This window comes from Choloepus didactylus, chromosome 12 (assembly GCF_015220235.1).
Source record: "Choloepus didactylus isolate mChoDid1 chromosome 12, mChoDid1.pri, whole genome shotgun sequence".
Lineage (NCBI taxonomy): Eukaryota > Metazoa > Chordata > Mammalia > Pilosa > Megalonychidae > Choloepus > Choloepus didactylus.
Window position 1 is genome coordinate 25,148,471 of NC_051318.1, and position 576,716 is coordinate 25,725,186.

The 576,716-nt window shown below is 39.6% G+C and overlaps 3 protein-coding genes, 1 long non-coding RNA gene and 1 pseudogene across 5 annotated transcripts; 2 read left to right on the forward strand and 3 right to left on the reverse strand.

The window, feature by feature from the left end:
* Nucleotides 1-2,419: 2,419 nt before the first annotated feature.
* Nucleotides 2,420-3,895, reverse strand: LOC119506793 (annotated as a pseudogene).
* A 35,873-nt stretch (nt 3,896-39,768) lies between these two features.
* On the forward strand, nt 39,769-80,059 carry RAB20 (RAB20, member RAS oncogene family). Of its 2 annotated transcripts, none has more exons than XM_037799946.1 (2): nt 39,769-40,288; nt 78,949-80,059. In XM_037799946.1, exons 1-2 carry the CDS (start codon nt 40,117-40,119, stop codon nt 79,479-79,481), a joined length of 705 nt encoding a protein of 234 aa, XP_037655874.1. In that variant the 5' UTR covers nt 39,769-40,116; the 3' UTR covers nt 79,482-80,059. The 2 variants fall into 2 exon arrangements, with proteins under 2 accessions (XP_037655874.1, XP_037655873.1); XM_037799945.1 differs by lacking the exon at nt 39,769-40,288 and adding an exon at nt 73,622-74,980.
* An 11,052-nt stretch (nt 80,060-91,111) lies between these two features.
* COL4A2 (collagen type IV alpha 2 chain) lies at nt 91,112-304,918 on the reverse strand. Its single transcript, XM_037799948.1, has 48 exons — nt 304,445-304,918; nt 304,019-304,102; nt 303,834-303,888; nt 252,964-253,044; nt 177,982-178,116; nt 177,851-177,895; nt 174,641-174,757; nt 173,054-173,125; nt 171,139-171,174; nt 170,967-171,029; nt 169,133-169,168; nt 166,600-166,641; nt 164,930-165,028; nt 163,179-163,214; nt 162,531-162,581; nt 161,577-161,621; nt 156,107-156,160; nt 155,657-155,723; nt 152,349-152,459; nt 151,689-151,838; nt 145,729-145,821; nt 144,415-144,578; nt 141,660-141,732; nt 141,461-141,567; nt 140,054-140,255; nt 139,610-139,669; nt 135,072-135,128; nt 129,388-129,495; nt 125,928-126,149; nt 121,634-121,795; nt 119,252-119,422; nt 118,298-118,441; nt 115,431-115,553; nt 114,889-115,070; nt 112,078-112,141; nt 111,848-111,922; nt 109,202-109,309; nt 108,249-108,356; nt 107,161-107,232; nt 105,476-105,601; nt 101,441-101,557; nt 100,729-100,890; nt 100,520-100,618; nt 99,949-100,095; nt 99,645-99,761; nt 98,014-98,205; nt 96,428-96,714; nt 91,112-92,283 (listed from the first exon to the last, which is right to left on the reverse strand). The coding sequence occupies exons 2-48, from the start codon at nt 304,060-304,062 to the stop codon at nt 92,026-92,028; spliced, it is 5,139 nt and encodes a 1,712-aa protein (XP_037655876.1). The 5' UTR covers nt 304,063-304,102; nt 304,445-304,918; the 3' UTR covers nt 91,112-92,025.
* On the forward strand, nt 304,609-473,705 carry COL4A1 (collagen type IV alpha 1 chain). The gene is made up of 52 exons (XM_037799949.1): nt 304,609-305,139; nt 385,285-385,344; nt 409,850-409,939; nt 410,056-410,100; nt 411,258-411,302; nt 411,410-411,472; nt 411,965-412,018; nt 412,178-412,204; nt 413,642-413,725; nt 413,812-413,874; nt 415,113-415,148; nt 415,649-415,690; nt 417,056-417,142; nt 417,643-417,669; nt 417,836-417,886; nt 418,842-418,886; nt 418,975-419,028; nt 420,843-420,884; nt 422,343-422,427; nt 422,945-422,980; nt 425,127-425,291; nt 428,226-428,321; nt 430,520-430,603; nt 431,170-431,240; nt 435,912-436,103; nt 436,683-436,851; nt 439,357-439,449; nt 439,536-439,640; nt 441,632-441,729; nt 443,626-443,776; nt 444,010-444,123; nt 444,864-445,031; nt 445,164-445,253; nt 446,095-446,247; nt 446,454-446,552; nt 446,660-446,749; nt 447,391-447,530; nt 448,006-448,132; nt 448,227-448,307; nt 448,420-448,518; nt 450,925-450,975; nt 453,040-453,225; nt 453,864-453,997; nt 456,041-456,113; nt 456,836-456,907; nt 458,752-458,880; nt 459,900-459,998; nt 460,967-461,179; nt 462,158-462,335; nt 466,329-466,443; nt 470,095-470,267; nt 472,194-473,705. The coding sequence occupies exons 1-52, from the start codon at nt 305,056-305,058 to the stop codon at nt 472,273-472,275; spliced, it is 5,010 nt and encodes a 1,669-aa protein (XP_037655877.1). The 5' UTR covers nt 304,609-305,055; the 3' UTR covers nt 472,276-473,705.
* On the reverse strand, nt 456,516-483,086 carry LOC119506947. Its single transcript, XR_005211068.1, has 5 exons — nt 482,943-483,086; nt 467,948-468,096; nt 459,863-460,080; nt 459,022-459,066; nt 456,516-456,685 (listed from the first exon to the last, which is right to left on the reverse strand). It is a non-coding gene; the product is annotated as an uncharacterized LOC119506947 (long non-coding RNA).
* Nucleotides 483,087-576,716: the final 93,630 nt, after the last annotated feature.

Here is a 576,716-nt window from a genome sequence, read left to right on the forward strand (position 1 = left end):
AGTTGGAATGGGTATCTTGTGATCATGTGAATCCAAGAGAAAATTTTCGTTATATCCAGAGAGCTGTGGCAGCATATAAAATACACATCTCATGAAGTCAACAAGAACCAGGACTAAAGGATAGGTGACAGAGTTTTCATGAGCAGATTACAGAGAAAGAGCTAACTCTAGACTTGAGATGTTTTATTATAGTGAGAATCAGGAAGAAAGATTTGACCCTTAAAGCTTGGGACCCAGCGGTGGGTCTCTCCAGCTGTGATGCTGGACTTTTGTGGCACTTTCAGAAATCAAGTTTGCCCTGGCTGCCAGAAGAGGAAAAAGATTAAAAATGTAGCCATAATAATTGGCATTTCTGTAAAATATTTCAAAATCTCTTCACATATATTTCCCTTTTTTTCTTAATGTATTTTTTATCATTAAATATTTTAAGGATACAGAATAGTAGTAAATGTTGAAATAGATGGTGTTGCTACTGTATATATCATTCTGGAACTTTCTTTCTCATTCAATATTGTTTTTGAGATTTGCCCATATCTATACATTCAGATTTAGTTCTTTCATTTTAAGTTTTGTATCATGTTCTATCACATGAATATCCCATAATTTAGTTACCCACCCTCCTGAAGATGGACATTTACTTCTTTCTACAACTCCCTCCCCATTACATCACATCCCCTTTTCTTTTGATTTTTTTTCTTTTTTTTTCCTTTTGCCACCACAGGTTGTGCATTTATTCTATTTGGCCTCCCAATCCCATGCATAGACTTTTCATGCCAGCTTGTCCCTCACTAGTTTCACTCGAGTAAACTAGTAGCTCACAATTATGTAAAATGTAGAAAATACTTCCAAACATTATCATGATAGGTAAAACTGTAGACAATTTAAATGTTTTTTATGCCTTTTAAAATGCTTTTTTATACGTCAGTGATGCAAGCAAATTCCCTTTACACTTTAGAGATGTATGTAATACATGTAATGCGCAACACCTAGAACAAAATGTAATGGCCAGTGTACTTATTTTCTACATGCAATACGTATTTCCTTATTCATCCAGGAAAGTCCTCCTAAAAAGTCTTACTTGTTGTGCCAGTTTGAGTGTATTATGTCCCCCAAAATGCCATGTTCTTTAATGCAGTCTTGTGGGGGCAGACATATTAGTGTTGATTAGGTTGGAATCCTTTGATTGTTTCCATGGAGATGTGACTCAATCAACTGTTGGTGAAACGTTTGATTAAATTATTTCCATGGAGATGTGGGCCCCACCCATTGGGGATGGGTCTTGATTTAATCACTGGAGTCCTATAAAAGAGATCACAAATAAAAGGACCTCAGAGCAGCTGGGAGTGACACTTTGGAAAACAGCTGAGAGTGACAGTTTGGAGAGCAGCTGAGAGACACATTTTGGAGAATGCTATTTTGAAACACAACCTGGGAGCAAAGCAAGAAGATGCCAGCCATGTGACTTCCCAGCTAACAGACGTTTTATGGATGCCATTGGCCATCCTTCGGTGAAAGTATACTTGTGTTGATGTCTTAATTTGGACGCTTTCATGGCTTTTGGACTGTAATTTGTAACCAAATAAACTCCCTTTATAAAAGCCAATCTATTTCTGATATTTTGCATAATGGCAGCATTAGCAAACCAGAACACTTGTATACCAATATTCATAGCATTATTCAGAATATCCATAAGGTAGAAACAACATAAGTGTCTACCAGCAGATGAATGCATAAACAAAATGTGGTACATACATACAATGGAATATTATTCAGCCATAAAAAGAAATGATGTTCTGGTACATACTACAACACAGATGGAATCTTGAATACTTCACATTGAGTGAAATGAGCCAGACATAATGGACAAATATTATGATTCCACTTATATGAAATATCTAGAACAGACAAATTCATAGACAGAAAGTTAATTAGAGGTTACCAGGGGCCAGTGGCAGGAGTGGAAGTTGGGGTGGGGAAGGAGGTGCAATGGGAATTTACAATAAAAATAATTTTATATATATATATATATATATATATATATATATATATATATATATATGTACATCCCATTTCTGATCCTATAACCCTGAACAGTTAACCTGAACAGTTAACAGTGATCTATAACCCTGTCAGTTAATCAAGGTGCTGCCTTGCTAGCAATCAGACTCCTTTGTCACCAGATTTACTGCCAGTTATTTCTCTGGTTAGCTCTGCAAATCAAAAGGGCTTTAACGAAAGCACAGAAACATCTTAAGCCAAATGACCCTAAGCACCAATGCTCCCAGGGGCCAACATGAGCCTCAGAGTCTGAACAATGGGCATGAAGTCCAGTCAGGCCATGTGCCTTTGTAAAAAGTTTTATTAAAGGTCTTTATAAGGCAACATCCAGGTTCCAGATCCAGCTGCCAAGGAAAGCCTTTTATGCAGTAGGTACTGGCTGGGGCATGGCAGGCAGCTCTGGCTTCCCCTCCTTCTGCTCTGAGATGGGAGTGGTGGGCAGGATCTCATCCCTGGGTTCCACAATGCTCACATGGTCAGCACACCCTGTCTGAGCAGCACGTGGCACATGCAGTATCAGCATAGTAGTTAACAGGGTCCCCACTGTGGATTGTTCAGCCTCTGTCCTGGGAGTTCCCCAGACACCACGATCTCGCAGCCCTTGGCCCCACTCTCCATGATGAAACGCAGCACACCACAGAGGCTCTCTGCAGCAAGCCCTCCTGGGAGTTTGTAACGTAGTCACTCTGCCTTGGCAATGGCACAGAGACCTCTCGTGGTCACCTTTTAAGCATAAAGCTCTACTCTGCCCACAGGGGAAGCCAAACTTTTTCTGAACTACAGCAGTCAATTCTCACTGAGAACATTCTGTGTCCTGGAGGCCAAATAATGCTCTCTGTCCTGGCTGGTGTAACTTGAACTTCAACTTCAGAGTAGCCGTCTTCAGCTCACTCCCAAGTGAGAAGCTCATTCAGTTCAGCTTTGAAGGTGCCATCAGCGACAAACTTCCTTCTTGGAAATTTGCACCAACATCTTCCTGCCACGTGCCGTTGAAAGGAAAGCTTCCTTTGATTTTTAAATTTACTTGTAGGAGAGTTTCCAGAAGTGGAATTGGGATTACTGGGTTGTCAGGTATGCACTTCTTCAACTCTATTAAACATAGAAAAAATGTTTTCCAAACTGTGAGTAGTTCTTTACAGTGACATCAGATCGTAAACAAGTTTCGGTTCCTCTACATCAAGACATTCGGTTTGGTCAGACTTTCAAATTTTCTTTACACTGCTTTGTGAAATTGTAAATCTCTGGTTACCAGAGGTTGAGAATCTTTTCATGTTTACTGGTCATGTAGTTCTCCTCCACTGTGAGCTGCCAAGTTTTCTTTTTAAAAAAATGTTTTATTACCAATTTATAGGAATTCTTTCTGTATTCTGGGCACCAATTATGGGCTATCATATGCTGCTTGAATTTTTTCTACCAGTTTATGACTTATGCTTTAACTTCTTTTTGATTGTTAGAAAGTATTTTGTTGTTGTTTAGAAGTTTATAAATTCAAATGTAGTCAACTTTATCAGTTTTTTCCTTTATAGAAAAAAAACCTTTTTGTATTTGTCCTTACCCTGAGTTTGAATAGTCCCTTATTTTTAAATTTTTAATTCTCCTAGAATCTATTTCTGTGTATGTGGGAGTTTGGGATCAGTTTGGTTTTTTTTCTGTATGAAAAAATCCATTGTCCTAGGACCATTTACCATATTGACCACCTTTCCCTAATGATTTGCAACACCCCCTCTGTCACACACCAAGTTTCCATTTGTGTGGGAATCTATTCAGGGCTGTCTCTTCTATTTACATTGTATACTTACCGATCTGTGCAACAGTGACACACTGTCTTAATTGCCATAGTGTATTAGTCAGGGCTGTAACTGAACAGAACCAACAGGAGGTACCTGTAAATAGTATGAGATTTTATAAAAGCATCTCACACACCTGTGGGGATGCACGAGTCCAAATTCTGTTGGGCAGGCTGCAAGCTGGCCCTCTGATGAAGGTCTTTGATGAATTCCCTAGGAGAACTAGCTGGCTGAAGTAGATGAAAGTTCTCTCTTCTGTCTGCTGAAGCTATCAACCCCCACACCTTAAAAAACTTCAACTAAAAAAAAAAAAAACAACCATCACCTGGCCAAGTTGACATATGAACTTGACCATCACACAAACCTTTATAATAACTCTTAATACTGAGTAGCACACATCCACTCATATTGTTTTTCTCTGATTAGAATATTTTCATCACTCCAAGAAGCAGCCTCTATCCATTAGCAGTCATTCCCTATTCTGAGACCCCACCCCACACCCAAGCACCACTAGCCTACTTTCCATCTTTTTGAAATAAACTCAGGTTAATTATTTTTAATGTTTCTTCTTTTTTAATAAAGGCATTTAGGACACAAATTTTCCTCTAAGTATGGCCTTTGTTGCATCACAAATTTTAATATACCGTACTGCTTACTGATATTCAGTTATAAATATTTTGAAATTTCTACTATATTTTCTTCCTTAATCTGTAAGTAATTTATTCCAAGCTAACAAACATTTAGATTTTATAACACTTTTTATTATTTATTTTCAGTTTAATTGCATTTTATTCAGAGCATGTGGTATGAATGATTTCTGTTTGTGCTGGTTTGTATATATTATGCCCCTCAAAAGCCAAATTCTTTAATGCAATCTTGTGGGGGCAGGTTTATTAATCTTTCTGATTAGGGTATGACCTTTAGATTGAGTGTTTCCATGGAGATGTGACTAAATCAACTGTGGGCTAGAACTTAGATTAAATTATCTCCATGGAGATATGGGCCCTGCCCATTCAGGGTGGGTCTTAATTAAATCACTGGAGTCCTATAAGAGAGAAACATTTTGGAGAAGGCCATTGAAAGGTGATGCTTGGAGATGTGGACAGAAGGATGTTTGGAGATGCTAAGCTAAGAGATGCTAGCCCAGAGTTTTTCTGGAGAAGCTAAGAGAGGACCCCAACACTTAGATGCACAGGAGCTGAAGAGGCTAAGAGAAACAAGCCCAGAGACGTTTTGGAGAATGCCATTTTGAAACGCAACCCAGGAAGAGCAGACGCCAGCCATATGCCTTCCTAGCTGACAGAGGTGTTCTGGATGCTATCAGCACTTCTTCAGTGAAGGTATCTTTTTGTTGATGCCTTAGTTTGGACACTTTTATGGCCTTAGGACTGTAACTTTATAAACAAATAAACCCCTTTATAAAAGCCAACCCATTTCTACAAATTTGCATAACAGCAGTATTAGCAAACTGGACACTGTTCTTTAACAATTGTTTGATATTTCCATCATGACCTGCCACAGGATCAATTTTTGTAAATGTTCCGTCTTCACATACATTCTATCTAATTTCCATAAAAACCCTGTTAGATTGGTAGAGCAGATGTCAACTTCATTTTCAGGTGAGGATATTAAGCATTAAATACCGTAAGAGTCTTTCCTATGGTCTCATATACATTAAAAGAGAGAGTCAAGAATCAAACTCAAACTTTTTTCATTAAAATTCCTCTCACATGTTTTGGCAATTCTTGGGCTAGGCAAGGAACAGGAGAGAATCAAGGAAACTACATTTTTACTCTATATACTTGTGTAATATGTGATATTGTTTTTTACAATAAGCAGGTATCAATTTTACAATTTTGTATAAGTCAATTAAAGAGTGGGGGAAGGAAATCCCACTTCTGGGATTTTCCATAAGGACTTAATCCCACAGGTTAAAAAAAGAACTATGCATGTGGATGTCCATCCCAACAATGTTTATAAGTGAATAGCTATTTGTAAGGACCTAGTTTAAGTAGACTATGACACATTCATAGGCCAACTATGCTGCCTTAAAAAATATCATGCAGATAATAAAATGTATGTGTGCAGAGGGATATCTGGAAAGATATTTCCAGTGTTTACTAACATTGATTATTTTTGGATAATGCTATTTAATGTACTATTTTAAAATTCAGTTTTATTGAGATATATTTACATACCATACAATCATCCACCATGTACAATCAACTGATCACCATACCATCATATAGTTGTGCTTTCATTACCACAATCAATTTTTGAACATTTTCCATACTCCAAAAAGAATAAAAATGAAAGTAAAAAAGAACAGCCAAAGCATTCCATCCCCCCATCCCACCCTATTTTTCATTTAGCTTTTGTCCCCATTTTCCTACTCATCCATCCATACACTGGATAAAGGGAGTGTGAGCCACAAGGTTTTCACAATCACACAGTTGTACCATGTAAGCTACATAGTTACACAAAATATCTTCAAGAATCAAGGCTACTGGGTTGCATTTCCACAGTTTCAGGTATTTCCTTCTAGCTATTCCAATACACTGAAAACAAAAAGGGATATCTATATAGTGCATAAGAATTCCCGCCAGAATGACCTCTTGACTCCATTTGAAATCTCTCAGCCACTGAAACTTTATTGTTTCATTTTGCTTCCCCCTTTTGGTCAAGAAGATATTCTCAATCCCACAATGCCGGTCCAGGCCCTCCCCAGGAGTCATTTCCCATGTTGTCAGGGAAATTTACACCCATGGGAGTCATGTCCCATGTAGCAGGAGGGCAGTGAGTTCACCTGCCAAGTGGGCTTAGAGAAAGAGAGGCCACATCTGAGCAACAAAGAGGTTCCCTGGGGGAGACACTTTGGCACAATTATAAGCAGGCTTAGCCTCTACTTTGCAGTAACAAGCTTCATAAGGGCAAGCCCCAAGATTGAGGGCTTGGCCTACTAAATTGTTAGTCCTCAACATTTGTGAGAATATCAGTAATAACCCAGGTGGGGAAGTCCAACATTTCTGCATTTTTCCCCAGTTCCCCAGGGGGGCCCTGCAAATATATTTTTATTCTCTACCGAAATTACTTTGGGATGTATTGGGATTTTGCACTAACCTGTACAAACCTACCAGATCTGACTTCCTATTCAAAGTTCCATGTAATTATGGTGTTTGAATAAACTGAATAAATATTTAGTGTGCTGCAGAAAATATAGATCCTTCACAAATAGACATCTTTTCCCTTAGTCTCAAACAGAAGTTGTAGTTTTAAAACATGGTCAATAACATCCTTTACCTTTTGACCTGATTTGCCTTAGTCCTAACCAGATCTGCTTCGTTCATATCTCTAACTGAAGTCTGCACTCTTCTTCAGCTTTTTTAACAGTTTCTGTAGGAGATAATACTGACATCCATAGCTGCCGAGTTCTAGCTCTGAGTTATTTAATGTACTTTTTGTTTTTGCTTTGTAGTTTGTTAATGATATTTTATACTATAACCATATACCACTTTTAAAAACAGTAAAACTATTATTAATAGAAAATAAGTCAATGGGTCACACCTAAAAGGAGCCCTACTTTTTCCCAATCACAGTGGCCACACCACGTCTCCTGGGCTTGATTCAGGTGTCTAAGAGGATGCCTGAGCCGCAGACCAGAGAAGACAGGCATCCTCAGGGATGAGTGCACTGTTTCCATGTCCTTGGGCAGCTGAACTAGATGTCCGCCTTACCTGGCTTCAGGTGAGGCAGGAGGTAAGAAGCTGAAACCCATAGCTTGTTTTGCTTCTACTCACCCACTTGCCTTTTTTTCACCATGCTCCAAACTCCTAGAGCTTATTTCCATGGCAGGTCCACGACAGAAGGCTATGGTCATTGTGAATTCAAGCGCCCCAGAGGTGGCTGTAGCTAAATGTAACTAAGACCTAAGTGACCTCAAGTATATACCATATTAATACTGATCTTGAGGAAAGAGGATGTGGGGGGGGGCTCCTTACCCCAGAGATGCCTAAAAGAATCTTGGCAGAATCATCTTAGTGAACTTCAGGATCTCCACTGGCTCCCAAGGAATAGCAAACCTGTTAAGGAAGTTCACCATATTACGGGAGGACTTTTATGAGGAAGAGGAAGAGATGGTCATTTCTTCTGCACAATTAAATCCCTGATAGGCTCATGCTTTGGGAGCCTCCAGAGAATCCTCAGGATTCTGGGATGAGGAGCTACCATTGCCACAAATTTGGATACCAGGAAGGTAGCCACCCCCTGCACCCCATCCCTGCCAGTAGGAAGCACAAATGACATGACAGCTATGGAATTTGTGTGGCATTTTGGGTAAAGTTTTGATGACTCTCAACCATTGCTGCACATTAGAATCATCTTTTTAAGAAACACTACCACCCATTAAAAGGTTTGAATAGATAGCTCATGAAAGGAGATACATGGGGACTAAAGCACACAAAAAGATACTTTGCATCTTATCATGAGTCATTTGGGAAATACAAATTAAAACCACCATGAGATACCACTATACACCTACTAGAAGGACTGAAATTTAAAAGACCATCATACCATGGTGCTTTGAACGATTGGTTGTACACCATGGATAATTGTATGGTATGTGAATATATCTCAATAAAACTGAATTTAATTTAAAAAAATCACAGATAATGCAAAAAAAATTTTAAAAAAAGACCATCATACCAAACGTATGATGCAAGGATATAGATAAATTATAGAACTCTAACACAGCGCTGGTGGGAATGTGAAATTGAACAAGCACTTTGATGTATCTTAAAAAGTTAAACATATACCTATCATGTGATCCAGTCATTCAATATCTAGATATTTACCCACAGGAAAAGAAAGTATACATCCACATACAGTCTTGTATATGACAGCTCATATAAGTTTTATTTGTAATAGCCAAAAAAAAAAAAAAAAAAGAACCCACAAAAAACTCCAACCTGGAAATAACCCAAATGTCCAAGAGATGACAGAAAGGTGACTAAAAATTTACTTATTGTATCATTCCATTCATAAAAAATTTAGAAAATGCAGACTAAACTATAGTGACAGAAAACAGATCAGTGGTTGCTGGGGGACGGAGAGGACAGGAAGGGGCAGAAGGGAGGGATTACAAAGGGACAAAGCACAAAGAAGCTTTTTGGGTGATAGGCATGATCATTATTTTGATTGTGATGATGCTTCTGTTACTGAATGTATCTATCACAACTTATCCAATTGTGCACTCGAAAAATGTGCAGTGTATTATCTGTCAATTTTACTTCAGTAAAGTTGCTAAACAAACAAACAACAACAACAAAAAATTCTACTGCCTGAGCCCCAGCCCCAGAGCCTCTGACTTTATTGTTCTGGGATGGGACAACAAAATTTGTATTTTTAAGAAACTCACCCTAAAGTTAGACCAGGTACGATGAGGACCACTGGCCCTCACAATTTCTGGAAGGATGTTGAAACAGTAAGCTAAGGCTAAGCTTTGATTTTGATTTTTTGGAGCTGAGAGATAATAATATATGTAAACCAACCCTCTGGATATTGTCCAGGAAATATAACTTGTACCCACCTGGTTGTACACTGAACCACATGAAATTGCTGTTTTGTATGCACAAAAGCCCAAAACACCGGCAATTTCTTATGGTTCAACATAATACTTTTACTATTTTCACCTTTGTGCTGGTTTGAATCTATTGCGTACCCCACAAAAGCCATGTTCTTTTGGTCCAGGCTTGTGAGTGCAGACTTATTGTGGGTGGAATATTTTGAATAGGTTGTTTCCATGGAGAAGTGACCCACCCAATTGTAGGTGGGACTTTTGATTGGATTATTTCCATGGAGAAGTGATCCCACCCATTCAAGATGGGTCTTAATTTGTTTGCTGGCATCCTCTATGAGAGGATAAAAGACAGAGACATTTTGAAGAGAGCTCAGAGATGCTTAGACAGAAACACTGTGGAGAAGCCAGAAGCCCAGAGACATTCTGGAGAAAGGCATTTTGGAGCCAGAATCCAGGAGAAGAAGGGCCATGTGCCTTCCCATGTGACAGAGGAACCCTGGATGCCATCAGCCTTTCCTCCGAGAAGGTGTCTTACTCCTGATGCCTTAATTGGACATTTTCATGGCCTTAGAACTATATATTTGTGAACTAATAAACCCCATTGTAAAAGCCCATCCATTTCTGGTATTTTGCATTTTGGCAGCTTTAGCAAACCGGAACAACCTGCATCCAGTAATACTTGGTAAAGACTGTTGCATAAGTGCTGGTCCAGGTCCCAGTAACTGCAACACTTCAGAATATTAGAACTGCAATACGGCAATCTAAACACACTGCACTAACCACACACTTCCCCTCCCCATCCCCCACTCCCAAAGTCAGTAATACTCTGAACATTAAAAGGAAATGCAATTTCAGTGAAAAGTAAACACAGGAAATCTTAAGCTTTTCATTTGTTCCTTCCTATACATGGCTATGTCATGAGTTTCATCCTATTTTACCAGGTTCAAAATTTTTTTTATTGTGAGCTTTAACATATATACATGACAGTGATAACTTTCAAAGTATGATTTCACAAGTAGTTAGGGAGCAAATTTCAAAGAATGTCAAGGGTCACAGTTCCACAACTTCAGCCATTTCCATTATTGTAAAATATAACATACATACAGAAAGGTGTCATCTCTCGATGTACAGCCCAACAAGCAGTCATATAGGTAATTTCAAAAATTGTTATGAGTTAACAGTTCCACAGGTTCAGTTCTTTCCTTATTATGCAATACAAGGTATATATAGAAAGGTGAAGACCTTCAAGGCACAATTCAGTGAGCAGCTATAGATCGAATTCCAAAGGATGCTACAGGCTACAGTTCCACCATGTCATTTACCTCCTTCTAGCCATTCCAACACCCCTGCATCCAAAAATATATATATAATTATATAAAGTTTCAGTATTCATAGACCTTTGTTCAATCTTATCTTGTTAGTTGCTACCCTTTCCTCTCAATCTCTTTCTCCAACTTTAGGGGTGTCTATGCAGTAAGCACCCTAACTTGTTCATATTGGAAGGGGGTGTTGACAGCATGGGAAGGGGGCCATATCTGATAGTTGATCTTATAGAGATTGTTGCCTCTGGGTTTTAGGACTTACCTGGTATAGGAACACTCTGGTGGATTTAAGGTTTTAAATGATAAAACTTAATGAGTACATCCTTTATAGAATCTCAGGCAGAGACCTGGATATTTGGGGTCTACCTTTGGTAAGGGCTTGGCATACCGTGGCCACTTCAGATGTCTAGCTGGAGCTTACATAAGAGAAACCTCCAGGATAACCTCTCAATTATTTGGGATCTCTCAGCCACTGTGACCCCAGCTTGCTACCTTTTCTACCCACCCACCCCCACCTCCCCCACTTTTGGTCAAGTAGGCATTTTCAATCTCTCACTGCTAGGGCCAGGCTCATTACTACCAGGTTGAAATTTAAATTTAATTTTAGGTCTACTGTTTCTCTTTTCAAAAGTAATTTGTATTCATTGTAGCAAATGTAAAAAATACAGAAAAACACAAATAAGAATATAAAAATTAATCATAATCCCACTTCTTTGATTGGCCATTTCTTGAAACTTAGGAGTCAGCCCAGTGGCTAGCAATGTTTTTAAAACTTTGGGTTACAAACAGTTCTTCAGGATTTCTCTAAATTAATTGAGACTCATGTTAATATTTATTCAAGCAGCTTGAAGTGTGAATTAGTTCCCTGATCATTAAAACTTGGATCTCTTACAGAAGGATTTGCCCAGTGTTGCAACAAAAATAACTGATTCATCTCTAAAGAATAAAAAAGTGAGTGCAGATCCAAGTATCTCTACCCTCTGCCTCTCAAAACTGGTTCTAAAATGATGAGTGCCTTAAAGGAGGTTTTCTGAATCTATTCTCTAATATTTGGAGCCAAGGAAATAGAGAAAGGAATCAAATTTTAAAAAAAGTAGAAGAATGGATGAATAAGGCAGCCTGGGGTAGACTGAAAATCTGATAAGCTCATTTCTGAACATAAATGAGAAAATGTGATAATGGGGTTTTAGCTGCATGGTACCTTACTTTAAAGATGAGCAAATCCTGAGTTTTAGACAACAGGGCGATACCTTGTAGTCTCTTCCTGGCCGTGGTGGGTTACCTGAGGGAGGATAACTGTCTTCAAATTCCCATCTGTTCACATTGCAGCCAAAACCATAGTCAGCATTTTGGAAATAAAAACACATTTATTGCCCTTGAAGAGTATTTTAAAAAAAGGTATGTATCTTTAAGCCTCCAATGAAACTAAATTACACAATGAAATGCAGGAATTCTGGTCTGTTTCAAAATGGGGAAATGCTGAGACTGTGGCCTTGCTAGGGGGGCACAGAAATCTCTTTCAGGACAACTCAGCAAATCCTTGAGTACCCTCCGGAGGAGCTCAGCACTCTAGACAATTAGCTAGCCAGGAATGAGTGATATTAATGAAAGGAACCTAGCTCAGCACTGGACTCTGGGCAGGGGATCAAAAAAGTTGTTTACTTTTTAAAAATAATATATGCCTATTGCAATAAATTCAAACAATCGGAAGTGTTGGAAAGTGAAAAGTGAAAATCCCCTTCCCCCTCCAATTCATTCCCTTGGAGAAAACCATTGTTGATAGCAGGCTGCTCATGTGCCATACTTTTTCTATGAATATCCAAATATATGCTGTATAGAGGAATTAATAAAATATTGAACTGAATAAGCACTGTATAACTTTAGAGAAAATAAAAATTTCAGAAGTTTTCTTTACTGTCTTCCTCCTTTCCCCAACATATCCACTCACTCTCTCTCTCTCTCTCTCTCTCGCTTATCTGTCAACTCTCTCTATATATATGTACAATATACATATATAATGTATTTTTGTTTAGATTATAAAAGCAATACATTTGCAACATAGAAAATAAAAACAGAAAACATAGATAAGCCAGATCCCACTGAGCACGGATAAACACTTAAAATCTCCATGTTTTTTTTTCTGTTCTTTTTTCTTTGCATACTTTTTGTTTTGTTTTGTTTTGTATTTCGAAGTACATCTTTGAAGTGCTTGGTATTTTAAGTGCATCTCTTGGGAAGTACTCATTCTCACTAATATTTTGAAATGTAGAATATATTTCTACATTGATATTGAGCTTTTGCATCAGTTTTAAGGAGAAATTAATATTCTGTTTCAGTATATGTTTTTTTGATGTCTTTCCTTATATAACTCCAGGCCTGTAAGGGCCCCATTGGCAAAAGTTTGAATTCTGCAGCTCTTACGTGGTCTCAAATTACCTATCACCCCCAGAAATTCCTTGTCTTTCCACTACTGCCATCCTCTATCTTATTTTTCAATCCTTAAGGACAGGCAAGATGCTGCCTAAGCCTGCCAGTGGGAGAACACTGAGAAGCCAATGGGAGAATACTGAGTATATTTCAATGGCGGCTTTCAAGAAACCCATTCCCAGACTTCTGATCTAACTTCAAGGAAGGTCTCTATTGGTCCAAATTTCAAGACAGGCATTCTAGAGGTGGTAACATATTATATACCTGGAAGATGGCTGTCAGCTGCTCAATCTCGGCCCACCTGGGACGTTCTCATCGTTTCTTCCCTGATTCATGGTCTTTCTTAAAGGCTCTGAGGTCCCCAGGCCTCACAGTGATGCAATTTGAAAAACTTGGATTAAAAGGTGGCTTAAGAGCTCCAGTAACAGCAGAGGCCTAACATCCTAAGATGCACTTCATGGTCTTTTTATAACAGCACTGCATTCATTATTTCTTATTTATTTTTCAGATCTTCATAAAACCTAGAGCTTTCAAGCAGCTCTGTTTTTACAAGTCTACCCTTGGGAAGCTTTAAGTTTGCTGGGGGAGAGGAGGTGTTATGTTCCAAGGATATCCAGATAACATTATATGTAACAGAAGTTTCTGGAGCCTTAGCAAATGTATGGTGAATTTATTTTAAAAGCTAGCCATGTGATCAAGGTAGCTCCCTGGAGAGGTGAGTGTGGTCCAAAAGGTAGGGAACATCAAGGAGGGTAGAATTTCAAAAAGAAGGAAGCAGAAACTGGGTCATAGGTGAAAATGACTGTTAGATTGGGCAACTCTGAGATATCCGGTGACCTTGGCGAGGGCAGTTTCAGCATGCGTGGTGGTTCATTGGAACAGATTGAGAAGTGAATGGGCAGTGAGGAAGTGGGCGAGCTAATGCAAATGACTCTGGAGAATTTTAGAGAGAATGAAGGAAAGAGAAATGACAGTTGCCCAAGTGGAGGCAAACCATTTCTATTTGTAAACATGCAAATTATTCTCTGTCGTTTTCTCCCTACTGTCTCCTACCTAGTAAATTTTCTTTGACAGTTTGATGAAATTGGTGAAGTGAGTTTGGTCTCTTTATATGAAAAGTTTATGGGTTTATATCTGATATAGTCTGTTTCTATACCAGAATCGTAGTATAGAATCCAGTGTCCTCTTTGACAGTTTTTTATTCATTTGACTCATATATTCAGTGCATGTGAGGGGAATGACCTAATGTAGTCACTTCCTCTAGAAGTTCCCAATCCAGTTAAGAGAAACAGATATGTAAATAAATATAAAGCATAAAAGGAGCCCAGAGGACAGAGTTATTATACCAATGGGACTATTGGGGAGCCCTCACAGAGGCTTTGAAGAATCAATAAAAGTTTGCAGGGCAAAAAGGGTTAGAGGTCAGGGTTGAGAATGGTAGGTGGAGTAGGGTTTGAGATTGAAAATCAAAAGTAAAATCAGCCTGTATTTGGGAATCATGGAGAAATCCCTTATGTACCCGAAAGAGGCAGGAGATGACTGAAAGAGCAGATTGGAGTCGATTTGAGAAGCTAAGGAAGCTAATCCAGCTGAGGAATCTGTCATTTATTCTGCAGGTTTTTAAGCTCTGATTTAAATTTAGTAGCAGCAAAAGCAATCACTATAAATTCTGGTTTTGAGTAATGTTGAAGCCACATTCTTGCTTGAAAGAACATAAAATGTTTATGAGTCAGCATAATGGTTTTAATGAGCAAATTGCAACCAACTGCATACACTCTGATGTGTGAAACATAACCAAATTTCATGTCATAATTTGGAGTGATTTTGTGCAGCAATTCCTTGTGATTCAACTGAAAAAGCAAATAGGAATGCAGCACTGACTCTTCCTTCTCCAGACTGCTTGGATTTTTGGTTTTGGATGGGCTTTTGTGGGCAGCTCAGGCACGTGAGATGAATAGCTGGACTCTGCTGTTTCCAATTGGGTGTTCTTGGGCAAGGGGCTTCACCTATGAACCTCAGTTTCCTTTCTGTAAAACTGGATGGCAAAGCTTACTTTTCAAGGCTCTCATGAGGATTAGGTGAGATAATATATTTTCTTAAGAAATGTGAATTCTTCATTTCCCTTTAACTTTTTGGAGGAAGTCTCTCAAATTGCATTTATTATCCCTGATAGCTTCTAAAGGAGTGCATCTTGAAGAATATCAAAAACTTACTAGTTTGGCCAGTTTCTCAAAATGCTAAACACGGAGTAACCACAAGACTCTACAATTCCACTCCTAGCTATATACCCAAAAGAAATGGAAACAGACTTTCACACAAAGACTTGAGTATGTGAAGGTTGACAGTGACATTATTCGTAATGGCTAAAAACTGGAAAAATCAAATGTCCATCAACATGGGTAAACAAAATGTGATACATCTATGTAAGGGACTCTTCCACAGCAATGAAAAGAAATAAGGAACAAACTATTGATACACGCAGCCATATGGATGGACCTTAAAAACATGCTAAAAGAAGCTAGACACAAAAGGCTACCTACTGTATATAATTTGTATGAAAGGCAAAACCATAGAGAAAAAACAGATCAGCTGTTGCCTGAGGTTGGGATAGGAGAGGGGGCTGATGGCCAAGGGCAAGGAGGAACTTTTGGGGCAATGGAAGTGTTAACACTGATCGTTTTAGAATCATCACAACGGATGGCGATGACTGCCCAGCCGTATAAACTTACTAAATGAACACTTAAAATGAGTGAATTTTATGGGTTGAGAATTTTATCTCAAGAAGGCTATTTAAAAATGGCTAAAAACTTTCTGGTACTTATTATTAAAACTACCACAGAACTAACTAAAACTGCTAGTATTAAAGTGGAAAGTGCATGCCATTTACTGCTGTTATTAAATTATAAATTCCTGTTATAACTGTTGATGAAAAAATTCTATATCCTTTGGTTGTGATACATATATTTTCCAATTATATTATCGAGTCATTTTTGCTAATGTGTCAATAATCACTTCAGATCTTAGTTAAGGAGTGACTGACTAGCTAAGGACTTGGTTAAGTCTGCAGGTTTGGGTGCAGGGTGGGGGTAACTCAGTTAATTGTGTGTTTGTGATGTGTGTGGCTCTTTCCAAAAGAGGTATTTCCCATCTGCTAAAATCTATTGAAATATCATGGTGAGTGGCTGTTTAGTATCCCTGAAATTTGTAAAATTCTATAGCAAATCTAACTCTTGATGTTTTGTTCTTAAAATTTAAAATATCTTCTTTCCCATTATCTACGTATAGTGTGTGAAGGATTTGGATTTTCCTGAAGACTCTAGACATAAATCATTTTCATGTAATTTTGGTGATTCTGAGCATACATCATCATATTTTGATAGATACTTCAGGTCATTAAGGGCAACTTTGCTTCTGAACTATTACCTGTTTAGTCTTGTCTCCATTTTATGAAAATCAATTTGCAATTATAGTGATACTGTAATATTATTTTGGTGTTTATCTTTAAACTTAAATTTAGTTCTTTAGCTTTTTCCTTTTTTGTGTGTTAACAAAATGTTATGTTTTTATTTTGTATCTTTATATTGCTTTCCAAATAGGCAATATATCTATTTTCCTCTGTCCCTTGTGATACATTCTAAATAAATGACTTATAGTACATTACATGGAAAGGGTGGTTAAAAGGCCTAATTGTTAAGGAAATTTCTGTTACTCCAGTTCTGTATTTTAAAATAAATTGCTAGATCTCTAATATAGTAATCTTCTTTTATATTTTGAGCAAAGCTTGCAGTACATCCAACCATAATCTGAGTGGGCTCCTATTTCAGCCAATATAATTGAACCTGCTCAAATTGATGAAGCTAAAATATAATCCAGTTTGTAAACTGAATAGCTAGATGGATAAAGAGATAATCCCTGTAGATGGGTTTATGCTTTTTCAGTTTATGTGGGGATTATGGTATCTGAAAGCAAACACATGCTAAACAGGGCATCTCTGTTTTTGATCTTCAAAGTTTTTTTCAAAGTCTTTAGGTATAAGTGCCTTTTGTTGGCTATTGGGTCATAAATAGGGCCTGTTTCAATGATTTATTAATTCAGTAGCCTTAAACAGAAAAGAGAGAATCCATTCGGGTCTGTTTTAAGGCCCTGGACAGCTAAGAGGAAGTTGTTATTTTTGACATTTTGGCAACAATATGTTAACTCCCTGAGTTAACCTACAACATCATCCTTTTCTTTTGATGGCTAAGTTAGTTTTGTCCTGATTCTTGCACAGCCAAAACAGTTAGTTATCTTAGACTATTTCAAATTCTTCAGCTACTCTTGTAATATAACCATGAGTTTGCCTTTAAATAAAGTGCAACTTTCACTCAGAGGCTACCCCTCACCCCCACATTTCAGAGAACTTTCCTTCCTTAATTTTTGCTATCTACACTGCATCAGAACTCTTCATGTTTCAGAGTTTCTGAAGAAGCATGTGACTACCTATTATATGGTGTTTTGGTTTGCTAAAGCGGCTTAAAGTGCAATATACCAGAAATGGGTTGGCTTTTTCAGTGGGGATTTATTGGGTTACAAGTTACAATTCTAAGGCCATGAAAATGTCCAAATTAAGGCATCAACAAGAGGATACTTTCTCTGAAGAAAGGCTGCTGGCACCCGGGGTTTCTTTGTCACATGGGGAGGCATGTGGTGAGATCTGCTAGTCCTTCTCTCCTGGGTTCTAGTTTCAATGTCTTTCTCTCTCAGCTCCTGTGGGTCCTTGCTTGTTTCCCCTAGATTTCCGGGCTTTTACTGTCTTTTATCCTCTTTACAACGGACTCCAGTAAAGGATTAAGGCTCACCTTGAATGGGCTGGGTCACATCTCAACTGAAATAGCCTAACAAAAGGTCTTCCTTAGAAGAAGAAACAGATCTACCCACAATACGTCTTTCCTCACAAGAATGGATTAAAAGACCATGGTCTTTTCTGGGGTATGTAACACATCCAAACCAGCACACTCCACCCTTGGGACCCCTAAAGGATATGTTCTTTCTATATGCAAAATACATTCATTCCATCACAATATCACAAAAGCCTTTTAAATCACTTTATTAACAATATTAAGTACTAAGTTTCATCAAAATCAGTTAAAGGCATGGTTTCTTAAGGCAAAATTCCCCTCTGGCCACGGACCTGTGAAATTTAGAACAAATTACCTTCTTCCAATGTACAAAGAGGGACAGTCATAGTGTAAATGTTCCTATTTCCATAGGGAGAAATTGGAAAGAAAACAAGGGTCAAAGGTCCCAAACAGTTCTGAAAACCTACAGGGCAAACTTCATTAGATTTCAAAATCTGAGAGTCATCTACTGAAAGACATTTTATCTTCGGGGCTTGAGAGAGTAGCAGTCCCACATTTTCCAAGAGCTTGAGCAGCAGCCTTGTTTTCTGCAAACACTAGGGTGAGGACTCCAAAATCTCCAAGCTTTGGGGAGACCACCATGTTCTTGGCTCTACCCTTTTCAAGCTTCAGGGTAGCACCCAGACTCTCTGCCCTCTCCAGGGCCACTATCAACCCTCTTAGAACAGTGGGGTGGTGCCCAGGCTCTCCCCAATCCCTTTACCCTCTCTGAGGCCTGGGGTAGCAGCATTCTTCCTGAACAGGGGGCCAGCCAAGCTCCCTTCAATTCCCCAGGCATCTGAGAGCTCTGGGGTGGTAACACTCTTCCTGAACAATGTGGGAGGAAGGCCCATCCTCTGCAAACTCTGGGGCAGATTCACCCTTTCCACATGCATGGGTGGGTCCGCTCTCCTGGCCTGAGGTTCCTTGATTCCAGACCTCAGCTTCCATTATTCTGCTTTTAAGTCATTTTTCCTTCAATCTGTCCCTTTTAGTACAGGGTGACAGTGGTTCCGTTTATACAGATCCTGCAACAAACTTGTCAGTTTAGCATGCAGCACACATGGGTCCCAATCATCAGACAACAGGACTTTTCACGAATCCGTTCTGGATAACTCCATCTCCAATCCTGATTTGCACTGAGATGGCTGACTGGTTAAATCTTCATATGGGACTCTATTTTCTGGGGACTCACTTTCCAGAAATTCAGAATTTTCCAAACCATCAGTTTCTGGTTTCTTTGTACCCAAGAATTCAGTTTTCAGCTTATCCCTTTCCTCTTGCATTTTACTATAAGCTGCAAGAAAAGGCTAGGCTGCACTTTCCACATTTAATTTGGAAATCTCTTTGCCTAAATATTCCAGCTTGTCTCTTTCAAATTCTGCCTTCCATCTGAAATCAGGACTCAGTTTTGCTGAATTCTCTGCCACTTTAAAACAAGGATCACCTTTCCTTCAGTTTGCAATGACACAATCATCATTTCTGTCTAAGGCCTCATTGGAAGTACCTTTAACATCCATATTTCTACCAGCAGTCTCTTCAAAGCAATCTAGGCCTTTTCTATCAAGCATTTCACAATTCTTCCAGAATCTTCCCCTTATCCATTTTTTTATTTATTAATTTGATTTATCAAAAAATATAAAAACATTTTGAAACAAAAAAAAGCAAAGGAATAAGAAAAATAAATATCCTAAAATAACTTCATTACTTCCAGTATAAAAAATTAATGAGAGGAGAACCTAAGATGGTAGCTAAGTGAGACAGGGCAAAAAACACCTCCGTGAAAAATACTAGATAAAAACCAGAAAGTGACCCAGAATACCACTTCCAGCGATGCACCCGCTGGACAAGGTCTGCCAAATCCACAGGGGCCATGCACTTGGTGAAACCGGAAGTCTGCATTCTGAAATGAGTGAGTAAGCCAGCTGAAAGTCCTGCGGCCGAGCTGCAGTGTGGGGAAACTGCTGGTTGGCATTTGAAGATGGACTAGTTCTTTAAAAAAAAAAAAAAAAAAAAAAAACCCAGGAGCAGCTGCAGATATGGCAGTGAGAACCATGCAGTGAAGCACTGCAGGAGCGGGCTGTAGCCAATGCCTCGGTGTCTGGCATGGTGGATAGCCCTCCCCACACCTGCTGCTGATTGTTCTGGGGCCAGAGGGACAGAAGGGAGAGCCAAAAGGAGAAAGAAACTGCATGCCTTGCAGCCAGCTTCCCAGCGTGCTGGCAACACTCCTGCCCAGGGCCATACCCACATCCCAGAGCCACGCCAGGGAATTCAGTATGATGGGGAGTGTATCCCACAGCACCCCGCACATGCCACAGTATCGGCCATGGACAGTGGCATTGAGTGCAACCACAGCTAGTTGTCCCAGAGCTGGGAAGGTGGAGCTGTGCAAAAAGGGGGGCGGGGGTTGAGATGCCCCATTCAGCCATTTTTGCATCAGGCTGGGAGCGCCCCTGCACGGCCTGGCAGCCTGGGGCTTCCCTTGAGGGAAGGCGTGTACTTGTGTCGTAGCACAGCCTTCCCTCAGCAGAGGTCCTGGAAGATCACAGCTATCAAGCAAAGCAAATGCCAAGAGGACAAAAACAACAGAAAATCTTAAAGCATTTGCTAAAACCAGACGATATGGAGGACACAATCCTAAACACCCAAATCAAACGATCGGAGGAGACATAGTACTTGGTGCAATTAATCAAAGGACTACAGTCAAAGAATGAGAGCATGGCACAGGATATATACGACATGAAGAAGAACAGGGCACAGGATATAAAGGACATAAAGAAGACCCTAGAAGAGCATAAAGAAGAAATTGCAAGAGTAAATAAAAAAATAGAAGATCTTATGGAAATAAAAGAAACTGTTGGGCAAATTAAAAAGACATTGAATACTCATAATACAAGATTGGAGGAAGTTGAACAACGACTCGGTGTCCTTGAGGACCGCAGAACAGAAAATGAAAGAACAGAAGAAAGAATGGGGAAAAAAATTGAAAAAATCGAAATGGATCTCAGGGATACGATAGATAAAATAAAGCGTCCAAATATAAGACTCATTGGTGTCCCAGAAGGGGAAGAGAAGGGTAAAGGTCTAGAAAGAGTATTCAAAGAAATTATTGGGGAAAACTTCCCAAACCTTCTACGCAATATAAATACACAAAGCATAAATGCCCAGCGAACTCCAAATAGAATAAATCAAAATAAACCCACTCCGAGACATATTCTGATCAGACTTTCAAATACTGAATAGAAGGAGCAAGTTCTTAAAGCAGCAAGAGAAAAGCAATTCACCACATACAAAGGAAACAACATAAGACTAAGTAGTGACTACTCAGCGGCCACCATGGAGGCAAGAAGGCAGTGGCATGACATATTTAAAATTCTGAGACAGAAAAATTTCCAACCAAGAATTCTTTATCCAGCAAAGCTCTCCTTCAAATTTGAGGGAGAGCTTAAATTTTTCACAGACAAACAAATGCTAAGAGATTTTGCTAATAAAAGACCTGCCCTACTTCAGATACTAAAGGGGGCCCTATCAACAGAGAAACAAAAGAGAGAGAGAGATAGAGAAATTCAACAGACATATATAGAACATTACATCCCAAATCACCAGGACACACATTCTTCTCTAGTGTTCATGGATCTTTCTCCAGAATAGACCATATGCTGGGACATAAAACAAACCTCAATAAATTAAAAACAAAACAAAACAACTGAATATATTCAAAGCACATTCTCTGACCACAATGGAATACAAATAGAAGTCAATAATTTTTGATTTGTAATCCATTATTTACTTCCTACAGGATATAAAATACATAAACTCTAATGACAAATCAGTGGTTTTGGACTCAGTGTAAAATATGTAATATTTGACAAGAACTATATAATGGTGGGGGAATGGAGGAGTATAGGAACATAGTTTATGGTCCTATTGAAGTTAAGTTGGTATCAAAGAAGTGTATGGGTTATGAGAAGTGGGGGAAGGGGCAATGGGGAGTTAAGAAATGAGTATAGGGTTGCTGTTTGAGATGAAGGGAAATTTCCAGTAATGGATGGTGGGAAGGTGATAGCATTACAACATTCTAAATGTGATTAATCCCACTAATGGAATGCTAGGGAGGGGGTGGAATGGGAAGATTTAGGCTGTATATATGTTTCCATAAATGAAAAAAAAAAAAAGTCCAAATAGATGACAATTGAATGACAAGGATGATCCTGGATGGGATCTGAGGATGGAGGACAGGAGGCTCAAAGGGACACAGTTGGGACATAAGGGAAAAAAAAAAAGGAAATATAGAATGTAAGCTTTGTATCATTGTTGAATCTCTTGTACTTCTTAGCTGCGCTTAATGGGATTGCATAAAAGAATGTTCTTGTTCATGGGAATTGTATACGTGAATTATATTGTTTGTTCAAGGATGTGTGCAGCTTGCTCTCTTATGTTCAGAAGACAGAGCAATAGATGATGGATGATAGATAGGGAGGGAGGGAAAGGAGGAGGGAAGGAAAGAAAGAAATGGTGGTGTGACAGCATGTTAAAGTTGATGGATCGGGGTATTGGGGGAGGGGGTCAGGGTATGCTGTGTATGGGGTTTGTATTGTTTTTGCAACTCTTCCTGTAACTTTGAATTTATTTCAAAATAAAATTTAAAAAATTAATGAACCATAGTCATTCCTGAGCATTACTATATCATTAAGATTACCCTCAATATCTTATCTGATCTTATTAGATTATCGTTCTCCCTTCACCAGCTGCTGTCTATCTCTAGGTCCTCTATATTCTACAATATAAGACATTTGTTTCATCCTTATAAATCCTTATCCATTTATAAAGCTGTTCCAGCATTTCTGGTATTTGCATCTCATGGCACCCCACTTCTCTAGTACCAAAATCTATTTTGGTTTGCTAAAGCTGCCAGAATGCAATAAACCAGAAATGGGTTGGCTTTTTCAATGGGGATTTATTAGGTTACAAGTTATAATTCTAAGAGTGAAAATGTCCAAATTAAAGCATCGACAAGAGGAAACCTTTTCTGAAGAAAGGCTGCTGGCATCCAGGGTTCCTCTGTCACACGGGAAGGCACATGGCAAAGTCTTCTGGTCCTTCTCTCCTGGGTTCTGCGTTCAATGGCTTTCTCTCTCAGCTCCTGTGGGTCTTTGCTTATGTCTCCTAGGATGTTTCTCTCTTAGCTCTCTGGACTTCTACTGTCTTTTGTCCTCCTCACAAAGGACTCCAGAAAACGATTAAGAATCACCTTGAATGTGATGGGTCACATCTCAATTGAAATAGCGTAACAAAGAGGTCCCACCCACAATAGGTCTTCCCCCACAAGAATGGATTAAAAGAACATGGTCTTTTCTGGGGTACATATCAGACTCAAACCAGCACATATGGTTCCACTTAATCCCTTCAATGGAAGGGAAATATGGAATATTTTCATCCAGTTCTGTTCTTTACCCAGCACCTTTGCCTACTGCAAATGAGCTTAAGTACCAAGAATGTAGATATAAGGACAAGGGACTAGTAGGCTTCATTCTAGTAAGGTTCCACTGTAGTGCTGCTTTTTGGGTAAAAGATCCCTCTCACCATCTGCCTTATCTTTTGCTTGTAACATTTTACTGGGGTAGAAGGTCTAGATGCAGAGGCATGGACATCTTTCTTTCTTCTTTTGAATAACAACTTTGGTGACATTTCTTGAATTACAAGGATTAGATTAATCTATGCCTTCCTTCTTTTACTGTTTTGACTGATCTTCAAGTTTGGAGACCTTGCTATGGAGTCTTTTGGGAGAAAATGTCCTCTCTGAGGGGCTTTGATGGGGTTTCAAGGGACAAAAACAGAGGGGCTATAGAGGTAAGCACTGCTCCTAGCCCTGGTCTTTGTCAGAATCAAATTTTACCCTCTGGTTCCAGTTTGGGTAAGGGTTGTCCTTAGCTAGGCTGCCCTTTAGCCTAGCACCTCCATGGCCTTCTCATTGGCTTTTGGTCTCTGGGCCCAGTTGGAAAAGCCACTTTAGTTCCTAAACTCATAGGGTGCCTCTTTTTCTTTCCTTTAAGACACAATGTCCTTAGTTTTTGGCCTATTTCCTTCAGCCCTATTCAGGTAGTTATAACCTGGTAATGAAGATGGTTTTCCTCTGGTTTAGACCAGCTTCTGCCCCTCAATCTAGGCAAGTAGTTCTCAAAGCACCAGGGAATGTGTTAGAAATGCAATTTCTCTGACCCAACCCCAGAACTATCGAATGAGAAACTCTGGAGCTGGGGCCCAGCAATCTGTGTTTTAACAAGTCCTTCACTCCAGATGATTCTGATGAGAGCTCAAGATTGGGATCCACTGCTCCTGGCTAATAATAGCATCTTCAACGGTCCTATTTACAAATGGGTTCACACCCAGAGGAATGCGGGTTAAGACTTGAACATGTCTTTTGTGGGTTTTATGAATCCATCCCAACAGTCTGCCTTCTAAACCTCCAAAGACATTTCCCTACACACAAAATACATTCACCCCACACCAACATCTCAAAAGCTTTAAGCTATTTCAGTAGCAACTCTATGTCCAAAGACTAATCAAACTCTGTTATGGGTGTGGCCCATCCTGGACAAAATTCCTTTCCATCCATGGACTTGTGAAGCTTGGAAAACAGGTTATCTGCTTCCAAAATACAAAGATGGAGAGAAAAAATTGATAAATTGGCCTTCATCAAAATTAAAATCTTTAGTGAACCAAAGGACATTATCAAGAAAGTGAAAGTACAGCTTATAGAATGGGAGAAAATATTTGGAAACCATATATCTGATAAGGGTTTAATACCAGAATATATAAAGAACCCTTAAAATCCCACAAGAAAAAGACAACACAAACAAAAAATGGGCAAAGGGCCTGAGTAGGCATTTCTTCAAAGAAGATATACAAATGACCAATAAGCACATGTAAAGATGCTCAGCATCACTAGCTGTTCTGGCTTGATAATTCTGCCAGGATGCAAAATATCAGAAGTAACTTAAGGCTATAAAGTGTCCAAGGTAAGGCATCAACAATAGGGTACCTTCACTGGAGAAAGGCCATTGGCATCAGAAAATCTCTGTTAGCTGGGAAGGCATGTGGCTGGCATCTGCTTGCTCCCAGTTTGAGTTTCAGAATGGCATTCTCCAAAGCGTCAGTGTCAGCGTCCAATGGCCGTCTTCAAAATGTGTCTCTCAGCTGCAGCTGCTCCACAATGTCACTGTTAGTTGCTCTGAGATCCTTCTGTCTATGAACTCCTTTATACAACTCCAGTGATCTAATTAATGCCCACCTCGAATGGGCGGGGTAACACCTCCATGGAAATTATCCAATTAAAGTTTTACTCACAGTTGATTGAGTCATATCTCCATAGAAACATTCAATCAGAGAATTCCAATCTAATCAACACCAATACATCTGCCCCCACAAGACTGCATCAAAGAACATGGCGTTTTGGGGGATATAATACATACAAACCGGCACACTAGTCATTAGGGAAATGCAAATCAAAACCACAGTGAGCTACCATTTCACACTTACTAGAATGGTTATTATTTAAAAAGATGGAAAATAACAAGTGTTGGTGAGGATGTGGAGAAATAGGAACCCTCATGCATTAGTGGGAATGCAAAATGGTGCAGCCGCTAAAGGGAAGTTTTACAGTTTCTCAGAAAGTTAAGTACAGAATTACCATCTGACCTGGCAATTTCACTTCTAGGAATATACGCAAAAGAACTGAAAACAGGGACTTGAACAGAAATTTTTACATTGATGTTCTGTGTTGGTCACAATAGCCAAAAAGTAGAGGCAACTCAAGTATACATCAATGGAAGATAAACAAAATGTGGTATATACATACAATGGCATATTATTTAGCCATAAAAAGGAATGAAGTACTGATACATGCTACAAAATGGGTGAACCTTGAAGACATCTTCTTCAGTGAATAAAGGCAGACACAAAAGGAAATTATTGCATGATCTCACTTACATGGTGAAGAGAGAATATGCAAATTCATAAAGTGAGAAATTAGAATAGTAGTCAACAGGAGCAGGGTAGGGGAGGGGAAATGAGGAGTCAACACTAAATTGGTACAGAGTTTCCATTTAGTGTGATGGAAATGTTTGGTAATAGGTGACGTTGATGGTAGCACATCATTGTTACTGTAACACCACTGAACTGTATACTTGACAGTGACTAAAATGGGAAATTTTGTGTTCATATGTTACCACAATAAAAATATTTTGAAAACTAAAAAACACAAAAAAAAACAAAAACAAAAAAATTGTTAGACCTCTGATATGATAATCCTTTTCTATATTTAGAACAAAGTTGGTAGTACATCCAATGATAATCTGAGTGGGTGTGTACTTCAGCAGACATAATTTTTTTCTCCATTCCCTGGCAGGTGGGCAGCTCCAGACGGAAAGGGCAGTGGAAGTCCACTCTCCCAAGAACAGGGTGGGATATGATCAAGTACTGTGCCAGCTTTTGGCCAATGAGTCTGGACTGGTGGGACCACTGGCAGTTTAAACTTGACCCACTCTGCAAGATTACATCATTGTCTGGAATCAGCAGGGAGCTAGGAAGAGCCTGCGTTCTGAGGGCTGAGGGGACTAGGTAGCGAAGAGTGCCATTTGCTGGCAGGTGAGGAAAGTGCATCTCCAGGAAGACATCTAAAAGGCTTTTGGGCAAAGAGGGACATATGCTCAGCAGGCTAGGAAAGTGCACCCTTGGAGAGCAGAATTAAAGGCTTTTAGGCATCTTTACCTGACCTTCTCCCTGGGGCCCTGTGCAGCTGGTGTGTGCCCCTTTTGTGGGTCCCTGGTCCTGGCCTGGTTGGATAATACTGACAAACCAAGTGTCAAAGTAGAGCATTAACACAAATCCATACAACAACAAAAGCTTTGACAAGAAAGAGAATCTGACCTTCAGAGTAAACTCACCAAGATAATCTGATGCTCAGAAACTGACAAAAAATAATAATCCATATTAAGAAACAGGAAGATGGAGCCCAGTCAAAGGAGTAAATAAGAAAGTCAGAGGAGATACAGAATCTGGAATAACTAATCAAGATGCTCAAACAAATCTCCTAAACAAATTCAATGAGATGGCCAAAGAGACAAAAGATAAAATGAAGTGAGCATAAAAAACAATTTGAAAGCATGCAAAGAAAAATAACAGGTCTTATGGGAATGAAAGGCACAATAGATGAAATTAAAAATACACTAGAATCAACAAAACAGCAGATCTGAACAGGCAGAAGAAAGGATCACCAAGCTAGAAGATAGAGCATCCAAATTAGAACAGAAAAAAGAACACATAGAGAAAAGAATGGGAAAAAATTGAGCAGTGTCCCTGGGAACTGACTGACAAAAGGAAGCACATGAACATTCACATCAGGGTATCCCAGAAGGAAAAGAGAAGGGAAAAAGGGCAGAAAGAATATTTGAAGAAGTAATGGCCAAGAACTTCCCAATTCTAGGCATTAATATCTAGGTCCAAGAAATGCAGTGTACCCTAACCAAATAAATCCAAATATACCAACTCCAAGACACGTGCTAATGAGAATGCCAAATGCCAAAGGCAAAGAGATCATTCTGAAAGCAGCAAGATAAAAGCAATTCATAATATACAAGGGATGCCCAATAAGACTAAGCCCAAATTTCTCATTAGAAACCATGGAGGTCAGAAGGCAGTGGTGTGATATATTCAAGATACTGAAAGAGACAAATTGCCAGCCAAGAATTCTCTTTCCAGAAAAAATGTTTTTCAAAGAAAAGAGAGCGTTTAAATATTCAGATAAGCAGAAGCTGAGAGAGTTCATTAACAAGAAATCTGTCCTGTAAGAAATACTCAAGAGGGTTCTGCATGCTGACAGGAAAGGACAGGAGAGAGAGGCTTGGGGAAGAGTGTAGAAATGAAGATTATCAGTAAGGATAACTTAAAGGATAAAAAGAGAGGTAAAAAGAAGATATGACATATAAAGGCCAAAGGATAAAATGGATGAAGTACATACTGCCTTTACAGTAGCAACCTTGACTGTTAATCAATTAAGCCTCCTAATCAAAAGACACAGACTGGCATAATGGATAAAAAAGCATTTGCAAGCTATATGCTGTCTATAAGAGACTCATCCTAGACCCAAGGATTCAAATAGGTTGAAAGTGAAAGGTTGGAAAAAGATATTCCATGCAAGTAGTATATATAAAGCTGTGGTAGCTATACTAATATTGGACAAAATAGACTTTAAATGCAAAGTTGAAATAACAAGAAGAAATAACAATCATAAATATATATGCACCTAACCAGTGTGCCCTAATATACACGAGGCAATACTAGCAAAACTGAAGGGAGAAATAGAGGTATCTACAATAATAGTTGGAGACTTCAATACACCACTCACATCAGCAGATAGAACATCTAGACAGAGGACCAATAAGGAAATAGAGAATTTGAATAATTTGATGAATGACCTATACCTAATAGACATATACAGAACAATGCACCCCAAGACAGCAGGATATCCATTTTACTCAAGTGCTCGTGGATCTTCCTGCAGGATAGACCACATGTTGGATCACAAAACAGGTATTAATAAATTTAAAAAGATTGAAATTATACAAAGTACTTTCTCTGATCAAAATGGAATAAAGCTGGAAATCAACAACAGGTAGAGGATTGGAAAATGCACAAATTTATGGAGGGTAAATAACACACTCTTAAAGAATCAGTGGGTCAAAGAAGAAGTTGCAAGAGAAATCAGTTAATATCTTAAGATGAATGAAAATAAGAACACAACATATCAAAACTTAAAGGATGCAGTGAAGGCATGTTGCGAGGGAAATTATAGCCCTAAATGTCTACATTAGAAAGGAAGAACTAAAATCAAAGACTTAACTACACACCTTGAGGAACAAGAAAAGGAACAGCAAACTAATCCCCAAACAAACAGAAAAACATAACATAGAGTAGAGCAGAAATAAATGAAATTGATAAAAGAACATAATAGAATCCACAAAACTAAAAACTGGTTTTTTGAGAAGATCAACAAAATTGACAAGCCCTTACTAGACTGACAACGAAAAAAAGAGAGAAGAAGAAAAGAAATAAAAGCATAAATGAGAGGGGGAATATTACTACCGACCCCACAGAAATAAAAAAGATCATAAAAGGATACAACTGTATGCCAACAACATAGACAACTTAGATGGACAATTTGCTAGAAACACATGAACAACCCACACTGACTAGAGAAGAAATAGAAGATCTCAGCACACTGATCACAAGTACAGATGGAATCAGTCATCAAAAACTTCCCAACAAAGAATTCTACCAATCATTCCAAGAAGAATTAATAACAATCCTGTTCAAACTCTCGCAGAAAATTGGAGGATAGAATGCTACCTAATTCAGACTATGAAACCAACATCAACCTAATACCAAATAACAGACCCATCTCTCAATGATGGTTAGGTATATGTGCCAACTTGGCCAGGTGATGGTGTCCAGGTGTCTGGTCAAGCAAGAACTGTCTTAACTGTTACTCCAAGGACATTTGTAGCTGGCTAATAAACCAGAAGGCTGGTTTATTAAATCATCAGTCAATTGACTGAAGCTGTGACTGATTATGTCCACAAAGGATGTGTCTTCTTCAATGAGAGAATGCAATCAGCTGAATTTAATCCCATCAGTTGAAGACTTTTAAGGAAGAGGAATAGAGGACCTTTACTTCCTCTTCAGCTAGCCAGTGAAGCATGTCCTGAGGAGTTCATTGAACACCTTCATTGGAGTTGCCAGTTTGCTGCCTGCCTTATGGAATTTGGACTCATGCATCCCCACAGTTGTGTGAGACACTTTTATAATATCTTATATTTACAGATTTGATTCTGTTTCCCTAGAGAACCTAACACAGCTTGGTACTGGGACTGGATCTTGAGAAACAGAATCTTAAAATGGGCTTTTACAACTGGTTTTCTACTCTGATTAGATTCAAAGGCACTAATGACCCCATTTCTAATAACCAAGATGGCACTGACAGTCCATGGCATGAGTTGGCAGTGGAGATACACAAAATATCATCATTTGATTCTCCTAATCATACTCTTGTATGAAGCAATGTTCTGGGTGACAGTGTTGTTGACACCTTAACAGAGTTTTGCAGAGTTAAGAGGTATAATGATGTTGGCTGGTTGCTCTTAGATACGCTGGATAAAGTTATAAGAGAAAGGGATGAGCTAAAGTCTTCAAATTTGAAATGTATGACAGATTCAAAGGTTCCTATGTGTGCCCTAAAAGAAAATCTTACTTTCTGTGACTGCAGACTTGAGATTTCTGAAAACCAGACCCAGAGTCTCATTGTGCAAGAAGCAGCTTTACAATGTAAACTAAAATCTCCACCTTGCAGGGTGTCTGCTGTTAAAGTAAAGGCATTGACTGGAAAAGAATGGGACACTGAAACTTGGGATGGGGACATATGGATTGATAATAATGGCAATGAAGACATTGGAACCCTGGATTCTGCTGCGTCTTTGTTAGATATACCTGTAGTGGTCTGCCACGAGGAAACACCCCCTCCCCCAGTCTCTCCTGAGGAGACAGCTACCTAACCTCCAGCCTGATTTGAGGAAACAGCTTCCCAACCTCCAATCTGCCCTGAGGAGCCTGCCATCCAACCTCACCTAAAGAGATTAACCCTTCAGTGTCTGCTAAACTTATAATTACCTCCCCTGAGGAAGCAGCCTTCATTCCTCTGTCTGGATGGATTAATCCTGTTACTCAAGATGAAACTGCAATGGAATGTCCTGAGGTAAATGGCTTGAGGGATACTTCTAATTCTTTTCATGACTCACCCCCACCACCAGTCTTTGCTTCAAGACCTATAACTAGACTAAAGTCCCAACAGGTCCTGAAGGGTGAGGTACAATGTGTGACCCATGAGGAAGTATGCTATACTCCAAAAGAACTGCATGAGTTTTCCAATTTATATAGACAGAAATCAGGGGAATATGTGTGGGAATGGATATTAAGGGTGTAGGATAATGGTGGAAGGAATATAAAGTTGGATCAGGCTGAATTTATTGATATGGGCCCACTAAGCAGAGATTTTGCATTCAGTGTTGTAGCTTGAGGGGTTAGAAAGGGTGTTAACAGTTTGTTTGGGTGGTTGGCTGAAACATGGATCAAAAGGCAACTGACATTACCTGAGGTTGAATTGCCAGAACTGCCCTGGTATAATGTTGAGGAGGGGATGTAAAAACTTAGAGAGCTGGAATGTTAGAATGGATTTATCATGGAAAACCTGCTCACACACCCCTGGGATGTTCAGAGGACACACCTTTTACCAGGACTGTGAGGAATAAATTTGTGAGATTAGCTCCATCATCTCTGAAGAGCTCTGTAGTCACCCTTTTCTGTAGGTCAGATATTACTGTGGGAACTGCTGTCACTGAGCTGGAATCCTTAAACACAATGGGGATAATTGGATCCCAAGTTGGCAGAAGCCATGTGGCAGCAATTAATTGCCAAAGAGGAGGTGAGTGTGGCTACCATAATGGAAAACAGCCTCAAAGCAGCAGTCAAAATAATCTGACTCACAGTGACTTATGGTGTTGACTAGTAGATCAAGGAGTACCTAGAAGTAAAATAGATGGGCAGTCTACTAAATTCTTATTTGAACTTTAGAAGCAGAAAAATTCTAGGTCAAGTAAACAAAAGTCTACTTTGTATTACAAAAACAGAGTCATGACCCCTTCTTCAATTCCCAGACTTGAGACAGTTTACAGACCCAAAGCCCCGTGAATGAGGGGAAGGCTGGGTACCCTTGTACTAGAAGTTCTAGCTAGAGAAATTAGGCAAGGAAAAGAAATAATAGGCACCCAGATCAGACAGGAAGAAGGAAAACTTCCACTAATTGCAGATAATATGATCCTATACCTGAAAGTCCTGAGAAATCTACAACAAGCTACTAGACCTAATAAATGAGTTCAGCAAAGTGGTGGGATACAAGATTAACATGTGATGATCACAAGTGTCTAATAATATAGCCAATTATTTCCTTTGCCCCAATGCACACTTACCCTAGTAAAAGGCCATAGGTCCACCTGGAGAAGGCTGGGAGGAAGATTAACAGAATAAGTATTTGGCAGTGTAGCAGGGTCCTTCCCCAAGGGTACCCGGACTTCCCCTCATTCAAGGGGCTCTGGATCTGTAAACTGTCTCAAGTTTGGGAATTGAAGAAGGGGCCGTGACTCTCTGTTTTTGTAATTCAAGGTTAGCCTTTTGTTCACTTGACCTAGAATTCTTCTGCTTATACAGATCAAATAAGAATTTACCAGACTGCCCATCTGTTTTACTTATAGGTACTCCATAATCTACTAGCCAACACCATGAGTCTCTGTGAGTCAGATTATTTTGACTGCTGCTTTGAGGCTGTTTTCCATTATGGTAGCCATGTCCACCTTGTCTTTGGCAATTAACTGCTGCCACATGGCTTCTGCTAACTCGGGATCCAATTATCCCCATTGTGTTTAAGGATTCCAGCTAGTGACAGCAATTTCCACAGTAATATCTGACCTGCAGAGAAGGGAGACTACAGAGCTCTTCAGGGATGATGGAGCTAATCCCACAAATTTATTCCTCACAGTCCTGGTAAAAGATGTGTCCTCTGGAGATTCCTGGGATATATGAGCAGATCTTGCATGATAAATCCACTCTAACATTCCAGTCTCTCTAAGCCTTTGGATCCCCTCCTCTACATTATACCAGGGCAGTTCTGGCAATTCAACTTCAGGTAATGTCAGACACCTTTTGATCCATGTTTCAGCCTACCACCCAAACTGTTAACACCCTTTCTAACCCCCCAGCTACAATACTGAATGCAGATTCTCTGCTTAGTGGGCCCATATCAATAAATTCAGCCTGATCCAACTTCATATTCCTTCCACCATTATCCTACACCCTTAATATCCATTCCCACACATATTCCCCTGATTTCTGTCTATATAAATTGGAAAACTCATGCAGTTCTTTTGGAGTATAGCATACTTCCTCATGAGTCACACTTTGCACCTCACCCTTCAGGACCTGTTGGGACTTTAGCCTAGTTATAGGTCTTGAAGCAAAGACTGGTGGTGGGGGTGAGTCATGAAAAGAATTAGAAGTATCCCTCAAGCCATTTACCTCAGGACATTCCATTGCAGTTTCATCTTGTGAAACAGGATTAATCCGTCCAGACAGAGGAGTGAGGGCTGCTTCCTCAGGGGAGGTAATTATAAGTTTAGCAGACACTGAAGGGTTAATCTCTTTAGGTGAGGTTGGATGGCAGGCTCCTCAGGGCAGATTGGAGGTTGGGAAGCTGTTTCCTCAAAGCAGACTGGAGGTTGGGTAGCTGTCTCCTCAGGAGAGACTGGGGGAGGGGGTGTTTCCTCATGGCAGACCACTATAGGTAAATCTGACAAAGACTCAGCAGAATCCAGAGTTCCAGTGTCCTCACTGCCATTATTATCAACCCATATGTCCCCATCCTGATTTTTCAGGATCCCATTCTCTTCCAATCAATGCCTTTACTTTAACAGCAGACACCCTGCAAGGTGGAGGTTTTAGTTTACCTTGTAAATCTGCTACTTGCAGAATGAGACTCAGGGTTTGGTTTTCAGAAATCTCAAGTCTGCTGCCCCAGGAAATAAGATTTTCTTTTAGGGCACACATAGGAACCTTACATTTCTATCTGTCATACATTTCAAATTTGAAGCCTTTAGCTTGTCCCTTTCTCTTATAACTTTATCCAGTGTATCTAAGAGCAACCAGCTAACACCATTATACCTCTTAACTCTGCAAAACTCTGTTAAGGTGTCAAAAACACTATCACCCAGACCCTTGCTTCACAAGAGTATGATTAGGAGAATCAAATGGTGATATTTTGCATATTTCCATTGCCAACTCATGCCATCGATTCTCAGGGGCATCTTTTTTTTTTAATTCATTTTTATTGAGATATATTCATATACCATGCAGTCATATAAAGTGTACATTCAGTTGTTCACAGTACCACCATATAGTTGTGCAATTCCCGAACATTTTCATTAACACACACACACACAAATAAGAATAAAAATTAAAGTGAAAAAGAACAATTAAAGTAAAAAACACTGGGTGCCTTTAAAAAAATTTTTTTTGCCCCCATTTTTCTACTCATCCATCCATACACTGGACAAAGGGGAGTGTGGTTCATATGGCTTTCCCAATCACATTGTCACCCCTCATAAGCTACATTTTTATACAATCGTCTTCAAGATTCATGGGTTCTGGGTTGTAGTTTGATAGTTTCAGGTATTTACTGCTAGCTATTCCAATTTGTTAGAACCTAAAAAGGGTTGTCTATATTATACGTAAGAGTGCCCACCCGAGTAAACTCTCAGCTCCTTTTGGAATCTCTCAGCCACTGAAACTTATTTCATTACATTTCACATCCCTCTTTTGGTCAAGAAGTTGTTCTCCATCCCATGATGCTGGGTCTAGATCCCTCCCTGGGAGTCATATTCCACGTTGCCAGGGAGATTTACTCCCCTGGGTGTCAGATCCCATGTAGGGGGGAGAACAGTGATTTCACCTGCCAAGTTGGCTTAGCTAGAGAGAGAGGGCCACATCTGAGCAACAAAGAGGCACTCGGGAGGAGGCTCTTAGGCACAGTTATAGGCAGGCCTAGCCTCTCCTTTGCAGCAACAGTCTTCCCAAGGGCAAGTCCCATGGTAGAGGGCTCAGTCCATCAAACCACCAGTCCCCTATGTCTGTGAGCACATCAGCAACCATGGAGGTGGGGAAGCCCAGCACCCCTGAATTCTCCACCATCTCCTCAAGGTGGCTCTGCATATTTTTTTCATTTTTTTTTGTTTAATTAACTCTTTTCTTTTAAATTAACTATATAAAAAATTAAAAAAAAAATACAGTAAAAAAACATTTTGAACAAACATAACATAACAAGGGAGCAAGAAAAAGACAACTAACCTAAAATAACTACTTTATTTCCAACATATTCCTACTCTACCCCAAGAAAATAATGTAATATAGCAACATTTCTTTGAACTTGTTCCTACCATACCCATCAGAAATGAACAAGCCATAGTCATTTCTGGGCATTCCCAGAACGTTAAATTTACCCACGATAGCTTATCTGTTCTTATTGGGTTATCATTCCCCCTCCATTAATTGCTCTCTATCACTAGTTCCCCTACATTCTATATTATAAACCATTTATTTTACATTTTCAATGTTCACCTTAGTGGTACATATAATATTTCTCTTTTTGTGCCTGGCTTCTTTCACTCAGCATTATGTCTTCAAGGTTCAACCATGTTGACACGTTTCACATTGCTCCTTCTTACTGCCACGTAGTATTCCATCGTGTGTATATACCACATTTTATTTATCCACTCATCTGTTGAAGGACATTTGGGTTGTTTCCATCTCTTGGCAACTGTGAATAATGCTGCTATGAACATTGGTGTGCAGATATCTGTTTGTGTCACTGCTTTCAGATTTTCCGGGTATATACCGAGAAGTGTAATCGCTGGATCAAAGGGTAACTCTATACCTAGTTTTCTAAGGAACTGCCAGACTGACTTCCAGAGTTACTGAGTACAGTCCCACCAACAATGAATAAGAGTTCCAATTTCTCCACATCCTCCCCAGCATTTGTAGTTTCCTGTTTGTTTAATGGCAGCCAATCTAATTGGTGTGAGATGGTATCTCATTGTGGTCTTAATTTGCATCTCTCTAATAGCTAGTGAAGCTGAACCTTTTTTCATGTGTTTCCTGGCCATTTGTATTTCCTCTTCAGAGGACTGTCTTTTCATATCTTTTGCCCATTTAATAATTGGGCTGTCTGTAATATTGTCATTGAGTTGTAGGATTTCTTTATATATGCAAGATATCAGTCTTTTGTCAGATACATGGTTTCCAAATTTTTTTCCCATTGAGTTGGCTGCCTCTTCACCTTTTTGACAAATTCCTTTGAGGTACAGAAACTTCTAAGCTTGAGGAGTTCCCATTTATCTATTTTTTCTTTTGTTGCTTGTGCTTTGGGTGTTAAGGTCTAGGAAGTGGACGCCTAATACAAGGTCTTGAAGATGTTTACCTACATTATCTTCTAGGAGTTTTATGGTACTGTCTTTTATATTGAGATCTTTGATCCACTTTGAGTTAATTTTTGCGTAGGGTGTGAGGTAGGGGTCCTCTTTCATTCTTTTGGATATGGCTATCCAACTCCCCCAGCCCCATTTGTTGAAAAGACTGTTATGTCCCAGTTTGGTGGCTTTGGGGGCCTTATCAAAGATCAGTTGGCCATAGATCTGGGGGTCTTTCTCTGAATTCTCAATTCGATTCCATTGATCAATATGTCTATCTTTGTGCCAGTACCATGATGTTTTGACTACTGTGGCTTTATAATAAGCTTCAAAGTCAGGAAGTGTAAGTCCTCCCACTTTGTATTTCTTTTTTAGAGTGCTTTTAGCAATTCGAGGCCTTTTCCCTTTCTAAATAAATTTGATAACTAGCTTTTCCAAGTCTGCAAAGTAGGTTGTTGGAATTTTGATTGGGAACTCAGGGGCATCTTGATTATTGAAAATGGAGTCATTAGTATCTTTGAATCTAATCAATATAGAAAACCAGTTGTAAAAGCCCATTTTAAGATTCTGTTTCTCTAGAACCACTCCTTGTACCAATTATTAGTTAGGGTTCTCTAGGGAACCAGAACCAACAAGAGATATCTGTGAATATAAGATATTATAAATGTTGTCTCATGCAAATATGGGGATGCACGAGGCTAACTTCTGTAGGGCAGGCAGTGAACTAGCAATTCCAATGAAGGTGTTTGATGAACTCTTCAGGAAGCACTTTGCTGGCTAGCCAAAGAAGAAGTGAAGGTCCTCTTTCTCCCTTAAAAGTCTTCAACTGATTGGATTAAATCCAGCTGATTGCATTCTCTCATTGCAAAAAATATGCCCTGCGTTGATCTAATCAGTCACAGCTGCAGTCAACTGACCGATGATGTAATAAACCAGGCCTCTGGTTTATTAACTAGCCACAAATGTCCTTGCAGTAACAGTTAGGACAGTGCTTGCTTGACCAGACACCTGGGCACCATCACATAGCCAAGTTGACATATATACCTAACTGTGCCAGTTTGAATGTATTATGTCCCCCAAATGCCATTATCTTTGATGTAATCTTGTGTCGGCAGACCTATCAATGTTAATTAGATTGTAATTCTTTGAGTGTTTCCATGGAGATGCACCCCACCCAACTGTGGGTGATGACTCTGATTGGATAATTTCCATGAAGGTGTTGGTCCGCCCATTCAGGGTGGGTCTGAATTAAATTACAGGAGCACTATATAAGATCACACAGAAGGAGCAAGCTGCCACAGCCAAGAGGGACACTTCGAAGAAAGCACAGGAGCTGCAGATGAGAAACAGTTTGAAGACAGCTGTTGAAAGCACACTCTTGCTCTGGAGAAGCTAAGAGAGGACAAATACCCCAAGTGCAAATAAGAGTGACATTTTTGAGGAACTGCAGCCTAGAGAGGAACAACCCGGGAGAAAGCCATTTTGAAACCAGAACTTTAGAGCAGACGCCAGTCATGTGCCTTCCCAGCTAACAGAGGTTTTCCGGACACCATTGGCCATCCTCCAGTGAAGGTACCTGATTGCTGATGTGTTACCTTGGACACTTTATGACCTTAAGACTGTAACTGTGTAACCAAATAAACCCCCTTTTATAAAAGCCAATCCATCTCTGGTGTTTTGCATTCTGGCCGCATTAGCGAACTAGAACACTAACCATCACACAGTGTAATTACATCTATTTCAGTTGTTGAAAATGAAGAGTATTTAAATTGGCCCCAACCATAAATCCAGGAGAAAAGTTCCTTCTGGAGGACATATTACTAAGAATGTGTGTGGGAAACACAGCTCAGAGATGAAGGGAGCTAGGACATCATGGATCACTGTCACCTGTGCTGTCATCCACAGGGACATAGGCATGCTGGGGGTCATGCTGGCAGGGCCGCCAGCAACCACGTCACATGCAGGAAGAGGGGTCACGCTGGTAAGGTGGGGATGACAGTGACCAGTGTGGTGCAGTTGGGGATTGGAAGTGTTTCTTCTGTGGGCAACTGTGTGACAACAGCAAGTAGAAGGGCAAGTGTGGGTGTGGGTGCCACAGGCAGGAGGGTCTCCTCCGCTAGTGAGTGTGTGTCCTTGGGGGAACGTGGAGAATTGGGCAAGTAACTGCATCATGCTGGACAATTGCTAGGCCACATCTTGGAGTAGAAGGACAAGAATGGAGTGTGGCTGTGAGAGCCTGTGTGGTTCCCAGGGTGACATCGGAGTTGTTTGGGGACACCTAGGGATATCTAGATGCCACTGCTGGATAGAAGGGAGATGTGGTGGAGTAACCCAGGGAGATCCAGGACCACTCACTGGTTTCCCATTGGTGATGTGGCACCTCTTGCCTACATCAGGGAGATTGGAGAGTAGCTGGGGACACTGGAGATTCTCAAGGCTGTGTGGGAAGAGAAGGGACACATGGGGAAGGAACCTGGTGAGGTCTGTGAGTTGCTGTGTTTCCTGTGTGTGGTGGGGTGACTCTCAGAGAAATCGTGGCGTGGTTGCAGGGTATCTGAGTGACGATGGAGAGTCTAAGGGCTGCAGGTGCATCACCTGGAGATGGAAATAAGAAGATATAATATATGAGTGTGGTGACTTGGATCTTCAGGCAATGGATTCCACTTTTCAGATATGAAATAGCACAAATGGTACCTGGCCAAAACAAACAAAAAACCAAAACACATACAGACACAGAAGCCCCGCCCCCCCCAAACACACACACACACACACACACACACACACACACACACACACACACACAACTACTGCTCCTCCAGCAGCCTTCCACTTTCTTCTAGCTTTTCTAGTAATTAGATGTAAGAGTCTTAACCATGGACTTTTCCTAAGACTCTCATTAAGGTAAACATTTTCTAAAACGACCTTGATTTGTGGCTACAATTGTGCACATGCGGATAAGTAAATCAATACAAACTAGAAAAATGCTGGCTACATAGTAATAGGAAGGTGAGTTTTAACTTTGTGGAGGAGCGAACTAGAGATCATGGGTGGATCTCCAAAACTTGCTCTGGGACCTTTGGATCACTATTACCTCCCCCCACCCCCTTCGCGTCTCCCCTTCCTGGCATCCCCTTCGCGTCTCCCCTTCCTGGCATCCCTTGGGTGGAAAAAGCATTCTCTTCGTACGGAGTAGTCTCCAAATCCGACCGGTGGTTTGGCAGGAGAATAGGAGAGCTAAATGAGTTTCCCAGGAACTTTCAGTTTTCATTCCTAAAGTAGGCGTAAGTGTTAAGCTCGGCCGTTTCCCGGTTTCTTTTCTTTTCGACACTTCCCCGGCCCTCTCCCCATACCCCCCACCCCCACTCCCGGGCAGAAAGGTGGGATCGCGTCACCGGCTATCCTCACGGTCTGCTCCGGATGAAATGAAGTTACAATTCTTGCGAAAGAGCAAACTCCAGCGGGAGGGCGCGGAAGGGGGGGGGGGTGGGGGCAGGCGCGCGCCCGGGTGGGCTGGAGCGGGGGCGCACGGCCCCGGGCGACGTGGAGCCTGAGGGTGGCGGCGGCGGCGGCGGGCGGGGGACGGGCCGCCTCGGGGCAGGGAAACCCCACGTGGGCGCCGGGGCTGGGTCTCCCCGCTCCTGCCCTCTGCGCTCGAGAACGCGCTTCCTCTTCCGTCCTCCCGGGCGCGGGGAGGTGAAGTCCCGGCGCGGCGCGCGCAGTCCACTGCTGCCCGACGGCTGCTCGGCTGCGAGGCGCCGGGTACCCCCCCAGAGCCCGAGTTGCCAGGCTGATTTCGGAGCGGGGAGGCTCGCCTCCGAGGGCTCCGGGGACGAGCCGAGGCCCGGTGCCGTCAGTTGCGCGTCCCGGGGGCGCACGGGCCAGGCGCCGGGACCAGGGAGCGGACGAGGAGGAGCTAGGAGACTGGGAAAGCTCTCCTGCGGGAAAATGAGGAAGCCGGACGTGAAGATCGTGCTCCTGGGGGATATGAACGTGGGGAAGACGTCGCTGCTGCACAGGTACATGGAGCGGCGCTTCCAGGACACGGTCAGCACGGTGGGGGGCGCCTTCTATCTGAAGCAGTGGCGCTCCTACAACATCTCCATCTGGGACACCGCAGGTGAGGGCCGGCGGCATTTCCTCTCGTGCCCAGACTTTTCTGGGGGCTAAAGGATTCCAAGGGCCAGAGATCTGCCTGGGACAGGGGCTTCCAACCGCGAAAGGAGCGTCCCGAAGGGCAGAGAGTCCCCAGCCGCAAACAGGGTCCCGTCCCAGGGCATCGGGCCACCAGTCAGTAAGCTCGAGGCCGCCCATGGCCAGTCTGTTCTCCCACTCGTCCTCCTTTGCTGATTGGGAAAACGCTCTGCCTGTTTAGTCCGTCGGGGCATCTTAGCGACAATCTAGGTGTGACTTGAAAAGCACCCCTTGCTCCAAAGAGAATCTGCTGGTCACTGGTGTTCTTTAAAGCGATAGTCTGGCTACCGAGCACCGCAGCCCTGGCGCTGAACCTGCTGTTCGTAACCAGGAATAATAGCTCCGGGTTTGTTTGTTTGTTTTGGTTGTTTTTGTTTATTTGTTTTTGTTTTTCCTAGTACTTTCAATTTTTTTAGTGTTTTCATGAACAGGATCTTATTTGATATCCACAATAGCTTTGAGAAGGGGGCAAAGCTAGTCTTTTTAGCCCTTCTTTACAAAAGTGGAAACAGAGGCACAAAGCTGTTTCCCCCTGCTGGGTTTAGTCAAGAGAACAGGAAATAGAACTCCCATCTCCTAGCTCCTAGTCTAGTCTGTATTTGCATTTTCCAGTTTATCATCTGCTTAATCTTCATTTATATGTGTTATATGGGTGTGAAGTAATCTCCTGTAGAAGAATTTTTAAGATAGGTAATGAATTATTTTTGGAGCCTGTAGTATTTGTGATTTATCAAAAGTACAACTTGTTAGAGCGTCTTAATTCAAGCTTTCAACTTAACTCTATAAAATAAAATAACACTTGCAATTATAGGGTTACAATGGAATATATTTTCCTCCCCCTGAAAAAGAATAGGCTACTGTAAGTAAATGAGGAACTGAAAAAAGGATGGCACATTTTCAATAAGCATGAAACTTTAAAGCCTGAAACTGTAAGGCTGGTTTCTTTTATGTCAGCACTTTAGAAAGTGATATACCCAGAGGTCCTGTCCAGAATTTTTAAATTGCTAACTTGGGTGCACCAGTCTGCTGAATAAACAAGATTATAAAGAATTCTCTATTTAAAACTGAATTAATGAAGTTCACTGATGTACATCCTCCCCTTCTCTCAACCCCTGCTTTTTTCTTTGCTGTCTTTTTTTTTATTGTTGCTATTATGGTGGTTTAACATCTTTTTTTTTTTTTTGCAATTATCCTTTGAAAACAGCTTCACCCAGGTAGAAATGTGCCTTTGCTTGCACTTTATTCCACCTACAACGTCCTTTCCAGGCTGCAGGATGAGATTTCTATAAGATCTTTGACATATGCTAACTCTCTAACACTTAAGCATTTGGTAATGATAAATTGCGAGCTCCAGAAGTCAAATCAAATCAAATTAGTACATATTTGTTGGCTTTCTATTTTGTACAAGGCTTTCTCCTTTTACTTCTTTTGTTAAATGTCTGTACTTTACTACTGCATTTGATTTACAAGAGGGTCATGCAGTATGGGCATTGGGTTACCCATACTGAGAACACTATTAAATGCAGACTTTTACCACGTCATGATGTTTCTGGAACAGTAGTTGAGCAGCTGTGGTAGATCAGGCTTCTCCTGCGTTAAAGGGTATGAAGTCGCAGTTAAATTTTGACTGGTCGCTTTCTTCTTTGGCGCCAAGGACATGATGCAGCCGGAATCTTGATCACCAGAGAATTTTGTAATATTGCTGACGTGACATCCTAGATATCTTGTCAGATTTCTGAGGGCAGCAACTCATTTCCTGGCTGCCTGGGCTGCTGCTTTCTTTTTCCTGGAAGGCTGAGTGTGAACTCAGGGAGGCTCTGATGAGCAGTGGGGGCAGCCATGCCCTCTTTTTCCACATTTTTGTCCTCCTCATGTACACTACTTGCTCAGGTGAAAGCAGTGACAAGGGTCACCTACATGGTTTGTGGGGTTATGGGATATTTGGAGAGAAAGGAGATATATGAAGAGACGGATTCTTTTTTTGATAATGCTTATTGGAAATTCAAAATTTTAACTTTTAGGGGACCCTACTTTCTTTCCCCTTTTATGGTGCTCTTAAACTTCCCATTCTGCAAACTTTTTAAAGTTGCTTTAATTTTAGTTTTCATTACCAAGGCAGAAGGATGAAGGCAAAATAGAGGATGAATTGTTTGCTTTCACTTACTGCTCTTAGTAAGATGAGGTGGAGTGGGGTGGGGGTGCAGGTGGGTTGAGGGTGTTAGGATGTTTATAGTAAAAACAGTAGTTCTGGGTCAAAGTTTGTTTTAATCTTGGCATGTTTCTTTCAATAAACAAAGTAGTTGACTGCTTGTAGTGGGTGGAGCTGGAGACTGGAGAAGAGATTTGCCGGTGTATTTTCCATAGGGTAATGGAGACTCATAGAAATTAAGTGGGATTCAGATCTTGGTCTTTCCAGTCCAGACTATCGTCCTTTTACTGGGCCCTTCTCTTTCGCAGTCCTTGCTTTTAACTTACTTGGTATGCGATTGGGCAGACAAATAGGGTGGAGTGCTTGCCCTGTGGTGTGATCAATTCAGGAAGCAAAAGGTTGTCCAGAGACAAGACAAAGCCTTAAACACAGTATACCACTCCCTGCTCCTTGTGATTGGTTGGTTGGTTTGAACAGTCTACAAATATGTTGCCAGATATAAACTGAGCACTTACTACGTGCCAGGCATTGTTTGGGGGCCTGGTTCTAGAGTTGTGAACAAGACAGACTAGATAGCTGCTCCATACTCCAGAGGAGGAGGAGAGGCAAACAAAGGTGTACATAATACAATTTCACATCTGATAGTTGCCATGAGGAAAATGCAATAGGGTGATGAGAGAGTGACGAGTATGCCAATATAGACCCCTCGCCAGAGCCCTGGGAGGCTTGATGTCCTCTCCTCATTTATTTGTCCTTTATTTTTCAAGGCTGTGGCCTTTAAGGATGGGGACAGTATTTGGTCATCTTTGTGTCCTCAGTGCCTGTCCCTTGAAGGCAGAGGCCATGGGAGGTAGCCTAGAGCAGTGGTGAAGATCCTGAACTCTACATCCATGTTGTCTGTGCCTCCATCCCGGCTCGGCCACTTGTACTCGTTTCCTATTGCTGTTGTAATGGGTTGAGACTTTGGGGGACGTTGGGTTGGGTGAATGTATTTTGCTTGTGAGACAGACATAAGTCTTTGGGGGCCAGAGGGTAGAGTGTGTGGTAGGTAGAATAATGGTTCCACAAAGATGTCCACATCCTAATCTCTTCACAGAGTCCTCCTGTGATTGAAAACTGACCTTTTGATCCTTCCAAGGCACTAGCAAAAAATGATCCAGCCATGCCCTTGGCTTTCTCTCCAGGGCATGTTTTCTGTTGGTGAATTTCTTAATTTTGGCATCTTTTGCAATCTGGGTAGGCTGAGAATTTCCCAACTCATCAGGCCTGGGTTCCTTTTTAACAGTTCTTCTCTCAATCTGTCTCTTTGCCCTCACATTTTATTATAAACAGCAAGAAGAGACGAGGCCACATATTCAGCATTTTGGTTGTAGATCTCCACAGCTGAATATTCAAGTTTATCATTTACAAGTTTAGCTCTCCATATAATTCAGGGCATGATTCAGCTAATCGGTCTGCCTCTATGTAACAAGGATCACCTCCTCTGTGTTCCTGAGTACTCATTGGCAGCACCTTTAATATCTGTATTTCTATTTACAGCCTGTTCATCTGACTTGGCATTCTCTAAGACAACATATGCTTTCTCTGCCATGCCCCTCATTTCCTTTTGCATCCTCACTAGCAGAGTCATTAACAGTCCTATTTCTACTAACTGTTCAAGGCAATCCAGGCCTTTTCTATTGTGCCCCTTGAAATTCTTCCAGGCTCTTCTCATTGCCAAATTCCAAAGCTACTTCCACATTTTTGGGAATTCATTGCAGCAACATCCCACTCCTGGTACCACAATGTATATTCACTTCCTTTTGCTGCTGTGACAAATTATCATAAACAGTTGCACAAAATAAAACAAACATATTACCTTATATTTCTGTAGGTGAGACATCCAACACACATCTCACTGGCCTAAATTCACCGTGTTGTCAGCAGGGCTCTAGGGGAGAGTCTGTTTTCGAGACACTGCCCACATTCCTTGGCTCGTGGCCTTCCACCATGTTCAAAATCAGCACGGCTGGTAGAGGCTTTCTCACCCAGCGTCACCGTCACAACAACTCTCCTGCCTCCTTCTACGTTTAATGGACCCTTGTGATGATGTTGCCCCCCCGCCATATAATCGAAGAAATCTTATCCTAAGAGCAGCTAAGTAACCTTAATTCCATCTGCCACCTTAATTTCCCCTTGCCATGAAACATAACATATTCACAGGTTCTCGGGAACGGGACAGGGACATCTCGTGGGGGGCCTTATTCTACCATGGCCACTGACTAGATGTGTGACCCTGTGACTGTGCTACCTCTCCACACCTCATTTTCCTCACATATAAAATGAGGATAATTGTAGCAACTACCCAAAGCATTGTTTTTAGCAATCACCAAATTAATATTTGCAAAGTCTCCAGAACCATACCTGGAACACGGAAGCACTAGGAAGTATTTGCTAAATAAACAAAGTCTGGTAGCCCCGGGTGTTTGTGATCCCGATTGCTGTCACACAGGGAAAGGAGAGGCCGGTGGGCCCCAGTAAATAATTCTCCTTTCAGTGGGGAGGTCAAAGAGAGGGGGAGGTAGAGGCAGGAAATGCTTGCAGTGAATGCTTCAGGGGATACCTATAAGGCCTGGACTTAGTTAATTCCTTCCTCTGCATTAAACTTCAGGGCTGTTTGGAATCCAGCCTGGGCCCTGGTGGTGACGGGCTTGACACATGGAAGGTAGAGATGATTTCTTTTCTACTCCCATGTGGTGTTCTGCTGGAGTTGTGAGAGAAAGGGTATTCTGTGTCTTGTGATCTCAGCCGAGAAGTCTAAATTTTGGTGGGAGCCTCAGGGACACCCATGAGTGCACTTGGTGGCAGAATCGCAAGGACCATGGCAGACCTCTGGCCGCGTGGTCAGGGGGACACTGATGAATGGCCATATCCCGTGGGGAGGAGATGGGGAGGGGATGGCTCTGGAATCTAGGTGACATAGGGTGGGACTGAAAAAACCGAGGCCTCTCTGGTGGTGAAGTAGAGAAGACTTGGGGCCCCTGTAACTGTTTTCAAAATTTTGAAAGGTTATCAAGTGGAAGAGGAATTTAAGCCTTGTTCTATATTTTACTCCAGATAGTAGAACTAGGTTTGATGAATGGATAGAATTTTATTATAGGAGAGCAGATTAGATATGTGCACAGGTGGAGCTGGAGCCCACTGCCTTCCAAATTAGCGTGCCCCTGCCTTTTGTAGCACGTGCTGCTGTTTGAGTGCCCCCATGCGCAAATGGCTTTGCAACCATGCTCTCATTTCACTCTCACAGCCCCTCCCCCTGCTTGCAGATGCTAGCATCACCATCCTACAGAGCAGGAAATGGGGTCTCACAGAGTGGAAGCAACTTGTCCAAAGTCACACAACTTGTAAGTGATGATAATGGAGCTAGAACTGTGTCAATTTAGCTCCAAAACCTTGACCTTCGTGTCATCGTGAAATCAGTCTGGATACTGTTGATTCAGGACCTATAGTGGGAATTTCTTCAGTGGTTGAGGGTCTTCCCTCCCCAAAATTAAATTCAGTGATTTATGAAGAAAAGATCTTGTTGGGTTTAGGATCTGAGGCTCTCCCGCTGTCTCTCTGACTTAAGAGATGTCCGAGCCATCCATCAACTCAAGCTGAGCTCTGTGAGGAAGGGTTTGCTCAGAGCAAGTTAAACCAACTGCTGTGGATCTGTAAGATCCACAGCAGTTGGTTTAAGATCTTTCTCTTCATTTAAACCACTTGAGTGCACCCCAGGAGAGGGTCCTGGAGTTCCAGGCTATGAAATCTTGGTGCCCCGAAAGAGTGGAAATTTAATTGCTTGTGTCCCTGAAATCAGCTAAAAGTCTCGGTGGCCTGGGGTAGATCAGAGCATCTCAGTTACATGAACTGCTGTGCTGTCCAGAGGGGAGCATCAAGTGGTTTTTATGAAGGATGGGGATGGTGAAGATGCTAAACACAAAAACCACTGACTCACCCCCTTGTTGGCAGCTGCTCCTAGATCCAGATAATGCAGTGGATGCCTGTCTTACTTCACGTGAACTCAGGTTGCAAGCGTTGTCATGTTTGGAACGAGCACAGGGAGTAGATGCCTCTCTGATGGGGACCCCAAAAGTTGCTGATGGCTGATGCTTTTGACTATACTTTTGATAAAAAGCTTTGAGAAGCGGGTAGACAGCTGGCCAAAATGTGGAGCCCACTGGGTGGAGGTAGCACTCTTATGTCAGGTGAGGCTTCTGAGAGGTTTTCTGAGTGCTTAATTTGGCAACCCTCAGCTTGACAGTCAATACTTGTGGGACAGGAGAGCAAGTGGCAAACGACACCTCCTTTTTGCAGATCTGGGGATTGACATGGGCCGGCTGCTTGTTTTTGTAAATGAAGTTTTACTGGGACCCAGTACATCTGTATTGACTGTGGCTGGCTTCTGTGCTGCAGCAGCAGAGCTGAATTGTTTTCACAGAGACCATATGGTCTGCAAAGCCGAACATATTTACTCTCTGGCTTTTTATGGAAAAAGTTTGCGGTCCCTAGTTTAGGTTGTGTAAAGGGAAACCACTTCTCTAAATTCCTTTTCCATGGTTGAAACTTCCAAAAGAGTTTAAAATTTCGAGATTGAGGGAACTCACGATTCGATTAAACCCAGAAAGCAACCCTCGAGTTTCTGCTGTGTGTGCACAGGCTCGGAGCTGGATTGGAATAGGGGTTGGGGGCGTGGATTTAAGTTTTGAGATTAAGACCCCCACTGACCAAATCCCGCTTTAAATTTGGGATCCGGAAGCTAAACCTGCTAAGCTTCTTTTGTGGGTGGGCCCACATCCTTTATCTCTACTAGAGGCTTTGAATGGATACCCTCTGGGTGCAAGGCTTCATTGGCAGAATTCCTGTGTTGTTAAATATCTGCTTTCTGGACAAAAAAACAGTGGCCTGATTGTGCATGTGAGTCAGTCACTGATGTGGGTATTAAGATAGGTGAAGAAAATCTACTGTTCTGAATTCAGCAGGAGCAGACAAAGCAACATTATACTTCGAGATTTCAAAGGACAATAGATGCCTGTGCGCAGCTCTGTTTGCTGGAAGGTTCAGCCCAGATCCCTCCTGGAAGGGGCACTTTAGGAATTCTGTGGGTGGAAAAGAGTTACTTAAGAGTCATTAGTGTGGGATTGATGCAGGAATAACTTAACTAATTAGGGTCAGCTATATTCCTCATTAACTAATACCTGACTCACATTTAGTGTCTTTGGAAGATAATTTAATGCTTTGTTATCTTTAAGTTCACAGGAGAAATAGAAACATCATGATGTTTTTTAATGTTACAAATTGAACTTGCCCACCTTGTTTTGTTAAGTGGCACTTTAGTTCAATATGTATCCCTGCCTGTGAAAAAGAAACTTACACACACACACACACACACACACACACACACACACACACACAGCCATCCACCCACACATTCTAATTGCAGTTTATATTTAGGATAACAATTGCATTGCTGGGATGACTTACTGTCGTGACCCAACCATCCTGGGCTCTCTGGCCTAGACAGATTCAAGTTTTTATTTCACCCAGTTGGCCCCAGAACCCTGGCTTCTCAAGTCCCATCTGTTCTGTATATCGCTGAGATGGGCCTTTTTGTTGAACCTCCTGAATCTGATCAGCTTCCCTGCTCAAAGCCCTTCCACACCATCCACAGCTTGTCTTGATTCTATTCCTCCTATTAGCCAATACACGTGCCTCCTGCCTCCACCCAAATGCCCTGTTTTTAATTCTTCGTATCTGTAGCTGCTCTGTCCTTCCTTTGCTTATGGCATCTCTTTTTCCTGGAACATCTTCTCTTCTGGCAATTGCCTAGCTTGAATTCTTCCCCATCTTTCACTGTCACCTTTTTTGTGAAGCATTCCTTGGTCACTGTAGCAGGAGGAGAAAGTCCTCCTTCCAACAACTGTGCTACAAAGTGACCTTGTAACCCCTTATTACATACTGCATTTATCTTTCCTATTCTTGTTACCTGTTTGTCCTTCCTCTGATTTACAAACTCTCTGAGGGCCAAATTGGGTTTATTCAATGTTACATTCACCATAGAATCTAGCACATTACTCTAAGATATTTTGTTAACTGTTTTTGTTGAAAGAAACTGTTGCAAGCAGTGGGAAAAATTTGGAGATGATAAAATGAGTTTTACTTTCTTGATGATTTCTTGGCTCTGCATGCTAAAATTAATGTGAAAAATATCACTGTCATGAGCCCTATAATGCAGCTAATAATATGCCACTGTGTTGTATGGTAAGTAAATATTGGTCTATGGAATTAATTATATGTTCCCTTAAAGCAATCCCTTTAGCAATTCTTGATTTCTTTTGGCTTCAATATCATTAAAAATCTATTTAATGATGAAGAATAACACTCCAAGTCTTTTGCTTCTGGAAGGATGGAATAGATGTTCTTTTCCCTATTCTTCCTACTAAGTATGACTAAAAACCCTGGCTATTAAATATAAAACAAATATAAGAAGACTCTGAAAGATAGGGAGAAGGAGGCAGAATGGCTAGGGACATTGGGACCCAAAGAATGACATGGTGTTGAATTGTGTGGGTTTTCTTTATACCTCGTATATCTCAGACTTGGAGTTGAAGAAGCCCAAGACTTGGAAATGCCAAAGAGTACAGACAAAAAAGCCAAATACCAAATTAAAAAAAAAGAGCCTTCTTATGTGCCAAAGGATCAGGAAAGGGGCAGCCTAGTGAGACAAAACTTTGAGACAATAACTGCTCTATTTAGCTCAACACCACAGAAAACAAAGCTGTTTCCCACTTTCACAGCCAGAGAAAGGGAGAGTGGGGGGGGCACGACTCCTACCCTTGCTAAGCTGTAGCGAGGTGACTCAGTTCCCTGCCAGGACAGTGTCAGAGGAGGCCAAGTTGGGAGCTGGGACTTTTATTCCTCCAGGATGGCTCCAAGCCACCCTGTTCCTTGGTGTCACTAGAGACCACGTGGGGAGCCAGAGCAACTACCCCTGCCCAGCAGTGATCAGGAACCTTCCCTCCACTGGGTTATCAGTGGAGGCTGAGTGGGATGTTTAGACTTCTGGCTCTACCTGGCAATAATAAGGCAATAACGCTCTGCTGGAGTGGTGTCAAGAAAGCCAACTAAAGCAGAAGGGTTAAATAAGATCCAGAGTCTCGTAACACAATATGAAAGTGTCCTGGTTTCAATTGCAAAATCACTCATCATACCAAGAAATAGGAGGATTTCAGACTGAATAAAGACAGTCAATAGATACCATCACCGAGGTGATAGAGATATTAGAATTACCTAATAAAGATTTTAAGGCAGGCTTGATAAATATGCATCCACAAATAATTATGAACACACTTGAAACAAATAGAAAAATAGAGAGACACATCAAAGAAATAGAAAGTCTCAGCAAAGGAATAGAAGATAAAAAGAAGAGCCAAATGCAAATTTTTTAAACAGAAAAACACAAAAACCAAAATGAAGAGTTCATGGATGGCCTAATAGCAGAATGGAGGGGAGATAGGAAAAGAATCAGTGAACTGGAAGACAGAATAATAAAAATTACCCAGTCTGACAGTAGAGAAAAAATAGACTGGGGGGGGGGGCGAAGAATAGCGCTTTAGAGACCTATGAGACTATCACAAGAAATCTAACATTCATTTCATCAGAGTCCTGGATGGAGAAGTGAAAAAGAGAAAGACTGAAAAAAGACTAGAAGAAAAATGGCCAGAAAATTCCCAAATTTGGCAAAAGACATAAAACCTACAAATTTAAGAAGCTCAGAGGACCCCATACAGGGCAAACACAAAGAAATCCATGCCAAGGCACATCATCATTAAACTTCTGAAAACTAAAGGCAAAGAAAAAGAATCCTGAAAGTAGCCAGAGGAAAAGGACACAAAACAATTTGAAAGAGAGTAAATTTCTCGTCAGAAACCATGGAGGCCAGAAGGAAGTAGCACACTCTTACCAGAACTGAAAGAAAAGATGAAAAAAACTCTATATTATATATATATATATGTATATAATTTTTGTTCTGATATCTTCAGTCCCCAAAAGTGACTCTGGAAAGGGATGGTTGTCTTACACACACTACAACACAGATTTAACGTTTTCACACATTCTATTCTTTAAATTTCAAATAGTAGAATTTTTCGTATGCTACCTGGTAAATCTGGGAAGTTTTTCCACATGAATTTTAAAAACTTTTTGGCTTTATAATTTAAAAATTGGAAACAAGTTTTATATGGATAATAGTTTTTTTTGGTAAAATATTTTTTGTTTTGTTTTATTTTTAAATAAGGTTTATTGATTAAGGTTTATATACATACAGTAAAATTCACCCTTTTAAGTGTCCAGTTATGAGTTTTGTCAAACACATATTATGTAACCACCACCACAATCAAGATACAGACCATTTCCATTGCCTTAAAAAAATCCCTTTTGCTCCTTTATAGTCAATCCTTCTACCCATCCCCAGCCCCTGGTAACACTGATTTGTTTTCTTTCCCTATAGTTCTGCCTTTTCCACGTAATACAGTATGAAGCAATTTGAGTCTGGCTTCTGTCACTTGACTTCATGCATTTGAGAGTCATCTGTGTTGTTGCATGTGCTCATTCTTATTGCTGACTAGTATTACATTATATGCAATGTGCCTCAGTTTGTTTATCCATTCACAAGTTGAAGTTTTGTTTGGGTTGTTTTCAGATTAGGGGGATTATGAATAAAACCACTATAAACTTTCACATTGAGATTTTTTTGTGTGTAAATGTAAATGTTCATCTGTCAAGTAAATTACCTAGAAGTAGAATTTCTGGGTTGCATGGTACTTGTATACAACTTTGTAGAAAACTGCCAAATTGTTTTCCAAAGTGACTGGACCATTTTTAATTCCCATCAGAACTGTAAAGAGTTCTACTTGCTCTGCATCCTTGCCAGCAATTTTACATTTGTTTTTTTCTTTTAATTTTAGCAATTCTAATAGGTGAGTTTTAATTGCATTTCCATAATGACTAATGATGTTGAACATCTTTTCACATGCTTTTCTTTATATCTTCTTTGTTCGAATGTCTGTTTTACCTAAAAATAGTTGTTTGCTTTGTTATTATTGAGTTGGAGAATTCTTTATGTAGTCTGAATGCAAGTTCTTTATTATGTGTATGATTTGCAGATAGTTTCTCCCAGTCTTTGGTTTGTTTTTTCATTCTCTTAGTGGTGTCTTTTGAAGAGCAAAAGTTTTTAATTTGTTGAAGTCCAATATATCAATTTATTCTTTTATGGATCATGTTTTAGGTACCATATATCTAAGAACTCTTTAACACAAGTGGGTAAAGATTTTCTCCTATATTTTCTTTTAGAAGTTTTATAGTTTTAGGATTTACGTTTGGGCCTATAATCCATTTTGAGTTCATTTTTGCACATGTTGTGAGTTATGGTAAAGTTTCTTTTTTTTTTTTTGCATATGGACGCCCAATTGCTCTAACACCGTTTGTTGGAATGTCAGTTTTTGTTTTGTTTTAACTTTTGTTTGTTACATAGTGTTTGATATACTTATGTTTTAAGTGTACAGACTTGGGGAATATACTATTTAGTAGTTCATACCTTCATGATGAAAGTGGTTGCTTTCTTGTTTTTCTTAGCTGACTATATGCAACTATCTGTAGATAATCCCTTAAAACAAATTTCAGTTATTTTTCTACCGGTGTAATAGAAGTAGGATTGGAGTGGCAGGGCATTCGGAGAGTAGCACAAGAAATAAAACACCTAAGAATTGTAAAGTTTTAGTCTTGATTATTTGCTTGGCCATCGAATAACCACATTTAATGGTTCACCCTTTTTCAGGACTGATATCTTTAGAAAGAACTTTACTTGCTCAGTTTGGTAACATATAACTTGACCATTTATCCCCTTGTTTCCACTGATTGATCATTTCTAACCAGCATTCAAAATCCAATCCTCTTCCTGCTCAACAACCCAAACCAATTGAAATCAATGCGTTTTACTCTAGTAACTTATATTCCAACATAAGGCCAAGCTAAGCCTGTATCTCCTCACAAAGCATTTCATAAGTATCTGTTGATATGTTTTGTTGACCCACGAGCCACTGATGTGGACTGATGGCTTCCCTCACTTGGGCCTGGCCTCCCCCTGTTTGCGGGCCTCCGGCCTCTGAAATAGCTGAACTCCCTACTACTAGGTTTCCTGGTGTCTGGGTGTGTGTGTTTATTTTGGATCAGAATGACCTTGGCTCTGTGGACAAAGTAGAGCTTAGCTTTAACCTCTCAGGGTTTGTTTGTAGCAAAGAAGAGACCAGCTGTACCATTATAGAATCTGTGAATTCAGCCTTGGAGCTATAGAAGATTCCTAAGTTCCAAACACAGGAGATTGTCATTAAATTTGGTATATCCATTGCATGTGTCCATGTAACAGGGCCACAGATTGAAAGATTCAGGAGTCTGGAGTTGAAAAACCAGAGGACTTAGAGGTCAATTTTCTTAGCCTCTCCTTCCTGATGAAGAAACAAACTCAAGAAGTTTAATGTCGGGTGGTCACTTGAGAGCAGAACAGAGGCTGGAGCCCCTGGATCCTCTATAGCTTCTAAGTCTACAGGCTTTGTACTGTTTGCACTTTATTCCATGCTGCCTTTCTCTATTTCATCTAGACTTTGAAATCCTTCCTAGTGTGCTAAGTAATTGGTAGTGTTCATTTGGAAAACAGGTATGGGAAGCAGCTTGAATCATCACTCACATACAACTTCCTGAGGTGGCGTTGCTAAGACATAGCTCCTACCCTCCTGGAGGCCCCTGATTGGTGAGGGTAGTGGGCATTTAGCATGCCTTCCTGGGTGCTAAACATCATGCCCAGGGCTTTGGGGGCCTTCTTTCTTTTATTTTTTACCACCTCTTTGTGTGGTGCAGGATTTGTTATCACCTTCCTTTTGGCCTTAAGGAGACTAAGGCCTGGAGAGGTTAAGGCACTTGCCCCAGGCTGCTTTCTAAGTTGAGGAGCCTGGGTTTGTGGTATTGTTTTCTTCAAAAACTTTTCAACACTTAAGCTGGGGTGGCCTGGTACTTTCCTTTAGTGTTCTCCAGTGTGCAGAGCACTTTCTTGTACATTCCATCATTTAAAAGCCATTGACAGGATGAAGAAGGAGACTAGCTCTCGGATGCTTGGGCAGCACACCCAGACAACACCCCCACATCAGACAGAAACAGCATATCCAACAATAAACCAGCACCCACCAGCAAACAGAGCCCGTCCCCTCTTGCTCCGCCAGCACTTCTTCTGGAGACTGGACTTGGGGGGATGACTGAACTGCGGGCATTTTTCGAATGACAACTTATTTTTTAAAATACAGTTTTATTGAGATATATTCACATACTCTGCAGTTGTCCACAGTGTACAATCAACTACTCACAGTACCATCATATAGTTGTGCATTCATCACCAGAATCAACTTTTGAACATTTTCCTTACTCCAAAAAAAAAAAAAAATAAATAAATAAAAATAAAAGTAAAAAAAGAACACCTGAAACATTGAATGACAGCTTTTGATATAAATGGCCTACATTAGAAGAATATCCAGTTCACCAGTCTGTCATTTATCATCTGCTTTTTGAAACAGGGTGAGCTGGGATCTCATTTTTTCTTCAGTGTTTTTGAGATTCATTTAACTCCCCATTGTTGAGAGTCCACTTTAGTTTCCACAAAAGCCCAAATCCAGGAATCAAAAAGTTTCTTATCTTAGAGAATGGGCCGAGATAAGCAGCAGCAAGCCTGGGGAATTTGGAATCAGTTGCCAGCCTGTTAAGTACCACAGGGTACCCGTGAATGACCACAGAGCATCTTTGAGAGTTTGAGGACCAGGTTGATGGGATGAGTGAAAAATGCTTTTCCCAGTGCTGGGGCCTGGATTGTGTATTTGGGAAGAAAATGTATTTTTGTTGTTGTTGTAAAGTAATAGAAGACCTTTTCTTTCTTACATGCTCTCATCTTTATTTGTGAAACTGCTGCTTCAGGTGGGAGTGGCCATCAGGAAGAGGGGTGGGCAGTAGAGGGGGGCTTGGTGTTTGGGGCTGTCAGCAAGGGGCAGGGAGGAGCCGGGCAGGCTTCCTCTTGGCTCAGATCTCATCCATATATGTATCAACCTGCAGCCCGCCGCCATCAGACCTTCTCTTTTTTCCCTCTCCCCATGACTTCAAGGTAACAGTTGGTCCTTTGTTATGAAGTGATTTCCTGGCATTTCTCTTAAAAGAAGATGTTTGCATAGCACCTTTGGAATTTAAGCCATAGTAGCTGCTTTTCACCAACGCTGTGAGAACTCAGAAGAGGTGTTGGAACTTTTTGCATATTGCAAGACTGTTTTGAAGAACAGTATCACTTCCTTAGGTACCCTAAACATCTCTAGCTTCGGAGTCTTGTAGCACCCGGGCTTGGTGTTTTCTGACTCACTGATTCTCAGAGAGTTTCTTTCTCAGTCATTGTTACGGCCTCTCTCTCGCCTCAAATACATTTATATTTTTATTTATTTATTTCTGCGTTATTGGGAATATATGGAAAAATTACTATATGACTGCTATTTTTCTTTTATTTCTGAAAATTAGAGGTATACTTATTACACATTTTAGGCAAATCCTGAATGACAATGTTAAATTGTTAGAATTTTATTAAAAATCCTGAGGTGTGAAAAATTTCCAAATAGGAAATTTTCCTGACAGAATCATGGCCTAAGTGCCGTTAAATAACTAAAAATTAAATATAGCTCTCAAACAAGGTTATTTTATTTAATGTCAGTGCTTGTACATCAAATAAGTCTCAAAGATTAGAATTACGGTATTATTTAATCTATTACTCTGCCATGAATTATTTAAAAATTTAAAAACATTTATGGATAAAAAAGAATGTAATGTTCTAAATAAAACTGTCTAGCTAATGTACTATCTTTATATTTGTTTTCTCTTGATCTATTTCCCTTTTTTTTTGGATAAGTTCCTAATTTTATTATCAACAGCTTTCACAGTCATCAAGAGTTGCTCTTGCAGTTGATATACATTTACATCTCATATAAGAGGATTTTTCCACTGCAGAATATATCTAAAATGCTTACCTGTCTTTGAAATAAATGATCAGATATAAAGAATAAATTGAGCAACATTTTTGTAATACTGTTTATCTTCCTTCTCAGCTTGCTTGCAGACATTTGTTGATCCCACACAAAATCAGGCACCATCTTATACAGCTTCTGCAAAACTGAACCTCAATCACTAGTTTCAGTCAAATAATAGCTAATGCTTACATAGCACTTACTATATGCCAGAGGCGATTCTAAACTCTTAATGTATTTTACCTCATTTAATCCTGACAACAACCCTAGGAGGTAGGCAAGGTCATTATCCTGTGTAAATTTTTGCAAAACCGGGAAGTAGCTGAGTTTGGATTTCAAGCCATTCTGTGTTCTTTAACAGAAGTGACATCTATTCTAAAATGAGAGTGAAAAGGTGAAAGAATTCTCAGTGTATTATACACACTATGTATGTGTGTGTGTCTATGTGTGTATCTTGTACAAATATGTATATATACACATAATATATTACAATATTATATGTATATTATAGTACATTCTGTGTAGAGTATAGTGTGCCTGTGATCTGAAAAAGTACTGCCATACCCAAAAGTGGTAAATTAAAAATAGTTTCAGCCTTTGGGCTGTCTGTATCTTAGTCAACACGATTAATGTATTAAAATGCCTGTTCTTCGTCTCATTACCCGTATAGATATGTACTTTATAAATGTATGAAGTTTGTTTTACTTTATGTCTGAGATATGCATTCTCATTTATACATAGCAAGCTAATGCAGTGTTACATGACTTGTCTTGGAGAGAGGTCCCAAATCCATGCATTTCCCTGAGCTCGACTGGGATGCCTTCTGGATAAACTTGCCAGTCAAAAGGTGCATTGTGAAATACTCTGACTTGGCACAGCAGCAAGTTCTTAAGCCTCATTTGGTGCTGGTCCAGGTTTCTGTTGTATCTGAGTCCCGGAGAAGGAGGAACACTTTCTATTGTCTGTGGTTTGAAGGTTCAGCTTGTACTGTTCTTAAAATCTGGTTAAGGCTGGTTAGGGATCTGTGTATGGGGGCACATCCGGTACCATGTCACAGTGCCTGCTTAAATGCCCTGTCACAGAGGCCGAGCGCGGCCTGTCTAGTAGCTGTGTGCCTAAGTGAAAATAGGGTATAAAGACCAACGTTATTACTGTGCATCTTTGCAGATTGCCACTGCCTTTTGGAAAGCTATTGTCTGATGGCTTTTTCTGAAAAGTCTTGTCCTGCCTAAGTAGACAAATTTATAGGTTGTCTGCCTTTCATTGACAATTGCATTTGGGAATCAGTGGATTTTTTTTTTTTTCTTCACTTTTGGATGAATCAATTGGAGCACCTTTAGAAAATAAGATGAGGGCATTATCCTTTACATCTTTGAGTTTCAGCAATCTCATCTTAAAATCGTAGTAATAAACTTTATTTGCAGAGTTAATTATGAAGACAATAGATGTGAAAGGGCTCAGCATGGTTCACTAGACTCTCAGTAAAAAATGTTATCTTCTCTTTCCTGGCACATAATAGATGCTCTTAGCCTTTGTAAAGGGTGATAAGGATTAATAGCTAAGGCTTTTCTTTCCTTGTGCCTGCCTTAGAGATTTTGCCTGATTTGCTAAGGAATAATTTTTAGAATTATTGATAGGTATGACTTTGATTGGACATTTAATTTTTGTTTGAAGATGATGACTGATGATCCAGTGTGTTTCTGTGGAGTCAGATTATCTAATAGGAAAATACAACTCAGAAGGAGACAAGGTGTTGTAATCATTGTTTAAAAGCATGAAGAATGATAGCCTATAAAAAGGTCCTTTACTTAATATTAAAGGGCAAATTTTTAGAGTATTACTGTGCCTTTTTTATATATGGCTTTGTGTTTCATGATTTTTTTTTTTTTTGGTGGGGATTTTACTATCCTTTTCACTTTATACTTCATTTGTTTTTTGTACTCGTCCAAGCTCTAAGGAGCCTTGTCTGTCTAACATAGCTACCACTGCAGCAAAATTAGGGGCTAAATGATTTTGAGGGTTCCTCCTAGTTTTAATATCCTAATCTGTATAGAATGAACATTCAATAAGTGTGAATTTGTTTGTTCATTTATTTATTCAACACTTTTTTATTTTTTGAGTGCCTCTCATGAATCAGGAACTGTGCTAAGCTCTGAAATACCAGTGAACAACTCAGAAAACCTTCCCTGCTCTCATGGTATTTAAAGTCAAGTTGGGAAGATTGACATTAAACAAAGAACATTTACAGCATGAATTGTGTAAGTGCCTAAAACAGAAGTATAGGGTATTGGACAGGGATTAGTTGGGAGACCTAATTGAGATTTGAGGATGGGTAGTAGTTCATGTCAGGGTATCTCTGAGGAAGAAATATTGAGGACCTGAAAGTTAAGTAAGAATTAGCCAGGTGGAGAGTGAGGGAAAAGCATTCTAGGGAGAAGGAATAGCACATGCGGGGGCCCTGAGGTGGGACAGAGCTTTGCTATTACGAGGAATTATACTCAAGTCCAATGAACTATAGAGAGCAGGGGGGTGGAGGTGGGGGAGGTCTGGCTGAAGATGGGGAGGACCAGATCAGGTCCCGATTTTATGAAGGAGTCCACATTTTATTTTCAAGTGAATAGGCAAAAACAATAGTTTTAAAGCAAGGGAAAACGTTATTTGTTTTATATTTTATGCAGCTCCCTCCGGCTGGGTTGGAGGGAGGTAAGAGTAGAAGTTTTGAGACAAATTTTAGAATCAACAACTTAGTGATGGACATAATGGTGGGGAAAGGGAAGTGTTGAATTTTAGGGAGTAAGAGAGAGGAGAGTGTCAAATGCAACTCCCAGGTTTCTGGCTTCAGTAATTGGGTGGCATGGTACTTCCCAACAGGACGAGGAACACAGCAGGAGAAGGTCCTGGAAGATGTCAGATGCGGGTGTCTTCGTTTTGAGACACTTAAATATGGAAGTGTCCAGTGGGCAGTTGAAATTTAATAGCAAGGTCCAGCTGGAGGTTGGATGGATGGATGAAAAACTACTGTGTGCTGGACGAAAGTTTTTTCTGAACCCACGGCATGCTGTGCCTTTTAAAGTTAAACTTTAAACACTGAAAGTGACTAATGAGTTAACCATGAAAACTTGGCCTTTTACATTTAACCCTTATTCATAAATCCTCTGTTGCTGTTTGAGTTTCCTCAGGAACCAGTTAGGTGATAGAACTCCAAAACCCATAGCAAGGACCACGGAAACCAGACCTTTTTGGACCATAGTTCTTTGGAGCCTTGTTGATGACCAAAGTCATATGTAGGGGAAATGTGTGGTTCAGCAGAAAACTAGGCATTGTCTTAGCACACCTTTCCTAAAGTTACCTGCTTTGATTCTATGGGAGGTATACCACAACTGTATAAATTGTAGATAACTGATAGCAATGCAAAGTAGTTCCTGTTTATGCACATGTGTTGTCTGTCCTATCCTGTAGAGGTTTGGTTGACTTTCCTCTTCCTATGTGGAAAGAACGATTTTGACTCCATTTACACATGCACTTCAATATTCCTTTCCTCCGTGTAGATTTGTCCATTTTTTATTTATTTGAATGGTTAGAACATCTGCCTGTTTCCCTCATTAAATGAGTTAAATAAAATCTTTAACCTATATTTTTTTTTTATGGGTGTATGAGAGTCATGATTTTACCTTTTCTTGAAAATTATCTTTTAACACGTGTTAGGGTGGCAATGCTAAAAAAAATCCCGTTCTTGTCCTGGTAGAATTTAGAGACCCCTTTTGCCATTGAAGACCCTCCTCTGTAGCAGTTCTTTACCCAGATTGAATTCATAGCACTTCAGTTGTCGTTAGCCATTTTCTCTCTCCGATAGTCCGTGGGCAAACTGAGGGCTCATTGGGCCTCTGTTGCACGATCTGTAAAATGTGGATACTAACAGTGGGGAGTATGAAATGAAATTGTGTGTGTGTGCATGTGGAGCTTGACTATTTGCCTGTCACTTGTAGTAAATTCTCAATCACTGTTAGCTGTTATGACAGTTCCTAGAGAGAACCCTGGCTGAGTGGTTAAAGGAATCAAATTCAACTGATTCGAGGAAACTAGAAAGTGAGGCCAGGATTTTGGCCCAGGGAATATCACATGCCAGTAAACTGTTCTTGCTTTCTAATGTGGCCGCTTGTCCTAAAAAAGAAAATTCGGGCAGAATGGAGAAAGTTTGAAATACTTCCCACGTTTATGTTGTAACTGGGAACTCTTGGAGTGAAGAGCTTATATTAATGATTAGATAAGAATGGTGTGTAATTTGCATCTCAGAGGGTCCTGTGAAGTAGCTTTGTTGCAGTTGCACTTGTATTGTGTCTGGGCTAATAACAATTCTGGATTGTTTGAGGACACTTTGTTCTCATTTTCCGAAGCTGTTGACCGGTTGTTGACTTCACCAGGCACCTTTTCTACAGCATTTGCAAAAGTGCATTCCAAACCTAATTAATTTCAAATCTGATTAACTCAGGTTAGTTATTTAGCTGCAGCCTCGTGGATAATGAAGTTTCTAATGCTGGACTAGTCTTGTCCCTTTCCCCTTTAGTTGGTTGAGGAATCTGCAGCCCCCTCTGAAAGTAGGTGGTGTCAAAGAAAAAAATTGTCCCAGCAAGGATGGCTTTATTCAAAGCTGTATGCAATAGAGAAGAGAGGGTCCAGAGCCTAATGTGATATATAGAGAGAGGTCTGTCACAATGGGGGGTGGGGTGGGAGCTTCAACTCCCTGAAACAAAGGGCAAGAGATTTTTAAATGACTGGAATGGGCTAGTGGAAGAGCATTGGAGGGGGAGAGCAGGTGATAGGGTGTGTCCACGATGTGATGCTGTCTCCTGAGTTGACTGTCAGGCCAGGGGAACATGTTTCTTCTGTATTCTGTAAGGGCCAAGGTGAGGGAGGTAGGCCAGGGGCCTGGAGACAAGGCCTGTCTAAGGTTTAGTCAAGACAAGGAGATGTGAGGGCTGTAACACAGCGGGTAAGGGATTTCTCAACTCATGCAGTTTTCCAGAGTCACAGGGTTCAACATTGTCAGTGGAGAGTATCTGAAAGAAGGTTCTTGAATGTAAAGTGCACCATTGTCGTGTCTGAGTTAGGGTTAGTTGTGTTACTGCTGCACCTCCTCTCCGGTGATGGCAGCTGCCCCTCGACTGCGTGAGGCTCTACAGCCTTGTTTTCCGTAGTGGGGTCCAAGGACCAGCAGCCTCCAAGTCGAGGTGCCACCCCAGATCCACTGACTCAGAATCCACATTTTAATCCTGATGATTCACGTGCACCTTAAAGTTTGACAAGAAACCCTGCTTTAGGCTTGCTGCAGCCACAGCGGAAATAAACTATGAGGGTAGAGAGGGGCAGGTACCCCATTAAGTCTTTCTGGTGTTCTCATTAGGCAGTATTTTTACATGCAATCTGATATATACTCTTAAAAAATTTTACGCATGACATACTATTATTATATTTAAATATGATAAGCTAAGTTTCTAATAGAATATTTAACTATGAGTGATTTAAAAGGGCTTTTGTGCTAAGTGGAATAAAATGATATCTAGGTGCTCCCAGGTCGCCCCCAATTATCCCCAGATACATCTCTGATTTTACAGAATCTGTCAATGGATAATACAGTTTTCAGAGAGTTTTATTACACATCCAATCTGGTAAAAGGTAACTAGACCTGGTAAACATATATAAAATCCTTTGTTTCCTTGGGATTGTGCAGAAAGGGCTTACTATGCTTCCCCTGGGGCAGAATTAACAGGAAAACATTTATTTTCTACTATATATTTCTCAGAAAACTTTATGTAATGGACGAAGAAACAACATTTATTCTTTGTGACAAAACTATTAGAATAATTGGGATATTTACTGAAAGTTGTACGCCAGGTAAGAAGTTATTCTAAATAACTTAAGTTTTTGAGAAAACCCTTTTGAGAGTTAGTTTTCTTAATATAGTATTTGCTAGTTAGTTTTGACTTGGAAACAAGTTCAGACTTGCTTTAAGCAAAGCTGAAATGATTTTATTTAGTTTCCTGCTTTAGTAAGTAGAGAATTTAGCAAATAACTGAGTTTTTATTTGATAATCGTATTCTAAAAATTAATTATCCTAGGTCAACAGAGTATCTTTAGAAGGTAAAGGAGATTGGATTGAATATGCCAAGTATGTGAAAGTTTTTTTATTTTTAAGCTAAATCTATTATGTAAGAGTATTTTCTTTTGAGTTGCCTCCTTTTCCTGGTATGAGTGTTAAAGAACGTCTCAATTATTTGAGTTATTTGGGTTTTATTACTGAACTATTTTTAACAAATCCATGTATGAAAAGAGTGAAGTAATTAAAAAATTAAGTTCTGGTTATTATTATCTAACCCTTAGTAATTATTACAGAAAGCCCAATCAGCAAGTCCCAGGTATGGTTTAAGTTATGTGCAGTTAATTTTATTTGAGTGGTTTATATAGCTTGTGACACATTTTTTGCTTTTAGTTCAGCCTCCAAATTTTCAAAAAGGAACAACAAAAAATAACATATGCAGATTTGGGTAAAAACTTGGTATGTTTATTTAAATGTGGACGTAAATTCATTTTTCTGAAGTCTCCACTCTCATATATTGCTATTCAGTTAGTTGAAAGTCATTTGGAGTTTGGATTCCTTTAGAAAAAATATTCTCATTTTATAGCCTGGGTTTGAATGACCGTGGTTAATTATTTGCTGACAAACTGCAGAAGCGGAGTGCTGTATCTAGAGCATTGTTATCTGTCCCCCTGTAATGCTGATTTCTATCTTATTACAGATGTCAACCCTTGGACTTCCTAGATAGAAAGAAGTCATCCTTCTTTATTTCATAAAGCATGACTGTGTTTTTAAATCCCTTTAGTGGTCACAGATTATTAAGAACAAATCAAAGGAACTATAAAAGTGAACAACTAAGTTTGGCTCATTGGATTTGAATTATTAGCTTATTCTAAAAGTGTTATCTGATTGCCACCTTTGTAGATGTAATTGATTAATTTGTGTTGAAGTTTTAGTTCTTCCTTTTGGCAGGAAAAAAACATTAAAAACATTCATATCACTGGGTAGGATGTTTTCCTTTTAACTTTTACCCTTTAATATCCGGTGGGTGGCTGTTACTAAGTCTTCCGCAGTAAGAACTGGGGACAGGGATGTCATGAAATTTTTCCTGTAGCTGTGACATGTGAATATCATGTGGCTCTTACCTAACAAGGGGGTGGTGGAGAGGGCCTGATCTCCGTATCTTCACCCTGGGGTTGCTGAGGCCAAAACGACACGATGCAGATGAAACAGTTTGTTGTAAACTATGAACTGTATATGCACACAGGCATTCTCAGTGTCAGAGAACAATGGACGGTTCACTCAGAAAGTCTTGACTTGTCCACACTGTGTCCTTGCTGGGAAGGAAAGTACGTTCCTGTGAGAGGTGGTTTCACGGGAAGGATTAATGCCTTTCTTTCTTTATACTTATCTTGGCCCTTTGTGTTTTCCCAATTTCTGATAACAGAGCTATAGCAGAAATCATCCCATCCTTACTGCTTCTAGATTTTGAAACACACTAACTTTTTTTTCCCTAACTCATTTTCTCCCCCAGGCTATCTAAGAGTAGGATTTGCAGTTGATAACAGCATTGTGGATGAATGCAGGGACTGAATTCAGGTCCTAACTCGGCCATTTACTGCCTGTGCGACTGTGGCCAGTTTACTTACTGTCTGCCAGCTTTCTCGTCAGTCCCGGTGATCAAAATGGTACCCCATCCTTCGGGATGGTGGGGATTAAATTATTGAACATGTAAAGGTCTTAGGACAGCACCTGGACATAGTGCATACTGGGAAAGTGTTGGCTATTTTAAAAAAGTTATTAATATTAGCTTTAATCATTGTAAGAGCTCTAGAATATATATACAAAATAAGCGTGTGCTACTGTTGTGTCTGCTTGATGAGGATGTAACGCCTTACATCTGGGAAGCTGTGTGATTGGTTAGACATAAAGTTTTGTCCATTACAGGACATCCATGCTTTTCACCACAAGTCCTGTCCCAGCTTCACCTCTCAAGATGCAGCCAAACTTTTATTTCTTTGGCTGGATAGTTCGTTAGATTTTCCTAGAGATCTTTTCAATGGTTACCACATCTTTCTTCTTGTATTTCTAAAGAAAGATAATGGCAAGAACTGGACTTTGATGATTCATTTCTTATCTTGTAAATTGTATTAGAGGGAGAAGATCATTTCTTACAGAAGATCTTTTCTTTCTTGCACCAGGTCAAGTTAAAAACAGCACAGCAATCTGAGATATTCCTGTCCAAGTGAACTTAACTATGTGATTTATGACTTGTTTTCAGGATGTAAGCAGTTTTGTTGAATGGGCTTGAGACATAACTCGTGACTCCTCTCATCTTGAATTTCAGCTTCTATGTTTAAGATTTGTTATTTGAGGTCAGTGTTATCGTAGTCATCTTTATCAACTTCTCCTTTGAAGTTCATTCTCGTTCACTGGTTCATGGGTCATTGGAGTTCATCATCGTCCTTTTTCTCCTTCTTTAGGAGGGGAGAGGAGACGAAAAGGGAAGGAAGCAGAAACTGCTCTTGGGAGTCTGACCCTCTTCACATGGATGTTAGCGAAAGGAGGAACCTTTATTCTTGTTTGATTCATGACAAGTGATACTTGTGGAAGTGGAGGCCATCGGCCTATAGCCCAGTTCTTACCTTGGTGGGCCTTCAGTAAACTTATTTCATTTCTTGACATGAAGTGGCATTTCCCTGCCCACTGGCTAACCTTCAGAGAGAAATATAAGCTGCATCTCAGTTTAAGGACTCAGAGAAACCAAAACTTCCCATGTACCAATTTTCCCTCTTCTGGAGTTGAGAGGAAAGCTGTGGCCAGAAAGGCGCCACATCCTTATTGAGCACCACTGCTTGGAAGGCCTTGTGCTAAGGGTTGGAGTGGGCCGTGGTGCTTTATGGCTATCCATAAAAAGGTAATTAACTGTGCAAATCATTTGATGGAAGGGCCCAAAGTTGCAAGGAATTCAGAGGCAGGCGTGAACAAACAGATTCCAGAGAACTGGGTTCCAGCTTACCACTTACTGGCCACGTGTTCTAAGTATCACTTGGCACCTCTTAGCCTTAGCTTTGAGGGGTTAGGTATAAAACTTATTTTATCGTTTAGGAAACTAATAAGTGATGAAGCCAGGATATCCATGTTTGTTCAGCCTCAAAGCTTGTACTGCTTCCTGTTTGTGAATGAATGATTGAATGAATGTATGCAGGTTTGAATGAATAACTACAGGTTCTTTCTGATTTAAGTTGTCTGAGAGGTGAGGTTAGCAGATTTTGGAGGTTGAGGAGAACCAGGAGAGGGGCAAAGCATTTTGGTGAGTGAATGACTACACAAAGATATGGCTGAGGGAGGGTTTGTTTTGGGGAGCAGTGGAAGGTTAAGCTTGAAAAGGGTCTGATGGTGGGGGCTTCAGCAAGCCAGGACAGTGATGATGCCATTGTCCTTGGGGTGGTGGAGAGCTGGGGAATGCTTTTGGGCATGAAAATGACAGGATCACAGAGGTGTTTGATAATGAATTTATTACTGTTTCCCAGAATGGATTGAAGGTGGGGAGGCAAGTTCCACTGTGCAAGTCGTCTAAGTCTAGGGTAGTAAGGGCTTAGGGTTGAATGTTGAGAGTGAGACTGGAAAGGCATGGAAAGGGTCTCTAGGCTGAATCAGTGTGGGAAGAGAGAGGAAGATGAAAGAAGCCTTTGGGATTTCAAGCCTGGCTGACCAAGAGGACTGAGCAGGGAAATAGGCGCCCGAGGAGGGGGAGCTCCTTTTGAGGATTTTGTTTTTAGTCATGCTGTGAGAGTACAGAGGGGGTCGGATGTCCAACAGGAGCTGCTCAGTCACTGCCATGCCCAGCTGAGATGTGGTGAGGGGTCAGGCTGCAGGCTGGGTTGCGAGTCACCCCAGACTGTATTTCTTTCTTGAGGCTCCTGTAACAAATTACTGGGAACTTGGTGGCTTAAAAAAAATAAATTTATTCTCTCCTTCTGCTTCTGGAGGCTAGAAGTCCTAAATCTGGCAGGGCCCTGCCTCCCGCTGGAGGCTTTAGGAGGGACATCTGTTCCTTGCCTCTCCCAGCCTCTCATTGGTCTGGGCATTCCTTGACTTGTGACTCTGTCACTCCAGTATCTGCCTCTGTGGTCACATCGCCTCCTCCTCTTCTTTCTGGCTTTTCTGTGTGGCCCTTACCAGGACACTTGTTATTTAGGGTCCACCTGGGTAGTCCAGGATGAATGCTTCATTTTAAGATCCTAAACTTTACTGCATCTGCAAAGACTTCTTTCCAAATAAGGTTACATTAACAGCTTCTGGGTTGTGGACATATATTTTTGGGGCTGCTGTGCAGTCCACTACGGAAGGGCAAGAGACTTGGAAAATTCCCTCTCTTATGGGGCAAAAATCAAGAATAAAAGACATAGGAGATGCCTTCAAAACCAGGAAAACATCCTAATTTAATTGCCTTATTCCATTATTCATCTCCCTCTTCTGTCCCCTCCTGCTAATAAAAAAACATTCCTAGAAATATGTCCTGCTGTTTATTTTAGAAATTGTATTTTTCTGTGTTTACTGTTCAGTCATTGAAAACCTGGCAGGAAGGGACTTGTGAATTTATGGTAAAGTTCAGTTTTGTGGAATCTGAACCTTATTTTGAAGGCTACTAGGAAGCCACAGAAATTACTCAGCAGGTGATTTTCACTATCGGATCTGTATTTAGACTAAGAACTAGTAAGGTCAGTAAAGAAGGCAGAAAAGGGATCCCTAATGAAGAAGCAAGTAGTGTGGGTTAAATTGATACTTCTAGTTTTGTGAAAAACCCTTTTCACACCACTTGCTCTCTGCTGAGTGTCCCCAGTTTGGCTGAGGGGTATGGCCATTTCCTGAATGTGGTGGAGATTGCTGGAAACAGGGTCAGAAAGCGTGACCCAGCTGTGAGGCACCGAGAACACCGGGGTGAGAGTGCTTGGTGGCCATGTTGCCATCCCAGGTGCACTGTGGGAAAGGACTGACAGGGCTTGGCCGCCCAGCCCCACTGAGGCACACCAGGGTCCTTGGCACCGGCTGCACCTCCCTGCCCTCTCTATTCATGGAGGGAACTGGGGCTTCCGTGGAGCAGTGTGTGTGTGTGTCCTGTGTGTGTGTGCGTGTATGTGTGACAGGAGAGTGGGAGGGGGACACTGCCAAGACAACCAAATGCCTCTTTGGAGAGCAGCCATGTTGCTGAGGAGGCATTTTCTCAGAGAAACAGATGAGTAGCTCCAAGGGATCTTCAGCAGCGGCTATCTTTCCCCATTAATTTTCTAAACATTCTGTTTGAAAAGTAGATTCTTGGATGCAGTGCTGTTGGGGACACAGATGTGGCCTTCCACTGCTGTGTCTCCACTTTGCACATGGAGGTGGAGGGTGGCTGTGCCGGCTGGGGACAGCACTGGCACCCAACTGCCCCGCTCATTTTATTAACCCAGGAAGACGTGTGGCCCTTTTTCTTATTGCACCAAAAGAGATTTAAAAGTCAATTTTTTGCAGATAGTCTTAGGGGGAGAGTTGCTTCCATGTACCATTCTCCAACCAGGTTCTTAGACAATAGAAAAACGCACACAGATGGAAATGTTTTACATCTTTCCTGTGGAGTGCTCACAACCCCATGTACATTTGTCAAAACTCATCAAACTGTGCAAAATAGAACTAAAAGACTCTTTCTGGTAGTATTTATAATGCTGTGGATGGAACCAGAAAGCATCGGGAAAAGGATTTTATTTTATTAAAAAAATAAAAATCTCTCTGCAGGGAGGTATGTTACAGCTTGCTCCAGACTGAGCTTCACAAGGCCTCTTTTTGCTAGTGGTCATATTTCTACATGTGCTTTGAAGTTTTTGTTTGTTTCCATTGCTGGGTCTGTTAATCTGTGTTTTATGTTTCTTTATGTCACATTGATATTTTTGTGAGTTCCATTCTAATGGGCTGTCAGGACCTTGCAAGGCAGATAACTCATTTTAAAAGTACTTCTTCCTTTCAGTGTTTGCATCCACATTTCCTGGTAGATCTTGCCTATTCAACTAAATTGAAATAAGAAACATTCTGATTCTCATATTTTAATAACTGACATTTTATTTCACATTTCACAGGTAAGTTCAGTGATTTTCAACTCCGGCTGATCGTTACATTCATCTGGGAAGCTTTTAAAATACTACTGATCCCCAGGCCCGGCCTCCAGACCTGGATACAGATGGCCAGGGATGGGGGGCTTGAGCATCAGTGTTTTTTTAAAGCTCCCTCCGCCCATGCCTTGTTTAAAATGTGTAGCCAGGGTTGAAACATGATCTCTGGTGGCTGTATCACTTATTTAGTTATTTTAGATTATTTAAGCAAAAAGTATACAAAGCTTGGTGAAAAATCTTGGTTGTCATTTGGCTTTAGAAAGGCTGGAGAATGAAATAAAAAACAGTTGGGCAATTTCAATTATCCAACAGCTGGTTTGGAGTGTTATGGACTGTTGACTTCTGTTTTCCTTCTGTCTGCCCCAGGGCCGTTTTTCAACTCTTCTGATTCAGTGTGTAGTAGCGACACAATAGAGCACCCCCAGAATTTAGGGGCAAGATCAACCTCTGAAAGTAAGCCTCATAAATATAACAGAAATACCGGAGATCGGTCAACTGCAGAAGCAACCAGTAGGCCTTCAGAGACCTAGGAAATGGGCAGGGCCTGGGATGGTGACCAGAATTTATCCTTAGGTTTGGCTGGACTCCTAATTTGCTAATAACATAACACTTATTCTTCTGGTTTGCTAATGCTGCCAGAATGCAGCATTATAAATGGATTGGCATTTATAAAAGGGGGTTTATTGGGTTACACATTTACAGTCTTAAGGCTGTAAAATGTCCAAGATAAGGCTTCAACAATCAGGTACCTTCACTGAAGGATGGCCGATGGCATCAGGAAAACCTCTGTTAGCCGAGAAGGCACATGGCTGGTGTCTGCTTGCTCCCAGGTTGCGTTTCAAAATGGCATTCTCCAAAGTGTTGCTTTTAGGGCATTTTGTCCTCTCTTAGCTGCAGCTGCTCTTCAAAATGTCAATCTCAGTTGCTCTGAGGTCCTTCTGTCTGTGAACTCCTTCATACAACTCCAGCGATCCAATTAACACCCACCCTGAATGGGTGGAGACACATTTCCATGGAAACATGCAATCAAGCGGTCACACCCTAATCAAAGGTGTCACTCACAGTTGGATGGGTCACATCTCCATGGAAACACTCAATCAGAAGGTTCCAACCTAATCAACACTAATATGTCTGCCCCCACAAGATTGCATTAAAGAATATGGCTTTTTCTGGGGGACATAAACTGGTACACTTACATAGGCTCAATTCATGGCAGGCACAGTTGTAAGCAGTTTACATATGTGGTTTAATTCAATTTTCACAGCAGCTCTTTCATAGGTACTATTACTGTTCATAATTTAGTGATGGGGAAACTGAGCCCAAGGTCCCACAGGTGGGGACTTGAACGCAGCTCATCCTTCCCTAGAATCACAGTCTCATAGACTCACCACGGGCCTTCCGGGCCAGAGCAATGATTCAGCACCTCAAGGGTGGTAGTTGGCTTATGTTTTGGACCGTCCAAGGAGACAGACACTTTTTACTGGCATCTGTGTTCTGGTTCCTAGCAGTGCAGCCTAGAGACAGCTTTTTTTCTCTTGCTAGAAGACCACGAGACACTGTAGGTCTCTTTCCTCTCTTTCTGAAGGTGTTTAAGCCACAAACTCCCTGGAGTCCTTGGAGCCCTTGGAGCCAGTGCCCTTGGCTTTGGGCTCCATCACTTAAAGTGTGTGTCTGTGGTCAGCTCCTTCACCCTTCTGTGACTCTCTTCCATGCTAAAATGTGGGAGGGGGTTGCTGGGAAGACTGTATGAGTTTAATTAATCCTAAGGACTTGGGGACTTGGGAACTTGCTCGTGCTTACCAAGCTTTCTTCTGATCTTCATCAGGAAAACTCAATTTTCCCTGTCCACCATGGGGAAGGAATTATGAAGATTAGTATCTCATTCCCTGTTATAAATTACAAAGTTGGTGTTCAGGGTTCCAGTTCCTTCTCTTACATGGGGAGAGCTTAAACCACAGCCAGTGAATGGAATTAGCTCTCTGGGTAAACTGATAAAATTGAGTCTCTAGATCTGTGACTCTGAAAATCAGACCTTGAACTCTTACAAACCTGTATAGAACCTGGCTTCCTGTCTGCACTGGTCAGCGGTCTCCCTCTTGAAACTGCTCTTAACTCACCAGTGAGCTCCATCGACCTCCTCCAAAGTCCTCTGCCAGAGTTTGGCAGCTGGCTGACCTTGTGCTGCACTGATTGAACCTGAACCCGTTTGTAATTTTCTCTTTTGCACAGCAAAAGGGAGCAAGTACCCTCTCCTAAGGCCTGGTTCTGGTAGAGCCTAGTCCTCTGACAGCCACAGAATTTGACCATGAGACTGTTTAGTTCTCCAGTGAAACCCAAATAAAGAAAACTACCAGAATTCCTAGAATTTCTGCTTCTGTATTAGTATTTAGGGATTCAGGTTGGGAACAGAAGGCTAGCGCAGGGACTTTTGAAATATTTAGTTCAAGCCCATCCTTTTTAGGCAAGGATATCAGTGCGCTGAAAAGCAGAGTAGCTACTATTTAGAGGGATTTAATGGTAGGTTGCCTGACTGTTTAGGTCAGGGCACATTCACAAACTACTGGAAATCTTATTAAGAAGTCTTGGATTCAAACGTGCTATGAATCTGGCAAAGCAAACTGAAAAAGGTCAAGTCCTATTGGCTTACCACTTTATTGTCATTATCTTTTTGATGCTTGAAATACCAGAGCTCCTACTTAAATGCAATTAGGCTTCAAGTCAGAACTTAGGTTCCCTAACCCATCTTATTGTGGACACTATAGTCATTTTAATGCAGCTGGAGTATTCCATTAGCAATTCTAAAAGCTATAGATTATATTTAAAACAATATTTAAGAATTTCAAGTATGAAAAAATTGCTTAATCACAAATTCTTTAGCTGGGGTAACTGCATTTAATTTGTCTGCATTGGTTAGTGGGTAGATACAGATTATGCGATTTGAACAGCAATTCTTATTTACTGTCCCTTTTGGCTAGCATTTGGGATTTTTCAGTTCCTACTTCCTTTATTTAGGATCTCTCTTTATCCATTATTATTATTATTATTATTATTATTATTATTATTACTATTACCATTATTTGCTTTCTTAGTTTTTAAAGGCAAATCAGATATTTTTTTCTGGGAAGAAAACTATTTTAGGCGTAGGCATTGACACAGTGTCCCTTTTGTCCTGAGTGAACTGTGTACAAAGATGTGAAAAAAATTCTTCCGGGCTGGCTGGAATGCTGCTTGCTTTCTGTTCCCTTAGTTGTTCTCTTGTGAAATCTAGTGTGTAGGAGCTGATAACATTTTTAGCTGCTGAAAACCTCATGATGTTTGGTTTGCTATTTATGGTATTAGCATGTCTGTAAGACAAATCTCGGCTCAGGGGTAATGATTGAGAATTTTCTCTTCTCTTCTCTTTTCTTCTCTTCTCTTCTCTTCTCTTCTCTTCTCTTCTCTTCTCTTCTCTTCTTTTTGTCTATCTTTCTGTTTCTCTCCACTCCACTATTAGCATGTCTGTAAGAAAAATTTCAGCTCAGGGGTAATGATGGAGAATTTTCTCTCTTTTCTTTTCCCTCTCCTCTCCTCTCCCCTCCCCTCTCCTCCCTTCCCTTCTCTTTTCTTTTCTTTTCTTTCTCTGTCTTTTTGTCTGTCTTTCTGTTTTTCTCCACCCCACTACCGCATTCCCTCTCCCCCACTTTCTCTCTCTCTCAAGCCTGCTATTGCTAGTTAGTTTTTAAGAACTTCCTGATCATCATCTTCCATGTGGTTGTATGAAAAGACAGGACAATATTGTTAAGTTATTTGCCTGTTGGCATACAGTATAATTTGACTTGAAACTTACAATTAGAGTAACAGTCTCATAACTGATCTTATAACTGTGTTAAAGGGGAGAAATGTTGTCCTTCAGCTGCTGAATTCCAGAGCACATTCCACTTGTCAACAGAGTGACTCTGTGGCCTAAAAAAAAAAAATGAAAAGAAAAAATACAGGCTGACTATTCCCATAAGGGGGAAATGACCCTGACAATTGTTAACTTGCTTTCTGCCTCTTGACCTTCAGCACTGGTGCAGAGGGCACACCTGTATGTCTGCTGCCAAACCTAATCAGGCTCGCCTTGAACCCTTCTGCCACTTCGGATCACTTGCGGGAAATGTAGAGATTTTGTTGGAGGAGAAGCTGGGAGACCAGGCTTTAGGATCTTGACTCTGGGCATGGGAGAAGGCATTGGCAGTTGTAAGTCCTTGTCTGGCCATTTCTTCCAGGATGTCAGTGCCTTGTTCAGAGGCTTCTCTCTCTAGGAACTGGCTGCAGGGGGTGATGATGGTGATGTAGGACATGGAGCTGGTGGAGGACATGGAGGTGGTGGAGGACATGGAGGTGGTAGAGGAAATGGAGGTGGTGGAAGACATAGAGGTGTTGGCGTTGTGGTGTTAGTGGTGTGGTGGTGGAGGACATGGTATAATTGGTGTTGGTGTTGGTGATGATGTTGGTGGTAGAGGACATGGAAGTGGTGGATGACATGGAGGTGTTGGTGTTGGTGGTGTAGTGGTGGAGGACATGGAGGTGGTGGTGTGGTGGTGGAGGACATGGTGTTAGTGTTGGTGGCGGTGATGTTGTTGGTGGAGGACATGGAAGTGGTGGATGACATGGAGGTGTTGGTGGTGTGGTGGTGGAGGACATGGAGGTGGTGGTGTGGTGGTGGAAGACAAGGTGGTAGAGGACATGGAGGTGTTGGTATTGGTGGTGTGGTGGTGGAGGACATGGAGGTGGTGGTGTGGTAGTGGTGGACATGGAGGTGTTGGTGTTGGTGTTATTGTTGGTGGAGGACATGGAGGTGGTGATGTGGTGATGGTGGTGGAGCACACGGAGGCAGTGGTGGGGTGGTGGTGGAGGACATGGAGGTGTTGGTGTTCGTGTTATTGTTGGTGGAGGACATGGAGGTGGTGATGTGGTGACGGTGGTGGAGCACATGGAGGCAGTGGTGTGGTGGTGGTGGTGTGGTGGTGGACATGGAGGTGTTGGTGTTGGTGTTATTGTTGGTGGAGGACATGGAGGTGGTGATGTGGTGACGGTGGTGGAGCACACGGAGGCAGTGGTGTGGTGGTGGTGGTGTGGTGGTGGACATGGAGGTGTTGGTGTTGGTGTTATTGTTGGTGGAGGACATGGAGGTGGTGATGTGGTGGTGACGGTGGTGGAGCACACGGAGGCAGTGGTGTGGTGGTGGTGGTGTGGTGGTGGTGGACATGGAGGTGTTGGTGTTGGTGTTATTGTTGGTGGAGGACATGGAGGTGGTGATGTGATGGTGGTGGAGCACACGGAGGCAGTGGTGTGGTGGTGGTGGTGTGGTGGTGGAGGACATGGAGGTGTTGGTATGGTGGTAGTGGTGTTGATGTGGGTGTTGGTGGTGTTGGTGGTGGAGAACATGGAGGCAGTGGTGTGGTGGTGTTGGTGTTGGTGGTGTGGTGGTGGTGGACATGGAGGTGTTGGTATGGTGGTAGTGGTGTTGATGTGGGTGTTGGTGGTGTTGGTGGTGGAGAACATGGAGGCAGTGGTGTAGTGGTGTTGGTGTTGGTGGTGTGGTGGTGGAGGACATGGAGGTGTTGGTATGGTGGTAGTGGTGTTGATGTGGGTGTTGGTGGTGTTGGTGGCGGAGAACATGGAGGCAGTGGTGTGGTGGTGTTGGTGTTGGTGGTGTGGTGGTGGTGGACATGGAGGTATTGGTGTTGATGTGGTGGTGGAGAACATGGAGGTGGTGGTGGTGGTGGTGGTGGTGTCTAGTCTGCCTCAAAGCCGAGGCAGCACCTGCCCTGCCAGGCATAAGCACATTATATCAGAATGTGGCCATTTCAGAATGATTTGGCTTAGGAGTGGAAATTGTTTGTTTCTTGGTCATTTGGCTGAACACAGTGGCTCACTGGTAAAGGACACTTTGTTTTGTATAAATATGTGTGTGTTAAGTATCATGCTCTCAAAACTGTGCCCCAAAGAATCATAGATGGAGGCTTCTTGACTTCTTTTGTGCCAAGGACCCCTTTGCCACCAGACTAGTGTAAGCCCATGGACCCCTTCTCAAAATAATGTGTTTAAACACATGCAATAAAATGCATTGGATTATAAAAGAAATCGGATACATATATTGAAACACAGTATTCAGAATGTTAAAAAAGACAAATTTGTAATAGAGTTGTGCTTCATTATTCATACATTAAATAATGAGATCCAAGGTGTTTCTTAGGTTTGGAAGTGGTGATGAGTATAAATGTTTCAAGAGGTCCGTGACAACTATGATATGAATTGAAAGCATCTGTTATTTCTGTTGGTGACAGAGCCACAGGTACTGCTTTTTATCACCACCTTTGTGGTTTATTGCCAATATTCATAATTGAAGACAATGTTACATTTCAGTGAGAGGACAGTGAAGATAAAGGTAATATTTTAAACTATTCGAGGGCATGGATCCCCTACATTTGGTTCATGACTCCAATGTTTAAGAAACCTTGCGATGGGCTAAACGCTGTCTAGACACCCACAGAAAGCCTTCAAAGAGACTTTAGCAATCATTGAGAATTCAGAAACTGCCAACAAATGCCCCACAGTCGTATTTTGTTTGGCTGAAATGTGAACTGTAAAAAATTTTGTATCAGCCTTGAATATTTAAAAATGGGGAGATTTCTCATCAAAGTCCAAATTTTAACTTCTTTGGAAAAAAAAAAGCAGCTCTAGGCTTGCTTTCCCAGGTGGCAGGGATGGGAACCTGGGCATGTGCCTTTCCTTTGCCTGTAACCACCCCCACTCAGCCTGCCTCCTTCCTTATCGTTTCCACGGGGCTCTCCCGGGCATTTGAACTTGTGGTTCCAAGAGCAAAGAACTGAGTCAGTGTCATCGTTATTTGTGCCCCAGCCTTTCTCCTCTTAGTCTAAGAACGTGCGGCGATGAGGCCAGGTGCCCGAGAGAGCTCCCCACAAAGCCATGGGGCAGAGGGAAGGACTGGCCTCAATAAAGCACGTTCGCCCTGGAGACCTCCCCTTGCAGGAGGGCACCAAGAGAACCCTCTGGGGCGAGCCTTCAGTGGAGGCTTCCTGTGGGCTGACGACCCCCTTCCTGAAAGTCAGAGGGAAGCTTGTCATTAATCTTCCGAAGCCTACAGGTGTGTAGTGTGCGGTGCAGGTGTCTGGTGGTGTGTGTTTGGCTCACTTGGTGTTTGATCATGGGTGAGAAACAAATCTGTCACCAATGGAGTTTATAAAGCCTTCCTTACCCCCAAAAGAACAGCCCGTGTGTGTTATTGCTTCCTGTTGGTGCCTTCTGGCCCTTGTAGCTGTTTGGCATGTTCTTGACTTTGGGACACGTTTGCTCAGTTATGGGAACTTGCTCTTATGAAGCAGCCACGTGGGAAAGCAGCACTCCCCAACCGGCAGTGCTGTGTGCTGCGATTTTCACCCTCCCCGTGTGGACTGCACCTGTTTCAGGGACTCCTGCTTTGACCCTGATATCTTTCCCTTCCTCCAAGTCCTCTGGGTTTCCAGACAGATTATGCTACAGGCTGTGTTTCCAGACAGATTATGCTACAGATTATGCTACAGAATGGGATCAGATAGTTCTGAAATAAATCTTGTGATAGACTGACAGTGAGCTGGCTGCTGAGGTGATGGATTGGGTCCCTTGGGGGTTTGTGTGCTGTCGTCACAATTAATGTGTAGCCCTTTGTGAATGGGTGTACGCGTATAGTATATTACAGATGTGTCGGCATTAGGTTTGGAAATTCCGTTGTTAGCCCGGGTTGATGTTATGACTAGGTAATTGTGGTGTGAAAAGAAACTTTTAACATTAATTTCTCAAGGTGTATTTAGGGGTCTTTGCATTTGCTAGGACAATTACAGATGATTCTAATACCCTGCTCCATTCCTCCCTTAAGCTTTGCTATGCCTAACCACACCACCCCCATTGTCCCCATCCTTCATAGAAAGGAAATGTTTGCCAATGTCAAAATTGTCAGGCTGCCAGAAAGTGCTAGGAGATCAGTAGAAGAGAAAAATAAATTCAAGATGCCATGTTATTTGCCTAGACCACGGTGTTCCTTGACACTCCCAGGAATTGGGAGGGGTTCAGTGTCTTTGTGTTGCTGGAATGTTTTGATGTTGAGCTGTGTACTGAGAAATTAATGACCGATCTGGAAACATGTTTTGGAAACAGACTTCCCCAAGCTTGTCAACAGACAGGCTATAGATCTGTTTGCTTTTGATGACTGGATAACTGTCTGGATGGGGTCACTGCAGGGTTTGGGGCTGTGATACCTGAAAACAAGTGCAAAGCCACCAGCCCTGGTTTGTCAGCCATGTAGATTTTACTTAGGGAAAGGAGATGCAAAGTGTATTCTAAAAATCTAACCAACACTGCAAGGTACTATGTGATTATAAGCAAATAAACTTAGGTGTACTTTGTAATTTTTATTGGTCGTTTGGAAAGCCTTTAATGAACTATTGCTGGGCACAATACATTATACTAAATACTGGAGACATCAAAAAGTAGATAAGAAAACACAGTAGCTGGGGAGGCAGATAAACTCGGATAGCTTAAATCTAAGGTAGTTTTTGACAGTTGCCATCAGAGAGGTATAAAATATGAATGCAACCGTAAGAAGGGCCTAATTAATTCCAGGGGAACCAGGGATGGGCTCGAGGAGGAGGCTGCATTTGAACTTATGGATTGCCTTTATGAGCTGTCTCCTCACTGTCCACTTCTCCCGCAGAGTAAAAGAAGAGAAAGAGGTTCAAACTAGTCAGTGTGGTTTTGAATTTGGCCTCTGCAGACTGACCCCCCAATCCGGGGAGGCCCACTCAGCCTTCCTGTTGAGCTGTAATATGTGCCTTTTAGATACAGGTTTCTAATGATTTAGCATGGGGGGTGGGGTGGGGTGCGACACTCGAAAAAGGACATTCAGGTGGGAACAGTCACTTCTTTAGGAATTTAAAGCATAAAGGTTTTCCCTCCCTTTTCTCCCTTCTTACTCCATCTTTTCCTTTCCTTTTTCTTTCCCTCCTTCCTCCCTCCCTTCTGTTCTCTTTTCCTTCAGTTACTCTTCAGTTAAAGGTACACGGCTGGGATGCGAGGGTTCAGGGTGTGGAGTTGGGATCTGAGGGTTCAGAGTGTAAATAAAGCTTCTGACGTGAATGAGATTCCCGCCCCCTTGCACATCAGACCAGATTGTTACAAAACAAACTGAAAAATCTTACTGAAGAGAAAAACTGTTTTTAACCAACTGGAGGAGATAATTGGTTGTTTCATTTGTTCAGCACGTTCATTGAGCACCGACTCTATGTCAGTGTATTCAGTGGTCCCTGCCTTCTTGGCATGGGAAGGGGGAGAAGGGGGGAAGGGGGGGCCGGAGAGCACATTAAATCCATAAACCAAAATATTGCATTACAAATTGTATTAAGGGTGGGAAGTAAGCAAACACTCAAAACCAGAGCTAAGAGCCGGGGAGAGGATGAGAGCTCGGAGTCTAGAAGCAGGGCTGCGGGAGGGGGGCCAGGAGGGCCTCCCAGAAGAGGTGATAATTGAGCAGAAGCCCTGAAAGGATGCCTGGGCCTTGCCACTACCCCTTTCCCCGAAGACTAGCTGGGAATGAGTTGAGCTAGAAGGGAGATTTACACATACCGTGCCTTGTCAGAAACTTGAGAGCAGAGATTTCCCCTTAAAAAAGGCAAGAAAGCCTGAGCTTGCCTGCACCCAGGGATTCCGTGTCCTGCCCTGGGCACGGAACGGCGGTAACAGCTGTGAGGTCCCTGGGCTGAAGTTTATATGGAGGACTGCTAGGTGTCTGGCGGCTTCGCTTTTATTAATCGATCAATCAATTAATTAATTAATTGTATTATTTCAAATCTTTTTAAAAAGTGGTAATTCTTTTTCCTGACTTCCTTTTGGACCTTCTACTTGTGCCTTTGCTCTCCCTCCCCGAGGGCTGCTGTTTTGTTCCTTTGGGGTCCTCAGTGCACAGGGCCAGAGCGAGGGGAAAGGAAGGACGGTGGGGAGGGGGGATGCCGAGGGCTGGGGTGGGGGTGGCCCGTGGGCCTTGTTTCCCAGCAGGGCTCCGGGGTGATGTGGAGTTGACCTCAGGCCCCTCGCAGCTCGCACCGTGTGTCTGGGGCGCTCAGGGCTCCTCCACACAATCCCCCCCAAGCTTGGAGGAGGAGCTGTGCAGAGATGGGAGATGGGAGATGGAAGATGCCGTCTGGGCTCAGCCGGGCAGCTGGCGACAGGGCGGCAGGGCTGCTACCAGGTGCTCGGATTTCAGAATCTGCCTTGCAGGATCGGGTCTCAGTGTCTTACATGGTTTGAAAGTGGAGTTGTATGTTTCTCCATGGTTTGCTCTAAAAGAGATTAAATGATAGGTTTCTTATTATGTGCGTTTGTGTTCTCTGTTTACTCTTCATTCTTTTTGAGCTTCTCCTAGCAGTTTGGCCCCTCCTGGGGCTCTTAGCAGGAAGCTGTTCTAGGAGGCATCTGCCAGGTGGATTGTCAATGGGTCTGCAGGCCGGGCAGCTGGACGTGTCTCCTGGGCCTCAGTCACAGCCTCCAAGGTAGAACACGACCTCCAGCACTGGAGGAGCTGAGAGGGCCCCTGTATGAACATGCAGATTTGCTCGGTGCTGGTTCTGAGTGACCTACACTGCTTACATGTAGGATCTACAGTGGGAGGTGTTGTATCTTTAAATCTTTTAAGATACCCAAAACACAAACTTCTGGTTTGGTAGGAAAACAGGACATGGGTATTTTCCTTGGTCTTGCATATAAGTGATTGTTTGCTTGATGAGGTTTTGTAAGAATTGCTTCCAGTTGCAAGGGACCATAGCCTCATATAGTAGCAATTGTACTGCCCTTTGGTGCCAGACGCCTGGGTTCCTGGATCGACTTCTAACAAGTTGTGAAGCCTTTAGCTCCTCACGTCTTTTTGCTGAATATCATTATCTCCACCTCATCATGCTCCAGGCACACTTGGGTTTTCTGATTCCATCTGCCTTTCTCTCTTGTGGGGTTCCCATGTGGCGGTGGTCGGTGGATGGGCACGTTCCGAGATTTGACTGAGCATCTTTCTTTTCCTTTTCTCCCCACCAGGGAGGGAGCAGTTCCATGGCCTCGGCTCCATGTACTGCCGAGGAGCGGCCGCTGTCATCCTCACCTATGATGTCAGCCACCTACAGAGCCTGGTGGAGCTGGAGGACAGGTTCCTGGGCCTGACGGACACTGCCAGCAACGACTGCCTGTTTGCCATCGTGGGAAACAAGGTGGACCTCACCGAGGAGGGGGCTGCGGAGGATGAAGAGAAGAAAGATGGCGGCCCCGGGAAGGCTGGCAGCGGCGGCGTCTCTGCCAGGGTGCCCAAGCAGGTTCAGCTGGAGGATGCGGTGGCACTTTATAAGAAGATTCTAAAGTACAAAATGCTGGATGAGAAGGACATGCCAGCTGCTGAGCAGATGTGCTTTGAGACGAGTGCCAAAACTGGCTACAACGTGGACCTCCTGTTTGAAACTTTGTTTGATATGGTTGTGCCGGTGATTTTACGGCAGAGGGCTGGGGGCCCATCGCAGACGGTCGATATAAGCAATTATAAGCCACCCAAAGGGACAAAATCTGGGTGCTGTGCCTGACTTGCAAAGGGCCTTCTTGATTCTCAGTTTGCACATATGGTAAGGGGGTCTGACCAAGTGAGCTGAGCTATGGTCAGAAAGAAGCATAGAACACCAAGGAATTGTTATATAGAACAATACATGGAGAAGGAGAAAATCTGCGTGGAAGCGACAGCTACTTAGAAGATCGACAGGAGTTGTCTCCTCCACCTGCATCTACAAAATCCACTCTGCAGAATGAAGACACTTGGCTTTCTCTCTTAACCCGCTGCCCTGTGACAGAGCCTATGATCCTTTCATGTCCTAGACTCTGCCCCTCCTCTTTTCTGCACAGATAGAAACTTGTGGACCCAATGTATATATCTGACCTGACACGGCACACTCAGTTGTTACCACGTTGTACAACTTTGTTTGTTGTTGTGTTCAAAACAGTTCTCTTCACTGTGATTTATTTTTGGTCCTATCATTTGGTACTTGCATTTTTATTCACTATAATAATGATTCTTGACATGTTAATTTATACACAATCAGGAAAAACTTTTTATATTGGTTGCAGCAATGTGAGCTGCACATACTATTAAAAAGAATTTTATGAAAAATCTTAGTGTTGAGACTTTATTGATTTAGACTTTTATTTGGGCCTCCATTGGATTCCTTGTTGGGTAGTGTTATGGTTTGCTAATGCTGCTGGGATGCAAAATGCTAGAAATGGATTGGCTTTTATAAAGCGGGTTTATTTGGTTGCACAGTTACAGTCTTATGGCCATAAAATGTACAAGGTAACGCATCAACAATTGGGTACCTTCACTGGAGGATGGCCAATGGCATCTGGAAAACCTCTGTTAGCTGGGAAGGCACATGGCTGGCGGCTGTGCCAAGTTCTGGTTTCAAAGTGGCTTTCTCACAGGTTGTTCCTCTCTAGTCTGCAGCTCCTCTTCAAAATGTCACTCTTAGTTGCTCTTGGGGCATTTGTCCTCTCTTAGCTTCTCCAGAGCAAGAGTCTGCTTTCAATGGCTGTCTTCAAACTGTCTCTCATCTGCAGCTACTCTCTCAGCTCCTGTATGTTCTTCAAAGTGTCCCTTTTGGCTGTAGCAAGCTTGCTCCTTCTGTCTGAGCTCATATAGTGCTTCAGTTAATCAAGGCCCATGCTGAATGGACGGGGCCACACCTCCCTGGAAATTATCCAATCAGAGTTATCACCTGCAGTTGGGTGGGTCACATCTCCCTGGAAAAAATCAAAGAATTACAATCTAATCAACACTAATGCGTCTGCCCCCACAAGATTGCATCAAAGAACATGGCTTTTACTGGGGGACATGATATATACAAACTGGTACAGGTAGCACTTGGGAGATGGCAGTGAGCTTAAGATATCTCTGTTTTTCTTTAAAAGCTGCATCAAATTCTTACAGATTTCAAATATTTAGATTGGTCCATCTGCCTATCTTTTTTACTTGAATTCCAATAGCAAAATTGAAGTATCTGTTTCTGTTAAAGTCTTCCTGGGGTTGCCCTGTGTAGTTACTGAATCTGAAACCCTCTTCTGGGTTCTTGGCTGGAGGTGGATGGGCTGCTGTGTTATCAGAAGATGCCCAAGCAAACAAGTTGTCAAGTTGTGAAACAACAGCTTTTGTTTTCTTAGAAATTTGAGAACAAAATTTTGAGCATTGGGGCCCTTTGTTAAAATAAAAGGATATCAAAGTTAGGTAGAAGACTAGTATGGAGAACATGTTTTATGGGCTGTTTTGTTTTTTGGAGGGGGTGGATTGTGTTCAATAATATTGTTGAATGCCCATGATTTCTGGTTTCTGGGCCACACCAAGCCTTCCTCCTTCTGCTTCTGCTTCAGGTAAGTGAATGACCATCCAATCTGTAAGATGGCATTCTGGTGTAGCTTGCTGTTTGCAATTGGAGCTCCTAAATTCCGGCATCCTATTACTGAAGCAGAATCTTGAGGTCTAAAAGCTTAATTTGCAAACATGACCTATTGAAAAGTGAAAATAGAGCTGTTTGGTTGCTTTTGCAATCTGACTTTATTTGTTATCATATGGGTAGACGTTACATTTATTTTCCATAAAGTGCATCTTTGCTAATAACATGTCTAGGAAACACATCTAGGAAACATCTAGAGACCCTGGGATCTTTCTTTGAAAGGCTGTGGAGGGAGAAAAAGAACAAAGTATCATATGAAGTGATTTTGATTCTATTTCCCATCTGCTCTGAGCACTGGGCAGCTCATTTCCTAGACTGGCCACATGTCCTGGGTGATTGGTACCCATGGGTGGTACATTCTCCGTCAACTCCATTTAAACATTTCCTGCTTCATTTGTAGCCCTAAAAAATAAACTTCACTGTGGTTCCTTTTAAACCAGTTCCTCTGAGTCTCACTAGCTCTCAGCTGGGGTCTTTCCTGTGCTAGCAACTTCTGACTGCTTTTACTTCTCGGGGGGTGAGGGACTGATTAATTCAGCAAATACCCGTTAGCAGTGACTCTCCCTGGCACCCCCGGTGCTGTGCCTTCAGGGAAGTTAAAATGATGGCTTTCTAGCACCTGCATGTTCTAGGCAGTGTCTCCACAAGATACTAGCCTTGCTCTTACTAATTTGGCAGGCTCTTGGGTCAGAGCCTACTCATGTATTTCCTCTCTTGATCTCACCTCAGGACTCTCTGAGGTGGTTCCTGACTCTCTTCAAATTTTTGAGAACCTTCAGATATTTTGGTTGGGTGAACCAGCTACTGGAGATGGTGCAGATCTTTCCACTGGATGTGGGTTTTGAGCAAGTGATCTCAAACATCCCTTCTTTCTCTTTATACAAATTCAACCACTCTAGGGATGGCAAGACCAAGATACAGTTGTAGGTTAAAACTGCCAAATGGTCTTGGATCTCATTACTCCAAAATTTTCAATTGGTGCTCCAAAGTGTTCTTACACAGGTTAAAAACCTTTTCCTCACTAACATCACATGGTCTGCCCTTGAGGAGTCAGCCTGCCATTGGAGTCATGTTTGGTGTTGGCGTCAGGGAAGTTTTGGGGTTGCGCATGTTGCAATTTGGGTTCTGTAAGTCATGTTTCCCCCTTCTCACATGCTCCATGTCCGGTTTTATAAAAAGTACAACTTTGTCACTTCTGACCTGACTTCCTGGTTTAAACAGAGCTGCCTGCTCTGCCAGTAAAATCATCTTACACAGACCTTCTGTCAACACTTCACCTTGCGAGAACACAGAAGTTTCCCTATGATAGAGGAGCCGCCTGGTACCAAAAATCTGTGAACCTGTTCAGATTAGAAAGAAGGTTTTCTGTCTTCCAGAGAGAAGGAGGCATGTCACTGAGCATGCACCAATACTTTCTTGCTCCGAGTGAACCTAAATATACAGAGCACCTATTAAGGGATAGTAACAGGTTATTTAGAAAAGGTAAGCCATTGACATTCAGGGACCCTGCATCGAGTGCCAGTTGTGGTTTCTTGAGGCATTTGGAGTACTTTGAAGGGAACACTCATTTCAGCTGTGGTTGGTGGCATCTGGGATGGTATTTTCTTCTCTATGACTAGGTAGGATTTGGTGCTATGTCTCCACATTCCTCTCGCTTGGTCTTATTATGTTACATAAATTTTATTTTTTTAAAGCAGTTTCCCTTTGCAGCAGGAAGTTCTCTTCAATCCTCAATTTCCATAGTTAGATCTTTTTAACTTGCATTGTCAGTGGGCAAGTCGCAGCTGGACATGCTTTGCTCACTTTTATAGGTTTTCTGTACAATTCTTGCGTCAGTCCTGAACCGAGCATGGGAAAATGCAGAAGTGCTACTGGGAAGAACAAACCCAAACAATGGATATTTTTTTTTGCTTTCAAGGGGAAAGGAGGCCAGCAGGGACTGCTGTCAGGCACTGCGCTCCTCTGACCCACCCTGGCCAGCAGGAAGCTGCTACTCCCATTTTGAGGGAAGGAAGCTCAGGGCGCCTCATTACCGTGGGGAATGCCCCGCAGCCAGGGGCAGCGTGAGAATTTGACTTTCTAACTTAAAATGTCATGTTTCATTGGTTGTAGTGTTTGTTCTCTCTCACTGAAGTCGGTTTGGGCTTCTAACTGGCAGACACCAGCTATCCCAAGGGAAGTTGGACAACAGCCTCAGTCTGTCCTCCAGTTCCACTGAAAGAATAATGAGGCTGAGCAGGCAGTGCTTTTGTACTGATAACTTCAGAGACAAGGACCACTGGCCTCCGGGCAAGCGAGCAGTGTGGGCCCTGCCTGCTCCTGCTGGCAGGCCTGTGAAATCACCTATTTATCTGCAGGACATACAGGTGTGTCCCCAGTGGGGACTTCCAACCCTCCTCATTTTGTCTCACCCTCTGGGGGTCCCTGCTTGTTTATCAGCCTTCATGTGGCAGGGACGGTGGGCACCCTGTAGCAGAGAGGAAATGCCTCATGGTGGGAGACCCCAATGCAGTCTTCATCGTCTGAACACAAGGATTCCTTTTCCAGGAACCCTGCAGATAAAACTGATTTTTTCCAAGTGTAGAACTGGGGATAAGTCAGCTCAAAGCACAAGAATTGTTTCCACCCATGGAGAAGCTAGATCCGGTCCTATTTATGACCAATGGCCTCTGCAGAAATGACAGCAATTTTATGGCCAGTTTATGCCACAGCGGGATCTGTGTCTTCCAAGCCTGCCTCCATTTTTGTTCTTGAACTTTGGCCAATGGACAGGAAACAGAACTTCCGTGAGTCACCCTTGCATTTCACAAGGTGCTTCCAAGAAACAGCGGTGGGGACGGGGTGTCGGGGTTAGTGGAGAGTATTTTAAGTTTGAGAGGATAGTCTTTTCCATGCTCCATCCTATGTGGCTTTACAGCTTCAGCCTCTTATCTCTAACTCATGTGCATTCCAGTCCTCTAAGTAAAGCCTAGTTAATTAAAAAAATCAGCAAGCTCAATTTAAAATGTCCCTCAGATTCCAGGACTCTTGTACATGTAGTGAGTGCCGGGTTTTGAGGTTTCAGAGATAATGTCTCTGAAGTGCCTTGGGGTGCCTGGCATGTAATTGGTGCTCAGTAAATGGTATCAATTTTAAGATGTCTGCCTGGTTTTTGGAGAGTCTATAGGTTTGGACTTTAATCCTTGCTAATCGAGCTACTTGTGTGATTTTTAGCAAGTTAGCCTCTTTATGTGAAGTCTTATTTACAAAATGGGGCACATAATTCCTACCTCACAGAGTAGTGGGGGGGCAAATAAATATCCCATGAAAATGCCTAGTAGAATATCTGGAACCCAGAGAGTGCTCCAGAGGTGGTGGTTCCCTTCTACCTACAATTCTACCAGCTGAAGGATTTTGCTATGGTAGCTCATTGTTTTGGTTTGGTAAAGCTGAGGAAATGTGATATACCAGAAATGGGCTGGCTTTTAAAAACAGTGGGGATTTATTAGCTTATGAGTGTACAATTCTAAGGCTGTGAAAATGTTCAAATTAAGGCATCAATAGGACAATACCTTCTCTGAAGACTGGTGAGCTTGGGCTCCTCTGTCAGATAGCAAGGCACCTGGTGACATCTGCTGGTCCTTCTCTCTTGGGTTTCGTTGCTTCCAGCTTCTGGCCTCAGTGGCTTCCTCTCTGAGCTTAGCTTCTGTCTCTTATAGCTTCTCTGGGGAATATTTCTGTGAGCTTCTCTCAATTTCATCTCTTAGCTTCTATATGTATTTTATCCTCTTATAAAGCACTCTAGTAAGGGGACAAAGACCCACCTTGAATGAGGTGGGTGACATCTCAATTGAAATAACCTAATGAAAAGGTCCCACTGACAATAAGTCTACATCCACAGGAATGGGTTAAAAGAACATGGCCTTTTCTGGGGTACACAACAGCTTCAAACCACCACACTCATCTTGGTGGGAAACCAGCCAGAAAGCAATTCTTGCCTCATTTTTTCAGTAACATCAAAGAAAAATATCAGAATAACAGTAAAGCGGATTTCCTTTGTAAAGCTTTTTAATTTTTTTTATTTTTTGAGGTATTGTAGAGATGTTTGAGAGGAATAGAGATAGTCAAGTAGTTGTCTGTGCATGTGCACATGCTTGCCTGCTTTACTTATACAAGAGCCTTTAATAAATTTTAGGAGATGACCACGACCACCGCAAAAGCTGAGGCCACCAGGCTGTACAGGAGAAATTTTGCCCAAGAGCCATTCTCCATCCAAGAGGGCAGTTTCAGCCCTGAAAGCAACATCGCTGCTTCAGGAGAAGTCACTGGAAAGACAGACATCACGGTCCGTTCTAAATTGGCCTCCAGAGAGGGGTTGACCTAGAGAGGGTCGTTCCAGACCAGCAGTCTTGCTTCAGGTGCCCAAGGGAATCGTGGGTATCGCTCTGCCGGGGCTCAAGTCCACCTTCTGTGTGTAGAGGGGTTATTTACACTGCTGCACACTCCAGTGGGTTTTGTGAGCTGGGCGGAATGAGGTGAGTGGTTTGCTTATGTAGCCGGACAGGTGGACTCCGAGGAGAGCAGCTGGGAGAAAAATGCTGACCTCAGAAAAAATTGCTTTGGGGACAATGATGAAAACTTAAGTGAATGTTTGAAGTAAATACGTGTTTTAGGTTGAAAGTAAGAAAAGAAAATCCCAGAATGTCCTTTATTCTGTTTTCCTGGAGGTTTAGGATACTTTCCCAATGTTGCAGTTCATTTTGATTGTTTTTTCTGACTTTCAACTAAACGTGTACGTTTAGCTTGATAATAAAACAGCTTCCACTAGTTCCTGAAACTTCTGCTGATTTTCTCTTTTTTTCACATTAATATTTACTTAGACCCCAGAGTTTATTCATATTTCTTTAATTTTTACCCAGTGTCCTTTTTCTGTTCCAGAATCCCATTAGGGACACCACATTCCATTTAGTAGACATATGTCTTCAGGCTCCTCTCGGCTGTGATAGTTTCTCAGACTTTACTTAATTTTGATGACCTTGACAGCTTTGGGTCATCCTTGTCAGATATACTATAGGATGTCCCTCTATCGGGATTTGTCCGATATTTTTCTCATATTTAGATTGGGAGGAAGATCACAGAAGCACCATTTTCATCACATCCTATCAAGAGTGTATATTATCAACATGATTTATGACATGATGTTGACCTTGAGCACCTGACTGAATTAGCGTTTGTCAGGGTTTTCCACTGTGTTATTCTTTATCTTCCCCTTTCATTCTGTTCTTTATGGAAGGAAGGCACTAGGCGCAACCCCTACTTAGGGAGTAGGGTGTTAGGCCCCCCTCTTTTGGGGTGGAGTATCTACATAATTTATTTGGTATTCTGCACAGGAGATTTGTTTTCCACATTTATTAATTTATTCAAACATTTATATCAACATGGACTCATGGATACTTTTTTTTTTTATTAAATTCAGTTTTATTGAAATACATTTGCACACCATACAATCATCCATGGTATACAATCTACTGTCCACAGTATGATAACATAGTTACGCGTTCATCACCACAATCTATCTCTGAACATTTTCCTTACATCAGAAAGACCCAGAACAAGAATAAAAAATAAAAGTGAAAAAAGAACACCCAAATCATCCCCCCATCCCACCCTATTTGTCCTTTAGTTTTTATCCCCATTTTTCTACTCATCCATACACTAGATAGAGGGGCTTTGATCCACAAGGTCTTCACAATCACACTGTCACCCCTTGTAATCTACATTATTATATAATTGTCTTCAGGAGTCCAGACTGCTGGGTTGGAGTTTGGTAGTTTCAGGTATTTACTTCTAGCTATTCCAATACATTAAAACCTAAGAGGTGTTATCTATATAGTGTATCAGAATGTCCACCAGAGTGACCTCTCGACTCCATTTGAAATCTCTCAGCCACTGAAACTATTTTGTCTCATTTTGCATCCCCCTTTTGGTCAAGAAGATACTCTCAGTCCCACGATGCCAGGTCCAGATTCATCCCTGGGAGTCATATTCTGCATTGCCAAGGAGATTTACAACCCTGGGAGCCGGGTCCCATGTAGGGGGGAGGGCAGTGAGTTCACCTGTCAAGATGGCTCAGTTAGAGAGAGAGAGGCCCACATCTGAGCAACAAAGAGGTACTCAGGGGGAGACTTAGGCACAACTACATGCAAATTTAGACTCTCCTTTGCGGTAACGAGCTTCATAAGGGCAAGTCCCATGATTGAGGGCTCAGCACATCAAACCGCCAGTCCCAATGTTTGTGACAACATCAACACCAGTCCAGGTGAGGATGTCCAACACATCTGCACCTTCCCCCAGATCCTCAGGGCTGGGGAGGGGGAGGCTGTAAATATATTTTTTACTATCTGCCCAAATTACTCTGGGATGTGTCACTATTTCACTCCAGCCTATACTAACCCACCGTATCTCACTTCCTATTCAAAGTTCATGGATACTTATTTTATACTTTGGGTTATAATCCAAAATAATAATATTATTTTGTTGTTCAAATTGTTCCAGCTTTGGCCATTGGGTTCTCCTTCAGTTGCCTTCTGTGCCCGTGGATATACTCATCAGTGTGTGTGTGTGCTAGCACTTCTTTACTTGCTGGAACTACAAAATGCTCCAAGTTCATTTTGTATATTTCCTGCCTCAGTCCTAGAACCAGGCCTTTCACCAAGGAGACCTAGTTTCTTTTATTAGAAAATGGTATTAAAAACCAAGATATAGGTGCTAGGTGTGCTCATTATTACTGGGGTGTCATTTTTTTTAAGGCCCTCTCAGCTGGTAGAGCAGAGGAATATGTGTACTAACCCATGTGTATATGTATATTTATAAATATCTCTATATGTAACCATCTGTGTGTATATTAAATTAAACATTAATTCTTACTGATGTCTCTAGAGCTAATCCATTCCCACATGTATCATTCTAGCTTCCTTCTCTTGCTATATCTGTAAATTCCCACTCCAACAGTGAGAAACCTGGCTCTACCATTTACTTAACTGTGCAGTTTCAGTATACATGTATATGAGTGTCAGAATTGTTAACCCGTACCTGTGTGGGAAACAACTATCAACTAGAATACAGTGCTTACGGCCAGTGCCTTTTGCCTTTAATCATACAGATTCCAGGCATTTCCAAAGTTATTTAGGACAGCCCCATTTCCCCCAGCCCTCTTCAGTGAGTTCCTAAAACCTTTGCTGTTTTCATTTTTTTAAAATAAGTGTGCATGGTCTCTTTTTGTAATGGCAGCCTGGAGGTAAGACTGCCTCCCAGGTGTAACCTAAAATCTTGTATGTCCCTTAGCAGAATTAGGCAGCATTATGTTTTAGCCTCTGAGTTTAATTTACTCTTGACAATTGCTTATAGTATTTTTAATTTGATAACTTTCCCGAGTCTGTGAAGTGAGCCTCCTGCTGTGTACCTCTCAGGAGGAAATGATTGCTATTTCCCCATATTTTCTGCAAACCATTTGCTTGGGTTTGGCCTGTTGCTTCAAAATCCTTCTTGCAGCTCAACTTTACCCTTTTCTTCCATGCCTAGTATGTCATGGGATTTATTTTCAAAATAGCTCTACCTCACTGCCTTTCTGGTCTATTTTAAATAGTTCTTCTGTATTTGAACCAATTTTAAAATTCCTAAATGGCAGAGATTCTCTAACTCCTTGCTCTTGAGAGGCGCAGGACACAACATAAAACTAATATGACTAATAATAGTATACATGCCTGACACTGCTTTAGCAATTTCACATGCTGTAGCTAATTTAATTCTCATAAAGCCACTATGATGTGCAGATACTTGGTTTCATTTTACCCTGAAGCCCAGAGAACTGAAGTCACCTGTCCAAGCCATCCTCGTGACTTGCTCTTCTTGAGTAGTTTAGAGGTTGACTGCAGCTTTCCGGGATTTGCTAAGCATTTTACTGTGTGCCCCTTTAACCAGCCAGGATGGCTATTGTATTTCTTCTGGTTTAATTGGAATTCTAGCATCATCATCTCTGAAGGGGTGCTGAAAGTCACTTTATGAAGTAGTTAAGAGGCAGAAGTGATTCTAATTTCAGGGCATCCACTCTCTGGAAAATGTGGGACACTATTAGTGGGACATTAAACTTCATTTAAATTTTGGGGTGGTTATTCCTGGCACTGAGAAACTAGACTAGAAAACTCTCATGCAGTATATAAGGGCCTGTGAAGGGCAGGATTGGACTTTTCAAAATTCAGAAGTGTCTTAATGGTTTGATTCAACAAGATCTATGTCAATTATGTTTGAATGAGCTCATGGGCGCCTTTACATAAACAGATTTTGGGGGTTATGAAGTATTAGCTTATAGTTGGTTTATATTTTATAGTCTACATTTTTAAATCCAATTATGTATTGGGATCTTGATCTTATTCTTCTTGTCTTATTTATTTTAGTCTACAGCCAAGCAGCTTTTTACATTTAATATGGGGCAGCTGGCACTGAAATGTGAAATGCACACAGACATCAAATGTAAACCGAGTCCAGCAGGGATGTTCAGGACTCTGACAAACTTTTGGATTACCTTTTTAGAGTGGGGGTTGGAGTCTGAAATAAAGAGCTATCTCAACAACTTTCTCAAGGGCTTGCTGTGCTGCACAGCTTTTCACATCCTCTTGGCCCACCTGTTGGTTCCAACTGGTGCTGTGGCATCCAGCTGTGTGCAGGTGTAGCCTGACAGTAGCTGGCATTCACTGCACCTGGCTTCTCTGCTCCCACTGCCTGGGATACAGCAGGAGCCTGCTCAGACCAGGAAGTGTGCGGAATTAACACCCTTGGGACGGCCCCTGACCACTGTGGACAGCAGCTGGTGGATAAATATTTCTGTTCACCATGACTCACCCGGACAATCTGAGGCACCGTCCAAGCCCTTCCTCAGTGGGTCCCCAACAGGATTGAGCCCCGAGTTGCCTACAGTGGTAGCCACTGCAACAATGCACCCTCCAGTTGTCTTTTCCTCCTTCCTGGTTTAACTTTGCCCGGTCTCCTCTCCGGTTTTCCAGAATTACTCCCCCAAATGAACCTCCTGTGCAGAAGTCCTTGTGTCAGTCTACCTTTGCGGAAATCCAAGTCAAGACAGTTGCTATTTCAAATATAAGTGAAACACAGAATATTTATTTCTCTATGTGGAAATTCTTCTTAGCAAAAATTTAATACGAGATTGATCTTAAGGATAAAAATAAACTCTGTAAGTTGGACTTCCAAGTTTGATTTCAAGGGAAGTCAAAGCCAGAAACATATCTTAGGGACTACTTCTTTGAAACACAGATTTGCATTTGAGAAGCTGTGTTGGAACTAACTCAATTACTTTGGAAGTACATTGGTGAAGGACCTATCCAATGGATTCAAACTGGTGATGGATGTGATGTTTTCTGCAAGCATTAATGAATTTTAGACACAAACATAGTTCCCTGAGAAACGAATGACAACAGATTTGAAACAAACAAAAAAAGCCTCAAAATCTGTACAGAGTACTTGGGCTCAGGGCTGGGGTTTAAGCTAGAGGCAGATGTAAACTCAGTGTTAGCGGAAGTGTGTTTTGGCCTCAGAGAAAAGGATCACCAGAGTGAAGCTCACAGTTGAGCTTTCACATCGCTCATGAGCCAGACACAGTGCCTTGTATTCATTCGAGCAAATTTTGTGCTCTACAAACATGAGAAAATTAAAGCAGTCAACAATCTGGGTTTTAAAAATGTTCAAAACCAAATTTTATTTTGTGGTAGTTACACAGGGATAGAGTAGTCATAAAAGTACAACTCACTAAAAAGAATGGAGGGTAAAATCTTCACGATTACTTGGGGCAGTAAAAAATCACTCTAATTCTACAAAGTTTACTTCAAGTAGCATTGCTGGTGATAGACTGGCTATCAAGAGCTCTGCTTCTAGGTGAATTTCACAAACCCAATGGTGGGACGAATGACAGCTGGTGTGTGACTATCAGTTAATTTTATAAAATAAAAAGCCCTGTTTGGCCACCTTGAAGTGACTAGGATAATTCACATCAACTGCAAGTGGACTGAGAACAGTATCTAGAAGAAAATAGTGTTGTCATATGTTGGCTAGAAAACGGGGCAAGGCCATCCACAGAAGAGCCTCACGTGGGAAGAGGTGGTGGTAAGTTTTGATTTGCTGCACGTTTTAATTTGCTGCTCTCTTGTTTTGTACCATTCCATTCAGTGAGTTACATAAATTTGAGCCGTCTGCACCATTTGAAAGTACAATGACTATACAGGTACATATTAAAAAGTTAGTTACACCTAGTGGTATAAAAATCTAGTATGGTTTGATTGGGAGTGCTCAACCTGTTAATTGTTCTCTATTTGGAAGGGTCAGAGTGTCATAAAAAGGCAGGGCTGCATTCTGCAGTGGACACAAGTTAGAGTAGCCAGAGCCTATTAGATGAGAAAAGTGGCTATTTGGTATAAGCGCTGATGCTGAATTCCTTTGGTAGACTTTGTTTCTTTAAGAAAAAAAATGAACTTTCTTGTCAGCATCTGAGGTAACAAGTTAAGAAAAAGCACCAAAATGGATTTCCCCGATGTGCGTGTCAATTTAGCAGGAAAGCACTCTTCGGGGCTCCCCGCCGCTCCTGGACCACTCACAGGTTCTTCATGCAAACCTGGCAGCGGCTGATGTGCGTCCGGATGAGCCCGGCTTTGAGCGTGTCGGCAGAGGGGGAGCCCTGGAAGCTCTGCTCGGGGATGGTGGTGAGCCAAAAACTGTACTTGTTGGCGTAGTAGTGGCAGGTGCCGCGGCCCCCGTTGCATTCGATGAAAGGCGTGGCCCGGAAGTCCTCCAGACAGCTGCCCGGCGACACCAGACTCTGCCCGCCGCCTTCGTCCCCCGCGGCCGTGTGCTGTGCAGAGGGGAGGAGACAGGGCAGGGATGAGTGCAGGTGACCGGAAACCACCCGAGGGTCGGGCTCAGGTGATCATCTGCACTTGCATTGTTTTTACTGTTCAAGGAATCATGAACATCTATCCACGTCATTACAGACCCACTTGCAACATGTGCTCTAACGCACCTGCATTACTTTCTTAGCCTGCTGCAACCGATCACCACATGCTGGTGGCTTAAAACAATAGGATTTTATTCTAGAAGTCCAAAATGAAGGTGTCGGTAGGACCGTGCTCCCTCTGCAGGCCCTAGGGGAGAAGCTCTCCTAGCTTCTGGCAGTCCTTGGTGTTCCTAGAACTGGACTCCAATCTCTGCCTGGGTCTTCGCACCACCTTCTTCCCTGTGTGTGTCTATGTGTCCTTTCATCTGCGTGTAAGGACACCGTTCGTTGGATTTTGGGCCCACCTGAAGCCAGCGTGACATCATCTTAACTTGATTGCATCTCAAGGACCCTATTTCCAAATCAGGTCCCATTGCAGGCACCAGGGGTTTCAACCTATCTTTTTGGGGGATGCAATTCAACCCTCAACTGTCAGTGTTCAGCAGTAGGGGTTTGGCTCAGGAAATCATGGTTCCCATGCAGAAGCCAGCTGGGAGCACTGGGTGTGCTGCAGGTGGGGTTTAGTGGCATATGGAGATGTTCATGATTTGTTACAAAGGAACAGCAACAGTGTTGTCATATGTCAGCAACAAAGCAGAATACAATCTATAGATATAATCGACTAAATTTTAATTTAAAAAATTATCCACCCAATTGTCCATTGACAGAAAAGTGTCTGGAAGAGTAGATACTAAAATGTTAAGCATCTTTTTTTAAAGAAAAAATAAAATTGCGAGTTGGGTCAGTATCTGAGGTGAAAAATTAAAAAATAAGCACCAAAATGGACCTCGGAGCTCTTCCTCCGTAAATGTTGATGAATAGGTGGTAGAGCACGAATGGATTTAATTTAAAAAAAAATCTGTATTTGCTGGTCTTTGTACAACAAACGTGTTCCTTATGTAACTGAAATTATTTTTCAATCAAAGGGTTGTTAAGCAATTGGCTATTATTGAGATGACGGGAACTCTGACACAGCAGTCGGCTAGGAGCTTGGGCAAGGCATCTGAGGGGAGGTAGAAACCCAGAATCGGCAGCTGCCCTTTCCTTTGCTGTTTTGAGTTCTACTTTCTTTTGGTTCCATAAACATTGTTAGCTTTTATTAAGCTAGCCATGGTAGGACCCCTGGATTTCAAAACTTACATATATAGATAAAAGGGCCATGTGACTTGGCCAAGCAAGGTTTGAGTGTAAGTAGATTGTCAGAACACATTAATTCAGAACAGGAATATCTCAGCTGCAGTTTTCAAGGGGAAAAAGACTATACTGTCGTATATTTGGGCAGTGGCCCCAGTTTAACCTTTTCTTAAAAAAAAAAAAAAAAAAAAACAGCTAAAAAAACCACACATGCACCCAAAAACAAACAAAAACCGCACCAAAAAAATTAAAAAACCGCACACCACCTTCTACAAGTTTTCTGCTCCAGAGCACAGCAGCCCTTCCAACCCAGAGCTGCAGTGTGCTTTTTATTGTAAACATTCAGTGAAAAGCAGACTGTGTCTTCACAAGGCATCTGGGGCCTCACTTTGATCTGAAGTTGCCGAGCGTGTGCTCTGAGCTGCCAGAGTAAGCCGTGGGAAAGACACCCTGGACTCTCAGGGCTGCAGCCGGGAGAGAGCCCAGTGCTGGAGGGGAAGTGAGGAAGTGAGGCAGGGCCTCGGGGGCTCCGGCCGGCCGGCCTGGAGAGCATCCTGCCCACCTGGTGAGGGCTCTGGGCTCAGCCCCAACACACACTCACACGCACACCGACATTCATACTGACACACTCACACCCATAGACACTTGCACCCACACACTCACACCTCACACTTCTCACTAGCACCATTCCCACCTCACACACACTGCTGCTCACACACTCATGCACACTCAGTCATACTGACACAACCACTCACATTCATGCACACTCAGTTATACTGACACATACACACACACACACACACCTCCTTTTTCAGTGTGTTTCCTCAGCCGACAAGCCTCTGGCTTAGGGACTCACAGCAGCTAAATTATCTTAAACATCACCTTGGCAAGTGGCTGAACCCTGAGAAGTGATCTTGAACACTTTCACATCCTGTGTGAACCCATAGTAGCTTGAATCAAAAAAAAGAAAACCTAAAATAATGGCTGGCTACGTGGTTATTGTTGCCACAAGACCAGTTTTGAGAGAGATCCCTGAGGAAGTGAGAACAAAGAGCTTTTGCCAATGAGACAGCTCTTGCTGCCTGTCCGAAGGCCCCCTGTCTGTCCGGGGGCTCTACCCCTGTCCTCGGTCTCAGCCTGGCTCCCAAGGGGAATGCAGAGCATGCATCCCTTAGGACCATTTGCTCTAGTGGACAAAGAAGGGGTGAGCAAGGCGATACGTGGGCCTCGACACTGACCCCCGGCTACTGAATTCCAGCTTTGGAACAGGGGGCAGGAGTTTCTGAAGCTTTGAGCTGTGTCTTCTCCTTTCCAAAGTCAACTCTTGCCTACGCTATGATGCCAGCAGTCCCTAGCCTCTAAAATTGCACCCTAATCCTATAGAATGGATCAAAGGGCATTTGATGCACAGACAAGACACCCAGCAGTCCTGGGGTTTAGGTCTCTGTTTCCTAGACAGGGAGAAAGAGGCACAGTTAGAGGTTAAAAACAGATCAGCTTACTCGGACCTCTAGGGAATTTATCTGTAGTTCTTAGACGTCAACATGTATCAAACCCATCTGCCCTGAACCCCTTGTTGTATTATTTAGGCTCTGGGACTCATCATCTTATCACCCATGCCTTTTGTGGAATGCCAAATTCCAGGCTTGCTGGGTTATAAGGCATTTAAGTAGCGGATAATATGAGCAAATCCTATTAGTCTGCTCTAATGACATTAATTTGAAATGTAATTGCCAACGAAAGAAGGGACTTCTCTGACCTTTTTAGGGATACTGTGTAATCAGATTTCCTAAATGAGAAGGCTCATTTATTTTTGAATTTAACAATGGGAGTTAAAAAAAATAAAATAAAAGGAACCAAAGCTTACTTCCTCCAATACTTTGGGACATTATGAGGGTTGTGAAACCAAAAGGTTGCTCTTCAGGATCCCTCAAAAGTCACCTTACATGATCAGCTTCTTGGAAAGTAGAAATTGCGCCTATTTTGGCACAATTAATATCCTGTTGCTTCAATTATTGTAGCAATAAGATCTTTAAAAAATATGAAAAAGTCAATATTCATTTATTTTTTCCTTTACTATAGTTCCATCCATTCCCAGAATCTAGATTTTTTCCTATTGTTTGGATAAGATTATCATTCATTATGTAATTTATATATTATTTGTGCAATTTATGAAATATTTAACACATTGGGTATCTAATCAATATGATTTGAGTTATGATGGTTATAATAAATATAAATAGAATGGAAGGCCCATTGTCCCTCCACTGGCTTGTCCTCTTTCCCCACAATGGTATATTAAGAGAAAAAATTGCAAGGGATGATGCAGTGGTCCCGTCCCCTAGACTACCTGAAACTGATATTGCAGGGCTTTCCTCAGTAGTGTATATCAGTTTTAAATTAACCAATTAATAGATGTTTCTTGAGGGCATTCTAGGTTCCAAATAAATTCTTTATAAAATTTTTGTCTAGATAATATTCTAGATAAAATTCTTCCTATATTTAGTCTTCTGGTAAACCAAGTATAGCTTTGGTTGGGCGTGCTGGTGGTAAAATGGACAACAGACCAACTTTATCTCAGTTATAGCCCCTACAAAGGCTTGCCAGCTAATTAATGGGCCTCCTTTGGATGGGGGCAGCCCTGTGACTACGCACATAGATCAGTTACATATTCCAGCTCTCGCTCCTCCCTCGTCCAGGTGCCCTTGTGCAGTGCACAACCTGAATAACCATCTATGGCTGCCCTGATTGATTACTCTTACCAAGGCAGCTGTTCCTGCTATTTACCAAGGCAGGGTGTGGTTGGGGAGAGGAACTAGATTTCAGTCTGGTTCCATATTCTGAGAGACAGCAGGAAAGCACCACATACCATGAGGAAGGAATATCCGATCCACAAACTCCGCCACCCAGCTGGGCAGTGGGGGATGGAGACATCTTGGCTATGGACTGCGATGGCGACGGCTGGGGCCTCGCATACAGAGCAGCGGCTGATGTAGGGCTTGATGTCCTCTTCGGCCACGGGCATCATGGGCAGTGGGGCGGTGGTGGAGAGCCAGTAGGATTTGTCGTTCCGGCTGGCATAGTAGCAGACGTCACCGGGGTTGCAGTACAGGAAGGGCATCGTGCTGAACCGTGCCAGGCAGGAGCCTGCCAGTCCTGCCGGGAGAAAGGTGTGTCTTGAAGGCACAACTGAATGTGGTTGGGAAGGTGCGCCTCCGAGTCCCTTTCAAGCCTGATTGGATCCACATCCCGGACCTGTCCCACCTGCCACCCATGCCAGGGTTCAGCCATGCCCTGGGAGATGAAGCCAAAACTGTCCTTATTACTATTATTTTTTTCTGCACAGACTGCAGTGGCATTTTAGCCTCTGCTCTTCTAGAAGTTTCTCACAACTACCTTTGGACCAAGTCAAGTCAGCAGGGAGCTGTGTCTTCATGGACTAGCACACGGGGTGAGGCATACGTTAGGGGGCCCTTTTCAGATGCTCATTGCATCCAGAAGAAATTCTGGCCACTCCCTGCCCCCAAAGAGTTCTTTCTGGTAAACAAGGCCAGAGTGAATATGTAGCTAAGCAGGCTTCCCTTTTCACACTGGTGCTTAAAAGCTTAGAGTCAAATGGGGCGTCCACCATTGGCAAATGTGTGAAGTCCCATGGCATGTCTTCTTAGCCTCATTCCCAGCTCTGTTTTATGTCCTTATCCTTGTTTGCTTTTGCCCCACTTTAAAAAACAACGAATTATGGAAGCCTGAAACTGCTGAACCATAATCCAGTAGCCTTGATTCTTGAAGATGATTGTATAACTATATAGCTTATACGGTGTGACTGTGTAATTGTGAAAACCTTATGACTGACATACCCTTTATCCAGTGTATGGACAGATGAGTAAGAAAATAAAGACAAAAAATAAATAAATAATGGGGGGGTGAGGGGTAGGGGGTATGGGATGTTTTGAGTGTTCTTTTTAATTTTAATTTTTTTTTTTTGAGTAATGAAAATGTTCAAAAATCGTGGTGATGAATGCACAACTATATGATGATACTGTGCACCACTGATTGTACACTGTGGATGATTATATGGTATATAAATATAGCTCAATAAAATTGCATTAAAAAATAAAAAGCAAGAGGAAAGTGGAGCAATTGGTAGCCCCCAGCAGGGAAGGAGTGGCAAGTGCCTAGAGCCACATCTGAGCCTGCAGAAGCGAGACCAAATTAAAAAGCAAGTCCCTGCATGACTGTTCTGTGATTTAAGAGATTGTTAAGGCTTCTGCTTCAAAGGCCATTTTAATCTTCTCTGAAATCCCTAAGAATGTGGATTTACCCAGTGCCATCAATCAGCAACAACTCATCAGTCTAAAAGGAGTTAATGAATCTCGCCGCGGCCTTTGATCTTGACCACTTCCAGCGTCAAAGAGCTGAGCAGGTCCCGTGGGGGGCTCAGCGGGCAGTACCTACCCAGGTCCTGGTTGTGGGCCTTCTCCTGGCCTTCGAAGTACAGCAGGCTGTATCCACTCCACAGCGTGTTCATGCCCACGGGACACATGGGCTCCTGGTCTGTCTGGCTGTGCTTCACCAGGAGATAGCCGATGCTGACGCTACGGCCAGGCATGCCAGGCAGGCCCGGGCTCCCTGGACGGCCTGGCTCACCTAGGGTCCAAGAGAAAGCAGCCCCCCTTTTTAGCTGCCCTGTGAAAACCTCAGAACCACCGCGGGGCCGGCAGAATGGTTTGTGACATTGCACAGGTTCACTTAGAATGTTCTGCTCTTCTTTTTCTCCAAAGTATGGGCTTCAGTGGCCCTGCCCTTTTTAGCCAAAGAACCTCAAGGGAAGGATTTGCCTAAATTTAGTAATCAGTCAACACGAAATAAAGATAATGATGGTACTAAATAAGATGGATCTGTTCCAATAAAGGACTCAGTCTGCCATACAAATCTTCCCTCCAGGATGGGCCCAATGCTGAGAGAGAACTAGAACATCTTGGAGTTGAAAGGGTCTTCAGAAGTATCACAGCCCAGCCTCCCATCCAATGACTAAGTCTCCTCTACCCTCCCTTTGCTGGACCCTTTCAGAGTAGGTGGCTCATTACGCTTCAAGATCATTCCACACTTGGACCATTTCAGGGGTTAGAATGTACTTTCCCATGCTGAGCTGAGATCTGCCTTCCTGTAACTTCCACCCAGTGGTCTCAATTCTGTACGTGGAGTGCAACAGAATGTCGAATCTGAATCCAATGTGGCAGCCCTTCAAATACTTGAAATCAGTTATCCACATGGATCCTCTCTTCCTACTGGCCCTTCCCCTTTCCAATGGACATGTCTTTCAATATTTCAACACTTTCTCATTTGACATTAGCTCCCTACCCTTCACCACCTTGGTCTCTTACCTTTGGATGGACTCCGATTTGTCAGTGCTTGTCTTAAGATATGAATCTCCCACATTAGCTATAATTTTCTGGCATGTTCCAGTCCACGTGGAGGAAGGTAGATTGCTATTTCCTTTGGTCTGGACACTAATAATGCAGCCCACATTGAACTTTTGTCACAGCTGCTCATACAACTGGTTCAAACTGAGCTTAGGGCAGTTAAAATAAATTTCAACCTTTTTTTTCTTTGCATGAATTGTTATTTCCGGCCTGTCTCATCCTGCACACGTACAAATAATTTTAAGAACTAAATAATGCAGGACTTTACGATGATTCCCACTAATTTAATTTGTTTCTTTCAGCTCATTGTCTCAGACCTTCAAGGTCATTACAATTTTGACTCTTCAAGTTTATTAATTACTGCTTCCAACTCTGAAGCTCTTGCAAATTTCTCAGAGAGAGGAGGGCAACTAGCATGCCTGGGGAACCTCTTGGTGCCAGGTGTTCTGATAGACACAGAATATTCTGGAACCTGACCAGGAATGTTGGCTTCATGACCTTAGTAGCCAGACTGGAATTGAAGAGCAGCAGAGGGTGCAACTTCTCTCTCTCTCTTCTCAGTACTAATTTGTTCACTACCTAAATATGATGATCTATTGTCAGGCCAACAGAGGAACCTGGAAGAAACTCTGTGCCCTTCTCCTCATTTCTTTCATCACTTACCTTCTTGGCCAATGGGCCCCTGATGACCCACGGGCCCTTGGTCCCCCCGGAATCCTGGAACAGCAGACACACCTCCTCTTCCCTGGGGCCCCGTCCTTCCTTGTTCCCCACGAAAACCTGCACAGCCACCAAAACAAGCATGAGTGCAACTGGAAACGAGTGACAGTGCTCTGCAAAACAGTTGCTTAAGAAATGCGTTTTAGGAAAAAAACAGGAAAGAACACAAAACAAACGGGAAAAGCAACCTTTTTCTGGAGACCCTCTAGGAGGGGCTTTCACTGATGGTCCCGCTCAGTGCTCCTACCTGGCTCTCCGGGAGGGCCCTGGGGTCCCATCTCTCCGGGTGCACCGGTAAAACCTCTCCGTCCTTGGGGACCCAGTGTTCCTGGTTCCGGAACAATCCTCTGGGGGATTCCTGCAATCCCTGGGGAGCCTAAAGAACCTGGGGGACCTGGAAAGGAGAACAAAAAAAAAAACAAAAAACAAAAAACAAAAAACAAAACACAGGTGAACTGCTGTGATTTCTTGCCTTGAACTCAGTTCTGTTTTTCACCCATTGAAATGCGTCTTGCAGCTTCCCAGAAAAATCTTACTTTCTAGAGAAATGAGATATTAACTCATCTGAAAGGTATCTCAGTGCTGCCGATTTAAAAAATTAGTTTTCCATTCACGAAATCCCTGTGAGTGCAACAGCAGGCTCAGTCTTGGTTTTTTATTTGCTACTTTAGATTTTGTGGCCCCATGGTAAAGAGGATTATGACTCTCTGAACTTGAGAGATGTCCCTAAGCCAGAAGAGCCAGGAATAGATTCTGGGGCGTCTACTCATGGCAACAGCTGTCCTGAGACGATGCCCTCTGCAAGTGTGTGGACTTACCAGGGAGCCCTCTGTCTCCTTTGGGTCCCTTGGGGCCTCTGTCTCCCATACTTCCTGTGGCACCGGTGTTTCCCATGAGTCCTTGTTCTCCTCTGGTTCCTTCAATACAAATAGGTCATTAAGAGCATGCATCGCCAGACACAGAGTTACTCCACTTCTCCCTGACCCATGCTCCCTGCCTCCCTGTCCTTCAGCTGGGGCACAGTTACCTTTTTCTCCAGGGATCCCAAACACTCCAGGTCTGCCTTGAGGTCCAGGATCTCCTACCCATCCTTTGGTCCCTGGGTTTCCAGAAGCTCCTGGATTTCCCCCATCTCCTTGGCTTCCAGGAAGAGCAGCAGGTCCAGGTGGTCCTTGTGGGCCTTGGTAGCCTGTTGATGTTAGTCACAAGGAACAGGAGATCAAACAGGACCCCGAGGAAGGTGCCAGCTCCACTGGTGAGGGAGCTGGCCACTGGGTGCTCTCTGCAGTAGGTGCCTAGCTAACCAGATCCATTCAGCAGATTGTCTGTGGCAAGTTTTCAACACTGGCTGGCTTTATCTTTACACCACAGCTTTTCAATACTCAGCTCACATGCAATTAGCAAATGCAAATTAAATTTCATATTAGTCAAAGCACAATATAAAAGGAACAAGAAACGGCTGCATATGGTAAATTTCCAAGTCCACTACAGGTTTAACTGTCTGCTCCCACAAATCATCAAAATGGCCTGTAACTTGATTTCCTAGAGACTGTGACAGTAGAAATGAGTGAGTGTTGTGCTCGTGATGGGAACAAGTGTGGTCTGGATGAATGATAATGGTTGATGTTCTTTTGGGAGGAGACTGGACACAATGTGGAAATGAAAGCATGTTATTTCCCTAAAGTAAATGGGTTACCACCAGCTCCTGCTCCCAGAGATTTCAATGCACAAATATTTACCTTTCAGGCCAAATAGCCCTGGTGCTCCTTTTTCACCAGGTAACCCAGAGATATTCGAAGGGGGAGTGACGCCTGGGAACCCCTGCAGTCCTGGACTCCCCATGGGACCTCGTTCCCCTTTGGATGAAAACAAAAGAAGTTATTTTTAATATCAATGTCAGACTTTTTTAATCTATTGTTTTCTTTTTATGCCATCACGTGTCAAGTTGCAGAGCCACTAAGGGCGAGACAGAGATGTTCTGGAGCCAAGGAGCAACTGAGGGTTGCAGGCTCTCAGGGAGGATGAGGAGGTAGGGACCATCTAACCCATCATCAGGAGGGCTGAGCCTCCACTCCCACTCCCCATTCCACCTGCCAGGAGGATACTGGCCACAGCCTGGTCCAAGGACCCATCTCAATCTGGGATCTTAGCCTCATGTGCCCTCTCCTTGGCTCAGGTGATGGCTTGCCCTTGCCTCAGCAAGAGACTCAGCAACAGGCTTGGCAAAGAAAGTGAAATTCAAACTCGCTGATATCGCTGCTTTTTGATATCTCTGTTAACACAAGTGATGGAATGGAAGGCTGCAGTATTGGCAAAATGAGGTTTATGGATTACATTAATATTTTTTAATCTTCTCCGTGGCCTTCCTTCAGCATCTTGGATCTCAGCTAGAAAGATGGTCAACTCAAAGGCTGGAGAACTTTGGTATTACAAGAGGATAAACCCCTGAAGGAAATCATCCAAATAAGGAACTCTGTGAATATTTTGCTTCTCCTTCTGCCATCAGTCAACAAGATATTGACTGCGTGACTACCATGTGCCAGGCGGTGTTAGTGCTGCAGATGCAATGATGAGCAGTACGAGTCACGGGCCTTCCCCTAATGGAACGGAACATCCAGAGGGGAAGACCTTGAGTTGCCCTCCTGATGACTATAATATCATTTGTTTTTTGTTAAGGTCTAGGAAATAAGGGATTAATACTAAAATGTTGCAAAAAAAAAAAGAAAAGAAAAAAAAAAGGCAAAGTATCCACAGATAGCATCATCTCAGTGCTAGAGGAAAGAGTGAGCTGGGGCAATACCTTGCAAATATTTGAAAGTGAGAAAGGCTGAAACAGTGGCTTCTTGTATTTCCCTCCCTGTGGTTTCATGTCTAATCTACACCCATCAACAACATCATACTCTATTAAAAAATGGATGGAAGATTTTGATATCCATTGCAAGTGAAATGATTCTGTTTGTGCATGTTCTTGAGTGGAACAAAGAAAACAGATTCCAAGAGAAACATTCCAAAACGTGTCTGTTTAGTTGTGCTAATTACAGCCAATAAGTAAGCAGATTTATCAGCCCTGAGGGGATTAACAAGCAGTCATTTCTAGATTGATATAAAATGACACCAATCGAGCTTCTCCTAACTACTGTCACAAAGTAACCTGAGCAGATGGTGAGCATCAGTGAATAAAGGCAAAAATTTCTGAGTTAGATGATCCAGTTAAATCCCTCGATTGGCCAAACTCCTGCAAAAACGTAATTAATTTAACGACAGCGATTGGGACTCTGTTAATGAGAACATTTAGCAAACGTGAGTCATTCTGTTGGATTCAGGATCAAAACAATTCTGTTTTCCCAACAGCCCCCATGGATCTCCATAACTGTTGAAATAAAAAGATCCTGAGTAATGGAGAAAAGCCATTTTGCATAACTATTGCCAAGCATGATCTGCTACCTGAACGTCAGCTGCAGAAATAGTTGAGGTTGCAATTTCTAGCTTAAATGCCTGTGATGAAGTTCATCCAAGGGAAGACAGTAGACTGGAATTATTTCCATATTCTCAGAGAAGAGTCCTGACTGACCATCTGTGAATGTCATTATGGTACATATCATTCCCTTGTCACCATCCTGGGACTGCGGTCACATAAGCCAAGGTCAGGTAAGCAGAATGCAGTGTCTCCTCTGCCCTGTCCTAAAGCCACCAGCTCCAGCTCTGGCACTGGGCGACTGTGACTTTCATGGAGGAATGAAGGGTGAGGGGACAATTGCCTAAAAAAAGAGGCACTATGCCTTAGAATTATTTGGAAGTAGGAAATATGTTCCAGTTCTCTTGGATGGAATGCAGGAAACTATACAATATGTTCAAGGAAAGTTTTGATAAACTGATTTTGCACAGATTGAATGTGTAATAGTTTCCACTAAAGGTAAGTTAGGGTTGATCTGGAGTACATGTACCTTTTTTCAGGTTGATGTAAAAAAAAAGTTATCCTACATTTCACAGTAATTATCATAAATAAATATTTATTGAGCACTTAGTATATGCCAGGCATTCTGGGAAGGTATAAATGGAGAAATAAAATCTCTGCCCTTGTGAAAAGTGTAATCGGTACCTTGTCAATTTCAGAGCCTGAACAGCATGTGGTGTGAATCAAAGGTTAAAAAATCATCATAATACAAACAATAATAGCTCATATTTTGAGAGCATTTTCATGGGCCAAGGGCTGAGCCTGTACCATGTCATTGACATCTCATTTGATTCTGTCCTCCCTGGGGTTGGGTCTAGACTCCACGTCTCTAGATTCAGTCTTTCCCACTGCTGAGCAGCCAGAGCCCTTTCAAACAGCAGATCAGTGAACTCACAATCAGGAACCTCATTGAAAAAAATGCTATGTTTTGAGTTTTTTTTTTTTTTTTTTTTAAAGCTATGTGCAAGAATATCTCATCTAATCCTCCCAATGTCTAGCAAGTGTGTTTTTATCCTTACCTTGCAGACAAAGTATAGAGAGGTTTAATAAGTTGACCAAGGTCACAGAGCCAGGAGGAGGCAGAACAAGAACTCAAACACAGGCAATTTGCCTTCAAAGTCATGGGCATGGCCAACTCTGCTGCTATATCCTTCAGAGGAATGAGGTAGTAGTCTGCTCCTAGAATCTCACTCCCTGACTAAGGCTACCTGAGACCATGCATTCTCCCAGGACACAACAAAGCTCCAATGGGCAGTTCCTCTCCTTCTTCCTACCTTTGAATCAATACCAGGGGGCTCAGTTATTAGTGGATTATGGAATTTCACAGCTATTTGAAAGTGGAGGGGCAGGTGGCAGAACCTGGAGAGTCCAGATGTGGTCTGTTAACCTGGAGACAGTGCCCCAACCCCAAAAGGAGATCACAGCCACTGGCCTTGGGTACTGACTTCTCCTATGGGTTCTCTAGTCTAGCATTGGAGGGAACACTGATCCAAAAGCCTGAGAGCGTCCGTCACCGGCCTGAAGCCCAGTGTGTGACGGCACCAACTGCTGCCTGGCACCAATACCTGGGTCACAGAAATGCCCCCTTGCTCAAGGTTGCCACCAGTGGGCCAAATGCTGGGATGAGCTGGGGTGTGGAGTAGGGGGAGCTGCAGAGATTGTCAGAAAAACACTGGGGTTAGTAAGCTCCTACTCAATGCAACTCAGTACTTTAAATAAACTCTGGCTCCTAGATATTGGTTTCTATTTTTATCTAGGAAACTAATATCTTGATTTAGGTTCAAACTCAACTTTGGTTGGTAAATGGGGCAGGTTGGGAGGTGGCAGGATAACTTCCTTTTCCAGCAGCCATGACCAGCTTTCCCTAATGAGTTCCTACCCGAGTACCAGGATCAGTCAAGCTTGGCTTAGCACAGAGGTTGTAATGCATTTTTTTTTTTTTTTTGTTTACTCAATATTTAGAGTGTTTATTATGGGTAAGACACTATGCTCTGTATCTTGGGGATACACAGAGAAGACAAGACATGATCCCTCCTGCTAGGGAGCTTATCAGTATCAGCTTATTTAGTACAAGAGATGGGTGGTCAACAACTAACTTATATCAATGGAATAAAATACATTTTCTAATAGAGTATAATTGATGGAATTGTGGCCACGAGGTTCTGCAAGAAGAAATTCTCTACTGAGAAAGCAGCACTTTCCTATACTTCCTTCCAGCTTCTTGTCTCTCAGACTCACACAGACACTCTGGCAATATAACCTTTCACTGGGTTCTGGTTATACAAATAGTAATATTTGTTTTGAGAATGTCTGGCCTCACCTGGAATTCCTCGCTCCCCTTTCTGTCCTGGGACCCCTGTAGGTCCTGGAAAGGTGTTGGGCTCTCCTGGGTCACCCCTGTCCCCAGTAGTACCTGGGAAACCTGGGTCCCCACTGATGTCTGCACCTGTGGTAGAGTTAAAACAGCAGTAATGTCAATGGTTTTCAACCGTGCACTAATTTTCCTAGGACAAAAAACAGTAACGCTCTTCAGTGTGATCCAACGGTATGAAAACAGAAGGTAATAATGGTGATTTCGGCTTGCTATATGGCCTCAATGTCACAGAATCTAAGGTTCTGAAGGCACCACAGAGATCACAGTTGAATCCCCTTGTTTTATGGGTAAGAAAATTGAGGTCTTTCAGAAGGTTGTAATTCACAGAAGCAGGGGATGGTGGAGCTGACACTGGGTCCCAGACCTCTTGGCTCCTGTTTGATGCTCTTGTCACTGCACCATAGTTAGGTTTTAAAGGATCGACACTACTTAAAATCTTCCCAGTTCACATATCTGGTGCTCAAAGCAACCAGTGGCAGCAGCAGTAGAGCTTGACAATTTCCCTTCAGCTGCCCATTTCAACTGGAATTGTAATGTTCATTGGAACATGTGTGGGTGTGAATTTATTTGTGATATACACACATACAAATGTACCTGTGAATATATGAGTATTCGATTACATAAAATATCTACAAAAAGAACATTCTAATAGCAGCTATAGGATTAAGGATGATTTTTCTTTTGTTCACATGTTTTCTCTAAATCTTCTCCTTGGAACATGAATTAAAAAAAAACATACACCAAAGTTGTCTTTCTTTAAAAAGATATATTCAGTAATAAAATGATCCACTCTCATGATCACTGCTGTATGCCCTACAAATTGTATTTCATTAGTACAATTAATAAATTAAAAAATTTAATGAATAGGCAGGACATTAAAATTTAAGATTAAAGAGACTAAATTTTAAAATAAACAAGTTTCAAAGAAATACAGAGCCTTTCCATATTGTGCCATGGCAGCTTCTTGGGGAGGGCAGGGGTAAAGGGAAATATTCTGCAGAAATCTATGATGTTCCTTTTTTAAGAATAAATCAAAACTGGAAGGTATTGTGATATTCCCCAAGAGGCTAATGACGCAAATCTTATTCTATCATTAGCTTTGGGAAACAATTGGGCTTTTTACCTCCCTCAAAAAAAACAAAAAACAAAAAACAAAAAAACCACTACAGTAGCTTTTAAAAGCAGCAAAAAATGCTATTGGAGGCATCAGGTTTTTTTCTCCTATGGAACAAAACCCCGTTTCAAATTCTAGAGCCCTGGGAGGCAGCTATCTACCTAATGACAATTGTAAATACAGCTTTGGCTGAGAGCTGAGGGACACAAATGCATCCCAAACACCCCCAAGATGCTGCTGAAAGAGCAAAAGATTTATTTTTCCTTCTGTAAGCCTGATAGACCCATTCAAGATGATTTTTGGCTCAAGGGGAAGGATGCTTAATTGTGCAGAATGCCGGGAGACTGTGCGTCCACGTGGCCACTTTTATCCAGCACTCAGGGGTGATAAAACTGTACTTCATGGAACCCATCCTTTTTTCTGAGATGCTTCCCCCACTACAGTCTAAGACGGCAAACCCAGTGCAGAGGAGCCCCACGGCTGGGTGTAACGCAGGGCTGGGATGGCTGGATCATACCTGGGGAGCCTGGAAAGCCTTTGGTGCCCGGCAAGCCATGCAATCCATTGATTCCTCGGATGCCTGGGAAACCTGTGAAAATTTCATTCATCATTATTTCATGCATAGGAGAGCGAAGAGCGCTTCTGGCTGGTAGAAACCCTTAAAAAATAATTCAGAATTATTTTCATCTGCTATGATACTGGGCATCCATCCATACAATTTATTCAAAACCCCTGCAAGTATGTCGCAGTTAAGCCATAAACTCTGGCATGTAAATTAATCATATTTATGCTACTCAAGAAAACCATTTGACATGAATGTTTCTTCATAGAATATCTTTTATAGACTCCTGAGAGCCCTGAGGGAACTGGAAGAGATCTCTTCTGTTCCTCCCTCCTGACGTTTGAGTGGCTGATATATATTTGGCTTGTAAATACTGTGCTTGGAACAATGGAAATAACCTGGAATTATTTCCATCCCCTCTGAGTTTCCGAGGATAAATATTTCTAAAGCAGGACGCCGGAAATAGGTGATGACTTTTTCTATGATGTGGGTAGTGAGTGTGGCTTAGGGCTGGGGAGCGTGGAGGCGAAGTGGCTCCTCTTTAATTCTGTGCCAAGAGAGCCGCTGCGGGCCTGCCTCATGTAACCCGGGTCTGTGCCGACGCCAGGCAATGCAAAACCTCTAGGTCCCGCCAAGTGGCTGGGCCTAACTTCACTCTGTGAAGCCAGAGAAATCCGAGGCAGAACAATGGGACATTCACATTGGCCCCTCTGATCTCGCCTCTGCAAGGTGACTGGCAGTGGGCCCTCGTGCCTCTTTAAGAGGTTTTCATTCATCTTTTCTGGAAGTAAAAACCTTCGCAGATTAGTGTGTCTGTCTTTCTTTTGATTGACTCAGACAACCAAAGTCCCTGTTCTTGGGGTGGTTTTGGGGTCGACAGTAACCATAGGCAAAGTGTGCCTTTTATCTCCTCCAAGTCTTAGAGAAAACCACTTTACGAGAGGCTGACCTGGCTCTGGGTGTCTCTCCTGACGACCCCACTAACACTAGCTTTGCATAATCATTGATGTTTTGTGCCTCTGCTCAGGAAAGAGTCGTTTTACCTGGTGGACCTGCAGCCCCTGGCCAACCATAATCTCCTTTTTCGCCGGGCACTCCAATCCGTCCTGGTTCTCCCTGTGGTCCCTGCAGCCCTGTCAACCCTGGAAAGCCTGGGGGATAAACACATCATTAAAGCTGAGAACACAGGGAAAATCCTCTTAAGACCTTGGAAGAGAACTTGCCCGGTGTCTCGAGCTTGCCGTCGTGGCTGGAGGGGAAGGTGGTTTGTGGTAAGGACTGAAGGACGTCTGAGGACTGCAGCTCCGAGTGTGACTAGTAATTAAGCATCTTTCCCTCAAGGCTGGAAATCCACTGGCTTTAAACTCCCACGTTCAAGTTCAATAGGATTAGCTTGGCCTTGCCAAGGAGAAAATAGCTTGTATTTTTTATTCTCATCTTATCATCCAAATAAAAGTCTAGAGAGAACCCAGGAGACAATTCCCTGAGAGATTTGGTTCAGCCTTTCAAAGTTCACAGTTGCTGGGCAAAAACATAACAAAAGCAATGGCAACAACAACCAAAAAAGCATGAAACTAGTTCACCATTTGCTTTCCTTCTTTAATTTAAGATTCGCAAAGGAATTTCTGCATATTCTAATACCTGAAAAGGGACCCTCTAAAAATAACGCAGTTTGTTTTTATATGAGAGACAGAGGCTTGCCCACGGAAATGCTTTCTAGTATTTCCATATGCTTCTCCCTGTTGCTATAAGTTTTTACCCCACAGCCCACAGTGGGCATTTAGGGTACACTCCTTTGACTTTTTCTCCCCACATTCCTGGTACTAAGGCAGAGCTAGATATATGACCAACATCCCAAACTAAATGTCCTGTAACTGAGTGTGATTGTAGCAGGTAAGAAAACAGGCAAAATTTCCATGCTTGCTCTGGGGGTCTTGGAGATTTGGAGTCAGGGTACTAGGGGGTCCCAGCTGCATGTGGCTTGCACTTGGCTTACCTGTTTGTCCTTTCAGTCCCGGAGGACCTTGGGCTCCTGTTATGCCTGTTATCCCGGGGAAGCCACGGTTACCCTCTGTTCCTTTCTCTCCAAAGAATCCCTTGAGACCTGTAAACATAGATTTGCTGCTTGGAACAAAGCAAACACTGTGTCAAACTGGGGCTTAGAGCTTATAGGTTACTGGGAAGCCAGTTAAGGGATACTGTAATAGCAGATTGAGGCTCTTCTGCTTGAGGATGGGAAAAAAACTCCCTATCTAAACAGATTCCTTCCTCTTAAGATTTTCTCTAATGTCTCCCTCTGAGCCTGTGGGAGCCAGCTCCACGACGGCACCCACTGAGCCCCACCTCCTGGTGTTCACGCCCTTGTGTGGACCCTTCCCACATGGAGTAGGTTGAACTTTGTAACAAATGGGAGGGTCCAAAAATGATGATGTATGACTTCAAGGTTGGGTCTATAAGATTCACTCTTACTTTCGCTTTGCCTTTTTCTTGGATCACTCACACTGGAAGAAACCAGCTGCCATGTTATAAGGCTGCTGCCTATGGCGAGGTCCAAATGACAAGGAATTCAGGGCTCCTGTTACCAGCCAAGGAGGGGAACCATCTTGGAAAGACATCCTTCACCTTTAGCCCCAGTAAAATCATCAGCCCCGGCTGATGTGACCACCATCTCATGAGAGACCTCAACTCAGAATTACCCTGCTCCCTAACTCTTGACCTACAGAAACTGTATGAGATAATGCATGCTTATTGATGTTTTAAACCAATGCATTTTGGGGTACTCTGTTAAGCAGCAATAGTTAACTAAGGCAGAGCTCTTATCACAGTGGTTTTCAAGGTGTCACGGTGCAGGGAGAATCTCCTGGGGGATTTGTTAAACATGCAGATGCTCGAGCCTTTCCTCTAGAGGTGATTTCGGTCATTCTCTGATGGTCACTCAGTGGACTTTGAGAAACCCTGCCTTCACATTTGTAACAATGTTGGTATCAAGTGTTTTGGTGTTTTCTGTTACACCATGCAAGATTTTGGCAGCTTCAGACCTGACTTGAATCCCACATCATCACTATTGTTCAGTGTCTTAAATCTCTGAGGATGTCCCTGCACTTAGAAAAATACTATTAATGTTTTTGTGGTCTTGAAGAAAAATCACTTAAGAAATCTGTTTGTTTTTTATTGATCATTTTAGTGTTTTAAAATCTGCTCCAAACCACTGTTTACTCAATGCATCTTCTTCCATAAACTGCTCCCATCATCTCCACCCAAACTGTGTGAGTCCAGCGTAGCTCACTGAGATGGAGCCTGAGCCCCCAGCCACTCAATACCACCTCATGTCTGGGAATTGATCTGATCTAGGAAAGTTCTCCTTGGTCCACTACCTCTGCTACGCAGGGCAAGGTTCTGTGGGTGACCCCAGTTATGCACACCCCACTCGTCTTAGGGAAAATGAAACACCCTCAAGCACAGTTGACGTGACAGTCACCACCATTCTGCTCCATGGGACCACAATTCTGAGACACAGACTCCCGGTGGTGGAAGTGATGGGAGGCAACACTCTAAGGTCTTTCTAGGCCAAAGGTTTTAACTAAAACATACATTTTCAAGATGTATGAACAAAAATAATTCTTGGGTGGGGTAGCCTCTCCTCTCTGACCCACTTTCGGTTGTACAACAGAAGTCATCCTTGGTGACACAGGTGGCAAACATGATCTCACATTTTTGTTTTTGTAGACCAAACTGCCAAAGTAATTATGTAGGATGGGAGATTCAACCAGCCAAGAGACAGCTGGTTCAGCAGTGCAGGAAATAAATTAGTCAGGAGACCAAATCATAGATAAAAATCCTAGATTTACCCTGAAAGGCTATTAAATGAGATGGCCTATTCCTAAGTGACATTTCTATGATCTTACGCTAGACTGAATACCCCTTTCCATTCTGGAGCTATTTATAGATAAAGGCCTAGATCCACAGCCTCCCTATTGGCCAACCCTGGGACAAACTTTCCTTCCACCAGGGCCATCCTTCGAAGGATGTGGGGTTCGGTGGGGCCTTCCCAAGATAAAATCCCCAGAAAGGAGGCATCTATCACAGGCGCTGTGGGCTGTCACTAAAGGGAAAAAGATTGAATTTGAACTTCAGTGATATGTGGAAAAAAGAAGTAATATGATGTGTCACACAAAGCTCCTTCAACAAGCTCAGGGTACAGGTATTGCCCCTGTTGCCTTACCCAAGAGATGAGCTCGATTCCCCCTCCTTTTTGTCTAGACCCTTTACTGTTTACGAGAGGCTTCATCATTGCACCACTTGTGTCATGTCTTATTATGTGTCCCAGCAGAGCCAAAGCTCTAGTTTATTTTTTTATAAGTTACATTTTATGGGCTGTAGCTACTCCCATCCATTAAGTGTTGATTCTGGCTATTTTCTCTTTGAGAAAGATAGAGAGAGATTTCCTGACTTTAGATTTAATTAATTATTCCAGAAACTTTCTTGCTCCTTGGACTTAAAGACATCAAACCAGTCACTTTACAATCATTTGTAGCATTTATCAAATATTGATAGATTTGGCAAGCCAGGATTATGGGAGATGAAAGAGACAAGGGAACAGGGCTATTGTTGAAGATGAAGAAATGAAAAATAAGTTATGCACCTGGTGTTCCAGTGATGCCCCTTTCCCCTTTCAGGCCTGGGTTTCCTGGTAAGTCTATAGTGTCTCCAGTATCACCTACAACATGCAAAAAAGATGGTTGAGAACAGGTCTTTGGCTTAATAAGAACATTTGCTTCAAAACAACTATCAGCATCTGCAGTGTGTGCTGTCATGTGCCCAGAGAGCTCTGAATTGTGGATGTCCTATTTTCACAGTAGGAACAACACTCACCAAAATCACCTGTCGGTCCAGTCGCACCATAAAGGCCTGCTCTCCCTGGAGCACCCTTTTCACCCTAGAATAATGTCAAACATGAAGACATCTTAGAAAACAGTTAATAAAATGAGTTTGTCATTTTGAACAGGCAGTGTATCTACCTATTCATTATGCTAAAAACAAGACTCAAGGTTTGTGATCTTGTCATTTTGCTTATCTGTTGTTCTTCTTTAACTGTAAAGTGATAAAAATGATAAAAGTGAGAAGATATTCTCTCTGAGGAGTTGATATTAATATTATCAATGATGAAGGTCAGAATAATGATGGGGATAATCCATAGCAGAGGATGTTGATTACATCCTTAGGCTTTAGGCTTTATACAGGTGAACCTGTTTGATCCCACTTTTAGAGCTTTACATGTGGAACTTATTTGCCTTATGACAACCCTATGGGGCAAGTACTCTTATTTCACATTTGACAGGTGAGGAAAGTGAGGCTCAGAGAGGTTAAGTAATTTGCTCAAGTTCACCCAACTGTTAAATTCCAGAATTGCATAGCCATGTAACTTTTATAATACAGAGAGCAAGTTCTGGAATCAGGCAGCCCTGATGGCTGTGCAGGTCTATCATTGGAAAGAGTGATATTCCTCAAAAGGATTTTGGTTACTAATAATGAGATTGGAATAATGCCTGGATCACTCTGCAACTTCATGGAAACCATGGGTTTCTTCTCTAAAATGGCTTCCCGTGTGGAGAAAGCAAGGAAGTTCTGGTCTACCTTGACCCCACTGGTTGCCACTTAATCTCTGCTAGAGCTTAAGTCTCCAAGTTATTAATGTAGCTTCATTTTATGAGAGGACTGGGGGTGTGTCAGAGGCTGCATCCTTACTTAGATAATGATCTATTTTTCTTTTTAAAAATTTACTTTATTGAAATCTAATGTATGTGCAGTAAAGTGCACTCATCTTAAATGTACACTGCAATGAATTTCTATTTATGTACCACCCAGAAAAATGTATTTCCAGCACTCCAGAAAGTTCCTTCATGTGCTCTCCTAGTCAACAACCTGCTCCCATGTAGCCACTCTTCTGACTCATCTCTATTATTGGTTTTGTCAGTTCTAGATCTTCACAAAAATGGAATCTTAGCATATGCACTCTTTTGTTTTTGGTTTATTTCATTCATCATGAAGTCTGTGAGATTCATTTGTGTTGTTTTATCAAAAATTTTATTTTTATTACTATTTACTAGTCCATTATGTGAATATAACATGTTTATCATTTCTACTATTGATGGACATTTGGGCTGTTTCCCAGTTTTGGCCTACTATGAATAAAGCTGCTAGGTACATGCATGGTCATACATGACTTTTTTTTTAGAAATATGCACCTTTCTTTTTTTAACTTTTTAAATTTTATTGACCTGAGCAGCTGCAATCAAGACTGCTTATAGGATCTTGTGATGGTTTGAAGCTGGATGTAGCCCAGAAAGTATCATGTTCTTAAAGCTAATTCATTCCTGCAGGTGTAGACCTATTGTGGGTAGGACCTCTTGATTAGGTTATTTCAGTTGAGGCCTGCCCCAGGTGGGTCCTAATCCTGTTACTGGAGTCCTTTAAAAGAGCAAGAAATAGAGAGAAGCTGAGAGAGAAGGAAACAAACAGAAGCTGAGAAAGAAAGCCACAGATACTGCAGCCAGAAGGTGAAAGCAACGAAACCTGGGAGAGAAGGACCAGCAGATGTTGCCATGTGCCTTGCTGACAGAGGAGCCCCGGGTTGCCAGTAGCTGGTCTTTGGGGAGAAAGCATCATCTGTTGATGCCTTGATTTGGACATTTTCACAGCTTTAGAACTGTAAGCTTGTAAGTTAATAAATCTCCAATCCATTTCTGATGTATTGCATTTCGGCAAATTTAGCAAACTAAAACAGATCCCCTCAGGTTTAGGAAGTGATGGGAGGAAGAGAACCGCCTGAGGAATTCTGAAGATGCCACGTATACGTCAGGCTAGTCGGACAGGCACACCAGGGCTAGCTGCTGAAGGTGTACAACAAGGAGGCGACAGCTTCTGATCTGCCTAAAATGTTCTGGATCCCACCGGGAATGTCAGTAATGAGTCAGTCGTGTGCTGAAGATTGTGAGGGTATAATCCCTTTAGGTGAAAGGATACACCTGTTCCATAAAAGCACAATTTATAGACAGCCACTCTGTGCCATATAAATTATCTATATTGTTCTCAATAAAACTTCAAAGTAGATACTACCTTCATTTTACAGATGAGGAAATGGGTGTGCAGAGGTGAGAGGTCTGCCCAACGTCAGTATTTGCCGTTATAAGCATTACAACTTACTGCCTGGCACGTAGAAGTGCTCAAAAAACATCTGTTAAATGAAGAATAAATGGCAGTGCTGGGGTCTGAATCAAGGTTGCCTGACTTCAAGTCCAGGCCATGATTCAGGGATGGGCTCTCGGACCTGAGGTCCATGTGTGCTCAAGTTTAGAACTTGGATCTCTAGAAATGGAAGTTTCATTCTCCCAAGACCTCTATGAAAAAAACGCAGCAGCTTTCTTCTTAGATTGTGAGAGACACTGTGCTTCATCCTGCAAAAGCCCACGAAACGGCCAACAGTGCCTCGGGTGGACTTTCAATTCACCATCAAGCGTTGGTGCATGAGCCGCATTTCATTAAACTTATCCATGAACCCAGTAAAGCCTGAACCTGCTGACGACTCTTATGCCAGTAAACACTGGGCCAAAGCACTTTCATCCACAAGCAAATGGTAGGGGAGTTCACAAGGACAACTGAGAAAAGGAAAATTCACCAACTTACCCTAGTTCCTATGAACCCTGGAAATCCTGAAATTCCGGGGGGACCAGTCACACCAGGGAATCCTGGTAAACCAGGCAAGCCAGGGAAGCCGATGTCTCCTTTCAGTCCCTTAATGTGACCAGGCTTCCCGGGTGACCCAGGAATTCCAGCCAGCCCCGGAACGCCTTGCATTCCTTGAAGACCTACAAGAAAACCCCGAGTATGTAAAGCCCTGGTGGGGATGCAGCACCCTGCCCTCCAGAAGCTTTCTATTTTGCAGTCCAGGTCAATTTTGCCATTCCAAATGCTGCAAATCTTAAAGCAGCCAAGTGGCTCAAATAATAACTCCCTAGCCCATTTCTAGAGATATTGGGATGTCAGAAGAGTTAAAACACAACTAAAATCTGGCACAAATACAAGGTTGCTTCTGTGAGGAGAAGCTGCTGCTTCTTCAGAGACAGAGAGGTAGAGGCAGCTATGGGGGGCTCAGAGTGGAGGAGGATGGGGAGCCCTCCAGGCCTGACAGCTCAGAAGTCAGCCTGAGCCTGATGATGAGGCCTCACCTTTTAAGCCCAGGTAGCCTTTCAATCCCATAGGTCCTTGATCTCCTTTTTCCCCTTTAATGTCTTTCATTCCTGGCAGGATGACAGGAGGTGGTCCTGGGGGGCCGGGATCCCCTCGGTTGCCTTGAAGGGAACAGAACACAGTCATTTTCCTGGACCACCAGACAATGCAGAAGAACACAGATGGAGAAGGTCTCACAGCCTCTGCTCACCTTCTAAGCCAGAGTCCTGAGCCACTGAGCCACGGGGTGACATATCACCCCCTAACCGGGACGCCTATGAACAGGAGATGAAGCTCTCTAAGGGAGACAAAGTAAGTTGGGGAAATGCTTATTTCCTCTTCCTTTCTTTTTCCTTCCCTCTCTCTTCTCTAACAAGTGGAGGAGATTGGAGATGTGGTTTTATGGTTGTGTTGGGTAATATCAGTAAGTACAGACTACATGGTGGATGAAAGGACCTGCTCCTTTCCTACAGTGCCTGCCAGGAGAATGCAGAGTAATGAGTGGGATAAGATAATATGGATGGGAACTATCAAAGACCAGCTTAGTTTCCACATGGTATTGCATGAAAGAGTATTATTTTTAATTTTTACTCTGATGAGACAGAAATCAAATTTGATCACAAGCAGGAAAGCTCCAAAGAAGGAAGGCTGCTAGTTCAATTCTCTTCCTATGAGCCTCTTGTTTCTTCATGCCCAGCTAAGCCTCAGAATTAATGAAGAGTCAATCACAGTTGGGAAGGTAACAGCAATAAGCTGGTGGAATGCAGCAAGGCAGCTCCTTGCTGTGCTTCCAGGGACTTAATAAATTGGAGGAAGGGTGATGGGGATTCAGGAACCTGAGGGCTAGACTCCTGGGAATTGTGTGTTCTAGGAATCTATCTTCACTGGATGTGAGAGCAGTTGGTAGGTGAAATATGGCTGAATGAAAATAATTTAGTTTCATTAGTCAAACATTTATGGAGCATTTAGTGCCTGGCTAGATATCGAGGGGATCAATTGTCCCTGCCCTCAGAGAGCCCACATTTTAGTGGAGGGACAGTCACCCAAATGCTTAACTTCATTCCAAGGAATCTTAAGTAAAAGTTGTAATGGAACAGAAAGGAACATGGTCTAGGAGCCAACAGTGATTTCATTTTTAATTTAATTGTAAAATAACATTTTTATTGTTGTTCAAAGGCCTGAAACTCTAAGTAGTAATAAGATGTTTTGAAAATGCAAGGGTGAGTCAAAAGCTTGGAAAAACCCTGCAATTTCTATTTTGCTAAGAATTTGTAAATATTATAACCTTTTGGGGGAGTAATTAATTTTTAAAAAAAGCTTTATTGAGATATAATTCATGTACCATAAAATTTACCCATTTAAAGAGCACAATTCAATGATTTTTCAGTGTATTTACAGTAGTGAGTCTAACTTTAGAGCATTTTTATCACCCTCAAAAGAAACCCCTGCCCATTGGCAGTCCTTCCCCGGTTCTGCCTTGGCCTCAGTCCTTGGCAACCACAAACTGACTGTGTCGCCACAGCTTTGCATACCCCATTTTATTGTGCTTCACTTTACTGTGCTTCCCAGATATTGTTTTTTTTTACAAATTGAAGGTTTGGCCAACTCTGTGTCAAGCAAATCTATTGGTGCCATTTCTCCAATAGCATGTGCTCACTTTGTGTCTCTGAGTCACATTTTAATTGAGGTATGTCCATTGTTTTTTCTAGATCTAATGCTATTGTACACTTAATAGACTCCATTATAGTATAAACATAACTTTTATATGCACTAGGAAACCAAAAATATTTTGTGACTTGCTTTATTGTGATATTTGCTTTATTGCAGTGGTCTGGAACCCAACTCGCAATATCTCTGACGTACACCTGTAAATGGACTCATACAATAGGAGGCATAATGTTTTCAAGGTCTATCCATGTTGTAGCATGTATCGGTACTTCATTTGTTTTTATTGCTGAGTGATATTCCATTGTATGGGTACACTGCATTTATTTATCCTTGCATCAGTTGGTAGACATTTGGGTTATTTCCATTCTTTGTCTATTGTGGATAATGTGGCTATGAACATTCATGTACATGTTTTTGCATGGACACATGTTTTTATTTCTCTTTGGTTTATACCTAGGCGTGGAACTCTGGGTCATATGGTAACTCTATGTTTAACCTTTTCAGGAACCACTGAGATGTTTTCCACAGAGGCTATACCATTTTACATTCCCACTGGCAATGTATGAGGGTTCCAATTTCTCCACATCCTTGCAACACTTGCTATTAGTAATTACGTTTTTGGAGACTTCTGTGACACTTTCAGAACACAGATTCTGAACAAAAATCATGGAAAATGTTGCTTGTTAGTAATAAGCTTCTGTGATCAGGGAGCTTCACATTTGGGGTCCTGAGTTGCCTGCCCTGTCTGGGCTTGAACCAGCCTCATTCATGTGTACTGTAATTTCTTTTGCATGATGTTATGTCTTTCCACCTGGAATACTTTGTCTTTTTGCAGACTGAGATTTCCTCTTTAGAAGTTACCTTCCCACTGTTTTCCACCTGGCTTCAATTCTTTATGCTTATCATGGTTTAATCATGACTGAATGTGTTTTTCATGACATAATTGGTTATTAATGCAGCTGTCATCTGCTCTTTTTCTTTTGGTTTGGATTAGTCCCTTATCACACTATCACTGTATTGAGGCAGAGATGAAGCCTTCTATTTTTTGTTTGTTTGGTAAGTTTTTTTTTTTAAAAGCAGCTTTAGCTTTAGGGTTTCTGGATTTGGTGGATTCTCAAAGATTCATCCTGAGCAGCACTAAACTACCATGAAAGTGAGTCTTAACGATGAAAAAAGGATAGTAAAGAGGTGGGCACACCTTTAACACCTGGTTCACCAGCCAGACCCTTCAGACCAGGAAATCCAAAAACTCCAGCCTCTCCTTTGTTTCCTGGAAACCCAGGTCTTCCTTTAAGTCCAACCATGCCTTGGAAACCATCCATACCAGGTGAACCTCTGTCCCCTTTGGAGAGAGAGAAAAATGCTGAGTTAGGTATGAATGAAATGGGCAGGTTATTTCAAACTCAATAATCTATAACATTGCAACAGTGTAGCTCTTATGTGAGAAGATGCTAAGATTCTTAACCTAAGATAAGGATTTCCGGTACACCATTTTCTAAGTGAATTGGTCTGCTGACCGAAGTATAGACAGAGGGTTACAGTCAGCCCGCCTTCAGACCGGCCAGTGGAGACAAGATAGAGGCAAATCCTCAGAGGTCAGGAGAAAGACCGAGGAAGATTTGAAGGTCACATAGTTCCATGGGCCCATCAGGAAGAAGTCACAAAGGGCTCCAGAAAGTAATGTTACATTAACACCCTGCAAGGAAACCAAAGGACCACTGGAGAGATTTATCAGTGTGTCTCCAGCAGTATATCCAAGGGACAGAGTGCTCTGCTTCTGGATAAATTGGTCTCAGTTTCTTTGTGTGCAAATAAACCCATTATGGTGACCAACAATTTTTCTTTCTTTTGGGTTTCATATTCACCAAACAGTCTCTTTGATCTGAATCTAGTCTCCTGAGTGGACCTCTCAGCCAAGAGCAGTTCCTCTTAGTAAACTGTCAGTTTGAGGCACATGAGTCACATCTGAGTCCAAGTAGCATCAGCCAGTTTTCCCAGGGTCTGACAGCCACCTGGGGGAGATACAGGCCAAAGCCTCATGACGGGTGATGGAGCTGTCACTAGAGAACTGTCCCAAGTCATAGCCTAATACTTCTTTCCAGATCGTTCTCATTGGTACAATGATTGACACGTTCGCAAGGGTTCTTATTACCTTTTGGTCCAGGGATACCAGGCATTCCGGCCATTCCTTTAAATCCAATGTTTCCTGGATGACCTTTCTCACCCAATGAACCAGGGTCCCCTCTGTCACCAGAGACACCTTTCATCCCCACAGGACCAGGGACACCTATGTCGCCTGGAGCTCCTCTGTCTCCCGGCAGACCTGTCCAAAAACAGGAAGAAGGGGAAGAAAGAAGGATGAACAAATACACACACAGAGTAAACTTCTCTGACGATACTCTTAAGTCATCGAAGACAGAACTACAAAATATAGAGGTGAGCTTTAAAAGTATGACCAGAACACGCAGAAAACCCGCAGGCCTGGCTTTTCTACAGAGGTCTTGATTCAAGCTGGAGGCTAACCTGTGGGATGCAAGTCAAACATGACCTGTGAGATGAACGTGACTTTCCCCACTCAAGCCCTCTTGCCTCTAAAACCCAGGAGCCAAGGCATAGTGATGAAATGATGCAGCAGGAGCAAGTGGGGCACAGCCAATGCTACACCTGGACTTGGCCGCTGCGGTTATTTCTGGGGGACTGCCTGCTTCTCCTGGACATCCACTTGCTCTGATACTAGAGATTAAGTTCTAGGGGGAAGGTCCCCAGTGCATCTGCTAATTAAGCTCCTCCTCCCCATTCCCATCTCCCTGCTCCCATCTTATTATTTTCACTTTAACTAACTTCCCAGCTCACACCTGTCCCCAGGCCTCTCCCCACTCCAAGCCTTTCCATACAAAGCTGCCAGGTGGGTTCCTAAAATGCTTTCTTAACACACTCTTCTGTTAAAAACGGTCAAGGGTACTCCTTTGCCTAGGGGGAATCAAACTCCTTAGTGACATTCAATGCCATCTCAACTTTAGCCTCAATCTCCCTCTCCAGGGTACCGCTGATCTCAAATGAAACGTTCTAGCCCAGCCAGGTCGGGGTGATCCCTTGCAAAGCTTCCCTTAGGCACTGCTGCCTCTGCTTGTGCAGTTCCCCTTTCCCAGAAGGCCCTGATCCTGCCCATTTTCCACATGGCACCAGTCTCATTCCTTCCAAAGCTATTCCAGCTTACTCGGCTTCTCTGCTTCCTCTGAAACACTTGGACACTCTTGGTCTCGGTCATTCTTTTGGCTTGCCCCGGTCAAATACGTGCCTTTTTTATGTGTGTTATTTTCTCCCCAGCTAAAACGTAAGCACCTCTAAGACAGGGTTTACATGTGGCTCTTATTATGCACCACATGGTGCTTTGTGCTCAGTTATATTTGGTAATTGAGAATAGAGAGGGACCTCAGAATATTGAAACAGAAGGAGTCAAATCTCCTGCCCAGGATTTTTGTCACCCTGTGAAACTAGTGGTTAGCATGGGCCCCTGAGGGGTCCAGCACCCACCCTACTCAAGCCCTGGGTTTCTGGAGGCGGCTTAGGCTACTCCTGGGTGAGTCCGGAGGCTGATGTGATTGGCAGCATATCCTGGTTTATATACAGTTTATGTGTGGTACAGCAATTCCCTAGCACAGACTGACAGAGGTCCTTGGACAAAGTTGTCAGTGGACAGCAGCAAAATGAGAAAATTAAAGGGAAGGTTGGGAGCTTTTCCAAAACTAAATTTATTCAATTTAAAACACTGTCTTTTATTGAGCAGTTATGTCTTTCCTACTTTTTAATATTATACTAGCCTTTTGTGAAATGATGGTGATAGTAGATAACACTTGAAAAATTATAACTTGACAAAATAAAAAGTTACAAAACCTTTATTGATTATGCCAAACCATGTTGAAACGCCACTGATCCACGATTTTCAGAAGTCTGGGGACCACTGCTCTTTTGAGCATGCTGGGGGAGCTTTCCTTGCCCCTAAGCTGTCCCCCTGACATCCTCAGCTCCTCCTTTGCCTTCCACTCTTACTTAGCCTTTGTGGGATCTGCCAGGCCTCTCAGTGGGGAGACCCCCAGATGCCAGAGGGTCCCCAGTTTCATCTCCTTGCATTCCCTGCTCCCACTGCCTCATCTCCATATTTCTCCTGAAACAAGGTGTCTTCTTTTCGGTCCCCAAACTCATGTGACTTACAAGAAACAAATATTAACTTCTCGCCAACCTTTTAGGGACTCCTTGGTTCTGCTGCAGAACAGTGATTCTGAATGTTTTCCCTATTGAAATCTTACCTAGAATACCAATATATAAAACATACACATCTGTTTAAATCTTCTCAGGCTATTTCTCAGGATGTTTAAATCTTCCTTGTTTGCTGAAATAGGTGTCCTCTATTTGGAATCCCCACAGCACTCAGGAGGGGAGGGGGGTTCCTTGGAGCACAGTTTAAGGGTGGTGCTGGGTCAGTCATCAGCAGTGAGTGAGGACCTGATCCCTTTATGGGGAGCTGGATTCTCACCTTCAAAGCCTGGGACTCCTGGTGTCCCCAAGGGCCCCTCTGGGCCAGCAGCTCCTGGGAACCCATGTTGTCCTGGAGGCCCGGGCTGGCCTGGCTGGCCGGAAGGTCCTGGGAAGCCAGGCTGACCCTTCAGCCCCGGCATCCCAGGCATTCCCTGGCTTCCTGCAGGGATCAGAGAGACAAGAGCTGTGAGGCCAACTCCATACAGTGGATTACAAACAACGTCTACCTCCTTAGGCCTATTTTATAAAAATAATATTTTTTTTTTCTGGATTGTAGAAAATCTGCACAATACAAATAAGTGTAAAGGAGAAAATCAAAGTAACTCATGCTATTACCCAGAGATAATAACTAGCATCTTGTTCTGTTTCCTTCCTGTCTTTTTTCTAGCCATAGAAATATGCTTCGAAATATGTCTTTGCAGAATTATCACACTCTAAGTACAATTTTAAATCTAGCTTTTTTTCACTTGATGTTATATTTTGAGCATTTCCCCCCAATTTAAAAATATTCTTGGCAAACATTATTTTAAATGTTTAGTTTAGTTTTTTGGATGCATTGGTGTTTTTTTCCCTCCCATTTTCTTATTTGTAAAAATAGTGTTGTGAGGAATAGATTTTTTTTTTTGTATGTACATCCATGCCCATGTTATAGATAATTTCTTTAGGGAAATGCCCTAGAAATTGAATTAGTTGTTCAAACCAAACACTAATTTAATGCTTTTTAATACACACTATGACACTGCATTCAGTCTGCACCAATTTTCTCATGTATCAGTGTCTTCCCTGGCATTGAGTGCTAGCATTAAACAAACAAAAACCTGGCACGTCTGACTGGTGAAAATTGGTATACCAGCTGTATTAGTTTGCATGTTTTTGATTACTAGTTATATTCTTTTCTTGTAGTTTTTGATTTTTGATGAAATTTTTGTTCTTGGTTTATGTTTTGCTTTGGGGATTTTGATAATTTTCTTAAAGATTTTAGTGTTCCTTATATATATTAGCTAATTTTTCTTCATAGCTATTGTAAAATTAGATATGAAGCCCAACTCTGCTGCTCAAATTTTAATTTTCTTTTTGACATGTAGAAGATTAACATTTGTATGCAAATTTTTTTATATTTTGTTCATGCTTGTGCATTTGTGTATGGATGTGTCTGTGTGTGTGAGAGAGATTTCTTCCCTTGATGCTATGTGTGGAATACCCTTCACTACTCAGAGGTCAGCTAACTATGAACCTATATTTTCTAGTTTTTTCAAAATTTAAGTTTTTTCTTTATGCAATAACTGCCTAGACCATGTTATATTTGGGCATTTCTCCTTTTCTTCTAGGAACTTAAAGTCTATGATAGTTATCATATAGCCAATAACTATAGAATTACCAACCCCTGGCATTTACACCATGTTTCTCCATTGATTTTCAGGTATCTTGTCCAATTTGATCCCTCTAACAATCTTACAAGGTGTGCAGGGCTGTCCTGAAGGAAGGGGGCACACAGATGGGGAAAACAGAGAATAGAGGGGAAAGGGCATTCATGAAAGGCACTAAGTCAGTCTTTGACCAACCCAGAACTAGAAGTCAGGCTTCCTGATCCTCAACCTTGTGACCTAGTTACCTGATTAGGTAAACCGGCACTGGAGAAAGGAGCGGATTCTAAGCAGAAGTCTGAAAAGGAGATTCTTTGAGACACATGGATGCATATATTCTCACATACTCCAGTTTTACTGTCTGAAATGAGGACACATATTTTGGCTTTCTATCTTTAGAGTTAACAGCTCCAGGGAAAATCTGATTGCTAGTGGGTGCTAATGGTCTAGCAAGAGTGAGGAGGGAGTGCTGTCGGCTGTACAATTTTAATGGGTAAACTTGAGATTCTTGCTGCAGATAACTTCTGTTCATCGACAAGGGCAGCCATGCACAGGTTGATGGATAGACACGAGTTCAAACACTCCTAACCAACTTAAGATCCTGGGTGAACTGAGGGAACTGAGCAAGTAAGATAAGCAGAGTTGAGGCCCCTGGATTGAGGATGCCAAATGTCTGTTTCTGGAGTATTTCCCCTAAAAGAACAGTCAGTAGATAGGATTGGCTATGAGTAAATGGGTGTGAAAATTACTGCTACTTCTAGGGTTGCCTAAAAAAATCAGATATTGGGGTGCTTTACTCTTTTAATTGCCTATTGTGATTATTCCTTGGGAGCTGAATATTTTAGGTCAATTTCCATTTATAGATCTATTGAAAAAGGAACCACCACACACAAAAAAACACAAAAACAAAACAGCTTCCCTTCAGCTAAATAAAATCTATTCTGTGAGCTTGGGTGTCTACTTTATTCAGAAAGTGTTGCTCAGAGATACATGTATCATTTCTATGTTTCTTTTTACCTGGCTCCTCACAACCAATCAAGCCAGAAGCAGGACTGGGCACACTGAACCCCTGACATCAGTAAGCATTTTGGTACAATGTGTCATTTGGAAGGTGAGACAGTTACTTAGGAGTTTTGATGTTTTGGAAGCTAGGACTTTTAAAAAGCAGAATATTCTGCCTAAACCAGGCTTAGGAAACTTGGCATAAATTTGATATAGAAAGTAGTGGAGACCTTAATAAAGTATTTAAAATAAACCAGCTATAATTTTTGTTTTTATGCTTAAGCATTTTGAAGCCTGAAGGAAATATGTAAGCTTTTAAAAAAATCTACCAGAAGTATAAAAATAGCTAGGGGCACAGTTTTTACAGTTGGATTGCGAAACAGATTGATCACAGAATCGCTGACACAAGTAAGTACACACCCTGCTTGGCCTTTCATTAGTGCTGCAAGTGTCACTCATTTGAATAATCACGAGGCAAGGCTAAAGCAGAGAACACTTCTTTTCAGTGCTATGGATTCCTCAATCTCTAGATAATGGTAGATTTATACTTTATATTTTATAATTGACACAGAGTCAGTAAAGTTGGCAAAGGTAGATCCCAGACAGCTCGGCATGGAGCCTCCATTGCCTTGATGATTTAATCTAATGGTTTTCACTATCTGACTTGGTCTTGGGCTCGGTGGTTCAGGGGTGTGAGTGTGAGCATGCACGTGTGTGTGTGTGCATGTGTGTGTGCATTTGCGTGTCTGCTCTACCCTTCTTGGGCTCTTTTCCATTCTTTCTTTGGGCCTCCTCCCAGCTTCTCAGACCCTAAAGAATCTCTCCATGGGCAGTGGCACTGTGCTGGATGGTTCTACTAGGCAGTATCAGCAGCTGAAGTGCTGATCAGTGTCATCACCCTCAAAGTCCACCTGCCCTGGGTCCCACTCCCCTTAAAGCCTTGCCAGGAACCTGACAAGCTAATTCAAAAACTAACTCATGCTCATGAGCTTAAAGGGTCCACCTGCCTGTTAAGAATTATATTTAATCAGATGCTGAGTATCTTCAGCCAAAGGGTGTCTGACCCAGGAGCCTCACAGCAGAGTCAGTGAGAAGAGATATTAACTTCCTGCCATCACATACAAAGCCCACATTCTGCCTGGGGTTGGGATGCCAGGACTGATGATAGTTCCTACAGTCAGTAGATCAAGTCATGGTTTGGATCCTTTATTTTCATTTTTGATTTGAAACATAAATTGGATGACACTTCCTACATTTCAATAATCTAGCCATCTCCAGTGTGTGGTTTGCTGAATATAAATCCTTACTACTCAGTAACACATGCTGCATTAAAGTGAGTGCGTTTGGGGTTCTTAATGCCAATTTTGCATAAAGTGGATTAGACGTAAAGCAGTCTGATGCCATGTTCACTCACCAAACAATTAGTGGTACTTCTACATTCCTAAACACAAATTGAAAACATTGTAAACAAATTGTTTAAATTTTTTAAACCAATCAATTAAGTTGCCTTCTGGATTATTATCTTCCTCCTTAACCTGTAACTAAGCATGACCACACCCATCTTTTCTTCATTCCTACCATAAAATTCTATTGAAAAAAGTTACAAGCCTTCCATAGTGATTCACATGCAACCAGAAGACAGAGTACATTTGTTTAATCATATTTGTAAAAGGCATCAAATGGCTGCCCTTTCCTGGCTATAGAAGGTAAACACTGGATCATTAATATTACAATAAATAACATTCTAAAGGAATGCTGGAACTAAATGGAGGGAAGAAAAAGCAAGACTAGTATCATATAGTATTGCCAATTCTTACCAAACTCCCCAGAAGGAATTTCACAATAACCCCTGGGAGTCACAGCTCTGGCAGTAGAGCTGAGAGCTGGGACCGAGCCCGATTGCTTCCTCCTGAGATGATGGCTCACCTCTGAATCCAGCAGTGCCTCTCTCTCCTGGGAGACCTTTCAGCCCGGGGTGTCCGGGCAGTCCAGCATCTCCCCGGGGGCCGGCCTGGGCTCCCAGGACTTCTCCAGGGAGTCCTCTGTCACCTGGTGGCCCCACTGGCCCTGGCAGGCCTGTGGGACCCGGGTGTCCATCGGGCCCAGGGAGGCCCACCGCACCTTTAGATCCTCGGGGTCCCACGAAACCTAAAAGGAAACATGGGTCATTACCACAGCCATGGGTCAGCACTAGGATACCTAAGAGAAGTGTCAGCAGGAGGCTGAAAACTGCAAGGATTTGCAAACAGGGACCTCAGAATGTTCTATTTTGGCTGCAGGCCCTGCCCCTGTTCCCTATCTTGGAATCCACATCTCTCATGGTGTCGTCCTCTGTGCATTACATTTCTTCTGGCTGCCCCTTAAATTTTGGCTAAGGTGAGTAGGGCCTTTAGAACTAACTGCTCCTTGAGCATACAGCTACATAATTTATGGCTCCTGTGAGCTGAAAATAATCACAAAAGAATAACTTCTGTGGGGCCTTCTAGGTTCTGTTTGCAAGTGAGGACAAAGTTCTGTAATGGAAGATCAGAGGGAAGTGAGCATGGCCAGAGCAACCAGAGCCAACATTCTGCTTCCCTTTATCTCCCCAGTAACAGATGCCTCTTCCGTCAGTCATCGCGGCCACACTTTGAAGGGGAATTGATACCCTTCTGTCGTCTGCGCTGTGAAAATCAACCATCACATATTTGGATGGAGAGAGGGTGACTCTCATGTGCTTGACTAGTTGTGGCTTTTGTTGGTGCCAGTGGATCAAATTATCTCATCGTGTTACTTCCCCTTTCAATGCTCTGGACACTGATGTGAACTGAGCTTGAACCTCAGCTGCTGACAGTCACACGTTTGTTCAGAAGGAAAGGTTCTGAGGTCATTACTGACCGTGCTGTGGTATGCAGGAGGAAAGAACTCTGCAAATGTGGGAGTAATGCTCCAAAGATGACTATATGTGAAAGGCTTAAAGACACAAAGGCTCTACGCCGTGTGTTTGGGATCTGAGAAAGAAGGAATTTTCTACCCATGCTGTGTTGTGCATCTAACAAAACAGTATTCAATGAACAGGACTTCGAGAATTTTCTAGGATTGTAAAGCACTAGCCAGGCCTGTGAACTGGAAGATAGAGTAATAGGTACACCAGTGCATGGAACACAGAACAAAAGATCTGGATTTAAACTGAGTATTAACTAGTTGGGATCCCATTTCAAAGATTTAATGACATGATTAACTTGCATAGTGAAGATATATGGTTTTCATGGAAATGTTAAAAACGTTTAATTTGTAATAACTGTAAATGGGGAACTGTGGACTTAAATTCACATATGTGGATGACATATCTGGAATAGGCTTTTTTTTTTTTTTCTGGAAATTTTGAAGTTGGTCATTTAGTTTTCTTCTGTGTGTAGTGTTGGAAGTACAGGATATTTAAGTACCGTAAAAAGAGTGTGTATTTAAAAAATCGAATAGATCAGTTCCTCATTTACCCCTTCCTTCTGTTCTACCCCTGTCTCCCTGTTCACTTAAGGAATTCCACAATATGGAGCAGCCTTTCTACCCACAGGGCCAACTGCCCAAAGCACCTGTTAATGGGTACACACCATTCATTCTCCACTACAGTAGAATTCTGTATCAAGTTCATGATCAATTGGCTTTGCACTCCAATTATGATTACTAGGTACTCTCTATATTCAAAACAAGGAGATATTAACAAATTATTGTCTTTTCAAAATAATTAACAATTAAACTTAGCATATGTGATAACATCCAAGTGACGAAGCTAAAACTTCTAAATATTTAAATGGCTCCAGGAGCTTAACAAAATGATAGTGGACTAATCATCTGGTGTGGAGTCATGAAAACTTTTCTTTGCTTCTCTCCAGTGCAGGTCTTATCAGCCCTGATAAGATACAGAAAGCATGCCTATCACTTCTGCAAAACACGGAGAGATGAGTAATCAGAAAGGCAGCAGGATCAAGATCAGGATGATCTCCATGGGTTGGAACACCCAGTTGAGCAAGATAAAAACTATCAGGGAAGGAGGCAAAGTTCTACACTTTGGTTAACGTCATCATCCAAGGATGATCCGAGGAAGGGGATGAGGTAACAGTCAACTGATATTTGCTGAAAATACTTGCTAAGTGTCTAACGCTTAGGACACAACAGCCCCACTGTTCTCTGTGGCATTCCAGACACGTGAAGTGTTTTATTCAGTTTCTGGATCCCAGTTTGAAAGGAAAGCTGACAAGCCAGAGGGCAATAAGAGAGAAACTGGAATTCTGAGGGCCTGGAAATTATGTCATAAAAAGAAAGTATACATTCCTGGGATAAGTTCTGCCTGGACATGGGATGGCTGTGGAGAAATATGACCACTGTCTTCCACTGTGTGTGAGGGGTGGTTATGAGGAGGAAGTAGACCTACCCAGCTCAAGGAATAACCAAGTAAGAACTTACTGGGAGGCAGACTTCGCCCCAAGAAAGGAAGACCCTCCCAGCAATAACAGGGGCTCAGTGTTTCACAGGTCACAGGTTATAAGCAATTCCACTGGGGGCTCAAGAACTCCCAGCCGGGATCCTCTGGAAGGATGGTTGACATTGGGTGGAAAGCTGGTCTTAGTGACTTCTAAGGTTTCGTTTAGGCAACACAATTCTAAAACATGTGAGCCTCTGCAAACAAAATGATATGATGCTGCAGCACTCACACAGTTTTAGTTATAACCACAAATGGACAATTGTGTTTGGGGACGATGAACTACACTGGAGAATATGCTAACATTCAAGCATATACTTTCAATTTTTCACCACAACTCGTTACTGGAAACATATTCACTTTTCTCCATATATAGTTAAAAGGCTTTAAGCTTTTTTAGCCACTAAACGGCTTCCATATTTGCTGTGCAAAATGTAGATGGAATTGTTAGAACTGTTTACCCAGACAAGCTGGAAATTGAAGAGTGAGCAGGCAAAGCATAGAAAGGCAAAACATGGATGTTCTTTGGATAATAGTTGGTGAGTGACCAGCAAATTGTGAATTAATGAAGGGCAGGCCATCACTGCAGATAATAACCTTAGAAGAGACTAACATCATCCCGTCCTTAAAATGTTTAATATCAGCCAGAGGAAAAAAATCTTTCTGTATTATCTGGAGCACCTATAATACCTCTTTTTTTACTGCAAGGTCTGTAGGTAACTTCTGAAAAATTCCAGTATGTGCTAAAACAATAATAGTGATGAAAAAGTAAAATATTTTACATCTCTCATGAATAAGTACAAAAGTTGTAACCAAATATTTGTTGAAATAGTTTCTAAGTGTTAAAAGATAATAGAGCTGGGTATCTCTGATCACAGGTTATTTTCCAAACCTAAGGGGCTGAATGGAGGTTCAACCCTGGCCTACCTGGGGGTCCTGGATATCCTTCCCGACCTGGATCTCCTGGAAAACCCTTGAGCCCTGGAGGTCCATCAGCTCCTGAGAATCCTGGTGTTCCTTGGAGGCCTTTGGTACCTAAACAACCCAAACAAACCATAAAACAAGTCAGTTTCCCATAAGGAAGCCCCACCAGTAGATTAATGGAATATAATCAGATTCTACACTTGACCTAAGTCCTCTAATGAAAATGGGAAATGATGAGACTGGGAGATGTCAGAGCAGCACCTATGGGATTATAGAATGATTTTCAGTCTTTAAAAATCATGTTTAATAATATTAAATGTTAAGTTTCTAGAGTATACGAAGGGCTCAGGATCTGAGGTCAGAAAGCCTGGGTATGAATCCTAGCTCTACCTCTACTATCTTTGTGACCTTGAACAAGTTACTTAAGTGCTCTGTGCCTCAGTTTACCCATCTGTAAAATGGAGAAAATAATAATACCTACTTCATGAGGTACTGTGAGGAGTAAATGAGAAAACTCTCATCAAGCATTTGAACAGTGTTTGACACACAGTGCGAGCTCAATAAATGTCCTTATAATTAAAAGATTGGTGTTCTCACTAATGTCACAAAACTGAACTTCCACACTTTTTCATTTCTGCTCCCAGCTTTTCTTCAGGAAGGGGATGCTGTGTGACACAAACCCACCCTTCCCTTCTTGGAAGAGGTGGTGCGGACGGCAGCAGGAAGAGGGAAGCGTCAGGTATGAAGCATGCAAGGGGTTTAAAGTTATTTGGGGAGTCCTGTCTACGAAGTAAAAAATAATTAGCCTTGGCAGGGTGATGGCGTGGTTGTCACAGAAACCCAGAACCTGACTTTGGAGCCTAGTGCCAGTGATTGAGCCTCAGATTATGTTTCCAATCCAGTTGTAAGCCTCAGGTGTGGTCTTCTCTGATCATCAGGGACTCAATTCCTAGAAAGTTCTTTCATAAGCCAAGGTCTGCAAACACACTGAGCACAGGTTCCTTAAAAACAGGGAATTGTTAGGAAACTTGTCTCCTCTTTGGCACTATCTCCACCAGATACATTGTCAGTGTCAAGAGACATGAGATCAGAAGCATCACTGGCTGGAGCTCAGTGGACCCTTTGTCATGAATCCCTGGCTAGGCCTAGGAGGATCTCCTCATCGTGGACGATTTGTACAGGAAGAGGGGGGTCAAGAACGGGGCTCCTGAGACCAAACGACGACTTTCTACTTCACTGAAGGACAGTCTGCAAGCAACAAACCAGGCAGAAGGAACCTAGCAAGCTGAATGACTGGGAGAGGATGCTGCCCAGTGAGCAGATCCACTGACGGTGACAAGCACAGGCCTGCTCTCATATTCCTAAGGTTTGGTCAGTCAGTGGAGTTCTCAGCCTTTTGCCTGTGGCAGCCCCTAACTCTGGCTCTGTACTCAGGCTTCACTTTAGAAATCTTCTGAGGAGTTTCTGAAAAAATACTGATGCCTGGGTCCTCCAGGGTCCCAGCCCAATCGTGTTCAGTCAGATTAAGTGTATCCAGTGTCGTGTTAACCACTCTTTTCTATTTCCTCACACACAGCTGAGGAAACCTGAGAACATCTGCTGTGAGGAGCAAGCGTGTAGACATGGTCAGAGTTTAGCCTTCTGGTGCTGCTGAGCCAGCCCTGTCTTTCTCCTGACACTGGGGAGCTCTGGGCTCAGAGAGGGAGCCCTGACATTCTTGTTATTGGCTTCAGCCCAGAAGATTCACCAGGAGCTTCCTGGCTTCTGCTTCTTTACTTCCTCTATGCCTCCTCATCCTTCTTTAATAAAAGGACAAAAAAAAAAAAAAAAAAAAAAAAAAAAGATAATGTATGTTTTCCCAAGTCTTTGTTCAAAATTTGGAATGTAAGTACAACCAGGTTTAAAAATTCCTTTTTTTTTTTTACCCCCTACTAGAAATTTCTATTCCTAAAGTAGTTAGTTTTGCCTGGATTTACATGGGTGTAGAGTCTCTATCTTTGTTGACATACCTATGCCCCAACTCTATTAGCTGGTGCTAATATTTACCAGGCTAGCTGTTATATTCTGACCTCGTGACCTCAATAAAAATGTCTTTTCCAAATGAGACAGCTCATTCATATACTAGAATTGGTGGTTTGCTCTGCCTGGCTGAATTCTGCACAACACCCTAAATTGACTGAGAATATGTTCCATCCAGGTTATAAAATGATGCTGGTTTCTCAATGAGGAATCCAGCTTATGAAAAATAAATCAAGGCAGAAAGGGAAGTGTGAGGATGAGGGAGTGTGAGAAGGGGAATCAGAGAATAAGATTGAGGTGCTGTATTCCACAGCGAACGTGGCTACTGACTCAGTGGGAGGAAAAAACAAAAAGCACCCGGAGATTCTCAGATTTCTAGGAATAATTACATGGACATTGAAGCTCCTAAATCATGGGCTCAGTGTGCATTTTGGGATAAATGACATTTACATTCCATAACAAAATCAATAAGAATGGAAAGGTTTCCCAGTTACTGACGTCATGGGGAAGTAAACTCATCAACCTTCTTGCTTAATGCTAGAATATCCCAGGAAAACATTTAGAATATTTGTAGGGAATGAGTATGGAACAACAAATGTGTGTGATCAAAAAGTCATGGGATAACTGTCCACCACATTTCCTGATGTGAGCACAAGAATGGAGCACAGGAATGACTCTTTTTGAAAAAAATCACACTGTATATGCATGTAAAACTTTTCCACCTTACTCATGCCCTCCAAAATGCATTGACTATCCAAAACTTCCCATTAATAAAATTATCCACTTAGATCTCCCTGGTGTAACACAATACTTTCAAACAAACCCTTAAACTTGACTGAAGGGCAGGGGAGAGCCAGTGTTAAGAGTCACTTCCAAATATTGTTCAATCTTACAGAAGATTAAGCTTTCCTAAAATTCTGACTGATGAGGAAATAGGAGTTCAATTAAACTTGGTTTTATAGGAATATATATTTCATAACTTCAATATACTTTGTCAATCTATAAAAATAAATGTGATTGATAAACCTAGTAAAAGGCTTTACATCTATGAAGACTTACACGAATATAAAGTCAGATAAACTAAAGTAAAAGACACATTTTTCAAGTTGCTCTGAAGAGATGTATTAGATGAGCTCAACTCATAAGTCAGTTCCTAAAAGGAATCCCTGTCAGGCCTAAAAGGAATTTTAATTAAAAGGGAAAACAGGACACAAACACCAATATACTGCCTTTGAAATCCATTGACACTTCAAGAAAATAAGATATCTCACTCCTGTGAGATCAATATGTGCAGGAAGCATTAAATATAATTTTTTTAAGCTGATGAATCATTATTTTAAAACTTGATTCAAATTTTAAAACATCCCTATGGTACACAAATGAATTTGGCTTTAGGATCCCAGACCCTGTGAAAGGGTTCTGCTTTAGTAAGAATGAGGAAGATGAGAGATAGACAGATGAGGGACCTAGTTAGATATTAGATTCTAACAGCAAAATAGGGGTAGGGAATGCCATGTTTCTATAAATGGTAAAGACTTTCAAAATTCTAAAAAATCTTTCAAACATTCCCAGGGATCAAGGGCTTACAACTGTAGTTCAACAGAAACCATCAAACTCTAAAATCTCAAGGAAGCTGTTTACTAAACTATCATAGTTATGAAAGCAAACTGACATAACACTTTAGACTGTGGGCTGTGTATGTTTACTATCCACGTCAGTGTTTAGCAAGAAGCAAATTATCTTTCTATTCAGGGACCGGTGCAGAGTTTAACTTAAAAACAAAAGAAAGAGAAGGCAGTTTATACATTGCTGATGTCCAGAGAATATTGTTTTTTCACATTTAATTTTAGGCTTGTTGCACATTTGAATGATCATCATGTGGACTAAGTATTAGTCTATCAGAAATATTGACTCTTTTAACCTATGACCTCATTAAGCTTCATTTCTTCAAAATAAGTTCACTAAAATCCTCTTCCCCTAACCCCAACTTATGTATTCCTTCCACCCAGTTACTGCTGAAATCTAGCCCACTGCAGAATCTGAGAACCCTCGCACCCCAAAACCCTCTCCCACAGGAACTGTCACCCAGTTTGAGGACTGCTGCATCAGGAAACATCTTGGACTCCATTGATGGACAGACTTCTTCTGAGTTACAGCAGGGAAAAAAGGTCAAAGTCTACCACAGTGGGTGAAGGAATGAGGAAGATACATGGGCAGTTCTTAGAAAACAACACCAGGGACATTTAACTCTGTTTCATGGTGCAAATGATAATTCTGCATTTTGTCCCACCATCTGCAGATCCCGCACTGTGCAACTTGAAGATGCCTTTAAAGTTCAGGACACACACAGGAAGTTAGTATGCATTTCCTGTTTTGAGGGTTGTTTATGCTACTCTCTATCTTGCACTGGCTTAGCCCTTTATAGTCTATATAGTACCTCAACCACAGTTGAAGAGCATCATTTGTGAAGTAGGAAGAGTCTAGAACACCTGTCTTCATCTGTTTTATAGGTGAGGAGACTAAGTTCCAGAAAGAAAAAGTGATCTGTCCAAGGCCACACTGCTAATTAGCAGTAAAACTAGGGCACTGACACAGATTTTTCTGACTGCACGTCTCCCACTCTCCACACGGGATTATCTGAGTGACTCCGTTAGTGAGGTGATCAGGGTGCCTTGCTTTGCCCTGTCCCAGTCAGCCGAGGAGAGAGATTAAACAGACCATCTCCTTGAGCTGACCTTCCACTGTGCTGGTTGAAGAACCGATTGTTTTTTTGTTTTACTGACATAGACAACATGAATTCCTACAGTGGTGCTTTCTCATGGCTTAAATTCCATCTTCTGCTTAAGGTGATCAGAAGGCATGGTTGGAATGTCCTCTGCTTTGTGTGTCCTGCTACTTATTCACCACCATGGAAACACTAAAATCCACTGGTGAACGAAATCCAAATCAAAGGCAGGCATCCCAGAGCAGCTGTGGTCTCTCAGTCCCATCTCTGAGGCTCTGGAAATGCCACGCCACGGAGTGGGCAGCCAAGCGTGACTCTAGAACCCGGGCTCTGTTAAAGAGACCCCTTCCACACATTCCCATGGGCTCTGTCACTGGGGTGATCAGTCTGCCCAGCAGATAAAAGTCTTGTTCTAGAGACAAAATTCAAAAGAAAGAATCTTCTCCCATAAGCTCTTCCCCTATACCCTGGGACATAAAAGGGAGAAAACAAAAATACACAAAGAGGAAAGCTTCCTTTCCAGTCTTAAAGAGGAGGCTTCTCTGTTAAGAAATAAGCCCTGATTCTAAATCTCTGTCACCATATATGTGTACACTAATGTTTATGTCATTTCTGACAAACAGCTGCTGGGGGTGAGTGTTTTTTTTTTGACAGGAACTTTCTTCTTTAAGCCTAGGATTCAACTAGGTGTCAATTACCACCTGCATTTTTTTTTTTTTTTAAATAGCCATGAGTAATAGTGTGCTTCCAGTAGAAAGTTTCTATAGTTTCCTATAGAAACTGTAATAGTTCATGGTAGACTGTCAAGGTGGCAGAACACTGCAATATCCTGGGGTAGAAAGAAGTGGAGTGGGGCAGAGGAAAGATGGAGAAGAGGGAAGAGAAAAATGAAGACGCGAAGAGGAAGACTGGACATGCTCTCAAATTCACCGAAGGACATCACCTGGGGGGCCTGGTGGTCCCAGCACGCCTGGCAGTCCCTTGGGCCCTCCAACACAACCTGGGAAGAGAGAGGAAAAGAGATGAGCTGAAGCCATCTTTGATATTGAGTCTCATGGCTTTGGATAGTGCTAAAGTCAAAAAACAACGGCCATACAAAAAGGCTGCTGTTTTATGATTAATTATGTAATTAATCTTGGTTTTGATGTAAATAAGTTTAAATCCATTGTGGGATGAAATCAGAATATTAATATAAAATGCAAATCAAGTAAGTACAGTGAAATAAAAGCTAGTACTGTGCTGGCAAATGATTCATTCTCTCATTTAGAGCAAGAGCCTCAGCACAGACTGAATTAATTTGGGTCTTCTCTGATTAGTCAATGTGAACGTCTTTCCTTTGTGTGGAAATCTCTATTACTGGATGAAGACAGCTTATGATTTCAAAAGAAATTCTCCAGCTTTCCCTTTGTGACTTTGTATACTTTTAGAATTAACCACAGCAATTAACTGCTTTGAGCAGAGCAAGATTAAACTAGAGCTGCAGCCATTCTGGTTGCATGGCTAGTGAGCACTGACATTGGAACAGGGGTATTTTGTTGGCTGGCTTTCGTCCAAGAAAGCCCCCTTGCTAGCACAGTATTTCTGGGAGATATCTTTTGTCTGTTTGCCTGAGAATCTGGGCCAGACTCCCATATCTTGGCCTGACTTAACGGCCAAAGTTTGCAGAGAGCTTTAGCCTCCTTTACTTTTAACTCAGTGCTGGCACGCAAAGCTTTTGTAAGCCCAATTTGGAATGCGCCGACGCTTTTCTGGTTGGACGCCTTTCTTTCTCTATCGGGTTGTTATTCATGTAATGTACTGTTGTTCAGTGTTTATCAAACAACTGCAAATCTGAGTACTCTGTTGGTGCTATGGAAATCAAACACGATCCACTCATTCCAGGCTGGGGGTTTATATTCCAAACTGTTCAGAAAAGGCACAGCCAGGGCCAATGTCTCCAGTAGGCAGAGTGCATGGAACCCACACTGCTTTTAGGGGCTCATGAAATGTTTTAATTTATTTTAAATTAGAAGAAATAATTGAACTTTGACACCTAAAAATGTTTTAATATATAATATGATTGTATCTGTGTTTATATCAATATAGTCATAATTTTAATAGTTTTTATAAAGGAAGGAGCCCATGGAGGCACAAGTCTCTAAGAGCTAGAAGGTCAACGGCACAGCCCTGGGGACCCACACGTACACCAAGGTCTACATCCACACAGGCAATATATTGGTCACTTTCTGGCTTTGATTTTTTTATTTGGGAAATAACTCCAGCTTTACATTTAACTGATAAATAAATAAAAAAACAACTAAGCAATTATAATATTTTTCAAACTAATTCTTCAATATTATCAGCTTCTTTAGTGGTTAAATCCTGAATCAGTATACAAAATAAGGGAAACATTTAGGTGCCTCTTTTAAAAGACCATGTTAGCCTATTTTAACTGAAAGTTGAAGAAAATAAAAACAGCGATAAACTTTTGGTCACTTAAATTACTAAAACAATATAGGCACATCTAACCATATAATACATATTATTTGCAGCTTCATTTCAACCCAAAGGAAAGTTTGGTTTAGTGACCACACTCATGTCTGGTTTTCTATATGAAGATCTTTTAACATGCATTCTAAACTAAGACTTCAAAGGAGCATAGTGACCCAGAGTGAATGATTTAATAGTTAAAGGCTGGAAACTGTAAGATCTTTTAACCGATTTCCATTGAATCACTGGTGAGTAAATATTAAAGTTTTTAGAATACTCTACTCTCCTTTTCTGCTTGTTTTCCCTGTCTTCCCTCTCTTCTGATCATTTTTCTTCTACTATTCTTTAGTAACTTTTTTCCACCCACTTTTCTATTTGGCTGCTTCTCATCTTCAATTTTCTGGTGTGAAAAACTATACGACATCCCCTCTTTATCAGTGATTTGGGCCCCTGGTTCACTGTCTTCCTCTTGGCTCTGACCTTGAGCCCTTCATGAGAGTCATCAACATCTTTGTAGATGAACCTTCAGTACTGGCTCATGAGTTCCCAATCTTGTCACCTTCATCCCACATGTTTTTGGTTTTCCATGGTTTGGAGACATCTTTGGATCTTGTCATGGCTCAGAATTGCTTTACATCCAAGACACTGGGCTTTGGGAATAACCCCATGATAAAAATTGGTTTACAAGCCATGTTTCCCACACCCTTATTTCTACTGAATGTGGTCATAAGCCATGCAATGGCCTTTAATCTCTTGGCCCATCTTTAGTCTTCCAGTCCATTATCACCAGTTTGGAATCCACGCTCTACTTGACTTGGATGCTTCCATTAGATATTTCTACTATAAGCAATGATAGGACGGTAAGCACCCTTAAAATGTTCTTTCTCTTCTGATCTTCTAAAACTCTTTCCACATATGCTACGTGATGCTAAATGTCGCTGAAGAAAGTCTGAAACAAAGGGCTGGGTCTACCACTAATACACCCACCTGGCTCTCAGCAAATACTTTTGTTCATCTTCTATTGGTTCCCAATGACATTCCCCACCCTATGACTCCAGCCCCACCTCTGCAGGCCCTTGCTGTCAGCAGGTGACCTCAGTCCTGATTCACTGAGGTCAGGGCTGCTCCAGTCTGACTCAGGAGCTCCTCCTCTGGGCTCCCATGGCCCCGTCCATGGTGGTTCCACAGTGTGATTGTTGGCTTGTTTGTCTGACTCCCCTTATCCTTCTTGAACTTTCTGGAGCACCTCATCCTTAGTTATTCACAACTTGATGAGACCCTCTCTTCCCTTCTCTGATACTAAAATGCCCTGGTTCCCATTCTACTTCACTAAAAGCCACTCTATGTGGTCTTGCTGGCGCCTCATTCTCCTTCCAACCACAGAATGTAGGCATTTACAAGATTTTTCTCTGGCTTTTTTTTTTGTGTGTGTTACCTTTGTGCAAACTGCCTAGCCCAGTATCCTAAAAAGAATCTGACTGTCTTTAGTTGGGACATAGCCTCTAGCTAGCACAGTCTCTCCAGTCCCCAGAGTCTTACACCTATGGGCTTTCACACATTTACATTACTGGCCTATTCTCTGACAGCATTTGAGTTTGTCATCCCTGCTCTATACCCTGCTCTATACCTGCTCCCACATCCCCAGCTGTGACCTCCATGCAGGTGACTACATCTTTAAGCCTGTCTTTTGAGTTTTAGACCTTAACTTTCAACCACCAGTTGTGAACTGCTACTGAACAAATATTTTGCCAGCACCTTAAGCTATATGCAAAACACATCCTCTTGGCTTCTGTCTTCCAAATACTTCTCTGGACTTAATATTCCATTAGCATCTTTGACTCATCTTTCTCCCTAGCCTCCCACTTCCAAAATCTAAGTCTATCCTGGAGACTGCCGTTCCCATGCCAGCCAAGTCAACATCCAGACAGTGTCTCTCCTCTCCTCTTGCCCACCACTAAACCTCGGTTCAGGATCTTCTATATAGCTTATTCTTATTTGTCAAACCTTGTTCCTTATAGCATTCATTTACAGCTAGATCAAATCCTTCTATTCTGATCTCTGTCTGGACTTGCTCTTTACCCTATACAGCAAGCAAATATTTCACAGTTGCTCTTTATATGTATATGGACAGAGATAGAGCTATTGACAGAGAGATGACTATATGTATAATTTTAATTATGAAAAATTTAAGTATGAAAATATTCTTAAATATGAAAATGTTCTTGGGTTCTTGCCATTATTATAAATTGATGTAGGTGAGCATTATATTTGTGGGTATGACTTAACAGCACTGTGTTTTCTTAGCTTGCCTTTGATTCTAAACTGAGGCAGATGGGTGTGCCAGTTTGAATGTATTGTGTCCCCCAAACACCATTATCTTTGATGTAGTCTTGTGGGGCAGACATTTTGGTCCTGATTAGGTTTGTTTGGAATGTGCCCCACCCAGCTGTGGGTGATGACTCTGATGAGATATGCTCATGGAGGCATGGCCCTACCCACTCAGGGTGGGCCTTGATCAGTGGAGCCATATAAATGAGCTGACTCAAAGAGAAGGAACTCAGTGCAGCTGTGAGTGATGTTTTGAAGAGGAGCAAGCTTGCTAGAGAGGAACGTCCTGGGAGAAAGCCATTTTGAAACCAGAACTTTGGAGCAGATGCCAGCCACGTGCCTTCCCAGCTAACAGAGGTTTTCCAGATGCCATTGGCCATCCTCCAGTGAAGGTACCCAATTGCTGATGTGTTACCTTGGACACTTTACGGCCTTACGACTGTAACTGTGTAGCCAAATAAACCCCCTTTTTATAAAAGCCAATCCATCTCTGGTGTTTTGCATTCCGCAGCATTAGCAAACTAGAACAATGGGGTACCAGTCCAAGTTGCACAAAAATTTATATTTTTTACTGCAGCCCTAAGCACACTGCAGGAACTCAATAAGCAGTTGTCAATGAGTCATATACTTTATAAACCAAAAGTTTTAAAGAGTTCTAAAGCTACCTGATCTTTCTTACAGTACCTGGCTGGACAGCTCCTTGTCCATCACCTACAATGGGTCTTTTCACACCTGTATCACAATCTAGAAGAAAAGGCATAAGGAAAAAGTGAGGCAATTTTGGAACAAGTGAAAGTTATGAACTGATCCAAGGGTATGAGCGTGTGTTGATGGTGGGAAGGTGGGAGCACAGGCAGGGGATCTGCAAGTCCATTTCTGAACTTCATTGCATAACCGCTGTACTTCACTACTACATGCAGAGGCTCCATACTCCAGCTGGTGAGAGGAGGCTGTGGATGGGTAGAGGAAACCCTAGAGTTGGGGAATCATTTGCACATGCTGAGAGCTGATAAAGTAAGCACATTGTTCTCATATGAACCCATGGAGAAATTTTTCCACTGCTGAAGAAGAACAGAGGACTAAACAGTGTCTGGGGACAACGAAAGAAAAGAAAGGACTCCTCCATACCTATTTGTCCTGGAGTTCCTGGGGGGCCAGAAGGACCAGGAAAGCCTGGTGGGCCAGGCAATCCAGCATCTCCAGGGTAACCAGGTTCACCTTTTGGGCCAGGTAAACCTAATCCTGGGGGACCCACTTCTCCTGTGGCGCCCTTGGCTCCAGGTGCTCCTGGGTAACCTGCGTCCCCTGGGGAGCCTTTGATGCCATCACCCTGTGTAAAAATTAGGTTTATCTCTTAAAATATATACAAACACCAATGATCGCCATAATTACCAGTCCCCAGCTCCATGAATTCTGTGCTATGGATACAGAACAGACAGAAGTAGAGAAAGAAAACATAGATCAATAGTAACTTACAGTCATGGTCTAACCAAGTCACAAACATCGGCGATGGATTTTACAACAATTATGAGCAATATAACAGAAGATAGTTCAGGAAGGCATACATTTATATTTGAGTATTTGTTTAGTTTTCTCTTTCCCCACTAGCTTTCCTGCAAAAATTTGGACCTTCAGTTACAGAAGGAATTCTGTAAGAGAACAGTTAAGGTACAGATAGAGATAAATGGAAGTAGGAACACATTACTTTTTATTATCATTATAATTTAGCATGTGTGATGTATTGACTATCCACAAAGGATAATAAGTTAATAAAGGAAAGGAAACCTTTAATTTATATATTAGAGAAAGAAAGAGCTGTGGGGCCATTACAAACAAGGAGAGATTATAGCATCAGGAAAAGAAGAGAAGCTGGGAAGTACTTCACAATGACATGTCCTATTAATGAAAACACTAACCAGATGAGGAAATCTGTGGTGGGAAATAGTAGACTGAAAAAAGGGGAGGGAGGCACTGAAAATTGGAGAGATTAGAAGGAATGACGCTGGCACAGTCACAAACTACGGACCTCAGGCTCAGTGCTGAGCATATCTGAACAAGGAGAAAAGGCAAAGGAAAGAACAAGCTGACATTGTCATCTCTCTCCACCTCTGACTCCAGCTTTCCCCCAAGAAAGGAGATTGGGGGTCTTTACACTCTAATGGACTTCCCTACCTTTAGAACTGGTGTCTATTTATTGTAGAAACGAAACTGTACATTTCACAACCTATTCTGGAAAAATAGGTTCCACCTCCCATTTAAAAATATTCAGTTTTTTTTTTGGGGGGGGTGTTCTTATTCTGTGTTACACCAGGAGGAATCTTTATTTACTCTTTAAATGTTCACTCTTGGTTTGGCTTTCAACCTAGTACACTGATTCCTAAAAAAAAAAAAAATATGATTTCTGCTCATCAAAACACAGAATGGTCCTGTCCTACGCACTGAGTTACTTTCATGGCAACGTTTGCTTCAGAGTTTAAGAACATGAATTGTCGAGACGATGGGGTTGAGCCTGTCCCACGGTCAGTGACTACTCACAGGAGGCCCTGGAAGGCCTGGGAATCCATCGAGGCCATCACGCCCGGGGACACCGTCGTCACCTTTCACTCCCGGCACACCCAGCACACCTGGCTGTCCCCGGTCACCTGGGAAAGAATCCGCAGTGTGAATCCATCTGTACAGAGCACCCACAGCAAGCTTACACACTTCACGAATACGCGGCCGTAAATGCACTCACCTTTGGTCGTAATTGTTCTAGAATCTCCCTTTTCTCCTTTCCGTCCTGGAGGTCCGAGATCTCCAGGGGTTCCCTGTGGAAACAAAAATTTTCCTTTCTCTTTCATACTCTTAAGGACATCTAAGCAATTGGGAGGAAAGGAGACAACAAATTTCAGCTCACAATTGAGTTCAATTGTCTACCATCTAGCACAGTGCTGTCTGAGGGACTTGCTGTGATGTGGGAAATACTCTCTAGCTGGGCTACCCATTAGAAGAGCCACTACCCACACCTGAAACGTGGCTAATGGGCCTGAGGAAAGGAATTTTAAATTTTATTTAATTTTAATTAATTGAAATTGAAATAAAAATAGCTCCAGGTAGTTAACAGCTACCATGTTGGACAGTATGGACCTAGAAGCTTGCTACTCAAAGTGCAATCCATGGACCAGCATCACCTGGGAGCTTGTTAGAACAGCACAATCTAAGGGTATGCTCTGGACCTGCTGAATCAGAATTGGCATTTCCACGAAGTCCTCAGGGACACAGATACTCATCGAAGTTTGGGAAGCACTGGTCTAAAACACAAGGCTTCTTACTATTAATTACAATTATTCAGAATTCAAACAGTCAAAATCTTCCAAGTATAAGGGATAAATATTTGTGGGTCATTTAATATTGAGAACAATAAATATAATTTCATTGATAGTTTGTTCTACTTACTGAAGTTAAGGCTGGGGAAAAACATACCTTAGAGACATGTTTATTACACAGACACTCAAGTTTTAGGCTGTATAATCTAGTTGAGCTCTTTCAACAAGTAGAAATGAACATGTTAGCAGTTCAGAACTGTATTTTAATAGTTTTTGGCAGATCTTGGTAGATGTTTTCTGTAAGAATATGGGGCTTTCAGTGTTGGTTTAAGAAAACATAATGTTAAAAGTAATTATGAGTTCCTTTCTCCTAGAAAATTCCACAAATACTTGATATATTGATTTAGCTCTTTGCAGAAAAGTGTGGACATTCTTTCAGTAACTGGGACAGTGTCTCACATACAGCGGGTGCTCAATAAATATTTGCTGGATAAATGGAGGGATGAACAAATGGATTCATTTATATTGACTGACTCCCGCATTTCAAGTGCTATGCCAGACACTAACAGTACAAATATTAAAAAAGTAAAACAGTTTCAAGGGTTCCTACTCTTGTGAGGTTATCAGACACATGAACATCTAATTAAAATGCAAGGTAACAAAAATATTATCAGAGTTGTGTGATGAAAAATGATGTGGGTGTGTGTGGAACCCTGTTGGGGAACGTATGTACATTTGGAAGATTTTAATATTTCAGGAACACAAAATGGGATCCATCAGGCCTCTAGGAGATAGTTGATCATTTTATAAAGAACAAAGATACTACTAGTTTTGCCATTGGTAAGTTTGAAATTCTCACTACATGCACTTTTGCTGAATATGTAAGCAACTTTTACAAGTTTAGACAACCCTTGTTTGGAGATGGCATTTTTAAAAAACTGGGATAAAGCATAGCACCTACTATATCTTGTTTGATTTTCCTATTTGTTTTCTGAGAACTCCCAGGGCACGGAGCAGGGCATGGAGCAGTGGAACGCATTTCCACCTGCAAAGCTCTTGTGCCAGAAAGCAATTCTGAGTCACGACCTTCACACGAGCAACTCTAGTGGCTGCATGTCTCCTGCTCCATGAAATACAGCCAGATCGTTCAAATTGTCCTTGGCCAGATGTCCTTAGCACATTTTTTCCATCAGTTGCTAAATATGTAAAATGATAGGTTTTTCACTTTATAAATCTCCTGCAGTTCTATTTTTAAGTAAAAAAAAAAAAAAAAAAGTTTAAGTTCTTTGCCTACATCTGAAATTTGCTTTGAAATCATTGATCTGTTAACACCTGGTCAGTGGTTTTTCTAAAATTGAGCTACAATTCACATACCATAAAATTCACCATTTTAAGTATACAATTCAGTGGTTTTTAGTGTGTTGAGTCACAAGGTCATGCACCCATCACCGTTATCTAATTCCAGAACATTTTCATCACTTGAAAAAGAAGCCCTGTACCCATTTAGGAGTCATACCCCACTTCCCTCTCCCCTGCCCCTGGCAACCACTACTCTAATTTCTGTCTCTTTGGATTTGCCTGTTTTGGATATTTCATTTTGGATATTTTATATTTCATATAAATGAAATCATATAATATGTGTCTGGCTTCTTTCACTTGGCATAGAGTTTTCAAGTTTCATCCATGTAGTAGCATGCATCAATACTTCATTCCTTTGTACTGCTGAATAATATTCCATTGTATGGACATGCCATATTTTGCTTATCCATTCATCACTTGAACATTTGGGTTGTTTCTACTTTGAGCTATTATGAATAATGCAGCTGTGAACATTTGTGTATAAATTTTGTGTGAACATGGGCATTCAGTTCTCTTTGATACATACCTGGGAGTGGAATTAGTGGGTGGGCCATATGATAACTCTTTCCCTAACTTTTGAGGAATCACCAAACTGTGCTCCAAAGTGGCTGCACCATTTTATGTTCCCACCAGTAAAAGTTTTTAAAGTTTTTCTTGGTGTATGTACGTGTTTTTGAATGAAGCATGGAGTGAATGAGCATTTTGGGTCCAAAGCTGGGTTAATTTAATAAATACAAGCCAGGGATGGGAGAAACTGGATGGGCATCAAGGACGTCGTACTGGCCTTGTGAAAAGTGGTCAGCAAGAGGAGCACCGTTGCCTCACCTTGAACCCTGGGAAACCAGGGACTCCGTGCTGGCCTGGATCTCCTTGGTCTCCTTTCTTCCCCGGCTCTCCATTGTCCCCCGGAAAACCTTTGGGTCCCTGCAGCCCCGGAAGACCCGTGATGAACTGATCTCCTTCTGCACATTTACAGTCTCCAGCATCGCCTGTGATGGGAGGGGGAAGGAGGAGACTGGTGATCCAGGAGTCATTTACTTAATACATCTCTTAGCACTGGGGTACGGAGAGCTGGGTTGAGGAGGAGGCAACTTTGATTAAACAGCTCTACTGTCAGGCCCTTTGCATACATGACCTTCTTCGACCATCACACAATCCACAGCAGGGATCATTATGGCCATTTCTTAGATGAGGAAAGCAAGGCTAATAATGTTACATGAGTTAGCAGTCATGGGCCCCTCAAAACAGTATTCTGTTCAGCTTGCTAAAGGTTCTTAAGACATGGGACTGTTTACAGAGTATGGGGAATCAGAAGAGAGGTTGAGGAATCCAGAGACTAGGGACAGGGGGAAAGCAATTGCCACCGCTGAGCCTGAAGGGACGATGGGAGGACGTGGTGCTACAGCAGTCCAGTGCCAAGAGAGCCACAGGGCAGGGGCTTCCTGGGGGGAGCCGTGGCCTTGGAGGCACCGAGGCACCAACTGAACAGGGAGGAAACTCCCCGCCCTCCCTTCTAGCTGTTCATGGGCAGCTGCCCCAGGGCATAGATGGAGGCAGGGTAGAGACGTGTTGTATTGCTCCTAACTGGGAATGCCAGGCTCCCCTTGCAGATGATCTGGGTCCCGACAGTTGTCACCAGTTTTCTCACATTCGCAATGGGGGACTGGACGCATGCACACAGCCCCATGTGCATCAGCAAGACCAATGTATTAAATGCCAGGATGTGCTGCCACGTCCACTCCACTTTTCTGTCTCAGTCTTCTTGCCTAGCAAAATAATACCTAACTCAGGGAATAATCATTAGCATCAAAAGAGATGATTAAGACACAACCACTTTGCAATGGCTAGAGTCCTTTACAAATCCTTTTTATACTTTCTTGAAGCTGATCCCTGGGGATGAATCATCTGAATTTAGTTATTAACATGGCTTAACAGAGAAGGGGGAGCAATCCGGATGTAGGGTACTCAGGAAACAAAGTTGACTTTATCTTTTTTAGTGCAATGTCTGCCCATGGGAGAAAGGATGCTAGTAGAGAAATGGAGGATTATCTTTATTTCAGGTTAAGGTGAAAAGGAGAATTGATTTAACCTTCTGGAAGATGAGGTAGACTTAGTAAAGCCAAGGTGTTTTCCACTTACCTTTCCATCCCTTCTGGCCGCGAGCTCCAGGGAAACCAGAAGGCCCTGGGTAGCCCACCCTTCCTTCTGCTCCTTTGAGTCCAAAGAGGAAGCCTAAAGAGGAAACCCACAGGGAGAGGAAAATTAGTAGGCTGCAGAGAGACCCAGTAACTCACTGAACCCAAGGTTGGGAAAGTTTGCAAATAAGTCTCCCCAGAGAGGACAAAAAGGACCCATCGACTCCAATTCCAAACACCTTTTAGGAAAAAAACTTAGACTGTTTTGTGGCCATAGCTTTCAGTGTTAGAATGAAAATGAAGAGTCTATGACTTCAGTTTTTCAATTAAAGTCTAAAGATAAAAATCTTTCCTTCAGAGAAAAATTGAGTTCAAAGAAAGGTTTTGATTTTTCGAACACATATTTTATTTACATGCTAAAAACTTGGATTTCAAACCTACCACACATTTCTGGTTCCCCCAAAGGAAAAAAAAGATATTAAAATTAATTGGGTCCCTCTTCTGTACTCTCCCCAACCCCAAACGGGTGTTCTCTGCTGTCCAACCCCTGCCCCTACACCCACCCACACACACACACATACACACACACACATCTCCCTCTCTTTTTTTTGTGCACACATATACACACATACACATATGAAGTTAATGTAATTAATGTAGACGACTTGTGACTGATCTGGATTCAACTTTGTGCTACAGCCTCCACAACCCCTCCTGACCCTCCAAGTCCACTAACAAAGTTCAAGATACTTCAGAAGTCCTGCCATTATCTGCAGGGTTCTAGTAATCTCAAGCAGGGGTTATCCAGGTGAAGGTATAAGAAATAGGTTTTTAAGGTCAACAAAATTCTTGATGTCACATTCGAGAGGAGTGCCATCTTGTGGTAGAAATTAGGTTGCGCAGTTTCAGGAAACAAACCGCTGCCGGGTTATGGAATCCAAATGTCTCCATGACCACTCTTTTCTTTTCCTCAACGTTAAACCTAGTAGTGATCATAAGCTCCAACGTAAAATCCTCCAAGCAAATGAATATATCATGTTGCCGACCACATGGCACTTGAGAGGAGGAATGAGGCTAACAGGGAAGCAGGAAGGAAAAGATGGCACCAAAGTTTCAAAACTTTTGTAACCTGCTTGGGAAAACAACACCAGAAGTTGAATGTCAATGCAACTATACATATTTATGGAAAGAAGGCAATGAAAATTGTACCATGTAATTAGATCCCTTATACATTTGGTATTCATTCATTCATTCATTCATTCATTCAAACATTTATCCAGTGCCTGTTCTGTGCCAGGCAGTGAGCTAGGAGTGTACTGGGTAAACACTAGAATACAAAACTAACAGACCCTAGTGATGCTTACAGCCTATAAGTGAAGACACCCAGAAAACACATATTAGCAAACAAACCAACATAGAAATTTAAACTATGGCCAGAGCTATGAAGAAAGCAAACAGGAAGCTATCACAGAAAGTACTAGGGGTAAGCCCACTTAAAATGCATGGGGATGGGGTGTCAAGAAAGTCCTTTCTGAGGAAGTGACTCAAATTAAGACATAAAGAATAAAACAGAGCCAGCCAAGCAGAGGCAGAGGGAATGTTCTAGACAGAGGGTAAGACTGTCTAAAAGGCCCTGAATGGGAAGAAAGGCAAGTGGCTGGAGGGTAGTGAGTGAAGGGCGGAGTTGCAGGGAAGGAGATGAAAGTCAGTGGACCACAGGACCATGTGGTCCAAGGAACAGGGTTTGGATTTAATCCCAAGGACTATAGGAAGCTATTAAAGGGTTTTAAGGAAAGAAGTTACAAAATCTAATTTACACTTAAAAAGTATACACTAGCTGGAGAGAGAATGAATGGGAGATGGTCCATGAGTGGGTTGTCTATTCTGGTAGTCTAGGCATGAGATTATGGTGGACTGGATTAGGACAATGGTGGTGAAATGAAGAGAAATAGATGGATTCAAGATTCAAGAGGCAGAATCAACAGGACTTGGTGATGGATTCAGTGTGGGGGTAAAGGAGATGCCCAGAATAACCCATAGGGTTCTGGCTTGAGCTACTGGTTTTATTGCTATAGGTGAGGACCAAGAGAGAGGCATGCTGGTTGGGGGATGCAGGAAGAGATCAAGAGTTCAATTTTGGGCATACAAGGTTTGAGATGTTTGTAAAACAGAGTGTTGACTAAGTGTCAAGTTAACAGCTGGTATGAGTTTAGAGTTCAGAAGACAGAACAGGGCTACAAACAAAATTAGGGAGTAACTAGAATATAAATTGTATTTAAGTTCATGTGAATGGATGAGTTGACCTAGGTAGAGAGTATAGAGAGAAGAAGGTCCAGACTGAACTCCAAGGAACACCAATATCTATTGGATGGGTAGAGGAAGAAGAAGGAAAATCCAGCCAAGGAGCCGCCAAAAGAGTACCCAGAGAGATGGGGGGGGGGGTGGTGGAGATAAGAGAATGTCATAAAAGGGATGTCCTAGAGATCAAAAGAAGGGAGTGACTCAAGAAGGAGGGATGACTAGCTGTATGATGTGCCACTGAGACATTGCTGATGAAGACAAAACAACATCCCTGGGATTTGGCACCACAGGGGTAACTGGCAACCAGGTCACGAGCAATTTCACCTGTGGTGGACTTCGTGGGTTTTATTTTATTTCTCCAAATTCTGCCAATATTTTACGAGAAGTGCAGTATCACAGGTGGAATTGGTTAACCACAGATACTTCGGTGTTTTGGCATTTTAAATCTGAGATGTGATATTAAGGACAAAGAGATTGTGGAGTTCCTTACAGAGTAAATATCAGGTACTTTGCAAATCTAGTCAAAAGGGCACAGAGTGGCCATCTTAAGTGACAGCCTCCCTCTTTCCTGCTGTTTTCCCTTCAATATATCAATAGTTTCAGATAATTCCTATAAAATAATGATGAGCCTCTCACATGGTTTTAAATATGATTTTCATGAAGCAGCAATGGCCATAACAAGTCAGGCAGAATTTTGACTTATTCTGGAACACAATGGGGCTTCCTCAATACTCGACTCAGTTAACTGAGTTGGAACTAGGAGTATGCAAAATATTTCACCCAGAAAGAAATCTGACTTCATGGTTTGATTCTGCTGGTAGTTCAAAAGGGTAAACATTCTGGTTTTCATCAGCAGCAAAACATAAAACAGGGTGAAAGGCAGTTAGTAAGAAGAGAATCCAACAATTTGATTCCAGGGGAAAAGCTGAAGAACTCTGTGAGAACCAAAGTCATTAATATTAAATTATGACTATACACAAAAATGTTTAAAAGGTCATTATGGTTGGCTGATATTTGTACAAGAGATTGCTAAAAAAAAAGTGATTTGGAAACTGTGTCTCATGGCAGTAAGATATATCTTTAAAAGATGCTTTAAAAATTTTCAGTTGATACCACTCCATCTGTTTTATAAAGTCCATCATCAATATGCAATACAGATCATAAATAAGTTAATTTGTTTGTGGTTGACTTATATTAGTAAACCACGGACTAAAGCAAATGGCATGTGTTCGTGTCTTTATCAAAACAGGATTTAGGTATAAGAATAATGGTAAATTAAGACTAATCATAGTCCTTCTGAGAGGCACATTTTGTTTTTTTTTGCTTTTATTTTTCATGTATTATGCTCGGTTGCCAAAAAAGGGAAAACTCAACAGATACCACTTACTTAGTAAATATAACGTGCATAGAAACTTAGCTTTATCACAGATGTTATAGTAATAAATAATACTTCCAGGATAATAAAAAAAAATTAACGAGAATGCTACTCAAGCTATTTATTTGGCAAATTCATGATCCAGAGAAATATCTGAACCTTAAACATTTTCCAGAAGAATGTGGAAAAAATATATAGACTTTCCAGTTGAAGGAAAATTGGGAAAGCAGAACTAATTTAACTTAAAAATGTACTGTAGAATACAAAATAGAATCAGAGAAGTGGCTGCTGATCCTTTTAATGGAAGAAATATGTAGCAATATACTTCTAATACTTCCAACAATTTTACTTCTGGAAATGGCAAAGTGAGGTAGTCCTCCAAAGACAGTTAAAGCATGAACACCGATTGAATTTGACTTTTAACTGAAATCAAACACTATCCACTAGAAAATATCATGTTCTTCCTCCCTTAAGATAGGAAACTGTAAGAGATTACTGGGTGTGAAGTCAGAGACTTTAAAGTAAAATATTTTGAAAAGAAGAAGCTGTTAAATTTTGGTCAATGTCAAATAGAAAGAGACAGTGTGACTACATATTTTCTCTCAATGTTTCATTTATCCAATCTCTTGAGGGGCTGCAATGCTCTCCTTAGGAGATTTTTTACAATGTCTGAAGCATAGTCCTTAAACTCCAAAGTGTAGAATAACCTTTTTGAATGCAAGCTCAAAGATGTAGTGTACATTTCTCTGTTCCTTTAAACAGCATTCTCATCCAAAAGAGACCATGGTTGACATTAAAACCTGGAAACAGTGTTTGGTGCTATGATTCATGATATCCTCAAGGGTAGAAAATGAGCTCAGATTATTATGCTTGTCTAATTTATGGACATTCACAGATTTTTTTGTCTCTACCTTGGCCAAAGGCTGCACTTCTTTTTACAACTAGTACAGCCATGTCTTGTCATCAACTATTATCACCTGTTGCAGAGCTTTGACTCTGCAGAGGGCTGAGAAGGCAGATTATCAAGTGTGTTTAAAATTTAAAAACAGAGGAGAGAGGCTCTGAGTCCAGGTATAAGGCCCACCATGAAAGAAGATGTATAGAATTCATCACACGAACACTGGGACAGCTATTTCTTCTATTCCTAGACTGTGCCCCTTGGATGTTTCCCTAAAGAATTGATTTCACTGAAGCCAAATCTTCCTTGCTGTGTAATATATGTGGGATTGTTGATACTTAATAGCCTTAAAAGTTTTGTCCTTCTTCCAACACCAGCTTCTATTATGACCTCAGCAGATACTTCTACACCATAATCCACAGGCCTATTGGATTAGTTCAAGGAATTATTTGGCAGAAAAACCCAAATAGAAACCCAGCTGGTTGATATTCTCACAAACATTGAGGACTGGCAGTTTGGTATACTGAGTCCTCCTATCTTGAGGCTTGCCCTTATGAAGCTCGTTAATTATAATTGTGCCTAAGAGTCTCCCCCTGGGTGCCTCTTTGTTGCTCAGATGTGGTCCTCTCTCTCTCTCTCTAGCTAAGCCAACTCAGCAGGTGACCTCACTGCCCTCCCCACTATGTGGGATCTGACTCCCAGGGGTGTAAATCTCCCTGGCAACATAGGGTATGATTCCTGAGGATGAATCTGGATCTGACATCATGGGATTGAGAGCATCTTCTTGACCAAAAGGGGGATGCGAAGTGAAACGAAATAAAGCTTCAGTGGCTGAGAGATTCCAAATGGAGTCGAGAGGTCACTTTTGTGGGCACTCTTACGCACTATACAGAAAATACTTTTAGGTTTTAATGCATTGGAATAGCTAGAAGTAAATACCTGAAATTATCAAACTGCAACCCAGTAGCCTTGACTCTTGAAGATGATTGTATAGCAATGTAGCTGATAAGGGGGGACAGTGTGATTGTGAAAGCCTTGTGGATCACATTCCCTTTATTCAGTGTATGGATGGATGAGTAGAAAAATGGGGACAAAAACTAAATGAAAAATAGGGTGGGATGGGGGGATGATTGGGTGTTCTTTGTTATGTTTATTTTTTACTCTTATTTTTACTTTTTCTGGTATAAGGGAAATATTTAAAAAATGGATTGAGGTGATGGATGCACAGCTATATGACGGTACTATGAACAGTTGATTGTACACCACGGATGACTGTATGATATGTGAATATATCTCAATAAAACTGAATTAAAAAAAAAATCCAGCTGGTGTCAGACTTCTTTATCGGAACACTAAAATGTCCCCTCCCTTTAGTTTTCCATCCACTTACCATCTGGTCCAGGTGCCCCAGGAGACCCTGGGAGTCCTCGGAGCCCTGGCTTTCCATCAGCTCCTGGTGGGCCGCGGACTACAGCTGGGAGGCCCGGCTCTCCTTTGAAGCCTTTGGGTCCCATTTCGCCTGGTAAACCTCTTTTCTCATCTGAAATTCCAACAGCATTGATCAGCAGTGTAAGTCCCTCCAAGCAGCTTTTGACATTTAACAGTTGCATTTGCATGTACGTCCATAGGTGACTACCAACAGGGCTAAGGGAGTTTGCAATCCACCAAGTTACTTGAGTGACAGATACCATTGGTATATTTCATCTTCATTTTCTCAACTTTAAAAAAGCACTTCTCCTTTCCCAAAATAATGGCCTGATAGCTGTTTTTGACCCTCAGAAACAACATTTGGTGATCCTAGGCTCTTCCCAACCAACCGATGGAATCACGCTAGTTGCTCATCGGTGGCATAATCTAAGCAGGGAGTTATTGCCACAAGTACAATGGTTCTCTGAAGTCATCTAAAAAACATATTCAAGACACAATAGAGCTTGTTAAGCCTAGTCTATGAGAAAATGTTAAGGAAAAAAGGAAAACAAAAGAACTTGTGTATTTGTAAGTGTTCTGTTGTTTACTTTTGGTCTTAGCTTTGGGTACCATGATACATTACCTTCACCTCCGATGGATATGCCACGGGAACCTGGGGGGCCAGGGTCTCCTGGTTCACCCTGGCTTCCTAGTTCCCCATGATCGCCTGGAAATCCTGGGTCACCTCTGACACCTGGAACCCAAACAGGACCCCCCAAAAAAGAATGAGACCATTGCCTATGTATCACAACAAATGATTGCCTTTTCAGTCAATGCATATTTACTGAATACCCTGCATATTGTAAGAGCACGGTGAGGAGTTCAAAACACTTAATATATGGTAGTCCCTGTCTTCAAGGAACACATTCATAGTCAAATAGGGCTGATAGAAGTTGCCTATGGGTAATAGGCAACAATATAGAGGCAGGGAGTACCAAAAAGATACATGGATCCTCCAAAGGAGAGGATTACTATTTTTGATTGGGGAATAATCTGGTATTGAGAGACTATAGAAAATAAAAATAAAAGAAGTAGACAATTTTTAAGCACTTACTGAGTGGCTAAGCTTAGTGTTAAATACTTTACATATATTTGATTCCTATAAAATCTCTGTGAGACAGATAGCATTATAATCCCAGTTTTACAAATGAAGACAGCGAGATGCAGAGAGGTGAAGTAACTTGCTAAGGGTACTCAGATTCATGGAGCTTTAGATATGGGTGCGATTTGGCAGAGATGGAGAAGAGAGGAAAGAGGGCAGAAGAAGAGGGAGGAACAAAGGGTATTTAGAGAGGGGAGAACAGCCAGAGTCAAGGCATAGAACTGATAAATGCTTAGCAGAACTTGGCTGGAATGTTGGGGGACAAGTGAACAGAATTAGTGGAAAATCAGGTTGAATAAGTAAAGCTGGGTCTAAAGCAAGAATGAAGAAATTTACAGGATTAGAAATCCTAACACATATCATCCCAGGAGTCCTGGAGTGTGGGGAAGGGCCTGATTTTTCTTTGAATCCCCTTTCTCCCTGAGATTCAGCTCTATGCCCAAGATAGGCTTTAATAACTGTTTGCTGAATGAATAATTTATGCGAAAGCTCTTATAAACTTTAATCTCTCAATAAACAAATGCAAAGTGGCATTGGTATGTTCTTTTGCTATGTAAATAGCAACACTTAACTATACAACATAGTTTCCTGGAATATAGTTGGGAAAGATGAGAGAAAAAAGAAGAAAATAGGATGGTTTGCCATATGGGTATTAGTAATTTTTTAGGATAGCGCATCATTGTATATGTGTTTCTAAATTTTTTAATCTCAAAGGAAATTCCTTAAAATAATGAGGGGATTTGCTGCACACCATACTTGAGTTGCAAATGAAAGGGATTGAAACATGACTCCTTCGAACCTAGGCTGCTGTTGGCAATGTAGCCAAGTAGGACTCTGGAACCAGTTAACCTGGGTTTTCATCTTGCTCCTCCACTTATTACCCACAAGAACTTAACATGCCTGTCCCTTAGTCTCTCCATTGGTAAAACGGGGCTACTGTTAGGGCCATTTGGGGGAGTAAATACAATGACAAGTGCAATCAGGACAACTTAGAACATTGCCTGGCACACAGTAAGCACCATATATATATTAGTCATTTTTATAATTAAAAAGAAACAAACTAAAAATTAAAACCATACACTTTCTCATTTGTTCGGAAAAGTATGAAGATTCCTTTTATTTTTATTTTCAATTACTTTGGGATCATTTCTGTTAATGCTCAGGTGTCCTCTCTCCCTTTTTCATTTTGACAAGCTTGTATAATGCTACCTTGTAAAAGACATGTTTCTTTTCCTCTCTTCCCTGAGAGAATCTGTTTATTAGCCTTTAACTCTAAACCCTGAGGTGCAACTCGGTTAATATCGCAGCTTACCAATAATGCAGCAACACTGTCTAGTAGAAAGAGGGTAACTGCAGCATTTCTAACTTTATGTGTGGGCAAAAATGATTTTTAAATCTTTCATCTCCACAGTATGGTTTCCAGGAATCCAGTGTGGTGAAAGGGGAAATTAAATGAATTCTGGGGTCTCAGTCAGTGACATTTTTGAATAATGTAAAGGAGATGCTGCCAATGTTAATTTTAAAAATTATGGTCCCAAATCCCCACAGAGAGTATTTCCGTTGTACCCAAATCACTAACAATAAGTCAAGTCAAACCAACCTCATGTTCCTTTTCAGCAGGGTCTCTGGGTTATCACATATTTTGTATACCATGGATAAGAAGGTAAAATGTTGGCTCTACAGTTAGGTGGATGGTGGAACACAGATTTCAAAATATATTGATTAACTGATGTCAAACCAGAGGGAGATCTCCAGGAGCCTCTACCAGGCTTTGCCCTTGAGCCTGTTCTACTCTATATGTTCATCAGTGTTTGGAAGAAGACACACAAAAGCAGTTAACAAATCAATGGATGGTTCACGTTTAAGAAGGAAAGCAAGTACTTGACACCTGGACATATACGACAGGAGAGGGAGCCAGATGATCTGCCAAGGTTTGGGAAGAAAATATTAGAGCATCTTTATTTAAATAAAACTCATACAGGCAAATCTTTATTGAGCACATACTATGTGCTTGGAACTATTCTAAGCATTGGGGATATAGTAGCAAACCACACGAACTAAAATTCTTACCTTTATGGAGACTACTTTAATTGTATAAATTACTCATAATTAAATATACATATGATTATTGGGTGGGGGTGCTCAAGACATTTTTTTAAACCAAGAAGGGTGCACCTTCAAAAAGTTTCATAGACCAGTGGTCTAATCACAGAATCAGAATAATATTTCAATATGGTTTTGCCAATTTAGAAGGTTGAGCTAAAATAACAAGGTGAACATTAGCTACAATACATGAAAAATCTTTCATTTATACTTAGATGGTCACGTATGAAAGTGGGGAGAGTCTTCCTGGGTTGTAAGTAGTTCATGTGATAAATATCTGGAACTTAGTTGCCTTGAAGTTTAAAAGGATGTTACTATTTAGAGTTATGGTTGTGATCAATTCCAGGCTTTTTTTAGGACTGCTGCCATTGAGGGCTGATATGTAGAAGGATTTTGGAACCTGTGTAAGTTATGTAGAGATGAAATGACTTTCTAATAGTGTGGTCTCACCTAGGAACTAGTGAGCTCTCTCTCAAGCAGATGCCAAACAATGATCTCTCAGTAATGCTACTTTTAAACCACAAGGGAAGTTGTATAAGAGAGCGTCTCATAAGGTTATGTTCTCAGTACTTTTTTGATGTTGTTGTTGCTTAGAAAACCCTTCTTGAAAGTTCATGACTTTTTCTATAATTGTGAACAAAGTGTACATGTGATGCTAAATCATGCAGGAGCAATCACATACAAACCTTTTCCTAGGGAAGGATGGGGGGAGTAGGCTGGTAGTCCTGGGGGACCTTGGTCACCCACTTCTCCCTAGAGAAGAAAAAGAGGAGAATAAAGGTGTGAGAATTGCCTTCTGGAATTTTCGACAATGACCAGCTGAACAACAGACTGTGCACAGGGCAAAGTCGCCACTGTGCAGTGGTGTGGGGGTCCTCGGCTGTCCCAGCCACCAGCCAGATTCACCAATAGAAAATGATATGGGCAGATTTCAATCTCATTTGAGATCCTTGTCAACCACTAGAAATGGTTAAGAGACTATGTTTTCTAGAGGACAGTGCATTACACTGTTGGTAATGATATCTGAGCCAACCAGTAAGGATGAACTGGGAGATGATGCAACGATACCCTGATATAACAGCATCTAAAAGGAAAGACATAAGAAAGAAAAAGGTAAAAATAAAACATGAGGTCACCTTTGGTCCTTTAGGGCCATCAGGGCCTGCATAACCATCTGGTCCAGTACTTCCCTGAAAGAAAGAGGGTTATTTTTAAAATTTTTATCTCTAACATATAGTTGTAAATCTAATAAAATTAATGATAATTCACTAAAATGATCTACTACCACGTCCCTGCTCAGTTTTCCCTGATTGTCTCAAAAACACGCTTTTATAGTTGCTTTGTTTGAATCAGGATCCATACAAAGTCCAAATATGGCATTTGGTTGCTTTCTATTTTTAAAAAATATATATGTTTTGTTATTGTACTTGAAGAAACTGGGTCATTTGTGTTGTAAAAACCCTACATGCTGGAAATGGTTGATTTCCATGTTGTGGGAGCGAATGATGTACTCCTGTATCCCCCACTCTTCTTATGAATCAGCTGTTAGAGCCAGAGACTTAATTAGATTCAGGCTCATCTTTTCAGCAAGAATTGTTCACAGCAGGTGCTGTGTGCTCCCTATTGCAGCACATCAGCAGGTACATAATGCCAGGTTGCCTCACTTTCGTGATGCTTTGATTGATCAGTGTTTCAGGTATCGGCAGCCCATCCATCTATTAAAACCTTCCCCCAACATGGGTTTTAAAAATTTAGTTAAATAAGATTAAAGCCTCTAAATTTAGAAATATTTTTCTCTTCATAATATTTTAAAGTTTTCTAATGCTAATTGCTGCTTTCTAATTCCTTTGAATATTTATTGAAAGAGGTTATTCTTATGAACCATATCATGAAGAATCTGGATAGATGTTTAAAGCTTTTTATCAAGCCAGAAAATCATTCCCTCTTGCTCAAGAATATGTATGGTAGAGTCTCAAAAATTCAGAATTGTTATCCTGTATTTTATATATGATTGTTCTGTAAACCCACAAGTTCTCTTAAAAAAAAAATTCAGAATTGTTGGTGTCAACATAAAAAATACTCATTATCTGACTATTTTACTTTGGAAATCCAGGAACATGTTTGCTGAAACTCATGTTTGGACTAAACTAAAATTGGCTTAATTTTGTGTTTTTCATTGTAGGCCTTTGATTTAAGATTGTGACTTTTTTTTCACACTAGGTGGAGCTGAAGATTAAAAAGTGAAGGCAGATTTTCTAGACCCTAAAAGCCTTTCATATCTCTGATATTAAAAACGATCTCCTATTTAGAGGCTATCTCATGAGATAAGCTGGGAATCCTAAAAGACTTGCCAATGACTGGAAAGCTGGCAACGGGGCATTTTGTCTGAGCAGTGTCGAGAGCCAACATTACAGTCCAGCTCAAATAATGCACTGGAATGTGTCAAATCTACACTTCATTCCGAGCCACCCAAGCATTGATCAGTTGTGCTGTGTCATCATCAACAAACAATAACAAGCATCCCCAAATGCCAAGTGCTCATCACTTCTGTCGAATAAGTCTTAATACTGTTGGAATGTACGATGTCTGAACAATGTGACATTAACTGGGTATTGTGTAAAACCAATTTGAGAAAGGGGGAAAATTAAATAGCACTGAGACTCTTGGCAACTGGAACCCCAATAGCCTGGAGCTCCAATAGCTAAAACAATTATCTCAAACTTTCCTTGTTAGTTCTCAGAGGAGAAGGATTGATTGGAAGGGAAAGGGGATAACTGAGTACTAGGTATAACTTGCCAGGGTAAGTGGAAAAATTAACACTCAGGGTTCATCTGACATCATTGGGAACTGGCTGGAACCCCAATAGTCTGGAACCCCACAACCTAAACATTTCGCTCTGTGTTTCTCGGTAGCACACACAATAATGGGCATAGAGGAAAGCAAGGGGGTAGCATGGTCTAGGACGAATCATCTGGGGGTTCTACTCAGAGTGATGCCAGAGACTATAATCCTGACAAGGACCCGGTTGGGACTCAACAGAATTCCGAGCCCTTGTTTTGAGGTGGCTTCTGCTGAGTGTATCATAGACCCCAATCATTTGGAGCAACTTAGAAGTCTGGAAATTGATAATCAGAGAAATGTTTATTTTAGAATGAACATTACAAAGAACTTTGAAAGTCTGCATTTCTCCCCCTACCCCTCCCCAATTTAATAACACCTCCCTGATTTGAATTCATTGAGAACATATACCTGATTTACAGGAAGTTCTGACTGTAGAATTTTAAAATTAGTCAATTTTATGTCTTTCAAGGGTAAAAATAATCCTAACCAGGCTAATGAAAAATCATTAGGCAGAAGTACTTAGAGACTGGCCTTAATGAAGAGATAAAAAGAGTTTATGATTAGTCTTTTAGGGAAATGCATACTTCTAGAGCGCTTAAAAAGAGTTAACTGTTTTAAGTAGTTTGAACATGTCCTCCTCATCTTTTTGTTATTCATTTGTTTATTCATTGAGCAAAAGTTTATTTTAGCAAGGTCTCTTAACTGAATCCTCAGACATTTCAGTGGTTGGGGGAGCATTAGTTAGGATCTATTGCATAGAAGCCATGTGTCTCAGAGAATCTCTGCAAGGCCTGGAAACTAATGGCATTTAGTTTATAAGAGTGGACGTCAATAAGATTTCATAAAAGAACCCAATCTGAAATCATTTGTCTCCACTTTAAATTATTCGGAAGTAACTATAAATAGCTATAACCAACAGTCTTAGGACTTGCATTCAGTAAGAATGAAATCTATCCAGTTACACCTTGTGTAAATGAGATGTCATTCAGTCCTGAGAAGTTCTGATATAGTTCAAATAGTTCTGTGATAAAGGGAGGACTTGCAAGGACATGATGCGTGGGGTTGTCTCTAAGTGTTGATCTCCTCAAAGGAGAACAGGTCTCAATGAACACTATTTTAAATAACCCCAGGAAATACAAATCAGTTGTTCAATTACTCAAAATATGTTTCCCCTAGAAAAGGAAGGAGGAAACAATCTTTAATTTTTCAGGAAATTTAATATAACCAAATCCATAAAAGTTACTTCCTTACGTTCTTTTAGAAAAAGTTAGAAATAGTAGAAGTTAATCTCAGTAGGAACGAGGGGTAACTGATTTTGCGTGCATTTAGAGGAAGGCAAGATCTTTCCTAGAATATATTTTCTTTTTCCACTTCATCCCGTTTTGATGCATGGTTTATGTTATGGTTCATAGTTGTTCCTTGAATCTTCCTGGTTCCATTTTATACCATAAAACCAAAGTCCCTGAGCCAACTTGGCAAGTAAGATAATACACAATAGACACAACTACGGTGCTGTTTGGTACAAGCAAGCACGATGACTGAGTCATTTGTATATGTCCTGGCTGCTTCCTATTTTTATAGTCAAGTAAACTATTTCTCCTTGGCAACTGAGACGGTCCCACTTAACAGAGAGTATCGGTGTCTTCCTAAGTTGTTGCAGCTGCAGAAAGTTGACATTGTAACATGTGGGCCACAGCAGTCAAAGATAGCACGTGGTCAGTGCTTGCTGAGTATATTGTTCTCTTTCATTAACTTCTGAATTCTGGGGGGCAGTTGTGTTGAACTGCTTTTTTTTTTTTTTAATTTTATTTTGAAATAAATTCAAAGTTATAGGAACAGTTGCAAAAACAATACAAACCCCATACACAGAACTCCAGCATACCCTGACCCCCCTCCCCAATACCCTGATCCACCAACTTTAACATCCTGTCACACCACCATTTCTTTCTTTCCCTCCTTCCCTATCATCCATCATCTACTGCTCTGTCTTCTGAACATATGAGAGCAAGCTGCACACATCCTTGAACAAACACTATAATTCACATATACAATTCCCATGAACAAGAACATTCTTTTATGCAATCCCATTAAGTGTAGCTAAGAATGAACTGCATTTTTAAAACACTATAAGTCCTTTGTGTTGGGTGTAATAAAACTAATAATTATGATTTCACTAGCAAATGATAAGAAATGAAAATATTAACAGTAGCACTAGAATTACACAAAGAGAGTGGAAATGGAATAACTTTTAAGGAGCTCATATTTGCTTTAGTCCTCTGTCTCTTGACAACAGTGGTTTATTGTAATCTGCAAACTAGAATTTGACTTTGGTCTTTGGTTGGGGTGTGGCATGGATGGGTATCTCTCTAGGTATGCTCTTTTGGGATAGCTCCTATCAGTAAGTAATGTTATGATAAGCTGGATGTAATTAGAGCAAAGCTTGGTCTCAGGGCCCTGGCCTGAGCTTAGGAAAAAAGGACAGGATTGGGAGGAATAAGGTCAACTGAGGTTTCAGAAAGCAATCAAGATTGGCACTACTGTGAGTGGTAAAAAACAGAACACTGGGTTAATACAGCCTGTGCCTAGAGCTAGCAGAGGTCAGAAACTGGATCTGGGAGGCCAAGTCAACTTGTAGTCCCCGAGCAAACATGGCAGCGCCTCCCAGAAGGGGACTGATGCACCGGCAGTGCTTGTCAACCACGGTTACTATGGGTCTCCAGACGTTATGCTACCACCCTACAATGGAGCCATGATTGTGAGGCTGAATTTTTTTTCTAATCTTTTTTCTGTACCTACTAGGACTGAATTATGGAAACACTAGTCTGTGGCCACCAAGAGATATGTACCATAATGTTGATTGCATATTTGTTTGAAATAGCAAGCAATAAGAACCATCACAATATGGTGCATACAGTTACTGCAATTCTATGCAGCCTGTTAACAGAATGAGGTAGATTTGTAAGTGCTAAGATGGAACAATCTCCAAGGCATCTTGAACAAAAATAACAAGTAGCAGAGTAGCAACTTATACACTTATGTTTTTGCTAAATTATATGCATGTAAAAATATGTTTGTTATGTGCTAGCACTTATCTGAAATGATACCAAGGAACTATTAGTCGTGGTTGCCAGTGGAAAGGATCTGGGAGCCTGCAATGGGAAGGAGGCATGCTGTATATTCTGTGATTGAATTAGTGGAAATAATGAATAGAGAAAATAAATAAACAAATCTATTTCTATGTCTACTCTCTCTTATATATGGTATGATTTAGCTTTTATACAATTCCAAATCTGATATAGCTTCATAATGCATTTCTCACATAACAGTTTCTTCTAAAAAAAAAAAAAAAGACAAAAAATCTGACACATGGAAAAATAATGAATTGGGTCATCAGTGAACGTAAATGAAGTGTCAGTGTGTAAGGTCAATATAAAAAAAGGCAGGGTTGACCCTTGGTCAGCAAGTTGACAACCCTTCTAAGAGTGACAAATTAGTGGGCTGAATGATGGGAAACCTAGAGGGAGAGAAAGGTGGAAAGAATCAGAAGGCTGATTTGCAAAAATGAGAAAAAAAGGTAAATGATCTGACTTAAATTTAGTGAATGATCTGGGAGCAAGTGTTATTTATACTACTGGATATGCAGGGTGAGATTTAAATGTGTTTCCCAGGGACAAATGTTCTTTTCTGGGATACCACAGTCTTTACATCTGACCTTTGTAAGATGTTTCAAGCCTGAGCAGATTGCATTTTATGGATTGAACTTACTTTCTGTCCTGGTGATCCCTGTTCACCATTGAAACCAGGGGCACCCTGGATTGAACAAAAAACAGAAGCAGCAACAGCTCAGAATACAAAGCAAAATTTTCCAGAGGGCATTTTTATGGTTCCTGATATTGATTAAAATAAAATGCTGTTGGAATAATACAACAATTCTTAGGTACATATTTTGAGGAATAGTAATAAGATACTAAATTCAATTCTTCCTTGTTTTGAAAGGAGGTCCCAAGAAAATTCACCTAAGATGAAAAGGCCTAAAAGAAGCAAAATCCATTATAATAGCAAAATTACCTTTACTATTTAAGGGATCAAAACTATCACAAACTCCTTTTATTTCCTGAAGGAGATAAATCTAAAATGATATACTTTCATATAATATATCATGTCTACCATTTAAAGAAATGAAGAGAAATTCAAATGATGGTAAAAATTATTAGCAGGCCTGTTGATATTAACTCCAATGTTCTAATAAGCCTATCTGATCTTGTTTTGGGGAACTGTAAAATATGTCTTTTTAGTGGCAGTGAGTACCAGATAGTCAACAAAAACCCATTTTCTCTTCTCTATGGGCACATGGCTAGGACCACATTTCCCAAACTCCCTGCTGTTAGGTTTGGCCATGTGACTGAGTTCTGGCCAATGGAAGGAGAGCAGAGGTGGCATCATTTCCAGAGGCCAAAGCTTTGAGAAGTAGGCATGCCCTAGGGCATGCAGAGTTACAAGATGGCTGAATCTCCAAGGGGAGATCCTGGTACCCCCAACTAGGGACAACTTTGTTGGACTCCAGGGGGTAATAAGAAACAAATTTCTTGTGTTTGAGCTATTCTACATTTTTGGTTACCACAGCCCAAGCAGCAGTGGTTTTTTGGTGTTCTGGTCCCACTGTCCTTCGAGTGGAGATGCACTGTTTTAAAAACCATGGTTATAAAATGCACAGCTTACCCGCGTTCCGGGGTAGCCCATGATTCCTTCTTCTCCCTTCAAGGAAATGCCCTAGGAGAGGATAAAGAGAACATCAGGATCAGCACAGGAGACAGCACCCCTGACAAGCAGAGGCCTGGCAAACACTTCATTCTTTATGTTCTTCAGGATTGTATTTTCTTCACACCCTGACGGTAGTCAGACTACTGGACAGGATTCATAGAGAAAGCTTGTATGTTTCCCTGGATTATCACATAAGTGAGGATGTGGGGCAACTGGGAATTTGAGGGAGGGCATGACAAGATTAAAAAGAGGAGAGAGCAATTATATAGCTGGAATCCCAGAATGGAGGCCAGCTCATAGAACCTTCCCAGCCCTCCATGCCCTCTCCACTCCCAAATTTTCTCTTTTGAAAGAGTTTGGGTACATTTCATAAACTTCAGAAAATGTTGATTAGCTTGTGCTTCTTAGGCAAAAAGGAAGAAATTCTAAAATTATTTTCTGAAAAAAAAAAGTGTAAAAATGAATAATACTTTACTGCCATAGACAAGTGGTTGAGAAACCAAGCGTGCGTGGGTCATTTTGACCATGGTATATTCTATCATCCCAATAAAAACACTAAGAATTTAGGAACTATGCATAAGAAGAAACATTAATTAGATGACTTACTTTTCTTCCTGGCTCCCCCTCACTTCCTTTTTCACCCTATGAAGAATATGAAAAATAAGAAATGCTCATTAATTTGAGAATAGTAATATTTGAAGTTTTTCAGGGTTTATGATATGAGGTGGAATGTATTTAATACAACTTTTAACAGTCATTATAAATTAATTGGAACAAATGATCCCCACATTTTGCAGCTTCAAAATTCAGAGAAAGAATGTGTTATATCTTCTGGATTTTCACAGTATAAATGAGATCGTGTGTTATTTTTGGCATCACTGAAATACTGTCCACAGCACTTAGGATCTCTGCAGTACAAGACTACCTCCTGCATCCTTGGTTTTGTTCCAGCCCTGGAAGCAATCTTGGTTGCAGAAAAGGAACTTGCTTCTGGCCCTTCTCCATCCTTGGGCTCCTGTTCTGAAACCGAACAGAGACCCTATCTGCTGAGCTCTAGGAGTCGGAGTCCTGCCCTGGATTTATTTGGAACTCAATCTGACTACTGAGGACCGACAGCACTGGTGCCATCACTTACCTGCCCAGGTTGCTCCTAGTGCTCTTGTTCAGCTTTAGGGGACATCCTGCTCTAATACTCAGCAGATAGAATTACCTGTTTGTGGCCATACTTCCCTTTGGCACATCTGACTTAAAACAGCTACTTCCCAGACCACTTTTATCAACTGTCTCTTGTAACTCAAGCCACACCAGCCTGGGTTGGTTTTCTCCATAAAATGCAGTGGTCGAACCTCTTCTTGCCTTGCCATCACTACCCTGAGAGTGACCGTCCCTCTCCCACCCATGACTGAGCACCCAAATCCCATCTTGACAGTGTGCAAGAGTTGGGAATTATGTTCTCTTTGGAAAATAAGATTTCTATCATTAGGTTTTTTTTTTTTTTCCTTATCCCATACATTGTAAGTGCTGAACACTATTGAGCATTTCCCACGTGCTGTCTCATGTAATCTGCTCAATAGCTCTCTGAGGTTGGTATTTGACACAATGAAGGCTTGGCAGGATGAAGGGACCTGCCTAACGACACAGAGTGAGTCAGTGGTAGAGTCAGGATTCAAACCCAGGTCTGCCTGACCAAAGCTGATATTCTGAAGCCTGAGGCTTCATGGCTACTGCCCCACGAAACTGCCTCCAGCACTGAGTGTGGACGAATTGCCCTAATGAAAACCTGTTTACCTTTACTTGACAGTTGTGCATATTGCCAAAATCCAGAATTGAGGCTACTCATTTTAATTTAGACAATAAGGGTACATTCTAGAAATTATAGGGAAAGACTCAAAAAACCAACTTTTATATTAAAAAAGGTATCATGTCAGCAAAGAGAAAAAGTAGATTTTATTTTGCTCAATAAACAGGGCTTCACTTAAATAGTTCTGTGATCCTCGTTTTGAATTACACTATGACCATGAACCATCTCTAAATTGGAGGTTTGAGTAAAGATAGATTTGATGTTTTTTATGGATTCTAGAGTTGTTTGAAGTCCTTAACAATTGTTTGAGATGATGGACGCATGAAACTGTTCGATTATAAACCTAATAAATGTCTGGAAACATCATGAACACCCTCGAGGACCTAGCTGTGGTTGCATACCACATGCTTTACTTGCTACTTGGATAGCGAGACTTTCTAGTGGAAGACCTTTTCCACTTTGAATTGATTATTTGAATAAAATTGAATAAAGTTACTTTTTATCTTCTCCTTTAAGTCCAACTAGGAATACAGTCAGTTTGCTGAAGCCCTTTTACCTTATATTGATCTAGGTGAATTGTTTCTTTTGTGGGCCCTGTGCCGGCGCGATCGCTGTCGGATGGGATTCCATTGGGTCCTGGCTGGCCGATGTCGCCCTGGGTATAGTTTAGCAAAGGAGGAGTCTTTACTTTGAAAAGAAACTATAAAACTGGAGTGAAAACACAATCCCAACGCAATATGGGATTTTTACTTTTGTTTATTACCACATGTCTACATACCTATTTTGTAGAGTAATACGCATAATGTAAAAATTATTTTGTATGCTACTTTCATTAAACATGATTGCATGTTCCCCTATGTTTTCTTAATAATTATTTAGAATGTCTGTATATAAGCCCATTATTTCTCTAACACCAAACTCTAGATTGTTCACAGTTTGGGGCTGTATTTTCTTCTGTGGAATTATCTCCTTATGACAAGTTACAATACATGGAAATTATTAGGTCTGAAGGCTATTATGTTTCTTGATATGTATTACTCTATTTCTGTACAATGTTGGTGCCATTTCTGACTAAGAAATGAAGGAGTGCTCCAGTTTCATCCCTTCACCAGTTATTCAGCTTCTTTAACAAATCTAATATTTCAAGTTTGCTTTAATATACATTTTTAATCATTAGCAAGAAATACTTTTCTATGTGTTTCATTATTTCTTGTGTGAATTATTTGATCATCTACCATTTATCTATCGGGCCTTGGTGTTTTTATCAATAAACTCTTTGTTGATTATAGACATTAACTTCATTTCCATTATTTCCAATGTAACTATTGTTTCTATTCCCAAAATTTTCTTCCCCTATTTTTCTTATTTTTATTTTAGTATTTTGTTATATTTCATTTCAGGGGAGTTTAAATTTTTATATATTTCAATCTTTCATGTTTTTTTCTTTTATGATTTCTTTGATGGTATTAATATAAAGAATAAAGTCTTTTCTCTCACATCTGCTCAGTACCTGGTTCCATTTTAGTCCCTTTCATTTGGGTGTGCTAGTCAATTAAAAAAAAAAAAAAAAAGAAAATGCTCAGATAAAGAGGTCAAAGGATGGTGGGTGGTGGACATCTTGGTGAATTAAATGAGGTTTTTTTTTTTTTTAAAAACAATGATTTGCTGTGTGCTTACTGGGTGCTGGGCACCATGTTGAACCTTTAACACATATTATCTCATGTAATCCCCTCAACGCCGTGAGGTCTTTGGATTTTAGGACTGTAGGGACTTATAAAAGTCGGCATAATCTTCTATCCTGCCTCTGAACTCAACTCAGAGATAGCCATATTGCCTAATTCCTAAGAGGCTTCATATTTGTCTTTGACACTTACTTCAGTCTCTTCCAATCACCTATGCATTTCAGCATTTCACATGGTTAGAAGACACCCTTGGTGAAATGCTCTTAATTTTTGTATGCTGGAGACTGGCTGAAGTTATATCTGTATATCAGATGTCTACTGCCAACCTAGATGGTTGTTTTTACTGTCTTATTGATCAATAATCTATGGCTCTATCACTGGAGCATGTTTAATAACATGGCGCTTTACAATGACTTTTGCATATGCAAATACATGTTTGCTATCACTTCAAGATAACAATATCAAATTTAGTAATTGAATTGATTTCTTTCCTAATTGTTAAAACACTGCTTTCCTCTACTTTAATCTTTTAGGTTTCCTTTACCTTGTCACCCTTTTCTCCATAAAAACCAAGTCCTCTGTTGCCCTGAAAAGACAAATGGTTTTTGTAAGTTTTTAAAAGTCAATAATCACAGTGAAATCATTTTTTTTTTTTTTCAGAAAAAGAAACCGAAGGCCTATCTATCTGCAACATCGCTAGACAACAATTCTTGCATATTATTCTCGCTTCTCCTTCCAGAGACTAATTGGCAAAAAAGAAAAAAAACTGTGTGTTTTATTTTTGCTATATTCATATATAAATTATCTAATAACAGTTTGAGCCCAGATATCATGCAATATATGTACAAGAAAAACTGACATAAATCAGCTGCAGAAAAAGGCACAGTGTATTCTGAACACCCATTAAAATTATAACTAAATGATGAAAATTCCCAAGTTCACAAAAATGAAAAAGCTATTCTTTTAATAAACTTAATTTGATGTGCTTTTAAGAAATTAAAGAGTTTACATGCAAAGCAAAACCTCAAAACAATGAACTAAAAGCAGCTATTCTAACTGTCACTCCCAGGGAATATTTTACAGCTTGCTTTTTTGAAATATATTCTATTGGTCCAACATCCTTAGGATAAAAAAATTGACTATACTATTAATTCTACCTAAAGGTTAATGAGCCATTATTAATAGCCCAGGGCCTGTGCTAAATGCTTCATCAGTTGTCTTCAATCCTCTGTTACTCCCTAAGTTTGGACTGTTTCACAGATGGTGAAACTGTGAGAGTCACATGATCTGATCAAGGTTTCACAGCTCATAGAGTGCAGATTTGAACCCAACTCTTTCTGACTCTTAATCATTAGTATATTAACTCTACATGTTGTAAAAATTGACGAGCATTTCCTTGGCCCCTTTAGAAAGCAGCCCATGTTTTTTCCCTGGAGCCCATATTTGAAGATCATTAGTCACTTTTTTTCTCCCTCAGCTTTTCTCACTTTGGTAAGATGATCTTAATTTCATAAGAACACTTTCTATCCTTTTAATGATTTTAAGGAGGGTGAGTCTTTGGGTTTTATCCAACCTTTTCATGTTCCTTTTAGCTTAAGAAGCAAAGCTAGGCTCAGCAAGTACTTAATAGTTTCACAAATAGAAGTGCCACATATGGGAGAACTGGTAACTCTGATGTATAAAATAAGTACACATGAAAAGCCACACTAACACTTCATGTACATTGTGGCAATAGTACTCTTTCCTTTTACTTCCAGACAATTTCGCTTCTTTCCCAGGGTTGCTATTTTCCCATAGAGGAAAAGATCATGCAGGGCTCCATCTGAGCTTTCTCTCTGAAGTATACCAACTGCCCCCCTCAAATGCACAGATACTTTCTGAAAATAAAAACAAGTCTTTAATTAATTTTTGCTTCTTGCTTCTTTCCCACCTGGCTGGGAGCTGAAATCAAAGCACGGAAAACACAGCCAGGCAGGATTAGAATGCGATTTGTTTTAGTTCCCTGCGGTCCCTCTCTGCTTCATGAGCTGGATGTCAAAGTCACCAGGAAATGACTTGGTCAGGAGGTGAGGATGGTTGTTTGTATTTGCAGCGGCAAATGGAGATCTGCCTTAGCCCCAGAGCCCTGTCCTACATCCGCTTCTCTTGGCTTGGGTCCTTTCCCATCCTGCTTAAGGGTGCTAGACAGTGGGGAGTCCAGCAGCAGAATTGGTAGCCTTAACATGCTCCCATTTGAGCTGGAAGCTATGTCAAAGGTGATGGGAGCGGGGGAGAGAAGGACAGAGAGAGAGAGGGGGACAGTCATGGTCACCAGGAGGTCACAGAAATGGGATTTCATGTTCAGCAGGCATTTGTAATGTGCGTGTTTGGAGATGTCCTCCATCTGGATGTACAGCAATGGAATGGTTCTTAAAAGTTTCTTAACAGTAGCCCAGTATTTCTGACTCATGCTGAGTTTTGATCAAATACTTCCCTAGGCAAACTCATTCTGTTTGTTTTGGACATTCATCCAACTTTCCCAGGTCATAATGAAACCTAGTTCTGTTCTCCAAGTTCCTACCAAACCACCTACCTTGTGTTTCAACAAACTTAGTAATCTTTCTCTCATGAAAATAACATGGCTTTGGGCTCTGAATTGAATGAGTCTCTACCGGTTAGCATCAGACTTTTGTAGAACTTAAATTATATCCAGGTAAGAAGAACTTCATTGGTCTCCCTTTAACAAATTTTCTACATTTTGTCCATTCTTGTAAGTTAATGTTTATGGATAAATATGAGCTGTACCTATATTGTTCCAACTGAAAGCATTTATAAGTTTGATTTTCATACAACAAGAATGTTATAAGTGATCACATATAACAAACCATTTGACATACAGAGCTCTTATTATGTGCCAGATACTTTGGGAACTCAATTGGATTTATACTTGTAGTTGACATTTAACACCTACAATATGGTACTCATCCTAAAGTAAACAATAAATATTTGTCAACCAAGTATTACTATGTATATATTACCAAATATACACAAATATATAAATTCCCCCTTCCCTTTAGCTCATCCTCCCACCAACTTACCTGCTGTCCTTTGGGTCCAGGGGGTCCGGGTGGTCCCTGCAAAAACACAAGGAAACCTGTAAACTGTTTTCTTAAGACCAGGATCCAGAAACCATCTGCTAGAAAACTCTGGGAAGGCCATTTACTGCATATTTAAAGCACCATGTAGTGTTCATAGAGGTTTAAATTATATTTGTTTCTGCAGGGATGAAAAACTGTATGGTAGGAGGGGCTGGGGTCAGGTCTAGTTCTCAGAATTTGCTGGCTGTCTACTCATAGCTGGTTTTGGTTTGCTTTTTTGTGTTTAGGCATTTGACTTCGCTCATGGCCTCTTTGTGTTTGTTCTGATCCCTGTTACTGTGGGGACTGTTTCTTACTTCCTCTGGGATTCCCCACAGGACACCATCTAGCACTTTTTGGTAGTGGTTCAACAAATGTTCACTGAAAGAATTAATCCTATAGGCCAATACTGCAGGGTTGAAAGTCCGTCAGCAAATATGGCCATGTGTCTTTCTGCAGGGCATTCTGGGTCAATACTGTCCTTAGGATAAAAGAATTTAAACTGCATCAGAGGAGAAGTTAGTGTTTAAGTACAAAGATGTAGATGCAGAGAGGTGGATAGGTTGGGGACTGTGGGTTATTTTAATGGCCCACAGGAAGAACTTGAAGCTGTCAGATCAAGCCAAAGGCCTTCAAGGGTACAATCTATTTTTCAGGTTCCACTGAACTGTGTTTTTAAAGTACAGCAACCCTACACCATGTGGTGTGTGTGCTGCGAGTAAGCCAACAACCATATGCAGTAGAAGAGTGAAGAATCTCAAGTCATAAAACCCTTGTTTCATTCTATGTGGACTAATCATTCAGTCAGAGGGCTTAGAAAAAGTGACTTTTATAGCATCAGGGAAATTTGCTTTGTAAAGAAAATCCCTTTTTTTTATTATGGAATCATTGTCTGAAGGAAATGTATGAGGAGCTTCACCCTCAACGGCTAGTATGGCTGAATCTTCCCCAAACATTTGTCTTTATCATTTCTCAATATCTGTCAAGAAACTGATTCCACACATCCCTTGACGGCTTGTCTCAATCTTAAGCAACAGTTTTCTGTGAGGAGGTCTTTCTCCTATTTAGCTAAACATTTTCCCTGTTTAAGGGAGACCTATTTCTCTGCTCTAATTTAAGAACTTTTTCTCTTGCTATTAGAAAACCAAGGGAATGAGAGAGTCTGAAAACTTGTCACAGTGGCCAGTTCATCTTTTAGGCCACTGTGTAGTCTTGGAAGTGGTGTGAGTGCTGGGCAAGCACTAGCAATCCTCTCTTCTTCTCTTCTTCCCTTCTTCCCTTCTTGCAGCAGGCCCTCCTTCATTCAAGTATTATGTCCTGTCACTTGATTTGCAGGGGGAAGAACATCTATATATTGCCACTCGAGTGGACGCCAGGGACATTCCCTTAATTGATGTTCAATATCTCACCTTTTATCATTGGCACCACCCGAGTGTAATGTTACACGACTTCTTTTCTCCTGACATGTTGGACTTTGGTCTACCTTGCCCAGCCAGATAAGTAGGGGGTCAAGAGCACTGGCACATGACTGGAGGAGCCCACAGCTAACACCAAGTCAAAATCTGACCTGGTGGCAGTGATTAGGTGACCATAATTTTGAGTCCTTATTCTTCTTAACAGCAGTTACATATTCAAAGAATTCACCATTTTGTCTTGATGTTTTTCTACAGTGACTAAAAATAGCATAGTTTTATTGTAAAAATTTTTACCTTAATCCAACAAGTGAAGAAAATGCATCCATAAAGGATGATTTAACAATGGGACATTAATGAGCACACTGTATCCAGGTACTTACTGGTCTCCCCGGAAATCCAACTGGACCCATCTGTCCTATAGGCCCAGGGTGGCCTTGAGGACCCTGGAGACATGCAACAAGAGAATATTTTTAAGACAGGCAGACTGATATTTGGAACACTGTAGATCTTGAAGTTTTATTTAGAATATTCTTTAACAAACACAAAACTTACCTGGAAACCAGCCAATCCAGGATCACCAGGTTCACCCTAAATGAGAAGAAATAATTTTAGGAGCTATAGCTTTTAAGCATGTTTAGATCTAGTTACATTTTACACAATGTTAGACATAAGCATATAAAATATTCAGCCCTATATCTCTCTCTCTTTTTTTAATGCCCACATGTTGGTCATTTGCAATACAGGAGGGGTTTTAGCAACACTTTTCCAATTTATGGCTATTAAGTATGTAGAGTATGTATGTACAAATAATTTTAATATGTATATTTAGATAGATTAATACATGCATTAAGAAAAGAATATCATTTTAAACATAGATTGTAAGAAAAGAAAAGAATAACCCGTATGAGTTTCTTAATGATCATTACCTTCACATTTTAATTTTAGAAGATAATAAAAACTAGAAAATTCAGGCAAGATCTTTCACATTCCATATTTAGGGTCTAAAATGATATTGAGTACCAAAGTGGTGCTCTAGAAGATACTTGAGGAATTCAGAGAGATAAAAGTTAAGTACAGTGAGGGCTGGTCTACACTGGCCTACATGAAATACACATTATATTTAGGCTCTTCTAGACTAAAGATTCTTATTTCTATTTGTACAAATTTGACCTATGAGTCAAATGTACTAGACATAACCATGGTAGCAATTGAAGCACCCAATCTGAAATATGCATTAGAAAAATATTTTAGAAGGATCAAGTCAATTGATGGTAAACTAGATAACATCCTATAAAGACGCTTAATCAGTAGTATAAAACGAGCTTATGTTCTGGTCAATAAGAGATCATTCAATTTCTCTAAGGCATTAGCATTTGAATAAAGAGAAAATAAATACCTCAAATGCATGAAAATATAAGTACTTGCTCAATTATTAGGTAGCAAGTATGTCCTCAAGAAATAAACATGCTTTTTTTAATTGACCATAATTTCCCCTGCATTAACCAATGACCATCTAGTGGAACTTCATACAGCCAAGAAAGTAACAAACACTTAGATCACAGAATTTCAGAGTTGGCTCAAATTTTATAAGCCATCTGGTCAATGTCCACACTTTTATAGCTGAGGAAACTGAGTACATCATTGTGAAAAGATTTAACCAAACTGACTCAACAAGGTTGTGGCTGAGCTGGGATTTGAGAAACTGGGTCTCAACATTCAGTCTGACATTTTCTACATTATCACATAGTCCACTATGATTATAGACATCCCCAGCATTATATATCACCATGTTAGTCCAAAATGTATTTGTCTCCTTAACAATGAATGCCATTATGATCCACTAAATGAAATTTAACTATTAATATGGTTTTGATGGTATTGTTTTAGTCTTTCTATCTGGTTATGTCTTAATTAACTAACACACGTGCCATTACGGGCTAGTGGAAATTACTGAAGTTTTGAGCAATTTAGTGATCAGTGTAAACTGGGTAAGGTATTTCCATCACTATGTTTTAAATACAACAATTAAATTACTTGTTTGCTCCGCTCCCCCCACCCAGGAAACATGAACTAGACAAAGCAAACATTTATGCATCTATAAAGAACAGCTTTGTACCTCTGTTGGGAGAGGTAAAGGTGACACAGATTAGAAGGGAAGAAGCTGAATTGAAAGCTTCTTATTTCCTTTAAAGTCAGGACTCCATGATATCAATTACCTAATATTTTGTTTGGGGCACTGTGAATATGGGAAAGAGATGCATCCATAATTAAATATAAGATTGGAAACATCCTGAATGGAAATAAAATTATTTTTAAAGTAATCATAATTTTGGATTATTCTGCCATTCTGTGCGTTCCTTCACTACATTAATCCTTATAACTTAAAATCAACATGGTAATGAACTTTATTAATTTAAACATTTACACTGTATTGCCTAATTACATTTCATACATCTAGCAAACTTACCCTGTATTTGTCACGGTCCTCCTTGGACAATGCGTAAGGTTCGCCTTTCTGTCCTTTGGGTCCTTGAGGTCCCTAAATAAGCAATACATGTAGCAAAAAGAAAAAAAAAACCCACAAAGACATTGATTAACATTTAATGCAACTATAATAATTTGAGTGATGAAATACTGACATTTATAATGTCTAAATATTATTATGGCTTATTTAGGTAATACCAAAAGACAATCACAATATTCAACCATATAGGTGAGACTTTTAATTTCATATTTACCGAATAGTTAAAATGGAAATACTTTACAGGATTTAAATTATTTTCATAAGCCCAAAAGATTCCTCAATAAACAAATCCTCTAGTATCCCAATATATTGTTTTTCTTTATAATAATATTACAATTATTAACATTATTATATGGTTTCTTTGGCATTAGTGTACTAAAAATATTGACAATAATTTCTTAATCATCATGTGTGGGAGAGGAGATACCAGGTCATTCTTTCAATTTGGAATTGTGTAAAATACACTATATGGGTCAACATAGGTATATATATATATAAATATCTTTTAATACTTCATAATGAAAGTCATGGCATTAGAATTGAATGGAATGGAAAGTTATATAGTTTACTAAAAATGAAACAACCAGTGAAGGGAAAACTGAAAGGTAGAGGTAAATGTGAGGCAAATTCCTTTAGGTTTAGGGGGAAAGCATGGTGAAGGGTGTTTATGACTGCTCTTCCCCCACTTTAAAATCTTTTTTAAAAAATAAAAAGTCTTACCAAATAAAATTTAGTATAATCCCTGAATCTGCAAGATTTTGGCAATAAGAGAGCAGCAATATACTACTGAAAAAAATTCGGGATTCTTTGCAAAGATCCTAAAAAGTAAATGAGGGCTCAAAATAAATTATTATAAGAAGGCTCTTCAATTGAAAAATGAAATAAACTCCTACATTGCATATGCTAGGGAATGTAATTGTACTTTCACGTCTCAAAGGATTTTGTAATCTAACAATGGCCAATAGAGAATTTTGTCCAAGTATGCAATTTTTTATTTTAATTTTACTATTATAATATTATTCCATGAAATTTCAATAGGAATAGAGGAGAAAATAAAGTGACACTTTGGAGACAGTAGACTGTGAGCAACATAATGACGAACCAAGTATTTTCCACCTAGCATTTAAAGAACGGATATAGAAAATGAAGTTATTTCAATCTATAAAAATCATGCCTTGATGCTTGCAGGAAAACAGCAGAGGTGTGTGCCTCCAGCCTGACCACTAACTAATAAGAAGGGAGGATGATTTTTCAGGTAATAAAAGGCAAGGCTCAGGCATGAGCCTGCATGCCCCTGCTACTGAGAGAACAGGAGGCAACCTCCCCTCCTTAGAAAGTCTCCTCACAAGGGGCCCTCTGATCTGTCCTGGGCTACTGCCCCTTCTTCTGGGCTAGGCTGGAGCTATCAAACCCCTCAGCCCCAGGAAACAAGCTCAGCCTGTGGCATCTTTTTTCCATTTCCATTGACATGTACCCAGCATTTCAGGGTCCTAGAGGCAATTGAAGGGCATGTGCTGGGGTAACACTCACAGGCAAGCCGGGGAAGCCCCCGGAACCTGGGGTTCCCTGTTGACCTGCATCCCCAGTGGTTCCATTGCAGCCGTCGTTACCCGGCCTTCCTCTGGATCCACCTTGTCCTGGATGTCCCTGGGAAATAGAAAAATAAGTCAATCTTTGAACTCATATGCCTTTAGTTTTCATGAAACTGTGTGTTAAACAGTATAAAATATTCCCATAAGAGATGTCCATGGAATGGATCCAAAAAGAAAAAAACTCAAAATGAATGAATGAATGAATGAATGAATGATTAAATACGCGAAGCCTTCAGGGGATAGTTCTAAACAGGGGAAAGGTTTTCAGGACAAATTTCTGCTTCCCATGTGCTTTGCTAAGAAGTAAACTGTTCTAAGGGTTTCTCTTGCCTTGCTTCATCAAGGTGACTAGGAGGATGACCTTTTAGAAGAAGAGATAAGGGTAGATTTAAAAAAATTCCAGAGGCAGTTATCTGCTTCTCACGGGTCCCTTGATCAGTTGTGCACAACTGAATTCTAGACGGTTAATTTTATATCCCACATCCTAAATGGGTAAGATAGTCACACCTACAGTGTGATTTCAGCAATGGTTTGGCCATATTTAAAAGAACTGATTTTCCTCTCATTTATTTTCTTTGGGTACACTATTTTTTGGATTTCAAATCTGAATATAAAACATGTCGGACTCTGAGATATCTGGGGAAGCAGGGAGGCAACATGATCAAATGTCTTTGAATAACTGGGAGAGGGTCAGGTTAAACTGTGGACATCTCAGTTGAATTAATCTGGTTCCAGGGGAATGTAGAGTGGTTGGGTTAATAATTTACAATTTATGTACTCCATGACGACAGTCTATTTTGCTATTTCTTTAACCAATGGATGTTTAGATATATGCCTTATTATTATGAAATGTTTTAAAAATTTTTATTTCCTTGATAATAAGCAAAACATATATTCTAGAGTGATTTTTGAGGCCATCAGGATGTCTTCTAGATTGACTTGGAGAAATTAGTGACTGTTCAAGATAAATGAATAAACCTTGTAGCATGAATGATATTAAGAAACACAATGCAAAAAACGTAACTTTTCTTTTATTGAGCATCCCTCTGCTTCAGATGTTCAAAGCCATTGCTTTGAACTGGTGACATCAGATAAGAAATCAGACAGACCTTTCAGTAATCCCTTTGCTGAATCAGAGAAATCCCCAGTACTCCTATAAAGCATAGAGAACAATCTCTCAAGTTATTAGGCTAGAGTTAGGTATCTGATATCCTTTGGAATAAAGACTGAAGGGGTCTTTAAAAGTCTAAGCTTTCAAATTCAGCCTGAGAAAACATCCTTTAGGCATTCTGCTCAGGATCTTTACTTTCCTATAATGCTTTTCCTGAAAATATACCCTTGAGTTCTTTGTTTTTCTTCTGGATTATTTGCTTGGTTTTCCTTTCTCACTAAGAGTTGATCTAAGTCATTTGAAATTGCATGCCAATCTGATCTGAGTTTGAAATAGTGTTTCAAAGAAAATTTTCAGTTATAGAGCTAAAAGTCCATCTCTATTGCTCAACATGTGAGATATGTTTCTTTATGAGTCACCTACAAGATTTACTGTGTATCACTTTTTATAGATGACTTCTAAAGAGTTAAAATCATCCAGATCCCTCAAACTCCAAATAATTTTTATGAACTGATTCGATATGGCAAGTGACAGTTAAATTAACGTAATCATAGTATCAGAATTCTGGGGTTAAAAAGACTGGGTATCCTGAGTGACACCTAGGTTCTTCAGAAAACTATCAGTTATCGGCTCACCACAACCATTCTCCCATAGGATGATTACTTCCTCCCTGTTTTCTGCAATATTGGCTTCTAATATTAAACGAGCATGGAGCCAAAAAATGAATTATCATATGATACAGATTAGTTCCAATTTCTTTTCCATAGTGTTGCTACACTTAAGATCAGATTTCCATTTCCATTTCAAAAATGATTAAAGGTCCAAAGAGTTGAAAGAAGTAGTTTAAAAATGAGTGATTCAGTTTTAGGCTATTAGATTGGAAAACACACTCATTATTTGTATAATTCATGAAACCTGTAGATTCTTCAACTCTGCCAATTGCTCAAGATTCTGACTATTGCAGAAGTTATTTCTTCATCTAAATTATAGTTGTTTGATGTAGCTGATGCACATGTTTGAGCTCATCGTGCAGGTGTCCCTTAGGATCACCAAGCCGCAGGTCTCAAGTCTTTGTAAAGTGACTTGCCATTCTTTTGCTCTGACCATTTTCTTCCACTGTTGCAAAACTCATCTGGAATGTGGCTCAAAAGAGCTGAAGAAAAGGCAAGAATGTTCTGTGACTACCCTCTAGGCTTTCCCTTCCTTCTATCGTCCCTCAAAGTAGCAGCCCTACTGTGAAGTGTGGGAAACAAGAGATTCTCTCCCTCTCTGTATGTGTGTACAGTAAAAAAGAACATGCACACGAAAGATAAGGGCATAGACAGCTGTGTATACGTGTGAGGTTTGTGAAGCAGATGTCACAGAACTACAACAGAAGGAGGACGGGAGGTGGGTTGGAATGTGTGATAAACAGAGGTCGTGATGTCGGGATCTGGCCAGGAAGCCGGCCCTGGGAAATCTGCTCAGGCATCCCTGCGAAGAAGGCTGTGAGTCAGACTGTTTTGTTTATTTTTTTATTCCACAAGAAGTAAAGTAAACTAGGTTAGAAAAACACATTTTATTGCACTCTGAGATTTTCCCATGAACAAAACATGCCTTTTCTTTTTCTCATTTTTTGTGTGGTTACTACAAAGAATTTGAGAAGAGACACAAAAGTTCAGCAGGCCCTCATGACATCCAGGTTCTTTACTGGATTACTTTATATTCAGATTGCCTTGCAGTTCAAACAAAATTTCAAGGCTGACTTTTTATTGCGCATATCTGAGTAGCACTCCAGCTCTTATTGCAAAACAATATCCAGTTTTAGAAAAGTAGCCTCAATTCTGAAGCCAAGTCTAGGAGAATGTTTACGAAGGAAACAATTCGACCAGTATTTGACTGGATTCCAGGAGAAAAAATATGTATATAGAGCCCCAGCCCCAGAAGTTGTGTTATAAACATAGAAGGAGGTCTAGTTTAAAATGTTTCTTTAAGTCGTAAATGTATAGTTGAGAATGTGCACAATGTTTTAAAAGCCTAATCTTCTGAAAAACTTACAGGAATTCCATCCGCACCAGGGAATCCAGAAACGCCTCTTGCACCCTGTGAAGAAGGCAAACAGACTTAATGAAAGTCCAGACACCCACCGCCCTCGTAAAATTAGAGGAAGCGTTAAGAATGATACTTACCACATCTCCTTTCGGTCCAGTTATCCCGGGAACTCCCCTTTCACCCTTGTCCCCTTTGCGACCCTGCAGGCCTGGGAAACCCTGAAGTCCTGGTGGCCCGGTGTATCCCTGGGGGCCGACAGGCCCTGGCTGACCCTGTAGAAACCACATATGTTAAATTTCCACCATTAATAACAAGGAATGTGCATTCTCGGTCTTGGTTGCTTTCGAAATGACACGGTTCATTCCCAAAGAGCTAAAATCTTCAGAGAGCATTATATGTAAACTACTATAATACACACAAGGAGACGTCTAGCTAAGAAAGAAATCATAGTTAGCATTTAAAAGGAAAAAAAAATAAGCGTCAGAAAAATTTACCCTAAATTACTAAAATTATGTTATTGTGAAATAATATTGGATTGTGGTGAAAAGAATCAATTTACTTGGCTTCTTTTAAAGTCCTTTCAGTTGAAAAAAAAAAGTTCCAACCAAATTTCTACGATTTTGTCTTTATTTTCTCAATACCTAATACATATAGTAGGTGGGTAAATGCAATGTTGCATCTAAATAGCAAAATGATCCCCTAATATTTAAGTGATTAGATATTGATAATCTCACCTTTTATTCACACACACACATACACATACATACACAGGGAAAATAAAGAGCCCCTGAAACTTATAAAAATGTATGTAGTGATTCTTTTTTAAAGGAATCAGTCTATCATTTGTTCATTATACCTGCCAAGTTCAATTTGTTTTAAAATTTCAAATTCTTACTTGCCTTTAGATGAGGAAGGGCTTAGGCCATTATTTCTAGTCTTTTCTTCCATTACCGATATGCAATCTTTCCTATGTAAACTGTGCAGTTAACTTTGTCTTTAAAAGAATATTTGTAACATTGTCCTCAAATTCTACATAATTAAGATGAAATGAAGAATTTCAAAATGCAGCCTAAATGGAGTTTAAACTTTATAGAGGCATTAGGATAAAAGGACATGGGGAGATTGCACCTCCAAATTTTCATTATAATTCCTACACTGCCATATCTTTAGAAGTTGAATCTCAGGTGTGTGGAGACACAGTTAGAAACTTTCTTTTGGGTGGAAAATATTGACGGAGATTAAGATCATTGTGGTTGGGTGAGATGAAGATGGCCTACCCCAAAGGCTGAGATGCCCCAGCCTCTTGAAATCAAGGTGAGTTTTGGAAAGCTCCGTAAGGGCTGAGCCAAAGTCAGAGTTTTAGAGATGGCGGGTTACTCCTGTTCTACCCTCTCCACATTTCAGAAGTTCAGCCAGTGCAGACAATCAGCAAATACTCACCTGGGGTAGCCAGATATCAAGCACTGTAGGTACTGAGGGACCACTGTTTTGGTCTGGGGAAAGGGGGATGGTTGAGATGGTGTTTAATGCAAACACACTGGTTAGAAATGTAGTTTCCATGTAATATAAACATACTCTAAACTACTGCTTTCTTTTTTTAAAAGTTATTTTTAGAGGGTTATATTAACTAACAACAATGGAAATTAAAGACAGTACCTACAACCACCATAAATAGATTGCCTAGTATTTTATTCCCTTTCAGTTCTTATTTAATATGCATACATCATTTTTTTTTTTGGTTTAATATAACAACTTTATTGAGATAAAATGCACATACCACTAAATTCACCATTTAATTTTAGGACATTTTCATTACCTCCCAAAATAACCCTGTACCTATTAGCAGTCACTCCCCATTTCCCCCTCCTCCTAGCCCCTGACAACCAATAATCTAATTTCTAATTTTTGTCTCTCTCTATAGATTTGCCTCTTCTGGACACTTCATACAAATGGAATTATGCAATATGGCCTTTTGTGTTTGGTTTCTCTCACTTAGCATAATGTTTTCAAGGTTTGTCCATGTTGTAGCATGTATCAGTACATTTCTTTTTATTGTCAAGTAATATTCTATTGTATGGATATGTCACTATGTTTATCCATTAATCAATTGATGGACATTTCAGTTCCTTCCAATTTTTGGCTATTATGAATAACACTGGCACAAACATTACTGTACAAGTTGTTGCATAAATGTTTTCCATTTTCTTAAGTAGATAACATAGAAGTGGAATTGCTGGGTCTATGGTAACACTATTTTAGCATTTTAAGACCTGCCAAACTGTTTTCTAAAGCAGCTGCACCATTTTACAACCCCAATGTCAATGTATTAGGTTTCCAAATTCTCTATATCCTTGTAAACACTTGTTATTGACTGTTCTATTTTTATTTGAGCCATCCTAGTCAAGGTGAGGTGGTACATCCTTATGGTTTTGATTTACATTTCCCTTTTAAAGGCTAATTATGTTGAGCATATTGTCTAATGTGCTTATTAGCCACTTGTATATCTCCTTTGGAGAATGTCTATTTAAATTCTTTGTCCAATTTTAACTGGGTTATTTGTCATTTTATTATTGAGTTTTAAGAGTTCTTTATATATTCTGGAAACAATTCCCTTATCAGATATGTGACTTGTAAATATTTACTCCCATTCAGGGGGGTGTCTTTTCACTTTTGTAATGGTGTCCTTTGAGGTACAAAAGTTTTTACTTTGATAAAGTCCAATATATCTATTTTTTCTTTTTGTGACTCGTGCTTTTGTCATATCTAAGAAACATTACCCAACCAAGGTTTCCAGGTGATACTAAAGATTCATTCTTACGTATTCTTCTGAGAGTTCTATAGTTTTAGATCATACATTTAGATCTTTGATTTACTTTGAATTAATATTTATATGTGAAGAAATGGTCCAACTTCATTCTTTTGCCTATGGATATACAGTTATGCCAGCGCCATTTGTTGAAAAGGTTATTTTTTTCTCCATTAAATGGTCTTGGCACCCTTGTTTAAAATCAACTGACCATAAATGTACGGGTTTATTTCTGGACTATCAATTCATTCCATTGATCTGTATGTCTTTCTTATGTCAAGACCACACTGTCTGGGTTGTTGTAACTTTGTAGAAAGTTTTGAACTCAGGAAGTGTGAGACCTCCAACTTTGTTCTCTTTATCAAGATTGTTTTGACTCTTCTGGATCCCTTGCATTTCCATAAGAATTTTAGGATCAGCTTGCCCATTTCTCACGGTGCTGCAGATCCTGCTCAGCATTTGCCCGCGTGTGCCAGATCTGGTCCTTCATGTCTTCCAGCTTCTTTTGTACAAGCTTGCGTTTTTGGTTAACAGTGAGGCTTGTCAGACCTTTGCGGGATTTGGATTTTCGCCGGCCTTGGAGCTGTGAAAATTCTGCTGCCAATGTTTTAATTTCTGATAATTGTGGATGTCACTGAGCCCTTGGCTCCAGTTTATTGTAATATTTCTCAAACATCTCTGTCTCGAATTTGAGAGCAGTTTCCATAGCTGAGCTCCTCCACCAGCCCACACAGCTGGATTCTGGGCAGGTCTTTCTCCTCCCGGACCTCGGATTCGGTGAGGACACTGTTGGAACCATCATCGGTCATCACGCTGCAAAAGAGCTGTAGACATCATTTTTACATCATCATACTCAAGAGGCCAATTTATTTTATTATCTTTGAAGAACACTATAAAAGTGAGGTTATTGCCACTGTTTTTTTTTTTTTTTTTTTTTTTTTCCCCTCTTCCTAGTAGAAGAAAGTATAACCCTGCCCTGGCTAAGGCAAGGGTTAGATACATGCTATCTAGGCTCACTCTATGTCTAATGCTCAGTGGTTTATTATGCTACATTTGTTGTAAATTTAAGAACAAAACATGCTTTGATTCTGATTTTTCTGGATCTTTCCCAGTTGTGCTCATTTTTGTTTTATTCTGTGGCTATGTTTGAGTATAATATTCTTAAGATTATATACCATGCCACAAAGCTTCCAAATAGCCCTACTCATGCAGACACATGTAGTTTGTTAGTGTTTACAGTGAACATCTTTGGGGGCTAAAATGTTCCCCATTAGTGCTATCATTTTTATTGTTCATAAACTTTATTTCTATCCAGTGGGATTATTTTATAAAGCCAACTAAGAGGGAACATCTACTACTAACCAAAATGGAATATCTGTGTCTTGATGAAAAGCCACATTCTTGTCTTGCATGCATTAACCTTTCCTCAATTCCATTTGATTGGGGAAAGTGACTAAGCACATCATGCAGTCATTTTCCTTCCTTTGTCAGTAAACTTGTGTTATTTCTGGGATGGGAAGTGTGACTTTTGAAATAAAACACCAGTCCTTCCTTTTCTGGAAGACCTTGCCACTTTTTTTTATTGAGGTGAAATTCACATAATATAAAACTTAACCATTTTAAAGAGGCATTTAGTTTATTCACAGTGTTGTGCAACCACCACTGCTATCTAGTTGCAGATCATTTTCATCAACCCTAAAGAAAACCTCATACCCATTAGGCAGTTACTCCCATCTCACCTTTTACCCCAACCCTTGATAACCACCAGCCTGCTTTCTACCTCTATGGATGTGCCTGTTCTGGACAATTCATATAAATAAGATCATATAATATGTGACATTTTGTGCCTGACTCTTCCACTTCCATAATGTTTTCCAGGTTCTTCCATGTTGTAGCATGTGTCAGTTCTTCATTTCTTTTTACGGCTGAATAATACTCCATTGTATGGCTATCCCACATTTTGTTCATCCATCCATCAGTTGATAGACATTTGGGCTGTTTCTGTCTTTTGGCTACTGTGAATAGAGCTGTTATCAACATTCATGTGCAAGTATTTGTTTGAGTACCTGTTTTCAATTCTTTTGGGTATATACCTAAGAGTGGGTCATCTGGCAATTCTGTTTAGCTTTTCAAGGAACTGCCAACCGTTTCCCACACTGGCTGCATCATCTTACATTCCTACCAACAAAGTAAAAGGGTTCCGATTTCTCCACATCCTCACCAACACTTGCTATTTTCCATTTTTTAAAAATTACAGTCATCCTTGTGGGTGTGAAGATGGTTTCATCTTTGAACAGGTCATCCTGAACTTCTGGTAGGGTGGAAGATTTCACAAAATTCAGCCAGTTTCTGTTCTGAGGAAGGGGCAGAAGATTCTGGAGAGAATCTGAATTAGACATTAGTCCTCTGGGATTGAACCCTCACGCCTGCCCACAATGTAAACCCCTTATTGCTGGAATTCAGTGGACATTTATTTCATGGTCAAAGGATGTCATGCCACAGGTATGCAGGTTTTGATGATCAGGGGCTGAGATTTTTCCTAGGATATCCTGCCTACCAGGGAAATCTAGTGTGCTTGGAAAGAGCAGCTGGAATGATTAGGTAAGTGAAAGGGGTTTTCCTTAGTGCTAATCATCATCAGTATCAACTTCCACCCTCAGTCAAAAAGCCTGGATCAGAAAAGATTTTTCTATCTCTTCCTTTCCTGTTGTAATAGTGACGTTAAAAAAAAATTACCCAAGGAAGAGTAGGACTCTGGTTTACATGTTTTTGCATAAGTCTAGAATGCTTTTAAATTTCTAAAGCTTCTAAAAAGTCCTGCAGCATATGTGATAAAAGCATTTTCATAAAATATTTCTTATAAGCCAGCAGACATTGCAGAAAGGAGCTGTAAGATCATGAACCATGTTTTTTTTTTTTTCCCCAGACAACTTGATTCATATAGATAATTTACTTCCTAGGAAATAGGATAATGAGAACTATTATTTAATTGTGTGTCTTCTGGGATGAAGCACTGTTACAGGTTTTAAAAAATGATTGATCTCATTTTATCCCCTGACATCTGCATGAAGGAGATTATAAACCCCACTTGAAAGGAGAGTCAACGGGGGTTCGGAAAGGGTAAGAATGAAGGGTTTACGGCCACACACGTAGCTCTGAGTAGCTTGTGAAGTCTGTCTGATTCCAAAGCCTTCCATCTTTCTACCACCCTTGCTACTCTAAGTGAGGTCCATGGACCTGCAGTATCAGCACCACCCGGGAACTTGTTAGAGATGCAGAACCTCAGTCCTGACCCCAGAACCCCGGATCTGCATTTAACTATGTCCCCAGGAGATTCGTGTGTACATTAAAGTTGAGAGGCCCTGCGTGGTGCTGCCCTACCTTCTTTCCTAAGGGAGATGACAGGTCTCTTTTAATAAGAAAAATCTCTCAAGCCCAAGCTTGGATCTCAGATCCCGTTTTTATGCTGGAGTTTAATCAGAAGGAAGAGCTGGCTTACCGAGGCAGGCCGAGGAAAGCCTAAAAACATTTTCCTTTTCATTATATTTGTTAAATATTATTTCTAATTAAATTAGTCTTGGTCTTGTGCTTCAGCGATATCCACAGGACAGAATAAATTTTGATCACTCTTAAGACAAAGTGGTGCAGTGGCTTTCCTTTCTTGAAACCACTGCTGGAGTAAACATGGTGCCCTTGGGCCAGTATCGTAAGCCGCAGTCCAAAAAGGCAGAGAGAATCAGTCCAGATGCGAAAGGGGATGGCTTAAATACCATGGCTACGGAGAATGTACTTAAAACCCTGAGACACTTACTAAGCTTTTGTGGATTTGAAAATTTCCTTCTGAGGAAAGGGGCAAAATATAATCAGATATGCGTACATGGGGAATAACTTTAAAATACATGTAGAAGGAGTGATGATTAATCAGGACCTCAAGAAATTTCATCTCACATTCATACAATCACAACAGGGTACTTATTTCCATTCATAATTTATTAACCTGAAAATCGCCTTGGGTAAGGGAGTTAAAAGAGTTTTGTTTATCATGAAAGGATAAAGAAAAATGTTTCCAAGGATAAAACTGCTTCATTGCACATCAGGATTTTTAATCTACAGTACGGTATTTCCCTGGTAGAGTAAGAATAAGCTTTTTGGGACTGACTGGCCTATATCTGAATAGTAGGAAATCCCTTCGCCTTCCTAAATTTACTCTTCCTTTTTCTCCTTTTATGGGCACCCAGCGCGCCACCAGACAGCCCATATCCTCTCCAGTCCCCTGGGCGGTCCCTCCCTTCCTTCTCTGTTTCAAATGTGTTCCAGACCTTTTAACTGCTGCAGTTCTGTGTCATTCTCAGGTGATCCCAACTTAAGGAATTTCCTTCCCCAGTTAATGTCTGCCAGCTACTTGTCAACCCATTCTAAAATATGTAAAATGACCCCAAAGGTGGAAAGGGCTACTTTTCAGGATCCACAGAAGGAGTTCCTCCATCTAAAATTCTGAAATAATCAGTTCTCAAGGATGATCAGTTAGCATCTGTGAGCAATTATTGGAGCACCCTGACAGGATGAATTAATTCATGTTTACAACAATGTAAAGGTTAGTATTTATGCAGTACACTGCATATTTAATAGCTATCCATAAATAGTAGGCTGCTACCCATTTGGTGCAACATAGAGCCGATGTTAAATCTTCCACCTTCTATCCAGATCTCCTTATTTAATTTATAACAAAACATCCTGTCCCTGAAACCTATTCCATGTTAAGTATTCCAGTTATATGGAGTAGAATCATATGGACTTCTAGAATTCCTGCTTTCAAAAATTATTTGATACAGATTATAGTACTAGTGTCAACATAAAGGAAACAACATCCATATGTAAAGAAATAAACCTTAACCTCCTACTTCGTTCCATATACAAACATTTACTCAAAATGGACCATAGACCTAAATGAAATGCTGAAACCATAACACTTCTAGAAGAAAACATAGAAGATTGTTGACTTTGGGTTAGGCAAAGAATTTCTCAGATAAGACACAAAGATCACAAATAACAAAAGAAAAAGTTGATAAAATTTAAAAATGTACTTTTCAAAAGACACTAAGAAGAATGGAATCAGAATGTAAAGTGCATTTAAAAAAGAAAAAGAAAAAAAGATACTGTTAAAAAATAAAGACAGGCCACAGGCGAGAGGAAATATTTGCAAAACACATATTTGATATATTACCTGTATCCAGAAAAATAAAGAACACCCAAAACTCAATAATAAGCAAACAATCCAATAAGAAAATAAGAGCAAGAGACTTGATCAGACACTTAACCAAAGAAGATAAATGGATAGAAAATAAGCACATGAAAAGATGCTAACCATCATTAGTCATTAGGGAAAAGCAAATTATAACCATAATAAGACATAACTATATTACTACTAATATGGCTGACAAAAAAATCTGACAATACCAAATGCCAGAGAGGTTGCAGAACAAACAGAAATCTCATCCACTGCAAAATGGTACAGCTACTTTGGAAGACAGTTTGGTAGTTTCTTATAAAATTAAACATACGTTTATTGGATTTGGCAATCCCACTTCTAGGTTTATACCTATGAGAAATGAAAACATATGCCCCACACAAAGACCCACAGGTGAACATTAATAGCTGTTTTATTCATTTCAGCTAAAGATTGGAAATGACCTAAATGTTCATCAGCTGATGGCTAGATACATAAATTGTGGTAAATCCATACAATGGGATATAGCTCAGCAATAAAAAGGAACAAACTATCTGATAATATGCAATAATTGCGATGAATCTCAAGCATTACGCTAATGAAAGAAGCCAGACACAAAAGGCTATATACTGTCTGATCCTATTTATACAATATTATAAAAGGTGAAATGATAGTGAAGAAAAACAATTGGGATTGACTGAAAAAGGGGCACGAGGGAACTTTATGCAGTGACAGACCTGTTTTATGTCATGATTTTGGTGGTTGTTTTATGACTGTATACATTTGTCAATACTTGTTAAATTGTATGTAAATTATACCTCAATAAACTTGACTTAAAAGCAAGCAAGTAAACAAACAAAAAAGAGCCTGGTAAAGGCAAAGATTAAGAGGACAGGCCCTGAAGTTCATAGGAACACTGCCTTATGGACCTAGTCCACTTGATAAATTCTTACAAGTGAATTTAAAAGAGAGGCGATATTTAGAAAAGGAAGAAGAGTGCACATTTTTAAAATGATACATTAAAAACATTTAGCTAAACGGTTTTTAGAAATGTCTGCCAGGGCAATTAGATAATCTAAAGGGACCAAAATAGTCTAGTTTTCCTTGTCTGGAATCTGGTCTATTTGAGTCTGACACTGACAGAAATCAGAATGGTCCAGGGCACATCCCATAGAACAGCAGAATTGGAAGTGGGTCAGGACCAAATTAGATGCAAGAGTCAAAGATAAGCAGAGGGTTTCAGTGATTTCCATGATGCTTAGTCGTCAATAAGAAAAAACAAAACAAAACAAAAATCGGAGGGTATCAATTATAATCGCAAGAAACTATGATATCATTTTATCTGAAATGATTTGACTTTGACAGATTCACATTTTAAAACAGCAGAGAAAATGGAACATCTCATGTTCCCCACCCAGACGACCAATAAATCTGAAAACCTCTGTTCCTCATCCTAAAAATAGGCACCACATGGGCAGTCTCACTAAATGGCTTTTAGCTCAAAGCGAGGCCAAGATTTTTATAGTCTGGATGTAATTTTGCCTGGCATATGTTGGAAAAGTTGATTTTTCTGGGAAAGCCTCTCACTGCCTCTGTGCCTTCTGCAATACATTCATTTTATTTGCTGCAATTGTTACTGTTGCTAACAGGCCAACTCTATTTCCTAAGCCTCCTCTTCTTCCAAGAGGACCCTGTCCTTGAGTGTGGATGAGCTGAGGGCCTTAGGGAGCACAGATAGGCAGCTGGGGAAAGGCCTGGGGGGAATCAGATTCTGGGGCTGTAGGGAGCAAGCAGAGACCTCTGGTTTTCAGGCCTCAAGTAAGTGTGAAATGCTGCTTCTCATTTAGCAGTTGACAGCATGCAATACAATATCAACAACCAGAGGATCATCATCAGATAGCCCCGATGTCATCACGTGTTAATAACACAAGCTGGCTCTTGGCTACAGTGACTCAATTAGAAAGTGACAATTAGAATCAGAGGTGACTATTGAGTTACACAAATCATGAAACTACTGGTGATTGAAAAAGTTAACTGTATAAGTGCATGGACTCAACTGAATGCTCTTATCAAGTGCCAACTGCACGTGCCAATAGTTTACTAACATTCCTAGGTCATATTCACACCCAAGAGTGTGATGTAACTAATGAAGAGATCACGTCTTCTAATTACTGTGTTTTTGTGGGTGCCGGGTGGAGAGCTCTGACACCCAGTGAACGCAAGGAGGGGAGGAGAGAACAGTTTGTCCCGCCTTTCAAACCTTGGCTTCCCAGCCGAGATTATCAGCCAGGCTGCTGGTCTTTGACAGTGAATTTTTAGTATCTGTGGCACGTACCAGGAACAGAAACAAGAGCTATATCTATTTTGCATTTAGACTAAACAGCAGTCATGTGAAGGAAAACTATTCTTGAGGTTGGCACTAAATTGAGTTGATTCTCTTATGCCTCACAGGTGGTGACTCAAAAGTACGATCTTCATGTGTGACCAGCATATTATTACAAACTTAGAGGTGAGAAAAAAGATAATTTTAAAAAATGTCTACTGTACAGAAACTACAGAGAAATTCAGCTCCAAAGTTCTTACCTATAGCATAGATTTCATTTTATTTTGTGGAAAATCAAATTCATCTCTGTCCTTCTGGCACCTGACTTGTCTCATACTCTAGCAGGATTCTTATAGGGGAATAACAGCAATTCTAAATTACACCAACATAACATTATTTTTAAAGTTTATATCTCTCATCACTCTAGACCACCTATCACCTTCTCAAATGATTCATAAAATATCAGGCTTGGAAGGGACTTCAGAGATCATTTAGGGACCTTGCTACTCAGAGAGGTCCTTGAATCAGTAGCACTGGAGCCACCTGGGAGTGCATCAGAATTAAGCACCCGTAGGCCCACCCCAGCCACACTGAATGTGAATCTGCATTTTAACAAGATCCCCTGGTGATTTGTCTGTGCATCAGAGGTTGGATAAATTGCCCTAGAAGTGGTCCATGTTCCAGGATTGTTCTTGGCTGACTGCCTAAGCATCACTTGAGGGAGAGTTGCAGACCAAGAACTTTCTGGTCTAGCAATTTAGGGGGCTAGTAAGGAGTTTGGGAATCCATATTTTTAACAAGCTCCCCAAGAAATCCAGATGTTTAGCTAGGTTTGGGAGCCAAGGAGTAAGTCTAATTCTCAGATATGATAGGAAACCTGTCCAAAGAGGTGAAGTGTCTTATCCATAGCTACTGAGTGGGTGGACGTGTCTCCTGATCCACTTACCACCATACATTGAGCAAAATCTGCTTCTGATGATGCTTCTGATGATGTTCCATGCTGACATCAGGGAAACTCACTCTGACTCAACCTCTGAAGGTTTTACTTCTCATAAATCAATGTAAAAGACTTCTAAGATCACTTCCAGCTTTGAGTTTGAAGGATTGAGGCATAGCCTCCATCTGTATAAAGGACTGCAGGAATTTTCCCATGGTTTGATGGAATCTGTAGCTCAGCAAACTGCTCTAGGATGGAATTTTCCTGTATTTTCAGCTTTTATAAAATTTTTACTACCAAAGACTAAAGAAGAAGATGCCCAAAGGTCAGTGACCTTGTTTGAGTGATTTTAAAAATATGTGCAAGTTTGTTTCCTCCAAGGCAAAGGGGCAGCTGTTTTTTTTCTGGTATGATTTCTATCTGGTGATGCACTGATAGTCAGTCTTCGAGGACTTCCAGAATTCCTTCCAATGGGCCCACCTTCCGTTGATTTGGAAGGGGACTTCTGTGCTGGAGAAAGTGCCAGAGCAGGGTTCTATAGACCATAATATATTTCCCAGCAGCTCATTTTCATTCGTTGTAACATTTGTTTTTCTGAAAAAATTATTTCATTCTTTTTAACAAAATGCCAGACGTTACCCAACTTTTAAAAGGGTCACTAATTAACTCCAAATTCCAGGATATTCCAAACTTAAGTCATTCAAAAATTTTCAAGAGCTATAATTATGTTTTGTCTTTTTTATTCTGTGAGGAAAAATTTAAAGTGATTTCCTATTTATAAGGATGAAATTGAATCAATGACTGCAAAATAATTTATGTAGCTATGAATTTAACTTCAACTCAATCTGTAGTTCAGTAACAAGATGGAGGAAATGTGACAGGACAGACGGCCGCATCCTCTGTGAAGGTGTGTTCAGTGCCACTCCAGGGGGTTCCATAGATAAGGGCAGTGCCCCTGGAGGTGGGCAAGGCAGAATCTTACAACCAAATGGCGGTCGCCACAGTCATTCAAAAATGTCATTGTATCCAGGATGCGAACAAAACTCCACTCTTCTCGTCGTTATTGCTAGAGGAATGCATAAGCCTGAAGGGCAGTTACTATATTTGATACAGTTTTTGAGTGACACGAAGCAGCTGGCACAGTGCCTCGCTCGGAGCAGGGGCTCCATGTACGTCTGAGTAAGCAACAATGCGTGACGCTCATTGTCCACTAGCATGAGGGACGTTCCCGGCTAACACCAAACACCACTGACCTGAAGATGCTCAGAAAGGGCACGTTCTTCATGATACAACTTCTCAGTGTTAGAAAACTGTCCTAATATAATAATTGTGTTGAAATAAAACCTCTTCCTGCTACTGCTGGAAAATCGTCATAATAAGTATAAAAATGTCTGAAGTTTAAAATGTGTGTGGGGTGTCTTGACGTAAGTGCACACTATCTGCAACTGTAAATGACTGCCTGTACTCTTACCTTGCCCTTACCTTGCACAATAAATTTGTCGTCAATCTTCAAGAATTCTACTTCCTATAGATATCTCAAATATGTCCCCAAGGCCACTACCTTGTTCAATAACTCAGTGCTTCCAGCCTGTGTAAGTACAAACGTCCACTAACTCTCTGTTTCCTATCTTGCCCCAACAACAAGCTTCTACACGTTGTCAGGCTGCCTTTTCCCACACCTAAGTTCCACCTTCAAATCCAATGCTTCCCCATTGCCTTCAGGTTTTTAGCAGAACATACCCACCATGGCTCGTCTCTTCCCACGCTTGTACACTTTGGCAATTGTGCCGATTTCTCTCTCACCTCGGGGCCTTTGCACGTGCCTGCCCCCATTGCCTGGTAACTCTGTGGCACTTGAGACTTTCCTTCAACCACTGCCTCTCTGCAGACATTTTCCTGCCTCTGCAAGGACTAGATGCTCCCCCTGCTTGCTTCTGTCACAGCTCTTATCACATTGCATAGTCGCTCTGCATTTATGTCCCCGTATGTAACACTGGACTGGGGGGGTCCTTGGAAATAGGGAATATACCATATTTAACTTCCTGTCTCCAGCATCTTGCACAGTGTTTGATAAACAGAACATGCTCAATTTGAATAAATGAATTATGGCACTGCAATTTACCCATCTCTGCCTGACTCCAAAAGTTCATGTTCTTTCCACATGGAAGTGGAAGGTCAGGCTCTTCTATTTTTAGAGGTGTGGCCATTATAATGAGTCCATGATTTCTGAAGTACTGTTGGCTCTGTAATTACCCAGCAAAGTGTTGGAGGGCAATACTGTGCAGACCTATCACCTTTCATTTTGTCCCATCCCCCAATTCCTTAAGTCATCTTAATATGTCAGAAAAGAGCTCATCCAAAATCTCAACTCTTCTTGAAGCTCAGTGCCAGTCAAGTGGAACTTCTGATTGCAGGTTCTACCAGATGATCTGACTTTCTCTGTCTGCATTATCACAGAGAAACCTTTCCAGACTCTAAAATGGGATAATAAAAAAGGAGACCACCCAGACTGCTGGAAAGGCACACTGGGCACTTTCAAAACTGTATTTAGAAAAAGATTAAATCAATAAGGCATGATCTGCTGAAAGCAAGAGCTAGAAAATGAGGCAAGAATTTTGGAATGCCAGGACTCCCTCCTAGTGGAGATCGAGTTTTGGTAATACTTGAACCAAGTTGTTTTTGGGACAACTGTCAGTGAAAAGTCAAAAATGCTTAAGCTGTTTAGTGAAACTACTATGACTCAGGAAGATTAAAGGTTATGGAGAAAGGGGTCAGTTTGCCAACACCGGCCTGTGAAGAAGCTGTAAAGGAAAGGTTTTAAATGTTTATTGACTATTCCTGTTTGAAAATCAAATTTTAACTTTATATCAACAAAAGTCACCTTTTTTTTTTTTTTATCACCTTTTATGTTCCTGGACATGGGGATCAGCAGACTAGAAGGAATAATCTGCAGTTCTAGTGGCCACCACTAGGTGGCAGTCATTTGTCCTCTTTGTGAGCAAGCAATTCGCCCCACCCTTAACTTTAGGCACAGACTTGCAAGTGGTAGCAATGCCAAAGATTTCGAGATCGTTTCCAGTTATGACCCACTTCAGTGCAACAGAGGGCAGGTACCTCTGTCATGGAGAGCTAACATCTCATGGGGAAAACTCTGATGAAAATTTGGATGGCAGAATTCCAATGATGTCTAAAGAGCACATCAAATCCCATTTTTCCTTTTCCATGGTTGTTGAACGAACCAGATAAGTAACTCATTTTATAAATCCTTCCCCTTTTGATTTGCTTGGAGAGTGTTCTCTCCTATACATATATTTGAGGACCTGTTAGATGCAGATCCAGTGCAGAGGCCCAGGAAATAGTGATATTTGGTTATTGGAGTTCATCCCTATGTAGGACTAAGTTAAAAAGGCAACTAACATTTCTAGACTCCAGAGCATTTACTGTTTGGAGCACTATCCAACGATAAATTTATTTAATCCTCATGAAGTAGGTACTGTTATATCCATTTTATGGGCAAGGGAAACCAAGGCACAGAAAGGCTCAGGTCACTCAGCTGGTATGTGGAAGAGGAGATTCCTACCCAACTTTTCAAAACAGTTCCAGAGGGTGCTGTCACTATACATATGAACTTCCCTTGACTAATGGGACCCTATGAGAATTATAGAACGTGAGTATATATTTTTTACTGATCTTCATAAAGCTATAATCTAGACAAAAGCAAATAGACAACTTGTCTGCAAAAATAAACCGATGTGTGCCTGGGGTTCATGGAAATCTATACGAAACCAAGTCAACCATAATCCTGCAATGATTATCTAGGTCTCCTGTTTCTCTGCTTTAACCCTACGGCTGCTCAATTTTGGCCATTTCATGGCTCATTAATCAGTCTGCTAGAAAGTGACTCAGTGCAGAAAGAGAAGGTGAAACTTAAGCAAGCCAATTCTGTTACTTTTTAGCAACACTAGGTCAAAAGGTATGCACAGGGAGGCCCCTGGAGCTGTAGGCTAAAATACTGAAATATCGAAAGACCGTGGGAGAATATTTACACCTATCTCAGAACTTAGGCTTTCTCTAACTTTCATTAACAGTTTCATAGTCGAGGAAAGGTTGTTTTAGAAAGATTTCCTAAATGGTTGTGGGGCTTTTTTTATGGCAAAAATATTCAATGTTTAAGCATTTCCTGACACAAAGGGTTTAGATAGATCTTTGAGAGAGTAAATTTTCAGATATTGGAAAATCAAATGTGCACTTCCTAGAAGAACAAGTTCATCCAGTGGAGAAGCTCATCAGGGCTTGGAAGGCTGGGTGGGTAAGCCTGGGTGCATTAACCTCAGATAGGAACTCAGATATGAAACAGAAGGCAATGCAGAGCACTGGCCAATTCTGACAGATGGCAGAAGTCCACTGGAGAGTATTCTCCAACAAGCAGAGTGAAGGATTCAGAAGCATTAGGAAGAAAGGAGAAAAGAGGAGACAATATCAGAACTGGTGGCATTTGTTTGTGAGCAAAATAAGAATGTAAAAGTGACTTCTAATTTGATCTTGAGAGAGACATTATGAAGATGGAGAATGGTGGTGAAAAAAGAGTGGAGGTCCTGGACTGGTTACAGACGTTTCCTAGAGTAAGTGGGAGAGAAATGAGTCCTTGAAAGAGATGCTGAATGAAATGGTCGAGAAGATGGCAAGTTGAAACTCATGAATGGAGAGATGTCAGAAGTGGCTGAGACAGTAGCACCTGAGGTAGAAATCCATAATTCAGATGGTAAACTGGACTTCTACATTACTTAACCATATGGAGCTGTCTACGAGTGGGAGAAATTATGGGGGTTTAATCACCAGAATCATATTTGTTTAGAACTGGATGTTTAGAACCATCCTGAACTCTAAGCTTATACTTGATTATGAACACATAAAATTATAAGCTTAGGAAGAACTCTTAGAGAAAAATCTAGCCTACTTTTTAATATGATGACTACAAGTCCTAAGTGGCCTGGACAGGGTAACATGACTAGTTAGTGGCTGAGCCAACCCTGGCCTTCCAGTTCATTAATGTTTTCCTACTCCATGTTGTCACTGAAATTTGATATATGAGAAGGTTAAATGGCAAAGAGTAAACACCAGATCAAAATTCAGTTTTGCTTATTTATGTCTTTAAAAGTTATCTAATAGTCTGGAAATTGTCTCACTAAATATTTTTGCTGATATTTTTATTAATAATAGTGCACTGATGATAGTTTTGAGGCAACCGTGAATTCTAAGCACATTATGGCAACATTAACCACCTGCAGAGTAGATATATAAGCTGAAGGGTTTTAGCCCACAGCATGTTGCAGTTTACCTGCCATAGAATTTAACAAAGGGCTGGTGCTTGCAGTCATGTTTGACACTGCAGATGGCTGTGTGGATATCCTGGACTTCCCTCCTAAGATTCCCTGGTTTAGATAATTATTTGGAAGGACACTGAACACACATCCGCAGTTAAGAAAAGAACAACAAACCACAAGAAATTGATCTTTTTTCAGTCTGGTGGAAAGATAATGGATGGCTCATTTGTCCAGACATGAAACCCGGGGTCCTTTGTGAGAGGAAACCAAATGACATTAACATCCATTCCAGAGAAGTGATTCAGCTTGTGTACTGTTTTCCTTTCATAACAGGGAGAAAATAACCTCCAGAACATTCATTCTTCTTAAAAGAAAAATAAGTAGCAGTTTTCATCCAAAAATGGAAGGTAACTACTGAATAATCTACATTTCCAAGACATACACTTACTCCTGATATGTTCCTTACTCATCTGATGTTCTACAAAGATTTAATGATGTCACAGATGATCAAGTAAAGATGTACATGGTTCATTTAATAAACAGGGGACTGTTACGGAGAGAGTTAAAATATAGACCTGGAGTATGCTTGTAATTACCACAGCAATTTCTTGTTTTTTTTCAGGGTGTGTGTGTATATATTAGAATATCCACATTGTGGTTTATCCATCACAAACAAGGTGTTCAGCTTCTCAGGGAGATTATTCCAAAAAGTTCTTAGCCTTGATGTGTTTGCAAGATTTTCACTCTCCCCCCGCTCCATTTTCTTGGTTATCTTGTACTTCTGTTATCATTATGGCCTTCTAGATTTGTTTTACTCTGAATGTGGTATGCAGCTGGGTAGGGGCAACACAGGAAGGATGTTTGGAGATTTCTCTGCACCCATGCCTTGCCATATGAAAGCTCTTTCATGCCAAAAATTTCCTCTTTCTCGCTCCCAAAGGATCCATGACCTAGCGAAAGGCCCAGAAGGGTGGCTGTGCATGGGCTTGGTGCTTTGGATGGACCTCAGTGGCAAGACATTCATGTCCAAAAGGGAAGGGAGAAATGGCAGAACTTGGGAGAGGTGGAAAGATGAAACTCCACAGAAGCTCCTTGGTTATTCTTACATCCCATTTTACCAAGTGTGGTTTCATTACTTTTGGGGAAGAGTAATGATTTCTAGATTTTTTTTTCTGTATCCAAATAAAATGTGAACATATTCCAAAGCCACTTCCTCACCTCCCATTCACACCTCAAACCACGGCAAGCTGGTTTCTGCCCAAACTCTTCTCTCAAAAATCAGCAATGATGCAATCCTCAACTCCTATGGGCCTTCAAGACCCCTTGGCAGCATCAAGCATTGTTGACTTCTCCTTTCTTCTTGAAACTGTCTCCTCTCTTGGATGTTGATTCTCTTTGTTTTTTTTCCACACCCCTGACTTATCTTGCTCTCCCTGCTTTGTGGTTCCCATTAGGTTTTGCCATTAATTCTCTTCTTTTCCTATGTACTCTTTATGTGAGATATCACATTCATTCTAAATTGCTTCAGTGAGCATTTATATGTGGTTGCCTCCTAAATCCCTACTGGACATCTATCCAGATGTTCTACAGATGCTTTAAACTCAGTCTAAAATTGTACTTTTTACCTCATTTCCTCCAATCGTGCTCCCAGCAATAACCCAAAACCCCACAGTCCTCCTTTTCTTTCTGTTTCCTAACTTGGTTAATAGCAAGGCCATCAATCCAGACCCTAAACCTGAAACGGCTGAGGTATTGCTGACTCCTGCTTTCATACTGCATCTCTCCAAGAGACCTTCCAGCTAAAACTCGTCACTAATTCCAATGGATTTTCTTGCCATACATCTCTTCAATCGATCTCTTCCTCTCCATTCTCCTTACATCTCTCCCAGTTCACATCTTCATCATGACTTTCCTAGATTATTGCAGTAGCTTCTTAACCTGTCTCCTTGCCTTCACTATCCTTCCTCATCCATTCTCTCTACTGCCTCCGTCTTCACCCATTCATTCAAATTCTGCAATCGTGTACTCATATCACTTTCTAACTTAAAAACATTAAGGCCCTTCTGTGCACCATGGAATAAAATTCAAACTTATTAATATGCTGCTTAAGGCCCTGTGCCATTTGGCTTCCATGCGGCTTTCTAAGTTCATCCTTTCCCTACCTGTTTTCTTCAGTCGCTGGATGCTCCTGCTTCCCCAGTCCTTATTGTGTTCATTCACATCTCGGTCACTTCGCTAACGCTCTCCTTCTCCCCAGAAAGGCCCTTCCTTTTTTTCTTCTGCTGGAATGAAATCATGTCACCCTCTCTGACCCCTTCTTCAGTCTCTCTAGGCCGGGATCCTGTCTCCTGAATTCTCCTGCAGTGTTAGCATCACTTCCATAGGTGTCTTCCGTATCCGCTGAGCCCAGTGCTGTCGCTGGACCAGGGAGGGTGGTCAGGAAGGGCTTGTTTAATTGCAAATGAAACTAGATATCAATTATTTGGAATCAATCCTGTTCCTATTCATCCCCATCTGGGTGTATATTACAGAGACTCCATGCATCCCACTGCCTTATAATTATTCTGCTCTCTTCCCAACATCTCTCTGATCAAAATAAGAATGAGGATACGGGGACACGAGGCTTGGACCCCAGTAAACTCCTGCAGGATCACAGCTTGCTGGGTCCCTGAAGGCTTAATGAGAACAGCTGAAGACTGCAGCAATTCTGTAGCTTTCAGAAAGTAAGATTTTATTAAATACAGGTTACTGATCTTCAAGTGTTTACTCATCTTAAAAGAAGAGGACTATTGCTGAGGGGAAAAAATATATTCACTTCTTAAATTTAGAGGAATTTTGGAAGAATATACATAGGAGAAAAAAATTAGAACAAACTATATGAACTCTATTAGAAATTAACTTCTAGCACTGTAGTAGGGAAAACATCTTGGCTTCTTTTTAAAAAAAAACAAAACAAAACTCGGCATCTACATTTTTAACTAAATTATAATTATCTTAGATGCCCCTAGGAATTTAAACTGTCCCTGGAATGTGATTCAAGATGGACCTGGGTTTTATTTACAGTGCAGTATATCATGCTATCGTGGGACTTCCATATGCAAATAGAATTATATACAGTATATTTTATTTACTTTACTTGCATGTTTCTTGTTACACTGTAACTTCTTTAAGAGCAGAGACTACAGCTGATTTTCAAAGTATATTTCTAGCACTATGTAGTGTCCTGCATTCTATGAATGCTGAGTGATACACCTAACTCACTCCCCTCTACTATGCATAGATCAGGAAGCCATGAATGTCTATAGTGGCAGTAGATCGGCTTCTGCAGGTCTCATAAATATATCTCTGATTTCAGACATACTGCTGGCTATGAATGAAAATTTACTATCTGGTTTACATCTGGGAATTATGGCTAATGCTGCCATGGAATTCACTAACTGTTCAGTTCAGCAGTAATTTCTTTGAGCCAAATATCACTCTTTGTCATGCAAAACAGTAGTAGCACTTTCTTGGAAGCTATGGAACTGACATGCCACAAAAGAATTCAGGAGGCAAAGCTTTGACCACGAAAAGGCTGGCCATATTTCCCCCCCCTTACTGTGATTCATCAGAAAATGATTTCCAGCTATAAACTGACTTCATTTCTTTAGCTGATCTTTGGTTCACTTTCCCAACCTCAGGCCCTGAGACCACAAAAAGGTAGTGGGCTGACACTAGCAAGCTCCCTGAGATGGTGTTTCAGAGCCACAGTGATCAGCATGGAAACCAAAGGTCCCCAGATGGTGAGCAGAAACATTTGGCTTTACCACAGCAGATCTGATGCTCCCCTACTAAAAATCCTAGAAACCAAAACCAAAGGAAAAAAAAAAATTAGGTGAGTTCAAATGGTATATACATTATTTGGTTGGAATTCATAAAATTCCATAATTATAGTTATCATCTTTATTTACAAAAAGGGCATCATTCTATGTTTTCTTCCAGAGAACTAAGAATAAGGTGCATGTGCCTGGATTGCAAGATGGGGATTTCGGGTTTGCTCAAGCTCTGCTGCTTTGGGAGGTCATTTAATCTCTCCGGCTGTTCTCCTTGTCTGTCAAATTGAAGGTCCCTTCCAAATGAAGTTCTGTGCTGTTCTGGGAAAATGCTGGGCGGTTGGGAAGTGGTTTCAGAAAGAGGAAGGGGAGGAAAAGTGGCATGCCTAATTTAATGCTCCTTGCTCAGAAATCAGCCCTGGTATGGGCATTTTCTGGGAAGTACATGTCACATCCAAGGCTTTCACACTAACTCATTTTTTGGCTTGTTTGTTTATTTTTAAATGCAGTTTTATTGAGATATATTCACATACCATACAAATATCCACAGTGTACAATCAGTTGTTCACAGTACCATCATATAGTTGGGCATTCATCACCACAATCAATTTTTTAACATTTTCCTTATTCCAAAAATAAAAAAATAAAAAAATAATAAAAATAAGAATAAAAACAAAAGTAAAAAAGAACACCTAAGGTGTTCCTACCTACTTCACATTTAATGTTTGTCCCCATTTTCCATACACTGGATAAAGGGAGTGTGAGCCACAGGGTTTTCACATTCGCAGTTATAATGTGTAAGCTACATGGTAATACAGTTGTCTTCAAGAATCAAGTCTACAGGTTGCAGTTTGACAGTTTCAGGTATTTCATTCTAGCTACTCCAATACACTAAAAACTAAAAAAGTATATCTATAAAGCTCGTAAGAATGCCCTCCAGAATGTCCTCTTGACTCCGTTTGAAATCTCTTAGCCATTGAAACTTTATTTTGTTTCATTTTTCTTCCCCCTTTTGATCAAGAAGATTTTCTCAATTCCATGATGCCAGTTCCAGGCTCATCCCCAGGAGTCATGTCCTACATTGTCAGGGAGATTTACACCCCTGGGAGTCATGTCCCGGGTAGGGGGAAGGGCAGTGAGTTCACCTGCTGCATGGGCTTAGAGAAAGAGAGGCCACATCTGAGCAACAAAGAGGTTCTCTGGGGGTGACTCTTAGGCACAATCATAAGTAGGCTTAGCCTCTCCTTTGCAGTAATAAGCTTCGTAAGGGCAAGCCCCAAGAGCTACACACTGACTCATTTTTGACAGTTTAAACACCCTTCCTGAACACCAGCACTTAATCTTCCCACATCCTCTGAATGATGATCATTTTCCAGTCACAATGCACCTTGTTAATCACTGAAATAATTTGCTCTGTTTGGATTTTACGAGTTTTATAAAAATTTTCCCACTAGACCACATCTTCTTCTAGCTACGACAGCCTCTTCTCCCCTTCCTTCACCAGTCAAATTTGTTTCAACATTGGTCTTTAATCCATACTTGCCTCCCTGAGGCATCCAATCTTACTGACCACTCTCTCCTCTTCAAACCCATCTTTTGTCAGAGATAACTCTGCTGGCTCTGCCCTTGCGTCTCTAGCTCTTTGTTTCTCATTTTCTTTTCAGGTGCTTCTTCCTCAGCTCCCTCTCAAATGTGCTGCTTCTCAGCCTCCCATCCTTTGGCCCCACTCTTCCTAGAGTACACATTGGTGAGTTGGTCCAAGGACCCTCCCATCGGACACAATGGTGCCTCCCCTGACGTCAGCAAATTCAGTGCATGCCTTCAGCCTAGCTCTTCTCACACTGTTCTGTCTTAGGGGACACTCTCCTAGTCCCTCTCCTTCACTGGATAGTGACTTCTGGGAGTGCCGCATGTCTTTGACATTTGCATCGGCCAACCCATATCGACGTATTTTGCATACAGTAGGTGCCAGTGTGTTTGTTGAATAAATGAATCAATGATTAAATTACACTGACTTTTCAAGTCCTGCATTTTATGGGAAGAGCAGAACCTTCTTATATGCATTCAGATCTGAAGGGTTCAATTGGCACAGAAAATTACCTTAAAAAGGCAATTAGCTCAAATAGGAGAAATCTAAAGAAATCATTTTGTTACCTTTTACTCTTTTGCTTTGAACAGTAACTGATTCACCAAGATACAGTTTAAGACCTTTCAGACCAAGAGAATATTTCAAAATATATGTTGAATATAAACCGAGTAAACTAAGATGGGTTGACTCTGCTGAGCCTGTAAAGGATCCCTTTGCAATGAAACTGAGTTACTTAGAAAGTAACAGAGCTGAAATTTTTTCTAAAACCAAATGTGAACTTTGAAGAAGCTTTTTAAAATAAGCCTTATTTGTTTGTTTTAGTTCCCATGGTAGGCAAACAGATAATCAAAACCCTATTCTCTCTTGTAAACACACCAAATTAAGTTCCCTTAAGTGCATATGGTAAATACTTTCAAGGAATTTGCATGACACATACTGTATTTCATGTTACTTTAATGACTTTATTAGTCCTCTTAGAAGACACCCGCCATACTAAGAAGTGTTTGATTTCCTAAGAAAACTAAAAACCAACTAACCCTCATCTACAAAATAGGTTTTAGTTTTGACAGTGCTCATACCTATAAACTCGTTCTCTGCTGTTGCCTCTGATGAACAGAAGGCAATCAATACATATCTATGGAATAAATAAATGGGTAATGAATTTATAACAAATGGAAAAACTGAACAACTGTTTGTATGGAACAGTCCATTTCAAAACTGAAAACTGATAAGCTAATTCAGTGGTTAGGAAGAAAAATTGGAAATGTGTGGGTGTATTCTCAAGGTCTTAAAAAAAAAAATCCAGGAAGTTCAACAGCTGTTTTCTGTTAGAAGGCGTTGGAAGCACCAAAAGCTACATCTGCTTTTTTTTTTTTTTGCAAATATAAATTTATTTGTGAGAACATTTTTTTCCTCTTAAATAGTTCTCTGCTAAAATTTACAAAAATGTAATCCTGGCCAAATTGTTAAATTCATGAGACTTTATGAGTAACCCAGACTATGTGTATGTGGAAACAAAAATCTCTATAGGAAGCAGACATCTGGGTCAATTCCTTTAAATGCTTTATTTCTTGAATAACTATTTTTTCTCATTTACTTAAGCTGAATTATGACTTTTTCTTTAATCTAAGCAATTGTAAATAGTATAATGCTGATTTCAGTAATTACCATATTTTCCCCTTTGGAAAATGATAGAAGGGTCGTAATAATAATCTCCTTGTTTTTGTACATTCTGTATCATTAATAAATGAGGATCACATTCAGGCAACTATAGATCGAGTTAGTTAAAAATATTTAAAACATTAAAATTTTCTTCTCTTTAATAATAATTTTGAATACATGTTTAAGATTTTATATTTAACATGGTATATGAAGCACTTATGGGACAGTACTTTTCATACTGTAGCTGTTTGCTCATCAACTGAGTTATGAAAGCTAACCAGTGATTCCCTTTTCCTAGTTTCATTTTATATGATATTGGGGGGTGGGAGGTGAATGTTTCCATTTACCAAAATTTTGAAACCTATGAGTTAATTTATGTTTAGAAAACATCAAAAATCTTATTTAAATCTCTTATCTGCTTGAGAACTTTTCCACTTTTATTACATATAAACAATGGTCCCCAAAGGGTTTATTTTAAAAATTAGGTTTATATAACAAACATATAATTTAGAATGAATTAACATGGTAATTACTATCTAGGCTGACTGGTTGATGAGGTTGCAGAAGCATTTAGCATATAAACCTTGTTAAAATTTAGAAATCCAGTTGGCTGCATATTTTGGAGAATTTTTCTGATTGCCACACATGGTTACTGGATATATTGTGAATATGGAACAAATTCAAGAACATTATAGTCTCTTAGCTTTGTAGAGATTACTCAAGTCATAAAGAATTTTAATCAAGCATCTTACAGAAGGAACTTGGGCAATTATCAAACTACAGAAGACCATGACCACAGCAAACCTCACATAAATCCTGTCTTCCCTTAGCCTTGAAACAGATTTTCCTCCCCTCTGAAAGAAGCCAGTGGCTTGCCATATTCCTTCCAGGGAGATCATGGGTTGCAAATATAATCAGACAAAAATAAATTAGATCAATTGTGTGGGAATTTACATTTCAAAACATTTTCATGGCAAATCTCCAAATACATGTGAGACAAATTTAAACCATTTTTGAAAAGTTCCAAAATTTTCATGTATTTCACAAAAGTGGCTTGCATCACCCGGGGAATGGCATGTAGCAGGAGAATAAAAGCTTTCACAATAACTAGACTCAAGTTGACACATTGGTGATTTGTCATTTCTGGGAAAGAAACTAGGTAAAATGGGTCAGAAATACAAGACCTTACGTCTGGGACCAACCACACTCTTGAGAGTTACTTTAAAATCCATTAAGGGTAAAACTAGACCTTTCCTTCCATTCCCAGACCAATTCAAGATGTCCAAAATGCCAGCATCAGTGTGTCCTTAACATATAATGTCAGGTAAGGTTCTCTGGTGGTTTCATAAGTGTTGCCTTCCCAACTGGGTCTTTAACTCTGTAGGCTTTGAGGGCTGATGGGAAGAACACATTTAGTCCTTTACTCTGCAGTTTTCTCCCCGTGTGACTTTGGACAAGTGGATTCACTTCAGGTTCCACATCTATAAAGTGAGTGATTCTGTAAGGATTCAGTGAATTAGTGGATAGCACAAGGAATGATGTGTGTGACAAATGTTCACTGCTTATCTCTCCCACTGCCCTTTCCTTCCTTCTACCTACTTCTTAGCACCCTTCCCAATGGCTACAGAATGCTGGGCATACAGTAGCTATTTAACACTGAATGCATTCTTTTGATTGCAATGTAACCAAAAATTGGCAAGAATTTAAATGGCCTAAGCAAGTCAAGACAGATACAGCTACATAAATAAAGAAGAATTTTTTTTTTAATGGATTTGGCCCTCTAAAGGGTGCTGTTTCTTAAAAAAAATAAATCTAAATGAATTTTGTTGGTGGTCTAGCAACTACTCAATAGATGACTTCTAACTCTGACTTGCTTCTGGTACTACCTAGAGTCATTTTTGCTTTTCGCTCTTCCATTTCTAAAGCAAATGATAACTCTAAACTTACGTCACTCATCTTTTGCTTATTTATATTTGCTGATGTTATTTCAGTAGACTGGTTGAGTTTTTTCTTTTTTCTTTTTTTTTGGCTTTTAAAACAATGGGGATTTATTAAGTTACAAGTTATAATTCTAAGGCTGTGAAAATGTCCAAATTAAGGCATCAACAAGAGGATACCTTCTCTGAAGAAAAGCTGCTGGCATCCAGGGCTCCTCAGTCATGTGGCTGGTATCAGCTGGTCTTTCACTTTCAGGTTTTATCACTTTCAGCTTCTGATTCCAGTGGCATCTGTGGGTTCTTTCTTAGCATCTCTGGGGCATTTCTCTCTCTCTAAACTCTCTCTTCAAATGTCTCTGTCTTTTATCCTCTCAAAGGATTCCAGTAAAGGACTAAGACCCACCTTGAATGGGCTGGGTCATATCTCAATTGAAACAACCTAACCAAAAGGTCCCACCTACAAATAGGTCTGCCCCCAAAGGGATGGATTAAAAGAACATGGTGTTTTCTGGGGTACATAACAGCTAGACTGGTTGAGTTTTCCTCATAATAAATATGCATTTTATTATTTTTAGGTGCACTGAACTACATGTATTTTGCACTATGCCTTTTTTTCCCTAAAGCAACATATAAAAACAGCAACAGAAATGACCACAAAGAAGAAGGGAAAAGAAAAAGGAAAAGGAAAAGGAAGCAACAGCAAAAAAAGAAATCTCATTTTTTGATTTGGAAAATAACATCGAAACCCTTAAAATACTCAATGGCATGACGGAGGTGATCTTTCACTTTAGAATGCACTTGTTTGTGCATTTTCCCAAGATGGACAACTGTTTTCTTAGGTATGACACAGCTGTTCTCAAGCAGTCAGCCCATCTTTTGTTAAAATCTGACTTTAGATATATTTTTTTATAAATTCAAAATAACATATAAGTAAAGTAAATTTGTGAATATAAAACCACGGTTTATAAGCCTAATTCTGCGTCTTCTCATAGCCCCCAAATAGAGTGGATTGTTTCTCCCGCCCCATTCCGATCCACTCTCTCTCCCTGTGCCCACAAAGGACTATTCATCCACATCTAGTTGATAGACTTATTTGAGATCGGTTTCTGCTATAGTTCACATGATCCATTATTCCTTCTGCAAAATTACTCTTCAAGTAGCAGTCCGTTTCAGAGCCAATACTTCTGACCTCCAGTTTTGACTTACTCCAAAAATATCCACCTTGCCAAATTGTGGAAATACGCCACCACTGACCACTGTTCTTCAAAAGTTAAAAAAAAAAAAGTGCACAATTTGTTAATATGAAAATATGCACCCACCAATAAGTGGAAATGAGAAATTTATTTTTTAAGAGTTCCTCAAGGTGGTTTTTTTTTTTTTAAAACTAATCAAGAGGCGGGGCAAGATGGCAGACTGGTGAGCTGTATGTTTTAGTTACTCCTCCAGGAAAGTAGGTAGAAAGCCAGGAACTGCGTGGACTGGACACCACAGAGCAATCTGTCTTTGGGCATACTTCATACAACACTCATGAAAATGTCGAACTGCTGAGATCAGTGAAATCTGTAAGTTTTTGCGGCCAGGGGACCCACGCCCCTCCCTGCCAGGCTCAGTCCCGTGGGAGGAGGGGCTGTCAGCTCCGGGAAGGAGAAGGGAGAACTGCAGTGGCAGCCCTTATCGGAAACTCATTCTACTGATCCAAACTCCAACCATAGATAGACTGAGACCAGACACCAGAGAATCTGAGAGCAGCCAGCCCAGCAGAGAGGAGACAGGCATAGAAAAAAAAAAAAAACAACACGAAAAACTCCAAAATAAAAGTGGAGGATTTTTGGAGATCTGGTGAACACAGAAAGGGGAAGGGTGGAGCTCAGGCCTTGAGGTGCATATGCAAATCCAGAAGAAAAGCTGATCTCTCTGCCCTGTGGACCTTTCCTTAATGGCCCTGATTGCTTTGTCTCTTAGCATTTCAATAACCCATTAGATCTCTGAGGAGGGCCCTTTTTTTTTTTTTTTTTTTTTTTTTTTTAATCCTTTTTTCTTTTTCTAAAACAATTACTCTAAGAAGCCCAATACAGAAAGCTTCAAAGACTTTCAATTTGGGCACGTCAAGTCAAGAGCAGAACTAGGAGAGCTCTGAGACAAAAGGCAATAATCCAGTGGCTGAGAAAATTCACTAAACAACACAACTTCCCAAGAAAAGGGGGGTGTCCGCTCACAGCCACCATCCTGGTGGACAGGAAACACTCCTGCCCATCGCCAGCCCCATAGCCCAGAGCTGCCCCAGACAACCCAGTGTGACGGAAGTGCTTCAAATAACAGGCACACACCACAAAACTGGGCGTGGACATTAGCCTTCCCTGCAACCTCAGCTGATTGTCCCAGAGTTGGGAAGGTGGAGCAGTGTGAATTAACAAAGCCCCACTCAGCCATCATTTGAGCAGACTGGGAGCCTCCCTACACAGCCCAGCAGCCCAGAACTGCCCTGGGGGGACGGCACTCACCTGTGACATAGCACAGTCATCCCTCAACAGAGGACCCGGGGTGCACAGCCTGGAAGAGGGGCCCACTTGCAAGTCTCAGGAGCCATACGCCAATACCAAGGACTTGTGGGTCAGTGGCAGAGACAAACTGTGGCAGGACTGAACTGAAGGATTAGACTATTGCACCAGCTTTAAAACTCTAGGATCACCAGGGAGATTTGATTGTTAGGGCCATCCCCCCTCCCCGACTGCCCAGAAACACGCCCCACATACAGGGCAGGCAACACCAACTACACACGCAAGCTTGGTACACCAATTGGGCCCCACAAGACTCACTCCCCCACTCACCAAAAAGGCTAAGCAGGGGAGAACTGGCTTGTGGAGAACAGGTGGCTCGTGGACGCCACCTGCTGGTTAGTTAGAGAAAGTGTACTCCACGAAGCTGTAGATCTGATAAATTAGAGATAAGGACTTCAATAGGTCTACAAACCCTAAAAGAACCCTATCAAGTTCAGCAAATGCCACGAGGCCAAAAACAACAGAAAATTATAAAGCATATGAAAAAACCAGACGATATGGATAACCCAAGCCCAAGCTCCCAAATCAAAAGACCAGAAGAGACACAGCACCTAGAGCAGCTACTCAAAGAACTAAAGATGAACAATGAGACCATAGTACGGGATATAAAGGAAATCAAGAAGACTCTAGAAGAGCATAAAGAAGACATTGCAAGACTAAATAAAAAAATGGATGATCTTATGGAAATTAAAGAAACTGTTGACCAAATTAAAAAGACTCTGGACACTCATAGTACAAGACTAGAGGAAGCTGAACAACGAATCAGTGACCTGGAAGATGACAGAATGGAAAATGAAAGCATAAAAGAAAGAATGGGGGAAAAAATTGAAAAAATCGAAATGGACCTCAGGGATATGATAGATAATATGAAACGTCCGAATATAAGACTCATTGGTGTCCCAGAAGGGGAAGAAAAGGGTAAAGGTCTAGGAAGAGTATTCAAAGAAATTGTTGGGGAAAACTTCCCAAATCTTCTAAACAACATAAATACACAAATCATAAATGCTCAGCAAACCCCAAATAGAATAAATCCAAAAAAACCCACTCCGAGACATATACTGATCACACTGTCAAACACAGAAGAGAAGGAGCAAGTTCTGAAAGCAGCAAGAGAAAAGCAATTCACCACATACAAAGGAAACAGCATAAGACTAAGTAGTGACTACTCAGCAGCCACCATGGAGGAGAGAAGGCAGTGGCACGATATATTTAAAATTCTGAGTGAGAAAAATTTCCAGTCAAGAATACTTTATCCAGCAAAGCTCTCCTTCAAATTTGAGGGAGAGCTTAAATTTTTCACAGACAAACAAATGCTGAGAGAATTTGCTAACAAGAGACCTGCCCTACTGGAGATACTCAAGGGAGCCCTACAGACAGAGAAACAAAGACAGGACAGAGAGACTTGGAGAAAGGTTCAGTACTAAAGAGATTCGGTATGGGTGCAATAAAGGATATTAATAGAGAGAGGGAAAAATATGGCAAACATAAACCAAAGGATAAGATGGCCGATTCAAGAAATGCCTTCACGGTTATAACGTTGAATGTAAATGGATTAAACTCCCCAATTAAAGATATAGATTCGCAGAATGGATCAAAAAAAATGAACCATCAATATGTTGCATACAAGAGACTCATCTTAGACACAGGGACACAAAGAAACTGAAAGTGAAAGGATGGAAAAAAATATTTCATGCAAGCTACAGCCAAAAGAAAGCAGGTGTAGCAATATTAATCTCAGATAAAATAGACTTCAAATGCAGGGATGTTTTGAGAGACAAAGAAGGCCACTACATACTAATAAAAGGGGCAATTCAGCAAGAAGAAATAACAATCATAAATGTCTATGCACCCAATCAAGGTGCCACAAAATACATGAGAGAAATACTGGCAAAACTAAAGGAAGCAATTGATGTTTCCACAATAATTGTGGGAGACTTCAACACATCACTCTCTCCAATAGATAGATCAACCAGACAGAAGACCAATAAGGAAACTGAAAACCTAAACAATCTGATAAATGAATTAGATTTAACAGACATATACAGGACATTACATCCCAAATCACCAGGATACACATACTTTTCTAGTGCTCACGGAACTTTCTCCAGAATAGATCATATGCTGGGACATAAAACAAGCCTCAATAAATTTAAAAAGATTGAAATTATTCAAAGCACATTCTCTGACCACAATGGAATACAATTAGAAGTCAATAACCATCAGAGACTTAGAAAATTCCCAAATACCTGGAGGTTAAACAACACACTCCTAAACAATCAGTGGGTTAAAGAAGAAATAGCAAGAGAAATTGCTAAATATATAGAGACGAATGAAAATGAGAACACAACATACCAAAACCTATGGGATGCAGCAAAAGCAGTGCTAAGGGGGAAATTTATAGCACTAACTGCATATATTAAAAAGGAAGAAAGAGCGAAAATCAAAGAACTAATGGATCAACTGAAGAAGCTAGAAAATGAACAGCAAACCAATCCTAAACCAAGTAGAAGAAAAGAAATAACAAGGATTAAAGCAGAAATAAATGACATAGAGAACAAAAAAACAATAGAGAGGATAAATATCACCAAAAGTTGGTTCTTTGAGAAGATCAACAAGATTGACAAGCCCCTAGCTAGACTGACAAAATCAAAAAGAGAGAAGACCCATATAAACAAAATAATGAATGAAAAAGGTGACATAACTGCAGATCCTGAAGAAATTAAAAAAATTATAAGAGGATATTATGAACAACTGTATGGCAACAAACTGGACAATGTAGAAGAAATGGACAATTTCCTGGAAACATATGAACAACCTAGACTGACCAGAGAAGAAATAGAAGACCTCAACCAACCCATCACAAGCAAAGAGATCCAATCAGTCATCAAAAATCTTCCCACAAATAAATACCCAGGGCCAGATGGCTTCACAGGGGAATTCTACCAAACTTTCCAGAAAGAACTGACACCAATCTTACTCAAACTCTTTCAAAACATTGAAGAAAAGGGAACACTACCTAACTCATTTTATGAAGCTAACATCAATCTAATACCAAAACCAGGCAAAGATGCTACAAAAAAGGAAAACTACCGGCCAATCTCCCTAATGAATATAGATGCAAAAATCCTCAACAAAATACTTGCAAATCGAATCCAAAGACACATTAAAAAAATCATACACCATGACCAAGTGGGGTTCATTCCAGGCATGCAAGGATGGTTCAACATAAGAAAAACAATCAATGTATTACAACACATTAAAAACTCAAAAGGGAAAAATCAATTCATCATCTCAATAGATGCTGAAAAAGCATTTGACAAAATCCAACATCCCTTTTTGATAAAAACACTTCAAAAGGTAGGAATTGAAGGAAACTTCCTCAACATGATAAAGAGCATATATGAAAAACCCACAGCCAGCATAGTACTCAATGGTGAGAGACTGAAAGCCTTCCCTCTAAGATCAGGAACAAGACAAGGATGCCCGCTGTCAGCACTGCTATTCAACATTGTGCTGGAAGTGCTGGCCAGGGCAATCCAGCAAGACAAAGAAATAAAAGGCATCCAAATTGGAAAAGAAGAAGTAAAACTGTCATTGTTTGCAGATGATATGATCTTATATCTAGAAAACCCTGAGAAATCGACGATACAGCTACTAGAGCTAATAAACAAATTTAGCAAAGTAGCGGGATACAAGATTAATGCACATAAGTCAGTAATGTTTCTATATGCTAGAAATGAACAAACTGAAGAGACACTCAAGAAAAAGATACCATTTTCAATAGCAACTAAAAAAATCAAGTACCTAGGAATCAACTTAACCAAAGATGTAAAAGACCTATACAAAGAAAACTACATAACTCTACTAAAAGAAATAGAAGGGGACCTTAAAAGATGGAAAAATATTCCATGTTCATGGATAGGAAGGCTAAATGTCATTAAGATGTCAATTCTACCCAAACTCATCTACAGATTCAATGCAATCCCAATCAAAATTCCAACAACCTACTTTGCAGACTTGGAAAAGCTAGTTATCAAATTTATTTGGAAGGGGAAGATGCCTCGAATTGCTAAAGACACTCTAAAAAAGAAAAACGAAGTGGGAGGACTTACACTCCCTGACTTTGAAGCTTATTATAAAGCCACAGTTGCCAAAACAGCATGGTACTGGCACAAAGATAGACATATAGATCAATGGAATCGAATTGAGAATTCAGAGATAGACCCTCAGATCTATGGCCGACTGATCTTTGATAAGGCCCCCAAAGTCACTGAACTGAGCCATAATGGTCTTTTCAACAAATGGGGCCGGGAGAGTTGGATATCCATATCCAAAGAATGAAAGAGGACCCCTACCTCACACCCTACACAAAAATTAACTCAAAATGGACCAAAGATCTCAATATAAAAGAAAGTACCATAAAACTCCTAGAAGATAATGTAGGAAAACATCTTCAAGACCTTGTATTAGGCGGCCACTTCCTAGACTTTACACCCAAAGCACAAGCAACAAAAGAGAAAATAGATAAATGGGAACTCCTCAAGCTTAGAAGTTTCTGCACCTCAAAGGAATTTCTCAAAAAGGTAAAGAGGCAGCCAACTCAATGGGAAAAAATTTTTGGAAACCATGTATCTGACAAAAGACTGATATCTTGCATATACAAAGAAATCCTACAACTCAATGACAATAGTACAGACAGCCCAATTATAAAATGGGCAAAAGATATGAAAAGACAGTTCTCTGAAGAGGAAATACAAATGGCCAAGAAACACATGAAAAAATGTTCAGCTTCACTAGCTATTAGAGAGATGCAAATTAAAACCACAATGAGATACCATCTAACACCGGTTAGAATGGCTGCCATTAAACAAACAGGAAACTACAAATGCTGGAGGGGATGTGGAGAAATTGGAACTCTTATTCATTGTTGGTGGGACTGTATAATGGTTCAGCCACTCTGGAAGTCAGTCTGGCAGTTCCTTAGAAAACTAGATATAGAGCTACCATTCGATCCAGCGATTGCACTTCTCGGTATATACCCGGAAGATCGGAAAGCAGTGATACGAACAGATATCTGCACGCCAATGTTCATAGCAGCATTATTCACAATTGCCAAGAGATGGAAACAACCCAAATGTCCTTCAACAGATGAGTGGATAAATAAAATGTGGTATATACACACGATGGAATACTACGCGGCAGTAAGAAGGAACGATCTCGTGAAACATATGACAACATGGATGGACCTTGAAGACATAATGCTGAGCGAAATAAGCCAGGCACAAAAAGAGAAATATTATATGCTACCACTAATGTGAACTTTGAAAAATGTAAAACAAATGGTTTTTAATGTAGAATGTAGGGGAACTAGCAGTAGAGAGCAATTAAGGAAGGGGGAACAATAATCCAAGAAGAACAGATAAGCTATTTAACATTCTGGGGATGCCCAGGAATGACTATGGTCTGTTAAATTCTGATGGATATAGTAGGAACAAGTTCACAGAAATGTTGCTATATTATGTAACTTTCTTGGGGTAAAGTAGGAACATGTTGGAAGTTAAGCAGTTATCTTAGGTTAGTTGTCTTTTTCTTACTCCCTTGTTATGGTCTCTTTGAAATGTTCTTTTATTGTATGTTTGTTTTCTTTTTAACTTTTTTTTCATACAGTTGATTTAAAAAAGAAGGGAAAGTTAAAAAAAAAAAAAAAAGAAAGAAAAACAAGGAAAAAGAAAAGATGTAGTGCCCCCTTGAGGAGCCTGTGGAGAGTGCAGGGGTATTCGCCTAACCCACCTCCATGGTTGCTAACATGACCATAGACATAGGGGACTGGTGGTTTGATGGGTTGAGCCCTCTACCATAAGTTTTACCCTTGGGAAGACGGTTGCTGCAAAGGAGAGGCTAGGCCTCCCTATATTTGTGCCTAAGAGTCTCCTCCTGAATGCCTCTTTGTTGCTCAGATGTGGCCCTCTCTCTCTGGCTAAGCCAACTTGAAAGGTGAAATCACTGCCCTCCCCCCTACGTGGGATCAGACACCCAGGGGAGTGAATCTCCCTGGCAACGTGGAATATGACTCCCGGGGAGGAATGTAGACCCGGCATCGTGGGACGGAGAACATCTTCTTGACCAAAAGGGGGATGTGAAAGGAAATGAAATAAGCTTCAGTGGCAGAGAGATTCCAAAACGAGCTGAGAGGTCCCTCTGGAGGGCACTTTTACGCACACTTTAGACAACCCTTTTTAGGTTCTAAAGAATTGGGGTAGCTGGTGGTGGATACCTGAAACTATCAAACTACAACCCAGAACCCATGAATCTCGAAGACAGTTGTATAAAAATGTAGCTTATGAGGGGTGACAATGGGATTGGGAAAGCCATAAGGACCACACTCCACTTTGTCTAGTTTATGGATGGATGAGTAGAAAAATAGGAGAAGGAAACAAACAGACAAAGGTACCCAGTGTTCTTTTTTACTTCAATTGCTCTTTTTCACTCTAATTATTATTCGTCTTATTTTTGTGTGTGTGCTAATGAAGGTGTCAGGGATTGATTTAGGTGATGAATGTACAACTATGTAATGGTACTGTAAACAATCAAAAGTACGATTTGTTTTGTATGACTGCGTGGTATGTGAATATATCTCAATAAAATGACGATAAAAAAAAAAAAAAAAAGAAAATGGATGCCATCCAGCATTTCCTAAAATTTTTTCTTGTTTCCTCAAATATCTCTTTGCAAGTTAACTTTTCTCTCTTTCTTAGCTTCTGTTATCTGTCAAGAATGATTTATGCATTTTTTGAAATTTTTAAAAAATGAATTCAAGAATTTCGTGTTTTTTTTAAAACTGGTACTCTTTCTACCCAAATTAAGGAGATAATCCAGGAAGGAAATAAGGAGTGTGGTACATTAAATTATGTACCCCAAATTAGACATGTTCTTAATCTTAACCCACATGCCCGTGGTTTGAACCCATTGTAAATAGGACCTCCTAAAGATTTATTTTTCATTAAGATGTGGTCTCACTGAATGAGTTTGGATCTTAATCCTGATGACTGGAGTCCTTATGAGCAGAAGAAATTCAGGCACAGAGATAGAACACCATGGGGAGGAGGTGGAAGCAGGAATCCAGCAGAACGTGCAAATGAGGCCAAGCTGCTGGGACGTACTGCAGCAAGCCTGAGGCATCGATGTCTATCTCTTTTCCATCCACCTTGGATGTTTCCCACTTCTTTCTGAAGTCTAGCTGCCAGCGATCCTGCATCCTGGACCTCTTCATCGCAGGGCAAGGCACATGGTGGTGTTTGCTAGTCTTTCCCTTCTTTTCTGGGTTGCATTCCTTTCAGCTTCTTGCTTAGTGGCTTTCCAAGATCTGACATTCTTGATTCTCAGTGATCAGTATTTTGGGAATTTAACATGACTATTTAATTAAAACTGATTAATTTTTAGTAATAATTTCATGCATATATGAAATTTTATTTTCAAAAAAATTATTTTGAATATATGTGATACATACTATGCTCATCCCAGAGTTGCTACTCAATAAATAAAAGATTTCTCCAACTCTTTTTAAAAAAAAAAACAAAAAAAAAAACTAATCAAGCCCTTAAACATTAAGGACCTGAAACCCTGTTCAATTGACAAGGACATAGAATCAAGGAAGACAAAGTGATGGCTTAGGATGCTACAAGGGCCTCTTTGGTTTTGCCTCTACCCAAGCCACTTTTTGGTTACAATTATATTTGGCAGAATATCTGTAGAGAAGCCCAAGATTTTTCTGATGTATTTGTAAGTAAACAAACTGTAAAACTTATCTTCAGACAAATATCAGTGTGGGTGTATAAACAGTCTGCCAGAGGAGTTTTCCAAAAACTCTCCAACTGTCATGTAATATTAACAGGACTGCGTTGTGGTCTTGGCAAGCCTGCTCCAGCCTGAGCAATGTTATGACCAAGGATGGTAAGGCTGTGAATAAAATCATATTAGTCATGTCCGCGAAACCCAGGCTCTTTGAAGGGAGAGCGTGTTCAAGACTGGGGGAATTAAATGCTCTGGCTTAACACACAAAATAAAACCACGAAACATTTACGTATTTGCTAGCCTTTTTCCCATGATTACTCTGTGTGTATAATTTAACATGTTCACAGTTTAAAAATATGATAGAAGACAAATATTTGCTACTCCTAATAAAGAAATGCCAATGCTTTAAAAGTCAATGTTGCCTATTTTTTATCATCAGGGATCATAAATCACCTTTAATTTTTTCCTCACAGGATAAAAGGGTTGACTAATCATTTCTATTAAATTTTTGTATGACTTAATTTTAGACTATCATGGAATTTAATTACAAGACGTTCAGCAATTATCTTTTGGAGATCATTAGTAATGTTAAAAAAAAAAAAAGGATGGATGGGGTGTGTCTGACGTTTCACTAAGAAGAACCAAAGCGTCTTGAATACATGTTCTCCAAAAAAGAAGATTTTATTGTATCGAACTTCTTACTGGTCAAATTCCATCACCCTTGGAGCTTTGCCAAGTTCAGAACTTCCCCACTGATGTCAAGGGGAATTCTATCTAGAGAGTAGCGCTGGGAGAACATGGGGGCACATGGCTTGGCTGTGCTGGCCTGGCCATTTCTAACACACGTGTGTGGGAACCATCACTACCATCTGGGTTTCAGTGTGAGGGGAACCTGTACTTGTTTTTAAAAGCATGGCGTTGGTTGTTTATAAACAAAAACAAAAACAAAAAAAAACTTTCAACTTGCATTATTCAATTCCACAAAGCTCCAAAGAGAGTCCCATTGAAAAAAAATAATAGAAGGGAGTGAAGAGTTACATTTCATTAATTTTAGTCTTATTTTCATTAGGCCTTTTTACCTCCTTTGAGTCCTTATTTATTATCTAATTTATTCCCTGGCCCTCAAGTGGAATTAAAGATGGTGTAACTTTCACATTTGGATCAAAAGTATCAATACTGGCAGCTACTGTTGGGGCGTGGGGTTTAATTATAAACAGTGTTATAGTCCAGAGTATATTAAGACCGTGCCAAAGAGTTGAAGAGAAAAATTATAGGAGAAAAGGGTCATATTCTCATTTAACTTTGCAAAGTAGAGAATGGGAGGGAGAGAGAAAGAATAGGAAAGAAAGAGAGACAGACAGACAGACTGACTCACTATTGAAATTGAGTGGACAGTTTTCCCTGCCGTTCTACCCAATAAGCAAATATCCCATGTGCCTTTCATATAGTATCACTCCACAATGAATGAGACTATCCTCTTCAAGGATTTCTATTTTCATACAAAATGGCAGTTGCAATTACTTCAGAGAGTGCTCAATAGAAGAAAGAGATCTGTTCCAACACTGAAGGAAAACCCTGATTTTGCTAGTTACTAAGGGACAACCACTAGGTTCCAAAGTGACCCTTGCTGGGGGGTTTTAAGCTTCAAGTTAACCATACCCAACTGTTGTCTTATTCATTGATTTGAAAACTCCTCCACCCATGTGGAGAAGTGTCCCACTATTTACTTCCCTAGAACCAGAGCCAAACCTGTGGAGAACTAGAAAATAGAGACTGTATGGAGCTTTCTAGCTCCTGTTTTTTTTGCTGATGCTATGTAGCCTGTCTGTCCATGTGTTTCTAGCAATAAGTAGTGAGTAATTTGACATTTGTCCACAAATTCTATGAGTACTTTTTTTTACTTGTTCTTTGAATTTGTTATGAATTGAAAACCAAATCTATGTCAGCAAGTATGTAAAAAACTAAAAATGGGTTGCGAGAGAGAAGTTAGGTGGTTGCCAGCAGGTCTGCTGAATTGGATGGGGCCCAGGATCTTGTGTTGAATATTTAAGAGCCTTAGGCGACTGGGTACGTCATATTCTAGCAAAGGCAAAGGGGAGTAAGTCATCAGCTAATCCATGAAAGAGAACTGCCTCTCCACCAAAAGACTAATTGAGATGTCGAGAGCAAGGCCAGAACAAATAATAGAATGTAGGCCAGACAGCTGATGCGAAGTAGTTTGCATCAAAGGATGTTCTTATGTCTTAAGAAATGGATGTATGTCAGCACAACTGGTATGTGAATCATTTAGTCTGTGATGACTGTTTGGATTTGTAGCTCTGAAACATCCACAGTCTACAATCCGATGGCATTATCGGGTAAAGACCTCTGACCCGGAAGTGAATTTTTCCCTCTCTTTTTGTGTGTATGTGAGTGTGCAGGTGATTATCCCACCTCCAACATTCACTGATCAGTCCATTCTCCCTGATAAGCAGTCTTTTAAAAAAGCCTTTCTGATCATGTAACCCTTTACCTAAAATACCTAATGTCTCTCTTTTACTCATCCTATAAAGACATAAATTCTTAGGTCTCAGGGCCATGATGATATGTCCTCATCTTCTTTCTTGCTCACATTCTGCTCTCTGCCTATATCTGCCTGTTTTCAGGTCCTCAAAGGCCCCTTGCTGTACCCTCTGTCTGGAAAATTCTCCCTTCCATTTGCTTTTTCATTTCTTCCTCTCCCTTCCATCCTTAGTTCAATCCTCTTTCTCTGGACAAATCTTCCCAGATCCCAGTCTCACTAACCTCTCCTTAGAGCATTAGAACAGTGGTAACTTAAGTTATTTATGGCTCATTTGCTTAATTCCTGGCTACACAGTAGAATGTAATCTCCAAATGTGCCCACCTAGCACATTTGGAAGCTCTCAATAAACATGCGTTAAATGAAAAAAGCAATGTTCAGCCAGGGCTGAGAATGAACTCTCTTTCTGCAGCCTTCTTTTCTCTCTTAACTCTTTCCCTCAGCTTATCTATCCTCCGGGCTTCTGCATGTATTCCCATAGCTCTCTCCGTCTGCTCTTTGTCCTGGAGTTCAAAACCAACATGTTCCTAACTGAAGTCATCAGCTACCATCCTCCCCCTTCAACCAACTATTTTTTCTGACTATCTCCATTACTGTGACTGATAGAAACTTTCTTTTCATTTCTTTGACTCTTCTTCCCAACCTTCAACTTCTCCAGCCAGTATGCCACCTACCTGTCTTGGTTCCTTCTTAAGGCACTTCTCTCTCCCTTTTCCTCTTCATCCCCATTATCCCCATCATGGCCAAGCCTCAGTTTATCATGCATGGATTATTCTTCCATTCTGTCTGATTTTGACTCTTCATCTCCAGCACTCCCAATATCTTGTTAACTTTGAGTCAACCATCAATTATGCCAGCTTACCAAAAACACAGTTTCTTCTATGTCAGGCAAATGCTCAAGGACCTGTAGTGGTTCCCTGCAGCTTTACTGCATCAAGTCCACCCTTTAAGCATTTAAAGTACCTCCATCGAATTAGACTCATCTCACTTTTGCTGCCATCCCTTGGCCAAGGCACATCTCTGCCCAGAACATTCTCTCTCATCATCTGGAGTTCAGGTCCCAGCTCTCCTCCACCGATTGCTCTAGTCCAGACACTTGTTTGCTTATTTATTTTTATTTCTACTCACCTTATGGTCTACGTTACCCAGCTTACCAGTTAACTGCAATCTGATTTATTTCTTAGACGTTCATGTTTTGTCTCTAACTAGATGGTGGATACTTGAGGCAGGAACCATATTTTTTATCTCTGCATTTCTAATACTGCTGAGGATGGGATTGTGAGAAGGTAGGGGGGGAATAATTAATGTTTAATCATTAAAATGCAGCAGAGGGTAGTGGTTAAGACCATGGACACTGGAGCTGGAATGCCTAGATTAGAACCAGTTGACATTGGGAAGTTATTGAAGGAGAAAAATAACAAACTTTCTTGCTGGTATATTGTGAAGAATAAATGATTTAATAGATATAAAGTGTAGTACAGTGCCTGGCATAAAGGAAGCAATACATGAGTGTTTGCTATTGTTTTATTATAATTATAAAATACTATGCATTTGCCAACTTATGGAGGGAATCATAAGATCAGAGGGAAGCCTGAGAGAAATCCAAGCCAAAAAAATAAAAAATAGTAAACCACATGTAACACTAGCATCAATTATTGTTCCATGCTTTTGTTGCCTAACTCGACTCTTTTGGATGTAACAATGTAGAGGAACCCTTTGATATGGTAGGTATGTGGGGACACAACTAACACCTCATTCCACTTTAAGGCTTTTTACTAGCTATGGGTCCACAGCAATGTTTTGGGAAATGATATTTTGACCCTCATTACATTTGAATCATACAAGAAAGGTTTGTTTCAACAAGGGGGTTCTCTTGAAATTGTCTAGAATTTCAGTAAAGTCAAAATATAGCTCAAAATGCAGTAAAATACAATAGTAAAAACCTTACTACCCAGAGAACTGAAATGTATTTCAACAGAAATGTCATTTCATTTTAAGTAATGCTCAAACTATAGAGTATTATATTCATAAAAATAATAATCCTAACATAATTTCTACCTCAAGTATTGCCTTTTAAAAACTCTATTTCTTAACTTATTCTTGGATGGGAGAAATAATTTATTATAATAATTACTGTAATTATTAGAGCAATTATTATAATAATAAAGAATTAATAAGTAAGCCAGTGAAAGGCTCAGTTTGATATTTTAATTTTACTTCTCCCTTGAATAGTTTTTAAAATGAGACTATTAGAGAAATAAAAAGGCTCAATTTTACATAATAAAAGAAAAACACATCATATTAGCTTTATTCAACATTTTTCTTGTTATACTTATACTGCCAAAAGGGATCTGGAAGCCAAGGTTCACCCTGCAGTCTTCAGAACCACCATGGGCAAATCCTCCCAGATGGGCAACACCACAGGGGGATTGCCAACATCTCTCAGTTATTCATTTGAATGTTTAAAACATTATGGTGGAATTTCTTCCTTTGGGCTAAACTAAATCCTCTCTTATTCTTTACATGGTGGAGAGTGAAATCAATTATGAATCATTCCTTGTTTATCAACCTCTCCTGTACTTGCAGAATTAGACCATTATTCCTTTGTTCTACTTTCTTGGTACTAAATTGTCTTGGTGTCTTTACTTCTTTGCTCTCGGACTTAATTTATAGGGAAGGAAAGAAAGAGTATGGAGGAGGCACCACAGAACACTAGATGGTTTCCAGGGAAGGAAATATCCAATAATTATTCTTGACCACAAGTAGACAAGAAGGAGAAAAGAAAAAGGAGAAGGGAAAAAAAAATTCTAGTGGGGATTCTAAAGCAGGGGATTCTCAGGCATCCCATGAGGAAATAGGAATGAGTCAAGCATTGTACTAATATGGTCTTCTTTCTGCCTGGGCTAGGGAACATCTGCTGCACAATACATTTATGGGTGAAAGATTCACAGGCATTTTTGGCATATTAAGTGGATGCACATGCAGAAGGTCCGGAAGAGCCCAGCAGACCTACGACCTTGCACATCACCCTCTCCTCTCCGGCTTGCTCTTATTTCTCATACCTTATTTATCATTTCTTCAGGCTATGAATATTTTTTCCTGGTTTACTCCTCTTTGACGTCTACATTGAAGATTGTTTAGCTATCGTGTCAATTCTTTTGGAATATGTGTGGCAGTATAAATGAAAAACTAATTCTTTGGAGCCTTCAAATAGGCTCCTTTTAATGCTCTTAGTTTGTTGAGTTATCGACTGGCTTGTTTTCTTGCAGATTTTTCTTTTTTTTTTTTACTCTCAAATATCTCTCAATGTTCAACCTGATCTTCAGTATTAATTTCAACCTCTCCTTTCTAGAATCTCATATCTGAAGTTCTTTACCTTCTCCTGCCATTTGTTGTGGAAAATGGAGCTGTGTTTCTACTTCCTCCAAATTCACCCTGGGAGGAATGGACTATGTGGGGGCAAGAGAAGTTTCCAGAAGAAATGCCTACAAAGATGCTCAAGACATATCGGGATATAAGGAGGACCAAGACGCTCGAAGTAAATCGTGGCTCCTAGCTAAATGGGGCTTCCACAGCAAGCTGAGGAGACTCTTCAATCCATGCTTACAAACACAGGGTTGACTATGAGAGAAAAGGATTCATCCTTGGAATGGGAGAAGTTGCCAGCATTTACTGAATACCAGCAGTGGCACTGTTTAGAGCCATCACTCATTAGATACTAGAGATTATTTCACCTACCTCTAATCCTTATTACAACTCTGAAAGAAAGGTACTATTTTTCCATTTTGCAGAATAAAAAATGGAGATTTACAGAAGTTAAAGGATTTATTGTAGGCCACCCAGCTAGTAAGTAGTAGAGCCAGTTTTCAAAGAAAGGTCTTCCTGGGTCTCAACCTGTCCTTTTTACTATTCAATTTCTTCTTTATAAGCACTCTGAGTGATTCAGACAAGAATGCATTGTTAGTTCTCTGGAAATTCTTTTAACTCAGATCATTAACATGATTGAACATTTTCCCATGATAATAGGGAGCAAGGGATCTCACAGAATACTAGCTGTAGGGCACCTCAAGACTGGCAGGGGTGGTTACTTTTTTTGGGTAAGGTTTTCTTTTTATCCCCCATTTTACCAATTTGGAAACAGAGGTTTCTAGTTCTTTTCCGGTCTAATGACCTATCCCTGTAGAGATCTTACAACTATTTTTTTAAGGTCTGAGCTTGAGAACTGAATTAGTTAGGAGCCCGTCACAGCCAGCTCAGCATTCACAAAGCAGAGTTTCTAACAAGACTTCTCAAAATGAAAACAAAACAAAGCACTGATAAAAACTAATACTTTTTTCATAAATGTGGGAGTATCATTAAAAAGAGGTCTAAATCCTCTTGTTAAAAAGAGGTCTCAACCCCAGAGTTTCTAAATAAAATTGATGAATTCATAATTCACTTGTGACCCCAAAGTTGAACAAACAGTTTGGAAAGATACTGTCAGATACAAATTAAGTAGCTTCCACTTGATATGTATCTGTTTAGAAAACATATTGCAATATAAAAAATGAGGATTTAATTCAAGTTTGGTAATATGTCCAAATGTTGCATGTCACAGAATTTCAGGATAACATGGGAATGGGGAATCAGAAACCACAGGACTTAAATGAGGGGGAATTACTCATCCAAGTTTAACAGCAGGCTGCTCCATCATTTCTCAGCCCTACACACAACCCTGTCATATAGAATTCCTCTGGTGAAAGCATCCTGAGAATGTGTCATTTAGAATCAACATCAATGAAGTCAAAGAGCATGAGAATATACTTTCCAATCTGCAAAGAATGATTTTCAATTGCCTTATGGAATAACTGCTACTGAGTTTAACATGAATTTAAAATGTGTAAAACTGGAGATCCTAACACAAAACCTTTAATGATTCGATGGGGTGTCAGTTGGCAGATGCGAATCTGGACAGGCTCTGCCTGTCACCAGCCATCTGACATTGAGGACATCATGTCACCTCTTTGGGCCTCATCCCTAGAATCTGAGTGCTGGGCTAGAAGGTCCCCAGGGGCCCTTCTGGCTCTAATTTCAAGGACTCAGAGGTTACCTGTGCCAACCTCACTCTTTAATCTTTGGGAATCTGCGGAGCTAGAGATGTAACCTACCTTCTATGGAAGTCTTATTGGGATTCCCGTCAAGTTTAATGAATTCTGGTCCTAGTGAGATGGAGTATGACTGGAAAACCTCTTGAGGGGAGTGATCTCTCTAAATTGTCCTATTCACAGGGCCTTGAAAGTAGACTGTAAAAATCTTGAATGGGACAATCACATCTTATCCATATTTACATCTTTGCATCTAGCATAGTACTTGGCATTCAATACTTGCTCAATACATATTTTTTTGAATACAAGGAACTAGATTGTACCACTGATACAGTCTTATTTTTTTTTTCCAATTACCCAGTGCCAAGTAAAATAGACTTAATAAAATTGTGTTGGTTTGACTGGTACATGGTATAGTTGATTAAATACAGGTAGAAATCCTTTATTTATTAAGCATTGATTTCTTTTTGAGAGGGGAGTAAAAGGCCAATAAGAATTAAGGCTTTTTTTCTTTTTCTTTTTTTTTTTTTTTTGCTTTATATTTATATTTGCTTTAAATTTATATAAGCAAATATATATGCCTTAATTTTCCTTAAGGCAAAAAAGTACTTAATATCATAAACAAGAATGGCTGGTTGAACCAAATGTGGCCAGTGCTTAACTTATTTCCATAAGGTGGAGATTAAAGCAACTGGATCAAAGAAAGAGAATGCCAAACCAGGAGCCCATTTCCCCGGGTCAGGCTTTACTCCTTGCAATCAAATCTGGGAGGAATCATAGCCATGCTCTGTGAGATAGGAGGATTCGTGAAAAGGCTCAGAGGAAACCAGTATAGAGTTGTACTCTATTTCAATCATCTTCCCTTAAATAGGAAATCTGTTAGATAATAGGCAAGACAGATGTGACAAGAAAGACTTCCTTGAGTAGGGCCCTCCTGCAGGGAGGGGCTGGTTGACCACATCCATGCCCCTGATGCGGCTTTCTCATTAGTCTTTGCTGTTGCTGCTTATTGCTATGTGATTTCAATAAAGTCATAAAAGTTGGATTCACTTCAAACTGTGTACGCGCATGTTTGTATGAGTATGATCGTGTGTGCAAGTGCTATGGCACAACACATGCTAAAAATTGATGATGTTTTAAAGATAGTAAATGTCTGCCAAATAATGAACCACTTTATATAAAGAAAACACAAGTGAAGTGATCTTCTAACTTGCACGTTAAGAAGATGGGATGGTGGTTGGCTTCTAAATTCCCTTCTAAAACCAGGCTTCAACTCTGATTCTCACACTGGCCCTTGGTGACTCATCTCCTTCCTGGGTCGAGTTTGGCCTTCTCGAAGAAGTTGATCTGGAGATAAGTTCTGAACAAGCTGGGTCAAGTGTCTTGTCTCTATAAGCTCAACTGAAGACATCAGATACAAGGAAGAAAACATGGTCTGGGTGGATCTGGGGGCCAGCTGCACAAAGAAATGGTGAGACAGGAAATCTGGATAAAAGAGGATCACGAGAGGGATCACAGGGGCCATAACCACATTCAACAGGAGGACTGGTGAGAGGACCTGGAACGTAAGGGCAAGAAGAGATGGGATAGAAGTGATGGATGAAGAAAGAAAGCTTGAGAGCAGCTGGCCTAGCAGATCACAACAGGGAATCTGTTCTCTCTGACGCAGGGAAGGCTATGAGAGTGATGGAGAACAGACCTCTGAAGTCTGAGTAACATAGTTCATCACGCACAAATTCTGATGTCAGAGTTTCCCCTCAAGTTATATTTAAAGTATAGTCTGCGCCTCACATAAGTAGAACTACAGTAAATGGGCAAATGAAACCCTCATTTGTGCAGGGGACAAAACCATTTTTGTTTTGCTGACTCATCACACAGAAGCTTTGTCACCATATGCCATGTTTAAAGTCAAAAAGCATTGCTCTCTGATGGATAAAAACTGACTCTTCTATAAACACATTCCTTCCAACAACATTCATCTGGCTCACTGGTCTAAAAAAGTGGCAGCAGTGTGAAGCATGGCAGAGCTCAGGGCTCATTCTCTTTCTCATTCAATGAGTAAAAATAAATCTTGAATTTTGGGCAGAGGAAAGGATATGGTGCCAGGAGTTTCAGAAATGTTCCCTTTTCAAGTAGTGTCTGGTGCACTGAGACACACCCTGCCCTTACAGATGCCGAGAAAAGTTAAACAGCCTTGCTCCTGCCTCTTTCTGAAGGAGCACTTAATGTCATAAACAGTCAGCTGTTTCCAGGCAATAGGCTGGTGGAGATAAATGCAGCATCTCGAGATTGGCTTTCTTTGTTGGAGGAAAGCTTTGGTAACCATTCCTATGATGACGCTGTTCTAAGGTTTCATATTACACATAAATATTACCTTACAGCTTATATTTAGCCTGCTAGGTATAGTCTGAGGCATTCTATGCAAATCAAGCTTAAATAGGACACTACCTACTTTCTCTTTGACCTTTTTTGGTGTTTCACTACAAAGGTTGGGCAGCCAAGTTTACTTAGCACAATAATCATTTAGGAATGCCAGCAGTCTATTTTTGGTTATGCAATCAACACAGAACCCAGAAGCATACATTATTCTTAATTGGAGGTAAGGGCAAGCAGAAGGGAGAACATACTCTCAACATTGTTAAAGCATTACTTCTTTAATAAACATCAAACTATCTTCAATCGAGACCAAAAGTAAAGCAAGGAACAGGTTCAGAGATCTCCAGAAAGACAAGTAATGGTGACCACATATGCACAGCTGCTCAGAGCTGGCAGCCAGGTGCTCCTTTTTAAAAGGAGGGGTCTGGGAAATGAGGAAACCTTAACCTTAGTCATGCCTTCAAAAAGGAAAACATGATTTCACTGCCATGAGGCATTTTGTTTGGCCCCACAACTTGCCTCTGAGTCTCATGGACGGAGGTGTATTTAGAAAAACTGAAAACGAAATCCCAGAAGCCACTTATACTCAGAAATAAGAGAAGGAGTCCATCTGGGCTGTTGTCTGTGCAGGATTGCTTTCCAACTCGGCACCACCGCCAGCCAGGAGGGCTCCCTCTGAGCGTATCTGGGACTGCAAGTGGACAGATGGTGGATTCTGGCCAATAATTGGCTTCTCTAGAATGGTACCGTTTCCTCACACATTACAGAAGCTCTCTTGATATCCAGGCAAACCCGAACTGAACACAAATGCTGCCTACATATCACAATTTCTCTTATCCAATGTGGATTGATTTACAGCGCAATTCCCAAGAGCTCAAGCAGTCCTGCTTTTGCCCATGAGAAGCATGATTTGGGATATTTTAAACATGCTGGTTATGATAATGCATCTGGTATATTTGGATATTGAGATGGTCAATTTAAGTGAGTTTTCTGGATAGATGATGTTTACTCATTTACCCACGGTGTGGGATATACGATGCATACCCATGGCAAACCTGGACCATTTTCCATGGACTCCTTTCTAATGTCCTTGACTGAGCCAGCCAACACAAGTGGTATTAATCACATTTTCATGATTATTTAGATGTTTGCTCTTTGCTCCCTCATCCGTATCTGCCAGCTTATGATCTTCTTGAGAAGAAGAATCGTACTCATCTTTTTCTTTTGAGTCCTTTTAATACAGTAGGTGCTCAAATTAGGTTTATAGAATGGATAAAGGAGAGGAGGAATAAAATAACAATACTTAGCTACCACACATGGCGCACTAGGTGCGTCACAAACCTCATCTCGAAATGCCACATCAAACCTTTGTGGTAAATAGTTGACTTTCCAATTTTAAAGATAAGGAACGATGGCTCAAAGTTATTAAGTACTGTGCCCAAATCACACAGCTAGAAATGACAGAGCTGAGGTTTGAATTCAGGTCTTTCATCTCCAGAGTCCACCTGTTTCCACTGTACCATGTTTACACAAGGAAACATACCTGGCTCTTTCTTAAGGTGACTAATGAAGTGGTCTTTAACTTGAGCGTGCATCAGAAGGACTTGGAGGGCTTGTTAAACCATGGTCATGTCCCCTGAATTTCTGATTCAGTAGGTTCCAGGTGAGGCTGAGTTTGCTGTTCTGGAGACCACACTTGGAGGACCATTGGAATACTGAATGCAACTTAACCTTTTCTCAGTGATTCCTTTATTTTGGCCATCAACTATTAGCACTGCTGTGATTGACTCAGCAAATACCGAGGTGTACAAGGTGAGCATTCCATTCAGGAAAAGGCCCCACATTTTTAAGCCCTTTAAGTTCCTGTCTTGTTTTTCACATTCCCCATTTCGGTTATCTTGCTGTCAAGTTGTAAGCATCACTTCTTGCTTCCCACTCACTCACAGTTCCTCTATCTCTTTCCTTTCCCTTAATTCCTTAATCTTAATTCCAAATCTTTTGTTTGCTGGGAAAACAGACAATTAAGTTTGGCTTCATCTTTCAGCCTTCTTGCCTTCCTCAAGAAATTATTGTTAAGTTACTAACAAGGAAAACTGTGTGTGTGTGAGGGGGCGGGTATATGGGAACTCTGTGCTTTCCTTAAACTTCCGACTACTCTAATAAAACAAAATTAAAAAACACTATTGCTAAGCATCTACTTTATGCTGGGGAGATGGCTTCCTCCAGGAGCATACAGTCCAGTGGAAGAGTGAGAAATGTCACTGACTCAAAGGATGCTCAGGGACACAGAATGAAACACCTAACTCGGCCTGAGCAGGCAGGTGGGTGGGAGAAGCATCCCCGAAAAGGTGAAATTGGGCTTAGTCTTGAGACATGAGTAGGAGATAATTAGAGAAAGGAGGAGGAAAGAAAGAAGGCATTCTAGACAGAAGCAAGGGCATGGCAAGTTCAGGGAATTAGAAATAATTTATTACTGATGGATCATGACCTTGCTAGACAAGTGAATGAGGACCTGAGCCACTCCCTGAGGACAAGTGCCCATGAGCTTTTCTGTATTTATCTCCGATTCTACTGGGTATCCTATTATGCTCTGAATAGTTGACATTGCCTGTTAAATTAACTCCGGACAAGTGAGATGTTGCTACACACAGAATCGTGGAATTTGATACCTGAAGAGGGTTTTTGGAGTTAACCTTATCCTTCCCCTTGTTTAAATAAAGTGTCAAAATTCTCTTAAGTAATTAAGAGCAGATGATCCGTCAAGTCTATAGCTATTTCCAGAATACCCTTCCTGGTCTTTCTTCCATGTACTCCTGTAGTATCAATTTTAGGTTATTACCTACTTTGTGTGCCTACACAATTTCCTTCCTTTATAAATGGGTTTGTTCTTTTCTTTTCCTTCTCACACAGAGTGTGTCACAGGTACAAACATACTATTTTTTTGATCATTCATACCATGAATTGCAATAAAAGGAATAGAATTATTAGCCTATAGCTTGTGGCAGAGGCTTTTCACTACCTGTCTCAGCAACCATTCCCTCTTCTTCCTTAATGACATAACCATGAATTTGAGTGCATTTCTTAGTGGCCACATCCATCATTTTGAATGGTGGAATAGAATGAAAAGTGCTCAAGTAAAATAAGCACTGATTTTTTCCCCCTATTAACTCTTGGTTTATTGCATTTTTCTAAGTCTACACCATCTAAAAACCTAAAAGGAAAAAAATCTATTTTTGATGTAAATCTATAAATGGAACACTCAGATAATTTCACTGCAGCATGAAATTTGCATTTACTAAATGCAAGTACAATTGATTAATTTATGAATCCATAAACTCTTCATGGGTAAACTTTGTAAACTATTAGCTTCTAGAACTCAGATACAATAGTCCTCTCTTCCTCTATTCCCTCATGAGTATTGTAACAAGTATGTATGGCTAATCAAATCTAGCAGCATGAAAATAATAAGTTTCATATTTATTTTTTCTGGATCTTGTTCTGACACCATCTTCCATAGCTGGAAAATGTCAAACTCCTAGTAACAACACAAGGAGTGTAACATTATTCCCATAAGTTTGAGCAAGCATTTTTATAAATAAACATGGATTTTTTTTTTTTTTTTAATGTGGTACACAAACAGTGTGTTTACAAGAACTAGTTGAGCTGATTCTTTGCCAGAATCTTGTGGTCAAAATTAGATAAAATCATTAGGGGAATTTTGTGTACATATTTTAAATAATAATATCCATAACTCACAATGAAACTGTCACTCAGTTCCCATGCTGAGCCCTCCTTCTTAAGGTGCATATCAACAGAAATCTACTACCACTGAACTGAGTATGAATCTAAAAAAATTATCTACAGATCATTTTTAGGTCATTCAAAGCATAGACTTTAAAGAGGGAAAATGAGATGTAACTATTTCCAACCACCTTGAAAAAATTATTTGTTTGGGAAAGACAACAAACATTCACCCATTAAAATACGTAGTGTAGGTAATAACATAATTAACCTGATTATTTAAATAGATTCTTCGATTTCATTTACTTTGCGTAACATTGATACCCATTGTAAACAGATTTTATGCACAGTTACTGTAAATAAATACTGTTTTATTTGTAAGTATCTAAGGAAAAAGATGATTCATGCTCTTGAATTTACAGCACCTGTTTTGATACTTTATTCATTTGCAGTGCTGTAATTCCTCTATTTCTCTCTGGAGAAGCGTGCGGAAGACTGGTACACATTGTTCTATGAAAATCTTAAGTCTTGTTTTTACTCTTTAAGTCTTTTAAAATGAACTGTGAAAGCATTTATTCCACTTGGTTAATCAGCAAGGATGCTATAGAATTAAGCACCTGCTCTTGAGAACAACCCTTGGATATGGTATAGCACTACTGCTTTGTTTGAAGAGATATGGAATGAAGAGAAGTTTCAAATCCTTTTACAACTAAACTGCTTCAATTTTCTGAGCTAAGAGTAGTTGTTCAACAGTAAGGCATAAAAGATGCTTGTGTAATGGCAGCCATGACAAATTTAGTGATAAGCATATATATAGACACACACACACATATATAATCAATATCATGTAAATTTGTCTCATTGAAATAACTAACAATCAAGGTATGGTATGAAACTTCTAGAGAAAAAAAAATAAAATCCAGCAGAAATGATATTATGAAACCTCAATATGCCTATAAGAGTAATAATGACGATAATAACAACAACATTGCTGTTGATTATTATTATGTGCTGGGCTTTTGGCTAGGTGCATGACACTTCATTTCATTTAATTCTCACAACCCTCCAGGTGTCTATTGTTATCTCCATTGTCCAATCAAGGACTCTGGAAGCTTACGCACGTGCACAAAGCTGCACAGCTGTTGAGGTGGTAAATCAGGTTCTAACCCAGTCTGGGTCCAGAGCTTGACTTTTGGATTAAAAGGATTCCTAACACCAATCCCAACTTGGTTAAGAAGGAGATGATTATCTGAACTAGTACATAACAAGTACATAAGCTTCCTCTTACTGAACCCTTTGTGGTGAGAAGGAATAATAGCAAGGAATTGCTTGGCAGTAAAACGTACAGCACAAATCGTTATCTCATGGCTCTTGATGAGCTGTTCTGAACATTATTTATTCCCCCAAAGGAATTACAGTAGTGAAATTTAAAAAATGTCCATAGCTAAGAAAGTACTTGATTTTTCTGAGGAAATCCATGGTTCCTACGTTAAAAGTGGGAATCCAGTAATCCATAGTCACTTTGCATAAACACAAAAGGTGTGAAGAAGATGTGGAGTAAATTCATTCTGAATTGATTGGTTGGAAAGAAGGGACATATGCATAAAAAGATATTAACAAGGAAAGGTGCTAATGTTTAAAGGGTGGCCACAAAGGAAGGCTGCCTGCCACAGAGAAGGAAGATGTCACTGAGGGCTGGAGTGGCCAGAAAAGGTGGTAAAGACAAGGCACTGGTGGACTTGAGTCTGATTTCTGAAAGCAGATGATGTTAAATATGCAACTCCTTCACCAAATGCTGAACTCAGTGACACCTCCTTGATAATGGTGATAACTACTTCTGATATAAAGCTCACTGCCTCCCAGACACTGTTCTAACTCGGTTTACATGCATCAACTCTTTCCTACTCAAAAAATCTCATGAGATAGGTGCTATCATCATCACCACAATTTCAGAGATGAGAAAATTGTGGTGCAAAGAGATTAAATAACTTGCCCAAGGCCGCACACATACGAACTGGAGGAGCCAGACTTCAAACCCAAGCATCCTGGCTCCAGAGTTTGTGCACCTATTATACCATGGCACCTCTAAATTTAGATTTGGGAGTGCAGCAAGAGTTCTGCAGGAACCATGGTGGTGGGAGGACTTTGAGCCCCATGAAAGTCGGGGTCACTTCTGTTCTATGCTATACTGGTTCCTTAATTCATGGTATAGTGCCTGGCACATAATAGGAACTCAAACACTTGCTTAATAAATGAGAGAAATAAGTAGCAAGATGGGAGAAGGTCACCAAAAGGAATTTTACTTGGGCCTTTCATTAGGGCAACTCTTTGAGTGCAGATCATATGCATACTCTCCTCTGCATCTTTAGTTTGTTGATGACCTGTGTTAGTCCAGAATTTCTCAACCTCGGCACTACCGACACCTTGGGCTAGATAATTCTTTGCTGCAGGGTGGGTGGTGGTGGTGGATAGCCTATGCATTGTAGGATGTTTAGCAGCGTTGACCTTTCACCATTAGATGGCAGGTGCATGCTTCTCCCAGCTGTGACAATCAAAAATGTCTCCAGATATTGTCCCCTGGGGTGGGGGGGGGGCAGCGGGGAGAAAATCACCTCTGATTGGGGAATCACTGCTCCAGCCCCACAAGAACAGAAATAGAAATTTCCGGCATATCTATGAAATAGGTATACCCACGTGAATCAGAGCCAAGTGCAATATAAACGGGACTCAAATGCTGCCAATTCCATTCACTGCCATTCACAAGCTTTGGTTTGAAGAATGTTTTTGCTGGAACATCAGTGATTTTGTCCCTTCTGGAGCAGCTTTCATTCATGGTTTTGTCAACTGATATCAGTGCATCACTTTTCACTATGATCCTGTGAGACAGGTAGTCTTATTATATCATCATGGATAAGGAAATATACCAAGAGATTAAGTTACTTGCCTAAGGACAGTCTAGATCAGATTGGAAATATTTTTCCTACTCTTTCAAAGTGTTTTGTCTTCTAGGTATCACTCAGCTGTCTGTAGAGAATGCTGCTTTCAGGAAGTGTCTATGGAGCTGATTTTAATATGAATTATGATACAGATGGAATTTGCTTCAATTATTTTCTTGCAAAATAGAATTTACTGAGTATTTTTTGTTTCTCAGAATTAATTCACTTCAGTTATTATTATTTTGAACTGGTTCTTTAAAGTCAGGTTTTAGAAGCCGACTGGTTTGGATGTCATCACAAAACCTTTTACTGTCCTAGGAAATCTTCTGGGGTGTGGGAGACTCAGCAGAAGGGGGCCTCCTTCTGTCATATAAAATTCTGGATGAATCTCTTGACCAGGAAGGGCAGTAGTTTCCTCATTTGTGAAATGAGACGATTCACTGTTGGTATTAAGGTCCTCTCTAGATCTAAAATTCTACAGATTTGTTCCATGTCTAATTTTATTTTGAGAAAACTGTTTTTTACCTTGTCTATACTTCCTTATATGTGTGTTTTATTTACTTAACCTTAAGTGAGTCAAGACCGTGTGTAAATGAAGATAAAATTAAAGATGAATACATCTCATTTTTAGCAAAGGAAACAGAAAACGCTATCCAAAAAGAACAAAGACATGATGAAGCCTGTTGGCATTCTTTATTTCACATTGTAGTTTGATTCAAGACACCTGGGTTATTCCCTTTGCCAAAATCATATAAAATGTGATAGTGGTTTTAACATTCTTACAAGATGTACTTTATACCTCTGTGGAGTTCTCGTGGGCCTCATTTGTTCTTTTTTTAGAGCAAATCACTCTTTTTTCCAAACTGGGTTTTGATTTCTAACAAGAGAAACATTTGGATAATACATTGTTTTGAATTACCAGAAAAGGTTTGCGAAGAAGAAAGGCTTTGCTGCAATACATTTGCAGTATGTTCAAATTATGCCTAAGTAAAGCCATTAAATATTATGCTAATTCTTATAAAACATGCGTTCAAATATGTTTTATGATTATCTCTTAGTATTGCTTCACCAAGTTTAACTTGATAAATCGATCCATAGTCAAAGCAAAAAAAGGGGCGGGGGGGAGGAAGGGCGTTTCTCTGAGGATTCAGCCCTTGGGGATAATTTTGAAAAATTTTCCTACAGGCCAATAATTGTAAATGGCACCATGATTCCCACCCCGCATGATTCCATAGTCTGAAGCCCATTAGTTCAGGGTATCTCAAATCAGGGAGCAAGACTATGCAGGAACAGCTGGAGGAACGTTCCACAGTCCTGGGGTGGAGATAAACTCTCGGCGATTTTTACGCCCACTGAAATGTTCCATGGGCTGCTGTATGACTAAATAAGCCAGAGCCAGAGGTGAGTAAATAAGCCCGAGCGGAAGGAAAATAAAACAGCCAGAAAACCCAGGCCAGAGCAAAATCAGGGCTAGTCCCCACATTTAGGGAAGGAAGCAGGAGGTCCAAGAGGAAAGAGACAGAACAGCTGGAGATGAGCAGATAGCAGATGCAGCAAATGCTCGATCCGAATGAAAGCAATCTGACACCAACTAAAGACAGCGATGGCATTCGTTCCATGGAGAAGAGAAACGTCCTATTCCGCGAAGCACTTGGATAATCCACCACGGGCACCAGGAGTGCCACAGCCTGTGGCCCCCTCTGAGGAGCTCTTTCAGTTGACGAAGGCAGGCCCTGCCCAAAGCTGAACTGACGAATTCATCAGTGATTGAACACACCGTCTTTTAAGTATATAAATAATATTAACATTTTCCCCTTAATAGGAAAAGGCACACTGAAAACTCTAAAGGTCAATGGTCATGGATTGAAGATAATGCTAGATCAGAATAAAAAAGATCACCTTGAAAGAATGTTTTCTAGACACACAACAAATATCTACTAGACAATCTGACTCGACTGTGGGCAGGCTGGATGCTTCGGTGTCAGGAAAATACAAGCCAGCAGGATTTGGTCTCCCACACCAGACACAGTGCAAGGAGCACACTGCTTGTGCTCGATGCTCAATGTTCAGGAAGGTCCCCTAAGGTCTTGCTACTCAAAGTATGGCCCAAGGACAGGCAGCATCGGCATCACCCGGGAGCTTGTTAGAAATACAGATTCCCAGGTCCTGCTCCAGGACTATTGAATCAGGATCTGTATTTTAATGAGATGCCCAGATGGCTTTTATGCACATTAAAGTTTGAGGGGCACTGGTTTGGGTAATTTTTTTTTTTTGTTAATTTCTTTTTTTTTTTATTAAATTCAGTTTTATTGAAATACATTCACACACCATACAATCATCCATGATATATAATCCACTGTCCACAGTATGGTAACATAGTTATGTGTTCATCATCACAATCTGTCTCTGAACATTTTCCTTACATCAGAAAGAACCAGAACAAGAATAAAAAATAAAAGTGAAAAAAAACACCCAAATCATCCCCCCATCCCACCCCATTTGTCCTTTAGTTTTTATCCCCATTCCTCCACTCATCCATACACTAGATAAAGGGGGTGTGATCCACAAGGTCTTCACAATCACACTGTCATTGGGTAATTTTTAAGCTTGAAGGAAAAGGTAGTATAAAAACGTGATTTTCTTTTAAATGTAAAATTTCCAGAATTAATTAGACTTTTTGCTCTAAAAGACTATTATCAGAAAAATGATTGCTTAAGTAAAAACAAAGAACAAAATCACACCTATATATGTATTTTTTTTGGCTAGTGACCACATATGTTGTATAATGAATTGCAATCCTCCATGTACCAGAAACACAAATCAAGGCAGTACGATTAAAATATATTTAAAGAGAGAGGAGAATAATGTAATATCAAACTAACTTGAAAATTCAGAATAGGCATAGCAATGAAAAGAGGGCATTCATCCTTTGACTCAAAGGGGCTGTTCCGGAATTTCAGAACTGGTAGCACCAGTGTACATTGTGTAGATCAGAAACTATTTATTTATAATCTGCCTAGTTCTAAAACAGATTGAAAGTGGAGGATAAGAAGCAGAGGCGCACATCTCTTACTGTCACCAACAAGCAGGAGGCAACCCTGGTGAGTGCGTGCTCTTGTTTAGTATTACTGGCAAAATGCCCAAGCCAGTAAATGCAAAATAGTTTTTCCTTAGCAAAAATTTTGCTTAACCAGATAATCAACGTGCTACTATTGGTACTTGCCTGATGTAATGATATTACCAAAATTAGGATATAAGCTGACAAAGTTTTAATTTACCCAGAGTATCCTGAGGGCTGAAGGAATGTTTCTGTAGAGAAGAAAAACTAACAATTTAATTAATAAAAACTTGCACAAATCATAATTTTTCCTCTGTTACAACTTTAAAAAGACTGAGGGTCTAAAATTTCCTCATTTATGTAACTTCAAATGTAGCCTTCATTGTAGGAATGCTCACCCACAAATCCAGCAGCCCCTTCCAATGTCCAGTTGACCTATATTTTATGTGATGATGAGGGTGTCAGCTGTGGAAGTTCCAGGGAAAGATAACATGCACATAATATCTACCATTTGTTTTCGAATATGCCAGACACTGAGCTAAGCATTTAAGAATACTGCCTCACTGGAGCTATCTGAGGTAGGTACTATTAACCAGTTTTACAGAGGAAGAAATTAGAAGTGTAAATGTGATTCACCCAAGGTCTAGAGTTAAAGGTGGCAAAACTGGAATTTGAACCCATGCTTCTTTGACTCCAAAGTCAGACTTTTGACTAGAATGTTGTTCACACTTCTGAATACCATGGCAATGTTGTGTTTTAAGATCCAGTTTTGAAGTCCATCTACACCCCATTTCATTTCTGGTTTCTGGAACAACATATTATAAACACCCAGATATTGTATAATGTCTTTCATATGTCCCATTTGAGTAGGTAGGTGGTAAAGTAAAAGGGCTGCAGAAAAGAGAGGGCTTAAAACCAGGGGTTATGAGGATTACTTTTAGGACTGAACAAACCCCCAGGGAGACTAATGGCAGATATCCACAATATTGTAGCTTGTGTATTGAGTACAAGACTTGAAAAACTCCCAGTACATCCTCAGTGTTCTTTAACCTCATGAAATGTTTCTGAAGAGGGGAGAAAATCCATTTATTTAATGAAACTATGGTGGTAAAATCGGGATAAGTTTAAAAAAGGTGGGGGTTGAGGTCAGAGTGGGTGGAGGCAGGGCAGAGTGGGAGGCATGGAATAATTGGTGTTAAGGGGAAAAAAGAGAGCATTTACCATTCTTGGAGAAGCCTTTAATTTTACATATAGAACTGTGAGCAAAGGGGAAAGTGAGAAGAGTAAAACTGACTTGCCAATTCATAGAACAGAACTGACTCCAAAAGAAGAAAGAGAGGAGGATAAATACAAACAGATGGGGGAGAGGATGGACATTTCATTTACAAAAAATGTGGTTTTATATATTTTTGCTTCTTTTCTTAGTGATTTTGTTTACGAAAAGGAATAATCAATGCAGAATTAAAAGAACAAATAGTTAGAAATGATTGAGTTCCAAATGTACAGTAACATACCCAGATTTTAAAGGGTGCCCTTAAAGAAAAAGAGGGCGGGTAGTCTTGGCTGTACGCCAGACTTCCCAGGTTCAGATTTTAGTTCTTCAACTCCCTAGAAATGTGATTTTGGCCAATTCGTTTCAATGTTCTTGATTCAATTTCCTCAATGTAAAATGAGGATGGTGATACCAAAAAGTAACTACATCATTGAGCTATTAAGGATTAGAAGAGTTAACATGCAAAGCACCTAAATAACACATCGTCCACAGCAAGTGTTCAAAAGTATTGGGTATCATGAAATCTCATAGTGACTCAACTGGACTCCATTTTTCCTTTTTTCACTTATGATACATATCAAGTGCTAAAACTGACTATGATGCAATTGAGATTATTTCACTAATAAAACTTCAGTTCAGTTGAAGACTCTCAAGCTGGATATTCTGTGGTTATTCCAAGCCGGGAGGTTCTTAGACTATGCTTCAGGCGTACAGAAACCGACCACAGATGTATAGTACTTTGTTGTCTCCATGGAGAACCTTAACTCACAGAGGGGTAAAAATAAAGCTGAAGTTTCACCTTGGCTCTTGCCTAATTAACCTGCAGTTAAAAGGTGGTAAGGAAAACATAGAGCTAGAAAGGAGACAATTTAACAGATGTTGGAAGATGGAGGTAAACAGATGCAATAGTTTCTTAAAGAAATAGTTTGGTAGAGTTAGAGAGCTAAAATTTCAGGGATACCTAAGATTCCCAGAGTCCTCAAGCTCTGCTACTTTAATATTTATCTGTCATGTGCACAGCTCAATATTTGTGAGCAGTGGGTGTCCTTGAAGGCCATATTACTCAACACAGGAAATACCCTCTGCTGCCTAACTAAATCACACATAAGGATAGGAAAGAGTGCAGCCTTTTGTTTAAATCCTAAGTGGCGGTGTATTTCTTAATACAGTGCTTTGAGTATAACTGCTGCTTCAAATTTATTGTTAGCTGATTGAATTGTGAGGACTGTTCTATGGGATATTTTGATTTTTACTTTTTACAGAAGAGTAGTCAAATACTTCACTACCCAAAACTCCAGTGTAAAGTCTATGTAGGTAAGATAACTTGTCCAACATACTCATTGACTGTAGATGCTCAAAAAATTCTGTTGAATGGACAAATGAATAAAACCTGTTCTTGAAAATGTACTGGTTACTAAAAGTACAATAAAATATCAACATTGTGGATGTAAAGAAGGCTAAAATTTCTAAAACATTTCCCTCTATAAGATACCTTGCAAATAACACAGTTGGTGTTGGTTGGGTGACATGTATAAGGGAAATCCTCAAGTTAGGGATACAAAATCAATATAAGTACTTTGCAGCTTGAAAGTGCTATTAAAGTGTAACAGATGAGTAACAGCATTGGTAGGAAAACTTATAATTAAGTCATTATGTTTTTCTTTTTTAATTACACAAACAGGTAACGGACGTCCCAATCTGAGAACTACCGCGTGTACAAAAATAAAGTTTAGTCACTAAACCATATGGCTATTAAGAACTGCAGTGGAGCGTTCCATAATGGCTAACATACATCAGGATCCACACCAAATTTTGGAAACAAAATCATGTGAATCAGAACAACAATCATCTGTAATAGACCTTGTGTATGCTCTGGACAATGGGAGCACAAACAAAAGGCAAATAAAAAAACCTGCCAAAAAGGCATAGGAAACACCTGTTATTTTTTTTACATGGCTAAGATACTAATGATTATCTCATCTGAAAGTTTAAAATAATATACGCTTCACTGTAGGACCAAAAAATGAGATTTAAAGCATTTTAGAAAAATAATGGTGCAACAATGTCTATAATTTAAATTGGAAATTTTCTGTCTTTTCAGGTTATCCCTATGGCAACAAGAGAAAAAGTCTTTATAGACAAGCAAAGAGTTTACTTGCCTTCCAGAAATAACAGTCATTAAAAAATCAGTTACTTTTAAACAGTAAAATGTCTCTAAATTCGAAACTATTGCAGAACACTGATTATTTTGATAAAAAGATAAAGAACATGGCATACATTTCAGAGAAGTAAAACAGTACAGGATGACACTTCTCATTTCCACATTCCTGGCCTGTCAAACACAGACTTAGGAGATTTTTTTATTTTCATTAGAGAAGTTGTCAGTTTACATAAAAGTCATGCAGAAAATTCAGAGTTCCCATAGACCCCCACCTCCCAGTTTTTCCTAGAGATTGTGAAACAGTTCACAAGTCACATTAAGGAAAAAATGGGTCAATTTGGCTTGATCTTCAGAGACAGAAACATTTTTTTTTTTCTAAACAAAAAAGTCTGTTAAAGGGTTTTGGGAAAGGTTTCTCTTTGTGCAAGTTTCTGTGCAAATTCTTTCAAAGAAACCACCTCAACTGGGGCCAACTGGGCCTGAGGGTGTTGGACTTGGTGAAGTCGATGGCACCAGTGTCAATAACTTCTTGAAATATCCAAAGCGTACGTGTTTCATTTACATTTTAAGTTTCCCTTAACTATAAAAAGGGCATTTGGAAACTCCCGGGGTAGGATATAGCATTCTTACTTAAAAAAAGAAAAAAAAGGCTAGGGAATTCCCGCAGTTACTCAGGTGGGACAGCGGTCTTCCTGGCTTTGCCTGGTTCCTGCCTCTTCTCCCGTCCTTGACCCAACTCCCTGTCTCTGTTTATTTCAAGAGTTCCTGTTGAATCGAAGTCAACCAGAATATAGAGACCAGTGGGACAATGCAAAGGTGGAGACAGGAATAAGAATGGATTCATGGGATGGCCAAAATCACACCGCCGGCAGACAAGTTTGAACTGTGTCCAGAATTCTAGACTTGCTTTATGTTACAGTGACTTTTCCCTACAACATTTCCCAAAGAACAGGAAATATCAATGCTAAAAGTAGACCTATATGAGAGTACTTGCTAGTTTTAAAAATATTTATCAATTATTGTTCAAAGTGTGTAGGAACATCTGAAATAGGTTTGGTATAAAAACTAGATACATTTTAAAAGGCAATAATGTCTTCAATAAAGTTTCAGGATATTAAAAAGTACACACTAGGTTTCAATTTAAGTTCTAAAATAAGATTAAATGTTAAAAATAACTAAAATCTCAGTTTGAACATTAGTGGGTAAAAGAGTTTTCTGTGATATTAAATTGTTGTTCCCCTAGAAAGACGCATATATTTATTATATATAAAAAATACACAAATATAAATATGTATGTATTATAATGTTTACATTTCAAAATCCTGTGATTATTTAATGTATCCTATATGTATGTATCTATTGAATACCAGGAAGTTTCTTTTACTATTTCAGTGACTGACAGAAAAAGATGCTAGGCGACAGTACAAAGTTCCTCATCCTCCATAAATGCCATCTTCAAAAGACTCATCTCATTCATCTTTGTGATAACTTGAGATTTCCATTACTCATCTTTCCTTCCAAGATAACTGACATTTTTGAAGGGCCTCCTTTTTGTTAAATTTTATATCCTCTTAGTGAAGAAGTCTTTTTAATATTCTGGAATTAAGAAGTCCATATTCATGCACAAAGTTCTTTTTGTTTAATTCCTTAGTCTGACTATTCTATTTGGTTAGATATCCCTTTTCATTAATACTATCCTCAAAATAAATTCCTAAAAATACCACGGGCAATTAACATTTAGAAATCTCCTTTTTGGTTAATAGCCATCTTCATGGAATTACTGTATTTCATTTACATCAATATTAGACAATTAAAAGAGAGAAAAATTCAAGGGCAGAAAACTCTCATTTTCCTTATTTCCAAACCTAGTGGGAACTGATGTAAAATTCTGCATTAAGGTTCAAAATTTAATTGTATAAATGAAGATCAAGAGTCAAAATTCAAAAACAGAAAAGAACATTAACAACAACAACTAAACCCTATGGAAAGAAAAAATATTGATTTTTTTCAAATTTTTTTGGCCTATAAGCCAATGCAATAACACAATTGGTAATAAAGGGTAACATAATTTTAGGGTGGAGTTTTAGAAGTTCAGCATCCAAATCCAGGGAAGAAATAGTTTACTTCACTCTACATTGGACAGGCAACAGCTATGTGAAGACCAAAACTTAAGAGAGAAAGTGAGAAACTCAGAAGAAAGTGATTAGGATGAAGCAAAGCTTTTCGTCTGAGCAACTGGTAAAGAAGTCAGGGGTGTCTGGCAGGGGAAGAGAAGACTTCGGGAAAAACAAGATGGCTACCAATAGCAGAGGCTGAACAACCACGTCAGGGTTCTTCAAGAAATTCCCATATTAGGTGATACATTGAATTTCTTAATTTCCTCTCAAAATGTTCATCTCTAAGAGCTTCTTTTGATATCTTTCTCCCCATGACGTGTTCTGAAAAACTGTGTCCACCAACTAATAACAGCAAATAATTACAGAGGGCTTTCAAAGCAGCAGGTGCTATTCTAAGCGTTCCTCATATTTTAACTCAATGCTCTCAAAATTTCTACGAGGTGGATTCTGTTATTATTCCCATCCCCATCTTATCGATGAGGACACTGGGGTCAAGTAACTTGCCCAAGTCACACTGCTACTATGTGTTGTAGCTAGGATTTGAGTCTAGAAGTCTGACGTGCTCTTAACCACCTGCCTATCATGTTACCATACTTGCCTATCATATTCCAAAAAAACTTAAATTTATTAAGTAGTAGCAGCTATAGCTAAATAATAGGCAAATATATGATTCTGAAATATTGATAATAGCTGGTTGTAAACCACTGGATTAACGATCTCTAAAGTCCCTTTCAAGCTTAAGATTATTTAATGGTTACAATTACTTGGTAAAATATTAAATTTATCATGCAAACTTAAACTGTATTTTCCCCTACAAATACAGCAAAAGCTGGCATTTTCAAATTAACAGTCTTGTTAGACTTGATCTCCTCCACAGTTGAAGAAATCACCGATGAAGGGTTAACAGCCTTTCAGAATGGAGGTTCGTTGCAGATACACCTGGAAGGCAGCTAACCCAGGGAGTCAAAGGCAACCAGAGAAAAATCTTTCTTTGTTTTCTATCGAGAAATTATCCTCCTCAACCACCCCACCAATTAATCATTTTGGATTTACAAGCACCTCTTGAAACATTCAAGTACAACCTCTCCTCCTAGTTAAAGCTACCAATAGTTGACACTTTAATATGAAAAAAGGTTTAGAGATCATTTTCTTTCATAAACTCTGCTGAGATCAGTAAATTTGGGGGGAATACAGTTTTTTTTTAAAATCTTCATTTTATTGAGATATATTCACATACCACGCAGTCATACAAAACAAATTGTACATTCGATTGTTCACAGTACCATTACATAGTTGTACATTCATCACCTAAACCAATCCCTGACACCTTCATTAGCACACACGCAAAAATAACAAGAATAATAATTAAAGTGAAAAACAGCAATTAAAGTAAAAAAAGAACACTGGGTGCCTTTGTCTGTTTGTTTGTTTGTTTCCTTCCCCTATTTTTCTACTCATCCATCCATAAACTAGACAAAGGGGAGTGCAGTCCTTATGGCTTTCCCAATCCCATTGTCACCCCTCATAAGCTACATTTCAGGTATCTACCGCCAGCTACCCCAATTCATTAGAACCTAAAAAGTGTTGTCTAAATTGTGCGTAAGAGTGCCCACCAGAGTGACCTCTTGGCTCTTTTTGGAATCTCTCTGCCACTGAAACTTATTTCATTTCCTTTCACATCCCCCCTTTTGGTCAAGAAGATGTTCTCCATCCCACGATGCCGGGTCTACATTCCTCCCCGGGAGTCATATTCCACGTTGCCAGGGAGATTCACTCCCCTGGGTGTCTGATCCCACGTAGGGGGGAGGGCAGTGATTTCACCTTTCAAGTTGGCTTAGCTAGAGAGACAGGGCCACATCTGAGCAACAAAGAGGCATTCGGGAGGAGGCTCTTAGGCACAACCATAGGGAGGCCTAGCCTCTCCTTTGCAGCAACAGTCTTCCCAAGGGGGAATACAGTTTTGATTGGGGGACAATGGAGGGATGATGGAAGAGAAAGCAAATTTGGAGAATGATGTGCTATGAGGTTAAGGGTTGGTTGGAATGGAATGTTAGCATATGGGCATCATTTAAAAATTAAGTTTGTGTGTATTTGTGGGGTGGGGTAGGGGAGGATGGGATTCCTAAAGAGGAAACAGATATGTGTCAAAGATAAATTTTTTCTATATTGCAATTTTATCAACAGCTTTGGTGATAGCAATCATAGTATGTACTATAGTGCCACCTCTTGTATGTCAGTAGTGTCAAATGGTGCTCTCTGTTAAAGGTATTATATTTTAATAGTCTTACAGTGATTTAATCTCATATGAAGCTATTAACATAGCTGTAACAAAACTCTAATTGCATTATTTTAGCCTTCTAAAATTTCAAATTAAACTCTAAAATGCCATTATTTAGTTTAAACCCTTCTTGCTGGCCACTAGTTGATGGGGAAAAAAGAATTCCTATTTTAATACAATACAATTATGAAACTAATATAACTTCATTCTATAACTAGCAGAGGTTAATTAAATGCTTTGAAGATACTTCTTGAAAAGTAACAGTTTCCTACAAGACCTCTTTAGTTCATCGTCCGCAGAACACTTGAGGATAAGCAGACAGACATCCTTCCATGGTCATCTCTTGCTTTCAAAATACGCTCTTAAAATGAGAACAAGCTCATAATGAATACTGAGCTAGAGAAGAAATCATTTCTAAGAAAAAAATGACGCTGGTAAGGGAATAGAAAGAAGAATCTTGGGAGTTCAAATATTCATTTCCTGTCAATGGAAAGTCTACTATTGCATTTCTTTGAAGTGAAGTTATGAAATGAATCTGACTTGAAATTTTAAGTGGGACTCAATGTTATATGAGTCTCAAAAAACAATTCTGTTTTTGAGAAAGAGTTGAACTTCTTGAGTTCAGCTTTTAGGAATTAGATTATTTTCTTTTGCAAAAATTTACTATATTTTTCTATGAGTTCTTTATGAATTTTACTCTGGACATATATAAATTTATTCTATTTCTTTTTCTTTCATTAAATTACCAGAAAAGGCTTCCTTAGAGTTCTTTAAGAACAGAACAGATACTCATCTGTTTCAAATGTTTTCTTCTGTCTTTCCTAGATGTGGGGTTGGAGAGAAGACTTTTCAACCTACTAGACCAATAATTCTGTCGCCCTATGAAGGGAAGTACAAATATTTTTACAATATTAGGTGTTAAATGATGAGGAATTCACCCCAAGGCCTTTGAGTGCAGAAAGCCTGGTTTCCTGTTTCTGAGTTTTGGTTGAGTTATCTGATTTACTTATTCAATCCTCTCTTTCTTTTTTGGTTGCAATGGTATGGCTCTGGGCTATGGGAGCATCCAGTAAAATCTGTTAAAGATTTATGAATCTTGTACTCAGTGGCTGGTGTATCCTGGCAATCTGGATATAAGATTTGCCACTTCTTTAAGTTGGGTTGAAAAGAGTACAATGTCAAAAGCAACATAAACAAAAGAGAACTGCTTCCTAGAGAGTCACAGAATTCTGTTAATTTATTCCAAATTGATGTGAACGCAGTCATCCTCAAAGGCTATGACAACAATTCTCTTACCAAATCTAAGGAAGGATGGTTGTGTTGACGAACATTATTTATGGATGCAAACCATAAAACTGATCTTGACATTAAGATTCTCTTGAAATGTATCTATTAACTTCACAAGGCTTTGAAAATGCTACAATTACCACTTAAAATATATTTTCTTAAAAATAATTATTACTGAGCAGAGCTAAAACATGCCACCTTTATTTTTATTACAGAGAGATCAGCCACATTATAGAATTTATTCAGACATCTGTTTCTTTATTTAAAACAGATTTTAAGTTTGAAGAATAGTTATGGTGTCTTACAAAGACAACAATTTAATAAAAAACATCAATGCTGACAATGTAACTGAGAACTTATTGGGCCAAAGATACTATTTGCTCAATGTTAACGAATTCCATTCTGCTTTCTTTTCTTTTCTTTCTGGTTCCAAACTTTTATGAATTATGGGTCCTAATAGTGTTTTGGACGCAAAATCTTTTGCTCATATGGCGGAGATTTTTAATGCCCTCCCAGTGGTTTGGTAGGAAACTACCATCAATACAGGGCTTGTATTGGGTTATTAGGGGATCTATTCTTGTTTTAATTTTTCTAAAATTTAAACTTTTAGGCCGGACACAGAGAGGAAAGGATCAGGGATATTTTGATCTTTTGAATCAGGAAGGACATATCCCCTTTTAAGCCCTGCTTTGTAGTTTCCTTATGAGTCAGACATCTGACGACTGGAATGATTCAGTTGTCTACACCATAATGAACTGGTTTGGGTGGGATACCAGAGGGCTCAGAATCGCAGGCAGCTTAGGGCCTCAGGCTGGTCTGTTTCTTAAGAAAATTTCAAAATACCTAAAACTTCTGAAAACAAATTTATTTTTATGATCACCCTAATGCCACTGATAGTAACAAAAGATGTATATAGCATCTTCTTTCAGAAGTACATCACAGAGCAACCTGTGAGTGTGAAGGACAGGGATAGTTTCCTCTGATTTAAAGGTGGGGAAAATAAGGCAGAGATGAGATGACTCTGATTTCTTATTTCCTGAGATATTCCACTGTAAGTATTCTTTTAGATAACAAATTCAAAAGGCCCCTCACTGAGGAAAATATGCATATGGCCACTTGGTTTGGTCATTTCTACCATTTTTCTCTGGTTATTACTTTTATTATTTCTAGAGGAAAACAAAAAGAGTAATATCAAAACTTGGCAAAAACGATCTTTGTTTTCTCCTGATTATCAAAGTAATCTGAAATAAGACTACTTACAAGCAAGAAAATTTAAACCCATTCAGATTGTATAGCATTAAAGGACTGCTGAGATAAATTGGATTGAGAAGATTTGATGTGTACACTGTTTCCATAGAAAGACTTACCAATTTGACACACTCTTCTTTCTTACTGCGTAAGGGAATGCAAACTCGGAGAAAACTGCTTTCAGAGGAGCTTTTAGAAAGCATATAATGTTTGATATCAACTTTGGACTGATCCTTTTAGAAATCCTGCAATTGTTTACTAAGAATGAATTGGAAGTGAATAAAACAAAACAAGTCTTTGAAGATTGGCATTCCCTCTCTAACAGAGAGAAAAAAATGCTTTCATGCTATACTTGTCAAACATTCCATCATAAACTTGGAAAAAAGGATTTCTAAAACCAGAGTCTTAGTTTGGTTTATATGAATAGAAGAAATGTGAATTCCTCTTACCCAAGTTTATCAAGAGTCCCTTGCAGTCTGAGTGAGGCTTTTCAGTCAAGACGTGAAATAGTTATCAGCCTAGCTAAGAACCAACTGGTGTATGTTTTCCTTGAAGTCATGAAAGGAAGTACACTGTCCTCAAACTATGCAAAACTTCAGACTGGAATCCAATTAATAATTATGCCATCATTCTTAGTAAAGGCGTTCAGCATTGAGCGGTCCATTTCCTCTGAGACTCGGCTTGCTCTGGCCACTTCCCAGAGTCCTTGGGTTCACTCCTGCTTCTCCATCCCACACCAACCATCCAAGCAGCATCACAGGGGGCAATTGTGTGGTTGAGCAAAGACCATACTTTCACTAATATCCTTGTTTCCCACTCTTTTTTAAAAAAAAAAAAAAAAAAAAGACATCTAATCACAATTTATGATCAAAACCAGAGGGCTGGGGGAATAGGAAACTAGCTAAGTTAAATAAAAAGTATTAGTTTTTCTCTCTCAACTCTGTTCCTAAGTTATGTAAATTTCTACTTTATAGTTTGGCTATAAATTCAGAATGGAACAGATGGGTGAGTGGTTCTCTCAGGAAGAGACAACAGGAGTTTTAAAAATTTATTTCTAGGGAAAAGACTAATTCACTAAAGGTTTTTAGTGTTTTACGGCATTGAAGTGATCATCTCTCATTAGCAACACCTGGGCTCAGGAGAGCAGTGTAATGTTTTCATTATGAAGGAATGTGGCATAGGCTGCCAAAGCAACTGTATGTGTGTGTGTTGTGTGTGTGTGTGTGTGTGTGTGTGTGTGTGTAGTGTTTATCAGAAGAGGGAGAAATAAAATACTAAAATATTTTAAATTCTTCCTCTGCACGTAGATACTAAGACATCCAATGTGCCAATGGTTCATTATTAATCACTGAAAATATATTGCATCTACTGTGAATGTGTTCTCTGTTAACTACATTATTTATCAAATATTTGCTTAGCTGTTACCATAAGTAGCTGTGTTTCATAAGCAATTTCTGTTGAAGTTGATAAATGCTACGTCACAATCACTGTGTTTAATTTTCACCAAAGACTTTCATCATTCCTAATGTTTAAAAATGTATTTTACTGATAGGAAACAACAGGATGCCATCCAAGGTAAAGTTTACCATGTTTCAGATAAAGGAAATAATGATTTCAATGGCAATGAAAATAATTTTTTCTCTAAACACAGACTTTCAATCACCAGCTCTTTGAGTTCATTGAGTGGGAGGGTATTAAAATGACATCGATTTAGGATTCTCATAATGTACTCTTTTGGATGGGTTCCAAACTGTCCCATTTTCTATCAAATCCTGAATAGTATTGTACTCGATCCTTTTGAAATTAAATATACCATATTGGGGTAGATGGGGAATAGGGGAAAGAGCCAGAAATTCTGTAATTACTTCCCTCTTCCCCAGTTACATCATCAACTCATTTCTACAACAGCATATTAAAAGTCCTACTTTAAGAAAATGCTTACTTAAATCTTGATGGAAATGATGAGTCACCTTATGTTCAAAATCACTGGATTGGATTAGCAAAGGTCTCATCCACGGACTAGGGATTTTCAGAAGCGGGACGGCCATGATCATAGGCTTTGAAAGTAAAAAATGCAATTTCCCTATGAGGCCATGAGGTAAGTTGGAGGATGAGGTGATGAATCATTTAAGAAACTCTTCTTCACTGGCTTACTGATACATTCTGTATGTACCCGTATGTACACCAATTCCAATGTGCTTGGGGTCTGTTTATTTTTTGAGATAACATCCTTTCTGTAAAAGGATCCTTACATGATCTGGCTCCCCACCCTCCTCATTCCCTCTCTGACTTCATCTCCCATGAATTCTGCCCCTAGCTCTTGTTTGCTTTAGCCCCACTGGCTTCCTCATTGTCCTAAAAACACCAAGTGCATCCTCACCTCCAGGTCTTCACACTTGCCCTTCAGGGATTCCTTCCCATTTGTTTACCTAACATAGTTCCTTCTCTTAGGTGGGAGCCTTGCCTGCAGTTGATAAAAAATAAATATCCACAGAGAGTTGACGGTATGTAAAATTCTATTGTTAAAGGAAGCTAAGGTTCTCATGATGGCAAACATGAAAGAAAATGCAACTTTAAAAATACATCGGTTCTTTGATAAGGCTCCCAAGCCCACTGAACTGGGATATAACAGTCTGACAAATGGGGCTAGGAGAGCTGAATATCCATATTCAAAAGAATGAAAGAGGACCCCTACCTTATACCCTACACAAAAATTAACTCACAGTGGATCAAAGACCTCAATATAAGAGACAGTACCATAAAAGTCCTAGAAGATAATGTGGGGAAACATCTTTAAGACCTTGTATTAGGAGGTTGCTTCTTAGACCTTACACCCAAAGCACAAGCAATGAAAGAAAAAATAGATAAATGGGATGTCCTCAAAGTTAAAAGCTTCTGTATCTCAAAGGAATTTGTCAAAAAGGTGAAGAGGCAGCCAACTCAGTGGGAAAAAATATTTGGAAACCATGTATCTGATAAAAGACTGATATCTTGCATATATAAAGAAATCCTACAACTCAATGACAATAGTACAAACAACCAATTATAAAAGGGGCAAAAGATATGAAAAGACAGTTCTCTGAAGAAGAAATACAAACGGCTAAAAAACACATGAAAAAATGTTCATTTTTACTAGATATTAGGGAGATGCAAATTAAGACTACAATGGGATATCATCTCACACCGATTAGAAGGCTGCCATTAAACAAACAGGAAACTACAAATGCTGGAGGGGATGTGGAGAAATTGGAACTCTTATTCATTGTTGGTGGGACTGTATAATGGTACAGCCACTCTGGAGGACAGACTGGTGGTTCCTTAGAAAAGTAGATATTGAGTTACCCTATGATTCAGCAATTTTGCTTCTTGGTATATAACCAGAAGATCTGAAAGCAGTGACACGAGCAGATATCTGTACACTGATGTTCAGAGCAGCATTATTCACAATTGCCAAGAGATGGAAACAATCCAAATGTCCTTCAACAGATGAATGGATAAACAAAATGTGGTATATACACACGATGGAATACTACATGCAGTAAGAAGGAACGAGGTTGTGAAACATATGACAACATGGACGAACCTTGAAGACATAATGTTGAGTGAAATAAGCCAGACACAAAAAGAGAGATACTGTACGTTACCAATAATGTGAACTCTGTGAAAAATGTAAAATAAATGTTTTATATTGTAGAATGTAGGGGACCTAGAGATAGACAGCAACTAGTGAAGAGGGAACAACAATCTAATAAGAACAGATTAAGATATGGAGAGTAATCTTAATAATATGGGAATGCTCAGGAATGACTATGGTTTGTTAATTTTCTTGGGGTATGGTAGGAACATGTTGGAAGCAATATAATTATTTTAGGCTATTTGTTTTTCTTATTCCTTTGTGTTGTTTTGTTTGAATTTTTTTTTTTTTTGATAAATAAAGTATTAAAAAAAATACATCACTATGTGATTTACAGGTTAGGTGGACATTGTCCAAACCAGCTACAATGCTATTCCCCACAGAAAATAAGTCACCAAGTTCCTGCAGCTACTATTGAATTAGATGAGCCAGACTTACCTTTGTTCCAAAGGCACACTAAAAATAACTGCATGATTTTGAAAGTGGGTGAGAGCTATGTGTAGACAGGGGTTATAAAATCCCTGGAGCCAGGCTGTTTTTCTGTTATTTCTGAATAATTCTTTACTCTTTCTGGGCTATGTGATAGTGTATAAAAAACCGGAGATGATTTCTGTTAAATTTGCTAAGCATAGTATTATAAACTGCATGGCTGTGAAAACAGCAGCTGTTTTGAAGAGATCTGTCATAGCAGCCCCTATGGTTTGCTATAATATGATTGACTTTTTATTCCACTCTTGCAAATATCTTCAAAAAACTAAGATAAATGGCTACACTGCTTATGGAAACCTGTGGGAGGTGGTGAACACATATATACATTATGAACTGAACAGCTTTCCACAATGGTACAGTGATCTATCAGTCTTCATATTTATAGTAGGTCATGTCCCCTCCAAATCAGTTTTACTTTTGAAACCCTGGTTATACTCATCTTAGGATAACGTTTCTGATTAGTGACCACAAAGTAGAAGACACTATTAGCAAGACTACAGCTCACATTAGAGAGGAGATCTTGCCAAACCACTTGGGGTTCATAGCTACTCTGGGCCCACTCTACTTCTTTTCCCTAAGGTTAGGGGTCTGTGGCTTTCATCTTATGATTGCTAACCATTCTGACCCGACAGCTGGTGCCAAAGACATTGAATTTTCTGCACTCCCGTTCATCTATCTCCGCCCACATCCAAGAGCTCTCTGCTTGCTCTCCTCTACACTTCCCTTTTTGCTCAGTGTCTTTCTAGTTTCTTTCACTTTGATTTATACTGTTGAATTTAAGGAATCTTGTGAGTTTAAGAATTATTTGCTTGCACTTTGACTCCAGTCCAGGGATTCACAGACTGTGGGAAACTCTTAAGCTCTTAAGAAAATGTAACAGCTAAACACAACATGTTGTCCCAAACATTTATCCATTGCTTAAGTAAGTGGGTTTGTCCATTACAACCTTCCTGAAGTTTAGTACCCAGGTTGGCAGGCGGCAAGCACGTTGGGCACAGGGCGGGTGTTTGAGAATGTTAGCTGGATGAATGCTGAGTGATGTGGGAGAAGCCAAGTCACTAATTCAGGAGCTGACAACAGAGTTCTGAGTATTTTCAATGTTTGGTTTCTCTTTTTTCTACTGTAGTTTGTCAGGGCCACTAGACCATCTTAATCATTCCCAACAGTCTGTCTCCATGTTTGCTAATTTTTAAAATACCCAATTGCCTTAGGGAAAAAGGAGTTCTGTGAAGGTTGATGTCATTAAAAGTTATTTCAATGAATTAAAACTGATTCCACTTTGAAAACTTTGAGAATTTCACAACCCTTTAGGTAATTTAATATGCAAAGACAAAGCTATCATTATTTGTTAAATCAGATGCCTTGTTGCTCTCTTTTGTTTTTTCTGTACTATTAATCATTATATCACAGCAATAACTCTGCTATGACAGAAATTCTATAACAGAAATTCATTCTGTTGTATTCCCTTCAACTGCCTTGCATCTCCATGGTAAAGAAAGAAAAAAGAAAAAGAATAGAAAAAGAAAAGTGGTTTGGGCAACTTTGTCCAGTATTAATGATAATGCGACATTAAGCAGTAGAGAAAGTCTACGATTTTGGGCTGAAGTTAGTTAGCTTTCTTTACGTGTATTTCAATCACCCTGTGCACTGTCAGTGAATTAGGATTTATGACTTTTAATTACTCCAATATACTTAATAGGGATAGTTTGAAATACAGACCTTCAAACAATTATGTCTTAAAACATTTCTTAAGTTATTTATTTTTTCATTCACTAAACAACTGAAGAGGTGGTTAGAAAATTAAATAAAGGGGGGAGTAAAACCACTTTTTCATCTTCACCTGTTTCCTTTCCCTCAGTCCCGGAGAATCTCATTCATATAGGTTAACATCTGGGAAGAGGCATGCAGACACAAAAGATTACTGTATTAGAAGAAAGAATGAATCTAACATCTGAAAAGCTGGGTTTTGTTGTGAACTCTGCTGCAGGTGTGAGATTTGAGCAGGTCATTTACCTCCTGATGTCAGTGTCCTATGAAAACTAAAGGGTGTGGGTCAGATGACCCCATAGCACCTTTCTGCCCTAACCTGGGAGCGGTGAGTGTATAGACAGCTGCGTCACACTTCCTACCTCTTTATATCCCAGCTGCATGTCCTGCTGGAATTATGTACAGGGCTGGGGTTTCTGCCTGTGAGAAGCAATTCTCTCCCTGCTATGAGAATCCATTACCCAACACTTAACGGTGGAGAATGAAGCTAAAAATTTTTTTACCCAAAGCTCATTCATTTGGTAACATGAGAATTCATTTGGAATTGGAATCCATAGTGCATTTGTGATTTCTGCTTAGAGTCCAAAAGTTATCCAGTAACATACAGTTTCTGATGTTGGCTGTCACCATGGTGAGGACCAAATTAACTCTATCCCAAGTCCATATAAGGCTGAGTTAGCCAAGTGCTCAGGGAGTGGAGAGTTCTGCAGTCAGGCATTTTTATCGCTGCTACAGTAGCACCGTAAGGGAAAATATATAGCAAGTGACCCCAGGGGAAGCTGTGGGAAAGAATAAACTATGCACACAGCTCTTTGAGCAGAAAAATCTGTCCAACTGCTATTTTTACATATTACATTACTTTAAAAAAATACTATCAATTCAGAAGTAGGGCAGAAATAACACTGCTTTCTGCAGGAACACTGTTGGATAAATCTGTTAATTAACAAATATTTAATATACATATACCCAGGTTGTGGTACTGAAATAGGCAATAACATGTTAACAAATCTCTTAGTAAAATATATACAATTGTCCAACCAATAAGTATTTTCAGTAATATATTGGGCCTACCCTATGGAAAATGGTCAATGGTGTCATGTTATCTTCATTAAGTTTTCTCTTACTTTTTACTGTCAGCCGTTTCCATCATCTTATTGAGCAGTATCCAATGGCACTCCTGAATCAGTTGGATGGCCTAGCTAACCTGCTAAAACAATCCAGTGATTGGCTCTGCATGGTCCAATCCCAGCCTGTATCTACGTTCAGCCTTGATGTCGAGCATCACGCGGTACAAAGTGAAATGTGGCTTTAGCAATATTTCAGGTAATCTGAGACTAGAGATGGTAAATCTCCCAGTACTGGCTTCAAAGTGGGGTATCATTGGGCTGTGGCTTTTAAACCAGCTACCCAGGCAGTTGCCAAATCTCAATTTAATTTGATCGATGTTGATAACCTGTCTGAATAATTAGAGGAAAACAAAGCCCACCCAGGATTTTGGATTGCTCATGTGAATCAAATTAGCCAGAAAGATGTCAATTTTCTACTTTACTTGGCAATGTATACAGACTGAAAGTGTTCTCCTTAATCAGGGACAATATTTGTTTGGGTTCTGTTTGGCTGATCACATGGAGAAGACTGTAGAGTCCCTTCAGACTCTAACTCCATCTGACACAGGCTAGTCTCACAGATAACAGTATACTACTAATTTAGCTACTCCATGTCCATATAAGGCTGAGTTAGCCAAGTGTTCAGGGAGTGGAGTCTGCAGTTAGGCATTTTCAACACTGCTGCACGGGCACAGTAGGGAAAATCAATAGCAAGTGACCCCAGAGGAATTTTAAATCTCATGAAATGGCTTCCATCTATTTAAAAGATATTTATCTTTGTTAAATATTGATACATTACCTTCAATCAGCAATTCCTAACGCACAAAGTCCCCACTCCAAGAAGAGAAATTTTTTTCTAAAATAACAATAACTATTTTGAAGATTGAAACTCATGATGAACATAGAACAAGGAGATGGGAGCTTTGATCGAATGGCAGAAAAGCTTCCTCGAGTGTCGTGATCTTTGCCATTGTTAGTAGTCACGTGTAAGCAAAGTAAGACCACCCCCCAAAAAAGCAGCACTTCTTTGATTTTTCTGGAGGGGATCAATTAGGAGAGGATGCGTAAGTATAATACCCCCAGCCTCCAGAAGCCAAGCCCCAAACGTGGGGTTTACTCTTCCCAGTGGGTGGAAATTGGTACTTTAAAAACTGACTTCAGGATTCAACTGGGTAAAAATCATTCGGAACAAGGATTGCTATAATTTATGATTCAAACAGCAATAGGGCAATGCAGATAAGGTTGTGTGCTCATAACCTAGCATTTGCCAAATAAAAATATAGATAAGCATGTGAGTCCTAGAGGAAAAAGTGTGATTCAAAAGCACAATCACTCAAAAGACTTTGTGTCATGAAACTAAATACTACTCCCCACACCTCTAAAAAAAAAACTAAATTTAAACAAACACACACACACACACACACACACACACACACATCAAAAATCATCTTTAAAGGCAACAGAATGAGAGATGGTTTACTTTGAACACATTAGACCCATTATCATGTCAATACTTCAAATTTTGAGATTTTACAGTGATAACTTGGGGTAGGTAGCCTTTTTTCTCTTACCTATCTATGAAAAAGGATACAGAAAGGACATTCAGGGAATGGGTAAAATAATTTTTAAAGTTAGAATGATTTTCAGTGGTACAATTGTCAGTGTTTTCTATTTTGTACAGCATGTTTTTCTTTATATAATATTTTTATAAAATAACATGCCTATTAGTTTTAATTATAAAATGTGGTGGCATTAACAAGAGAAACGATGGTTAAGAAAGTTAACGTTGTTCTCAATTTACTAGGAAAGTGGTATGAATTGACCCAATTTTGCATTATATCATTGTTTGTTCTGGTGGAGAAGAACACTTCTTCATTAAATTTTTTAGCAAAGTATGCGACAGAAGTTAATCAGGCAATATAAAAGCACCATTATTCAAAGTGGAAGTATAAGGAATAGAATATTTCCTGTAAAGAGGCCCTTATACTAAACGTGGCCCCTAGCGTGTCTGTTGGCGCAAGGATGGTGCTTTGACTTACCCGCCCTCCTTTCTCGGGATAGCACTGGCAGCCCCCGCTGCAGTCTCTTCCTCCACAGGGCACATCAAACTTCTTCACACCCTGCCAAAGCAAAACACACAGAAAAGAAAAGAGTTACTTAAAATATTTCCAACTACAATACGTATCCTAACACCATCCGTTGAGAGTCCTTCCAACTCCAACAATGAGCTATTCACTCAAAACATTCAATAAATCTTTCTAAAGTGCCTACGAAATGTCAGAAGCGAGGGTAGGTTCTGGGGCACGATTGTCTAGAATATCCTTTGAATGCAGGGATTCTGTGTGTATTGGAGGAGACCGAAAGTGAACTCCTATTTATTCTATTTGATAAGTGCACAGTATCAGGGAACTAGGAGCAGAGAAGTAGTAGTAATAATAGGGAAGGAGGAGGGAACAACACGATTTTGCGGTTAAGTTAAATTGAGCAGGATAACCCGAGGGTCCTCGTAACATAACACAGACCATGGTGAATTCAAGACAGAGGAAGAGGCGGTATGAGCTTGGGATACTTGAGAGGGTGGCAAACCTCTACTGTCCATCAATGATAGCCATAGGGATACATGGGACATTAACTGTGAAGGATCCATAAAGGAAACCCATTTTTGTTTCCCTTTCATTCTACGAGATATGCTCGTTTGCAATGAATAGGAGGAGGAGAAATTGGGTGGAAGAGGCTTTCCAAAATATTTATTTAGTTGGGTTGGGTGGCATAATTTAAATTTTTGTCAATTACTGAGATATAACTTTTAATGAGTATAATGGGTAACTGAGAGAGTTCTCTGGCGGGATAATTACAATGGGAGCAAAAAAATAAAAAGGCATTTCTAGCCCTTAATCTCAGTATTTCAGATAAAAAAAAATGGACTTGGAGAGTGGATTATATGGGGAAGTATCTTAATTCTTTCCTTCAGACTGTGCTCACAAGTACTAAATAATTCGAGCAGGAAGTGGCAATTAGATTTACCTTCTCTCTCTTGTCATTCAAGCATTGGCCCTGTCTCTTTCCTCTACGCCTCCCTCCTCCACTGGCCAGATGAGTTATTGGCTGGATGAGTTATTTGTCAGGTGAGTTATTGCAGAAGATCTCTAGGAGAATCCCCTCTGGCTTGGTCACCCTCTGCCAGACTCAGCCAGACTACCTGATCCCACCAAACCGAGCCCAGACAGCCTGCAGTTATTCTTAAAAGCTCCTGGCCACATTTAGCTTCTGTTTTCACTGAGCCAAACCTCATCAAAGGTTACCGGGTAACATTTTATCATATCTCTTTCATTTCCTTCTGGTGTTTTTAATGAGTTAAGGCTCAATGACTAGACAGGAGACTCCCTCTGTACATTTTTCTGTTTTTCATGATAGCTACTCTGCCAGAATCTTCACTGTTCCTAGCTCAGTACTGAATGTTCGCATGGAAATACAGATGGTGTTTCCACTCAGCCACTCTGCAACTTCTGCTTAACATAGTCTTTATCCACCTTCAGCATTTGATGGCCAGTATGAGTAAACTTCTGGCTAAAAACCATCTGGTCCAAGTTTACCTTTGGGCCTCAGCATCAGCTCAACATTCTTTTTGTATAGACGATAAATTCCTTTCCCTTGCTAGTAATTTTCTACTAGAGAGGTCTCATATGAGAGTTTCACCTTTTTTGTGTGTTCTTATTATAATTCTTTACCTCATCTAGTATCTAATACCTCACTCACTACTTTGAAGAATTCTAAAATGTCAGCAAATCGCAAAACCGTTAAAAGAAATCAGTACCTCAAAAGGTTTTTGAATCGCTTTTTGAATCCCGAGTGAGGTAATGAGACACTTTGAGTTCCCCAGTGTAAAAGTAAAGATATATAAAATCCTTTCACCCCTCAAAAAATGATGTAGGTATTTGACAATTTTTTATGACTTCAATGTTTACAATGGGGCTTATAAATTCCGTGCCTTTGAATACTTGATTTTTAGAAACTCAGTTCCACCCTAAGCCATAGGTTTCATGAATTACCTTCAGCACCAAATGGAGAAGTCTAGATTGGCTGCCACATTTATACTTTTTTATTAAGTATAACTGTGACACGAATAGGTGACTTGGCAGATGCCCCTACTTACACAATAATTCATTTACCAGTATTGTTGGAACGAGTAGGGGGGCTCCTCATTAAACTCATAGTCTCCATCTGGTGTTTCAGCGCTATTTTTAATTTTTATTTTAAAGCCACTTGCCAAATCCTTGTATAGAAATCAATGCCTATAATGATTTTAATGGATTCAAATTGACCTAAAAGCCTCTGCTCTAGGTTTAGGATAGGTACTGGATTTGTTATAGAAATGAACTCTTCATAACCCACTCAGAATTTAATGGCATTTTGTTTTGCATTTGGAACTGGAATTTGAAGTCCTGATAACCTGCAGTCTTAACACTTTTTCAACCATATGCCAATGCATCATATACCTTGTCTTACAAGGTGAGGACTATATTTTTGAAAGACTTTATCTGCACTCCCCTTTACACATCTCAGCCAGTTTTCTTCCTGGAAATTCCAGTGATATGTTTTTGTGTGTGTGCATGTGAGTATTTTGCTGCCATCACCTTAACGTCCTACAGAGGCACTCTACGAATTCCAACATCTAAAAAGCCCTAACAACCACATATTGGAATGTTAGATCTCCAGGATGGACAGAAACGTTTACTTTATTAGGGCAGGGCATAAGTTCCAGACAGTCTCTTAAGGATTGAACAAGTCTCCAACCTGAGTCTAGGCATTCCTCTGACAGGACTCGGGCCTCTGGAACATTCTCAAGATACTAATGTCTTCCTGAGGAACTTAGATTATGAGTACGTAGACTGCGATATGAAATCCTTCACCGTGTCCAACCCCTTCCTTTTGAATGGAAGAATACTAAAACTTCACACCAACCATTGTCAATGCTCCCAAACCTGGAATCTACCACTTGATTTTATTGTTGCAACTTCAAGACAAGCCTTGACCCTATCTCAAGTTAACTCATTAATAAAGATGACTAATTTCCTCTCCAGCCTACATCCATCATGAGAGTCTAACCAACATCCTCCAAGGTGACTATCCGGCCTTGGTCCATATGTTCAATTTTGGAGTCTACATGAAGGCATGATTTTTCACCTATAAGGGCCAGTTCACTTCAGCATTCTACAAGGTCTTTTCAGGCATTTTATGTTTCTAACCTTCCTACAAAATCATAGGTTATAAAATGAAATATCAATTAAATCCTTCATTAGTTCTCATTACAAGTCTAAATTCTCATTGGTTGCCATTTGTGAGAGTAGTATTCCAAAACCTTGCTCTAACCTAGGCCATTTGCAGGTGTATCTGGTCACTGACTTCACCCTCTAAGCATTTAAGGATGAGATGCAGCTCTCAGGGCAGGAGGCTCCCACAGACCCTGCTCTAGGTATGGAAAGTAGTCCACTGTCATGAGCCAGGCAACATCCATTTAACTGAGCTGCTTAAACTCTTGTGCTTGTTTGAATGTCCTCATCCCAAGGGAAAAAGAACTTGTGGTCCTTTGGGACCAGTTATACTGAAGATCTGTAAAAGCTGGGTGAGGGTTTCCCAATCCCTGGAGAATGCTTGAATCTAACATACATGAGTTCTTATGTCCTCATATGCATGTAGAAACTGCTCCCCTTCCAGGAGCTCTGGGACCACTAAGGAGCATGCAAAATGTGATTCCCAGCTTGAGGTGTTCAGGGAATCGCTTTCCTTCAAATGCACCTGTGAAAGAACACCTAATACCCCAGTTCCAACCCAATATAACAGCTGGAAGGAATGTGGAAGATAATTCATCCACCTTCTCACTTTGAAAATTCATTCATTCATTCATTCATTCATTCTTAACCAAATGTCTACTCTCAGCCCTGTACTGTGCTAAGTAAGCCCTGGTATAAAATGGGGAATAGATCAGATATTGTTCTTGTTTGATGACGTGTAAACAAGTAAACATTAAAATTAAATAAGTAAATAATTAAACCTACAGAAATTAAATTATGGTAAGTACTTTGAAGAAGAAGAGGATGGTATGAGAGTGTATAAGCAACAAATGAGACCCTAAATATTAAATCATACCCATTAACAGAAAGGACTAACTTTGAGGTAAGAGCCCTTTCCCTTAGGTTATACTATGCTCCATTATTCTGTACAAGACTACCACACAAAGGCCAGTGGTTGGGGATTGAAGCATGTCTCCCATAAAAGGCATGTTCAGGTCCTCTGGGTATGAACCCATTTGCAAATAGGACCTTTGAAGATGTTATTAGTTAAGGTGTGCCCAAAATGAATGAGGGTAAGCCTTAACCCAATATGGCTGAAATCCTTATAAATAAAGAAAATCAGATACACAGAGAGAGAAGCCACTGGGGGCAGACAGATGCTGTAAGTCAATGGAACCCAGAAGAGAAAGGAGAAGACAATGCCATGTGCACTGCCATGTGACAGAAAAGCCAAAGAGCCCCAAAGACTGTTAGAAGTTATGGACTCTGGGAGGAAGCAAGCCTTCTAAGCCATTGAAACTGTGAGATAATAACTTCCTGTTGTTAAGCCAACCCACTGTATGATATTTGTTTTAGCAGCCAGGAAGCTAAAATTCCAACCTTCCTGCCATTTAGTATGAAGACTTCTCTGTTGTAAAAGAGAAGACAAACAGGGAACCCCTTGCCTCCAGGCCTAGGAAAGCAAAGAACATCAGATTATTATCATCAGAGAATCAAGAACACCTTGAATTGGGATTCGAGACCCATTTTCTATCACCCTCGGGATATCCCTACACTGTTGTATCCTCCAACTTGTGGCTCAGGACTCTATGCAATCCCACTGTTGCTTCACAGTCGATGTCAAAGACAGCACAGAGGGATCAGAGCATTCTCAGTCCACTCTGCTCAACTGAGAAGCATCTCAGTTGCTACCCAGATGCTTGACCATTTCAAACGGTAGCTCTAACTTTAAAATTCTGGAAGGAGTTTGCCCAAGGCTATTAATCATTAATTAATTCAACAAATGGGCAAACATTTACTAAGAACCCATGTGTGCTCTCAACTTGTCAACTAGCTCATCAAATGCCAAACTGAAGATCAGTTTGACCCATTTGACTCATCTGCCCCTTCAAGAAAAGTTAAAGGAATTAAAAGGCTGAGGGAGACATTGTTGAAAAAGGGAAAAGGGTATTAATTTCTATGTTGTTATAGGCTCCTGACATCTTAAACAGTGTTTTAGAACTATTTAAGAGTAGCTCTGAGAAATAAATGTGAAATCGTAAGTATTGGGAAATAAATATTCAAAATAGCTTAGCCATAAGAAGCACTGTAGTCTACAAATGTCCCTGAACTGCACCAGGAAGAGATAAAGGATGGGTTATTCTTGCAACTATTCATGGGAATAACATCATAATGGTAAGGGAGGAGTAGGGTAGACAGAGCTCTATAGCAAAGAAACATGAGGGAGAATAAACCAAAAGTCTGAGGAAGCTTTTCCTAGAAATAGTATGGTGAAATGGGGGCCTGGGAAGGGGAGACAGCAGTTTAGATACAGTCGTCTTCCTCATTGATTACTCTGGTCATCAATCCATGCTTGAAATGCTGCTGTTTTCTACAGGCGTTTGCTATTCCAAGTGTGGTCTGCTTAGGAATGCAGGTCCTACTCAGTTTTACTGGATCAGACCTGATTTCTAACATGATTTCCAGGTAAGCACATCAAAATTTGTGGAGCAGTGTACTAGATTAGTAGGCTGGCATTGTGAAAAGAGGACTTGCCAACAGACAATGACAAAGTTGTAAACCAATGAGCCATCTCCTATAAAGGAGTAGAAGGTAGTATTTCATTCAGGTTCCATGCACTCCATGACTAAGGCCAATCCCATGCATGTCTGCTCTAGAAAAGTGCTGGCCCTTGGACCTCACTTTGATCCCTGCCCCTGTAGTGGGTTTAGTGTGGCTCCCGGCACAGTTGCTGAGCTTTTAATCTCTCAAAGGGCTAAAACAATTCTAGTTCTTTTCTCCTTATTTAAAACATGCTTATAGTGCTCTTCTTTTTCTTCTGAATTTAATACTCGCTTGGATTGGTACCTGGTATTGCTGCACTTATTAGAAATCCTAGGAATTTGGTATGACTTGGATCACTTAAGAGCCAACTGGCAGTGTAAAGGTATAGGATGTATTTTCTATATATCTTAGATAATACTCTACTCAATTAGAGGACAACAGACACTGTTTCCAGGTACAGAGTAGAAAGCTTTAGACAAGCGATTTCTTGCTTGACTTTATGTGGGAATTCTTCTCAGAGCTTTATCTGAATCTTTGCATCATTTCATTTAGAAAGATTTAAAAATATATCTATTTGCATGGACATTCAATTCATCACAGACACTTTCAAATCATAATAGATGCATGATCTCGATTCCTTGGTGAGTCTTCTAACCTTGGGAAAACCAAAGACATCTAATCTTCTAAAGAAAGCCATGTTCTTGCTCCTTGAACTAGCAAATATTAGGTTCAAATGGAGAATTCCTTGTCTTGAGCTGCTGGCTCTCTGGCTGCTGGCAAAGAGGTGTTGCTCTGCCATGTATACAAGAGGTTCAGTAGAGACTTGGAGAAGGGATCAGTGGTAGCAGCTGCAAGATTAAGAGGACATCCGGTCACACATTTTACTGGCTCTGCCTCTTATTTGAGCAATCCAATGGCAGTGAGGAGATGCGAGTATCGTGTTGCCTCGGTTAGGGATCATGTACCAACAGGCAGAAAAGTCCTTACTTTTCCATCTAGTAAAAACTGTGTATTTCTCTGTAAATGTCCAAGGAATAGCCCTATTTCAAAATTCAGAGCAAACTGCTCAGTGACACTTCTCCCAAATTGGATTTATACTTATGTTGGAGACATTTAAAAATAGGTTTAAATAAGATGAACGCCAGAAAATAAAACACATAAAATATTTAGACTCTTTAGGGTTAGGTATTTCTGTAACTACCAGTGGGAATCATACATGTATCTTAAGGAGAAAACCCATTGAAATGCACCCAGCTTTCCACAGACATAAATATCATTTAAAGTTTATACAGCATATATGTATGAAAGAAAAAATGCTGGCCATTGTTCTCAACTTACACATGAAAAATGAGTATTAATCAAATTTATATGAAGATGCAAGAACAAAACTCATCTGTCCTAAAACAAAGAGTATTTTGTCCTTTACACAATCCAATAGATTTCTTGTCCCAGGGAAAAGTCTTTTCAAGCCAATATACCTCCAGCCAAAAAGAGGCAATTCTTTGTCGGGAATTTACAGATATTTTACCATTGGATTGCCCCCAGCATCTAACCCAAACTTCCTATGAAGAGGAATGCTGAATAACCCTTTCTAACTGACATAAAAAGTAAACATTTCTTCTTGTTAAAAAGTAATCATCTTTCATATTTAAGGCAAAAAAAGAAAAAAAAAAGATCTATACAAGTCTTTGTTCTAAGTCTAGTCAAGCCAGACTGTTTAGAATTATCCTTTTAATCCAAAAAGGAGGCTGACTAAGAAGAAAGCCAAGTTGGGAACAAGGTTCCCAGTAAAATTCTATTAGTTTATCAAAACAGGAAATATAAGCCATTTCCGCACATGCAGCTTTAGAAATTAAGGAAATAATTCCAACATAGTATTAGTGAGACAAGGTATATGGCAGAGGAAACGCAAATCACAGCCATTCCACACAGAACAAAAACCTTCCCAATAAACCAGGCAGCCAATTCAGCCCATGCAGTTTCCTTTGTTCAACAGCATTTCAAGGACACCCAAAATTAATGCCTTCACTCTAGAATGGTCCTGAAATTGTCACCAACTAGATACTGTGCAATAGTTAATGGACAAAAGTGCTCACCCATTTAAAATGATTTAGGTAGCCTTTTACTAAGTACCAACCAATTCCTACCACAGTTATGACTGGGCCATTGCCTGCCCTCAGGGAGATGGAAATTTAAGGAAAGGGAGAAGGAGGCTGGGTTGTTGTGCTGGAAACAGAGGAACCAGCAAGAATTATTCAAATAGGAAATGATGTGCTAACCAAACTCATATAGGATGACATCTTCAAGTTCTATAAGAGTATGTTTTCTTTTATCAAGATGAACACGTGTAGAATAATATTTCTACTCCTCCTGGTTCACCATAGCAGCAGACATAACTAGGAGGCATTACGTTAGGTATCCTCGTTTGAGTCATCAGGAACGAGCCACATACTTGCATACTTACTATGTTTTTATGAGCAACAACTAGCCAACTTCACCACCTTCTATTTCTTCTCAGACAGCTCAAAGTCTAGGGGAGTTTTCCAAATTGCTATTGACAAGACAATCTATGACAGCTGTATTTTAATGCTGGGGCTTGGGTGCTGATGGGACAGGGCTGGCTCAAAAAAATCAGGCATTTTATCAGATTGGGAGGGCTGCTGGCAGGCAGGGAGAGCTCAGCAGGCTAAAGGCCAAAGCCACAGCTCTTACCCAAATTATATCATTTATGCTTATGACATTTAAAATAGGCTAAATGATAGACGGCATAAGAGTCGTTAAACTCAAGGATGGGGAACTTCAGGTAAGGGATTGTTTAGAACATGTGACACTGGGTAGTAGAAATCAGGACAGACACAGAAGATAAGACAAAGGACAAAGACAAAGAGGGCAGACTATAGAAGAGAAATGACCCAATCTTCCCTAATCGCAGTATCCTAATCACAAAGTGAGGATAATAATAACTATCTCACAGGCTTCTGGTGAGGATTAAAAGGCCTAATGTACATATAAGTACTTCAACAAATCTCCTGTGCCACCCAAATCTAAGGGGTCATTAATATTAGACAACAGGCCTGGGGAATTGGCATGGGACTCCAGACACAAGAATGAGGGTTGAAACACAGCCAAAGGTTTATGAGCCAATGCTTCCTTAGAAATGTCTTGCCCAGGGCCAGAAATGATCTCAGAGTGTGGGTGGGCCTGAGCCCACAGGTGAAGACAAGTGGGTGCATCTGGCTGGGTTAGGAAAAGGGGGGAGGGTATCGCATTTCCTGTCACACATCCTCTGCTTGGCCATTTATTCAAAGGCCGCACTCTCCTCCATTCTTGAGGCAAAAAGCAGACTATGAATGGGCTTCTTCACTAGTGAGGACGGCAGGTTTGCCTCCCTACTTCTATGGTGTATACATAGGTCCTGATACTTGGTAATAAGCCATTATGAACATATCTTAGAAGTGTTATATCCAGAAGTGTCGCTCCTCTACCCACATCCTTCTTTTACAGTGTTCCTTTTAGTTGTACAGCAACATGGTCTTCACCAGAAGGATCAGTTTAAGCCTCATTTGTTGGGTTGCTTTATTAGGTGCTGGGTGGAGATGTGGGGATGCCTCATCTTGAGTCATTTGGTACAGAAACTTGGAACCTAGACAGTGAAGAACCAGGTAGTGGACATAGGAATGAGACTGTTGTCAGAGCCAGGCAGACAGGAACCAGTGAGCATATGGGCTAGGGTGAAGTGGGTCAACAGACTAAAAATCTGACAGGTAGTTTAAGAGTGGGCATAAGGTCAAATGTGTCCACCTTGAAAAGGGGCAGTTTCTACCTTGAAGCATTAAAAGATATCCCATCTAAAGTATGAATTCCCTAAATGTTAAGGTTTTTCTTTCTCTAAAGTCTAAAGTCTTGATCATTTAATTTCTGGTACCCTTTTATCTCCTAATTCCTATTTACTTACCGGTATCTATTCCATTGTCCTCTGCAATAGCCACTGTCTCTCATAGGATCTATGGCAACCAAAATATCAACCGCTAAGCCATCTGAAATTTTACTTTCATTACCATTTAGATATATTTATGAATCTATGATTAAATTATATTTTGAATAGAGTTTATTCACTCAATTCCAAAGGTTGATCTTGAATGCCTTCCTACTTGGGATTCCCAAGGCCGCTGAGTTACAAATGAAGCACTGTCTTGGAAATCACAACGGAGAATGAGTTGTGTTCTTTCCAAGCATTTTGGAACAGCTAGTTCAGTGCTCCTTGCAAGTTTCTCATTACCAGATTGGACTCACTTTTAACCTCATCTCAGCCACTGATAACTGTGGATCATGAGTCACCAAGGAGCTGCTTCTCTGATCAATGTCCTAGGTCAAGATCCCAATTGGGTTGCCTCAGACGTTTCAGGAAGTACACCAAGGGACTGTGTTACGGTCACTGATTGCTAAAGCCCCTCTTCTCAATTTCATCATGAACTTGCCACACAACTTGCATAAGTTTGAGAACTGGCATATATAATCAGCTACCTTGCAAGAATTGGCATACATGTGCACAAACATATTCCCACATGCACACCTCACATGGAACATGATCAGATACCTGATACCTCTATTTAAAATCGTTTTGACCGCCGTTCTTGATTTCTTTGGCAGATGTGTCAACACACCAATTTCTGGAAGAAGCCCTCTCTCTGCTCCCTCAAGTTTTCCATCCTATAATATAGATTGTCGCCATCCATGTTTTTATTAATCACTTCTGGGTGGTTGGTTCCCTCTTTCTGGTATTAGCCCTGTAGTTTAGTCCTACACCATGCCCTGTTTAGAAGACACAACATTCTGCATTTACACATTCTCTTGTCTCTACACACTCATTGCTTCTCTGGACTAGAATGCAGTGCTCCTTCCCAGACCTGCCAGCATAAATTCTGTTACTTTTTGATCCACTCTTCTTACTGCTTTCAAAGTCTCTTTCCCTTCCAACTCCAATTGAGTTCTTTTTTTTTTAAATTCATTTTATTGAGATATATTCACATACCGTGCAGTCATACAAAACAAAGCGTACATTCAATTGTTTACAGTACCATTATATAGTTGTGCATTCATCACCAAAATTGATTTTTGACATTTTCATTACCACACACACAAAAATAGTAATAAAAATTAAAGTGAAAAAGAGCAATTAAAGTAAAAAAGAACACTGTCCAATTGAGTTCTTAAGGATTTTAAATGCTTTGCATGTAACACCACTGTTTCCATCCTTCTCAAAGAAAGTGCATTTGTACATGCTGTTCCTTCAGCTTGGAATGTTCTCTTTCCCACCCTCACCTGGAAAACTCCCTATCAGTGAAGTTGAGACCCATTCAAACACACCAGCCACTCGCCCTGGGGAAAAAGAAATTCAGATTCCTGTGGATTTCACTTCTTGTTTCTAACCATTCAAGTGCAGCCATTTCTGCTATAACACAATATGTGACTATTTCTGAAAAGTCCTCATATCCTGAAAAATCACACAACAAAATAGCCTTATGAGAAAAATTGGGTTGGGGCAGACCACTCAATACTTACGCAACTTTGTAACCAGGGCACTAATAAAACCAGTAAATAATACCAATAAAGATAATAGCACAGTTCAAAGATATGCTAAACTCCCCCCAAAATAAAGAAATACTAGCGCAAATATAAAACTTTATATAAAAAAAGGTGATGGCAGTTTGATGGAAGGAGGTATAAGGAAATGATATAACTGCTAAGTTGTAGAGAATAAGGACAACACGTCCCAAGATGGGGAGGAACCAAGCAATAAGCACTTCTAAGTAGAGCATGTACCCTAATTGAGCCAAGAGAGAGAATGCTGGGGACATGGACATCTTGTACAGAGTTAAATTCCTCAACAGCTTGCTATGTTCAACTATGCTCATTTACTCTGCCTTCAGCTACTCCGTTACTCGGTGGCACACACACACAAAAACATGCTGGAGATAAAAACCTTGTATGAATTAACGTGACTTCCATTTTATGTTGACATCATTCTCCTATTTACCAATTGCCAACCAGCCAATTTGAATTAGGGAAAAGGCACTGTAATAAAGCAGACTGTACTTCAACAGTCTCTTATTTACCATTCATTAGCTTGTGCCAATGCTGTCACAAAAAAAAAAAAAAAAAAATTGGCCACATTAAAGACTTTTTTATGAAGGCTATTGTCATTTTAATAGTTTTAGAGATACTGTTATATTTCAATGTTCAAGAAAATAATTCATGAGAGCTTTCAACTCTTGTTCAGGAGGCCACTATATAATTATAGCTAGAAATAAGTATTTAGTCTTTCAAGAAAACATGCAGTAAATAATTTCATGATTTATTTATAATAAATGCCCTTACATTTTTTATGAACTTTTCTTTTTATGTCCTGTTCAGCGAGTGGGAGACAGTCTATGGGGAGATCATTTAATAAAGGCATTACCGCACACATTATCTACACTAAGTTTTAATTATTTATACAGCATGTCAGTTCTTGGTATTCTCTGGCAAAGAATAAAAATGTGTATATTGTTGGTGTTGGCATAGGGGCCTGAAGTGAATATTTAAGATTGTTCTTGAGAACTGAAGTCCGCACATCTCTTGAAACTATTTATTCCAAAGAAGTAAGTCCAGTAAAGAGCTTTTGTCAAAAGCCCTCCCCATACACTAAATTTGTGGGGGAAAATCTGAGAAGAACGGAGTTAAAGCGGTCCAGTAATACTTTTTCATAATACAATAAGATTTCTGTTCTGGTTTGTTAAAGACTGGTCTAGGCAAGAAGTGTTCATTTGTATTGGCATGCATGGAATAACAGCAGTTCTGCCCAGACAAGCTGAGTTTTAGATATGCGTAGGTTCATCTTTGCAAACCTGACAGTAATCTGAGTTAAGGTCACAGGGGACTTGGAGGCCAACGCCAAAGCAGCATTAAAACCACAGCCCCCTTAGATACCTGCTGGTCTGGTTTCTGGTGTGGAATTCCCGAACTTTGCCTCACTATACCTCCTGTATGTACCATGCCAAGTTAATCATACCAAGCAGCTTTGAGAAGGTATATTTGTATACCTTTGTATGTTAGCAGTGATTTAAGATTCCTTTGCAGTGAACTCACTTTTAGCAGTGTTCTCTTTGCTTTGGAATAAAGTCTATGAATAAAAACAACTTTAAATCATTGCAGAAACATCCTGCTGGGCCAATAGTTCTGTCTCGGAGTAACAACTGGTGCATGCAGTCCTCAGATATTTATGTGTGGATTATTCACCTGGAGATTCCAACAGTGAATTTTCAATTCCACACTTCCAGTAGGGTACTGAACTTGTTCTTTGGTCCATTCTTAGGGATTGCATAGGATAGTAATTGTAGTTATTTGCCTAACAAGTATTAAATATACCTGGAACAAGGCTCAGACCAAATTTTGATTGCTAACCTCTATTGAATAGGGTGATTCAGAATTAATATGCACACATTTTTAGGTTTAGGTCTTTGTGTTGAGAATGTTTTGCACTGGAGTTTGTCAGATTTTAGAAGTCAGTTTGGTCACACTTTCTATAGTGGCCTATGAAGACAGCTGATTCTTCCAGATTATCATCTTTAATTTGGGGTGTCTGCAAGAAGATAGGGTCTTCCAGGGCCTCTAGAGTGTTGTGATCTTATTTAGTATCTTCGCCCCATTCCTGGGCTTCTGCTCAGCTGTGCAGACCTCAGTTGCTATACACTTGGATTTGCTCTGCATGGTGCCTTGTCAGAGAGGGGAGGCTCCGGAGTTGGGGTGCCTGGGCTCCAGCCCCAGCTCTGCAGCTGAGCAACCTTTGGGGGAACATTTATCCCATGTGTGCTTTAGTTGCCGCATCGACAAAGTGAGTATACGCTACTATTCCTATCTGGAAGGGTTGTTGTTAGGGTGAAATGAGATAAATCTGTGGAAAGAGATTAGCACAATACCAGGCAAATGGCAAGAAGTGTTTGCTCTTTGTGTTTATAACCTTTGTTTTGTTTCCCTCTTCAAAGTGAAGATGCCAGTATATTTCCAGACCCATAATACAGATCCAGTGCTATGGGCAAGTGTTTACATTTTCACTGTTTAGGAAGATTGTTGTTCATGGAGAAGTTTGAATGTTTTAAGATTTTTATTCAATGAGCATGTATTCAATGCCAAATCTGTATATAGTTTATGGAATTATACTTGGAAAGGTGATGCTTTAATTTTAAGTTCCATGTAGCATCAACTCTTCTGAGGTAAGACTTCAGGGGAGAAAATTTTTGCATGCTAATTCATCTTTAATAAATGGATTTCTTTTTTCTTCTTTTTTAAAAAAATTCAGGGAATAGTCTGCACAATGTAAAGCAGTTCAAGTATGCTGGACCTTATACCCAAGGTCAAGCAACGAGTCAGGGTCACCTGGGATTCAAGCCAAGACCTTCTATTCTCTGTCCTTCACTATGAGCCTAAGATAAAAATTCATGAATACTGTCTAAGCAACAAGGACTGTAATTCCCCCTATGTATCAAAAGTCCTCTTATCATATTACAAACAACTAACATGCTGAGATTATAAACATCCAAAAGAGTGAACTTCCTTAAATATTTTAGGTGATGTCATCTGGCCCTTCTTTCGTATCCGTTTTTATTATGCTCCTGTCCTTTCAAAACAGAGTTTGTGCCACAGTATAACAAAAGCCAGGAAATGTTGGTACTCTGGCAATAAGACAAACATGGAAACAAGGAGAAACTGATAAAGTACAAACACCTCCAGATGTAGAAAAAAAGAATCAATACTGGTATAGCAATTTGATGTGGCCTATTTACAATTGGTATTCCATTGCACAAATCTAAAACTCTTGCTTTGCTACTCTGAAAGTGAAATATTCAGTTGCTTTCATCTGTACAGAGAGCCAGTTCCCCAAAAATGTTTTCCAGAAAAAAATTCTGAGTGCCTACCACCTGTCAAGCATGTTATGTCCTAAGGATATAAAGATGAATACGCAGGCCCCTGGCCCTTGGGAGATTACAAACCACAAATCATCGGTGGCAGAAGTCTTCAGTACTTTTAACAGTAAAACACTGCAGCACATGCCATAAGATTATGTACAAAGAAATATGCGAGTACACATAAGAATGTAAGTTTTACTCAAATCACCATGTTTTAACTTGAATTTTCTGTTTATCTGTATTGTTTAAATGAACTCAATTTACTGATTTGAAACATGTGGCAAGTGCAGTCTATGTGCCAGGTGTGGATTTTTCATCTCACTTGATGTTCCTTGGAGTTGGGTCAAATGATCACAGTTTTTGTCACTACTACAGAGGGACTGGCTACCCAGAAGATAGGATTCTCAAAAGTGAGAGAGCAGTGACAACTGAGGTTACTGTGAGTGGCTGTGCAGAAAGCAGAGGCATGGAAAGGAATCTGTTGGACATGGGTAGACGTAGTATCCATGAACCAATAGTCTTCATGCCTATAACACACTCAAGCTTGAACTGGACGGGCTACCTCAGAGAGTTTTAATCAGACCTATGCCAAATTTTCTGCTGAGAACCTTCTTATAAAAGAACAAAATGCTAAGGCTAGGTAGAGTTTGATCATGATCACTTCCTGATTTTGTGGCTTAGGTGTATTTTTAAATGAGGATCTTATTCTAAAGTAGTGCTTGCCATTGTTTCACTCTATACTAAACACATGTAAAGTAGACCAGTCATGCTTTTGTCCTACTTTGTCATGAGTCAGCGCTTCATTTCACCCAAAGTATCACCCTCAGGAGGAATCTACTGCCAGGAACTCCAGCTCCCTTGTATACCATAAACAGTCAAACACTGATGCAATGGCCGAAGTTTCCTCCTACCAGTTCCCTGAAATCTTTTTCCTTAATAGACAACACATCTCCTCTCTTGGTAGCAACTCATAAATGCCCTAATAAGATTGAGGAAGGGATGGAGTCTTCTGAAATCCTAGCCAGTGCTGCCCCAAAGGTCACTTAGCAGAAAACACCATGAGAGAGGCCTGAAGATTATTCAGAAGTTGTATGTATACATGCCAAATTGTAGCAACTGAGAAGTCAGAGTTAGTTTGTAGATTATTTTATGCTCAAAGTCATAGACCGAATGTGAGAAACTTTTAAATTTATCTCTTTAAAGTTCTTTGCACCTTAAAAATATCTTCATGAATTACACAAGTGCTCTGCTTTCTTCAGTAATTGAGCTAGGATTTGAGCTAGGAGTGTCTTCAGAAGATACTGCCCATTGAGCTCAGGACGTTATACCAAAATTGGGGCTAAACAATATTTCACTAGAAGAATCATAGCATCTAATATTTTCTTTTTAGATTACCACTGTTTTCAAGTCTTCTTGCCCCTTCCCCATTATGCTTTTATTTCTTTTAAGTCATTAGAAAGAAAAGTCTTTGGAAAGGATGAATTTGCTATACTTAATTGCCAATTTATAAGGGTTGTGAGTTTATCTGTGGCTATTCTGAATTACATTCTTAGGCGGTGCTGCCTATAGCATTTGGGTTACCACTGGACCAGAGGTTCTCAGGCTTTTTAAATCCAAGGAACTCTTTTACCATCTGCCTCCGCTTTTTCACCAACCTCCAAGAACTCAAGTCATGCATAGGATGTCATAAACAGCCAAGACGTACCTTCTTCTGATCAGTGCAAATGGTGTTATTAGAGTTCCCACAAAAGCAGAGAAATTTGATATTTTATTAGATTATACAGCTTCATCATGTGTCACTTTCCAATTTCTGGAATGTGTTTTGAAAAGCTCCAGACTACCATTAGTTTTGGGTTAATCCAGGTTAGCAGCTCCTAGGCACCCACCGTTTCTACTCATTTCCATTAATTATTTGTTCCTTCAACCAAATCTACTGAGTGTATCTTATGGTATGAGGTATTGTCCTTGGCGCTGGGTCTATCAAGCTCAAAAAATCAGATTTTTGGAACTGGAAAAGACTGACAATACTATTTAATCTAGGGGATCCCAACCATTTCTTAAAGGCGACCTACTTTTGATTTTTTTTCTTTAAGTCTTACACTTACAGATGATGAGAATATGGTGGTGATGAAGGTTGAGGGTTGACCAGCATCCCCTCAAGCCTGGTCTAGACTAAAAAGTTAGAAGTAGCAACAGTGTTTAAGATGGTCCCAGCCAGGCTTCTGAGACCACGAGAACTCCTGCTCTAGCCCAGTCTCCTCATAAGAAAACTGCGTACCTCAGAGATTGTAAGTAATTTCCCCAAGATTAAGTATCAAATACACAAAGCCCCAGAACACTCCCATGCATTTTGGTTCCCTCCTACATCTTGAAAATATCACAATAATCTTCTGGTAACATGACGCCTCTTCCAAACCCTTGTTCAATTACTGAATTTGTTCCTATTTTCCATAAAAAATGGCTGTCTGCAAACAAGTAAAAGAAAAGAAAAATCAATAATCTGACTCACTTAAAAACAAGTAAATGAGCTTTTTGTCTATGTTCTTACAAGACAGTAACTTGAAAAAATATCTTTAATAAGTAGTTCCATCGTTTCCACAAATGATGCTAAGAACAGACCTGAAGTACTGCAGGCAGATTCATAACACTGCTAACCACAAGCCATTGATTAGAATCCAAGATCTCTATTTTCTTCCTTTTATGGGGCATACAACTCTTCCAAAAATTGTCCCACAGATATTTTAAAAAACAAAACCCCAAACAAAAAACCCCAGCTTCTTATTCAATATACAGCTTTACCTCCCAGTTATAGCACAGCAGCCAGGATTTCTTGGCTGTTTGGGCCAAATCTGGGGAAGAGAGAAGAGGCGCCAAAAAATTCTTCAGGGCATAGCAAACACAAGGCATCCTTCCTCTTTCAAAACTCCATCAGGCTAGCAATTGAGGAAAACAAATCACTCCTTTTCCCAGCTGCAAAAATGGGTGGATTTCCTTGGCTGCCCTTCACTTTTCCCCCCCTAATCTTTCAGATAAAGTTATCCCTTGGGCTCCAGTATTAGCTTCTCTGCAGAAGCTGGTTGTTTTCAGTGACTGCTAACTGGAAGGGCCCAGTGGCAGTTCCCTTCCTGTTCTAGCAGAATTATCTGGGTTATGTGGACTCCCTGGAGCTTCCAGCCCTCTTCAGGGGAAGCATTTTCCCAACTCACACTACCTTTCCCATGTCTTTCTCCCTAATTTTAGAATATTAGCTTCATATCTCAGTAATTGCTCCCTGCTCCCTCTTTCTAGCTCTCTCCCCCTCCCTCCCTCTCCCTCTTCCTCCTCTCCCCTCCTCCACCTGTTTCATTGCATTTTTGCCCTTTTAACTACCTCATGATATAAAATCATCATCAGGCCTTCCTAAGATTCTCAGCTTGAGCTCTTCCTGTCGAGTAACTGTCCAGTCTTACCTACCTTAAATATTCTTTCTTCCTTTTAAATTTATGGAAGAGAGTTTCCTCTAATTATTAGAATCAACTAGTGAAATGTTTATACAATATAAAATGGGCATAAAGATGACTCAAGAAGAGTTCATTAAAAGATCTAATTTGAAAATCAGCTCAGGCTATCGTGAAGCAATCAGAAGCCCCTATAGCAGTAGATGGCCCATTTGGAAAATTTTGCTTGTGGTTCTAGAATATTTATAAAACCATGCCACTAGTCTCATTAAAATATAATACCAATACCAACACCAACAAAACATCATGCTTTTGTCACCATGCTGTTTCTTTTTAAAGCATTTTTATTGAGTGGGTCATGTTAATCTTCTCAAGTATCAATTTTCTATATTTTAATATTTATAGTGTTTACCTTTTCTTAGGATGTCCTTAAAAAGTCTTTGGGATGCATGCACAGGCAGCAAAGCACATTGTAGGGACTTCTCGGGAACACAGGCATTTCAAATGCTGTGTCAGAGAGCTGCTTGTGGTCAGCCACAAAACATATGAGCTTTAGGACAACTAGGGTGTTGGTAAACAGGGGAAGTCAAAGCTCAGGCCTTCAGAAGCATCGGTTTTGACGCTGGCTTGTGAATTCCAAGGCAACCCTTGCTGACTGCCTACCAATGAGTCTATCTTCTGACTCCTGATCCAATTTCACTTCAGCTTCTTGTCCTGGAACTCCCACCCCACTATCCTCTCGGCTAGGACTGAATAACCAGCTCCCTCCCCAGACACATGCAGCTGGTCTATTATTTGGGTCTATCTGGCACTCTTAGTTCCACTGTCCACCAGCTGTGGGCTCTCGCTCCCTTTTTTTGATTATGACGATCTATTTTACCACTCCAAATAGCAGCAATGTGTCTTTTTCTCCAGACGAGTGACTTCCAAACTTGACTGATTATTAGCATCATCTTGGGTGCTTATAAAAAACACCATTGCCCATGTCCCACGCCAGAAATCTGGAATCAGAAGCTTCAGGACTGTATTTGCCACTGTTTTGGAAACTTAGTTATGTATATCTAGTGAGCAGACATTATACATCCTATATATACAAAACAGCTTAACGATACCTGTGTATGTCTCAAACAGATTCACATACAAAAAACAGTCCATTTTTCTCATTTTCCTCCCTCATTTCTCCTTGGACCATTGGAAACATCACTGATGACCAGGCCAGTACTCAGATTAGCATTCAGGAAATGCTGCTGCAACCCCAGTGGGAATCAGTGTCAGTGTCCCCTGGAGCACACAGGATATAAGCCTGCAGTTTGGGGAGTCACTGCTTCTGAGATGACACCAGCCCAAGGTCAATGTGTGAGGGGCATCTTTCCCCTTATGAGGGAAGAGAAGATAACTGACTTCACTGAGGCTCCCAAACAACTTTGTGGTGCTAACTAGAAACTCTGAAGTTTCAGGAAGAAGGTACTCTCAGGTCCAAATGTTTAAACATCCTAAGGAAGGAAGCTCCCAGACAAGCTGTTTGTAGATGTGACACCACCCACTGTATATCCATGTCCTGCTGCCTGTATTTCTGTAGTCAAAAAAAAAAAAAAGAACGCTGACACAAATAAAAAGGGACCCATTTTCCCCAGTAAAGGGAACAAATCATATGTTTAGTCCTCTTCTCTGTGACATAGTTCTTTGTATATAAGATAAAGCCTACTCTGCCAGATTGTTGTAGGGATTAGAAATAAAGGCCACGAGAAGCCCAGGCCAGGGTGGGCACCCAGGAGGCCCTGGACTAATGGCAGCTATTATTATATGAGCTTTCTATGCAATCCAGTAAAATGCACTTTGTTTTAAGGACCCTTTTAAAACCTAGTATTCCACTTCATTTTAAGTCACTTCCCAACTTTTTCTGAATTCATTTATTTTCATGAATAGTGCCATTATATTCAACTTTGCAAGTGAAGTGCCATTATAATTTCCTGCATGTTAATAAAAGATTGGTTATGCCTGAGACACACAATCAGACATATTATCAAAGGGACTCATTAGAATATTTTCCAGGAAAAGAGGAAATGGTCAACTCGTAATTCTCTACATCAATATGTCAAAGTGGTAGAGCAAATAATTCAGAACAGCTGGGAGATGACAAAAGATTTTTGGCTGTTTTTTGTTTGTTTTTAATCTCTGGAAATACACACAGACATCAATTTTTCTAATTTCTATTTTTTTAGGTCAGCTCTAGGCGGAATGGCAGTTAAGAGGTAAAACTAAGTGACAGTGAGAAACCAGATTGAGATGAAAGGCTGCCATTGATAGCTGCAGTTAATAACATTCTTACTTTGGCAAATCACAATAGAAGTGGGCAAACATCTAGGATTTCTCTTTGACCTTTGGGCTTTGTTTGCTATAGTTATCTGTTTCCCATCCTTATTTCACACACATGCTGTGAAGCTGGTGAAACAGTATAGATGAAGTGGTGTAAACTCCTTAGAAGAAAGACATCACATAAATTAGGCCCCAGAATTTTACCTTCATTTTGAGAGCAAAATGTCACCTCCTTGGAGATGGGTGATGGCAGCCCAGTTTATAGTGACGGGTTTGAACAAACCAGAGTGGACGGTGGGAGCCAGAAACTGGAACCGGCCCACTTTCCAAGTTGGACTTGTCACTTCAAGGATCAAGGAACTCACTGGTGTGGTGAGGAGTCTGCTGGTTATACTAAGAGGGGAGTGGTGGCAGAAGCAGATGGTCATAACAGATGGGGCTGCCCTGAAAGGAGGTGACACATCCCAAAGGGAAGTTAGGAGTGGTCTGCATTTGGAAATCCGGGCAGGTGGGTGTTGCTCACCATAAGGAAATCTGTCAGCAGGTAGTGGGGCCCTAGCAGGCCTCAGTTCCTGTGGAAGCCAGTATAACAGAGCACTGCAGTAGTAATGAATTGCTACACTCTAGCCCAGAGGAATAGGGAGAAACCCGGTTATCAGAACCAGGGCACAGAGTGGGGACTCTATCTTTGGCAGAAGGCAGAAGCCCGGCAAACAGGAGGGCAGTGAGAGGTGAGGGTCAGACAGATGCACCTGCAAGGTCAGCTGGAGTTGGATGGCAGGCTGTTTAGCTTCCTCTTCCTCAACAGCCTCACCAGCTAGGGTAGTGCTGAATCCGTAGGAGGAAGGTTCAGTGGCCCAGCTATGGGCAGAGGACTCTGTAGTATATTTCCTTTGGTCTTTTCCTTTGTACTTCTTTCTATATAATTAAGATTACACTTTATATAAAATTGTGTTCTGTCATTTTTCTTAACATTAAACATTTTCCTATATTTCTAGAAGAGCTTCATAAACAACAAATTAATATGTTGGCTGCATAATACTTGTTCATAGAGATACATCATAATTTTCTCCCTGATTTTTTTCCTCCAAATTTCCTAGATTATATATCTACATTGCAAGGAACACATTCATTTAGCTAATAAACATTCCAAATGAGTTTGTTGACTATGATGGGCATCAAGGAAAATGAATGTTTCTCATACTGGGAGTGGATGCCTGCTTTCAAGTATTAAACCTGAATTTTACTCAAACTGGAAATGTATGTGAACACCCTCCTCAGAAGGTAGCCAGGAATCTACTTATTAACGCAGATCAATACTTTTTGGTCTAAGGGGAAACTTCCGAACAGAATCTTTTGGATACAATGCAAGTATCTTCAGATAAGATCATAGCAATAATACTCGCATCTAGTGTACTTGACAACCCACAAAAACAAAAACAAAACGGGTGCTTCCAAGACTAGACTCCTCTAGGAAGGTCTACACCAGAGCCCAACCCAACCATGTGATCCTCAGCTCCAAGAAAACAAACTGTGCATTTATGTAACAAGTATTTTTAAACTCCTTTATGTTCGGGCAGCATACTAGCTACTTTGGGGAATACACGATAAGGCATTTCCCCCATTGCTCTTTAACCTAACAAGGCTGCACTCACAAGAGGGTGGGTGGAGGGGTAAGAGCACAGGGGCCAGATTGCTTTGGCTTTTGTCCTGGTCCACCACTTTGCAGCTATAAATCTTCGTAACATAACTCTCTGGGCCTCAGTTTCCTCACCCTCATCAGGATGATATTCTGATCTCACAGAGTTATTGTGAAGATAAGAAGATAACTTGAAGATGTGTCTAAAGAACTTAGCCCCAGGCCTAACACATAAGAACCTGACGGTGTTAGCTCTTAGAAATTACATATAACTATACAACCAAGCAAATGGGACTGCCTAGGGACTATAATAAAAGTGCAGAAAAACATCCAGTGGTTCAGACATGGGAGTGTGTCCTGATTCAGAAACCTGGGAAGGATGTCATGGGTGAAGAGACATTAGAGCTGGGTCTTTTATGGCCAGGCCAGACTCGGACAGGCAGAGATGGGCTGGGTAAGGGGGACATTCAGACATACAAGGGATCCTAAGTGACTGCAAGGAGCTGGGAAAGCACCTGCGGACCAGGGAGAAACTTACCCTACTTTGGGGGAGTGTGAGAGAGTGTGGGGGGTGACAAGGCTGGCTGGGTTGGGGAGGGTTGTGACTTAACAGGTCAAGATGTTGCATTGCACTTGCTGATGATCTAATTTCAGAATCATGATGATGAGTTCCCCGTTAAGAACTACGGTGTGAAAAGTGAGAAGGGATGTGTTGACGGTCACACAGGAGCAGACAATTTGGTTTTCTGGGGGAAAGGTATTGTGCTGTTGGAATGGCAAAAAAGGACTAGAACATGCAGGGTGAGCCTTTCCCCATACACAGATGAATCTCACTATAATTAGAGGGGACGTTGGGTCTGGGACACCTTGGTCCTGACCCATCTTAGAGAAGTTAGAAAACATTTGAAGAAGAAAATGTGCTTCAAGAAATTGTCCCATATGAATAAGTTAACAAAGAGAAAGGTGAGGAGACAGATCATCCTGCAAGTCTGTAGGTAAAAGAATTTACACCCCAACAGTGAAAATGAAGTACTCAGCTGCTTCCTATCTTGAACAGCAAACAGTTCAAAAGGGCCTGGGCTTAAGTTTCAAGGGGGATGGGATCAACATTAGGCACAAGGGTTTCCTGGCTGCAGGAGGGAGTGGAGAACTGTGATGTTTTCCAAGCACAGCAAGGTTGAAGAATCTCTGATTTTGTTAACAAAAAGTAAATAGTTACCTTTCTGTGATGATGTAAAGTACATTACTGCCTTGGGATGGGGCTAAGGCAGAATGGGATTTGAAGGTTACCACAGAGACGTATTTCCAAATTACAGAATCAGGAACCTTCAAACGGCAGCCATGTGCCCTGAAGTGGTCATCAATCAGAGGTGGAGTGTGGGTCAGAGCTGCTGCAGACCAGAGATTTTTTTCTGACGCTTTAGAATATTTTCTTAGGGTGATGGAGTGGACCATATGCACAGCTACAATTTCCCCACCACCCTATTTCCCTTTTTCTTAGGTGGAAAATTTCTTTTCCAGAAGCAAGCCTAGTTGGCTGCTGTGAAGTTGATGGCAGGTTGCAAAGCCTCTTGCATCCACCTTAATGGCAGTTTTCATTGGCTGCAATTGGAATTTGGGCTTATGGAAATATAATTTGTGTTTAGGTTATGAAGAATTTCAACTGAGCTCAGCAATAGGTTCAACGTTACTGAAAGTTAAGTATGCATTTTGAAAATACTACTGTTATAAGCCAATTACATAGAATACTAGCAAAGACTGGGAGTCATTACTTACCTTTCAAAATCTAACTCTTAAGGATGGCAAAAATATGGTATCATTATAAAAAAATGATTATTAAAGCTTAACGTGAAAACTGGATAAATCTATGTTTCTTTGAGCCCAATTTTTTTGCCTTCTATCTGCCAGTACTCGCCAGTGCTTGCCACGCAGTGCTTATCTTTTTTAGGAACCTGATATACCACAATCAACATTCAAACTAAGGAGGATAAAAGGTGAGAGAAGAGGTAAAAATGTGCTATACGAGAAAGTACCATGTAACAATAGTTGTTACATTTGATATTACTACAATATTAAAAATTAGTTTGTGTTACTGTCACTATCACTTGATCCCTAGTCTACTTATCTCTTTGCATTTAAACTTCTGGTGTAAACCTAATTAAAGAATAGGAGGGCTTGGAAAACTGCTTTCCTATGGCATATCGTATTTGAAGATGGCCCAGGAAGCTATTTTGGGGATCATACAACATGAAAGGAGATCTTAGCTTCTGAAAATAGCTTCTGTAGGTTCAAATATCCATTTCAAAGCCTATTGGTGAAGTATACATCACATGTAGGTGGTTGAAAAGCATTTCTTGGTTTAAAGTTGCAAATGTAGCCTAGAGAGTACAATAAGGCAAGAAAAAAAGGAGATAAAAGGTATAAGGACTGGAAAGAAAGATACAAAACTGTCATTATTTGCAAATAACATGATTGTCTATAGAAAAATGCAAAATAATCTATAGCAAAACTATTAGAATTAATAAGTTTGGAAAAGCACTAACCATAAAAATATTGATAAATTGGTCCACTTTAAAAGTTAATAAGCCAGCCTATCAAAGAACATCAAAAAGAGAGAGAGAAGGCAAAGCACAGAGTAGAAATAGGTATTTGTAACACATATCATTAAACAAGGTCTGTATTTAGAATAAAGAGCTTCCAAATCAGTAGGAAGACAGACAACCCAGCAGGAAAATGGACACAAGACTTGGACGGGTAGCTTGCAGAAGAGAATATCCAAATGGCCAATAAACATACACAAACTTGCTTGACCTCATTAATAAACAGGGAAATATAAATATTGTTAGAATTACTATGAGACAGCAAATTCTTCTAGTAGTTGTTCTGAATTAGTTTTTGGAATAGTGCCCCAACCCTCCTCTCATCCTGGGTCTCAAGAACCTGCCTTGTCTCTGTGGTTGTAAATGGTTTGAACTGGAAGCTAATGCAGGTCTGTGAGCCTGTCTGTCTGCCCCTCTTTTCATCAACACACCAGTTAGGGTTGTGTCAATGAGGACAAGGCAGCCGAGCCCAAGCAGAATGTCTGCTTGGCTCCAGTTCTGGAGAATCCTTGATCACAATGAAGTGGACAAGTAGGGGGAAATTATGGTTATTTCTACTCTTTATGACAGTGATGAGTAAGACTGAAAATTACAGCATAAAAAATATTTTGTGTGAGTTTTCTACATCTCAAGTAATCTTGCTCTTTGCACCATTTTGGGGATGTGTCTTAAGGAACTGGGGAGTATATAGCATTGATTGTCCTTGTGCAAATTACTTTTAATTTGTTACGGACAGGCATTATTAGGCACTTTCATTGGTACATTCTAGGTCCAATATAAAATGTTCATGCTGGATCTTTGGAGGATGGCACGAATATTGTGATTTTCTTTCTAGACCAAAATAATAAGTAATTTTTCTTTTTAAATAAGTTGCATGGAATGAAAAAAAATAATTCTAACCCCAAGAAAATCTGAATACCAGGATTATTATAAATAGCATTTCATGAGTAGCGATTTTAAGTAGGGGTCAGGAAGATGTTAGATACACCATGGAAGAATTTAGGTGGGGAAGGTTCCAAAACAGCCTAACAGCCTGATTACCAAACTATTTAGAGAGGAATCAGTCAGCCAAAATAGGTCAAGACAGGCAAGGCTGTGGCCAGTCACTGTTAGAAAACTTCCCTTAATTGCTGGTATGGAAACTAATTGCTCTCAGCAAAAAAAAAAAAAAAAAAAAAAAAAAAAAAAAAAAAAAAAAAAAGCATCTAGCAGGAGGTCTTTAATTCAAAAGAGAAGGACCAAGTCATCTTGGCCGTAGGTACAGCTTGGGGATACATAATGGTATCAAACAATTTCACACAGCTCAGAGAAGCATTGCCAAGAGGGATGGTGGTGGACGTTGATACCAGGAACTTGGAAAAACAAAGACAGAAATACTGGCTTGAGGAAGTTTTAGCCCCTTTTCAGAGTTGCTTAGGTGAATTTTGAACAAGCAGATGGGGAGTCTCTCTTTTTGATGTTCTTTGATAGTTTGGCTTATTAACTTTTAAAGTAGACCAATTTATCAATCTTTTTATAGTTAGTGCTTTTCCAAACTTATTTATTAATTCTAATATTTATCTATACATTCCTTTTGCCCCAATTAAATTGACATTTCTGTCTGGGAAGATCTCTGCTATTGGAGCCCTCAACACCTCCCAGCTTCATTCTAACTCGCCACCCACCTACACAACGAGGCCTCGCAAGTAAAACAGCAGTCTTTTTCCATGCTCGCCCTGAAACTTTACCCCTTTCTAAATGCTGACAAATCAGTTGTCTGATTAGTGACCGTTATAATACTGAAAATTCCTTTATTTAGCTTGCTTGAGATGAAGTCATGCAGCTATAAGAATGACTTGCAAAACAAAATAAAGTTCCATTTTCAGTTAAAGGGACCACAGAAGGCCTAGAAATCTTTAGTAGCAAAACTTATTATCCATCACATTTTATTAGAAAATTGTCACTGTTTCCATATCTCAAAAAAGTAATTCATATTTATAGAAAACAAAGTATTTGTTTAGCAACTTAAAGCAACATATTTATTAAATGTTACATTTGGTTTTGCCATTTAAAAAGATGTAGTGGGCTTTATAATACTATATTTTGCTCTATTTTATAGACTCCTCCTCCACCCACTATAGAATTAGGCACATACTTCACCGGGAGTACTTGGGTAAATCACTGAACATGTCTCTCTTTTCCTAACAGGGTAATAAGGTGATTATACTTCTCTGTCTCTTTCCTGGTGAGACTGTGACTACCAAACGGAAATATACGTGGCAACGCTTCACAAGGGGCTATGTGGACCTGGAATAATTCGCTTGGGAGAACCTTTCAAGAAAAAGAAAATCAGGGCTTCAACACCAACGCTGTGTAAACCACCTGTGTAGGTTTAGGTCCATTATTTAATTCCTCTAGGTCCAATGTTCTCTATCTGTAAAACAGGAATGGTTGTGCTTGTCCCATTCATCATGCAAGGCTGTTAGGATTAAATGGGATAATGACTATGAAACTCTTCTTTGAAAAGTGAAAAGAACTATTACACAAATATAAAGAATCAATAATAAGGAGGAGTGCACAGAAGATTTTCTATTATGTCAAGGGATATTTGGATAGCCTTACCCCCAAAATACTTCATTTTATGGGATACCTCAGGCTGGCTTTATCTTCTTTCTACTCTTTCTTCACAGCCGTTCCGTTTCCAACTGTACCCCTTCTTAATGTTTTTAACTATTATCTAGGACATTTAATAAAGACTTCTATATCATGAATAACATTTTAGCTTTCTGGATTTTCTAAATTACGTTTTCAGGAATTAGGGCTTTTCAATCTCAAGAAATCAAAACTCAAGCTTTAAAATATGTTTTCTCTGATGTTGATTCAAGGTGATGTCAGTGGAGGAGGAAAAGATTGTTGATAGAGGTGTACTGAGCAACATAAGAGTAAATGTAGTACTGTTTTACATTCCTTTAAATTTAATATTTCTTTAAAATCCTTTCACTTAAAACAAATCCAATATCCCAGGAATTGAAAAGTGAATTGATTAAAGATCTAAACTCCTCCATTTAACTTATCCCTCATTTTATTCAGATTAGAAGGTTTCCTATTTCTTTCTTTGGATAAGGGTTTTAAAGAAATTGTGTCACAATAAAGGAAGAATTTAGCTTTGCCATAATATTGGACCTCAAAGAACTATGAGGCTTGTTCTAACATTTGCTTCTACCATGATCAATGGGTTTTGGCTTAGTAGAATGTTCAGCTCACCATTTCCAAAACAAGTCTTTTTTAAAAAAAGTGAGTCATGTAATTTACTCAGAAAATGATCTAATATATAAAATGATTTAATTAGTGAAATTAGATGACAGCATTAATTTATCAAGGCTAACATTAGACTAGTGTTTGGGTGTGTCAGTTCTATCAAGGAACTAGCTTATGGTTATAGGTGGGTCTCTGTACCACTCCGGGTAGTCCCCTTATCTTTAAGAGAAGTTTGGACTACTTGATTTCCAAGGTCCTATCTGGCTTTGAGATTTTATATCTAGGGTAAATTCTTTGCAGAAAAATGTTCTAATATGTCACCCTTAATATGGTGTAATCATTGAATTAATTACGTTGATTTGCACATTGAGCTAAATATGCTGCAGCATCAGTTGCATTTGAAAGTCCAGTGTTTTCATATTTCATGAAAGAAAGGAAGGAAAAAGAGAAAGATAGTAAAACATTTAAGAGACAAATCTCAGCTTATACCACATTTGCTTCAGTCAACAGCAAACTTGACCAGCATGGTTTGGCTTTTCTTCAATGTCAAGCTAGACAGCAAAATTTTCCTAATTTTATTTAATGGTAGAAATATTAGATTGAATGGGGAAAATGGCAGAATCAGGGAATTTTAAGAGAAGAAACAAGATTTTACTTATTTTTAAACAACAACTCAATAATCAAGCTAAGAAATCACAACCCTCAGATAGAGGTTCTTCAGGATGGTTTTAATAAATTGATAATACTTATCAGTGACAGCATATTTTGTACTCGTAAATAGGTGCTTCAGAAATTCCTTAAGGAGGTTTGTTTTTTTAAGCGGATTGGTTTTCAGTATCTTCCTGAGTACAGTTTTTAGATTATTAATTTCACTGCAAACTCCTTTTTGCCTATAGTTTACTGTAGACAAGGTCATAATTATTAGTTTAGATTAAAGAGGTTCATGGTACATGATTTTGAGTTTGCAGTGAAACTCATCACCTAACCAAATATTTAAAATATTGACTATGTTTCATAAATAAATTTTGGGGAAAACAGTATAAAAATCTATTTAGACTTTACTAAGTATATGGGATATAAAAATCTATTTAGACTTTATTGAATCTATGGGAAATTGGTCACAATTGAATGTGACCAAGAAATCGCAAAATTCTTTATGTTCACAATATTTTTAAGGCTGACTTTAAAATGATAACTGCCAAGAGTTTTGAAAACTTCACTAAAGTCAAGTTCCTTAACTAATTATGAAAACAAAATTAGTGGGGGTGAGGTCACAGCAGGAGAACTATTTCTCTTAGACTGTTGGGGGATTTTAATGCTTCACTGACACTCACAGAATGAATTCCTCTCTTAAAACAACACAAGCCAACTACTTCAAGCTGAATTTCTTTGTTTTTCATTCCTGCCACCCCAGCCCCAATCTCTTCACTCTAGAAAGACATGCACTTAAAAACCATCCGGGACTATTTAAGAGGATCACGCTAAAGTCTTTTCAGTTCCTTGTCTTTTAATGACAAAAATCAACTAAAAACACACGGTAAAATTTCTGAGATTGACTTGCAAGGCTAGCTGTTTGGGTGGCAGTAATGACGTAACAGTGTTGTGTTTTTTTTTTGGATGGAATCAAATGTGGTCAGTGATTTGGAAGAGGTTTGTCTTAAATATCAAGAGTGAGTGTTTATGAGTGCTAAGTTCAGGGGGCAGGTGAGGGCCCAAGTTGGGAGAAAGAAGCCAGCCAATGCAGGAGGTGAACTAACCCAACTGGAGTAACTGGTGAAGCTAAGATTGAGGTGGGCAGGAGACCCCTGGGAATGGCAAGCCACAAGGATAGCTGAAATGGTGCTAAAGAATGAGGCCAATCTAGGTTAGTAGTCAACAGTCAACCAGATATGGAATAAGGGTGAATGTGTGTGTGTAGGAGGTAGAGTGAAGTATCTAAAGCTAAGACTGTACAAGAGAATAAGTGAGTACTTCTGAGGGAAAAGGTACTTCTGGGGACAAGGGAGTATATATTGAACAAGGTTTTACTATGAATCCAAGCTTATTATTTATCTGTGGTCAAGACTTCGGGGACTTAAAATGTTGAAGTTTTTTAATTGGCTGATGAGCTGCCATCCAAGTCTGAGATTCACTGATTTTCAAACAGTAACTCAAAAATTAAGCAAAGAAAGTATTGTCCCCAGGTTGCCATGTAGATTAATAGGCTGACAATAAGGAAATAGATTAGGAATCACGCTTTGGATGTAGATGGACTCTACTGGGCATGACCAAACAGCCTAAGAGTCACTAATGGGACAGATGGAGACAGAGTGGGGCAGATGGAAAGGAACAGGCTGGAGAAGAGCCAGAAATCCAGCATCCGGTCCCCCTTCTGTGTCATCTTGGTCCTAAAGGCTACAGGAGCCTGAGAAGAGGCCCATGGAAATTGGGGTCAGTGAAAACTCACATAACTGATGTGCACAAACAGTTGTGAATTCTCCTGTCTTTTCCTTCAAAAGATTCACCAGAACTGTTTAAAATGTTCAGTTTGCTCTTTTTGTCCTAGATTACAACTTGGAAAGACAGTAATGAGCAACAGAAGGTTGTACTGAAGGAGGCCACAAAGAAGCAAGGGATAAGTAAAGGCATGAATAAATAAAATCTATGTGACCACCTTTGGCTAATCTTTAATTATTAATATGGTTTATTTCATTACATTTGAAGTATAGGATTTGTCATTTGGGGCTGGAGCAACGGGTCATGGGATAATGTCAGTGAACAGAGTAACATGTGCCTGTGTTTCCATATTTGTTACCTGACAGTATTGCACTAGATGATCTAATTCCTTTACGGACATTCAAAATTTTTAGGTTGAAGAACAGTTAACTTCTATTTTCAAAAACAGACTCAAGGATTGTCTCTGGCCATCCACCAAAGTCCTACCAATAGGAAGTGTTTTTACTCACACTACAGGGTTAGGAATTTGTTGCTCTCCATTGCCATTGGCAAACCTTTTCTCCTCCCCTTTTCCTTAAAAAATTTCCTTACCTTTGGGACTCAGGCCATCCAGCCCTGCAATCCTCTCCCCCTTCTTTGATGGGTCATTTTCTGACCTCCCAGGTACTCTTCCTGATCTTTATTGATGATTCAAACCCTGGTCCACAAACCCCACTAGCCCCATTTCTTTTCTCACTCACAGTGACATTGCCACCTACCAGGCCGCCACATCCAATGCCCAGCCTCTCCGTTCCATAATCATCTCACCCCTGGTGACTTCTTCCATCCCACCTTAGCCACTGACTCTGGACTTTTACTCACAGAAAGTAGGATTTTCCCATCTGTTCTCCAATTCATGGATCCCTCTACTTTCTCACAGTCATCTCCTCTCTTCACATCCCTCCTTATCCAGACTGAACTCTGGACAGGGGAGTGACTGGAGAGGAAACGGCCTGGGAACGGGGGTAATTAAGAATCCACTTTGACCCTGTTATATCTGAGTTCTCTGTGAAACATGCAAGTGGAGATGCCAAGTAGGTCACTGGATGGATGCATGCCCTTCTTTTTCTTCACTCTCTTCCTATGTGAGCCCTTCCATACCCATGTGTTTAAATACCAGCTGAGTAATCCTAAATTTATGCTTCTAATCCAAACCTCTCCAATGAAGTCTATGCTCCATTACTAAAATTACTGCCTTGCAAACTTCTTCAACTAAATCAGCCTCCTCTCTGGTCTCCCAGCTTCCATTCTTGACCCTCTGTAATCCATTCTCCACCCTTCAGCCCTAGTGACATTTAAAAATTCAAATTATCTTGTCATTTCCCTTGCTTGATCCTCCAGCACTTCCCACTGGACTGAGAATAGTCCAAATTCCAAAGAAGGCCCTTCATGGCCCCTGTCTGCCTCGTCAGGTCATCTTGGAGCATTCTTCTTCTTGCTCATTAGACTAAAGCTGTACTGTCTTCCTTGTTTAAATTCCTGCAACCATCCACTTGGTTTATAATTACTATCTTTTTTAAAAAAAGATGGAAGGCTATGGAGTTTGGGAGTGCCACTCACAATCCCAACCTAGTTTTCCTAGTAATACCAGGTGAGATGACCCATGCTGCAAGAATGGAAGCTTTGGCAGTGGAGAAAGTGGGAAACTTTGTCCCTTTTGGTATTTGGGGGGATAGACTAGGCCTAGATTTGGTATTACAGTGTGGCTCAGGGAAATATGAAGCCACTTAAAGGGTGCTAAGGAAAAGGGCATCAAAAAGGATGGGAAAACTTTGTCTATTTTAAAATTTTCCTATAGCCTCCCCTATGAACAGACCAAAGGAGTTAAATCTATCTGGAAAAACCTATCAAATTCCTTTTCAAGGCTGTGTGATTCAAGAGACTAGAATCTAGACAAGGAGAGGTGGGCTGTAACGAGGAGAGTGACAAGGAAGAGACATGGTCAAGTCTGAAAAAAAATGGCCTTGGGCCAATATTTGGGAAATAACAGTAATAACGCCTCTGTGGGCAGGGGGTGTTTAGTCTATGCCAGGCACTGTGTTAGGTGCTTTACATACATTATGAATTTTAATCCTTTTAACAATGGGGTAAGGGATGTACTACAAACTTATCTTACAGAGGAGGAAATAAAGACCTAAAAAAATTAAAGATCTCACCCAAGGTTATATGAAAGGAATTGACTGAGTCAGATTTGAACCTAGGTGAGCTCGACTCTGAGTTCTAAACTGGGTGCAAATGGCAGATGCAATCTGAGTCCTAAGTAAATTACAGAATGAAGGTATACTTTATTTTGTAATTTGGAACAAGCTTCAAATTATTTGACTTCCTGCAGAATCGTTTAAATCAAGGATTCCTTTACCTTGATTCACTAACTTTCTAATATGATTTCCCTTGAAGACAATTATGTGATATGGCTAGCTATTTAATCTTTGCTTTTATCTCTAATATGTGGTTGTCCTACATGGAATTTTCCAAAGGACTCTGTTTAATAGATGTTTTTAACAGAGACAATCAAACGCATGATTGACCATCATGATGGAAAATAGTGTCACCCCACAAGACACAGAGCTGCTTTTATTAGCAACTGAGAAAGATAACTATTTGGCGGGAGGGACTGTGTTTTCAACCCCATTTCAAAAGGAAACAAGCTTCATGTAAAATTCTCCATGAGGCATGAGGGTTGCTTTCTGTTTCCTATAATTGACTCTAAACAGTTATTCAAAAATGCATTTATTTTACTATGTACACATTTAGTTTAAACTTTGTTAAAATGACAATTTAAGGTTTGATGGTGTGAAGACCTATTTTTATGGAGATAAATTTGTTTTCATAAAATAAGCCATTCTGCTGCTCCATTCCATTCTCTTTACTCTTCTAACAGAGCTATTTTTGCAATGTTCAGGATCAAACTTGTTCTCAGTCAGGACATCACCCTCAGGACTTAGTTTCACATGTCAAAAAAGAGAAAAAGCTTTACAAGGAGTAAAATTCTTTAACCCTTCTAAAGGACAGATGAAAATGATCTTTCTTTCAGTCAAGATTTTATAAAACTTGCCTGTATAAGCAATGTCCTCATAACATTCTAGAAGACCGGCAGGTTATTTTAGGGGCAAGCAAGGTTATTTTAGAGATAAACAATATACATTTTATTAATTGCTAAGAAGGGCCATTCGTTGGGAAAACAGAGAATCACAAGGCTAGAAAACACTCTAGAGACCAACTTCTGGAACTTTCTACCCAAACTATAGTGCATGGTCTAGTAGCATCCCCATTACCTGGGAGTGTATTAGAAATGCAGAACCTCAGGTCCCACCCCAGACCTGCTGAATTGAACCTGCTGAACCAAACACACGTTAGAGTTTGAGAAGCACTGTTTGGCCCATCTCTGCTGACCCCTAGCCAGGATTGAAGAGATGTATCTGATTTGCATTTTTATATATTTAGGCAAGGGGATTTCACCTCCTCTGTGGACTCAGGTCTCTTTCTTGGTCAGGGATAAGCTTTAAGGTAGGAGAAAGTAATTGCTCATGAAAGCTCCCACTTTTCTGCCAGTTGCATCAGTTTATTGACCTGAACCTACATAAGCCCACCAGAAGTGACTCTAGAAGGAGTAACTACAGTTATCACCCATCAGCTGGCTTTGACTGATGGCATTATGTGGCTTTTGGCTATTGGTTCACTTTCCACATTCTTACCATTGATAGACTATTAAGTTGAGTTTCCAGAAGCACAAAGGAGGGCATTGGCCTCCCTTCAGCCTGCCCTGAAGTAAAAATGCAGCTCAGTCCATAGGCCACTCATAGGTCAAATGCCTGCTTTCCCTGTGGGATTTGAAGCTCAAGGAAAAAAAAAAAAAGGCATGGCATTAAACGGAAATAATTTGGCACTCTGTCTTGCAGTTTAAGCATATTTTGCATTAGTTTGACTTTGCAGATAAGCCAATATCTGTATACTCCAGTAGTTTTTTATACAGCAATTTAAATCAAGTGAAACCAATGAGAGAGGAGCCCCTCTTGGGTCAACCTTAGGTGGCACTGGCACAGGGACAACTGCTGCATTTCTGAACAAAAGTCCCCAAGCCACTTCACGACATACCGAGTTTTCTTCTCTTCTGACCAGGCCTCCTGTTTCCCCCTCTTTCTTCCCTCCTGCCTGCTTTTGTCTGTCATGTGAATCAGATGAAGCAATGATGTTAGGTACTGTATGGGCACTAGAGGGTCAGCGTGGCTATGACGTGGTCCCTGTCCTCATGGAGTCGCCTGGGTCCTGAGCTCAAGCTTCAGGGACAAAAAGGAAGTCCTTCCTTTGGCATTTTCTTAGTGCATCTCTTATATCCTCTCCTCATAAGCAGCAGTGAGCCAATTTTGTCTCTCTAGACCCTTGAGACACCATCACTTGCTTTCTTGGTCTGGGAAAGTACAGCTTCCCTGACACTGATTAATTTAAACCAAGTGCCTCCCCAGGTTTCACAATTGTAGAGGAATGAGTTAGAGACGTATTTAGCACAACTAACTCAAATAATAATAATAAATGGAGGAAAAAAAATGCCAGCAAGATTTGTGCTAGGCATCCATGGGAGGTTCCTAATCAAAACATTTTATATCATCACTCTGCAGTGACTGCCTCTTCAACTGATCTCCTCCTCCTGGGTCAGTAGCATTGTTAGTGCACTCCAACCAGAGTTCACAGAACAGAAATTCCAAAATCGAGAGTAAGCCTCAAATTATTCCATCTTTGGACTCTAAACTAGTGGTGCAGCTATGAGCCCTCAAACGCTGGGAAATGTCACCTTCCCCCACCTCCGCCATGAATTCCAATGGAATGACAGGTCATTCAAAGCAGCTGTGGGTTTTCACAGGATAAATGCCTTTTTCCATTTGCTCCTCTTGGACCATGAGCTAGTTCAGTGTCTGGGACTGGTGCATAACGAGAGCCTAAACTCCATGCGACCTGAACTAAAAAATGCGGATGGAAATTTCTCCATTCTGTGAGACAGCCTTTGTCTCTTTTCCCTCCCATGAATGGTTTTCCCAGCATGTCACTGTCAATTTTTTTTTGTTTGGAAATATTAAACACTCCCATAGAAGAGTTAAATAATACATTATTCCCATAGAATAGTTAAATAATGTGTTTATGCATTAACTAATAGATAAAATTCATCAAGAACCCAGCACAGGTCACTGTGATGGAGAAGAATACAGTGGTAAATAAAACAAATTCTGAGCACTCAAAGAGCTTGAAGTCCAGTGGGGGAAAGTTTGTCCAAGGGGAAAGAAGAAAGAGCAGTAAGTAATTTTTTTAGACCTACTGTCTCCACTTCCTTATCTCCTATGTCTCCCTCATCCACTGTGGTTTATGCTCTGACCCCACCACTACATGAAGAGAGGACCTCAATAACCTGCAAACTGCAAATCCAAGGGAAACACCTTAGCCTCTTTCCTCAGCCTCTCTGTGCCATTTGATGGCCTTGATCACAGCCTCCTTGGAACAGCCTCCTCTCCAGGATTCCTAGTCACAGCTTCTTCTGGGCACCCCCTAACTCTCTGGCCTGTCTCCTACCCTTGTCCGGATGTTTCTGGTCTCTATTTTCTTCCTGGGAAATCTGACACACTCCCATGGCCTGCAGGAACTTCTATAGGTCTTTGACACCCCATGTCTATATATCCAAACCAGACCTCATTCACAGAGCGTCATCCAATTCCCCCCAGGACAGCTTCACATATGGGACCCAGAGGAAACCCAAGCTCAGTAGGCCGCAAAGGAGCTTAGATTAGCAGAGAGTGGTTAACAATTACCAGAAAGCAAGATAAACATCAAGAGGAGAGTGGAACAACCAGTGAGCCAGACAGAAGTGGGAAGACCCACCCCTGAGAGAGCCAAATGCAGGAAAGCCCCCAGAGTAAAACTGGCTCACTCAGACACTTGTACCTCTGACCCTTAATCGCTTTTTCTGAACCTCTTTTATATGCAATTCTTGGCATTAAGGGTTTGAAATCTAGTGAGCAAAAAACAAAAACAAAAAAAACCGTGATTAATAAGAATTCTTAAAAGTATTAAACGCTCAACACAGGTCTGCACTATGTACTGTATATAAGATGTCTGCAGTGACATTAATAAGATCAGTTTTCAAATGCTCAGTTTACAAAAAACGCCATGGTGTTTGTGATGTAGGTGATGTACGAATCATGTGCCAAGACATTTTTTTTTTACTTGAGGAAATTTACCTAATTTTAGACACATGAAACATGTAAAAAGGATAAAGACATAAGATTCTTTTTTAATGTGAGGAATTAAGAAAAAACCCACGAAGCCTGCTTTTTTCCCTATGTTTATTTTTACTCTAGTTATTTAAACTCAATGAAGAAGAAAAATCAACAAGAAGGCAAAAAATGTTGCTTGAATAAACAACCTTAGTCTTTTGTCCTTATTCAGTGAAGAACTAGAAGTGTTGGAAACATAATTTATTTTGAAAGGTACTGAAAAAGGAGAGAAAGGCCACTTTAGAAATTGATGAATTTATATATAAATATACCCCCTTTAAAATATATTTCTTTTCTTTTGAGACACTGTTGTGGCTTTGTGCTCCCATTTTCATACGAAACAGAAGCATATGGCCCCAGGGTTAGATTTTGTTCAGGGGAAATCAAACTTTCCAGTTATTTGAAGCATCCATGCAGTCCAGCCCATGCCTTATTATAGAACTTCTAGACAAGACTCAATCACTATTCTTTTTTTTTTTTTTTTTAATTCAGTTTTATTGAAATACATTCACAAACCATACAGTCATCCATGGTATACAATCAACTGTTCACAGTATGATCACATAGTTATGCGTTCATCACCACAATCCACCTCCGAACATTTTCCTTACATCAGAAAGAATCAGAACAAGAATAAAAAATAAAAGTGAAAAGAGAATACCCAAACCATCCCCCCATCCCACCCTATTTGTCATTTAGTTTTTACTCCCATTTTTCTACTGATTTTTTTTCAATTTTTTAACTTTGTTTATCAAAAAATTAAAAACAAACAGGCAAACAACAACCAAAAAAAACCCCACAACATTTCAAACAAAGCAATGGTCAATCACTATTCTTAACTGCTTTTAATTCTTAAGCAAAGAATTTTGGGATTGCAAAATAAATCAAGGGTGGCCATGACTAATCTTGCTTCTTTCCTCCTCCTGAGTAAAATAAGTCATTTATTTCTAGAACATTAAATTCCAGTCAGGTGAGAAGCAGATAGCAAACTGCTCTTGTTAGGACAGCAAAGAAGTCCTTCTCAAATTACAACACAGGGAGCTCAGCTGAGGTGTAAATCCCACCCACGTGGCGGGGGGTCTGGGTGGCAAGTGGAATGACGGGTCAAGGCAGTGGCCTGTGGCGAGCAGGCGCTTGTGCAGCCAGCTCTGCCTCTCACAACCCCAGGCATTCTGCCTCACGGCCCCACGGGGTGGGGTAAACTCTTCCAAGGTCATGGTGGCTGCTTCTTGGACCCACGGAGAGCCCCAGGACAGGAGAATCAGAACCTTCCGGTTGCCAGAGGCAAATAATACCTCCTGACCTTAACGGAAGAAGTTAGTGTCTACAGGGTCCTTTATGATCATCCGAGGGGCTTCTGTGAATCCCTATGCCCAGGCTGTACTCCAGGCACATTAAATCAGAAACTCTAGGGGATGGACCCACCATGAGTAGTCTTGAAAATTCTGCAGGTGATTCCAATGTGTGGAAGACTGAAAACCATTGCTTAACTGATACTTGAAAAATATACAGATGCCTGGCTCCACCCCAAAGCAGTGCAATCAGAGTATCTGAAGAATAGGAACAGGACATTGCAGTTAAAAAAAAAAAAATTCCTCAAGTGATTCTGATGTACTGCCAGTCTAAGATCCACTGGTTTCATGGGACATGAAAGGCAACTGCTGCATGTGAGTAACTGATAAAAGATCCATTTTTTGAGTGAAGTTTTGGTTATACATGAGCATTGGGTCTCAGTGGAAAAATTTTGGAACTGAGATGACAAAGAGGAAATTCTGACCTATAAGGACAAACTTAACCTTTGGTTTTTGCTTCTTCTGACTTCTTTGATGAGGATCCACTGGCATGAATTGGGATAGGATAATGTTTATCTACTATCTCCTGGCAAGAAAAAATTAATTGGCAAAGTAGAATGATGTGCTTTTGCTGCTGCAGCTGCCACTGCTGGTGCTGCTACTACTATTAACTACTATTACTAGGAAAGAGAGAGAGAGAATGCATATAATTAGAGACAGGGGTAGTGAAGGACTGAATTTTGCATGCTTGATGCATGCTTTCCTCCCTGCACAGGCAGTCAGAGCTGAGTGACTTGTTTTGAGTGAGTTTCCATTTTAATCAAGAACAGACTTGATAACTCATGCATTGTTCCTATACTGGGTTGCTTTGGTTCCTTCTAGAATAATTTAGGAGAATATAAGGAATGCATTCTCCTTACAGACCCCAAGAAATCCTTGAAGAGTTTGAAGAGGGGGTGGTCATGTCATGCTTGAAGGCGTGTTCTTATGTGACAGTGGGAAAAAGATCTGTCACTAGCAAGAAATGTTATTAATCTCACTCACCATTCTACCAGGCTCCATTCTAAACATAAATTTTTTGTTGTTGTTAAAATCGTCATTTTTGTTTTAACTTTGCACTTTTTAGAAATGCATTTAAAATGAGTGTGCTTGCTCTTTTTCAACTGAACAACCGTCAAGGTAGACAGCTGAAAAATCATCGTGCCATGTGATTTATCTAGAAATACACTTCTTTCTCCAACCTCTGGCATCTTGATGTTGGTCAGTACATACCAAAACTGATGTCCACTTGTACTGGCATAAGATTATAAACCCCTGAAAATGTAAAATTTCAGACTATTTGCTGTTAATTTTCTTTATTTTGCAACAGTTGTGGGGGGAGGGTAGACAATAAGAGCTGATGACTAAGCCGAAGGAAATCCTGCCTGAGCTAAGATTGTAAGATTGTCTTGGGAAAGAAGGCTAAACCCTTCCCAGAGGCAAGCTGAAATCTGGTGGGAACTAATGGGAAAGGAAGGTGGTTTTTAGACAGGAAAGGAGAGTATCCTATGTCCTTACTGGGCTCTGAATTGTAACTTGGACTGTTGTTACGATTAAGACAATTGACCAAGTAAGGAAGAAAAGGAAGGAAGCAATTTTCCTCCCCCAGATTTCCAACTGGGCTCTTCCTGTTTGAACCTAGCTATGGGTTTTACACATCTGGGTGCTAAGGAGGAAAGAGGCTGTGTGGTTCTAGTCATACTAATTGTAGAGCCACAGCGAAAAGCGAGAATTGCTAATCTCGGAAGCAAATGCCTTGTTAGCAAATGGTTTGGAGGAGAATCTCTCTGCTCTTTCAAGAAAGAAATTCTCTCCTGAGATCCTATTTTTTCTTAAAATTTTATTTTATTTTGAAATAAATTCAAAGTTATAGGAACAGTTGCAAAAACAATACAAACCCCATACACAGAACTCCAGCATACCCTGACCCCCCTCCCCTGATACCCCAGTCCACCAACTTTAACATGCTGTCACACTGGTATTTCTTTCCCTCCCTATCTATCATCCATCATCTATTGCTCTGTCGTCTGAACGTATAAGAGCTAGCTGCACACATTCTTGAACAAACACTATAATTCACATATACAATTCCCATGAACAAGAACATTCTTTTATGCAATCCCACTAAATGCAGCTAAGAAGTACTAGAGATTCAACATTGATACAATGCATACATTCTATATTTCCTTTTTTTTTTTTTTTCCCCTATGTCTCAACTGTGTCCCTCTGAGCCTCCTGTCCTCCATCCTCAGATCCCATCCAGGGTCATCCTTGGCATTCAATTGTCATCTATTTAGAATGTCCTTTTTTTTTTTTTTCCTGAGATCCTATTGTACCATATTGCCAAACCCAAACCTCTTCGGTTTTCCTGTTTGGTTCAATTATATTTGAGTTCCCGAGTAATTTGAACAAAGCATCCTTTATATGTCTTCCCATTTGTTCTGGAAATAAGTTAGTTACACCTTGTTCTAACTTTAGTCAAAACTGAAATGTCTTCCTTTTACTGACATTTCCCAAATTTTAAAGAAATGAAAAGAACTGAAGTCATTCTGAAGATGCCAATTCTTGTGTGAACTGCCTGTGCACAGGGTGAGCTTGTCCACACAGCTGGGCCTCACTGCTGCAGGTACTACCTGCCTTGTGCTATAAAGACAAGAACCTTGTTTCCCACAATTCCCTCCCACAGTTCCCATAGGCCCTTCAGTCCCGCTGGCTCATGTACTTGTCGCCTGCTAGTCACGCTGCTCCTTTACTAGACCCCGGGCTCTCCTTCCTCTGCCCGTCTCTCCTTGAGGTCCACATCCAAATACACTCCTGTCAGGGCTTCTCAATGCACAATAATTGTTCTCTCCTCTAAACTCTAATACCACTGAAACTTTATTCTCTTGTTGCTTCAAGTGTTTTGCGTTTTCAGAATGAAGACCTGTATTTATTTAAAAAAACAAAGAAAACTAAAACCAAGTAGCCATTAGCTAACATTTATAGAGTACTACAATGCTAAGACTGCTAAGAGCTTTACACATGATATATTATTTGATACTTAGAGTACACTTATGAGAATAGAGTTATTCTTATTTCAGTTTCAGAAATGTAACTGAAGCTTAAAAAGTCCAGCCACTTGCCCACAGTCACAGAGCCAGGAAGTAGCTTGGGTCTTCAAACCCAAAACTCAAGTTGGTCTTATTCCTCTTAAACTCCATTCAATAGTTCTGATATTTCTTCTATACTCCCTTCAGAACGCAGTATGGTTCCGAGTCTGGGGTGTAGATTCTATAGGTGTTTGCTAATGAATACAACTGCTTATGAAATCATAGCGTTTGTCTAACATAGAGGCGAAGGAGAGAGAAACCTGGTCTCGATAGTGAACTTCTGCAAGTTGGTCTACAATCATGAATAATCCCAAATGGAATACTTAACTTCAAAAATGCAGTCTGACGACTCCTAAATTCACACCGCACAACATGTGTGCACTCCGACACTCAAACCCCATCCGTCCTGGCCTGTCCCCACTCTGGGAACAGGACACAGTCCACAGGAAGATCGAGGTATATAACCTGTGCATGAATATTATTTCTAGTAAAATCTGATGTGTTCATTTGGCGAATAAATTTCAAATAAACTATCTCACTTCAAACTTTTGACATGGTTATTAGTAGTTTCATTTTACAGATGAAGGCAAGGAAGCTCAGAAAGGAAAAGTGACTGTTCCCAGTCACTGGACTCAAACCCAGATATTCTAACTCTTTTAAAAGACTTCACCTGGCTATCCTTTTTTTTTTTTTTATAGTTACATGGTGTTTTACTTACATATTGTGCACCTGTCTACCTTTTGACACATGGGAAACTTCAATGAAAAGCATCAACACAAAACATGAAATAGTAAAAGCAGACCCTCTCATAAGGGAGTTGGCACTGGGCCAGGAAAACATGGACTCCATCTTCATTTTACCACTGTCCCACTGGGTCTTCTATATAGCTAAAATAATTTTAAGGTCTCTTATTTTCTACTGGGTTTAAGTCTTTTTTTTTTTTTTTTAATTAGGACTACTGAAATTTTCAAACAGCTTCTCTTTCTACTCTGAGAAAATGTTTTTGCACCTCTTTCCCCTCCTTTCCTCCCACCACCCTTTACATTGCTAAAGTAAAATGTACCTTAGTGGTCTGAAATTCCTAAAGGATTCCTGGGGAAGGAGAGTGAGGGTTGTTGCATCCTCAGGGACTCTATTTTTCTGCTGATCTGGTTCTCCTTTGTTTATTCTCGTGTATTCCTTGGTCATCCTGACTACAGTGTTTTTAGTCTTTATTTTGCCGAGTTCATGAGGCTACTCAGTCATCTACATCCATAGGTCCATCCTCTCTGCAGGTATGCCTGATGCTCTAAAAAGAATTAGGTGTGCGTGATGCTTCCTAGAGAAAGTCATTTTCTCTTCTTTCTCAGCATCCCTTAGAGAAAGCAGTCAGGAGCACCCAAAGGCCAAGTGTATGTGTGTGTTTGTGTGTATTCTCTACCTCTACATATAACTGTATCTATCAATATCTATCTATCTATTCTATGTGTGTCTGTCTGCCTATCTATCTATCTATCTATCTATCTATCTATCTATCTATCTATCCATTCACCCTCTGGCCTAGGGATTTATCAGTCCAGCACAGTGCTCAGAGCAGGGGTTTTGGAAACGGAGTCCTGTATTTCATTACCAACTTTTTTCCTTGTTAACCTTAGCAAGTGCCCAACCTGCATATGCTTCACTTTCCACATCTGTAAAGTGGGATAATAATGGTCTCTACCTCACAGAGCTGTGAACATTAAATTAGATAATGTGTAGGCCAGTGGCTTAGCTCAGTTCTTGGCACCATGTTGCTCAACAAAGAGGATTAGCTGTTTTTCTCCCATACAATGTTTTAGCTTCTTACCTGGGGTTCTGGAATGCTAGAAGCACCTCCAGAGATTACTCTTTCTTATTTTTGATCCTAGGGGATCCCACAAAGACCTTCCCAGAGGGCTCCCTCCTTTTCTCCAACCTGGCACCTGTGTCACTGCAGGGTGGTGGAAGACAGAGGAGGAACGAGGCCCTAGCTAGCAAGACCCACGTTGCTGGTCTGTTTGCTGCATTACTCCCTCCCAATGCCAGTTTGCAATTTTTGCACAGTGGTTGCTAATCAGCAGCTTTTTTCTTTAATGAATAAACCAGAGCCTTTGAGGCATCCCAGAGAGCATGTGTCTTTGATCATGTTCACCACCAGAAGCCCTTTCCTCTGTTCTCAAAAGGCCTACATCATTCCACAAAGACAGTCACAGATCCAAACATGCTCAAAACTCAGAAAAACATATTGTTATATAATTTCCACCAGGTACCAGAAAATTAGTCCATGTAATTCAATAATACAAATTCTTCTGCAATTCCCACAAGTGAGATCAGTGAGCTGGGTAAAAGCAGCAGAATAGGAATTTTATGGGTGGGGTTGAAACAACCCCTAGGAAAACATGCAAATCTTTTCAAAGGCAGATCAATGCTTCCTTTATCGTCACATACAGCTAGTTTTATCTGGTGTGGGATAGTATTTAATTTGGAAAAAATGGTGAGGAAAATACAGTTTTATCTATTCTTTTATTAAGTATTCCACGACTACTCCTCATCCAAAAGATTTATTTGAATATTTTCAACTAACTACACATTCATTCATTTATGTAACAAATGCTTTATTGAGTGCCTCCTCTGTTTCAGGCCCTGAAGCTTATCAATGTACAAATGACTAATTCCTGGAGGGAAGATGCATTACTTCCTAAATTTTGGATTGTGGTAACAGCATTACAGTTGAGGGAATGTGTTTCTGGCAGAAGCAGTAGATGATAGGTGAAGCCAAATGTTTAATGTATATATAAATAGGTGTGATTACTGATGATTTAAACGCACTAATTTCTAATTGCAACTTAAGATCCTAGCAGTTGGAAAGGGTACCTTAATTAGATTCTCAAATAGGTCTAAATTCCAACAGACAGAGTCCCACCTGTACCTGAGGGCTGCACACAGGCATTCTGACATCTGCCACAGGGCTACTCTGAAAGGAAAGAGGTCAGAGTGTCCTTCATCTCACAGGGAGCTCTGGTACTGAATGGAGATAGGATGTGTAAGGAGGCAACAAAACAGAATTGGCAAGGGCCAGGAGGCCAGAGCTTGCTTCTGGTACCCCCTTGCATTTCTGGTTATCAACGTCAGGGTGGTGACAGGGGTAAATGTGCTAGGTGACAGTCACTGGCCACTGGCCATCCTTGTTCTTGGCCCCTTCCCCCCAGCTCATAACGGAAGTAGACATTGTGGCCGCTTGGATATTGCTGACTCCACATTCCATCATGATGGCCTGTGGCAATGCAGGGAGAATGTGTGGAGGTGGGGCTCAGGGGAGGAGGATATCCCAGGGGTCTGACTGCTTCCACTAGCCATTTTCTCATCCTTGTTACCCACCGAGCTTTCAAGACCTGTGGGAAGGCAGAGGGGCTTTTCCTTTTCTATACAGCTCCTACGCTAGCCTGACACATGAGCAAGGGTTAGAAGGGGTGAACGTTAACCTGTGCTGCTCTGGGTTAATGTTTAAAGTTGTCCTTAAAGCCACACTGTTATTCAAACCTACCATTCCACTGCAAGCTCAGGAAATGACTGTGCAGCCATTTTGCCTCCTTGTCAAGAAGAGGAAGCCTATTGTAGTCTAGGAGCGCCACTGGGCCCTCCGAAGAGATACTGAACCGTGTGGAAACTCCATTAAGATGTCTTTTCCTCCTCTCTCTTCCTAAAGCACTCCACCCAATGCAAAAGGACAAAACCCCTTTTGCTCAGGCATGGGGCCCACTTCTGCTATATTTCAAAGTTAACAGAAGTGACTTTTATATGCTTACTCTGTTGGTGAAAAGAATGGGAATGATATTTTCCTTTCACTGGCCACATCTGCTATTAACTAATAATAACTTGCTGCTCCTCAGCTTCGTTTTTGTATTTTTCTGTCTGGTTTTATACACGCCAAATGTGACGGATTCATGATTTCTAGGGAGCAAGGTTTTTTTAAATAAACTTTTATTTGGAAATAATTTAGATTTACAGAAAAGTTGCAAAGACAGGACAGCGAGTTCCTGAAAACCCTTCACCCAGGCATTGTGGATGTTGTGTTAACATCTTATATAACAACAGCACATTTGTCAAAACGAAGAAATTAACACCAGTGCACAAATTAACATTGGTACATGAGCTGAACTACAGACTCTTATTAGAATTTCACCAGTTTTTCCACTGATGTTCTCTTTCTGTTCCAGGATCCAATCCAGGATACCACATGGCATGTGGAGGAGCAGTTTTTACAAAAGAACTTACTGCTTCAAAAGCCAGCCTCAATCAAGGCAAACAACACATCTTAACAGAACACCTTCTGCATGGCAGGTATGTGCTAGGAGCCGCAGAAGAAAGAGGAGACACAAACACAAGGGAGACTAGATCTAGGGCACGCAGGGACTTTGAATCTAGTTGGGTAGGACAGACACTGCTAGGGACACTGTGAAATTCCCTGCCTGACCACATCAACAGGACTGGGAAACCCATGTTGTTTCCCTAAGATTAGGCACTGCCTTCTTCTTTTATGGATAATCAAAAGAAAAATTATAGACCTCGGAAGTCAATGGAATCAACGGGCTGTGAGGCATTTAGGCCTGTCCCAGTATACTCATTAACTGAAAGGAGTAGCTACCAAAGGGGACTAGCAAGAGGAGACTATCAAATAACCCTGGCTGTCCTCTCAACTGATTAAATATCATTTATTCACTGGATTCCAGAAGCTTCTCAATACCCTGAGGATTAAACACTTAATGCAGCATATTTATTTTTAAATCATATCCTGGAGCAGCACAAATGCTTACCTGGAAAAGCATTCTTAGTTTCCTTTTCACAGCTGGGGAAAACGGTGAGACACCATTTCGCTCCCATCAGGTCTCAGCAACTACAGGAGCTGCACGTACCTGGGAGCACTTGTGTCCTCAGCTGAGACTCTCTTACTCATGTGGGGTGCACTGACTGCGGGGCAGCACATCAATACATCTGCGCTTCTAGAACCTTCCTTTCAAGCCCAGAGCTAAAGACTAAGAATGCTAAGTGACTTGTCCTGAGGTCAAGCAGCCAGTCAGTAGCTATTCTGGGGTTAGACTTCATTGCCTACAAATGTTTCAAGACCCCACTGTTTAGATACTGGGCCACAGAGGCCTCCACCTGAAATCGGATGTCTGATTTAAGCTGAACAGGGAATTTCCTGCTTTAGTTCCTCCTTAAGCAGTGATGATAGGTGTCAACAGATAGCAGCAGATAAAGAGGAAGAGGCCAATTTCAGAGCTTTGTCTAAAATCCTCTACTCAAAGATAAACATCCTTTTTCATATTAAAAGAACGAGCCATTCCAAAAACATCTTGTAGGTGGTACAATCTCATTACATCATCTAGAAGTATTTTTAAAGTATAATTTTGAAAATCTATATTATCATTGCATTTGAGTTTTGTCCTTGAATTTCCCTATTAATTTTAGCGAGCCACCCATTTTCTTTCCCTCTCCCCCAACATACAATTGGATAATCCTTGATTTTTATTATTTTTGAAAAATCTTTTCCAAATTGTTTCCAATCCTAGAATTTTTAATTTGAATTCCACTTTTTTTCTCTCTCTCTCCCTCTGGTGCTAAATGTATCCATTTGAAAACACCGGAGCCTGTTTTTCCTCTGTCTTTATTTTCCTGTTCACCCCTTGTACCCACCTCTAGTTCTAGGATGCTTATGACAAATCACTGGTATTATTTACCGCAGCCAAGTCATACATGCCACCCAGGGAGAATTACCTCAATACCCTCCAGAGAGCTTGAAATATGCTTATTTTTCCATTTACAGAGGAGGAACCTTGTGATTTTTTCCCTTCTTCTTAGGGGCTCAGATTTTAAACAACAGAACTGAAGCTCCAGGGAATTGTGAGAAAGAGCTTTTTTTCATGATCCCTAAATAGAATATTAAGGAGTATTTTCGCATATACATCTCTCATAATTGATCAATCAGCTTATTGAAAGGAGGAGAGAAAACCCTTAGAAAATTGATACTGCCTTTTTTTTTCTTTTTTCTTTTTTTTTTTTTTGGTGGAGGGGGTTTGGTAGAGAGGGAGAGATGTGGCAATGTGCAGGAGAGTCAAGCAAATTTTCCAAGGCATCACACCCTGGGAGGTGGCTTGGAAATTTAAGCCTGTGCTGAATGCAATGCTGAATGCAGTCATGCAGTCGGGAGACCTGCATTTCCTGAGGCAGCCATCACCTGGGCTTCAAGGTCTCCCGCTACACACTGACCTAAACTGTTGAGGCCCTGTCCTCCCAGGTCCCACTCCCACTCTCCACCTGAGGCTGTCTGAAGCGGTTAGGTGACCAACCAGCCTGCTGCATATTTGATCCCAGGGCAGCCCTTTGTTCTCTGGAATTCTCTTCCTCCCAGAATCACACCCACAGGACTGAGTCTCAGGTCTTCAAGGTTTCTACCCAGCCTATTTAGATAAGGGAAAATGATTAGAACCAGTTGCAGTGAAGTGTTTGTTTTTAAATCGCCATGAACGTTTTGAAACTATGACTGCCGAGACCTTCATTTAAATAGGCCCAGCAAACTTCTCCAGGCCACTTGCTATGTGCCAGACTTTCCTAAGCACTTCACAGCATCCACTCATTTGATATCCTCCCACAACCCTATGAGACGGATGCTTTTATTCATGTCCCCAGTTTTAGGGGGGAGAGGGAGAGAACTAAGTTGCAGAGGTTTAGTTGATGCCAACGTTAGGCAGCAGTTCACAGACTACAAAGCTGGGAGCTGCACCCAGGCGGTCTGCCCTCAGAGTCTGGGATCCTAACCCTTATGCCTTGCAGCCTTTTGGGATGGGCATTTGGCATATGCACTTAGCACCCTGACAAAGGATTCAACACATAGGCACCTTCAGAAAACTTGAATAAAAGAAACTTAAATAAAAGTGAGAGCTGCCTCCCAGTTGCACATTCAGTGCATATGTATGCAAATTAAGTCTGGAGTACAGGTTGTGATTTTTGTTTCCTTTCTTCCTTTGGAAACTGGATCATACTTCTCCCTAGCTCTTCTGCTCTTGACCCTTGAGTAAGTAAGAGTCATAGAGAAGGAGTAAGTGAAAATTTCCTCAGGCATTAGTGGGGTAAAGGGCGAGGAGAAAGTCACTCAACAAGAGAGGAGATTCAAGTACTGAAACTTGGTAGAGCTCTTCCTACTGATTTACAGTCTGAACCTCAAAGGCTTAGTGCGGTGGTGAAGAGCTGGGCTTAAATCCCTAGTCTGCCACTTTCAAAGGGACTGATCTTGTGCAAATTATTTACAGTCTTTGTGCCTGTTTTCTCACCTGTAAAATGGGGATGACAATCATTACCTACCTCATAGGCATGTTTTCTTATCAGGATTACATGAATTAATGCACATAAATTGGCACACAGGAATTTGCATACTCATTCAATATATTAGCTACCCTCTTCACTAACACAGTTTTCAGCTGCTTCTGCTACAAAGATCTTCAAGCTACAGCAGGTAAGTCCCTTTTACTGAATTGACCTAAACTTTGTCAAGAGTCCTTGGAACAAATAGGCAATGAGACAGGATTTTGAGCATGGCAGGCAAATAGGAAAGAAGCTGAATTTGTCACAATTAAGAAGATTTTTTAATGAATATAGTTAAGGACCAATGAATTGTTTCATGAGTAACATCTGCTAAAGCCAGTGGTCAATAAGAAGTTAGTAAGTTGAACATCAACCCATTGTTGAACATAAAAAACTTGCATGTCTATTGACAATACATTTTATGTGTCTTCAGTAAAATGATTTAAGAATATTTATGTTTTCATTTATAGATTAAGAATCTAAAGCCCCAAGTAATAATCCAATACTCTAGCTCACTGATTCCCAAACCTTTGCATTAAGTGGACTGTACACCAGAAAGTCTGATCAGAAGGGCTGGATGGAGACCAGAGATTTGAATGTTTCACAAGTCTTTCCAGGGACTCAGCTGTCAGTGATCCTGGCCACATCTAAGGATCAGAGTCAAAGAGGCTAAGGGTGAGTCTGCAGGAAATAGAAGTTTCAAAGGAAGCCCTAGAGGTATATTACATTTAACAGGGCACTTGGCCTCTATAACAATCTGAGCGATACTCACTTCTTTTTCAAAGTGAGGAAACAGACGAGATTCCTGATAAAGGGCAAAGATGGGTTTAGTATCTAGATTTTCTGACATGAAGCCCTTTCCACCAATTTTAGAATCAGTCCTAGATAATTCCAGTGACTCTCACAATCTTCAGGACTGAAAATACTGAAAAGTGAAAACATTGAAAACACTGAAAAACCACAAAAGTGGTTCTAGGGAATGAAAGAGTTGGAGTGTTAGTACAACCAACACATACACTCAATACTATTTGCTACTTTCTAGGGACCTCCTTCTTTAGATGTGTGTGTATATATCTATATACTTTTATATATATATATATATCTTTATATTGTCCCTGGTTCATAAATCTGGGCCAAGTCCCTTATATAAGATTAGCATAAGGGCCCAGAAGGGTCAATGGGTGGCGTCAATAGGTTGGTTCAAATATCTTGGTTCTGATCTTCTTAAATCAGGACATGTGGAAAGGAGAGACAGCTCTGGGCCTTAAGAAAACTTTGGCCTGGAATACTCTGGTCAAAGTCTCTGAGTTCTTCCTCTTACTTCCCATTCTGGGACCTGAACCTGAACAGAAGGCAGCAGAAAAACTGAAATTAAAGTGGTTCTTTCCCTAGCTAGGATAGTCCTTCCTCACTCACTCACGTTTGAAATCCTTCTTTATTTTACTTTAAGTCAGAACGATGAGAGAATGAAACAGCAGAATTTAAATCAAACCACTAAGAGTTTCCCCATGGTGCATGGTGTACTCTATGCAGCGAAGAAACTGAAAGTGGGAGAGGTACCCCCCAATATGATTTCATCTTGGTGAAATTAGGTGCTGCAGAAGGACATACTCTACCAGACAGTAGATGTAGGATGGGTTGGCAATTTAGCCACTGTTCCACCAATTTCATTAAACATAGTTCCTACTCTTTAAACAAAAAACTCTAAAATCCCATAGTGCTGTTTACCCAATGCAATCACAATATTGGCCAAGTTGCTTTGAATAGCAGGGCTGCTGAGGGTGGGGTGGGATGGGGGCGCTCAGTAAACAGGGGATGAGGCAGCTGAACTCTATTAACCTGTGGTTCTTCCAGGGCCAGACCAAGACTTGTGAGAAAACCCGCGGTTTTCTTCCATTGTTCCTTCACAGTGGTTACAATGAAATACAAGGTTGCCTCCTTCTCCTCCTTGCTCCGCCCATTCCCCCAAAGCCTCTCTTTTGGGGGAAAGAAAGTGAAAAACTCTGCCAATGACAGAGTTCTATCAAAGTTCTTCTTGCTCTTAACCCTAGTACCTTATCGCCATGTGACTGGCACTATTCCTGGCTACTAACTTTGGGGCTTTGCTCAAAAATGAAAAGGGTGGCTTTAGGCTACGTTTTAAATTACTCGCTCCGGTGTAAGGGCCAACGCTTGTAAAGCACAGGATTGAAGCTGGGAAACCCTGACAAACTAGGGAAGTTCATTAGGGAAGGCGAGCTTTCCTGGGAACCTGGGCTGGGTAGGGGCTGGAGGAGAACAAACACGCGCAGGTGAGCACGCACGAGCCGCCTGCAGGTAAGACCACCCGAACGTCCCAACCACTCCCCAGCGCGCGGATCAAGGAGGGTGGAACTGAGCCAGGACTTACCGCCAGGACGCTCTGGACCAAGAACCCCGCTGTCACGGCCCCCAGCAGCAGCCACCTGGTCGGGAGGGGGAGGAAGGGCGACGTGAACAAGCGCCCGTGGGCCCCTGGCTCGTCAATTCCTCGAGGTTACACCGGAAAGGCCCTCCCGCACGGACCCACAAGGAGAAAGGCAGAAAGGCTCTTACCGCCGCAGGGTAGGGCAGGACGCCGCGCACTGGTCTCGGCCCATGCTCCCAACCTGGCCACTTGGGCTCCGGGTCCCTCCTAGCCTAAAGGCAAAGAGAGAAAGCGGATTTAGCGAGGGGGTTGGAGTGGGGAGGGAGTGCATCCTCACTGCTGGTCTCCATCCGTGGACATCGGGGTGCGCTCGACCGCCTCTTTTCAGGGGCCACTATAGAGCTATCCCATGACTATCCAGAAAAAGGGGGAGCCTCTCCCCTTAGGCACCCGCGCTCCTTAAACAGAGTCAGCTTGGATACTCTTTCTCCACCGCTCTTCCTTCTCAGCACTAATTAGAAGAGCGCGCAGCCCAAACCTGCAAAAGGCGCCCCCAAAGTACGAGGCATCTCACTCGGGTCCCCCAGATCTCTGCGCCCGGGGTTCATGCTCACCTTCCAGGCCAGACTTCAGGGACACATAAGCTCTTCCAGGACCGAGTCTCGGCGTCGGATCCGCGGGCAAGAGGCAACCGCACATAAACAGTCTGGCAGCTCTCCCCACCCCCTCAGCGCCGGCCTCCCTGCTCCGGCGCCCTCCCCACACTGCCCTCCGGCCCGCGGCGAGCCAGCGAGCGACAGGGCCCAGCTCGGTGCGCGCCTCCCGGGAGCGGCGAGTAGGGCGGCACGAGAGTGTCGGGGCGCCCGGGGAGCCGCGGGGAGAGGCGCAGAGCCCTGACTTCCTGGCTCGCAGCGGCAGCTCTTCCCTCGCCCGCGCGCTCCCTCTCCCTCTTACACAAGTCTCAGGGTCCTCCCATTTGAAACGCCGCCCGCGCACTGCCGAGGGGAGGGGGCAGCGCCAACAAATTGCGGGAGCTCCGCGATCCGCTCTCAAGTCTGCCACTCTGAGCAGCAGCGCCTAGGACGATGCGCAGCGCTTGCGCCCGGGCTCTCCGAGACTGACCCGCCCGCGGCTCCGCGAGCGCCTCGCCCGCCGCTGGGGCGCCGCGCTCTGAGCTCCCCGCCCGCTGCTGTCGCCGTCGCCCGCCGTCCCGAAGCGCGGGACCATGGGGCCTCGGCTCGGCGTCTGGCTCTTGCTGCTGCTCGCCGCCCTCCTGCTCCACGAGGAGCGTAGCCGAGCGGCTGCGAAGGTGAGTTCCCGGCCAGCGCCCGCTCCCCATCCTCCCCACCCGCAGCCCGGCCCGCTCCGCACAGCCCCTTCTTTGTCCCGTCCCCGGAGCCGCCAGACTGCCCCTCTGGGGATCGCGTGTGGAGGGGCAAGGTGCATTTCTCCGGGCCGTTCCCCGGTTTTGATCTCTGTCGGCTGCGACAGCACATCCATTACAGAGCCCTCTTTGTTGTAGGTTGGGTAGGGGATAGTTCGGGAACGCCTCTGGGGCCGAGGGAAGTGAGGAGCCAGCTTAGCGCGCACAGTGGTGGAATGAGAGGGTGCTCCGGAGCGGAGCGGGATTTGAACCGGCATCACTGTGGCGCTCAGTGTCTGGGCGTCTTCACCTGCCCTGGGCGCCCGAGTGGGTCGGGATCTGAAGTGGATACACGCACACCACGCTGCCCACAGCCTCACACACATGTGCTCGTGAGTTGCTTTGGACGTGTTTCTCTCGTTCTTTGGAAACTGTGTTGGTTGGTGCTGGAACCAGTTCTGGGCCATTTGCCTGGAAACAGCTGTATCTTTGCTTTCCCACGACTTTACTATTAACGCACACTTAACAGAAGTGCAACTCTTCTGTACTTGCATCTTAAAAAACAAACAAAAACTTACTATACTCTATTCGTTGCCTTTTATTAGTATTTTATAAAAATTATAACCACATTTAGATTTGAGTGTGAAACTAAAATGAAACTACACCTCATTGTTCTATGTACAAATTGTTTTCCTAGTTTTCATTTCCTCTGGCTGTGTGCTTGCCCAGAAAGAATCTGGGAGATCAGTTTGTGGGAGTCGCTTCCAGCTCTGGACCAGCCCTTGATGTGGACTGTTGCTCTTTCCTTTTTTCCTTCCTCTCAGACAGAATAAAAATCTCAGCTGTTGCCCTGTGTCATAGGTCATGTAGTGTAAAAGCCCATAAAGGTGTGGCATTTAAACACATTTTGCATTTTTTTCCCTCAAATGCTTAAGAAATGATTTTGCTACTTGTCAGATTTCCCACACCTCCTCTTTTGCTGCTTCAAATCTTAGGCTTGTACATTCGCACTTAGTATTTTCAAGTTTTCTTCCAGAAGAATAATATTCACTGACAACACTTAACTGTATATAAATTATTAACTATTACATGCCAGAATAAACTGGTAATATACACATCTCATAATTGAAAGTTCCTTCACTGGAAAGTTAAAGGACTAATGATTACACCAGCAATTAACTTCAGATTATTTCTCCTAGTCCAGAGTCTAGCCGAGTACTATAGTCAGTCATTTAAACACTCTTTGGTGTTGATGACAAAATACTTTCAAAAGAATATGCTGGAATACTTTCTTCTTCTATTTTTTTTTTTTTTTTTTTGGTCTAGAAATATTGAGCAAAAGATTTAGCAGTCAAAGTGGACATTGCTAAACCTGATGCCAAAGCATATCTGAGAAAGTTCTTTATTTGGAAATATGAACCTCTATTTGGACCTAGATTTTCTGATAGTGCTAGCAGTGCAAAGCTAATTGTAAGAGTTAGCTTTGCAAAAAAGCCAGGATTCTAAAAAATGAGTCACTCACTTATGCAAATTCTTATTCTTACCTGGGAAGTCAAACTAATTAGTGTAGAGTTTAGGAATTATTATAGTTCCCTTTAAGTATTCTTAAAGTCCTAGTATATGCATGTCCACTGGCTTTGCCCTATACCAGAAGGTATCCTATAGTGTTTTAGAAGATCTGACATGTTGGCTCCCTCCCATCATCAGCTGACATAACAGATAATAATAGCTTATTTGGAGAGAGAAAATTTATTACATGCATAAGACTAATGGCTGTGTAAGAAAATCCATTTAAAAACATAAAGAACTCTCAAATTTTCAATCTGGCTAATTTTTAAATTTGTCTCACTTTTCAGACCATCAATAAATTTTTTCTCACCTCCTTCTAAGGTCAGTTGTTAGGTGTTCCAAAAAGGTGAAATAACTTCAATATTGAGCCAAGTAAAATATCATTTAAAATATAATTTGATTGATAAGCTGCTGCTAATCACTCCTAGTTCATAAGTCACTATGAATATTCCTGGATTACCTGCTCTTTTGGATTGTCTGAATCATACTTTACTTGCATTTACACATCCAAACATCACCTGCTATGTGCCAGGCACAAATTATCCTCTTTAATGTCACATGAAGTTATGTTAAGCTGAAGGAGTTGTTCCTTCTGCAGCCTGCAACTCGCCTCCCCCCAGTTTGTTCTATTGTGATGCTTCTTAAATAATTTCTCAGAATTAGAAATGTGAACTTTTCCCTAAATGTGGTGATGTCTGCATAGAAATATTGGCATTTCCTGAATATTAATCACCATTACTGGGACTGAATGAATTGGAGTTCAAATTAAGTGAGCTTAATTCCCATACAGCTAGTAAAGATGGTCATAACTTAAGTTCAGTTATTCAGTTAAGAGCCAGGGAAGATTTTGCAGACAGATTGAATTTTCTGCTGGAAATATAATTTAAATAAGAAGGCTGGTTTCTGATTTAGTCCCAACACCAATGAATCGACCCAACATCTTGGAAGTGATATTGGTGAAAGTATAACCCAAATCATAGTGCCCTTTACATATGGAATTGAATCAAGGTGAAGCAAACATACTCTAATACCAACCAGAAGAAACAATATACATGAACTATGCACATAAGTTTGAGTTCTCATCAGGTTGTGAGTGGTATAAATTAGTCAAACTCACACGCACACACGCACAGAGTGTGGTTTGGGGCAAAAGGATCCTAAATTTCACATGTGCTTTTATTACACCCTGTGCCTCAGTTTCCCTGAATAGATCTGCCCCATCATCACAGAAATCCATTCCTTCCTCCATTCATTCCACACATTTATATTGAGCACCTCCTTTGTGCCATGCACTCTACCAGGTGCTGGGGGTGCAACTATGAATGAGACCCATCCCCTGCCCCCAAGGAGGTTACAGTCTGGCAAGAGATATTAAGAAAGAAACAGGCAAATACAACTCAGGCTGGTAAATGCTACAATCAAGGTACATAAAGTACAACTGAAGCTCCTAAACCAGCTTTGGGGAACCCAGAGAAAATTGCTGGAGGACATTCCACCTTTGAAACCTGAGGAAGAACTAGGAATTATAAACCCAACATATTGTTCACATATATGTTACTATGGTGTGTTATAGGTAGAAGGTGTGATAATTCTATTTTTTCTATCAAGTCCAAGAGTCTTTGCATTTCAAGATGACCCTAAAATTCCCTCCTTTAAGATACAAGGTGTCATCATTTACATTATTAGCAATCTTGGTAGCTGAACTTTTTATCTTAGAGGTGTAGGAAGAAATTATGGGTCAAGTTTTAGGAGAGCAGCTCTAAGGAGCACACATCTCCAACTGAGGGCCCAGTCTTTTGTGACATCCCCTTTCTCCAAGTCTGCAGGTATGTTTTGGGTTGTTTGGAAAGTTGCAGGAGGGATTCTAGGCAGGGTTGCCTTTAGGAACTGACCCAGAAAACCTGCCCTCACTTGGGCGAAGGCAGGAGGGAATTCACAAAACCTGACATTATTCATTAACAAAGATAGTTGTCAAATTTCTTGGAACTAGTAAAGATGGTCATAACTTAAGTTCAATTATTCAGTTAAGAGCCAGGGAAGGTTTTGCAGACAGACTGAATCCGTGAGTAATGCTCTTTAAACAAATCCTTTTAGAAACAAGGAGGACATCAAAAACTGGAGAAATTACAACACTTGTTTTAATGCACAAAACAAATTTATATTTGTCATATGTTTTATATTTGTTATAACAGTTCTAGAAATTGAAAAAAGGATTAACCTTATTAAAATGTCTCTCAGGCAGGTTTGGTATTTTGAGTTTTGGTACTCTAGTAAGCAACAAAAGCAACAATAGAATGCCAAAAATAATATCATTAGAGCATTGTTTTTCCTGCTATTATTAAACAAATAGCACAAAATGTCACCCATAAAACAATACAAAAGACATATTCCTACCATTCTTATGCATACAATGGAAAAGAATATAAGCTAGAACATGTCTCAAGTGTAAATATCTTTTGAGGAATTTAATACTGTAAGAATTACTTTTTGGTTAATATTTTTGTAGTCTGGTACACAATGAACTGGTTTCATCCTGTGTTTGTCCATTGTTCTTAGAGTTTTAATCTCTGTGATATGAGTTTATCCCAGTTTTCCTCTTATTTCTCTGTTTCTGTGTTTGTCTTCCTCTTCCCAAGCTCCTTGGTGTAGTTATGCCATAGGGAGAGGTTTCAGCGTTCTTTCCTTGTTTTTCTCCACGCTCTCTACCCCCTCTACCTGGGGCAGTTTATTACCATGATTGATTATCATTCCCTGAAGGTGACCCCAAACCTTTCTTGAACTCCATTCCAGTATTTTCAACTTGCCCTGGGACATCTCATCTTGGCTGCCCTGCTATAACCTCAGACTCAACAAACATGTCCAAAACTAAGCCTACCATCTTTCACCCAAATGACTGCCGCTCCCAGCTCTCCCATTTTCATCTTTGGTGCCACCATTTTCCCTGATGCTCAGCATAGAGGCCTTGGCTTCACCTTGAGATTCACCCTCCCCTCTTTTGTAACTTCTGTTTCTACTCAGTTATAAAGCCTACTCTTTCTTCTTTCTACATGCTCTCAGATTCTTCCTTTGCTTTCTCTTCCCCTGGCTATCGCCACTTTTCAGGCCTACTTACCTTGTGTCAGGATTATTTCAAACCCTCCTTGCTTGTTCTCCTCCTTTCAGCCTCTCGTTCTCCTCAGCCTGCTCCACATGCTCTGGTGAGGCTAATTCCCTTTAGACATCTTATTTATAACCATGTAATTCCTCTGTTCAGGATCTGACAATGTCTACTTATGATCTACTACAGGTCCATATCTCTTTGGATTGGCTTTCCATACCCTTCACAACAGGGATCAACTGAAGTTGTCTGGCCTGATTCCTCACTGCTCCTGCAAATGCAGCACTGGTAGCTGTTGTGTAGGTCTAGTCTCTCTGTTCCCCAGAAGCCACTTTAATTCTTTCTGCTCTCTCACCTGACATTTACTCTCTATTCCTTTGCTAGCTTTAATTCTACTGACTGTCTTAACGCAGCTCTCAGGTGGCATCTTCTCCATGTAGTCTCCTCTAAAATCAGAGTTGCAATGTAGAATTGTGCTAAGCATCCATCTGGTTTAAAAAAATAAAAATATAGCCTATGTTTCCATCCACACTCTGCCACCCAGTGACCGTAATTTCTTTGAGCGTCAGGTCTCTAATCCATAGAAATGAAATAACAAGCCCTACAAAAACCTTCAAGTTGGTTGGTAAGTGAGTTTGTGCATCTTTGAAGTGCTTGTGCATGGTAAACATTCAGTAGATGTTGGCTGCTATCACTACCATATGGCTTGATATCACATTGTTTTGTGTATGTTAGTTCCAACTTCTTTATCAGATTGTAAGATGCTTGAGGACATATCTTTTAAACATCACTTAGCCCCCATGTCTGAAATATAGGAGGAAATAATTACTTGTATTTGTTTCGAATGTTTCTTGCTGCCATTTACACAGGACCGCTCAGGAAAGTCCTGGAGTGGGCTAAGTCATGGCGCATGTAAATTATGTTACATCGTACATTGCTGATCCCTGCGTTCTTGGAGAACACAAAGCCAAACTAAGGTGCTTCCCGTAATTTGGAATTTGTAGTAGATATTCCACCACAGACTAAACATGACTTGAAAATATACACAATGCTGAACTCTTTATGTAAATAGTTTATTCCTTGGCTTGGTAATATTCTTTATTGTAGCTTTGCTAAATTTGATTTTGAATTTGTACTCTATAATAACATTTTATGTTATCAGAGTTTTAATGCTTACTTGATTTGTGTTAAAGTAAAAGACAAATGCAAAGTATCCAAATTAGATATTAAAGCAATACTTTAGATGTCCTGCTGGCTTTTGTGTGTCTGTTGGTTGTATAAATTCTTGTTTGAAAAGGGAGAATTATGCAACCTCCCCTCCTCATCTTCTATTTCACTTAGAATTTGTACTCTTTAAATGAGTTCTGAGATTACTATTGTATATTACCAAATAAATATTTTGGTGTTCCCTGGCAATTTCTTTGTTATTCAGATATTAGCAAGAGATGCTGTCTGTGACCTGGAAGAATCCAATTTGATGTCAATTACTCTATTCTCATTTAACCAAATGCACCAACAATTGGGAAAGTCACTTGTATATTCACTCATAGAGAGTTTAGCTGATTTAAATAAACATTGTCCAACTCAGCAGAATATTTGGAGATACAAATTTTCTGTATTTGACATTTAATTAAAATGGAAAAAAATCATATTTTCAGAATTTCTGATGTAGAAAATAGTAATATCCTTCACAGAGAAGAAAATTCAGTCTTTTCTAGTTGTAACTCAAAGTTTCCAAAACTATTTCCACAGCCTTTCTCAGCAGCCATTCACATACCTAGAGATGACGAATATTCAGAGGATAATGCCATTTAACAAAATATATCTTCTTTTCAGAAAAATAAATCTTGTTACCTCACACTTATCATGTAAGGCCTTTTTGAGAATATGAGGCCAGTTTTTGTTTCCTGTTTCGGACTGTTACAAATAAGCCCAATGCTAACTAATTTGGTATTTTACCTTCATTTCTATTAAGTAAATAATATTAAAGTATAGCTTAGCCAGTGGGAGATTTGGCTACTACATGTCTAAATAATACTTTAGTTTTAGAAAATAAACATATCATTGTTGTACTATGAAAACAATCAAAATTTATTTAAAGATCCACAATTATCCTTTTATGCAACCAATGACTTATTTTTGAACACAGGAGCATTTATTTCCATATCATCCAAGAGCATCAGTTTTAAAATGTCACTTAAAAATAAGCAACTACTTTTCATAATTGATTTTCTAGTTGCATTTTATACTTTTTCAAAGGATACAATAACATTTTACTGTTACATAATTATTACTGATTTGCATGAGTCATGTTTGCTAGGTCCAGGCTATTCCTGCTTTAGATCTTGAGTTAAGACGATATTATTGTTATTACCATTATTACCCATAATATGTCAGGTTTTATTAGGGTAACAGGACACAGAACCTGTAGTCTCATGCAATTTTGTAATATCCATTTGAAAAATACTTTAATTTTGTATCTTAAATAGAAGTTCTTGTATACTGAAGGTTCAGCTTAATTTCAAGGATCCTGAAATAAGGCCATGCAAAAGAAAAGTCTGTTTCCATAAGAATCTTGTATTAAAGGGGTATTGTATTAAAGTATTTCACATACATCCAAATGGACTCTGCAAGAGGTAGCAGGCCTTGCAGTTGAGCTCATGGACACTGGAGCTCCACTGGTTGTGTTTGAATCCCAGCTTTGTCGCTTACTGTGTGACATCGGCAAGATACCAACCTCTCTCTGCCTTGCTCCCTCATCCATCAAATGGGAATGGTAATAGTGCCCCACTTAGAAGGCATTTATGAGGGCTAAATGAGTTGGTGTTTGTGAAGCATTTATAAGATGTTGTTAAATTAAAAACAAATTCAAAGGAATAAATAGTATAGTGATTAGGTAATCAAGGCATCATAGGGCTGGAAGAGACTATATCATCTAAGTCAGTGGCTTTCAAACTTGAACTCTCATCAGAATCACCTGGAGGGCTTGATAAAAAGCACAGATTGCTGGGCTTCACTCCCAGAGTTTCTGATTCCGTAGGTCTGAGATGGATCTGAGAATCTGCATTTCTCACAAGGTCCTGGGTAGTGGTACAGGTCTGCAGATCATGGATCTAGTCCAGTCTCTTCATTTTACAGAGGAAGCAGCTTAATGGATATAAGGGAGTTAGAAAGCAGAGCTGGATAAAAACATGTCACTCTGGCACATTAGTTTGCCACTCAAAATGCACTGAACCATTGTCTTTAAAATGGTTCTCCCAATTCTCTTTTTTTTTTTCTTGTTGGTTGTTGTTCCTGCCAACAGATCCCATTCAAATCCTGTGGTGCAACTTAGAAAGCTAGAGAGGGAAGGAGGTCCAGGAAGCATGCATGTGCAGTGTTGGGAAGGTGACTCGTATAAAGTGCTTGGGAGAGAGATTGGCTGATCAGAAGTAGTAAAAGCTGGTGCCTAGCACTGATTCTGATTCTCTGTGGTCCTTGTTTCCTCTTCAGTGAACAAGACATGAAGTTTCTTGAGATTGACCTATTTTAAGGCAGAGTTTTACTGTCTTTTGTGGCTTGGTTCAAGTCCACCCACCTGTTGAGGATGGGCTCAGATGTTGGCTTAGAGGCTGGCCGAGGGCAGAAGACAGTACAGGTGGGACTGGGGCAGGAGATGCCCTTTGGGGTTTATGATGTTGGACTTCTCCACCCCTGATGCTCAAGTTTTTGCCCTGCCCCACCCTCACCCACTTCTTCTATGTCTCAGCCACTTGACTCTCTGAACTAGGAAATTCTGATTTGTATCTAATTACCGCCAAATCCATTTCCTGGAGATTAAAGACCATTTGGGGTTAGTGGTTTAAAATAACTCTTAAATTTTGGTCAGGAAATGACCTTTAAAGTGAAGGTGGAACTTGCCAAAGTAGGAAAATGGGTCAGTAATGGGAAAAAATACCATCCACAATATGGTTAGTTTAGCCTCTGGGTCAGGTTTATCCTGGATAAGTACTAAGATCCAGTCCAGAATCAATAATAGTCACTGATAAGCTCCGAAGGACACAGTCTTCATTCATAGTATGTTCAGAGTACAGCCTTCTTCATTTTTCCTTAATAATACCTTATCTTTAAAAGAAATTATTTTCATGCAAATATTATGCTAATAACAGATGCTTTCTATCAGTTCATTAAAGGAAGTCAGACCAGTTATTGGCGCCTTGATAATAATTGAATTTTGTTTTTTTTTAATATTTGAAAATAATAAGATTGTATTTCTTTGTTCTGGAATTCAGGATTTTACAACTTTTTAAGAAAATTCTATAGTTTATCATTTTTTATTATTTCTTATTGACCTTAGATATTTCTCTTCTTTCATGGTGGTTATTACCCATTAAGAGATTGTAGAGATACGGCTTATTATAGAGAGAACTCATTCAGAACATGCCTAATTTTGGGCATTGTGTTAGGCTAGAAGCCAAATTTGTAACCAAAGTACCGTTTTTGTTTTTTTTTTTAACGTCAATGAAAATAAAACAAGTAAGGCAAAAATTCACATAAGCACAAAGCATAAATAGGCTGATAACTCAGTATTTTGCTGCTAACATTAGAAGTTCATTCAATAAATGTGTGTTGAGCAGTCACTGGGGATCAGAAAATATGCCAACAGTTAGAATAGTTTCTTATACTTTGTGTTCTGGTATATCCCCAAGTTAAGGTAAGAATAATTTTAATAATGATATGAAAGATGTTATAGTGAACATTTTAAACTTGCCCTGTTCTCTCTTTTTTTGCCCATAAAGCTTTTCATGTGTGTTCTGGGACTCTAGAAGGAGCATCACATAATCACAAACTTGGGTCTGAATTTCTGCTTTACCAGTAATTAGCTATTTGATCTTGTGTAATCTACTTAACCTTTCTGTCCCTAGGTTCTGTCATCTATAAAATAGGGACAGTAATAGTATTACTTTATAGGATTGTTGTGAAGATAGTACACATGATAATACATGTAAAGCACCTAAATGAGTGACTGGCGTATGAGTTCAATGTATGTCAACTATTATTATTACTCTCATTACTATATTCTTTTATTTAAAACATATGTAACTGAATATATGAAGACTGAAAAATATCCTTCTTTTACTTCTACTTCCTTCCTTAAGATGAGATAAACCTCTTGGATAAATTACAAATATTAGGAGTATAATGATATTCATTCATTAAGATTAATTAAATAATAAGTATTTATTGCACAATTTTTAAGGGCATAATACTTTTCCAAGATGGAAAACTGGGCTTCAAAGCATGATGAAAATAAAACTAACAAAAACAAATTAAAATAAAGTGCATTGAAGTGATTTAACATAGGAAGTGACAGCCTTATTGTAGTTTCAAATACTTAACAGGATATTCTGACATTTGGTGTTTTATAGCCTCTCAGAAGGGAGCATCTTATGTAGATTTTTTCTTTTTAATGATTAATGTAAAAAAATAATAGATTAATAGAACGTGGTGCAAAGTAAGAGTCACTTTATAGGTCATCCTTTTCCTTAGCATGAGAAATGCAGGGCCGTCAGGGAATTATTTCCTTTCCTTTTTAGGTGCATGTGGTTTCTTCCTCCTGAAATTTGGAGTCTTATAATTGACTCATGTAATTTTCTGTCAGCTCATCAACAATGTCCAAAACTGCTCTGAAGATGACAGCCATCTCTCTTAGTTATTGATTTATCACTTCTAATAAATCTCTCATAATGTAGCTCATCTCCTGTAGTTTTTGCTACTTCTTTTCGCTGCAGCAGTTAAGTCAGCCAGTCATGTAAATCAGTGAGCTGCTGTGCTGTGAGAGTAGTTATGGAGACAGATATAAATGGCACTTTATTCTCTGAGCTATAATCTTATGTGTAGCCCGAGTTTGATCTAATACTGCAAAGTCTGTGTCTGTCTGCATTGGCCCTGACAGTTTCCATTATAGAAAATGCCTGTGTGGCAAGAGAGGCGGGGCTTTCCAGTCGTCTAAACATTTGCTGCCTAGACCCATTTGAGAATTCACCTTAGGTAGAGGTCAGAAAGCCATATATTGGGAGACCTAAGAGGAAAAGCTAAACATACTGACAGATTGAGTATATGTTTATCCATTAAAAAGCTTTAAAAATGGGATAGTCCCATATATCTTGATAAAGAGTCTTTCTGCTGAGGTCTGTACATGCTGTAGGGAAATGAGTCTTCCTTGTACACTTTTGCTTGAAATGAACATTTATAGTATGCCAGTGCTTCTATACATTAAGTACTTTCAATTAAAATACCTATAAACAAACCCCCAAAATGAGATCATATATATTTTACGGTATTAATTAATTAATTAATTAATTCATGTAATATTTATTGCACTCCCACTACTCAAGGCTAGGGAACGAAGCAGACAAAATTTGCTGCCCTTGAAGATTGTTTATGGAATCAAATCAAAGAAACATACAATTTCTGGCTTCCATCGTGCTAACTGGAAACTATTTTTCAAAAAGGCATTCCTCTTTGCTGTTTTAGGAATGACTCAGCCTCAGAGATTTAGTTTAGAAAGTAAATATAAGGCAGAGAACAAAGTCCTTTATCGGAAATAGTATCTACTTCATGCCTCTAAAGTAAAGCCACGATACGAACAGACATTCAGGATTCTCCCAATTTTTAGAAATTTCTAAATATCTTTAGAGTATGAAATGATTTAGCTTGGTTCCCCTTTCTGCCCTGGGAATTATGCAAAGCTAGCAATGGGAAAAACTACTTGGATTTAGGGTGGGTGAAGGCATCATATGTGGAAATAGCAGATGGAAGAATGGGATGGAGACTTCAGAAAGCATTGTGAGTAATTTGGGCAGAGAATAAAAAAGTATTTGCAAAGCCCCCTTGAGGGACTGGGAAAAAATGTGGAAATATTAAACTTCCCCACCTGGAGAATTCCTGATATTCTTGCAAGCATTGGGGACTGCCAATTTAATAGGCCAAACCCTTGATCTTGGGGCTTGCCCTTTTGAAACTTATTCCTGCAAAGGACAAGATAAGCCTACTTATAATTTTGCCTAAGAGTCACTTCCAGAGAACCTCTTTTGTTGCTCAGATGTAGCTTCTCTCTAAGCCAACTCTGCAGGTAAACTCACTGCCCTCCCCCTGCATGGGACGTGACTCCCAGGGGTGTAAATCTCTCTGGTAACATAGGACATGATCCCCAGGATGAGCCTGGCCCTGGCATTGTGGGATTAAGAAAGTCTTCTTGGACCAAAAGAGGTACGAGAAATGAAACAAAATAGAGTTTCGGTGGCTGAGAGATTTCGTATAGTCAAGAGGTCATTCTGGAGGTTATTCCTATGCATTACATAGATATCCCTTTGTAGTTTTTAGTGTATTGAAATAGCTAGAAGGAAATACCTGAAACTACTGAACTGTGATCCAGTAGTCTAGATGCTTGAAGATGATTGTATAACTATATAGAACTTAAGGTGTGACTGTGTAATTGTGAAAACCTTGCAACTGACATTCCCTTTATTTACTGTATGGACAGATGAGTAAGAAAACAAAGACAAAAAATAAATAAATTATAGGGGGGTATAAGAGGTATGGGATGTTTGGGATGTTCTTTTTTATTTTTATTTTTTATTTTTTTGAGTAAAATGTTCAAAAATTGATTGTGGTGACAAATGGACAACTATATGATGATACTGTGAACCATTGATTGTACACTTTGGATGAGTATCTGGTATGTATGTGAATATATCTCAATAAAATTGCATTTAAAAAAGAAAGCTATGTGTTCTACAGTGTGCATGACTTCTGGGCATTTTAATGAGGATGGCATGTGTCATAACAAAGACGATACAGGAATACTATCCTTTGCTTTAAAATGTGCATTGCTCTATGACTGAGTCAACGGGATCCTGTGTTGAGGCTTGTGAAAAACAATCAGAAAGAGAGACGCTTTTGTAGCCAGCAGTAGACACACTCTGAAGACCTCTAGTGCCAAAGGATGTAAGTGATCATGCCACAGCCTCTGCATAACTGCAAACTCCATGGGATGTGCTGTCATAATGTGTGACAGCACCAAGACATTAAGAGATGGTTTTCCCAGACTCAACACTTAACTTGGACCTGGAAGACTTCTGGTCACAATGAGTACTTGAGCCTTTTTCTATAGAGGATATGGTTTCTGGCAAAATTGGAGTCTTGTTCCAAAGACAAAGATTTAGCAGCTTTCCTAGGCAAAACAAATCTAATTTGTGAGTTAAGGATAAATGAATCAGAAACATGAAGATTGTTTCCTTGAAAATACTTGGTGGCTTCAAGTCAAAGTTCTTGGCAAAATGGGCAAATTGTCCTAGACAATTGGCAGTACATGTACCATATTATCTTGCCAACTGTGAAAAGCAATTAATAAGGGAAAAAGGTATAATGTAAAAATCTCTCATGCAATGTATTATGTGACAGAGCCTTTTTGGTGGGGAATAATTATAGAAAAGATCCTTAACTTAATTCCTCAATTGGCAATTCTCTCCTTAAAGAAAGTGTAAGAGAGTGAAGAGGAGGTAAGATCATCTGGTGTGTCCAATGTGTCCAAACATTGTATTCAAAAATGCAGTTGTGAATTTGGGTTGTCATGTCTGAGCCATATCTGCCATATCTGAACAGAATCACTGTGACCTCAAGTCAGAATGACCTGTGATAGACAATAACTACTGGGAGACAACTCTGCAAGTCTACTGCATCTTAATCTAGTTCTTTGTCACATACAACTGTGTAATTTGCATTACTATAATACTCGCTTGAAAGTTGTGCTTGGCAAAGCAAAATAATTAGGTTGAGCAGGTAAATTGCAGGTAAATGCAGTAATTGCTAACTTGTATAATACTTTACTCATTTGTCCCAGAGTGAGAGCCACCTGTTTTGGCAGACTGAAGAAGTCCAGAGCAGACATACTACAACTTTACACATCTTTTGTCTTATTTATTTTAAACTTTGGGACTTTGCTAATTTGCATGGGTGGGCCAAGTCCCCACTGGGACACCTGGTGGAGAGTGTACCCGAACGAAGCAGGACTTGGGGCTCAGCACCCTGTCTGGTTAGCTCCCTTGCCTGTGTCCTGTGCTGGATGAAACATTCACTCGAGTTTATCCCGAAATGAAATTCAGCCTTTATCACCAGTTGAAGGACAGTGGCTCTGAATCCTTTTCGGAGAACTCTGGAGAAGAGATCTAGGTGAGAACTGAGTTTTTAAATAACAGTAATTTCTTTTCCCATTATCCTGGTGTCCACCTGTGAGTGTGAGGCTTGCTATCTTCAGCTACTAAGTGGCGCAGATTATCCAGCTGTTTACCTTTGACATGCTGGTAATAACCCTGGACACACTGTGTTCCTCTGAAACCTCTACACCGAAGTTAACTGTTGTTGATGGCCCACTGATCCTACCTGCCTGCCTGCCAGTAATAATCTAATGATTTTCTAACCCTCTTCCATACCCTGGGCTCATGCAGTGAATTATCAATAGGCAGAACTGCTGCCTGGATGTTTGGAGTCTTGAGTGAGAGAACTACATGAAGGGCACCTTAAGGGATCAGGAGAAGGATAAAGCCAACTTCCAGCCTAGGCCTTCCTGACATTTAGTCCCACTTCTCATTTTGGTTCAAATAAATTGGGGATAAAAGATAGTTTGGTATGCTCATCCCCAAATTTGAGTTCTATGAAAATTGAGATGTAAGAAAATATAGTTTAGATCATAGCATGGCTGCTATATTTGGGGGATCCATGAACCTCCTGAAATCCTATTCAAATTTTAATGAGTCTATGCCCAAGTATATTTTTAAGGAGACAACTCCTGGAGGTTTTTATCAGATTCTCAAAGAGATATATGCCACAAACTATTGGGCTAGGGGTATTTGGTAGCTTATTTTTATAGTAAGACCTATTGAAAAAGATTTACCAAGGAAAAGGCCCTCAAAATTTGTCAGTGGATAAGAATGGCGCCAAATATGACAATGCCTCCCAATCACTGGTTCTTAGCGGCAGGCAGGATGCAGCACTTCTGTGGGTGATGGGAATGTTGGTCAAAGAAGACAATGTTGGCAAACCTGAATCTTATTGTTATATGAAATATTTGGCCCTCCTGGCTTATTTCCTGGAGCCCTTAATTAACTTTGCATGTGTACAAACCTCATCTTCTCAGCTGCATTTCAATTTCTTTCTCTGCGCCCTTTCAATAAGTAGCACAATATACTGAAATTGTTATATATAATCTGTGTTCAACGAGTACCTATTAACGGACCAGTTGATTGGTAAGGCCGTGCTACAAAAATGGACATTTGCAGATGAATCTAGAATTCATTCATCAACTGATAGCAGAACCTGATGATTACTTCCAGAACCCAGTTCAGAACTTTTGAAACTGGGTGGGAGGAAGATCATCCCACTAAAGAAGCTGCCTGATCCACAAGAGAAATGTTTCTAAGAAGACAAGAAGGAAAGTGTTTTTATGAAAAGGTGCAGTGGATTTTGTGCAGTCCATTAAATATTCTGCCTATTTTTTGGAAGCCATTGCATTCCAGGCACTTGCATTGGGGATGAGGGCTACAGAGATTGATAAAGTCTCGTCTCTGCCTTTCAGGCACATATAGGCATAACAGGGAAAGGCAGAGAAGGGGATGATGAGAAGGGTGACCCAGGCTCTGGTGTACCCAGCCAGGCCAGCTCATCTCACACCTGCCCTTCTGGTGTAATCCATCGTAGTGTTTCCCTTCTCTCTCGGCAGTGTCCTCATGTTGGATGATAAACTTCATGGCCAGTACAATTATGAGGAATTACACGGTTAAGCCTTTCCACTTAGTCTTAGAAGAATAAAATAAGTTCCTTGGTTCTGAGAGACGCCAGGAGAATTTAAAAGAGAAAATCAGAAGTTTGGAAGAATTTGGTGAAAAATGTAAAGATGGTCAAAGAGACAAGAAGATTTAAACTACTGGTGCTACTTGGAATCAGTGAAGCATTTTCTAGGGGGAAACCATGAAGGCAGTGGTTTAGGTACAAAATTCTAAGCAAGAAGGAAGAATGCCCCTAGTATTCTTGGGTAAGTAGGATTTGGCCATTGTCCTGGGGAGAAAGGTGAGCAGGGCCATTCGCTCCTCCAGGCTGAGGCAGGACCTTCCTTTCCACTGACTTACCTGCCCCTGTGCCTGTCCAGCTGCACAGAGAACTCATGGGTACAGAGCCTCCCTCGTTTTTGTTTAAAAATGTTTCTGAAATGGAACCATTGTATGTCATACGAACCATATCTACTGATGGAAAAAATTAAGTGAAAAATTATACTGCTGTGCAACATACCCCAAAAAAAATTATAAGAGGAAAAAAAAAATCAGTAACAGTGAAAAAAGGTCTCATGCCTCTGCCGGGTTCTTAGGGATAATGAACAATTCCAGATTGATTACCTTCAGCTTCTGTCACTGCACTTTGACCCCCTCCTGCTGTTCACTGTCCACCCCACTGTGGAGACTGGCAGAAGTGTCCAAGGTCATTGGCAGGATAAAGCTGAAGGTTATTCCGAAAAGAAAGTGGCGTGGAGAGGGGTTCTGGTAGATTGAAATGGGGGAGATAAGGGTTGTGAGGGGTGGCCAGTGCTGTTGAACTGGAGGTGATTCCAGGAGACTGAATAGGATGGGAGGGAATAAATACTAGAGAAGAGAAACAATTATAACTGCTCTCTGGGATGTGTAGTTTGAAGTGAAGCTAGATTCCGAACAAGAAAGGAGAAAGGAAGCCAGAGGAGCCTGTGACTGGAATGTCATAGATTATGTTGCCTTTTAAGGAGAACTCTAGTGTAATAGAAACATGTTTTTGATCATTAGATGTACTGATTAAGAGGGTAATCATAAAAGAAATTATGTCTTGGACAAATTAAAAGCCAAACGACATTTTAATGATAAAACAAAAGCTACAGAGAATGGTTTTCCTCTGGGGAGCATGGAAATCAAAATTCCAATGTTTGTTTGGAGCTTTTTCCTTGCAATGTGCTCACGTATGCCTAGATGGTGTACATGTATGGATAAATGTGTTAACACATATTTTACGACTGAAAAAATAAACTTTGAAAGTCCTTCCCCCAGACTGTAATTAAGAGAGAAAAAAAAATCGCAAAACCTGCACAGCAGCACATAAACATTACGGAATGTTAAACAAGACTCTTCCGTTTACAAAAAGGCAAAATCACATTCAGTAAGTGCTTTTAGGAAGAGGAGCCAAACTGCAAATGTGCTTGTACCCAGCAGTGGCGTCAATCAAGCCAGCTCCTTCAATTCACACAGCTCTTTTTCAAGATCATGCCCTTTTATTGCTTCCCAGAGGTCTTAAAACGTATTTGCTCTGCCTCCCTGATTATGTGGAAATGATATATTAGCAATTATTATGATTGCACCTGCAGATCTTTTTCATCCTTAGGTAGAACCAGTTGTCAGTTGTCCATCTAGGAAAACGGGGAAAGGAAGGGGTCATTCATGTTGAGTTGACTTTTCAAGGGAGCAGGCTGCGACATTGTGTGTGTTTTAGGCTCTCTTACTTCTTGGGTTTTCTACACAGAAAAAGCATAAGACATTACTTTTTAAACCCCGAAGGGTGGCTGTGCATATACTTCTTGTAATTATAGACTTAGATCCAAAACCCAGATTAATGTAATTTGCTATGTCATGTGACGCATGCTGAATCTTTACATTTTCTATAAATCATTCAACTGTGATGCCACTAATTTGGAATATCTAATCAATTGTGTTTAGTGGAGAAAAACTAACAACCTAAGAAAGTAATGAAAACAAGTTCTGCAGAGAGTTTGTATGTTTACAAGAAGAGTAACAACTTGGGTGTCCAGAACTCTATCCCCTTTTAGGAAGTAGTTGACTGTGAGATGACAGGGGTCTCAAAGGCAACAGAGAACAGAAAAAACACAATGATTCTGGGTCTTTTTGCCTTCGACCTTCTTTGCCCGGACAGTTTATGGATACCATAGCCTGACTCATAATTGAGTTGAAGCTAATTGTGCCAGCTCTTCACTTTTGTGACAGTATTGTAGACTCCAGTTCTTTAAGATCAGAAGCTTCTCTTGGGGTCCAGTTTCAATTTAGGAGTCCAACTCTAGCCATATTGAAGAGATTTGGAATTGAAACAATTGCTCTCCTCAAGCATTCACAGTACTGAGTGCTTAACGTTTATTAGACCATTCAGCTCTCCTAATTCCTCTATGGCACAGGTCAAGGCACATTACCTTCCCCATTTATAAATGGTTACTGAGGCTTGGGGTGCTTAGATACCTCTCCAGGGTTATACAACAAGTGAATGGAAGAGATGAGAATGGAAAACCAGTCTGTTCTGCTTCAAATTGTCAGTTTTATTTAAGTAATGCTCATTATTTTCACTACATTCACATTTTGTGATCTTTAATTTTTGTCTGTGCAAAGAAAATACATATACTGCAGAATAAACATTGATAACGTGAAGTGGGAACAATTCTATGTCAGTTGTCCTATCTTGAGCTTAGGTAATTATTAGACAGATTTGAGTTGCAAGAGAACAATTCTGCTTATCTCTTGACGGATGCATTCTCTACCAAAGGGACAACAGGATTCTCTCTTACACTTATTTTCCTATTACATCAGCACAATCAAACATTAATTTCAAGCCTCATAATGATTCATGGTTACAATCAGGCTTCTTTAGTCTTTAGCAGCTCTTTTCCAAGTCTGGAAATATTTTGTACTTCCTGCATGGCAGATGTTGGAGTCTCTCACATTGGTTTCTTAAAGGAAACTTTTCTTTTGGAAACACCTGTGTTGAGTTCTATATATGCTTCCTGCTTGTAAATAGCTCTGAAGCGTCCCGATACGGAAGTGTTTTTGATTTTCCGCTTTATGTCCTTGAGCTCTGGCCAACTATTTCTTTGACAAGACCATCTTGTTCTGCCAGTGTCTGGACACACAGACTTCATAATAGGGTGAGCTTTCTGCACAAATGACATTTTCCAGCCATCTGATCTCTGGAGAAGAGTGCAGCTATTACAATAAGGACCCAAATTGTAAACTAGCTTCATTTTGTTCCATGTTCAAATTGAAAAACAGAGCCTTGGCTCCAGTGGCATTTTCTTGTTTGGAAAGGAAATTAGGAACTTCACATAGATAAGGTATTAATAGGACTGGATCCTTTGTGGATGTGGAGTTGGGGAAATATTTATATTTGCAGCTGCATGTAACCATTTAGAGGAGATAGCGGATGTGGCTGGCCTTGGCCTTTGGGGAGGGTAGCATGTGTTGTCTGGCTTGTGGCTGTGATGTCAAAGAAGCCTATAGAAATTCTGTTTCTGTTGTTGAAAGGTAGAATAAAAACAAGTAAGGGTGTTGTTTTCCCCTAAACATTTTGTAGGAGAAAGAATACTTCTTTACGTCCGTTGCCTACTCTTTGGCCAAGTCACCCTTACATTTACACCATGGGTTGCCAGATGTCCCTGTTTCTTTCTCTAGGTGGGTGGCCTCTGGTGTAGAGAACGATACCAAACATAAACAGCACTTTAGCATGCCTAGCCCCACCCTCAGCCTTGATTTTTTCAAATATGCCACTCCTGGATTTTCTGGAGTCTTGTGTTTTTTCCAAACTTGTTTCGAAGTAGAGCTTTGAACTAATATTGTAGAATGCAAAGTGGAATTCTTTCCAGAAACACATTTTGTTCAACGCTTTCATTACTGAGTGGAGTTCAGGTGTCAAATTGCTTGAAACACAACAGAAAACACACTTGATTCTTTTGTCATGTGGACTTGGGAAAAGTGAAAATTTGAGATATTATTGTTGGTCTTGTCTAAATTTATTGTGGGCTCCAGCTGTGCACACAAAATTCCTAATTTTCTGTGGACTGCTCTGTTCTTCCCCTGCAACCATTGAGGGACCAACACGTTCAAAGACCAATAGCTTTTGGTCCATTAGCCTTTGGTATTTGGGAACAGAGCTCCCCCCACTCTAAATGCCCCATGGGGCAACCAGGTTTCCAGTCTTGCACTCTTGAGTACCTAGGATTTTCTTGTTCCTACAAGAGTTCACACTGTACCCACGCTGTCTGGCTGTGACCTGCTTTCCTGTCTTATTACTGCAGCCTCATTTTTTATGGGGACTGTTTTTTCTCTTCCCGGCCTCGCTCAGGATGGATTTCCTGGAATGTCCCATCTCTTCCTCTCTCCCATTAGCACTGTCCTAGCTCTGAACTCCATATCTCAGCATCCAAGTCCCAATGAAGGAGCCTTGCCTGTGGAGGGACTGACCTGGTAATGTCCCTTGTTTCGGTCTGACAGCTAATTGATAGAAAGCAGTAGTTTCTTCCTTTACCTCCTCCCCATCTCTCCTAGTCTGTCTTACACCCTCCCAGGGGCTTCATGTGAATAAACAAGACAGTTATCTGCCTGATCTTGGCCCCAAGTCCCAATTTCTTCTCCGGTGTTTGAGAACTGAGGTTTAAGTGACTTATTGCCTCGACATTTCACCTTACCCTGCGTATGTTGACAGAGCCCTTGAATCAACACCATTTTCAGCTTTGCAGTCCTCCCATTCTAAGGGTATTTCTCCAGTTTGGGTCCTCCTTGGGTCATTTGGAATCTGGGTCTTTCCTTCCTTTCAAAGCCTCTCCCGGCTCATCTCTCACACCTACTACAGGACCAGTGTTGGCACTTTTACCTTCTATACTGCAAGTCTAAGGAATATTTTAAATTAGGTCACATCTGTAGAGGGGTTAGCACAGAATCTGGGCCATAAGAAGCGAACATTAAATGGTAGCTTAGCTCAAGTGCTTTTTTATCAGTAGTAATAGTAGTAGTAGTATTTTAACAAGAGGAAGCCTAATTATTCCCCATTTTCCTTCACACTGGGTGTACTTCATGAGCCAATGTCTTGTCTTAACAGCCCTTATTAAATGCTCTGTGTCCTATAATATGTTAAGTGATGGGGATATAAAGGAGATATGTATTTTATATATATATATATATATATTTTCAAGGAGACAATCATAGTGAAATGTAACACACAGTGAGATAAAACGTCAGCATAGGATTCCATTGACACACTTAAGAGTTCAACTTATTCTTTTTCTATTGTGCTTTCATGTTTTCAGAGTATGTATCTTTATATTTCAAAATCTGTGCCTATTTAGCTTTAGCATTTTAATAAAAATACCTCTGGCCAATGCCTGTTGTCTTTAATTTTGGAAATAATCTAGAAAACTGATCTCTTTGTTCTTATGTTTCAAACATGAAAAGATCCAAACACTGCTCAGAAGTGCTCTTTCCCTGATCCCTGCCCCCCTAGAGACATGGCTGTCATCTGTGTCCCCTTATGTATGTATGTATCTCTGTAAAGGTCTGTCTCACTGTAATGTAATTATGCTGACATATATCTTTCCTTGAGAGCAGGGACACTGCCTTTTGTGGGTTCATCTCATTGGCAATAGTACGATGCCTGGCATGTAGTAACTGCTCAATTCATGTAGAGAAGAAATAGGCGGAATGCATTAGTTGCAATGCACCAAGGGGTCATATTTTCTTTTCAGATGTTTAGGAGATGGCCATCTTCATCAGTGTTCATTTCACTGCACTGATTAAGTGAATACACTAATAATCCCCTGAAGACTAATGCAGGGCTCTCCTTTTCATATCAAGGGAAGAAGAGAGCTACATTGCTATTCATTAAAAATGTCTTTATAAAGAGAAGACGACTGTGGAGAGTATTTTTTGTTTGTTTGACCCCCTGCATACAGCGTAATTGGGCTATATTTGTGTTAGGAAACTTGTATTTGTTGGTAATGTGTCATCCTCCCATGTTTTCTACACAAAAATTGATGAAAAAGATGGGTTTCTACTTCTCCATTCTTAAGGGGTATACATTTTTCTATTTCTAGAGGGATATGAGACCAATATTAAAATATCACATTGACTTCTTTTAAAAAAACAGTTTTACTCACATGCCATACATGCCATCCAAAGTGTACCATCAGTGGCTTTTGGTATAATCATATAGTTGTGCATTTGCACTACGATCAATTTGAGAACATTCTCATTACTCCAAAGAGGAAAATCTCATACTTCTTTTCCCCTCTATTATTGACAGTTAGCATTGGCATAGTAACTTTGTTAAAATTGATGAAAGAATATCACAATATTACTGTTAACTATAGTCCACAATTTGCATTATTTGTATTTTTCCCATATACCACCCTATTATTAACACATTGTAATGATGATCTAGTTCATGTAAGAACTTTCTTAAACTTGTACAATTAACCACAGCTATCATCCACAACGGGGCTTACTGTGACTTGGAAGAGGTTAAATCAAAATATCCTTGCAGTTTCCAGATTTTATTTGTTGATCTCAGGGTTTAAGGGCATAAATATTCAGGTTCATCAATTAATGAGATGTTAGAGGTATACTTGTGGGTTATGGGTTCCTGAATATAGAGGATTTTATCTTTCTTCCCATCTTAGCCTTACTTGTATTGGACATTTTTTTTTTTTTTTTTTTTTTAATCATCATTTTATTGAGATATATTCACATACCACGCAGTCATACAAAACAAATTGTACTTTCGATTGTTTACAGTACCATTACATAGTTGTACATTCATCACCTAAATCAATCCCTGACACCTTCATTAGCACACACACAAAAATAACAAGAATAATAATTAGAGTGAAAAAGAGCAATTGAAGTAAAAAAGAACACTAGGTACCTTTGTCTGTTTGTTTGCTTCCCCTACTTTTCTACACATCGATCCATAAACTAGACAAAGTGGAGTTTGGTCCTTATGGCATTCCCAATCCCACTGTCACCCCTCATAAGCTACATTTTTATACAACTGTCTTCGAGATTCATGGGTTCTGGGTTGTAGTTTAATAGTTTCAGGTATCCACCACCAGCTACCCCAATTCTTTAGAACCTAAAAAAGGTTGTCTAAAGTGTGCGTAAGAGTGCCCACCAGAGTGATCTCTCGGCTCGTTTTGGAATCTCTCTGCCACTGAAGCTTATTTCATTTCCTTTCACATCCCCCTTTTGGTCAAGAAGATGTTCTCCATCCCACGATGCCGGGTCTACATTCCTCCCCGGGAGTCATATTCCACGTTGCCAGGGAGATTCACTTCCCTGGGTGTCTGATCCCACGTAGGGGGGAGGGCAGTGATTTCACCTTTCAAGTTGGCTTAGCCAGAGAGAGAGGGCCACATCTGAGCAACAAAGAGGCATTCAGGAGGAGACTCTTAGGCACAAATACAGGGAGGCCTAGCCTCTCCTTTGCAGCAACCGTCTTCCCAAGGGTAAAACTTATGGTAGAGGGCTCAACCCATCAAACCACCAGTCCCCTATGTCTGTGGTCATGTTAGCAACCATGGAGGTGGGGTAGGCGAATACCCCTGCATTCTCCACAGGCTCCTCAAGGGGGCACTACATCGTTTTTTTTTTTTTTTTTTTTTTTTTTTTTTTTTATCCTTGTTTGTCTTTTTTCTTTTTTTTTTTTTAACTTTCCCTTCTTTTTTCAAATCAACTGTATGAAAAAAAAAGTTAGAAAGAAAACAAACATACAATAAAAGAACATTTCAAAGAGACCATAGCAAGGGAGTAAGAAAAAGACAACTAACCTAAGATAACTGCTTAACTTCCAACATGTTCCTACTATACCCCAAGAAAGTTACATACTATAGCAACATTTCAGTGAACTTGTTCCTACTACATCCATCAGAAATTAACAGACCATAGTCATTTCTGGGCATCCCCAGAACGTTAAATAGCTTATCTGTTCTTCTTGGATTATTGTTCCCCCTTCCTTAATTGCTCTCTACTGCTAGTTCCCCTACATTCTACATTATAAACCATTTGTTTTACATTTTTCAAAGTTCACATTAGTGGTAGCATATAATATTTCTCTTTTTGTGCCTGGCTTATTTCGCTCAGCATTGTGTCTTCAAGGTTCATCCATGTTGTCATATGTTTCACCAGATCGTTCCTTCTTACTGCCGCGTAGTATTCCATCGTGTGTATATACCACATTTTATTTATCCACTCATCTGTTGATGGACATTTGGGTTGTTTCCATCTCTTGGCAATTGTGAATAATGCTGCTATGAACATTGGCGTGCAGATATCTGTTCGTGTCACTGCTTTCCGATCTTCCGGGTATATCCCGAGAAGTGCAATCGCTGGATCGAATGGTAGCTCTATATCTAGTTTTCTAAGGAACTGCCAGACTGACTTCCAGAGTGGCTGAACCATTACGCAGTCCCACCAACAATGAATAAGAGTTCCAATTTCTCCACATCCCCTCCAGCATTTGTAGTTTCCTGTTTGTTTAATGGCAGCCATTCTAACCGGTGTTAGATGGTATCTCGTTGTGGTCTTAATTTGCATCTCTCTAATAGCTAGTGAAGCTGAACATTTTTTCATGTGTTTCTTGGCCATTTGTATTTCCTCTTCAGAGAACTGTCTTTTCATATCTTTTGCCCATTTTATAATTGGGCTGTCTGTGCTATTGTCATTGAGTTGTAGGATTTCTTTGTATATGCAAGATATCAGTCTTTTGTCAGATACATGGTTTCCAAAAATTTTTTCCCATTGAGTTGGCTGCCTCTTTACCTTTTTGAGAAATTCCTTTGAGGTGCAGAAACTTCTAAGCTTGAGGAGTTCCCATTTATCTATTTTCTCTTTTGTTGCTTGTGCTTTGGGTGTAAAGTCTAGGAAGTGGCCTCCTAATACAAGGTCTTGAAGATGTTTTCCTACATTATCTTCTAGGAGTTTAATGGTACTTTCTTTTATATTGAGATCTTTGGTCCATTTTGAGTTAATTTTTGTGTAGGGGGTGAGGTAGGGGTCCTCTTTCATTCTTTTGGATATGGATATCCAACTCTCCCAGCCCCATTTGTTGAAAAGACCATTATGGCTCAGTTCGGTGACTTTGGGGGCCTTATCAAAGATCAGTCGGCCATAGATCTGAGGGTCTATCTCTGAATTCTCAATTCGATTCCATTGATCTATATGTCTATCTTTGTGCCAGTACCATGCTGTTTTGGCAACAGTGGCTTTATAATAAGCTTCAAAGTCAGGGAGTGTAAGTCCTCCCACTTCGTTTTTCTTTTTTAAAGTGTCTTTAGCAATTCGAGGCATCTTCCCTTTCCAAATAAATTTGATAACTAGCTTTTCCAAGTCTGCAAAGTAGGTTGTTGGAATTTTGATTGGGATTGCATTGAATCTGTAGATGAGTTTGGGTAGAATTGACATCTTAATGACATTTAGCCTTCCTATCCATGAACATGGAATATTTTTCCATCTTTTAAGGTCCCCTTCTATTTCTTTTAGTAGAGTTATGTAGTTTTCTTTGTATAGGTCTTTTACATCTTTGGTTAAGTTTATTCCTAGGTACTTGATTTTTTTAGTTGCTATTGAAAATGGTATCTTTTTCTTGAGTGTCTCTTCAGTTTGTTCATTTCTAGCATATAGAAACATTACTGACTTATGTGCATTAATCTTGTATCCCGCTACTTTGCTAAATTTGTTTATTAGCTCTAGTAGGTGTATCGTTGATTTCTCAGGGTTTTCTAGATATAAGATCATATCATCTGCAAACAATGACAGTTTTACTTCTTCTTTTCCAATTTGGATGCCTTTTATTTCTTTGTCTTGCCGGATTGCCCTGGCTAGCACTTCCAGCACAATGTTGAATAACAGTGGTGACAGCGGGCATCCTTGTCTTGTTCCTGATCTTAGAGGGAAGGCTTTCAGTCTCTCACCATTGAGTACTATGCTGGCTGTGGGTTTTTCATATATGCTCTTTGTCATGTTGAGGAAGTTTCCTTCAATTCCTACCTTTTGAAGTGTTTTTATCAAAAACGGATGTTGGATTTTGTCAAATGCTTTTTCAGCATCTATTGAGATGATCAATTGATTTTTCCCTTTCGAGTTTTTAATGTGTTGTAATACATTGATTGTTTTTCTTATGTTGAACCATCCTTGCATGCCTGGAATGAACCCCACTTGGTCATGGTGTATGATTTTTTTAATGTGTCTTTGGATTCGATTTGCAAGTATTTTGTTGAGGATTTTTGCATCTATATTCATTAGGGAGATTGGCCGGTAGTTTTCCTTTTTTGTAGCATCTTTGCCTGGTTTTGGTATTAGATTGATGTTAGCTTCATAAAATGAATTAGGTAGTGTTCCATTTTTTTCAATGTTTTGAAAGAGTTTGAGTAAGATTGGTGTCAGTTCTTTCTGGAAAGTTTGGTAGAATTCCCCTGTGAAGCCATCTGGCCCTGGGCATTTATTTGTGGGAAGATTTTTGATGACTGATTGGATCTCTTTGCTTGTGATGGGTTGGTTGAGGTCTTCTATTTCTTCTCTGGTCAGTCTAGGTTGTTCATATGTTTCCAGGAAATTGTCCATTTCTTCTACATTATCCAGTTTGTTGCCATACAATTGTTCATAATATCCTCTTATAATTTTTTTAATTTCTTCAGGATCTGCAGTTATGTCACCTTTTTCATTCATTATTTTGTTTATATGGGTCTTCTCTCTTTTTGATTTTGTCCGTCTAGCTAGGGGCTTGTCAATCTTGTTGATCTTCTCAAAGAACCAACTTTTGGTGATATTTATCCTTTCTATTGTTTTTTTGTTCTCTATTTCATTTATTTCTGCTTTAATCCTTGTTATTTCTTTTCTTGTACTTGGTTTAGGATTGGTTTGCTGTTCATTTTCTAGCTTCTTCAGTTGATCCATTAGTTCTTTGATTTTGGCTCTTTCTTCCTTTTTAATATATGCGTTTAGTGCTATAAATTTCCCCCTTAGCACTGCTTTTGCTGCATCCCATAGGTTTTGGTATGTTGTGTTCTCATTTTCATTCGTCTCTATATATTTAGCAATTTCTCTTGCTATTTCTTCTTTAACCCACTGATTGTTTAGGAGTGTGTTGTTTAACCTCCAGGTATTTGTGAATTTTCTAAGTCTCTGATGGTTATTGACTTCTAATTGTATTCCATTGTGGTCAGAGAATGTGCTTTGAATAATTTCAATCTTTTTAAATTTATTGAGGCTTGTTTTATGTCCCAGCATATGATCTATTCTGGAGAAAGTTCCGTGAGCACTAGAAAAGTATGTGTATCCTGTTGATTTGGGATGTAATGTCCTGTAGATGTCTGTTAAATCTAATTCATTTATCAGATTGTTTAGGTTTTCAATTTCCTTATTGGTCTTCTGTCTGGTTGATCTATCTATAGGAGCGAGTGATGTGTTGAAGTCTCCCACAATTATTGTGGAAACATCAATTGCTTCCTTTAGTTTTGCCAATGTTTCTCTCATGTATTTTGTGGCACCTTGACTGGGTGCATAGACGTTTACGATTGTTATTTCTTCTTGCTGAATTGCCCCTTTTATTAGTATGTAGTGGCCTTCTTTGTCTCTCAAAACATCCCTGCATTTGAAGTCTATTTTATCTGAGATTAATATTGCTACACCTGCTTTCTTTTGGCTGTAGCTTGCATGAAATATTTTTTTCCATCCTTTCACTTTCAGTTTCTTTGTGTCCCTGTGTCTAAGATGGGTCTCTTGTATGCAACATATTGATGGTTCATTTTTTTTGATCCATTCTGCGAATCTATATCTTTTAATTGGGGAGTTTAATCCATTTACATTCAACGTTAAAACCGTGAAGGCATTTCTTGAATCGGCCATCTTATCCTTTGGATTATGTTTGCCATATTTTTCCCTCTCTCTATTAATATCCTTTATTGTACCCATACCGAATCTCTTTAGTACTGAACCTTTCTCCAAGTCTCTCTGTCCTGTCTTTGTTTCTCTGTCTGTAGGGCTCCCTTTAGTATCTCCAGTAGGGCAGGTCTCTTGTTAGCAAATTCTCTCAGCATTTCTTTGTCTGTGAAAAATTTAAGCTCTCCCTCAAATTTGAAGGAGAGCTTTGCTGGATAAAGTATTCTTGGCTGGAAATTCCTCTCACTCAGAATTTTAAATATATCGTGCCACTGCCTTCTCGCCTCCATGGTGGCTGCTGAGTAGTCACTACTTAGTCTTATGCTGTTTCCTTTGTATGTGGTGAATTCCTTTTCTCTTGCTGCTTTCAGAACTTGCTCCTTCTCTTCTATGTTTGACAGTGTGATCAGTATATGTCTCGGAGTGGGTTTTTTTGGATTTATTCTATTTGGAGTTCGCTGAGCATTTATGATTTGTGTATTTATGTTGTTTAGAAGATTTGGGAAGTTTTCCCCAACAATTTCTTTGAATACTCTTCCTAGACCTTTACCCTTTTCTTCCCCTTCTGGGACACCAATGAGTCTTATATTCGGACGTTTCATATTATCTATCATATCCCTGAGGTCCATTTCGAGTTTTTCAATTTTTTTCCCCATTCTTTCTTTTATGTTTTCATTTTCCATTCTGTCATCTTCCAGGTCACTGATTCGTTGTTCAACTTCCTCTAGTCTTGTACTATGAGTGTCCAGAATCTTTTTAATTTGGTCAACAGTTTCTTTAATTTCCATAAGATCATCCATTTTTTTATTTAGTCTTGCAATGTCTTCTTTATGCTCTTCTAGGGTCTTCTTGATTTCCTTCATATCCCGTACTAGGGTCTCATTGTTCATCTTTAGTTCTTTGAGTAGCTGCTCTAGGTGTGTCTCTTCTGGTCTTTTGATTTGGGTGCTTGGGCTTGGGTTATCTATATCGTCTGGTTTTTTCATATGCTTTATAATTTTCTGTTGTTTTTGGCCTCGTGGCATTTGCTGACCTTGATAGGGTTCTTTTAGGGTTTGTAGACCAGTTGAAGTCCTTATCTCTAATTTATCAGATCTACAGCTTCGTGGAGTACACTTTCTCTAACTAACCAGCAGGTGGCGTCCACGAGCCACCTGTTCTCCACAAGCCAGATCTCCCCTGCTTAGCCTTTTTGGTGAGTGGGGGAGTGAGTCTTGTGGGGCCCAATTGGTGTCCCAAGCTTGCGTGTGTAGTTGGTGTTGCCTGCCCTGTATGTGGGGCGTGTTTCTGGGCAGTCGGGGAGGGGGGGTGGCCCTAACAATCAAATCTCCCTGATGATCCTAGAGTTTTAAAGCTACTGCAATAGTCTAATCCTTCAGTTCAGTCCTGCCACAGTTTGTCTCTGCCACTGACCCACAAGTCTTTGGTATTGGCGTATGGCTCCTGAGACTTGCAAGTGGGCCCCTCTTCCAGGCTGTGCACCCCGGGTCCTCTGTTGAGGGATGACTGTGCTATGTCGCAGGTGAGTGCCGTCCCCCCAGGGCAGTTCTGGGCTGCTGGGCTGTGTTGGGAGGCTCCCAGTCTGCTCAAATGATGGCTGAATGGGGCTCTGTTAATTCACACTGCTCCCCCTTCCCAGCTCTGGGACATTCAGCTGAGGTTGCAGGGAAGGCTAATGTCCACGCCCAGTTTTGTGGTATGTGCCTGTTATTTGAAGCACTTCCGTCACACTGGGTTGTCTGGGGCAGCTCTGGGCTATGGGGCTGGCGATGGGCAGGAGTGTTTCCTGTCCACCAGGATGGTGGCTGTGAGCGGACACCCCCCTTTTCTTGGGAAGTTGTGTTGTTTAGTGAATTTTCTCAGCCACTGGATTATTGCCTTTTGTCTCAGAGCTCTCTTAGTTCTGCTCTTGACTTGATGTGCCCAAATTTCAATTCTTTGAAGCTTTCTGTATTGAGCTTCTTAGAGTAATTGTTTTAGAAAAAGCAAAAAGGATTTAAAAAAAAAAAACAAAAAAACGGCCCTCCTCAGAGATCTAATGGGTTATTGAAATGCTAATAGACAAAGCAACCAGGGCCATTAAGGAAAAGTGCCCAGGGCAGAGAGATCAGCCTTGCTTCGGGATTTGCATATGCGCCTCAAGGCCTGATCTCCGCCCTTCCCCTTTCTGTGTTCACCAGAACTCCAAAAATCCTCTGCTTTTATTTTGGAGTTTTTCGTGTTGTTTTTTTTCTATGCCTGTCTCCTCTCTGCTGGGCTGGCTGCTCTCAGAGTCTCTGGTGTCTGGCCTCAGTCTATCTATGGTTGGAGTTTGAATCAGTAGAATGAGTTTCCGTTAAGAGCAGCCACTGCAATTCTCCCTTCTCCTTCCTGGAGCTGACAGCCCCTCCTCCCCCGGGACTGAGCCTGGCAGGGAGGGGCGCGGGTCCCCTGGCCGCAAAAACTTACAGATTTCGCTGATCTCAGCAGTTCCACGTTTTCATGAGTGTTGTATGAAGTATGCCCAAAGACAGATTGCTCTGTGGTGTCCAGTCCACGCAGTTCCTGGCTTTTTACCTACTTTCCTGGAGGAGTAACTAAAACATACAGCTCACCAGTCTGCCATCTTGCCCCGCCTCCTGTATTGGACATTTAAATCAGACAGACACTATGAAAGATCCTCAAAGTGGACTGTAGATCAAAATTTGCAGCCTATTTTCAGATATTTCTACAAAGTTGCTGAGGACATTTTTTCTGCGTTTTGAATCTGGAACTCTGTTACCCATGTATCTCAAGGCATCCATAGGGACAAGCTTTGTGACAATGGAAGAAGGCCTCCCTTCCAATCCAGATTTGTGGCAGAGACTGCAAATGCATCAGGTTCCGTATTACTCCCTTCTCCCTTTACTTGGGAATGGTCCTAATTCTCACTTTAGCGAAGGATTGGTGCAGTCTGGGAGGAGAAATTTCTCAGCCCCTTGTTTCTGCTTAGGCAGGACAATACAATACCTAAACAGGACTTCCTAAGAATGAGGAAATTTTGTTCCCTTTGGGCAAATGCTGCAGGGAGGCAGGATTTCATTCACTTCTTGCCTCCAAGGATGGTGCCTTGCAGAGGACACAGCATATGCGGTGGCCCTGCCCACAGCCCACCGCTGCAGACTCTGCTTTGTAGTGTGGTGCAGTCTCTTGTTCCGTGGCTGCGAGTCCTTCCATTGCCAGCTCAGAGCTGTCACTGTTGCCAGGGCACTGTTGTCTATTGGCCCATAACCCCAAGTCTCTTGGAAAAAGTCCTCCAATGCTGCCATCAAGCCTGAGTTTTGACTCAGCGTGGGGGACATGTGCTTTGTCTCACCCAGGTGAGTTCCCAGATGGCAGTTAGTCTTTGAGGTGGAGCTTCTGTGTATATGTGTGTGTGTGTGACCCCAAGTCTCTTGGAAAAAGTCCTCCAATGCTGCCATCAAGCCTGAGTTTTGACTCAGCGTGGGGGACATGTGCTTTGTCTCACCCAGGTGAGTTCCCAGATGGCAGTTAGTCTTTGAGGTGGAGCTTCTGTGTATGTGTGTGTGTGTGTGTGTGTGTGTGTGTGTGTGTGTGTTTCTTGTTAGCCTAGACACTGCTGGCTCTTCCTATCTTTCTTGCTCGTTCTTAATGAGTTCACATCATGCTTCAAGCATAGCACACATCCTGATCTCCCTCTATTATTATCATCGGCATATTTCACTTTAGACTAATTGTCCATTTCTATTAAATATCAAAAAACAACTATTTGATTTAGAATCTAGCTGTTGACATAAGATTTTCTAGTCTACATCATTCTTTATTTTCTTAGATATCGCTCCCTGAAATCGCTGATTTGATGACCCATTTTTGAACATATTATATTATTATATTAATATATTGTATTATTTGATGACATACAGAGAGAATTGTGTAATTATTCTTCAGTTTCTGCCTTTCTTAGGAAGGAGAATTCCTTCAAACTTAAAAGAATAGGTCAAGCATGATTTAAAAAAGGGATTTAAATTGCAAGCAAGGTAAAGAGAGAGAATGATACCATATACCTATTTTAAATCAATCTGTCTTTATGTCTGGAGATGGGTGGCAACCCAAAATACTGAACGGGCACCTAGAAGTTATTAGGCTCACTGTCTCTTATTTTTGTTATTTGATATGTGGGAGCAATATAAGAATTCTGGAGATGGGCAAATGTCCTGGTTTTCAAAAGAGAAGAAAATTGAATTCCAGAAGTGAACTTAGTGTAGACTATCACATTCCTAGATGGCAGATGGATTTTTTAGCAGGAAGCTTGTGAGTTCTTAGACAAAGAATTTGTGATCCCTAGAAGACAACACATGCGCCCCAAAGACAGGTCAGGGCATCAATAGACTTAATGGGTCTTGCTTTCATCCTGGTGTATGATACAGATGACTCACGACATTACGGTATATACTTTAGCAGTGGCCTGGACGGGTTGAAGAAGCCTAACTTCGGAGGTGGAACCTGTGTTATATTTCAGCACTCTTTTCCAGTGATTCTAGGCAAGGCCTCAAAATCCTTGCCAATTCAAAGCTCCAGGAGACCACCCTGGAGCAGTGGGAATTGGCAGATGGGGTGAAACCTACTTGTCATTCTTAGCCTAAAGGATTTGCACTGAAAGTGAGTATACGGTGATTTAGACATGGGAATGAATGTGGTGTTAAAGTGACAACGATGAACAGCTTAGAATGAATGACATAAGCTGGAAAGTGATGGTACTCGAGTTGTTTATCAATTCCCTGTTATGTGCCAACTACTTTACACATGCCATTTGCAGTCTGCGCAATGGCATTGTAGAGCAGGTAGTCTTATTTCCCTTTTATTGATGAGAAAACTGAAGTTCAAAGATTTTCCCAGGCTAGTATTCCAACTCAGATTTGTCTCTAGAATGGTAGGAAATTATGACAACTGGAGATGGGTCAAACTATAAACGATTTATGCAGTAGAAACCAGAGAGTTGTCGGTGGTTTTTGACTGGGGAACATGATGATGAGAATCATCCTTAAGTGAGACTAACTGACAATGGTAGGCAGATTGCACAGGTTAAGTGAGTGATCTTAGCTGGGAGAGTTATGTAAGGGGCTACTGTATTTCAGGCACAAGTGGATCAATATCTAAAAAGAGAAAGTGACCAAGGGAATGGAAAGAAAATTGTAGATATTGGAGGCCTTTTGAAAGAAAGCCTCAATAGAACTTATTTGTTGACTATATGAAAGGTGAAGAAAATGGAAAGGTTGAAGATGTTTACAAACATGTGAAATTGATTGCCATAAGGCTTTAACATGAGAGGATAAAAAGAGTCCCTTATTTTGTAAAACATTATTTGACTGAGAGTAACTAAATATTTCAGAAAGTAGAGGTTTTGTAGTAGCACTTTCCTCTCTGATAGAGAGCGCTATGATTTGGTGTTTACCGAAATGTTGACTACTTAGTCTTCTTCACTACTTAGAATAATTTACAAATTTTTGCTAAAATTGAGTTTCAGTATGCATCCACATGTCAGTAGTTTAAGTCTCTCTCTGTGTTTTTAAACTCCATTCTTATTTTCACAGCAGGTAAGCTCTTACTCTACATCATGGATTGTGATACACATGGAGCAAACCAAGAATGGTCAATTGTTCTTACTCTTCTCTTTGTCCTGCATTGCAATTTCTGAACAATCTGGTTGTTTCAGCCTGCTGCAAAAAGCTGGTTTTTCCTTTGGTCATTCTTAACTAATGTTCATACAATATTTTGAAATACTGTCATAAAATGTGCTTCAAGGAGCATAGAGTACTTTTTTGAAACATTGAAAATGCTCAGTATTTCTGTTTCTCACGTTTTGTTTTGAAAAATAATTTCAGCTGTAGGAGAAAGGGGATAACCTATCTCAATGTCTTGTTACCACAGAGCAATTTTGCTTCTTTCAGCTGTTATCCCAAGAGAAGAAAATTGGAGAGAATATCTCACATGTTTGATGACTACACAAGCCAGCTGATGGTGTCAAAGATGTTGTTGAGATCTCTGGCCAAAGGACATTCTGTTTATTGAAAAAGTTTTGAGCTGTAGAGTTTTTTTTTTTGTACTTCCTAGTGGCTAAAAAAATTGGATACACGGTTGAAGTGGAAGAAAAGTCCTTTTTTATTGGTCCCAAAGAACTGGGTTACCCCTAAGGCAGACAAAGTTTAATATGGTAGTTGAAATAGATAATTAAATTTATTGAACACACAGAGAAATATTCATCTAGATTTTGGATATATTTTATAAAGTGTGTTTGTTAAAACAAAAACTATGAAAAAAGCTCTATGTCTTAAGTTTGCATGTAGATTTATATTTCAGGATTATCAATATGACTACAAATTCTCAGACTAGGACAGAGATGCAAGATGCTTAGTAGAAAAAACGGAAAGATCATAAGGAGGCAATTTTATTTTAAAACCAACATACCAAATTTGGTTTTGCATGTATAGGAGTAGGATTGTGCTCTGTCTACAGAGGTGTGATGCTTAAAGACCATGCCACATAAAACAGTTAAGCCAAAGCAAACCCATGATTTGTGAGTAAGAACTTGAAGATTCTTGGTTTTACTAAATAATTCATTTTTAGAATATTTTCCCTTGTAATACAAGCATATAATTGTTTTCATTTTCAATAGCATAATGGTGACTTTGTGATGTATTCATGAGAATTATGAAGTTTGGAATGTGACTTTTATTTTAAGATTTGAGGGAACTCCTAAAGGCATTTCACTTTTGACCTTTATATGAAATTCATGGTTGATCATTGCTGTGTAATGGGCAACAAGTCTGAATTTTTTGTTGTGTCTGAAAATTTGGATGTACTGTACGTCATGGGTTGTGATAAACATGGAACAAACCAAGAATGACCAATTGCTTCCTATTTTTTCATAGAGCAGTTTAATAAGTTGTGTTTCTGTTTGTTTTTTTTTTTTTAAATACAGCTTTAAAAAACATTGAGTTCATAATACCTGGCAATTTTTATCATTTAATAATGGACTTATAAATAAAAATGATCTCTGAATGAAAAGGTGAAACAAAATATTAATAAAGAGGGGGAAAGACCAGAAAGGTACATCAGAAAGGGAGAACTGAAGAGGATTAAGTAATGTACAAATACTGAAATTTGAAGAAGGTAAAGCAGGTGTAGGTGAAATCTTTTTGGAGGCTCCTATCAGATGGTAGGACTTGGGTAAAGGCTGTGGACACGTAAGGGAAAGCAGTACAGCTTTCTCAGTGATAAGCCCATGGGAGACAGACTAGGATCTTAAAAGGGAGATTCATTGAATAATAATGCAAAGAAAATTCTAGTGGTTGAGAATGAAAGAGTGGTGTGAAATGAGTATTTGTTGGAAAGTCTAAAGACAATAGCAAAATGAAAAATATGAAATGCTGGGGTGGGGTACTTCTCAAGGAAATTATGGGAAACACTTCTAAGTGGCAGTTTTTTTTGATGCTAGGAAGTTTCCCCTGCAAGAAAAGAACACTTAGTAAGAGTTAAGCATGTTTTTGCTTCCTCATGTAACAGGCATGTGTGGGCCTCAGAACCCCCAAAAGAATAGATGAATGCTGAGCACAAGTTCAGAATGCGAGGCATCGAATTAAAAAAATATGCTACATAGCATCCACACTCAAGGAATTTATAATCTGCCTGAAAACGTTAATTATTTAATTGATATCACAACATCCCACCCGAGTATTATGTGAGTTCAGAGAATAGACACCAAATTGTGGAGAGGAACAATAGAGTAAGGTTTCACAGCAGAAGTGTAAAAGTTATAAAAAGTTATAAAAAAATTATAAGCTATTGAAGACCTCACCTATAGGGAATGATGATTATTTGATATGTATGTATCGTAAGAAGCAAAAAAGATATCAGCTATATAAGAAGACATATTTTTGTAAGAAAAAGGGGGCCCTAGTGTGTATGAGAAAAGATTGTATACAATGCAAAATATTTAGAAACATTTACAATAGTAGGACTATGGAGAACACCCAAGGCCCCTTTGAAACACTTCAAATAAAATAGAAACAAACAAATGCGGGTGGTGTAAAAGAACTTTATTGCATATTGCATTGAAGGGCTACTTGGGGAAAATATTGAAAGGAGGAAAAGTCAAGAGTTGATCACCCCACAAACAGTAATTACAAAGATCAATGTGTAAGCTGGTCCATAATAGTGTGAAGGAAAGAAGATAAAATATAACTTAATCGTAGATGGAACATGCTAGCAGAAGGGAGACCTTTAATAGACAAAGTTAGATTGTAGTAAAAGAAAAAGAAATAGAGTTAAAAATAGGGGAGAATGAAGTAATTTCTATATGGTACAAAAAGAAAATAAAGAGAAACAGAATTTAGAAACCAAAATAACTATCTTAGAGGTAAAAAGGATCATAATATTTTGATGATTGAAAACTTTCCTGGTACAAAAAGGGTTGGCTACTTGATTTTATTGAATAACTTGGGATTTGAAGACTTGGAAACAAATTTTATTGGAATATTATCACTACTGAAGCCAGATAATAAAATGTTTGTGAGCGCATGATTACATCAAATTAATAGAAGAATATGTGAGTTCAAAGCCCTTTGCTTATAGAAGGAGTTGAAGGCTGTCTAGCAGTAGTAACAAGAAAGAAGGAGATGAAGTGGAGGTTGTGGATTTCCTTATAGGCCTGGATTAAAAGGTGGTAATTTACAGGACCAGACAAGATTTTTGGTTTGAAAAAATATAGGATGCCACTAAGCTACTTAAACAGATGACACAGCAAATGTGTAACTGGCATTCCAGTAGTAGATAGGCTGATTGATAAACTGATAGTCAAAAGAGTTACAGCTGGGCAAGGAGTTTCTATGAGTTGCAACCCTATTATATGTCCTGACAATCTTCCTCCAATAAGAAATGTAGCTCATTTAAAGTCTGAAAAATACATAGAAAATAAGGAAGAGGAATTATTCATTAAGAAACCAGTATTATACCAACCAGGAGCATATTTGTTGAGACTTTACTAGGTGTAGACAATGGATATATTCTTTAGAAGGAAAACTTATAAAAAGACTGCCTAAAAGAAGTAGGTTTGTAATACTTGGTAGATATATATTTAGATGAATAAAAGAATGAGTGAATGAATGAATGAGTGAATGAAAACAAGAGAGCATTCCCAAAGGAAATATTTGAAGAGTGCTTTCGTAAAGCTACTTCAGCAAATCCAGGGTATTATATGAAGTATAATGCTTTCAAATTGTGGACAAATATGCAGATATTTCAGAATTCAGATTATAAAAATAAAGGCAAAATGATAATCATAGGAAGGGAGAATGAATAAGAGAATGAAAAAGAAAATGTCAGATAAGCTCATAAAAATTATGTGAATAAATTCTGGAATTCTGGAAAAAGCTAAGTGGAAAATAGAAAAGATGAGCAGAATTTAAAATACCAATGTGGGCATTGTATCATTGGAAAACAGCTTGCCTTTTCATATAATTGAATATTTGTTCTTCTTCATTGACCTGTAATTTATATCCATGTACCACAATTGTTACATGGCTCTATCAAAATTTATTTTTAAGATCTTCTGAACTATTAGAAAAAATATTATTTAAACATAGTTACCATATTTACTTCTCAGTGAAAGCTGGAAATGAGAAAACTAGAGTTCCATTTGTGATAGTTTAAAAAGGACAAATTAATTTAAACCAGTGATAAAAAGATTTTCAGAAAAGTTGAGTCATCATATCAGAGATTTCAGGAAAGAGAGATTGGAGAAAATAAAGAATATGTAGAACAGAAAATTTTTATATCAGCAGCTAGTTTTTCAAATTATACATTTGTTATGTGGTATTTTACAGAGATGGCTAAGTAGTCAAAAAATGAAATGTATTCGTATTGATAATACTGTAAGGTCAGAATATAAATATCTTAGTGTTTTCCTGCCCTGGAATGCAGTTCCAGAGGAACTTTCCTATAAATGTATCTAAGGATTAATTGGAAAACAAATTTCAATAGTTTCGAGATCAATTAGTATATTGAAAATTGATTCTCTAAACTGGAGGTTGCAAACCCAAATGTCTGCTGGTATTAGGCAGATAATTAAGAGCAGGCGGCTTGGGGAGAAAGCCCACACCCCAGCAAAAAGAGCTCACCCAGCTTAGTCCTGCCTTTAAAAGTCTGAAGGGAAATTAGAAGGAAGAATCTTATCTGAAATGTCTCAATTTAAAAATGTTCATTCAAAAAATTTAAGAACATGATGGAAGCCAAACAAGACACAACTATAGCCTGACTCGAGGGCACGGGCTACCTGTTTGCAATCTCTGTTCCAAATTTGAAGCACCGAGATCTTTATGTTGCAGGGTTGTATCAATTATATTAACTATTACATATAATTACATATAATTAGAGCTGGGACACAATGGTAGGAGAACTGGATCTTTATGGCCAGTGTCTGTTCTGATGGTTGGTGTCTATTCCACACTGATTGTTACAGATTTTTGACCATTATTCTGCATACAGTCAGTAAATTTACTTAATATTGTACATAATAATTGATGCTGAGATATTAATTATAGGCTATATAATATTTGGGCTTATTTTGTATTAAACATTATACAAAAATTTTAAAGCCCCCCCCCCCCAATGTAACCTGGATAAAAACACACCATCGGCAGAGGGGAAGAATTGGCAGCAGCACAAGGATCAGTTTTGATCGGGAGTAAAAACTCCTCAGGGGCCTAACAAGAGGTGCGCAAACATCTATAGTAATTTATTGAGACAGGGTGCTGGAAGAAAAATAACAAAATATTTGGGCCAACCATAGAAACAATCATGCAGATGTTTTACCAAGCCCTGTTGGACTGTTTCACAATTCAGGGCCTTACATTTGGTGTGTGCTTTTATACAGATCAAGTATAAAAGTGGAAAATTTTGAAGGGTCAACTAGATCGAGCAGTCCATCGAAAACTAAAAGATTCCATATCAGAAGGTGTTTTGGAATTGAAAAAAAAAGAAATAATTAGAAAGTAAATTAAATTTTTATTCATGTAACATATTTATACATACATATATACATATACACATATGCAGACACATAGATGTATATATATATATCTTAGATATATCTTATAACAAGCAAAGAAACCAAAGAACTCTTTGTGAATTAAGTAACTTAACAATCTTTTTTGTTCTTTTTTCCATTTCTGATCTGTGGGATTCAGTATTTCCTATTTCCTCAGTGTTTTTATCTAAGTTGTGAAAAGTTACTAAATTAATGCAATATTAGTTAATAATGTAGCTGATTAATGACTGGAGCATAGCAACAAGCCCTTATTTACCTGTTCTGGCCAGATTGTTGGGAGAAATGCAGAAGATGATTAATCTGTCCCTGCTATGGAGAGTGGTCTAGTATAGAAAAAGATGTACATGTGCCCCCATTATTTTATTTTATTTTATTTTATTTTATTTTATTTTATTTTATTTTATTTTTTTATAGACTTCAAGAAACTTTTATTTTATTTTTTTATCATCATTTTATTGAGATATATTCACATACCACGCAGTCATACAAAACAAATCGTACTTTCGATTGTTTACAGTACCATTACATAGTTGTACATTCATCACCTAAATCAATCCCTGACACCTTCATTAGCACACACACAAAAATAACAAGAATAATAATTAGAGTGAAAAAGAGCAATTGAAGTAAAAAAGAACACTGGGTACCTTTGTCTGTTTGTTTCCTTCCCCTATTTTTCTACTCATCCATCCATAAACTAGACAAAGTGGAGTGTGGTCCTTATGGCTTTCCCAATCCCATTGTCACCCCTCATAAGCTATATTTTTATACAACTGTCTTCGAGATTCATGGGTTCTGGGTTGTAGTTTGATAGTTTCAGGTATCCACCACCAGCTACCCCAATTCTTTAGAACCTAAAAAGGGTTGTCTAAAGTGTGCGTAAGAGTGCCCACCAGAGTGACCACTCGGCTCGTTTTGGAATCTCTCTGCCACTGAAGCTTATTTCATTTCCTTTCACATCCCCCTTTTGGTCAAGAAGATGTTCTCCGTCCCACGATGCCGGGTCTACATTCCTCCCCGGGAGTCATATTCCACGTTGCCAGGGAGATTCACTCCCCTGGGTGTCTGATCCCACGTAGGGGGGAGGGCAGTGATTTCACCTTTCAAGTTGGCTTAGCCAGAGAGAGAGGGCCACATCTGAGCAACAAAGAGGCATTCGGGAGGAGGCTCTTAGGCACAATTATAGGGAGGCCTAGCCTCTCCTTTGCAGCAACCATCTTCCCAAGGGTAAAACTTATGGTAGAGGGCTCAACCCATCAAACCACCAGTCCCCTATGTCTGTGGTCATGTTAGCAACCATGGAGGTGGTGTAGGCGAATACCCCTGCATTCTCCACAGGCTCCTCAAGGGGGCACTACATCTTTTTTTTTTTTCCTTGTGTTTCTTTTTCTTTTCTTTTTTTTTTAACTTTCCCTTCTTTTTTAAATCAACTGTATGAAAAAAAGAAGTTAAAAAGAAAACAAACATACAATAAAAGAACATTTCAAAGAGACCATAACAAGGGAGTAAGAAAAAGACAACTAACCTAAGATAACTGCTTAACTTCCAACATGTTCCTACTTTACCCCAAGAAAGTTACATAATATAGCAACATTTCTGTGAAATTGTTCCTACTATATCCATCAGAAATTAACAGACCATAGTTATTTCAGGGCATCCCCAGAACGTTAAATAGCTTATCTGTTCTTCTTGGATTATTGTTCCCCCTTCCTTAATTGCTCTCTACTGCTAGTTCCCCTACATTCTACATTATAAACCATTTGTTTTACATTTTTCAAAGTTCACATTAGTGGTAGCATATAATATTTCTCTTTTTGTGCCTGGCTTATTTCGCTCAGCATTATGTCTTCAAGTTTCATCCATGTTGTCATATGTTTCACGAGATCGTTCCTTCTTACTGCCGCGTAGTATTCCATCGTGTGTATATACCACATTTTATTTATCCACTCATCTGTTGAAGGACATTTGGGTTGTTTCCATCTCTTGGCAATTGTGAATAATGCTGCTATGAACATTGGCGTGCAGATATCTGTTCGTGTCACTGCTTTCCGATCTTCCGGGTATATACCGAGAAGTGCAATCGCTGGATCGAATGGCAGCTCTATATCTAGTTTTCTAAGGAACTGCCAGACTGACTTCCAGAGTGGCTGAACCATTATACAGTCCCACCAACAATGAATAAGAGTTCCAATTTCTCCACATCCCCTCCAGCATTTGTAGTTTCCTGTTTGTTTAATGGCAGCCATTCTAACCGGTGTTAAATGGTATCTCATTGTGGTCTTAATTTGCATCTCTCTAATAGCTAGTGAAGCTGAACATTTTTTCATGTGTTTCTTGGCCATTTGTATTTCCTCTTCAGAGAACTGTCTTTTCATATCTTTTGCCCATTTTATAATTGGGCTGTCTGTACTATTGTCATTGACTTGTAGGATTTCTTTGTATATGCAAGATATCAGTCTTTTGTCAGATACATGGTTTCCAAAAATTTTTTCCCATTGAGTTGGCTGCCTCTTTACCTTTTTGAGAAATTCCTTTGAGGTGCAGAAACTTCTAAGCTTGAGGAGTTCCCATTTATCTATTTTCTCTTTTGTTGCTTGTGCTTTGGGTGTAAAGTCTAGGAAGTGGCCGCCTAATACAAGGTCTTGAAGATGTTTTCCTACATTATCTTCTAGGAGTTTTATGGTACTTTCTTTTATATTGAGATCTTTGGTCCATTTTGAGTTAATTTTCGTGTAGGAGGTGAGGTAGGGGTCCTCTTTCATTCTTTTGGATATGGATATCCAACTCTCCCAGCCCCATTTGTTGAAAAGACCATTATGGCTCAGTTCAGTGACTTTGGGGGCCTTATCAAAGATCAGTCGGCCATAGATCTGAGGGTCTATCTCTGAATTCTCAATTCGATTCCATTGATCTATATGTCTATCTTTGTGCCAGTACCATGCTGTTTTGGCAACTGTGGTTTATAATAAGCTTCAAAGTCAGGGAGTGTAAGTCCTCCCACTTCGTTTTTCTTTTTTAGAGTGTCTTTAGCAATTCGAGGCATCTTCCCTTTCCAAATAAATTTGATAACTAGCTTTTCCAAGTCTGCAAAGTAGGTTGTTGGAATTTTGATTGGGATTGCATTGAATCTGTAGATGAGTTTGGGTAGAATTGACATCTTAATGACATTTAGCCTTCCTATCCATGAACATGGAATATTTTTTCATCTTTTAAGGTCCCCTTCTATTTCTTTTAGTAGAGTTATGTAGTTTTCTTTGTATAGGTCTTTTACATCTTTGGTTAAGTTTATTCCTAGGTACTTGATTTTTTTAGTTGCTATTGAAAATGGTATCTTTTTCTTGAGTGTCTCTTCAGTTTGTTCATTTCTAGCATATAGAAACATTACTGACTTATGTGCATTAATCTTGTATCCCGCTACTTTGCTAAATTTGTTTATTAGCTCTAGTAGCTGTATCGTCGATTTCTCAGGGCTTTCTAGATATAAGATCATATCATCTGCAAACAATGACAGTTTTACTTCTTCTTTTCCAATTTGGATGCCTTTTATTTCTTTGTCTTGCCGGATTGCCCTGGCTAGCACTTCCAGCACAATGTTGAATAACAGTGGTGACAGCGGGCATCCTTGTCTTGTTCCTGATCTTAGAGGGAAGGCTTTCAGTCTCTCACCGTTGAGTACTATGCTGGCTGTGGGTTTTTCATATATGCTCTTTATCATGTTGAGGAAGTTTCCTTCAATTCCTACCTTTTGAAGTGTTTTTATCAAAAAGGGATGTTGGATTTTGTCAAATGCTTTTTCAGCATCTATTAAGATGATCAATTGATTTTTCCCTTTCGAGTTTTTAATGTGTTGTAATACATTGATTGTTTTTCTTATGTTGAACCATCCTTGCATGCCTGGAATGAACCCCACTTGGTCATGGTGTATGATTTTTTTAATGTGTCTTTGGATTCGATTTGCAAGTATTTTGTTGAGGATTTTTGCATCTATATTCATTAGGGAGATTGGCCGGTAGTTTTCCTTTTTTGTAGCATCTTTACCTGGTTTTGGTATTAGATTGATGTTAGCTTCATAAAATGAGTTAGGTAGTGTTCCATTTTCTTCAATGTTTTGAAAGAGTTTGAGTAAGATTGGTGTCAGTTCTTTCTGGAAAGTTTGGTAGAATTCCCCTGTGAAGCCATCTGGCCCTGGGCATTTATTTGTGGGAAGATTTTTGATGACTGATTGGATCTCTTTGCTTGTGATGGGTTGGTTGAGGTCTTCTATTTCTTCTCTGGTCAGTCTAGGTTGTTCATATGTTTCCAGGAAATTGTCCATTTCTTCTACATTATCCAGTTTGTTGCCATACAGTTGTTCATAATATCCTCTTATAATTTTTTTAATTTCTTCAGGATCTGAAGTTATGGCACCTTTTTCATTCATTATTTTGTTTATATGGGTCTTTTCTCTTTTTGATTTTGTCAGTCTAGCTAGGGGCCTGTCAATCTTGTTGATCTTCTCAAAGAACCAAGTTTTGGTGATATTTATCCTCTCTATTGTTTTTTTGTTCTCTATGTCATTTATTTCTGCTTTAAACCTTGTTATTTCTTTTCTTCTACTTGGTTTGGGATTGGTTTGCTGTTCATTTTCTAGCTTCTTCAGTTGATCCATTAGTTCTTTGATTTTGGCTCTTTCTTCCTTTTTAATATACCCGTTTAGTGCTATAAATTTCCCCCTTAGCACTGCTTTTGCTGCATCCCATAGGTTTTGGTATGTTGTGTTCTCATTTTCATTCGTCTCTATATATTTAGCAATTTCTCTTGCTATTTCTTCTTTAACCCACTGATTGTTTAGGAGTGTGTTGTTTAACCTCCAGGTATTTGTGAATTTTCTAAGTCTCTGATGGTTATTGACTTCTAATTGTATTCCATTGTGGTCAGAGAATGTGCCTTGAATAATTTCAATGTTTTTAAATTTATTGAGGCTTGTTTTATGTCCCAGGATATGATCTATTCTGGAGAAAGTTCCATGAGCACTAGAAAATTATGTGTATCCTGGTGATTTGGGATGTAATGTCCTGTATATGTCTGTTAAATCTAATTCATTTATCAGATTGTTTAGGTTTTCAATTTCCTTATTGGTCTTCTGTCTGGTTGATCTATCTATAGGAGAGAGTGATGTGTTGAAGTCTCCCACAATTATTGTGGAAACATCAATTGCTTCCTTTAGTTTTGCCAGTGTTTCTCTCATGTATTTTGTGGCACCTTGATTGGGTGCATAGACATTTACGATTGTTATTTCTTCTTGCTGAATTGCCCCTTTTATTAGTATGTAGTGGCCTTCTTTGTCTCTCAAAACATCCCTGCATTTGAAGTCTATTTTATCTGAGATTAATATTGCTACACCTGCTTTCTTTTGGCTGTAGCTTGCATGAAATATTTTTTTCCATCCTTTCACTTTCAGTTTCTTTGTGTCCCTGTGTCTAAGATGAGTCTCTTGTATGCAACATATTGATGGTTCATTTTTTTTGATCCATTCTGTGAATCTATATCTTTTAATTGGGGAGTTTAATCCATTTACATTCAACGTTATAACCGTGAAGGCATTTCTTGAATCGGCCATCTTATCCTTTGGTTTATGTTTGCCATATTTTTCCCTCTGTCTATTAATATCCTTTATTGCACCCATACCGAATCTCTTTAGTACTGAACCTTTCTCCAATCTCTCTGTCCTGTCTTTGTTTCTCTGTCTGTAGGGCTCCCTTGAGTATCTCCAGTAGGGCAGGTCTCTTGTTAGCAAATTCTCTCAGCATTTGTTTGTCTGTGAAAAATTTAAGCTCTCCCTCAAATTTGAAGGAGAGCTTTGCTGGATAAAGTATTCTTGGCTGGAAATTTTTCTCACTCAGAATTTTAAATATATCATGCCACTGCCTTCTCGCCTCCATGGTGGCTGCTGAGTAGTCACTACTTAGTCTTACGCTGTTTCCTTTGTATGTGGTGAATTGCTTTTCTCTTGCTGCTTTCAGAACTTGCTCCTTCTCTTCTGTGTTTGACAGTGTGATCAGTATATGTCTCGGAGTGGGTTTATTTGGATTTATTCTATTTGGAGTTCGCTGACATTTATGATTTGTGTATTTATGTTGTTTAGAAGATTTGGGAAGTTTTCCCCAACAATTTCTTTGAATACTCTTCCTAGACCTTTACCTTTTTCTTCCCCTTCTGGGACACCAATGAGTCTTATATTTGGACGTTTCATATTATCTATCATATCCCTGAGGTCCATTTCGATTTTTTCAATTTTTTTCCCCATTCTTTCTTTTGTGCTTCCATTTTCCATTCTGTCATCTTCGAGGTCACTGATTCGTTGTTCATCTTCCTCTAGTCTTGTACTATGAGTGTCCAGAATCTTTTTAATTTGGTCAACAGTTTCTTTAATTTCCATAAGATCATCCATTTTTTTATTTAGTCTTGCAATGTCTTCTTTATGCTCTTCTAGAGTCTTCTTGATTTCCTTTATATCCCGTACTATGGTCTCATTGTTCATCTTTAGTTCTTTGAGTAGCTGCTCTAGGTGCTGTGTCTCTTCCTGTCTTTTGATTTGGGTGCTTGGGGTTGGGTTATCCATATCGTCTGTTTTTTTCATATGCTTTATAATTTTCTGTTGTTTTTGGCCTCGTGGCATTTGCTGAACTTGATAGGGTTCTTTTAGGGTTTGTAGACCTATTGAAGTCCTTATCTCTAAATTATCAGATCTACAGCTTCGTGGAGTACACTTTCTCTAACTAACCAGCAGGTGGCGTCCACGAGCCACCTGTTCTCCACAAGCCAGTTCTCCCCTGCTTAGCCTTTTTGGTGAGTGGGGGAGTGAGTCTTGTGGGGCCCAATTGGTGTACCAAGCTTGCGTGTGTAGTTGGTGTTGCCTGTCCTGTATGTGCGGCGTGTTTCTGGGCAGTCGGGGAGGGGGGGTGGCTCTAACAATCAAATCTCCCTGGTGATCCTAGAGTTTTAAAGCTGCTGCAATAGTCTAATCCTTCAGTTCAGTCCTGCCACAGTTTGTCTCTGCCACTGACCCACTAGTCTTTGGTATTGGCATATGGCTCCTGAGACTTGCAAGTGGGCCCCTCTTCCAGGCTGTGCACCCCGGGTCCTCTGTTGAGGGATGACTGTGCTATGTCATAGGTGAGTGCCGTCCCCCCAGGGCAATTCTGGGCTGCTGGGCTGTGTAGGGAGGCTCCCAGTCTGCTGAAATGATGGCTGATTCGGGCTTTGTTAATTCACACTGCTGCACCTTCCCAACTCTGGGACAATCAGCTGAGGTTGCAGGGAAGGCTAATGTCCACGCCCAGTTTTGTGTTGTGTGCCTGGTATTTGAAGCACTTCCGTCACACTGGGTTGTCTGGGGCAGCTCTGGGCTATGGGGCTGGCGATGGGCAGGAGTGTTTCCTGTCCACCAGGATGGTGGCTGTGAGCGGACACCCACCTTTTCTTTGGAAGTTGTGGTGTTTAGTGAATTTTCTCAGCCACTGGATTATTGCCTTTTGTCTCAGAGCTCTCTTAGTTCTGCTCTTGACTTGACGTGCCCAAATTGCAATTCTTTGAAGCTTTCTGTATTGGGCTTCTTAGAGTAATTGTTTTAGAAAAAGAAAAAAGGATTAAAAAGAAAAAAAAAAAAAGGGCCCTCCTCAGGGATCTAATGGGTTATTGAAATGCTAACAGACAAAGCAGCCAGTGCCATTAAGGAAAGGTCCACAGGGCAGAGAGATCAGCTTTTCTTCGGGATTTGCATATGTGCCTCAAGGCCTGAGCTCCGCCCTTCCCCTTTCTGTGTTCACCAGAACTCCAAAAATCCTCCACTTTTATTTTGGAGTTTTTCGTGTTGTTTTTTTTTCTCTGTGCCTGTCTCCTCTCTGCTGGGCTGGCTGCTCTCAGATTCTCTGGTGTCTGGTCTCAGTCCATCTATGGTTGGAGTTTGGATCAGTAGAATGAGACTCCGATAAGGGCTGCCACTGCAGTTCTCCCTTCTCCTTCCCTGGGCTGACAGCCCCTCCTCCCACGGGACTGAGCCTGGCAGGGAGGGGCGCGGGTCCCCTGGCCGCAAAAACTTACAGATTTCGCTGATCTCAGCAGTTCGACATTTTCATGAGTGTTGTATGAAGTATGCCCAAAGTCAGATTGCTCTGTGGTGTCCAGTCCACGCAGTTCCTGGCTTTCTACCTACTTTCCTGGAGGAGTAACTAAAACATACAGCTCACCAGTCTGCCATCTTCCCTGCTCCTTGCCCCCATTATTTTAAAAGCTTTATATTGCCAATGATTAGTTGTGGGACCTTCTTGTCTATTTCATGGCTTGGGGAATAAGACACAGACTGTTGACATGGCAACCTGAAGTTGTATTATAAAAGATGGAATGGGTAGCATTATAACTGGGTGTTCATGGGAATGAACAATTGGCTTTGTTGGCTTTCAACTTTCTCAATATAACTGGTTGTACACATCCAGCTTGGCTTTAAAATAGTTGGCCATCTTTCTCGGAGAATGAGTGGGAGATTATGGCTGCCAGGAACAATTTCTGGAACAGAATGAAATTTCTTGCATTTGCTATTGAGGTATTGGAGAAATTTAGAAAGAGGCCATAAAATGCTGCCGCCATCCTTTGCCATGCTTTGCAGCACTGCTCCTGCCTCTCCCACATGTGTGCCCTTAACCTTGGCACAGTCGCTGCATTTTTGGACATCATTTCCTTGTGCTGTAAAATAGGTTGAACCACTAGAAATATCCTTAAGATCTCAACTACCTCTAAAAAATCTATGATTTAATGTGTAAATACTATGGCTTTTGGGGCCACAATTAGATCCTTTTTGTTTCTTTTTCTTGACCTTCTTTTCATTACATTTCAACTTAATGTGTTCATGTTGGAGACAGTTACAGCATGTTGAGTGACTGTTATATTCTTCTGCATCTATTTTATATCTTTTCAACTAAGCAAGGGGGATGATATTGCCCTGTTTTAAAGCTAGGATATTGCAAGTTGTAGGGGTTTGGTGATTTGCCCAAGGTCACCTAACTTGTAAGGAATGCAATCAGAATCCAAATTCAGATCTGCTTCGCCTAAAGATCACATACTTTTATTTACATCATGCTGCTCTCACAGTGAATTATGTGTGATTCAGAGAAAAAAAAATCTAATGATGCTGATTATAAAAAGGGCTCCTTAAAGGTAAAGTCAGAGCATATAGCTTGACGCATATTTTCAATAATTCAAATTTGTGCTCATATATTATAGAGGAAGGTGTATATTTCCATCCCATTTTGTATATGCTTCATTTTAGTAATTACTTGATGATATTGTAAATGTCTATTACTATTGCCTCCCTACTAAGGATTACAGTCTTTGAGAACAGCACCTTAGTATTTTCTATTTATCTCTAGCACTTTGCACAATCTTAGGGACTTTATAGGCCTTTAATTAATATTTATTGAACAAATACATAATGTGTACGATAACAGTAAATTTTTACCTAAAAAGTATTTTTAAATTTGACCAACCTCCAAATTTTATTTGTCTTTCTGCCTTCCAATATAACAATTTTAAAACTTATTGAGAAATTAAGGGAAATGGGATTATTACATTTGTCAAACTACAACGTAAGCATTTAATTTGTCTACATTTATTACCCTCTTGACTGATGAGCTTCTATAGCACGGAATAAGTTTCAGCCTGGCTTCACTGATTCATTATTCTCACTAAAAAGAAGATCCACATCTGTGCAGTGCTGATGGATGTTAGGGTCAATTTGAAAGACCATTTTAACTTTGAAACTAGACAGTGTGACTTGATAGACTATAGACTCACTTTAAATTACCAATGCCTGTTATTTTAGGAAAAGAAAGAACAGGAGAAGACAAATTATAGGTGTTTGTTTCTTATTATTCAGTTGCAGTTGAAAATTTAAACCATTTTTCCAATGAAACAGTTCAGTCGAAGATCTGAGTTTATAAGTCAAAGGTCTAATTTATAGGCCTCTCCTTAAAGAATATTATCTTTGAAGCTTCCAGAGTTTACAATTTAGTCTTTAAATTGTGGTGTTGAGGTAGGGGTGGGGGTTGGGTTTACAAAATGTTTTACTTGCTGGTTCTCTTAATTATTCAATGACTATTTATTGAGCATCTATTTTGTATCAGGTCCTGTACTAGGGACTGAGAATATAGTGGTAAAAAAAAGAACAGCCTCTTTGCCTGGTGGAGTTTACAGTTGTGGGAGGATGGCAGAACTTCAGAGATGGAATTCATGAAAAGAAGTCTTAGTTGAATAGTTCAGGAGTATTAGAATGGTTCAAATATGAAGCTAAAAGATATAATCATTGAAATAGAAGCTACCAAGAATGGTAGGTAGGCAACTAAAATCTTCCCAGGCTGTAGGGATTAAAAGCAAGATGTGTAAGAACTGGTATGGCACAGACACTGAACAACCAGAAGAGTGAGAAGGTCTTATACCAACTTTCCCACAATCAGCAATTTTTTTCCCTAAGAAATTCCAGGGATAACATGAGTTCTCATATTTATATTTCTTGTTAGATAGATGAAGAAGAGGTCAAGTGCATTTCAAAAAACAGAGGTAAGAGACAAGGCCAGCAAGCCCGTGATCTTGAGGCTTGCCTTTTGAAAACTTATTCTTGCAAAGGAGAGGCTAAGCCTACTTATAATTATGCCTAAGAGTCACCCCCAGAGAACCTCTTTGTTGCTCAGATGTGGCCCCTCTCTCTCTCTAAGCCAACTCTGCAGGCAAGCTCACTGCCCTCCCCCCTGCATGGGACATGACTCCCAGGGGTATAAATCTCCCTGGCAACCTGGGACATAACACCAGGGATGAGCCTGGCCCTGGCATTGTGGGATTGAGAAAAACTTCTTGACCAAAAAGGGGAAGAGAAATGAAACAAAATAAAGTTTCAGTGGCTGAGAGACTTTAAATAGAGTCAAGAGGTCACTCTGGAGGTTATTCTTGTGCATTACTATAGATATCCTTTTTTATTTTTTAGTGCATTAGTATAGCTAGAAGGAAATACCCGAAACTGTTGAACCGTAATCCAGTAGCCTTGATTCTTGAAGATGATTGTATAACTATATAGCTCTTAAGGTGTGACTGTATAATTGTGAAAACCTCATGACTGACATACTTTATCCAGTGTATGGACAGATGAGTAAGAAAATAAAGACAAAAAATGAATAAATAATAGAGGGTGTAAGGTATGGATGTTTTGGGTGTTCTTTTTTATTTTTATTTTTATACTTATTTTTATTTTTTTTGGAGTAATGAAAATATTAAAAAATGATTGTAGTGATGAATGCACAACTATGTGATGATACTGTGAACCGTTGCTTGTACACTTTGGATGATTATCTGGTATGTGAATATATCTCAGTAAAATTGTATTAAAATAAATAAGTAAAAGCAACAGAGAAACTAAAACAAACGAACAAACAAACAAACCAAAGAGAGAAGGCCAGGGCTTGGATTAGACCCCGAGTACCCAGAGCACTGGGGGGAATTAGGTTTGACAGGTAGATTGGGGTGAACGATACAGCAGTCCTTTCTGGAGACTTGTTTTCGAGGGCTGGATGAGAGACAGTGTGGACTCGAGTTCGTGGTGTTGGCTCATGTTCAAAGAGGCAATGCAGGTGAACATGCTTATTAACTGCAAAGAGCTGTGGATGTTGCTCTAAAATGGACTCAACAAAGTATTTTTTGATATATATAACGTCATTGTTTGTCAAGACAGACCCGTGATAGACCTTTTGGTCCCTCAAATTGGGCACTATCTGATAGCAGAGACTTTGTCAACTTCTCTTCTCCAATCTGACATCTAGAACAGCGCTTGGTAATAATAGAGGTTAAAATCAACATTTGTTGAATGCACTAATGAGTGCGTGATTGCCAAGCCAACACTGCCAAAAGACACAGGCAGTTTTGGTCCTCTGGGAAAAGTTCAGGTAGTCGTTTACTCAGTGTTTTTAATATGCTTATTTAAGATTTTGCCAACACGCATGCATTTTTCCTTTTTCCTCAAAGGAAAGAGAAGGGTAAAAGAGAACATTTGCCTTGTTTTAGGCTTCACTTTGTGCATTGTCAGCACAGAGAAATGTTTGTGGTCTGCTACCTTTTTCTCAATTTTCAGTATCTATCCTGGTTATGGTGAGAGATATGATGTAAGAGCTCTGATGTCAGCCAAGTCATCTTTGCAAAACAAAGGTCACGTTATAATGTGGTTTCCCTTTTAATCAACTTCCACTTTATCTCAATTTTGACTTTGTGTTGGCAAGAAAAGGGGGCTTGGAAAAGCGATCAATAGGTGTTAGATACTGGCCCTTCCCTGCTTGCTTTCTTTTTCTTTGTGGCTAAGTTTCACCACTGTTGAACATCTGTGTGTACAATGCTGAGAACTGTTGACATTTTTTGAGAGGGAGTTTACAATGGAAGTTGGAGGGATGAAGAATTTAAGGGAACACACACATGTGCCAGATACCACACACTCAGAACTAATTCGAGTAACACATAGATGTGCTCGTGTATGTCTAACAATTGCTTTCTAAGTTGAGGCATTTCTTTCTAACAAGTGTGCAATTAATGTTCTGAGTTTGGAGAGTGTTTTTCTTTCAAAAATTTCAAGTACAATGTATGTTGAGAGACAGCTTTTCAGAAAAGCCTGAGTCAGCATTTTGCTTTCTTTATATGTTCAGCATAGGACCTGTGTCTGTGTCCATGGTCTGTATGAAATTAATGGATTTTTTGCTTTCTTCTGTGTGTGGAAAATATGTATTAAGTATACTTTTTGTTTTCTGAGTTACTGGAGAAGAAAAAGGAAAAGTCACTTCCAGTTCAAAGCCAATTCTCACCTATATGCCATGCTTTATAGTTTTTCAAACAAAACAGAACCAAACAAAATGTTAAAAAATATTGGTGGTAGAGAAACTTTCTCTTCATTTTAAAGGGGCCATGGCTAGAACTTTCCAGACCAATTTTTCTCCTCCTCTCTGATATTCAGTGTTGACAATATGGTGTAATCTTGCCCCTTGAATAACCTCAGTTCTTTGATTTATTTAGTGTACTTGTAAAACTGGCTTCAAAGAACACAAATGAAATAATGAGGTGTACTCATTTATTTAGGTATATATTTTTAAAATAATTTTTAAATTTGAATTTTTAACAATTTTGCAATAATTTCAGACTCACAAAAAAGTTTCAGAGTATTCCTCTATCTCCTTCATCCAGATTCCCTAAATGTTAACATTTTTATAAAACCACAGAACAATTTCCCGAAACAGGAGATTCACATCAATATCATACTATTATCTAATCTACAAACCCTATTCAAATTTCACCAGTTGTTCCACTAATGTCTTTTTTTCGATCTACAATCCAAGCTTGGATCCCATATTGCTTTTAGTTGTCATGTCACCTCAGTTACCTCTAATCTTTAGTCTCTCTTTGTCTTTAGTTACCCTGACAGTTTTGAAGAATATTGACCAATTATTTCATAGAATGTCCTTCAATTTGGATTTGTCTGATGTTTCCTCATGACTAAATTCAGGTTATGTATTTTTGGTGGAAATACCACGGAAGTGATGTTGTTTCCTTCTCATTGCATTGTGTCAGAAGACATTTGATGTTGATTTGTCCTTTTACTGGTGATGCCAATTTTGATCACTTGGTTGAGATGGTATCTGCCAGGTTTGTTCATTGTAAAGTTATAATTTTTTTTCCTTTGTAATTAATAAGTTTCTTTTGGGGAGGTATTTAGAAACTAGGCAAATATTCTGTTTTTTTCCTAACACTTTGCCCATTACTCCCATTACTATTATCATCTATTGAGGATTCTTGCCTGAAATAATTATTACTATAATGTTTACAAGTTAGTGATATTCTGTTTCCGTTGTTTCTCATTATTAGGGGAGTTCTGCTGAAAGGAAGAGCTTCAATTCTAATTTATTATTTGTTCAATAATTTATTGATATCAGAATATACTCATGAATCTTTATTTTATCCTATGAATTATAATTAATTTCTATCATCATGTATTTTGTTGCTCAAATGTTCCCAGATTTGGCCATTGGGAGCTCCTTCCAGGCGTCTCCTGTTTCTTTTGAACTTGTCCCATCCCCTTTTGAGCATTTCCTCACTTTTTGGCACCATATCATTTTCAGGCTAATCTTGTTTTTTCTCCACCCCAGTCCTGAAATCACTTCTCCTTCTAGGAGTCCTAGCTTCTTTTTTTGAAGAATGGTGTTTAGAAACCAAAATATGGGAGCTAGGTGTGCTTGTTGCCCTGGTGGTGCCATGGCTTCTAGACTTAGGTACGAATTTTTAATTACCAATGTCGTGGCCCATAATTACTGTTAGAGAAAATAGACATCTCTCATAAGGACAAAATTTCAACCAGTGTCACCTGTTGTCCGGAGTGGTGATATTGGAGAAATATGGATCCACAGGAGGCTTGTGTGGAGTGGTGGAGCCAACTAGGAAGTCAGAGAGACCTGGGTTCACATCTTACCTACCTTAATACTAAGTCTCTTCCTGGATAAAATGGGGCCATTAATACTATCATAACATGGTTGCAAGGAAAACGAGATAAGCTAACACAGCACATGCCTAGAACACTAGGGGAACTGAATGCTCTTGTCTTTTTCTCCTTTGCTTATCCATTTGTATCAGACATAGTCTTGGGAACTTTATGGCAAAGTAGATGCTTCTACCACTGTTTTGCTAGTTTTGATATTATCTTCTTAAATATTCCCTAAGTTTTTTCACATTCTTCTTCTTCGTAATCTGATTAGACATTTTAAGATGAAGATTGTATTGCTAATATTTAAAAACAATTTTAAAGTGGAAATAGTGCACCATCAATGGGTATGACAGAGTGATCGCAAACTCCTTTTCTGAAAGATCAATTTTTCTATGGTTTTTTTCTCTATACTATCTCCTCTAAAGAAGAGGTACCAATTTCAGCTCCCACACTGATTTCATCAGCTCTTATAACAGTTTCATAATCTGGTCAGGTGAGCACAGCAACACCTGACTGATCCAGGTCGGGTATTTCAAACCCAAATCCAACAAGCAGCTGTTTATGGTGGGCCAGTGAAGGGGAAGGGGAATGCGATTGTCTTTTAGCTGGACTGGTTTCATTTGGGCAGCTCCTAGAATTAGGTCGTAGCCATTTAGGTTGTCAGAGTAGTAATGGGACACTGGCTTCAGAATGCCAGTTTCCCTCTATTTTACCATGTATGTGAGGTGTCAGATCCTTTTACAAAGCAGAGCAACTTAAAGTGGTTATTTCCTCCTGTTTAAGAGTTCTGGACTCTGAAATACGATCTTTACGGTATAATCGCTTCAGAGACTCTCACAAAGGCCCATTGAGGTTAGTGTCATCTGGTGAAGCTGATTCGGACATGCTGTGACCTGTATGTCAGGCAGGGCTTGCTCTGCAGGATTCAGAGCTACCATTTGTATCGCATGTTTACTTCAATGTCAAAATATTGATTGACATGTGCAGGTGAGTTGTAGCTAGCCCTCATTATTGAATTCAAATATACAGAGTTGAATGTTTAGCATGTTCCAGGTGCTAGATTTACTTTTAGAATTTCTTAGTTGTTGCTGACATTGGTTGTCATAAATGTGTAAGATAAATGTAAAGTAAGATAATCCATTGCTATTTTCATAATTTCAAATGTACTTCATTTTCTAGATTCTGTATTCATTTTTATATGCCTCTGAACATATCGGTGTTATTCAGAGTATTTTTCCTATGCAATAGGAAAAATATTTAGGTTTCCTTGATTTTAAAATGTCTTATAGTTTATTCTACACTTCCCTATATTATGAAATTACATCATAATTAGGTTTTTGGAGCACATTCTTTGAGCACTTGGGGATAGAAAAGTCTTATTTTTCTGGCATCAGGGAATGAGTTTATTCTGGATATAAACTAATTTCCTGAAACTTTCCTTAAAGTGCTACAATTTTTAAAAAAATTTTTAGCCATTGATGCCTTTACTAAAATATGTTATGCACAACTCTTTCTAATAGAGCACACCATATATGTAATTTAAACCTTTCCTTATGACTTATGATCATCTCTGTAAACCTCATTCGTTGCACTGCACTCTAAGAGATGGCTCAGTGACAGCCTGAGAGACGAATGAGGTGTATGTTGGTTTCTACACCAAATGCATGTAGACTGCTGGGTTTTAAGAACGGTCTTTCTGCTTTCTTCTCCCTGAGGTCACTTTCCATTTCCCATTGCTGTCAGGGTAAGTTCAAACAAGCTCCCTCCTCCTCACTTGTAATCTACTTTCCACTGGATGATTAGAAAAAGTAAGATTTTTCTGAGCCTACAATATGCCAGATATGTTTCTATGTGTCATCGTATTTAATAGTCACAATTATCTTAAGAGGTTGGTGTTATTCCTGTGTTCACAGATGAGGCAAAGTAACTTGTCCAGTTTGCTGCTGCTAAGTGGCACAGCCAATATTTTCGCTGAGGTCCGTTAAACTAAAAATCATTCTTTCCCCTGGCATACCATGCTGAAACTCAGGGGAAGTCAAACAATCAAGTTTTTCTAAATAAGTAAAGTTAATTTTATAATAGTATACTTCTTTTATTCTTTTATAGCTATTGCAGTGTTTATTAGATACACTCTAGAGAACTCATTTTTATTTATTCCCCTTTCCTTGTTTTGATATTGCAGTGTTTGTGCCTCTAATGCGTGGCACAGAGACTCTTCCCTGTGCTTTAGTTGTGTATATGTCTCTCGAATTATGCATGTTGGGAATTCGTTGAAGCCAGAGGCTCTCTCTCTCCCTCTCTCTCCATATATACATATACATATACATATACATATATATATATATACATATACATATATATATATATACATATACATATACATATATATATATCTCATAGGCATTTACTTACAGTCTATTGAAGTGAACTTCACTCCTGGAGTTAAGTGCATGAGGTTTGTTACAGCTGCTTTCCAGGGAATTTAGGTTTTGTTTATATTTTTGTTTTATGCAGGTGTATTCCATGTACTGATCATGATTGAAGTACAACTTAGGGATAAATGACACATTTTTCTATATAATATCTTTAAGGAGCTTAAAATCCTGACCTAATACATTCTGGCCTAAATGGTTTTCAGGACTATTTATTTTTTTCATCGGACAACTATTATGTGCCGTGTTTTAAACCAATGCTTATGCCATGATTTTGGGAATCAATGAAGTCTGAGAATCCTGCTTCTCTGAAATTTTGTCATAGCCATTATCTATTCCCTCCAAATTAAGTTTTAATTGCTTCTAACACATAAGTTTTTTGTTTTTTGTTTTCTTTTTCTTTCTGGTGCTTGGGATAGCTTAATGACTGACAAGGAACATTAAAGAGAAAGCTAGCTGCAGGCAACAGGCCATGCAAGTGTAGAGATGCTATGGAAAGTTTTCACAAGCTCTTTTCTTTTCATAACTGTGTAGAAGGCATCTCAGTGAACGTGAAGTTCTCAGATAATTCAGGATACATTTAAGAAAGAAAAACCGCATCCATCTATCTTTTATGCTGTGGGCGTTTCCAGAGTTTGAAGGCAGGATAATCCCTTTTAATTGGAAATCCTTACCAACTCTGGGCAACCCTCTTTCCAAAGCTCTCCCTGTCCTCCTTGGTGGTGCTGAAAGTGGCTGCGAACGCCTTGGGGCAGGTGCTGTCTCTTTGTTTTGGCTCAGATCCTGCCAGGCACCTACAACACTGTCGGGCCAAGAAGGTGTCCCTGGAACGTCAGCCAGATAGAGGGTAACACATTTTCAGTCCTTCACCTTTTCAGCGTGGATGCCAGGAAAGCCGCAGTGTCCAGTGGGTGACCGGAAATCCTTTCTTCAGCAGGCACATTGTGTCATGAGGCATGCGTCAGCAGGCACTGCCCGTCGTTGTGACTCTCTGTGGCTAATCCTTACTTGGTCAAAGCAGCCCGCTTTATATTTGGTCTGTTGCGACTGCTTCCCAGCCCTGCATCCTTTTGAAATTTTTGGTTTTCTTTCCAGGTTTGTAGTAGTCTCTACCCTACTTTTTAAAAAACTTTTCTTATTAAAAAAATTCAAGCTTACAGAAGAAATTCAAGCTTACAGAAGAGTTGCAGGAATTGTAAAATGAACTCCTATGCATTTTCCACCTAGATTCATCAGTTGTTTTCATTTTGCCACATTTGTTTCCTCTCTCTATATTATTCTTATTGTTAGTATTCAATTTTGCTGCACTATTTGAGAGTGCATTGTACAAGTAATCCTCCTTAATTCCTAAACATTTCCATGTTATATCTAATAGCAAGGATATTCTCTTACATAAGTGTGGTATATTTATTAAATTCAAGAAATTTAACATTGTTACAATTCTATATCCAGTATACAGCCCGTATTCAGATTTTGTCTGTTTGCCCAGTGCTGTCCTTTATAGAAGTTTTTCCCTCCATCCTAGAACCCATCCAGGATTACACATTGTATTTAGTTGTCATGTTGCTTTATCTTTATTGAGGTCACCATTCTTCTACTAGATGAATTTTTTAATGTTTTCTTATCAACATCCAGCTCAGGGGACACATTTCCATTAACATGATTTCAAAGCTGGAGGAACTAATGGTTAGTAGTCCTGCATTGCTTTTCATGAAATATGACTCATGGGCGACAGTGAAGGACCTGCCCAGGAATCCAGTTTTGACATGTCCATCTGAATAGCCATAAAGAAAGTTGACTTGACAATCCCTCTGAACTCCTTGGGTTTTGCCTGAAGCTTGATTCTATGTGAGAGCTACAGTCTGTCAGCTCATTCCGAGAGTGCACTGCTAAAACAGCTGAATTAGGGAATAGCTTTCAACTCTTTATCTCAGTGATGATCTTTTGCTGTGTGTAGAATTTCCGTCGTGCAGGCTGGTACATGACTTCATTCTTTAGTCTTTGCCGTCCACCGCTCGTGCTGCCCTTTCAAAGTAGACTGCAATCTGGTGCTTGCTGTGTACATTGCAGGGAACTGTCATTGTTTCCATCTGTCTCTCCATGCCGAGGGCATTCATGACTCTCTCAGTGATAGTCCTGGCAAATGGTTGAACTGGGAGCACTTCCTGCACCCCAAGTGTAATCCTAACAAGCCTGTCGTTTTCTGGGTTGTCCTCAGGAATTCATATGAAGTTTGGCTGAATCTCATATTCACCATAAATTTACTCCTCTAATAATGGAGAATGACCCTGGCCATGTCATCTCCATTTCAGTTGTCTTTTCTGGGCAGCTTCCAAAACCCAAGATTGCTGACAGTATAAAATCTTTCATGAAAGCACACAGTAATTTAGATAATAAATCTGTTTTATCCACCATATTTTCACATAGGAATATGGAAGGAGATGGAGACTGTATGCAGGGAGGAGAGGGATCCCAGTTTCTGAAAGCCAGAGAGGAGCATGGGTCTCCTCTTGATAGAGTTGGCTCGTTATGCTGCTACAGTCACCTCTGTTAAGGTTGTTGGCTGGGCTGTATCCTTACCAGTACTGGCTTCGCTAACTTACAGCATCAAACTCTTTCTTGTCTGATTACGTGTAATTCTCAATTGTTGTTTACAAGGAACTTTAGTAAAGCTATAAATGCCAGTGATTTTAAATTAACAACCTGGGTTGGACAGTATGAAATATAACTGTATCAAGCTTTAGTGAATGATGTCGGACACTCATGACTGTCCTCAAGCATTTGGAATGAAGGAAACCCACAGTTCCCTGAGTGGTCAAGATCAGTGTCACCAAGACCGTGCACAAAGCTTGGTGCCTAGCTCACAGGACAGCCCACTGGACTTTCACCTAGTGCCTATGTATTCTTGTGTGTGCCAGCGCTCTAACAGACTTGGTTATGTAGCCAACTATGACAGATGAGGAGGGGACAACAAGTCTATTCAAAGACGGTAGGAGATAATGGGAAAATGTTAAAAAGATACCCCAGAACTGAGTCCTGACTCCCTAGGCTCATCCCTGTTAGCTCCACAGCTCAAGCAGACATCGATTCTTCCATGAACCCCTGAGTAACGAGAGAGGAGAGGGGCAGGGAGAGGGGCAGGGAGAGGAGGAGATGATACATTAAGACATTTGATTTAATGGGCCAAAGCAGTGTGTAAGAACACTGTTTGCTTTTTTAAAAATGATTAATTTTTGGCATTTCAGGAATTAACTTATGTAACCCAAATCAATATTCCCTGATTTATTCAGACAAGTGAGGCACGATTGCACAGCTGTTGGAATATGATATTTTAACCTTTTTCTTTTTTCTCCTCTACTGCCTGCCCTCCTTGCTTCCTTCCTTCTTACCACCTTCCCTCTATCCTTCTTAGGAATTCTGGAGAATTTGTATTTGGATATGGGCTATATCTGGGGGAAGAGGGGGTAATGGTGAGGAGACCGAGACAAAGAGAATTTGCCAAGTTTTGAGTATTAGGCAGATGCATGTGCAATCTGGTTAATAAACTCACCTAACTATAGGTAACAGAATTAACAATTCTATAGGGAATGACAGAAATATTACCGAGAGCTAAGAGTGAACATTTATGAAGTTTGCAACTCCTTGACAGTTGAGTCTATGTCTATAGCTCTTATGGATAAGGATCAAAGTTTGTGGGCCTTTGACCCCAGGCAGTGATTAAGCTGGACTCAAGGAAAGTGTGGGCTAAAATGCCAACTCCAAGCTCTTAATTCATGTTCTGTTGGGAAATTAGTCTTATTTAGAGAGCACTCTGGGAACACAGCTGCTGCACTAACATTACTGCCAAACAATATTCGGGATGAGGATGTTCTGAACTTTTTCTTTTGATGCAACATTTACAGATGTGTTGGCTCTTAAAAAATTCTGGTTTACTTTTTTTTTTTTTAAGAATAGTAAGAATTTGACTGTTTATTTGGGTTTTCTTAGATTCATAATCAGGAAGTTATTTTTACCTAGTCATAATAGATAGCCTAAATTTTTACTTCATAAAGTTCATAAAACAACCCTATGAAGTGTTTATAAGAAATGATTTCAAATATGAAGCCATTTCAAATGTTGTTTACATTTTCATTAAATATACAATTTGTGAAGCTTTAATTATCTCACACGAGTAAAATTTCCTGTTCAGAAACATCTCTCAATCATTTTTTAAGTACCATTTACTCCATTTCGATCATAATAAAAGTAATACAGATCTTGCTCGTTTTAATGGTGTTTTAAAGTAGAATGGTAAGGGGTAATGTAGTCCAAATTTCTCTGAATGATCTACTTTATATTTAATATACTGTATGATTGGAGTGGTTTTCCCAAAATTTAATTACCCAGTGCACTCTGTCTTCTCATTTGAATTAAGTTCTCTGATTCTAAGATGGGGGCATGATATCTTTCATGGAGATCAAAGGTCATCCTGACTTCACTGAAGACCTTTGGTCTGAGGTGGTTTGGCGTCTGGCTAGAAGTCAGACAAGGATATACTGAGTATTCTTTGGGCTCCATTTTCATTGAAAATGAAAAATTTCCTAGAGTAAGGAAGTTTCCTGGGATGTTTGAAGAACATATAGAGTTCAACCAGATAAAGCTAGCTTCTGGGAGAAGTTTGATTCATTTTGTTTAAAAAACAGTTTAGAGTGTAAAACTCTGGCCTACCCCTTTCAAGTGCTCCCACTTTAACTTTCAGCTTATGACGTCCTTGTGGGGTTGGCACCAGGAGTCTGCTTTCAGGCAGGAGAAGTTGATTGACCCTTTGCCACCCTTAAAGAGGAATACTGATTTTATAGTACAGTTCTTAACAGGAAAGGTTATCATCATGAAGTCATAAAATTATCAGAGGTAAAATCATTAGTATTGAGTGGAAAATTTGGAAGCGCAGATCAGGACAGCTGGAAATATAGACTCTTAACCTGGAAATTCCAGGTAGGTGGTGTTAATTAGTGCAGCAGAATCAGGAGACATGTGTTTCCCTTAAAAATGTATTATTTACACTTTCCTTCCTATGGTATGTATTCCGGTCACTTGGGGTTAAGTTTGTGCACCATATTTCCTCTTCATAGTAAAATAGCATGAATGTGAACTAAAAAGCATCCTAAAGAGCTGTTGATCTCTGTGAAATTTTGTCTAAATAAGACTAGAGTTAATAGTCAGAAGAGATCAATAAGAAGATTTGAAAGTCCCTTATACTTAAGTTATGTACATCTAGGGAGCTTCTAAAAATTACTATAAATATACATCAGTTTGCCAGTTGGATAGTTTAATACCCTGGGAGGGCAGGTGTATTTTGAAGTCAGCTTTCTTAATGCTGAATGGTTATTTGAATGGTTCATGGAGAGCTGCCAGTCTCAGAGGCAGCTTATTGTGGAAAGAACAGGAGCTTTGGAATAAAGCCGTGGTGCAGTCTCAGCTCCACCATGGCTGAGATCTTGGCTGGGTGATGTTGGGCAAGAAGTTAGGCCTTGCTGAATCCCAATGTCCTCATCTGTAAAACTTGAACAACATGCTGATCTCTCAGGGTCTGGGGAAGACTAAATGAGAATCTGTTTCTAAAGCTCCTAAAGCACATCAGGTAGTCACGATACCTTGGTTCCTTTCCCTTCTTCCTCTGATGTTGGCTCAAAGAAACCACACTCCATTCTAGTAAACATTGAGCTAGAACTGTGGACTGAGAAAAATGGAAAAGTAACGCAGTGATGGGAACTCTAGGTCTCCATGTGTGTTTTTCACTACTTGAAACTGTGTGCTGCTGAAGCGGTGTTTCCTGACTTCCTGCCTTTTCACAGCTGGAATGCAGGATTCCACTTGCCCTGTAAACCAACCGCATGGTAGCCAAGAAATTAGTAATTTTACTTGAAACAGTCCAAGTGTCCTTGTGCTTGCTTGGACCTTCGTAGAAAGTTCAGATGTTTTGTTCAGTCAATGCTGAGCACACGTTTGTTGAGTTCCTGTTACGTGACAGACACTGCACTAGGCACTGGGGATGAAATAGGAAGAAAACACAGGGGTGTTCTTAGGAGACAATGTCTGGCCAGGAGCCCAGATGCCTCTGTGCTGATTTTCCTCACACTGTCTTTGTGTAGGGAAACCCACAGGAAGTGATAATGCAGTTTTGCTTTAGCCATCAGAAAATAGTCTCACAATGATGGTACTGCATTGTCAGATGCCAGGATCACTTTGCTTTGATGCAAATCCCTGATTTGCATCTGAATTTCTTCAGTAATCCGTTTTGGGAGGATTCCCTCAGGAACAGTGGAAATTAGTGTTTCTAGGAGTTATTTAACATGAGCAGTCAAACTACATGTTGTCTTTTTCTTTCGAGGCTTATGAAATTTGAGCCCTAAATAGCTTTTGAGGAATTTGAGGAGATACGGGATTTATAGGCTGGAGAATCAAGAAAGAAATATTGGGGCTTTCTTTTCCCAAAGAGAAGAAAGAGTGGCACTTTGGAGGAAGATAGCAAAATATAAACTAACAAGCAGACCCCAAATCTGTTAGGTAGAACGTGATAGGGCACAAACATCGAAAATCTTTTCAGGAATCCCAGATTTCCCAATAGCAAAGAATTTTCTTTTCAAATCCCAGTCAAAGCAGTCCATCCTGCAGGAAGATAAGATGGGTGTGATTGTTTACTGGGCTGGGGCAATTTGTGGTGGGTTCATCTCTCCTTCCCAGGGAGGGAAGATTATCTCTCCTAACTGAGTTGGATCCCGAACCCTAAACATTGCTGGTAGAACAATGAGGCCTTAAAGATGTTTAGTGTAATTTGTGAAAAGTTTTAATACAGTCTGTCATTATGACACCCTATGCTTATTTCTAAGATCTTGGGAAAGGGGATATTATCTCATATTTTCCATGGTGAAGCTTGATTTTAGAGAAATATTATCACTAAGGATCTAGGAGCTCACCATGTTATGGAGCCTTTCCTCTATGGTGAGGTTACGTACAGTGGCTACATGGAGTGGAGATGGCATGAAATTGAAGAATGGTCCCAGATTTCAGAAGTATTATGATAGAGATTTAAGATTAGTTTGCCTGGTTACATGGCAAGAGCTGCAGTAGCATTTAGAGTAATTGGGTATAAATATCTATCTTATACATAAAGAAGAGTATCTGGAACTTGGTAGTTAGGTTTATTGCCCTAGTTAGGTAATGCATATGAGCTGATGTTAGTAAACCTGTGGATTCCAATCTGGTACAAGAATAGATTCAGCTCCTATGAGATAAGGTAGGCATTTACCTCTTGCTTCATTTCTTGGACTGGCTTCTGGGGCCATTAAATCAATAGAATTGAATTACTGATTTGTTTTGATTTAAAACTGTAATATTTTATCACCTTCTAAACACATTTTTAACAATAAATTTTTGGCTTCACTGTTTTTGTAAATTGAAAATATGAAAAATTTTCACAGATGACTGGATGGTGAGGTTTTCATTTGCTTGGTGCAGTTAACTGTTTCAATACAGATATGCTCTGGCTTTTAAAGGAAAAAGTTCATTTTTTGCCAGTTTCCCGTCTAGTCAACAGAGCAAAACAAAAGAGGAAAGATGAACAATTTTGATTCCTTCAACTCCTCAGGCTAAAATAAGATTTCCTATCATGTGTTTTGCTCCACCCAGATTTTGTAGACAAGCCTTTTAAAAGAGTGTTATTTTTGATGAAATACTTTCAGTTTGTTTTAGACATGCACGAAGTTTAGAATAACATGTCGTACTGGAGAGTGAATCATGCAATCATTCATTAGAGTCAATGAGCTAAAAATACATAAAATAATTAAGGCTGGCTGGATGGAAGAGAAGGAAATGATGGTTTATTGAAAGAAAAATAAGGTCTGGAGGGTATTGCCTTAAAAAGGTAAAATAGGCAAATTAATACGATGGAAAAAAACCCAATCATGTTTGCTTCTGAAAGTTGAATAAAGCATAAACACATCATAGATGGACTAAGAAGGCTCTGCCAAGGCTTCATTCCAGGGACTCAGGCGGGAAATGACTAAAATGTGAACTTGGGCCTTGGCAGCCCAAATGTCAGGCCAAGGACTTTTTCAAAAATAGATTTAACATAATATACAATAGGGAGCAGCAGGTTGTTCCGTATTGCTTGTTAATAAGACCCTCAAGCTAAATAAATATTTTGGTTAATAAATCATGGCTGCATGTATCATATGTGTACTTTCAATGTTTAATAATATGAAATGTAATTAAACATACCTAACACTAAAACTATACTGAACATAATTTAGCCTTATTTTTTAGCAGTTATCTAAAGATTTAAGGATTTTAAAGTATTTTGAAAACCAGAGTCTTTTGGTATTCTTTGTATGGTAGGATTACCAAAATCTCTAGTTGAAATTAAAATTGAAGTCAAAATAATGACAGAAAAGCTAGTACTGTTCATTAAGTTATTTATTCATTTATCATTAGCATCAAATGATAATTCCAGATTGTATTTTTATTAGAGGAAGCCACATAGTTGAAGTAAATAGACTGAAATAATTTTTAAATTTCAGAGGACATATCCTTGTCTGCATTTATCAATTTAATTTTTGTTTATTTTTATTTATTGGATATTTGTTTAAAAAGTGTTAAGCCTCAATCCACTCACTAATAAAACAACCAGTGCTCTGTTTCACCAGCTAAATGGCAAATGCATGGTATGGCCTAAAAATGTGCAGATTGACTAAATTTAATGTTTGAGGAAATTGAATGCATAGTATGATTGCCCTTGTTTTTACTCTGCTTCAAGATATGTTGATGCAAGACTATGAAAGTAATTTTTAATTTATAGTAGTCTGTCTCTTCAAAATAAATTCCATCTGTTTCAGTTTGGATGTATCGTGTCCTCCAAAATGCCATGTTCTTTGATGCAATCTTGTGGGGGCAGACATATTACTGTTGATTAGGTGGGAATCCTTTGATTGAGTGTTTCCATGGAGAAGTAACTCAATCAACTGTGGGTGTGACCTGTGATTGGATAATTTCATGGAGCTGTTACCCCACCAATTCAGGGTGAGTCTTAATTGAATCATTGGAGTCCTATAAAAGTGTTCAGACAGAAGGAGGGGCTGCAGCCAACAGAGACACTTTGAAGAACACACAGGAACTGAGAGGGGAGCTGGAACACAACCTGAATCAGCAGATGCCAGCCATGTGCCTTCCAAGCTAACAGAGGTTTTCCAGACACCAACGACCTTCCTTCGGTGAAGGTATACTTGTGTTGATGCCTTCATTTGGACATTTTCATGGCCTTCAGACTCTAACTTTGTAACCAAATAAGTCCCCTTTATAAAAGCCAATCCATTTCTGGTATTTTGCATAATGGCAGCATTAGCAAACTGGAACACCATCCAAATGTTTTTGGATTTAATTTTTAAATCTTTAAAATACATCTAATACATTTCAATTACATATTGTTTTACTTAGGATATCATATATTGTAGGGAATGTGCTACTGTTAGTTGACAACTGTAAAGGTTTCCCTGGACCATGAGCTTCACCAGTGCTGGAACCTCAGTTCTCTGTTGCTGTATTCCCAGGGCTAACACATGTTAGGCCATCAAACAATCTTAATTAAATCAATGAAAGCCTTTATATTTATTCTCTGAATAGCCTAATGAAAACAATGGTAACTTAATTTCTTTTAAAGGCAAAAATAACTAGATTTGTCTGATTTCAAAAGAAGTTTATTTCCAAATTGAGAGTGCTATAGAAATACAATTGAGAAAAATATCTGAATGAGCCTTGAATACTTTGGCCACCATATGTTCACATTAAAAAACTATATGATTAGGTTGGAGATATTGTGATTCATATATTAACAGGAATGATATTAATTCTTAACATGAGATTAATTGTATCACAATTGCATCTTTGATGATTAAAGAGTATTTGTGTTGAAATCCAGAACTAGAAATGAGTAATGAAAAAGGCAACTCAAAAGAATTGAGTAATAGCCTTGTAATATATCTGCAAGTGAAAAATTTGAAGTGCAGCTCATTTTTGCAACTTGCCAAATTGGATATTTTAATACAAAGAGAAATCTATACTGATGGTCATAACTGTCAGTTATGCTGCCTACATGGACAAACCTAACTGAATAGTTGCCAATTCTTTATGAATTTTGAATGATTGCATCGTTACCATTTTAATCTCTTGAGGATTACCTTTATTATGTAGTGTTAGGCTAGGTTCTTCTTTTTGAATAGTTTCATTGGCTTCCTGCTAACTCTTAATTTTAATTTAATTTCTTTTGAGACCTGGCTCAACTCATTGTATTTAGGGCATCTTCCCAGGTTACCATTACTCTATTCTGATTATTCCCTCTCTTTAAGTTCTGTGTATAACTTATATGGCATTTCATTTCATTTGCTTTTGTTCTCAGGTTTTTTTCCCTTGAATAATACCTTGTTCCCTCAAACGCAAAAAAGGACTATTACTAAAAGTAGGCCTTTTTGTCACAATTAACTTAGAAATTTAATCTCTAGAATTAGCAGTTTATAGTAAAGACACTAAAGTTTTGCAGAGAATTAACAGCCTTCCAGCAAATAAAGATGTTCATTAAATGTAAAAATATAGTTATTAAAAGCACACATGTGGTTTTTGGTTTCCAAAGGGAAAAACATCATCAGAGTATTTATTTTGAATTGTGTCACTCACCAGTTCCATTTGACTCAACATGGAATCTATTTGTTTAATTTAAACCTCACAGTAACTTGTAGGAAAAGGTTTTCCAGAATATTCTAGATAGTAACATGTTTACCCTAAGTACTTTGCCATTAGGAACCATATTTTGATTTCCCAAAATCTCCTAAAACTCTGTTGTATGGGATGCACAGTAGGTAATGGAGTGTTCTAGTTTGCTGATGCTGCCGGAATGCGAAACACCAGAAATGGATTGGCTTTTATAAAAGGGGGTTTATTTGGTTACACAGTTACAGTCTTAAGGCCATAAAGTGTCCAAGGTAAGGCATCAATAATCAGGTGCCTTCACTGGAGGATGGCCAATGGCATCCAGAGAACCTCTGTTAGCTGGGAAGGTACGTGGCTGGCGTCTGCCTGCCCCCAGGTTGCGTTCCAAAATGGCGTTCTCCAAAATGTCTGCATCAGCTTCCAACAGCTGTCTTCAAAATGTCTGTCTCAGCTCCAGCTAGCTATGAGCTCCTTCTGTCTGAGTTTATATAGTGCTCCAATAAACTAAACAACACCCATTCTAAATGGGCAGGGGCACACCTCCATGGAAATTATCCAATCAGAGCTATCACCTACAGTTCTGTGGGTCACATCTCCATGGACACTGAACCAATAGGTTCCAACCCAGTCCACACTAATACATCTGCCTCCAGAAGAATGCATTAAAGAATATGGCTTTTTCTGGGGGACATAAATATACAAACCGGCACATGGAGAAATAAGAATTTAATGCATATAAAGGAGATAATAAAGGAACTAGGCTATTTGCATATTCAAATAGAAGAACCAGGGAAAGGAAATGGGTACTATTTTATGTATTTTACTTATTTTTATATTTATCTTCCTAATAAATTATGAATGGCTTAAATCTGCTAAATATTTTTCTAAATGATATGAAGAACTTCAAAAATCTTACCCCATTTCAATAGCTACGTAATATTACATTTGCAATAAATAAGATCATTTGGTTTCAAGAGGTGTTGGTAAATTTATGCATTGATTTTTATATCTTAAGACTAGAATTCTGTTTGGCAATATAGTGGGAAAGTGTGGTTTGGAAGGGATGCCTCATACACAAACTAAACATGTACAATTGACCACAGTGTCTTTCAAGGAACCTCCAGAGATAACTCTTGGAATTATGGACACAGTGTGAATACCATAGTATGTCACTGAGAAACCACAGCTTTTGACCAGAGAAAGTTTAACTTCCTTCTGTGGTTTACCCATTTTTTTGTCTTTAATCATAAATATTTTAGTTGTATTTTTAGATATGTCCATAATAAGTATAGTTTATGGATTGCAAAGTAACATTTTTGGTCCACCAACAATTATCTTATGTATACCTATAGGCCATAAAATCTTGGTGAACTTATTGAAATTTTAGTTGCAGCCCTGTTAAAATTTGCATGTGACCTGGAATTATGTCACACAGAAATCTTCCAGATGGATCTCTGACCATTTGTCAAATGTAGAGAGGTCTTGCTGCACCATCTTTTGCAAGTGTTCATTATTCCACAGACTTTATTGTAGGCAATTTCTGTTTATACTTTGAGTTTTTAAACCTCGTTTTAGATACAAATCGAATAACATTATCCTTAGGAAGTGATGTTTCTGAGAGTGATCCCTCTGGGTTTTAGGAGCTATACTGTAGCATTTTAGAATCTGTTGTTTAAAAAGAGTACAAACTCTTCCATTTATTTTTGAAAAGTGGCTTTACAAGTACGTCTGGTATTTAAGACTAAGTGCAGTTTATGAAAATTACACCAGTTTCATTCTGGCTGACTGGAATTAGTCTAAACATGCAGATTTTTCTAAAACATGTCCCATATCTGACAAGAAAGGTGAGCAGCTGTGATTGGTATCTTAACAGGATATCTGATAGTTTCTCTGTCAGATGGAAGTTAGAGTAAATTAACAACATTATGATATACTTGCTTGATGCGTAGTGTTTGGTTAGATTATATCCCACAAGAAAGAATATTCTTTTTCTCTCATTGTCACTATATAATGTATGGCTTCCCAGTCATAGAGCATGGTGTCCAGTTGTGTCGGACTGGCATGCAAAACCCTTCACAAAAGGAAGGCCATCTGCATTTCCAACTGCACCATTATACGCTCCCGTGTTTAAACCTTCAGTAGATTTCTCAGTGTTTCCCCAACTTTCTTTGTAGTTTGCCATCTTCACTTTGGTTAAGTTTCTTTGCCACCCCAGGCTACTGACATCTTACCCATGGTTCAAGCTTTAGCTGGTCTTGTGTCTCCATGAAGCCTATGCCCATGCTCGTCTTATCCCTGACAAGGCGTATATGCAGCCACCACACAAGTGTGCATTGTCTTCTTCCTTCATCTCCTTCTCTTGGCCTGTCATTCCAGTTCAAAACAATGTTCCCTCTTGTGCATCTTGTATTTTTATAGCAGCAGTAATAATTATCCTTCCATGTTATTTAGTTTTGTATGTGTTTTCCTCCCTCTAGACTAAAATATACTTAAAGGATGGAAACCACGCCTCATTCATGGTAGCTCACAGTAGCTAGAACGATACTTGAACATCTAGCAATTTTATTTACATGTCAGTAGCTTTAGAGAGGTTTCATAGAGGAGGAGGTTGAAATGAAGTTTGAGGACTATCTGGATTTGTGTTATTTATTGCCTGAGGATTTTTATCTTGCAATAATGAATATAATCATGATTTGAATAGAGCTTAATAGATAAACAATAATATGAGGTATATACTTTGACAAACAGAATAAAAATCTTCACTTGAAATGTGTCAAATCAACAGAATTATCAGCCAAGAAAATGAAAACCTATTATCTTCTCTTATCATAAAATAAGGCATGTCAAAGGGGATACACTTCCTTTTCTTTCCTTCCCCTCCTTTCCTTTCTTTCCTACCCCTTTTTCTTCTCTTTCTTTCTTCTTTCCTTCCATTTTCCCCATTATTACCGATGGAATCACCATCTTTCCAATTACATCCATTGGAAAATCCCTTTCTCTTCCCACTTACACTGGATTGATCTCTGAGTCATGACCACTCTGTCTTCACAATCGTTTGAGTTCCTTCTCTTCTTTTCTTTCCCCTGCTACTACCATGGTTTCAGCTCCTGTTCCCTCTTGCAAGAGCTTCCTAATCAATCTCCTTACTTCTCCTTGCTTTAATCTGCTTTTCATGATGTTGTCAGACAAATGTTACTAAATGGCAGAAAGGAATTTTTCTCCCCAGTTCAAAACTTTTAAATACTCCCAATGGCCTTCTAGAAATGAAAAAAATGAAGTAGAAATCACTGCTTTTCGAAAAACTCAAGGTCCACCATGGCCAGCAGCCTTGTTTAGAGCCAGACTAAAGTATTGACTGTTCTCCATGCATACCCATCCTTCCTCCCTTCAAAGTTTGTTTTGTTACCTTCCTTATATCAGGTAGTCATGTGGAAGTCATAGTGCCTATTCTATTAGACTATAAATTCCTTGAAAGCACAGTTCACGTCTGCATCATCTTTTTATCCTCCAACTTTCAAGTCCAATGCCAAGCACAAAGTATTATTCATTTAAACATTAATGAGTGAGTGAACGTATAACAGGTGTGGTTCCATCAGTTCACAGAGACCATAACATATTCTACAATTCCAAAGAAAAGGAGAATTCACTCTTGGCTTTTTAGAAAGGAGGGAAATATCTTATTAGGATGGAAACAGAAACTGAGAAAGTCATAAAACTTGGATTACATTCCAAACATAGACTGGAGGAGATCAGTGTTGTTACTAATCTTGGGAGAAAATGGATAAGATATATCCGTCAGCAATGATTTACAATATTTAATTGTTTCAGGGAAAAGAAAGTGGTAATCCTGTTACCACTAGTTTTATTAAGCTCTGTTCTTTGACTTCCATGTCAATCATATTTGTAATATCTTGCTAGTCATTTAGGCTTTTCATATTTTCTTTTTGAGTGTGTCACAAACTGTTAAGTCCTCTTCAAAGGACCAGGAAGTGGAGAACAATTGGATAAAGAGAAAAGTGACTTCCACTTTATAATATTCATGATAAAGCAGTTATTCACATTTCCTTACAGCACATCTTCATGCTTGTGTGCTATTTATCTGTCACTTTCCGTGAGCAAATGGAGCCCTCGTGATGTTTTCTAAAATAATCTTGTCGACTGGAAAACTTGCCTCTGCATAAATTCTACCTGATAGCTCTCCAATAAATGTATGTAGTGTGGTATTAAACTAGGGTGCTCCTTTGGAATTTTTCATTTAATGTAATAATATGTGGTGCATTTTTCTGGGGCGCGGAAGGAAAAACATCAGAAGATGCACCTTTGAAACATTTTAAAGATAATATGCTGACATGATGGTTTCTAAGACTTGATGAAAAGATGTTAAAAGAAGCAACGTGAAAAATGTCATTCATTTACAATGGTGAGACCAAGAGACGGGCAGCAAAGATGGTCAAAGGGTTCAAGTTCTCCATCAAGAAGTGTAGCAGGGCCCTGCCTCAGGTGCATTTCCAGATGTTAGAGCCCGCACTCTGTTTTCCTCCAAACTCTCCCTCTTGCCTCCTGCACTCCTTTCCTCTTTCTCTCTCTTTTTTTCCTTTTTGTTCTTTCCTCTCATTCCTTCCTTCCTTCCCTTCTTTTATTTCTTCTGTAACCCTTTAGAACATTTCTAACCATAAGTCTAAACTGTATGTCTTTAATGTACATTTTCCTACTCCATGCAATTTAATAATATTGATGGGTGTCACTAAATACATTGCAATTCTGTTTAAAATATGCTTTTAAAGCAAAATTAAAATTTGGGGATTTCATGTTTTCTTTTTGAGTGTGTCACAAACTGTTAAGTCCTCTTTAAAGGACCAGGAAGTAGAGAACATTTGGATAAAGAGAAAAGTGACTTCTACTTTATAATATTTGTGATAAAGCAGTTATTCAGATTTCCTTACAGCATGTCTTCATGCTTATATGCTATTTATCTGTCACTTTCCTTGAGCTGTAATTTATAAATGGTTAGAAATTAATAAAGAAAGCACCTGTTGTACCCACTGTTGGAGTATCTTTAAATATGCCTGTAAATTTTCTATTACTTTTCAGATAGCAATTATAGTATAATGTTATAGTATGTATAATTATAAAATCAATGTTATTGGTATAAACAGAAAAAACAGAACTTAGGAGCAGTATGCCATGCTCCTTTTTTTTTTTTTTAATGCTCATAGTTTCTCATTGAAAGGTAGGAAATTTACTGCTTGTAACATTTTTACTCTTTTGAGAATGGATCCTTGGTATTGAAAAAAATGAGACCTTCTGGATGCTAATGTCTTGCAAATTCACTTTTGGTCCAAAACCGTCCTCTGCGTTTCATACAAACAACTAACTATTTGACATTGCCGCTTAGATGCTCGAAGCCATTTTGACTCAACATAACCAAAATATAAGTCTCTCCCTGCCCACTTCTCACCTTCTCTAATCAAAACTCCTACAGTGTCTTGCCAGGGCAACTCTTGTGTTCTTCAAAGTATTTTCTCTGCTGACCCATCGTTTAGTATGCCAGGCTTCTGCTTTTAGAAGGCCACATTGGTGTGAGGCCTTGATGCTCAGATCACATGGCCAAGATCTCAAAATTAAACTTACTATTTGCTCAGAAATGTGCTGTTTCAATGCTTGATAACCGTTTTACCTTCCCTTACCTTACTTGGTAAGGTAAAACGGTTAGACCCCCTAACCAGCTCTGCCATCATCTCTCTTTCGTTCTGTTTTCCTTTCTTACAGCTTCCAGAGTCATCATCTTAGCAAAGTAAATCTCACTTTTTGCTTCCTTTCAGAAGAAAAAAAATTAGGCTCTGTCCTATCTCCTGGCGATTTTCCTCTTATGCTCCAACCACCTGTTTATACCCCTTGTGCTATGTAACCTTTTACTGTTCTTGAGCTTTGCATTTGCTTTTTCCTTTACAGTAATGCCTCTCTATCCCCATCACATTTCACCTTCTTTCACCAAGCAATCTCCCATGAATTTTTCAAAACTCTGCACAAATATGACCTACTCTGGAGATCCCTGGGTTGCTTAGACAGAGTTTATGGCTCCCTCCTCTGGTGTGTCTTAGAACTTTGCTCATCTCTCTTTTATAGCATGAGTTCTATTGTAATTTCTCATTTCCTTATCAGTCTCCCTAATATGTTCTACCCCTTTTATATTCTTACCATCAAGGGTGGTGCCTGGCTTATAACAGGTGCACAATAAATAAGTGAATCAGTGAACGAGGCACTTAGACTAAATATCAGTGAATGAATGGCACAAATCTCAACCTGTGACTGCTTCCATTTTAATCCAATTTGCCCACTTGTGGGCATAGTGCCTGGGAGACCAGCTCATGTGCAAGACTTGGGAATTCATGCTTGAAAAGTGTCGGCAGTTGTCTGGGGGCAGTGACAGCATTTGGGTCAGGGAGGCGAAGGCTGGATTCAAAGCAAAAGAATCAGGCTTGGCTGTGGAAGTAGTGTATTTAGGAGCCATAAAGTGGGGCTAGAAGAGCTTCATATACTTCAAAACAACAGAGGGTTTGCAAATTTTTCGAAAGTTGGAGGAACTCATTTAACAGTTTTCATGCCTGGCTGGGTAAAATTTGCTGTTCTTCAAATGGTGGCTGGAAAATATATGTTTGTGACTATTCTTGACAAAGACATTCAAGAAAGGGTCAGTGTGGAAGGAGAGAGAAAGAAAGGGAGGGAAAGGAGAGGTGATGGCTTCAAAGGGGATTAAAGGATGGGCTGGTGAGAAAAGAATTCAGGGATATGGAGACAGTAGCTAAGGGTGATAAAAATATTGATGCAAGATTTCTCCTCTAACATTAGGAAATTTCAGAGGAGAAATTAAGCATTTGCCTTGGACATTGACTTGCTCTGGGAGAACATCCTGGAGAGATGGCTCAGTGGGAGGACACCCGACCCTGGAGAACGTGCTGAAATGACCCCAGCACATTGGTACATCAGGCCAGTGAGTCAGCAACCACTGGGAAGAAGACGTACCCCTTGAGACTCTTCTCAATTCATCTCTCTAGACCCTGTTTCCACTCATGGGTCCCAGCGGACACACACTGTTCCCACCAACTCATTTCACACACAGCCATCCAATGAACCACAGTCACATGGCAACTAATTATAGGCACATCTGTTTGCTGCTGGACCAAGACCAATGACCTGGAGGTGAAACACTATGTTTCATTATCATTCCCTCTAGTCCATCCCATCCCCTGAGCATGGATATTTAATGTCCACCCCTGTTTAGTGGGAGAAAGGGGAGAAAAGAAATGAAAATGAGTCAACAAATATTTTACAGTGGGGGAAAAATGAGACTAGAACTGCAATCATATGTGGATATTAAAAGAAGCCAAGCAAACACCCTCATTTCCTCAATGCTTGTTATTTGTTTGAGTCCCACACAGGCTCTAATGAGAAACAGAGAAACAGAGTAGTGCATGTATCTCACATGTAGAAATCTTTGTCATACTACAGAAAGAGAGGATGGGAGAGATGCTTCATATTAAAAGTTCAGTTTGATTCTCATGTTTTTCATGCTATTTTTTTTTTTTTTTGCCAAGAAGGTATCAACATTTATATTTGTTTTCAAATTAAGCACGAATTATTTTGCACCTCTTACAAGTACTAAGGATGTTCTTCTATGTTTTCTATTATTGAACGGAAGAGAAATATTATCTTATTTAACTAAATCCTCTCTTCAGTTGACTTAATTATGAAGAATTATTTTCATATCTTTTGGATAATGTCTACTTTATTCAGATTTATCAAGACAAAATGGTGATAAAATAATTACAAAATAAATGCAGATGAGAGTACATTGATGATGAACCCTGAGGATAAGAGAGAGATTATTTCACCCTTCTGTTCACAATACTGAGCACATTTTTTGGAAGGCAAAAAACGCTATGTAAATATAAGCTTTTAAGATTATCATTTGCAATTTGACATTTGGCTCCCTATTTTATTAGTTTATTACTTCTATGCACAACTTTTGGGGGTAAATTTTATTAAAGTTTGACATATTAACTGAAAAATTATACAAATCCTAAGGGCACCACTCAATGCGTTTTTTGCAAAGTGAACATAGCCATGAAACCAGTGTCCAGATCTTAAACAGAATGTTACCAGAACCCCAGAAGCTCCTTGGGCTCCCTTCCAGTTTTGACAACCTCCCAAGAGCAACCACTGTCCAACTTCATTTTGTTTTGTTTTAAACTTTCTCTAAATGGAATCATACAGTTTGTTCTCTTTTGTGTCTGGCTTCGGTTTGCTCCGTTTTGTGTTGGTCAGATCCATCCGTGTTGTGACTGGCTCATTCTCAGTGCTGTGCTGTTTTCCGTTCTATGAATATACTATTGTTTATTTATCCATTCTACTGTTTCCCATTTGGGGCTCCTGTAAATAGCGCTGCTATGAACATTCTGGAACATGTTTTTGATGCACATCCATGTGCATTTCCATAGGGTATATACCTAAGAATGGCATTGATGGGAAGTAGCTGGTGTAGATACTGCCAAACAGTTTTCCAAAGTGGTTCCACTTGCCAGTCCCACCAGAAGCATGTGAAAGTTCCAACTGCTGCAGATCCTTCATTTCTGCATACTTTTATTTCTGTCCAAGTAGCCTTAAACATGTTATTTTGTCACACCATATTTCTTTAGTTGGGTAGATAATTATTCAAGTGATTCCCTGAAGGAATGCTACAACCAGGAAGAAAACTGGGATAGTAATATCACCATGAAAGTATTTTGACATTTTGTACAGCATAGGGAATGCGAAAAGGAATTTGAAAGATAAGCTGTTTAGACTTGACAGATCTCCAGATTTCCCTATTTGGTGGTATGTGAAACACATAAAAATTGTTAAAGTCATGATGTCGAAGGTCTATCTTCCATCAGAAGCAGGGAAAAAGTGAAAAAATGAAGGAGAAATGTCAGTTAAGAAATTTCCATAACAGTGCATTCTTATATTCTCCCTCCCCGCCCCCCTCTCTCTTTCACACACACACACAATGGCAGCTGGCATTTGATTAAGTAAAACAGCATTCTCTAATTCTCTAAAGTGAATTAGTAAGCCTTTTCTCTTCCTCATCACCCCCCACCCCACCCCCCATGGAGCCCATTTAATGTCGAGATGAGCTCCTTGTTCTGCAGAGCTAAAAAAAAAAAAGGCAGAAATAGGCTTCATTTCATATTAAAGTCATTGAGTTTCTTCCCTCTCCTTCTTTCTTTGGAATTAGTACTGTATATAATAAATCTTGGAGTGTTTTTAGACATTAACATACTGTATAATATTAACCCTGATGGTTCAACTCTATAGATTTAATCTTTGAGAAAATTTGAATAGCACCAATGATTTTGAAATGTAAAAACGTATCCTGAAAAGTTTACAGAGACTTTTATAGAATATAAAAGATATTTGGTTTTGGGACCACTTTGTTGTATATTTTACATTCCTTTCCAATTGTGTTATTTGTTTGTGTTTAAAGTTGATCCCTGCTGTTGAAGTTGAGTGTGTATTTGCCAAACTTCATGGAGAACTGATGTATTTTTTTCTGTTTCAAACACAATTAATTCAGTCCAGCTTCCATAAGAGGGAAACTTCTTATATTTCCGTGATATAGTTTTAAATTGTGTGGTCTACTGGGAAGAGGCTAAAAGGACTTTCAAAACTGACTTGGTCTTTATAGAGTTTTCCTATAGTTTTGGGAGTTTTAAATGATGGGTTTTTGTTTTTTTGTTTTTTTTTTTTCTCCTTCTGATAGCTGGCTAGTGTTCCTTTACCCCCATTAGTCTGGTCTACCCACGTTGCTGTTGGCCATGAAGGGTCAACTTCTATCAGAGATTCTGGGACCCACAGCTCTCTTGTCCTTTGGGAGCTTGCAGCTGCATTCCCCACCCTCCAAATGGAGATTGTCTTCATGAAGTATATGGGGAGTAAGCAACCATTACTTTAAGGACTTTTAGCTCATTGACTTGATTCTAGATCTGCAATGAGGGGAAAGGCAGGAAGAAATGTATGAGCACTTCACAAAATGTACCAGTTCTTCCGGTTCTAGAATCTGAAACAGATGGGATGGAAGCTAGTTGATGGGGCCCAATATATTCCAGACGTCTGGAAGAATAAAAAGCCCTCATAAACTTCCTCAGAAGTGTGGCCAACAGGGAGCTGTTTAATTCCAGGAGACAGCATATATCTTTTGATTTTGCTGAGAGGTCCAGATGCAAAATGTAAATCCTCAGGAAATCATGAAAATTGTGACATAACCTTTAGCATCTTAAGCTACCAATGAAATTATGAATCTGCATAAAGGCTAGTTTGTGTTCCTTTCAACAATAGCAATTTACAATGGAGGATTGAGACTTGCATTAAAGACTCTTGTTTTAATTAGTCTATTTCAAAATCATATATTATACCTGATTGAAAAGGGATACTCAGAGTATCAATTATATTCTTTTTAGCAAGATGCCCTTGAATCACCATAAAAATATCTTTAAATGCCTGTGAAATCCAACAAGGACCATTATATAGGAGCAATTGTAAAAGACCAGAATAGTGATATTTCAAAATAGGTTTTATTTAGCAAAATAAACACACATCTCATAATTTTTGTTATTATTCTAAAAATTAAGCATTTTATAACAAAGTCATTTACGTAAGATGTTAGACCACCCACAATGTGAAACAAAAATCATGGTCTAAAAAATGCCTCTTTATTTTGATAAGATGAACACAATTTAAATTTTCTTAGAATTATCAATTCTTTGGAATTGTCTTCTAAGACCAGAATTGGTAAGAAAATTTCCTACGTGAATAAAGCAGAGAAGGTGTCATAAATGTCTTTGGTTTGGGATTGTTTTTTCTTGATATACAGTCTAAGCTGATTGGGGTGGGGTGGGGGAAGGAGGCTTTTGTCCTTTATTTCTCATCTGGGCTTTACCCCTGTCGTTGTCATGATCTGAAGTGTTGCCCAAGGCAAAACTGCTTATCTCTTACCCACACATGCTGGGTGTGTTTCTTAGCAAAGATGCAAGAAGCAACTTGACCCAAACATCTACAGATGTGGTCCTGTAACCTCTTATCTGGGGTCCCTTGTAATGATGATATTTGTTGACTGCTTAAAGGAACAGATCCAGGAAATTCATTTTTATAACCCCTTCAAACCAAATAAAGATAAGCTTCTGAGATTTTATCAAAATTTTAGAAGGAAAAAAAAAAAAACAAAAATCACAAAATAAACCATTTTCAGCTTGGGTTGTTTTGATTCTTTGCCTAATCTGATGTTTAAAATAAACCACTATTGAGCTGTAGGTAGAAAGGCCCTTGCTACTTTAGGCTGCTGTTGAATTTCCACCACTGAATGTGGGTAATAGGTGATCATTTCCTAAATGGACTCTGCAAAAAATGAGTCTTGACTTGATCCATTTTTCCTTTTGATATCTGTAGGAATGGAGGGAAGTTTAGTAGAGCTGAAAGAACAGAGTTGTGTTTCTAAGCAGGGAATGAGACCAAACTAGAGAGGGGGCTAAACCGGAACCCACAGTGACGTGGAACTGCCCCACCTGTTTGGACTTTCCTGGTCTGGGAGCTAACTTGGTTATCAAATAGCTTCTTCGGGCAGTTGCAAATACAAATGCAGCCCCGGAGAAGCCCAGTACCAAGACTTAGGCTTCCTTGGTGATCTGGAGTGGTCGACAATTATGTTTGAATTCTCTTTTATTTAGTCTTTGGGAAACCACAGTGCTGTTAGACTGTAAAAAATTGAGTTAGTCTACAGAGTATCATTGGATGGTTAACACTGTTGTTATTAAAGTTGATTAAATAGGCAAAAGCAACTACAAATATAAATTGGGTACCTCCTACTGTATTTCATTGATTCTAAGATGTCCATTTATTAACATTTTAACAACTCTGGTGTTGGGATAGATCTTACATTGAAGATGTGATATTGTTTAATTAGTAGCATTCTTTATTTGTCAATGGTTGGTTTTACAATTGATGGCATTTTAGAGTTGGTGAAATATAGTCTGCATCAGATTCTGTGCTAGGCTGGGACCTGCACCTAAAGACACACAGTGCAGAGGGAAGACATATAAGTAAAGAAGCATTAGAAATGTTGGCAAGTGCTGCCGTGTAGGCATATAATAGTCATCAACATCTATCGGGAACCTAAGTATAGGAGCACTTCATCCGCACCTGGGATTTAGACATGAGATGGTGATGTTAGAATTAGGCATATGTCTTGGGTCTCTCAGTATGCATGTATTTTCAGTGAACCTTCTCGGGCACAGGTTACAGATTTTGTCCTCTCTTTTTTGGGTGAATCCGAGTGGTCACCAAAACCCAGATTTTGAAGGAAAGCTGTGCACATGGGTTGGTTTAAAATGTTAGGAGGTTACCAGAATGTGTGCTGAACATTGCCAAAAATGTGAGTTATGGCAAGAAACAGATCCATAATCTCTGGAGTCAGTTTGGCCTGTTGTCAATTGTCTTCATTTCCAAAATATAAAATTGAGAACAGCTTACTGTCTTGGAGGCACTTGTTCAGATTTAATTTTATAAAATAAATATCTCCAGATGTAATTGTTTTATGCAGAAGATCACCATGGCAATGGAGCTAAGACTTGAGTTTATTGTAAAATATAGACTTCATATGATCACAATACTATTAATGGCATGATTTGATTTTCTGGAAACTATTATCACCTGAAGCAGAAGTTAGGTATGCATTTCTATGTAAGTATTAAAACAGAGCCTCTAATAAAACTTAGTAACTGAATTATCCATAACATACCCCCTTACATTCTGTCCACAATACTTATGATGTCTATTATGGTTTAAAATTTGGATTCTTTTAAGGAAATTGCAAATGTGCAGAGGCACTATCATATGCTTATCTCTTAATGTGCTGTGGATTTTACATAATGGGTGGTGAAGTCAGTCAGACCTGGGTTTTCATTTCAACCTTGTCCCCAGCATGTTATTAAACCTCTCTTGATTTGGTTTCTGCATCTGTAAAATGGGGATGTAATACCTATCTCAAAACGATTGTTACAATCGTTAAATGAGATAATATCTATAAAGCACTGTTTGTGGCACATGGTGGGTATTCAAACAAATATTAGTTCCTTTCTCCTCTGACTTTTATTATATGCTTGGATTCTTTTCATTGCATTTTTAAATTAATTTTTATTTTAGAAACAAATTGCCAAGATCATTTTATTGTTGAATGTTCTTTAATTGAGCACTCAAGCTTTATTTGAATTTGAAAGTCAGTATTTAAAAATTGGACTTAAAAGCTAACTCATTCATTCATTTGCTCCTTGCACAGATGTGTTGTGAGTGCCTATGTGTGTGAGGCACTTGGCAGACCTCAGGAATGCAAGGTGACAAAGCTGTGCCTTCTGGGAGCTCTCAGTTTCCCTTGGTCGTATGTCTGAAACTCATAAATCTGAAGCACGAGATTTTCATTGCCTTGCAAATATACATGGTGTCCTGTTAAATAATCCCTTGGCAAGTCAATTTCAAGTAGAACTTGACAAAGGGCCCAAAGTATAGGTGATTGCCTTCATTCTTTGGACTAAATAATGCTTTTTTATTCTTTTCAAGTGTTTTTGTTTTATCTGTCAAGGTAAGAGATGAACCGTAAGGATAGGAATATGACAGCCTCATTAAAACAAATTCCATGTTCCAAAATTATAGTCACATGACTTACATTTTTTAAGGTTGTGCTCATAACTGGGTAGTACTTCTCCCATATACAGGTGAAGATGCTAAAATCATTTAAATTCAAATATTGACCCTAATTTGAAAATATTTTTTTATTTAAATCCTTTTTCTCTTACTTCCAGGGAGGTTGTTCTGGCTCTGGTTGTGGAAAATGTGACTGTCACGGAGTGAAAGGACAAAAGGTGAGTAGCAAAGATTTAAATAATAACTATTTTTTTGAATTGCCGTCTCCACAGAAATCATTAGACACTGATACATTAAAATTAACCAAGTCATCAGTAATTCATGTTAAGACCTTGTTACTATTTCAATATTTCCCCCAGAGACATATAAATAGAAGCAAAACCAGACATAAAATTATTTCTAAGGACTCTTAGTAGCTATTCCCCCAAAGATTGTAGTAATTAGTGGTAATTAATGTAGAAAATGGGATTTGGTTATTTTTCTTTTTTGACTCTAGAGGGAAAAAGTAAATTGGCAGAAAATCTGTGAGTTAGTAGTTTTTTGGAATTGATTTATAGAAACTCAATTTAGCTTTTTCTACTGAACCTGAGGGCCTTCCATTCAAATTAGTATTTTTAAAACAATTTTTATCTGTGACCCACTTACCTAGATTTATTCACAATATCAGTAAATATTTATTGTTTCTCAAGTATAAAACTATAAAATAAATATATTTTTGTCTAAGAAAGCTCTCTTCCTCCTTCTCACAGAAGAATCGCAGAATTAGATAAAGACACTTTTCTCTAGAAGGCAAGCTGTTATCTATTCACTTCTGTTGGCTAGCAAGAGGGTGCCAGTCTGGCTTTTATTCCCAGGCAGGGCACCAAATACAAAGTGAAGCAGCATCCTGAGGGCTGCCTGTGAGTCACTGGGGAAACCAGGCTGTCAGTGAGGACACATGGACAATCAACCATCTACTCTGCAGTGTGAGAGCACATGGCCGGTCGGGTCAGGAGAGAAGGGAGTTTGCTTTCTGGACCACTGCCTTGTTTTCAGGGATCTGAAGTTTTCAGGGTATCTAACAGTGAATTCTCTCCTTGTTCCACGGCATGCCAAAAGCTTTTAATGATGGCCACAGAGTCACACTGTTGAAACTCAGTGATTCTACTTTACAGAGAATTGTTTCATTTCTTTATAGCAATTTGCTGATAAACCAGCATTATTATTTTTTAAAATATGCTGACAGTTAATGGCACTACTATTACCTAGATGGTTTTTGAATGAATGAAGTATGTGAAAAAATAATTATCAGCTATAATTCCTCTTCATGTTTTGCTCATTTTATCACTTGGGAAATTTTTCTAAGTAGGTCCGGTGTGCGTTTTCGAGAGTTATCTTAAGGTATAGGCAAATAGTTTTCATAGATTTTTTTCCCAAAGATTTCTTGAGTTATACACATGAGTACCCTGAACAAATAGAGAAATCCCTAAAAGTATAAAAAGATATAACTTTGGGGTGTCAAGGAATAGGAAATTAGAATCTATATCAATATTACCAAGTTTTCCTTATAACTTTTAAATTAACAGGATTTGGAGAGGGGCAGGCAGAGTTAGCATTCCTCTCTGTTAAGGAGAATGGGGTCCATTACAGCTACTTTCTTATTTTTCAACTTCCATCCGGTAGCTTCAGATCCTGGTGGAATGCATCCCTAGATTTGTTGCTTTTCAAACTTTTCTATTCTGTACTGACGTATAATCTTATTTATGCTTTCCAGCCTGATTCATTTTAATTTTTAATCAAAAATCAAAATATGACAAGTTAGATTTATCCATTATATCTTTCAAATATTTTAGGCCGGCATCTTTATAACTTTATGGATCCTAGTCAGAGACTTGAAGCAATTCAATTCAGAGTTGGTTAAAAATCTTCAGAGAAGGGACAGACACTCTGAGGTATGAGGCAGTATCATGTACCTAATCTAAGAAGGAAAGAAATTTCAATTTCAAAAATCGCCCATCAAAGACAACCTTGCTGTGGATGATACACTCAGCTGAGGCAAGATCGGTGTTTATCATGGCATGGAAACATGCCTTAGGACCCTACCTTCACCTTCAGCTCCTGAAGGTCAAGGTGAGGAGAGTGGTGAGCCAGGAGATGTGTTGTTAGATTTCTGCTACTCTCTTTCTTGTGATAAGGTTCCCTGCCAATTATCTCCTGTGATACAACCTAAGCCTTGTAATTGGAAGACACCAGTGATCCACTTGTGGCTTGGATGAAGGATGTAGAATTCCACTCTACTTTTTGCCTCATGATGATTTCACGCTAAGGGAATAAAGCATATGTAAAATCCAACACCTCCATGCTTTTTCCTATACTGTCCCTACTCCTGAAAATTCAGTCTTCTCCATTGCCCCCTTTGAATATTTTATTTTATTATTAAAGAATATTTAAAATAAAATACTGGCCCATTATAGGTTAAAACATTCTGAATTTGTTTTTTTAAAGAGTGTAATTACTGTATGGATTCAGAAGGCCTCTCAAAACCTAGGGGAATAGCTAAGCAGTTTAGTATTATATCAGTTTAACAAAAATAGAAAGGATTTTTCTTTTCTCATTATAAGCATAAATATTTCAGGCTCTGTGGTCCACACAGAATTCAACAAGGACAAAGAATCCTTCCTCTCAATGAAAGAGGAAATTTTAAACTTCCACTTATTGTCTTGGAAGTAATGTTTAAAATAATCAGTTTAATGATGTGACATACATAGAGCTTAATTTAGGATTTCAGATCTGGTTCCATTTCTCTCATACCCAGGTTAAAGAACAAAGGAATTTATACTTGGCTGGCATGTCAGTAAGAGAAATTTGTCTTTCTCAACTGCCACTACCTCCCACCCACTCTCAAAGCACCTTAGTTCTAGAAATGCCAGAAGAGTGTCAAGGCAAAAGGGATAAAAGGTTTAGAATCACAGAATTTAAATCTGGGGGTTTACATCACTGGTCAATTTTGAGCTTCTAATGAATATCTCTAATTCTCATTGGAGTTGTGATATTTTCAAAATGTGTACAAGTGAAATTAATTTGGATTCATTTTATTTAAAGATAGGATTGTAGGATCTGGGATAGAGAGGTGCAGCCTCAATGTTTGGAAATCACTGTTTCTGAGACGTGTTTTTCCACATGTCTCTGAAAAACACTTTAACATACTGGCTATTTAGAATCCACCAATATCCTCAATGGAAATTGGCATATGACCAGTATAAATTGCCCAATCTCTTTGTCTAAGTCCTGTTCCCCATGGAGATAAGATTATGTGACAGAATGTTTTATTTTCTCCAGATATCATAAATAAACTTCATTGCAACAGATCATTGCCAATTTTATAATCTTACAGTTATTGAAGAATCAATATAGCACTAGGCATTTTATTCTGATCTCAACAGTTAAATGCATCAGGCTTTTACTGGGTTTAGGGTCTTCGCTGCTTGCTTTATTTCCCCACTTTCCTGGATGGCTGCTCACATTTTCAGATGTTTTCTCTTAGGTAATTAATTTGGCTTTGTACATAACGGCTTTGTGTTCTTTCAGATCTCACAGCAGTGTGGGAATGTCATCTATTTAAACTAATTAGGATTTTGAATTCTTGCCTACTCAGGGATAGCCAAAAGTTAAGCTCTTCTTTTGCTTGATAACCTGATTTTCTCAACTATTTGATTATAATAGGAAATGCACCACATTCCCAGGAGTTACTACCATATGCTTGGAAAGTAACCATTTACATTTTGCTAAAATAGAGTTTGCAGAAGAAGTCTTTCAAATATTTCAGCCATGGGACCCCATGTTTATGTATAAAACTTCTCATTATAGTCTGTGACCTTGCAGTGTCTAAAAACGATTTGAAAGTTAAACTAGAGAGAGAAGGTAGGTGTACATAAAATACATAAGATGAGAATAAATTATTGAATTCCAGGAGAAGTAGCAGAGAAAAATGCCACAGTTGTTCGGAAAAGAGAGTGATCCCTGTGGTGTAGAATCATAAAATAAAGGGAAAGTTTCCTGGAAGGGGTAGGTCCCAGGCATATTATGTGTTCACTAATTCTCTAGACTTGCTTGACTAGAGAGTAGGTTCATCTGTCACCCATGTGCTTAAAGACTACAGTTCCTTCCGATTTTGTCAACTTGTCTGTTTTATGGCATTTAATATATCCTGCCTTGCACCAGAGCTGTCTGTGGACTTGGCTACCCCTGTCCCACCCCTCCCCTTCCAAGCAGATTGTGAGCTCTTAGAGGACAGTGCGGCCCTCCAAGTCAGACTCCCCTACCAGATCTCGCGCAGTGCTTGCATCCAGTAGATTTCATTACGTATATGAAAAATGGCAAAAAATGTTACAAAATAGACTAGTTTTAATTATAACTATGTTAATCAGAGAAAATAGCTCTTTTAGCCAGTTGATAAATGCTGTCAGAGAAAAGGTTTGATAATTCTTCATGTACTGATTATTCTGAGGCATGTTCCCAAGCCTCAGTCTTGGAAGTTTAGAGTGTTAATTAAGAAAATTTTATTATTTCCAACCAATAGTGATAACTGTATGGGTATCTTGTATCTTCTTAGAATATTTTAACCCTACTGATATCCAGATACATGCCAAAGATTTGAGGAAGAAGCACATTATCCTGTTATTACTAATTAGATAGTCTTTAAATCACAGGCCCTTTCTGTCATTGTGTCTGCTCAACAATAATACAGCCATCAGATAGCGCAAGCCCAGATTGCTTTCAAAGCAGAGAGCTTTGAAAATGAAATTGCTGTCTTTTTGTTTAAAATGTGTACCTTATCTGATTTGGAAGGGTTGAAGAAGTCTGTGGTCAATCTGGAAGTGATTCTATTTCTGGCACTGGAAGTTGGAGAATTTAATGTTGCGTTATACACCAAGTTTGTACAGGATACTCTTTTCTCTTATGCCAAATTGTTTTAGCTGTACCAGCCATTTAGCCCCTGCATGTATTTTCAAAACCACTAGATACCCTGTATTAGATCTTCATATAGCCCTGTCTTTCTGTGTCTTAACAGAAATTAAATGATAACCTCTGCTCATATGCAAAAGCTATTGCCCACGACAGAAAAATCCAGGTTTATAAATGTCAGAACAAGGAAGAGAAAGGGACTGATAAGTATTGTATGCCCACTTTGGCTCAGGCATGGTACTGGGCACTTTTATGCTTTATGGTGTTTTAACTTTACTAAGCAAACAAATAAACAAACAAAATACAAAAACAAAACCCCTCTTTAAAAGAGGAATTGTTATAATACCCCTTTTACAGTTGAAGAAACCAGCGAGTATGGGGTTTCTCAACCTCGGCACTATTGACATTTTGGGCTGGATAATTCTTTGCTGTGGAGGGCTGTCTAGTGCATTGTAGGATCATTGGTGCTAGATACCAGTAGTAATCACCTGCCCCAAGATATTGTCAGATGTCTCCTGGGGGGACAGAATCACCCTGGGTTGAGCTACTGGACTAACCCAATCTCTTATAGCTAATAGGAGGTATGTAACAAGATTCAAGCTCTAGTCAGAGCACTGATGAGTTTTCATTCTTCAAGACACAAAGATCCAGATGTGAGAGAGTCAAGTGAGATGACTACATGTTTCAGGATACTCTGAAGTCTTGAGCGAGTGCACACTCTTCCGATGGCCACCTGCCAAGGAAAGCAAACCTTTCTGAAGCCTTTCTCTAAATTGGTAATGATGGAAAGGATTGCTGGAGGACCAGAAAGAAATGAATCAATTCCTTTGGGGCCATGGGCAGACCTCCCAGTTCCTGTTCTAGAGGAGAGTTGACTGGAGCCTCAAGTCTGGTTAAAAAAATAAACCACAGGCAGCCACCTTGTTTTTGACGCAGAGCAGGTCAGACGGGTCATCTGTCCAAGTCTGAGCCCCGCTTCCCCACCTGAGACGTGTTAGGGGAAGCCCAGCCCAGAATAACAAGCATTCCATTGCACTGAAGGAATGTTTATTCCATACATTATTAAGAATAAAACCCTTAAGGGAGGGCATTTCGAATAAGGACCTTTCAGGCCTGCATCAAGATAGGCAAGAACAGTTATCTATGAGTGAGAATTAGACACTGCCTCCATCCTTCCTGCAGGAAACTTGGCATATGTTCCTATCCTATAGGAAATTCATTGCACTGGTTAATTATTATTATTAATAATAATTGGTTATTATTGGGCAAGTCTCGATGATTTCTCTGGGAGGCAAAAATGGACATATTCCTTATACACTCTGGTCATAGTCAAAAAAGACCATGATCATTAACTTGTTTATCTGCTTCTTCTATATCTGGAAAGATGCAATTCACCCCCTTTCTATAGTAGATTGCTTAGAATTATCATGGGGTTTCTTCTGTCATTCTTCAGAAATATGATTTATCAATCAATATGTATTTTTCGGTCATTAATATGTGCACACTACATTGAGAGACACTTTTAAGAATATAAAACAAGTATTTTTAGTGTCCTTTCAAGGACATGCTAATTAAGAACAAAATATCTGCAAGGAATGTTATAAATCTAATCATTCCTAAATGCAAGATGATAAGCTAAATTTTACCATCTTTCCAATTATATGTGCCATTTTACATTGATTATCTTCCATTAGCTGCGATTGCCAGAGATACTGCAATGTCTACTTGATTAGGAGTTTAGGTATTAGCTTGAATGTCTTAATATATAAAATTCTGTTATTTCTGTTTAGAGTTCTAATTATTTTTGTACTATTTTGCTATAAATTATCAAAAATACTTCAGGATCTAACTATTTTTAAGGTAAAAGGATCTTGAGTTCTCCTAAGATTGTAAATATGAAATATTTTCTTGGTTGTCATTAAATCTTATATGAAATTCCTATTTGAGAAAGGAACTGTATTTTATTGGTATTTTTTAAAAAATTCAGTGGGTTCAAGTTATAAATATATTTATTTCAATTTTCTTCCTTTGAATTAATAATAGGAATATTTGTATTTTGTGAAATAAAAAATACAAAATCATAGTTCTTCAGAGGTTACACTTCATATATGGACAAACTATTCTCTTTTCATTCCTTGTTAGTCTTAGTATCCATGTAGAAGAGACTTGGATCCTCAAGGAATATTAAATAACAAATTATCTTTCTACTATTTTTATCAGAATATTGACATTTCCTTCCCTAAATGAAATTATATTAACCATAGTTTTAAATGTTTAAAGGTGTCATATTTCTTCTTAAATATTTAGTTTTTTTTCTCAAGCCAACAAAAGTATTTATTCTTCTGTGTACACTCTTTGAAACTTTGGATACACATTAACTGATTTAGATTGGTAATAAATAACTATTAATAATAATAGTTATTATTCATAAATAATAATTTATTTATTGAGTACTTGCTATGTATAGGCACTGTGCCAGATTTGAATTAGTGAGAATTCTACAATCTAGTATATTTAAAAAAAAGTTCCATTCTCTTATTTTCAAGACATGAAATAGCTAAACTCAAAATGCACAAGAAAGTGCTTCTTAGTATAAAACATTAGGAGGGTTATCCAGCAAACTTAAGATTCATTTAGCTAGTGCATCAAGTGTATTTGAAATTACTTCTAATTTTTTGAGACAATCGATTAAATTTATTTATGTAAGTGTTGTAAACACTCTCAAGAGGCAATAGTGTCTAGTTTGGAGTTTCCCAAAATGTAATCCTCAGACCATCTTTAGGATGTTACCTTTGGAAATGAAAATGAGGAGAAGGTTCCAAGGACAAACAAGTTTGGGAAACACTGAGTTAAGGTTAAAGGGGTATTTTCTTTTTTCCTCTAGGACATCTCTGAACCTTTTATAAGCTAGTGTACCTTCTGAGTCTTTAAGGAGGTAGTATACCATGTACAATTCCCCTAACTTATTTAACTACAGACCCCCCTTTTTTAATATTCATTTTATTGAGATATATTCACATACCACGCAGTCATACAAAACAAATCGTACATTCGATTGTTCACAGTACCATTACATAGTTGTGCATTCATCACCAAAATCAATCCCTGACACCTTCATTACCACACACACAAAAATAACAAGAATAATAATTAAAGTGAAAAAGAACAATTAAAGTAAAAAAGAACACTGGGTGCCTTTGTCTGTTTGTTTCCTTCCTGCATTTTTCTACTCATCCTTCCATAAACTAGACAAAGGGGACTGTGGTCCTTATGGCTTTCCCAATCCCATTGTCACCCCTCCACAGACCCTTTTTATTTCTCAAACCAGGAACATCCTTTAGGAAGGAATGACTTGGTAGAATAACAGCCTTGATTTAGTGTGAGTTCCACCATTCACTAGCTGAGTGTTTTTCATCAAGTCATTTTAACCACATTATCCAACTGATAAAAGGGAATGACTTTGGCATGCAAATTTCCTAATGTTTTGAAAAGGAGCAAATTAAATATATTATATGTAAAAGCATTTAGGAAATTTAAAATGTCATATACATGTACATATGTTTGTAAATTTAGTGGTAGCTGAATTTTAAAGTTGTGATAAAAGAGGGAAAGGTTGGCTTGTTGGCCCAATTCTAAACAAATTCCTAGACATACAGAGGTCAGTAGAGACCAATTAACTGAAACTTCTCAATTCACAAATGAAGACTCAACAACTAAAAAATTAACTTGTTCCGCTGATGACAGAAGCACTCTCATGAACTAAATTAATGAGATTTTAGAATGTTTTTAGAACCACAGCAGGATTAATAGTATGTTTGTAGTTTATGGATGCTTTTGGTGGAGGAAAAAGGAGATGTATTTACTTGGGAGGTATGTTTGGAATTGTCATCCGATTTATAGTCAGTGCTGTGATTTTATCATCCATTTCCAGAATTATTAGCCTTTCAGTATAAGGGAAACTAACTCTCCTTTTATTCAGTTCTCTTTTACAAATACCTCTGCATGTTTTTGTTGCTAATTGCTTTCTCTGATAAACACACATTTACAAACGTAGTTCATTGCCTCTCTTCCCCTGAGCCAAATTTCCTTGCTGTAGATATTATTTAAGCAGGAATGTGTGTGAAATGTTACTTTATTTCTGATCTTTAATAGATTCTAGCTCCCCAAGTTACCTGACTTTAGTCACTTTGGGTGTCACTAGTGTTCATGTGAAGGATTAGATGATATGCTTCTTCTCCTCCCATTAGTTAGTTATGTGGGTTAATAAACACTCTTTTCCTTTTCCATTGTTTTGTCTGGTGTCATGTAATGCCAAGATCTTTTCCAGATGTCCCCTATTTCCCATTTCTGCTTATTGCACTTGAATCATCATTTGGCAGGCTACTCGTGAGAATCAATGTGGTTTCCCACATTCACCTACCTTTAATTCTTGATAGTTCTTTGCAAACAAAGGAAGTTTTTGTTAAATGTTTGAATCCAAGGGTAAAATATCAACAGTATAGCATGGAGAAGTCACTAAAATCTCTACCTGTGCTAAGTGGGGTTATCTTAGACCCACCCACAGTTGTGTCCTATGCATGGAATATCGTTGCAGTTTCCCACAACAGGGAAAGTGAGCTATACTTTCGCCAGTTTCATCTCATCTTACTATTTCTTTCCACTAAATAGAATTTGCCCCTTTGCTGTGTGCTTCTGAGACCTTAACTATTAAACTTGTGGTAGATCATAATCACAAAAATCTACATTTTTGATTTCCAGCTGTATTTGGTACTTACCTTCCCTGTGCAACTTTAAACTTAATATGATTTGATTTTGTTTTCATGTTTAGAAGGAGTAGTAGGAAATTAAATATCTTGAATGAAGTATCATGTCCAGTGGCTTTTATAGCATGGAACACTTTAAGTGAATACGGGCTGTCATCAGTGATGTCAAGTACTGGCAGTCCTTGACTGTTTATGGGAAAGAATTATTATTTTATAAATATGATCCTGACAAAACATTGGCTGGCGAGAAAATACCTTTCTTTTAAAAGGAGCAAAATGAGGCTGCATGTTTTATTTCGAGAACAAAGACAACATAAAACAAACCCTGACAAGTGAAAACTGCAATTGGATTTTCCTCATGGTTTGTTGTTAGAATATCTTGAGCATTCAAAATACATTTCCAGACAACATGTAATGATGCTGGTAATTATGTAGTATGGGTGTGGGGAATTTCACCCTCAAAAAATGATGCTAACAGAACCCTCATCCTTGTGAAGTGGTTCAGCACAATGTGCAATTAAACATAGGAAGAATTAGTCAGAGTTAATGAGCAAACCATATGACTATGGGGGAAGTGGTGCCCCTTTGTTTTTTTATTACCCTTTGGCAAATTCATTAAAAAATTTAAAGATATACTTGAATGCCATGTCCTCTTATGGCTTGATCTATTTCCATTGGTTAACTACATAATTCTGTGAAAGTATAATGCTTCTCTGGCCCCAAATTCAATTAATTCTAGATATCTTCACAAGAAAATCTAACATGAGATGCTAACAGTGATTCTTGGCTAATTTCTAAAATGCTGTAATGAAATCATGCCTGATTGAAAGCCCCTCAATAGGAATTTTCTTTTATTGGCTTGAGATTTTGCCAACCCCTCATGCTTGCAGATCAATCTGCAAATAGGCAAAAGGTGATTTTGGTAATGAGTGATAAAGCAAAATGAATTTCTTATATATGTCTTGTTAGATATTGAGAATTTTTCCAAAGAATCTTTTACGGATGTCTCATCATAGCATGTTAGATCTATGTAAGAAATCAGTGGCCTTAAGTTTGATGAGGACGTTAAGCTTTATAGTATACGGCTAAATACCTGTTGAAATTATTTTCCCTAAAAAATTGGTAAAGGAATTAAATCTATGCAGAATAGATCCAAATAAACTATCTGAGCCAGAAAAAACTGTGGCAGCTATCCCATCCCATCCTATCCCGTCCCTTCCTATGCCATCCAACCCCATTCATTCATTCAGCAGATTTTTATTGAGCTCCTATTATGTGATGACAATATGCTCTTGGATTTAGTGATTAGCTAAAGAGACATAGAACTTGCCCTTATAGATCTTAAAATCTCAATGCAGAGAAAAACATTGAACAAGTAATGGCACACAAAAAACCTCATATTGAACAGTCTACCAAGAGCTATGAAGGGAAACACAGAATCTCATGGGGAACAAGTTGATCTGGGAATGCGGGTTTAAGGAAAGGCAAATTGAACTTCTCACTAGCAGACACCTAAAATACAGGCAGCATGCTCTATGGATGATGACACTTGAGTTATGCCTCAAAACTTTGTTTCTCTATGTTTCATCTTATTTGTCCTGATTTTTGGTGGAAATTTGGATAAATTGGAAACTGCCCCTCTCACTCCCCACTCCCCCCCTCACTTCCACATAGAAGTCCCTGAAGATGTTAAAGGACATATTTTCTTGAATGTGATGTTGTTTGGCAAAAAGCAGAATGGGTCTTTCTTCAAGCCCTTGAAAGTTACTATTTTCTTATTCTGGGCCTCTTCTCTCTGATCTGATCAGTATTTCATGGGCAAGGTGGGAGGTACATAGATGAATCTTGTTCCCAGACTATATGTCTCCTAACCAAGTAGGATGGGGGATGATATATATTCTTTTAAGTCAGGACTTTCGGACATAGCACCTTTTATCCTAGTTCTCGGCACTCTATAAACATGGGCTCATAAGTCATCTCGACATGTCCGTGATGTGGGTGGCAAGTATAATGTTCTGCCTCTTCCAGATAAGGAGTTGGAATACAGAAAGTTTTGGTGTCTTGCTCTAAATTCAAATAGGGAGGCACTTGGTCAAGATGAGTACATGCCTCATCTCCTTTGTAGACCACACACGCTGAGCCTTGGGAACAAATTGGAGTAGGCTTTGACCCCCCGAGTCTCAGCGGGGCTCATTGGAGGGTGTCTTTCCTTCCGGGGGCTCAACATTTTGCCTCTGGATGTAGCACATTCAGTTCTTTGCAAGAGACAGAGACTAGACATCTCATTGAAATGTCTTGCCTGCCAGAGTAAAAGTAATATATGGCTGAGGGGAAAAAACAACAGCAGACTTCCAGCAAAAGCTAATAATAAGATTCTAAAGTATGATTTCAGGGGTCATGAAATAGGACGGTGTTGTTTCCTTTTTATGAACGTTAGATTGCATATCTCTATTAAAGAACTTGATCTGTTCATTGCATGCTTTTTGGGCCCTTCTGGATCTAGGGGCATGATGACATCAGCTGAAGCAGATTATCTGCGGATGGAATGTGGCCCACTGACTCCAAAAGGCATTGGGCTCCTCCAGAAGATGCTTGAAAACACAGTGTCCCCAGTGTTGGTCTCCCCCCCCACACATACATATACACACACATTCTTTTCAAGAGTTTTCCCCCCACACCCCTTTACCACGTGGTCTGACTAGAACATTCCATGTCCACCTGCTTCAAGCTTGTGCAGGTGACCACATGCCACCCCCACTGCCACGTTTGCAAACTCACAATGGATTTGATGCTGTGGAAAGGAGGCAGAGGGAACTAGTAGGACCAGGTTAGGAAGACAACGGCATTGATAACCAGAGGCCAATTTGTAGAGAAACCCTGCCGCTATTTTACTGAGGTGGAAATCTGGGTTTGGGGGCATCCAGAACAGTATGAATATGACAAGAGGGAGCCCCAGGGACTCTGAGATTTTGATGTGAGGATAGGGATCTATTTTGTAGTACTTCTTGGGATACTGGACCTATCTAACACATACTTGCCCTCTAACAGTGACACTTTATGGTGGCCGTATGTTTGTTCTCATAATTGAGTGTAAATTTTTCAGTCTGAAGAAAATCCTGTCACTTTGATTAAAAATTGAAAATCTGTAACTGGAAAAAATTCGACTAGGATATCTAGAACCCCTTCCAAATCTAAATGTCTACTGTTCTCTGATTTGGGGTTGTCTCTACAAATGCCAGAAGGTACTTTAGTAGTATGTTATTACTGGCCTTTCTGGAGTAAAAAGTTATTTAATCAAAAGAAACTTTGGTATGCAGTAAATGTCAGAACTTTCTGTTAATTTTAGGCAAAGGAAGGTCAGGCCAGTAATGAGTTATTACTTTACAAGTAGACATTTCCTCAGTGTCAAATACTTTTTCAGTGATGTATTCTGAGAAAAAGGGTAGCAGTGATTCAGCAGTATTTAACCAATGTGTCTTCATCATTTTTCCTTCAATTCTGTTGATGTGGAGATTAAAGGTCCTTGAGTCTCAAAAGATTTCTGGTTATTCTCCATTTTTTTCTGTTTTGAAAAAATCACATGATACCTCAGTTGATGGAATCACAGCTGGGAAATTTCTGTATGCCTTCTCCACAGTCTTTCTTTTCTTCATTTGCTAATCTCTTTAGCTCTCCATATCTTACTTCTAAAATCTTTGGTTGGGGTTGAGGGGAGAGGATGGGAGATGGGTGCTAATATTTAAAATCACTTTATTTAAAGTCTGTCTGACTTTCTTAAACAATTTCTCTAATGATTGTCCTTAGCCTAGAGGTAATTTATTGTGTATCATTTCTTTGCTCTTACTAGTGGATAAATTCCGAGAATTGAAAGAGAAGGCAAATGTAGCTTGTGATTTATGAACGTTAGGGAACATAATCATTTGTTTCCTTTCACACACTTTTACATGAAACATTGAACAGCTGTTAGCAAAGGTGATTACTTTATATCTTCACAAAAGGCACTAAGCCAATCCTTCTGGAGAATCCTTGAATTTGGAAACCTACTTATTCCTTCCAGGATGCCTTGGTGGGCTCCCATTGTGGGTTCTCAGAATTTCTACAAAATTAACAATTTCATAGTTTTCTCATAATTTAGTAATTCCCTTAGGAGTGAAGGGAAGGCCACCTTAGGGCACTTCTGACTCATCAGCTTTCTTTTGCCAAAGAGAAATTGCTTCTCTCATGGGGTTCAGATGCCTCTGACTCGGATGGGGTAAAGGGGAGCAGGGAAAGGGGAAGTGGTACTGGAGTCAGATTACCCAGTCATTCTCCCTTCTCATAATGCAACAGCCCTCTGCCTCTCTCCTCCCTGGCTCTAACACACCCACACATTTGGTCATCTGTCTTCTACTAGATTTTTTTTTTTTTTAACTCAAATACAGATTACAAGGAGAATGGCCACATTTTTAATATTCTACATCTGTGATCTAATTTTTAAAAGAAAGTTAATGCCTCCTAATTTACAAAATGTGATGCATCTTAGTTCCTAGTCAAAGAACATATTTTAGTCCATTGGCAATAAGTAATTAAGAATAAAAAAGCAAGAAACCATCCTATACATTTAATGTTTAAAACCACTACAAAATAGGGATAGTAAAAATGACATTAATTAAGATTCTACCAGTTTAAATTTTTTTATAATTTGAGCACAACCTGGGTAAAAATATATCTCCTCATTTTCTTTGGAAAAGAGGCATGCCAATATTCTGAATGACACTGAGGTGAAGGGAGTTAACCTGCTAAGTAAAGGCTATTTTTAATTATTTAAGAAATAATTTTTCATTGAGTTAATTATGCACCATTATTTTGTATTGGCCATTCAGTTTCAAAACCAAGATTTTGACCAAAAAAACCTTCAACTATTTGCTTAATTTCTTTCTTTGAATGACCATATATGTTTAAAAGATATTAACAGTATTTATTGAAAATAGATTAAAATTTGGTTATTTATTAATTCAGATTGATCTGACCTGGCTTTTTCAAATTAGTTAAGTTTAGCAAATAGTGGGTTTTGTGAAACTGCAAGCTTTGCCCATATTACGTTGTATTATGTGGGCAAAATTGATTTGTCACATTTCAACTTGAAATTATTCTTATCTTTTAGACTCTGAGCATGATGAATGGAGTCTTGAAATTATTGCAACATCCTGGGGAAAAATGTTATTAGTGATAAGATATAGCCAAGTAATTTGGTTGGGTGGAAAGGAATTAATTTGGGTATATCAAAACATACATGTATTATTAGAAACTTATAAGCTAAAATACTAGAAGAGTCCAGAGGACTCCTGTACATGAGAGAGCTGGTAGTCTCATACCCACATGAGAGAAGCAACACAGACTGTTCTGGGTTAGAAAAGAATTAATTTCAGAAGTATTTATTTTAAAAAAAGTCTAGTGCATAGGATAACATAGGGGAAGAATTTCTTAAAACTCTCCTTTATATTTTAGAAATACACAAGAAATTCTTATTTTCTTACGTCAAAAGTAGCCACAATAATTCATGTGATGTGAGATAATTCATGTGATGGGTGAAGGGAATAAGTTGACCCTGCTTTTTCATTCTCTTTTTAAATATTCTGTGGTTTTCTAGGAAATGCAGTGGCTTGATTGACATAGAAATCTTGATAATAAATGTAAAATATATGTGTGTGTTTAAATAATACTAAAGTCGGTACAATTCAGTCCATAATCATTTGCTTAGTATTTCATACAGTACAAAGTAACTTTGAATACTTTATCACATTTGATCCTTAAAATAATCCTGTCAGGTGAGCAAGGCGGGTATAATCATCCCTTTCTTACAGATAGCAAATCCGATTTTCCAAGTTCAAGTGATTAGTGCTGGAACAAGAACCAAAATCCATTTCTTTCAGTGCCTAGGTTGATAGTTACTGAAAATATAGAAAGCAAGTTTCCCAAAACTCCTTTCGCTAACCCAGATCACAGATACCCTCTTCTGTATATTATTTCCCTGGAATCTTTAATATTTTGTGTTTCCTGATTCATTCATGATAATGTTTAATGAACACCTACTATGTGCCAACTTCTGTGCTAGGTGTTGGGAAAGAAATGTTGAGGAAGGCTGACCATGCTGAGCTGGCAGGCTGAGGTTCTATAGGCAAGTCTGCAGGCATCTCACAAAACTGAATTTTGATAGATAATTGCATTTAATGAATTTTTAAAGGAAAAAGTCAAATGAAAGTTTTTTTTCTTAATTTCCAGCTGGCAGTTGCCCTCAAGGTGAAACCCAAACTCTGTCTTGCATGCCTTTGTATTGTTAATTGTAATTATTATTGTTTGGGTATTTGGGTATTTCTTTTGCATTTTTTCCTATTTATTGTTATCACACACAGAAAAATCCATGACCTAGATTTTGGCATTTCCTGCCTTTTATGAGTTCTAATTTTATGCAGGATACACGCACTTCCACAGATCTTGTCACACTCCCTCATACATCTTCAAGTTAACCATATCCTCAGCTATGGTTACATGAAAACTCTCCAAGGGTGAGTTAATTAGACATTAATTAGTATTTTTCAAATTTACCAATAGTGTGACTATACCGCTTTAAAACTTGGAGTTGTTTGGAAACAATAAAAATCAAACAGCAAATTTTCTTTATGAGAAAAAGATTTATTTTCTCTTTCCAAACTTAGAAAGGAGCTGACCTTTTGCTGTTGTCATTTTGTTGTTGATTACATAGGTTCCTTCAATCTCTCTCCTTCCCCAGAATCTTTAATTTGGGTTATGACATAGAATTTTTTTAAAGATTTCATGGAATTTTTGAGGAAAGAAAAGACACTTGTGCTGGTGAGGAAAGGTGCAGTTTCAGATGCAGGTTCTGAGCAACTCCTAAGCAGCCGGGCCCATAAACATTCAAGCAGTGTCTGCTCCTGGTCCTTTCAGAACAGTCTTCATTTTTAAATTTTTTCTTTTTGATACTTTAATGGAATAAGTAAAAAACAAAAGTCGAAGTCAATGAACTAAACAAAGTAATCAGCAACAGCAATTCGACGTTTAAGTGCCTACCCTCCTGAGACTGGCCCTGCTTTGTAGTCATCAGTCTACACTGGTGTCTGCCGCTTGGACTGCAGCTGCGGGGATTCCCTGCTTCTCCCGGGGTGTCCTTGCTGCTCACCGGAGGCCACCTGGACGCAGCACCTGCTATTAATCCCGGTCGCCCAGACGGGCCCACCCAGGGCAGCTGTGTGGCCGGGTCTGTGCTCGTCAGTTGGCTACTGCAGGTCGTGTGTCGAAACAAAAGCCAGCAAAATGTGGTCCTTGGTTATTTTAGAGGCGGTTTTGGTACCAATGGATTTCTCTCGGCTGTGTGCTTATTAAAGACCCCCCTTCCGGGTCAGCGGGGAGCTCCGACTGGCTTTCACCGCCCACCCACTGCCGTGCGCAAAGTGCGCCACCTTGGCGAAGAAGGCTTCACGCCCGCAGTGTGGCACCTTTTATGGCTAGATTGTTTTTCTGCTTTTAAAGATAACTTTTAAATCTATATACAAGAAGCAGAATGTAAACTATAGGCGGAAGCATTCCTGATTTTGATTTTCCTGAATAGCTGCTCCTATGTTTATAGTCATTAAAATGTTTGCGAGAGAGAATATGCTGTCACCTTCTTTGGAAGCTGTTAAAAATTGGACGGGATTCTTTTTTCCTTCACAATTGGTAAAAGGCAGGAGAATGGATTAAATTATGTTAAAGTATTTGCTTCCTATACACTTGTAGTAGAAATACCTTTAAATAAGTTTTACTGCCAGATATTTAACAATAGTTCCTTAGAGACTCCCTACTATCGTATTTATATATTTTTATGCGTTTTTTGAGATTTAGTTGTTTTGCAATATATGCTATTTCAAAGCAGTCACTTAGAAAACTGAATTTACTTTTTTTTCGCTGTATCATGGTTAGAGTCAAACACTTAGTTTATTTGGATGGAAAAATGCAATCTGAAAAGTATCCACAATTCACATTCTTTATAGGGTCACCTGTCACTTAATAGTTTTAATATTCAGTTTACTAGTTTTATATATCATTCTAATTAAATTTTTAATTCGAATTAAAATTCTTACTTCCCCATAGAGTTTTTTTAGGCCTTATCAAAGTGTGCCCATGCTAGTATGTTCAACAGCACTGAATATTTTAAGAAAAAAGGCTTAGTGCTGCAGGTTACCCGAAGTTTTAATTTGGAAAAAACTTTAGTCTCTCAGCGCCCCCTGGTGGTGGGAAGTCCAGAGTCTATCGAGGTTTTCTTCACAAGCCATTTGTAAAAGCCTATTCACTGTTTATTCCATAAACTGCCTGTAAATTGAAGTAGTCATTTCCTTCCAATTACCTTGTGTCTGGGATTTCTTCCCCAAACAAGGGGATGTTTAGTCAGAGGCGCTATGTGATGGGGAGGATTGGTGTGTATAAAAATATTTCAGGTGGTGGCAGCCATCTGTGAATGGGCTGGGTTGGCAGCACTTTTCCTGCAGGGAAGAAGGTGAGGTCCTGTCAGGGAAAAAAATCACCCTGGGTGAAGGGCTAGTTGGATTCTCAGGGAAACCATGAGAATTTTGACTCTTCACATTTAAATTTGAATAGAGTATAGCGCAGGAGCACAAGTACAAAGCAAGAGGAACATTTGGTTCCATTTTGACGGGAAAAAAGAAAATAAGCTACTGATTAAAGATTAACTGTATGAAGAAATGTATGCACAGGATTTTAGTGAGCAGAACGACTGGACTTTGGGAAGGCATTATAATGTTTTTCTCATTTTCTAATTTGGGAAGCTGACTACTTAGGCAGAGTGACTTCAACTATTTATTCTTTTAAGCAGATTACTGCTTCAGAGTAAGAATTAATGAAAACATTTTAGACTAATTTTTTAGAATGAACATGAGACAAATTATTGAAGAAAACATTTGCTGCTAAAGACCTTTGCTGTGTGATTCTAATTATGTCCTCCATTAATGGCACTCCATTCTAATTAGGCAGAAGTGCCTGGAACTTTTATAGAACCTAAGGATACTTGGACGTATTTAAGGTATTTGCTGTCAGATTTGTTAGCAGTCGAGTTTGTCTATCATTTAGCAGATTTTACTGGACACTTTGCTTTCAGATGGCTTTGGGAAATATTTTTAAATTGTTTGCATGAAGACAACACTTAGTGTTCCTCTGAGTTATTCTTGCAGTGAATAGTAACTCTTCTGAAAATATTTAAAGAACTCTAATTCCTTTCTTTACCTCACAAACTGCAAAATGGATTTTCATAGGGTCAGGAAATATTTATAACTTTATTTCTTTCTATATGTTGAATAATCAAGAAATATTTTTGTGCATCTCTGTAACCATCACTTAGCCAGCTTTGTAATACGTATGATTTGAGCATTTAGCTCTATCAACAAGCATCATGAGCAGTATTAAAATTCATATTAGAATATGCAAACCTAGAATTGTGCCAAAAGTCTTCTTGGGCTCAAATAATTTTTCAATATCAGGACTTCTCCAGCAGAAAATCTATCCTTCAGTACAGAAAATTGGAGAAAGTTCTGTGTGAATTGCTACATTTACAGGTAGTTCTAAACTGATACATCAGCAGCAGGGCATAAGGTAGACCTGATCCACTGGGTTGGGTGGAATTTACCATTTTAAGAATCCTGAGGCTGAAAGTCCAGCATAAAAACTGTCATCCAGACTTGGATATGAAGAGATAAGTTTCCCCTTTAAGCTCGAATTTGCTTGCCCAAACCAATGCCAGGCAGGATGAGTCCAGAAGGCCCCTAGCAATAAAATGGATCCTATATTATATAAAGGTCATGGATTAGGGAGTTGTTTTTGTTTTTTTTTTAAACAAAACAAAATAGCACACATTTCTGCTTCTTCTCATTCTTTGAATTTGTGAAGATGGGGATTGTCCTCAATTCTAGGAACAGTCTCTTAATTTCAGGTATTTCTCTCTCTCTTTCTCTGCCCCCTTCCTTCCCCCCTCTCTCTTTCTCAGCTATGTATAGTTGCAAAAGCTCTTAGTATATCACCACTATGTAAATACCCCTAATTTTGAAATATCAGAGTTTTGAAAAGATTTGTGGCCATGTTTTTTTGTTTGTTTTTGTGCTTGATTATTTTCCTCCTTTGTGCTTTAATATTAAAATATTAAATATAAGAAAAATAGTCATGATTCCATATAGTGGCTAAATGAAACAATCTTCCATATTAAATTTAAATTATTTAAGAAATGTAGTAGATTTTAATTAAGACACATACAGTTTTTCATTAAGAATCCAGTTATATGTCTTATAGCACTAAAGAGAATTAGCATTTATATCCTTAGGAGACCTGGACCCTTTTAGTGTTCTAATTTTATGTTTTACAGAGATGGTCAGATTTTTCCTCTCTCACCTTCTGTGGAACAGTGGCAATGTTTCTGCTAGATGTCAAGTTGAACAGCATGGATGAAGCTCCCAGTGGGGCCCTCATCACAGAGTTTTTCCATGAACCCTTGACACTAATCATAGCCTTCCTATAAGTTTCCCAGCAGCATCAGGATTCAGGAAATGGTCCTGCAGATTGTCTGCTCATTGCCGGGCTCAGTGAATTGGACTAGTGGAGTTTGGAGCTGTGTCCTGTAGTTAACTGTTGACTGTGATCCATTTGAATAATAGCTTCCCCATAGCTGAATGCTTTGTGAGCTTTGGCTCCAAATGTCATTGCTTTCGTTCCCTTGATTATTTGCAGCCTTGCTTGGAAATTGAAATCTCAGGATCCCAGATGACAGAAAGAAACAGCTGATCGAGTGTCATGGCTTGAACATAGCTTTCCCCTTGCTTCTTTAGCCAGTGATGCATCTGTTAACCAGTTTCTTTTTGGTGTTCATAGGGCTTTAGCCTGGGAAAAGGAAACCTTGGATCCCATCCTGCCCAATAGCCTTATTTTAGTACATTTTAAAGTTTTTAGGAAATATACGTGGAATCCTACCTCGTGCTAAGTGTCATGTTATTGGCTAGTTCATCATTCATTCACCAATCTTTATTGAATTTGTAGTTCGTGGGAAACACTTTGAATGAATCAAATGGTATCCCTGCCCTTGATGTACTTACAGCATAGAGGAGGAGACCAAACTGCAGTATATCTATATCACCTTTCTGATTTGTTCTGCTTTCTAATTAAGAGAGCACAGCACATGCTGGGGCTTTACACGCTGCAGGTATCCATGTGAGAAAGGGAAGCCCAGTGCTCTAGCAGTGTTTCTGCTTCTGCTTTTAGTCCATTGTGAAGATCTGTGATTATGTTATTTTAAATTTCCAAAAATTTAAATTTAAAATATGATTAAAAGATAGGCATCACATGTTGACTATTGAAACAGGCTTAATATGGCCTCTGATCTCTATTGAATTCACTGCTTATTCTAGATGTATTTTATGTTAACTTCAGTTAATGTCATTGGTAATTATAATACCTCTGAAATTTAGAGGCTTCCTACTAATTCAACATCGGCCATCCTGTGTTTGTTATTTGTATTTGAATTTCTGGCTTAGATATGAAGGAAGCTCTAATTCTAGCAATTAATATCCTGAATCATGAACTTGTTTCCACATACATTTTAAGATGAAGAGGAAATAATTGGGTATTATAAAAGAAGCTTTTCTTCTCACATTTTGTGGATTTTTAAAAAACATGTCCTTGCTTTTTAGGTAACATACTAAGCAAGAATCTTGTTGTTCCACACATGAAGCCCTATTTCATGCCCAATTTAGAATGACTAGTTTTGATGCAAAGATTATTCATAGCTGTATTCTTTCAGCTTTGTAGACGATGGCATTGTGTTTTTTTCCTCTTCAGATTCTCAATTTCATCATTTGAGAATGCAGCTAAGAAAATCACTTCAGTTTGGTGGTAAATTAACTTTTTTGATTAGTATTCTACATTGCACTGATATTCAAGAATGAAATCACGAAACACAATTGCATCTGAACTTTTCGCATAGTATTTTACAAGTGTCTCTTTTCTATCCTCCATTTTAAAATTTTCATTGCTGTGAGAAACAGTGGTTGTGATTTTCCTTTCTGCCTGGCCTTAATTATTGAGTTACCATGTGCTTTTGGATCTTTCATGGGAAATAAGATGATGAAGGATTCCTATTTCTCAGTTTCTTGAACTCTACACATTCTTCCTGGAACTACAGAGAAGGGCAGTGATGGCTATAGGGTTGTCTGTTGCAGCTGTACAGTCTGGATTGGAAACGACTGTCATGAATAACTTTTGCACGACATGTTCAGCTCTTTGCTCTTCCTACGACCCCACTTGAGATTTACTAAAAGCTGAGAGAGGAATAATTTGGACAGCAAACAGCACATTGCTGTTTGCCAGCTAATTGTATAGCTGTTTGAATGCTTATCCTGTCTGCTCTGCTTGGGTTCCCATAATAACCTTGGACAGAGTACAGGCCATTAGATTATTCATGTGCACTTTTGTCTGAACAAAAGATTAGGAAAGGAAAAATAATATGTGGGGGGCGGTAAGAACCATGTTGACGGAGGAGTCACTTCCTTTTTAGCTACTTAATTTCAAAACTCTTGGGATCTACGGATTGCTTAAGTGTTCCAATGACATTTGGGAAAGAATGTGTTCTTGCGGTTAAAGCAAGAACTGGGAATTCAGATTTCCGTATTCTGTTCTCAAGAGCCTGAAGGGGTCACTCAGTGACATGTGACAAGTCAGTTAAGCATCAGAATCTTAATTTCCCTATCTGTGAAATGGACATAAAAGGGCTGATACCTCAGGCAAACTTAATGTTGGTGAATTGCTTAATATTCTGCTGGGAACCAGTTTGCTCTAGTGACCTAGAAAAAACATGGAATGGGGTGTAAGCTGACTTCATTTCTATTTTTGGCTTTGTGCTGACTCAGTGAGAAACTTGTACAAATCAGATAATCTGGCTCTGGGCTTCAGTGCATTCCATGGTTAAAATGAGAATTTATAAAATCTTATCTTTGCTAGTCTCATAATGATACTGCCAGTATTAAGTACTAAAAATTCTCCGCCAAATGTACTAGAAAACTTTTATGTTGATGTATCTTTCACATGTCCTTCCTATCTCATATTAGGTTATTTAGGGATAGAAAATTCAAAGTTTAATTTTGTAGCCAGATGTTTACATTTCAGTACTTTTACATTTAGGGGAGAATTTTCCTACATCAGAATAAAAGATGAGAGATAGATATGACGACTGCCTGCAACGTACCTCCTTATCAGTATTTTCTGCAGTTGTTTCCTGTTGCCGTTATTTTAGGTTAAGAATGAATATATTTAACTGGCTCTTCATTTTAGTAAGTCTTGGCCTGAGGGTGTTTTTTTCTCCCAGCTATCTCAAGGCCTTAAGGAGAGAGAGCCAACATTCCATGTCAAATCCTATGCCGAGGCTTCCCAGTGTATTAGCATCTGTTCTTTCTGGTAGATTCCCTGGATGCTACTGTTCCAAGCAAGCATGCCAAATTGTAGAATTTAATTTTCTTAAATCTATTTGCTATTTTATTATATCCTCTAGAATTTGAAATGATCTCTTCCATATTTATTCAAATGCTGTTTCTAGACTCCTGACTTAACACTTCGAATTATGTGTAAAACTCTGTGTTGGCACAGTGGCTGCAGAACTACATTTTTGCATTTATTAATATGCAATATGTGGTAAATTCATCAGCAATTGCCAGGACTGGCTGAAATGTTTTGGAAAGAAAGATGACTTTGAAAGAACTTGCTCTATATTATTTCAATTATATGACTATGAAAAATTTTTAACTAACTCTTGATAATGTGCTATTTAGGGAGTAAATTTATATGTAATGTATAACTTGTCAGTTTAATTTTACTTTGAACTAACATAAGGTGGAGAAAAGTATTGAACAGTAGGTAATCCAGCCTGTAATATCTGAAGTGCCATTTGCTTTTAAGTGACCTAATAGGGGTTATTTAATCTACTTAAAAAATAGGTTTTCTTGATTTTTTTTGTCGTGATTATGAGTAATTTTATATCGGCAGCCTCAACCATGCAGTCTCACTGAAATATCACTTCATCAGGTTACTGGCTTCCTTAGGCCTATAGAATAAATATTTCCAGGGTAAAATATTAACTCCTCGTTGCTCCATGTTCTTGTCCCAGTTGCATTTCCTCTTGCTAGTCTGCTGTACTCACATGCCCTAAATATCCATCGTCTTCTATTTGCTGTCATCTGTCCTGTATTTCCTAATACTTTTTCCCTCCTTTTCACACATATGCTTTGCATTCATCCTTGAAGGGCCAGCTTAAGACTCAGAATTCTGCAGTCTTTCTGACTATTCTTTTCCACGTTCGAATATATTGTAGTCCTTGTTATGTTGGTCATGTATTTGTACCTTTAATAATATTCTTTATTTTTTTTAAGTAATGTTTCTTATTTTTTTTTTTTACTCCACACAGACGGAGACTGTAATTAAAATTTGATCCTATCTTTGCAAAAAAACTTTTCAAAGCCTATCATCAGACTGCTGATTACACAGGAAGGTCTTAGCATCTTGTGCTGAAATTCACACTGTGAATTCTGTTTGCCCATACCTGCTAAAGGTCTCTAAGGGCAACAACTTGACCTTGATCATCTCTTCACAAAATCTCAGCACTGTGACTATTTGATAACAAGTGGATTCCATTAATTGAATAAAATTATAATGAATTCAGTGGGGAAAACCTCCAATTTTCATTTTATTTAGCATTTAGTATATATGAAATATTGGGCTGGGTGTCATATATGAATATTCCCTGCCTTCCAAGAACTTAAAGTAGAGTCAACAAAAACCATCTGGATAGGAATTCATCTGTAGTATCTTTTTTCAGTCACTCACTATAGACTTAAGCAGTGCTGGATGATACTTAGAAAGGTCGATTACTGATTTATTTCCTCTTATTTTTTTTTAACCTGCCTTCTGCTTCATGCTGACCTATTTTTCTGCTCTGTAGGGAGAAAGAGGCCTGCCAGGGTTACAAGGTGTCATTGGGTTTCCCGGGATGCAAGGGCCTGAAGGACCTCATGGGCCACCAGGACAAAAGGTGAGATTAACTATAATTTTTTTCTGGGGGGTGGTGGGGAGCAGATTTGTGAATTTAAAATCATCTACATGTTTGCAATAATGATTGACCATAATGTCATTTCTATTTTGTTCCAGGGTGATACCGGAGAACCAGGACTGCCAGGAACAAAAGGGACACGAGTGAGTACAGTTGGTGCTTACAGTTGACAATGAATGTGGGTGGGGTCAGATAACAGTGATGCTTCAAGAGCAGATGGGCACTTCCCGCCTTCTCCCTCCTTCCAGACAACCATGAGTGGGCCCAGGCTTCTTTTCCTCTCCCCGTCTAGGGCCCTTTACCCTCTGCCTCTCCTCCACAGAGCTCAAGTAACAGGTGGAGTGGGAATGAGGCCTTAACATCAGCAGTTTCCTTACTTCAATTCCTATGAGCAGTGCTGTGAGTAAGCAGTGCTGGCTGTGTTCTCCCATGAGTTCTTCCCCAAGGACTTTTTAGAGAACTATTTTAGTTGGGGGAGGGGGCAGTGATAGGTGTACAAATGATTAAAGAAAGATGATTTCATTTACTGTGAAAAGCGCTAATATTTTCCCCGCTGAAGTTGCTCTTCCTTGCTCACACCCTCTTTACTTTCTTTGCTACCCGCATTCCTGGGAAATGGAGAGATGAAGACCTTGGCAAGCACATTTTGAAAATAGAAAAACATTTGTAAGAAAAACTTTGATTCTGTGATTGTTGTATAGTTAAAAAGGAAGTGGAAGCCAAGCTTGAGTGTGCATTTGTTGGCACTCCCCTGGCTTCTTCAGGGACTGGAAGAGTAAATAACTTTGTCATCATCCGTCTGTGGGGGAGAAGCTCTAGAGCAGCCGAGTTCCCCTGGCCTCTGTATTTTGAATAAAATTATTCTATTTCCGGAGGAAGCGGTACTGTTCAACAAGAAATAACATTTGACTCCCCCCCCCGCCATGCACTGATTTATTCCATAACCTCTTCTTCTTTTGAGATTTTAATGTGAATTTTATGTTCATTTTCTGTTAGCCTAGAAATGATAAAGGATGAGTTGAGGTCAGAGTTCTCTTGTGTGTGTGCAGTTTTGATTTTAGTAGTCCTTAATAGTCAGCTTCCGATGCAGCGTTGCTGCAGAACACCCTGGGATCTGCCTCACCGGGTGGACTCTCACCTACCTGGCTCTGTGCTGAATGTCCTCTCTGCTCAGGGCCTGTCAGAGTGATGATCTGAATGCCAGGCCTTAGGGTTTGACTCCATGAGCAAGGGGCATGCAGCGGAAGGGGATGAGGTGCCCACGCACTCAGTTTAAACTCTTTCATTTCCATTCCCACAGGGACCACCAGGTGCATCTGGTTACCCTGGAAACCCAGGACTTCCTGTATGTATATAAAATGCACTCTGCTTCCTTTGTGAGACATTTTATATGAGTAATGTCACTATCAGGTGATTTCCTATTTTGAGGACTTTTCACTTTGTTAATTACAGGGTATTCCTGGCCAAGATGGTCCTCCAGGTCCTCCAGGTATCCCAGGATGCAATGGGACAAAGGTAAATTCAGAACCAAGACTTTCACCCTTTGGGTAACTTTGTAAGTTAAGGAGTCAGGTAAAGTTATTCTGCTACCTTAGTTTTATTTTTTATAACTGGAAAGTTACTTCTATTAAAACTTTATTTGATGATGAGATACAGTTTTCCCATATTGAATGTTTAGGAAAGATGTAATCATGTCTTTCTTCTTAGAAAGTTTTATCCTGAAATTGCTTTTATTTTCTTACTGATATGAATCAATTGCTAAATCATGTAAGAAAATACTGTTATTAATTATTGACCCTATTAATTACACAATCAAATATATTTCTTCTCTCATGAAGTAGCACCCAGGAATATAGCCTGTAACAAACTATTTTTTAGGAAATGATTTTTAACCAAAATGTGAAAGTTCTTTGATGGATGGGAAAGTGTAACTTCTGAAGGCGATTGGAATGATGTTACATTTGCTGTCCATAGCATAAGTGAATGACTGTCCCCTGTCCCCTTTAGGGTGAAAGAGGACCTCTTGGGCCTCCTGGTTTGCCTGGATTTGCTGGAAATCCCGTGAGTATAGGGTTGTTTAAGTCAGAATTTCTTTCTTTGGTCATAATTTCTCTCTTCCCATTCCATTTTCAGTGTTCCTTTTTTTTGTTGTTTTTTGGTCACCTACATCTTAATGATGTTTTGAGGCAAAAATACTAATGCCAACCTTTCGTTTTCTAGGGACCCCCAGGGTTGCCAGGAATGAAGGTACATTTTACTTTATTGTTTGATTATTTTGTTACATATCCCTTTTATTATATTATATTTACTCTGAATAGTTTCATTCAAATACGGCTGCTTTTTGTGTTGCCTGTAACTCAAGTCACTATATGATAAATTCAGTAATACCAGAGGGGAAAAAACAAAACCCATTGCCTCAGTTTAGATACTTGGTGCCAGGCACCTTCCCTTCAGAGCCAGTCCATGCCAGGGTGTCCAGAGGTGGGGCCTGACCTCGGTTTTGCCCGGGACATGTACCCCACGTGTCGTACGGGCGCCACAAAGACAGCACATCCAAATCAGAAGCTGCCAGCCTCCTCCCCCACCCAACCCCCAACTGCTCCTGCTCTTTTATGCTTTGGCACCCAAGCCAGAAATCTTTCCTTCTCCCTCTCCTTCCCTCCCTCCCCCCCTCCTTTTTCTTCTTTATTTTTCTTTCTTCCTTTTCTCTCTCCCATCTACTATTTCAATCCTTCCCTCCCTCCTCTTTCTTTTCTCTTTCTTTCCTTCCTTCTTTCTTTCATTTGAGATTCTTGTTTCTTTTTCTACTCCCCAATTCCACATCCAATGAATCATAAAGTCTTACTACTTTCACATCCATTTTTTTCCCCAAATGTATCATGCTCACCACTGCCCTGCCACCTCTCACAGCAGCCAGTAGATGCTTCGTACACGTTTGTTCAATGAGTAAATGAAGGAGGGACTCCATCACGTGCTCAGCTCTGTCCGGCCACTATAGCTCTCTTCACTGTGTGCTGGAAAGGAAAGAGAACCTCTCGTAAGGCTTTTAGTCCATAGCCTTTAAGAGTCTTTCCCAGCCAGGGCAACGGTGTCTCAGGCCCAGCTGCTCAATCAACATGATCTCAAGTTGTGCACCCTCTGTCATGTGCCTGCTGTGCCTTGGTGAAGTTCAGGGAGTGTGGAGCATTTGGGCCTTTGGCTGAGCCATGCAAAGGAAGCCTACAGTTTTCTGTAGCTACACTAGAGACAAAAATTTATCTCAGTGAGTTTGAGTGTTCATGAGTCCCTGAGTTTCCAATACCTAAGAAATAATATCCTCATAATGTGTCTTTTCTGGGAAAACCATACTGATTTGAGAGCAGCTTGTGGCCATGCAGTCTTTCTACCAGAGACGGGGGCCTTTATCTAGGACTTCGTGTCTACATGGGACAGTCACGTGGGGTTTCTTTTACCTTCAGTCCTGGTTGCAGCCAAACTGACTGTGGAGCAGTTGACACTGGTCAGTAGGACAGCCGTAATGAATAGGGCAGATACCCCAGGCTGTTTATTTCAAGTTTAGACAGAGTCTAAATCCTAGACCTTGGGATAGTCCCATACAGTAATTGATGCCTATTATTCAATGAGTTTTGTTTCTTTACATGAATCTGAATATTGATGACTTTATTTTATTTTTTCATCCCCTAGGGAGATCCAGGTGAAATTCTTGGCCATGTGCCTGGGATGCTGTTGAAAGGCGAAAGAGGGTTTCCTGGGCCCCCAGGAACACCAGTAAGCATTTGTTAAATAATTAAAAGCATATGCAGAGTCACCTCCTACTTTGCATTTTAATTCTTTTCTTTCTTAATAAATTATAGGGTCTGCCAGGATTGCCAGGGTTACAAGGTCCTGTTGGCCCCCCGGGATTTATCGGACCACCAGTAAGTTTGGGGGGACATCTCTCTGAGGCAGTCATTCAAAGAACAACCTATATTGGGGCATGCAAATTAATAATTTAATGAAAAATGTTGCTTAATTTGGATTTGGGGGAATGAGCTTCTTTCTTAGGAAGATGTTTGGCTGGCATCTATGGTCTACATATTCCCAGAGCTGTGTGAGGAAGGATAACAGAAGCATTACATGGTGATGCTGTATGCAAAGACATTTCAAAAATAAATAAATTCATAAATTTGGGTCCTAACTGGATTCCAATGTTATGAATGGCCTGAAGAAGCTGAGCTCAAAAGTAGGCAAAGCGGTCTCTGCCTGGGTGATTTTATCACGTGGTACAGGAGAAGAACTTCTAGAAATACAATTAAACCAGAGTTCTGTCTCTATTAGGGGTTGCAGAAGCAGACAGGCAGCAGCAAAGAAGTTGCTTCACATTTCATTTGGTATAAGAACTTTGCAAACTGAGCCCAGAGGTTAACTTCCCAGGAGATTCTGTTTGTTCTATTATATTGGCCTATTCACAGCTAAGAATTCTCAATAGAAAAGTGTCATCTCCTCCACACTTGCACATTTTTGAGAGCACAGGAATGTTAATATTAGCAAGATTCAGTTAATCTATACAATACCATGTTAACTAACAATGAATACTATAAATTAGATTGCCATACTCAAGAGTCTTCTGACTTACCCTTTTAATTTGATATTTTTTTGTAAAATTCAGCAATTCTTCTATCCCTTCATGTAAATGTAGTCTCATTTGCATTCTTGTAAATAAAGGGACTTATTTTTATGAGTAAAGAATGACTAGTATTTTTTTTTCCTTTTTAAAATGATTATCAAAAGCATTCTGAAATTTTCTTGCAACCACTGGAAGTTATTTGATTTCATTACAGCATCCTTGCTTGAAGAAACCATTCAATTTTTTAAGATAAGCAATTATATCTAAAATGGACAGCTATTATTCCTAAATTAGAAACTCCAGGGATTTCATCTTGACTGCATTTGAATTTCCTCTGCCTTATAAGGCCTCAGAAATATGGATTAAGACCCAGCCTGATTCAGTTGGGCCACACCTTAACTACAAATAACATTATCAAAAGATCCTATTTGCACATGAATTTACACCTGCAGGAATTTGGATTATCATTAAGAATATGCCTTTCATCAGGGCACATAATTCAATCTACATAATTATAAATCATTTTAATTAAAATGCTCTCTCTTACAGGGTCCCCCAGGCCCTCCTGGCCCTCCAGGTGAAAAGGTAAAGTTATTTTAGTTGTCTTTTTTGGATTAATATAAGACTATTGTGAAATTGTCATAATTCATTCTTTAAGTTCCTATATAAAGCTTTGGAAAATTATAATTAATTCTAACTATATTTGTCTATCTATGCATCCATCTATCTAGTCTATCCAACAATTATCTAGCTATTGATTTATTTATAGATTATCTATCTATCATCTATCATCTTTCCTTCCATCGATCCATAATCATTGCTTTGGAGTCACTGATTAGTCTCTTTGTTTTCTAAGGCCAGAGTTTAAAAAATTTTTTTAAAGTTATTGTAGAATTCTTTATCACTAATACTTTTAAAAACTTTTTTAATAGAAATTGAATACAACATGATCACAACTTTCTTGAAAATTTTGAGCTTATTATGAGACACAGTTATTGCCTGAAATCCTTTTATGTGAGGTTTGTGGGATGATTTTGGACAAAGTAGATGACTCTAATAATGAAAATCTGATATTTAATCAACAGGGGCAGATGGGCTTAAGTTTTCAAGGGCCAAAAGGTGATAAGGTGAGTTCACATTGCTTTGGAGTGTTTTCATGTTTAAAATCACAGTTCTAACATGATAGAATAGCCACCTCTGGATTTACTTTTGGATCCCGATAACCATAGTTACTCTCCTCCACATGTTCTTGAGTTTATTAGTGTTTGCCTGAAAATGCACAGCTAGAATTTATTAAAGTGCTCTGTTGTGGTCTGACCAGCAGAGAATACAATGAGGCCATTAATCCCAGTTATCTGTATTTAGTATTCAATCAAAGTATCCTGAGGCAGTGATAAAGCCAGACATAAATTTTATTATCAAAGAGACAATTTAGGACTGGAATATTAATAGTGTAACTATATTAAACCCTGCTGTGATGAAGACCATCATAATGACAATTAGGATATAACACAATTGGCATTTGGTTCGGGTTTTCCACCCAGCCTCTTTTCTCGAATAGGAGAAGTCAGAGTCCTTATGGGCATGGGTGGAAGTGAACCAGAGAGGGAGGAAGGGCACAGACCGGTGTCTCTGGATCATACCAATGAAATGGGCACTCAGTGGAGGATTTTTGGAATTCTTGCAGCCAGTCTACCGGAAGGTCTGCCTTGATCTCCATTGATATTTTAAGTCGATGTCAATGGTTACCACCAGGTGGCACCAAATGCAGCTGGGACCCGAACGGATTTGTGTTGTATGGTTGGTCACTGCCTTCCATCCCCAATTTTTGGCACAGTCTTTTCTTAAAGTTCACAGTAAAGTGACACTGCAATTTATACACTTGAAATTTTTGGCCCTCACTTATTGCATTATTGCTGGATTTCAGAGTCCTTCCTATTGCTACCGGCAATTATGATGCTTGAGGAACAATACGCTTATGGTCTTCCTGTTCTTGTTTTACTAAAAATGTCTCCTTTCTTCCCAAGAAGTATTAGGTAGTCTTTGTCCTTTTCCTTCATGCCATCAAAATACAATAGTAAAATGTGTGCATGTGTATTATATGTATATATGTATAAATCTAATATGTATGTATTATATATATACATATACATGGAATGAATGTATATAGTGTCTCTATATAATATACTTTGTATAATATAATGTGTATATTAGCATAATGTGTATACCTAATGTATGTAATGTATATTAACAATTAAAATAATATGTACTATAATTTTTATATATTAATATATATATGGCTTTAGATATTTGGTACACCATCTTCCTACTGAAATTTAATTTTCTGCTAGGCAAGGATAGAGTAGAATAGAATGGAGTATAATTACATCTTAAAAATAGATGTTTTATTTCAGGCTTTTTCCCCTCTGCAATTTTTCTTCTCCGGGTAGTTATTTCTATGCCTGATTAATTCCTACTTTTTTTATCTACAGGGTGAGCAAGGGGTCAGTGGGCCTCCAGGAGTACCAGGACAAGCTCAAGTTAAGGAAAAAGGAGAGTACGCCACCAAGGGGGAAAAGGTATGAACAGGTCTTCTCCAGTGAATACTGTCTTCCTAATTTTGGACAAGTTCTGAAGTACAAAGATAAACCAGGTCAAAACACAGGTCTTCCAGCTACATTCAACCTTGACCTGGAGAGCAGATTTGTAGATTTTCCATCCCATAAGTATGAGCATCTTTGAGAGTGGAGGCTGCTGGAAACTGATTTGAGGCTGACTCACCTAAGTAGGGCTTCTTAGGTGGACTTAACTTGGGGATGGCTCAGGGTCTGCAGTAAGGGGACCACCTGAAGAGTATAAGAGAGGTTACAGCCATCATGAATCAAGCCTAATTGTAGCGGCCTGTCTTTAAGCCATAACCCAGTCAATGTTAGGAATTGAATATTTTAGACTTGTATTAGTTTCTTTGTTAATATATCAGAAAAGTTTTTGTTCCCTTTTGCATGGGAATGTAGCATATAAAACTTGATATAACTGTTAGACAGTACTGATCCCTCTCTTTTTTAAAAAACTCTTTTAGGGTGAAAAAGGTGAACCTGGGTTCCAGGTAAGAACAAAATTCTTGTTTATCATTATTATTTTTATGTGAAAGACCATAATGTATTGGATTTAACTTGCAAATTAATTTCACCTTAAATGTAGTATTTATCTAACATGATATTTTACCTAAATATGCTAATGTATCTAACTCTTTCTCTTTTTGCTCTCTTAAGGGAATGCCAGGGTTTGGAGAGAAAGGTGAACCCGGAAAACCAGGTCCCCGAGTAAGTGCTTTCAAAAGTCCTTTTATTCCTTATTATAAAATAACTTTTCTTTCATTCCTAGAATCTCATGGTCCCAGAAACAGTAGACTGGAAAAGGCTTCTAGGATATCTCTTTCACCTCCAGGAACACTTTTCTGAAATCGTTGTTGGCAGAAATATAGAGCTATCATCTTTTGAAAGATCTCCTGGGAAGATTTATGCCCTTAATAGTCAGATGACCTCAGACCAAGGATGAGGCCACCTGGGGTAAGAGGGAGGCCCCTTGAAGCAGCTCCCCATCAGCCGTGTCACCACTTAAGATACCAGTTGGATGGGCTCAGGAGCAATGGGTTGGCCTTTGCTTGGACTGGATCAGGAGCAGGTGGTTGGCCTTCGCTGCTCCCATTACTGAGAGCACCAGAGCCAGCCCTGAGATCCCACCCAGCGAATAAGTCTTTGTGGGCTCATCGACAGCCAAGGGCAAGAGATACTAAGATGCTTCTCGCTTTACCTAGACTGGTGACATGAAAAGTACCTGGCACCTTGTATTAGCTTCCAGTTGCCTGAGACATTAAGGTTTCCACCCTGAAATAACATCTGGAAACCTCCATTAAAATAAGTCATTTGCATATTAGCTACCAGATACTGACTTGCCAATAGGAAGACTTCTCCAGTATTAACTATACCACTGAAAATGTTATGGACCTCTTAGAAGGCTTTGTAACTAATCAGACTCTATTTTAAAAAAGATCTTAAAGTCCTTTTCTATTGCTCTTTTTTGTAATTGGTCATTGCTTAATATATTACATACAATTGTCCAAGTATTGTCAGCTGAAACCAAGAGCCCTTGTTTTACCCTGCTTGTAGTTTCATAAGAAAGGTGACATATTAACTTGCATTTGAGTCACCTTGGTGGTATATTTATTATTATTATTATTATTTATAAAATACTAAAGGTTAAATCTTTACCATACAGGGAAAACCTGGAAAAGATGGTGAAAAAGGAGAAAAAGGGAGTCTGGTAAGTGATCTGCAATCTGTAAAAACAACCAAGCTGTCACCTTTCCTAGCATATGATTGTCATTGCTTTTTCTTCTGATCTATTTTAGGGTTTTCCAGGTGATTCAGGATTTCCAGGACTGCCTGGTCGAGATGGTATGAAGGTAAATGGTGACACTATATTGAGGTTTTACCTTCATTTTGTAGTCCAACCGGAAGCTTGTTCTTTATTGTCCCCCTTAGAATAAAAGATTATGGACTCAAAGAAAAAATTATTTATGCTCTATAAGGGTAATAAAAATAGCATTATTTAGTGGTTTTACTTGTGTGCATGAATTTTCCAAGGTAAATACATAAAATGTTCCACTCATTCATGCTTTTATGTCTTTTTATAGTAGATTAATTTTTCCCCGATTATAAAACAACCAAAAATGCAGAATAATATAATGAAGAAAATAAAGCTTATCTATTATTCTATTTCCCACTCAGAAATGGTCAGAGTTAACATTTTCCTATGTGCACACATTTACATATACTTTTTAAAAATAGGATTGTGCAGTCATATTGCTTCTTCACTTAATGAGAGCATGGATATATTTTGATGTCAATAAATTTAGTTCTACATTCACATTTGTAATCCCCATGCTTTTTATTGCATAGCATTTATTTCCAAATTTTCACTATTACAAACATTTTTGTTCACTTATCAGATTATTGCCCTATCATAAATTGCCCAAAGTGGAATTGCTGGGTCAATGGTTAGACTTTTGGGGAGTTGTGCTGTATGCCATCACATTGCTCCTAGAAAGGCACTTCCACCAACCTTTCATTTGGCAGATGGTTGTTTTCAAACTTTAAAAAAGATTTATGAGTTTAAGAGGCAGGAAAAAACTCATTTCATTTTTCTCTTTAAAGCATGCAACTAGAGGATATAAATCTCTACTAAAATTAGAAATAATTTTGAAGTAGTCATCACTGACAGTGAGTGAAAAACTAGGGAGAGAATCTCAAGTTTATTTACTAGGATGAGGACAAAAGGAAAAGTCCTTTACTAATAATGCAATTTTCTGAGAAAGTAAAATTCTGTAGATTTTAAAAGGTAAGTGTGTTTAGAATATTTACTAAAATATTTTAAGTCCTGTAGATATTCCTAAGATCTCTTCTCATTTTCAAATAAGGAATATTAAAACTTCTAAACTGGTTTAATGACTCAGTTTAAAACCTTGGTTTAACAGGAAAAATACACATTTATGGAACAATGTCTGTATCTTTGGACATTTTAAAGTATTATTTTGATGTTTATATAAGAACATTAGATATAAAAGGGTTAATTTCTTTAAGTTTTTCATCAAGTATGGATTAAATTAAGCTTCAAAGGGATCAGAATTTATTTGCGCATGTTCATTATTAAGGCTGCCTTTTAAGGGGAAAGAGAATACCTTAGATAGGCATATATAATGGCTTCCAAAGCAAATTTAGAAATTTTACACCCAAAGCATCAAATGAAATGATTTCTATAAGAAAATATATTTAGACAACATAAGCTTTCATATCATTTTATTTCATTTCTTTTTTTTTCCCATTTCACTGAAAAACCACAGTCTACCAATTCAACTTCTATAAAAATATGATTCTATTGAAGTTCTTTGAGGGAGCATGAAATCCACAGACCAAATATTGTGAACTCTTTTTGTAAAGTGGTTAATTAGCTTCCAATTTCTGATTTGTAGAAGTCTTAATTTCCATACATCATATTTGTGCAAAGCAAAATGAAACATATTCCTTTTTATTCTAATAGTCCCGTAGCACTTTCGGTTAATCAGACACAAGAGATACCAAGGAGAGGAAAATTATTTTATTGTATGGTGTGCACATTTCTATTTTTCCAGAAAAAGGAAAGTCTAATCCTGCTTTGTCCAGGACGATCTTAATAGTGAAAATATACAAGTTCAGTTATTTTTTTTTTTTTCTTTCGTAGGGAGAAAAAGGCGAAGCAGGTCCTCCAGGACCCCCTGGAATTGTGAGTAAAAGTAGCGTTTGTTGGTCTGTGCGAGTTTTTGAAATGAAGAAAAGAAACAAAATGGGGCTAAATTGTTACATATGACACATGCTCGATAACATTTCCTAGAATTTCATCTTTATGTGAAACCGGATGCGTATCATTGAAATAATAATTTTATATTTTGTACTGTATGGAGTTTGATATTTACTTTTTATTTCATTTTGATCCTTTCTGCCTTAAGAATCCTTAAGCCACTGAAAATGAAAAGATTTGTATCTGGAGAAGAATAATAGCAACACACTTTGCAACTTTTTTTTTTGAAAAATAGTCCATTAAAGAATGTTTTAATAAGAGAAACAGCCTGCATTTGAACAGACATGATTTGACTATTCTTGTAAGACAACTTTTATTTTTGCAAATAGCACTCTACTCCTTTCCATGTTTTTACCTTCTTGCAATCAATGATGTAACATTTTTTTCTTCTTAAAAATAACTATTCTTGTTTGCAAGTTAGTTTCCAATGATCATTTCAACATCCTGTCAGAGTGATGTGCCGTAACTGTTTTAACCATTGGCCCCAAATCCTTTTTGAAACAATGAATATGTTACCATAGATACTGTGGCAATGAAAATGTTTGTACATGCAATTTTTTGTGTATATATGGGGGATGTTTGAAAAATTTTCCTCAGACTGCGTTATCAAGAATAAGATTATTGGACTAAAGTATTGAACCTTCTTAATGCTTTGAATACTTCCATGTATTTTTGTGGTTCTGTGTTCCAGATTTGTGGTGCCATGTGAATATTCTACTTTAACTTTAACCTCATCAGCACAGAGTGCTAATAGTTTTATAATATCTGCTAATTTAATTGATGCCCATTAGACAGTATGTGATATTTGAGTTTGTTGTTTTCTTTGAATTTCAGTCATTTAGAATTTGAGTGAACTAGTTTGCTGCTTGTTAATGAGGCTGCTTGTTAAGGAAGCTCCCACTTTGGGCCATTTTTTTAAAAAAATAAATTAATTAAAAAAAAAAACAAAAACCCAAAACTCCTCTGATAAAAAATCTTGAATGCTCCTGTTTTTTATTGCCTAAAGGAATTTAAGAGAAGTCGTAAAGCTTTAAAGTAAAATATTCATCTTATGGCTTATATGTACATTTAGAGAACTCCAAACCTAAATTGCAAAATTAATAGTACTGTAACGTTAACTCACTGGAGTGATATGAAAGGTGCGACCAGGCGAATTATTATGAAGGGAAGCAGAACTGCTGCAAATTTCTCTTCAGGAAGGACAGTATACAATATTCCCTTCATATATTTTCAAGACTATTTTTCTTCTTCTTTTTCTTCTTCTTTCACTTTCACATTTCTTGAAATAATAAAAAATGTGTTAGGTTTCTTCTTCTATACTGCTCTGCAGCTTCCCTCCACGCCTGTGTCACATGGTTGCTCTTCCTTTCTTCTTTAATTTAGGTTATAGGCACTGGACCGTTGGGAGAAAAAGGAGAAAGGGGCCACCCAGGAACTCCAGGGTTGAAAGGAGAGCCAGGCCCCAAAGGTAAGTTTCTTCCCTTCCTCTCTCCTTCCCTTACTCTTTCCCTCCCTCTGTCCCTTCCTTTCCATTCTCTTCCCTTTCCTCCCCTCCCCTTCCCTTCCATCCTCTCCCCTCCCCTCTCCTCCCCTCCCCTTCTCCTTTCTCTCTCTCTCTACCTTCCTTCTCTTTCTCAATCTCTCTTTTTCTTTTCTTTCATTCTTTCTTTTTTTTCCATTTTGACCTCCTCTCATTCACATATTGAAAGCATCTGTGCACGTCACACAACTCTGATGACAAAGTCTGAAATTCAAGTTTCTACTTCAGTGTCACCTTGGGTATCAAGGAGCTTTACTCCTCTGACTTCGTAGCTTTGGAGCACAACAGTTCCACAAAGGATGCTCGGATGGTTCGAGCACAATTTTCTGTGTTCCCCTCCAGCATGGATACTCGTGGAGCACAGCCAGCAAGATTTTTAGCAAAGAAGTCTAAAGTGTAAATAAACAGTGAGCTCTTCTCAGTGTATCCAACTTTCTCTTTTAAGGTTTCCCAGGAATACAAGGCCAACCAGGTCCTCCAGGTAAAAACACTTGACTGATTTTAAAAATATTGTGTACCTTTGTGGTTTATATCCTGAACATACTTATGTACATTAGATATTTGTGTAAAATAGCTAGCAATATTTTTGCACATTTTTCTAACCATGAAAGCAAGATTAATCCTAGATAAGTGTCTGTTTTATATTTTGTAAGTTAGTGATTATCATGTAATTCATAAGTAGTTCTCTCTCATCAAGTCAGAACTCCTCCCCTGGTCTTAAGTCTCCATGATCTAACTCACACTGTTCCATTTCAGTCTTGTTTCCACGGAAGATGTCCTGACTTTCCCCAGGTTCCCCTCTTTTCAGTGCAAGCTCACTCATTCCAGCTGAGCGTCTTTGCTCACACTTTCCCCTTCTCCCACCTGCCTTCGTTTCTCACCTGAGCACCAGACTCCAGGGTGAGACCTTACACTGCTCTAGTCGACGCTCATCTGGCTCTTCACAGGAGTCCTGTGTCACTCAGCATACATTTATTCCGTGATTGTTTCACACATGCTAATTTTTCATTTTCTGGTGGATTTTATATTCCATAGGCTAGAAGTTGTGTTTCTGTGTGTGTGTGTGTGAATGTATGTGTAGTTTCTCCCCAGTTCTTAGAGTAGATATGGTAAGCACTCTTATATAAACTCTCAAGTGCCCTAGAATTTGCGGTACAACCGAGTGCTCACATTCCTTTGTTTTAAGTTCTCCCAGGGCCTCTCATCACTTTTTGCCTAACCAGACAACATACCCCTCCACACACACACCCACTCATCTCTCCTCCCCCATCGGAGGTTTGTACCAGTAATGACTCAAGGCAAACTCTTTCATCTTTTCCTTCTTCCCCTCCTGCTTACTAAAACATTTTGGACCGACCCTAAATCCATCCCTTTTCTTTCTTTTCACCCACTTTCCTCTCTTTGATTATAAAAATTACTGGATGTTTCTGTCTTTCTAGTGACCATGCCACTCCAGTTCTCCTCTTAGCATATGCCATATTTACTTTCTATAATTATTAAAATTCCACTGAAATTGCACTGGTAGAGGTCTTCTTGACTTCTCCCTTGCCAAAACCACCGTTCTCTTTTCAATCCATGTTTGCATCCTCTGCTTTCTATTTGATTGATTGCTCTCTTCATCTCAACACATTATCTGCCCTCGACAACTTAGGCTCTGAATTGTTCGACTGGCCTCCTGTCTATATTTTTTCTTTCTAGCAGAGGTACTTTATCTCTTCATCTACTTAGTAAATGGCTAAAACCCATATCGACTGACTTCTTTCTGCTCCACATTATGCTTGTGGGTTTATCAATTTTAAATGTTCTCACCAATGATTCAAGTTAAATATTTTAGTATCTGTTCATCTTTCTTCACAACTCCCATCTTTTATTTCCTTCTCTCCACAATGTATTTTTACTTTTTTCTTTCCTCCGCTTTGTTCTTTGTTCTTGTCAAGTCTTCCGCATCTTACTTCCCTCATCTGTCCTTTTTTTCATCCTCTCTATTTTCCCAGCCAGATGCTGGGTCCAGATTTTGGCATTTTCTTCACTAGCACTAACTTTTACTTGTGACCCCTTGAGCCATTCTCTCCTTTTATATCAAATATCTTCTCAACTACCACAGGACCATTTTATCTTACCCTTTAAGAATGTACGCTGGTTAAAATTGACTTTATGTCTTCAGACCTAGATTGCCAAACTTGACGTTGAACCTTTCCAGAGTACCTGACTTAATTTTTCTGCTGTTTCCTCTGGATTGCCAGCCTGCTTACCATCTCCTTTTGCCTTATTTAATGACATGACTTATACCCTTACTGTCTAAGTAGAGATGGACTATACCCTCTATCACCTTTTTATTTGTATATTAGGAATACTGTATCACTGACTGAATTCACAGATTGTAATGTCTACATAATGGGTCCTTTTTCCTTAAAGTTAATTTGTAGGAAGCATTTGACAGTCAGCATTTATTTGGTAAGAAGCATGCCAATTTAATTTGCTTTTACTTGTCTAGAGTAGTTCCCCATTCAGTGATAGTCCACTAGTCATTTTACCATAAGCAGAGTTAACCAACTTAGATGAGTGTGTGCTGTAGATATTAAAGTTTGTGTTGTGATCACTTACATGGGATTTTGCTCTGGTTTAAGGCTACCCTGTACCAGGACAGCCTGGTGCTCCTGGCTTCCCTGGTGAAAGAGGAGAAAAAGGTGAACAGGGATTTCCAGGCTTGTCTTTGCCTGGACCAAGTGGAAGGGATGGGCTCCAAGGCCCTCCTGGACCCCCTGGACCCCCTGGGCAGCCAGGCTATACAAGTAAGTTCCCTCTGGGATTATTTCCCATGGTGTCCAACTGGAGACAGGCTGCATGGCCAATCCAGGCTGGGTACTATGTCAACTCTCCTGAGTTAGGGTGTATGATGAGAGGCTCAAAGGTCCATTGTTTATTAATTATTTATATTCCACTTGGGTATCTCTGTAGAATTAATCATGCTTAAAATAATGAAAGAGTAAAAATTTTAAAATAAAAACAAACTGGTTTAAAGGAGTAAGAAACATGTTAACCAGTCCTGAGTTTCCTGGGATCTAAGGTGAAAAGGTAAATAAGTTGAGTTCTTTATGGTTCTCATTGAAAACAGAAGGCATTCTAGTTTCTCCAGATACAACTAAAACTAAGACTGAAAACAAGGAGTAAATGAGTGCACGAGTACAGAGTACATGGCATACATGATAACAACAAATAAACCTGAATGACTCTTCACATGTATTTTTCTTACATTAACCATCCACAAAAGCTGAGAGCATAAAATTAAACTCTTGCTCAGTTAAAGTGGTTCTGCAATCCCAAAGTAATAACAAAACAGAGCATCAGAAAACTTAGGATTTAAATTAACAAGTCTAATTGGAGTTACTAGATCTCCAAAGCAGGCCTTTGGAACCTACTGGATCACAACCAATTTGTGTATTGTAGAGTGCCTAACGTGCTCAACTCTCTGTTATTGATTAAAGAGAGAGCCATGTGCATTAAGTACCATATAAGATTTATTTGCTTGAATTCGCAAACATCTTTAGTAAAGGGAGTTCTCATGGATAAGGTTACTTATGGGGGCTTATAATGCACTAAATCGAATAATTGATTCCAGATTTGAAACTTCACTGGGAAAGGACCCCGATGAATTTCCTTTAACTTGTTGGTATTGGGCAGGGAAAATGGACCAACCATAGGTGACTATGGAACTTCCTCCTCTACTATCATGGTTTTATGAAATGTGGAGAATGAAGATGAGATACTGAAGAAAACCTACAGAAACTGGATCCAAAACTAGTTTTTCTCTATGTTTGAGAGAAGACTGTAAGCATCTCAAGGGTCTTTCAGTTACTTATTCATTAAACAAATATTTCAGTGCCTACTTTATGCTAGGCACTGTTCTAGGAGACACAGTGGTGACTAAACACATTAAAAAAAATACTATTCTCATTGAACATGTACTCTAAGAGGGAAGAAAGACAAACCAAATAAGAAGTAAACTACGTGGTATGGAGGAGATGGTAAGTGCTAAGGATAAAAACAGAGCAAGTAAGGCAATAGGGAATACCAGAGGTGGGAGTGGGGTGGGGTCATGGAGTTGTAATTTTAAATAGGGTGATCAGTAAATATATGAAGGAAGTAAGGGTGCCATTCTTGGGAAAATCGGGGAGAAGAGCATTCCTTTTGGATTTCATTTTAATATCTACCAACATGATTTTCCAGGGTCTCCTTTGAAGTCAACGTAAGTTAAGTAATTCACAATTACAGAGTGTTTAGTGGTAATTTATAAATGAGAATGTTTCTCAGATTAAGAGTATGTGTTGAAGAGGCCATATCTTAAAACTAATTGCTACTTTGGGTCCTATCAATAGCTCATTAACCATGCATCCGTCAAGCACTGTACCTGTGGAGATTTTTACATTCCAAATCTGTGACTGTACTCTCATCCCATGTAGTTGCAGCCTATTTAGGCCATGTGTGACTGCAGATGCTCTCGATGAGCAGACATTGTAAAATGTGGAATCCCAGACTGCATTTTAGAACTTTTCAAAAATAGTCACTATATTCTTGCTTTGGGACTTAAAATTATTTTAAATCGATTTTGTTGAGGACACATCATTGCTTTATTGGGGAGGGGAAGGGATTCCAGTTGAGATAAGACAGGGAGGTGTGTGCTAGAAAAAATATATAATCATTTATGTCTGTCAGAATCCCCGAATCAGGGAATTATCATATGCTAGGCTTGCAGGGCTGGAGAAATATCAGTTCTCTGCAGTCAAGCAATTTAGGGATTGCTCTTTGAAGCATGAAAGTTGACTTCTATCTTGTCTATGACCATCAGTCTCTGTTGCCAAGCACAGGCCGAAGGGTCAACAAGGAGTTAAACAGAAAAGGAAACCGCAAGAGCAGGGCGCATAGTAGGGCTGCAGAGCCCAGATGACAGGCAGTTATCACCACCTTATGCTTTTTTACTACCTGCGCTTTATTGGGGAATGCACACTGGAAAGCAAATATGCAGCAAATAAACAGTGAAGTAAGGAGGCTGTCTTCTCTCTGTCGTCATTAGAAGACGGCGTAAAAGGAAGGGTAGTGGAGCTCTGCCTCTAACTCGTGGATGTTGGGATTACAGTCCTAAAACAAGAGATGGGTTTGCATTACTGTAATTTATTCTTGTGCCTCTTTTCATACATGATACTCAGGATTGAATATGAACAAACAATTAGAGGCATTTCCCATGGCCACCTGCATTGTCTAAAACAATGATTGCTTTGCTGTAAATTTGCTTAGGGAAAAAAAAAGAATAAAGTTCTTCACATTTCAGCTTTGCCTTTACCAGGTATATGATCTTGGGCAAATCTCTTAATTTTCCTGAGCCTCAATTTCTTAATCTGTGAAATAAGGATGATGGTACCTAACTTGTGAAACAAAAGTGAAATCATATTTAGGAAAGGGATTTATGAATTAAAAAATACTTTAGAATTGTAAAATAGAAATTGTAGTGGCGATTGTGATGGTGAATGGATGACATTCTGTGTGTCAGTAGTGTTTTCAAGTTGATATACTAGGATTGCTTTGAAGCAAACTGAAACTGGGTTTCAAACACTTATCAGATAGCCCAAAAATATTTTGGTTTTATAATAGAGACTGAATTAAGAGGATGAAAATACTTGGGTTCAGTTTAGGGAAAATGGTGCTATACTTTTTTTTATAATCAATTTCAGATGGAATTGTGGAATGTCAGCCTGGACCACCAGGGGATCAGGGTCCTCCCGGAAATCCAGGACAGCCAGGATTGACTGGGGAGGTTGGACAGAAAGGTAAGAGGTTTTTAATTTTTGTAAAAAGGTGATTGTGTTTGTACATATGATGTATTTCCACATACTTGCTGACTTTGGGGTGGGGTTAGAGTGGGCTTGGATATTGCCTTCCTTCACTTGGAAGTACCCTTCGAATCCATTCCTAAAATAATTGTCTCTCTGCAAATCTCTTGAGTTTGTCTTGATTTGAGCCTTAGAGAGAGTGCTGTCATTTGGGAGGGAAACACGGAGACTTAGTCCTGAAGGTCAGAGTTTTTGCTCTTTAGCATTTCCACAGACAACAAAGTCAGTCTTCCTAATGCAGATATGGTTGCAGGTTAAACTCTCAGGAAGACCAACACATTAGCACAGCCTTTCAGTTCAAAGTTTGAGAGTTTCTTTCCCTAAGAATGCAAGCGTTTCCTTCAAGCCAAATTACAAATCTGTTCATGGAATGCTCACTCCCTGCTCCAAGCCATGTTCGAATAATCCATGTGGGCAAATCTGCTGCTAATGGATGGATCGGTTTTACTCTTGGCTCTGAATTTTATCTTTAATCATTTCAAGCGTTTGCTGTGATATCAACACAGGGCACATATTTAATCTCTTTAGTAGCGTTGGGAAAAGAGGTGGATTATCACTGCATCCACAGTCCTGCTTTAGTGCATAATACACAGTGGATGTTTCACTATTGATATGCCTATTAATAACTGGAGAGTAGAAGAAATAGAAGACTGCTCCCAGACATCAAGACTGTTGTGTGCCATTTCTGCCTTTAAATTGTAAAGAATTTTCAGTCTTCAAAAGTCTGAAACACCAGTGTTCCGTGGAAAATAATATCAGGCAATGGAGAATTTTAACAGCCATATAAATTGCAGAATCTTTGATGGAAGTGATCTTAGACGTCATCACAAGCATGCCACCAGTCAGAGTCCATTTGTCATTTGGTTTTTAATGAGTCCTCTGGTTACCAGGTGCTTAGTGCTGTCAGAGAGGGACAGTTCCATTTTGTGATAAATTTAACGGTCAGAAGGTTCTTTACACTGTGATCCTATTTACCCATCACGTGAGTCCCAAAAGAAACTTTCTTTCTTTTTTCCCTGTGTCTTCGTATTTCAACTACAGAACCATCAACCTTCCCAGATTATAGTTTGTTAGCGTACTGACCACCCACTTCTAGTGTTGAAAGGAGAGAAACCCGTGGAACTCCACAATAGACAGAACATAGTTGAGTTGTATTGTATCCCAAAAATGGATTCCTATTCTGCCCCGTGGAAGAACATAAAATGGAAAAGTGTGCCTCTATCCCTATTTCAGTGACATGGCACTATCCATTTCAGTCCTATTTCCATTTCTGACACTAGGACTTGCTGGAATGGACTGTGCAATAATTGTGCCTGAGACTAGAGAAGGGGACGGAGGGGGAAAGATAGCAAACAAAAACCTCCAGGATGCCCCTAGTATACACTTTCCCACATGCACTTTTTCCTCTACATTATGCTTGGTTTGTCCCTAGAGGCCAGATATTTTAAGGTCTAAGACACAGGTATATCTAAGACACTATTAGACCTTTTAGTCTAGCTTGAAAGTCAAGAATAAGAGGTTAGAATATCCTAAAAAGAACATTTTCTCCTCTTTTTCTGTGCTGTGGTCTCTCTCCTTGTCTGTCTCTTCATGTCAAGTCAGCTATTGGTTCTTACTTTTGTGGTTTCTTATTCATATTGATTAGCCATCAGCTGGTAACACAGATTTAAAATCTAGGAGATTTAGTTCACTAAAAAATGCTAAAGCAAAGGGACAAAGATGGGAAGATCTAGAATTAGAGACAAAATTACAAAAGTTCAAGTCTTTTCAGGCTGATGAGCAGAACTGGTTTTCTGCACACTTTTTTGTGAGGCAGCCCCTGTCCTTTTGCAGGGTGGAAGGACTAGAATTCATTAAAAAGTACAAAAGTGCTTACATATAGCATACTGAAGGCAGCAGCATGTTCAATGACCTGCCTTTTCCCAAACGAAAGAAAGGCACCCACAGCAGGCTGTGAAGTTTCAACTCATTAGCAAATAGAGCCATTTGGAGGAGGTGATGGATAAATGGGAAAACATAAATTTAAATATAACACTATTAATGTCAACCTTCTTTGCTACCTTCTTTTATGCCAATGCACCGCAGAGATTTCTTTTCATACGTTACCTATAAGTACCTCTGCATTTCTTTTTCAGGTCAGAAAGGAGAGGGTTGCCTCCTCTGTGATACGGAAGGGCTCCGTGGGCCTCCAGGGTTACAGGGACCTCCAGGAGAAATAGGTAAGACCCCAAATGTGAAAAGCATCACGTCAGAATTGACATCAATGGGACAGCACCTTCACAGCGAAACATATTCGTTTGAGAGACCTAATTTTCTGCATTCGAAACTAAAGAATAATAATGAGAATTTTAAGCCATCCTTTTAGGATATATTCACATTGTTGAAAATTATCAAGATGGCCTCTAATTTCAGCATTGTAAAGGTTTCCTAATAAAAGGATAGCAACATAATGGTATATTCAGCTCTACAAATCTAGTTATCTCAAAAGAAGTTAATAACATGTTTTTCTTCTTCTCCTCCTCCTCCACATGATTTTCTTAAAATGATCAAGGATGAACTTGTGTTAGTCCTGTTTCAGTGTTATTTGTAGGAATTTGGGGTTACTTTTTCTCTTTCTGAACCCATTTTGGGTATTTTAGTTACCACTCTCTTGAGATTCTGCAAATATCCATCCACTTGGTATAAAAACCTTTACATTTTGGGATCTTTAAAAAGGGTTTTGAGTTATTAAGGAAATCATTTTATGAATGATGTGCTGTAATTTTCTCCCTGCCTCTCATGAAAGGTTTCCCGGGACAGCCAGGGGCCAAAGGAGACAGAGGTTTACCTGGAAGGGATGGTCTTGAAGGAGTGCCTGTAAGTAAACCTGCTTGAATTCATATACATGTTAGAAATTGCCGCCAAACAAAAAACAAAGCCGTATATATATATATATATATATATATATTTTTTTTTTTTTTTTTTTTTTTGCATGCTTGCAAGTATGCCTCCACCTTATTTGAAGACTGGTAAAGTATTATTTTGCCAAGGAGTCCAGAATTACTTTCTTTGACTTTAGTCACTCATTCATGTGGGGCACTGAGAATGAGCAGGACCGTCAAATCCAGAACCCGGTATCTCAATTGCTTTTCTCACTCGGTCAGCTGCAGTTTACCCGAGTTCAGGGGCTGCCAAATGGTGGCATCGTCTTCCCTCAGGGTCTCTATGATTTCTTAAAGCAAATGATGCCACCAAGCATCACTTCCCAGCAGCTACAGTGGAGAGTTGAATTGCTGCCTTTCTGCATTATCGTTGTTCATAAAAGGTAACATCACAGCAGATAATCTAAAAACTTGACAGTGGATAGGTTCAGTACCAATCATTTCTTTTGTGAGAACTAGGAAAACAAACCTGTTTTCCTCTATGGATATGAAATATTTTTTCATTCTTTTTAGATATCTATGTTTGGAAAATTCCTATCACCAACATCTATTATATTCATGCTTTGTGGAATCTATAAATGGACCTCCACAGCCGTCTCCACATGAAACCTTTCGGTTAAACAAAATACCAACTGCTTAGCTTCTCTAGTGTGTTTTAAAAGAAGCCATTAAACGGAAGAGAATAACAATTATTTTAAATATTGAAGGATATTATTTTATTGCATATAATCAGCTCTATTTCCAAAACTTTAGAAACTTATGATATTGTTTTTCTTCTCACATTTTCTTTGTTCTTCTAAGCCCTGTTTAGCATTAACTAGTTTCTACAGTTCCTTTCATTCCTTTTTTTCCTTTTGTCAGAAATAGAAAGTCAAATTTTTAACATGACCCACTTCTGATGTAACTCTTTAAAACTTTTAAAGGGTTTCTTTCTTCCCCCAAGTACTGCTGGAAGATTCTGTAAGGGAGGGCGAGAGCACAAGTTAGTTGAAACAAGAGTGAAACAGCTGGGATTCAGAAGAAGTTTCCTCCTTTTGAAGTTAAACCTTGGGCTTTTGCTTTTCGTGACTTCATTGGTGCCTGGGGAGATGAGTTAGAAGTTGCCATTGTTTTGAATATTTCTAAATAAATTAAAAGTTCAAATAACTGGGAAGCCCTGACTGTGATGAGGATCAAAGACAGAAGAACTTTGAAGGAAGCAGAAAAAGATGCTTTTAATCTCTATCTGCCTTTATCCACTTGGCTTTCTCAGTGTCCTGCCTCAACTCCAGCTGAAAAGCGGTCCAAATACAGGCCTTCCCACCCAGCCCCCAAATCCAGTAAAAATGGAAAAAGAGGAGAGAGGTGATAGAAAAGGATGATTGAGGAGAAATCGAGGAAAAGAAGAAAATAAACAGAGAAAATACACTTTTAAAATTTAATCCCCGATCTTTCTCCATGAGGAACTCCATTCTTTCAATAGATGGAAAAAGTTTCTAAAAATGCATATATCGGTAAATAATTTAATTTAGAAGATAGGGCTTTTCCTTGCATTTGTTGTTGTATCATAGTCCTGTGGTTTAACCAGCTTAAAAATGTGTTCTTCTCATTTTGAATTTTCATGGAAAATTCATTATTTCAGATATGTATTAATGAGCACACAATATTACTTTTGAAGTTGAGAGGGGAAAGAGACATCCACCAAGCAGATAGTAGATTAAAATTTAAAAGGGTTGAAGTGCTCTGAATTTTCAGTTGATTTAAGTAACATTTCTGTGGCATTTCCTTTTGAAAGTGGAGTGTTTGATTTTGGGAAAGGGATTCCAGACACCAAAGGACTAGCTCCCTGTGCGGGACGATGAAGCACAGTTGGTTTGAGAACATTTCCTGGTTATTGGAAGCAGTTAATTAAAATTTACTCTTCCTGACTTTTCCCACAGTGGCACCATTTTTAGAAGTGGACAGCATATTTGCCACATCTTCTCTAATTTAGGTAGCAAATACTAAATTTTCAAGGCAGTGTTTGATTCCCCAATACTTTTCTTAAGTGTTATGCTTCAAAGGACATTTGAAACCCTTAGGATCAAGAAGTTCTATGGGAAAAAAGCTCCATGAAATCTCCTAGGGTCACATGTGTCACTTTAAAAAGAAAATCTAGATTTCTCCCTTAAATAGATGTTGGCTGACAAAGTAATTATTAAAATTTAAAAATTAGATTTTCTCATTATGGTCATAGAAATGCAAAACTTTATATTTCTAGGCTGTGAATAATCACCATAAAATAACATAGTGATGGTTCCAAGTTGAGAAAAATACACGTTGGTTGTGTTTCTCACACTGGTATTAATTTTTATTGGTAAATATTGCCAGTTTAACCCATATTTCTTCACTATCTTCTTTGCTTCAGACATTAAGTACACGAGGGTAGAAAGCCCTGATCCCTGCCCTCAAAGTGGAAAGACAGACATGCAAATAAATTTTACTAATGAAGCAGAATAATTTCTCTAATGAGGACTATTCAAAATACCATGGAAACATAGGAGATTGTGGCTTGTGCATATCAAGAAAAGCTTCACAGAGGAGTCTAATTTTAGCTGGGATTTAAGGCTATATGGGAGCTAAAATTAACTCAAGAGATAAAGCTAAAAATTACCACAACCTCTCTCAACTTCAAAAGTAATATTGTATGTTCATTAAGATATACCTGAAATGGTGAATTTTCCATGACTCTGCTAAAATTTCTGGCAGGTGCCTGGTAGAAATTATTTGTTGCCACTCTTGGAACCACAGTAAATAAACTGGGCTTCCTCCCCTTTTTTTTAAATAGGTCTAAGTGAAGTGTCCTGTGTTATAAGGGGCACTTTTACCTCAGAGCCAGCTCAAACCAACTGTAGTCCTGTCCGGTGGAACTTTCTGCAATGATGGAAATAATCTATTATCTGCATTATCCAATTTGATAGCTACTAGCCATGTGTGGGTATTAAGGACTTGAAATGTGGCTAAGTGTGTCTAAGGAACTGATTTTTTTTATTTAATTTAAATCTTTAATGGTACTGAACAGAGCAGGGAGTGCATACTTCTGAAAGTGTGCTGGATGGTGCTGGAATTGCAGCCAGGGTTTCTCATCTCTGTGTTTAGCAAAGGGAAAGAAACTGCTCCCATTCCTTAGCCTGCATTGTTGTAGTTCTTAGGACGCAATATGGGCAGGAAAATAAGAAAGCCCCATCTGGGTTAGTCCCAAATTTGCTATTTGTTTGACTTTGAACTGGTCATTTAACCTCTCCAAGTCTCATTCTCTACATTTGATGAACGAGCAGGTTTTACTAGGTAATAACTAACTTTCATTAGTGCTCACATTGAATGGTGTGTAAAGTCCGGGCCCTGCAGCCCAAAATGTATGTTTGGATCCCAGCTCCAGTATGTACCAGCTGTGCCACCTCGGGTAAATCACTTAACCTCTCTGAGTATCAGTTTCCTCATCTCTTAAAAATGGTGGTTAATACTTTGCTTGCCTGGTTGTGATAAGGATTTAAGATGATATAGATAATGTATACATATATACATACAGAAAGGATCGTGTCACATAGTGGGCAAGTAATAAATGGTGGCCATTTTTTAAATCTTAAAAATTGGTCTTCCAACTCCCTCCCTTGAGAAGTATTTTTTATATGTACATCCACAGAGATGTGTGTATGTTTGTGATTCACATGTATAACCAAGAACCTCTTGAGAAGGAGTTTATGAATTGTGCAAGAGTTTAAATTCTGCCCAGTCAGCAGGAAGGCTGAAGATATGTGTTTCTTAGGCCAAAGAGAATAAGTGATTGGGACAATTATTTGAAAACCCTTGCAATTTTCCTTGTGAATCTTGACTCTCAGAATGGCTGGAAGAGAAACCCTCCGTGGGTGTGAGCATTCCTTGCAGATTTAACTTTCCAGGAACTGAAAAATGTTCTAATGTGTGCCTCTTGGGAAAGTTGATTCTGTTCTGCTGACTGCTCAGAATAGCTAATTATAGAGCTGGCAAATGTTCATTTCCCCGAGTTTCCTCCTTCACTGGTGCCCTGGAAGTCCTTATCTCTTTCAGAATATGGGGTGGAGTGTAACCGGAAACCAGTGCAATTTCAATAAATGACAAGACTTAGAAACAACATGACTTTTCCCAACCCATATTGACTCTTCAACCCCACCTGCACCAGAAGCCATTTCTCTAGTTCCGGGCCTTGGGAGTTGCACAGTCAGCATCTCACCAAGGACGGCTTTGCTGAGTTTCTCCTCTGTCGGTTGCAAATCCTTCTTGTGAATGTTTAACAGATGTAAGGGGGAAGAAGGTTATGTGAGGGCTGTTCTAACAGCTGTTTTCTACTGCCATACTATCTCCCGCTCCCCCATCCTGGCTTCTGTAATGCCTAATAAAGATGTTTTTAAAGAGTATTGTGTATGAGGTCAGATCAGGGCTTTGTCACAGATCATTGGCTTGCTCCTGGAAGGTGAACGATGAGATCTAAACACACTGCCGTTTTTCAAGAAGGTGGCTTCACAGTTCTGGTGCCATTACTGACTGTGTCGATGTGATGTGTCACGTGGATGGATGTACTCTGTAACATCACAATGCTTTGCTGTTGTAGGGGCCGCAAGGTGCACCGGGGCTGATAGGTCAGCCAGGAGCCAAGGGAGAGCCTGGCGAGATTTACTTTGACATGAGACTCAAAGGTGACAAAGGAGCCCCAGGTTTTCCAGGACAGCCTGGCATGCCAGGGAGAGCAGGGACCCCTGGACGAGACGGCCATCCTGGACTTCCCGGCCCCAAAGGCTCACCGGTATGTTTATTTCCATACTTTGGACATACACTCCACAAATGGATCTGCAAAGAAAAAGGAAATTAATAATTTGAATCATATCAGTGTATTTGCAGGAAATCATTTGGATGATGATTGTCATAAATGAATTTGTTTCATGGATCATGAGAAACCTTGTGTCTATAAACCTAGTAGTTGATGGGGCTCACTATTCATGAATATTTAATGGTAATGGATCAGAATCAGCTGATGTGTTTAGGAGAATTGAAAAGATTTTGATACCTTGGATGGAACGTGGAGTTTAAAGTTAATAGTGTTAAAGTACTCATTTAAAAGAAGATTCAAGATATAAATATGTCATTCTTTGAAATATCTCTTATGTAAGCTGAGTGAGGGAGAATCATTGCTAGCTTAGAGAAGAGGATGCTGGTTTCTTTTATTAAATGCTTGTTGACCTTCGTGAGAGGGTTGAAGAAGTAAATAAATAGTGTAAGCCAGTTATACTTTGGTACATATTTACTACACATGGCTGAAATATGACATGGATGAGAGTGGTGGGGATGTCAGCTGATAAAGTTTCTTTTTATTTTGTCACTTCAGGGTTCACTAGGATTAAAAGGAGAACGTGGCCCCCCTGGAGGGATTGGATTTCCTGGAAGTCGTGGTGACATCGGCCCTCCTGGTCCACCAGGGTTTGGTCCAATTGGCCCGACTGGTGACAAAGGACAAGTAGGCTTTCCTGGAAACCCTGGGCCACCAGGCCTCCCAGGTGAGGCCCGAGAACTCTTTCTTGAGTTCTCATGACACACAGAATACTAGGCTCCAAAGGCAGGAACGTGGGCTTGGTTTCAGCCTTCCGGAAAGCGGGGTGTGACCTTGACAAGTCCTTATTTAGCCTTTCTGTACCTCCATTTATTCACAATTAAAATGGACCACACAAACTGTAGGTCTGGCTAGAAAGATTGTGAATTTATAGATGATTTTCCTTATAAATAAATATATGGTATTTATCAGCGAAAGTCAGTCTTTTATGGGGAGGTAATATCAACTTAAGCAATTTTTCTCTTTTTGGCTATTTTTGTTTTTTTCCTTGATAAACAGTCAATGTTGGCTTTTGTGTACCCTAAACAATGTAGCCTCCACCTCTTCGCTGGACATAGAGATGACCGTTGACTAATTCTAGAGCAGTTTCAAATGCATTTAATTCCATTTTGGTTTCATTCAGTTACTGACTATCTGTTGAGTAGATGCTACGTGCCAAGCACTGTGCTAAATGTTGGAAAGAGAGTAGTAAACAAGGCAGGCATATAAACTGCTCTCCAGTGTTGACAGTCCAGTGGTTTGAGGGATAACTCAGGGCAAGGACTACGTGTAGACTTCTCATTATTGTTCTCAATTCTCCGTAACTTTATTATTATCAGGGACATAAATGAAAATGAAAAAGGTGTAGCCTTAGGCCTTCCACACAGTAGACACTCAATTGTTTAATTGAATGTGATTCAGAATAGAGATAGAACCCTCGTACCATCCTCTGGGAAATTCTGCAATGAGAAGTGTAGAGACTATTGGAGATGGGAACGGCTTGGGTATAAAGGAAGGGAGTGTACATTAATAGGAAGTAAAAAAGAGTTATAAAAGTGGGTGATAGGACTTGGGGTGATTAAAATGTGTAGTTAGTAAACTTGATAAATAAGTAACTAAATAGCTGGGTAATAAAAATAAAAATTTTTACTCTTTTTGTTTATGACTGTTGGATAATAAAAATAACCAAGAATAACTGTTTAGGATCAATTACAGTATGTTCTTCAAATTTGTCACCAATTATATATCTAGCCCAAGTTTTATTAATTTCTGTCCCTATTGAGTACTGTTATATCCTATCAAAATGGTGTAAAGTTCATAAGCATTTAAAGAGTAGGAAATATTAATCTTTCTTTGATAAAAATCCAAGCGTAGTATTCTTTGGATTTATTATCATCATTCTCATTCTTGGTATAATCATTGAGCATTTAGCACCAAGATATGACTCTACTGATAATTATTATTTGTTTAGCAAGAGTCCCAGAAATGTTCTTAATACACCTTTAGGGTCTGGGGAAATACTGGGTTGGACATAGAAGGACCTTCAGTGGGCTGGAAAAAGGATTTTTGATCACTTTCCTCCTAACTCCTGATTACAAAATCAACAAATCAAGTTTTCTTTGTGCTTATGGAATCTGCAAAAGTTCAGAACTGTCAAAAGGAATTAGACTTTCTTTTTGTCCAGAAACTACCATCAGACAAGCTAAACGTGGGGCACTTATAGATATATCCCAGCACTTTGGAGGGAGAAGGTTCCCGAAGGAGGTGTTATTTACCGTGCTGTTTATCAGTTGTCCACATTCCTTGGAGTTTCTCAGCCATCCAGAACCCAATAAGCCTTTAGATTAGAAAACTAAGCTTTTTGGTCTGCCAGAGCTATGTTTACTGTGGTGATCATGAAAACCCAGATCCCACGGAAGTGACCTATAGCAAATATGTGCTGGGGTCAATCAGTTGGCAGTTACCACAATCTATAGCTAAAGAATGTGTTGAATGTTACTGGGAGGCTCTAAATATCTTGAATTCTTAGAACACAGGCTGAAGATTCAGCATACACATTCTTTGAGGAGATCTCTTTGAATCCTTTCTTAAGAGCTAAATCCTGACACCCAGTGGATCCCTGAGGCAGTGCATAAACACGCAGGTGGCAGGGTAGTGGCTCCTAGTTGGGAAACCTTGGTGGGTAGAAGGGGTGATTTTCCTGCATGGCTTGAGATAGTGCAGCACCACCCAGCTACTCTGTCACAGATTATATATAATTCCACATTTATCAGGCAATGAAGAGAATTTACTACCAAATGAACATGATCTAGGTCAGCCTCAAAGAAACTAAGAATTAGTACTGTCTGATAAGTTGAGAGAGAACAGTAAAAATGTTTTTGACTTTTGAGGTAGTTAATTAAGAAATTACATGGGACCATCTCACTTTTTGTCACTGTAGCGTTTTCAGCTTTTCATGCCTTTTATTTTGGACTCGTAAGGAATTCTTGTGTCCTAGGTAATTTTAGATATAAATTTAGGGGAAAGGAGTTGTTCCCTCTGAAAGATTGTAGAAAAGTAAAGGGAAGAAATGGGAAAATATAAATGGAGTCTTCTCTGACTAGGTACACTAAGGTACAGTTTTTAAAGGGGCTATAAAAAGATATGATATAGTAGCTCAGACACTTTACGTCTCTGTTCTTTTCTTCCCCAGGTCTGAAAGGTGAAGCAGGAAAAACCATGCCTTTACCAGGTCCTCCTGGAGCAGAAGGTCTTCCAGGGTCCCCGGGTTTCCAAGGACCCCAAGGTGCTGTTAGAACATTCACTTAATGTAGGGGAGATGTGGAGACTCTCAAATTTCCTTACACTGACCATTTGTTCTTCTCCCAACAGGAGACAGAGGTTTTCCTGGAACACCAGGAAGGCCAGGGCTCCCAGGAGAGAAGGGCTCAGTGGGCCAGCCGGGAATTGGATTTCCAGGGCCTCCGGGTCCCAAAGGTAAACCTATGGACGAGCCTGACTGTGAACCGGTCCCTTGATCGGGCCATTGGTCAGCAGGAGCCCCAGCGGTGGCTTCCCTTCCCCAACTGATCGGCAGCAATGGCCTTAGCAGTCCTTTTGCCATCATGTGGCTCCTATGAGAAAATGAGGCAGTAGATATAAAACACTACAGAAGTTAGTGAACATGCTGTGAAGGGAAAGTTTTTAAAAGAGTCTGTATAGTTTTGAGAACAATGATTTCAATCACTTAATGCAATGGGGGAATGCTGCTTCACAGTGCACTGGTTTTGATTGGAAAGAAGATGTTGCATTTAGGATCGCTTAAGGTGCCCAGAAGTACTGCCAGATGCTGCATTTGTTATAAGCCCACTCTTAAATAGGGTTCTCTCCTATCAGTGAAGAAAAGATATAGTCCATTGGAAAAAAATACAGTCCACCAGGATTGGGAGACAGAAAGAAAGCCAGGCAAGAGGGATGGATTCAGGCAAATATAGGGCCTTGGGGCTTTGCTCTTACCAAAAAGTCCCCTGATAGAGGGAGGGCCCTGAAAACCCAAAGAGTGTTGACATTTTAGAACTATTATTTAATTCTGAAAATTGTTAAGTAAATAAGGAGGAAAATATCATCTGTTTTGTAGTTTCTTAGGTCTGACTTCCTTCAGGTAGACTCTGTGGTTTATAGAATTGTCAGTATGGAAATTGTTCAAGGACTAAGGAGAAAGTATGAGTGCAAAAAGGGGTGTGGGTGTGTCTTCCCCATTTGATCAGGCCTCCTGACTTCAATTTACAGGCCATTTGGCCAAGACTTTAGTTAAAAAAATTCTCCCGATTCCCAGGCGTCTTACCTAGAGACACACCACACCCGCTTCCATTCCCATGGACCTTAACACTCGGAGAGCAGGAGACAGAAGACTTTTTTCTCTGAGAGCCACGTAACTCCCACCAGAGCATGTGGCTGCTTCTGTTAGGCTTGGAGGGCGGAAGACCCTAGAAGTTCAAGAGGGACAAATGCCGAGGGCTCCTCCAATCCCCGTGTTCATGAATATCACCGTATTCATACCAGTACCATATCATTTCCACCATAAAACCTAGAATTTCATCCGATAAGGTCTCCTTGATTAGAGGTTCTTTGTCCATACTAATCAGTAGAGAACAGCAAAGTTGCTTGGAGATATGGATGCTTCGCAGGCAGTTAGGTTCATTCACCAGGAGACTCCATCTGTACAACAGCCCACGGCACATGTGACTCAGCGTTATGCTTCAGCAAAATCACAAATTACTACATTTCGTGGATCTCAGGATCATACATGAAGAGTCTAAAGCAATGGTCCTCAAACTTTGCTGCACATCAGAACTGCCTGGATAGCTTTAAGAAAGCCCAATTAATAATTATATCAGAATCTCTGGTATGTTTTTTTTTTCAACCTCCCCACATGATTGAATCCCTGGGTGATTCAGTGTGTGTGCAGCCTCGCTTGAGACCAGTGGTCTAAAAAGCAGCACTTCCCAAATGTTAATGTGTCCACAAATCACAGGGGGGTCTTGTGAAAATTCAGCTCTGATTTAGTAAGTCTGGACTGGACCCTGAGATTCTGCATCTCTAGTGAGGTGATGACAGCACTTCTGATCCATAGTCCACACACTCGTCTGCAAATGCCAAGGTGTTTTTGTTTTGTTTTGTTTGGGTGGAGAAGGGCTGGAAAGATGTTTGAGGAGAGCAGAAAAAAAGGAAGGCAGGAGAATAAATGCGAGACAGAAAGAAAAAGGGGTTGTGGGTGCCAGGAGTGGTGGCACCAGCAGCTGCCTCAGGTGCACTGGGGGCACCTCCAGGGCCAGGGAGTTCTCACCTTGCCTCTTAGAGCCTCCTAGAAAAGGAATTTGCTGATGTTCACCATCTCAAATCAGTTGCAGTCCATTTGAGAAAATGTAAAAGAAGTGAAGAAACTGAAGAAAGTGTTGTATATTAATGATTGTGATTTTTCAAAACAGGTGCCGATGGCATTCCTGGAGATGTGGGTCCTGCAGGGAATCCAGGTCGCCCTGGATTTAATGGCTTACCTGGCAACCCAGGTGTGCCGGGTCAAAAGGTGAGTACTGACAGTTCCCTGGATCACTGTTTTGTTTTTGTTTTTTCCCATTATTGTTATTAATTGGACACATAAAATGTGGGTTTCTAATCTAGCAGGACCTGTTGGACCAGCATGTTTTGTTTTTTTAATGACATATATAGCATAAAATAGGAAATACCAGAGCTCATAGCATGTGGCAATTATTTTTTTCGTATCTGTGAATCGTTTGTTTCAGTTTCATGCGTGTATTTTTGTATATGTTTATATTGGATCTCAATGTGAAATGTGTTGCTTATTGTAGGTGGCAGGAAAAAAGTGTTTGAAAGCCACTTGCCTAACATCATCATAGCCAACCAGGAGGGTCTTGTGCATTATTGATATTTTCGGCCGGATCAGTCTTTGCTGTGGGGGGTTGTCCTGTGCATTGTAGTAGGTTTTGTAGCATCCCTAGCCTCTACCCACCAGGTCCCAGAAGCACTTCTCAAGTTGTGACAAACCAAAAATGTCTCCAGACATTCCCAAATGTCCCATAGGGGCACAATCCTGCTACACCCCCTACCTCCCACCCCAGTGCTCTAGTGTGACTTCAGGTTTCTCCTTGCCTTACTATATCCCTTTATCAGATGGCTGATAACTTGATATTCTGCTCAGCAAGTGTGAGTGGCCATTGGTTAATTGGTTAGATCCTTTCCCGTTCTGATTGTGAAGTAAGGGAGCAAAATAGCTGGAAGGCATTGCCACTAAGTGGGAGAAAGAGTGAGGGCGATAGGTAAATTTTACCAACGATAAAACTACTTTACTGGGCCCATTCACTTTAAATCAGGAAAGGGCAGGTAAAAGCCTTGAGGATCTAGGATCATGTGGCAGCTTCAGTGATTAAATGATAGCTTCTTTCCCAAGAAATATATAAAATCATAGTGTCCCTTTACCGCATGGCTTAAACTGAGAAGAAGCCTTGGAAATGTGCTTTTATACGATAAACTGTCCCACTGCCCTTTAAAATCTGCATTTGACTTTAAAAAATTGGTTAACTGTGGTAGCGTGCAGGTCATGAGTTATGGAATTGGGATTAAGGCTTTGATATATGATTTTAAATATTGTGCTTTTTCAAAACTCCCTTGGATTGATTTCTTTCCATTTTGTGACGTTCTCCTGCTGGGACATTAGAGAAGTGAACAAGGCTCAGTAATGTTTAAATGCTCCTTGTTTGAACATCATCACTTACAATGGACATCGGTGGAGCTATATGAGGCTGGGTCCCCATACTTGCTTCAAGCAGCCTATATTCACTGCAAAAATTGAAAAATTGAGGCTGTTTTGAATAAGCCCCCCTTGTACCCATAAAATACTTTGTTTTCAATCCCTTGTATTTCTCAAAGCCCCTTCATACATAAAATAGTTTTAAATAATTAATTTGGGTTGAAAATTCATGTATGCAAAAAATCAAAAAGTGGTGTCCTGTTCCAGTCCTGGAACTTTCCAGCTCTTACAAAGAAATCAACTTATGGGTCATAAAGCATTATTTGGCATCCTGTCATTTATTTAGAGTCAGCTCTTCATCAGAAACTCAAGTCAGCTGAGCAGAGGGGAAGACTAAGGACGTGGGGGTCTGAAGACCTAAGTTGAAATCCTACCTGGATGACTTTGGATGAGTCATCCAATCTTGGGGAGCCTTTGTTTTCTTCCATTGTATAATAAAATTAATTAAAATAGCCTACTTCGGGAGCTCGTGGTGAGACTGAAAGGAAATAATAGGTGTGAGGAAGCGTCACGAACTGCAGAGCTTTGACTAGGTACTATTCTTATTAAATGTGTCCACAGTAGTAGCTGATAGTCTTTACTTGTGCCGTTGGCTTGAGAAAAGCACTGACGTTGCCTGGTTAATTTGCTTCTCTGTGTCTTGGGGAATTTAAGGGAGAGCCTGGAGTTGGTCTGCCAGGACTGAAAGGATTGCCAGGTCTTCCTGGCATTCCCGGCACTCCCGGGGAAAAGGGGAGCATCGGTGGACCAGGCATTCCCGGAGAACATGGAGCCATTGGCCCCCCTGGGCTTCAGGGCATCAGAGGTAACTTCCTGCAGATAACTCTAGCCTGTGGCAAGGGGCTGGGTCTCTTTGTTTTTGTATCTTCAGAGCACCTGCTAGTTGTTCAGTTAAGTGTTTGTGGAATGAATGAAGGATGAAAGTTCTCAACCAGTGCTCATGGTTTTCTGTTGTTGCATTTATTGTGTACGTGGGTAGTGTGTGTTATGAAATAGACTGATTCCGAAGCCGTTTATTCACAATTTCTTCCCACCTAGGTGACCCAGGACCTCCTGGATTACAGGGTCCCAAGGGATCTCCAGGGGTTCCAGGAATAGGGCCTCCTGGAGTCATGGGCCCCCCTGGAGGACAGGGACCACCAGGGTTAGCAGGTAATGCCACAGTCTTCTAGATTATTCCTTCCCTAAATCACACTCGATGGGCTTGGAGACACAGTGAAGAGGAGGTTAGTCTAATCTGTGAAGTAATAGGGGGAAAAGTTCTGATCTGTGAAAATAAATCTGATTAGGATTTGGTTGCTTGGTTAAACATAGAGTAACAGGTTTCTCTTCTCCCCCACCTCCCGCCCTCTTGAGTTTGGTTTATGTGCCAAACAAAGAGACTTCTCCTTTATTGCATATTCAGTAACTTTTTTGCTTAGTTCAAAGTGACTTGTGTTTTTGTATTATTTTTCCTTGAGCAAGATGAATTAATTGTGGATAATTGAAACTAGTTGAGCCCATGTCCAGAACCTACTTTTGCCTACAAGAATAATCTCAGAATTAAGGTGGTGACAGTGAGTGTAGGATAGGATCATCAGTGAGAAATTTGTTGAGGAAAACCTAGTCCTAGGTCTAAAGCCTGGGGAGAGGCCCCGGTTGATGTTAGAGTGGTAATCACAGATGGCAGAAAGGGAGGGGCTTTTGTCTCAGAGCATTGTTTACCTGTTGACTGCATTGATGACCAAAAACACCAATATCCGAGAAGGTAGAATTCATTTCAACCCATCGTTGGGGGAAATTTTTGTATACCTTCTTGCAAAAAGTATTAGTTAAAATAAACACAATAAAGAACGTAGGTAGAACATTCTTTAAATTCTGCTAAGACTTATTTGCACTTCACCCAACTTCAGGCCCTCCTGGAATAAAAGGAGAGAAGGGTTTCCCTGGATTCCCAGGACTGGACATGCCGGGCCCTAAAGGAGATAAAGGATCTCAAGGACTTCCGGGCTTAACTGGACAGTCGGGGCTCCCTGGTCTTCCCGGACAACAGGGAAATCCTGGACTTCCAGGGTTTCCAGGTAAACGATTTCATGGACTTCTACCCCTAACTGATTATGAGAAAATACACTTTGTTCTTTTCATGGTCCTTACTGTTTGCCATCAGCACTCCATTACGGGGAAATGTTCACAGCCCTTTCGTTGGCCCACAGGTTCCAAAGGAGAAATGGGTGTTATGGGGACCCCTGGGCAGCCAGGCTCTCCCGGACCAGTGGGTACTCCAGGATTACGGGGTGAAAAAGGTAAGAAAGCTGATAACTTAAAAAAAAAAAAAGTCCTATGGTTTTATTTCTTGATGTCTCTGGGGAAATTCTCAAATTATCATAGCTCCCATTTCATTTCAAGGATAGAGGGAAGAAGTTAGGAAGATCAAGCAGGTATCTGGAAGACTCCCTTATTCCAGTAGGAATTCATGGTGAACAGTGCCTATGGGATTAAAAAGCTGTGCTCTGCCAAGCACATCTGAGAGAAGACAAGTTTTCCTTTTTGGCACAGTTGAGCCTCTTTTATTTGAGAAATAGTGAAATCTCCAGTCGTGCGAGGGCACAGGAATTAAAGTGCTCAGACTCAAATTAGCAACCTGGGCAGCTTTACAAGTCTTAACTTTGATTTCTTATCTTGTTATTTGAAACTGGTCCAAAGCAATTTTTTAAAAAAACGGAAATTGACTTTGAATGTGAGCCATGGAAATGTTCCTTTGTTCAGGAGAACCTGAAAATTCCCTTTCTGTTATTTTCTATTATTTGGTATGGTGTTGAAGGGCACTGTGAACAGGAGTGATAAAAATATTTTAGGGAGAAGAAAAAAGTATAAATGGTCTAAAGTAATAAACCATCTTACATATATTAGAATTAACAACAAATAATGAATTTTAGAAGATGACTTTATTGTTCATTTATCTTGGGTCAGATTGTTCTGAGTAACTCAGAAACTTACCATTTAATACCATTTGGGGGCAGGTGATTAGTTCTTCATAACTTCTGAATCTGTTGCTTCTCCTAGCCAGAAAGGGCAGCGTACTTGGTCATGACCTCAGAAACCCTTGGCCACATGTCACTGGGCTGCTCTCTCTTTCCTCTACAGGGGACCATGGCTTCCCAGGCTCTTCAGGACCCAGAGGAGACCCTGGCTACAAAGGTGATAAGGGGGATGTCGGTCTCCCTGGCAAACCTGGATCAATGGATAAAGTGGACATGGGCACCATGAAGGGACAGAAGGGAGACCAAGGAGAAAAAGGTAATAGTTCTTAAAATCTGATTTTAGAAAATGTGCAATGTGGAGGAAAGCTTTTAACAACAAAGGCAGAATAACATGCCTAACCAGATTTATTTAGTTCTCCATAAATAATATCAAACCAACGTGGGCTTCTGCAACAACACGTCTTTTAAGCAGCCATAGGTCATCATTGCTTTTTTTTTTTTTTTTTTTCCTATGATATATAGGACAGATTGGACCAAGTGGTGATAAAGGATCCAGAGGAGATCCTGGGACCCCAGGAATGCCTGGAAAGGATGGACAAGCAGGCCATCCTGGGCAACCAGGTACGGCATGGAACTCCGGTTTGCCAACATGGCAAGAACTCAAGCTAAGGGATGTGCTATCGAGAACTTTTGGTTATTCAATTGTATTTTTCTCTTTATTATTTTAGGACCTAAAGGTGATCCAGGTATAGGTGGAACACCAGGTTCTCCAGGACTGCCTGGACCTAAAGGATCAGTTGGTGGAATGGGCCTGCCAGGTAAATTGGATTTAGAAATGGAATCTTCCTTCTAGTACAGAGCACAACTGGTAAGACAAGTCTGCAGAATGAGATCTCATTGCACTGAGGACAAAATAGCCCAGGCTGTTGTCTTTTACGTTAATGCACATAATTCTGTATGGACTCCTGACTAGTGATGGATGATGTTTGGCTGACATTCTGGCCATTGCTTAAGAACTCACAATTTAATAAAACAAAACATAGGCTGTACATAATCTACTTTTGATTATCTCCAAGTGACTTGGCCACTTGGCTATTATGTCCCCAGGAGTTGTTTAGTTCTCCATTCTGTTTTGCCAGCAGAAGACATTCATGCCTGTAAAGCCCTTTGACTTTAGGTCAGAAGAATCCTCTGGCCTTCTCTGCCCCAGTTCTGAACTGGCCTTAATTTTTTGCCATAAACATTTGCTCCAGTGATAGGAAACAGAAAGAGAAGGAACTTGAGAGAAAGTACAGAGTTTAAGCTGTTCTGGATGGTCATGCTTCTCAGGACTTGCACAGATGAAAGAAAAGTCGAGACAGGACTCACCTTCTGGGCTGGTTGTCAAGGAACCTTTTTCTTTTTAATATTAATATCCTAACTAATCACACATTACAGTTTTAGTTGTTTGTGTTTATAGGAACGCCTGGAGAAAAAGGTGTGCCTGGAATTCCAGGCCCACAGGGAGTCCCCGGCTTACCTGGAGAAAAAGGTACAAAAGGAGAGAAAGGGCAGGCAGGTCAGCCTGGCATTGGAATTCCTGGGCGGCCCGGTGACAAGGTAATCGCCACCTTGCGTGGAAATATCCTCTTCTTTCTGTCTAAATGGAAAGGATTCCTAAGAAATTTTTAATAAGCATCTCAGCACATTATATGAGTCATAACATAGCAGTTTTCCCCAGATTTCCTACATGTTGCCTTCCTCCACCTGTCTATTCTCTACCCTCCCTCCATATGCCAAGGAAGAATTTAGGAATTTATTGAGAGGCTAGAGTAGCAACTTATCACCAGAAGAAAAAAGAAGGAAAGGAAGGGTGAAGAGGATACGTAGCAGATAGAAACAAAACAATTGGCTACTTGCTTTCGGTTTTTAGTTTTATCTTTTTTCAGAAGTTGACTTTGATTTTTCAGTTATAAATCTGGATATGGAATTCCAGCAATTTGTAGCACCAAAAGTTATATTATTATCCACTAAGTGCCAAAAGACACATGTCCAAGGACAAATGTTAAATTAATGTACCAATTATTGTTCACAGGGAGATCAAGGGATATCAGGTTTTCCAGGAAGCCCTGGAGAGAAGGGAGAAAAAGGCAGCACAGGAATTCCAGGAATGCCTGGGTCTCCCGGCCCCAAAGGGTTACCAGGGAATGTCGGCTACCCAGGTAGGTGAACTGGTGATATGAGCTTGGGGCTTAAAGGAGACAAAGAAATCACTCAAACTTATGGGCATTCGGTGATTTTGTTTGTTTGTTTTAGGAAGCCCTGGATTGCCTGGAGAGAAGGGTGACAAAGGACTCCCGGGATTGGATGGTGTCCCCGGAGTCAAAGGAGAAGCAGGTAGAGACTCCTTTTAAAACAGACTGGGGGCAACTGAACCGAGTCTCAGGGGGCTTATAGCACCAATCGGGTGAACGCTTCAGCGAGTGAGTGATGTGCCTTTCTCTCTCAGGTCTCCCTGGACAGCCTGGCTCCTCGGGCCAACCTGGCCAGAAAGGGGAGCCTGGGAGTGATGGCATCCCGGGGTCAGCAGGAGAGAAGGGTGAACCAGGTATGTCCCTGCTCCCCATTTCCTTCTAGAATGAAACTCTCATTTGAAATTAACATTGTACACTCCAGAGATTTACACGCACTATTAAGTGAGCAAAGCTGGGTCCCAAGTGGTACCTGACATGGACATATGGAGCAGGATTCAATGAAGAAATGAGAAAATGGGGTGTTCATTTATTTTACAAGTACTTATGGGCACCTACCTTTGAAACACTCTGAACGTTCAGTGGTGAGTGAATGAGACACATAAAACATTTGCTGTGTTAAAACGCTGTATTTATAGGTGATAGATTCTCCTGCTCCATTTCCCTGATGGTAGCTATAACAATGAAAATAAACCACACCCTTCTCTGCCCAGTTTTCCCCCTTTAGAGACTGGTCCTGGAAATATTTGTGGGTTCTAGAGTCTGTTCCTATCAGTGATGGAAGGGCTACAACTTGGACAAAAAGTGCCCAGCTTCAAGCTCTGATGATGACAATCACATATGTTGTAATATTCTTATGTAATGCAAGAGAGTGATAAACATGAATTTGAAATGGGGGTGTTTTAATTTCCTAGCTGCTAAAACAAATAACATACAATTTGTTGGCTTAAGAACAGGAACTTAGTGGCTCATGGTTTCAGACGCTAGAAGGCTTTTTTCCTCCTAGGGTTGATATCTTTTGGCTGGCTGGCAACCTTGGGGTTCCTTGGCTTCTCTGTCACTTGCCAATGCACATGGTGGCATCTTTTCCTTCCTCTTCCAGGTTCCATTGATGTCCAGCTTCTGGATGCTCCCCCAGGGCTTCTCTCTCTGACTTTCCCTGTACTTATAAAGAACTCCAGTAATCTGGATTAAAGCCTAACCTAACTGAGTTGGGCCACACTTTAGGGCCAGTAACTTCTTGAAGTGATCTTGTTTACAATAGGTCCACACCCACCAGAATGCAGACCAAGACCAAGAACTAGTCCCAACTCGGGTGCACGATTCATTCCACCACAGGGGGCTGTCCCTGAGTTGGAGGAGAAGGAGGGAAGGAAATAACACTGTGAGGACCCTGGGGTTGCTTTCTTCTTTGTGTTGGCCTTTTTCTTCAGCGCATTTATTTTTTTATTTTTTTTAATCATTTTTTTAATTGTAAAATGTAACATATATACATAAAAGTGATAACTTTCCAAGTGCAATTTAACAAATAGTTAGAGAGCAACTTTCAAAGAATGTATGGGTTACAGTTCCACTGTCTCAGTTATTTCCTTATTGTGAAATACAGCACATATGCAAAAAAGGTAGTATCTTTCAAAGCGTGCTTTAACAAGTAGTTATATAGGAAATTTCCAAGAATGTAATGAGTTACAGTACCATAGTTTTGGTTCTTTCCTTATTATTAAATATAATATATATACAAAAAGGCAATAACTTTCAAATTACAATTTAATAAGTAACTATAGAATAAATTTCAAAGGATGCTTTGGGTTACGAGTCTACCATTTCAATTCTTTCCTCTAGCTATTCCAATACCCTAGCAACTAAGAAGAAGAAAATTATATAGAGGTTCAGAATTCATAACCCTTTGTTAAATTCCACCTTGTCTGTTGCTACACCTTCCTCTAGTTTAATCTCTTTCCCCATCTTCAGGGATGTCTAGGCAGTGACCACCCTAACTTGTTCTTGTTGAAAAGGGGTGTCGACATTATGGGAAAAGGGGACACATCTGGTTTATGTTCTTGAAGAGGCTGTTGCCTTTGGATTTTGGGACTTAGCTGGCATAGGAGTTCTCTGGAGGATTTAAGTTTCTGAAGAATAAACTTAAGTGAGTGAAACTTTTTATAGAGTCTCAGATAGGGATCCGGGTATCCTTTAGGGTTTTCGAGACTACTGTTGACTTGGTTCAGCTCATTTTTTCATTCTGTATGCTTTATAGTTAATTTAGATGCATTTTCTGTAAAATAATTTTCATGTAAAAATGATTCATTAAAACAATAAATATCTAGTTCTAGTTTTGTTCAGTCTTAAATAAACAAACAAACAAAAAAACAATGCCTACACATCCTCCTCCCTCCCTGTTTTAACTTCCCCTCAAGCTTTTTTCTCAGGTTTGTGACCTCCACAGTGAAAGCTGTTCCAAAGTGTACCCAGCTTTTCCCACGTCCTCTGAGAATAACAGTTAGTTGGTCATCTGAACGAAGCCATTTTGTTACTTAGCCTCAAGACAGTAGTAGGAAATAAATACTCATTTAAACAGATCATTTCTACTAAATGCCATAGTGGTTTGAGCTGAAAGATGCTTAAGAAAAACCATTATAAATATTCAGTCAATGATATTTTATAACAACCATAGGAATAAAATTTTACTCTCAAAGTGCAAGTGTGTGTTCTACAAATAATGTGAAACCTTGCTTCTTACCCTTTTTGACTTTATCTTATAGGTCTACCAGGAAGAGGATTCCCAGGATTTCCAGGGACCAAAGGAGAGAAAGGTAATATTTGCTAAGCATGTTCTTCTTTTCAACTAATCACTGCCACACACGATAGCAGCAGCACAGGGCTGAGGGCCTGCAGGCCCAGCCCACCTGTTTCAGTTAGTGAGGCAGTAACTGGATGTGAGATAGAGACTGAGATACTGGGTCCACAGGGTAATGTCTGCAAGGCATGTGTGGCTAAACAGTCTACTTCATGGATTCAATTGCTGGGTGGTACGTTCATCGTCAGAAATCCCCTGTTATTTGCCCTCATTTTATAAAATGCATAGTATCGGAAGAAACCCTTGTCATTTTTGTGTGTGGGAAGGAACCAGAATCTCAAAATTGTTACAATATAAAACAGTTCATAGTCATGTGAAGGTAAGACAGGATGTGTAAGAGAAGCCACTGACTTCAACACACTTCACAGCCACAATGGGCTGAGGACTGAGCACAGTCGAGAGTTGGAAAGGAATTTGAAGACACTGTCTCCTTCCTAAGAGAACACATCGCTTTATGAGGAAGAAAAGGCACACACTCTTGTAAATTTAAGAGATGTAATCTTTAAAATATCCAAAGAAGAGCCACAGACAGCCACAGCTGTGGAGCTCACACAGTCTGCGTTGTTGGGCAGGTGGTGGACAGCTGGAGGGAGGGTTGCCAGACTTACTGAGTGAGTCAGGTCAGGTTCTGAGGGTTCGGAAAGGATGGGTCCATCTGGAATGTCTCAGAGGAGCAGCGGCACGTGGAAGTTCTGCTCCACCCGGGTCCCAGGGACCCTCCCAGAATCGCCCAAAGCCTTTTAGTTGGTCGGCATTGATCAGCCTCTAGACGTGGCCTGGGTTGGGAATGGTGGAGGGGTGGGCCCTGTCCCCATTTTGCCCTGACTTACAGTCCCCTTCAAACCTGAATGGAGCCCTTTGAAAATGTGCCTTCCCAGGGTGCTTCCACGGGCCTTCGTAACAAGGAAGATATGAGACGTTTCCTGATACCCACCATGCCAAGTTTTTTCTTTACATGACCCTACACTCCTGGAAAATCTAATTGACAAATTCTTCTGCCCCATAATAGATTATCATAAGGTGCATTGTGGTTTTGATTTGTTGAAGGGACTATATGACACTTTTGAGATGACCCTATTTCATTCCCTTTTTATTTTTTCTTAATAACCTTGAAATAATCTTGGAATTTTTGTATTTTTATTGGCAAGTTTTGGGTAATATGTTTTAAACTAAGCATGTAGTATTTTTTCCCTACAGGCTTTTATTTAAAAAAAAAAACAACAGCTTTATCGGGTTATAATTGATATAAATAAACTGTACATATTTTAAGGTTACAATTTGATACATTTTGACACGTATACACCCGTGAAACCATCACCACATTCAAAATGGTGAAATTATCCACCATCACCAAAGTTTCCGCATGCTGCTTTGTAATTCTTCTCTCCTACCCCTTTTCTGCCCCATCCCCAAAATTTCTATAATTATGCAGTATCATTGATCAGTTTTCTATCTCTGTAGATTAGCTTGCATTTTCTAGAATTTTATATACATGAAATCATATAGCATGTACTTTCTTTAGTTTGACTTCTTTCACATAGCATAATTGAGATTCATCCATGTTGTTGCTTGTATCAGTGGTTCATTCCTTTTTATTATCAAGTAGTATTCCATGGTATGGATAGAATCGGTTTGTGTATTCATTCGCCTCTTGATGGCACAAGTTCTTGGTTTTCACGCAGCGATTGCTCGTAGACTTATCTGAGGACATATTCAAATGCCTTTGACTTAGAAACCTTCTTTTTTAAAAAGGATAAAGAATTAGAGCCAGGTTCTTAGTATTCTAAGCCTATTCTTCTTCAGGCCTGGACCTGGTAAGAATCTAGTGTGTTATTTAATAAAAAGGAGACAAAAGAGCACCAAAGTCCAGTTTTCCTCCCATTGCTTTCAGAAAGCCCACCTCCGAGGGGTTCTGGGGAATGGCAAACATTTGACACTCCATCACTTCTTCTCAGTGTACCGTGGTTTCCTCTTCTTCCAACAAATTTCACCACAATTTCAAACTGCTTCTATTGTCTAGGTTCAAAGGGAGAAGTGGGTTTCCCAGGATTAGCTGGGAGTCCCGGAATTCCAGGAGCCAAAGGAGAGCAAGGATACTTGGGTCCTCCCGGGCCGCAGGGACAGCCGGGATTACCTGGCCCGCCAGGTCTGCCTGTGGAGGGGCCCAAAGGAGACCGAGGACCTCAGGGCCAACCTGGCCTGCCAGGTAAGGGTGTGCAACCAGGTGTCACGTTTAAGAGCTGGGGACAAACAAAATTCACACAAACTAAATTAGTGTAAAAGAAATTTAAATAATTAAAATTTCCAATACTTTTTTGGGGGGGAGGGTGGAGGGTGGAGTTTGTAGCATTTAAATTTCTGAAGTTATGTAAACTTTTTGGACACTCTGTATTTTGGCCTCTGTTGGATGACTGCTTTTCTTGGTGCCTTTCTGTCAAGGAATATGGCAGATACAACAAATAATTAGGGAGGGGGGAAAGGAAATTGTTGAAAAAGACTAGAGGATATATACCATCTATTTATACCAACACAACCTGCCAGAAAACCTTTCCACCTTTGGCCATGATTGCCAAAATGGCAGCCCGAGGATCCCTGGGCACCATTTCCCCAAAGAGCATTTTGTAAACTGAGACAGTAGTGTCTCTATTAACATTCTTTCTTGCCTTTAACATTTTTCCTTCTAGACCCTGCCTTGACTTCTTAAGGACTCACACCCTTTCACGTGGTGCTGTTACATATAGTTAGGGACGTTTGGGCAGCAGTAACGACACCACCACAAGTCAAGGACACTCGTCCATGATATCACCTTCCAGCCTAAACGTGTGACCTTTGTCTCTCCCATAGGGCTTCCGGGACCCACGGGACCCCCAGGGCTCCCAGGACTTGATGGACTAAAAGGTGAAAAGGGAAATCCAGGCTGGCCAGGAGCTCCTGGTGTGCCAGGGCCCAAGGGAGATCCGGGATTCCAGGGCATGCCTGTAAGTTATTGATTTGTGGATTTTTTTTGAAAAGGAGCTTTTTCTGATCATAAAATTACACATTGTGTTCACTGTGTGTATGTGGATACACCCAAATCCTCTCTAAATCAATTCCTTCTCTCTTGCCAGCAACCAGCAATCTTTATTAGCATCAGAGAAGGCAACTGTTATAAACTCTTTTATACAATCTGGTTTTACAAGAACTCTTAAAAGGAAGATGTTATAATACCTGAAATTACAGTTTCATGCCTGAGTTTAAAAATCTTCTTACAAACTTAATGCAACAAGCAAGCCAATGGGTTATAATTAGTGGTGTTGTGTAAAGAACAGTTCTGTAATACCAGCCTGGTCATTTCTTAGGAATGACAACAGGGCTGGAATATTGGAAATGAACTGTCAATGTCATCAGGGGTGACTCTGACAAGCCTTGAACTGAGCAGGCTCCAAATATAATAAATGATCAGTAGCAGGTTTTTGTTCATTTTGGGGGTGGAGGTGAAGGTGGGGAGGCGGGTTGTTGTTCTTGTTGCTTTAAATTGACTTTGGTCCTTTGCAGTACCCAAAGATACAGCCACTCTTAGATAAAGTGATGGTCATGGAGCTCAGCTTAACGATATACATAGCTAAATGGGTTATTTGTTATCAGAGATTTATTCTCTCTCTCTCTCTCTCTCTCCCTCTCTGTCTCCGTCCCTCCCTCCCTCCCTCATTCTGTCTCACACACACATACACACATTGGAAGAGAGAGGATGTCAGAGGAGATGGGAAACTGGAGAATTTTAGACAGACACCTGTCCAGTGATTTAGAAGCACGCAGAATTCTTTTATAAGTAACTACAGGTTATTCCCTGTTATCAGCACCAAATGTGTTTCAGGGTCATTGGGGCACCTTCTTAAGAATGGATACTGGATGACTGGCCTTGGATTACTAAATACTAAAAAATAAATGATGCTGTCTTACTTCTGAATCAGTAGCATGTGGAATGCTTATGAATAATTATACAGAATAGGCAATATGGGGTAGCAATAATCACTTTCGACCCACTCCCTTTCCTCAAAGCCCTACATACTTCCCCCACATGGGTCTTGTGAAGCTTCAATGCATGTAAATTTATTTTCAGGTCCATTATTGCCATATTGCAGTTTTTCAGTGAGGAAAGTGTAGGTAATTTGTCAATTATTCATATCATCCTGCTGTCATTCTTCAGTAACATAGAAATCTCCTCACAATTCTTGGTACTGGTCTCTTTCTTTCTCACTCTATGTGTGTGTGTGTGTGTGTGTATACATATATGTGTGTGTGTGTGTATACATATGATGTGTGTGTGCATATGTGTGCATGTTATTTTTGTTATGGCACTTTTTAAAATAAAGTAAAAGCAAGGAAACAAGTCCATGTAAGAAACAATACAACTTTTACATGCTGTTATCCATAACAACTATATTGAAATAGCAAGGAAGTGAGACAATATTTTAAAATATGTGAATGTTGCTATATTATAAAGGAAAATCTCTCCTTCTTTAGTACTTTTAATTTTCTTTCCAGGTTTAAAAATCACTTTTTAAATAAGATCTGAAACATTCTAAAGAAAAGTCAGTATGCTTGAGTGTTGGGAGAAAGCTTTCAAAATAAGGTAGTTTGGTGTTACTTTATTTTTAATCACAGATGCATGTGTGGTCATAACAAGTGTTTATTGAGTTCTGACTGTTTTAAAGGCATTATATTGTGGTGTGGAAATGGGGGAGTATAAGACTTGAACTGTGCTCCCAGGGAAATCATCAGGTAGCTGGACAAACAGAGGGGACACATAGAATGAAGCAAATTGTTGCAATTTCCAGTTCTCCTAATTTAGGCCGCACAGTGCTTTCAACATTCATTTTACTCACTCAGGAAACTACAAGACACCATTTGTTTGCAAATCGACTTTGCAGAACATCAATGTGCTTTTCCAGGTTCCTGAACCTACCAGTTCAGGTAATTTGAGAGAATTACTGTACATCTCCTGAGCAAGTCCCGGCTGATGTTTCTCTCTCTTGGCCTAGGGTATTGGTGGCTCTCCGGGAATCACAGGCTCTAAGGGTGATATGGGACCTCCAGGAGTTCCAGGTTTTCAAGGTAAGACTTACAGTAAAGGAGACACCCAAGCTACATTTATTTATTACCAGAGCTTCCTATACATGGGTACTTTAATATTGACAACTATGGCACAATTATAGCATGAGATTTCGTTCTTTTCAGATTTAAAAAGTCATTTCTGTGTGGCATCCAAATTTTTACAATCCTTTAAATGGCTGTTTGAAGACATTCTGGTTTTCTTATTGAGAATCAGTGGACAGCACATTTATCTATCAATAAGAAATCATGGAACTGGGTCATTCATTAATTTATTTCTTATCAGTAAGAAATCATGGAACTGGGTCATTCATTAATTTATTTCTTATCAGTAAGAAATCATGGAATTGGGTCATTCATTTATTACTGTATTATTAAACACACATTTGTTGGATGCCTGCTGGCTTCCAGGTGCTGTGACCTTTACATGTGAAAGGTGAGTAAAACAGTTCTCAGCCTTCCAGTGTCGCGTGGTCCATTGGGGAGGCAGGTGAAACCAGACTGTGTCCTGCGCCCCCCACTTGGGATCATTCTGCAGTTTCATTACGTGATTGGAAACATGTGCCTTCTTGGTTCTAGAAAGAAGAATTTCACCAAAAATTTTACACAGCTGACCAGAAATGTTCTTTTCTTTCACAAGATAAATCAGAAATATGTTCATAGGATGTACATGCCTGTCCGTAACTTGAAATTATATGTAAAACCAATTTTCTACTTTTATCTAGGTCAGAAGGGTCTCCCTGGCATCCAGGGAATTAAAGGAGATCAAGGTGATCAAGGTTTTCCTGGGTCTAAAGGTAGGAGAATTTGTTATACAGGCGGGTACTTCATATATATAAATATAAATGTCATAGAACACTCAGGATTAGGATGTTTGATTTTCGTAGTATGTCAGGATCCTTGTTTTTGGATAACCTGGCTTTGTTTTTTTTCGTTTGTTTGTCTTACTAGCAACTTGTCTAAAAAGTCGAGTTTGTTAAATCTATGACTGAGGTAAATCCGGGTAAGAGGATTTGGCTAAAATATTAGCTGACTCACTCTTGAGTCAAAAAAAAAACAAAACAAAAAACAAAACAAAACAAAAAAACTGCCAGGCAATAAAATTAGATTGAAATCACTCACTCAAAGTTAAAATAGGAAACAAGTCAAACCTGGACGTACAGGGTGAATAAGACCCAGTTGGATCTTAACGAATCTTTCATAGGAAAGGGTCTCCATTGACTCTTTTCACCACTAAGAGCCAATAATGTGAAATGTCTCCCAAAAAATGAGCAAATAGTTGTGGAAAGGAATATTTTAAGCATGCTATTCATCCTCTTCTACTCTCTGCTGGTTAGACCATATTTCTAGAGCTGTGTTTAATTTTCAAAACCATGTTTAAGAAGAGAATGACCAAACAGAAGGCACTCGGAAGTAGAAAGTTAGGGAAAGAAGAGGGATGGGGAAAACGTCATGTATGGAAGGGACGAGACAACCAGGGATGCTCAACCGAAGAAGACGAGACCAAGTCTGACTCACAGGCCCCTGTAAACTCTGTATTACAGTTTGTTTCAAGAGTTATGCAGAAGAAGGATTACATTTCTTCATCATTTGAAAGTTAAGAGTATGATTACATCACACAATAAGGCAGATTTCAGACAAATGTAAGAAAAACTTTCTAACTCCCAAGTATTGGAATTATCCAAATAAGAAATGGGTTGCTTGTGAGATGTAAATCCTGGGATGAGCCTGGACCCGGCATCGTGGGATTGAGAACATCTTCTTGACCAAAAGGGAAAAGAGAAATGAAACAAAATAAACTTTCAGTGGCCGAGAGACTTCAAATGGAGTGGAGAGGTCACTCTGGAGGGCATTCTTAGGCACTATATAGATATCCCTCTTTAGGTTTTAGTGTACTGGAATAGCTAGAAGGAAATACCTGAAACTGTTGAGCTACAATCCAGTAGCCTTGATTTTTCAAGATGATTCTATAACTGTGTAGCTTACATGGTGTGACTGTGTGGGTGCAAAAACCTTGTGGCTCACACTCCCTTTATCCAGTGTATAGACAGATGAGTAGAAAAATGGGGACAAAAATTAAAAGAAAAAAGGGTGAGATGGGGGGGAATGGGATGTTTTAGGTGTTTTTTTTTTACTTTTATTTTTATTCTTATTTTTATTTTTTTGGAGTAATGAAAATGTTCAAAAATTGATTGTGGTGATGAAGCACAACTATATGATGGTACTGTGAACAATTGATTATACACTTGGATGACTGTATGCCACATGAATATATCTGAATAAAACTGAATTTTTTTTAAAAAATGGATTGCTTCAAAGAGGAATGAACTTCACATCACAGTTAATTGAAGGTGGATTATAGTCTCTTAGGGATTCCATAATTCAGTGGAAAGTATACACTGACGACCCAAGGTCTTTTCTAGTCCTGAGAGTTCAGGATATTAGACTAAGTAATAAAGATGTGTGGTTTAAGTATATGTTTTGCGAGGATCTGATTTCTTGTGTTTTTGATAATGATTGATTTTGCTTTTGAGGAAATTATTCACTTTTGAGTGTTTCATATCAGACTCTCATCCTGTAGCTATTTCTGCCATCAGATGTTAAGGATGATATTGATAAATTGCAATTCTGATTCCCACAGGTCTTCCAGGACCCCCTGGTCCTCCAGGTCATTTCCAGGTCATCAAAGGGGAGCCAGGGCTCCCTGGGCCCGAGGGTCCAGCAGGTCTGAAAGGACTTCAGGGACCTCCAGGCCCTAAAGGACAGCAAGGTAAGGCCACATGGGCTGTGCATGGCTGGTGCACGGAGGGGTCGAGAGGGAGCTATCTAAAATCCCCTTGACCCATGTGTCTAAAATCTTAGTGTCTGGGTAGTGAGGATACTAATATGTATTTTAATATGACTTTCTTACCTTCTTTAAATTTTCATCAAAACCAAATTTAATTTTCCAAGGGACCTAAAAAGGCCAGAAGAAAATAAAAGAAAAGCTAGAGGATCATCTAACTCAACATACCTATATTCAATTAGAAAAGCATGGGCTAAAGGAACCAAAAGATTGTCTTTTCCATCTCATAGACAACAGGTGGCAGGCAGCAGCAGTCTAGAATTGTAAAAATCAGCACTTTCCAGCAGTGGTCCAGAAGCTCTCCCCCACTGGCAAAGATTTCTGCTAATCCCTATTGTTCCCAGGCACCCTAACCAAGAGCCTTTATACTCACTTCAACTGAACACTTTCTTTCCCAAGAGCTATTGGTAAGGGGCAGGTGGAAAATAAAAGAGAATGAAAAAAGTTTTGTAGTGGAAAGATGGCATCCATGAAAATTTAAGTCTAAAGCTACCTAAGAACAAACTGTACCCATGAAAACAAAATCCTATGTAAATATATTTGTTGCCTGAAAATTATTTAAGGGGTCAGAATATGGCCAAAGGAGAAAGCCTTGAGAAAATTAAGAGTGTGTTAACTATCCTCTCTTGCCCCCTCCCCCAACCTAGTCTCTTTTCCCAAAGCTATCTGCCAAACAGTAACAACAAGAAACTGGGGAGAACTCAGAATTTAAAAGATCACATGCTCACTCATATGAATATCAATTTGACAATTGTCTGTGCAAAGTGTGTACTAGGCTTGCCAGGAAGCAGTTCGTCACTCTCTAGGAAACCTCTCTCATCTGCAGTTAAAAGCCTTATACATGCCTTCCCAGAAAGCTCAAAAAGATGTTTCAAAAGGAAAGCAGAAGATACATCCCACTGCTTACCGGGAGCAGCTCATGAATTCTTTTTCCTTTGTTTTAGGTGTGTCAGGATCGATAGGTTTACCTGGACCACCGGGTATTCCAGGGTTTGATGGTGCCCCTGGCCAGAAAGGAGAGACGGGACCTTTTGGGCCGCCGGGTAGGTTGCTGGATCCTTCCATCTTAATTACACTCTACCTTTATCTTTTGTTTAGAAGCAGTAGGCCCAGGCATATGAAAACCTACAAAGTGAAGTTGGAAATGTTACTTGAAAGATTTCCAAAGAAGTCTGTTTCTTAGAAGAAATAGGATCATATATAAACACAAAAGTGTTGTCATTTTTTTTCTGTGTAGAGAGACACATTGATCAGAGCACACATTTTTTCAGATGTTGAAGTAAGGCCATTGGTGATGGCTCTTTGTGGCTTCCTATGAAGGAATCAGGCTACACGTACAAAAATTCTATCTCAGCGAAGGACCAGAGAAAGTAGAACTGAAGGACAGTATTGTTGGCCTCAGGAAGCAGGAACTCATACTTAAGTGACTGTAATTCTAAAGGCTGAAGTTATAAAATCCCCCTGAATTTGACATAGGAAACAGGGGCATCAGCTAAATGAACAAAGAGCACAACCCAACAGAATGTCCATGAACAATTTTGAATGTGGCAGTTACCCAAGGGGAGAGAAGGACAAGTGCATGGGGGCTTCCTTATTGTGCTGTGTCCATCTGTGGGCTTTGGGGATGCTCATGGAGGGGGAATGAACTTAAACTGGGGTTGTTTTAATAATTTTCTAATAATCCTCCCTTAGAGGAACTTCAAGATTCTGTCTGAATGACGTGCACAGAATCAAAGTAGAGGCTGATAGTTTCATTCATTGAACTAAACTTACTGAGCATCTGCCATGCACTCAGCACTGTGCTTATAAAAATATCCTGAGGTGGTGTGTAAAAAGGAAAAGATAAAACACCATGAAGGAGGTGGGATGTAATTAGTTAGTCTTGCCTTTTACCATGTATGTTTTTGTAATGTGAAAACAAAAAATATTTTAAAATCTATCGAGACAAATGGTTTTGAAGTCCTTCAAGGGAGCCTGATTATAACAAGGGAAACTGTTTTCTCACTTACAGGTCCAAGAGGGTTTCCTGGTCCACCAGGCCCTGATGGGTTGCCAGGATCCATGGGTCCCCCAGGAACCCCGTCTGTTGATCACGGCTTCCTTGTAACCAGGCACAGTCAAACCACAGATGACCCACAGTGTCCTCCTGGGACTAAAATTCTTTACCATGGGTACTCTCTGCTTTACGTGCAAGGCAACGAAAGGGCCCATGGCCAGGACTTGGGTAAGATGTCTGCAGATTGATTTATTCATTCAACATGGATTTATTGAGTGCCTACTGGGGTGTAGCACTGTATTTACCTCTGGTTCTACAATTTAGAGCACCCTAGGACAATAGCAAAAAGAGGGCTTGACCCTGCTTCCTTTCATCCTTATTTAATGAATCATCAATTCAACAGCTGCTATATAACTCAGAAGAAGCCAAGAAAATGTAAAGGCTGAATCTTTGAAAATTTTTTAAATTAATAAAATATTTTAACTTTTCTGAAAATTTTCATGTAGGATCAAGATTCCTAGAGCGCACACAAATGTTTTCAATGATATTCTTGAAATAGGGCAGCTTAACTGTTGCTCTTTTTAAAAAATATTCATGTTCTCCTGTCCAGAATTTCTCTAGATGTTCTAAGCACTCTCCCTCTGTTAGTTGAGATCACCCGAAAGCTACAATTCTGTCCTTATTATCTTAGTGCCCTGCAGACATCCTCCACCAAACTATGTTTTAATATTTTACACCCTTACCTTTTATTGAGGTTAGAAACAACATGCAGCTATATAAAGAGGATCTCTGCATTTTCTGCAAAACTATTGCTAAAGATATTGTCCAATATGTTGCTTAATATCCACTGTACAAGGAGCCACAGGCTAAATTCCTTTTAGAATTCAGTTCCAGGAAATGATTTCTCTCTACTGATAGACTGGTTTGTTTCCTTTTATCAAAAATGCCCTACATGATCCTTATAGTTTTCCTTTTGCCTTGGTCACATGGAATTTAATTTAATGCTCATTTACAATAATACAAGTCTACTCAGTACATTTGCTGCCTTCTTTCTGTCTATAGCTTTAAATTTCATTATTTCCATTTTAGAAGTTAGGTTGAGTACATGTCTTTCATTATTAGCCATCATAAATCCATTTTAAGTAGAGGTAGATTGTAAATCATAAGGCAAATAAATCACATGGTCTTCTCTCGCTGTCCTTTTAGGGACGGCTGGAAGCTGCCTGCGCAAGTTTAGCACAATGCCCTTCCTATTCTGCAATATCAACAACGTGTGCAACTTTGCATCCAGAAATGACTATTCCTACTGGCTGTCTACTCCCGAGCCAATGCCAATGTCTATGGCACCCATCGCTGGGGACAATATCAGACCATTTATTAGTAGGTGAGTTGAGCCTTTTCTGTTTCTCCCGAAACCTTTGATCCATTGTTATTCAATTTATCAAAGGTGCTATCCCAACTTTGTAACAGAAATCATCCATAAAATTAATATAAAAATCAGTTATCCTTTTTAAAAATTATAATGCAAAACCAAGGTGGGATAATCCCAGCTTTGAAACAGAATTTGTATTTTTACATGACTTACCTCAGTGTTGTCTCTCTACAGAGCCTTTTAAGATGTTTTTCCCCTACTTATCCCCCCATGGCATTTTAATACCACAAATACACCATTTATCTGTTTATGTATTTGATGTATAGCTGCATGAAAAGATGTATACATAAAGATTTACATAGAATTTGATTTTTTCACCTCCCTCAACCAGTTTTTGCCCCCTCAGGGCAACAGTGTCCCTGTCAAGAATGCATGTGGTAAACTGACTGACTTCCCAAATTAAATACTTATCTGCACTAATGTATGGAGTTTTGCCTCAGGGTTCACAGTCCTTTGCCTGGTAGGACTTAAAATGGGAAACTGAAATTATTATGACTGAAAAGCACATGATTGTCCTATCTTTGCCTCTTCCCTTCTAATTAAAAGTTGATTCCTTAGCTACACCCAGAAGTAATGGGAAAGTGGCAAATGAACAAATTAATCTGACTCTGAAGCTATTCTGTAATTTCACTTTTCACACACCAAGATAATAAAGGATGAAAAGAATAATGAGTCAGGAAAGTTAAAGTGAGAATGTCCTAAGCTTTCCTGTATTTCCTTTAAAGAAATAAGCAGCTCTTGAATATAAAGGTTGACGTGGCACTATTGGTTTATGAAGGGCAACCCCCACCCAAGTTGAAGGAAAAGGAGAGTGATGGCTGGGAGCCACCCTCGGAGCCCCTGCAGGGCTACCAGAGGATGGTGGTCAGGGCGTAGCTCCTCCGTGGTGATCTTTATTTGGGGGAGGACAGGGAGTCATGCTGCTAGTGGATTGAGTGCTTGTGAAGGCCAGGTCCTGGCAGAGCACAGCTTTCATAAGGCAACTGTATCTACAGGACTCTGGAACAGAAGGACTAAATGATGCTTATTAAATAGGAAGTCATATGTTTTGATTGCCTTACATTAAAATATCTTCTGGCAGTTTTTATTATTTTTTTTGAGTTATAGAAATTTTACTTTATGGTTCTTAAAATGAGAAAAACCATTTGTTACACTTTCAGAGAACTGCTTCTTTTCAAAATATGGACATGTTACTTTAGAGTGTGTCAGTGAGTGCCTAGTGACTGTTCTATTTTGAGTCTTGTGCACTCAGAGCCATGCTTGATTCACTAGAAGGAAAACCCACGACCTTTTTGTTTGTTTAGCTCCCTGTGGACAATAAGGTGGAAAATGAATATTCATTTATAGTTTTTTCTTATTTACCTTCTTAATAAAGCTGACATTTTCCCTCAATTTGGTTGAAGAGGCAAGAGCTCTGGCATGCTTATGTGAACACATAACTTTCTGTAAGACACTTAAGGTTCTGTAAGCACGAACAAGAATGTTACTTGTTTAAATGCCCCAGCACTTTTTACATTTCAGGGTTTTCACATTGTTCTTTTCATAGAACCCTAGAAACTCAGCATGAAGGGATTTTACAAGCCATGTCGTTTAAGCTGCTACTGGTTAATCCACAGATATCTTTAATTCCCTTTTGCAATAATGCTGCCAATTTCTCCTTGTCTCTTAGCACTCTGGTTTCCATGGTTACTTTGAGTGGTTTCCAACAAACCTGCCAGGACTTCCAGGTTCTTTTGGAGAGCTTCCCTTTGGGGAGATCCTAAAGGTTAATTTTAGAAACAGTTAACACAAAATCCTTCATTTTAAACAGAAAAGATAGCAACTTTTCTGCTTCCATCCCATAAGTGGGACAAAATTTTCTAAGCACGTTCTAGTATTCTGCAGACCACGGTCATAAAACTGATTGTTTAGTTCTAGTGGCAAGAGCCTTGTTTGAGAGCAAGGAAAATGAACTCTAGTTCTGGCTTTGACACAACTAACTGTGGCCTTAGTTTCTTCGTAAATAATATGGGGATTGGGTCATGTGAATTTTAAGGAACTGTACAAATTCTGTAAATCTGTGGCTTTGTGTTCTCTAACCACCTGTCTGATGGGGGTCAGGACACCCTCTGTCTGTATCCGCTACTATCCACCCATCACGCAGAGAGCCTGACAAAAACAAGCACTGCCTGGTTCCTGTGTGTGGCAGACAGATGGTGGCAGATGTATAAGGCCAATTTCAGTAACTGTTGTGTAACTGAACCTTTTAATTCATCTGCATTTGTGGTGAATAACATAGAAAATTGCACACAACACACACATACGCACACATACACACACAAGTCCACGGAAAAATCAAATGACTAATTTGGGCCCTCCTCCCACTCTTTATCCATTTTCATGTAAATGTTCCAGCATAACTAGGTGTAATTATTAACAACATTTATATTCATTTATCAGCATTGTTAACAGTGTTCATTTTGTGACTTGAATACAGTTATTTTACTGCTCCTTTTTAAATTTTTTTTTTTTTTTTAAACGAAACATTATCCCACCAACAAGGCTTCCCTTAATTGAGAGGCTGTTAGTCAGAACACTGTGTGTTGTTTTAATTTATTCCTGGGTGCAGGTCCAGCAGCCTGGCTGGAGCCAGCCCGATTTGGAAGTACCCTGGACTTTGGAGTGTTCTTGGAGAGTTACTTCAGCCATAGTGTCCTGTTGAGGGCTCCAGGCCTGGAACCGCTGAGGCCGAGGGGCAGGGCTTTTATCCTGCTCTATTGGGTTTGGGTCTGGAATAAGTTTCCTGAAGGAGGCTCTTGTGGGCATTCAGCCTCAAATGCAAAACATGCTTTGTTTGTCTTAATTACTCCAGTTTATGTCTTATATTAAATATTAATATTAATAGCTTAAATCAAACTGTTCCATTCTGGAAGTGATAACATCAGAATTTCATTAACTGTTTTCTTGAGCATTCGTTTGTTTTTGCTGAAATACATACTCATTGTCACAGTGGAAAACAGTGAACTGCAAAAGGGAAAAAAACAAAAGTCACCTTTAACCCCAGCCCGTTCAGTAGATGACCACTGTTCCATCTTGGCCTTCCAATTCTTTTCCTCCTACAAAGTAGATACCTAAATAACAAGTATTGGACTTATTTTTGAATTTAATACTTTAGCACTGAGATGGACTTTTAAATCCAAGAAGGTTCCAAGGCTTAGAGTCTAAGCAAGGGCACAACATCATCCACTTAATATGTAATTGAATCTGGAGGCTACCCAGAAGAGATTGACTGAATGTAATTGGAAAACAAACAAACAAAAACTTTCACCCATAACCATAGGACCCAGTAATTCTACTCCTAGCTATCTACCCCAAAGAAAAAGCAAGGACTTAGATACTTTGTACATCGATGTTCATAGCGGCATTATTCACAGCAGCCAAAAGGTGGACCCAAGTGTCCATAAATGGATGAATGGACAGACAAAAGGTGGCATATCCATATGGTTGAATACTGTTTAGCTATAAAAAGGAATGAAGTTCTGATTCATGGTATGACATAGGTGAATCTCAAAAACATTATGCTGTGTGAAACAAGCCAGGTACAGAAGGTCGTATATAATTCCACTTATGTGAAATGTCTAGAATAAGAAAATTTTTAGAGTCAGAAAGTAGATTAGAGGTTACTAGGGGCTGGGAGGAAGGTGAATGGAGAGTTATTGCTTAATGGGTACAGAGTTTCTGTTTTGGGTGACAACAAAGTTTTATTAATGGGAAGTGGTGATGGTAGCACAACCTTGAAAATGTAATTAATGGCACTGAATTGTACATTTAAATGGTTAAAATGGCAAATTTTATATTATATATATATATATATATATATATGCCACTACTATTTAAAAAAAAAAAAGCCTTTGCCCTGTGCCCTTCCCTTCCACTGTACTGAGCTCTCTGCCCGTGCCCTTTCAGGTGTGCTGTGTGTGAGGCACCTGCCATGGTGATGGCTGTGCACAGCCAGTCCATCCAGATCCCACAGTGCCCTAGCGGCTGGTCCTCGCTTTGGATTGGCTATTCCTTTGTTATGGTAAGTGTTGGAGGAACACCATATTTCCAGGGAAAACCCACCACTGAAGATCCATTGTCTTCTCCGTCATACTGCTACTAAGCCTCTCAAGTCCTCTGGATCACATGGCCTAGGTCTCACCCCCTCACTTCCCCTCACTGATCCCCCTTCCAAAGCATCCCTGGGAGGCTGGCCTGCTCTGCTGGGGTCAGCAGTGGTTGCCTGTGCCCAGTCACCTGGGCACCTCTTGATTTGGAAGGTGTTGCTCTGAGACTGAAGTAGACAGGATGGGCGCATCTTCCTAGAAACACAGGCCTGGGGCCTTCACTCCCCTTCCACCTGCTCCACTCAGATGCTCAATAGGCCTCTTCCCAGAGCTTTTTTGGTAGTCATAGCCTCTTTCAGGAAAAAGTGGAAAAAGCGTGCATGTAGGAGGAACACATTTTACTAAAACACACATGCTTAAAAGCAGAAAGCTTGAATTGGAAGAAAACACTAGAGGTTGGCTAAAGCATTACTGCTTCCTCTCAGTGAGGCAACAGGCCTTCAAGGTCTTCCCGAGCCAGTGGCTGGGATCCTGAGTTTCCTGTAACTTTCAAATGGGGTGAAGACTGCTCTGCTATCACCCAGCTATCCCAGATGTTAGACCCTACCAGATGTTCCCTTCCCACAAAAAGCTAATTAAAACAAAAAACCCAGTAGCTATTTGAGTTGGCCATTGTAGTTTCTTATTTCATTTTATTTTTTTACTTTTACCATTTTATTGTCTTACTTTAAAGTATCTATTAAGGGTATTAAAAGCCCTGAATTTGTAAGATTAGGTCTTTACTGGCATTTGTCATTTCCAGTATATGACTCTACACAAACATCTGTCCCACCATTGTAAGCCTGGTAGCAGTGTCACACCCACAGGTATGGCCAGGTTGTACATTTTCACCCCCAAATGATCAATTAGACCATACTATTTGATTGACAGGGAAAGTAGAATCATAGCTATGTTTTTCTGCTGTAAATTATTTCAGGAAAAAAAAGAAGGTGCCAGGAAACTCTTTATTAAAATACTTGTGTATGTTTGCTGGGTTGATTGTACTGCAGTTAGACTCTTTTACAGGTCCAAACAATTTGTCAAGAAAAAGAAAACAGCAAGTTGTATTGATAATTCTAAATGCCGCATTGGGGCTACTTTATCAAGAAAGTTAAAAAGGTTGGAAATGCAGTATTGAGAAATCAAAACTCTAAAAACGATATAAAACATACAATTTTCAATACAAGGCAGATTGGAGTTTTTGACTCCATAATCATAAGTAATAACTAAATGGTATCTGTGTCAGTATGAAGAAAATGACCACTGAGCCAAGGTGTGATGAGTCACAGGAAAGCATTTTGTCATCACCCCCATCCTTCATCCTGATGTCATACAAAGTTCTCAAACAATGATTGCCCATAACTATGCAAAATCAAGAGCAAATAAAAATACTGGTGTTCTAGAGAACACAGTAAGTCTTCTTAACTGGTGGTAGCTTACCTTCTTACAGTATTAACAGCAGTTGCTCAACCAGAAGTCTTTTTTTCCATGCAGTTCGCTGCTCTGTTTCAGATGGCACAATGGTTCCTGCAAACAGGGATGGACTTCCAAGGCAAAAGAGCACACACATCTCCATTTATTTCTTTGTTCTAAGGATAAATATATTTGAAGCATGAAATGATATTTTCACCACAGCCAAAAGAGTAGCTAGAGAATATGTAAAGAATAATCAAAATTTTAACCCATGAAATATTATTCAGATGACAACTAAGAAAGATTCAGTAGTCTTCTCAGCAATGGGATGCTTTCTTCATGAGGGCCCAATGAGGGGCAGAACCAACAAGAATTTTCTGTCTGTTTTTTTAATGGGAGAGTTGGGCAGATGCAATTTGTAGGTTGACAGGTGAGTGTACCTTGACTTTACCTTTAAAAGTCATATATATTACTCTCCTGGTTTCTCTACTCAAGTGTTATTTTGGTTCCATAGTAGACAGTCGGATAAATTAATACAATTGTGGCAAAGCGTCCAAAATATGGGAAAGGCAGCGTTCAAGGAATAGAATTCATACTTGTAGTGATTATCATGCGGTATTCTATATAAAATCTGAGCCCTAAATTTTCCTCTAGCCAATCAAGCTCTGGTTTTGGTTTGGGATACTTCCCCAGTCTCATCCTTAATGAGAGAGTGCAAAGCTGACATGTGGGAAAAAAGCTAATTCCTACCCTGATGAATTCCAAAAATACAAGATCCCCCCCATTTAAGCCAAAGTTCTCTGACAGTGACATCAAGGATCATGTGTGCTGATGAAAACAGCATATCTGGAACATGTGGGTTAATCCCCAAAAGGAGTTTTTCAGAGAGGAACAATTCTTATAAGGTGGCTGTTTCCAACTTGCAATTTTGCTGAGCTTCTCCAAATTAGAGCTTGACAAAATAGTCTCTCCATTTATTTCCCACCCCTGCTGAAAGTTCTCAATTCACTTTTCTTTGCTATAAGAAAACACAAGTCTGCACCTGTGATTTGAAGGAAGCTTCTGTACTCATTTAGCTGCAAAATATTTCAAAAGATGATTTAGTTTAGAAAGAACTGTTATGATGATATAAGTAGTGTAAGGGTTCTTTCTGTACTATCACACTTCGTTGGAGAGGGAGCTTAACCCACTTTAAGCTTAAGGAAGCTGACTGTGTCAGCAAAATCTAAGCCAGCATTGTGGCCTCAAGGGCCATGTGAGAATGTAAGTGTCCAGTGTTATCCACCACTTCTAAGTCTTTAGGGCCTTTGTGGCAAAATGGAGATGGCTCTGGTCTGGAAGCCTGGAGACTCGGGATCTCATCCCAGCTTCAGCTATAGACTATGTGCCGATGGACAAATCCCTGAATGTCCTGAGATCTAAGCTTCCTCATCTGAGAATTGAGGGCATTAACTGTGTGCTTGAAAGTCCCTTTCAGCTCTAAAATTCTGGAGATCATATTTCTCATATCCAAAATAATAGTTATGAAGATGTTTTGTAATATCTTATTTAAATATGGAGGCCATTGATTTTAAGGTCTTGGTTTCTAATTACAGATAGGTCCTACTTGAATCCATTAGACCAAAATGCTAAATTTAATAAGCAATCACAGTAGTAGTTATTCTTTCTTTCTCTTGTTTAAATTTTCTACTTTATAAAGAAAAAAAAGATGATTATTCTTTACCTTAGAATAGGATGCATTATAGCACCTAATATAGTAGAAATTTGATTTTGTTTATATAATCCGATTTCACATCAGTTGGCTCCAATGTTATTTGCACATTCTGACTATTCTCTTATGTCCCAGGTTAGGATAGATTCATCTTCCAAAAATATACATAAAAAGGACAGCATTTCTTTAAATTCTGACAAGGTGGCCTAGCCGTCTACTATTGTGGCAGCAGCTGTTAGCTGACATCTGGGTGCTATGTGGCGTACAGCTACACTCCAAGCCTATGAACAGGGAAGTGTTTGGAGAGGTGTTTAGGCACAGAGAGTGTTACCCGGTAACCACACGAAGCCAAGGAGTGCCCACTTTCCAGAAAAGAGCACCCTGGCTCCTTCCTGAGGAACAATCAATCTCCTGGTCTTCGGGTAGGGAATGCTCTGACTCACTGCTCGCATTTGTTCCCCAGCACACCAGCGCTGGTGCCGAAGGTTCTGGCCAAGCCCTCGCATCTCCGGGTTCCTGTCTGGAAGAATTTAGAAGTGCCCCATTCATTGAATGCCATGGCCGCGGAACTTGTAATTACTATGCAAACGCTTACAGCTTTTGGCTTGCCACTATAGAGAGAACCGAGATGTTCAAGTAAGTTGGAATGACCCTCTCTCGTAGGGCTCCGGGTCTGTTTGTTGCTTTTATTTTCAGTCCTCCATGATCCAGAATACCTTCCAGCACAAAGTCTGGAAGATAGTTATAAAATAATAGTTATGAATGCTTCTTCTACTTGTAGTAATGAGTATTTGATTCTGTTTGGCATGGGCAGATAACCGAGATGAATTTTAAGGCAAATCTTAGGTGATAGGCTTAATTCTTCCATTTATTGAAGACTTGGTGGGGTGGTATCATCTTTCATTTGTCCAGGAGAATCCACTAAAGTTCAATGTGAAGCAATTAAAATTAAAACTCTTTAAACAGTGCATGCTTAAAATATTGCATGTTATTATATATATTATAATATAGTGTATGTTATTAAAATCAAGGAGAAGAAAGGGAGCAGCATTCATTTTCATAGCATCTACAAGGCTGACTTTAATGTACATGTTGTGTGGGTCCCAAAATAAGAGACTTTTTTTAGAGCTGTGCAAATAAAAATTAATTTAGCACAAATGCAGCGGAAATTGATAGGGAAAACCTTTCCTTTCCTTCCATTACCAAAATTTCACCTTTAAAGCAACTGTCCCAAGTGGCTGATAACCTTGTTGAAGTTAATTTGCAGCCTGGCCCAGTCCCTAATGGACAGTAGCACATAATGAATCCTCTATCCTTTATTTAGTACCAGCTGCAGCCACCACTAGAGCAGAAGCAGGAGGCTGATGGAGCTTGAACAATTACTTACTGTTCATTCCAGAAATAAGTGTTTCTCACCCCTGGAGATAAGCCTTTCTGTCTTTACCTTTTGGAGAGAATAGAACTCTGCTATGATCCTTTTTCTTTCTAGCTTAGATCGTAAAAGGGAGAGTAATAATATTCCCTACTTATAATGCTTTAAGCATCAAAAATATACCACACTGCATATTGATAGCTTATGCAAGCCTTTTTAGGCTACTGGAAAATTGCCATCAACCCTACTGATAGAGTTTAACCATATGCTAGTGAAATGAGCACACTTTGATATCTCAGCTGCTGGAGCTTCTGAATATAGGGTTAATCCGTAATAATGGGAGTTATTTTTTTGAAGCAGGGGCCTTGCACAATTAACTAAAATGCCTTCCTAAATGAAATTAGGTAATATCCCACTAATTGCAGTAAGATCTTGTATGTTAATTTGAGGGTACTAGAATTTGCACCAAAAAATTGCTAAAATAAGCAGCCTCAGTTATAAGGCCAGGTAATCTTATTATATGGATACTTTAATTTTAATAGAATTTCTGTCATAGCCATTTTAGTTCAGGCTTCTACCTGCCAACAGTCAAGATGAGGTAGACTTTCTAGGATCAGGGAAGCATTGGGGCACTAAATGCCTTCCCCTCTCCTTGGCATCAAATCAGACTACCTGCATATAAATTCTTCAAAAGCATAGTATTTTGAGGTCTATTTAATTATTCCAGATTGGTTACTCATTACATCATTGAACACATATTTAATGGACACTTACAATGTACAGAAGTTTTCTTCTTACCCTGGAAGACTTTATAATCTAATTAAGGAGACAAAACAAAAAGTTAAATTGTAGGGTAAGGAGCAGGAGTGGCGAAGGGAGCCATGGTTCAAACTGCAGAGCCAAACCGACGAGGGGTGTCTCCAGCTCTGCCCTAACTAGCTGGTAGATGTGGACAAGTCATTTAACCTAGGTGCCATGGGTTGGGAATGCAGCTAATAACTTGCAACCCTCCAGGTAATACAGAGGCCATGTGAGTAAACACCTTGCAGGATGTCCTGCTCATCAGGTCGGGGCGTGATTCGGGTCTAAGTACCTGCCTGAGGCCTGGAGATTTCTGAGAAAGGTAGGGAGGGTGAGGGACCCGCCTGCATTTCTAATGCCTGATGACTTTTCTCTGTGTTTGGTTTTAGGAAGCCTACTCCGTCAACCTTGAAGGCAGGGGAACTACGCACCCATGTTAGCCGCTGCCAAGTGTGTATGAGAAGAACATAATGAAGCCCGACTCTCAGCTAATGTCACAATATGGTGCTATTCCTTTTTTTTTTTTTTTAACAGCAATGAACCCTAGAAATATATCCTGTGTACCTCACTGTCCAATGTAAAAACAGTAAAGTGCCTTATAGGGATTCGCATAACTAACACACCCTGCTTTATTGGCCCTCTACTTACTGAAGGAGAAAAAAGACAATGATAAGCTTTAAATATTGACATACCAAATGGCACTTTTGATGAAATAAAATATAAATATATTCTATCATACAATGCACTGATGTGTAAAGTGAGAGCTCCATCAGAAAACCAAAGGGTGCTAGGAGGTATGCAGTGCCTTAGATACTGTTTGACCCCCCTCCCCCCATTTTTCATTCTTGTATTATAATAGGTTAATTTTTTCCCCCCAGATATAAATGTTTGTTTCTATCACTGTCTAGCTGTTTCAAAATTCAGGTGCCTTGGTCTGTATATTGTTCCTGTACAAATAATAGTAATGTAAAGACAGTTTTTGAAACTCCAAATGGAATTACAGACTCAGTAGCCATATCTTCCAACCCCCAAATATAAATTTATGTCTCTCTGCTCCGTGTGGTACTATGCAGGTGCTTTTGCAGAAATCACAAACTTTCCTGTGGAATAAAGATGGTCCAAAAGTAGGCAGAAATTAAATATATATATATTTTAGTAATTTATATAGAAGTCAGCAATTAGGCAAATCGAGTTTTAGTTTTAACTTCCACTTTTAAAATAAAGCTTATATAGGTTCCTTCCTTTAAAAGATTGTGTCGTCCTTTAACATAGGTTGTTAGACACTAGGGTATCGAATGTGAAACATCGGTTTTCATTGTTCACCTCCAAACCAAAAATTGTGTATTGCTAAAACCAAACCCAGGTTCATGAGTATGGTGTCTATTACAGTGAAACATGTACTTTGAGCTTATTGTTTTTATTCTGTATTAAATATTTTCAGGGTTTTAAACACTAATCACAAACTGAATGACTTGACTTCAAAAACCACCACCTTAAAAGGCCTTGATTTTATTACCGTGCTTCATTCTGCAGTCTGGTGAGAAAACCAGCTCTGCTGAATTAAAATATCAGTAGCTTTCCACATGAGCCCATTCAGGCCACTTCCTTGGTTTCTCATGAGCTGTGTTCACAGACTTCAGCAAGGAAAGGGATGGATGGCAGGAGGGCAAAATTGGACCATTGTGCCTGAAATGACATTTCACTAAAAGCATCCAAAACTTTTTAAAGACTACTAAGGCCTTTTATGTAATTTCTTTAAATGTGTATTTCTTAAGAATTCAAATTTTTAATAAAACTATTTGTATAAAAATTAAGCTTTTATTAATTTGTTACTAGTATTGTCCCAGAAGCAGTGGAGTTACCGCACAAGCCTCTAATAAATGTGTAAGCTTTGCATAATACGTTACATCATTTTTATTTTGTAGTTTTTCTAAACAAGAGTCATAGACTGGGAGTAATTATAGGAATTAATACAAAGAAGAAGAAAAATTAATCTCCTTCGTTCCTTCCCTCCCTTCTTTCCTTCCTTCCTTCTTTCGTCTTTCCTTCCCTCTTTCTGTCCTTTCATGTATCCATCCTTATAGTCATTCATCCATCCATCCATCCATCCATCCATCTGTCCATCCATCTATCTATTGTAAGTATATACTGAGGGTTCACCTGTTGCTGGGCAAAGGTTATGTACAAGATGAATAATGCACATATCCAGCCCTTAAAAACTGGTCCATTGGTTAAAACTGAGATTATAGTTATGCTATAGATAAGAGTGGAGGAAAAGGTTGGATTCTGAGTCTTATTTGACAAGGGAAAATAGACGGTGGATTTGCTTTTCTCTAGTGATTTAAGCTTCAGTTTATATTTGGTCAAATTGTAGCTTGTGGAGGCTGAGTGTGAAACTGAGTACTCAAGGAAAAATTCTAAATATTGTAATGTTCCTCTTCAGGTTTTTGGTTATCTTACTTGACAGTGTTGTAGCAAGGATGAAAGAGGATAATACATGAACAAGACCAGTGGAGTGCACAGGAGAGATCTAGTTTGGGCTGCCTCCTCCTCACCTTTAATAATAATTAAAAGGGTTCTTTTGCTCTCTTTAATATATAGAATAAGAGAAAAGAACACTAAAATCTTTAGGCTTAGTTTCTACTGAAGTTCCTGAGAGATATTAAACACATCCCCATGATAGCTATTTTAGAGCTTTTTGTTTCTATGTATAAACTGGTTTATCATAAATTATTGTCTATGATATACAATTTTATATAGAGAGAGGAAAGTACAAAGAAGATAATATGACACCTTGAATCACAGCATTCAGATCCTGTGCATTTTATATCTGTTTATTCTGAAAGCAGCTTTTGATTAAGTTTTATTTTTTTAATTAACGTATAGTAAAATTGACTTTTTTTATATACAGTTCCATGAATTGTACTGTTTTGACTTTTGAATATATATATATTCATGTAACCATCACCAAAATCAGGATACTGGCTATTTATAGAACATCTCACCCACCCCACATCCCCCACCACCAAACCTTGGCAACCACTGAACTTTTCTCCATCATTATAGTTTTGTCTTTTCAAGAGTGTCACAAGAAATGGGATAATACAATATCTAACTTTTTGAGACTGTCTTCTTTCACTAAGCATAACATTCATCCATGTTTTTTCAGTATCAATAATTGATTCCTTTTTATTGCTCAGTAGGATTACATTTTATAGATGTACCACAGTTTATCCATTTTCCTATTGAAGGACTTGTGCTTTTTCCCAAGTTTTGGTGCTTATGAATAGAGAATAAGCATTCATGTTCAGGTTTTTGTGTGAACACAAGTTTTCATTTCTTTAGAGTAAATAGGAGTAGGATTGCTGGGTCATATGGTAAGACATGTTTAACTATCTAAGAAACTGTTAAACTCTTTTCCAGAGTAGCTGTACCTTTTACATTTCACCAACAATGTAAGGAAACTCTGATCGCTCCATATCTTCACCAGCATTTGGTATCGTCAATATTTTTTATTTTAGGCATTCTAATAGATGCATAGTGATATGTACTCACGATTTTAATTTGCATTTCCCTCATGGTTAATGATATTGGCCATCTTTTCATGAGCAGATTTGTCATCCATATCCTTTTTGGTGAAGTATTGTCATTTCTTTGTCCATTTTTAAAGTGGGATTTTTGTTTTCTTACTATGAAATTTTGAAAATTCTTTATATATTCTGGTTATCAATCCTTTATCAGGTATGTGATTTGCAAATATCAAATATTTTTCCCAGTCAGTGGCTTGTTTTTTCATCCCCTTAATGGTGTCTTTCACAGAGCAAAAGTTTTAAAAGTTGATGATGTCCAATTTATCAAGTTTTTCCCCTTTATGGTAGGAGCTTTTGGTATCATATTTAAGAACTCTTTGATTAACCTTAGGTCACTAAGATTTTCTTCTGTGTTTTCTTCTAAAAGTTTAGTGATTTTATATACTATATTTGGATCTGTGATCAATTTTTATTTAATTTTTAATGAGGTATGAGGCCTAGGTTAATGTTTATTATTTTACATATGTGTATCCAGTTAGTACAAATCCACTTATTCAAACAGGCTTTCATTTCTCCATTCAATTGCTCTGTCAAAATTAATTGGCCATATTTTTCATGGGCCTATTTTTGTACTGTTATGTACCACTGATCTATGTGACTATCCTTTTCACCAATACTCTCTTGATTAATGTAGCTTTACAATAAGACTTAAAATCAGTTGGTGTGAGTCCTACTTTGTTCTTCTTTCCCAAAATGGTTTTAGTTATTCTTATTCTTTGTTTTCCATAAAAATTTTAGAGTCAGCTCATCTAAATCTACAAGAAAATCCTGTTGGCATTTCAATTGGAATTGCATTAAATCCGTAGGTCAATTTGGGAAGAATTGATGTCTTTATTATCTTGAATCTTCCATTCCAGGAACATGATGTGTGTTTTCATTTATTTAGGTCTTTTCTGATTTCTTTTATCATCATTTTATCGTTTGCAGCATACAGATTTTGTACATTTTGCTAGATTTATACCAGAGTATTTCTTCTTTTTTTTTTTTTGAGCCATTTTAAATGGTATTATTTTTTAAACTTTGATTTCTAATTGTACATAGCTAATCTATAGAAATACAATTGATTTTTATGTTTTGACCTTTGATTCTGTGACCATGCTAAACTCAATTTGCAATTCTAGGATTTGTTTTTGTTGTTGTTGTTGTTTTTTCTGTTTCCTAAGAATTTTTTGTATGGACAATCTTGTTGTTTGTGAATAGGGACAGTTCTATTTCTTCCCTTCCATAATTCTTGTCCCCTTTTGTTCTTTTGTTCTTTCCTTTTTTGCACTAGCCAAAGGAGTTCCTGTACAATGTTAAATGAGAGTAGTAAGCATGGACATTCTTTCTTGTTCTTGATCTTAGGGAGAAAGCATGTAGTCTTTCACCACTAAGTATGATGTTAGCTGTGGGTTTTTATAGATGCCTTATTCCTGAGAGTTTTTTTAATAATGAATGGATGTTGACTCTTGTCAAATACTCTCTCTGCATCAACTGATACAATTATATGAGGCTGTGAATATGGTGGTTAACATTGATTCATTATCAAATATTGGGCCAGTCTTACACTCCCAGGATAAATCGTAGTTGGTCATGGTCTATTATTCTTTTTATATATTGCTGGATTAAATTTGCTAATATTTTATTGATAATTTTCATATTTGTGTTAATGAGGAATGTTGGTCTTTAGTATTCTTTTCCTGCAGTGACTTCTGGCTTTTGTATCAGATAATGCCAGTCTCCTTCTATTTTCCAGAAGAGATTACATATAATTGGTGTTATTTCTTCTTTAAATGTTTGGAAGAATTTGGCAGTGGAAACCATGTAGGCCTGGAAATTTCTTTTGTGGAAATTTCTTTTTTAGGAGGTTTGTAATTGTAAATTCAGTTTTTTAATAGTTATAGGACTATTCAGATTATTCATTTCATCTTGGATGAGTTTGGTAGTTTGTTCCTTTTGAAGAATTAGTTCATTCAAAGTTGTCAAATTCACATTTGTCGAGTTGTTCATGGTGTTTACTTACCCTTTCGATGTCTGAGGGGTCTGGAATGACATCCTTTATTTCATTCCTGATCATTGTAATTTGTGTCTTCTCTTTTTTCCGTTGTTATACTTGCTAGAAGGGTATCAATATTATTTATGTTTTCAAGGAACCAGGCTTGGGGTTCATTGATTTTCTCTGTTGTTTTTCAGTTTCAGTTTCATTGGTTTTGGTTCATAACTTTATTATTTCCTTTCATGTTCTTATTTAGGGTTTATTTTACTATTCTTTTCTAGTTTCTTAAGTTGGAAGCTTAGATTATTGATTTGAGGCTTTTATTCTTTTCTAATATAAGTACTTAATGCTGTAACTTTCCCTCTAAGCACTGCTTTAACTGCAGCCCACAAATTTTGATACATTGTATTTTCATTTTCTTTTCATTCAAAATGTTTTCTAATTTTCCTTGAAACTTCCTTTGATCCATGGCTTGTTTAGAAGTATGTGGTTTAATTTCCAAGTGTTTGGAAATTTTCTTGTTATAGTTCTATTACTGATTTCTGGTTTAATTCCTCTATGATTATATAACATTCTTTGTATGATTTCAATTATCTTACAGCTGTGAAGTTTGTTTTATGACCTAGGATGTGATCTTCCTTGGTGAATGTTCCATGTACAATTGAAACGAAATGTATTCTACTAGGGTCTAGTAGATTGTCCTATAAATGTCAATCAGATCCAGTTGATTGATGGTGTTGTTCGGTTCTTTTATATATCTGTTAATTTTCTGTCCATTAGTTCCATTGACTACAGAAAGAGGGATTTTGAAGTTTCAAATGATAACTGTGGATTTATTTCTTCTCTTAGTTTAGACGCTTTCTGCTTTATCTACTTTTAAGGTCTGTTATTAGATGTGTGTACATATTTAGTATTGTTGTCTTCCGGGTGAGTTGACCCTTTTATCATTATGCTATGTGCCTCTTATCTGTGGTCAATTTTTTTGCTCTGAAATCTACTTTGCCTATATTAATATAGCCACTCTATCTTTCTTTCGATTAGTGTTTACATGGTATACATTTTTCATTCATTTACTTTTAACCTATCTGGATCATATTTGAAGTTAGACCCTTCAGACAAGATACATTTGGCTCCTTTAAAAAAAAAAATCCATTCTGTCAATCTCTCTCTTTAAATTGGTGTGTGTAGACCATGTTTATATTTATTATAACTATTGACATGTTTGGAGTTAGATCTAGTTTTTTATTATTTGTTTTCTATTTTCTACCTGTATTTTAATTTTTTTAATTTATTAGTCTTCTTTTATTTTTTTAATTTATTAGTCTTTGGCATTTTACAAAGAAAGGTCTTATTCATGCCCATATAATACAAATATGGAATTTCTGACAACAAAATGGGTATCCATTCTTCAAAAGTTTGGGGACCACTGATAAAAAAACTAAAGTCATATGGGGAGTGGATCTGTATTTGTGGTATCACTAGGAAAAGTCTGAAGGGCTCCCTCTGCTTTGGGGAGAGTTCCAGTGGCTTTTGGATGTTTAACAAGGTCCTAGCTTGTCAATCTCAGAAACTATGAGGTTTTTATCCTTTGTTTCATTTGCTTTTTTTAAAACTGCTGAGTGTCTTATTTTTTCAGGTAATCCACTACAAAGTGTAATACATCAAAAAGGGATACCTCTGTTTTTGTTTTTTGTTAACAAACAAACATGTTTTTTGTTTTTTTTTGTTTTTGTTTTTTTTCTCCTTTCCTGTCTGCTTTTGAGTTATTTAAACATTTTGGTGTTCTACTTTAACTTATGAATTGTTGTTGTTTACTATATTGATATATTTTTTAAAACTGAAGAGGAGAAAAATGGTTTATTATGTTTACCTTGATAATTTCCCTTTTCTGTTTCTCTTCATTTATTCCAGATGTTTCAAGATTTCTTCTTGTATCAGTTCCTTGTGTCTGAAGAACTTTCTTTAACAATTTCAGAGAAGAACTGCTGGCAACAAATTCTATTAGTCTTATTTTGTCTGAGGATATCTTTGTTTCACCTTCTTTCTGGTAGAGCATCCTCCCTGTCCCCCTCAATAAACATAGAATTCTGACAGTTCTCTTTTATTCAGCAATTCAGAAAATGCTGATCTACTTTCTTCTGGCTTCCATAGTTTCGATAATAAATCCACAGTTATTCAAGTCATTATTTCTCTATAAGAGATGCGTCATTGTTCTCTGGCTGCTTTCATTGTCTTTAGTTTTCAGATGATTGATTATGACATATGGGTTTGTATTGGGTTTTCTGACCTTCTTGAATCTGTAGATTTATGTCTTTCTCCTATGGAAATGTTGATATTTTTGTTTCTTGGCAGGCCATTGATTTGGTTAGATTCCATGCTGCAGTTCCAACCCACTGTCTGTGGTCTTTATTTCCAATGTCAGATCAGCTTTCAGAGCATTTGCAGTGCTATTTGGATCAGTCCTACATGTGTACCATTCAGTGGCCTGTCTGGGCCATGTTTAGTGTGGTCAGCTCTTAAAGTCCTTAGAATGCTAAGAATCAGTTCCATATGTTCACAGCTCAGAGGTGAGCTCAGGAGATCTTAAACAACTTTATGGGGTCACTTCTGTGCTCCATCCTCTTCATCATGTTTCTGTTACTTTCCTGATCCTTTGGGCTCCCATTTCTGGTCCTTCAACCAACAAACCATGTCTTTGATTATTTTGCTTGGCCGTGTACTTCTTGCCAAGGCCCCAGCCATATCAGAACCAAATGGCAAGAGGACCAAAGCAAAAAAAAAAAAAAAATATATATATATATATATATATATATATGGTTTGATTGTACATCTAATTCTGGTCTTTTTTCCCAGTCTGCTGCTATTTACTTTTCAGAGTCCTCTAATAGCTGCCCTATGCATCAGTGGGAGAAACAGGGTATAGTGTGCTGATTCAATCTCACCTGAGCTGGAACCAACTATAATTGCAGTTTTGAAGTGTAAAGAATATTAGCTAGTTTTGATGATTGTAGGTATGTTGGTAAGGAATAGAAGAGAAACAAATGGTTCAACTTTGCTGGTTTTTAAAATCTCTTTCCAATTCTATTTCTAATGCTTAAATGCACTGTAATTCACTGATTTAGTTAACTAATATGTAAGAACTTTTCTATTTTAATAGATGTGTGCTGGTTCTTTCCCTACTCTTTTTCATCACAGCTAACTGTACTTTAAATAATATGCAGAGGCTTGTGCTCATTTTGGATATCATCAATTTCACATAAGAACTCTCAAAATCCTAGGGCTCACTTGCTTAGTCCATCCATCCTTACAGTGTGTTTCTGATCACAAGGACCCTTCTGTTGTAGTCATGGAACTAGATAGATTTGAGTTGGAATTCTGATGCAGCCACTTATAAAATTGTGACCCTGGGCAACTTACATAACCTCTCTGTGATCTCCATAACTTAGAATGTTTTTATTTTGCAATTCTTCCAAACCAGAATCACAGACTGGGATTTATTACAAGAAATATTTATGAGAAAAGGAAAAATGGTTCTCTTGCATTTACCCATCTTTTCACCCATTCTTGCCTTCCTTCCACATATGGAAGGGCATGTAAAACTAGGTCAGAATTGAAAATAGAGTTATGCAATCGATGGGAGTGGGATGAAGGTTTTATTACAAATGGGATTCGTAACAATTACCTTGTGAGGAATGTTGCCTTTAAGTTTAAATGAGAGAGGAGATCCCACAAGAGATGTGCACGAGTGAGTGCACACAGTGGTTCTTCATTCCTCCACGCAGTGTGACACCCAGGTGGGCAATGCTGACTCACATACGCCCTGCCATGGAAGAGTTTATGCCAATGAACTATTTTCCTCCCCCTTTATGCTTCTTCCTATCACACGTTTGTCTAAATCATTTTAAGAATACTTTTATGTTTAACCTCATTTCTGTTTTAGTGCTAAACATTCCCTAAACTTCATTCCCACAATGCAAAGCCTTTCATTTTACTGGACTTAAGACAATCTTTCTGCAATATTAAGGGGTGTACCCCCTCGGGTCACTTTTAAGAGTTTGGGATTTTGTTAAGATCATTCTTTGCAAAATTCATATCCCCTTCAACCTTTGTTATTCCAGATTTAAGAGTTGTCTTCAAGTATTGTGGTAAGGAGGTCCTTATCCTTATCCTTTAGATCATTTTAGTTACACCTGTTTAACTTCATTATGCCTCCCTGTAGGTTTGATAAAAGAAAAATACACAGAATATGGAGGTAATCAATCAGTCTAACAGTTATTAAGCATCCCTTATTTCACAGTGCACTGTCCTGCCCTCTTGGGAGAAGACAAAGAAGTAAAACCTATCTGCCCTTATAGGAGTCATGATCATTTAAATAAGTAAGATACATACATAGAAAATATTTACTAACTTAAGGCACTGATGGATAATGAGTTTGGAGTGAACTCTGAGACCTCAACCTCCCCCTTCCCCCCTTCTGCACCACACCTGAATCACACTAGGGAGGTGAGAAGGTATTTTAAAGACATCAGGAGAATGCTATTTCACAAGCTTATCCAATAAATTTCAGAAAATTCATTTCCACCGCTCTCCTCAGTTGTTGATGATGCAGCTTAAATGAACTTTCTCCTTCTGTCAATGGTGAAGACCCCTACCAGCTCTGAAATGATATAGGAAACAGCCCATTGTTCTATTTACAACCACGGCATTAACTATCAGGTCACCCACCACTGATCCACCTCTTCTTCAGAACAATTTTTGAAATGATTCTGATTCAATAACCTTTTCCTTTGGGGCATATCACCTGAGCGTCTCTCTCTAGGTTCTCCTTAACCTCTATAGAAGCGAATCTGGCATTAGACACATAACCCCTAGGTAAGGCCTGTCATGGGTGTAATGAAAAGGAAAGACCACCTCTCCATTCCCCCACTGCACAGTGATCTGAACCTCATGGTTTCACCCAATGCGTTGTTTGCCTCCGAATTCCTTCTACAGCCTTCCCCTGACCATCCCAGGCTTGGCTCCTCTGTGTCAGCACATCCAGCATTCAAGGTCATTCCTTGTCCTCAGTCCAATCATAACCTCGAAATTAGCTTCGACAGTTAAACAAGTAGACCAAGGAATAAGGACACTTTGGCCTTCCTTGCTAAGTTTTGTAGATGAGTTTCCTCGACAAGCTCAGTGAAAGTCGGAGCAAGCCTTGTCTCCAGGTAACAAGGGGTTCCGGAATGGCTGGGGTGCGATCTGACAGGCAGCATGTGCGGGGGGACAGTGTCACCCTGACACGCAAGCTCTCGCTGCTGGCGGCGTGGCCCGGCGAGTATTTTGGTCCCACGCTCCGCTCGCCCCAGCCACTCCGCCCACCTGCGGGAGGTGGCTGCGCCCTCTCCACTTACTTCCTCTCCTCCCCTCACCGCCTCGCAGGATTTGGGGAAGCGGTTGATTCTAGCAGCTCTGAATCATTTTCCCACAGCCTCTGCGTGGGGAGTGTATTCTCTGATTAATGCCCTATTTGTACTTCCTGAGCTCGTGCGTGGACTGCGGATTACTATTCAGCGAGCAACCGTTTTACTCACCCGAAATAGCTGCTCACAGTTCCAGGGCTTTCCATCTGAATTGCACACAGCATCTGGCCTCCGCTCTCCCACTGCATGAGCAACCCGGAGCTGGGTTTAGTCACAGTGAAATTGAATCATTCAACCAAGATCAGGAAATGCTTTTTTTAGTTTTCCAGTTTTAAGTAGAGCTGCAGGTGACTTTTTAAATTCGGTTTGCATATTTTATTATCAATTTCTCTGAGGACTTAATCCTCGCTTGCTTTGAACATAAAGCTTTCCCCACATTGCCCCACCCCCTGAATTGCAGCCTGGGGAAGATTTCACGAAAAAGGAACCTAGTCTGTCTGCCTTAAGTGATATTTATTTTTCTGATGCAAATTAGAAAATTTTGGAGACTGTTTTTGAAGCAATGTTTGCTAGACACTTCAGTGAAACAGTATGTGTTTACAAATCTGTAGACCTCTTTTGCAATCTATGAGAAATTTCCAGGACAAACTGCAGATGGCACCCCTGTCCTCCTATTATAATGTTCAATCTCAGCTGAAAGGTTTGGTAAAATTTGCAGCAATACTGTTTCTTTTCACTCAGTGCTTAACGAGGTTACGCTGAAGCAGATTACTAGACACTAATTAGGATCTCTGCCCAAGCTGGTGTATTTTGTTTGTCTGTTTGCTTTAATGCAACTGAGTAGGGAGGAAAATGGATAGAGAATTATTTCAAATAGACAAAATGAACTCTTTGACCACATTTTGCAAATTTGATATTATCTAATGGTAAACATAAAGTGAAAACGTTTTTTCATTACAAAAAAGTCAGTTGCACTGTATGTGGTTTACTATTGCTGGATGGTTTCCTCTTCAAGAAGCCTTTCTTGGTACTTAAAGGAAGTCCTCCTTAATGCCCTGTGCCTTTCATCCTGTCATCTCTGAGAGGTAGTTCCATGTTCCTATCAAGCTATAGAAAGGATCAGGTGCTAGCCCTGTTTCAGAGAGGATAAGTGTTCGTGTAACCCTCAACTAAAGTGAATTTGGGGGGCAGGGGACATCACCTCAGCCATGAGGTGGTTGATATCTCCGCACCAGACGTCTTGGCTTTGGATAGGACAGAATGTAACAGAGTGTTGAGTGAGCATGACTTTTCCCACTGCCCAAGTTAGTAACTAGAACCCCCAACAGAAGGAAAAGAGGCATAAAGTACCACATATTCTGGAGACTGGGCAGGTTCACTATCCAGCTGAAACAGCTTGGTTCCACTCTGGGAGGAAGAAAAGAAGGAGAGTTGCAGGTGAGAGCCCTCAGCCTGGAAGGGAGGGCTCTGGTGGTTCCTTCCTCTCAGAGGAGAGAGGATGCTGGCCAAAAGACCAAGGAACTTCTCAGACTTTGTGGGCACCTTCCAAAAAGTGGAATATGGCATCTAGGCCCTGGCTCAGATTCTGCTCATATGCTCTCGGCACCCATCTGAGCTGGGGCAGTATGAAGTTGGAGAAGGAGTGGGGAAACGGGGTGGAAGGGTGTGGGGGAGCAGGGGTCAGCAGCTGGCCAGCCAGCACAGCCACTGCCTTCTGTGGCTTGGAGGCAGGGGTTTCATCTGGAGGCCTAAGGAAGGGAATTGCACTTGAGCTCTCTTTCTGGGCCTCTCCAAAAGGGTCACCCCAGAAGGAGGGACCTCAGCCCTGAAAGGCTGCAGGACATACATTTGGAACAAGAGCTGAAGGCGAGATAGAATGAGGACAAGCCATAGTTGGCTCTCCAGCATGAAGAACCTGCATAATGGGGGGTTGGGGTGGGGTGGGGTGTGTGTTCCCTGGGAACTCACACATTGTCCCTGCAAGAGAGCCAGGACATGGACCCCAGAGGGCTCAGGTTGGGTGAGAGGGAGAGCAAAATGCAGGGGACAGTGTTTATATTCACAGCTCAGTAAAAGGCTTTCTCCTGCTCTTCTCCAACTATGCCTCCCGCCTGCTTCAGAGCCCTCCATCCCAGAAGCTCTTGCTTGCTTGTTTGCTTTGAGTGCTACAGACACCTTGGCACTCCAGTGAAACCCATGGAACCTTTCTCAGATGAAAATATTTATTTTTAAATGCACATAATATGGTAAATAGTATTATAAAGGAAAGTATAAGGAAACGTAATTATCAAAATATTAAAAAACAAATGTATATGTCAGAATACATGTACTTCTCTATAAATGCATTAAATAATAAGATGTAGAGGTGGATGTAATCAGAGCCATAATTTTAAAGTAGTGATGAGCATAAATGTCATTTCATAATATCTGAAATGATTGCAATATCATATGATAATGTTTGTTTTTTTCTTTTGGTAACAAAGTCACAGATACTGCTAGTACTGCAGTGGCTTCTTGCCTTTAGAAACAGTTGAAAGAAATGCTCCATTTCAGTAGAGGTTAGTGAAATTATGTGCTTTTTTTCCCATCCAAAGTTCATGGAGCCCTAATTTCCATGGGCCCCAATTCTAAGGATCCATGCCACAAAGCACGGCCATGGCCACACTGAACAAGGGCAGCAGGTGAACATCAAACAGCAGATGAGATTGTAGCTTTTACCCATATAGGACTGAACTTTTTCCTAATCACAGAAAGTAATCAGGAAGTTACCATATCTGCCCAAGTTGCTGTTGAGGGAAAGGAAAAGGAGCTTCAACCTACAACAGTTTGGACTGAATGGAGAAAACTGAAAACTTTTCATGTATATTCTTTACTGTGTTCACATTGCAATATTGGATTTTTTATTTCAATTTATTCAACAGCAAGGTACAGATTTTGCAACCAGAACACAAGGATTTGGAGTTTGGTGACCTTGGACAATTCTTTACTTATTCTGGCCTCAGTTTCCTCATCTATAAAACACCATAGGATTGTGGATAAATTAGTTAATCCATGTAAAGTGCTTAGAACAGAACCTGACATATGGTAAGAACTCAATAACCTCAGTATTCTTCTGCCGATGTTTCCTGGGCCTTTACCCCATGCTTGGCCCAGTGCTACACACAGACTTGATCTTCTGTAACTTCTGCAGGTTTAAAAAAAAATTAAAATGATCCCTGCATTTCCCAGCACGTTTGATCATCAATTGCTTGTCATTTAGCCGTTGCTAGCAAACGGGTTATAAATAGAATAAATATACAATCTGTGCCCTTCTCCTTGCTGTGTGATCCTCTGAGGGCTCACATGACATAATGTTCCAGGACAGCTAACCTTTGTCACTCTACAAAAATGACTTCCTAAATAGGCCAGCAGACAGTATTAGTGAGGAAATAAGCTCTGTAGCTTGTCGTGCCTTTTCAGGCAGGGTTCCAGGGGCTTTTCATCATGTAACGTGAACATAGTCAACCCAACAATAGTCCATTTTTTAACCATTATTACTCTGAGGCCTAGACTTAGAAATTTTGAATTCCCTGAATATGCAGCTTTATGAATTATATTTGTGGGACTCTGACATTAAAAGCATCATGGTCTTTAGATGTTCCCAATTGTTTTACATGAATTTTCCTAAGAAAATTCTGTCTTAAAATGCCAGAGCGTCTCAACTTGTTGATCTCTTTTCACTCTCTAAGGTTTATGCAGGGGTATAGTAATTGAGGAAACCAAATATAGAACCCTTACCTCATGCGTTTTTGTTTTACTTTAGTTATTTTAATGAAAATTCTTCATGTTCCACTTTTATGTTTCCCCGTCCTTGCCAAATGGGATGGTTCGGTTTAATTGATCATAATTGTATAGGAAAAGGAGTTATTACTCTTAAGAAATTGAAAATTAAGCTATTTCAAGTAGTCGGGTGTTTCAATTCATTTCCAAAGAAGACTCGTCATATTTCCCAAACTACAACTACAATGTGTGACATATCTCACATTATCCTGGACCATGGACTATCAAGGGAAAACAAAGAGCTGAATTCTATTTCTGGTGCTTTACTCTTACTTTTGGACTTTGGGCCAATCAATGGATTTTGGGGCTGTTCTCCATCATCAAATAAAGAAAGAGACTGGATATATCTGTGTCCGTTAGCTTTGGGTAAATGCCAAACCATCCCTAACACGATGTAAAACAGTTGTGACTTATTTGCTGATCATTCTGTGGATAGGGGCTTTGGGCTGGGCTCCCTTGGGGTGGCTCCACGCGATGTCAGCTGGGCTCATTTCTCATATGTCTGGTGTTGGCTGGCTGTCAGCAGGGGTGATGGAGGTGACTGGAGTGTGTCACCCATCAGCCAGCCTGGTTCATTCACATGGGGACACTCACAGTTTCCAAGAGAGTAAGAGAGTGAACCCCCGATGCACAAGCAGTTTTCAAGCCTCTGCTTGTGTCACAGTTGCTGATGTTCCATTGGCCAAGGCAAATCACAAGGCCAAGCCCTTATTCAGGATGTGAAAGAATAGACTCCAGCTCTTGATGGGAGAGATTACAAAGTCACATTGCAAAAGGACGTGAATATGGAGATAGAATTTGTTCCTTGTTACCATAATATCCTTGTATAATATAATGTTCAAGACCAATAAGATCTCTTTTCACAATATTATTGACATTTCAAATACTCATTTAACTTTCTAGAACTATAATTGAAATTATAATTCCCAATGTTTTTCCAATATTTAAAATTCTTTGCTTAGTTTTTTCTGCCCTCTCTTCTTTCCTTATAAATTATTGAACGTGTTCTTTCAGAAACACAAAGAAAAGAAACAAAGCAGTCTCATGAAATGTTGAAAAAGCAGCATTCTCATCTATCATTACACATGTAGCAAAGGTCAGTCAAATCTGATGCTGCCAGATTTTTCACATAGGCGGTGTGGGAGGGAGGGTCCCACATCACCGGCATTTGCTTAAAAAGTAATCCAATGTAGGAGTCTTAAAACATTGCACAAAAGAAGTAACACATAGGTCTCCCACCCACCCTCCTTCCCTCCCCCTCGTGCCCTCCCTTCTCCTTTTTAAATGCAATTCCGTCTTTCCTGTGTCTTGATGATGCAGAGTCTTTGTGCTCTATAGTGTTTCTAAGTGGGAGTTGCAAGGAGTCATCATTAGCAACCAGCATTTCTGTTCTAAACCAGTGTGAAATAAAGCCAGCCACACTTCTGGAAGGAAGATCCTCTTCCACTAAGGGTCTTGTGGCAATCTAACCCTGAAGACAAACCAGGGACCTGGAATTCTGTTCAGCAGTAACTTGGCTTGATGCCACAAGCCTGCAAACCCTGTTGACGGGCTTTTCAAAACAACACACTGTGTAGTTGCTCCACTCTAGGTCCCTCTCCAGGATGGGCCTCCCAGATGGACTGAGGTTTTGTAGCTTTCTCATAAAGGCACTTGTGCACTTTCAAATTGGGTCTCTGTAATTATCCTTAGAGATGAGCCTCCATGCCTTTTTGTTTTCGTCTGGATGGAGAAATAATCTTTGGAAAAGCAAACTGATTGATGAAAGCAGTGAAATCCACTGTGAATGAACCATTAAAAATAGCGGTGTTTGAAAGGCATATCGACAATGTTAACGAGGTCACGACAGACTGGGAATGAGGTGACACACTTTTGGAGCCCTCCCAGCGCTCCTAATACATTATTTCATTGAGTGATTGGCAGGACTGTGAGTATCTCAGTGCCATGTCCCTCTGCTCCCCACCCCTCCCTGCTTCCTGTTTTTATAATTAAAGGCTGTCTCCTGTTTAGAGGGAAAGCACAGGAATGTTCTTTGCTAAGACTCTGACTTTCCAACTAGGCCTGAAGGGGTAGCGCCTTCATTTGTTAGTTCCCAGAGCCTTTTCACACACCTGTTAACCAGCGTTTGGAGGAAGGATTTCTGCTCACTTTGATTTCTGCCTTTAAACAAATAGATCCTTTGGGGGCTCTCTTGGAGTCCTGTGGTTTACTGAATAACATTCAGTGTGATGAACTGTAACTGCAGACCTTTATGGAGGTGCTCAAAATTCCAAAATAAATGAAAAATCCAGACTGTACACTTTTGTTTATTTAGACGTTACTTCATTCCACAGACGACTTAAGGGTTTTTTAAAAAGTGCATCCCCTGCAAGATACCTTCCGTTTGCCCCCTCAGGTTCACTCTCCACCCTGCTCTGTGCCCCGGGAGGCTGGCCCTGTGGACTCCATCCTTGCTCTCTGGCTGCTGTCGGCACAGGAGATGGGAGGGCAGGAGGGAAACAGGGCGAGGGGTTTATTCCCCACCACTCCCTGCTGCACTTGTCACTCAAAGCCACATCTCCTGCCACTCAGTCCTCTCCACAAGACAGGGCCACCCCCATCTAGGGAAAATAGTCGCCACCCCCTTCCCTTGTACCTTCAGGCTAACACTATTGACCCTGGACTATGGCACTAAATAGATTGAATTCCCTAAATCCTGCCCATATCTTGGTTTATATCCTTTTATTAAACACACCCTCCTCAATTTCACCAGTTTGCATGAGCCACCTGTTCCCGGTGGGACCCTGACTAACACACATTCAAGACCAAAGACTAGAATGAAGAATGGAGGAAATCAGAAATAAGCAACAATAAGGATAATTTTAAAAGAACAGGATTATGGTTCGCTACGAAGCACTAAGTACTCTCCCTGCCCAGTTTTGTACCGTTGTTCAAGGTGGACTGTAAATTTGACTTAGTTTCTCCAGGGAAATGAAATAAAGTATAGAATTTATTGTAGATTTTCTACTAAATTTGCCTTGCAATACAATTTTTAAGTGTCTCCCGGCGTCTGCAGTTTTAAATTAATTTCAGTGGAGAATATTTATCTGTGTGCACCTCAATACTTCTTGGAACATACTTTAAACCTGTTTTCATATATATACGTCTATATCATGGCTAGGATTGGATAAGGCTGTTTTGTTTCATGGCTAGGATTTGGTAAAAACTGCACAGATGGGCCAAAATTGACTTCAGCCAGACTATAAAACAGCAGAGTAAAGTATAGTAAAGGAACACACCTATACTTATCCAGCCTGAACAACATCAATTACAAGTAGAAACAAGCAAAAAAGAAGAGCCTTTTGAAGAAGCAACAGAGGGGAGTGGTGGGAGTTGGTTGCTGTAGAGTTGAGGACAGAGCCAGTTGGTTTCACTGAAGTGCTTCTCCCCTGGAGGCACTTGTGGAATGAATCAAAACACCCTTCCAGAAAGCATTGCCTGAAATTTGGGGGTGGTGGGGGAAGAGAATCTAATGTCTACCATACTGGCTGTTTGAGGACATGGAAATGAGGAAGGCAAAGAATAGATTTAGGTCTCTTACAGAGAGATCACAGCTCCCTGGGTAGCAAACACTGAAAGTCAGATGGTGCTGGAGACTCTGAAGGCCCAAAAGCTTGGTAGATCCACAGTGCTGGACATTTCAGCCATGCCCAACCCATTGTGCTCAAGGCCCTAAAAGGAAAGCAGCAGGTATCCAGAGAGGTACAGAAGACATGGTGGCAAGAGACACTAAAGGGGCAGCAGGAGCAGAAGCACATCCCTCCCTCCACCCCAAACATCCACCAGCTTAGGAGACCCCAAAACACCTCTCCAAGGAACCTTTAGGTGCTGGTCCATGTCTACTGCCTGGAGACAAAACACTTCAGTGGTATTGATTTCATGCCTATGCCCTAGTAAAATGGTTTCTTTTTAGCAAGTGGACTTCAGAGTTCTCCATCTGAGGTATCTTTCTCAAAGGATTTCTAACAATAGCTCATGCTATAAGTTGAATGTGTTTTTTCACCCTAAGGGTTTAAAAACGTCAAAGCCTTGACCCAACCACATGGATGAGTTTTCTTTTATGAGGAAGGACTCTGAAGCTTTCAGATATCTGCAAGCTTATTTTTAACTGGACAGGAAATGTATCTAACCATGCATTTATTTGTAGGCAGAACCTTTTTGGAAGAGTGTTATTGTTAGAAAACTGCATTAGGATTGGAAATGAGGTTGGATTGAACAGCACACAAATCTAAGTTATAATTATATACTCTCTGCTCTATATTTTTCAAAACAACCTTTCTCCTCATCAGAATTTGAAACTTTTCAAAGAATGGTTCCATTTATTATTCACAATTCGATGGCATAGCAGTTGCCTTTTATTTGTGTTTAAAGGAAAGTCAAGAGGTTTTGCTTTAATTGAAGGTTGAATTAATTAATGGTAGCATGTCCACATACTGAGATATAGTGAAAAATAGAAATTATAAAGTTTCTTCAGTGTTGTGACCATGTGGTACCACAGCAATTCTCATTTAGCAAAGCTAGATATCTAGTTATTTCAGTGATATGGAAATAATTCTATCAAGGCCTTGCCTAAATATTTCCTGGTTTCAGTACAGGGGTCTATGATTTGGTGAAATTTAGCAGTTCTTAAGGAGAGAACCACATCCCTCAGAGAAACTGCTTATATTGATAGTTGGCATTAGGGATGGGGAAGTTAATTCATCCTTAATTTCATCCTAATATCGTGATGAGGGTAAAAATGAGGTTCAGGAAACCATGGGGATTGCCACCTCAGAAAATCACTGCAGTGGGTCTATCTTGTTTGGTAGCTGGTAATAGCCCTTTCCCTGAAGAATAGAATAACCATCTAGGGGGAGGTTCTTCTGACCCTTTTTGGTGTCCTTGCCCTCCTAACAGTAACCATTAAACTGAAGTCTGCTTCCCCTATCCTCTTCTTTAAAAGATAACCATCTAGAAGAATAAGGCTGTCAATCCCACATGCCAAACAAAAACCTTAACCAGCCTCTGATAGAATATTTAAGGGACTGTTGGCTGAAGATAGGTTGTTCTTTTTCCTATCACCAAACTTAATTAGTCTCAACAAATAACCTACATCTCCTTCAGTTCTGCCTTGAGCAGAAATTATGAATACTCCAATGTTCCATATTGGTTGGTGTGGTTCTCAGATTCTCTGTATACTTGATGGTTGCCACTTATTAGTGCCACTGTGTACCAGGTACATAGTCTGTGCTTTGTCTGCATGATCACATTTAACCCTTACAACAACCCCATGAGAGAGATGGTGTCCTCTAGCTCACCTTCACAGAGAGCGGAAGTCATTGTCTGGAGGTCACCAAGGGCCTTGACTATCCAACTCTTTGCCTAAGGCCCATAATAGTTTTCGGCTCAGGTGAAGAACCTGCACTATTTCCTGGACTTCCTGGAGGGATAGACAATTTAGAGTAATAGGACTACAACTTATCTCTGTGCAAATAACCCTGCTTTCCCTTTTCAGAAAGGGGGTTGTCTATGACTAACTAGAACCCCCATAACCTCAGGGGCGGTGCAAAGTGAGATCACTCCCATATTCAGGAACATCAACCATCACCAGAACTCACTTCAGGAGGTCCACTAGTCTTCTGCTCATGTTTAGTCATCTCTCCTCTCCCAGACTCCCGAGATTCTAAAATGACCCTGAATGGGCTTGTTTTCGCCCACTCCTATACATTCAAATAGGAATACATTTTTAAAAAGTCACTCCAGAGGGGCACAATTCCAGTGACGCAGCTCACTCAGCGTGGTTCTTGATGCCCGGTGTCGTTTGCTCTAGGCTGCACAGTGCACAGCCCACTTCCTTGGAGAGAGAGATGGAGTTCCGCTCATGTTTTAAACTACTGCTCACGTGGTTCAGAAAGACAGACTCTGGGACTTGAAACAGGATATGCCCCCTCCACATTTTAATTGCTTCCAAGAATGATCTGATAATTGCATTCCTTTGAAAGATACATGAGAATATGCTGAAGTGTCCCAGCAAAACAAAAGAGAGTCTCTATATGGTTTCTATTCTTGTCAGGCTCTGTTGACAGGAATTGAATGCTCTGGGGGAAAGAAAAGGCTGTCGGGAAGCATAGTCCCCAGAGGAATGTGAGAAAAGTTGTGTTAAGTCCGTGAAAGATTTTAGTGAGTTGTTCTAATTAAAGGAAGAATGTGGCACTTCCACCATCGTAGGCTCACTACCTCTCCTCCTAAACAACTTGTTGAAGGCAAAAGAAAATAAGAAGGGGGATTTCGAATTCAGGGGTGTGCGGCTGACACCAGCAACGAGAGTCTGTTGCAGGAGTTTCGACTGGTGGTAGCGGGGAAAGCACCTGGTTCCATTTGCTACCCTTGTTGCCCAAATCCTTGTAGGATGGCGATCCTAAAAGGCTAGACTGATTGCAAGTGGAGATTTTTAAAGGCTTAGCCACTTTTGTGAAGTCAGTGTGACTCATCTCCTGCTTGTCCTTTAGGGGCCTAACTAGTCTGAACAAGTGGATGCTTTGGTAAGGAAAGGGAAGGGAAAGAAAAAAAGAGAAAAAAAGAAAATACTCCCTCATGATTTACTCTTTTGGTGATTTCTGGGCTTCATTTTCAGAAATTTCTTGGGAGAAGCAACGTTTTCTGCTGTGACTGTGGGTTCTGGCTGAGTTCAGCTATTAGTGTTTGTTCTACCAGTAGATTTCATTTAGTGTCCAAAAGTCGAGGGCCACCTGAGCATCAGGTGCTGTCAGGGTCAGTGGAGGAGGCCACAGAGTACAAATGCAAGTAGAACTTAGGCAACGTGGAGCTTTAAAGTCCTGAGGGCAGGGGCCAGTGACTAAGCATCCCAGCACCCCTAGTGAGAGCCCAATTACCGTTGAATCATGAAATGAGCTAAACAGCCCCAGCATTTTAGAGTTGTTATAATTCATTTAAAGGGGCCAAATAGATTCTTGAAGACTAAAATAGTGGTTCCTGGCTCCATGAGGCAGAATCAGGCGCAGAAGCCACTCAGGCTTTACAAACTGGTGGTGTGGCTACGCGGAAAGGGTCTTGAGGAAGTTCAGTTGCCCCTGCAGTTGTCTGGAGGCTTCTGCTCCCTTTTATTTTGATCAAACCTAAGTCTGTCTGGCTTATCTCCCTATTTATTTTGTAGCTTTCTGTTCTGAAGGGTTAAGGGTTCCGTGGTAGATTGGATTACTGCTCCTGAGTCTTCACTCCCTCCCTATATTAGACTTACCCACACATGCCCTGTGTCATCAGACGGAGCAGTACCTCATACAAGAGCGGGCAGAGACTATTTTCCCACCCACTGAAGTCAGGCTTGGCCATGAGATTTATATTGGTCAAGGCAATGTGGGAGAATTGACAGAGTACCAGTTCCAGATTGAGGTCTTTGAGGTGTCACATGTTTCTGCCCCCTGATCTGCTTTCTTGACATTTGCCACCAGAAGAGCCTGTCTCTGGTAGCCCACTGGTCTAGGAGGACATGTGGAGCAGACTTGAACCAGGTCCAGCTCCTCCATGGCCCTACGCACAACCTCTGCAGCCACCCTGGAGGCCTGTGAGTGCAAATTTAAATGTGGAAGCTACTGAGATCTCTACGTTCTTTTTATTATTCAGTAAAAATGGACTAATATAGGATCTTTAGGAACATATGGAGGAGTGCTGGGTGGGTCTGAACTATATGGAAGGTTAACTGAGAGGGCAAAAGGTGGACCCCTTTGTCTAGGACAGGGCAGGGGCCCTGGCTGCAGAGACCTTGGCACCCAAACAAGAATGCTCTCTAGAGAAAGTAGGGAATGCAGAGTGAGTTCTTGGATAATCATTCTCTTCTCAAAGCCTGCGAACAACAACAAAAGGCAGGCATCATTCCCAAGGAGCTCCTTTCAGAGGCAGCCACCACAATGCATTGCCATAGTGTCGTTTGGGTGGTATGTGCCCATATTAATATTAATCACCCCCATGGCTTCTCAGTCACCTTCCCACGTCGCTGTCCTTTTCAATTATCCCCGTTTGATCTCCCTCTTTGAAGTGGGGTTTTAAAAGCAAATTGACAGCATCATTTGGATGATTGGCCCAGCTATTGTAAAAAGGTTTAAGAAGATTAGCTAAGCTCCTCTACAAGATGGGTGGACTCCACTCCTCTTTGGCATCCAGTCATTAATCTGTACTTAGAGCCGCTTCTTGAAGTGGGAGAATGTATTGGTGGGGAGAGGGGCTGTGGGGCTCAAATTGGGAGGCCTTCTGTCAGACACGCATTCTAAACAGCAATCAACCTCTGGGGTGGGCGACAAAAGAAATTTTCCTGAATTATGGGAGGCAAAGTCCATTAAGTGAAAACCCGTGGTGCAAAAATTGCTTCCGCGGTCTCCTAGGAGGCAGCCACTGTGATTGCACATTTCAGGAACTTTCATACATGTGAACTAGTCACCAGAGCCCGAGTTTCCCGGGGAACTCAATCTTGCTAGTTTTTGTCAATCACAGCTTCTTGAAGTTCAAAATAATTTGCCATTATGTTATGTTGTAGCATATCACCATTTTATCAGGCCACATATATACCCGCATGGTTCACTTCCTGAGAGAAGCAGATGCTTCACAGAGGGCATAGGTTTCCGTCCTTTTAAACCTCATTCGGATGTTGGAGAACCTGCGTGTTTTTAATATATCAAGACCATGCAAAGAGAACTTACAGGCGAGTTGTGTTTCAAAATCGTTTTTTAAGTCAGTTTTTTGAAACTCGTACAACCTTCTCTTAAATAGACGGTCATGAAGGGTGTTTTCATTCCTAGACCAGCTCACAATAAGCTACATAAAATGGAATGGCTAAATTAAGATACTAATAGCACCACAGAAACTAACCACATTCTTTATAAATTTTCTGTCTACCAAAAAAAAGTTATAGGTTTCAACTGGGGTGATCAGGAAAATAGTCTCTCCTTTTTCTTTAGTTCCCAGAGTCTCCCCCCAGTTTTGCTCCTTCCTCCACAGGGCCCTTGCACAGAGGAGCTTAAGCTTGGCTCCGTGGCCACTGTGATGCGGACAGGGAAAATGTTCTGGGTCAAGGGCAACTGAGGCTGGGATCGGAGGGGAGTTCTGGCAGGAGCTGAGATACAACATCACTTGTTCTAACGGGCGGCAGGAACCCCTAGGCCTCCCATGGCCCAATCTGTGAGGGGCTACCCTGGGATGGGCTCTTTATGGTGTTTGCCAGCAACTTCTTGCTGAGGGGATCTTGCAAAGCCGCAGAAGAGCCTAGATCTTAAATCATTAGCCCTTTTGTCCCAGGTTCTAAATAGCAACTAATGTCAGCTGTGATCAACAAAGGGCGGCTCCCAGAGCCAAATCTTGGGGGAATGGAGGCGGAGATGGGGTGGGGGTGAGGGTGGGATCCATGCTGCTCTTTCCTTTGGGCTACATTTCAAAGCAATGCTATTTGTGCCCCCGAGTTTTACAAAATAATCTCTCCTAGAAGAGTTCTCAGAGCTCTCGGGTTTTTACTTAAGCCTTTTTTTTTTAAGACCCGACCACGTGCCCAGAGGAATGGTCCAGGGATGGGTGTCCGCTGCCAGCCTCCCTGCGGTGTCTTTGTTTCCAGTCTAGTTTATGCATGGCTTTTTATTTTCTCAGAAAATGTGTTCTCCCAGGAGTCACAGTGGCTCCTGGAAGTACGCCTTGTTAGTCCATCCCACCATTAGCTGGACATGCCCAGACATGCCTAAACCCACAGGACTGACTTAAGGTACTCCGCATCCTGGCTTTACATTGGTAATTTGATGTTGGCTTACAGTTCATTTACTCTTTTCAAATTTTGGGGGGGAATTTGTATCCCTATCCTATCAATCAAGCAAAGAAAGTCTTCCTATCAGCTCACCCAATCTGTATGTTCTTTAAATTAACAACATATACTAGAACAATAATGTTACTGGACAAAGGCAGTGGATTCTTTTGTCCAATGTGCTCAAATGACCAATTCCTGAGACACTGGGGTTTCAAAGACAGAATGAGTTTATTGCTAGGCGTGAAGCAGGAGAACAGATGGCCTATCGGTCCAAAATCTGTCTCCCCGAACTGCAGTAATTCTGATAGTTTTAATGCATCAAAAGATGGGCAGGGTTTAGGATAATGAGTAAAGTGGCCCACAAAGTTAGAGGTGATCTAATTGTTGAGGATGCACAGACTGATTACATGCTCAGTCACAGAACGTATGGGAGAAAATGGCGGCCTTGATGTGATGATGGGCGTGATTTTTAGTATTATAATGAGGCATAAGTGATTTGTACGTTAAAGTCTAAGCTACTGCGCATGTCAGGCAGGCCCATTTTGGTTAGATCCAGCTTCAGTTATCAATTTTGGACTTGGGATGGGTTCGTTCTGGGCTGACCCAAGACCCTTCATTAATAAACATTAGGGGCTGTCTGTAGTGATCATAAGACTTTGAAGTTGAAAAACTGGGTAAATGGGTACAAGTGAAGGTTAGTCACAAGGTTTTTACAATCACAAGGGCACAAGATAAAGGCCATACAATCATTATCAGAGAGCAACCAAGGCAGCTCGATTACAGTTCAGGTTTCAGGTATTTCCCTCTGTCTGCTTTAATATACCACAAAGTAAAAAAGAGTATCTATATAATTATTCAGTAATCAACATCAGTCCTTAAATCCCAACTTCTCAGTTACAATAGCAAACTTTAGGTTCCAAGTGTTGTGTTTGTTTCCTCAGCTGCTGGGAGTGCTGACGGCTCTCAAGGAGCCCTCACTCCTGTCCATGGCCTTCAGGTGAAGAGAGCTGCTTGCCCAAGGGCACACCCCCTTTCTGGGTCAGCCCACATCCTGGGAGGAGATGATGGGGAGGCTCCCCTTCCATGACCTCGGGACAGCTCTGCAGGATTCTACCACCTCCAGAACTCCCGTTTATGTGGTTGATTGAGACCTTTGTCATGACAGCATCACAGTCCAGCTTCTCGCTCTGCCCATTCCTGTTTCCTTCACTTCCCCAGGTGTTGACACTTGGAGCACTTCCCAGTAAGTTTCTTACACATAAATCTCTCCCAGAGCCAATTCCCTGGGAACATGACCCTTGACTTCTTTTGGTGGCATTAGTTCATCTTCTGCACAAATGTATAGTGAATCCACCCCTTCCATGTCCCCTCTTTATTTTCCTCTCTCCTTCCTTTCTTCATACCCTCCTTCCAAATAGAAATTATAGGGCAGATAATTAACAACAGAATAGCTACCATTTATTGTACACATGAATACTTTGTGGGAGATGCTCATCCTCATTTGATGGATAAGAGCCCTGGTCTCAGAGAGGTCACACAGCCTATCCAAGGTCATGGTCGAGTAAGGCTCTGAATCAGAACTGGTGCTTGGACTACCTGCTATAGTTTTGGCCTTTGCTTTGTTTTGTTTTTGGATTGCTGAAAGATACCACATCACTGGTATGTGAAGTATGTGAGGAAAATGATCACAAAAGTATTAAAAATTTTTATTGAGATATAGTTTATCGATCATAGGTGTTATAGTGAGTTTTGACAAATCCCCATTTGTCCCAAATCATATCAAGATATTGACCTTTCCCATGACTCCAGAGGGTCCCTCATGCCCCTTTCTGGTTGATTCCTCCCCCACCCCACCCCCCACATACCCCAGAACCATTCCTGTGATTTCTATCACTACAGATTAGTTTTGCCTGAACATCATAGAGCAGCTACTCTTATTTGACTGTTTTTTTTTTCTTTTTAACTTTTTATTTTGAAATAATTTCAGACTTACAGGAGAGCTGCAAAAATAATACAAACACCGTACAAAGAACCCCAGCATCCCTCCACTGCCCAGCTTCTTTTGTTGTTAATGGGTCAGGACTTTGTCTCTTTTTATTGCTGAGTAGTTCCGTTATATGAATACACAACAATTTGTTTATACCGTCACCTATTGTAATGATGGACAGCTGGGTTGCTTCCAGTTTGGGGCTCTTATGAAGAAAGTTGCTGTCAATATTCGTGTAGCATTGTGGACACTGTTTCCATTTCTCTTGGGAAAATGCCTAGTAGCAGAATTGCTGGGTTGTACAATAAAGGTATGTTTAACTTGATCAGCAACCAAGAAACATACACAAAACTATTTGTAAGACCTCATTAAGAGCAGCGTATCTTGTGGCTGCTCTGTGATAACTCGCCACTCCCTCTTACCGCAGACAGCAGTCCAGTGACAACCATGGTGGGAAAGCACAGTTTGTAGATGTCTATAGATTTTCAGATTAGTCACTGGAGGGACGAAGCTAATAGGGAATGTTGTATTTGTACCTGCATTTTGGGTTGCTTAACACAGAATTTATTTCCTTGATGTCAAAAATAGTTATCTCCTTCCCCTATAATTCAAATATCCCAGAAGCTACAGTTAGAACATAACATGAGTTTAGGGAACTTCTTAGAGTTTCAGTTTGTCAAGAGCATTTACAGAATGGGCCGTTTATTCCATATTCTATGTTACATGAGGCTGCGGGGAATAACACGATAGATAATGATCAGGTCCTGTTCCTGAGGAGCTTGCTACAGCTGCTAGAGGAGAGGAGCGGAGAAAGAATAGGGTGAAATGGTAAGGGGTGGAGAGAGGCAGCTGAAAAGAGTGATGGAGAATGACATGGAGCCCAAGGAAAGGGAGACAAAGAAGAAGAATCCATTAACAGACGGTGTGCCAGTTTGGATGTATTATGTCCCTCAAAACACCATGCTCTTTAATACAATCTTGTGGGGGCAGATGTATTAGTGTTAATTAGGTTGGAACCTTTTGATTGAGTGTTTCCATGGAGATGTGACTCAATCAACTGTGGGCAAGACCTCTGATTGAATAATTTCCATGGAGGTGTTACCCCGCCCATTCAGGGTAGGTCTTAATTAAATCACTGGAGCCATATAAAAGAGCTGATGAACAGAAGGAACTTAGTGCTGCAGCTTAGAGCTACATTTTGAAGATGGCCGTTAAGGGTTGATGCAGACATTTTGGAGAACGCCATTTTGAAACGCAACCTGAGAGCAAGCAGACGCCAGCCACATGCCTTCCCAGCTAATAGAGGTTTTCCAGATGCCAATGGCCTTTCTCCAGTGAAGGTAAACTATTGTTGAAGGCTTACCTTGGACACTTTATGGCCTTAAGACTGTAACTGTGTAAACAAATAACCCCCCTTTATAAAAGCCAATCCATTTCTGGTATTTTGCATAACAGCAGCATTAGCAAACCAGGAACAGATGGCTATGAAGTTGTGTAAGGTTCAAAGATACTTGCAAAGTGCTCTAAGAAGGTGGACTTTGCAGAGACCATATTTTGTAGACAAATGCTTGAGAAGATAAGAAAAGCTTCAAAGGAGCAGAGTTTGGCAGTCAACGTCCCAAATAGAACAGCCTTTTCTAGGATGGGATTCTGATAAATATTCATTGAGATACAACCTCATTGTATCATCTAGAACCAGTCCTAGAAGCAGATAGCTAATGAGCCCACCTGTGAGCTTTCTTTCAGCCAGGGAACAGAAAAAAATTCTTAATTCCAGGCAGGGATTAATGTGGAGTTCCTGGAACAAAAGCTGAAACAAGGGCTGCTTGGAAACTTGGATTCCTGTCTGTTGCCTCCTTCCTCCCCAGCCCTGTGAACTAACCAGCCACACATGGCATTTGTGTTCCACCTCGATGTCTTCCTTCCCACCCATTCTGCCATCCCTGGTCAGGCCATCCTCACTCTCAGGCCTGAACAACCAGCATCCTTCTGGTTGAATCCATTCTGCACACGAAGGCTAGACAAATCTTACTCAAATGCCAGTGTGGCCTTCTCCTGCTCACTGTTTGAAATTTAATTTTTTACGTATGTGCTCACCTGATTAAAACATTGTAACAAAGAATAGTTTGAGAAGATTATCCCCACCTGTCCTGCATCTCTCCAGTTCTCAACTCTTACTCTATCCCTGTTAAGTCTTTATTCACATCTTTCGATAACTACTGCATCCTTCAGTAACCTCTTTATCCATTTACAAGCAAATACATTAAATATGTATTCTTATTCCCTTTCTGTTTCTTGCTGTTTCTTTTAAGAGAAAGGTTTAAATCTAGCAGAAAATTTATAACTTTTATTAAAATTTATTCAGAGCTTACTAAACACATTTTTGTATGTTGGGATTTTTTTCTTCTAAATCAGATCTTGCTTAAGCATGTTGGAGAGCTTCCATTCATAATGACAAAGCGCTCAGCCTGGCATTCAAGGCTTTCTGCAATCTGACTCCAGAAGATGTTTTCAGAGTAGTTTCACGTGACTTTTCATCAACCTGCTCTCATAACTGTTTCTTTCTTCCAAAGGCATCTTGTGCCACCCCATTTTCTCTATTATCACTCCAGTCAATCTCTTTGTTTGAAATACCCTCCTCCCTGCTCATCTTAACCTTTCAAGCTTTCAAACCTTTTAAGGACTGGTAGAAATCTTGGCTCCAAATAAAAGTAATAATTTCTGCTTCTGAACAATGCTGATTCTGTTCATTGGGAAATTTTCCTGGCATTGAACTTTCCCTATTGTGTATTGCTTGCTGCCCATCATGTGGATGATATTGAGATCTTACATTTCTCAAAAGCCTTATCAAGCTCTTACCCACCTTTGTTTCTTTTTCCAGAAAATTAGTCCAGTATCTTGTACACAGGTTAATAGCAATTGATTGGTTGGTTTAATCATACCCTTAAATAAATGGCAAAGGCTTCTAAAAGTCCCCCTTACCCACCCACACTGGTAGGGAGCTTCTTTAGGAGGTGTGGTGGGAGATGTTTCAAGGCTTTTTCAGTCCCCAAAGATTTCCCCTCTCATATACCATTAAGCCATTGTCTCATCTTACCATTCCCACCATTGGAATGCTCACTCTTAATAGTCATCAAAATATGGAGGGGAGATGGCTCATGAAAGACATTGTTAGACACATATATTAGTTCAATATGTGTATATATATATACACATATGATAATATGGCTGTGGAAGATGATACAATGAATTAAACATGGATGCCTCAAGGAGTTTGCAGGGGAATAAGTCAAGGAAAGTATGAAGAATCACATGATAAAGGTTATAAATAGGATATAGATAGATTTTTTTCAGGCTGAAGGAAAAAATTTTTGTGTCCTGTTAAAAGTAGATTAAAATGATATCATGGAACTGGAATCATTTGCAGAGACTTAAAGAATTAATATTTTTATGTCAATGGAAGGGGCACAGTCTAATGGGAGCAAAGGACACAAGCAAAACCCAAGAGTCAAGAATATGGTACATATCTGGAGAGGAGTTGGAAATAATGTCCCCTAGGAGAGGTGAGAAGGTTCTGAGGGCCCTAACTAGACTCGTTTAACCAACTACGTCTCTCTGGTAGACAAATTAGTTAATTTTCCCTGGGCAGTGAATAGAACAGGAGACCATGCCACAAAAAATTGTGGGTATCTTGGATATTCATAGTCTCTTGGTCGGGGTCTGGCAGGTAGACACCAAGTTCTGCCTGACACACAAAAGAACATGTGTGTGGTGTGTCTGTGTCAACAATGGTTGAAATGTGGGGCTGGATTTCAGCTGTTTATAGCTTTGTTGATGGCTGACTCTGGATCTGTAAATCCCACATCTCCCTGATGCCAGTTACTCTGGAGATAAACTGTCAACAGGGCACAATAAGCCCCCAAGATTAAGTGTTTCACTGCAACCTGGATTCAGTTATCCCTTGGGTATAACTGGGGGCGGTGAAATGAAGTGTCATCGTGGCAATAGTGGAAGACCTTGGCCTTGGAGAGAGATCGAGTTGGATCAGAACATCATCTCTGTGTTAACTGTGTGATCTTGGACAGGCTGTCAACCTTCCTAAGCTTCAGTGGATTTCTCTGTGAAATCGGGATTATAATACAGTCATAGGATATATGACGTAACACAAATTGCTCAGTGCCTGGTATAAGATACTTGCTCCAAAGATGCCAGCTTTTATTATCAATGTTTCTCTTGACTGTTTTATTATCACGAGGAAAGGAACTGGAACAAACTCCCTTTCAGCTAAAAAGTATTCTACCCATAGAGAGGATGAATGATCAGGAGAGGTTACCAGCTATGTCCGGGGTACAAAGGTTGCAAAACTTCTGCAATTTCTGACACCAACTGCAAATACTACAGTAATAATTCACTTCAATTGTGACTGTAACTGCCTGGGGTAAGGCCAGACTTTGCAAGTTAAGGGCAGTCTTCTTTAAAATTGCCCTGCAGAAACTAGCCATGAGCTCAGGAGCCCAGACCACCCACGCTTCTGAACGAACTGGCTACAAATTTGGGGATTCTCACTACCCTCTCAAGTTGGAAAATTCTCTAGAACAACTCAGAGATCTCTTGAAAGCACTACACTCACAATTATAGTTTATAAAATACAAGTAAGAGGAAGCCAAAAGAATAGACACAATAGGGCACAGTCTTGGAGAGTCTCAAATGAACACTTCGTTTCCCCTCTGTGTGGAGGTGGAATGCTTCACTTTCCCGGATATTATCAATCATGGAAGCTCACCCAAACTGAGTTCATATGGGGCGTCGTGAGTTTATATGGGGTCTTATTATGGAAGGTGTGGACTGGTGGAATCAATGCCCATGTGGTTCAACCCAATCTCCAGCCCACCCCACCCCACCCCAACCTGCCCAGAGGTCTCCCAGAGCTGCTCCGCTGACCTGACTGGCTCAAAGCCCCAACCCCTAATTAAGTGGTTGGTCTTTCTGGTGGAGCCAGCCCCCACCCTAAGAAGACAGGTATGGCTGGGCCCACCCTGCCATCTCATTAGCATATGACATATCAGGTGTGGTCCTGGGCCCACCAGGAAAACAAAAGAAACTCCTATCATAGGAAATTGCGAAAACTTAGAATACTCCCCCAGGAGCCAGGACAAAGGCGAGACTTCTTTTGGAGGCCAAATTCATTACAATGCACAAAGAAACTTGATTAACCTGTTATTAATAATAATAAAAAATGTATTTAATATATAAATTTCTGAATAGGTAACATATTCAGAAGGTTCAAAAATATGTAAAAAAAATAAACATCAGGAAGTCTCTCTTCCTCTCCACTTACCCACCTCTTCCTCTTCCCCCTGCCAACACCCCGGGAAAACACTACTATTAATTATTTATATGCTTTCAGTATTTGTTTATGCATATAAAAGTAAGTAAAAAGTCTATTCTCACCTCTTCTTTTTTAGACAAAAGCTTGCATAATATGTATACTTCTGCACATTGCATTCTTTTTTTTTTTAATTTAATCTACCTTAGAGATCTTTAAACATTAGTACAGAGAATATGTTCCATTTTTTCTGAAAGGCTGCATGCATTCCATTTTAAGGATATATCATACTCTAACTAGTCTCCTATATATGCATTGTTTCTAGCATTTACTGTTACAAAAAATTCCTGCCATAAAGCACCCTGTACAAGTAGGGTAACTTCATAGAAATTGCTGTGTAAAAGAGTATCTGTATCTCTAATTTGTATAGATTTTGCAAAATTTCCCTCTGTAAGTGTACCAGTATACATTCCAACCAACAATGCACAAGGGTGATTGTTTCCCCACAGCCTCAACATCAGAGGGTGCTATTCAACTCTATACAAATGTCTGTAGGTAAAAAAATATCTTGTTACTGTATGTTATTATGAATGAGATTGCTCATCTTTTAATATTTTAAGGACTCCTTTGGGTTTTGTTTTTCCAGAAACTCTTGTTCATATCATTTGCCCAATTAAATATTGGGTTGTTAGTCTTATTTTTATTTCTAAGTGATTTTGAGAAACTCTTTGCTATAAATTGCAAATATTTTTCTTAGTTTCACTTTATATTTTGATTTTGTTTATGGTGCTTTTAGTTTTATTTTTTATTTATTTTTTGCCTTGCTACATTTTTACATAAATTCAACTTTTTCATCTTTTATTTTTTTATGGCTCTTGGTATTGAATCATTGGTTTGAAAGTTCTACTCCACCCCAAGATTATAGAGAGCCTCTCCCCTGTTTCTGAAATTCCCCCATGTTTTGAAACTCCCCCATGTTTTTAAAATTCCCCCAAGATTTCTTTGGAAATTTTTTTGATTTTCTTATCTGCATTTAAATCGTTAATGGGCGGTGCTCAGGAGCCAGCTCTCATCAGCTTATGAAGGCCAATTGTGTACTATTCTGCCCAGTTCCGCACTGGGTGACATCACATCAATAGCTTGAAATTGGCCACAGTAGGGTATTTACAGCATGGAAATTGGCAAATGCCCCATAATCAGGACTTTTTTATTTTTGCTTTTAAGAATCAGTTGTTAAACATTTACTAGCACACCACTGCCTTTAATCCACTTGGATATTTAACCAATTATATGGTACTTAACCAATTTATGCCTCAGTTGCTTCATCTAATAGTCCAGGAGACCCTAAATGGCAAGCACCTGGCACCTAGTAGGTACTTGACTGAAGCAATCAGTTATCCCACTGACTCCTGCCAATAACTCCGTAAGGCATCCATTTCATTCCTCTTCACAGATGTTGGACTGGAAGATCAAGCAGGCACTCTCCTTTCCCAGATCTTTGTTAGTTGGTGGTTGGTTAGCTGGGGCTCCACACACAGCTGTCTGATGCTGAGGTTCCCTGCATGTTGCATTTCCCTCTCAACAGCACTGCTGTTTTGACGAGACCACTGAAGATCTTCTCACCTTGGGGGGAAATAGGAATCCAATGGTGGAGGAAAAGTTGATCCTAGTGTATGAGGAATTGTTTGATTTTATCAAGTCCCATTTTTGAGGAATCCTAGTTTTTCTCTGATGTTCAAGCAAGTGGGGACCAAGGACTCAGACAAGTGAGAAACAATCACAAGTATGAAGAGTCCTGAGCGCCTTCCTTCCACCCTTCCAGTTCTCCAAAGGCAGAAAGTAGGGCAAGGGCACCATGGGGGTTTAAGGCTCTATGTATCTCAGAAAGACATGTTCTTAAGTTTAAACCATTCCTATGAATGCGGATCCATTGTAAATTAAGATGTGGCCAGCCTCATCCAGTATGGGTCTTAATCCTCTCACTGAAGTCCTTTGTAAACAGGATGAATATGGAAAGAAAGAAAAAGCCACAGAAGCAAGAAACTGCAATCAACAACACCTGGAAGAGAAGGGAGAGACCAGCAGATGCCACCATATGATTTGCCATGTGGCAGAGGAGCCAAGGATCGCCACAGCTGGTCTTTGGGAAGAAAGCATCATTTTGATGATGCCTCGATTTGGACAATTTCATGGCCTCAAAAATGTGAGCTTGTAAGCTAATACATTCCCATCATTAAAGCCAACACATTTCACGGTATCTGCTTTGAGCAGCCTAGGAAACTAAAACAGGTACCCTTCTCTTTCTGTTCCGTTCTCACTATGAAATGACTGGGGTCTTTTTAATAGCTGTTCTTCATGTTTTATTCCAACCAGACTCCATCAAAAACACACATAGGGGGTGGAGGCAGGCAACATGAGTGTGAGTTACCTGGAGTTCTGACATTTTCTAATGATGGCCCAGGACAACATTACAAAAATTTTGAGGTAATTCTCATAAAAATGGCCATTTACTTATATTCACACACAAAAAAGCATTTCTCTTTTTAATGTTTTTCCTCCCACTAATTTTCCCTGCCCATCTCCTCTGCTCCTCCCATGCTCCCCACCCCTCCACCCTCCAACAAAAAAGAGAAAATTTTCCAATTCTGTCCCTGAAGAACTATTTAAGGAATGAAGGGGTAATCCTGTGGTGATGGGTGAATAGAAGGAAAAGCTCATTATAAAAATGAAATTAACTCTCAGGATGTTGAGAAATTATATCTCTTGGGACAGTTAAAGCTGTACTGGAGAGTGTTAGATACCTCATAGGAACTATCTGAAAAGGGCAGGTGACAGTGTCAAAGAGACTGAAGCAAACACTCACACCTGCACCCCACCATACCAGATGCTGCAGTGTCCTAAGCGCACCCAGCGTGCATTTCAGGCCTCTGTACCTTTTTCCTTGTTGCTCTCTCTACCCGACTGGGGAACTGTCACTTATCTGTCTGAACTCACACAGTATCCCCACTCTGATGAGTCTTGTCTCTTTTTCCCTGCAAGCCTTTCTCTGAGTTACTAGGTTCTCCTTCAGTTCAATCCCAGTAGCATTTTTCCTCACCAATCACATCATAATTTAATACTCACTTTACACTCACTGTTTTTTCCTCCACCATATTATGAATTTCTTCAGGATGGAGGCAATTTAAAGTATGTATATTTAATTTCCTTTGACTCTATTGGACATAGAATGTCATAAATAAGTGTTTACTGATTGAGTGCAGGAATGTACACACACACATGGCAGTCTTCACCAGCCAGGGAGGGGGATAGAGAAATAGGGTGAAAAAGAACTGATTCCGTGCACACCAACTTTTCTTTATTTAAAACAATTTATATAACCCTAGCAAAATCATGTTATATCTTTCTCTGTTCCCTTCCTGTCTTTTAATTCCTTTGTCTTCCCAGGGATCTCAGTAAGAAAAAGAATTTCCCATGGTTGGTGATACAGTCACTATTTCCTGTTGCTGCTACAACAAATTACCACAAATTTAGAGGCTTAAAGCAACACGAATTTATCATCTTACAGTTCTGTCAGTTAGAAGTCCGACATTGAGCTAAAGTCAAGGTGTAGATGCATTCCTTTCTGGAAGCTCTAGTGAGGAATTGGTTTCCTTGCCTTTTCCAGTCTCTGTAGACTACCTGCATTCCTCTCGTACGGCTTCCTTCCTCTGTAAGGAAGGAACTGGCAATGGCAGTTGAGTCCTTCCCACATGACATCACGATGACACTGCTTCTGCAGTTACATCTCCCTCTGTCTCTCGTCTGCCTTCCCCTTCCACTTTTAAGGACTCTTGTCATTATGTTGGGTCCATATGGATAATCCAGGATATTCTCGCTACTTTAAAATCATCTTATTAGCAACCGTATTTCCATCTACAACATTATTTGCCCTCTGCTAGGTAACCTAATGTGTTCACAGGTTCTAGGGATTAGGATGTGGACATCTTTGAGGTGACATTATTCGGCTTCCTCCAGTGCCCACAGACCTGGCTTACTTCTTTTAGTAAAGAAAGAGAACACAACAATGCCAGAGTGCCATCGTCACCACACAGCATCAACCAGTATTGCCGAGCGCCTGAGGTGAGTGACCTGGGCACTTGGGCAAGCCTTACCTGCAGATGTAGGGTATGACTTTAGAAGGGTCACTGACTTCAAAAATGGTAAGTCCATTATTCATATTCCATACGTTTACCCTCATTTCCCTAGACCTTTAATTCTTTAAGACCTATTAGAATGTAAAATGCCCCAATCATTTGTTTGTTCATTCAGTAGGGATTTAGAATGGCTTTGAAACACAGGTATTTAGGGGGCACAAATCATATTGGAAATTTTCTGTTAGAGCCTTTTGCAAGGATTCATGGGAATGAGCAAAAAAGGAAGAGCCTGATGAGCAGGTGATGAGGAAGAGTCTGTTGTGAAAATGGCACCGTTCCTTGGATCAGCTTCCAATTTCTTCCACTACACACTTTTGCGAACTCTTCTCAATGGACCGAACTGCGGCTGTCCCTACAGTCTTTTCCTGCCTGTCACCCCTGATGTGGAGCCATGAAATGACAAGCAAATTGTGTATTACTATGTTGGCACTGGGGTAATGAGGATCAACAACATTAAATTTGGTCTATGGCCACAAAATCATAGAGAATAAGAAAACCTGAATGTCTTCACACTTCACTAAATTACATTGTAAAACTGAAAAGAGAGGGAATTGGGTACATCACTAGAATAGCAGGTATCAAGAAGTTTGACTTAGCCCCCCCATTCACGATTCCTTTTTCCAGAAGAAAAATATTTCAGTGATAGTAAAGTAATTTCTTGTTGTTTTGTTTTTGTTGTTTGGTGGAGGAGTGATGAAATATTCAACTCTTTTATTAATGGGGAAAGTGGATGTGTCATGTTTTTATGGTAAAGAAAGGAGTTCTTCATGTCCAGATTTTATGCTAAAAATATTGTTAATGCAAATTTGCATCACAATCCACTGTAGAGTTTGAAAAAAGGTGCTGCATTAATTAATTTATAATTAAGGAAAACGAGATCATTTAAAAGTAGGAATAGCTACTCATCCCAGGGCATCCTTTCCAAAAATGACAGTTTCCTAACCATTTGCTTTAACTCTAAAACATTGTCAAACATGACTTAGCCAGATTTTTTTTTTTTTTTGTTAAATGCTGAAGTAGCAATGTGGTAACTTTATATATAAGTTTCCATTGAAATAACTGTTAATTTTCCCTTATTAGATTACTAGTGGTTTGTCCTTAGTCACAGGTAAAGTGAATGCCCACAGAAGCTTGCTTGTCACTATTGAAAATAGGATTAGTTCTCAGCTTTTCAGGAACAGACTATTTGACCATAGATGGGCTACAGACATATTTGAAGAATCACTACCCTATAGGTTTGAAAGAGAAAATTGTTGGTGAAACCACAAAACTGTAGAATTTAAGCAATGAAAGAGACCTAAGAAACCAGAGCTCTTGAATGATGACCCACAAGGAATCCATCTTTTCATCTGGTGATACATCAAATGATGGCCAAAATTGCATACAGAAGAATGAAATGGATAGAAGCTTTTCATTAAACATCTTTCCCAACTTTTTTCCTTAAATTTTTGGTGCCAGCTCCTTTTCTAGTAACACAACACACAATAAAAGCCTGAATAGAAAAGAAATGTTAATGGAAAAACAGGCAACCTTACTTACCACAGACATGTGTGTTCAGGCAATGCATGTGTATATTTATGCTAGCAAATTTATTATATGTAGGTATATTTCATGTTAGTATAAATTACCTAAGTCATAAAATTGAAGGAAACATTTTAATTCTTCATGGTATTCTATAAAGGATGTAACTTTCTGAACATCCAGGTACTCTGCCATTCATACCAATTTGAAAATTTTGCTCAAATCCAGTTGGGTTCCTTACATTGCATCTGTAATTCTTCTGATGAATAGCCTGCAACTAGCATCTGTGTCCATGCTAAAAATTTCAAAATCCCTTCTGTGTGAGAATCCCAGTTGGTCAAATCAAGTTTTTAGAATGTTTCTCTTCTGCTGGGGCAGCCTTGACCGTTCCTGCCTCTTTTTTTTGGTACTGGTGTGCCTCATAGAACACAGAACACATCTACTCCTTATTACATACCATGACATTCTTCAAGTATTTGTTGACAGCTAAGATATTTTCCATTAAGCTTCTACAGCCCAAATAGAGGGGGTATTCTGGAGTAAATGAGAGAGAAGGTCAGATGATGACTTTAGCAGGTCACTTTATCTGTCTAGGCCTCAATTTATTTGTTAATAAAGGAAGAGTCCTACCCTGCCTACCCTATAATGTGGTTAGATTGAATGGGATAATGGATATAAAAATATGTAGTCCTTTTTATAGAGAGAGGTGTGCCATTACCTAAAATATCCCAGGTTCTTCAAACATTTCTAATAGCAACCATAACTAAACTCATTACTCTAGATGTCGTCTAACCAGTTCATAATATAGTGAAACTATTAACTTCAACAATCTGGAACTACACTTCTGACAGCTTATATTTATATTTTCTTTAAAAATGGCAACACCTTATATAGGTGGAATTACCTCTTTGTACAGCAGGTAGAATGTGCTACCCTAAGAGATGAGCCTGTTAGAACATCAATCAATTCCAACCCAGTTGCTAAATGCTTAGTATAAAAGCAACACTGTTGTAGGGAAGACAAAATGAGAAGACATAACCCTGTTCTCAGAATTGATGGAATAGTTGGGAAGCCAGAAAAAGTACACAAAGCAAACAGAGAGCAATATAAAGCAGTACATAAAGACAGACAAAATCATCTGAGGAAACATGGAAAGTTCAATAGGAGTTCAGAGATCTAAGATCCAAGTGTGGGCCACAGCACATCAAGAAAGGCTTCAGCAAGGGGAGTCTGGTCCAGGCCTGGAAGGTGTGGACTGAGCTGCAAGAGAAAAATGAGCCAAGTCTCCCAGGGAGATGTTAATGGCATACATGAGGACCACAGAGCAAATGCTTTGAATTGCAGTAATCCAATTCAAGGAGAGTTCATATAAGGTTCTTCATATCAGAAGGTAATTACAAGAAGTTGAATTTGTTTGGAAAGTATAACTAGTATATTGCTCTTTCCCCAAACATCTCTTAGAGATGCTTTCAGAGAGTGATCATTTATTTTTTCTTATATCATTCATTTATAGAGCACAATTTGATCATCTACTAAGTGACATGCTGGAGGTGCAAGTATAAATATGGCACCAGGTCTTCCCTTGAGGAGCTCCCAGTCCAGCTGGAAAGAAAAGTATACTGAGGTTGTAGTCAAGAAGTCAGCCAGGACTGCAGTCATCTGAAGGCTGCACTGGGGCAGAAGAACATGTTTCTAAGATCATCCACGTGGCTATGACTGGAGGCCTCAGTTCCTTGCCATGTGGGTCTCTCCATAGGCTGGCTTGAGTGTCTTCATGAGATGGTGTCTCGCCTCAGTGTACAACAAATATGGAGGAGTGGTAGACACTTAGCGTAGCTCTAGATCAGTGTCCATAGTGTGAGACTGCATCAGAATTGCATGGAGTACTTTGGCCAGGACCTCTTCTCTGGGGATTCTAACTGGGCGGATCCTGGGCATGATAACTGGAAAATACTTCCTGGGTGATTCAGATATGAATGCTTAGTTAAAAAGCAAGGCATGGGGGTAAGAGACATGGAGAAGAGATTGGCAATACCAGCTGGTTTAGCCAGTGTGGTGGTTTTAACATTCTTTGATAGTCCTCCCTTCAGGAAGTGGAGCTTAAGTTCCCTTCCTTGGAGTGTGGTTTGGACTTAGTAATTCACTTCTAACTAACAGAAGAAGGCAGAAGCAACAGTGTGTGACTTCAGAGACTAGGTCATAAAAAGTGGCTCCCTCTTCCCTCTCTCTCCTGGATCACTCACTCTGGAGGAAGCCAGACACCGTATCATGAAGACACTCAAGCCGGCCTATGGATGATCTTAGAAATGTGTTCTTACCCCCAGTGCAGCCTTCAGATGACTGCAGTCCTGGCCAACTTCTTGACTGCAACCTCACGAAACACTGAGCCAGAACTACGCAGCTAAGCTGCTTTCAAATTCCTGATCCACAGGAATTATGAGTTAGCAGTGTTGTTGTTTGAAGCTGCCAAGTTTTGGCATAATTTGTTACCCAGCAATAGAAAACTAATACAGTTTATGAAGGCCCAAAGACATGAAATTTAGGGAGATACCATTATTTTTAAGAAGGAGGGCAGCACAGTCAATTTTTGTAAACAAAGGCACCTCTGATTGCAGTTAAGGGAAGTGGAGATGGGCAAAGAGACCATTGCATTGACCCACCATTATTCCAGCCCCAAGTGGCAAGTCCCATGCTCTTATTTTATTAACAGCCACCCTAGACCCTGTGTCCTTAGGTTATAACTTTTCTTGGGCATACAGAGGGTTTGACTTATTTTATGTGTTGTTTCCCAAAGCATTCTGCTTCTCAATGCCTTTTATGGCAATGCTTGTTTTCCCTTTGAGGGATATCCTAAACAAAGACCTAGAAATCATAAATTTCTCATCTTACTTTCCCCATCTGTTTGAAGAGTCTAAAACACTTTGTAACTTTTTTTCTCCCTGTGGTTTTTGCTTCATGTGCTTAAGTTAGTCATATCAGAAGATCCTTCCCAAAGATCAGAACTAAAAGCTTAGGGCTGGGGAACATTTAGTATGTCTTAATGGTTAGAGATTAGGAAAATAAGAGCTAGCAGGAGAAATGAAGGAACTGTGGTTGATTATGCTTGGGAAGAGGAGGTTTGGGCTTGACTTAACAGCCTGCTTCATGCCTCTGTGGAGGACAAGGCTTGGGTCAGCTGCTGATCTCCACAGAAGAAAGAATAAGGCAAGTGGGGGCATAAGCCCCTATATAGAGCAAGGGATGGTTGTATGATTGTGAGGGAACCACCTGCACTACCTGCCTTTTTACATATTAATATCACATGCTTCTACAGGTATAATCCCCCCCAAATTTTAATGGTTTCTTAAATCTGTGAGGAAAAAGCTTTAAACAAACTGTTTATAACAATGATAATAATAAGAATAAATCATTAATCAGTGTTGTGAATACTCCTTGAGGAGGCAGAGAGAATTATGCTTTTAGAATTAATTAGATTTAAAAAATGATACCATGCCATTTTCCTGGATTTGGAGCAAGATAGAAATGTATGAATTAGTGATTCCAGAGATTAGCCCATTTGTCTCCCAGGAAGTACCCAAAGAGCCGGAGGAGAATCCAAGAGATTTATGGGGAAGTCACCTCTGTGGGTTTCCTTATTCCCTTAAAAGATTCCACTAATTACCAACACATATTTATAGAGTATGATGATGATAATTTCCAAGGCTCCTAAATGTAACATCATATTTTCAGAAAAAAACAAAATGAAATTCTATTTAAATTTGAAGTAAAAAACAAAATGAAATTCTATTTAAATTTGAAGTATGCTCAATTCTTGAAGACTAGTTGTTTGAGAAAAAGTAGTCCCCAGTAAGGATCAGTATGGGAACACATAAAGCAATGGAGAGCAAGGGAGACAGGCCATATGTTTCGGAACTTTTGCCCTCCTAATATCCTTAACGAGTAAGCAGCTTCAAACTACAGGGGATGGGCTGAGTACCTACTATTCTGGGGATAAACGACACAACACGGGGCATTTCTGAAATGTGTGCATAGGCTCTGAGCTTTAGCCACTTCTCTCTGGCACCTGGGATTGTTACCAATCTGACTCCCCGTCCATCTTGGGGCTCGCAGGTCTTCCTTGTCCGAGCCTAGAGACACATAAACAACCGGAGACCAATTCCAAATTTCCATGGCAGCCAAGGGCCAGCAAATACAGAAACGCATTTATGAAATCAAGTCCTTCTCTAAAGTGGTTGTAAAACCGCCCGCTTCCTCTAGATGGCAGCACACTCCAATTGAAGGAGAGCAGGCAAGGACGCGCTGCCAAATAAATGCCCTTTCCAAGAGGATCCCTGGCATTGCAGAGGGAAAGGTAAGACGAGGTCAATGACCCCTGTGCCTCCTACCTTCATTCTTGATCCTCTTGCTCTTCTAGTCCCCCTTCCACTACCCTCCCCTCACACACACACACACACACACACACACACACACACTCACCAACACACACACACATACATATGCTGGTGCCAGCATCTCCCAACGGTCACCCTCTTCTCTTCTTTGTTAAAGATTAATGAAATGGTATCTCTGGGCTACCTTGCCCTGGGGTGGGTCTTAAATTGTTTGCTAATATCTTGTTAGTAACTCCTGGACATATTAAATGACACGGGAGTATATTTTGCTTCCGCAGGTAATCCCCAGACAAGAGGGCTCCAGCCTGTCAAAGCGACTTCAGGGTGCTGACACCCGAGCTGCCTGCCCTGCGCCTGCCTGCCATGTCTATATTAGGGGACGGCCGTGTCCCATGCAGTGTGCTGCCTCCCGTGGCAGTGTCCCTGCCGCTCGCAGCTGGGGCAGCCTCTTTGGTAACGCGCGGCGTCCACACGATGCCAGAAATGCCAACAACTCAATCAGTGCACTTGGCACCTCACGTTGAGTTTGCAAATGCCCAAAGCATGTGACCGCAGGCAACGTTGACATAGGAGCCTCCTGGCTCTTAATTCTTTCAGCTGCTCCTTGTAGGAAAGCGATCCCTTAATACAGGGCTGTGAGACAACACTGAAAATGTGCAATGGGTGTAAAAACCCTTTAGAAATCTGGGGCGCTGTGGTGTACTGGAAAGAACAAGAAAGGGTTTCGGCATTATAAGAAAAGTCTAGGTTTCAGTCCCAGCAATGTTAGCTCTTTGTGGAGCCTCACTGTCCTCATTTGGAAAATGAAGTTCATAAGACTAACCCGGCAAGACTGTGGGCACCACTGAAGATTATTATCCAGCTTAATGTCTAACAGTGCTTTTTTCAATAATGTTATAATAAACTATATACGTGAAAAGAATAACAGATTCTCAGGTGTGGCTGCCCAGCAAGCTGTTCTCTAGGGTCTAGAGGACATTCTGGAGAACATTCTTGAGATTAGATAGAATCCAGTTTGGAGGGGTCCTTGGGCACCTAATTTGAACCACTCTGCTTCCTTCTAAGGGGCTTGCACTCTTGCACTTGGCTCAAGTAAAAAGTGTCTTCTTTCTCACACATTCCCTGCCCCCATAGCCTTCCTGGCCTCCATGCTAAGTCTGCCCAACAATGCCACTGGATCTCTGGGAACTGCCCCAGGGCTTGGAGATCTATGCAGCAATTCCTTCTCTCAGAGTGACCACCACATTGCCCGCCAAGGGCACCATCAGTAATCCAACCCAGCCACTCCAAACCCTATAAAGCAAAGACAAACCTCAGAGTCGGTAGTTGCCTTTTTAGAGACATTCCATTGGAGCCTTCGCCAACAGGCAAAGTGTAGCATAAATAATCCCAGCTCCATCCCAGCATTAGGGATTGGAGAATAAAGCTCTTCCTGTTTGATAGATGCTGCTTTGTAACCTCATGAATATCTACGAACAAAAAGCTATTCTTATCAACTTGCAATTCATCCCCTTGGACAACCACTTCACAGAAAATCTGGCATTTCCACACTTTCATCTTGAGCTGGCCATCTTTAATATAGCTTATTGCTCCTGCAATATATTTTAAATAATATATTTTAAAATACCTGCTAGTATTTTAAAATATTAGTAGAGGAGGAGACCAATCTCAAATTACATAACAGGAGCAATAAATACATTGACCAATCAGAGCATAATATATAAATGATTAATACTGTTTTCTCTAAAATACTGGGCTTGCATATGGGAAAGAGGAGAAGAATTGAACATGAATTAAGATGTATTTACCATATAGGTAAAAGTTTCCCTAGATCTGTAATTTGTAACGTAGGCTCCAAAGACAGCTCGCTGAATTCAGAATGTTGGCTCCATCACCTACAACCTTTGTGCTTTTAGGCAAGTAAGTTAACTCATCCAAGCCTTAGTTTGGTCATCTTTAAAATGGAAAAATTAAAGTATCTGTTTCATAAATTCATACCCAACTACATGGAGGTAGTCCATGTAAATACTACTTAACATGTTACCTGGCACCTAGCAGCTCTTAATAAATGTTAACTCTTTATTATGAATGATCATGCTCATTAATAGAACTAAAAGAAGAAAGTCGATGTGAAAACATGGTGGAAAAAAACCTAGAACTTGGGTTTTAGGATTAACTATCACTTTCTGCTTGGTTTCCTCAGAGAGGTCAATTGGCCTCTTCCAACCTCAGTCACTGCATCTCTACAATGGGGATAAAAATGACACAACCTCACACATTCATCAAGAGGTTCCAGTGAGGGAAAACATGCGGAGATGTCATTCCAACGATGGTCATAATTAAAGTAATTCAAGGTCTATTATATTCCTCAGACATCGGTAGGGTAGTTGAAGATACCTTTATTTTATAGAATAAATGAGATCATGTTTGCTGGAGTCCTTCAGAGTTTGTCAAGCTTTATGCCATGCAAGGCAACGTGACTATTGCTAAATGAAGAAACTGAGCTAAAGATCATACAAGTGACTCTCAAGGTTGGGTCTTTAAAAGTTGCAGAGCCTGGACATGAACCCTGGACTCATGACTCATGCTCTGGTGACTCATTCCTTCCAATTAAGTGTCACAATTGAGTAGTTATGCTCCTTCTGCATGGAGTTACTTTGGGTCAGTTGCCTCTGACCTCCCTTGGCACGTGCTCAAGAGAGTAAACACCACACAGTCCTACCTCCTGGGGAGGCTGGACCGGAATGGCACAGTGCCACCCTATGTCTCCTATCCCACAGCCTAAAATGTGAGATCTAAGCAATGCACACAAACTGGTCCATCATGGAGCCTAATCTCCTAATGATAGTATGATTGGCAGGCCCTGGAGGTAGCTTTGAAGACAAAGTAGAAGAGGGCACTATGTAAAGTGTTCCTGGCATACTGTGGGGAAACATTTTTCTAAAATGCCATGGGAACTCTGTGCCAGGGGGTGAGAGACATTTTGTCATTGTTTTTATTTTTGTTATTGTGTCTTGAGAGTACATTAAGCAGACAGGGAGAAAAATTCACAGAGGACATACTAAAATGTGACTTGAAGCTATGGGACACAGTGAGAAGGAATGGCCACAGGTGGTGCAGCCTGCACACCAGCGGTGGGGACAGGCACGGCGGCATGGTGGGCCGGATGTCTCCCCAGCAGCGTGCACAGCCCCTTCCAGAGAGACCTAGGCATGGGCTTTCTACTCAACCTGGCCTAGAAGGGAAGCCTGGGATAGTCACCTAAAATTACTGCCACAGTATGTTCAGAAAAAAAGAAGACATCTGCTGTGCTCCAAGAGGTCAGATGTTATCTCCTTCCTCCCCAAAGCGTGCAAATAGCTTAGTTCAGAGGTTCTCAAAGTGTGGTCTCTGAACCAGCAGCAGCAGCAGCAGCTGGGAACTTGTTAGAGATACGAATTTTAGGGCCCCGCCCCAGACTCAATGAAACAGAAACTCTGGGGATGGGGCCAGTATGTATGTTTAACAAAATCTCCAAGGGATTCTGATGCCTGCTCAAGTTTGAGAATCCCTATTTTATTTAAACATCATCCCGATGAGATAAATGTCTGCTATAAACTACAAGGGATTATCCAGCTAATCCATTTTTAGGAACTCATTCTATGGCTATACTCACATAAGAGTGCAAAGATATGGGCATGAGGTATATAAAATAAGGAAATCAATAAAGATTTGTCAATAGAACAATGGTTAAATAAGTTATGGTAGACATATACAAGGAAAGTCTAGGCATTATGAGGTCGATTTATATAAACTGGTATGTGCACCTGCTTAAGATATAGTGTTAAAGGAAGAAAGCCTGTTAGAGGGCTGTATATAGCATGTAATCCCATTTCTGTTTATTAAAGTAGGTAACACTCATCTAGTCTTCTTGTGTCTGGGAGACTATCATTTTAAATCTACCTGGAAAAACGAAATAAAAGCCCAAAATATTACACAGAGAGAGCGAGTCCCTCTCCTTTCTCTCACCAACCCCACACCTTGCACAGTTTTTACTATCATTTGCATCGGGCTAATACATAAGCTCATTTCCTCTTGTCTGCCCTCCATGGAAACTAAGAAAAAAGGTTTCATGATGCTTGAAGACATTAAGAGGCATCATAACCTTTATTTCCAAGCTAAATAGTTGAATCTTGCAGTCTAATTTCTCCTCAGAAAACTGTAATCATTGCTGAGGTTCTTCTGTGGAATTGTTTATAGTTGTGCCCATTTAAGAAGCCAGGCTAAGGGTAATTAGTTTCCCCAGATGGTTTAATATTAGCCGGGTAGTTAGGAATAAGTGCTTATTCGTGATTACAGTGCCTGTGATGGTCAGTGTTTGAAGGGTGTTTGCTTGCTATAGATCAAACAGAAGGAAGGGTAGTATGTGGTGTCAATGAGTGAAGGAGAGAAACTAAGATTGTGTGTGTGTGTTGTGTGAATGCAAAAGTTTCCAATTATCAGGGCTTGACCATGAATCTTGGCTGAAAAATACTTTGACAACAAGTGTTCCAGACCTTCCAGGATGGCCAGGCTGGAGATCCAAACTCCCTGGAACGGAGGGACATTAGCTGATACGGTATTAAGACCATCTGTTAATGTCCCATGTGGGGGGACTGAAAAGCACCAACGAGGATAGTTGCCTCCACAAGAAACGCTGATGACCCAGGGCTTTCTGGATCCTGCCTATAGACCTACAGAAGAGACATTTGGAGGAGTGGTTTGAAAAAGTAAAGTGGAAAGGGCTTCTGTCTGCTCAGGTCTGGAAATTACAAGCCAAGTGAGCAGGACCAAATGCACATATATATACCTTCATATTATGACCACATGTAAGGGGAAGGAAGGGGATACAACTCAGCAATGAATAGCTGTGACTAATGGTATTAAATTAGTATTCCAAGTCTGTTAGTGATTCTTTTTTTTAAGCCATTCTTTTTTAAGTTCTCCCATCGCAAAAGAAACACTCATTTTATTTGGAGGGAAATGAAATGTAGGGATAATGAGGTGGTTTACCTGGAAATATCCAAACCTGGAATATTTTCGTTTGGCAGATATTCTATTTTATACCATCAGAATGGGGTTTGTCACTGGAAACTCTGTTAATATAAGAATGAAAAAACTGTGAAGTACCAAAGTTCCACTCTGTGGGAATTGTTTCATGGGTTCATACCTACTTTAGGTGCATGGGAGAGTGTATAATCAGGTGTAAGGCCCATTTCCCTGGGGAGTGGTAAAAAGTCTAGCTTTCAGTGGCCAAGGCAATGGCATAATCTTGGTGCTGGCCTGTTCCTCCTCTGCATCGTCCTTTCTTAGTTTCCACTTATTTTCTTTGTTGTTTATTTATTGCTACAAAACAAATAACCTCCAGATGAGCAGCTTTAACCACGTCTCACATTTTCTGTGCTTTAGGAGTTTGGGTCTCTCCTGAGGTTGTAGTCAAGACGTTGGTGGGAACTGTGGTCCTCTCATCACCGTTGGCCGGAGGCCTCAGTTCCTCGGCACATGAGCCTTTCTGTAGGGTTTCTTGAGTGTCTTTATGATGGGACAGCTGGCTTCTGGAACCCAGGGTGAGTGATCCAAAATAGAGAGCAAGGAGAAAGCCACAATGCCTTTTATGTCCCAATTTCAGAAGTCACTTCTGCCACTTTCTATTTTTCAGAAGTGAGTCACTAAGTGCAGTCCACACTCAAGGGGAGGGAATTTGAAAGGAAGTGTACCAAAGATTTTGTGGACATATTTGAAAACCACCACATTTTCCATGGAGTTGTCACATTCATTCTTTACTTGTTTGTGCACCCATTTGTCCTTCTCTTCATTTATTCAGGACACATTTCATGAATTCCCACGAGGTACCCAGCTGTAAGGTGTGGTAAAGGATGAATGAGGTAGGCATGGAAGCCCGCTGCCCTTCCCCTCAAGCCTATATCTAGTGATTATATAAACGTAAGCAAGAGTACTAGGACTACGAAATTATTTTATTATCTTCAGGTGTGATGATGGTGGGGTTTCTTACAGGTGTGATTAAGAAATATGTGGATAGCCTCTTTCAGTGGAAGAATCAGCCCTTAAGGACATGATCTACAAGAAGAGTACAAAAAAGCAGGTAAACTGCTCTGCATAAGAAGTGACTAAAGTTTTGGCCATCCGTACAGAATCTCTAGAAAGGGAGGGTGAGCAATTTGACGGCTGAGAAAGGGGACTAATGGTGTGGTGCCAAAGAATTCCTTAAAAACAAGGAATGCTAATGTTCGCCTTAAGTGATTTGTGTTGCTGTGATGTAAGCTTCTTCCCCATCTCCTTAAACCTTTCAGTTCCTACCGACACCTTGTGTGCGATAGTCTTTGAATTGTTGATGTCAAGTCAGAGAAGCTGGATTGGGAGGGACTTGAGAAAGAACATAAGATACAAATGATATTGGGGGTTCAAAGAAAAAAAGGATGTGGAGATCAGAGAAAGCATTCATTCCTGGGGATATACGGAACTCTTGAGAGGAGATTTGGATTTCCTCTAGAACATGGGATTGGGGGTTCAAATAAATTTTATTTATATTTCAAATGAACAGATGCCACCACTTGCATTAACAAAGGAGTAGAGTAAAGCATGATGACTTAATTATGATACATAAAGTATGGAATGCTATGGGCAAATGTTGCAGGATGATTTAGCTTAGCCTTGTGTCAAGTTGTGTATCACTGTCATCCAGGCAGTGACATGAAATTATAGGAGTGCCTAGAATGAAGGAAGGGTAGAGGAAAAATATTCCAGGCAGAAGATAAAATAGATAAAGAGGATGTAGTAGAGTTTAGGGAAGGTCTTTTAATACGAGAAAAGCTTGAACATGTTTAAATGCCAATGTATAGGAACTTGCATGTAGGAAGAGATGGAGGACTATTGTGGAAAACTGGCTAACTAATGAAGCAAGAGCCTGAGAAGGCACAAGGGAGAGAGGTTAGACCCAGACAGAAGCACAACGCAATGTTCTCACGACAACAGGAAGGAAAGACGAAGGCAGATGCGGGAAAGGTTGGTGGTTTGATGGTAGGAATTTGGAGGATTTATACCTTTTGAGAGCAAGTCAAGTCTCCAAAGTCGTCTTTTGATGGCAACAGGGCAAGTTTTGCATTGTCATTTGAAAAGAGAGGTTACAAATAGTGAAGATGAAAGGAAAAGAAAATTGTTTTGGGGAGGAGCATCGTAGGAATGGTGATCAGAACTGGGATCCAGTTGAAGCTGGTGACCATTGATTTTTGGTGACCCTGCCTGCTCTGGAACATTATAGAGTATAGAAAAGCAAACAAACCAGAGAATGGAGCTTGCTGGATTTTTGTGAGGCAGGAGGGACAGAAGTACAACGACCCTGGGAAGTGTGTCAAGGAAATAGAAGTCATGGACTCTAAGGAGAGAAGATACTCTGCTTGGGTTACTTGCTAGGCAGAAAGTAGGACAGTTAATGCATGAGACTTTCAGGGAGAGTTGAAGGAATAATTGAAGTAATGAGCCGGAAGGATAGGAGATTATGATCAGAGAGCTGAAGGTCTCAATTTAAGATATCAGATGTGCAACATTCCTGGATGATCATAGGGTCTTAATTATGGTCATGAAGTAAGAAGCTTAAGAGGAGTAGAACAGAAGGTCGTTAGAGGAGAGGTCAAGTGACTGAGAGGTGTTGCATGGCAGATAATGAGGGAACCGAAGTCACCCAAGAGCCCAGCAGTACCTGAGATGAGGGCAAGGGCAATCCAGCCAACTGAAGGTAAGAGTCCAGTGAACAATGAGAGTAAGTGAGTAGTAGATAAACAATATTGATGAGGAGTTGAGATATTAAAACAGGAACATGAACTTTTTCCCTGAGACTGGAGGGATTGTAGTCATACAGTTACAAAGAAGAGGAAGCATGAAGACATTATCTCCACATCCAGCTTGAAATACTAAGGTGTAAGGGGAAAGGAGCAACTTTCTCTTGTCAGGACTTTTGTTTTGCTGGTTCTTCAGGGGAGAGAAGGAGGGGTGGGGAACTTTTGGCTGAAGTGGTTGAGATTTGGGGGAAATTTTTGTCATGCTGTGAGAGTTCCAAAGGATACCATGGAAGGGTCTGGGAAATTCCAGAAGGAGCACATTTATAGAACAGTCTTGGAATGGATACACAGTAGGCAAGAGTTACTATGACTTATAGTTGGTGAAATATCTGAAGGATTGATCATCTACAGACACAGATGGTGATGGTGGGGGGTGGGGATGACTCTCCCTCTGAGGGAGCCTAGAAATAGAATCATAGAACTTCAGCACTAGAGTGGAACTTGGGGATCATTTGGTTCAGTTGGTCCCAATTCTTTAAAAGCCGATCTATTGAGGTTAGACTGACATACCCTAAAATTCACTCTTTCGGAAGCATATATAGTTTGATGACTTTTGACAAATGTGTATAATTATGTAACCACCATCACAGTTGAGATACAGAACTTTTCCATCACCCCAGGAGGTTCCCCTATGCCCCTTGCAGTCATTCTTTCCCCCTGAATCCCAGTCCCTGGCAACTACTGATCGGCTTTCTGTCACTATCGTTTTAACTTTTCTAGAGTTTGAATAAATGGTATTATACAGTGTTTTGTTTTCGTGTGGGCTTTTGAAATGCATGAGACCATTAGTTCTTTCCTTTTTATTGCTGACTAGTATTCTTTTGTACAGATACATCACAACTTACTTATGACCTCACCAGTTGATGGGCACTGGGATTGTTTTCAGTTTTGAGCTGTTATGAATAAAGCTGCCATAAACATTTATGTATGTTTACAAATGAAAACACAAGTTTTCATTTATCTTGGATAAATACTCAGGAGTGGGATTGCTGGGCCAAATAGTAGGTGTATTTTTAATTTTTAAGAAAGTGCCAAACTACTTTCCAGAGTAGTTCCCACTGGCAGTGTATAAGAGTCCCAGTTCCTCTACATCCTCATCAGTACTTGGTATGGTCGTTCTCTTTAATTTGAGACATTCTCATAGGTGTGCAGTGTTCTCTCATTGTGATTTACTATGCATTTCCTGAATGACTAAAACTGTTGAGCATATTTTCATGTGCTTATTTGCCATCAGTTTATCTTCTTTGGTGAAGTTAATTTTCAAATCTTTTGTCCATTTAAAAAAATTGGGTTGTTTATCTTCTTCAATTGTAAGGATTCTTTATATATTCTAGATACAAGTCCTTTATCAGACGTGATTTTTTTCATATATTCTCCCCCATATACCTTGTCTTGTCTTTCTCTTAACATCTTTCAAAGCAGAGTTTTTCATTTTGAAGAAGTCAAATATTTAAAAACTTTAGTGGTTTTTGCTTTTGTGTCCTCTCCGAACACCTTTGCTTAACTCAAGGTCAGAAAGCTTTATTTCTTATATTTTCTTCTAGATCCCTACTTTTTATTTATGAGAGAAAAAACCTGAAACCTAGAGAGGTTCTTAAATCATCCGGGAAGTTAGTGACATAACCAGTATGAAAACACAAATCTCCTGGCTTTTGGTCTGCTTCTGTAGTGATGTCTAACTTCCACTTGTATTTTAACCTAATGCATAGAGTTTTCAACTATAAATACCACTGTTGGTTGTTTATATTTCAGCTTTGCTTCTTTGCATTTTACACATTTATGTATTGCACCTCTCTGCTGCACTCAAGATCCTCAATGCATTATTCATTCTGTGTTAGATTCAGTTACCTGACCTCTGTTACAACATCATCAATTTTTGTGCTTGTTTTGTGTTTGCTTCTTGATTTTATGTCTTCCCCTCGGCCAATCTCCTAATGATATAGAGATCTTACTCCTTGCCACATAGTCATAGGATCTATGACTGGCCATTTCTTTCTGGTTTTGCTTATCTCCTTTGCTGATATAGTTGCCTGTTAATAATACAATTATGGATATCATTCCTGATGGCCACTGTCTGCTCTGCCCATCCACCAAGTCGCTTTGGGAGTTTTCCTGTTGGCATGTAAGTCATCTATTAAAGTGCTTTCTCAGAGTATGGCCTGTGAGCCTGTGCTGATTCTTAAACTATTTACTATCTGCCCACAGCAAAATATAAGTATAAAAATTGAGAGAAAGCAAATGGAAACTTTTACAGTAATTTTACATTGCTATGACACCCAAGCACATGATCGGTGGGTCCAAACAGCATAGATGAAATTAGTTGTCAAATTTGTGTGGTAGGTTGATTGTGCCATGGATTGTTTAGCAGCCCAGTAAAACCACATAAAGATCCATGAAGGCTTGGGCATTTATAAATAAATAAAATTGTTCTTTTATGACAGGCATTTTGAGAAGCACTGATCTATATCTCCTTCAATGTTCATAATACTAATTTTTTTCTGACTCATTAATTAATGGCAAAGGAGGAAAGAAATTGAGTAATAAAGGAATGTTTTCTTTTTGTTATTTACATATAGATTCACATTTTCCTGTTCATGGTTCCCTGGTTCCTTTAAAGATCCAGTTATCCCTTCCAAGAGAGTCTGGGATGGGGCCCAGGAATCTACATGTTTAACAAACAGCCCAGTTGATTTTGATGCAGGGATTGGAAGGAACACACCTTGGTAAGACAAAGTGACCTCCAAGAAAGAAACTCTAAAAGTGGCTTCTCAATGGTCAGGGAATAGAGAAATATTTTGGGGGTTGGGTAAGGGCAGAAGTCAGAAGACTGGTCCTGTTTGGTGTCAGGAGAAGCTCCACTTGCAACTGGAGGCTGAAAAATTCACATTTCTTCTGAACGGTCAACCGTGTATCTGGAAGGGATGAGAGACTTTATAGAGTTCAACAGCAAATTTTTCCAAGAATAACATGCCATGTTGTTAATGTAATTCTTGTCTCAATTGGTGATTCCATTAAAACAAAGGGGAGGGTGAAATGCTTAGCTTTTATTTCTCTCTCATTTTCATTTTTAGTCTTATTAATATCCTGAAATGAGACTCATAATGATGAGGCTATTTGTACTATGGCATTTGAAACAGAAAACAGATTTTATAAGGTCTGATTCCTCTGTTGTCATGGTTTTTCTGGAACAAAATTAGTATATAGTTAAGTCACTTTCTCAGGTTGGGTTCAAAAAAGAGAACCACACACAAACATTAAATTCTAGTTAATGATAGGCATGCTAAAGTGTTTAGGAGTGATGTGTACAGATGTTTGAAACTTACTTCAAAATACTTATGATATAAAATGGACCAATAGATGGTTAGAGGAATGAATCAATGGTAAATTACAGCAGAATGTAAATTTCAGGCTCTTGGTGGTGAGTATATGAGAGTTCATTGTTTAATTCTTTCAAATTTTCTGTATGTTTGAAAATTTTCAAGATAAATATTTGTGTAAAAAGTATTGTGTATGCAGCCCTTGTGTGTGTGCACGTGTGTGTGTGTGTGTGTGTGTGTGTGTGTGGTAGTGGTGGTGGGGATGGGGAGAGAGAGCTGTGGTGATGGGAAAGAGAGGGTAGATGGGGACAAGGTATTTGCCACAAAGGTGAGGGATAGAATATCACCGCAGCTCCCAAACCCTGGCCATCACTGCTTTGAAAGCTTTTCTGAGCTGGAGAGCTCTCCCTCCCACTGCTGGTTCTGAGGCTGCTGTTTTTTACAGAGGCAATGGAGCTTTTGAACTATCATTTATCAAACACTTGCAGGCTGGAAAAAAACAAACACTCTAGCAAATGAGCACAGGAAGGTGTCCCTAGAATTGTGTGCATTGGTTTAGCTTCTCCTTTCCACTTCATTCATTTACCATGCCGAGTGCATCATGCGGATCCAGGAAAATGTTAAACAACCACTAAACAGTCCCCGATGCTATATGATTATGGCTAGGGATCAGCCCGAGTGTGCCCGATTTTGAATGTAAGCCCCAGTTGCCAGATCCTAGGGACAGAGCAGAAAGAATTACCAGAGGGCACAAACCAAAGATGATGCTAAATAAAAGTGAATGCCTGGTAATATGTCTTCCGAGCATTTTACAATCCTGACATTTAGCAGACAAGGGCAGGCATGAGAGTGAATGGCAGCTCCATTCATTTGCAGCAGAAAATGAGAGCAGTTCCAGTCTGGGAGGCTGCAAGGGAGAGGAAGGAGGGTGCATTGTCTCCTGAAGTCAGGCAGACATCTGATGCAGGTGATTGGCTCACACTCACTTATTGGAGCTATGATCCAGTTCTAGGACAATCACTCCTTGTTCCTGAGAGTTCCAGGCCCACGTTGCATCAGCTTTCAAAGGACTCTGACTAATATGTTCCTAGTGCGATGGAAGATTCTGAGAATGAACACGAGGGAAGTAAATGTCACTATTGTGTAGGGCTGAGTTTTTGTTTACCATCTGAAATAAGACCTGGCTGGCCTTGCCACGGGCTCAAAAGACAATGCATTGTGTAATCTGGAGGGAGTCGAAGGCTGAGGAAGTTTGGGCTGGCAGCAGGGCATGATTCAGTAGTAGTACAAGAGAAATTACTCTGATTAACTATGGGAGCCAGATGTAAGCAAACTGCAGTCTTAAATCCAATATCCTTTCTTTAGCCAGAGCTCCCAGATCATCAGCCTTGTTATTAACACTCAGCAAGCACACCCTGAGTGGCCTTTGATTGCTATCAGATGCCTCATCAGTAAATAACCCAATTATGGCAAATATTACTAGAACATAGAATGTTAGCATTGAAAGGGGCCTTAGAGATCTTCTTTTTACCTGTTGTTTTATTGGTTAGAAAACTGAAATCTAGAGAGGGGAGAAGATTTGCCCAAGATTACCTGGCAAGGTAGGTGGAGAGCTGAGATGGCCTTGGCATTCTCATTCACAGTAACATCCCCTGTTCCAGTGGTTTCCGCAGGCAGGGCTGACTGTAAGGGAATCACCCAGGGAACTTTTAAAGTTTACTGATTTTCCCAAGCACATGGAATTCACTAGGTCTGGAATGAGTGCTGGGAGTTCCCATGGGGTTCTGCTACTCAACCAGGATTGAACATCACTGCTTCTTCTAGAACTGGGTTTGGCAAACTTTTCCTGTAAATGATCAGATAGTAAATATTTTTGGCCTTGTAGGCTATACTGTCTCTGGTGCAAACAATCAGCTCTGCTATATAATTTTGAATTGTAACCATAGTTTTCATGACCAACTACCTTGGAAAATATGGGCTTTAAAAATTCAAAGGACATGCAAAGAACTTGATGAGAACACAAAAGTATATAAGACCAAGTCTCTTGACCCAGGGGAGTGATAAGGCATAAATGCATATGTGTAATAAAGATAGCTAGCAAGACAAAGTAGCTCAAGGTACATGCCAGAACTGTGGATGGTTGAATTTTGTACTCCAGTAAAGGACATGTTCATAATCTTAATCTATATTCCTATGGATGTAACCAATTATAAAATTTAAACTTTTGAAGATATTATTTTTTAGTTAGGATATGAACCAAGTGAATCAGGGTGGGTCTTACTCCTCATTATTGAAGGCCTTATAAAGAGAAGAAACCAGAAGCCAAAAGTCAGAGAAAGCCACAGAGGAGCCAGAAGCCAGAATTCAGCAGAAACTGGAATGACAGACAAGGAGTGAGAAATCCCCATGTGACAGGAGGCAGGGATGCTGGCCAAGGAACCCCAAGCCAGCGCCAGAACACTGCAGACTTCTGGGAGAAAGCATGGTCTTCCAGATGCCTTGATTTTGGACCTCTAGCCTCTGAAGCCATGAGCCATCATGTGGTGTATGTCATAGAAGCCTGGCAAACTAAGACAGCTTCCAAACTTGACTTGTGTGGTGGAATCATCTGGTGAACTATGAAATGTTTAGACTCTTGGGCCCTACCAACTAAGACTCTCATATAGTTGGTCAGTGCTTGGGGAACTTGGGTGTTTAACAGGCATCACAAGTAATTTTCATGTAGCCAGGTTATGGATTCATATTTGGGGATCAACTGGAATGTAAAAATCAGCGCTTTAGAAACTGTGAGAAGGAGGAGCCATTGTGATATGAAGGTATTGGAGAAGGCTTCATGGAGAAAATGGAGCTGGAGGGACAATTGTAGGTTCAGGAGAGTTCAATTAAGCACTGACAGGAAGGTAGAGGTTGTTTTAGGCAGGGGGATCATTGTGTCCAAAGGTGGGAAACCCTGATGCTTTTCAGGGGACTGTGTGTAGACAGCCTGGTTGGAGATTAGACACTCAAGTGGCAGTATCCATGCAGACTGACATTTGGAATGCATTCTTCAGGTCAGTGATTTTCAGTATATAAAATAGATAAAGGGCAGAACTGCTATAGTTAAAAGAGGAAGGGGGAAATAGCCCAAAACAAATTTGTAAAAGAAGAAAGTTGGAAAATTCACATTATTTGATTTTAAGAACTACTGTAAAGCTATAATAATCAAGATAGTCTGGTATTGGCAAAAAAAAAAAAAAAAAAAAAAAAAATAGACACATAGATCAATAGAATAGAATACAGAGTCCAGTAATAGACCTACACAAATATGGTCAATTGATTCTTGATAAAGACACAAACACAATTCAATGGATAAGGGATAGCTTTTCAACAAATGAAGCTGGAAAAAACTTCAGCCCATACCTCATACCTTATACATAAATTAACCTCCCCCCCAAATGGATCATAGATCAAAATGTAAAACCATAAGCAAACATCTTTGTGATCATGAGTTAGGCAAATGTTTCTTAGATGCAACACCAAAAGCATGATCCATACAAGAAAAAATTAGTAAATTGAACTACATCAGAATTTAAAACCTTTGTTCCACAGAAGACATTTTCAAAAGAATGAAAAGACAAGTCACTGGGAGAAGGCATTTGCAAATCACATTATTGACAACTTGTACCCCAAGACTCAACAAAATGAGAACAACTCAATACAAAATGGGCAAAAGATTTGAACAGACACTTCACCAAAGGAGATAAACTAATGGCAAATGAGCACATGAAAATATGCTCAGCATCATTAGGCATCAGGCAAATGCTAATTAAAGCCACAATATGATGCCACTACAAATAATTAAAGTTAAAATCTTGACAATACTAAGACCTAGACAGAATGCAGAGCAACTGAAACTCTCGGACATTACAGGTGAGAATACATAATGGAAGTCACTTTGGAAAACAGTTTGGCAGTTTCTTATATAGTGAAACATGATTTCCAAACCAGCAAACACACCTGGTTATTTACTCAAGTGAAATGAAAACTATGTTCACACACACACAAAGTACATGAATGTTTATAGTGGTTTTACTCGTAACTGCCTAGAACTGGAAACAATGCAAATGTCCTTAAATGGGTCAATGGGTAAACAAAGTGTGGTATGGGCATACAATGGGATATAACTCAGCAATAAAAACGAACAAACTGTCTAAATCATCAGTCAAACAACCATGGATGAATTTCAAATGCCATATGCTAACTGAAAGAAGCCATTCTCCAAAGGTTTCATTCTGTATGATTTCCTTTATGAGACATTCTGGAAAAGGCAAATGGGGCAGAGGACAGGACAGCAGTTGCAAGGGCTGGGAGTGAGGGTAGGAGTTGACTACAAAAGGGGAGTATGAGGAAATTTTTTGAGGTAGTAGACTGTTTATGTTTTTGATAGTGGTGGGAGTTTTATGACTATGTATTTGTCAAGGCTCCTAGAACTGTATACCAAAAGAGTGAATTTTACTGTATGTAAATTTGAATGAATGAATGAATGAATGAATGAAGAGGACAAGGTAGCCCAGGGTGCCTCTGCTTAGCCTTGTCTTGACCATTCCACCTCATTTCCACAGTGGCCCCGATTATCTCTGTGGGACCAGAGGGCTCCCTGGGAAAATCAGAAGATCCTTGTTGAAGGTCACGAGTTATACCTGTACATTTTTTTGAGCCATATTTTTACTAGATGATGACTGTTTTAGGAAGAAAATAGGACAGTGATAAATTGTAAGTGTCTGTGTGACTGAATTCTGCTATAATTTGAAGAGGATTTAAAAAAGGGAGGGGAGCAAGGTCTCATCTCCACTGTTGGAGAATCATGGAGTCTCAGTTTTGAAGGGATTCTATTTAGCCTCCGTTCTTGTCTCCCATGACTTGAAGCTCCCCCTTCTTCCAACTTCTCCGTCTTTCCTAGGATAGGGCCAGCCTTGGTCGGCTCATCCTTTCGGCAGGGAGCCTGAGGAGAACCTGGAGCTTCTGGGTGGCTCCCATCCTGCTTCTGCAGGCGTCTTTGATAGGCCTCCCTTTTTTGGGGTTCCAGTTCTGTCTCCTGCCTCACGGTCCATTAAAACCCATGACCTTAGCTACCAGGGATTGAGAAATGCCCCCAGAAAATACTGCTTTAAGTTTTCTGCCTTCCACGGACTCCTTACTTTTCTGTCTGGACACCACACATTTGAAATATGTATATATATATTTTATCTGGCAGATTCAGGTATTTTATATCAGGCATGCTTTTCTGTCATGGAAGCTACTCTATTTCTGGAGCTGAATTCTTTATCTACTCTGACCATGAAGCTGGGCTCTGCTGGGGTAGTTTCCACTCCCTGAGGAGGGTGGGTCAGGCCTTCCATGGGACAGCTCCGTCATCGTACATCTCCTTCCGTTTTCAAGGTCAGAATGTGCAAGTTTGTAAACAAATTGAAATGTCAAGGGGTAAAAAATCTTTTACAATGCTATTCTTTTATTTATCTAAAAGGAAGTCTCACAACATTTTGGGAAATGGGAACAAAAAGCACTCATAATTTCACCACTCTGATACAGCTGCTAGCCATTAATGTATATTTTATCATTTTTTTCTATATACATACATTCTTTTCATAGTTATGGCATTGCTTTTAAAATATTTTTGCATATTTAGAGTCCATTAAACAGCATTATTATGAATGAAAATGAAAAAGGAAAGGAAATTCTTCTATTGAACAGTTTTCTTTTGCCACACTCGAAACATAAGAGTCCATGAGAAGAGTCAATAATGGGGGGTGGGGGTGGGGTGGGATAAGGGGTATGGGATGTTTTGGAGGTTTTTTGGAGTAATAAAAATGCTCTAAAACTGATTCTCTATATGAGCAGGATGTATATGAATTTCTTAAGAGTTAGTCAAGCATTTTAGCATTTCTGAAAACAATTCAAGAAAACAAACATTTGAGAGGCATGGGATTTGGACTTTTTTTTTTCTCACTCTGCATTGACATCAACTAACTCTGAGGTCTTGACTAGGCCACTTCATCTCTCAAGTATTGTGGTAGTTTGAAGCTGTATGTACCCCAGAAAAACATGTCCTTAAATCTAATCCATTCTTGTAAGGGTACACCTCTTGTAAATAAGATCTTTTGATGAGACTATTTCAGTTAAGTTGTGCCCCAGCTCATCCAGGATGGGTCTTAACCCCTTACTAGAGTTCTTTATAAGGGAATGAAACCCAGAAGAGAAAGTCATGGAAGCAAGAAGCTGAAATCAATAAAACCCAAAAGAGAAAGGAGAGACCAGCAGATGCTGCCAAGTCCCTTGCCATATGGCAGAGGAGCTGAGGATTGCCAGTAGCCAGTCTTCAGGAAGAAAGTGTCACCTTGATGATGCCTTGATTTGGATGTTTTCTTGGCCTCAAACTGTAAGCTAATAAATTTCCTTTGCTTAAGCCCAACTCATTTCAAGATATCTGTTTTCAGTAGCCTAGAAAACTAAAACAGGTATGTTTTTTTCATCTGTAATGAAGGCATTATATGAAGATTCCCAAGACACCCTCCAGTTTAGAAAGTCAATGGTTTTGTTATAAAAGAGGCAAATAAAGAGTCACTAGAAGAAAACATATAAAAGTTAAGGCAGGTCAAGAGAATTGGCATTTATATTAGGAAGACAGAAGGAGTCATACAGTAAGTCCTAAAATTGGACGTTCTTTCAGACTTTTCCACCAAAAAGCCCTAATGGAAAAGGAGCACAGAGACAACTGTTTGCACCATAAAAAGTATGTGCAATAAATGCAGAGTTTATCTGAAAACTTATGTTTCATATTATAATGCCAATGCTACGTTCTACTCCACAATACATCCAGATTTTTAAAATACAAAATGAAGTTTTCCCAAACATATTTGAGTAAAGATAGATGTTTCAGAAAGCTGCCCTGTGCTTATCATAGGGCATCAAAGTACCCCATTCCCCATTATCAACCACCACAGTTTGAAAGTCTTGGTCCTACATGTAATATTCTGTGAGTAGAAGTTAAATACTAAAGTGAAACAGGGCTTTTCCACCCCCTTCCTTTGGGACATACCAATAATTGTTCCTCAGGATTTGTCTCCTATTTGAAAACACTGTTTTAAATTATTAATTAAGGCCAAATGCCTTAGCAGCTGTTATTAGGTGAATATGCTGTAAATTTTTGTCTATGAATTTATTTGTGATGAGATTCTTGGAAGATGTATAATCAAAAAGAAATCTATTGAATTTTAATCTTCCATCATTGCCAATAGCCTCAGGATACTCTATTGAATAGGTGTGTGTGTGTGTGTGTGTGTGTGTGTGTGTGTGTATGTGTGTGTGTGTTTTATACTGCCAGAAGTGATAGCTACTTCCCCACACAGAGCTCTGAAATCTTTTACTAGCTCATGATATCAGAGGTCAGGATTCTTTGGATCCTTCTATTTTCATTAAAAAAACAGACTGTCTATACTCTTGACATTACCTGGACAATGATGATAATTTTCTTGTTTGCTAGAAGACCTGATACCTTGCAGTGCCACCAGGAGGCTCTTCTTTGGAAAGGCACCTATGAATCAGGTTGCACAGAGCCAGAAATGATAATGTGCCAAGTCATCTTTATCATAAACCACAAGGCAAGGACAGGGAAACGTCTTTTCTACTGAGGCAGCTGCAGGAAAAAATCAATTAGAACTGTGTAATAAAAAGCCACTTCACTTTGTTTCCTTTTTAAAAGGAAATTAAATGTTCTAGTCATCATAAATTTAAGAATAGGGAACAAAGACCCAAGTTAAAATTAATAAAAATATACTTTCGTTCTGTAATGTGAAGAGCTAAAAGGAGTATAAAAAGAGAGAAATAAAGCCAGACCGAAATACAGAAACACAGACGGAGGGAGAAGCAGTGGCAAAGAAATATTTGAGCAGATGGGCACACAAAGATGGTAATCTATAACCAAATTTACAAACAGTCAACATAATACAAATCCCTCCCTGTGTCTTCTAGGACTCTGGCAGTGGACTTGTACACTCACGTTGCCTTGCCTTTTCACAACTATAGAGATCAAGTTCCTGCTGACACCCACTCTAACTATTGGAAGACTGACTCAGTCCATTAGCAGAAGTTTCCCATTGCTGCCATCCGTCTAAAGGGAAGAATTAGCAGAAATGTTACATAGCTCGGAGACAGTAAGTGGTGAGGCATCAAGTGAGAGCAAAAAATGACTCAGAAGCTGGTTTCCCAGGGAAAAATACTTCAAGACTAGCAAAAGGGGCATAGAAAAAGACAGATACCCAGGTTTTCAAAAGGTGTGTGTGTGTGCTACATTTAGGAAATAGTAAACCTTAATGCAACATCAGGCTCAGCCATGTCTTCAAAGTTGCCTTATGCTTGGCCAGATGCTGCTTTGAGTTTTAGATACTAAACATTTATGTGGCTCCTACTCATAGGATATCTGGCTGAGGCAAACCCTTAGATGGGGCTGGCTCACAGTTTGGCAGCATTGAAGTACTTTGTATTAGAGACTACATGACCTGGTGCCTATTCATATTGCTTCTGATGCTGGCTTTAGATGCTGTTTTGGAGCATCCTATCTCCAAAGTATGCCTCTATTCCTTTACATTCCCTTTAGCAAATCGCTTTTCTCCCTTCACATTTCACCCTGAAACTCTGTAGCCCTCTTGCTGGTCTCCAGACAGTGATATCCATCAGTCCTTTCTCTGTAACAGAAGTTTCCTGGGATCAAAAGAGCAAGGCTCCTAGAGCCAGGGAGCAGGCGGTTTGAATCCTAGTGCTAACATTTTTTAGCTGAATGGCCTTTTGAGCTAATTGCGTATACTCACAGTTTAATAGTTTTCCATCTATAGAATAAGATTATGTTGCCTACTGACATGCTATTATGAGGAACAAATAAGAGACCCTATGTAAAGTGCCTCGGCTCAGTGCCAGGCTCTGGGTACATGTTACATCCTTCCTATCTCCACTTCCGGTCCCTGCCCTCTGTCACTTCTCTATTTGCCCCTCTCTCTGCTGATGTCTTGCAGGGTGCTAGCTGCAGCGGTTACTTCATGGCACACCTTTGGGAGGGGGCAACAAGGTAAAGGATTACTGAACAGTGTTGTGCTGGGGACAGTGTCAGGTAGGGCTCATTCCGAAAACAGAAAACACATCTGCTCGTATTTGCGTCTAGAGAATGAGTGCATCCCTTTCCAAATCTCGTTCAAGGGCCTCTCTTTGGTCTCTGTTAGAACCAAATGGGGAAGAAGTTTCTAGGAAATGTGGTGTCCGACTTTTCCGCAGTGACCCAGAGAGCACAGATGGGGGTGGAGTGGGGGTGGCGATGTGAAGGGGGTGATAGCCCCCCACAGGGACAGTAGAGCTGGTGAGATGTACTGGTCTTGAAATCCTTTCGCCGTAAACTGTCTGAGACCCAGATTCCTCATCTGTATAAGCAAACAATAATTCCCATCCACAGGATTTTTTAAGCAGTAAATGCAACAAGGTGTGTATATGTATAAAGTATGTAGCACAATGTGTGTGTGTATACATATATACATATATAAATGTAGTCCAGAAGCCATATACAAAACCTTAACAGTGTTTCTCTCCAGGTGGTGAAATTTTGATTTTGATTCCCTTTTTCCTTTTTACTCATCTCTATTTTTAAACATGAAATTTTATTGAGATATATTCATATACCCTTCAAACCATATGGCTCATTGTATAATCACATAGTCATGCATTCATCACCATTGATCAATTTTAGAATATTTTCGTTACTGCAGTAAAAGACATAAAAATAAAAATGTAAACCCAAAACATTCCATATCCCTTATCCCCCTATTATTGAACCCTAGTATTGGTGTGGAACATTTGTTACTGCTCATGAGAGAATGTTAAGATATTACTGTTAAATATAGTCCGTACTTTGTAATAGGTACATGTTTTTCCCATATAGGCCTCTATTGTTAACTCCTTGTGATAGTGTTGTGCAGTTGTTCTAGTTTGTGTTCTATTATTTTTTCCTTTTATCTTTTTCATCTCTATTTTTAGTTATTATTTTCTATTGAAGTGAACATGTGTTACTTGTTTAACAAAAATACAAGAAAGGAAATTTCTAAAACATTGGATCTACATCCTATTACATAGGAAATTAAAAAAAAACTATAAAGTATTATCATCAAAATGTGATTAGTTACTGACTATACTTAGAAAAAAGAAAAAGAAATCAACTCCCTCAGAAATAGACTGAAGGGGTCTATGTCTACTGATTTCTCTGCATACGGTGGGAATAGATAATGATGAGCATTTCTTTCTGTGTCGTGACAATGGGACAGAGTTTAAGATTCTTGAGCACCTTCATCTCTGGTGGTAAATAGAAAAAAAATTGGAATTTAAACAATTTTAGTAAAGTTTCCTAACACGCCACTTGGAGGTGATTTGACTTAGTCTGTGAGGATTCTCATTTTTCCGGAGATTTCAATAGAAGTTCTGCCATGAAATCATGAGTCATCAGAGTGAAAAGAGATTATGTTTTCCATTTTTTCTAAATTCACAGAACCACTCTTATTCCGTTCTCTAATTTTTCTGTACTTACCTATTGTCAGATGCTGACTAAAGATGGTGAACAACTCTCACAAACACAGAGGCATACAGCTTTTAGATGCCTACATCTGCCTCTGTGTGTACCCTTGAACGCCTGACTTCCTTGGGTGCACTCAGTCTAGTGTACTGAGTCTCAGTAGTCGAAATTCTAGTTTCTAGATATGTGTTGAAAGTGCCTGTCTGCTGGCTACTTTGTATGTGAGAAGCATGTACAACTCAAAACATGCCTTTTAATGTATACATGTACTTTTTAAAGAATTGGCCCCTCCCGTTATCCAAATAGATATAAATCATGGCCCCTACCTGCTGGAGGACTAGCCAGAAACTAAATGGGGCAGAGCATGTAGTGCTTTTCCTCATTAGGGAGATATAAAGGACCTTAAAGAAGGAATGCTGTGGAGTGGCCTTTTATGGGGTGTCAGGATTGAAAAAGAAAGCACAGGTGATGGGGAGGGGTGGCAGGGACTCCAGAGCAGCCTCTTTTGCTTACAACCCCACCAACCTCTGTGCATCAAACATTTCAGGCTTCCACACAGGACCCATGCGTGGAGATGCATTGGATCTTTCCAAAGGTTTGCCTTGAATCTCTAGGATTTAGAGAAAGACAGCCCTTCAGGATTCATTTCTTGCCACCTTTTAAAATAATAATTCTTACACAGCGTACAAGAGCCCAGGAGTAGCAGACTGAAAAATGGCTGAACTCAATTCTCTCTGCCAGACTGATGTAAATCCTACCTGAATTCATGTGAAGATTAGAACCTGATCTCTAGGATTTTCTGCATGGAATTGTGGAGTGCCTGTGTTTTTCTACACCATTTATTCTTCCTGGCAATAATTTCAGAGTGTGACTTGGCTTTTTTGAATTGAGCTGTCAAGAGTGAAGACAAAGATGGGGTGCCATAGGTAATTGGTGGGCATGGTGAGAGGCAGAACAGAGAAAATGCTAGTTTTTAAAATAGTATTTTAAGCAATTAGCAGGGCCCAAAAAGTACGATATTGTTTTTTTCCTTTTATCTTTTTCATTTCTGAACAGGATCTCTCAAAATTTATTTTCTACTAAAGACTATAAAGTCCGTAATGTTTAAGAAATTATTTTTATCAGAGAATTGTAAAGATCTTAGAACTTCTGAATTTATTTTTAAATTAATCAGAGATTTATAGCTCCCCAAAACTAAAAACCTCAGATACCTTAAATTTTTATTTATTTTCATAACCGAAATATCAAAGATTTTTTTTTTGCCATTGGTTTTCTAAAAAAACAAATAAATTTATTTGATCAGGAAAGAAACAATAAATTTTATTTCAATTATCTGCTAAGGACTTCCTTCCTGTTTATTTCTCCCTGAACAGTGGCCCCTATTCTGGACAAGTTTTGGCATTTATTCTTTTCCTTTGTTTTACTTAGCTTTATGGGCTTTGAGTCTTATAACCTTTTTGGAAATAGATAAGACCGAAATGGTATATTTCACTGGGCTGAGATGAAAACTATAGAATGCTTTACCAATTTCCCTGAAAACGAAGGTAAATTTTTGATTTACTTTTGGTGTCTCTTACTTAAATGGGCATAAAAGAGTTTATATCTCTGATTTAAATAGGAAGATCCTTTCTGAGACTTTAATATTTATCCTCAAGCCCTAAGTGCCTGGTGATATTAATGCTGGTAAGATGGTAGGCTGCATGTTTCTAAATATTGCTTAATTTAAAAGAGGCAACCAAAGCAGAACAAATTAATCCTTTTAACTAGTAATGAAAAGGAAAACGACTAAACTTTAAAATTTTTTAGGTCAATTGACAAATACCAAAAAAAAAAAAAAAAAAAAAAACCATAAATGCCTGAGGGTAGGAAGAAGATGGCTAGCTATCTTTTACAGGATGAAGCAAAGCAAATAATTAGCAATCTGGTGGGTCAAGAAAAGGTATGGAGGGAGGACGGAATGGGGTGGCAACTTTTTAAAGGAAAAAAAATTCTAACTCTCATAAACATGATCTACCTGTCAAAAATACATGGAATCAGTTATTTAACTTCAGAAATAGAATCATGGTTCTAGTTTTTCATAGCACATTGAAAGACGTTGTTTGGCAACGATGGCAATGGCACTGTTTCTGCCTAACTGATGCTCCCAAATTTATGTGTTGGTGTCCACTCTTGCATAGCTTTGCATCTCTTGGGAGGCACATTTCTCACTCTCCTTCAGCCTTTTGATATTTATGCTGTAATTGTTTTGGTTTCTTCTTGGTAAATGTTATTTGAAAATAAAGTCAAAACATACTTGGTGTGTTTTTCTTTTTTGAACAAAATATCCCAAGTGTTCACCTATAAGTCAAGTGATGTCATCAGTTGTAATTGTGTGTAATTCCTCATGATTAGTCATTAACCAGAGAGCATCTGGCCCTAGTATAGATGTAGACAATGATGTAGTTATGATCTGAGATCCTGTGTGTTTCTGAACTTCTGAAAAATACATCAAATACACAACCTAGTATCAATGAAAATAAAATTTCAAAAGTTTAAGGAAAATTGTGACATTTTGGAGCTTCGTGTTATTGTTTTTGATGGTTGGAAGTTGAAAACCAGGGCATTTTGTTTCTCAGGCTGATTTGTTCTGCAACAAATGCTCATTAGTGGAGGATTTGGTCTACTTCCTTCCCTATTAACACCTAATCCAAATGATAGAAAAAATACTCTTAGAAATGAATGAAACCATAATAGTGTACTATGAGAAAAGAGAGAAAGTCTTCAGTAAGCAAGAAATTTTGAGGAATTCCTGAAAGAGAGAAAGCAGATGGGATCAGAGGGATGGAGATCGGAGCAGAGGAAACTACCCCAAGACAACACAGGTCTGCAGTTTTTCCCAGGAGAGCCTCAGAGAAGTTTTAAGGAGGGAATTGAATATACAAAGAATAAGAGTAATTAGTTTAAAAATTCTTTATTTAGTACTGCTGGTCTTTAAGGCATCCTCTTCTCAAAACCTTTGCCGAAAGCAGGCCCCATGCCTAGAAAGGCCCCAGAATTGGCATAATGGAACCTGAGAGAGACATGTAAAGGAACTGAGGGCAACTCCAGATCTCACTGGAGATCAGCTCCTTCCAAGAATGGAGTGCCGTAAACTGTTACCCTGCAGAGTTAAATTATCTTAAGGTGGCCACTGTGGAATTCCCTAGTTTCCCTGGTAGTTATCTCCCTATTTGTCCTTCAGAGAAGCTTGCCTGTCAGGATTTAGGCAGAACACCCAGGCAACTCTGGAAGAGACCTGATAGGAATATAAATCAATACAAGACAAGAGCAATGCATGCCAACTGTCTATGCTAAGCAGCATAGTTCTTCTTCCAAAATATGAAGAAAAAAACAAGGAACACCAGATATTTGAAAAACTGCAAGAGCATGTTAAAGAATAAGTAAGACTACCAAGCAGAACAACTAACCCTTGAGAAGGCAAAGATAACTCACAGAACAGAAAAGAATTTAAAAATTTCTAATTGCTGCTTAGAGAGTGATGAGAGGATAACTCCTTATAAAACATGAATTAGTTGCTTTGAAAGAGGAGCTGTCAAAGAATGAAAAGGAGTGCTTATGAATATGATTTTTGAAATTAGAAATTTCTGGATGAACTGAATAATAGAATGTATTTGGTTGATGACCCAGCTTTGATCTGGAAAATAATTCTGATAAAAATTTCAGCTCATGAAATAAAAGTAGAGAAATTTTTTTAAATAATGAAAGACGTGGAAAATAGATTCAAGAGTTTCAGAGGTGAATGTAAAGTTATTGGGGGAGGAAGAGTAGATTAATTAAATAATAGAGAAAAAAAATGCTCTTGAGCTGAAAAAGACTTAAGTTTCCAAATTAAAATAGCCAAGTAGAATAATTTATTTTTAAAAAAAGGAAGAAAGAAAGGAAAAAGAGACTTTTTTGGGAACATCTAACAGAAATTTATAAGAGTAAAGATGAAGAGATAACCCTAAAATCCTAGAGTGAATTCAACCTAAATACAAACAAATGTCAGGTTATCTGAAAAGGAATTAAAATCACACTGACTCCAGACTTCTTATATAGAGGGGATGCTAGAAGACAACAGGACAGTGGCTTCACAGTTCATTCACTTAAATATTTAGAGTTTTCTATGTGCCAAGCTCTATTCTAGATGGAAATTCCTGCCCTCTTGAAGTTTACATTCTAGTGGGGGAAGACTGACAACCAACCAGATGGATAATTAAAATATTTTGAATATTAGCTGGTATGAAGTGCTTAAGAGAAAAAAATAAATAAAGCAGATAGAATAAATATGAAATGTTGATCAGGGAGGGAGGTTGCAGTGCTAGATAAAGTGTCCAGGCATGGTCTTATGGAGAAGTAAGAAAGTCAGTCATGCAGATTCTGGAAAAATATTCTTGGCAGAGGCAATGGCAAGCATAAAGACCCTGAAGTAGGAGATTTGTCTGGCCAGTTTCTGAGGAAAATGGCTTTGAACATAGAATTCTGTACCAAGGCAATATCCAACCAAGTGTTATGGCACAAGGAAAACATTTTTTACACATTCCAAGGTTCAGGAAGTTTTTTACCTACACACTCTATGTGTAAAAACATACACAAGGATATTCTCCAGCAATATGATACAAGAATACAAGAAAGAAGATAACCTAAAATATAGGAAATAATGACAGCTTATATTTCCATGCAGTTAAAAGGGGTGAATTTTTGGTTGTCTGTTTCGAGAATAAAAATTTCAAAAAAATAAAAAAACAAAATCATAGGATTGTGCAACAAAACAATGAACCCTCATGTAAACTATGGACTATAGTTAATAGTATAATTATAAGAATATTGTTTCATCAATTGTTAGTAATTTGGAAAACTGTGTGTGGGGGGTATATGGCAACTGTTGTGTTTTCTGCATGATTTTTTATGAACCTACAACTTCTCTAATAAAAAATAAATTAATTAAAAAAAGAAATAGTGACAGCTGAGTATGACTCAGAAGAAGCAAAAAAAATTTTTTAAATGCATACAATAAATAAAAAGCAAAAGCAAAAACCAACAAACCAAACAAGAAAAAACATAAATTAAATGACGGTCCTCCCCGAAGTGCTAAATTGGTCATTCTTTGTCAAATGGTACTGGTTCAGCAACATATCATGATATTTTCTGCTCCAAAGTCCAATCACATCACTCATTTCTGCAGTGACAATATTTATATAATCCTCATATTGTAAATGCTATTTATAAATAGCATATCTTAGTTTTAAGATAACCCTTCAAATAGAGAATGGAAAATTTATTGAATGCTGCAGAGTAGAATGCAGTTGTTATAAACTAATATAATTCTAATCTAACATTAAAAGATGATTACATGACTTTGCCTAAAGCCATAGGGTTAAATGTGTAGTTTTTGAAATTTTAATAGAAATCGCTAGAAAAATGAAAGATAAAAAATGTGTGATTTTTAAACTAGGCAAATGTATTACTTTTATAATTAAATAAAAATGAATTGATTTCTAATGTTCTGTAGTAGAGAATTGCAATTTAAAAGACAAGGAATTCCTAATTGTGAAAAAGCTCTGACTTGTTTTAAAGAATACAAGGAAATAAAATGCATTTTGAAATCATTTTAGCTTTGTTATATTTTGTGGAAAAGAATTGCCAATAAATGACTAACAGGTTGAAGAAAGTAGAAAAAAATGAAATTTATAGTTGGAAATATTTTACTTACTGGAAAAATATCAAGAAGACAGGACTTATCTATTTTATCAAGAAATATTCACTGTTTTGGAATTGTAGGGAATTATATTGTAAGATATTTCAACACAATTTCTACAAGAGCATGCCAATCAAACTGAAATAAATATGATGTTTAAGAACAACATATTGCAAGACCTCAGAATGAAATTAGCATTTTATCAGATTATTCAATAAACTGTAACGAATATAAAAAATAACTAAAAGTTCAAAGAAAGAAAGTCTATCAATTTGTGTGAGATATGCACAGAAAGTGTTAAAATTTATCTTAATTAAGGAGAGCTTCTTTGCTTTTTTTCAATATTGAAGAGACAACTAAAGCCAATTTACATTGGGTTACAAAAAGCCATTTGTAGCAAATCCAAGGTGATGTCAATAAAATGGGTTTCCAAACCAAGGATGGTTCTAGGAACATGTTTCAGTTTTCTGGCTGCTAAAACAAATACCATACAATGTGTTGGCTTCATAACAGGAATGTATTGGCTCGTGGTATCAGATGCTAGAAGGCTCGTTTCCCCCCAGGGCCGGTATCTTCTGGCTGGCTGGCAATCTGTGGGTTCCTTGGCTTTTCTGTCACAAGGCAATGCACATGGTGGCACGGTTTTCTTTTTCTACCAGGTTCCATTGACTTCTAGCTCTCCTCGTGGCTTCTCTCTCTGTGGCCTCCAGTAATAGGACTAAGACCCATCCTAATTGGGTTGGGCCACACCTTGACTGAAACAATCTCATCCAAAGATACTATTTTGCAATGGGTTCACACCCACAGGAATGGGCTAAAATTAAGAACATGTTTTTCAGTGGTACTTAACCCCAGACACAAACGGAAATGTTAATGGCGTCATAGCATAATTTAAGGAGGCGGAGCCAAAATCTTTTTATGCACAGTGTCTTGTTCAGAGAATGCCTAAAGAAGAAAATGACTTAGAGACCAAAATGCTAAATGCCTAATGACTTGATGGAACATGTAATTGTTGGATAGCTCTGAAAATGCATGGAGACTTGCAAAAAGAGAGCGCTATGTCCACTGAGCAATTTCAAATATTTTATAGGTTAAGATGCTTTTACAAAAAGAAATCAATTCGTCTGTTTTTGGATGGCAGAAATTCTGTGGTAGCACTATTATGACCCTCTAGTTGTGTGGCTCTTGCATTTACAACCAAGTTTTTCCTAAGTTTCTATTAAAAAAAAACATTCTGTACTCTAATCCTTATTGCTGTCAATAAAAACAAGTGCATAGCAGTAGAAATAGCATTCGGATAGCATGTTCCCATTAATTTATCTTGGAAACGTTCATTCTGTAGATCATAAATATCACAAGTAATTGTATCATAGCAACTCATAAGGGAAATCCATCACTTGAACCTTTGGAAAGGTAATGTATTTACCATTAGCAGAGTAGCAATGTGTGCTTTACTTCTTTTTGTGCCCATTTTTTATGTTTTAAGTTTTTGCAAGGAAAAAATAGGCTGGATTTGAAGGACATTTCTGATAGAATGGGTAGATTTTTGAAACCTATTAGAAGTTATATTTTAAGTGTATGATAATATCACTAGCCAAGATCAAGAACATAAAAGTCAGAACAAAGTTTTGAGTAAGGAATAGACAAAAGTCCCATTTGTGACTTATTAAGTTAGGTCTTGAAGGATATCAGGGCATATATACGGCTAATAGTCACTTGCAGGTTCAACTTGGAGATCTAGGGAAAGTATTGAGTTAGTGATGACTCAATGGTACTGTATGGAATAAGCTAGGGAAATAAATATCATAGGACAAAATAAGATTATGTGCTGTCTTGTAGGAAACCAACAAGTTAGGCATAGGCAAAAGAGAAGAGGGAGAGGAAAGGAAAAGAAGCATAGTAGGAAAGAGATAAAAGAAAGGTTTATGTCATGGAAGTTACAGATGGCAATGTTTTAAAAACCGTGTATGTGTTTGGGAGATGCAGACATGGAGAGGCAATAGTATGAAATACTGCAAAAGGAAAATGCTTGCTCTTTGTCCTTTGGATTCTGTAACAAGGAGGCCATTGGATTTTTTGTTATGGTTCATTACTGTCAGCTCTAAGATTCCTTGAATAAACACTAGTTCTAATCCTTCATGTTAAAAATAGAGCAATAGAGGAATTAGATGTGATTTGTTTTTCCTCCCATAGTACAGAAGATCATAGACACTTGACCATTCCCTTGAAACGAAAGAAAACATATGCTAATTTTAGATTTGGGAAGAAATAAATTAGTATTTCCATTTTATAGCAGCTGTGGTGGTCAAATTCATGGCCCTAGAGACCGATGAGACCAATAGGTTAAGCATTAGCAAAAGAGTCAGAAGCGAGAGAAAAAGGGGGAAAGAAGCTTAGTATGAAAGACAGAAGAAAGGCTAGTGCCATGGAAATTATGGAGGGCCAGGTTTTAACAAGTATGAACATCCACCCCTAATCCTTGGAACCTGTGAATATATTACCTTATATGGCAAAGGGACGTTGCAGTTGTGAATGAGCTTAAGGACCTCAAGTTGGGGAGAGAATCCTGGATTATCCAGGTGGGCCCAGTACAAGCACATAGATCCTTGATGATGGGGAACCTTTCCCACCTGCAGATAATCAGAGAGAGGACAGCGTGAGAAGGACTCAACCCATCATTGCTGGTTTTGAAAATGAAGGAAGGGGTCGTGAGCCAAGGACTGAGGATGGCTTTTAGAAGCTATTAACGATAAGGAAATGGATCCTTCTAAAAAGAACACAGCCTTGACAAAATTTTGATAGCTCAATGAGACACATGTTGGGTTTCTGACATACAGGACTGTAAGATAATAAACTTGAATTGTTTAAGCCTTCAGTCTTCTGGTAATTTATTATGGCAGCAATAAAAACTAATAGTGATCTTCTGGTGGATGATGATGTGGTGAACAGCACAAATATAAAAAATTTCTCTTATGAACTAGAACAAGTGTATGACACTATTCCAAAGAGTTAATAATAGAGGGGTATTGGGAGAAAATGTACCTGTTGCAAACTATGGACTATAATTAACAGTAATATCTTAATATTTTCTCATCAACAGTAACAAGAGTACCACATCAATATGAGGACTCAACCATAGGGAGGATAAAGGGTATGAGGCATTTTTTCTTTTATATTTTTGTTTTATCTTATTTTCAGAGTATTGAAAATGTTCTAAAATTGATTGTGGTGATGACTGCACAACTACGTCATGATACTGGGAACCACTGATGGTATACTTTGGATGGATTGTATGGTGTGTGAATATATCTCAACAAAATTGCATTAAAAAAACCAATAGTGTTCTTTCTTTTTAAATACAGTGTTGGTGAAGGTTGTATTCTTAAAGTTTATCTTTAAAGCATCTGTGAAGGAACTGCATGCATTTTTAAATTTAGAAGGGTCTCGTTCAATCACACATGGTTATCTATATATAATTTAAAATATTGCTTTATGTTTGGGGAAAAATAAATTACTGCTAAATAGGAAGAGTGCTTATTTTTCTAACACATCTAGTACATTGCTCTTAAGGATAGAAAAACAAAACTTGCCCTAATTTTGGGCCACCTGTGTCACATTACGATCATGTGATACTGAGAGTGTTCTGGTTCTGAGCTAAAAATAAACTGATGACACTGTGTTCTATTAATGAGTACACTATCTTATCAAAGGACTCCAGGCTTTGATCTAGAGTTCATAAGCTTAAAAAATCTTTATAATTTGTTTTCCTTGAGAACTCTGGACTTATTTTCTTAGTCTTTATTTTTTTTTTTTTTCCAGTTGACTGATAAGTAAAAACCACCTACTCCTGCACATATGAATGTTGTTTCTTCAAAGAAATTTTTTTTACCCTAAGTCTTAAATGTAGTAATTCTTGTTTTCATCTTATTTTAAACATTAACAATTCCCACCACTGTCAGTAAGGAATTAGACCAGATTGTTTTCTTCACTTGGGTCAGTTTGGTGTTCTCTTATCCAGACAGCTCCAAACTTACAAATAGGTTATGTCTCATAGTTCCTTTTCAAGTCTGTTGTTTGGAATTTAGAACAGATTTCCCATACAAACAAGGTAATAAAAGATGACTTGGTCCCCAGATGGCTCACATATGCTTTTTAAAGTATAGTTGGATGGTCCAAATGTAGGTGCCAGGATGTGGGAATAAGGGCTATTCAGTGCAGGAGCAGAGATAAACAGAGGAGGAGAACATCTTTTCCGTTTCTGGGTAATAGTACTGGCCCTAGACAACATTTTGAAATAGGTGAAGTTCACTGTTTTCCTCTACCCTACCCCCATTTGCCACTGCTTTTATCCCAAGGGACTCCAATCTATCAAGACTTTGTAAGCCTTCTGTTGTGTTTAAAGACCCAAGCTTTCCAACACTCATTTCAAGTGACACCTTGAAACTATAACCTTCAAAGCAGTCAGCACCTCTGGAGAAGTCCCCAGGAAGGTCCCCTTCACTGAGTTCGTGCCCATTTCCCAACACTCCAAGGCACTTTTATTGTATGGAACCTGTGTGGGCTCCCCCATCTCCTTGTTAAGACACTTACCATGTATTTTATAGGGCATAACCTGTGCAAGAGGCCTGCCAGTTATACTGACACCATCTAAGAATCCTCAGAGTCCTTGCCACACACTAATCTTAATCACGGGTTGCTATGATTTATACCATGTGACTCAACCTGGCCATAGCTGATTGGACAAAGGCTGGGCACCTTTCCCAAAGAAGCCATCAATAGACCTTCTTATAAACATGAGTGGGAAGCCCAGTGAGGATGCTGAGTACTTAGAACTACCATATGTACTAGTTTGCTCAGGAAAGTCTGAATGTAGGTCTCTTAATCCTGAATGGATTATTGATACTTTTCATGCTCTAGAATGTCCAAGTTCAGATAAATTACAGGGTCACCCTATCTATATTGCATAGTGTTTGGATGAATTATGAAGTTTGAATAGCTGAATTAAGCAGTTTGAATGGGCAACACAGAGAGGGAGGTGGAGGTAGTCTGCAGTGGAAGGAGCAGGTGTAGCAAGACGGGAATAGCTGCAGAACCATAATGACTGATTGAGCACTCCAGCAGGGAGACACCCTCTTCTAATGGGATGACCTCGAGATAGATCAATCACTTCATTGATTCAACAATTTATTGAACACATCTACAGGGAAACACTGCCAAGATCTGGGGAGACAGTTGTGATCAAGTTAGACATACACTTCACTTTCCTAGAATTTATGGTCTTAACAGCCAAATAAGCAGGCAAAACCCTCCAGTGTGATCAGTTCTCTGGGGGGCGAAGTAGGGTATTTGAGGTAGAATAGAAGAGGGGCTCCCAACCCAGATTTGTGATGGCAGGAAAGGTTTTTTAGGAAATAATTTCTATACTTAGCCTAGAAGGGGGTGGTGAGAACAAATCAAATAGAGAACAAGCGCTGGAGAATAGTGGGGAGAGAATTTCAGGCAAAGGGTGCAAATGCCTGGTGGTGAAAGAGCATGGCAAATATGAAGAATGTGAGCTGCTACTGAGTCACCACAGATAGGTCAGATCAGTGGCTGTCAAAGTGCAGTCCCCAGACCAGCAGTGTCAGTGTCTGAGAACTTGTAAGGAATGCAGATTCTCAAGCACTGCCTCAGAAGCCTGCATCAGAAATTCAGCAATCTGCATTTTAACAACAGCCATCTGTGTTCAGGTGATTCTGCTGCCCTCCCAAACTTAAAGCCCACAGCTTCAGACTCTCATATCTGATGCCGCTCCCTTTAAGGCCACTGCTTTGGGGTGGAAGGCCACTGAGGACTTCCTTTGTTGCCCTCACAATAGCTTCCCTCCACAAAGTTCTCTGCAACCTGAAAAAGTCCACCTACGGGCACTCCTGGGGCCTCATTCATGCATGACCCATGGCTTTCTCAGGAGCCTCTGATATTTCTGCCATCTCTGGGACAACCTCAGATCTACACTTTGCCGGATTGCAGTGAGAATCTGTCCTTACATGCTCATAGCCTTAGCAGAAGGAAAGGGTGGGAAATGTGTAGCTCCATTTTATCTGTGACCATCTTTTCCATGATGCAGATTTCTTGACATACATGATTTTTCACTTGGAAGAGATATCTCACAAAATACAACCTGGTGCAGTGGCAAAGGACATAGATTCTGGAGTCTGATTGACTTTCAGTTCCATCTTTACCACTTCCTAGCTGTCTAACCAAGGACAAGCTACTTAATCTTCCTCTGCCTTGGTTTATTTACCTGTAAAATAGAGATGCATTTTCATACCATAGGGTATTATTCTGAATAATAAATGGGTTAATAACTGTATAACCCTTTAAACAGAGCCATGCATGGAATATGTGCTTGAGAAATATCAGCTATTGTTTTTGACTTCATGGTGTCTTTCCACTATCCAGCTATTATTGTCTTCCTCATCCTCAGCAGAATATAGGGCCACATCCTTCTTCCTGCGGCCTCTATGAGGTTCTATTACCCACCTATATCAAACATCCCTATCCTCTAATCACTTGTATTGACCTCAGCAGTTTTAAGGGATGTTGTCTGATAAATAAATTCACTCATCTGTAATAGTAAGCAGCACATGAACTCTCAGAGGTTATTAAAGCTTACTTGTTCCAGGTAATACCCCATTGCTTTGCTCCTCTTTTAGTCTAAAATTGTCATACATTTTTTTTTGCCATGGATTCCCTTGCAGATTTAGTAGAAAATTAAGCTGGTGATGGTTGGGTTTTGGAGAGAGCCTAGTGATGTTTTGTCCATATGGAGGATGTATGAATTGCTTCAATCTGCTCAGACTTTTTATTGTCCCATTGGCCCCTTTTAGTCAGCAGCAGATTGCTTCTTTTTGATTTAATCTTACAGATCCTTGTTTCTTAGAGTGCGTAATCTGAAACTTTAGTTCTGTGGAAATACTAATAGGTGTTACATATTGAAAAAGACTTATGGGGTTATATGAATTTAGAAAATATGATTTATAGATAGATAATGTGTGGTGGATTATTATGCAAAGTTTCCTGATGTTTTCTAAACTTATTTGATCTCAGAGCACTTTTTGTTAGGGACCATTGCAGGGGCCTAGGGTTCTGTGGAACACACCTCAGAAACATCACTTTAGCTGACACAGGTATTTGTACACTAGCAGTAAGTTGTTTGCTAAGGGAAGGGCTGCCACAAGCATGTAAGTAACTGTTCATGGTCCTGAACCATCATTGTCTGCTAGTACATGGCTGGTTCTTTTAACACCAGGATACTAAAGACTTCTGTAGACTCTCAGAGATTCTGAACCACGGAAGGAAAAAGGTATTGGTGGAAGAGACTGGAAAGATCAGGAAATCAAAAATGGTCAATGCCTACTGGATAGGTAGAGCCCTGAGAGATTGCCAAGTAGAAAGAAATGAAGAGACTCCTTCCACCATTGTTTTAAAAGAATTTCAATGACCAAGAAAGCAATCATAATGGACCACAACCAAAACTTTGAATGATTGAACTGAAGGGGAGTGTGATGGTTAATTTCACGTGTCAACTTGGCCAGTTTATGGTGCCCAGTTGTTTCGTCAAGCAAGCACTGGCCTGATTGTTACTGTGAGGATATTTTGTGGACTTAAATCATCGGTAAGTTCATTGCATCTGTGGCTGATGACATCTACAATCAACTGAGGAGATTGCCTTCAATAATGAGAGAAGTCTCATCCAATCAGTTGAAAGCTTTAAAAGGAGAAGTGGTGATTTCAGCAGTCACAAGAGAGAATTTCCATCTCTACTTCAGCCAGCCAGCTGCTCCTGGGGAATTCATCAGAAAACCTGCATCAGAGTTCCCAGCTTGCGGCCTGCCCTATGGAATTTGGACTTGCCTATCCCCACAGCCATGTGAGACAATTCTTATTAAGTTCTCATAATATTTACAGGTATCTCCTGTTGGTTCTGTTTCTCTAGAGAACCCCAATACAGGGAGTAAGAAATAAATGTACTAATAAGTAATTTAGGTCATAGAAATGTTGACTTGAACAAATAAGCTTATTTTGTCACTGTCAATTGAGATATAACAAAAGTTTTCATGGTTTTGTTAATACTTTTAACTTTGTAAAAAATGCCAATTTAATGTGGTTTGAAGCATCTTTCCTTATCATAAAAATTAAATAATTTTTTCATGCTCAGGGGAATCATGGGGACGTGCCCCACCAATCTATGCTGGGCTTCAGACTAACAGACACTCATGATGACTCTACAACTTCTCTTTGAGTCAGCAGATGTTTAAATGTAATCAAACCTGCTTGTTTTGATGTGGGGCACATTAACAGGTCTTTTCTTTCTTGTCTGTATCTTCCCAAGCAAACTCAACCTCAAATTTATACCTTATTTCATACAATAAGAACTTCCAAAGAGAAAAACATATTTTCATTTTTTTCAAAACACTAGAAAAACATATGTTTAAAACCCTTCTTTAATCTATAAATAAAATTATTTTATAAGATATTTTCAATCTTAAAATAAATACCACTCCTATGTCTACTGCTTGCAGTGGTGGTTCTCACCCTGGGAACAGGAATGGAGCAAGTGAGTGGGTCCTTTCAGAATCCCATCTCCTGAGAATTTGTCTCCGTCTCAGGATAGGATGATGCACTTAATGAGCTCCAACTGTGTATTCTCTGGGCCCTTCAATCTTTCAATGAAACTGCAGCCCAGCCATGGCTGATTGAAACATCTAAAATAATGCTTTATCTTTTTAATTGTCTGAAATGCTTTATATTTTTTTCTTATAAGAGGTGAGTTGGGTCACAGGTGGAGATATTTTTCTTATTTTCCATTTACTCCACTTCAAACTCGTTTTTTGGGGAATTGGAGTAGAAAAAATAAAGTGAAATAACAGGGAAAAAAATAACTAACACAACCAAGTTTGCAAGATCTGAGATGGATTGAACATTGAACTGTGGCTAGAAGCAGGAAATGCAAGAGAAGATAGCTATCTGAAAGAGATATTGCTTTTCTTGTATTCCTATAAAGAACTGCAATCACTACCTGAAATCCTATTTTATTAAGAGAGCAAACAAGTAAGTGCAATGTCTTGAACTGGCTAGCTTAGGAACAGAGCTTTAGAACTTGATGAAATGAACCAGCTTCTCATCACAGAAATCTACAGACAGCTGCCCAATTTGTCTGAATATGCTTTGGGGAAAAGAAAATCTACTTTATCATCCAATCTCTCTTTGGATTTATGATCAAGGGAATTGCATCTGACAAAATGAATTAACTGTAGAGAATATGTAATTTTTAGAAAAGTGAGCAGCAATGTCAAGTTTAATGTAAGTGGTGAAATAAATTTTTGTTTATTTATTGTCAATAAATAATTGACAGTTATCTACTTTCAGTGGTAAGATACCCCATAATGAGTGTTATGAAACAAATCTTTATAACTGTGGTATAACTCAATATGTTAGAGGACTAGTATACTGTAGATTTATATCCTAGCTATAGGGTGGGTATTCCATTTAACATGGGATACAACTAAAAATATCATTTTTAATGGGCCACTTTCACCTTTATGTCACTTCAAGTCAAGACTGTTCTCTAACTTCAGAGCTGTAAACATACATATATCAGTCTATAAGGACTATTTTTATTGTTTTAATTTAGTTTTTCTAAATATTAAATTAGTTTTTTTATCATAAAATAATATATTCATGCTTATGGGAAAATTTTCAAATGTTACTGAATGGCATAAAGGAAAAGTAAAATTTCTCCTTTCCACAACCTAAAAGCAAACCACTATGAACTTTTTTTTTAATTCTCTTTTTTGTCAGTATATAGGTATACTTCATTCTTTTAAAGGCTGTGTGATATTCCTTGGGAGGACCCTCTACAATAAATTTAACAGATACAGATTAATGAGCATGTAACTTGTTTCCAATTTTTTTCTCCAGTTTCATAGAATGATCAAGTGAGTATTGTGGAAGATATATCTGCATACTTGCTTGATTATAGGATACATTTTTGGAGGTGGAATTGCTAGAACACAAGGTATATGCACTTAAATTGTTGATTGTTACTATAAAACAATCTGTTACAGTATGGTAAAACAATTGCTTCCAGAGAGGCTATGGTTAATTCTGCCAAACTAAAAATTGGCTTTATCAAGTTTTTATGTTTTTGATCTACTAGATAAAAACGTATCTCCTATTTTGACTTAAATTTCTTTAATAAATTATGATATTGAATATCTTTACATCTTTTATTGTCATCTATATTTTTTAATTTTGCCTGTTTTAAAATAAGGTGGTTTTAAGATTTTTCTTTGATTTGTGAGAAGTATTTGTATATTAAGGGATATGGTCTTGATATGTTTTATACGATGCAAATATTTTCTTCTAAAATGACATTTTTATTATGTTTATGGTATTTCTTTTAGCAGCCAGGAAACCAAGACATAAAATCTTTTCTATTCACACAGACTCAAAATCCATACCTCTAATTGGAAGGCAAGTCACAATGTTGATTCTAAACCACGGCTTATCTAAAAAAGAGAATTCAGGACTTTATCACTATTCTGGATCTCATAGTTTCCTCATGATGAAACTCAAGACCACCCCCATAACTACAAGAAATCTGTCTAAAAGGATTTTTTCTCATAATTTTTAGTAATTATTTTTGAATGCATGAACTGAAAACTGAATTTTCTTTCCAGTTATTTCCTAATATGATAGCTCTAGGATTTTATTTTACTTATTTTGTTAAGTGCTGCCCCTTTTTGCTACTTACGATTGTTAAGATTATAAGCAAGGATCTCCTGAAGTCTCATGTTGACACTAAAAGATATCTGCTGTTTCTGGCTCACATCTTCTCTTTCAACTAGCAGATTGCCTTACTCATAAGAAGTACTCTAACTCCATAATTACTTGTTGTTTTATAAGCTCAGAGAATAAAGAGCTGCCAGTATTTCAACCACTCCAGAGGCTAAATTAAAGCTGCCATTGGAAGAGAAAAATGGCCTGGATATATAGAAGGGGCAAGTACAATAGTTCACAAATGTAACATATTATTTTGTACCAAATTCCATGATCCTGGGTCTAAGATTTCTAGCTCAGAGTTTCAACAGGAAGAGACACAAAAATCGCCATTAACCACTTTAGTGTTGTCATTGCCAAAATAATAATAATTTACTCTCTTACTACAAACCATTGGCTGAGTTTCCTGATGGGAGAGATTTATCTCTCTGCTTTATCCTTTCCCTGTGCTTTTCCTATCCTTGTGCAGAGGTGAACAACAGTGCTGAAATGGAGCAGGTGAGAGGGTGGGTTCCTCACTAAGATGGGTTTTAACTTAGAGACTTCCCTTTTACATTAGTACCTTGCAAAAATATGGACTGTCTCCCTGCTATGTATAGAGCACTGTGCTGGGCACTGCAGGGGACACTTCATGAATAAGACACAGCTGAGCTCTCAGGGACTTTCCATTTGGTAGGAACATGAGCAAAGTGCTTTTCTGGTTTTGCAAAGAATAGAGTCACCTGGGAGGTTGGAGGGAAGACAAAGGAAGATTTGGTGGCAATAGTGACACAAAGTTAAGCCATGACAGAGACATGAAGTAGAATGGTGACAACAGGAATAGAATGGAAGGAGTTGATTCTGTTGATGAGGTTTCTGTGGATCCACAGTTTTCACTGGATACATTGCCTATGCATGATAGAAATAAAATAAAAATTAAGGTAATGAAAGAAAAGGCAAGCAAATCACAAGGCCAAATCTTATTATGTTTAATTATCCAATTCACCTCTGAGCTTCCTGAGAACTGATAGCTTACTAAGCTTTTATTTTCAGAGAGAAGAAAATACCAATCAAAATCAATTTATTGAGACATGACAGGTATTGTACTGTAAGGCCTAAAATTTCATATGCTGCCTTGACATCTTGAGCCTCACAGGGTTCCAAGGCCTAACTAGAAGTTCTCCTGCTTGCCAGATATGCCCCTTACCCAGAGGGCAAGTCTTCTCACCCAGCTGGTTCCCCTATCAGCTGCACCAGTTGCACCTCATTCTGTCCTCAACCTAATGAGTTTCAGCTCCCTGCCAGCCCCCAAATTATTCAGACCAGCCAATCACATCCTTGCATGGGAACCAGGGTTGACCACACCTCTTATTACTAGAAAGCCTGTCTCCCACAGCCTCTGCAGATACACTCTCCTCTTGAGTGCAGCCCATGTGCTGTGACCTTGTACAGTGTTCTCCTCCCCCAGGCCGTGAGCATATGTGACTCAAAAACCGCTGTCAGTCTCATCTGTCCAGTGTCAGGTGTCATGTGTTCAGCCATCTCATACTTTTGAGAGCAAGAGATCCCTCCTTCACTGATGAGGGGAATAAGAGGCTGTCAGAACAACTATCCCTCTTGACTTAAACAGCTAACAACCTGAGCAAAAAAATATAAAGCAATTGTTTTCAGACACTGGACAAGTGGCAGCAAAGGACAGTGATTTCTGACAGAAGGACAGATGAGGTGAGCCTTGTGATCTCTCTGGCTTTCCTCCTAGAGAGACGGTGACCTCACTGAGTCACGGAGACAGAGATTGGGGGTCGGGGTTTCCGAGGCAGTTGGACTTTGTGGAGCAGGATATTTGAGATCTGAAGAAATCTTCATAGGAGTTCCCTAAAGTCTTTGGAGTCCATAAGCCCTAGTAGAGAACAGCTGAAGGGATGCCCGGAATGGAATGGAAATTCCAGGGGAGCACAGAGCTGGGAGAAATAAGAATTCTGATGACTAGGATGGAGGGACTTCCCTGAACACCCAGGCAATCAACTGAGGACCAGAGAAAAGACATGCATTATGAATCGATTTACCTTACTCCTAGAGAAAGGACCATTCTAGGTCTACTGTAACAAAACTTAGAAGCAAGCTTTGAAGCGTTCAGTCAGCCCCACTAGTAAATTAACCACCTGTCAGACAGTTAATCCAGATTTTCAATATTATAGCATCTACAATGTTTAGCAGGCAATTAAAATAAAATTACTAGACATAAAAAGAAGCAGGAAAATCTGTAATCAATAAAAATGTTGGAATTAGCAGACAAGAACTTTGAAACAACTATTTTAAATATGTTCAAAGAGTAAAAGGAAAATATAGGCAAAATGAGTGAACAACTGGGGATTTTGACAGAAAAATAAAAATTATTAAAAAGAACAAAATGAAAATTCTAGAATTGAGAAATATAATATGTGAAATGAAAATACTCACTGAATTGCATATCAGCAGAGTGGACATTGCTGAAGTGAAAAATCAATGAAATTGAAGACTGGGTAATAAAATTATCCAAAAGAACAAGGAGAAAAAGCTGAAAAATATAAACAGAGCCTTAGTGATCTGTGGGACAATATCAGACAGTCTAACATGCATGTAGTGAGAGATCTAGACAGAGAGGGGAGGAAAAAAGGGCAGAAAATATCTTAAAAAAAAAAAAGCCTACAAATATCCTAAAGTTAATGAAGACTATAAACCCACAAATCTAAGAAACACAACAAACTTCATACAATGAATCTGAAGAAAATCATACCTACATAGCCAAAATGCTAAAAACCAAAATTAGGGGTAAATTTTAAAGGCAGCCAGAGGAATAAGTCACGTTAAGTATAGAGGGACGACAATATGACTAGCATTGACTTCTCAGCAAGAATAATGAAAGACAGAAGGAAATGAAACTACATCTTTAAATTCTTTTTCTTTCAAAAACCTCCCCAAATTGTCAAACTGATTTCCAGAAAAAATATTCTACAAAAGTGAAGGTGAGATAAATACATTTTCAAGTAAACCAAAGTGGAGAGAACTTTTCACCAACAGGACTGCACTAAAAGAAATATTAAAGGAAATTCTTCAGACTAAATGAAAATATTACTGGAAAGAAACTCATGCATATACAAAGGTATGAAAAGTGATGTAAATAGAAAATATGTGGATAAACAGTAAAGATTTTTTCTTTTCTCATATTTTCTTCTTTTAAACAACAACAATATATATTGTGGAATATATAATGTGTGAATGTCAAGTGTATGATAGGCCCAAAGTGGATAAATGGAAGTAAACTATTGTACTATTCTTTCATTATATGTGAGGTTATATAAAATTAGTTAGTGGTTGATAGTTCTAAGTTAAGGACTCATGTTGTAATCCCTAGAGCAATCAGAAACAAAAACAAAAAAGTGGTATAGCCAAAAAGCCAGGAGAGGAGATAAATAAGGGACTAAATGTACTCAAGTCAAAAGAAGGCAGGAAAAGAACAGGAACAAAAAATTAGATGGAAAAATACATCAAAACACACTATTATGATAATGAATAGACACACTACGTACTAGGAGAAAATATTCATAAGATATATATGTATATATACACAAACACACATATAGATTTGTAACCAGAATATGTAAAGATTTTCTCAACTCAATAATAAAAAGGCAAACAAAAAAGGCCTAATAGAAATGAGAAAAAGACTGGAGCAGACAATTTACAAAGGAAGATATATGAATGACCAGTAGGCATTAGAGGAAGTGCTCAACATCATTAGTTATTGGAGAAATGCAAATTTAAAAGACCATAAGATAACAATTACAAACCCCCTAAAAAGCTATTGAGGAAACAAAACAAAGCAACTGAAAGCATCAAATGTTAGTGAGGATGTGGAGCAATGCTTCCTTGTCTACCCCTTGACTACACTGAAATCTCTTTGAGGGGAGAGGGCGTGTCTCATACCTTGGCAAGCCCAACATGTCATAAAGAAGATACTCAATGACTAGTTGTTGAATAAGTGAATGGAGTTGAAGCTCTTTAGTGCATTGTTGGCACCTCCCCTCTGATACTTATAATTCTCAATGAGAGTCATTTAGGTGTTACTCTTACCATCACTTTCATGTAGGTTGCTGTAACATGGATACCTGAGGGAGGGGATCGATGGTTCATCGGCAAGAGCAGTTTTACTGGTGCACAAAGGAATTTGTCAGGAGAGGAGTAGGAGAGAAGCCTAAGGAAATTGCTATCAGGTCATTGGAGGGCCATTGACTGGGGTTTAGCAGGAAGTTGGGTCATAGATATTGCAATGGAGAGAAGAGACAACCTACACAATTCAAATTAAGAGCAAGGGACCAGAATTCACCCAGAAGCTTGGTAACAAATTCATATGTACAAATGCCTGTTTCCAGCAGGTCTTTTTTTTGTTGGACCAATTTTCTATCTCCTGAAGCCTTGGGAACTTTAGTCTGCATAGTTGTTTCTAAAATTGGTATTTATAGATTCTCTGTGTGTGTGCATGTGTGTTTAATCCCTTACAAGACCGTAAGTATAAAGTACTCCCAACATTTTTTTTTAATTGAAACACTTTTCATGATCAGTGGAGTTTGCTACAGAGAGTCTTCAGAATTGATCTCTCATATATTTGTCCCCAGTGGGTGCAGTTTATTTATTAAAATAATAAAATATTATTTATTATCCTATTTACATACCTTCTTTCATTTTTGAAGCAGGGCGTGGGAATAAGAATTATTAGCCTTGATTTTTTTTGAAAGTAGGCTTAAAATGTCACATTTTGTTCATTTGATATCTTTAAAATTACTATATATAAGCAAAATTGTTTATGATATTTTTGACTGTGCCTTGGGAAAAGTATGGGACTGATAACTGGAAAATTAAAACCTATTTGTTAGATTTCACAAGTGAGTACAATCACCCCTAGTCATTCAGAAGTTTATTTGAAGGCATTTACCCACTTGAATAAAAATTGTCAGGCAGAATGTATGCTGTCCATTTGTAACAGTGGTTTCTGGGATCAACACTGGGGTGTCACAGGACCCTCAAATACTTTCAAAGCTGAAGATGCGATGCTTTGAAATGTTTTGAAATTTCTCAGTTAGACCATGAGTTCTCAGAAGGGTTGTTTGACTATTTCTTTATTCAGGTGTCAGGGATGGGGCTTGGTTAGGGAGAAGAAGTTATCTATTTATTCTTTTGCTATTTTGTAGAGACCATAATATAAGATAATGCTAAAAAATATTTCTAGGGATATATGCATATTTTGAGAGAAATTTAGAAATGCTTTTTCTTGCCCAATGGTGTTATGCATAATAATGTGCTATATATTTGTGTGAAAGATCAGTATGGGGAAAAAGAAAGTGCTGAAATGGAGTTGGCTTACTAAATGGGCTATTCCGTTCAAAGTATGAATTTCTCTAAGCCAAGACTGTAATCACACATATAATAAAAGATACATTATCCTTTCTTCTATGTGCCACTTCTTATTTACAAACACTTTCTACTTTGTCTTGTGTATTTGTTTGTGTGTGTGTGCAGTGCTATCAGAGGAAGTTGACCAAGTATTGCCTTGCATCTATACCAATCATTTAAAGTGTAAAGATCTGTTTGTGTATCAGTAGTCAAAATGAAGAATAGTCTTTGAAGATTGATGAACTCTGAAACATGAAATCCTGTAAGCCTTTGTTCTAGTTTGCTAATGCTGCCAGAATGCAAAACACCAGAAATGGATTGGCTTTTATAAAAGGGGGTTTATTTGTTACAAAGTTACAGTATTAAGGCCATAAAGTGTCCAAGGTAGCATATCAACAATCAGGTACCTTCACTGGAGGATGGCCAATGGCGCCTGGAAAACCTCTGTTAGCTGGGAAGGCATGTGGCTGGCGTCTGTTCTGGAGTTCTGGTTTCAAAATGGCTTTCTCCCAGGACGTTCCTCTGTAGGCTGCAGTTCTTCAAAAATGTAACTCTAAGTTGCTCTTGGGGTGTTTGTCCTCTCTTAGCTTCTCTGGAGCAAGAGTCTGCTTTCAACGGCCATCTTCAAAATGTCTCTCATCTGCAGCTACTCACTCAGTTTCTGTGCATTCTTCAAAGTGTCCCTCTTGGCTATAGCAAATTTGCTCCCTCTGTCTACGCTTATATAGTGCTCCAGTAAACTCATCAAGGCCCATGCTGAATGGGCTGGGCCACACCTCCATGGAAACTATCCAATTAGAGTTATCACTTACAGTTGAGTGGGTCACATCTCCATGGAAACATTCAAAGAATTACTATCTAATCAACACCAATATGTCTGCCCACACAAGATTGCATCAAAGGTAATGGCGTTTTGGGGGACATAATATATTCAAATTGGCACAGCCTTAAAAGAGGGCAGCCACCCACAAAAGAAGGAGGGCTGCTCATTTCTCAAACAAACCACGCACCTTGCCCCCCACACCTAGGACAGATGCCTGCACTCTCACTCTAAGATTCGATCTTTGAATTGTACAACTGTTCCAGGTAAGTACTAGATGATCAATAAATGTTCCTTGTATTGGGTAAACTCTGAAATTTCAAACATACTTTTCACTGTTTGAGTGTGAGGGATAGTTTCAGAACTTATCTTTGAAAAAACAACAAGTGTTAAACTAAGAAGTCAAAGCTCTTCCCTGTGTGAATGGAATTTAGTGGAGTCCCACGCAATGCAGATTCAGCATGCTGATGCATTTGGGGGAAGAGAGGCATTGAAGGAAGGTGTGTTAAAACAGAATGTGGGGAGACCTCAGAAAAAGTTCAGCAGTTCACAGTATTTCCCCCCCATGTTATCAACTAGGTAGGCCTCTACTGTTGCTATGAAGTGTTACATTCCCAGCACCTATTTTTGAGATATCTTCAGCAGCTCTACAAAAAGCAAGGTGAGTGTTATCAGAAGATTAAATCCGACAATGGGAGACAGATCTTCTGGTTTCTGTTTCCATCTGTGCAGTTGTCAGAGATGCAAATTTGTTTAAATAATTTCTTGTGCTGAAGTTTATTTACTCATAAATGAATTGCAATCTTCCATTGTTATAGAAGGATTCTGAAGAATTATTTATGGATTCTTAGAAAGTGGTATGCAGAACTGTACCTTAAGTGACACCAAATAAATGCAAGTAGTAAAGTAAAAGAAACAGATTTACTTTGAGTAACAAACAAGAAGTATATTGGATGGTGATTAGAGCCCAGTCAAAAGACTGGTAGCAAGATATCTCTGTGTGGCCATAGGCCAGCTCTTTCAGGATGTAAGTAGACCCTTCTCTGTGCCTGCTGTTTCAGGGTAGTGGTTTTCATACAGTGTACCAGAATATTAATGTGGCTTAAAACACATCAACACAGCTCCCTAATTCTAAAACTAGCAATCATAAAATAACCTTCTCATCAAGAAAATAAAGGTCATTAAGTTTTAGTATAATCATATTTTTCAGGCTAAAGGAAAGGCTGAGGGAGGCAGGCTGGCATCAAATCAGAATACTTAGGGGGGATCCTTGGAAGAGTGGGTCCAATTTTAGAACTCTTTGTCTTTATTCTCTCCTCTGAGCCTAGAAACTCTTGGAGAAACCAAGTGCCGTATGTGGTGTGAGTGAAAAATACATGGCCTCTTAGTTACTGCATATCACAGGTGGTGAAATGAGAATGGTAATGATTATTATTCAGCTCAAGAGACCGGAGAAGTAGACACTAAGGCATAATTAGGCAAATGATTACTATCTAAATATGTAACTTAGTGTAGGTCTCAAATGTTGCACACTTTCAACATCCCATTAATTTGCAAAGTTATTTGATTTTAGGAGCTACTGTGTCTGAATGCCACCCCCCCCCAACGGTCTAGCTGAAAATTTTTCAGAAATGTTTATTCTAGTAACATATATGCAATGAAAAAAATTTTTCCCTTTTAACCACATTCAAATATGTAATTCAGTGATGTTAATTGCATTCACAATATTGTGCTACCACAACTTTTCCATCACCCCAAGCAGAAACCACATACCAATTAAGCATTAACTCCCCATTCCCTATCCCACCCCAGGCACTGGTGACCTGTATCCTAGTTTCTGATTCTATGAATTTGCTTCTTCCAATTATTTCATGTCAGTGAGATCATATAATATTTGCCTTTTTGTGTATTGCTTATTTCACTCAACATCTTGCATACGTATGCAAGGTTCATCAGTGTTGTCACACATATCAGAACTTTATTCCTTTATATAGATGAATAACATTCTTTTCTATGTATATACCACATTTTGTTTATCCATTCTTCTGTTGATGGACACTTGGATTGCTTCCATCTTTTGCAAATTGTGAATAATGCTGCTCTGAATATTGGTGGCCAAATATCTGACTCCCTTACTTTCAGTTCCTTGGGGTATAAACCTAGAAGTGAGATTGCTGAGTCATACAGTAATTCTATACTTAACTTTCTGAGGAGCTGCCAAACTGTCTTCCACAATGGCTGCACCATTTTACTTTCCCACCAACAATAAACAAATATGTTACTATTTCTCTACATCCTCTCCAACACTTGTTTTTCTTTTCCATGTTTTAAAATAGTCTTCTTCTGGGACATCATCATCCTTTTCATTACAACCACTAATTTATGTCCATAAGTTCACTTTCACTAAGTTCTCCTGGCTGCATTTTTAGAGTCTCTTACATGGCAGAGTGTTAACTTTCCCACAGTTGGCTATTTCTTCTTTAACTCCATTTATGTTTGATTCAAATTTCATTTCCAGGGTTATCGCTCTTTGTTTCCCTGCTGCACTTTCACCTTTGCTGGCCAATTCTCTCCTTCGATTATCCATGTTTATAAGGTGCCACATGGGTTTATCACTGGGAGACAGGGAGGCAATTCGACTACACACTTTGCTGTATATATGTGATCAGTGTAGGGACTGTTCTAGTTTGGTAATGCTGCCAGAATGCAAAACACCAGAAATGGATTGGCTTTTATATAAAGGGGTTTATTTGGTTGCACAGTTACAGTATTAAAGCCATAAAGTGTCCATCAACAGAGGGTACTTTCACTGGAGAAAGGTCATTGGCATCTGGAACACCTCTGTTAGTTGAGAAGGCACATGGCTGGCATCTACTCCAAGTTCTGGTTTCAAAATGGCTTTCTCCCAGGACATTCCTTTCTAGGCCACAGCTCCTCTTCAGAATGTCATTCTCAGTTGCTCTTGGGGCGTTTGTCCTCTCTTAGCTTCTCCGGAGCAAAAGTTGCTTTCAAAGGCCGTCTCCAAAATGTCTCTGTAAGCTGCATCAAAGATAATGGCATTTGGGGGACATAATACATACAAACCAGCACAGGAACCAATCACCAAAAGGCTGTGAAAGAAGTGATATGAGAAACATGTTCTTAAACTTAATCCATTTGTGTGGATGTGAATCCATTGTAAATAGGATTTTTGATGCGATTACTTCAGTTCAGGTGTATGAGAGTCCATTATAAGCAGAATGAAATTCAATAACACAGAGAGAAAGCCACAGGGAGCAGCAAGAAACTGAAGTCAATGGAACGAAGAGCCAGGAGAGGCTGACATATACATTGCCAGGTGACAGAAAAGCCAAGGACTAAGTTCCAGAACAAATCCATCAATATTTGTTGTTGACCTTCCTTGTCCCTTGTAACAGTCTGTGACTTAAAGTGTATTTTATCTAATATAATATAGCTATCCAAGCTCTTTTTTTGTTTTTTATTTGTGTGGTATAATTTTTTCCATCCTTCCACTTTCAACATATTTGTGTCTTTGAATTGAAGGTGTAATCAGCATATAGTTGGGTCATGCTTTTTTATCCATTTTGCCAATCTCTGCCTTCTGACTGGAAAATTTAATCTATTTAGATTTAGGTAACTACTGATAATGCAGGTCTTTCTTCTGCCATTTTGTTCTTTGGTATTTGTAAGTCTTATACTTCTTTTTTGTCCCTCAATTCTTCTTCTAATGCCTATTTTCATATTCTTTTTTATTTTTGTAGTGTGCTATTTTGAGTCCCTTCTTATTTCCTTCTTTATATATTTTCCAGTTATTTTCTTTGTGGGCACCAAGAGGCTTAAATTTAACATCCTATATCTTTATCATTCATGCTGAGACCAACTTAACCTCAATAGAATGCAGAAATGATGTTCCTATAATCTCCATCCCCCAACCTTTGGCTGTGTTAAAAATTGTATCTTTATACATCGTTTGTCCCAAACCATAGATTTATCATTACTTTTTAGGTATTTGCATTGTAAAGGCTGCAAAAACAGTAAAAAGTGAATTTATATACCAAAAATGCAATGCAATAGTACTGACATTTATAATTACCCACATATGTATTTCTACTGGAGAGCTTTATTTCTTTGTGCCACTTTGATCCACTGTCTAGTGCCCTTTACTTAGGTATTGATTGTGGGGGAGGTCTAATGGTGATGAACTCCCTCACCTATTGCTTATCTGGGAATGTCTTAATAGCTCCCTCATTTTTGAAAGTTTCACTGAATATAAAATACTTGGTTGGCAATTGTTTTCTTTCAGCACTTTAAATATTTCCTTCTACTGCCTTTTTGCCTCCATGGTTTAATTGGCACATAATCTTATTGGGGCTCCCTTGTACATAGCACCTTGCTTTTCTCTTGGAGCTTTCAGAACTCTCTCCTTGTCCTTGGCATTCAACAGTTTGATTAGTTTGTGTCTGGGTGTGGATCTCTTTCAGTTTATACTGTTCCAGGTTCATTGGATTCTGGAATGAGATACTCATGACTTTACTTGTATTTGGGAAGATTTCTGCCATTTTTCTTTGAATATTCCTTCTGCCCCTTTTTCTCTCTCTTCTCCTCCTAATTCCATAATGCATAATGCTTGATGGTGTCTCTCAGGTCTCTTAGGCTCTGTTCACTTTTTTTTTTTTTCCATAAACTTTTTTGTTTCTGCTTCTCAGTCTGAATCATTTCAGTTGCACTGTCTTCAAGGTCACTGATTCTCCTGCTAGTTCCAATCTGCTATTGAAACCCTCTAGGGAATTTTTCATTTCATTTATTAGGGCCTTCAACTCAGAGTTTCTGTTTGGCCCTTTTAAAATTTTCTATCTCTTCCTTGAGATTGTCATATCGTTCATTCATCATTTACCTATAACTTTTATTCCTTTCTGTGTCTTTTCTATTATTTCCTTAGGATACTGATCTGATCTTCTTCATTGGTGGGTTCTGGATTTTTTCCTCATTCCTTTGAATGGGCCATCATTTCCTGTTTGTTCTCTTGTAATCTTTTTTTTGTATGCACACTGAACATTTTAATATTTTAACATATTAACTCTAGAACTTAGCCCCTGAGCTGTCTGGTCCATACATTTGTATCCAGATAGTGATATCTCAGAGATTTCCTTGAGTTCCAGGAACTAACTAAAGCAAACAAATCAAAGCAAAAACCCCTGTCATAGTCTTTGCAAGTTGGCTCTCTGTTGGCTGGTGCTCTCCTTAAGTCTAAGGTGAAAGTGAAGTGCAGGGTCCTTTCACTCTTTTCTTGGCCTTCTCTTGTCCTGGGACAATGGAACCTTAGGAATTTCCCAGTTTATGGAATCCAAATGTCCCCTATACTCTCTATGAATAGATTCTCACCCCCTCCTTGGAGCAGTATTACGTGTCCTAACATCTGTTACTCTTTGCCTCAGTCCAATTGACTTAATTGATTTTTACACTGCTTTAGCTATCTGCAAGTTGCTTCTGCCTGCAGGGCAAGTTCAGGGAGGGCAAGCCATAGAAGAGTTCCCTGGTTCATTTCTTCATGTTGCCATCTGATAGACTGGCACCAACTTATAGGCACCCCAGTACAAGCATAGGGGTTACTTGTTCCAGAACAGGGTCAGGGACCCACAGTGGTAGTACACGCTGCTTCCATACCATGCTGGGGAAGAGTTGGCGAGGTGGGGGTGGGGTGGGGGCTAATTAGGGCACAACAAGCTTCTCCTACCATCTTTAGATGCATTTTCTTGGTTTGTCACTGCTTAGTTACTGCAACCTTTTATTATTTTTCTGGAGTTTTGAGGAAGATGGCTTTGCCAGTTTTTGCTAGTTGTTCCAAGTTTCTGTGGGGGAATGGCACCCTGGAACACCTTACACCACCCGTCTTGATTGAATGGAACTAGCTGAGAATTTTTGTAAGTCTCTTTTCAGTTAGATTTCATTCAACATTAACAGTTCTACCTGATTCTTAAAGGAAGTTCAATGTTTAAATGGAACTTGCATTTGCTTGTGAGTTAGATTCTCTAGTGATAATGAATGTTGTTGGAAAGTTTTCTATTGGGACAGATGGGGGTGGAGATTTGGGGAGGGTAGCTAGTTGAATGATAACACAACTGGAACTTCAGAACCCTATAGTCATCTATGATATAATGAAAATGATTGCATCTCTTATTTTTTGCACTAATGGGACCACGGATATGCTTGATAGCGAGAATTAAAGAATCCTGAAATCCTACATGATTGACTTTTAAACATTTCCTACACTAGATGAGTTATTGTATTTCTTAAGTACTAACCATCTTTCAAGGAGCCACTCCATCAGATGTGACAATATTAATTAATAAAGAAGGGAAATGATGAGAAGATACAAAGAGTTTTAGTCTTTTTACTCACATAAAATAGAAAGATGAGTCATCACTGTGTTTAGATATACATTTCTTGAAAAAATAGTTGTGTCTGTTATTCAAGTAAGAATTAATGGGATGGATCCATTTACTTTGATTTTTTGAGTCAAGGAGTACTAAGATTCTTCTCTGAAGGAGGAAGTGGGATTGCACTCATTCTAAAAACCATTTCCCAATGCTGGACAATAGAAAGTGCATCCTAAAATTTTGCTCCCATTGTATTTGTGGTGTGTGGCAAATATTGAAGGCTAGAAGATGGAGGAGACTCCCTAGTTTTAATCTATTTTCTTTTGTTTTCTACTCTATTGCACATCTACTTTCTTGAGATGGTATGAGAATTTAAAATTCAGATGAAGTGTTCAGAGTAGCCCATTTCCCCTTCTGTAGTGAACATCACTTGTAGAGCCTTTAAGAGTTTCAAGCTTTTTCTGTATTTGTCTCTCTTTCTCTTTTTTTAAGTGTAAATCAACTGGCTGTTCTAGCTCATTCTGAGTAAGTCAGACTAGTGTGAAAGGAGCCTGGATCTTGCCTGCACTGCAGCTCAGTACATTAGGGTCCTTAAGCTGATAACAATTCCAAAGTACAGTGTTTTGAAGGTTTACAACAGCTGCCATCTCCTGACAGGGCTAAGGAATGAGAAATGTCCCCAGTAAACCCCGAAGTGATAGGCTTCCCACACTCAGGAGAAACCTTTCTTGGAGATTTTGCTGAAGGCTGTTAGGGAGAATTTCAACCTTCTAACCAATAGTCTTGATGTGATCTACTACCAAGGCCTCTGGAGTCACTGAGCATGGAGAACAAGGATCGAGTCCTGTGGTCTCCTGTTCACGTGGAGAGGCTTATGTGCATTACAGGAGCACAGGCGTTAGTGAAGGTTGGCAAGCTTCCCAAAGCTGCAGAGTCAGCTAGAAGCCATAATAAATCTTCCTTTGGCTTAACCCTCCAAGCTCCATTTCTGTTGAGTGCTCTCTCTTTCTTCACAAGGATAGAAGTTAAGGACTCAACCAATCTCCCAAGGGGTACATTAAGTAAGGGACTTACAGGGAACAGATGATTCCCATTAAGAAACTTTATTTGTTTGGTAGGAGGAGACTGAGATGTTCTTTTCTAGTTTGAGTTGGGCAAACAAATGAAACCTTTCTCAGGTATGAAGATGAGCTTTAAATTCACAACCAACTTCTCTTAGATTTGAGAGTGCCTAGAAGATATTAACTCCTTAATCTGAATTGTTCCATTTAAGATGGGAAAGGAACATCACTCTTGATATTTTGAAGAAATCAGAGCAGTCATTCAAGGATGGGGTGGAGGAATCAGACAGCTTATATTTGATTCTTGTCTCTGCAAATTAGTAGCTGGGGGAACTTAACCCCACTAGTCCTCATTTTTCTGGTATATAAAATCAAGATAATAAAAATATCAAATTCATTGATCAATTGTGAAGGTTCAATGTGATATTTCAGTTCAAATTGCTACACTGTGCTTGAAACATAGGAAGTACTTCAACTTCATAAGTGATAGATGTGATGATGATAATGGTGGTAGTGATGATGGTGATGATGAATATACCTATGAGAATGATAAGACAGGGATTTGGGGCATCTCTTTATTTGTCTTATCTCTGCCTTTAATATTTGTTGCAATACTTGGCAAGTTACATCACCTCACTCACCCTCAGTTTCCTAATCCATTAAAAAACATGCAGGATTGAGTTAGTGGATGACAGTAGTCCTAGAAAGCACTGACTTTCATGATTCTGTGACAACAGCATGAAGGACCAAGAGGATTCTGCTTCTCAGCACCACTCCCTCTACCCTTCCACTGAGAAGAGAAAAGCTGCCCCTGACAGCCCGGAGCTGGCCCAGAACTCAGGCTGTGGGGTTTTCTTATTGAGCCTAAGATCACAGACCACCAGCATCAGTCAAGGCCGCTCTGTGTCTGTGATCCATCAAGACATAAACAAGATCATTCCCTAATCAACTTGAGCACAGACAAGTATGAACGTTGTTGAAGTCACAAAACTGACCAAATATCTCTCAATCCTGGCTAATAGGAGTGACTGCTGCTTCTTTACAAATTAGAGCTCTAGCCTAACTCCAGTCTTCCCTCCTTCTAGATGAGAATTATTCAGATATTCAATCATAGAATTACTCTTACTTCCTGACAGCATCCAATCCAGAGTGAGCTCTGTTTCCTTCAATTCTCCCTAAAATTAACTACCACAATCCCAAGTCCTGTAATATGTCCTTTCGGACACCCTTACCGAGATGGCTCATGGTTTTCCGTGGTGTGTCTTATCCCTCGTGGCCCAGGAGTCAATAAACCCAGCTTTTGTCAAGGTATGTTCCTACTGGCCTTTGGCTGGAGGGATTGACACCATCCACCAAATAGATATTTATTTCCATTATAAAAGGTATTTTGTCAGTCCTAGAGACAGCACAGCATAGGGGAAAAATAACAGGATCAATGGAATTTGACAGATTCAAATTCTAGCTCTACCATTTACCCCTGCTTGAGCTTCTATTTCCTTATCTGCTATTGGACTGTTGAACATACAGTGTCCTTGTAAACCACCTGTCATGCAGCTGACACTCAATATTTATTGAGTTATATTTATTGAGCTTCCATTTGAGAGCTCTTACCTGTGGGATTAATGATAACCACCATCACATGAAAAACAAAACAACAATAAACAAATGTTCTTGTGTTGTGATTTACATTTAGATATTTAAGTAATTTTTTAACAAGTGCAGAATATGGTGCAACACATGTGTATGTATTACATGAAATAAGCTACAAATTGTGTGGGATTAGAATTTCTGAAAAAGTCTGAATTATTATGAAACGGTACAACTGAAAAAGATTTTAGATATCAGTAGCTTTCCTTCTTTCCTCTCAAACTTAGAAATGCAGCAGTAAGTCTAGAGAAGCTAAGTGACTTACTTAGCTGTAATTTATTCTATTTGGAGTGTTTTGCAGTTCATTTGTTGTACAAGAGGTGGGGTGGCTCATTTTTTTTTACTCCATTTGAAAATCTGCATGGCATTTGACTCATCTGGTGATTGGGAAAGGAGTAAGTATATTGATGGGGTTGATCATGGAGGTGTTATTTCCCTAATTCTAAGTCTAAGGTTTTTTCTCTCTCCTGAGTAACCATGACTTATTCTGTTTCACCTGAAGCTCCAGTGTCAAATAAAGAACAAACACATTGTAGAGGCAAGGTGGTCGTGGAAGACTTACTACTTAAAGATATGTGTACTGGGGGATGGATTCAGAGCAGTTTTAATTGAAAGAGAAATGCTATGTTCATTTTAACCAGTTTAGCTATTTGAGTTTTCCCCTTTCTAATCAAGTCAGTTAGTATCTGCCAAATGGTCATACTCATATAAGGTGAATATATTCTAGAAAAGCAAGTTAATTCCCTCATGCTCCATTTGTTCCTCCAGAGAACTCTCCCTTTAGTTATTTTTAAGTCCATTTTTATTTCCTTTAACTGAGACTATAAATAAATGTTTAGAGATTAAGCCTCTTTTAGAACAGTGTGTGTGCACAGGGAGATTAATGTGATTTAAAAATGCACCCCCTGTCAATTGTATTTATGCATTATTTAGAAAAAATAATTCTGAGTCTACACTTGAAGAAGGCTCAATATCAGATTTTTCAGGTCTGCTTACATAGCCATTCTCATAGATACTCTACAAATCATTTTGATCAGGACGTTATAATTTTTATTCAATTACCTGAATAGTCTGTGTGCCTAGAACCTCCTGTGGCTTAGTGACCTTTTCCTGGATCTAGGAATCAGGGGCAAGGGTTGTATGTTAGACCAGGAGGAGCCAGAAGTATACTAGTCCTCCTTAATTACATACATGTTTTTGGAATCCTCTCTCTATGGAACAATTGGGTGGCAAAATTGAAGGTAGATCATCTTGGTTTGGTGTGCTCCAAATTGACAGCATACTTAGATCAAAATTAATCACAGATTAGTTTACAGTCTATTGCTCAACCATGTGACACTAAGCTTCAGCTCTCAAGGCTGTTTACTATGAAGATAGTCCCTTTCGTGGCTTCTCTATTTCTGTGCACAGAGTACAGACTGGGCATTTATCGATTATTGCTCTATTAGTTATTTGAAACTCTGCCTGCTCAACTTCCTCTCCCATTGTTTTTACTGTGTTCCCAATTCTGGGTTTATTCTCAAAATCTGCTAAAGGATTGGAAATTCCGGAGTGATCATATAAGTTATCTTCCAAAACAGTACTTTTGAGGGTGTCGGAATGCTAAATCCCATGAATGCCTGGAAAACACCACAACCTTGGTTGTATGGTTTTCTTATCTTTAGGGCATTGTAAAAATTAACTTAAATGGAATTTAATTAAAGCACAGTTAATTGAACAAGATGAATATCCTATGACTAGAATAGAATTTTATGATGAAACTGAGATAAAGTAAAGTTGTTTACCTGAAGGCTCTTTCTACTTAAGATTCTTTGAACTTTATAAAAATATGGTAAATATTTGAACTCGACTTTAGAAATAAAGCTTGATGAGAGAAGGGTTTGAAATGTAATTCTGCCACTTTTATGCAATATTTGGTTTAAATTCAATTCCTAGAAACCTCAGATGAATATGGTTCATGTATCAAAGCTCTGAGTTATTTTATTATGACCTTAAGTGTACAGCTAGCTTACATGTGAATGAATATATTTATATATATAAAACTCTGCTTCCTTTAGAGCAGTCTATGGACACCATATATCACATTTCTTGGCATGTTGTGAATATTAATATTCCCCAAGTGCCAATGTCAAATGATTTGACTTAAAATCACAAAACTGGAGTATCTCACTATTTTTAAACGAGGTCTAACATCTTTTAATTTTGAATGCCAGCAGGTTGTCCTACTTTAGTTTTTCCTTTCCTTTCCATTTTTTAAATTCTAAACAAGCTCTTCCCTTCACATAGCATAACAGAGAAAGCTAATTTCTCTTTGTGTATTAAGAATAAGGAAATTAAGAATAAAGAAAGTGACTAATTATTAAGAAGACAGTAAAAGTTCTTGAAGGAAGCAATATATTGCTTTTGTAGTTAAGTTTCATTTTGTTTAACATCAAACTGAGTTTTCAACAAGTGAACAGTAGGTAGATACATTCTGGACAGGAGATAAATTAGAGGAGTATTGTCTGGAATTTATACTTGCCAGAAATAGTTCATGCGGATGCCAAGAATTACCCAGTAAAGCTTTGCATGGTGAGGAGCCTTTAGGTAACTTCAATGTTAAGTCTTTATGGAAAATATAACTATAACAGGAAATGCTCAATATTGGTCAATATTGGTCACATTATTAGATGGCCCTTTCTTCTGACTGAGCATGTGGTATGGAGTGGCAGTACCCTCAGGTTGAAGCTGTCTTCTTATGTATGCTTGGGAAGCTTGGATCTCGGGCATCTGACAGCTGGGCAAGGTCATTCAGACAGGCTGGCCCTGGCATCGAGGAGAGAATGCACCTGTTCCCTGATGCTTTGATCTGTTAAATAATGTTGCAAGTATGCTTGGAGAGAAGCTGCCATTCATTCCAGCACTGATAGTTTTCTCTTCAAGTGTTGCATTGGTTTGATTTTAATGTTGGTATGGTGCCCATTTGGGTTAATGTTTGGCATTGGACTGTTGAAATTTTCTATCTCAGTTTTTTTATTTCCCATCTTTTTTCCGTAAAGGATACAAAGTAGGTGCTTTTCTGTTACAGGAAAGATTTCCCTTTCTTTAGGGTAATACCTGAAAGCAGAAAATTTGGCTTTATAAAAGACACAAACCATATATGAAATAATTGAAATTCTTCTTTATTCTCATTTTTTTCCCCCATTTTGGAGGGAGGTTGTCATCAATATTTTTGAGATCTCATTTTATCTTGTGTCTTTCAGAATTTGCATTATCTTCCTGTCCATGCAATTTTTAGGTTTGAGGCAGAGTCACTCAAGGAACACACTTTTGCAATAGAATTTAATGGTCAGCAGTGAATGAGCAATGGGGGAAACAGCAGTTTTATGGCTTTGTGTGTGTGTGTGTGTGTGTGTGTGTGTGTGTGTGTGTGTGTGAAGGAAAAAAATTAATGCCCTCCATCAAACCTCCCCTTTTTTCCTTCTTTCCTCCTCTCTACCCCACCCTGCTTTCCCTTGGGATTGCAACTGTGTGATTGGTTTGGTTTCCACACAAAGAAAGAATTATTACTTTAATGTCTTTGTGATTTAGTTGTATGTAATCTTACTTGGGACACCAGGGAGTGCATTCTCCCTTTTTCGTATATGTTGCAATTCCCTTTGAAGCAAAGAATAAATGTTCACGTGTAGGGGAGACAAAGCAGCCCTTATTATCTTCTTGAATATTATCTTTTTTGAGTTAACCATTTGGGATCAGTAACAAAATAAGACTAACTTAAGGACACGAGATGTTGAATGCTAAGTATGTAAAAACACAAAGTCAATGCATCTTACCTGTTTTAAATTCTACTCCTTGGTTGCTATGTCAGAAAATGTTTACTAGGTGAAAACACATTACTTAGATGTTGGATTCCATCATGTAGTTGTAACTTTGAAATAGAGTTTTCTTATTTTATTTGAGTTTAAAAAAATAAACAAAGAAGAAATAGTTGGGGCCGAGGTGCATTTGGTCGCTTCTGAAGGTTTTCGTAGTAGGTCTAGCACCTCCTAATCATGCTTTGGAGAGCTGTGAAAAGCAAACTCCTGCCACTGGCCAAAGCTCTGTCTTATAATGGAAGTTGTGCAATGTTATTTATTCTCTGCTAAATATCTTAGTAATTTAATAACAAGTAAATGGATAAGTTGATTTTATCTTCCACTGTGTCACGTACGTAAGTGAAGAATGAGCCCGGGTTGAAATGTTGTTAATATCTACCTTGTACTTTATACATTCCTCAAGACAACCACAGCTATTGGATCTGTGCCGCATGAGAATGCAGGTACATATCATCGTCCCTGTGTTGCATGTGGTGAATCTGAGGCTTAAAATGAATAAGTGACTTCTCCAAGTCAACAAGAAACATCAGGTCTTTAAATTCTTCTTTGGACTTCAAGTCCTTTTCATTCTTCACTGACAGAAATTTCAAGTTGAGGCCTGTCAATACCTAGCATCATGAAAAGAGTAGGGTTTCAAAGGAATTCAGGAGGGGTGATTTAAATCTCTTGGGACTTCCCTCCTATCATATTACTGGGCACATCACTCAGCACTCCTTATGTTTATAAATCACCGATTATCCAAATCAAATTGGTATGCCATGAAGATGATTTTTTTTTTTTTTTAGTTTCATGTGGCTGGAAGTCCAGACATAGGTCAAGAGCTGGCTTTTTCAGAGGCCAGGTGATATCATCAAGGATCCAGCATTGCCTTCTGAGGTTGTGCTTCCCTTGAAAGTTAGATGTCCTTGCTCCCATAGGAAGGATGCAGTAATGATCCACCAGACAGAGAGCCTTCCTTTCCCAGAGTTCCAAGCAATACTCTCGAGAGTCTCCTTGATGACCTTCTGAGGTCAAATGACCGGACCCTATAGTCAGGGGAAGGAAGGTGCTCATCTAGGCCACAACCTTGGCATTGGGGATTTAGTCAGCTTCCCCCAGAGTCCATGGGCCCCATGGAGCAGGGGTGGATAATGGGAGGAAACTCTGTGTAACATCCTTAAGGATAGAGGGTGGGGAAGTGGGAAGTATATACCAGTGTGTCCACCCAGTGTTCAAATTCTACATACATTAAAAGACTAATTTTCTTAATTTTAGGATTGAAATGTTAACACGAATTTCAATCATTCTCATTTGGAAGGAAGGATGGAAAGGAGGAAAAGAACCTGACTTTGCTCACTTATTTCCCCCACCCCCTTTTGTGGACATGGCGATCGTCACCATGCATGCTCAGAAGCTTTGGGAACACTCCATTTAGGTAGCTGGAAGCTTTGTTGATTATGACGTTCTATATAGAGCATTAATACCCATGTACGTATTTTATCTCCTCTCTTATTCTTTAAACTTTTTGAAGGCAGGCATTTTTCTTATTTTTGTTTGTATTCTTCACAGTACTTATAGTTAGTCCTTAACAATTATTTATTGTAGTAATTAATACATTAGGCCCTATTCTGTGATGGTTTGAGGCTAGAAATGAATCTCAGTTGGATTGGATTTGCCCTTATATGACCAACGTCTCTTTTATTAAAGGAAAACTAATTTTGCCTCTTCAAGAGTTTACTTAATTCCAAATTTAGTAAATGTTTTGCTGTATGCTACTACTAAGCCTGAGCTGTTTTGTGTGCTACAGTGAGAAAAATATTTAATATAAAATTTCTGCCCTAAAGAAACTCACAGAGTTGTGGGGGCCACAGGTGAGGAAAGAAACATTTATGTAGCAATGCCATGTCACAGCACCACTGTGTGCTTGGTGACAGGGACAGTGTGGAGGGAGAAGGGGATCCCTTCAATTCCAGTATCAAACTCTGCAGGTATTTTGTTCTGGTTTTATCTGCTCTTTACCCAAAATTAATTGCTTGAGATACCTCTTGATTCAACTCTCCTTCTCTCCTAATTTTCTAAAGGAAAGTCTAAGAGACAAAGAAACCCAGGCATTGGAAGCGGTCAGGGAGCTAGGCCAATGATTATATTCCACACATGTGGTTCCAAATTCTGGGAGTCTTTTGGAGACAAAACTCAGAGGGAAAAAAAGAATTCTAGTGACATTTCAGTGGGAAAAGGGGGAGGAGAAGGGAGGATTTTCACATTTTATTAACTGAACATTTAAAGATGAATAGCCTGTGTCTTCGCTCATGGATTCCTCTTGTGGTCACACTCTGTGGGGCCAGAGGTGGTGAACTTCAGGAATGCACCAGAAATTTCCATTCAGGCCTTCACTCAGTCTGCAAATGCCTGCAGGGCTGGCTCTTCTCTGCATCCTTCTGAATATCTCTGCAAACTTTTTCTCTGCAAATTAGAGCTCCAGGTGTGAGGAATGGACTTGGCTATTTGACAATTCAACCTGAATGACTTTTCTAATTTAGTCACAACCTGTAATTCTCATAACCACCCAAACAGCCCACGGTGATCCCTCTTGTAGCACAGAAGGTAGAAAGCAGCCAGGAGAGCAAAACCCTGAGGTTCCAACGCTAGGGCGTTTTCCAGCAGCTTGGAAAGCTTGCCGTGGTGGGAGATAATCCCTTCTTGAGAGCTTCAGATGTTCCACTTATATTCCTAACAATTATTTTTATCTTGTTTTTAAAAATGCTAATTAGCCTCATATATATTAAAGGCTGCTAAGCTGCCACATTTTATTTGTGCAGCTGTTTCTTGAAATTGCCCCTGTTCTACTTTTCCCTACAGCTGTGTGTTCATTACTTCATTCCTGGTCAACAATGGTTGAACTAAGTGACTCAAATCTGACCTGTGGACAGTGGTGTTTGGATTTAGAGGAGAGTCAGAAACTCCAGAACTGGCAGAGCCAAGCCACCTCTGATAACGAAGAGAACTTTCTAATGCCACAGATCCCTCTCTGGCCTACGCCATGTACAGTGAACTCTGTTTGATTCCTGGCTTAATGATTTCCAAAACAGCTTTATACTTTGGCTGCATTTTCCCTCAGGTGCTTAAGTCCAAGGAGCCCTCCACCTGAAATTTGTTGGTAGCCCAGGAAATTCTCACCTGTGAGTTCTGTCCAATCTCTTCCTTGCTCATCACCAGTGCTCACTGTCCAAAGTTGTTGGACATTCTGGGAAAGCCTGAGGATTTATTTTCTCTTTCTTTCTAGAGAACACTATTTGCATATCAAGAAGTAATAACTCTGTAACATGAATAGAGTGACTCCTAAGTGAGCTCTCTCAGAGTGTTGCAATGGCTGTTTATTCTACTTGATAATTTTTAAAACTAAGTCTGGTAAAAGGACATAAAGAGATTCTTCCAGTTTCTTTAATCTGGAGGACGTCCTGAACCAGAGCATTATCTTCCAGTCGAACCAGATGGTGTGTACAGGAATGTCATCGTAAATTCAGTATATATCCCACTGTGTGTGGTTTACAGCAATGGAAGGAAAGCTGTCCTGATTTTTTCCTTTAGTAGGAAATTCTGTGTTTTTGGATGTTAGATACCAGGGCCTTAGTTATTTGACAAGTTCCAACTGTAAAACTAGACTGTATAATAAGTAAAATAAGGACAGTAGAGGTGAGAGGACAAGTTGGCTAGTGATCAGTTACATGACCTGCAGTTTGAGAGTTAAAAACAAGTTAGCCAAAGGGCCTTGTGAAGGATCCATTCAATGTGAGGGAACTGTGTCTTGTACATGGGAGTGGGTACAAGAAATTCTGTGTGTGACAAAGTTGTGTAGAACTAAATATGTGCACATGAACACACACACACAAATACAAGTAAAGTTGGAGAAACCTGAATAAGATAGGTGGATTGTATCACCGCAATTTCCTGGTTGTAGTATTGCACTATTGCACTGAAAGACGTTACCATTGAAAGAACTGTTAAAGGGTGCTGCTGATACCATGTGACCCAAATCCCCCACCCTAAAGCTCCTGGGTGGTGTGGTTCAAAGTCACCCCCCCCCCCCCACCCAAATTACATTGTCATATTTGGCTGGCCAAAGCCTCCAGGTAAACAAGGACATTTGTGTCAGGCACAGCACTGCAGAGGCTTGGACCTTGCCTCCCAGAAGTGGAGGCCAAAGGTCAAACCTCTTTTTGGGCAACGTTGACTCTTTACTATATGATTGGCAAGGTTGTCTTAAATTTTTCATTGTTACAAGCCATGCCGAAATAGAAATCTTTATGTATAATACCTTTTATGAATTTTAGGTTATTTTTCAGGAGAGATTCCCAGGAGGAGAATTAACAGGTGAAAATGTATGACTGTTTTAAAGACTTTTGATCTGCATTGGCAAATTGCTTTCCAGAAAGGGCTGCAATCTTCAGATATATGCAAATTATGTATGAGATTTCCAACAGTGGGTAATTTCTTTCTCTCTCAACTTTTCCATATTGTAGGTAAAAGATGATTCTTTATCTCTTTGTTTTAATTTGCTTTGCAGCTAAACTGTTTTTATATACTTGTTAGGCATTTGTATTTCCTCTTTTGTGAATTTTCTGCTTATATCTTTTGTCAATTTTTTGGGACAGGGACCAAATCATGTAACACTAGTGTTACTTGTCATGAATATAAGTATATATTATTAGTTTTTTTTTTTTAGTTGAGGATTTTGGTACTTTGTAATAGCATGAGCTTTTTGAGATATTCTGGGGGCATTCATTATGTTTACAGAATGCTTAATTCTCATCTTTATTACTATCTCGATTTTGAGGTAAGAATATAGTGCAAAAGAGGGTGAGGTATGATATGAAGCCCAAAATATTGGAGAGAGGGGGTAGATGTGTGTAGAATGTTATCCAAACACAGACCAGAAGCCCAACCCACACATTCAAGCTAATTTTAGGAAAAATGTTGAAAAGGACAAAATTCATCTTTTGAATCCCCCACTCTCACCTCCTGTATCCTACCTACTCCTTCCATAGGTCTTCATCCTCTCTTCTCTCACTTCCCACTTTGAAAATATATATATATATTTTAGAATTGCATTACCACTAGGATGTGGCATTTGAAAGCATTATTCTTTTTGGAGATTTTGCATGTTAAAAGATTCAGATTCTTAAGATAAATTGAACAAACACTGGAAGTGAACTTTCAGGCCGCAGACAGAACCAGGGTTTTGGGTCCTACCGCCCTTGAATTGCACCCCTAGCTGATGGCCTGCTCTGCTTTTCTGAGACTCTGCTCCTGGCTCCCAGACCCCCTCCGGATTTCCTCTATCACCAAGTGGCTCTGGGTCCTCCAGGCCTCTGTTCTTCTCAATGCCATTTCCTTTCCTCTGTTGTCAGTTTCCCTGGTCTCACTCCAGTTT

Coding starts and splice junctions, on each gene's coding strand:
- RAB20 (XM_037799945.1), top strand. CDS start 74,803: ATGGGGCAGAGGGAAGGACTGGCCTCAATAAAGCACGTTCGCCCTGGA. Junction 74,981..78,948: donor TAATCTTCCGAAGCCTACAG/GTGTGTAGTGTG, acceptor TCTCCCCACCAG/GGAGGGAGCAGTTCCATGGC.
- COL4A2 (XM_037799948.1), bottom strand. CDS start 304,062: ATGGGCCGAGACCAGTGCGCGGCGTCCTGCCCTACCCTGCGGCG. Junction 162,582..163,178: donor AGGGGGAGCCAGGAAGAAAA/GTAAGTCATCTA, acceptor ATCCTCTCCTAG/GGCATTTCCTTGAAGGGAGA. Junction 135,129..139,609: donor ACAAGGAGCTGTCCAGCCAG/GTACTGTAAGAA, acceptor CTCTCTTCCCAG/GTTGTGTTGGAGGGCCCAAG.
- COL4A1 (XM_037799949.1), top strand. CDS start 305,056: ATGGGGCCTCGGCTCGGCGTCTGGCTCTTGCTGCTGCTCGCCGCCCTC. Junction 413,875..415,112: donor CGGGATTTATCGGACCACCA/GTAAGTTTGGGG, acceptor TCTCTCTTACAG/GGTCCCCCAGGCCCTCCTGG. Junction 445,032..445,163: donor TGGACTTCCAGGGTTTCCAG/GTAAACGATTTC, acceptor GTTGGCCCACAG/GTTCCAAAGGAGAAATGGGT.